The sequence below is a fragment of the Orcinus orca genome, chromosome 11 (genome assembly GCF_937001465.1).
Source record: "Orcinus orca chromosome 11, mOrcOrc1.1, whole genome shotgun sequence".
NCBI classification, from domain to species: domain Eukaryota; kingdom Metazoa; phylum Chordata; class Mammalia; order Artiodactyla; family Delphinidae; genus Orcinus; species Orcinus orca.
This window is the reverse complement of record NC_064569.1, coordinates 97,203,034-97,698,215: the sequence shown is the minus strand read 5'-3', so window position 1 is coordinate 97,698,215 and position 495,182 is coordinate 97,203,034. Positions and strand designations below refer to the sequence as shown.

Below are 495,182 nucleotides of genomic sequence, written 5' to 3'. Positions count from 1 at the left end.
GCTTCTCACCAGCATGGCCTGATTTGGGATGTCACTAACCACTCTGGGAAAAACACAGAAAGATGGTGAATGTGGTTATTGAGATTCTGATGGGGTCATGACGCAGGGCTACACTGCTCTGAATGCCGAGGGAATGTCATCTAGGGCAGGGGGTCTCTGGCCCTTTGGAGAATCTGATGCATGGTACAGACTGTCTTCTCTGGAGAAATACACGCAAGAGATGCTGCACAGTGTTTCCGAGGGCCTGCAGCCATCCCGCCCTCACAGCCACAGACCCCAGCGGGAGAGCCTGCAATCAGGGGACAGGAGCGGAAAAGAAACCTTGGGAAAGAAAATGGGAAAGAGCTGAGCTCCTGGGCGCAGTCCTGGGCATGTGGTGAGTGCCCAGTCAATAACTAATTGTTTAGATATTTCATCAGTGGGTCTGCTTTCCCAGTGGATACACAGAATTTACTATTTCCATTTGGTCACTGCTAATTTGAACACCGCAAAGACAGGGATCCTACTTCAAAAGATGCCGTTACACCACGAGAGAATCTCTCTAGAAGATACTTAAGTCCTGACGACGGCCCAGTTTGTAAGAGAAACTGACCCGGCTCTTACATGACAGTAGGGTTCTGGAATCTTGTAGACATCACGCGTATAGAAACATAATCATATTTTCAATGCAAGCGTGGTACGTATTGCTGAGAGGTCCGTGCAAAGCAGTGATCTCTCGATAAAGTTCATAGTCATTCCCTTGCCCGAGGTGAAGGATGGCCCTTGCAGCCTCAGACAAAAACGCTGCACTCATGGCCTCTGTGTCCCGTGCACCTGTTGGACTGGAGAATACTTTGATTTCTTATCAAATGCAGCTTGGAAGCTTTTTAAAAATTATTGTGTTGGTTGTGATGGTTTTTTTTGACTCGTGTGCACCGCAGATGACAATCAAGAAGTGCTTTGGATGAATTTGGGGTTTTTTTCAGGGTTAGAGGCTGGAGGGACCATGATCTACACCCCAGAGACTTTCCCTCGCTCCTGGCCGGGCTCCTGGGGACTTTACACAGCATTCTCTCTGGAGCAACTTTCCAAATTGCTTTCAGAGCAGCAAACGTCTATATTCACTTGAAGGTCAGAAAGTGCTGGCTGTTAATAAGAAAGAATTTAATGAGAAGCAGAAATATGATCTTAGCTCCTGTCCCCACCTACTCGGGCTTCCACTTCTTAGCATGCCGCCTACGTATAGCCCGCGCCATGGCTCTGCATGCATTTTACATTTGGAGAATAATTATGAAAATCAGATAACATGCAGCTGCCCTCGTTACAGAAAACCATTTGATTTGCTTTTGAACTGTGGCTTCCAAAGGGTCCAGTTTTTTATCACCTTAATTAAGAATAAGGAACAAGCATTCTACGAGCACCTGCTGATTCCAGGCCCTGGGCGGGGCGCCGCACCGGGTGGTCTCAGGCAGCCTCAGTTCCAGGTTCTCTTGCCATTCTTTCCATCTTCCCCGCAGATGGACAGGCACTGGGCACCACAGGAAGATGTAATTTGTCCTAACACTTCAGCTGAGGCAAACCAAGCAACCTTAAAGGTAATGAGACAGGAGAATGGATAAGCCTGTGGGTATATGCATACAATGGAATTCTAGCGAGCAATCAAAAAAGAGCAATGGCGCGACGTATCTCAAAAACGGACGTATCTCAAAAACGGACGTATCTCAAAAACGCGTTCAGCAAAAGAAGCCAAGTGCGGGACTTCCCTGGTGGCACAGTGGTTAAGAATCTGCCTGCCAACGCAGGGGACACGGGTTCGAGCTCTGGTCCGGGAAGATCCCACATGCTGCGGATCAACTAAGCCCATGCGCCACAACTGCTGAGCCTGCGTGCCACAACTACTGAAGCCTGCGCGCCTAGAGCCCGTGCTCCGCAACAAGAGAAGCCACCGCAACGAGGAGACTGCGCACCACAACGAAGAGTAGCCCCCGCTCGCCGCAACTAGAGAATGCCCGTGTGCGGCAACGAAGACCCAACGCCGTCAAAAATAAATTAATAATAATAAAGAAAAAGAAGCCCAAGTGCAAGGGTGCATACTGGGGGAATCCACTTATTTGAAGTTCAACAGCAGGTGGCCTCTTTTCTACGTTGAGAGTGGTCACCTTCAGGGGGAGAGGGTCTTGCCTGGATATGGGCACCAGGAAACACTGGGTGATGCACATGGGCCGCAGGCTGGGGGGGTCACACGGTTTATACCTAAGTAAAAAGCCAACACCTGGTACACTGGAGAGTTGTGCCTTTCACCGTGTATCAATTATACCTCCATAAAGGCTTGGGGAAAAGAAAATAAATGATACCCCTGAGCAGGATCATTTGAGCTCTCTACCTTACCTGCATTTGGGTTTCATTCCTTATCGAAGTGTCTCCTGTGATAATACAGCAGCTCAGGAAGCATTTAAAGGGAGCTTTATATAAAAGCTGCATGCCTTCCCTCATTTTGCTTCCGTGTAACTAAAAAGAAGAGATATCTTTTCAAAAAACGAAAAACAGCCTTTAGCTCTTTGGGAGAGAAAAGGGAGCTCATACGAGGAAGGATCGAGACTGTGAAATGTTTCCTTGTGTTGTTCATTTTCAAACCTCCTAGCAATTTCAGGAGAGTTAGAAGTGTGTAGGGAAGTGATGGAAATACTTAATTGATTCAGTGATGGAGAAAATGCCTTATTTCCCCCAGGTTACGCTTCTGATGCAATCTTCCTGCCCTTTGGGGCAACATTTTCAAGCCTGCTGTCATCATAGTATCCAAAGCAGTCTTTTGAATGGCGTGATTTAATCACTTTGCTAATTTAGTGACCTAGCAAGAGAGGAACCTGTGATTTTCACTTTAAATGCTAGGAGCATAAAAGATGACCATACTTGCCTGGAATCTTAAAACTGTGGCGGTAACACTTTTTCCTGAACCACATGTGAGCGAAACGCAAATCCCTGACTGCCTTTCACTCAAGTGATTTCGGAAACGTCAGCAAACTTTGAGACAAGGGAAGTTGGATTTTCATTATTGGCAAATTCTCTAGAGTTTTCTTTTTGCATAGTAGGCAAATTAAACTATGCATACACTTTGTTCTCGTAAATATTTTAGAGATGAGGAATGAATGAAAGATTGGCACCAACTTATTCATTCCTAGTCTTCCACGGAGGAGAAATTGGTAAAGCCCCCTAAAAGAGTATGCCCCCTTCAAAAGAAGACTGACCCCTAGCTTTCAGAGAGCAAGTTCCTTGAAAAATGCCAGGACCTCTTATGTGGATGGGAGAACAAAGGCCAGGCCTATCAGACATTCACACCATAGTCTAAATTTCTTTCACCATTCATTTGCCATATGTATCTATCACCGGCCTGCAAAGTAAAAGGCTTTGCTTTCCTCCTCCCACCTAACTGGGCGCAGTAAGGGAATGAGAGCTGTGCTTTGGATGGAGGGGAAAACGATGACGGGTGGGGGCACTTTGGGGCGGTGAGCTCGCTGCTGGGTGGAGCAGCAGACTCGGCCACCACCGCACGTTGTGAGAACATCACTAGGGCTGGGGAAGACAGTGGGCCAGGGCAGGGGTCTGTAAGGGGTCAGACAGGAAATATTTTCCACTCCTCGGGCCATACAGCCTGTTGCAACTACTCAACTTTGCTGTCGTAATCTGAAAGCAGCCGTAGACAATATATAAGCAAATGAGTGGCTACGTTCCAATGTAAGTGCACTCTGCACTCAGAACTTTGGATTTCATATCATTTTCACCTGTCACAAAATATTCTTTTGATTTTTTTTTTTCAAAACAGTTGAGACGTAAACCCATTCTTAGCTCACAGGTCGTACAAAAACAGGCCGGATTTGGAAGCAGAAGGTACCCAAACTGCATTTCACTTACTGCATATTTTTGCCTGAAAGTCCTAATAATGGTAACGACGATGTGCCGCTAAAAATCAATGTTTAAAAGGTGCCAGGGATTCAGAGCCTGTTGTTTTGAACTCCAAGGGAGTATACAAAGTCTTCCCTTGCATTAGAAATGCATTATTGGGCTGCCCTGGTGGCGCAGTGGTTAAGAATCCGCCTGCCAATGCAGGGGACATGGGTTCGAGCCCTGGGCCGGGAAGATCCCACATGCCGCGGAGCAACGAAGCCCGTGCGCCACAACTACTGAGCCTGTGCTCTAGAGCCCGCAAGCAACAACTACCGAGCCTGCATGCCGCAACTACTGAAGCCCGCGCACCTAGAGCCTGTGCTCCGCAGCAAGAGAAGCCACCGCAATAAGAAGCCTGCACACCGCAATGAAGAGTAACCCCCACTCGCTCCAACTAGAGAAAGCCCGCACGCAGCAACAAAAAAACCTAACACAGCCAAAATTTTTAAAAATTAAAAAAAAAAGAAATGCATTATTAATACAACCCTTCCAAAGTGGATCAGTAACAGTTCCACTTCTGTCATTTATTCTATAAGACTCTTTTTCTATAAGACTCTTATTCTATAAGACTCACACTGTTATATGAAGGTAGGAGTATATTGCAATATGGCTTGTCTTTTTTGGAAAATGGGAACCACCTAAACGTGCATCTCTGATTATATATGTCAAAGCAGAGTCCAGCAGCACCAGGAAATATTACGTGGAGCAGGGCGGGGCTGTCTGACTGGTGTGCGACGCCACCCATGATGTGGGGTTAAACGGAAAAGCAAGTTGTGCTTCTACTTCATACGTTTACATCCTCACTCATTCCACACCCACTGAGGGTCAAGGTAGGTTCTGGGCGTGATTCCGGGCCTTAGGACACACCATGCACAAACCCAAGAAGGGCTGCCCCGTGGAACTTACATTCTCATGGCAGGAAAATTAAATTAGCCATTTTGAAAACCCATGTACGAGAGAAAGACAAATATCATATGATATAGCTTATATGTGGAATCTAAAAAAAAAATGATACAAATGAACTTATTTACAGAAGAGAAGACTCACAGACATAGAAAACAAACTTAAGGTTACCAAAGGGGAAGGAAGGGGGATAAATTAGGAGTTGGGATGAACGTATACACACTACCGTATAGAAAATAGATAACCCACAGGGACCTACTGTATAGCACAGGGAACTATACTCAGTATCTTATAATAACCTATAATGGAAAAGAATCTAAAAAGAATATATATATATATATATGTGTGTGTGTAACTGAATCACTTTACATCTGAAACCAACACAACGTTGTAAATCAACTGTATTTCAATAAAATATTTTTAAAAAGGAAGTTTTCAAAAACAACCCATGTACATACACGTGTACATGTTACATATATGTGTTATACATACATACATTTTACACATACATAAACCTTTATGGAAGTCCAACTTTTAATCCTCACTTTGTCAAGGGGCAACGGCTGGTTTGAACTCTGCCTTTCTATCTGGCAGTATAAACAATAACAAGTGGAGGCTGATGCAGAGTGAATAGAGCTGATTTCAGGACTAATCAGAATACATTTTGATTGAGACAGTGGATACTCAGACAGGAAGCACGTGATCGTCAGTGAAAAGCGCAGTCTCGTGCATAAGTGAGACAAATTTTCATTTGTTCAGGTTCACGACTCGTACATTAAAATATGTTCCGTGATTATCCACCTAGCACACCTACTGGAGTTCATCGCGAACAGAGACCCGAAGACTGAGCAGCTGTAAGCAAATTATCCTCTGGAATCAGGAGAGTATTAAACCGTAAAACTCAACTCTGTATGATAATTGATCTTAAGACTGTCAAAATTTCAAATTTGCAAGGAAATCAGAAAATGCAAGGCTTGACAAGGCTATTTGATCATCAGTGCTATTTATTTATTATGAAGAACTACTAAAATATGGAGCTGATTGTTCTTTTTCAGAAGCACCATGGCGGCAGCAGCCTAGGCCCTTGCCCTCCGGATGCCTGACCGTGCAGCTCTACCTGTATACAATTTTCAAAGGGTTATAAAGGACTGCAATTAAAAACGCTTTTCTACAACTAAATGCTGTAGTTTTCTTGTAATCTGAAAGAAAAATGCAAAATGAGTCTTTTTTCCCTAGATGCATTATGCCTTCCACGTGGTAAATATTCAGTAAATATTTCCTGAATCAGAAAAGCCTGTCTCTAAAGGTAGAAACAACCTAATGTCCATCACAGATGAAGGGATAGACAATACGTGGTCTAACCGTACATATATGCATGAGATCCTGACCCACGCAACAACGTGGATGCACCTTGAGGACGTTATGCTCCATGAAATAAGCCAGACACAAAAGGACAAACTCCGCATGAGTCCACGCACAGGAGACACCGAAAGGAGTCACGTTCATAGAGACACAAGGTAGACGGAGGCCATCAGGGGCTGGGGGGAGGGGAGACTGGGCAGCTAGTTTCACCGGGACGGAGTTTCAGCTTTGCAAGATGAAAAGAGTTCTGCAGACGTTGGGTAGTGATGGCTGTACGACAATGTGACTGAACTTAATGCCACTGAGCTGTACATTTTAAATGGTTGAAATAGTGACTTTTATCTTAGGTATATTTTACCACCATTTTTTAAGCCTGTGTCTAAGACCCAAAGTAAATCAGGCCCTGAAAGTAAAGGTAATGTACTAAACTGAAAAGGGCTGCCTTGGGGTGTGGGAAAAGGCAAGGACTTTCCGAGGGAGGAGCAGTAACAGGAAAGAGAGATGGATGAATAAGCCAACCAGCCGAAGCCGGAAGAACAGAGAATAAATAGTCCCCTAGAGGCAGAAGAGGGTTAACCAGAGGGCCAGCGCTGGGGAAAGAGAGAGTGAAAGATTGCTGCACCAGCAGCCTGGATGCGAGGGTGGGGATGGGGGAGAAACGCACATAAATCCCGGCCTCCAGTGTGGGGCGCACGGCCCCGCAAGAAGGCCCCCAGCTGAACTGCAGAGTGAGCGCAGGAGGGAATCACCAGCTTCCCAGAAGGGGCTGCAGATGGTCCTGGCCCTCCCCATCCTCTGTGGCATTCCAGCCTCCAGCTTCCCAGAGCTCCTCGCTGACCCCATCACGGCCCTTCCCCCACAGACAGGCAGCGTCGCCTCTGCCCCTGGACCCCACACAGAGCCTCACACACACTCAGAGCTCAATCTGTGTTTGATGGATGGATGGACGGATGGATGATGGATGGATGGATGAATAGAAGGACGGATGGATGGATGGATGGATGGATGGATGGATGGATGGATGGGTGGATGGATGGACGGATGGATGAATAGAAGGATGGATGGATGGATGGATGGGTGGATGGATGGATGGATGGGTGGATGGATGGATGGATGGATGGATGGACGGATGGATGGATGGATGAATAGAAGGATGGATGGATGGATGGATGAATAGAAGGATGGATGGATGGACGGATGGATGGATGAATAGAAGGATGGATGGATGGATGGATGGATGGACGGATGGATGGATGGATGGATGGCAAACGATTGATGACAGGAGGTTGGTGGTAGCTGTTGCAGGAGATTACTCCTGCCACTTGGGACTACTGTGATGTTTGCATCCAAGCAGAAAAGGTTTTATCCATGGATGCAAATTATTTATGGCTCCTTCAAACACTCAGCCCCGGCGACAGATTTGGTGATGAGGAAATGAGAGAGTAAGGTGTGACATGGAAATGCAAGGAAATATTAGGAAGCAAAGCTTTACTGTCACTTGCTTTCCGGCTGCCTGTTCAGGCAGGAAACGGGGGGGCCGTGACAAAGCCTGTGCTGGTGGAAGACTTGGGGTCTAGTGTTTGAGGAGGGGCCAGAAAGGCTCAAACTGCATTGACTCCAAACCTCCCAGGAGCTTCTCAATCATTAATGCACACCAGTCGCCTGGGGACCGTGAGAAACTGTAGGTCCTGGAGGAGAAGGGCTGGACCGGGCCTGAAACTCTGCATTTCTAATGCACCCCATGCCTCTGGCTTTTTAGTTCCTGTGTCACACTCTGAGTGGCAAGGCTATACCATACTCTTTTATTAAAGGGTCACCGTGGGCTTCTGGGATAAGACAGCTGCCCGCCAGAGACACCACTTGTTTTTGAAATTTCGAAGTGTATGATGCTAAGAAGACTCCCCTTTAAAGCATCAGCTGTATTAAAAAGACGCACAGCACCAGTCCTACCATGAAAAGAGCACAGTGGGAACCCAAGAGACCAGGCCTGGGCCCGGGAGCTTTCTGGCATTCCCAACGCATTTTTATTTTTTTTTAATTTTTTTAATTTTTTGGCTGTGCCTCGTGGCATGGGGGATCTTAGTTCCCTGACCAGGGATCGAACCTGCGCCCCCTGCAGTGGAAGCACAGAGTCTTAACCACTGGACCTCCAGGGAAGTCCCCGAAACGTACTTTTAAATTATCCAACTACTTGTTTCAAATAATTACTGTTTTAAAATGTATGCTGGCGGCTCTGCTTTTTGTGAAAGGGAGACCTGGTGGGAGCCGGGCCGTGGGATGGGGAGGTGCAGACCCCTGCGAGCGAGGAGACGCCCGGGCCATCTGCGCGAGGAAAGGGCACAGAAGGCCATTGTGAGACTGGTTGGTCATCCCCCCACCAAAGTGTAAAATTCCCTTTGAAGCCCAGCTCCTCGTTTTAGTAAAGGAGCCATTGTCACTGGAACCGGGCTCCAGAGGCCAGGCCGAGGGTCTCTCCCATCCTGACCCCCTTCGCCATCTGCCTCTCTTTTCCCTTCCTGACTCTCCTGCTGAAAGAACGTTCTGTTCTCCACCACCCCCTTCACTCCTCCATCCCGGGCTCCGTACTTCCCAAGGCATGTTACCTAGCGACCCGGTCATGGATTGAATTGTTTCCCCAAAACCCATTGAAGCCCGAACCCCCGTGCCCGGGACTGTGACCTTATCTGGCAATAAGGTCTTTGCAGATGTGACGGAGTTTAAGGTGAGTCATTAGCTGGGCCTTACTCCACAGAGCGGCAGAGCCCAGGTGAAGATGGAGACAGAGATGGGAGGGCTGCGTCCACAAGCCAAGACACACCAAGGGTTCCCTGCGACACCAGAAGCTAGAGAAAGGCATGGAAGAGTTCTCCCAGCGCCTTCAGAGAGAGTGTGTCCCTGTGGATGTGGACCTTGATCTCGGACTTTCCGTCCACAGCCAGCCCCGAGGGAGCAGAGAGGTGCACCCCAGGGGACCACACATACTTAGAGGACAGTCTGCCATACTTGGCCAAGTCAGCCGGCCCCCTGCTGGGAGATGGGGTCACAGGGGTTCCTCCCTCTCCCCGGTCTGTCGGTCTGTTGTCTTCACACCCTCTACCCAGTCCTCCTCTGTAAGAGCCCAAGCTCACAGCCCCGCATCTCTCATCTGGACCAAGGAAAGGATCTGCTAACCAGTGAAACCCAAATCGAATCAAGACACCCCCTGATGGAATTTTTCAAAGGCTCATCAGTGTCTCTGGCCTGGCAGATGAGGCCCTCCGTGGTCCCATCACCACCTAACTCTCCAACTTTGCGTCCAATTCACAGTTGTCCTAAACAAGCCATCCTCGACCCCAAGGCTTTGCACACACGGTTTGCTCTCTTCCCACCTTGCTTCTCTGACCCGACTCCCTCCCAGGCCCAGCTGGTCATCTCCTTCTTGGCATCTCTCCAGTCCCTGGACGCTTTTCTGGTGGAGTCTTCATGCTGGGTGGCAACGGGTGTTTGCGGCATTTACTTAATCCTTCATTTGCTTGTTCATTCATTCAACAAACGTATCGAGTGCCTGCTCGTATAGAGCTTCCATTCCAGGGGACAGAAGCTCACACACACACACACAATTAGAATAGTAGGTTGTCATAAGTGAAGGGCAGATACGGGTTTATGGGTTTATGGGAGTTCCCTGGCGGTCCAGTGGCTTGGACTCCTCGCTTTCACTGCCTCACTGCCAAGGGTGTGGGTTTGATCCCTGGTCAGGGAATTAAGATCCCACAAGCCACATGGCCAAAAAAAAAAAAAAAAATATATATATATATATATATATATATATATATATATATATATATATATATGAGGGTTTAAACACCATGTTGATGCTAATGATTCCGACATTTCCCTCTCTGGTCCAAGAGCCGCTGGGTTCCAGATCCATGAACCTCAGAGGTCAGCGAACTACCAGCAAAACCATCCAGCCTGTGCCTGTTTTGTAAGGCCCGAGAGCTAGGGATGGTTTTTACGTTTTTAAATAGCGAAAAAATATCAACAAAAGAATGTCTCCTGGCAACTTTTTGCTCTCTTAACAGTCAGATTCTTTGCCACTATTGCAGGTTTTAATACAGGAATAGTCATTCTCCTTGGAGAAATGAACGCGTCTTTTAAATGCTTGATTTTCCTTTAATTCTGCTACCAATTACTTGGAAATACTAACCCAGAATATTTGAGAGAACTGTGTTTTAAATAGAAGCTTAAACTCCATAGCAGGGGCCCTTAGACATTACTGGTGCTGGACGAGGTTTACATTCGTTGCTGGATTTTGAACTTGGGCACCTGTACAGAACTTGGAACATTCTTTATCCTGAAGCTTTTTTGCCTGTGTGTCTAGTGATGCCTTATTAATTTCAGAGATACATTATTCATTTCCCCATGAAGCAGTCAGGAACTTGCAAGAGAATCACTAACTTCAGCCCCCATCACTGTGGTCTTTCTGCATTATCCAGGCTCCAACAGGCACCAGCAGCCCTGTCTGAGAACTGTCAAATCTAGAGGCAAACTTGTTGAAAGAGCCACTTTTATGCCTGGCCTTCACCAGTCCTCTGAGCTCTGTCTGCAGTTCAAATTGATTCCACTTGTTTTCCGGGCTTTCCCATCTCATTTACAAAGAAGGCAAGCTATAGATTTTCATGTATACGTCTTACGATAAACATCAAGATTGGATCAGACTCAAATCGCTAAAGAATACACACCTTTCCTATCTCATCCATGTTTTTCTTTTAAAACAATATTTTTTATAGAACCTGCCTGACAAACACACCTCAGCCGGGGGATCAAGGCCAACGTCACAGCAATCGGTCACGGTGACAGCATGTGCCCTGATGTGATGGGATGAAAATGACAGCTTCCCCCTATGGTCGTCTCCCTCAAGCCCGTAACTCCATCTAATCATGAGAAAAACACCAGACAAACTCCAGTTGGTTCTACACAACCGGCCCAGTGCTTTTCAAAGCTGTCAAGGTCATCAAAAACAAGGGAAGTCTGAGCAACCGTCACAGCCAGAGGAGCTAAGATGATGGGACGACTAAAGGTCATGTGGGATCCTGGACCAGAAAAGGACATCAGGGAAAAACTAAGAAAATCTGAGACTAGACTAGTTCATGAACACTTGTTCCTACTGGTTCATTAATTGTAACAAACGTACCCAGACTAATGTAAGGTGTTCACACTCGGGAAAACCGGGTGAGAGGTGTATGGGAACTCCCTGCCCTGTTTTCAAAGTGTTTCTGTAAATCTAAAACTGTAAAACGGAAAGTTTAGTTTTAAAAATATCATCATCAATTTTTAGAGAGCAGTGGTACTTTTTCCACCTTTATTGCAAAATAAAGATTTCCAGAGCTTTCAAAGCTCACAGGAGGTCAGCTGGGGAATCTGTTATGAGGAAGCAGCAGCGTCCTCCCAAGAACCTTTTCAAATCGATCGGGTATTTTTAAAATCCTGTTGGATCAATGGTTCTTAATTTCCCTTCAAATGGATTTCAGGTGTTAACCCTCCTGCGCGTTCTGGCTTAGTCAGCAGACAGGAGCAGTGCAAGCGAACCGAGGGGAGGTCAAGGGGACCCCAGGAGAGCTGCCACGCGCAGACAGGGTCACCTCCACAGACATCACGCAGCCAACGCTAAGAGCCTGCTCACTTGTCACGGGCCCCTGCGGCCGGCAGGGGGAATTCGAGTCACGAGAGGCATTTGCCCTTTCTGTGCCTTTGCCTCCGCTACCTGCTGATCGACGTGGTCATCCACAGCAACTGCCTAGTTTGATTTTTTTTTTTTGATTAGTTAAGCCCAGAAAAGGTGGGACTTATTTCCTTATGTTCTCTGACAAGGGAATGACATGCAGAGAAATAAGCTCTTTTCTAGCTCTAGGGTCTTAGACCTCAAGGACTGGGAAGGACTGTGTATCAGTTGGGGTGTCCAGAGAAGCAGAACCAACAGGAGATGACATACACACATATCAGGAGAGATAGATGGGTAGGTAGGTAGGTAGATAGATAGGTAGGTAGGTAGACAGGTAGGTAGGTAGATAGATAGGTAGATAGGTAGACAGATAGGTAGGTAGGTAGATAGGTAGGTAGGTAGACAGATAGGTAGGTAGGTAGGTAGGTAGGTAGACAGGTAGGTAGGTAGGTAGATAGGTAGGTAGGTAGGTAGGTAGATAGACAGGTAGATAGATAGGTAGACAGATAGATGGATAGGTAGGTAGGTAGATAGATAGATGATAGATATAGTCTTCTATATAAAGAGATAGAGAGAGACAGATCCCAATGTGGGCCTCATCCGACTCATTAAGGACCTGAATAAAACAAAGGTCAGAGGAAGAAGGAATTTGCCCACTTTTTCCTGCCTCACTGTTGAGCTGGGACATCTCATCTCCTCTTCTCCTGCCCCCCAACTGCGATTTACACCATTGGCTCCCCTGGTTTTCAGGCCCTTGGACTTGGACTGAATTATACCACCAGCTTTCCTGAGTCTCTAGCTGGCAGAGAGAAGATTGGGACTTCTCAGTCTCTGTAATTAAATGAGCCAATTCCCTATATGAAATCTCCTTTTTTTTTTTTTCGCGGTACGTGGGCCTCTCACTGTTACGGCCTCTCTCGTTGCGGAGCACAGGCTCCGGACGCGCAGGCTCAGCGGCCATGGCTCACGGGCCCAGCCGCTCCGCGGCATGTGGGATCTTCCCGGACTGGGGCACGAACCCGCGTCCCCTGCGTCGGCAGGCGGACGCTCAACCACTGCGCCACCAGGGAAGCCCTGAAATCTCCTTTTATATGCATGTATCTCCCATGGATTCTGTTTCTCTGGAGAACCCTGACCCTCTTTCAATTCCTGGAAAACCCCAGCCGCTTTCCATCCGAGGCCTTTGTATCGGCTATTCCCCTTCCTAGCTAGCTGTTCCCTTCACCTTCTCACCTGCTGGCTTACTTCTCATCCTTCACATCCCAGCTTAAGTCCCCCGTCTTCAGAGAAGCCTCTTCTGACACCCCAGACCAGGATCAACACATTCCCCCAGCACCTCGATGGATCTCTGAGACCCACTGCAGAGCCAGCCTGGGCTGCCCGCCCGCCCCCCGCCCCCCCCCCGCCCCCCCCCGGCGGTGACCACTAGGCTGAGGGGGAGTGGCTCTGAAGGAGGGGGAGGGGCAGGCCCTGCAGAAACAAGGACCAACAGCTGGCAGCTAAAGGTCATTTGAAATGACTGGGGGGAAAGGGGGTACCTGGGGTGAGACAGGGGGATAAAAGGGTGAGCCGACACAAGATGCCGAGAGGCATCTGGGGATAAATAAGGAGGCCAGACGTTACTCTGAAATTGCAGGGAGGCGGCACCTGCACTGTGCCCGGCACATGTGTTGAGTGACTGAGCAAATGAGCAGAGGAAGTGGGGATTCAAGGCCGGCTCTGGCTCCTGATCACGCACTCTTCCTGTTTCCCACTCCCGGAAGGGCCAGCCGGGAGGAGGCTGTTTTCAGACAGACAGGAAATGATGCCCGGCCGGGCCCAGGGCTGAGGCTGCGGGGATGGGAAGGGTCAGATTCGAGGGAGATCAGTCCTGGCGCAGCTGCTGCAACTAGTTCCTATGAGCGCTTAGGTAACGGCTCTGGACTAAAGCTTAGGGATGAATCCTGTCTAACCTTCACTACAGAAACAGCTCAGGAAATTCCATCCCATTGGATTTCAACACTTCCTCTCAGTAAGGACAGCATGTCCATTTCTACCCCTACATGATCAACGTCAATCCCTACCATGGTCTCTTTATTATGTTCTAATATTTCTAGCCGTAGCTCTGCCCACTTAGCATTTCAGGGAAATTACGTTTAGATGAGCTGTAATTTCTGGGTATGATAAGAAGATCGAAGCAATTGTGTTTGGGTCTCTGACTCAATCTAAGGAGGTCACCTGTTTCACATGATGGATGGATCTAGGCTGGCTATTATCTCAACCATGAGAAGTTGGAATATTTTAATAGACCAGCACATCTATCTACTGACAAATAGAGTAGGAAATGCTTCCTTTGTTAGAAACTGATTGACTGAAAAGAGGTGGGTGGGTGGGAACTGGGTAGAGAGGCTGTAATTTTCGTAGTTGATCCAAATTCATAGGATGAACATTCTTCTCAAAAATGACTACTGTTTATTTTCCTAGCAAGATAAGGCTGAATCTCCTTTCACACAAACGTTCTTTGTTCTTTAAAGTTATCTAATGATTTGGCAAAGGAGTCCAGTAATTTACTTGTCAGGAAAACGCCACGTACAAAGTCACAACCAGACTCGGGGACAACGGGATGGCCGTTAGCCCCTCTGGCAAAGCATTGTTACTGCTTAAAGGCGGAGGGTTTGACCCCAGTAAAGCAGTGTTGAGACAGCTTCCCACAGTTCACTTTGCAAACCGAAACGTGTGAGTATAAATGTAAAACATGCCTATGTTTTATTCCAAATTTAAACCAATCTCTTCTCTCTGCGGCACTCCCAGGTGATAAAAATTCGGGAAGACTCAAATCTCTCCCCTGCTCACAGCATCCAAGGCAGAGCCCACCCGCCCCAGCTGTCAGGGACTGTGGCTCCCATGTGCCGGGCCCTCCACATACAGCTCCTGTTACACACAGGTCCCAGCAGCCCCATTTCACAGAAGAGAATGTGAGCTCAGGGAGGGGAATATGGTTCACATCTGACGATAAAAGGAGGGTTTTTAATTCCCAGCTTGTCCCTCAGCAAAGACAGAGTCCCTCCTCATTCAGATCCATACAGAGACCCTCACAATTACTCCAGTAATTACCATAGTCATCTTGCAATTGCTCTAGTGCAAATATCGGAACACCTTCTGGGGAGGACCTCCACAGGCTGAAATAACTTGCTTTGGGCTTTTAAATTTTATTTATTTATTTATTTATTTATTTATATTTTTGGCTGCATTGGGTCTTCGTTGCTGTGCGCGGGCTTTCTCTAGTTACAGCGAGCGGGGACTACTCTTCGTTGCGGTACGCGGGCTTCTCATTGCGGTGGCTTCTCTTGTTGCGGAGCACGGGCTCTAGGTGCGTGGGCTTCAGTAGTTGTAGCACGCAGGCTCAGTAGTTGTGGCTCATGGGCTCTAGAGCGCAGGCTCAGTAGTTGTGGTGCATGGGCTTGGTTGCTCCGCGGCATGTGGGATCTTCCTGGACAAGGGCTCGAACCCGTGTCCCCTGCATTGGCAGGGAGAGTCTTAACCACTGTGCCACCAGGAGAAGTCCCTTGCTTTGGGTTTTTTGTTTGTTTTTGTTTTTTGTTTTTGGGGGTTTTTTTGGCCATGCCACACGGCATGCAGGATCTTAGTTCCCCGACTAGGGATCGAACCTTTGCCCCCTGCAGTGGAAGCGCAGAGCCCTAACCACTGGACCGCCAGGGAAGACCCTGAAATAACTTGCTTTGGATGATGATAGATCAGGGGTTCTCAACGTGTGGTCCATGGGCCCCTGGGGGCCCCTGAGACTTTCAGGGGATTTGCAAGGCCAAAACAATTTTTATAATAACACTAAGATGTTACTTGGTGACTCAGTTCACTGGGGTGACATTTGCACTTATGCAAAGGTGACAGTGGGTAAAAGTGCCAGGGCGTGAGTACGGGGTAGGGCGGAGCCCCAGCCCACATTTGTGGTCACTGTAACCTGCACCCAGGGACTGAAACGAAAATGCTAGGCTCGGACTTCTGTGGTGGTCCAGTGGCCAAGTCTCCAGGCTCCCAATGCAGGGGGCCCAGGTTTTTGTTTTGGGTTTTTTTTTGGGGGGGGGTGGGGCGTTCCGGGTTTGATCCCTGGTCAGGGAACTAGATCCCACACGCCGCAACTAAGAGTTTGCATGCCGTAACAAAGATCCACACGCGGCAACTAAGACCCAGTGCGGCCCAATAAATAAACATTAAAAAGAAAGAAAGAAAATGCCAGGCTCACCGGAGAACAGCCTCGAGGCAAAATGCTCAATTTCATTAAATCCCAGCCCTTTAACATTCTGCCTGCTGACACGGGGAGCACAGAGGGCACATCTGTCTCAGGGAAAAGCTGTGTGGCTGGGCTGCAGGGAACCAGCCGCTCTTCCCACGGAACATCAATCACTGTTACTTGAAGGAATGACTGACACGCTAGGGTTATTCCGACTTGGGTTATTTTCGCAGATGTTTCCTTGAAAATGAACGAAGTGAGCTTCAAGGAAAGCAACTAACAGTATTTGCTGCCAATGAGAACATAGGAGCTTTCATGTGAAAACTGGAATTTGGAGAAACTTGTATCCACCGCCATGAGCTTGACAGCTTTCAGTACTTAAAAGATTTTTCTGATGAGATCAGTGGTGACATTAATGAACGTGATCTTTTAATTTTGCATCATCATGACATGTGTCGGTATTTGGAAGATTTGCATAATTTGTGAACCAGTATTTCCCAAATGATCAATGTATGATTCTACAAAATCATGCCTGGGTAACAGCCCCAGTCACAGTGCCAGATGGACCACTGGATTTGATGGAACTGAGCATGAAAAGTCACTGATGTGGTTCCAGATTCCAAATTGCAACTAACCTTTGAAAAACCATCACTTGTTGAATTTTGGTGAAGTATCGAAGGATACTCACCGTCATCTGAAAAGGCTATTAAAACACTCTCCTCTTTTACAAATACCTATGTGAGGATGGATTTTCTTCTTAAACCACTTCAATTGCAAGAAACTGAATGCAGAAGTAGATGTGAGAATCCATGTGTTTTTGAAGACAGTAGAGAGATTTGCAAAATTGCAAAACAATGCCACTCTTTTCACTGTATGTGTTTGGAAATACAGTTTTTTCATAAAGTGTTATTTATGTTAGCAAGCAATGAGTTTGTTATTTTTTAATGAATTACTATTTTAAAATTTGTGGTTTAATTTCCAATACGGTAAGTATTAGCATCGACCCACATAAACAAAAGCTCTTTGGGGGTCCTCCACAATTTTTGACAGTGCTAAGGGGTCCTGAGGCCAAAAAGTTTGAGAACTGCTGTTATACACAATCATCTGAAGAAATCAGTAAAAAGGTAAAAAAAGGAGGCAAAGAAATGTATATTTAGTTATTGTTCCTGAGGTTAAATGTTGGATGCTGTAAACAAGCTTTTAAAAACCATCCAATAAGTGGTTATGCAGTGGAGATCATTGACTATGTAAATATTTTATGAATGGGTACTGATGGCTTGGGAGAGAATTTCTGGGAAAGCATCATAATTGATTCAGAAAATGCTGCGTCTGGCTGGTGACGGCGCTGGGGTTCAAGTCCAGTCTGAATCACAAAGTACCCACTGCTCACTCCTTGTAGCTAATGTTCGAAAACAGGCAACCGATCTACAGTGTTACACATCAGCTCGCATTTACACGGGGGCACAAAGCCTCAGAAAACCCACAGGCGGCATCCCTGTGACTGTGGAATCCAGAACTGGAAGGTACCAAACCCTAATCCTCTCCTCTGACAGAAGACCGGCTGCGGCCCAGAGGGAAGAAGGGAGTGGGTTTGGTAAAGAGCCCACAGGGGGACTTCCCTGGCGGTCCAGTGGTTAAGACTCCATGCTTCCACTGCAGGGGGCCCAGGTTCCATCCCTGGTCAGGGAAGTTCTGCATGCCTCGCGGTGTGGTGAAAAAAAAAAAAAAAAAGCCCACAGGACTACAGCCGGGATCATGACTGGGGCCACGACTCTACCTTCTGACGGTTGCCCCAGCCCCCTCGGCCCCCAACCTGCCTCCTCCTCCCCAGACATGTTCAGATGCTTCCCCTCCTGATGGGCCACAGGCAGGGACAATTTACATAACTGAAGCAGCCAGAGAGGGCCCACGGGTGCCCAGGCTGAAGGAACACCACTCCAGCTCCAGCCCAGTTCCCTGTAAGAATGAAGGTCTCATGTCGTCAGACCCAGTTCTTTAAGAGTAGCTAGAAATGTGAATTTTGAGTACAGCCACCTTATTTTAAACATTTCATTTCAAACGCAGTTCTCCGGTTTTTATCCTAGACTAAGGAATCCGCTCCTCTTTGATGATCTTTTTTTTTAAAATAATTTTTTTAAATTTTTATTTATTTTTTTTGGCTGCGTTGGGTCTTCATTGCAGTGCGCGGGCTTCTCATCACAGTGGCTTCTCTTGTTGTGGAGCACAGGCTCTAGACGCGTGGGCTTCAGTAGTTGTGGCACACAGGCTCAGTAGTTGTGGCTCGCGGGCTCTAGAGTGCAGGCTCAGTAGTTGTGGCACACAGGCTTAGTTGCTCCATGGCATGTGGGATTTTCCCGGACCAGGGCTCGAACCCGTGTCCCCTGCATTGGCAGGCGGACTCTGAATCACTGCGCCACCAGGGAAGCCCCTGGTGATCTTTTTTTTATTTTTATTTTTTCTTCTTTTTTTTTTTTTTTGCCGTGCTGCACGGCATGTGGGATCTTCATTCCCCGACCAGGGATCGAACCCACGTCCCTTGCAGTGGAAGCTCAGAGTCTTAACCACTGGACCACCAGGGGATTCTCACTCTTGGGTGATCTTTAAACACAAAGTGCATTTGAGCACATCTAGTTATCCTAAAGGTAAATTTATCTGGTCTTATAAAAGCAAATGCACAAATTAAAGAGAATTCTTAGCCTCAGGAGCTGCAGGGTATGAGGAGGGTGTCGAAGTGCAGGGCCTTTGCAGGAATCAACCTAAGGGGAAGCGTGGGCTGATCTTCATCAGCGGGGCCTGCTTGACTGTCCTTTGTTCCAGTAACTGAGACACTTGGCAGTACAGCCTGTTTCCTCACTGGATCATAAAAGGCTTGCAGACAACAGACGGGGACACGAGTGGCTCATGGCACTGCTCGGAGAGCACTTGGCTGATAAAACTCTTGTAAAAGGTCAGAGTGTGTGTACACAGACCACCACAAGTTCATGATAACGGGCGACGAGACCCACCACAGAGGGTTTTCTTCCATGAGCTTTGTGACTCTTAGCTTCGCTGAAGTCAGCCTCTATTACAAGTGCAAGATGACTGACCCAGTAGGTTTCCAGCAAGGGAGACAAAAGCGTTCCCCTTCAGAATGAAGCCACGGAAGGCTTCGGGGCCCATTCCTTGCACAGTGGAGTGAAAGGCTGATTGAACAAGTATGGAACTCTGTTCTAATCCCAAACACTCAGGTATTTAGAGATAAATTAAGATGCAAAGGGAATTCCCTGGTGGTCCGGTGATTAGGACTCCGCACTTTCACCGCTGGGTCCTGGGTTCAATCCCTGGTTAGGGAACTAAGATCCCCCAAGCCACACAGTGTGGCCAAAAAAAAAAAAAAAGATGCAAAGCCCCACTGAGTCAGGGTGGTACTTTGGGGAGGAGTCTGTGATGCTCTTCATGCTTCTTTTCTATGACGCCAGATGCCCTAGAACAGCAGCTATGAAAAAAACAAAGAAAGAAAACTGCAGCTATGAAGTTACCTCCCACAGTGAACTCGCCTGGGTTCTGGTCTTTCATGGAAAGCACTTTGTGAAGGGCTCCTGGCTTTCTGCTCCGATCTGCCCACTTAATACCACCGAGAAGGAACAGAATCCTGATTTTTACCCAGTGTCTCCGCTGTTTGCACTTCACCTTGCAAAGGAGCAGCCTGGGGAGCGTGTTTGCCGTTGAAACCCGGCTCCCGACACGGCAGAAGGCCGGACCTGACGCGCTTTCATTATGGATCTGGGCCAGCGCCCTGGGGCAACCTGGCCCTGCTTGATTAAACATGTACCTTTTCAAAAACGACTTCTTTTTGGATACTCCACCGCAGCAGGAGATGAATTCACAAGGTCACGGTGTCTGAGAGGTTGTGTCATCTGGATTTTATTGTTCTTAACTTATAGTCTGAACATTACAGTGTTGTAACATGGGTTTCTTATTTTGCCAAATGCATAAATGTGAAACTGGAAACAATAAAACAACTCACGGGAAAAATGTGTATTTTCCCAGGTTCCCCACTCTTAGGAAAGGTAAACTGTTTCCCCTTACACGTTCTCTGCAAAATCCCTATAGTTCATGCGGGCAGTGAGGGTGAGACAGCCCTCGGAGGCCTGAGAGCAGGCGGGTCCTCGCACTCAGCTTGCTCCTGAAACCCCAAGCGCCCTCGGCAGAGACATGAACCAGGTTATGGGAGGATGAAGGGGAAGCGGACTCAGTCCCAGCTGGGAGCGGGGGAATATCCAACAGTAAGCTCTCTAGCTAAGGCCTACTGGGGCACCACGGGCACCCCTGGACATTTTTATATGGTACCTTTTTTAGAGGAATTCAAAGGAGGTTCAAATTTTTAAAACTCTTTTTCTAATGTGGCTAATAAAGTATATCCTGAAATATGACCTTGAGAGATACTAGGTGTGTCAGACCGAGTAACGGTCCCCGAAAGATGTCCACGTGCTAATTCCTGGAACCTGTGAATATGTTACGTAGTATGGCAAGGGGGGGATTAAGATTGCAGATAGAATTGAGGTTGCTAATCATCTGATCTTAAAATAAGATCAGCCTGGAGTGTCCAGGTGGGCCCAATATAGTCACAAGGGCCCATAAGACGGCACTGAGAGGCAAAGATCCGGAGGGAGACTGGAAGATGCTGAACTGCTGGCTTTGAGATACAGGAAGGGGCCACGAGCCAAGGAACGGGGTGCCTCCGGAAGCTGGGGCAGGCTGGGAAGCAGATCCTCCCCTAGAACCTCCAGAAGGAACGCAGCCCTGCTGACTCCCTGGTTTCAGCCCAGTGAGACCCACTTTGGACTCCTGGCCTCCAGACTGCAAGGTGACTGCTCTGTGTCGAGTTACGCCTCTAGGCCTGTGGTGCTTTGCTACAGCGACAGGCGCTGATTCCCGCATCTTTATAAACGATGCGGCTGTTCCCTCCAGAGAACACTCTTCCTCTCTGCCTCCCCGTCCATGACGTTACACGCAGCTCCTTCTCGCAGGGCGCTCACACACACGGAGATGACCCTGCGACTGCAGCCCCCGCGGATGCGGGCCCCTCGGATCAGCCGGCATGGAGCCGGAGCGCACGCACCCCCAGCGGCGGGCCTGCGCCTCCTCCGAGCTCTCTGCCGATCACTGACGCATGGGAACGAACCGAAGAGCGCGGGACGAGGAGGAATCGGGAGACATCTGATGTCCCTCCCCGCGGCGGGGCACACGCGAGAGAACGCACGGCGGGCGACTTGACCTGGTCCTCAGGAAGAGCCGGCGTGGGGCACACTGGCTGCGGAAAGCAAATCACACCCACAGTGCATCTGAGTATTTGTCTCTAAAATTTATTGACATGGTTTCCCACAAGGACTGCATTCAAAGAATCACATGAAACGTGTTTATTTGGAGACAAAGTGTGTGGCACCGAGTGACTCACTGCTGCCCAAGTCCCAGAGCTGCTGCTGGAGGGGACAGAGGGTGCTCTGCGGCTACAGGAACCTTATCCCAGCTCCAAACTGGACGCCATCACAGATCCTAAAAAAAAAAAGTTTGTTGTTGTTTTTTGCTGTTTTTTTTAAGGCAGGAAATCAACACTGTGGTCCGCTCTGCTCACGCTGCCATTTGCACAATTCCAGAAACGTGCACGTCTCAGAAGCAATGCCAGGCTCTTCCTGCCCGCCTCTCAGCTCTTTCCTCCCTCCCGGCTACCCGGCTTCACCAGCTGTCCCCAGGCACTCCCTCCTTTGCTGGTTTGAGAACCAGCCTTTGGAGGATGGAAAAGGGAACAAAATGGAGACACGAATCCCCCTTCCCTGCTCCCTCCTCTACTCCTCTCTGTTTCCCCCCCAATCCTGACCCAACTGGCACCTAGACAAGAGAAGGACCTGGGAGAGAAATATTCATGAAAACAAAACTCCTGGGGTGGGAAGGAAAGCTTCGTGTTTATTCCTGAGGCTACCAGAGAAGAGGCCCCTTCTGCACAGCGCAGGGCAGAGAGGTGATCAGAGACGTGGCCGTGGAAGGGCCCCTGGCGAAACACAGGACACAGGCAGGCCCAGGAGGGGGCGGGGAGGACGGCAGAACCCACAGCCCCAAAGGGCTTAACCTGCCTCTTTAGAACCTGCTCCTTTCCCAGGAAAGGGAGGGTGCAAAGAGGGCACGTGGGTTGCAACACCTGCTACCCGCTGACGCTGTGCAGGTTACATTCAGTGTGCTGCTCTTTCACCGGCAGACAGATCACTGAGCCCATTTTCAGATGAGCAAACGGGCTGGGCAGAGGAGATGGCTGCGGTCACGGCAGGAGCCTCAGAGCAGAACCCTGGACCCAAACACAAGCGCGCCCGTGGGCCCTGCTGCCTCAGCTGCCTCGGAGGACGCCCTGCTGCAGGCCTTGCTGTTTCCATGACGTCCTGGTTCAAGCCCCGGCCGCACGCAGGCTGAGAATCACCGGCCGCAGCCCAGGCAGCTGTACTCCGGAGACTCCACAGTGATGCTGGTGCGCCGCCAGGCCGAGAACCGCTCCCCCTGCAGCCCACACCGCGGAGGACGGACTCCCGTGCTGCCCACCTGCTGACTGTGCTCGGGGCAGGGCCAGTACTGTAATCGGGACAGAGGACCTAACCCCGGGACCTGAACACCAGAAAGCATGAGCTTCCAGGGAAAAAACGTTCCGAATCCCAACCAGCAGCTGATGGAGTGTTTGCGGAACACAGCAGTTTTGCAAGTTCTGGAGAGTTTCCAGAAAAACTGGAAGAGAACAACCCCCTCATTCAGAGAAAAGCTAATGTTTCTACTGTCACAACACTTGTGCTGTCACCCAATCTCAGAACTTACAGCACCTGAAAACTGGCAGAAAGTTTTTCTTTTTCAGCGTGGGAATGAAATATCTGATCAATTAAGGGACTCAAAAGAGAGAACCTTAACTGTTGTCACTGACCTTCTGCAGGGTCAAGGGCGCTCACTAAACCATATCAGCAGAAGTCACCTGACCAGAAGGGACAGCTACAGTCCCCGTGTGACCCTGAGTAAACCTCACCACCGTCCTTAAAAGGCAAAGATCCAGTCAGAACCGTGGCTGTGTTTGTACAACTTCGTTCTGCTCAGATCTAAACGAGGTGTTTTTACCTTTTATATCATTAGGTCCATAAAAGTAGTCCTGCCTGCATTCGCTGTTTAGAAAAATGTCTGAAAATAGGCCTGAGCAAGATCAAAATAAGTCAAGCCCTGGGTTTACACGATTCAGAAACAAGCAGGCATTCCAATAAAGGCTCGTCTACGCCAACTGTAAACAGGTTAAACACCTTTACAAGCACAGGTTTACGTTCAGAGACCATATAAACGTGTCACAGGAAAAATACCCACCACAAACAACCAGAACAGTGTCCCGGATGCCAGGTGCATGGAGACAGCCTCACCAAACGCCCGTCTTCCTGCTCTGTGTCCCGTGTGCCTATATGCCTATAATCCAGTAGGCGCCTCAGAAAAGGCCGAGTCTCGAGTCTCCCCCTCCCACCGGCAGTCTCAGGGCGGCCCAGCTGCGCCACTCCAGCACCACCCGGAGGCTCCCTGCCTGCACCCGGCCCGCCTCGGACTCGGCGCCAAGGGCTCGTTGAAGGCCACACCAGGGTCCCCCAGCGCCAGGCGCCCATCCTCCCCCAGCCAGCCCCCAGGAACGCCAGGCGCCCGTCTAGCACGGGGAATTCAGCAGGGAGCAGGCCGATGAGTGCCAGAACTCGGGGCGCTGGCGTGTGCCCTGGCGTGTGCCCTAAGGGAAAAGGCCAGAGAGGCTGGAGGGCAGAGACGGGTGGGGGACAAGAGTGACCGGATCTCAGGCCCCGCCTGCATCAAGGGCCGCCCTGCACCTCACTTCTGCTCCTGCGAAGGGTAGAAGCTGGCGCCCACAGGCATTCCATGCGTGCACACCTTGGCTCCAGCTGCTCTGCAGCCTGGAGCTATCACCTCCCCCGGGAAGCCCTCCACGACTCCCTGCCTGGTCTTTCTCTGTTACTAACTGTGCGCTGCCCTCCCCGCCAGCTGCCTCAGTCACCAGCGCATTTCCAGGGACCACACTTGGTAAGACACAGAGCATTCGCCGTCAGAGCGCAGAGACAACGGTGTCACACGTCACCCCCGGTATAAAACTCGCCAAATATTTCAAAGCGATTTCCATTTCTGTAAAGATCTGAAATCCTAATTACAAAGCGATTGCACTCACTGGGCGGGGGACCTATGGATGTCTGGCACACATGTAACTCCCCATCCTGCTAGCTGCTTCATTTTAGAAATGAAGATTAAACCCTGGCAAGATCACTCGAACGTCACGAAATTCCAATTTTGATGACAAAACTTCAAACAGAGCCATACGCTGAGTGACGGCAAGCCCCCCTACTCAGGGACACTGCACACGAGAAGCATCTGCTGCAACCACCATGACCCCAAAACAGAGCAGCCTGGGGGGCAGAGGAGCGTCCTTATGTTCTGGTCTTTAAATAGCACTCGCACAGCATGCTTCCTCCTTTCAGAATCCACATTTGAAATTAATGGCTGCCACATATTTTTCAAATTTAACCTGAAGAGAGAGAGCAGAGTGGAGTGGTGAAGTACCCACTCCACCCCCTGCACAGATTCGGGGAGGCAGGTAGTGGAAGCCGGGCTCCCGAGAGCAGCACTCGGATTCCGGGAGCACAGCGACACCCAGTGGCCTCCGATGATGCTGCAGCCACACGACGGCAGCGCCTTCCAGTCTGAAGGACCGGAGGCCCAGAGCCAGCAGGGCTTGCCCAGGTCACACAGCCAGGGACGGACAGGGCAGGGGCTGGTCGCGCAGCCCACCCGCAGTGCAGCCCACTCCAGACCCAAGCACATTACAGTTTGAGAAGCGCAGGCCTAGACGGCTCTATCTGACCTCATCCCGGTGTTGGTGCAGGCTCATCACCTGCACCTCTGCCGCTCCCTGCAAGGACTCACTTAGCACCTGGCTGTTACGCCAGGGAGCCCCACGCCCATGCCTGTGGTGGGAACAAGGTTTTGCAGAAAGCAACCTGCAACATTAGCTTCATTTCCTGAAGCTACGATGTTACCTAATGCACAAAGCTTGCTCTAGGGAAGGTGCACATTTCCCCACATTTCACTATCCCTGAAATCAGGCCACATCATCCCATCTACGGCATGTCTCTAACACAGCCAGTCATGTGGTGCGCACAGTGCCACTGCGGATGGCGGGGGACACACACACACCGTTTGCTTCCTTTGTGAACAGCTGGCCAGGGCGAGTGCAGCAGTAGCAGCAACAACATGAGAAGTAACCAGCTTTGCTGACAACACGCTGGGTACCGCTCTACAAGCTGCGTGTGTGCTAATGCATTCAGTCCTCAAAACTGCAAAGTAATCACTATCATTAGCACCCATCCTACAGTTGTGAAAACGGAGACCCAGAGAGGTTAAGTAACTCACCCCGGGCCACACAGCCACGGGGCGGCCAGGCTGCACTCCGAGCCTGTGCAGCTGGGCTCCAGTGCACACTCAGCCTGAGCAACTAGACCTTTCTCAGCTTTTGCTCTGTGCCGAGAACAGGCAAGGCGTGGAGGGGAATTAACAGTCGTCAGAGCAGCAGACCCGAGAGGGTACGGGGAGGAAGGGCGGCACGGCGGCCCCGGGCCGAGCCAGCCTTCCAGGGAGAGCGGAGGAGGGCAGACTCTCCTGAAGCGATGGCCACAGAGGATCTGGATGACAGACACTGATGTGCACCTAAGAACAAAGCTTTGTTAAAAGCTTCCTAATGTGGTTTCCCTTCAAAACACCATCACCCACCACGCTGAAGCAGAAGACAGGGAGAGTAAGACTGGTACAGCACTTCCTTAAACGAGGACAAACTACAACTTCACGCTGGAAGCCTGGCTATGACTCAGCATCACAGCTGAATGTAGACAGAACACCGAGAAGAAAAAAATACAGCCTAGAGTCCTGAAATGTAGAGAAACACTAGGTTACCGGCAGAATGTCCGTGTCCCCCAATCCTCACAGGCTGAAGCACTAAACGCCCACCCCCCAGCCCTGCCATGTGACAGTATTTGGAGGTGGGGCCTTGAGGAGGTAACTAAGTCACCTTAGATGAGGCAACTTAATTAAGATGGGGTCCTTGGTGGAACTGGTGTCCTTGTAAGAAGAGACACCAGAGAGCCTGCTCTCTGCCCCCTTCAGGTGAGAGCCCAGTGAGAAGGCGTCATCTGCAAGCCGGGAAGAGGGTCCTTGACCCGGAACCGAACCTGCCGGCACCCTGGTCCTGGACTTTGCAAACTCCAGACGGTGAGAGATACAAGTCTGCTGTTTAAGCCCCCAGTCCATGGTATTATTTACATACTATCATGACAATACTTCTGGACTTCTTGAAATTTCTACAATGCATACCAAATACTTTAAGAAACAGAATTAATTTCTGTAGCTGTAATCGGCCTTATACCATATTCACCCATGAATATTCAGCAGATCTTGTTCAGTAAAATGACCGGTGGAGAAGGGCCAGAAAGCAGGTCCTCTGCGGCCCGAGCAGAGCTGTGCCCACCCAGCCTCCAGGCTCCCGGCCTGCAAAGTCCCCACCGGCAACACCTCATTCTGCTCAGCGCAGGACCCAAAACGGCGGCCACCACCTCCAGCCAGGCCGCCAGAGGAGCTCCCTCTACCTGATGACAAGTGCAAACAGCATAAGGTGGGGGGACGGGAACACATCACAGCCTTTCCTTCAAACTGTATGGAGAAGCCCATGGACAAAAATCCGTTTTCATTCTTTTGCTAACTATTCAATTTCTCCTGAAGTCTTGAATTTTAAAGGCCACTGGTGAAGTGATTAACTATGTCCAAAACAAAGTGACAAGACAGTGCCATGTACCTGTGGAGAGAACCTCCCAGCACGTACCTGTCCCCGCCCTGCACGCCCATGGGGACACAGTAGTTCAGCTCCAGCCGCGCGATGTTGCCCAGCCTGAGGACGATCCCTGCGCCATAAGACCAGCGGATGCACTCAGCCAGCTTTCGAATGTGAGCTCTGGGGCCCTCCCCTGAAGAGAGAGAAGAGGAGGTGTGACCAATAGCACGTGGTCCCCCGCACACGTCCTTGGACAGCCCTGGCTCTCCCCCTCTGTGTGGCCTCTGGTCATCTTTTAAGCCAGGCCTAGATACTTGAGGAGAATGCATGAAGTGAGATTAGGCCCAAACTCAAGACAGGGCTGGGGACCTGCCTTGGGTACTTGGGTACTTCCTCACCGTCCCAGAAGAACACAGGTCCTCTCAATTCTCTGGGCCTGGCACGTTCTGTTCCCTTTGGCTATAATGGCATTTGCCCACCGCTGACGGCCCAGGAAGCCCTACTCCAAGCCTTGGTTTCCAGACACCTCCCCAAGCCAGGACATCTGAGGCTGGCCCTGAGCTCCTAGGGGAGAGACCAGGTCTCACTCAGCTCTGTGGCCGTAATGACTGGCACAGAGTCACTGCTCGAGAAATGTTTGCTAAACAGACAGGTTTCTCTTTGCAAGGCAGCATTCGTTATGACGATTCGTTATGCATGTTCTAGCCATTCGACCAACAGCTTCACTCTGGGCACCACATCAGGCGTTGCAGGTGTCTCAGGTAGGCACAGTGCCTACTCTTAGAGACGATGCAATCTAAATGCGACACAGACACCCACTTGTGTCCTGTGCTTTTAAACATAAGGTCAGCTCTGCCGAACGGCTGCTAAATAGTCCAAATTTTACCATAGTTGAGGTTGCAGAGGTTTCCTGCGTTGAGGAAGAAGTGAGTTCTGAAGAGCTCTCCAAAGCCGCCCTGGCCCGGTCGGAAAGGTAACGGGGTGTACAGGTGCAGGCCACCGGCCCAGTACGCTTCTCCGCCCAGGTAGTCTCCTAGTCAAGGAAGGAGTGCGGATCAAAACAAGGTCACAGGTTCAAAACCACACTGACGTCCCACCACGTACATGAGCGAGGTGTGTGCTGTGAACACAACACACTCGGTGCCCGAGCTCTGTGAGCAGCTGCCCTTATAACTCCTGACGTTGTCGGCCTTTCTTAAATAATCTTTCTTCTTCTCCTGGTTTGTTTTATAATTTGCTTTAACTGGAAAAAAAAAAAAAAGCTAATGTGTAACTTAGGAAAGAATGAAGCCAGTAATTTACCATATCTGTAAAATGCTTGGAATAAAACAAGTAAACTCATGGAATCACTTTTTCCACAACCGCAGGTACCAGATCACTGTCACTTGGTACATGAAATGCATTATTCTGCAAAAATGTCAAGACCACAATATAGAGAGACAAAATGAAGAAAATGTCTGCAGTTTCTGGAAGTGGCCGGACATGCTATTAATCCAAAGGTACGCAGTGTCTGCTCCCTGCTGCACAAGGACACTGTCTCAGCTCAACATCTTCAGAGAAGAGGCTCGTTTTTAAAGGTTCGTGACCACTTGGGTTTTTTTTTTTGGTTACTTTTGCCAAAATTCAAGACGATCCACTGAGAGTATAATTTGCATTATTTCTAGAACTGTCCCTACCATTTCATTTTACTATAAAGAGCCACAGCATTAAACAAACAACAAAAAACCCTGAAATGCTTATACTTTGTTACAAAATACTAGTTGTAAAGTGCCTTAGTCCCTTTAATACAAAATGACAGACCATGAAAAAGAAAAATATGGCTGTCTCCAAGATTAACCTCAAGGAATGAACTGCTGATTCACTTAAAGGCCCCAGCAACTCCTCAACCACTATTAATACTGAAGTTCTAGAGGAAACAAAGAACGGACTGGAAGCAGGAGGTCAGCTGGGTTTGCTTCTCGTTTCCCAGCAAGTGTTCCTCTCTTTTCTTAAATAACCTATTTTATTCTAATCATAAAAAGTAATATACTCATTGTACAAAATGGGATAAATGTATGGAAGTAGAAAAAAAGGAAATCCTCCTTTAATTTCTACCATTAAGAGATAACCAGCTAACATCTGGTGTTCTTTCATCCAGTGAATTATAATGAATAATTAAATAAGAAAACAAAATGTAAGTCATTTTATATTTATACATTTCAGTTCTGATTTTTTTTTTTTTTGTGGTACACGGGCCTCTCACTGTTGTGGCCTCTCCCGTTGCGGAGCACAGGCTCCGGACGGACGCGCAGGCTCAGCGGCCATGGCTCACGGGCCCAGCTGCTCCACAGTGCCCCGGACTGGGGCACGAACCCGTGTCCTCTGCATCGGCAGGCAGACTCTCAACCACTGCGCCACCAGGGAAGCCCCCTGATATTTTTTTTTAGTTTACTATATTATAAGCACTTTCCTTTTATACTTTATATTCTTTGAAAATGTGATTTTGACGCCTGAATAATCACATATATGTAACATAATATAACGATCTACCCCTTGACTACTGTCATGTTGGTGTTGAATTTCTTGAAAGTGGACATTAACCCGTGATGGGCTTCCTTGCACACACAGGTATTTTAAACCATCTTGAAGTATAATATACACATAGAAAAGTATACACATCCTAAGTGTACAGCACAGTGAATTTCCAGGCACAGAACACACCATATAATGAGCACCAGACCAAGAAACAGATAAGTGCAGCCCCCCAGAAGGCCCTGTTCTCCTTTCTAATCACTACCCAGCACCCACACCAAGTGCAGCACTACCTGTCTACCTGCTCACCTGACAGTATAGATCACTTTACCCACTCGCTAAACTCTGCACAGGTGGAATCATACAGTATGCAGCCTCTGGATCTGGGTTTGTTTTTGGCATGTTTCTGAGGCCTGTTCATGCCACCCAGCCAGTGGCTCTAACTTGTTCATCCTCATTGCTGTATAATATTCCACAGTGTGAAGACACCACTGTTTAGTTGCCTATTCTATTGCTGATGGGCATTTGGGCTTCCAGTTTTCAGTTTGGTTCTATTATCAATAGTCCTTGTATATATACATATATATATACATATATATACGTATATATATGTATATATATATGTTTTAGGCTCTTGATAAATATTGACAAATTTTTTCATGAAAAGTTACAGTAATTTATATTCTTGCTCATATAATCTTACCAATAGCCTTTTAATAGGTAATTAAATGAAATACCACTGTGTTTTAATTTTCAGGAAAATGGAAGACTCCAAAACTTGCATCTAGTCACTAAATAATACTTGTTATAGTGAAAAAGAAATTATGTTACTTTTCAAAAAAAAAAAAAAAGACACACTAATAAAGCACTCTAGGGGCTTCCCTGGTGGCGCAGTGGATGAGAGTCCACCTGCCGATGCAGGGGACACGGGTTCGTGCCCCAGTCCGGGAAGATCCCACATGCCGCCAAGCGGCTGGGCCCGTGAGCCATGGCTGCTGAGCCTGCACGTCCGGAGCCTGTGCTCCGCAACAGGAGAGACCACAACAGTGAGAGGCCCGCGTACCGCAAAAAATTTAAAAATAAATAAAGCACTCTAAAAACAAATCAAAAGAAATAATTTATATTTTGTACAAAAATTTAGGCCCAGAGCAATCACTATTTATAATAATATAAAGTGGAAACAACAAAGATGTAAAAAAAAAGTTAAGAAAATCAGGATAGAATATTTTACAATGTCATAACATGAATCTACTTAAATGATGTTTTTGTAGTTTTTAATAACACGTGGAGATCCTCTGATATAATGTCAAGTACTGGAGAGAGTTCCAGAAACCAGAATTCTCACACATTGCTGGACAGAGTGTGACTGAGACAAGCTTTCTTGAGACAATATAAAACCTTAAGGATGTTCCAGGATACTCAAAATCCTTTGACCTAGCAATTCCACACCTAGAACTTTATATTATAAAGTAAAACTTATAGATGAGCACAAAGATTCAGTTAGCTTATTCACTGATACACTGTTATATAAACGTAAGAAAAAAGAAAACAGACTAAGTGTCTAAAACTTGGATTTGGTTTAAAAAGATCACAGTAAGGCAAGAAGATGAAATATGCAGCCATTAAAAATGATAAGGCTTTTATCTTTCTGATTCATTGCTGGTGGGAATGCAAAACGTTAGCTATTTTGGAAGACAGTCTGGCAGTTTCTTACAAAGCTAAACATAGTTTTACCATACAATCCAGCAATTACACTCCCTGGTATTTACCCAAATGAGCTGAAACCTTATGTCCAGATAAAAAACTGCACATAGATGTTTATATCAGCTTTACTCGTAATTGCAAAAAATTGGATGTCCTGCAAGTAAGATGTCTTTCAATAGGTGAATGGATAAACACCCTGTGGTACAGCCATACAATGGAATATTATTTGGTGATAAAAAGATATGAGCAATCAAGCTATAAAAAGACACGGAGGACTCAATCACTATATTGTACACCTGAAACTAATACAATATTGTAAATCAACTACACTTTAATTTAAAATATATATATATGTGTATATATATATATATATACATATATATATATACACATAAACAAAAATTTAAGAAGTACACTGACCAAAAAAGAAAAAAAAAAAGACATGGAGGAAACTTAAATGCATATTATTTAGTCAAAAAGGCCAGTCTGAAAAGGGTACATACTGTATGATTCCAAGTATATGACATTTTGGAAAAAGCAAAACTATGGAGATAGTAAAGGTCAGTGGTTGCCAGTAACTGAGGGGGAGGAAGGGAGGGAGGAATGAATAGGTGGAACACGGTCAATTTTTAGGGTGGTGAAACTATTCTATAAAATACCATAATCGTAGATACATGCTATTATGCAACTGTCAAAACCCATGAAACTTTACAACACAAAGAGTGAACCCCAACGTGAACTATGGAATTTAGTTAGTAGTAACACATCAGTGTTGGCTCATCGATTGTAATAAGTGTCCCACGCTAATGCGAGATGTTAATAATAAAGGATGCTACCGGCACGTACAGTGAACTCTGTACTTTGTGTCCAATTTTTCTGCTAACCTAAAAGTGTTCTCAAATATAAAGTCCATTACCCAGGGAATATAGTCAATATTTTATGAATCACTATGTTGTACACCTGAAACTTATATAATATTGTAAATTGACTATACCTCAATAAATAAACAAACAACCTTAATGTAAACTTGTGGAAAATTTGGAAAGTGCAGAAATGCATTTTAAAAGGCTTATTAAAATTATTCATAATTCCCATCACCCAGATAAAACCATAATTAATGTTTAGCTGTATTTTCTCTAAGTCTTTTAAAAACAATGCATGTTTATTGTTTACTGTAATATTAAAGTTATTTTATATATATATTTAAAAAACTTTTTTTTAATAAAGTGCATTAGTTTAAAAAAATTATAGTTTGTCAGTAAGATGAAATAAGCTGCCATTAAAAATGATAAAGTACTTATTCCTATAAAAATCTATTCATACACTGTTACTGTTACTGTAGGAGAAACAGGTTAGAACTGTTATGTAAACAACACACGTGTGCACGGATGTGCATGTCTAAACAACAAAATGCTCACACACGTCATCTCTGGCCAATGGGATCACAAGCGACTGTTATGTATCTTCTGCTTAGCTATCTTTTCTCATTTTCTACAGTTTCCTCAACAAACACCTTTCTGTGCCTGCTGTGTGGTGGATGCTGTTAGGTGCCAGTTCCACTGGTGAAATACGAGTATCTATTATTGCGGTAATTTAAACCAATACATGCGCTCAAAAGTGAGAAGTAACCGTAATTTCGATTTTTTTCAAGTTGGTGTGCTGTGGGGAACGACAGACCTTCGCTCTGTGGCCCAACGCTGTGCATGTTGAACCCTCGCACACTTGTGGGTCCCCCGAGGTAAAACCTGGAAGAGGATGCAGATGTCAGAGCAAAGCCGATGGAGAAAGTCTCCATCGCACGACAAAAGTGCAAAAGGCGCACACTCGCTACTGGGTCGTCCACATCTCCACGTGGTGGAACATTTCAGGATTAGGAACACGCACGGGAGGATGGTAAATTTCATAAAGACCCAAGCTTGTAATCTAACCTAAGACTATACATCTAAACAAACGCGTCACACTTCTGGGGACACAGGTGAGATACAAGGCACAAATAGACACTTAGGTGGACTGTCTGTTATAAAGGAATTATCTGAAGTCTATGAGAATTCATCACGCAGCACCTTTTCAAAACAGCCTCCTACATGCTCACAATAATTAAGTTAAAAATTAATTAAGTTTTTTTAAAAAAGCAGGATACAAATTATATAATAGTAATGATCTGAATGTTACAAATAAGAGGAAAATAATACTAGAAGGAAATAGACCAAAATAGAATTATTGTTATCTTAATTTTTTTTATGTTATTACAGTGATTTTTAATTAGAAAAAAAGTGTATGTTAAAATTTTTTTTAATGAATTCCTTGTGTTCCTTAATGGACTGGGTTATCATACTCTTTTAAACTATATCGGAGTAAACTGAAAACAATGGAATAAAAAAATATTAAAGGGACTTCCCTGGTGGCGCAGTAGTTGAGAATCCGCCTGCCAATGCAGGGGACACGGGTTTGATCCCTGGTCCAGGAAGATCCCACATGCCACAGAGCAACTAAGCCCATGCGCCACAACTACTGAGCCTGCGCTCTAGAGCCCGCGTGCCACAGCTAATGAGCCCGTGAGCCACAACTACTGAGCCCACATGCCTAGAGCCCGTGCTCTGCAACAAGAGAAGCCACCGCAATGAGAAGCCTGTGCACTGCAACGAAGAGTAGCCCCCGCTCGCCACAACTAGAGAAAAGTCCATGCACAGCAATGAAGACCCAACGCAGCCAAAAAAAAGAAAATTAGAAATCCCATCTATTTGCTATAAAATCTAACAGCTTCTTAGAACCCGATTTTAGACCATGGTAATTACTAGATAATGAATTAAAATGACCGGAGAAGCTGTGTATGGTCTTTCCAACACGGCTGTCATGGAAGCCACACCAGCTGACGCCCCCAGCCTCTCACTGACCTGTGGTGCCACAAACGTCCCACGTCTCAGCACAAAGGGAACAGGGCACTGTTTTTCTCATTGTCCCACTGGATAAAAGCCTTTATGAATTTATTCATTTGAACTTGAGTTTAAAAGTCTAAAAATGTGTCTTTACTATCTGGGATTTCTAAGCAAAGCCTTTCTGAATACCTCATTAACATTAATTATAGAAACAAAGAGCAAGGTCCCTTTATTATTTTTTTTAAATGATGAATCACACACATTCTTTTGAAAGAATTAAAATGATCCAGGAAACACAAAAAGTGAAAAGGCTCTTCCCCTCCCTACTGTCCACTGTGTTCCAATCTCCAGAAGTGACTACTGTCACTGGTTTGGTGGTTGACTTCCAGACCCCTGGTGCTACCTGCAAACACACACGTGCACACAGAAGCTTTGCCCCTGATCAGAGGGCAAGCAGCTCAACATACTTCCGTGCAAATTTTAACTTAGGGGCACCTACCTCATCCTTTCTAATGATTACACGGTCCCTTTAGAATGGCTGTGTTTGAATTTAATCACTTCCCTACGGGTAGTTTTAGAATTTCTGCTGGTCTCAATAATGCCCCCGATGGACACCCTTGTACATAAATCTCTGTACTCTTATGAATGCATTTCTGTACCTTAGATTCACGGAGGTGAAACTGTTAAGTCTCAGAGTTTAGAAATTAGAATTTTTTCTACTCCCAAACTGCCATCCAAGAAGGCTGAACTAGGTTAAGCTAAAGCAGCAGTTTACCTAATGCAAGATTAAAGACAGAGCTCCTTGACCCCAAGACAACCGTGCTATTTCTACTAATAGCAACTAATAATAGCAACAATACAACTTCACCCTCTGCTGGCAGGAGCAGAAGCTACTCCTAAACAAGCAGGTTTTCGGAAAAGCAGGCTCCAGCGATATTCTTTGCGAGCCTTAAAAACATTCCTGTTCTTTTGAGACAGTAATTCCACACTGAGGAATCTGTCCTCAGAAAACAAAACGAACAAAAATTTACAAAGTTATATTCTTCACAGTGCTACGTATATGCAAATAACGAAATATTAAAATGCTGCTTACGAAAAACTTCCCATGACTTGGTGAATTGATTTACTGTATAATTTTTAAAAAGCAGGGAGGACACAAAATTCCATGCAAAATACAGTATCTCAACACTTTAATACAGATGTGTACATGAATTTATATGTATACACGCTCACACAAATACACACCCGCAAAAATACTGGCTGACAGGAAATACAGCTGACTCTTGAACAACGTGGGTTTGATCACGTGGGTCCACCTACGGGTGGATACCCTTCAACAGCAGATGCTACAGCACTACACCACCAGTGGCTGGCTGACTCTGGCTGTGGAGGGAGCGTGGATACGGAGGGCCGACTACAAGCGTCACTGGGATTAGCCCTCAGGTTGTTCAAGAGTCGACCGCAGTCCCAAATGTTAACTCCGCTTATCTATGAGCAGGACTCCTTCACTTACTTAAATGTTTCTCTGTTTTTATATTTCTGTAACATGTATGAACTTGTTACATACATGTAACTCTTTCATACTCAAAGAGAATACAAAATTATTAGTATAATAAAGTATCTCTCTGCTCCAAAAGCGAAAAATATTAAGTATGAGGTATACTGGGTATTCTGAAATTAGCTTAAACATAAAACTAAATTAAAATTTGAAATATCTGCTTTCCTAAATAGTTAAACTTCTCTAAAATACCTTCTAATAAACCAAGCAGAAAGATCCAAAGGAAACCATGTGCAAACCACCCATTCATTTATTATTACTTACCGATCTGCAATACTTGACGGTTTATCACCAATGGGTACCAACATTCCACCCCAGAGAGATGCTGAAAAAACCTATCGAAATATAAACAACCGTTTTCTTCCACTGTTTCTTTCCTTCCAAGGAGCATTAGCAGACAGAAAACACCCTGAGATCTGGTCGTGCCCAGTGCCTGCAGCGTGCAGAGCTCTGGGTCGGGGCACAAGGGCTGCGGAAGGGGAACACCTGGCTCCTGCAGGGGAAGAACTACAGCTCGAAGTGTTTTGTGGATACTTTTATAACTGGCAACTTCAAATTTCGAATAAAGACATACTATACATAAGCCCAAAGCCTAAGCAGGGCCTGGATTCCGTGCCGACACAGGGCAGCTCCCTCCTCTCCGAGAAGCCAAACCCAGTGGGACAAGCCATGGCCCGAAGGGGGAGACCAGGGCCCTGGACAAGGGATTCTGCATCCACCCAGGCCTCTTTGGCTCGGCCTCAAAACCTGAGAGGACTGAGTGCGCACGGCATCTCAGGAGAAGGAAGGTAGCGGGTGCAAGACTGCTACGTTTAAGAAATGCAAAGAGACATACTTCCAATCCAACCCTCGGGGATGGAGCCCTGCCTCTAACAGGTCAGGGGCAGTGACCTAACCCTAGGTCAGGGATCCAATCTCCACACCCACGTAATCCATGCACAGAACTGACCCAGGGATGCCTTAAACGACAACGATGCTCTCTGGGCTCCCGACCCCAGGCCTCCGCCGTGGCCCCCACCTACCCACCTCTCCTGAACATCCCCACGCCTCTGCCCACCTTGTCCTCTCTCGGACATGCAAAGTCCCACGTCCTTCAAAGCTGCTCAGATGTCTCCTTTTTAGAAGCTTCCGTAGGAAGGATTACAGACGAAAACTGGGACAGAGTGGGCAGAGCAGGCCAAGCAAACGCTCTATTCTGAGAAATTCAAGTCTTCGTTCGACAGCGTGACAGATGCCGCGGAACAAAGCGAGGCGCCAGAGCCGCGCGCGCTCTCGAGCAGCTCCCCTGGCGACGAGGCGCTCCCGGCACGCTGTCCTCCTCCCCCCGCCTAATGGTCCCAACCTAAGGAGGGGCAACAAGGAGAACTGATTCTCCACCTGAGACAAGCCCACCGGGCCTCGTGTCCTGCTGACCTCGGCGACCACGAGGGCCCAAGGCCCCCAGGCCCCCCCAGCACCTAGACCTCTCCAGCTGCTCCCTCTAGCCCCAGCCCAAGCCTTCAGTGCCAGCAGGACCTGCGGACCGGCCCCCTCGCTCTCTCCTGCCCTTCCCCCGCTCCTCACCCAGCTGAAACTCCACGCCGGTCACTAGGACTCACCGACCTGTCTTCAGCTCAGCGAGCAGCACCCTGGGCCTGGTCAGCCCGCCCTGCTCCCTCAGCTGTTTCTGGGCGACCAGCTGTTGGGGAGACGCCACTGAGGGTGGAGGGCTCACCTTAAGTCACTCTAAGTGCTACGGGCCTCATCCAAGACGCCTCCCCTGGCCCTCGAAGATAAGGCAGCACCCCCTTGGTGGCATTCTGTCCCTTAACTCTGCTGGATCGCTCTTCACGTCACCTGTGAACCCCTGCCGCACTGTATATAAATCTATTTGCGTGTAGGTCTTCCTTCACTAGCATGTAAGAACGGGAACTGTGTTTATTTACTGAGGTATTCTTAGCGCCCCGACAGTGCCTGGGAGCCAGTATATGTGGGAAGGAGGGAGGGGCGGGTGGGTGCATGGATGGGGGGAAAGGAGGCTGAGAAAGAGAAACCGAGGCGTGGAAGGAGAAGCAGTCGTAATGGAGTCAACAATGGCTGACAGCGCGCCATGGAGGGAGCACAGAAGGGGACCAGAAAGAGCTCGCCGAACTGAGCGAGAAGCCCCTGGCCGCCTCCGGAAGAGCAGTGGCAGGGGAAAGGCAGGAACCAAATCTGAAGTGCACTGAGTCCAGGACTGACCGGCAGCAGTGATAAATGATTCTAAAACAAAAGCATGTCCCACTTCATTAAAACTCACTCCTGGTCCCCAGGGTCTAAGGAGGCGGTGGGGGTGTGGAGAGCCGTCCCTCAGTCGCCCGGGCGCTGGGAAGACTGGAGAATAAGCATGGTGTCTCCCAGCCTGGGGCTCCACTGCCTCGGTCAGAATCCAGTCACTTACTCCTAAGGTCCTGAGGGAATCAGGAGGAACTAAACCAAACTGGCTAACACAGAAACTCCTGGAGGCACCCAGAGCCCTGACAACCTAGCAAAACAAGGTGAAGACACAGAATTTCTCTGGAAGTAACAGCAGGAGACGAAGAAAGCGGCAGCCCTGTGCTCCAGACACACGTGCTTGACAGCCCTGAGCGGGTAAGTGGGGAAGGGGCTCTTTTACGTACAATGACTGACAGATGAGTTTTAAAGGGACTGCTCATCGCTTCTCCCCAAGGTAGCTTCAAGTCTGGCTGAACTGAAAAGATTAAGCGCTTGACTTTCAAGCATCAGTGTTCTGACCTCTTCAGTGTTTTTGATATTTGGGAACTGAGATCTTCTAATAAGATTCCAAAAACAAGAGATAAAAACACAGGTGACAATGTTCTGGCGAGATACTCACCGAATCCAGTATGAGTTGCTTATTCAACTGAAGCTCAAAATCTTCTTTTATGAAGCTCACATCCCCTCCAGTGTAGCCTGCCAGCTCCTGTGGGCGAGGGTCCTCAGGTCAAAGGGAGCCAACAGACCTGTTACAGAGGGTTCTAAACAGCGTCACTGCGATTAAGTCTGCTGTTCTGTATGCTTAGAAAGGCAACACGCCACTTCTGTCTCCTAGAAGCTACGTCCTAGTTGTTCTGGACGGTACCAGGGGCCTGACAGAGGTACACAATCACTAAACACACTGAGTAACCGCAGAGAATGGCATTCCTTACGTGTGAGAGCAAAACACTGGCGACATCAACACTTCATTACAGAGCTTGCTAAGGACGATACAGCTTGTTTGGCCTAATCAGTGTTTGCGGGGAAAAAAAAAATCAGCCTACCTTTTACAATTTGGCACATTTCCTATGAAAATCTGATTTCTAGCTGCTCCTCTGACATTGAGATCAGGCAAACAGAGCGTCGGAGCCCCGCTTCTCCCCGAGGTCACCTGTCAGGCCCTCCCGGCATGTGAGTTACAGGGTCACCAGGGAAGTCACTCCCATCAAATCACAACTTTCCTCCTGGCCTAGTAAGTGACACCACCAAAGAGACTGGAACCTTATCCTGACTCTGTGCTCTGTGAAGGCGAAGCCTGAGCTACAGGGAGCAAATCCAGGGCTAGGAACCCCGACGGGGACGGACACCCTTGCAAGCCATTCTAGAAAGCCTTTCACAATGAGAGGAAAATGTCAGTATTAAAAACGTGACTACCCTTGCATGATGCCCTATCCCTCCGGGGTCACGGAGCCTGCAGAAGTCACAGGGGAAGGAATACTACCTGGTTAACCTTCAGCAAAGCACCTCTTCTCGGTAAGATGGAAGGGTTCCGAGAGTCGATGACCATCGCGTGCTGAAAGAAATGCGGATCGGGGGCGTCTGCACTTCAAACAGGCCTCTGACACGACACCACACACTCACTGGGCACTAATTGTATGCCAGGCACTGTGCTAAGCATTCCATAACTCTTCTGACACTTAATCTTTACGGAAACCCCATGTTACATGTGAGGGACCTGGGAGAGTCGGAGAAACAAGTCACATCCACTGGGTGGGCCATTCCGACCCCATTGCCGGCTCTGTTCTCTCAGGGAGCTCGACACCCTGACCAGTCAACTCAGCCAGCTCCCGACTAAGATGCCACAGTCAGCTCTTACGCACGCCACTGCCCGTTACCTCTGATGTTACTTAGAAAAAATGACATGCGGTTGTGTCCAGAAATTCAAGTGACCAGGAGGCACCATTTTAGCCTCCCAAACTGTGACACTTCTCAATCCCTCCCGATGCAGGCGAAGGCTATTCTCCCAACGTAAGGCACGGCTGCGTCAAAGTATCTACACATCTGCCCTTACCGAGAGAGATGACTTCAGCGAGTGCCCGCTCTCTTTTCGGACCGCAAAAGACACTGTCCTGGCAAGGCAGCCCAGCTCTCGCCACACGCCCTCCCACTTCACAGTGTGGCTGGTCTTCCAAATGGGAAACTGCAGGCAAACACGGGAAACCGTCAGCCTTCCGTGCTGTGCGGACAGGGGGCCGCCCCAAGTCAGGTCCTGGGATGAGGCGGCACTAAATGGACGGACTAAAAAAGCTAAGACACAATGTTTTTAATGATGGATGGGAGACAGGAAGAGACGAAGGGAAGCTGGGGAAGGAGGGAACAGAGCAGGCAGGCAGGAGGGAGGAGGGGAGAAAGCCATGGCCACGATCAAAGGGAAAAACTGCACGAGGGGCAGGGCTGTGCTTTGGGTGCGGAGACGGGGTGGCTCGTCTGAAAGCTGCATACAGCTTTGTAACTGACTGCTTCCTTTTCCAGTCTAAGACCATCGGACACACACCCCGCCGGCTGTCTGCAGCCAGGAGAGGTGACCCAGATGACCCACGTCAGCCCCTGGAGAAGAGCCAGGGGACAAGGTTACACATGAGTGAAGAGCTTCCTCCCTGCGGCCAGAGAGGCCTGAGCCAAGTGAACGCTGGGGTCCGGGCAAGTGGGACCCGCCTCTTGGCCTGACCCTCTTCCCTCGAAGCCAAGCCAGCCTGTCTTAGACTTCCGTCTTAGAGAAATGCCCAGGTTGGTTTTGAACAGCGAATGACGTAGTTTGGTGGCCTTGGGAAGGACAACAGTGATGCAACCCTTCCAAGGGAGCCAGGCCACGTCAGTCCCCAGAGGGAGTCCCACGCTGGGCATTCTCGTGGCACTCAGGCCCAGACAGCCCACGTGGCTTCCAGGGTGACAACGTGGAGCCACTACCTCAGCACGATTCCTCGTGAAGCCGCCACGAGGCACCGGGCCAGGTCCTGGGGAGGCAGACGGTGGGAGGGCAGGCCTGCCCAGCCGCCTTTTCTGCAATGAGGGTCCCAAGATTCAGCTACTTTCCCAATGCCTGTGGGAGGGGGAGAGCTGACGTAAAGCCTTCCTCCCTCCCTTATAAGGCGGCTCTTAACGGGAGAAACACTACTGCTCAGAGGAGACACATCTGTGTCTCTGGATTCCCAGCAGGAGGACGAGGCAGGGCCCAGATGATGCCACTGGGCTTGCGTAGCAAGCACCTACTTGGTGCAGACCCCGAGGACACACATGAGGAGGATGCGGTTTTCTCCTCCGCAGCCTCTGCTCTCAACGGCAGGGCTGCAGCTGCAGGAGCTCCAGCCCTTGCGTCCCTTTGCCTGCCCTCCCTCGCGGCCTATTCCAACACTCTGACATCCTGCATCTCTATCCCGTGTGGACAAACAAGGTGCTTCTACTCTCCTGAGGATCTGCTCTTTCAAAAAGGCTTAAAAGAAAGAGATAAAAGGGGACTCGGGAGAGAAAGGTGGGGAGAAACCTCCCACCCTGTCGGTAGCCTCCGCGTCCTGCGGGAGGGCAGGGCTGGAGAGAAGAGTGTCTGCCAGGGTGTCGGCTGCTGCGTCCCCAGCACTGGGCAGGAGGGTCTGAGGGCAACCCCCTGCACATGGAGTAGGGTGGCCACACCGAGGTGAGAATGGACATGCGTCTCCATCCTGAGCTGCGCCCTCCTGGCTACCTCGGAGCACTCAGTTTTCATGACTTTGGGCTGCAAGGGTAAGAAGCATGAGTGGCTGATGCGTCTCGAGTGCCCACAGGGGGCTGAGCGCACAGCAGGAGGCAAGCCTGGGCAGGGACTGGGGACTCTCAGACCACAGTCACGGGGCAGGGGCGACGAGGGGCATGCTGAGACAGTTTCCTGGGCCCCATTCCTGGTGATGCTCACTCAGCAAGTCACTCGGGACCATGAATTTGCAGGTGAGCCCGAGGCTGCTGGTCTGAAGACTTGGGGAACTATTTTTATACGGGATTGTGTCTCAAGGTCTTTCCTCGTTAACTAAAGCCTAGAACAGGACGGGAGGAATAAGGATGAGCTAGAAAGGAAGGAAAGAAAGAGCAGCGTTCATCGTAAAGCCAAAAAATGGTCAAACGATAGTAACTCCATGTGCTGCATCCTGCTAGACGTCAACTAACTGTAAACCAATGATGAAAGCTTCCAGAAACCTGAAGTAACTTTCACTGGCTATCAGGTTTCGATCTTAGCAGGTACAGGAAGGACAAACAGATGGTGCCCCAGGAAGTCAGGAGCAGGGAAGAAATGTGACCAGGTCAAAGGAGCTGCCACCATGGAGATTAGCCACTCTCTGGCCCTGGCACGTGCACTTGGCTAGTGAAGAGGTGCCCCGCCGGCAGGGCAGAGAACAAAGGGCGACCCCAGCAGCAGTGCCTGAGGCTCCGAGCATCAGACCACACAGTGGCTGTGCGCGCCCCGCCCTGCCCCCACTTGCTGTCTTTGGGAATCAATCAATCAACAGACTCTTTGGTCCCAGTGTCCAAAGGGAAGGACTGAAAGGCTACTTACACTGTACTCGGCTGACACTCCTCTGTCTGTCTCGCGCAGTGAGCTCCAAGGGAACTGTCCCGTAACTTTATATACGTTTACAGAGAAACTAGGAGACAATGGGACAGAGCTTTAAAAGCTGAAACAGTGATTATAACTTGTACACATTTAAATCAACAGATTTAAAAATATACTTCAGGGGTTCATCTTCATGGGGAAATCTACGGGCTTGCTGTAACACTGCAGAAGGGTCAGCTGATTCTGCAGAGTTTCTTTTCACAAACAAGCCACCTATTTTAACTCTTAAACAAGGCCACTGAACTCAATGATCTGTTTGGCTTCCTACTTTCTTTCGAAGTGTCCAGGCTGTGGTTTGAAGAAGGACAGGCCATACGAAGTTTCTTTTGTTCCATAGGAAAACTGAAAAGTCACCTTTTCTGCACGGCCTAGAAGATTAGGGAGTTTGAGGCCAAGTACCTAGGAGGAAAAAAAATAGCAGGGGTTTAAATGGAAGGAATGATGACTGTTTAGAAAGACTGCGTGAGCTAAGGGACTCACTCAAACAGAACAAAACTGCAGATGCGGGTCTGCCCTTCATTTGTGGTCGCTCTTCATCCTTCAAGCGTGCCTCCACTGAGCGCACACACCTGGTAAATTCAAGAAGGCTAAACCTTCTGACTGAAGCTCAGAGAAGTCAACTCTACGGGTTTGGAGTCTAGGGGAATTTCAACAGGAAACTAGTAATATGAACATGTGATATGCCCACATCACTCCCAAACAATCCACACTTATAACAAAGCATGTTATAATCAACTCTAAGATTAACGAGGACCACGGGATAGTTTACAAATAAAGGTTGAGGGGCGTGAAAGAGTTCCCAAACTACCATCAGTCGTGTTTTCAAAGCTCACGATTGAAAGTTCCACTGTTAGGAAGGGAAAAACCTGTATCTCACCATGCTGCCTTCGTTGTTCCCAACCATGGTGTTATAACTGCCCGTTAATCTCCTTAATTCAGTTACTTCAAAGGTAACGTCTAACCCGTTGGGAAGAGCATTGTCACCTAATAAGTGAAAAAGATGAAACAATTCAGACAGCTCCAGTATGCAGTTTTATGTTTGGTCCCACTGCTGTAAACGACAAAACGCTTGGGTTTAAAGCCCAAGAACATGCACACACAAAATCCCATTACACCTCGATGCCAAACGGAAGATACCAAAAACGGACTTTGCTGCAAGGAATCAGCAGCAGCAGCATACTTAAACACACGTTATTTACATTATTTGCCAAACGTATTTGTTCCCCTACTAGTGAGGCCCTTGAGAATACCTGGGGCCTCAATTCAGCTGACATTACAACGTGGAATTCTTGTGATAAGAGGGGCCCTAGGAACCCTGGCGGAGAAGCAACACGTCGACACAGATGGAGGAGGTGGATCTTCCTGTCCTTCCTCAAGCGGGGGGCGTGGTGCCTGAGCTCAGTGCAGCTACCCCTTAGCCACTGTGGGCCCCGGGGGCACGGGAGCAGGGCTGAGCGCCACAGGAGCCTGGGCGCCCCTCAGAAAGGTCGGGGCTGACCCTGCGGCCCTGGCTGGACACCAGCCGCATCTGGGAGCTGTCAGACTCACAGACGCCCAGGCACTGGCTCGCAAACACTCAGATTCAGCTGGTCTAGGGTGGGGCCCTGACACCACTTTTCTTTTTGATTAGCAGACTTTACTGTTCAGAGCGGGTTTGGGTTTATAGAGAAACTGAGTATAAAGTGCTCACCGCCTCACACACATCTCCCCTCTCATTCAGTCTGCACTAGTGTGGTGCGTCTGTTACAACTGACGAACTAACAGTGAGACGTTACTACGAACTAAAGTGTGACTTGCACTAAGCTTCATTCTCGGCGTTGTACATTCTAGGTGTTCGACAAGTGGATGGTGTCCATTCTTTTTTAAAAGCTCCCGGGTAATTCTAAAGGCAGCCAGGGCGGAGAACCACTGACAGAAGTGGACCAGCTGACCACATACACGTCACATTTACGTCAGACAGGAGAGCGCTGAAACTAAATGCCACCCACAAGACTTGCCACGAAGCAAGCCCTCCGGAGCAGCGGCAAGGGCCACTCTGTCACGCATTTGTTCAACCAGGGGCAAGTCGCTTAAACCTCTCTGAGCCTGTTTCCTTAGCTGAAAAATGTTTTTTCTAGAAGAATAACCATGACACTTCACCAGGTTTTTGTAAGGCCCCAACTGGGTCGTGTACAGAAACCCTCCCCACGGAGCCCAGCACAGACACTTCTGTTATTACTACCGCGACTCCAAGGGGCAGAGACAGCTGGTGGTGTCCCAGCACCCCTTCTCGCTGCGTACCAGTCCAGCGGGTCTCATGCTTCAGCACTCATCAGTCACCTGCAGGGCCCGCCGTGCCAGACGGCTTCAGTGGGATGTGCCTTTCTGCCAGGTCCCCAGGAGAGCAGAGCTGCTGGTTGGGGGTGCACTTTGAGAACCACGGTTCTCATCGTAATTGAATCCTCACGTCTTGGCTGGGTCTGTGGCCACACAGACTTGACTTCCCAGCCTGCCCTATAGCTCCATGTGGCCGTGGGATGAGAGGGGAGAACCGTGTACAACACCTGGGACAGGCGCTCATGGAGAGTGGTGTGCCCTTTCACCCCTCCTTCCTCCTTCCTGAGGCTGGAACGGTGCTCAGCCATCGCAGGGACCAGGGGACCCTAGAGACGGTGAAGTGACAAGCACCAGGAGAAAACCACACCAGCCCCAGGTCGTGACCTCAGGGAGCAGAGCTATGACGACACCAGCCCCAGATGGTGGTCTCCCACCTGTCATGGAAAGAGATCTCTTTTGCCTAAGCCACTGGTATTTGGTGTCTCAGTCACAGATGAATCTTTTTTTTTTTTTTTTTTTTTTTTGCGGTACGCGGGCCTCTCATTGTTGTGGCCTCTCCCGTTGCGGAGCACAGGCTCCGGACGCACAGGCTCAGTGGCCGTGGCTCACGGGCCCAGCTGCTCCGCGGCATGTGGGACCTTCCTGGACCAGGGCAGGAACCCGCGTCCCCTGCATCGGCAGGCGGACTCTCAGCCACTGCGCCACCAGGGAAGCCCTACTGTTTCATTTTTATCTTCTCAAAACTATCTTCCACTCAATCGTGAAGAGTTCACGTGTTCCTTGATCCACTCCACATATGCATTTTTCAGCAGATGTCTACTCAACTCAGAATGAAGTCTGCAGCCACGTAGTAAGTCCTTCACGATGCAGTCTCCTGATCATTTTCCTGCCTTATCTTTCATCACTCTCCTTCCCCACATCTGCACTCTGGCTCTACGGAGCCCTGTGGTCCACCCAATGACCCTTTCTCTCTCTGGCCACTGGGTCTATTAAACACTCTCTCTCCCTGGAACATTCCTCATCAGCCCTGCTCCCCAAACGAACTCACACACATCTTTTAGGTCTGAGCTTACGTATCACCCCTTCCGGGAAATCTCTGATCCGTCTTTCCCTCCGCCCCACCAGGAGAGGCAAAGTTTCCTTCTCCAGCATCCCCCGCTTACAGCACGACTTATCAGCTGAACTGTCCTCACTTCTCTGTCCCCGACACTCTCCCACTTGACCAGAAGCTCCTTCAGGAGACTATGCCTTGTCTGCTACTGTCTTCCCCCATGGCAGGGACTCATTAACGAAAGAATAAACACTGACCAAGTGGACAGAATTGCCCAATATCACACAGCAAACGAGCAAATGAACAAAAACCAAAAGTGAAATCTGACTCCTACTGCCCTCCTCTTTAACACACATTTAGGTGGAGTCTGCTAAGAGCCCATCCGGACACCTGCTGGGGTGGGTTATTCAGAAAAGCCTGGCTCTCTCCTTCTCGGAAGGAGATCCTTCTCGGAAGGAGATCCTTCTCGGAGCCCTGGTACCATCCAGGGGCTCAGACAACAGCATCTTCAAAGTCACCCATCCTCCCTCGGCCTGACGTAAAGATCCAGTTACTCCCTTGAGGCCACAGGCGCTCTCTGCCTGGACACAAGGTGTCTGTGATCCTGGAGGACGGAGGGAATCAAACAGAAACCGCACCATAATATGCACCTTGACATGTATCGATCAAGACATCCACCTGTCTAAATATTCCCAGACGAAGCAATTTCTCACGGGCTTCGTGAGATTTCCTCATTACCTGTAAGAGAAAAAATAATAATAATAAAAATAGAGACTGTATTCCTCTAAGATCCGGGAATGTAAATGGTGGCTGTGGCATCTAGGCCGGCGGCTTAGCATGTGGTGTGAAGTACTGATCCCTGAGAAGAGCGCCCCACCAAGACCAGACAAGTGAGCCGTTACTTGAGCAAAAAGATTACTTAGTAAAAAGTTACTTTAAGCTTAAAAAAAAAAATACAGTTTTTTAAAGTGGGAATGGCCGAACACTGCTGAAAGGTCAAGTGAAACGGGGACTGGGAGAAGGCAGCTGGGCGTGGCCTCAGGAGGCTGCTGGCGACTCTGCCCAGGCTGGGAGATGTGGTGCCGAGGGCAGAAGGACAGAAGGAAGCCATGGAGGAGAAGACGACAGTGCAACCCAGGAAAGACCCCAATGGATAAACAGAGTAAAGGCCCGAGGAGACGGCGAGGGTGGGTAACTACCAAGGGCCCACGCCCCCGGTCGCTGAGGGCCCTCAAGGGGAAGCACACTGAGTGCTAACGGGGTGCGGGAAGGGTCAACACCTACTGCCACCAGCTCTACGGCAGCGCTGGGACGGCTGTGAGGAACACAGAGAGGGGCCAGTCGTGGACGGGAGGACAGACACCTCTTCTCCGGGATAAGGGTGAAGGCAAACGCACGTCAGTATGTGGGAGGCTTCTGGGAACTGAGGGGGCTCAGCCCCCTTCAGCGTAGGCGACAAGGTCATCCGTGCAGGCTGGGGCGGGGTACTCAGTGTGTGAGCGCACAGAGCTTCATGGGATCTTCAGAAGGGAATGGACAAGAAGGCCAAGCAGAGGGAATACTTGCCTCGATAAGGTTTTTAGCCTTAAAAACATCTCCAATTTCACACATGATGATGTCATCTTTAGTCCTTCCAAGCCCATCAAAATGAACGTGCTGGACGACCACCTAGACGTGACAAGGGGACACAGATTACTGAGTACCAGACAGGGCAAGAGATCAGGCATCGAGGCTAAAGACAAATGTCTGAAATTAGTTTCAAAGACTTTTTTTTTAATTTAATGATCCACGCTTCTTAATTCCTCACCTTTTCAAAAAACTGGTCACTTGAACTGACTAGGTCTTTACTTCCTGTGAATGAGATCAACAAGGTCTCTGCAGCCAGGTGACCAAGGTCCAGGTCAGTCTTAACCCCAGGCATGGTGCAGAGGTCCCCTACACATCCTTCCCCAAATGTTCCCCAAGCACTGGCCTCTGGATGACGCTGACCGTGACCTGGTGTAGTAACGGCATGTATTTTACCAGAGATCTTGTGTGGATTTCAATATAGCCTGATAAATGCTGGCTCAGAGCCTCTCACCTGTCTATAAATGCTCACTTCATTCAATAAAAATGCACTGATTACCTATGAACCAAGTATCATTCTGAACACTGAGAATATAGCAGTGAGCAAAACATAAAAATTCCTGCCTCTATGGAGGTTATATTCTAAAGGGGAGAGAAATAGGCAACATACACAGTACAGCAGATGGTAGTGAGCAACAGAGACAAATCAAGAAGGGATAATGGGCAGTGGTAGGGAAATGTATGACTTACAGGTGATCAGAATACTATACTAAGATCTTAAGCAAAGAATTAATGGGGGCTTCCCTGGTGGCGCAGTGCTTGAGAATCTGCCTGCTAATGCAGGGGACGTGGGTTCGAGCCCTGGTCTGGGAGAATCCCACATGCTGCGGAGCAACTAGGCCTGTGAGCCACAACTACTGAGCCTGCGCGTCTGGAGCCTGTGCTCCGCAACAAGAGAGGCCGCGATGGTGAGAGGCCCGCGCACCATGATGAAGAGTTAGTCCCCGCTTGCCACAACTAGAGAAAGCCCTCGCACAGAAACGAAGACCCAACACAGCAAAAATAAATTAATTAATAAACTCCTACCCCCAACATCTAAAAAAAAAAAAGAATTAATGAAAAATGTGCTTACATTTCTCCCACTGTATTTAATTTCAAAGGCAACCAAGTTTAGAAAAACTTTTATTCAAGACCCAAGGTCTGTTTTCTGGGAGCAGGGAACAAAGAATAAACTTAAGCATAATTTGAGTTTCTCTTTGAAATACTTTGGGTGTTTTTTTTTGTAACATAAATTCAAAAATGTGTTTGTTTACACTTGTCACGTAAATAATCACCAAGGAAAAACTATTCCTTTAAAACCAGAAACTATTTCTGCAAGTGTCCAGTCTTTCTGAAATGTAGTTGGCTGCAAACTCTCCTTTGATAAAGGTGTTGACACAGGTTAATCCCTTTATGTTTCCCCAGCAGCTTGTGGAAGCGAGTGTTTCTAGTAACAACTCTATCCAGCCCTCAACAGGATACTCACATCCTTGTTCTCAAGAATCTCCTGTTTAGCTTCAGGTTCAACTTCAACAAATTCAGCTTCTTCTCCTAATGCTCCAAAATCAGGTCCACTGGCTGGAAGAGGCTCCAAACTCTGAAAGGGAGGGAGGAACCACAGATAAATGAACTTATATTAAAAAACAAAAGCTTGGGGGCCTCCCTGGTGGCGCAGTGGTTGAGAGTCCGCCTGCCGATGCAGGGGACGCAGGTTCGTGCCCCGGTCTGGGAGGATCCCACATGCCACGGAGCGGCTGGGCCCGTGAGCCATGGCCGCTGGGCCTGCGCGTCCGGAGCCTGTGCTCTGCAGCGGGAGGGGCCGCAGCAGTGAGAGGCCCGCTTACTGCAAAAAAAAAAAAAAAAAAAGCTTGGGACTTCCCTGGTGGCACAGTGGTTAAGAATCTCCCTGCCAATGCAGGGGACACGAGTTCGAGCCCTGGTCCGGGAAGATCCCATATGCCGTGGAGCAACTAAGCCCGTGCACCACAACTACTGAGCCTGCGCTCTAGAGCCCACATGCCACAACTACTGAAGCCCGCGTGCCACAACTACTGAAGCCTGCGCTCTAGAGCCCATGCTCCGCAACAAGAGAAGCCACCGCAATGAGAAGCCCGCACGTCGCAACAAAGAGTAGCCCCCGCTCGCCTCAACTAGAGAAAGCCCGCGCGCAACAATGCAGACCCAACACAGACCAAAAAAAAAAGCTTTTAGTTTTGTCTTTAGACAGTGCCCCAGAAAACTCAGGACCGCGGTGCCCTCTGGGGCTGAAGGCAGCAGGGTGGGGGGCACACGGGCAGCATAAGTGGCTGTCGACGCACAGGTGTTAGGCTGGCGCTGAGCCCTCGCTATCCAGAGTATTGTTAATTCATAAAGCAAAGACGAAACTTCATCAGCGAAAGGGTCAGGCACAAACCCACGATGGTTGTGCCATGAACCGAGGACTATACTGCACCTAGTTCTGTACACCTGAGGCCCATTTGAAGACCAAAAAAAAAAAATTTTTTTTTTGCTTTCCCGTCATAGAAAGTATCCTAATTTTTTAAATCAAAACTGGATACATTCTAGGATAATTATATTAACCAGCCAAATTAGTAAAAAATATGTTTCTGGACTCATAATTCGTTTTGGTTCAGAAAGTCTCACACACTAAGGGGAACTGCATATGCTCATAAAACGGGCCAGTCAGAAAGCAGTCCCTTCCTTCAGTCTGAACTGACATTGTCTCAAAAGCATTCTAGCATCTTCTGAATAAGGATTCTATAATAATAATTATGGAGACATGATAATATAATAGTATGTATAATAATGAACACATAACTGTGTATTTATTACATATATACGGGGATTGCCAGACGCTCGTGGAAATGGATTCAGAAGGTCTAGTGTGGCACCAGGTGATGGGAGAAACAGGCAACTCTGGGGAAAACTATGGGAACTAGTATCCGGCTGCTTCCGCACTCCACCAGTTCTCTACAGATAAGCACTTCTGAAGCGCACAGGAGCATCTGACATCTGCAGAATGAGGAGCAGTGGGGACTCGGGGCCCCTCTCACCTTCTCCCTGGAATGTTCACGGCCTCTTGTCAGCACATCCTCCATCATGCCACTGGTCCTCCGGAAAGGTAATGGCCTGACAGCGCCATGTCCTCTCTCCCATCCTTGCCCTAAAAGGCTCCGAGAGTCCTCAAAGGTGCCCTCAGGGGCACATGCAACTAGATTCCTTAGCAGGGCACGTGAGGACCTCCACCATGCGGCCCCCACCTGCTACTCCAGATTCAATCCCCAACACCCCCGACCCTCACCTTTGTGTCTGTGCACACCTGGTTCTCTCCGCCCAGGTTAACTCCCTGCCTCCCCCGAAAGAGCTGAAAGAACCACCTTCAGTGCCATCTCCTCTGTGAGCCATCCCTGGCTTCTTCAGGGAGAATCAGTCCCTCCTTCACAAGACACCTCTTGGAGGAAATTTATGACCCTTACAGGTACTGCTTTTTCTTATTTTTATCTGCCCTGCTATATCAGAAATACTCAAATATTTATGGAATGGGTGAGTGAATGATTTTTTCTTTTGTTCTCACATTTCATAAACATCTGAGTGCCTACTGTCCCCTAAAGAGCAGGGAATGCAGCCGTGAATAAGACAGAACCAGTCCTTCCCTCAGTGGCAGAAGTGGATTATTTACAGAAGTAAAAAGGGAAGATAATGCTGGGCAAAGAAACAGAATTTATTTCACATAATTATCCTTTCGTTTTTGTTGTGTAAATTTTTTTTTTTTTTTTTTTGTGGTACGTGGACCTCTCACTGTTGTGACCTCTCCCGTTGCGGAGCACAGGCTCCGGACGCGCAGGCTCAGCGGCCATGGCTCACGGGCCCAGCCGCTCCGCGGCATGTGGGATCTTCCCGGACCGGGGCACGAACCCGTGTCCCCTGCATCGGCAGGCGGACTCTCAACCACTGCGCCACCAGGGGAGCCCAATAGTAACTTTTTAATGCAACATTTCATGAATATGCTTTCTATATTTAAGTTTATGTAGTGCAAAAAAGTATATTATAGAGGCGCAGATTGTCTATGCAGAGCATATACTATGGTTAGGAATATACGCACATGTTCATTCTTCTGAATCTGAATGCTTGACAAATAGACTTTGGGCATAAAGTCTATGCTAAAAAATTTCCATTACGGTTCCTAAAACCTCAAAAGCATGAAACACACCTCACCAAAGACATGCTAGACCCATCTGTATTCTTAAACCTGAAATTTAGCCTTTAATTCAAAAGGTGATGTTTTTACAGTTTCACCACTGCACCAAAGCCTGATGTCCTAAATGAACTGTTTCACTACTAGAGATTCATTCATTCTCCAAATATCCACCCACTATGTGACAAGCGCTTACAAGGTCCTCACGCTCACAGAATTTACATTCCAGTGTCCGGGTACGCATTTAATGAAATGAATTAAAATAAATATTTGGATCTAGCCTCTAACCTTTAAGCAGATCAGTCTACTAGTGAGTCGACAAATTTTATCGAACGCCACGTGCCAGGCACTAGGCAAGGCAGTGCTAGCTGGAGAAATAGGACATGAAATAAATCTAATAAGTTATGAGCAGCATCCTTAGAGTGATACAGACTAGAATCAGATAGAAAATACAAGAAAAAATAATAGGTATCAAGGGTAAATACGGTTTCAGAAAACTTTTGTTTCACATATGCATGAAGGTACCAGATAGCAAATATGGGATGTTTTCTTACTGTGAGTCCTGACCAAAATTCAAACAACGCTGGCTAGTGAAATGTAAAGGCCAAATTAAAGAACTGAACTTATTTCTTGTCATACAGTCATCAAAGGAGCAGCAGTTTTAGTATCAAAGGAGCTTAATAAAAGCAGAGACTTTTTTTTCCCTGTACTCCTAGCACCTACAAGAGCGCCAGGCACAGAGTTGACCATCGGTAGATATTAGTTGAATAAACGAATGAATGCTTACTCTGCGAAGATGCTACAAGGGATGCAAGGCAAGTAAAATGCAGCTCCTACCGTCATCTAGAAACTTAGACTTTAAAAGGATAAGTCAAAAATGCAGAGCTAAGACAGGGCACCAGAGTAGAAATGTCAAGGAGGTTGGCAACACATCCAAAATGAGGAGAGATAAGGAGGTTCATATAGGAAGTGACTTGAACTGAGTTCTGAAAGATGGGACTATTTTGCCAGCTGAAGATGGGAGTGGGGGTGAGTGATGAGAGAGGAAGCTCCGCCCAACAGCACGGTCCAAAGAGTGTGTCGAAAGAGGAACGGTGTTTCATTTGCAGGAAGTATCTGGAAATGGAAGTTAAGTCCATTCCCGCACACCAGGCTGAGAAGTCTGTGCTAAACTCTTTTGGGAAACTCCTGACAACTTCTCAGCAGGGCAACTCAAACAATCCATGTTGTAGAAGAGAAGTTGTGTTGCGGGCTGGGACTCAGGAGGTCTGAGTTTTAGCACATTCTGAGGCTCTAACGGTGTGACCTTGGACAGTCACTCTCTGGGTCTCAGTTAAGATTACGATAAAGAGCAGTTGGGCAGCTGGGGGCCGCGCTACGCACCCGAGCAAGCGCTTTACGTGTATTGTCTTTCAATTCTCCTAACAGCCCGGCGAGTGAGTACTATCACTGCCTCCACTTTAAAAGGAGGTACTAAAGCTCAGCGAGGTTCCGTCTTTGCACGGTAACCAAGAGACACGAGGACTCCTAGCTGGGTCTGGGTTGGAAGACACTACTTCGTGCTCTAAGAGTCTAGCAAGACCCCAGGAGCGGCTAGGCGGGAGAGTTCGGAAAAGGTGACGGGTAAGGAACTAAGACGCCCGAAACCGCTAAGGATAGAAAGAACTTATTCCTCCGCTGTAGGACATCACGCAATGCCCGAGAGTCCTTTCCGGGCCACTGCCTCGCTAAGTGACCTTGGGCAAGTCACACCCCTCCTCTGAGTATCCGTTTTCTGCTCGAAAGCCTGCGGTACCTGCTGGCGGCATCTCTGCGGCCTCCTCCACCCGGCCCGCGGCGGCCCAGCGCTGGGGCGCTACAGGCGGAGATCCCCGGCCCAGTTCCGCACCGGCCTCGGAGCCCTGCAGTCCCCTCACCAGGGCAACCCCGGCCGCAGCCGCGAGGGCGTCCCCCGCGGCGCCCACCCAGAGGTCACCCAGCCCGCGGGTCTCTGGGCCTCTTACCCTGGCGTGCACTGTCCCCATGGCTCCCCTTCTGGCCGCCGCCTCCCAGAGCTGCCCTGGCCCGACAAAGGCTCAGCGGGTGAGGCAGAAAGCGAGTCCCCAGTGGTGGAGCTACCGGTTAGTGCAACACCCACAAGCCCCCGGACGCGGCTGACTGGGGGCGGCCATCATGTCCCGCCTTCGCCCCGCCTCCTGGCTCACGGTTCCTCCGCTCATTGGTCCTTAAGAATCTATGACCCGGATGTTCACGCCTACCCCGGGAAGCTCTGTGACTTGGAGACCGCCCGAGCGCCGAGCGTTCTGTGGCGCCCGGGAAGCTGCTGGCGCGTGGTGGGGGCCTTGCGTGAGGGTCCCGCTGGGAGTGCCGGAGCTGCGCTGGGGGAGACCAGACCAGCTGGTGGGCGTGCCGGGACTTCACTCACGTGTCTCCCTTAACCCTCCTGGCACCTCGGCCCAATGGTGCAGCGCTTGTCCCCGCGCTCTGGCCGAGGCTCGGCACACACGGCTGCAACAGTGGCCTCACCCGGCGTCTGGAGCCGCACAAATCCGGATCGGCGCCCTGCTCCTCTCCTGCTGGCCGCACGGAGCTTTGAAGAGACTGAACCGCCACAAGGTTCAGCCTCCTCATTGGCAAAATGAAGTGTGACGGTCTTATCTGCTTCGCAGGGATGGATTACAAGGCTCGCATGAGAGTGTTATTAACGCCTGGCGCAGGGCAGGGCACTTAGTGAGCCGCGAATAAATGACCATTATTCTTTCAACTGCAGTAAATGTCGGTGCGTGTCATCGGGGGTTCGCATGGGGGCCACTCACATCGGAGAACAGAACAGCCCTGGGGCTTCATTTGGGTGGTGGAAACAGCTTTCCCCCGCTCAGAAGACAGTATATAGTAAGTAATAGTCACGTGGCGATAAATGCAATGAGAGAAACAAGTAAGAGACAAAATGGGAGAAGGATTTTCAGTATCATGTGCACTAATGTTTCCACTCCTTCCCAGAGACCCTGACACTCTTTTCTGTTTGATTACCAGCACCGGAAGTCCTCCAGCGTCCCTGGGGTAAATATTAAGTCCACATTCCCCTTCTTGCCTCCCAGGCCCTTCTTCCCACACTGCATCCCTTGCCAGGTGACCTATCCATCTGTCTTCGCAGCTGGGCTGTCAGTCCCCAGAGGTGGGGACCAGTCTGTCTGGTTCCCTCCACGAGCCCAGAGGCTAGCAGAGTGCTTGGCGTGATGCAGGGACCTGGTGAATATTTGCTGAATTACTGCTCCCCTGCCGTAGGCTAGGGCAAACCGACACACCCTGCTTATTGAAATTGCACATTCCTGGGCCTCAGCCCTGATCTACTGAACCAACTTCTGGAAAGCAGAACCTGGAGATCTGAATATTTTTAAAGCGTGCCAGGTAATTCTTTTGACAACTAGGTTTAAGAACCCCTCATTTTAAAAAACTCTTTAGGGCTTCCCTGGTGGCGCAGTGGTTGAGAGTACGCCTGCCGATGCAGGGAACACGGGTTCGTGCCCCGGTCCGGGTGGGTCCCGCATGCCACGGAGCGGCTGAGCCCATGAGCCATGGCCGCTGAGCCTGCGCGACAGGAGAGGCCACAACAGTGCGAGGCCCACGTACTGCAAAAAAAAAAAAAACCTCTATGTCCATGTCTGACTTCATTACTAGTTTCTAACGTCTTTGAAGACATGGGGCCGCGAACCTGCTTATAAGGAACTTGGCCAGAAATGGGTGGAAGAGGAGCTCAGCAGGAGGGGAGGCAGAGGCGGCAGCAGGGCATCCGCGGGAGATGGGGGACAAGGATGCAGGGCCGTGATACAGGCAGGCAGGACGGCCTTGCACGAGAAGGGGAAAGGTATGCAGGGCCAGGCCTGCGGCGAGAGACGTCTGGGCCTGGGCATGTGTTCAGGAGGCTGCAAGCTGATGAAAGAACTGGGCTATAAGTTAGCTGTTGACCCCAGGCAAGTCACACCTGTTTTAAGGGTCACTTTTCTCCACCATAAAATAATGAGATTGCTAAGGACCCTGCCAGTTGTACAAAAGATTTTTTTTTTTAATTGGCTTGCATTTCACACTAGGAAGTAATAGGTCCTGGGCTTTTGCAGGCTTTTAAGCCATTTTGGATCACCACTTGCCAGGGAATCACAACCAGATTAGCTCCCGTTTAGTGGTTATGACGCTGGCTTTATGGACAGACCTGCTGGCTGGGGTTCAGCCATGATTCCACCACTGCTAAGCTGTGTGGCTATAAGCAGGGCCCCTACCTCTCTGGGTCAGTTTCCTCTTTTGTAAAGTGAGGGTAGTAATGGCATCCACCTCACAGGATCGCTTTGAGGATTCAGTGAGTTAACAGATGTAAAGCTGTGCTTGGCCCAGGGAGAGTGCCCCCCCACAAGGATTAGCTGTCCCTATACCCATGTGCCAGGCCAGGTGCCAAGTGCTTTTCGTAAATGGTCTTATCTAACCATCACAGTAAGGTAGGCTTTTGTAGAAGATGAAACTTAGGGCCAGAGAGACTAAGTGACTTACCCTAAATCCAGGTGGGACCCAAACAAAAGAGAGTGTGACATGGTCCCACCTCTGGCTCTTTGCCACCTCTGAATGATGCCCACGTGTCCCAGGGTCTCGAGGGGGTGGAGGGCGTGGGGTGGAGTAGATGGTGGCTCAGAAGCCTCCCGACCCTGGATTCCCCTCTTCTGGCAATTTTTAAAGGGGGGGTGGTGGGTGGGGCATACATAACAGGCTGCAGCCACCAGGTGTCTGAGTGGGAGAAGCTCAAAACCCTGCCCAGTTGTTACCCAGTAAGACTCCGAGTGCCCAGGGCTCAGGGCCCACAGGCCCGGCCAACCTGCCTCTGGCCACCAAAGTGGGGCTTCACGGGTCTCACTGACCCCCAGCTCAAACTCAAAAGACTGTTTTAGGTGTGAAAACTTGGACAGAGATCTCCAAAGATAATCTAGGAGACCAAACAAATTTTAAGCACAAGTCACAGAGGCTGGACACTTATTCAAAAATTCATGCCCCTGGTTCCCTGAAGCTCAGTTTTCTCATCTGTAAAATGGGGATAGTAGTTCTTAAAGCATAATGGTATAGTGAGGATTTAATGAACTAAAGCATGGGGCCTGGCACACTGTAAACACTGAATAAACTAGACTTTTCTTCCTGCATTTCCTTGTTATTCTCTTAAATAAGCCTCCTCTCAAGGAGAAGCCATGACTTTGACCTGCATATTACAGCAAGAGCCCTGAGCCAAACATAGCATTTGAGAGCTCTATTGTGTACAAGGGCCAGGGTGGCAGAGGACACGGTAGGAGCACAGCGACACAGCTCTACCCTCTCTGACAGTCACAACGTACATTCACTTTTTTTTTGGCCTCGCTGCACAGCGTTCCAACAACCAGGAACCACCCCGTGCTGTGGCCCCTGCAGTGGAAGCTCGGAGTCCTAACCATTGGACTGCCAGGGAATTCCTTGTCCATTAACATTTTAAAGGCTCTCAGAAATCCTGCATTTCGCTTTCTTTAACTCGGTATTTCCTGGGTTATTTATTCTGTCTTAAAGACTTTTGGGGTTTTGAGGTTTTCTGTGGCTGCCAGTGGCACTGTTCACCAGAATCTCTGCTGTTCCTCTTTTGGGCAAAAGGTAGACTTACTTGCATTTCCCCCGTCCATGTGACTTGCTTTGGTCCACTAGCTATAGGCAGAAGGGAGAGGTGTCACTCTGGATGGAGACCTTTAAGCACCATGTTCCTCCCCCACCGTCCACCCCGACCCTCGAGGGCCTGGGACAGGCTCAGCCTGGGTCAGCCAAGCCCGATGGGCGTGTAGTCTGAGGAGTGAACCTTTTGGGAGTCTGGGAGTCTTTGTTAAACACAGCATAACCCCGTCTATCCTAACTGATAAAATCCCTAGCGCCATCTGCAAGGACACAACATTCCAGAAGATGTGGTTTATGAAGTGCTGATCTGGTCCCGTCACTCAGAGGAATGAAGATTAGTGACTACACTGGTCCCCTGGATAAAGTCAAACCCCAAATCTCAGAGGCCACGAGGAAGGGACGCTGGGTCTTCACAGATCGCTGCAGAGGTCACCCCCTACTCTTAGTTTGGGGCACTCTGTGGTATGGACTCCCTGGGGCTGCAGCCTGGGTCTCCTTATTCCTTTCCCAGAGGGCGGGCACCCTGAGTGGGGACTCGCCTCCATCTCCCATGTCCCCAGCACCTGTTGCCTGAGGAGTGAAGGTGAGCCGGTGAGAGGAAAGGGCACGGGCACTGGCATGAGGCAGAGGCCCGGGGTGAGCAGGCAGGTGCCGGAGGACCAGGCTCCGAGCTGCCTGGGGGCACCGAGGGAGGGATGCCCAGGAGGAAGGCGGCTTCTCCGTGTGGGGAGGTGGGGGTGACTTGTCCGGGTTTGAGGCAGGGTGCAGGCCACGGGAGCCCGCCAGGAAGTTGTTGCAGCAGCCCAAGGCAGGGGCGGGCTGGAGGAGAGGGTGGGGGGACTCACCGCGTCCCCAGTTCCTGGCTCAGGTGACTCGGCTGTTGATAGAACCAGGGCAGCTGATGAGGGAGCTGAGGGGCTCTGCACTGGAGGGAGGATGTTGGGGAGCCGATGGGGGGGTAGGTAGGGGGGGTAGGTGGGCCCTCACCTGAGCCAGAGACCGGAGGGGGGAGGGGGTTCCTCGGAGTGAGCGAGGCCTCCCCAGGCGTGCTTGTGTGCACGCCCCAGCCCTGGGGAAGAGCCCGGTAGCCAGGATGGCATCGGGGAGTCTGCAGTCCCAGAGGAAGGAGAGGGATCTGGGAAGGAGGGTCTGGCCCTCCGTGTCCAGGACAGAGCATGTGGAGGCCACCTGGCCCGGCAGGGCCGTCTGGGGCAGCGGGACCATAAACCTTGGGGGTGGGGAGGTCGCAGGGGACTTTAAAGGAGCCTGGCTGTGAGGCAAGGACAGCAGCGCTGTGGCTCCTCGCGAAAGACGCAGAGACGAGGGAAAGCACTTTCACCATCACGTTTATTATAAATGATTTTCCGATGAAAGGAATACTTGGAAATTTAATACACAATGCAATTACAGATAATGGCGTATTGCTAACCACCGTCGGTGTCCTGGCATACATCCTTTCAGTCTCTGTTCGACACATACACGCCCACACACGTCTTCATTTTTAACAGGACTGGGTTCATGCTTTGCACCAAGTTCTGCTGTTTACCAGATAGACTGTTGCTCCCTGGCATTAAACAGACTGCACTGATGATTCCCCAGGGCGTAAATGGACCATAAATAGAGGCAGGCTTTTATTTAACAAGGTGAGAGGAACGTGAGCATGTTTTGCATGCTGATGAGAAACCAGCCGTGCTGGAGAGGTGAGGGCCTTGGTCGGGGGATTGGTGAGGAAGTGGGGTGAGTGACTTCTGGGAGCACAAAGACGAGGAGATGGGGTAGCATTTAAGGCACAGGTGGGAGGGCAGCCTTGGCTGTTTCTAAGAAAGTAATACACTTCCTTGTCTCACTGTCCATTTTTTAAAAATTATAAAACATATGCTCATCATAAGAAGGTTGAATTATTACAAAAAGTAGCAAGAAATAAGTCCCATGTAATCCTATCTTAACATATTTCTTGCCTTATAATGATCACAGTACTGGTGTATAGAATACTATCTACACAGAAATATCCTGGCTACCATAAAACACTGCTGAAGTGTGGTTGTATCTGCTTAGACTTACGCTGTGGTTCTGACGGAAAAGACCACTGGGAACCCTGACAGTCGGGCTCGGGGAAGGTATGAGGGTGTGTCACCAGGAGTCCAGGTGGGTGTCAGGCAGGCGACACCTCCCTCCTCGCAGTGGAGTGCTGGGTTTGACCTTGCTGGTTCTGCAACTCCAGGACACATACACAGTGTGGGTGAGAGTTGCAACTTTTTGGGCCAACATTTACGATTTTGAGCTTACCATGGTTTCTTTTCTTTTTGTTATACTCAAATGCATAAATAAGAAAAACAGACACACACATTTCACCTTGGGTCATATTGCACTGTGCTTGCCAACAAATTACCGCCCTGGAGAGAAGGTGGGTACCTGCCTCTCGCTCATCTCCATTAGGGCTCTGCAAGTGGAGAGGACAGGTGAGGACCTGGGGGTGCCAGGGTGAACGTCTTGTGCGCTGGAGTTTTTTTCTTTTTTTTTCTGGCCACGCCGCACAGCATGCAGGACCTTAGTTCCCCGACCAGGGATCGAACCTGCGCCCCCTGCGGTGGAAGCGCGGAGTCTTAACCACTGGACCGCCAGGGAAGTCCCTGAACTGGATTTTTTTTTAACGCTTCTTCTATTAATATCTCACTGATTCCCATAATATATAATTCAACAGGAAATACGAAGATTCCTTTATAATTAATATAAAACTTTCAAATATTTAGAGTAGGTCAAAAAGATGTACCAGAATGTAAATAAGTTACCATCTTTTAATGCCCCCCTAACCGGGGTGTCCTTGGAGGATGGCAGCCCCCTCACCCCACAGTGACTGCTTCCTGTACGGAAAGATGGGACTCTACTCCTTTCTTCCTTCCAACCTCCAAGACTGCACAAAGGGCAGCCCAGCCCCCAGCCACAGGGTTCCCTCTACCCACCCCTCACCCCCTCCAAACACCAGTCATTCTAGGACCTTCCACCAGGACAGCTGAGTGGGCGGCGAGTCCACTTGCGAGTGGTCGGCCTCCTCCACGTGGCCACTACCGTCACTTCCCAGGGCAAACCGGATCCCTCCTGCTTCAAACACTTCCGTGTCTGCTAATAGCGAAAACAACCGTGGGCTCCTCTCCCGAGTGCCCACCACGTGGCCGGGACTGTGCTAGGGGCTCCCCGAAGCCTCGCAGAAACCTGATGAGGAGAGGAGGGTCACCCCCATGGTACAGGTGAGGAAGCCGAGGCCCGCGATCTTCAGGATAAGATCCCACCCCGGTAACTGACACCAGGCCCTTCTTCCTCCGAATTAGTTTTCAGAATTCAGAAAGCAGGAGCAGCATCCGGGCCACGTTAACGACGCAGGTTGCCGGGTTCCATGTGGAGAGAGCGTGATTCAGACGGGAATCTGCATTAACAGCACCTCATCCCACCCTCCGCCCCCCAACACACACACACTCTGAGGGTCCCTGCCTCTCTTTCCGTACTCCACCCCTCCCTGTGCTCCCAGCACCCAGAGCTACTTCCTTTAGGCAAACCAATGCTACCTGACCCTCCCTGACCTGCACCTGTCCCTCTGCCCTGCCCCAGCTCCATCGGCCGGCTCTCTCCCCCTCTGCCGTCAGTTAGGCCCAGTGGACGCGCTTCCCCGCCCCCTCCCTGGGCTTCACCGCATCCTGTGCAGCTAAGTCTTGGTTATTAGCTTTCAGCAGGTGCTCTGAGACCTCTGATTTGCTCAGCTGCCTCCCATAAGACAGGACCTCCTGCACCAGAGGGTAAGCTCCTTGCCACCTATCCGGGGCCCGACGACGTTTCTAGAATGGCACATGAGGCCTGAGCAGATGAGAGGGTGCCTGTCGGACTCACAGCCCCACAGCCAAATCACCTGCGTGGAAGCGGGGAGTGTCGCGTCCGCGCGCGCGGGTTGGAAGAAGAATTTCCAGACACGAAGTATCTCAGCAAAGAGTGAGTTTACTGAGAACAAAGTGCAGAGTTAGTGAGGGGCGCTGCAGATACAGCGGGCCGCTTCCTGACAGACCACGGAGAGCCGACCCCTCTGTGGGCTAGTGGCCAACTTTTATAGCCTGAAGACAAAGAAAATTCCTGCTGGCAGGATGGCATCAGGCGATTGGTCAGCGTGCTTCGAGGCTGCTACATGGTGAATACCTACTGTGGAGTCGTGGGGCTGTGCGGTTAGATTAGGAGCGCCCATGGCAACCGTTGCTATGCGGGCTTGGTTAATTCAGGAGTTTTTGTCCTGTGTCCTTGATGCAGGGCTCCACATTCCCCCCTCTTTTTATATATGGGCCAAATCTTTGGCCCCTTAACACCCTGCTCATGACTGACTATCTGCCTATCCCCATCTCGGGCCATAGGAACCCAGGTCACTGGGGAAAGGGGCGATGACCGTTCCTAGCTTCTTCCTGCTGGACAGGGGCGTCGTGGCGCCCTGGGTCCCAATGCCCGCTCTCTGTCAGGGTGTGTTTATGGAGGGAGATGAGGGCCCATAGAATGATAAGGCAGCTTGTTCCGACGTAGTCCATGTGCCAACTGGCTGGTACCCTTGTTGCACCATCTGGAATTGAATCTTTTGAACCTGTCAGGAAATGAACTTAGATAATGCGTTAATAATGCAGGGACGAAACAAGGGCTATCAGGATTAATGGTCCCAGCAAGGGCAATAGTCACGTCCATATCTGGATCCCCAGAGAGGAGAGGAGGCTGGAAAGCCAGCTGGGGCCCTGTCCTGCTCTCTCTTTTAAATCTTCTATTAATTTGATGTTTTTCTTTAGAATCTGGAGGTCTTCTTCAGCCTGTCTCATTCAGCTGGGCACAGACACCCCCGCCTCAGCTGTTACAACATTAAGGGCCCTCCTATTTTGTAAAACCACCTTGGCCAGAGAGCCTACGGCTGACTGCTGTTCCTCGGTGGCTGCTACCGTAGCCTTCCAAGGTTCCTGGACCTTGATGGTGAGATGGAGAACGCTCCTCTCTGAGGGGTACGCCTGCAAACCAGGAGCGCCCTCTGAAGACACTATGCATTATTTCGGGGCAATCAAGAATTGGGTTATCGTAAGCATGTCCCCCCCCAATCAGTGGTTCGTTTTTTTTCTCTCCAGGACAGGTCTTAAGGCCTCCTGGAGGAAGGACCCAAGGTTGGGAATGTCTCCCAAGGAAGCTAAATCCTTTGCAGTCATAATGGTTGCCTTGGGACCACAGCAATTATTGTGCAGGAGCTCCTCCAAAGTGTGGGAAGATCCAGATTGGCCCCGTTACCGCACAGAAATGAAAATCCGGTGCCCCTCAAGGATACCCCCATTGTGGGTCCCCAGAGCCAGGCCCTGACCTTTCGGGAGTTTTCCTCTGGAAACAGACTGGGGTCCCATGGCCTAGGATTATATCGGGAAGGCCAAACTCCGAGGAAGTAATCATCTATACATAAAGGGGAGAATCCGGGCTCTGACTGATTATGAGTGTGACAGGGGCATCAGCATAACAAATTTCTGAATATTAGCTGAATTATGTTATATTTTGGAGGAGAATCTTGCTGGGAGGTTAAACTAAGTAAGTGTCTGGTGGTCACACCGATCCCCACATATTTAGTTCCCCGGACCGAGCTGTTTATGGGGATATGGTCTTCATTAATATATTTCTTAGTCGCATTTTTCCTTGAATTTCCCCAAAATAAAGTGAAATTACCTTCACGTAATACATCATATTCATCCTCCTCTGATCAGGGACCCCACTCCAGGCTAGTCTGATTAAAACTGAGGGTGTAGTTACAAAGAGAGTCATTTAGCCAGCCCCCAATGGGTCCCCATCCGTCCAGCTCGCAGACAGTCCTTTAAATTATGTCTTTTCCAGTATGCATAATCCCCTGATTGTAGGTCGTGGGGCCCCTGGTCTTCATCCGAAAATAGATTACTGAGATAAGCTTTAGAAACAAACTTAAGAGTGTCCTTTAATAATTCAATTAAACTTTTTAGCAATATGACAGCAAGGAACTAACTGGGAAGTGAGTCTTGGTAACACAGACCTTAATTAACAAAACTAGAATTTAATATTCAGTGAAATGTAATTTTTTTTTTTTCATTGTGAGGGAATTAACCCTGCAGCCAGGGAAGCCTTTATCCCATCAAATAAAAACATGAGCTTTGTCAGGGAGCTGCAAAAAGCCAAGCAGCCCTCTTCGATTTTCCACAGCCCCGACTGTTTGACTGACAGCTATTGTTTACCCAGTTTAAATTCCCTGACTTAGGAGTAGACCGTTGTCATGTTTTAAGGACATCAGGATGGCAAAAGTCTGGCAATGAGGGGTTAATTTTTGTAGAAGCAGAATGAACTTTATCTATGCGTGCCGCGATCTTCATAGATGATTGTGAAATAATATTTATTTACTTTACTAAAGTAACGAAACATTTTAAAAGTAAATACAGGGCTTCCCTGGTGGCGCAGTGGTTGAGAGTCCGCCTGCCGATGCGGGGGACGCGGGTTCGTGCCCCGGTCTGGGAAGATCCCACGTGCCGCGCACGGGCCACTGGGCCTGCGCGTCCGGAGCCTGTGCTCCGCAACGGGAGAGGCCACAACAGTGAGAGGCCTGCGTACAGCACCAAAAAAAAAAAAAAAAAGTAAATACAAATCACTTAAAGGCAAAGGAACTTACATAGTTTGTTATTAAAAGCAGCATTCCAAGAAAACTTCGTTCTCAACAGAGAGAGAACCAAATTTCAGCCTGGTCTCAATAAACTTTTTTATTTTTAAGTTTATTATCATATAGGCTTTTTGCTTGGGGAAATTTTCATAAGGAGTCTCAGACTGAACTTTTAAAAGCCCTCTCAGGGCTAGGAAAGTCAGACCAAGGGCTTGTCACAGATTTCGCTTACCAGATCTAGGTGAATTCCTCCCTTTTCAAGGTTCCCAAAATACCTTGAGATTTCTGTACCTGTTAGTGAGGTAGCCTTCCTAATTTATCTGATAAAGCTGCTGGGAACCTAAGAGTTTCCCATCTCTGGAGTGAGCAGACAGACGAAAAATGTAAATGTTTCAATTTTGCTTACAAAGGTATAATTTACCAAATTACTGTAAGTCAGAATTAGTTTGAGGGGAAGGTTTTCCTTACACCTGGAAAACACAGATTCAAACCAGTCATTTTTCAGATAGAATCCATAAAATTATAACCGTATTTACCGGTTCATTCAGTCGTTTGTAATTAATCCTTTCTGTTAACATTTTTATGAAGCCATCAGGTTTTTCATTAGAATTCTTCAATTTCTTACCTAGTTATCATTATAGTCTGCAAGTCAGAAACTTGTATTTATCCAAAAGTCCTTTTTATAAATCTTCTTGAAGAGGAAGCATTTTTGCAAAGGCATTAGAGTGAAACTGTTAGTGTCTATAATGACAAAAGACTTTTACCGAAAAAAAAAAAGTTTCTTCACATTGAGTTATTTTCATTGCTGACAAATTTGTGACAGTTATAGTAACATCTTATTTAGTTTATATTAAACCTAGGCACAATAAAAGTATTATACTTAATCTTGATCGCTCTAAAGACATGTCTATATTAATTAGATCAATAAACTTAAACATTAATACCAGGTATTAATTTAATATTGAATATTCCCCAGTTCACATGAATCTGAAATTTATTTAGCTTAATTTTTCTTGTATTTAGAATTGTTTGATTTGTTGTTTTTGTTTTTTTTTTTGGTACGTGGGCCTCTCACTGTTGTAGCCTCTCCCATTGCGGAGCAACAGGCTCTGGACATGCAGGCTCAGCGGCCATGGCTCACGGGCACAGCCGCTCCGCGGCATGTGGGATCTTCCCCGACTGGGGCACGAACCCGTGTTCCCTGCATCGGCAGGCGGACTCTCAACCACTGCACCACCAGGGAAGCCCCTGCCTCTTTCTTTTTTTTTTTTTTTTTTTTCTTGGCTTGAAGTTCTACTAATTAACCCAAGGCTGAAGTCTCAGGCAAAGTGGGCTTTGCTTGTAGTTCAAGGACATGATAAGAGTTAACTTCAAGCTTTCTCCTAGGCATATTTTTTGTTCTCTCAGGGTCAGAATTCTGAAAAAGATATTTCAACAAGCTAGCTTTCCCTAATTGCATATGCATAAAGAACCGGTTTTGCAATTTCAAAAATTTTTATCTTAACCAATTTTCTCCGGACTCTAAAGAATACTGTGGCCATCCTGACTGAAGGAACCGAACTTGTTTTTGAATTTGGGAAATGTCAGACACGGGAAAGGGAACATGGACTCTAATAGTGCCCATGCCTCCATTTGCCACTTCCCTTAAGGGAAGCACATTAGAATCTGTTTCCTGGCGTTGGGCAGTCCTGGATCTTGTGTGGGGAGGGGAGGGGGGCTTTCGCCCTGATAAGGGGGTACCTACTGGGGAGCTGTGCTGAGGTGGGTGCAGGGGCTGAAGCAATGAGGGTTCATGAAGCGGGGGACAGGAAAGGTCGAGTGGAGGGCCGCCTAGGAGATCTGCTGGAGAGGGAGGCAGAGGGGGTCGGGGGGATGAGGTGGCAACGGAAAGACACGTGCGGCATGAGTCCCTCAGCTCCGGATTCTGACTAAGGGCCATAAAGGGCTGGACGTAAGGAACCTCTGAGTCCTTTCCTTGTTTCCGGCAAAAGAGATTAAGTTGGAGGATCGTGTTATAATTTAGTGTCCCATTAAGAAGCCATTGTTCTCGGTCCCCCAGTTTACACTGGGTCCAAGCCGTGTTATGAAAGAAAACGAGCCTCTTCTTTTTGAGATTTTCGGGGTCAAATTTTCCCAGTTCCTGAGGATACAGCCGAGGGGTGAGTCCGAGGGAGGCTCCCGAGACATCGCAGAACCCATTCTTAGCCTGTACGCCGTAGAATGGGGGTACTGAGAGTCACCGGCTGACAGAGAGGCGGCCCCTTTGTCCCAGTGATCTCTCCGTGCGACTAAGGCACAAAATGGGCCGACTGTCCCAACAATCGCGTCCGACCGTGAGAGGTGACCCCTGAGCGTGTGACTGAGGCACCACGCGACTCAGGCAGGGAAAGAAAGGAAAGAGGAGATTCCCGGGACCCACCGGGTGACTCACCGTTTGGCGATTCCCTGAAACGTGAAAGGCACTCCGGGGATGGCTCCGAGGCAATGCCTAGGCTCCTGTAAGTCAATCCGGACTGAGAAAAAGGTGAAAGCAACAGAGAAGACAGGCTGAGGAATCGGCCTTGTAGTCCTGCCGGGAAGGCAGCGGCCAGGGGGAGGGGGCTCAGTGTTCTGCTTGAACCAGTGTGTGCCTCACGGTGCACGGAAGTTGTCTTGCTGGGGGCAGACGCTCTAACAGCCTGGTCCGTTCCGTGACCCTCTTATCCTTTCACGGGGGTCTTCAAGCGGCAGGCGCCCTAACGGCTTTTAAATGCCTGACCCGTCCCCGCACGATGCCAATCGGCCTAGTCCGCAGTTGGGAGGAAGACAGAGGGATCCTCACCCGTTCTGGGCGGCAGTTACTGGGGCGAAGCGAGCCGTGGAGCCTTCGGAACACGCCAGGATGTGGCCCTGGCCGGAGTCCTCCGTTGCTTCCACGGCAGCTTGCCTGTTCACAGAGAGTCCCAAGGAATGAGGAGAGGAGGCGGGGAAGGAGACCCCCCTGGAGGTCCCTGTACAGGCCACCAAAATGTCGTGGTCCGCACGTGGGTTGGAAGAATTTCCAGACACGAAGTATCTTAGGAAAGAGTGAGTTTACTGAGAACACAGCGCAGAGTTAGTGAGGGGCGCTGCAGAAACAGCGGGCCCACTTCCTGACAGACCACGGAGAGCCGCCCCCTCTGTGGGCTAGTGGCCAACTTTTATAGCCTGAAGACAAAGAGAATTCCTGCTGGCAGGATGGCATCAGGCGATTGGTCAGGGTGCTTTGAGGCTGCTACGTGGCGAATACTTTACCTACTGTGGAGTCGTGGGGCTGTGCGGTTAGGTTAGGAGCGCCCACGGCAACCGTTGCTATGCGGGCTTGGTTAATTCAGGAGTTTTTGTCCTGTGTCCTTGATGCAGGGCTCCACAGGGAGCAAACGCGTCATCACTCGAGAACAAATCCGGGAGGTCGTCCACCACAGCCACTGGATGTCGCTGGGCATGTCCGGAAGCCACATCACCAGTCTGCAGGAATAAAACAGAGAGACGCCCACGTCGCATGAGCAGGAAGAGAAACCAACCAAAAAGAACAAAACCAAGCCCTAACCAAAGGCAGACATCTTACAACGACATCATGGTCCAGGGAAACTGCTGGGGTCACTTCTAACCCCGATGTGATAAATTCCCAAAGACAAGCCAACCTAAAAGCCCAAAGGAAAATTAGCCCATTTTTTGATTTGGGAACGCTCAAGGGACTGACGTGGAAATAAAAGGAAAAGACCTTGGTTTTCCAGGATCCTACTCCTCTGTGGCAACATGGCCACCGACGCAGAGCATCTTGCGGTCGAGAACCACCCCCTGTGCCCAGGTCTCCTGGGCTTGGCCACGTGCGAGCGCAGCAGAGGGAGCCCCCAAGGAGGCCTGACCGCTGCCCTCCAGACTCCCAGCACCCAGGACATGAAAAGGACCCCACATCTCGGGCCTTGGGAAATGCCAGAGCAGCCCTAACCCAGGGCAAGGCTGTGCGGGAATGGGTGGCTGAGTTGGCACCATGGAGAGGGGCTCCGGGGAGGATGGCCAAAGCTGGAGGACTGAGCTGGATTTTGAAGGACGGTCGGGACTTTGAAAGATGGACTGAGGGACATGTTGACTAACTCACTAAAAAGAAAGTAAACACCAAAGTACATCAGAAGAAAACTGAGGGGAAACAAACGTTCAGGAATGCAGTAGGCATCCCAGCGTTGGCCTCAGATCCCTCCAACATACCACGAATAAAATCCCCGAATAGGGGCTTCCCTGGTGGCGCAGTGGTTGGGAGTCCGCCTCCCGATGCAGGGGACACGGGTTCGTGCCCCGGTCCGGGAGGATCCCACATGCCGCAGAGCGGCTGCGCCCATGAGCCATGGCCGCTGGGCCTGCGCGTCCGGAGCCTGTGCTCCCAACAGGAGAGCCCACAGCAGTGAGAGGCCCGCGTACCGCAAAAAAAAAAAAAAAAAAAATCCCAAAATAGAAGTGCAGACCTACAAGAAGTGACAGACATGTAACAGCAGCGAGAAAGGAGGAGGGGTGGGCAGGGGCTTGCCAACGAGGCACCTTTCCAAGGTGTTCCACGCTGACAGTGAACTCCACCCCAATGTATAAGGAGCCAGGCCCCAGGCCGAGGGCCTTCCACTGCTTCTCTCACTGAATCCTCGCCCCACTTCCATGAGGATGCCACAAAGCCACGTGAAGCGCTCACCTCTGGACCACAGCAATCGCGGACTCCACGGGCAGCGTGCAGGGCAGCACCAGGTAGGACATGACCTTAATTGGTAAGAAGTTGCACATCTTGTTTATGTACCCATCTTGGTTTCCAATTGCTTCCCTCAGGGCTGAAAAATACAGTTGGGAGGTCTGTCTCTCACCAGTGTAAAAACCGAACCAGCTTCCCCGGGGGGCGCTTGGAAAGTCTGTGAAATGTACAAATCCTGGCAGCCCAAGAATCAGAAGCTCCGCAGATGAGATCAGGTGGGGAATGTGCCCAAGTAGCCCTTGGATCCTCTACAGGGTACAGGGTCCCTTTTAAAGACTCTCTTTTAAACTGGCTACTTTTGGAGGCATACACAAACTTCTCAAAGTGCCCCTGGCCCCAGTTTTATGAGCTCTTCTTTGCACCTGCAGCTGGATTCCATCTCTTCTGCCTGGAACCCCCTAGCCTTCTATTTCCCCTTTGTAATGACCTCCCGATGCCTCAAATCGCAGGAATCTGAGCAGCTGCTGGTTAGTGCAACTCCTGGGGTGTCCGTGCCTCAGGGGCAAGAACCCGGCATCCCATTCGTCTTTGATTTATTCTATTCTATCTGGCCACATCCTGCGGTGTGTGGGATCTCAGTTCCCCGACCAGGGATTGAACCCTAACCCCCTGCATTGGAAGCTCGGAGTCTTAACCATTGGACCTCCAGGGAAATCCCTGTGCCGTTCATCTTTGAATTTCCCCAAATGCCCAGCTGGAAGCTGGACGGTGCATTCGTCTATCCATTATATAATCGATGACATGATAAAATAACCGGATTCAGTGAAGGTTCAAAACTGTGATTTTGCGGGGAGGGAGAAATTAGGAGGGGGTCCTCGAGAGAGAAAAGGCTTTGAGATGGGAGGACAGGCGGAGAACGGCGTTCTCAAAGAACAGGCCACCTCCGGGGGTCCCCCCCACAATATCCAGCGTGCCTGGACTTTAGGAGCAGAGAGCACAGCCAGTTAACACAAAACTCAGCTGGAGGTTGTTTTCCTCTGGCCAGGCCCCATGGGAAGGGAGACTGGGCAAGGACCCAGGGGGATGGGAGGCCCGTGCTGGGGGGTGCGGGTCCCAACGGGCCTGCCCTGGTCGCTCTGCCCCGGTCGCTCTGCCCCATCTCTTCCCACGCAGCGGCATGACCTTCCTCCACAACACACAGGGAAGCCACCCTTTCTGCCTCATAAAGGGTCACAGAGAGCCTCTGCCGTCCCGCCCCCAGAGCCGGCACCTATGGTGAGCCTGGGCGACAGAGTCTCCAGGGTGCTGTCTTCCCAGGGCAGGATGCTGAGGTGTGGGTGATCCAGCAGCGTGGCTTCCTCAGGCTTCGCCTCCCCGGCGGCCATGCTCGGGGAAGACTGCAGGCTCCCGTGCTCCCGGGGGGCCTCAAGGACTTCCGACTCTGCTGGGGATGCACTCAGGCACAGAGGGGGCCTGTCACAGATGCCTGCGAAGGGCACAGAAACGAACCCGTCAGGTAATTTCGGGCGGCAGGGTCATGACTCACTCACACACACCTGCCCACCAAATTAGAGGGAAGCTGCAGGCCTGTTATTAGTACAAGGCGGAGATCAGTCCCCGACCAGGGATTGAACCCTAACCCCCTGCATTGGGGCAGGCAGTCCTAGCTGGGAGAAAGGAGTGCGGGGCTTTGACGCCGGGTGGGTGTGACGAGGGCGCCTGGCTCCATCACTCACCAGCTGTGTGGGCCCTGGAGCCACGTGTGGATTCTTGATGTTCAAAGCTAAGGGTTATAACTAATTTATAGTAACGGAACCACTGGTTAAGCCAGCGGTCCAGGCCCCGCAGCAGCCATTCAACTGCTACCATGACCATCATCTCCGCTTTTCAGCTGAGGAATCAGAAGCACAGAGAGGTTAAGAGATTTGTCCAAAGCCACACAGCCAATACGTGGCACAGCCAGAATCGAACCGAGATGTGATGTCAGAGATGGCACCCTTCCGTCACACGGCCTCGAAGGAAGCATTAGGTCGGGGGTTTGTGCAGGCCCTGCCCTAGGTGCCGGGGCTCAGGAGCCAATGCCAGTGGGTGGTTCCTGCTCGCACACTGGGTGGGGGCAGTGGGACAGGTAGTTTCGGATGCCCACGCCTGCCTCGGCTCACTTCTTGCTTCCAACCTCAGATTAAAAGACCTGGGGCTGGACCTCCCTGGTGGTGCAGTGGTTAAGAATCCGCCTGCCAAGGCAGGGGACGCGGGTTCGAGCCCTGGTCTGGGAAGATCCCACATGCCGCGGAGCCACGAAGCCTGTGCGCCACAACTACTGAGCCTGAGCTCTGGAGCCCGTGAGCCACAACTACTGAGCAAGCGTGCTGCAACTACTGAAGCCCACGCTCCTAGAGCCCGTGGAGAAGCCTGCGCACCGCAACGAGGAGTAGCCCCCGCTCGCCGCAAGTAGAGAAAGCACATGCGCAGCAACAAACACCCAATGCAGCCAAAAATTAATTAATTAATTAAAAAAAATAAAAGAGGATGCAAGAAGAAGAATTCACCAAAAAAAAGACCAGGGGCTGCCCCTGGATGCCCACACCTTGCTCCCAAGTTACAGCTCCCAGTTACGCTCCCCTGGATCTTTCTGGCCTCTTTTAGACACACAGCTCACACCCTGGGACTTACTTTCCCTTAGGCATGTTTCAGAGAATCTGTTCCCAGAGGACACCTGGCCCAGCCCCACGCATCCTCTGCAGGACCCCGAGGCGGCCAGCCTGGCAGAGGGAGGACCTCTCTTAGATCATTAAACCCAAACCCAGCACCGATGCCACAAACACCCAGCCGCATGCCAGTCTTTAGAATTACTAAGAAGCACCTGGCGTCATTTAATCCAAATGTCTTCTGCTGGAGATGTGGAAACGGAGGCCCAGAGAGGGGAGGTGGCTTGCCCAAAGTCACCTAGTAACTTCCACAGGGTCCATCACTGTGCTTTATTCCCATGTTGCTTCCAAATTTCATCCCCAGTCCAGACTGCTTTCCAGAACCTCGGACTCTGACATCACTGTGCTTCCTGCACAACCACCCAAATGTGCCCCCGGGGCACGGCACACGGGGCCTGAGCTTCCCTGCAGAACCCTCGCCCTCCTGAGGGCCCGAACCCTGAGCAGAGCCCCTCTCCCCCAGTGCCGGCTGCAGAAGCCAGAGGCCAGGTCTTCATCCCTAAGTCTTCCTCCTCCCGAATCTCTGGTTGGTTGCCTCCAAGTCCTGTCCCCTTGGGCCCCTTCCACCACCCTTGCTGCCGTGACCCCGGCCAAGCCCACGGCGGCCTCCTTGACCTCCTGGATGCTGCCGTCACACTCTCTGCACTGCGGCCGGGGGCGGGGCTTCCAAAGCTCCCTCTGACCACCCTCACTCCCACTCCGGCAGCCCTCCGTGGCTCCCTATTGCTGTGGGATGCAGACCCTTTCACCCCATCCGTGAGGCCCAACCTTGTCCCTCAACTTTTCACTTACTGCCATTCCCGCCCCTCTCCTTTCTGTCCATCTCTCTGGGTGCCCCACTCCCACCACTCCAGTTACACACGCCTTCTTTGCACCTCGTGTTCATGTCCCCCACGCCTAGAATGCTCCTGTTCGCCCTCAGAGTGTCAACACGGATTCACACCCTCCTGAAGCCCTGCTTTCCCTTGCCTTGCAGATCCCCTCGCTCCCTGTGTGATCCTACAGCATCCTGTATCTTCCTGCCAGGGCAACCGAGCACACCGTCAGCCTTCTCTTGACATATCTGTCCCCGACCATGTTGCAGCAAAAATAGAAATGAAGTTTTCCCTCTCCTGAGAACAAGGAAAATAAAGGGAACGGTGAAACAGACTAGAGAAAGAGAAGAATCATAACGTGGCCTGAAAGAGTTCATCACTCCTAGTCGTGTTTCTTAACTGTTACTAACCTGTAGTTTCTGTAACTAGATCTGTACTTCACAAAGCTAACCTACTACTCTTTAACATTACGTGAATTACATCCTGCACTCCCTTGTAGCAGATCACCTCTTGCAGCATCTGCATTTCAGAAAAAAGGTCACAGGCCGATAACCCAGAGACAAACGGACCCAATTACCCGGCTGCCTGACATGACGCCAGCTGTGACTATTTTGAAATAATGCAGGAAGAAGAATGCAAGACCTTCACTACTTTGATCCTTATCATATACCCCAGACTGCGAGCCCCACATATAAAATCTTCTCCGATTCCCGAAGGAGGGGGACACAGTTCTTGAGGCCCTAGGCTGCCGTGTCTTCCCTTCTGCCTGGCAGAAAAATAAAGCAATCTCTGTCTTCCTCCAAAATCTCTGTCTCCGTATTTCTGTTCGGCATTGGTGCACCGGGAAGCCGATATTTCGGCAACAACCCCGGGACTAAGCTCCAGGAGGGCAGGGGCCACATCCGTCTGTTCGCTGTGGAGTCGTCAATTGCTTGGCACCTAGACGGTACGCAGTAAACATTTTCTGAGTAGATAAATACATGTATGTCCCGTGAACCACACCATCTCCTTGGTCTTGGCCAAAGGCTAATTCAGAGGATTAATGCATGAACCAACCTTTAGTATCGAAGAAAAATAGCCCCGAACGTATTTGGTTCCACTCTAACATTTCCAGAACCCAAGTCCCCCAGCCTGGACGAGCCAGGATGAGTCAAAGGCAGGAACCTTCCCCAGAACACAGCTGGGCTAGTGGGCGTGGCCCACACCTGCCTCGAGGGAGCAGGAGCTATTCTGTCACCTGCGGCCCAGAAACTGTTTATCTTCCTTCTTTATCAAACTAAAGGTTCACAATTGTCCAAAAGCAGAAAAGAAAAACAAAGGAACTGCCTTCAGCACACAGACAGGTGACACTGCAGAGGGAGAGCTAATAGCCCTAGGGCTGTGACATCCCGGTTCAGGTAGGTCCCAGCTCTGCTCCCCAGTGAGTGGAGTGCGGACCTGGGCTGCCTCTCCAAGCCTCTGTTTCCCCATCTGTAAAACGGGGCAAATATTTCCTATCTCGCGGGACTCATGAGAGGGCCGAGCGAGACGGTGGGTGAAGGTGCTGAGCGCTGAGTGATGGAGTCAGGACTGTGGACCAAGACTGTGAACAGAAAGCTTGTTAAAGGGGCACTTCAGTTGCCCTACCATACATACCATTCTCTTCCAAGAACCTGACCGTGTCTAAATATCCTTGACAGCACAGCTCTCCAAGCACCTGTAGACAAATCAATTAAATTAACTGCAGGGGGCAGTCGCTAGGCACCATTCCTTTCAACAGCACCCGAAGACGGCAGACCCGAACCCGAGAATCCCCCAAGCTCCAAGCCGCTGCCGCGTGCCCAGCGCAGCCGCTGCGGGGTGGGACAGGGCTCTGCTTTCCGGCGGGACTCAGCTCGAATGACACCTCCTCCGTGCAGCTGGTACCCCAGCATGACGGGTGCCGGTTTCTCTGGTCTCCCTGGGTCCCTGGACGAGCCTCCACCCTAACAAACACCAGGGCCTGATCTACTTGTCGTGGGACAGTAAGAGCTGCCTCCTTTGCTCCTCGGTGTACAAACCGCACGGGCAGACCAATCCTGCCGTCCAGCCTTCCCCCTCCCCGCGAGCACACGCTGACGTATACGTTGCGTGGCACGGCCTTCCTTCTCCCCAGAGAACTGGCACTGTGCAGTCTACCCACTTTCTTACTACGTTAGGGTGATAAGGTCCACCACGCTACGACGACAATCAAAACAAGATTAAACTGGGAATTCCCCAGCGGTCCAGTGGTTAGGACTCCAAGCTTTCACTGCCAAGGGCCCAGGTTCAATCTCTGAAGATCTCACAAGCCAAAAAAATAAAAATAAAAAAAATAAAACCACCAAGTGCAGTGTAGTTCTTTTTTTTTTTGGCTGCACTGAGTCTTCATTGCTACGCGCAGGCTTTCTCTAGTTGTGGCGAGCGGGGGCTACTCTTCATTGCACAGGCTTCTCATTGCAGTGGCTTCTCTTGTTGCGGAGCACGGGCTCTAGGCACACCGGCTCCAGTAGTTGCAGCACATGGGCTCAGTAGTTGTGGCTCATGGGCTTAGTTGCTCAGCAGGCGGATTCTTAACCACTGTGCCACCAGGGAAGTCCCGCAGTGTAGTTCTTGACCATGGATGCAAATAAGAATCATTGGTGTAATTAAAAAAAAAAAAATCCTACTATCCAGGCTGCCCATACTTAAGCTATAGCCCCTGGAGGTGGGATCTGAACAGCAGCGCTGTTTAAATGCCCCCAGGCCCCCTCACCTTGAGATCCGAAGGGAATAGCACCCGGGTTAATAGGTAGAGGTTCTCGGAGCAGAGGCGTACACTGAGCTTGGTGACGTTCACGTGAAGAAAGTTCGTGGACTTGACTTTGGGGCAGATGTCACTCTCCCCATAGAAGGGGGAAACAGTGATGGTCGTTTTGGTATCAAAGAAGGGTATGATGTTACTCACTGCTCCATCTACGTATCGCTTTTAAGGGAGAAAAAAAAAAAGTACATACTGTCAGAAGCTCTGGGCTGGGGTTTTCTGTGTGTTTCAGATCATGGCCAGGGGCTTCTCAGAGCCGCAGGCAGATACGGTGAGGGGCTCTGGGATCACTCTTTCAGCAAATCCCTACTGAGCATTTCTGTGCCAGGCCAGGCTGTAGGCTGGCGCTCAGGGTTGCCACATGCTGCTGTGTAGTTTGCACACTGCACAAAAAAGTGCCTGGCCAAGAGGCAGACGGAGGCTGGCGTCTGGCCCACGTTGTGACGGCCAAGTCCCGAGCCCAGGTGGGCGTCCCTAGGCATACCCATGTCATTTGCTTAGACCAGGGGCGCTGTGTGTACTGGGGACAGAGTGTGATGTAGACCTGGCCCTAAGGGAGACAGACGGTCATGGGTTCAAGTCCAGAGGCCCTTGCTGCTTTAGGAATCTCGGACAAGACACTTAACCTGTGAGCCCGTCCACACCTGGGAAATGAGAAGCTGCACTGGAGACTTAAATGACGCCATGAACCTGGGACTCGAGCTCTCTGAAAATGGCATCTTATCCCACAACAAAGGTGCATTTGGGGTAAGTACTGTGAGAATCAGTTTTCCTGTAGCCATATCCTTGAACAACCTTAGTGCCCACGGCCAGGCTGGGGCAGGCAGGTTTTGGTACAATTTGGACTGAGTCTACACCTATGAAACCAATGTCTAGAATGATTCCCAAACCCACGACCATTATAGCCCAGCTGTTGGTGCCCACAGACACGGGGGGGCCTTCAAATATCACAACTGGGAGAATTTCCCCAGCCAATCCTTCCAAAGGGAGAAATCTCAGGGCACACCTTGGCCTAAAACAAGTCCAAAAAAGAATCAGGCACGTTCAGCCATGGCTTAGCTATCAAGAGATTCTTGCCTTGAGTCCAGAAATGATTAGATGTGCACACGGAGCAGTAGTTTCTAAATTGTCGCCATGTGATTTCTATGGAAGATACAGGAAGGCATCAAAACCCTCACTGGCAGAAAGGGACGCAGGACCAAATGTCGGGAATCTTTAGTTAAGACTGAGGAGGGAGGAAGGAGCTGACTATTTTTTAATTATTATTTATTTTTTAAAATTAGTTTTTATTGAAGTCTAGTCGATTTACCATGTTGTGTTAGTTTCTACTGTACAGCAAAGTCAATCAGTTACACATATACATATATCCACTCTTTTTTCACTCAAGGGATAAAGTCCAATGACTCCTCTGTCCTGTATAATTTTCCCTCCACCCTGAACTTTTCTACAGGAACATTCTGAGTTCGCTCAGTGGAACCTCAACGTTTTGCTCTAATTAACAGCAGGTTTCATCTGAGTACACTGAGGGGGGGTGCACCACAGCTGGAGCAGCCTGGGGGAAATGAAAAGATAACAGCAATGACAAAACCACCCATATTTACCGGATACTTACCTGTGCCAGGCTCTATGCCGCATCTTCACTGCATGATCGCATGTAATTCCCACAACAATGCTACAACTGTGCGCTACTGTTAACCCTCATTATTATTAACCCTCCTTTGCCAATTCAGTCTCAGAGAGGTTAAGAAATGTGTCCAAAGTAGTCCAGCTAACGTGGGCTAGAGCAGACATGTGATTCTAGGTTTGTCTGCCAGGCTGGCGCTGTTAGAATTGCAGGCGATCACTTCACGGCTTCGGGCCTCAGTTTTCTCATCTGTAAATAGGGGCAACTATGTGTCTGTCCCGGCGATGCTCTGGGGCATGAGTGAGGCTACGTGTAACCTGCCTTTGCAACTTGCTTTGCCAATTGAGGACCGTGCTGCTGTTAAAGCATGAACCAGGAGGGTTTCTAAAGTGCCTTCCTGCTGACACACTGGGATGTTGTGTCTTCTCTCCCACAGCTGTAACAACCTAAACCGTCTCCAGACATCACCAGATGTTCCCGGGTGGGAGGACAGAATCATCTGATAACTGCTGCCCTAGAAGGAGGCTGCCAGGTGGTCCAGCACAGCCCAGCATCCAGTCCACAGCCTGCAGGACAAACACCTCAACTTCTGTTTTTCCACCAGAGGCAGAGCTCAGGACTAGCCATGTGTGTTTACATATTTGTTGAATGGAACCAAATTGCAGCCCTGTTGGCAGCTTCTGCCCGAAGCCACGGGCTGAAAAGGATAGAGTCAGACCCAGAGAGGATTATAACCCTCAACCCCTAAGAATAAAGCCTTATTACCGGTTTTCCCTGGTGGTGTAGCGGTTAAGAATCCTCCTGCCGATGCAAGGGACACAGGTTCAAGCCCTGGTCTGGGAAGATCCCACATGCCGCAGAGCAACTAAGCCCGTGCACCACAACTACTGAGCCTGCTTTCTAGAGCCCACGAGCCACAACTACTGAGCCTGCGTGCCACAACTACTGAAGCCCGTGCTCCAAAACAAAAGAAGCCACCGCAATGAGAAGCCCGTGCACGGCAACGAAGAGTAGCCCCCACTTGCTGCAATTAAAGAAAGCCCACATGCCCCAACGAGGACCCAATGCAGCCAAGAAAAAAAAAAAAAAACTTATTACCTTAAGTGAGTAACTGACTCTTAAGCATCTTATACCTTAATAGGCCACTGGGCACCTGTTTCAGTGCTCATGTGAAGATTAAGTGAATTGTGAAAATGACTATACTACCCAAAGCAATCTACAGATTCAAAGCAATCCCTATAAAACTACCAATGGCATTCTTCACAGAACTAGAACAAAAAATTTCACAATTTTTATGGAAACACAAAAGACCCCGAATAGCCAAAGCAATCTTGAGAAAGAAAAATGGAGCTGGAGGAATCAGGCTCCCGGACTTAAGACTATACTACAAAGCTACAAAATATGGTACTGGCACAAAAACAGAACTACAGATCAACGGAACAGGATAGAAGGCCCAAAGATAAACCCACGCACATATGGTCACCTTATTTTTGATAAAGGAGACAAGAATATACAATGGAGAAAAGACAGCCTCTTCAATAAGTGGTCCTGGGAAAACTGGACAGCTACATGTAAAAGAATGAAATTAGAACACTCCCTAACACCATACACAGAAATAAACTCAAAATGGATTAAAGACCTAAATGTAAGGCCAGACACTTAAAACTCTTAGAGGAAAACATAGGCAGAACACTCTATGACATAAATCACAGCAAGATCCTTTTTGATCCACCTCCTAGAGAAATGGAAATAAAAACAAAAATAAACAAATGGGACCTAATGAAACTTCAAAGCTTTTGCACAGCAAAGGAAACCATAAACAAGACAAAAAGGTAACCCTCAGATGGGAGAAAATATTTGCAAACGAAGCAACTGACAAAGGATTCATCTCCAAAGTCTACAAGCAGCTCATGCAGCTCAGTATCAAAATAACAAACAACCCAATCCAAAAATGGGCAGAACACCTAAATAGACATTTCTCCAAAGAAGGTATACAGATTGCCAACAAACACATGAAAGGATGCTCAACATCACTAATCATTAGAGAAATGCAGATCAAAACCGCAATGAGGTGTCACCTCACACTGGTCAGAAAGGCCATCATCAAAAAATCTACAAACAATAAATGCTGGAGAGGGTGTGGAGAAAAGGGAACCCTCTTGCACTGTTGGTAGGAATGTAAATTGATACAGCCATTATGGAGAACAGTATGGAGGTTCCTTAAAAAACTAAAAATAGAACTACCATATGACCCAGCAATCCCACTACTGGGCATACACCCTGAGCAAACCATAATTCAAAAAGAGACATGCACCACAATGTTCATTGCAGCTCTATTTACAACAGCCGGGACATGGAAGCAACCTAAGTGTCCACTGACAGATGAATGGATAAAGAAGATGTGGCACATATATACAATGGAATGTTACTCAGCCATAAAAAGAAATGAAATTGAGTTATCCGTAGTGAGGTGGATGGACCTGGAGTCTGTCATACAGAGTGAAGTAAGTCAGAAAGAGAAAAATACTGCATGCTAACACATATATATGGAATCAAAAAAAAATGCTTATGATGAACCTAGGGGCGGGACAGGAATAAAGATGCAGACATAGAGAATGGACTTGAGGACATGGGGAGGGGGAAGGGTAAGCTGGGACAAAGTGAGAGAGTAGTACTGACATATATACACTACCAAATGTAAAATAGGTAGCTAGTGGGAAGCAGCTGCATAGCACAGGGAGCTCAGCTCCGTGCTTTGTGACCACCTAGAGGGGTGGGATAGGGAGGGTGGGAGGGAGACGCAAGAAGGAGGGGATATGGGATATATGTATACATACAGCCGATTCACTTTGTTATACAGCAGAAACTAACACAACACTGTAAAGCAATTTTACTCCAATAAAGATGTTAAAAAAAAATTCCCAAAATAAAAAGAAAAAGAAGATTAACTGAAGAGCTTACCTTACAGATAACCAGCTAATTATTCTACACGAAGTTGGTTTTGCTGCCCACAGAGCCCGGAAGGGGGCCAGCTATGGAATCTCTGTCTGAAGGCTGAGAGGCAAAAAGGCTCCGCGTCTGGGGACAGGTCTCAGGGGCCCAGGGTACCTGAGCCCAGTGCCTCTTTTTTTCTTTTTGGACACTTGTCTTCCTGGATCTTAGTTCCCCGACCAGGGATCGAACCCGGGCCCTTGGCAGTGAAAGGGAGGTGTCCTAACCACTGGACCACCAGGGAATTCCCTCAAACACAGTTTAAAAGCGGACTTACCACGCCTCTGAAGGAGGGGGGGATCAAGCCACTGAAGAAAGGCACGAAGGAGGAACAAGACAAGGCCTGTGGAGACAAAAGGGAGTGAAACCACAGCCCAGAGCGGGCTGCCTTTTGTTCCCCTGGGCCTTTATCAGCTTCCTCCAAGCTAGGAGAGCAACAAGCCTGAAAACACTCCTGGCACAGAGGAGGTGCTTTAATAAATGGTTGAACGAACATGAACCAACCTACACACTTATTATTTCAGGCCCAGTACCAATTCTCTAACGACACCATCTGCAGACTGTAGCTTCTTGCCCCTGCTCCCCACGAGGGTCACACTGGGCCATCAGAGACAGAACCAAGAGTTGGTGACTAGCTGATTGACAGGGAAGGGGCTAGATCAGGGCTTTGCAAATGCTGAGGTTCATCAGAATCGCCTGGAGAGCTTGGCGAACCACAGACTGGTGCCCCACCCCTAAGGTTCTGATGCTGCAGCTTGGAGGCGGGGCCTGACAGCCTGCAATTCTAACAAGCTCCCAGGCGATGCCGCTGCTGCGACTGCCGGTCCGGGGCCCACGCTTTGAGTCGCGCCACGCTAGCGAGCATCAGGCAGGATGTAACACTGACGCAGTGAGAGAAAGGGCTCACGTGGGAACGCACAGGTGCTGGCTGCCTAGAGAAAGCCTCCACAAACAAGGTTAAGTGGAAGATGACACTGGCTGCTGAGAAGCTGCTGGTTCTGTGTGCCAGGCTGCGTGCTCGTAGGGACCTGTGTTAAGTGAAATGATATCCAAGCAATTCTCGTAAAAGGCCTCGGCTAAACTAAGTGGTAGTTTCCTATTGCCAGTGAGCTTCTCTGCTAGAGGCAAACAAGACACACTCACACCCTTGTGGGACTTCACTGGAGGGGTCCTCATGAAGGAACAGGCATCGCTGGGAGGAGGGACACATGTAGGATGAGGTCCCTGGAGCAAAAGGTCATAAGCCAAGCCTTGAAGGATGGGGAGGGGTTATTTGAAACTGAAAGTGTCCTGGAACACTCCAGTTTTGCATATGCTCTGGACCAGACCGCTGGATGCCCTCAGAGTTCATATCACCCTGGTACAGGAAGCTATAGCCAGCATCGCGGGCAACCAGGTTCTTTTGCATCTTAAGAAAAGAACGGGTCAGGTGGCTTACGACAGCCCTCTCTTTGTTGCTTCTGAAATGAAACGGTCTTTATGACTTGACAACACCCAGAGAAGCAAACTGCTTACGTCCACGACTTCGTCTTTGGACCGAAAATCAGACACCAGCACATTTTCTCCATCGGCCACTCTGGTGAGCGAGATGACAATTTTGCCCGAGACGAGCTGGTGGACGTTGTCTGGGAGGTGTTTCTGGAGACCATCTCGGACCTCCTTGTTCAAACTGAAGGTCGGGTGGAGGACGCCAATGTTCCGGCTCCTGGCGCTCCGGACAAGGTCCACGAGGGCCTGCAATGTCTGCTCTGGACGGAGAGAGACAAGTATACAAAGGAATGTACCACGCTGGAGATGGGAATGCTTTGTGGCAGGACCAGAAACCTGGCAGCAGGGAAGCTGCTGACCTTTCCCTTTCTCTAGGCCTGGGCTGTCCGATCCGGCAGCCACGTGTGGCTCCCGGGCCTGAGATGTGGCTAGCCCAAACTGAGCTGGGTAAAAGACACACTGGATCTCAAAGGCTTAGAGCAACAAGAACAACAACAAAATGTAAAATATCTCATGAATAATGTTTTATATTGATTAGATGTGAAAATGATAAGATTCTGGCTGGACTGGGATAAATAAAATTAATTTCACTTATGTCTTTTACTTTTTCCATGCGGCTACTAGGAAAGGTAAGATAGGCCTATTTCTGTTAGTTAGTGCTCTAGGCCCTCCCCGGCCACAGGAACGAGCCTCCAGAGGCCCCGTGAACCCTCTCCTCACCTCCATCCCTCCATCAAGGCCAGAAGCTAGGCACTCACAGCGTCGGACCTTGAGCACGAATGGGCCTAACACTGAAGGGAGCAGACAGCAAGCGCAGCCTTGGACCTGAGTTTGAATCCTGCCTCCACCTTTTACTAGCTGAGCCGCTAAACTAAGCCACTTCACTGCCTCTCTGAGTCTCAGACTGCATGTTTTTAACGTGGGACCACACTCAACTACCTTTTGGAAATAGAGAAGATTAGATACACTACAATCTATAGGTGCTCAGCCCAGACGAAGCACCTACTAAACAACTAGACTTCACTCTTAACCTCTAATGTCACAATTACCAGACCATCCAGTGGGCACAGGGCACGTGCATGCTCCAACTGACCTCACTCACTGGCCTGGCCCCCTCTGGCTGGTCTGCACTGCCCTGGACAGAGTACCTGTCCCAGCCCGAGCCCTAGTCATCCACAGATCCTGGGATGCAGAAGGCCGGACACACATCAGCAGGTCCTGACCCGCTTCCGACCTCCACTCAGCTCTCCCTGCACATGTGGCCCCACTGAGCCCCGACAGAAGGCACAAAATTGCACACAGCTGGCTGGTTCTGCCAGTCTCTCCTGCCAAGTCAGCCTGGGTTTGGAGGCGCTCTCAGGAGCCATGCCCAAGTCACAGGCCCTGGGAAATGCTCCCCGGCAGTCCCCAAGTGAGACAGGCAGTTAAAGCAGGAAGCTGGGGCTCCCAGAACCTCCGGAGCAGTTCTTGCCAGGACCTCTAGATCCACCTTCCAGGGACTTGGTGGTCCCGAGCCAGCCCCTGCAGGACACAACCCCAGGCTGCACCTGTCCTCTGCCTGTCAGGAACGCCCTCTACGCTGGAGTCAGGGCACTTCACGTGCTGGCGTCTGTGCATTTGAATCTGGTCCCAATTAAACATTTGACCATGTGGCTGTCTCCAGGTCACAACTCTGGGACACAAGGGCTGGCTCAAGCCCAAGGTGGCCAGTCTGGTCCTCCTTGAGGTCACATTTCCTGCCCTTTGCTCCTCTCCCCCTCGATGGGGAAGGCGGCCACGGTGGCCTCTCCTAATCTCCACCTCTCCATCAGCCCAGGGTCTGCTCCCTGATCCTATCCAATGGCAGGGCTGTGCTTACTAAAGGGATTCCTGCTGCCAGTGTCCGACACAGGAATCCCTGGGTAGAGTAAAGAGTAAACCGTTAAGGAAGCCCAGACAAACAGGGGCTAATGAAAAGGTGCATTATCTTCCTGTCTGGGGGCCTCTGGATGCCAACAGCTCCATGCTGCCACTTGCTCCAGGCCCTGCTCCCTGGCTAGGATCCCAGGCCAAGGATGTCATACCCTAGTAATTTAGGCCAGCTGGCCACAAGCCCCAGTCCGCCCCTCCCACTGGTACCCAAGATTACAGAGATGCTTCACTAGAACGAGATTTAAATGCACAGGACCTCGTTTCCAGGGCACTGAGCAGGGGTGTGGTGGCGAGAAGAGGAGGGGATGTGGGATGTCCAGCCCCCAAGAAGGGTCTCAAACACCGGAAAAGGAAGAGACAACTTTCCTACCTCCCCTCACCCCCGTCTCCCCCCCTCCACAAAACACCTCTCCCCAACCCTCTTTCAGTCCAAACCAGCAAGTTGCCCTCTACCTGAGAGGCAACCCAGCCGCCCCCAGAGCTCCCACGAGAGCTGGGCAGAGATCAAAGGCGCCCGGGACCGGGGGTCTCCAGTCCCTCTGGTCCCCAGAGAGAAGAAGGAAGCCACCCTGGGCCACAGGCCAAAACCTCCTTCCTGGCCTGGCCGGAAGCAGGGCAAATCGGGCCTCCGACCCCCCCTCCCCGCCCCCCCGTCCCCCCCACCCCAGGCGTCGCGCTCCCTCCTCCCCGTCGCTCTGAGACAACCTGGCTCTCAGTCCCAGGCTGGGTCTGGGGGGGCTTTCGTCAAGCCCGGGCGCCAAAAGGGTGTCGAGGCGAGGAGGCGCTCCGGGTTCCCACACCCAGAAGAGCCGCTCACCCGGCGCGCCCCCCTCCCAGGCCCGGCAACAGAGCTCCCCGGTGCGGGGCAAAATGATGCACTGGAGGAGGCATCTGTCTGGGGAGACCCCGGGTGTACCCCGCAGTTTCCATTTCCAATCACGGCTCCACCGCGCGCCCCCTCCCCGCGCGGAGCCCCGCGGCGGCCCGGACCTACCCATGGGGATCCCAGAGAGGAGGAAGGCGCAGTGCAGCGCCCCGGCCGAGGCCCCGAAGAACGTGCGCGCTTCGCGCAGGAGGTGCGGGGCGCGCTCGCTCAGGCAGCTGGTCACCCCGATGTGGTAGATGCCCAGGAAGCCGCAGCCGGCGAAGGACAGGCTCCAGCCGCGCTCGGGGTCGTACATAGCGGCGGCGGGTCGGGCGTCCGGGGTCCGAGAGCGCCGCGTCTCCGCCCGGCGCCCTCTCTGGCTCTCAGCCGGCCCGGGTGCACTCACCCCAGGCATTCCCGGCGTGACGTCACCCGGCCGGCCCCGCCCCCGCTCGGACCAGGCGAGGTAGCCGGTGGGCCGCCCAATGCTGGGGCAGCACGCGGGCGGCGGAGGGCTGGGAGGGCCTGGACCCGGGCAGAGGAGAGGGGAGGACCCGTACCCGCGTGAGGGTGGAGAGAGGTTTCCGACGCTCCAATAACAGTGGGTGTCGTGGAGAGAAACACCTCCCTTTCCGATCCTTTTCATCCCTTAAACCAGGGAGAAACTAACAGCGGCCCACTTAGGTTGTTAATATCTTTTTGACGCTTTATCATTTCCCTTTTTACGAGTCAGCAAGCCTTCAGCAGACACCAGCATCTAAATAGAATTTCATGTCTGATTTCCTGCAGGGTTTTGTATGATGTCTTCAGTTCATGGCAAGCGGAAGAGATTTTTCATTTAATGATAAGGACACGAAGCTTCCCTTTCAAAGTTTCACTTCTAAGAAAAATCTGTGAATAACAGGTGCTTGGTGCTGGGAGGTGGGGTGGGCAGTGCAGGACCATGGGAGTTCAGGAGGCTCAGGCCTGGGTGATTCCTGGTGCCCTTAGGAAGTGTCTAGGGTCCCCTTGACCACTGTGTCCACACTGCACAGAGCATTTCTAGAGCAGCCCACACAGGGAGCTTAGGCCTTTGCCCAGAGTTGTACAGCCAGCAACCCAGGTTACTAGGCCATCCTACCCCCTGTTTTGTGGACAGAGAAGCCCCCTCCCCTCTCCACCAAGGCCCACATGGAGTGCAGAGTGTGGGCTTTGGGATCAGGCCCCCCCCCCCACCCCGTGTCCTCTGTAAAACGACGGGTGGAGATGCTGCCAGGATTCAAAATGTCACCTGTGAGGCCCCTGGACACAGGGGTTATGCATGACCCTCCCACCCACACAGCTTCCCAAGTCTGAGGCATCCCCTGCTTGGGCTGAACCTGTGCCTGGAGGTGTCAGGGGGCCCAGGATCAGGGCAGAGGCTGAGGCTGGGCTGCCTCAGGGACTACAGACCCCCAGGGTAGGTCATTCTGTCTCCCATCTATGGACCGGAATCCCAGGGCGTGGATGCTGCAGGCCCTAGTGACCACCTGAGCCAACAGCGACATCACACAGACACTTCATAGATTGAGGCCCAGAGCAAGGAAAGGGCTGGTCCCTCTGTCTGTCCCTGACCATGCTGGCTTTGCTGGGCAGCGGGGGGGCAGCACTCACAGGCCTGTCTCAGCTGACTGCCCTCCACACCCACCCTACACTCAGGGCTGGGACAGAAATGAGATTTCTGGGTGGGAAAACTGAGCCTGTTGTCAGGGTCAGCTGGGGCCACAATCGCGCACCTCCTCCCCTTACCTGGGACCCCTTCATCCTGCACCTGCCAGCCCTCCTGCGTTGCATGACTACCCTTAGGACTAATGACAGGAAGGCCAGGCTCAGGGCGGGAATTAGAGGCTGTGCTCGCAGGCCCCGGATGAGTCATCCTGCCGCCAGCCACTGGCATTTGTATTCTCTTCCTATCCACAGACACACATTCATGGCAGGCCGCCTGGGAAATCTGTCTTCCCTGGTGTGACCCAGATGTAGGTGAGAAAGGATCAGGGCTGAGGAGTGACCTCCTCTTCGTGGCTGCATGTTGACAGCAAGTGGACTCGCCCTTTGCCCAAACAAAGAGAAGAAAGGACTGGGCAGGGGTTCCATGTCCCAGTGCTCCCTCGGGGCAGGCTGTGGCTGGGTCTGTGAGCTTTGACATTAGACGGCTGAACACAAATGCTGGCTTCTCCACTCATTAGCAGAGTGAGTTAGGCCTTGCAGGCATCATTTACCTCTTAGCTTAGTTTCCTTACCTGGTCCATTGGGAGAAAGTAACCGTGTGAGGGTAAGCTGTTTTTTTGCGGAGGCCATGCTGTACGGCATGCAGGATATTAGTTCCCCGACCAGGGATCGAACCCGCACCTCCTACAGTGGGAGCGCGGAGTCTTAACCACTGGACCGCCAGGGAAGTCCCCAGGGTAAGCTGTTTTTTTGTTGCTGTTTTTTTTGCGGTATGCGGGCCTCTCACTGTTGTGGCCTCTCCCGTTGCGGAGCACAGGCTCCGGACGCGCAGGCTCGGCGGCCATGGCTCACGGGCCCAGCCGCTCCGCGGCATGTGGGATCTTCCCGGACCGGGGCACGAACCCGTGTCCCCCGCAATGGCAGGCGGACTCTCAACCACTACACCACCAGGGAAGCCCAGGGTAAGCTGTTTTTACCCACCATGCTCCTGACACCCATTATGTCAATAACTTTTCCAACACCACTTCTACGACTCTCAGAAACACCAGCTGGGTGTCCAACGTTCTGTTCAGTTCTGACACTTGCTACCCAGAGTTAGCACAGACCCCACGGGTGAAGGCCTCGGTCCCACAAGACTGGCCCCGCTTCAGACGCCAGGGGCAAATCGGGTCCCCGGGGTACCCACACTTCTGTCTGAGTCGACGCCAACGTCGGGGGACCCCACGACTCCCTCCTTATGATTTGCTAGAACAGCTCACAGGACTCAGAACTTTACTGGCAGCCCAAGCATTTAGGAATGAAGGATCAAATTTCCATCTGATAGCCTGGAGGCAATTAGGTCGCAGGACACAGGGTGGCGTTACCCAGAAATAGCAAGTGCCCATTTTCTTGCTGCCCTTCATGTTCTAATTCATGGTACTTGTGATATAACAAGGGATGTTTTGGCCATAGCTGTACCCGAAGACTGAGGAATACTTTGCAGTATTAAGCAGTTCATGTTGCTTAAGCTGGTATATTCACAGGCCTGGCTGTAACGCATGAAACTTGATACATTTTTACTTTGGCAGCTAGGTGGGTATGGGACAGGAGAATTGCAACTGATTTTATCTTGATAAAAACATTTAATAAGGTTTCAACTTTCAGCCATATTAAATAATTGAGATTTCAAACTTTTAGATCATTTTCACATACAGATAGTGTCCAAGTCGGCTCAGTTTGCCAGGGACTCTTCTGGTTTGGGCATTGAAAGTCCTACATCCTGGGAAAACTTTTGGTCCCAGACAAACTGGGACCACGGGTCAACCCCACGACACTTAGAAATATCAGGGGTAGGTCTGCCTGGCCTGTAAGTCTTCAAGAGGATGATCCTAGGATTATTCATCTTATTGAATAGGAAATGGCCAGACCCCTGGCCGGGAGACCAATGAGAAGGTGCCAAGCATGAGAGACCAGCTCGGAATATAAACAAATGCTCAGAGCGTCTCATTGTTTATGGGTTGTCTATTTGCAAACTCGCCTACTCGCTGAAGCATATTTGTAACTCCAGATTAATACTCACAGCTCGTTTTCGGCCATTCATGGACGTCTGCAGAGCAGCCAAAAAATCGGAGTTGCCCAATACGCACATTCCCAGCCGTTGTCAAACGAGGCCACTTGTTTCGGTCCCTGCTATAAACAAGGGTCCTTCTCGTGGCTGGTTTATTTGTTTATTTCACATTTTGGTGCTTTTTCGTGGTGACTTTGCTGTTTAAAATGGGCCCCCCCCCGAAAATAAAGGGGGCTTCCCTGGTGGTGCAGTGGTTGGGAATCCGCCTGCCAATGCAGAGGACGTGGTTTCGAGCCCTGGTCCAGGAAGATCCCACGTGCCGCGGAGCAGCTGAGCCAGTGTGCCACAACGACTGAGCCCACGTGCCACAACTGCTGAGGCCCGTGTACCTAGGGCCTGTGCTGAGCGGCAGGAGAGGCCACTGCTGTGAGAAGCCCGCGCACCGCCACGAAGAGTGGCCCCCGCTCACCGCAGCTAGAGAGAGCCCGCGTGCAGCAACGAAGACCCAACGCAGTCAAAAAAAAAAAAAAAAAAGGGCCCCAAGCCTAGGGCTAAGAACCATCTGGTGTTGCCAAGCTCAAGAGGCCGTGACAGCCTTACGGAGAAAATGCGTGTGTCAGGTGAGCTTCGTTCCGGCACGAGTAATAGTGCTGGTGGCCGTGAGTTCAGTGTTAATGAATTATCAGTGTATATCACACAAGGTTTCTTTAAACAGAAACACCCATCACACAAGGTTGTATGTTGATCACTTGATGAAAATGTTGTGACCGGAAGCTCACAGGAACCCCACCTTGTATTTCCCCTAGGAGCAGCGATTTGGAATTCACTGATGAACTGGTGAATTTCTAGAACATAACGGCTGTGAAGAAGGAAGGGAGTGGGAGGTGCCGGGAACTCTGGGGTTTGTTTCCTCCATGGGACTGGACATCCAGAGAGCCTCCCCACCCCCCCACCTCTGCCCTGGCTGTGCTGGCTCCAGTCACCCCTTCCTACAGTGCAGGGCAGGATGGCGAAAGGCCTCCTTCACCCAGTTACCAACCCCCAGTGCCTGAGGATGAGCCTGTGGGAGGCCGGATGCCTTGACCCTAGCACCAACCTGCCCTCCGTGGCCCTTCCACCCCCATACACCTGGCCTGCCATTTCCTAACCACACTACCAGCCCCGTGTGCCCCTCACTTCACCCCTCAGCCCCGCCCCTCACCCAGCTTCCCAGCTCTGGCTCTAAGTCACTTTTTTTTTTCAGTCGTGATAAAATATACAGAACATAAAATTTACCATTTTAACCGTTTTTGAGTGTATTTGGCTTTCTTCAGTACTAAGTTGGAAGCAGGGACAAAAATGAGGGAAGCTGTCCATGATTAATCAGATCCTGGTCCTTTGAGGTCGATGGTCATGGGGTTATTGTTTGACTTTCTGGGCTGGTTCCTGGAGATAGTGGTCTGACTTCCTACAAGTCTAACTTACCCAGCAGGTGTCCCGGGCTGGCTACTGTACATGATAGATTGGTGTCCTGGGCTGGTTGTTGCAGGTTGTGGGTCAGATTTCTCTTTTTATATATGACCTGGCTATTGTCCATTTCTATATGGAAGCAGACAGAAACTGTGCATACGCAAGACGTGGAAACAACCTAAATTCAGATGAATGGATAAAGAAGATGTGGTAGATATATGCGATGGAATATTACTGAGCCATAAAAAAGAATGAAATAATGCCATTGGCAGCAACATGGATGGACCTAGAGATGATCACACTATAAGTGAAGTAAATCAGAGAAAGACAAATGTCATATGATATCACTTATATGTGGACTCTAAAATATGACACAAATGAACTTATCTACGAAATACAAACAGACTCACAGACATGGAAAACAAACTCATGGTTACCAAAGGGGAAAGGGGGCGGGGGGATGATCAACTCTGAGTTTGGGATTAGCAGATACAAACTACTATATATAAAACAGGTAAGCAACAAGGTCCTACTGTAGAGCACAGGGAACTATATTCAATATCCTGTGATAAACCATAATGGAAAAGAATATGAAAAAGAATATATACATATGTATAACTAAATCACTTGGCTTTACAGCAGAAATTAACACAACATTGTAAATCAACTATGTCAATAAAATAACTTTTTTTAAAAAAGAAAAGAAGCAGTGATCACAATAAATAAACTACACAGTGTCGGGGGAAGTCATTTACTGGGGTGACCAGAGAAAACTTCTCGGAATGTCAGTGCCCCAAAAACACGCGGAGTACGAGGGATGAGCCTTATGAAAATGACGGGGAGGGAGGAGCCAGAAGGAGACACAGCTGAGCTGGATTAATAAGATCCACAAATTTCAAGTCTGGGCAAAGCTCCTCGAGGCTGGAAGATGGAGAAGGGGACAGGGGAGGGAGTTGCTGGCAGTGGGGCTGTGTTGGGCGACCAGGGGCCTGGGAGGGCCCAGTATGAAGTCTAGACCTGATTCTTGTGGCAGTAGGAAGCCCTCAAGGGCTCAGGCAGGGGAGGGACACAGTCTTATTTACAAATTGGGAAGATCTGCCTGGAGTCCAAACCTCAGTGGATAGGATTCATTAGGCTTGTAAACTTGGGTGGGAAAGAGGTATTAATACATCTTCATTTGCAGAACCTCCACCTGAAATGTGGGATTTCCTTCAGACACAGATATGGGAAACAAATGACAGTAATGCTCTTACGAGGACCTGTGACTTTGTTCCCAATAGAAATCACAGATCTTTCTACATCATATGATGGTTGTGAATTTCAAGATAATATTTACGCTTATTACTTTGAAATTATGGTGTCTGAAAAGACCCCCTGTTAGAGCTTTTTTTTAAAATAAGTATTTATTAATTAATTTATTATTTATTTATTTATTTTTGGCCACACCACACCGCTTGCCGGATCTCAGTTCCCCTACCAGGGATTGAACCTGTGTCCCATACAATGGAAGTACGGAGTCCTAACTACTGGACTGCCAGGGAATTCCCTAGATCTTATTTAATGTATGAACAAAGGAGCACATCGATTATGCTATCACAATTAAAATGTACTTTTATAATTGTAGCTGAAAATAAGTGGTGTCCTTTGTGAGTCTATGAATTTTATTTCACATGTTTAAAAACATTCTTCTAAGAAGGGGACATTGGCTCCAGGAGAAGCAGGTTGGGGGCGGCTTGCGGAGAAGGGGCTCTGAGGGGAGGAGGAACTGGGGGTGGGCAGGTCGCTTAGGGGCCCTGCAGGCACCCAGGAGAGGGGGGCAGCTCGGACTAGTGGGGTAGAGATGGCAATGGAGAGAAGTACCTGAGGAGTACCCAGGAGGTAGAGAAAAGTGGACCTACTGGTGGATTGGAGATGAGTGTGAAGGGAAAGAGGGGACAGGGAAGGATTTGGAAAGACAGCTGGGGATCCTGCCTTGGCCACGTTGAGCTGGAGAGGCTGCTGGACCAACAGGTGAGATGTCAAGTCGACAGTTGGATGTGCGGGTCTGGAGGCCAGGGCAGAAGCCAGAGCACACGATTTGAGGGTTGTTGGGGTAGAGGTGACATTTAAAGTCACGAGACTAGAGGAGAACGTCCAGGACGGGTAAACGGAGAAACAGGGAAGACAGAGCCTGAAGTGGTCCCACATGGAGGTCTGGGAGGAAGGAGAGAGCAGGTGTCCTAGACACCTTGAGACGAACAGCGAGAGCAGGTAACTGCCCACAGGCTTTGGCAACGCAGACAAGACCATCTCGAAGGTTGCCGTGGGACTCGGGGTGTCGGGGAGGGACAAAAATCTCAGGGGGTTTGGGTGGGGGAAAGCATGGGCACTGCCAGGGGCGTCAGCTCTCTGAAGAAGGTAGAGGGAGAGGTGGGGGTCAGTCGAGGGAGGGCCTTTTAGAAGAGGCTGGTTTTAACGTGTGTTTGCGTGCAGCAGGTGTGGGTCGAGGAGAGAGGCGCGGATGGTATGGAAGATGAAGCGGAGGTGGCTGGAGCCAGTGCTTAGAGAAGAGGACCCGGTGGGAGGAGGAGGGTGCCGAGGGAGCAACTGCCTCTGGACGCGCTGGGGAGCCATCAGCCACTGTGATGGGGACAGGCGCCGTGGGGACGGGCGTGAGTGTTGTCAGCAGGGAAGGGATTGCCTGCTTTCTGGAAAGAACCAGGTCACTGATGAGAGTGGGGAGGAGGGTGCGGGTTATAAGGACGGTGCCTAGAGGTGAAGAGAAATGGAGAAGGTGCAGAGCTGTCTGGAGATGCTGAGCGACTGAGACTGCGCTCCTTCATTGAATGGGAGCCCGCAGGTTCGCTTAGATTAGATTAGCAGCCAAATCTAAACCCAGACCTAAGCCTATGAACGCCTCGAGGGGAAGAGATGGAAGCCTGAGGACAGCCAATCACACGCAGCCCACGGGGCTTCCCATGGAAGGCCACGGCTCAGGGTACAGCCCACTGAGCACTGTCCTCCCTGGCTTGGCTTTGCGTCCCAAGTCTTCTCTACGAGGTCCCGCCCCAGTTCCTGTGGGTGGGGTGCTCCTAGCCACTCCCCCTTTGGCACTCCTCCAGTGGAATTGGTTTTTGCTCAAAAAACTCAACATTTTTATTTTTATTGCTTTATTTTTGGACGTGCCGCATGGCATGCGGGGTCTTAGTTCCCTGACCAGGGATTGAACCCGTGCCCCCTGCGTGGGAAGTGTGGAGTCTTAACCACTGGACTGCCAGGGAAGTCCCCAAAACTGAACAGTTTTAATATGCTTCAGTTTATCTTTGAACGAGCGGACCAGAAGAATGTAAGCTGAGGAAGCAGGGCAGTGAGGGACTGAAAGGAGCTGTGGGTTCGTGGCAAAGCTGTAACGTGAGTGTCTGGGCGGTCCATGGGGCTGGAGCATCGCTGGAGCTGGGGAGCAGCTTGCAGAGGAAAGGGTGAGGGTCCTGGGATGAGAGGATTGTAATGGGGTCCTGGCGTGGAGCAGTTCGTGGTGGTGATGCGGTGAGGGTGTGGCACGGGCATCGGGTGGAGGGCAAGGGCATCGGAGGAGCCCACGGGGACTGAGACGGTGGAATGTGGACGTACAGTGTCCGGGAATGGAGACCGGAGCGGGGTGGAGAGGAAGCAGCGAGCCAGGACATAAGGCCAGCAGCGGGTGTTGACAGTGACAGGGACAGGTCAGGATGGGGAAGTAGGCCTGGGAGCCAAAGCAATAGGAGGTTGGACGGAGGGAGGAGAGACAGCCTGGAAGCAGAGGGAGGAACAAGGAGGCTGCCTCTTGGTGGGATGCAGCATCTCCAGGGCACAACAGCAGAGCGGAGGCTGCGGATGGGGCGGGGGTGCATTGCTAAGGACCATGGGGAGGGCGCCAGGGTGGGAAGGGGCTCAGCAGGGATGAAGGACCTGCCGGGAGAGGGGCAAGGATTGGCTGCAGTTTTCTAGCTGTCAAAGAGAGCGAAGTGGAGGGAGACCCTGACTCAGAGCTTGGTGTCTGAGGGAGGAACCCAGGTCACCTGCTAAGTGGCAGGGCCTGAGGCAGGTGGGTGAGGGTTTGTCAAAATCAGGGGTGAGTTCCAGAGACCTAATTACCTAATTCTCCTTCTTTTAACAGAGGCCGTGTTTCAGAGGCTCAGAGCCCGGGGGCCCTTCAAAGGACGACTGACCTGCCCCCGGTTCTCCCCACACCTCAGTGCTCTTCGCACAGCGTTGCCTAGCACTCTGCTTTTATATATATAAATTTATTTATTTATTTATTTTTGGCTGTGCTGGGTCTTCGTTGCTGCGCGCGGGCTTTCCCTAGTTGCTGCGAGCAGGGTCTACTCTTCGTTGCGGTGCGCGGGCTTCTCACTGCGGTGGCTTCTCTTGTTGTGGAGCATGGCCTCTAGGCGCACAGGCTTCAGTAATTGTGGCACGTGGACTCAGTAGTTGTGGCTCGCGGACTCTAGAGCGCAGGCTCAGTAGTCGTGGTGCACGGGCTTAGTTGCTCCGCGGCATGTGGGATCTTCCCAGACCAGGGCTCGAACCCGTGTCCCCTGCATTGGCAGGCAGGTTCTTAACCACTGCGCCACCAGGGAAGTCCTGTGCTCTACTTTTTAAAGCACATCTGGCCCTCTGGGGCACCCCCAGCTCTTCTGGTGGGGGCAGGGGTGGTGTGGCACGAAACGGCCACTGGGGGATGGCCCACACCGGGCACTACTGACTGTGCACAGTGAGGCCACTCGTCCTTAGAAGATCCAGCCAAGCACAGGCTGGCACGGTTTTGAGACAAGGACTTCTCACCGAAAATCTGTACGTGTTACATGTTTAACCGACAGCAACAGTGTGACAGCTGTCCTTCCGAGAGGCGCCTGCAGGATGGGACACAGTGAGTCAGCTGGCAGCGTCCCCATCTTTTTCCCAAGGAGGAGGAACCGATTGCTGTTTCATGTGTCGGGGGCTTTGGGGAGGGCGTGACTGTCACCTTGCGGAGAGGTGTAGGTTTGGAGCAGTGAGGGGAGGGGCACGTGAAGGCACCGGCCAGCCTCCCGTCCCTCCCCCATCACTTACCGTCCTCTTCAGTATTTAGAAGCCAATGCCTGAGCCACGGAATCAGCCCCTCTTTGGCAATCAAGTGCAAACCTAGGGTTGCGACAGCTCTGACTCTTTCCACACATTGGAGCGGGTGTGGCCGTGACCCTGGCTCCACTGGATCCTGTCATGCCTGTGGACCTCCCTCCAAGTAACCTCTGAGGCCTTATCCTGGCAGAGGGGCTTCCGAGATGAGTGAGGGGAGATGAGGGAGACCCGAAGGTCCAGACCAGGTAGGGCTGGCCTCAGGATGCAGGAAGGCTGCCGAGGTCCAGCCTGTACACGGTGGAGGGAAGTCGGAGTGCTTCAAACACCGCCCCGGGCTGTGGGCTGGTCTCGCTGCATCTTCACCCCCTACCTGTGCTTTCTGGGCTGAGCTGCAGCCACTCTTTGTTCTCTCTCAGGGGTCTTTTCTCCAGCCCTCCTCCACTCCCCTCACCAAGCCAGGGGGCCAGGCAGAGCCCAGTTGGACTGCTGATTACTGTGACCTGGGCAGGTCACACACCCTTGCTGAGCCTCAGTTTCTGCCTCTGTAAAATGGGTGTGTGCTCAGCACACGGCACCTGGGGGCTCAATGGTCAACTCAGCACAAAGTGCAGAGACCCAAGTCTCCCCGAATGTGGAATTTGGTGGGGAAATGGTGGTGTCTGAACACTCTGCATCTTATAGGTATCTAAGATTTGTGTTAGAGGAGAGACACGACCCCATCGCCGCACCCCAATCCCCTGACGAGTGAACCCCTGCTTGTTCCTCTCAGGAACTAGTGCAGGACATTCAGGTGGGAAAGGGGAACACCCTCAATTCAACCCTTCTGGACATTTCCTCTTCCAAAGAGCGCTCCATCCACACACCTGGTATGCAGAGAGATGTCCAGAAACCGGGAGGCCTTCACCAGCCTTCTTTACACGTACGCAGAGGAGGCACAGGTAGTTTTGTTCCCACGCACGTGAGTGTGTTTTTGGGGTGAGGCCCTGAGGACTCGCCGCAGACGGGTTCTGAGCTGGCTGGGGACAGGCCTCGGGGTCCCTGATGCTGTGGCCCCAGTGGTGAGTCTGTGTGGAAGGCCCGGGGCTTGTTGGCTCGTTTTCCCTATTTTTACTTATTATCTTTTGGCTGCACCGAATGGCATGTGGGATCTTAGTTCCCTGGCCAGGGATCGAACCTGTGCCCCCTGCAATGGAAGTGTGGAGTCCTAACCACTGGACCGCCGGGGAAGTCTCAGGGGCTTTCTTTAAACTCTTAAAGTGTCTGTGACCCCAAGAGGGTGAAGACCCACCCACTGTCCAGGTCTGTGCCTCGAGGCTGACATGAAGCGAAGCTCTGCAACGGGCGGGAGCAGAGAGAGGCCCAGGCGGGCCCAACCTCATCCCAGCACCTCCTCCAGGGGCTTCTGGAAGCCCCTCCGATGCCCCCCCTCAGGCAGAATCAGAGGCAACTTGGGTTTTGCCATGTGACTCCGGGCCAGCCCCTTGCCGGCTCAGGGCCATAGCCCCACCCCATCAGGACATTTGCAGCTGGGCGTGGGAGGGGCCTCACTGCATCCCGCTTGGGAGTGGCAGTGCCCAGGATCGGGTGTAGAGGGAACGTCCACAGGCCCCAAATGTCATTCGGGGTGGAGGGCCCGGAGCCGGAAATTGTGAAGGAGGGAGGACAGACCCCCGCTCCACCCCTGTGCCCTCTGGGCCAGCAAGCACCCTGACACCCAGACAGGGTGATGTCCTCAGGGGCAGGGTCCAGTCAGCCCTCGGGGGTGCATGGGGGCTGATCAGGACCCAGGCCTCCTCACAGAGGCCCCCCACCTCGCCCCAGACCTACTGTGGTTTGCGGATGGCATAGGGGTCATAAGTACCAGCTCTGTGACCTGGGGCAGGGCCGAGAAATGGGGGTGAGGCCCCCTTCCTGGGAGGGTTGCTGAGATGAATGAAAGTCCACCTGGAGTGCCTGGAACAGTGTCCGGAAAGGAGTAGATGCTCAAGAAATGGTAACTGATGGTGTGATGGTTATTGTTACTGTTGCTATTTCTTTTTCAGCATTGTACAGAATCATTTTATTTTTTATTATCCTTTTAACATTTTTTAATTAATTTTTTTTGGAGTATAGTTGCTTTACAATGCTGTTAGTTTCTGCTGTAGAGCAAAGTGAACCAGTTACACGTATACATATATCCCATCTTTTTTGGATTTCCTTCCCATTTAGGTCACCACAGAGCATTCAGTAGAGTCCTCTGGGCTATACAGTAGGTTCTCGTTAGTTATCTGTTTTATACATAGTAGTGTATATAGGTCAATCCCATTGTTATTACTATTAATATTGTTGTTTGCCAGGAAATTTGCTGGAGATGCAGAAATGAATGCTTCGTGGTTCCTGCTCTCTGGAAGCGTATGGGCTAGTGGCCAAGACACATACATGTATAATCAAGGATAGAAAGTCCTATAACAGGGCAATAGTGATTTTAATAACAACAACAACAACAATAATAGTCGCTAGTATTAATGCCATTGAGAGCATGCTATGTAATGGTCCCTATGCTAGGAGATGTACCTGGATTTTGCTTAATGCTTGCAATAGCTCTATGAGGTAAGTAATATTGCTACCCCCTTTTACAGATGAGGAAACAGAGGCTCAGAGGTGGAATGACTGACCCAGGGCCCACAGCCAGCAAGAGGTAGAGCCAGAGCTTGAACCCAGGCAGTCAGATTCCTTCTTCACCAAGGGAAAGGCCACCTTAGTTGGGGAGGAGGAAAGGAGGTCAGGGAGGGCTTCTCAGAGGAGGTGACATTTTCTTGGATTTACACATGCACATCTTAGTTACCCCACCTCCCCCCTGGAGGCAGGTACACAGGTGGGCTGGTCCACATCTCTGTCCCCAGTGCCCGGCGCAGGCCCTGGGGCAGGCCAAGGGGACTCGGTGACTCTGATGAAGGAATGCGTGAGGGGCCTCAGCCTCACCTCGGGCCTCGTTGCCAGCCTGTCTTGCTCACCAGGACAGCCAGCCTCGCAGCAGGAGAATCGGGTCCCAGCCCCAAGGCAGGGCCGGTCCCCTAGGGACCAGGAGAGGGCAGCCCCACCAGCAGTGTGCTGTGAGGACGTCTCTGCTGGACGGCTTCCCTGGGGCCTGACAGGAAGAAGCCAGAAATGCGTGTTTAACTACCCTGTGTACGATAGAGAGCTAGTGGGAACCTGCGGTACAGCACAGGCAGCTCAGCTCCGTGCTCTGTGATGACCTACATGGGTGGGATGAGGGTCGGGGGGAGGGAGGTCCAAGAGGGAGGGGATACGTGTATACAGAGAACTGATTCACTTCATGGTACAGCAGAAACTAACACAACATCGTAAAGCAAAAAAAAAGGAAATGCGCGTTTACAACAGGGTGGGGTCCACATGCAGCTCCCACCCCAGCTGCCTCCACCACCTTGGTCAAGCCCACCTTCCACAGACTGTCAGATCAGCCCTGCCCCGTCACTCCCTCGGCCCCCTGGCCACCATTATCACTGGCCCCTTCCTCTCACCGTGAGTGTCTGTGCGTGATGGCCCCCAGCCCTCGTCCTCAGTGTGCCTGCAGGGCTCACCTTGGTGCTGGCCATCAGCCCGCCAGGTGACGGGGTGGGGGGTGGGGCTGGGCCCAGGTGGGGGTGGTGCGGAGATGTCAGAACCCACGTGTGTGTTGGGCTGGAGCGCAGGGACCACGGGGTTGGGGGAAAGGGCTTCTGATGCGGTCCCCGCCCGCCCCAGCTTGAAATCCAATTTAAAAAATTGGAACCATGTACGGTACACTGAAAAGACTGGAATGTGTGTTTCCACAATGTGCGTTGGCACACAGACACAGAATTTTACTTTCAAAAACCCCTCGTATCTATTTAAAGTGACCTGGAGGCATTTTCAATGACAGCAACAGGTTCCCCTTGAAGAAACTTGGAGGAGAGCTACAGAGGAAAGAGGAGGCAAAGCCAGCCTTGAGAACACGCTCCCCGCTTTGAAAACATCGGAGAGGAATCCCCGCCAACGGCAAAGCTCGGAGTAACTCTGAATGGTGGTCGCTGTGATGACGGGTCTTGGAAGAAGGAAAGCCTTCACAGACCAGCCTTCAGGAGGGGCACGCTGAGTGGGAACAGCTGGCCTGCTTTCTGCAAGAGAAGGCAGCTGACTCGCACCAGAAGCCCTGGGCTGACCCGGCTGGCAGGGCACAGATGTGAAGGATGAGGTCATCTGAGACACCAGCACATGAGTAGCTGCCCCAGGGAGCATACAGAGCCTCAGGGAGCACGAGACCCCCTGGGCTGGAGTTTCTGGCAAGAATCTGTCTCCAGAAACAGCCCTGAGATGGGGCGGGCTGCCCTGTCACCCACAGAGGCCGGAGGGAGAGGAGCTGCAGGCACGGCCACCTCCTCTGTGCCTGAGATTCATAAGCACTCAGGAGGACGGAGCAGGGCATGTGGCTCCCTGGGTCCCTCGGGGAAGGCGGGACCAGGCTGGGATTGGCGCCAGCATCCGGGTGTCCTCAGGGATCAGTGGTCATCACACAAGAATTCACCAGATTAGTTTACTTCTTAAAAGCAGGAGCAAAAGCCAGGGACCGTAGGAAACCAACTCAAAGGGTTCTTATTTATTTATTTATTTATTTTATTTTATTTATTTATCTTTGGCTGCCTTGGGTCTTCGTTGCTGCGTGCGGGCTTTCTCTAGTTGTGGAGAGCGGGGGCTACTCTTCGTTGCGGTGCGCGGGCTTCTCATTGTGGTGGCTTCTCTTGTTGTGGAGAAGGGGCTCTAGAGTGCAGGCTCAGTAGTTGTGGCACATGGGCTCAGTAGTTGCGGCTCACCGGCTCTAGAGCACAGGCTCAGTAGTTGTGGTGCACGGGCTTAGCTGCTGTGCGGCATGTGGGATCTTCCCGGACTGGGGCTCGATCCCATGTCCCCTGCATTGGCAGGCGGATTCTTAACCATTGCACCACCAGGGAAGCCCATCAAAGGATTCTTGACCTCTGCCAAGGAAGACCACAAGAGATAAAGGTCATTCCCCAAATAATTCACTGGGGAGATGGGAGAGGGCGGGGCAGGCCGGCTGGTGGAGCTCTGACAGCAGTAGACACTGGAGAGAGGATGGCTGGACTGGGGAGCAAAGAGGCGGGACCACGATTGAGAAGGGAGGGTTGGTGGGACGTGGTGACCAGCCTCCGGTGCTCTGTGGATGCGCTTCTGTACAAGACTGGCCTCCTAGTGACTATCTCCGGGAGACCTTGGACAGCCACCCCAAGGTTTGCAAAATCCAGTTCCTGAAGCACAAAATACACAGAAACTCAGCCTGACACCCAGGCCTCCTGCCGCCCCGCCCCCCCTCCTGCCCACACGGGCTACACTGGATTCTCATCCTTCCCTCCTCCCTGCCCCGGTGCCTTTGCTCATGCTCTTCCCTCTGTGCCTGTCCTCTTTTCCCTACCTGATGAATCCTTGTTCAATCTCCAAGGCCCAGCTCAAACATTGCTCTTCCTCTGGAATCCCTGGACATGTCTCCATGGAACAGCTGGCCCCTGAACTCCACCCTTCTGAACCCACACTGGCCATCCCAGCCCGTCCCAGCCCGTCATCCCTGCTTGTGTGTCTTCCTCCATGGATGGCGGGCTCCCTGGGGGCAGCCACCCACTCACTCCTCTCAGAGACACCAGGGGTCTAGGAAGCAGTACGTGCCAGGAGATGTCAATTTCTTTCTTTCTTGGGTTCTAGACCTGCACTGTCCGATGTGATCACCGCCAGCCACTTGTGCTACTGAGCACTTGAAACACGGCTTGCTGAAAATTTAATATCCTAATTGAGATGTGTTTCAAAAGCAAAAGGTTTAGAAGGCTTAGGGGAAAAAAAGAATAAAATCTCTTATTAATTCTTGTTTATATTTATTGCAAGTTGAAGCGATAATATTTTAGATATATTGAGTTAAATAAAATACATTATTAAAAGTAATCTTACCTCTCTCTTTTTACTTTTTTTTTTTTTAACATCTTTATTGGAGTATAATTGCTTTACAACGGTGTGTTAGTTTCTGCTTTATAACAAAGTGGCATTTAAATGGCTGGAAACTGCCTGTCAGACATCAGTATGATAAGGTTTACCGAAGGCTGATGAGACCCTGGGCCACATTAACAGAAGCAGAGTGTCCATAATGAAGGAGGTAAGTCAGCACTATGGCTATCCCAGGAGCAGGAGTTTCTGTGCTGGGTCCTGCATCTTAGGGGGTCACTGACCACCTGGAACACGCTCAGGAGACCCACCCAGACATGGACCGAGATGCAGTGGTAGAAGGACCTGTTTGAGGTCCTGGGTACCTGTCTCTGCAAGGCTGTCCCTGGGCAGGAGTGAATCTGTTCTGAGGCCTCCGAGGGCTGAGCTGGAACCAGCAGAGGCAGGTGTGGGGAGTTAGACTCTCATAGATTTCTCTCATGGGAAAGAGGGCTCCTTTATCAGAAGGAAGTTCCCCATCCACAGGGGCGCTCACAAGGCTGGATGACCAACTGGGATAATGTTAAGGGGACTGGAGCGTGAGCTGGGTCCCTGGATCTCAGAGTCCCTTGGGGTTCCAGGCAGAGCCTCTCCGGGGCCCAGCATGGCTATGCCTGTGGGGTAAGGTGGTCCTGGGCTTTGTCTGATGTGGTTCGATTTCTCCCCAGGGGCCAGAGTCAGCCGGGACCTCTGATTGCCCCCAGCTGGGGTCCATTCTAGAGACAGCCTGGGGTTACTTGCCAGCAGGCTGGTGAGTCGGTTCAGGACAGGGTGAGCACCGAGGCCCACGGTCTCTGAGGTGAGGATGCTGCTGACTCAGGCTCCCCAAGGCCGCTCAGCTCCTGAGCGGGACAGAAGGGCAGACAAAGAGCCCAAGAAAAGTGGAGTCCAACCCCGGGGCAGTGCCGACAGAGAGGTTCAGTGGGTGAATAATAGGATATTCGCTCACGCACAAGGCATGTCTGGATGGAACTTCGTCTTAAGGAAATTTTCAAGTATAGACCCGAGCGGAGAGGTCAGTACCATGGACTTCATGCACCGTCACCTGGCTGCAGCCACGAGCCATGCACGTGTCCTGATGGGGCTGCATCTGGGAGCAGGTTAGGGGAGCCAGTTTCCGTTTATAGAAGCCACGCTCTGTTCTGCTCACGAGACCTTTTAAACAATAGTGAGGAAGTGGGGCAGGAAAGTCCCCCCCCTCAGTGGGGTCAGCACCTTGCTGTGTGGGGTGGGGCACGTCACTCTCTTGGATCTCACCTGCCTCAGCTAGAAATGGGGGCCCTGACCTAGACGTTTCCCAGACACCAGAGACATGCCCGGAGCTGAATTCATCACCTGTCCCAAGTCTGCTCTGTCTCCCAGATCCCCATCTCAGCCCATGACACTGTTGTCCACCCAGTCACACAGAGCAGAAACCTGGGTGTCATCCAGATTGCTCCCCCCCCCACCCCCAGTCTCTTCAGTCATGGGTTCTGCCTCTTCTCCCTCCTGAATGTCTTCTACTCTGGCCATCTTAATCCCAGCCCCACTACCATCATCGTCCCTGTTGCCTGCTACACTAGTCCTAGCCTCCAGTTGCACCCCTTTTATTCTCCTACCCAGAAACCACATCCAGGGGGGATCACACTTACATTAAGATCTGGATTTTGATGCCCAAACGTCTATCTGGTTGATTTAGAGGACAGTTCATTTCCCCAAATATTTATGAGATCCTCTGTGGGTACTTATACCCCTCAGAGTCAGTCCCCACAACAACCTTGTGGAGGGACAGGTGTGATCATGACACCTGTGCCTGCTGGTGTCCTTAGGTTAAGGGTATCAGCTGCTGTGGATGGCCGAGTGAGGGGTCCACATTGCTGTTGCTTCCCAGCCTCCTCAGGTATAATCTGAGACTGGACCCCAACTTGGGGGGCAGGGAGAGACCAAAGAAAGAGGTAGGCCACTCCAGATTGATACGTGGCAGGTTTAATAAGCAAGGGCACTTACTTACAAGGCTTGCCTTGGGCAGCTGCAAGATAAGTAGGTTTCCACAGGCACCCACCAGAATCTTAAAATTTATATAGAGGCCTCAACTGGATTTAGTCACGAACCCAGTCTAGATAGCTCAGCACCATCAACACATTTCTAATTCAAGGCCGATTCCTTGGAGCCCAGGGTAATCTACAGATTCATTTCAATGCAATCCCTATCAAAATACCAATGGCATCTTCACAGAACTGTATAAATATGTGCGTTTCACAGAACAAATAATTTTAAAATTTGTATGGAAACACAAAAGACACCAAATAGCCAAAACAATCTTGAGAAAGAAGAACAGAGCTGGAGGTATCATACTCCCTGACTGCAAACTATACTACAAAGCTTCTGTCATCAAAACAGTATGGTACTGGGACTTCCCTGCTGGCGCAGTGGTTAAGAATCCACCTGCCAGTGCAGGGTACACGGGTTTGAGCCCTGGTCCGGGAAGATCCCACATGCCGCGGAGCAACTAAGCCCATGCACCACAGCTACTGAGCCTGCGCTCTAGACCCCGTGAGCCACAACTACTAAGCCCACGTGCCACAACTACTGAAGCCCGCATGCCTAGAGCCCATGCTCTGCAACAAGAGAAGCCATTGCAATGAGAAACCTGCACACCACAACGCAGAGTAGCCCCTGCTCATCGTAACTAGAGAAAGCCCGCGGGCAGCAACAAAGACCCAACACGGCCAGAAATAAATAAATAAATAAACATTAAAAAAAAAAAAGAAAGACGTGACCGCTAGCTGACCTGCGAGCTGGACCCGGGCGATTGGAGGCTCCCACCCTCTTTCCTGTCCTTAGAATATGCCTTCTGCTTGCCCTCCCAGCTCCCAGAAGCTGCTCCAAGGATACAGCCTTTTATGTTTTCCTTTTTCTCATTGAGGTACAGTTTATTTACAATATTATATAAATGATAGGTGTGCAATGTAATGATTCACAATTTTTCAAGGTTATACTCCATTTAGAGTTATTATAAAACATTGGCTATATTCTCTGTGTTGTACAATATATCCTTGTAGCTTATTTATTTTATATATAGTGATTTGTACCTCTTAAGCCCCTACCCCTATCCTGCCTCCCCTGGTAAATCCCTCCAGCTCTGCTCCCCAGGGGCACCAGCGTTCTAGTTCCTTGTGGATCTTCCCAGAGAGGTTCGATCCTTATAGTCTCATGTGTTTATATCCCCTATTATCCTCCTTTTTAAAAAAAATCACCCAAGGGGTGCAATCCTATGCACACCACAGTACCACGCTTCTTCCTCGAAGGCATGGCCCTTGCTGGTCCATGTACATCTGCTCCTCTTGCAGCAGCCAGAGACTCTTTGATGCTGCGTCTGCGTCTGATGAGTTTGGTTCTTTCTTGTGCTTTGTTTTCGTTTGTATTGCGTCTTTTTAAATCTTTCCTTCTATGGTCTGCGTTGTTCTTTGCTGCGTATGTGTGTGACCCTTCTGATGATTTGGAAGGCCCATGGTCTGCTGGCAGTGATACAGGTAGACATTATCAGCCCCAGTCTGGTGAGGAAACAGGCTCAGAGAGGGGAAGTGACTTGCCTGTGGGGGCCCAGCCTGGGAGGTCTGAGTCGGGAAACAGCTCAGGTGTGCCGCCCCGGGCTCCCATCAGCTCCACATCTACAAGCCCTCTACCGAGACAGCAGCAGGACCCGGTGGCAGGGGCGGGGTGGGGGGCTGGGTTCAGCCAGGCTGAAGGGATCTGGAAGCACATGGGGGCGTTCTGTCTCGGAGGAGCTGGGTTCACACCTGCAAGAGGGGGACGGCAAGGCGCTCGGGGGAGGTTTGTGAGCCGCCTTGCCATGGGCGTGGGAGGCTACGGGTGATGGGGTGAGAGGCCCCTGCCTGCTGGGTCCCAGGGAAGGAGGGAAGAGGTGAGATGATTGAGGAGACTGCAGCGAGACAGTGCGGGAGGCTCAGTGATGCTCCACCTCTGGCACTGGGAGAGGATGAGAGGGAGTGGAGAGGTGGCGGGCGGAGGTTGCTGTAGGTGATGGAAAATTCCAGGCTGGAGGTGCAGCTCCAAGAGGGACGGGGTGGGTGTGTCAGGAGCTGGGGGTGGGCTGGGCGAGGGCTGCCTCCTCCAGGGAGAGATGTGGGGAGAGGACTGGGTGCTGACCTGGGGCCAGGAGAAGGACACGCCTCTCTGCAGGGGTCTCACTTTGCCTGGTCCTGTGCTGGAAACAGGCGCTTGCCCCCGGCTGGCCCATCCTGGAGTCTATTCAGCGGGGGCTTGTGGGCGCCCTTCTGCATGGGACCAGGCACCTGGCAGGGCACAGAGACACGGGCTCTCAGTCGCCCGCTCTAGGGGCACTTTCCCAGTGGTCTGTGCTGCCCACCAACGGGCTCTGCCCGCCCCACCCCTGCCGTCCCGCCGGCACACAAAGGTGGCCCTGCTTCAGCCACACCTCTCCTTACAAGCAGGTTGCCATTGGCCTTGACGGCTGGTGAGACTGAAGGGCTCTGTCCCGGCCCTTCTTCCTCCTGCATCCCTGAGGCCTCCTAAGTCAAGCTCCCCGTGGTGCGTCCCACCACAGGGAGCGGGTGGTGGTGACGGTGACCTCACCATCTTTCATAAACAGGCACTGGCCAGATGGAGGCAGCATTGCTATTCCCTTTCCACAGATGCAGAAACAAGCTCCCAGGGGGGCAGTGCATGCGCAGCCCTGCTGAGCCCGGCCTTCCACCCCGACCCGCCCGCATTCCGCTCAGGGTGAGGGAGGCTGGAGGCAGAGGGGAAGCCAGGAAGCTGAGCCTGGCCGTCAGCTGCCGCGGACACCTTCCTGGAGCCTTGGGCCTTGGGCCCCAGAGGGCAAACCGACTGTCATCTGTTCTGACACAGCCTGGGCCCTGCTGCTGACACCCATGCCCTCTGCCCAGACCCCTGTCCCCTCTTATCCTCCCCACTAAAGCCCCACCTGCCTCAGCAGCCTCATCTGGAATCACTGCCCTCCACGCCCTCTGGTCCATCCCACAGGCCCCTCACTGAGTCCCGGACACACCTTATGCTTTCCCACCTCTGTGCCTTTGCTCTGGAAAGTCCCTCTTGAATCTCTGCCTCCCACCATCCTCCCTCCCTTCAAGGCCCTGCGCTAACCCTCCTCCAGGCAGCCTTCCCTGACTGATTCCCTTTCGGGGGTGAACACAGTGAGGGAAGGGCAGGGTGCAGGGAAAAGGGTGTTGGGTCTGGGCCAGCCTAGGCTTCCCCAAGAGGCCCTGAGACTGCAGCCACTCAGTGTTCACATTTCTGGGTTTTGCCTTCGAGAGTCCATCTAAAACACCCTCCTGCTCTCTCAGGATGAAGCTCAGACACCCCGTCTGCTGCTGTGTCTCATCGTCAACCTCGATTTCACCTCCAGTACTTGCCCTTGTCCCCATTTCTTTCATCAAAAAAAAAAAAAAATAATAAAATCACATCGTGGATATATTTTACAAGTCCTCATAAGTCGTTTTTTTTTTTTTCCCGGCCACGCTGTGTGGCTTGTGGGATCTTAGTTCCTGGACCAGGGATTGAACCCGGGACCTTGGCAGTGAGAGCTCAGAGTCTTAACCACTGGCCCACCAGGGAATTCCCCCATACGGTCTTTTTGGACGGAGGTGGGGCACAAGAGATAAAGGAAGGAAGGAAGGTTGGCTTTGGTGCTTAGATCTATTAAATGGGTGTTACTGTCCACTCAGAGCCCCAGCTCTCGTCTCAGGGGAGTTCCCCGGGCCAGGAGTCCCCTTTGTTCCATCTTGGGTGGGGGGCAGGGTCAGGTGGCTGCTCCTGGACCCTCCTCAAGGCTGGGGCTGGCGTATGGAAGTGTGGTCAGCGCCCCAGCTATGGGACGGGAAGCAGTGGCACCTGGCACCCTAAGAGTGGGCTTCGTTGGGGGTGGGAGTGCAGGCTGAAGCTCTGGGTCACCGCACTCAGAAGTCCTCCCCGTCCCAGGGCTGTCATGTGGGGACCTGCCCTGCTCACCGGACAGTCCCGGGCCCCCTGAGGTTGACCTGTTAGCAGGGTCACCCCCAGGGCTGGTTTCCCCCCTTTTGGGGGCCGAGTCTTGGTGATGCTGTGAAGAGTTGGTCCCCTCTTCCCTTGCAGGATTAGGGCAGCATTTTGGGGGCAGCCCAGGCCTGGAGGCCCAGCCCCCTGGCCCAGCTTGGCCCTAACTGGCTGTGTTACTTGGGCGAGCCCCCTGGCATCTCTGGGCTCCAGTCCCTTCATCTGTGAAAAGGGATACTAATTCTGCTTCCTAGGATTGGGGGGCTGCGTGGGAAAAGACTTTGCTCAGTGCCTGGCCCTGGGAAGGCACCTGAGGGGGGACCTTCCACCCTTGGTCTCCTGAGGACAAATAAGGAGGTTGGACCCTGCGTCCTGAAGGAGGCCTGGGGAGCCATCCCAGCCCCTGCCCGCTTCTCCGTGGGCCTCTGCTGGTCTCTGTCTGTCCCTCCGCCCTGCACACACTGAGCAGCGGGGGCCTTTGGACGGCGCTGCCAGCCCCTCAAGTCCCATCTGTCCGGAGTAGCTCGGACTCCAATGTCTTACAGGCAAAGCCTCAGAGCTGGTCGTCTGAAGTCTTTTTATAAATACTCTGTGCAAATCATTCTCCTGGACTTCTTAAAGTGGGACTTGGGTGGACTCTCTGGTCCCTATGCCTGCCCCCCAGGCCCACGGCCCTGTTGCCTCTAGACTTAGTCAGGACCTGCTGTGCCCAGGCTCCATGCTGGGCATTGGGCACGTGGAAGGGAACCGGTGGAGGCCCCAGACCTGGGTCCACACTATGCAAGCCTGTGATGGAGGTAAACAGATCACTTTGGACACACAGGGACAAGCATTTTCCAGTATTTGTTGTGACCAATACACTGCTCACCTTTACCCAAGTGTCGCTGAATTCACAGCAGCTCTTGGTCCTTCGGTATTTTCTCCATCAGTGGATGCTAAAATGACAATTGCCAGGCGACTCCCCAGGTGTGTGCGTGAAGTGAGACCCTCATTCTTGAAAAGGTTGAGGTCTATGATGTAGCTCAATTTCCCCGACTTACAGGTGGGGAAACTGAGGCCCAGAGAGAGGCAGTGACTTGTCCCAAACCTCAGTGGCAGAGTCCACTCCAGAACCCAAGTAGGCTGGCATCCACTTGTCAAATCTGGGTCTTGGGTCCTGGGTGAAATGCTCCTGGAAGATCCTGGCCCATCCCCAGGATGTGCACATGGGCACTAAGTACTGGCATCTCGGGGATACAGACCAGGGACGGTTGCTAAACATCCTGCAGTGCACAGGACAGCGGCCCTTCCCCCATCAGAGAATTCTCCAGCCCCAAACGTCACTAGTCACTAGCGTCAGGGTCTCTGTTAAGCATCTTTTTCACTGCAGGACTTGTCAGAGCCTCTACTGGGAAGAGTAGACCATGTTTTCCAAGTGGGGAGAGAAACAGGATTTCTTGTTTGAGGTACCCGTGGTAGGACCAGTGTCCAGGGAACGCACTTTGGGAGACATAACTAGATTCTCAGTGGGGAATTCCTGGATGTTGGATGAAGGAGAAATGGTACTTGATGCCTGTCTGTCCTTGGGGGAAAGGTTTCTGCAGCAGTCCTGAGTCAGCAAGGGTCCTGTCAGTAGGAAGAGGAGGGCGGGTGTCAAGATGAACCTGTGTTCAAATCCCCTTTTTTTTTTTTTTTTTTGCTGTGCCTCACGGCTTCCGAGATCTTACTTCCCCCACCAGGGATCGAACCTGTGCCCCCAGCAGTGGACGTGTGGAGCTCTAACCACTGGACCACCAGGGAATTCCCTCAGATCCCTTCTTAACTTTGAGAACTTGGCTGGGATGTGGCGACGCCTCCCTGGCCCTCAGCGCCCCTCCCTGGACACAGCACTCCTGACACCCACCGGTGCAGACTGCTCTCAGGTTAGACACCATGCCCAGAGCAGGTTCTGAACAATCGTGTTGCCACTGACTTTTTTCCCCGGGCCTTGGTCTGCACCTTATCCTTCCCTTTCTACTGTGGGATGATTCCCCCCGAGTTCAGAGGGGAGGTAAGTGCGCTTTGGGGGCTCAATGACCGGGCCCTGCCTTGTGCTCTGGGCCGCCCGGGTCCCTACTGCTGAGAGGTGTGTGGGTGGAGAAAACAGTGCTCCTGGGTCCCTCCCCCCACTGCTCCCGGGGTGCTCAGAGCATCCTGGACTGGGGTCCACCTAGTGGTTTGGGGCAGCTAGAGGTGACTGGCTGCAGCGTATTTCCTGGGGTGGCTTCGGGGCTGTGTGGGCAGAGGGCACCCTGAGAGCAGCACGGCCGCCTGAACTGCAGCACGACATCGACGGCGCTCTGAGCAACAACTTGCCCTTTGTGGACTCCCCCTCCACCATCACCGTGTCTCCCTTCCACGGGACAGTGGACATCTGCCCCCAGAGCAGCTTGGCCAGCATGCATGAGCTGAACGCCTTCAATGCCACCTTCCAGATCTGCACCAAGAACTTCTTCCCGGGGGTCACTTCCAGCCCCGAGGTAGGTCGGGACCCCGTGAACGGCCTTGAAGGTGTTAGAGGTTTGGCTGTGATCTAGTGCCCCCTTGAGACAGACTCTGTGCCCCTGAGCCCTCCCCACAGCCTCAGGGCAGTCAGGACACATGTCCTGAGTCTCACAGCCAAGCCCTTGAACTCAGCCTGGGCTCCAGTTGTATCCTTACTCGTCCCCCACTTCAAGGCAGTGCACCAAGGCCAACTCTGCTGAACTTCGGTTTAAGCCAGGCCTCTGCTGATGCTCTTCTGGGTCAGGCTCTGTGACAAGGTACTGTTGTCACCTCAGTTTCTTGGGGGAGGATACCAAGGCTCAGAGAGGTTAAGCAACTTCTTCAAAGTCACACAGCCTGGAAGCAGCAGAGCCAGGCTTCAAATCCGCAGCTAGCCCAGACCCACGCTCTTAAATGCTGCCCTAGAGAGTGGCCAGATTGACTCTCTGTATGGTGGCAAGGCACAAGCACAGAAAACGATGGACAGTAGACCCGCATTTCCTGCCTTTTGCCCCTTGGTATTTCTGGAAGTATTTCTTGCCAACAGTTTACTGTCATCACACGTTCCTCCACCCCAATCGCATCCTGGCCCTCCCCTATTCCTTCACACCTCTTATGGTCCTGCAGTATTTTGTAATTTATGAAACAAGGTCCTGTTCATTTAAGCTGATCCTCCCTACGCCCATGGGGTGGACAGAAAATCTCAGCCCTACTTTATAGACAAGGAAGGCAAGGCTCTCAGAAAGACAGTGTGGATGTCTGGAGGTCACACAGAAAGGGAAGGCAGAGCTCCTTCCTGGACCTGCGGGTACTTTTCCCCCACGAGTGGGGCTCTGTTTGAGACAGACAGGGCTGGGCCCCGGCACTCCTCTGCCACCTCAGGCTGGTCCTGGCAGTTCTGGCAGTGAGCATCAAAGGGCAAAGGGAACCACCATGTACTGATCTTCAGGGAACCAGGAATCTCTGGCCAGGCCTGTTTCTCAGGGGATGGAACTGAGGCCAGAGAGTAGCGTCTGGAGCAAGAGCCCGCAGCCAGGGAGTCTCAGAGCCAGAAAGTGAACGAGGCTGCGGGGACGAAGGCCACTCAAGCAGATCTGCTCCACCTGAGGTCCTGGGACCCTCTCTGCCCAGTGCTGGGCAGGGACCCTCAGCTTCCTTGAGCCCTGCTGAGGGGTGTCTTGGGAAGCATAGGCTGCCCTGGGATCACTTGCAGTTGAAGATGAGTCTCTGGCCTGTGACCACCAACTCGAGGGGCAGGGCCAGGCCTTCCCCATCCCACCCTGACCTGTGTGTTGGCAGGGAGTGACCGACAACTGCAGACAAGGCTACCTGGACGCCCTGAGGTTCCTGGAGAGATGTGGTAGGTGGCAGCCTCCACAGTAGCTGGGGATCCCCCCCACGTGAGTGCCAGGTGAACCCCGCTTTTCAGCTGTTTGAGTTTTTAGCGACCTCAGCTCACTCATTCTCTTCCTCAGCATCTGCTCTATGTTTGGCCTGAGCTGGGGACACAGAGAGGAATCACACATGTGTCCTACTCTCAAGCTGCCCACCACCTGGTGCGAGGGAGACAGATCCAGAGAGAGCATTTCCCCAGGGTGATGGAGGGATGCTCAGGGCCGTGGGAACCCAGAGGGGGCACCTAACCCAGCCCAATGGGTTAGGTGGGCAAGGAGGGCTTCCTGGAGGTGGTGACATATAAGCTGGGTTTTAACTAGTGATGAAGACTATAGAGAGATTGAGGATGGAAAGGAAGAGGGCACTCTAGGCAGAGGGAAGAAGGGCAAGCGCAAAGGAACAGAGCTTGGTACCTTGGGGGCACATACCTCAGTGGGGCTGCAGGAGAGCGTGTGTGTGTGTGTGTGTGTGTGTGTGTGTGTGTGTGTGTGTGTGTGTGAGTGACAGAGCACTGGGTGGGCCAGAGAGGTTTCTTAGCTGGAGAGCTTGGATGTCATCCCACAGGGCAATGCTCTTCAAAGTGGTAGAACTGAGATTTGAACTCAGGCCGTCTGGCTCCAGAGCCCTTGCCCTGACCCCTGCTCTACAGCCCCAAACACACGGCAGCTGGAAGCATTTGCTGAGCACATATTGTGCCCAGACCTGGGCTTGAGCTTTCTATATTTATCACATCTAATTCTCGGAACAGCCGTATGCAGTAGGTCTTAATTTTCCCCTTTCTCAGGGAGGGAAACCAAGCATGGAGCTGTTAGATCACAGAGCTATAGCAGGTGGTGACCACAGGATCTGAACCTTGGGCTGAGTCTTCAGGGCCTGGGGTCTGTTAACCACTAGCAGGTGCGTAGGAATCGGGGGGCAGGGCAGGGTCGGGGAGCACAGGACGGAGTCATTCAGGGCAAGCCACGGGTCCATCCTTCCTGTGGCAACCGGGTCCCCAGAGCTGGGTAGGCCACTGTCACCGGGGGGCTCCAGATGTGCTGACCTGTTGCATCCCTCCTCTCCCCGACCCAGGACTCACCAGTGCTGTGGACGTTGGTATCTAAGGAGCCCCCAGCCCCAACGGATGGGACCCGGGATGCTGACTGTGACAGAGGCCAGTGCCCAATGTGCTGGTCAGGGATGTGCTCGACTTTGAGCAGCTCTCCCCGGAGCTGGAGGCTGCTACTGCCCCTCCCGTCCTATACCTGCTCACCTACCAGGTGCCCTGCACGCAGGAGCCCAGGGCCAGGGACCCTGCCCAGAAGGTTCTCGTGGTCTGAAAGAGGACTCATTTATCGACAATCTAAGTGCTAGGCGTGGTGCTGGGGCTGCTTTCATGCTGCCCCCTTCACTCCTCACCACAACTGGGGGCCCGTTTTCCTTAGCCCATTTCACTGATGAGGAAACTGAAGCTCAGAGAGGGGAAGGGGCTCACCAAGGTCTCAGAGCCTGCAATTGGGGGATTCGAGCACATGCCTGTGTCTGAGAAAGCCAGGTCTTTGCCCACTGCCCAGGGAAGGGCAAGAGGTGCTGAGGGACAGAGGAGAGGCACACACAGAAGGTTCTGGACTCTCCAGATGGAGATGGACTCATTTCATCCCCCCCCAATAATTCTCTGAGGATGGTACTGAATTGTCCCCATTGGACAGTTGAGGAAACCATAGCACAGAGAGCTTAAGTGACTTGCCCAAGGCCACACAGCTAACAAACCATTTAGTCAGCTCTCTTGCTCCGTGACCTAAAGGTCACAATTGCCTCAACAGGAAAGGATAGGCACATGTAATGGTGGTGGGAGTGGGAGTTTGAGTGGCATCTCAGTGAGACTTGAAAGGAGGAGTTGGCCAAGCAAAAGAGGGGGAAGGTGAGCATCCAGGTAGCGGGCACAGCAGGTGCAAATGTCCTGGGTTTGGTGGGGGAGAGTTGGAGGCCCTTGTGGCTGAGGGAGGGGTGGGGTAGCAGAGATGAGCCTGGGGAGGCTGGGAGGGTGGGGCAGGCGGCCTTGAAAGCTGCAGGAGGAGAGATGGAGAGCCCCCGGGGTGGGGGGCGACCCCTCCTTTTCAGAGTTCGCTACTGCTCTGAACTCTGGGTCTAGTGTTTGCTGTACTTAGCCAGGAGGGGACAGGCTGACACGGTGGGAGGCTGGGTGGAGAGATGATGGTGGTCGAGGCCAGAGCAGGGACAAGGGGGTGGGCAAAGGGATAAGGAGGGCACCTCTTTCTGCGCAGGACACCACACAGGGCACGCAGAAGGGGGCCTGGATCTGCGCTGAGCCCCTGAGGCCCAGGCTTGGGGCTCTGGGACTCTGGCAGTGTCTCTGCAGCCACATGGGAGCACCAGAGAGCCTCTCAGATGGGGCAGAGACCGCCCCCTCAGGCCCCGCCCTTACGCACATCCCTTGATCCTCACCTTCCCCAGGGAGGTAGGTCCTGCCCGTGTTCCCATTTTTCAGAGGAGGTGACCTAAGCCCAGGAACAGGAAGGGACTCGTCCTAGGCCACATGGCAGATAACGGGGTGCCGGGTCCTGGGACTGTTGTTCGTGAACCCCGAGTCGAGGCTGGTGGTGTGTGCGTGGCCGAGCCGTGGTCTGGAGGCCGGGATTCGGGCTCCGCCTCTGCCCCGGCCAGGATGCCGGGCCCTTCCGCTCTGGTCCGTTAAGGGGCTGGGGGCTCGGGAAGTGGTCACGTGGTCACGGCTGCTGTTATTAATACCGCTGATGTGTTGCTGTTAGCCAGGGAAGTATGGGGGGACACTTGTCCCACCCTGGGGGCCACAGCAGACTTTCCAGAGGGGCGGGAGAGATGGAAGCAGCGTGGGGAGCCTGACAGGCCTTGGGTCCATCCTGGCCCTGCCACTCCCCGGCAATGGGCTTGGGCGAGTCACTTCACTCTGAGCCTCAGTCTGCTCATCTGCGAAAGGGGTGCACTCTGTCATTTCAAGAATAACAAGGGAGCCTGGTAGGGGTTCCGTAAATGCAGCTGCTTCCTCTGCAGACCGGCTGAGGGTGGGGAGGTCCTTCGTGGCCTGTGCGAGGTAGAGAGGGGCTCGGGCTATCTTCCCTGAGGGTGACCTTGAGGGGGTGGCTGGGGGAAGGGGTGGGCCACCATGGCCTCTCTTGTAGCACTGAGGAAAGCCTGTCTGAGGGACCCCCGCACCAGGGCTTCCTTCTGCCAGGCGGGCCCTGGGTGGGCGCTAACGTACCTTGCACACGGCCCTTTGAGTATGTCTACTTCCAGAGCAGAAGGTGAGGCCCGGCCAGGGGTACTGGGAAGGGCCTGGCTCGTTGAGACCATTGCCCGTGGCAGGAAGGGCGGCCGGAACACTGTGGGGGGCAGAGCCCGGCTGGTGTCCCGACGCCGCCTGCTGTTGGCTGCATGACCCCGAGGAGTCTGGTGGTCTCCTCTGCAAGACAGGACTGATGGGAAGGCGGGGTAGCAGCTGTGACCCATCAATCTGAGGCCCCTCCTGCCTCTAGGATCTTTGGCCCACTGTTGCACCTGTCAGAGCCTCAGAGAAAATGTGATGTTTCTGAGGATAACTCTAGGGGCTGGTCTGCCTCAGATTAACTGTGTGGCCCGGGCCAGGTATCTTGACCTCTCTGGGCCTCAGATTCCTTTTCTACAAAACGAGGCCTTTCCAGGGCAGATTGGCTGTAGTTAGGCCCTCACTAACGGTTCTAACTCTGCTGGTTAATGGATCACTCTGCATTGTTTGTTCGTTCATTCCATCAATAGCTATTGAGGGTCTACCAAGGGCCAAGTCTGGGCTGGGAGCTGGGAGGCAGCACTGACTCAGACCCAGTCCCTTGCCTTGCGGAGCTCACAGCCCACCGATCATCACACATTCCCCTGTGCACTCCAGCTGTGCCTAGGGATACCTAGAGAGGTCTACCCTGGCTGTAGATTCCTAGGAGAGGTCTACACTGGCTGTGAACTGGGACAGTTCACAAGAGGGTCTATCTGGTCAGGAAAGGTTACCTAGGGGAGATATCTTTTGAGCTATCATCTGAAGGATGAGTAAGAGTCCTCTAGGCAAAGAAGGAAGGGAAAAGTGTTCCAGAGGGATGAAAGAGCATGTGCAAAGGTCCTGGGGCAGAAGGCAGAAGGGAGTAAGGCTCATCTGAGGAACAGAAAGGGGGGCTGCTGTGGCTGGGGCCAAAATGTGGAGTGTGTACAAGATGGGGCTGAGGAGGCTGGCAAGGGCTGGACAGGCAGGAGTCTGTAGCCAGGTGAGGGGTGTGGTCTTTATCCTGATGGTTGCATGAAGGCAGTGAAGGGTTTGGGCAGGAAAGTGTCATGGAGAGATCTGTATTTGTAAAACGTCTCTATTCCCTACAAGAAGGTCTACGACAGTGAGCCACAAGTCTCTGTCCTGCTCCATGCTGAGTTAATGACTAGCTCATCCCTGCTGTCTAAATTGCTGGTGACCCAAAGCTGGCAGACAGCTTTCTGCTGACATGAATTTCTCTTATGCTGAGAGCTTCTAGACTGAAACCACAGGTTGAAATCAAAAAGGATAAATGCAAGTGCTAGCCTTTGCAGTTAAAAAAAATCCACTTATGAGCATTGATGGGGAGGCCCGCCCAGACCGCAGGGAAATTCATATTTGGTATTTTCTGTAACCTACAATCTCAATGTGTAGGCTGCAATAATAGAGGCAGAAGGTCCAGAACAAATGAGGGGACAGTCCACTGTGACGCTACACCCTGTGGACTGACTGTCTGCCCAGTTTGAGGCCCTGGTGTAGAGGCCCCTTGAAGGGCAGTACATTGGGAGGGGAGGCCCTGCAGTGTCCAGTAAGTCTGAGACGGTGCCTGGCCAGGTATCCCCTCAGCCACAGCTGGATGATGCTGCCCTCTGCTGGTCATGAGTGGCCATGGCAGCCATGGGAGGGCGCTGAGCAAGAGAGGACCAAGGTCAGATGTGTGTCTAGAAAGTTGCTGGCTGCCGAGAGGGTAGTGGATGAAGGGGCGTGGAGGATGGAGGGCAGGGGCTGGTCTGGGGAGGAGAGAGAGGAAGGGACAGAAACACGGAGGAGGTGAGGTAATGATCCTCACTTGGCTGTGAGAAACCGAGGCCCAGAGAGGTTCCCTGACCCACCCAGGTCACACAGCTGATGAACAGGGGAGCGGGCTGCATCCCAAGCCAGCCTGACCCCAAAGCCCCGCCCTTTCCACCCCTGGGCTTCCCACTTGTGCCCTGTGGAGCTGATGACCCAAAGGGCCCAGCGGCCTCCACCAAGTTCAGAGTCCATCGGGGATCAGTCCCCGCCCCCTCAGGCCTCTGCAGGTGCCTGTGTGTCCAGCCTGCTCTGCGGTGGAGCCAACACCCCCTTCCCTTTCCTTTAGCCCTGGCGCCTCGTTGCAGGCCCCCCGGCTCTGCTCTGGACCCGTGGGGACGGTGGGCTTGGGGGCGCTGCTCGCTTGGGCTTGGCCGGGTGGCGGAGCTGTGCCCGCCTCTCCCTCCAGGGTGGTGGCGTGGCTGCCCGACATGACGGCCGACCTGCGGTGGATGCGGGGCTGGCTGAGGAACTTGGTCCTCAAAGTCTATTCCAGGATGAAGGACCAGCTCCTCGGGCGAGGCAGGTGAGACGGGCAGACCGGGGCAGAACGGGAGTGGCTGAGCTGGGAAGGGAAGGCGCCAGCTGTTTCCCCGGACCCTGGACAGGCAGTCACACCATCCGTTTCCCTGTCCCTCCATCCGCGCAGCCCCCAGCACACGTGTTTGGTCCCAGCTGTGGGCCAGACCTGTGATGGGCTAGATGCAGCAGCTGACCCATCGCATCGGTCAGTCTGGGGGGAGTCACTCTGCCTGCTTCACAGAGACGGCCTGAGCTCACGGAGGACGAGTGGATCTCCCTGCTCTGCCAGGTCCCCACCGGTCCTTCTGCCATCCTTCCAGACATCTCCACGGGCCCTGTGTGGGGTCTGGGTTGGGGCTGCCCACCTCTCCCCGACCTGCCCTCCCTTCTGGCTGGAGACCCCGGCAGTCCTCCCACACCCAGTGGAAATCAGTGCAGCGCTCCCAGGGAGTGGCACCCTGGAACCTTTCTGCAATCCCCGCTCAGCCAGAAAAAGGGCTTATTGCAAGGTCTGGGAGAAGAGAGATCCAGGCTTCACCCAACCCCAAGCTCTGAAAACCACATTCGCCGACGTCCTCTTCCTCTGCAGCTACTGGTCACCAGCCCCCTCCAGCCTGAGGCTGCTCCTCCCAAGGACCTGGCCAAGGAGCCCAGACCCGCCCATCAGGCCTGAGGATACCAAGTTGGACCAGCCCAGTGACTGGCCTCTCCTGAATTCCATTGTGGCCCTGGTCCTGTGCCTACATCTGCCCCGAGTCCGTGAGTCCTGACCCATCTCCTGAGCTCAGAGCCCGGCCCCTAGCCCAGGGTGGGCACTGGAATTGTCAGCCACATGGAGGACCGAGAGGACAGAGACTCTTGTCCCAGGCCTTGTGGGCAGGGTGGCCTCCAAGGGCTGGAAGAGGGCCCCCGAGTCCTTCTGTAGCCCCCGCTCCTGGGGCCCCGGCTACTTCTTTTCTGGGCAAGGTGCAGCCTCAGTCCACCCCGGGTCGCCATGTGCCCAGGTCACCCTGCGTCTGTGTCATCAGTGGGAGAAAGGAAGGCGGGAGGTGAGACACACATCTTGGTTCTGGAATTTCCATATGGGGGCGCTGGGGGCAGAACCTCCTGAGAAGAGGGCTTTGGGTGCCGTTGTAGAGCTGCTTGCAAGACACTTCACAGAAGATGGAAAAATGCCACATGCTCATATCAGATTGGGGAGCAAGTTGCAATGATGGGGTGGGGTGTGCCTCCCTTCACATCCTTTCTCTGTCCTGCACCAGCCCTCGGGGGTGACCCATGGTCTACGTCACTCTAGAAACCTTGACCTCTGACTTCCTCTGGGTCCATCGGCAGGGAACCCCTGACTGGAGACGAGAGGGCGGGAGGAGAGAGAGGGATTAAAATCTTCTCAGAATCCCAGCTGCATGTGCTTCTGCTGGGGTTCCAAAGGCCCCGGGATGCCACCACACAGCGCTCCCCGCCCCTTGTTCCTCAGGGAGGGTTAGGGGGCAGCAGTGCCTCCAGCCCCGCCCCGCCCCTCCCCCTCTCGGGCACAGAGGATGCTGGGGCCCACACGCCTCCGGCCTCTCCTAGGAGTGGCTGCTGCTCCCGTCCTCAGAGCAGAGCCCACACTGCGCCCCTGGCCAGGCTCTGTAGAGACATTCAGCCCGAGGAGGGGTGGGGAGGGCGGAGAAAGGCAGGCGGGTGTGAGAGAAAAAGGAGCAAAGGGGTAAATATGTGAACAAAAGACATATTCATCCATGCACTTGACTTACACTTAATGAGTTATAGGCTCTGGGGACACAGCGGTAAACAAAACTTACATTCTGGTTTGGATGCAAGAGCAGATGCTAAACAGCAAATGGGAAAATGGGAAAATAAGATCATCCCGAGCAGTGGCAGTGCTGTGAGGAGACAGGAGGCTGAGAATGATGGTGGGGAGGTTTTCAGGAGGAGCAACATGGGACCGGGTGGTCTGGGAAGGCTTCTTGGAGGAGGTGGTATTTGAGGTGAGACCTGAGATGAGAAGTGAGAGCTGGGGAAAAGCTTTACGAGCAGAGCGAACAGGGAGGGCCAAGGCCCTGGGTTGAGAATGAAGGTGGTCTGTTCAAGAAACCGAGCAGCCAGTGTGGCTGGACCATGAGAGTGACGGGGTGCACTGTGGATGGGGCATGGAGGGCACCGTCGCCGTGATAAGGGGTTTGGATTGGGCAGTCATTGGAGGGTCGAGAGCAGAGAAACAAGAAGGTGAGTGAAGAGTGAGTGGCATCCAGGAGGGCCTGGGGATGGGGGTGGAGGTGAGAGGGAGAGAGGAGAGGGACGGAGAGTGAGGACCTGCAGGAGGGTCTCCAGCTCCCAACCCGTCTCCACGAGCCGAGGGGCCCGAGCTGGCCTTTTCCCCCTCCTGCTGTCAGCTGCATGGGGGCAGGCACAGATACTAACCCCTGCAGCAGGAAGGGGGCTGTCCTCCCTCGAGTCAGGTAATCTCCGGGCCCTGGTGGTCCTCTCTGACCAGGGCTGGTGTGCTTTGTCCCCACTCCCACGTTCTGGGCTTGGGATTTCCTCTGCCAATGGAGAGGGAGGCCTGGCCACGTGGGTCTCCAGATTAAGGATTTAGAGCCTCAGGAGGCCTCTGAGTATATCCTTGCTCCCTTGTCCTTTGTCCCCATCAAGGACACAGGCCTCTATTCCCATGGGCATCAGGCCTCCCCTCATTACCCCCTCTCTCGTCAGTTCTTTGGGGCTTGCCCTGGGGCCACCTTTGTCCCCATTGCTTTGTTTTGTGTCTTAGATGGGGAGAGAGAATCCCACCTTCCGCGCCATCATCCTCCTTCACTCAGCCGCATGTTGTTAAATGTTCCTGGCTTACGCGGCTGAATATCTCAGCTGCTTATGATACTCTGAGGACTTCTCTTTGGTCTTTATTATTTGTGGCTCATGTGTCAAGGTCATCTATTCTCAGCTTGAAAATTGCAGAGACTTTTCCCAAGCATCGCTCATGGTACTTCACAGTTCATAAGGACTTTCCTGCTCTCTCTTTTATTTAGCTCTAGACGTTGTCTCCTGTGGCTTTCCCCCATGGATCCCAGCTCTGCACTCTTGAGCCCATGGACCCTGCCTGCACCCTCTGCCTGGGGGCAGCCTGGCAGGGATGGAAAGGTGGTGACCTGGTCCCTCTGAGGCTGCTCTTCCCCATGGAGAACAGCCCATGTCTTACAACCACTCCTCAGGGACATCCCCAACCCAGGCAGTCTGCTCAGTAAACTCCAGCCCCTTGCTTGTCCAAGTCCCTCTAGGCACATGGGGTCCAGCGCTGCCCTCAATATGATATGACCAGCGCCGGGCCTGAATCGCCTTTCACCTCCCACCTCCTGGTCACTGCACCCTATTGATGTGGCCTCAGAATGAGTGAGCTTGGTTTGAGCAACCCCTGTGGACTTCACCGGGCCACCATCCACCAACAGTGCTTTGCTCTTCCTTTAGCCTAAAGATGGTTCAGCGGACAAAGCAGACAGCCCAGGAGCTGATCCAGGTCAGAGCTCCCTGATTCGTTACCTTTACGGCCTCCTGACACAGCCCTGAGGTGTTACAGAGCAGAGGAGGGATCCTGGGTTCTGAATTCAGGTCGACTCAGGTTTGAGTCCCATGTCTGCAGCTTAGCATTGAAGTGACCTAGGGAAATCCCCTTACCTGTCAGAGCCTCAGTTTCCCCCTGTATAAAATGGACACAACAGCACATACCTCGTGGAATATTTACTTGAGAAAATTAAACGCTCCTTGCAGACTACATCATATGGGAGGGATTGCTGCTCAGAGAGGGAGAGCAGGGAGTGACAGTGCGTTAGCTACACTTCTGCTTTGTGTTAGGCATCCGACTAGGAGGACCTCTGGGCCCCCTTGGTGCCTCATACTGACCCTGGGTGGGGGAGAGTCCAGACAAAAGTCAGGGGAGCTGAGATGGGGGCCAGGACCTTTATGATGTCAGAGCCCTCCTGGACCCTGCACCATGGTGTCCCATCATGTGTGCTGAAGTCATGGGGCCGCCACCCTCCTCTTTCTCCTGGGGTCCCAGTCAAGGACCTCTCAGGGCCCTGGGGCCTGGTAGAGCCGTGTGGCTCCATTCTTGAGCCCTGCAAGCCCCCCGCCCTGGCTTTCTGAATGCCAGTTGTCTGCTGTGTGTCTCCTGATGCCTGAGGCAGATCTCTGCCCTGAGGAGCTCACATGCCTCTATTGCTATATCTGTGGAGGTAATAGGGAATATAACCCTCACATGTGCACACCACTTACAGTTTTCAAAGCCAATCATCTCAGTTAATTCTCACAGCACCTCTGGGAGGTAAGCATTATTCTCCCCCATTTTATGGGTGAGGAAACCGAGGCACAGAGAGGTTATATGCATCGGTAAGTGGTAGAGCTGGAAATGTCCAAGGGCGCTCCAGACAGCAGAAAGATCCCTGGAGCAACACAGCTTCCTTGTGCACCTGCTCTACGATGCTGGGCGAGTTCTTTCCTCGATCAATTCCTCATTTCTTTGTCTTTAAAAGCACTAGTTGGCTTCTAAGGGGCTTCCAGCTCTGCTCTGAGCCCATAACATAGACAGTTAATACCACTGTGGTCAGAGGGAAGAGAGATGATTCCAGGAGGGGATTAGCCACAGAGGAATAGGTTTCTGAACTGAGTCTGTACGGAAGCCTAGAATTTAGATTGGCAGAGAGCCATTCCAGGAGTGGGGACTGCAGATGCAGAGGCAGGTTGGGGGTAGCAAGTTAAACAGACAAGGAATCTGAGGCTCAGAGTTGTGACGTGCCTTGTCCCAGGTCCCACAGCAAGTCAGCGGTAGAGCTAGAGTTCTAGCCCAGGCCAGGCTGTGGTCCCATCCTGTCTTCACACTAGAATGCTGGGTAGAAATATTGATGCTCAAGATTCTTCTGCAGAAATTCTGATCTTGAACTAGACCTGTCTGGGCAGGAATGTGGTTGGAGCTTGTAGTCCCTGGGCACTAGTGTCCTCAGGGGCCATCCTGTGGGTATGAGCACCTGCCTGAGCCAGTCACGCTGTGACTCAGACTTCCTTAATGTCACCTGTGGCAAGCAGGCTGGTATGTGCCAGTCTGTGTCTGGGGTCACGTGATGCTCGTGGGTGACCTCTGCCCCAGCACTAAATCCTGGCCACGTTAGGCATCCACAGATACCTCAAACCCTCTGAGGTTAGCATCCCACCCATAAATCTGAGAATGTACACTAGCTGGATATTTGGTGATGTTAAGAAATAATCATTGCTTTTTAGTTGTGTTAATGTATTGGGAATGTGTTTTCAAAGAGTTCTTATCTTTTAGAGATCTGTGTCAAAATGTTTGTGAAAGAAGTGATACAATACATGAGTTGCTTCAAAATAATCTGAGTGGGGAGGGGTGGGTGAGAGCTGATGAAACCTGAGTTGGTAACAGTTGACAGTGGGTGATGGGTACACATTGATACAGAAGTTCATCGTAATATACTCTTTAATTTTGTATTTGTTTGACATTTCCTTAATAAAATAGAACGTAACCTTAAATATTTGATAGTAAATACAAATAGGAAAATATGCATCAACATAGAACATAAAACAAAGCACAACCAGGGCCCCTGGGTGTTGTGGCTACCCAGAGTGCCAGACTGGGAGGGCGTTAGGATCTGGTGAGCTGGGTGCTTTCAGCACCGCGGACAGCGGCCGGCGCCGGCTTCCCTGCCTCATTGCAGCCTTAGGGATCTCAGAGGGCAGAGAACTTCCAGATCCATATTACTTAGGAAGAGTCTCTGCAGGACAAAAGACTATCCAGCCTCTTAAATACCCCCTGATAAGGGACGTTCACTACCCATGGGGCAGACCAGGCCTTGGTGGACGGTTTTGGCTCATAAGAAGCTTCTGTTTCCTGCTCTTTAAGGATACCTTTGTCAAAAATGAATCAATCATATATATGTGTGTCTATTTCTGGGCTCTCCGTCCTTCCATTTATTTATGTCTATGCTTATGCCAATCCCACACTGTTTTGATTTATAGTTTTAAGGTACATAGCTTTATAGTAAGTCTTGAAATCAGGTAGTGTGGTAGTGTGAGCCTTGCAACTTTGCTATTCTTTTTCAAAATAGTTTTGACTATTCTAATTATTTTGCTTTTCCATATAGATTTTAGAACCAGCTTGTTAATTTCTACAAAAAAGCCCATTGGGACTTTGCTTGGGGGTGCATAGACTCTGTACGTGAATTTTGAGAGGAACAGGCATCTTAACAATGTTGAGCCATCCAATTGATGCACAGGGTCTATGTCTCCATTTCTTTAGGTTTTCTTTAATTTATCTCCTCAATGTTTTGCAGCTTTTGTTATACAAATCTTGCACGTTTTCTTAGATTTATTCCCAAGCACTTAATGTTTTTTGATGCTATTGCAAATGGTATTTTAAAAATTTCGATTTTCAATTGTTTGTTGCTAGTATGTAGAAATAGAATTGACTTTTGTTTGTTGGCCTTGTGTCTTATGAGCTTGCTAAACTCATTTATTCACTCTAGTAGCTTTTTTGGTAGAGTTCTCAGGGTTTTCTACGTTAACAGAAAACAGGGTTTTCTACGTTAAATTCTTTAGATTTCTATTCTGAAACAATTAAACCCAAAGAAAAGGTACAAGAAGTAATACAACTGTGGTAGCAGAATAAAACCTCCCCCCATCAAAATATGTCCATGTTCCAATGCCCAGAACCTATGAATATGCTATATGTCAAAGGGAATTAAGGTTGCAGATGGAATTAAGGTTGCTAATCAGCTGACCTGAAAATAGATTATTCTGGATTATTTATTGGGCAGACCTAATATAATTATAAGGGACCTTAAAAGTGGAAGAGGTAGATAGAAGGAGAGTCAGTATCAGAGTAATATGATGTGAGAAAGACTAAACCCGGCATTTATGGCCTTGAAGATGGAGGAAGGGACTGACCACGAGCCAAGGAAGTGGGCGGCCTCTAGCGGCTGGAAAAGGCAAGAAACTGGCTTCATCCCTAGAGCCTCCAGAAAGGAATGGCGCTTTGCCGACACCTTGATTTTAGCATAGTGACACGTGCATTAGACATATGACCTACATAAAACTGTAAGATAATAAATTCGTGTTGTTTTAAGCCACTCAGTTTGTGGTAATTCATTACAGCAGTAATAGAAAACTAATACAACAATGAAATTATACCATCACCTACATTCACCAACTGTGGCATCTGCCACATTTTCCTTCTCTCTCAATGTACATAAACACACATGCACTCAGCGTGTCATAATTGTTACTTTTTTTTTGGCAGAACAGTTTGAAAATAATTTGCAGACATAATTATACATTCCCAAATACTTCAGCATGTAACCCCCAAGAAAAAGAACATTCTTTTACATACCCACAGTACAGTTTCAAAACTCATGAAATTTAAAATTAATAGAATATTACCAGCTAATATAGAGTCAATATTCATATGTTGCAAATTGTCCCAGGAACGTCCTTGTCAATTATTTTTAGTCTCCTTTTATCTAGAACAGTTCTTTCAACTTTTCTTCTTTTGTCTTTCATGACGTTGACATTTTTGAAGAGTACTGGTCAGTTGTTCTACAGACTGTCCCTTGGCTTAGGTCTTGTATTTTGTCCTCATTATTAGATTCAGGATATGAATTTTGGGTGGGAAAACCACATAAGTGATTCTGTGTCCTTCTCAGTACATCATATCAGGAGGCACAGGTGTCAGTTTGCCACGCAACCTGGTGATGTTAATTTTGATCATTTGGTTAAGATGGTGTCTGCCAGATTTATTCTCTATAAAGTTATCCTTTTTCCTTTGTTATTGATAAGTAATATGTGGGTAGATGCGCTGAGATTGGAAAGATACACTTTCCCCGACGATTCTTCACCCATTGATGGTTTTCGCTTCGCATGATATACTTATCTGATTCATTATTATTATTATGACTGCAAAATGGTGATTTTATAACTCCATCATTCCTTCTATATTGCTTAGTTGCCATTTTACTGAAAAGACCTTTTTCTTTTTTCCTCATTCATTCATTTGTTTTTCTTAGTTTCAGTATGGAAGTTCTTTTTTCCTACTGTTCCTTTCCTAATTCATTTTAACGTATACCCATTAAAAATATTTTTGTTTAGCTTAAATACAGATATGCATACACAAAGTAAATTGTTATTTAGGTACAAAGTACATACACAAATCTTGTGTACGCCTCAATAATTTTTTTACATGTACAACTTTATAGGATATAATTTGCAGGTCCCAGTGCAAGATTAAAATGTACAGCCATTAATGTAATGGCATTAAAACATGCCATTAAAATTACTAAAATATAAAACTTTTTGCTTTCTTCCACAATCTCTCAGCCTACCATGGTGTTTTTAATTTCTATTTAATGCCACTCTCTCCAAAACCGGGGTACTCATGGGGTACATGCAGACCTTCACAGGAGCCTGGGGGACCCAGCCCATGACTTCCAGAGCAGCCCATTGGCTGTCCATGTCCTCCTGTCAGCTGTGGGGCTGAGGCATCTTGCCCTGGCTGGGAGCGAAGACCTCAAGCCAGGCATCACCCCTTCCCACTGGCCTGATGTCCCAAGGGAATTGCAACATCCCCACCAGAGGAATGGATACCTGAACTGATGGTGGGAGAGAGGTTCATCTTTGTTGATTCATCCACCAAATGTACCAGGGTGCCGCCAGTTTAGGACAGAGAAAGACAGGGATGGTTTCTATCATGCCCCACTCTGAGACGCCATGGGGTGTCAACAACAGACCTGACCCTCTTGGCGCTGGCCCCAAGTCCCCATGGCCACAGGGTTGGGACACTAGAGAACAGAGGAGTGGGCAGTCAAGACCTTGGAAGGTGGCAGGAGGTGGGACCTCCCATGAGCCAAGGCTCCAAGCCCTCAGCACATGCCTCATTGATCATCAGACTTCATTTATAAAGCACAAGTTCCAAGATAAAATTATTAAGAATTTTAAGATGCTGACCACACACAGAGCATTAAACCCCAAGTGCGGGGCCCTTCTGACTCCCCTGGTTGCATGACCATGAAGCAGACCCTGTGTCTGCATCTGTATCTATATCCACATCTATATTCATCTATACTAATGCATATATCACCTTGTGGCCATCACTGAGAGCGAGATATAATGTTTCCAATACTCTGGAGGGTACTCTTGTGTCTATTCCCAGTCAACCCCCTCCTGCTGCCCCAAATTAAACACTTTTCTGACCTCTGACCGTAGATTAGTTTTGTTTGTCCTTGAATTGTATATGGATGGAATCATAGAACATATTGTCTTTTGTGTTTGGCTTCTTTCGCTCATCATTTTGACTGTGAAATTCACCTGTGTTGTTGCATATACCAGTAATTCTTTTTTTAAATCACTATGTAGTAAGAATTCCATTGTATGAATACATCACAATTTAACCAGCCTAATGTTGATGGACATTTGAATTGTTTCCAATTCTTGTCTAACATGTGCAAAGTGCTCCTCATTTGATCTTTCAAACTAGCTCCTGTGTTCTTTTGACCTATTCCCAGCATTTTTAACAGTTTCTTCTTATTTTTTTTTTGCCCCAAAAGATATTTTAGGCTCATCTTGCACTTTCTTTGCCCAGCTGTGGAATTAGTCTTTTCTCCAAGAAACCCTGGTTCCTTTTGGTGGGAAGTATTTAGAAACCAAGATTTGGACACTGACTGTGCCTAGTATTGCTGGAATACAGAACCTAAAGGCCTTTTCAGCACAGATAAGAAATAGATAGTTTTTCAAATAATAAATTCATGTCAATACCTTAGACCCCAATCTAAAAAGAGCAAGGGTTCTCCCTTGCTCTTCCATAGTGAGAACGTCACCTGAAACATCAGCTTATTCATTCACTCAGTTCCTCTAGCCTTTGGCTACCTGTCTTTGTGCCATTACCTAATTGTTCTTAACAATGTCTTGGTGCTTGGAATCTTCTCTTTCATTTTTGTAAAGACATCCTTGGGACTTCCCTGGCGGTCCAGTGGTTAGGGCTCTGCGCTTCCACTGCAGGAGGCACGGGTGAGTTAATGCTCTCCTTGTTCTCTCCATCCACCGTGTACATGTGGCCCACGCCTCTCAGCCCACGTGTGTGGCTCCCTTGCCAGACTGCAAGTGTCTCAGTCCAGGGGAAGAAGGAGAGAGAGCAAGTAGGTCCTGTCCACCTGCTCTGCTCTGGATCCTTGCTGGTGTAGTTTTCTCTGTCCTCTCAACTACAGTACCTAGGGGTAGAGATTATTGTTCCCTTTTCAAAGCCAGGGACACTGAACCTCAGAGAATTAGACCAGGACATTATCATTTTCATCTTTGTGTTCCCCTAGGCATACAGTAGGTGCTTAATACAGGCATACCTCAGAGATATTGCAGGAATGGTTCCAGACCACTGCAATGAGGTGAATACTGCCATAAAGCTAGTCACACGAATTATGTTTACACTGTACTGTAGTCTATTAAATGTGCAACAGCATAATTTCTTATAAAAAAAGAATGTACGTGACTTAATTAACAAATACTTCATTGCTAAAAATTGCTAACCATCATTTGACAATGCAGGGTTGTCATAAACGTTCAATTTGTAAAAAAACAGAACATCTGCAAAACACAATAAAATGAGGTATGCCTGCATCTGTTTCTTGAGTGAATGGTTGAGGGGTTGTACTAAAGCTTCTATAGAATCCTCTTGTTCTCAAAATGTGGTCTGCATAAGAAGTACTTTTGAAATGCAGATTTGCGGGGCACGATTCCAAGAGCCTTGGATATCCCGAGGTCTGCGGCTTGGCCCTGGGAATCTGCAATTAACAGCCCCCTTTCCGCCCTCAGGATATTGTGAAGCATCTCATTCACAGCTCCCATTACGATCTGAAATTATCTCGGTTGTTCACAAATGTAAGCTCCAAGAGGAGCCAGTCTCACTGGTCGGGAACCTCGACCAGAGTCTGGTACAGATCGGATGTTCCCTAAATATTTGTTGAATAAATGAATTAATCTTCAAGGTCACTTCTAGCTGGAGTATTTCTGTGTTGAACGCTTGCTGAATGACGGAGTCACTAGGTTAGTGAATGTACGCGTGATGGAGGTGATGTGGACGGACGGCTGGGAGGAGGACGGCGGACAGAGGTCTTGGTCGGCCCTCGGGGCGGGTGGGTGGCTGCTGCCGGGTGTGGGGCGGGTCGGGCCCGGAGGCCCCACTACCGCAAGTCTGCGGAGGGCAGCCGGCGCGCGTCGGGCGGGGCCATGACGTCATACCCGCGGAGCGCAGCTTCCACGCCGGCTTGGGCGCCGCGGCGTCGTGACGTCACGGCCACGGAGTGCCTTCGCCAGCGCCGGTTGAGGCGGGGCGCGGGCCGGGCGGCGCCGTGACGTCACGCCTGCAGAGCGCCGCGCGGCGGCTGGGGGTGGCGGGCGCGGGTGAGGGCGCGGGTGAGGGGCGCGGGCCGGGAGCGGGCGGCGCGGCTGGGGGGCCGGGCTGTGGCGGCGGCGGCGGCGGCATGGCGGAGAGCGAGGCCGAGACCCCCAGCACGCCGGGCGAGTTCGAGAGCAAGTACTTCGAGTTCCATGGCGTGCGGCTACCGCCCTTCTGCCGCGGGAAGATGGAGGAGATCGCCAACTTCCCGGTGCGGCCCAGCGACGTGTGGATCGTCACCTACCCCAAGTCCGGTGAGCCCCGGGCAGACCCCGCCCGGCTCTGCGGCGCGCCCGCGTAGACGATGCGCCAGCGCCGAGGGCTTCCCGTCGGGGGCGGAGGGCGAGGGCGCGGTGCCCAGAACCCGACCGGGCGGGGTGGGGGGTGGTCGGCCAGCGTTTGGGGAAACCAGTCTTCGGAGGTGGGTCCCGGTGCCCATGGCCAGCTAGCGTCCCGTGGGGATGGAGCCGGTTTGGCAGGAGCTGCCAGGAGGATAGGCCCAGGCCCACCACCCTTCCCTGCTTCCTCTCCCGTTGTCCAGCTGGCTGTGTGACCTTGGACAGTCACTTAACCTCTCTGTTCCTGGGCCCGGTTCAGCCTTTGATGAGTGCAGAGTCCTGGTGGTGATCTGGGGAAGGGGATAAAAGGAGCAGCACGGCTGTGTGCGTCCCTCATTTCCTGCGTGGGCACCGGGTGGGGGATGGGACTGGCCGTGCCCGGAATGCGTGCCTGGTGTGTTCCCTTGTTTCAGGGCCGCCTGCATCACCCTGGTGTCGGGCAGAACCCAGGGCATTCACATCTCGCAGCATTAACTGATGTCATTTTCATGACAACCGTGTAAGGTAGAGGTGATCATCCCCACTTTACAGTCTAGGAACTGAGGCTCAGAGAGGGGAAGTTGCTTGCCCAAGGTCACACAGCTGATGAGTGGCAAAGCAGAGATTTAAAGCCAGGCTGGTCTGTGCCCGGGACCTGATATAAGACATTATCGTGTACTGCCTTCTGAGGTTCGTAGGGAAAAGAAGCAGCTTTCTTGTTTGATCGTTCCTGCGGGTTTCGATTGCTGCCGCTGAATTGAAGAGGCAGGGAGACGCCTGAATCCAGACAGTGCAGTGCGTCTGACGCCTGGTGTGGAGGGGGGCAGCCTGGAGGTCGTGTTGGAGGAGCAGGGTGGTAGGTTGCGGGAAGAGCTGTACACTTGGCTGTCCCAGCTGTGCAGGGTCCCAGACACCCGAGGAGTACGGCCGGTCCTCCGAGGAAGGTTGGAGAAGGGGCTGTCAGTGGAGGGTGGGGAAAAGTCTGGAGGTGCTGCTGAGCCATCCTTGGGAAGAAGGAAGGAAGGAGGTATGGGGATTCAGAATTGGTCAGATTTAGAGCCACAGATACCATTCCTACATGTAAGACCACCCCCCCCCCCGCTGGGTGTGGTGGGGCTGTACTTTGAACCCTCACGTTAAGTGGGATCAATAAAGACCAAAAATTGTCTCATGTTAGTTTAGGGCAGGGTTTGCCTCCACATGAATTGTGAGAAACTTGGTTTGGGGTGTTCTTGAGGATTTCGGAATTGCAGATGAGCGGTTGTGGTTCTGTGTCCTCCCTCCATTTCATGGCAAGGAGATGGAGGGTGAGAAGTTAAGTAGCTGGCAGGCTGGGGGAGGACCAGGCTTAGAGCTTAGCTGAAAAGCATGTACTTGGGGCTTCTGGGGGATCCTTTAGAGGGGCCCTGCACTGGGGGCCTGCTGGGGTTCTTTCTGGGCACCTCGATGGGGAATGAGGTGTAGGTTTAAGGAAGTTTTCTAGGTAACCAAAGCTCACATCTTGTTTGTAACTTGCATCTTTCAGAGACAAACAAAAACATATCCTAGAGTTTTTCACAAGGAGAGTAAACATGTGGCTCTTTCTTTTGGTGACACGGTGGCCAGAGATCCTTGTGTGGGGTCCCTTTGCACAGAGCCCCAGGGAGCCTCCTTTTTAAAACTTAAAAAATGTTTTCCACAGACCTTATAGCCTTTCCAGGCCCTCGTTGTTTGTCCGTCTGCCCCCTGCCTGCTCCTTTTATCTTTTACCTTCTACCTGAGGGCTGGGCAACCTGAAGACTCCCTTGTTAGAACTATGTAAGCCAGGAGCAAATGACAGTAGTAACTGCACAGCTGACTACCTGCCGTGCTTTGTCGCTCTGTGTGTGTTCGTCATCGCAGCAAACTCGCTTCAGAGCTCTCTGATCAGAGGTGGTCTCCCCTTTCACAGGTCGGGCACGGAGCCTCTGGGAGGTGAAGTGACGTGCTCAAGCTCACGTGCCCAGTATGAGGCTTGTTTGAGCTGACCACGAGCCCAGGAGTAAAGGAGAAGCAGAGTCCTGGGTTTTGTGTAGGCCAGTATCTTCTGTTCCTTCTTTGCTTTCTTCCTGGTTCTCGACCTTGGCCCAGTCCATCCTTCTCATCCAGTTTGTGGGATGGTGACAGGATAGGTGAGAAGTTTTCTCAGGAAGGATGACCTGCACTAGCTGAAACCAGTGCTTCTGAAGATCCCCCGTTCCCCCAACCCACACTGCCTGTAAAGTTCATTACACGAAATGATCACGAAGGGGACTGAAGAATTGGTCCCAAAGATCTGCCCGAAAGGTTTTCTCTCAACCAGAGGACGAGGGCCCTGGAAGTCATCTCCAGCGGCAGCTGATGCAGCAGGAGGGGCGGTCTGCGGGGGCAGGATCTGGGTTCTCCCAAGTCGTTGCCCTTGGGTGATTCTGAGCCCCTGTTTCCCCTGCTGTGAAATCCACATCATAAATTGCATAGTTGCAGAGGCGACTCTGGCTCTGGGATCCTTGGAGGGACTGTTACTTTGAACACAGGCCATTCACGCTTTGCGATGGGACCTGGGATGCCCTAGGAACAATGAAGCGGCCCCTTGGCGAGTCCCGTGTGCCAGGTGCTCTGCCATGTTAATCCAGAGGCTCAGAGAAGGCAGGAACTTGCTCAGAGTCACACAGCTGCTGAAGGACAGTCAGTCTAGTCAGGTCCCCTGGTCCGCAGCCAGTCTTGCCCCTTCCCCTCCGGAGGAGGACAGCCAGACTCGGGCTTCAAGGTGGAGGGAGGCTCCCACCTTCTCTTGTGCGCTTTGGGATGGAAGTCGCAGGGCACTTTGGGATTTTAGGGTTTTTGTCACTGGTCTGAGTCACGTGAACTTCAGGTGGCCCAGTTCACGCTTCCTTTCCCTTCCCGTCCCTTCCCTCCCCCACTTCTCCTCCCCACCAGGAGTGGATTTGTAGGAGGCACTGGTGCTTAGAGATTAAGAGCCTGGCTTTGGAGCTGGAAGGCCTGGGTTTGAACACAGCTGTGCTACTTACCTGCTGGATGGCCCCGGACAGATGACATCACCCCTCTGAGCTGGGCTTTCCTCGGGGATAGGAGAGACCACCTCAGCGCCTTGCCGGGTGGCTGTGAGGATGAGTGAGATGATGGGCGAGGGCTTCTTCCCGTCCCGGATGCACCGTAAGCACAGGAAAGGCTCGTGCTACTGATGCCAGCTTTCACTCCCTGAGCGCCTGCGGTGCCCAGACGCTTTCCTAGGTGCCGGGGGTGCAGAGCAGAGTCCCATCTGGTGCCTGCCCTCAGTGAGCGCTCAGTCTGCTGGGGTCAGGCAGCTGTAGGGTGGTCGGTGCTGGGACTGGGGTGAGTAGTCAGGTCTAGCAGAGGCCCCTCCTTGCCTTGCAGGGGACCACGGGGCCCCTTGGGTTTCCAGTGCCCAAGTCTAGGAGGTCTTAGTGAACTTGCAGGTGGCCCCAGGGTCCCTTGTCCACCCTGCCCCCTCTGGTGGGGAACTGGGGTTCACAGGGCAGGGGACGTCTGGTGGTAAAGGTAGTAATAAGTGGATCCTGCCTTTTTCCCACAGCACTCCACTACTTCTAGAACTTTTTTCTGTTTCTGACGTTTGAGCTCGGGTGACAGGTTAGGACTGTGCTGTCTGATACAGGAGCCTCTAGACACAGGTGGGTATTGAAGTTTAATGAATTGAAATGAAATAAAATTAGAGATTCAGTTCCCCGGTGGCAGTCGCCACATTTCGCGAGCTCAGGAGCCGCATGGCTAGTGGCTCTCGTGTTGCACAGCACGGATGTCAGCTATGTCCATCCTCACGCTGGTTCACACCGCGACGCCAGCAGTGGGAGCCCCTTGTGCCTTCTGAGGGGGACCCTTCTCATTGTCGCTTGTTGGTCGTCATCCGTTCTTATAGCCTCTTTGGTCCCAGGATGTTGAGTGTTGAACCCAGTTGTGTCTGGGAGACGTCTTGTGTCTGCCCCCGGGGTCCCCAAGGTCGTGGAGACTGGCTCTGGAACATGCTCCGTGGCTTGGCCAGAGCGCCCACCTCCCGACTTCCCTTTCCTTTTGGTTCCCACCTGTCTTGAAGTGCATCCTCATTCTCCTGCCACTGATGAGGAGGGAAGCAGCGCATCACTGCTGGGGAGGGGGGAGCATCTGGCGCCAGCTCTAGCCCTGTCACTGTGCGACTGCCGTTTGCTCATGAAATATGAGAGGGTTGGGCCTGATGGGTTCATGTAAGTCTTAAATGTTAAGACACCCTGGGGCGGGGAGGCCCACAGGCCCCAGGCTGGAAGAGCTCTTCGTTTTCTTTGACTGTGTGTGTCACCATGCCCAGGAGAGGGGGGCTCGGGAAGTGTCATGAATGAGGTGATGCTGTCCTCAAGGAGCCTGCAGTGATACTGGGAGGCCAGGCCCCTGATGCCGAAAGCCGTCTGACAGGCCAGGGTGGTCATTCCCAGGGTCAGGTCAGGGGCCCAGGCAGGAGGAGGATCACTGGGGGCCTGCATGGAGGAGGTGGGCAGGGAGCCGGCCATGAGGGCAGGTGGGATTACCAATCGCAGCTACTCCCTCTCCCTTGTTTGAGCCTCAGAACAGTCCTGTGTTCTTGCGACTGTTTCCTTTTTTGGATAGAAACAGGCCCAGTGAGGGGAAAGGGCGGTATCGGCATGTGAGCGTACAGTTTTCACTTGTAGACGGTGGAGAGGAAGCAGCCACGGGAAGAGCTGGCAGAGGGACAGTGGGGATGGGAACCGGCGCCCACCCAGCATGCATTCTGTGCCAGACGCTCCCCAGGTTTTCACATGCAGTTACCGCACTGCACTTTCCCACAGTCTGGGGAGGAGCCTGGTCTCAAATGCGGATCAGGAAGCAGCCTGCGAGGTTTCAGGGAGGGACTTGCCACCCACCCTGAGCTCACGTTTGTGCCGAGATCAGGGTGACCGCCCCTCCCTTCCAGCGACACAGGGTGATGAGTGCTCCCCAACTCAGCGCTCAGTTCCCCGCCCCCCGGGAGAGCGTGCAGACGCCTGAAGAGGTACCAGGAGGTGTGAGCAGGACAACTGCCGACTTCCTCTCCCCTCTCCCCTCTCCCTCCCTCCTCCCTCTTCCTTCCCTTCGCTCTTACTCAGCATGTTTGCACATAATGAAGAGGGCTTGCAATTGGGGAAGGAGGGGGCAAGTCCAAGCGCATGGGTTGGCCAGGGGAACATTCTTCTCATCGCTGTATGGGGATTCTGGAGGAAGGAGCAGGGCCTCCGGGAGGAGCATCTTTCTGATACCAGTGGAACAGGAAGAGACCCCCGGCCCCACTCTGAGCTCCAGGGTCTCATCCGGGCTTCTCATTTCTCATTCCCCCTAGACAGTGACGGCTTTTCCGCACTCCCCCACCCTCCGCCCCCACATGCACTTTGTTACTTGCTTCTGTGGCTCCTGTACCCAGTAAAAGCTCTCAGGTCTGTCTATGCCTTCAGCCCTCGAGACAGTCATGGGACCCTTCCTGTCTGACCTGGACTATTGCATGGCCTCCCCCCTTGGTTCACCTTTCACTCTGCAGCGGAGGTGACCTCTTAGAAACACAAACCTGACCTCGGGCAGTCCCTCGTTACACCTCTTCACTTCCCCCCCCATTGCCTTCAGTCAACGGTAAACTCCACTCTGTAGCCCATCGTCCTGTGGTCTGATTTCACCTGTTCTGCCCCCTTTCTCACCAGCCACATAGGACTGTCTGAACACGCCTGCTTCCTTCTTCTTCCTTCTTCTTCCTTCTTCCCTCCAGTCTTTCTCCCTCTGTCTGGTGTGCTCTTCCGCTCCCCTCTCTTCCTCTCCTTTTCCTTCCCTCTGATTACCTGATGAGGACTTCCCGTTTTCCAGCTCCTCTCATCTGTTCATTGTGGGACTGACCATCCTCCCGTGCCTCCCTCCTATCTTTCAGCACTTTAGAGCTGCCACTCCATTGTCTCCTGGCTTGCATCGCTTCTGTTGAAAAGTCAGCTGTGATTCTTTGTTCCTTTTGGAATGGCCCTTTTTATCCCCTGGTTGCCTTCAAGATTTTCTCTTTATCTTTGATTTTCAGCACTTGAATATTATGTGTCTAGGTATGTATTTTTTCAGGGAGGGGGATGCTTATTCTGCTTGGGGTTCTCTGAGCTTCTTGGATCTATGGTTTGATGCCTTTCCTACTTTTGGATGAATTCTCAGCCATTATCCCTATGAATATTTCTTCTGTCTTCTCTTCTTTTGAGATTCCAATTACATATGTGTTAGATTGTTTGATACTATCCTATAGCTCTTGTATATTCTATTTTTTCACCCTTCTTTTCTCCTTGTGTTTCAGCTTGGGTAATTTCTGTTGACCAATCTTCAGCTCAACACATTTTTGACCAGAGGTGTATTATGGCCACAGACATTAGTTTCTGCAAAAATCCCCCAGTCAGTAATGTGTTAACTGATTCTTCCACTGTGTCAGGTCTACTGATGAGCTCACTGAAAGCATTCTGTATTTCTGTTATTGTGTTTTTATTTTTCCTCTAGTATCTCATTGTTTTGGTAGCTTCCATCTCTCTGCTGAAATATTCATCTGTTTATGCATTTTGTCCATCTTCTCCATGAAATCCTTTAACATTTTAATCAGATTAATTTTAAAGTCTGATTCTGTTGATTGTTTTGTTTCTTGACCGGGATATATATGTGTGTGTGTGTGTACATATATATATATATATATTTTTTTTTTTCCTTTTCCTAATGTGTAGTACTTTTTGATTGAATGCTGGACACAGTGTGCCCACATTAGAGATTGGAGTCAGTTGTATTTATGCTTGGAAATGGGCCTGGCTTTTCTTGCCATTAGTGTAGGTGGTGAGTCAGTCTGGTGGGAGGAGGGCTGTGTTTGGATTCTGTTGTCCCTCTGGGCACTTGAGTGACGACTGGTTTTAATTCCTATAGCATCACCTTGTGCTTTGCGTGGGAAGCTGAGTTTTCAGAGGGTCTTTCCTCAGTGTTTCTGCCCTACCCTCAGCTTTTGGTCTGAGTCTCAGAGGGGTTTCTCCCCACACCCTGTCCCCTACCTCAGGGGTGGACTGCTGTTTCTGGTTGCTCTGTTGCTGGCTGAGAGGGGACGTCCTCTGTCACCTGGTCCAGCTGCAGCCTCAGGCAGGCCCTGGGTTCCTGGGTCCTGGTAGGGCTTTCTCAGTGACGCCCTTAGTGGCAGCCAGCTCTGCCTTGATGGTGGGTCTTGCGCAGGAAAAAGTTTCCTGTTCCTCTTTCAGCATTTGGGGGTCTCAGAGCCCAGGGGCAAGTTCCTACCTCTCCCGCAGGGGCAGAGTTCTTTTCTTTCACCCAGTCTCCAGCGTGTTGGGTCTTCACCAGCGCCCTGGGGGGTAACAGGTTTTGCTGCCCCTCCCCCAGTGGCTTAATGCATTCTTCCCATAGAGGAGAAGAGTCCCAGCAGGTTTCTTTCCTTTTCCTGCAGCCATGATGTGGAGGAACGCTGTCTCCACCCTGCCACCCCTTGTCCTTCTCACGAGCACCTAGTAGGTCTGCAGAAGAGCGTCTGCTTGGTGCCAGCTCTCCCCTCGTGTCTCTTGCTCTGCAAGCCGGCCGTCAGCCTCTGCACCTTGGGGAAATTCCAGCTGGGTTCTTCTTTCCTGCGTGCGTGGCGCCTGGCTTCCCCTCCCCCTGGCCCGTCCTCCTGGGGTTCCAGCCTCTTGGCTGCCCCGCAGCTTCAGCTCTCTGACGGACTTGAGTCGGGTGGGGTCTGGCAGCTTGTCTGGCCGTTGCCGGTTAGTGTTGGGCTGCGCTCCTCCCAGCTCTCAGCACCCTGGCTGGGGTGGCACTGCGTCCCGCTGTCCTGATGGTCAGGTGAGGCGGTGGGCATGTCTGCAGCTTCTGGGGGGTCGGACAGGGTCTGGACAGAGTGATGCTCTGCTGTTAGCAGGGGGTGGGGACCCAGCTGGGGCTTCTGGAGCACGTTAGGGCAAGTGCAGGGGCCGTCAGGAGGCAGAAGCCCCCCCAAAACATGCTTTGCAGACTTCCTGGGGTTTCTGGAAGCTAAACAAGTCTTTCCCAGAGGGGCTGGAGAGCCAGAGAGGCTTGGGCTCTCATGAGGCTCAGCTCAGCCTGGGATGAGCCAGGGGCTCCTGGGCCCCCCACTCCCACCAGCGGCAGGCCGTGGGCGGGGTGATGGCACAGACGCTCGAGTCTGCATTGATCCTTCTCAAGCCTCAGGCAGACTGGGAGCTGAGAGCGCGGCCCGTCTCTGTGCCGGGAACGGGGGCGGGGGGGGGGTGTCCTGTCATCCTCAGAGCCTCACGGCCAGAGATGTCCCTTATCAGGTGAGGAACTGAGGCCCGAGGAGAAACGGGCCCAGGTCCTGGGGGCAGAGCCCCCGGGGGCTGGCTCCGGGGCCCCAGCACGTGGGTCCTGGCGTTTGATCCGTGGGCGGTCCTCCCCTGGGGTGTGGTGGGTAGACCTGCTGGGACGGGCTGAGTCTTCCTGGGGTCCAGGCCTCAGGAAGTGGCTGAGCTGGGATTTCAGATGTGGCCTCTTGAAGCTCGTGCCCACGTGGTCTTGCCTCCCCCATGGGAGGGGCGAGGCCCGGCACGAGGAGGGGGTGAGCCTGGGGCCTGGAGACCTGGAAGCGAGGCTCGGCGTGGAGGAGTGAGGTGGGAGGTGGTCTCAGGAGGTGCGGCAAAGAGGAAGCCAGGAGCGGTACCCTCGGGAGACGGGTGGGCACAGCACGGGAGTCTCCCTCAAGAGGTGGGGGCCGGGCCTCATCCGTCAGCTCCCGCTTCCCAGCAGTGGAGGGTGCTTGGGGCCCAGGGAGAGCGGGTGCAGGAGCTCCTCGTGTGGGGTCTGCCCACCGCGCTCCAGGGCGCCGAGGTGGGATGGTGGGCGCTGACAGGGTCCGCTGGAGGAGGCGTTGTAATGACCTAGGCCCGAATCCGATCTGGGGCAAGGCGCTCAGCCTTCCTGAGTCTCGGTGTGCTCCTTTTCAGTTGGGGTGGTGTCTCGCTGGGCTGCTGGGGGGACCAGACGTGATGATGGGCGTGGAAAGCCTGATACGCTGCTAGCCCTTAATTTCATTTCTTCTCTTTCGTTCCGGCTCCACCCGGAGCATTTTCTGCCTGTGGCTGTGTAAGAGACCGCCCAGACTCAGCGCCTAAAGACAGGGGTTATTACTGTAGCCCAGGGTCCGCCGTCCTGATCTCAGCCCGTGCATCTGCGGGCTGCCTGGGGGCCCTGCAGCAGGCTGGTCACGGCTGGGGCGGTTCTCATCAGGTGTCCCTGGACCAGGAGGCTAGGCTGGGAGTGTCCTTCCCTTGGCAATGCTAGAAGCACAGAAGAGCAAGTGGGAGCGTGCAAAGCTCTGTGCCTTCGCCTCCCTGGCTACAGCCAGTCCCTTCCGTGCCCGCGATCATGGGGACCCTCTTCTGGGAGGGGCTGTGAAGTCTCAGGGCAGACAGTGTGGGTGGGTCAGGGTGGAGAACTGGGGCTCCTACCGCTGTACCCCCAGCCCCTCCCTGACGCGCTGCATCTTGCTGGTCCGTGCTCCTGTCCTTTGGGTCCCAGGTCGAAGGCTGCTGTTTAAGAAGAGCCTTCCCAGACTTTCCCAGACCCTCCTGGAGGTGGGGCCTCTCCGTCCTGGGGGAGCCGCCCGCTCTGCCTGAGGGGTCGGCAGCCTCTCGGTAGGGGGCTGCGTGCGGGGTCCTGAGTGTGTGTCCGCATCTCTGAACCCAGGAACCCGAGAGCTCAAGGCCCGGGAGAATTTCACCCTAAGGAAACTGAAGGCTGGAGCCTGGTGGCTTCGTCAGGCCCGCCCAGTCGCTGCAGAGCGCGGCTGGGAATGTGGGCCCCAGATGCCAGGCGTCAGCAGCAGGGACTGTGGCAGCCAGGGCTGTCTGGGGATGGGCAGCCTCGCCACCTGGCTGTCGGTCCAGCTGTGTCACAGCATCTGGCATCGCCCCACAGGAGGGACAGTCATACCCAGTAGACAAGTCTGTTTCCCCTCTGTGTCCAGCAGGGCACAGAGCACAGGCCAGGCTCACTTTCCAGGGTGCAGCCCCGCCTCCATGTGTCTCACCCTTGCTCCATCCCCAGCTGGGAAGTGGTGGGGTCTGAGGTTAGCGCTTCAGCCTGGAAATGAGAACGTGTGGCTTGTGGCCTTGGCTTTGCTGCCCACTTGCTTTGTGAGCCGTGTGTGGGGTGTGTGTGTATATGTGTGTGGGGTGTGTGTGGTGTGCGTGTGTGTGCTGTGTGTATGGTATATGGGTGTGGTGTCTGTGCTGCGTGCGTGTGGTGTCTGTGTATATGTGTGTGGGGGGCACATGGGCGTGGTGTGTGTGTGTGCGTGCGTGCATGTGGTGTGGTGTGGTGTGTCGAAGCACTCTGGTTCTGGAGTCAGACTGTTCTGGGTCCTGGGTTCACAGCCCACTCGCGTCTGTGGCCCCAGGCAGTTCGCTTCCAAGTCTGCTTTGCTGTGTGTGAGACGTGGCGGCAGAGGCCGCTGAGCGGCCTGTGTGGCTCAGATGGGGAGGGGCCGTGTGAGCTCCTGGCACAGCGCCTGGCACGCTGAGCACCGTCCTCAGCTGTCCCTGGGGGCCTGCAGGGCGCCTCGTGTGAGCCAGCCTGGGCCTCTTGTCCCGGTTCCTGTCCACTGCAGCCTGAGATGGGAGCTGTGCCCGTCCTTGTTGGGCTCCGTGTCCCCTGAGTGTCAGGATTGTCTCGGGAGCTGAGACAGCCCCTGTGAATGTTCCCAGGACGGGGAGGTGCTCAAGGAGAGCAGCTCCCTTTGCTCCTTCCTTTCCAAGGGGCGTGTCCTGGAGGCCTTCTCAGTGTCTGCTGGGTTAGCACGTCCCACCCGTGGTGAGGGGCCTGCAGGACCCCAGGCCCGGCTGGTTTGGCAGCTCCGTGGGCTGCAGCTTCAGGTGCGCAGCTGTTGCTGTTTCTGAGGGAGCTGGACTGACCCCGGCTGTGACACCTTGACGTCCGGTGCCTGCAGAGTGCCCGTGGGGCAGACTTGAGCACGCCTGCTCATCGCGCTTCCTCTTCAAACCTCACTACGTGACGCTTGAGGAGTAGGAAGCTCTGAGGCCCTCCTCCCAGGGAGAAGGAGAGGTGATGACTGTTTGGAAGCTCAGATGTGGTGGCTCAGTGTTAGCTGACTTAGCAGGTAGAGAATCTAATGCCAGCAGAGGGCAGCGCAGCCAGCACGTGAACCCCTTCGCTGCAGGGCCCCAGGAATCATGCCCCTCGGGGTGGCCGCCGTGATACGTGGAGGCTGAGAGCAGGCAGCTGTTACAAAGACGGGTTTCTTTGGGGGAAGTTGATCCAGAGAAGCTGTGGGCTTGGGGATGCCATGCAGAGCCACAGGCTGGGGTACAGTGCTGAATTGGAAATGGGGGTCAAATGAAAGCTACATGCTTGAAAGGGAGGTTCCCAGCGCCCTCCCCTCCTTGGTTTCTGGGATGCCCGTGGTCCCCCAGGACAGAGAGTAGAGGCATCTTCTCTGGAGAAACTGACCCCTAAGAAAAGACTTACAAATACTTGCGTGTGGGCATCTCCCATCTCAGCTGTGAGGGCACCCAGGCTGGGCTGTGTTTACAGACACACGAAGCCCTGCAGTCAACAAGCCTTGTCCTGGACAAGCCTGGACGCAGATGGCTGCGTCCAGTGGCTCGTTCTTAACCTGTGGATGGACTCAAGGTCTTCAGATCTTAACGTCTCCAACGTGAAGGACAGAGACCTGCAAAAACCGAACAAAACAAAAAGCAGCAAAAGGAGCTTGGCGGAATCAAAGACAATGTACAGAGCAGAAGAAAACCTGAAAAACAAAACACCACCTGCACTCCTTTGTTTTTTTTAATTTTAAATTCTGCTTCTAGTTGCAAATCCCTAGTATGTAGGACTATGATTGATGTTTTTAAAAAATTAATTAATTAATCAATTTGGTGTGTTGGGTCTTCGTTGCTGCTCGCAGGCTTTCTCTAGTTGCGGCGAGCAAGGGCTACTCTTCATTGTGGTGCGTGGGCTTCTCATTGTGGTGGCTTCTCTTGTTGTGGAGCATGGGCTCTAGGCGTGTGAGTTTCAGTAGTTGTGGCACACGGGCTCAGTAGTTGTGGCTTGTGGGCTCTAGAGCGCAGGCTCAGTAGTTGTGGCTCATGGGCTTAGTTGCTCCATGGCATGTGGGATCTTTCCAGACCAGGGATCGAACCCGTGTCCCCTGCATTGGCAGGTGGATTCTTAACCACTGTGCCGCCAGGGAAGTCCTACCACCTGCACTCCTAACTCTGTAATGTCGTCAGAGAGTGAAGACAGGTATTGTAGTTGAAATTTTAAGAACTCAGTTGTGAGGTTTGGGTGGTCAAGCAGAGGAAATATCCCAGGAAGTAGAGCAAAAATTTTTACAAATTGATGACAAATGGGAGCGAAAAGAGAAGAAAAAGTGGAAGATCTGAGTCGCAGAAGGAGAGAACAGGGAGAATGGGAGAAAGTGACTGACACCAGGATTTCCAGAACTCCGGGAGGGAGTTAAAGACTCCCCTTTTGTCTGAATGTGCCCCCAGGCACCGTGATTGAGTAAGAGACCCTGCTGAAGCACTTAGCTGTGAAATTTCAAACCTGAGATACAGAGAAGACTGCAAAGCTTCCCGAAGAACGGCCACGTTCAAAGGACTAGGAACGGAGGACCTCAGAGTTCTCGACGCAGCGTTGGCAGCTGGACGACGGGAACAGTGCGTTCAGGGTTCTGAAGGGACGTGGTCCCCAGCCTGGAATTCCATACCCAGCCCAACTGCCGGTCCCGGGTGAGGTAGAAACAGGCGCTTGTAGTCACATACCGTCCCACACAGTTGTCACAGTCAGGAGGCAGCTCGGGGTGGACTCTGCCACCGTGTGCACGGACACCAGCGAGGGGCACACGGGTCAAGGACGCAGTCCATCCAGCCCGAGGGAGATTGCAGGAAGACAGTCGTGGGGAGCTGAGGGGCAGGGGCACCACCCCAAGAGGTAGGTGGGATTAGAGCACACCTCCTGCATTTGGCCGTACGGAGAGGGTTTGCCACAGAGCTGGAGAAGGAATTCTTAATAGGTCCGTAGAACACTAAGCAGGCAAGCGAAGGAGACACAAGATCTTCTGCAAAAAGGCAGTGTAGTCACTACACGGTGTACTTTGAATTAGGCTGAAAATTGTCCCGGGACCGTGTCGGCGAGGGAAGCCTGCAGGAGGGAACGTGGCTGGGTCGCCGTCTTGCTCGGTCAGAAATCAGTAGCCCATGAAAACACACAGATGGTGAAACAATGATGTAAGCATGTCAGAAACCTGAGGGTAAGAGAAGAATCAGCAAGGGTTTGCTCTGGACGTGGGAGTGGGGTGGGGAGGGGACCTGGATTTTCTGTCCTGAGTCTTCTGACTTTTAAACTAGGTACATGTGTGACTTTGGTAAATAATAAAAGTGAAAATAAAAGAATTCCAGGACTTTCCTGGTGACCAGTGGTTAAGAGTCTGCCTCCCAATGCACGGGACACGGGTTCAAGCCCTGGTCCGGGAAGATCCCACATGCTGTGGAGCAACTAAGCCTGTGCAACACAACTACTGAGCCCGTGCGCCTAGAGCCTGTGCTCCGCAACAAGAGAAGCTATCGCAATGAGAAGCCCGCGCACCGCAACGAAGACCCAACACAGCTGAAAATAAATAATAATAATAATAATAATAATAAAAAGAATTTCAAAGGGTTCCAGCCCCGGGATCCTGGTGGTCGGGGGCTCAGTTCTGATTGGTTCTGACCCTAGAGTGCTGGCGCCCGCGTCCCCAGAGTTCTGGTGGGAATTTTGATGGGCTCCACCCCAGCCTTGTGGCAGGTCGGACTGGACTCTGGATCCCGGGGGAGTTCCGCCCGGAACCCCGGTGGTTTCCTACGGGTCTTGGCCTCAGAGGGCTGGTGTCAGAGTCACTGCCGACGCTGAGGTGCCACCCGGGAGTGATTTCACTGCTGTCAGCAGAAGCAGGTCCGTGAAGGATTGCATCACGTCTGTTGAGTTGAAAATGAGCTGCTGGAAAGCGTGTGGCTTGTGTTACTCTCTGCCAGGCAGTCCCACCCACCCGGCAGCCCTGTGTGTTCCCGGGTGGAAAGCCTGGCTGTGCCCCGCCTCACCTCGGACTTGCTGGGCGGCGGGCTGGCCTCCCGGGCGCCTCTCCCCGGGGGCTTCGGACGCAGGGGGATGGTGGGGTGGGGGCTGAGGCCCCGCTTCGCCCGCACCTGCGGGAGGGGAGGCCCCCCAGCGTCCTGCTGCAGCAACGCGACGGCCTCGCACAGGACCCTCCACCCGTCCCCCCTCCCCTGGGGGTGCTGGGGAGGCCGCGTAGGGAGGTGGGGATGTGGGCTCCCCTTCCGGGGTAGCGCTCCCCTTTCCGGCTCTGTGACCTTGCACTGGAACCTGATCTCTGAGCTTCCTTGTTCATGCGGGGGTGCTGGTAAACCCTCCCTCTGCCGTGTGCTCCCTCACAGGTAGGGCGCCTCCTGTGGGCTCTAACGAGGCTGGTCTTCCGATGCACATATTTAATGGAGGCGTGGATGGAGCTTGTGGAACTGGCATGTCGATATTGATGTAAGACATACTAACGAGGTGTGACTGGGTCATTACCTGCAGGGGCTGCAGGGGCGGGCGTCCTGAAGACCTCCCTGGGAGAGGCCTATTTTGGTGGAAACTCTTCGCACAGTCGTATTTCTAAGCGCACGGACCCGCCCAGTGCAGCTGCCCTGAGCTGCCGGGTGGACGGGCCTCACCAGCAGGAGCGGGCAGGCTCTGTAGCCTTGGGTACAGTTAGGCCGCAGGAGCCTCATCTGTAAATGGGGATGGTGGTCCCCACCTCTTAGGTTGGTGTGAGGGTCCTGTGGTTGATGGACAGAAGTTCTTTCTGATTGAAGAGCCGCCACAACACTTTCTTCCTTCAGGGCCTTTGCTGCAAAGCTGTCTCCTCGAGGAGTCTTCCTTGATCAACATATCCCGTTGAACAAACCCAGGGTTTGTTCGTGCATTCAGAAAAGGTGAACTGAGCCTGGCCATGTGCTGGCTGTCCCGGCAAAGAGCCAGACAAAACCGCTCGTGCCCTGTGGAGGGCGGCGGGGTGGGAGCACGCAGAGGACCGTGCTCGTGCCCTGTGGAGGGCGGCGGGGTGGGAGCGCGCAGAGGACCGTGCTCGTGCCCTGTGGAGGGCGGCGGGGTGGGAGCGCGCAGAGGACCGTGCAGGCCGTTCCCGGACTGTCGCTGCAGTGGGGGCCGGGGCAGGGCGAAGGGTGCTCGTCATGTGGCTGGTCAGGGGAGCGCTCACACCTGAAGGACCTGAGGGAGTGAGGAAAGGGCTCCGGGCACGGGACCAGCCAGGAGGCCGGTAGGAGCTCGGGAAAGGGAGAGAGGCGGGTAGGGAGGTGCCGGGCATGGGGCGTGGAGTGTGGCCGGCAGGCCCGCAGGCCAGGTTGAAGACCTTGCTCTGCTCCTCGGAGGGTCCTCGGAGCTGCGGGGCCCTAAGAGGGGCGGGGAGCCCTCGGAAGTCCCTGTGGGGATGGTCGGGTGGTCCTGGCTGCTTTCGTTGGACTGAAAGGAGGGTGAGCAGGGCAGAGGGCTGCGGGGCCTCCAGCAGCGCCCCCGATGGAAGGGTCGGCTCCGCGCTCACCTTGATGGTAGGTGGGCGAGGCGGGCTTTGGGGGGGCAGGAGGCAGGGGCACCTGGTCCGGCGGGGAGCTGGGCGGCAGGTTCCATGTGGGTCGGTGCGTGCGGGGGTCAGCGTGGAGCTGGCCTTCGGGGTGGGGCTGCTCGAGGCCCCGGGGGAGTGTGTGCAGCTGGGAGACGAGGGGGCAGCACTTTCAGGGGGCGGGGGGAGATGAGGAATCAGCAGCAGAGACCGATTCCCCCGAAGCGAAGGGACCAGGGTGGTTGGGGAGGAGGACCTGGCCAGCGTGATTCTTCTGGGGGGTCAGATGGGGTGATGACTGGGCAGGCCCTGGCTGGCCGCGGTCCCGGAGTGGAGCTGAAAGCCTGGACGGAGTGGGGCCGCGCAAGGGCTGGGGGAGCACAGAGAGCTGCCTTTCTCCCCAGGCTCCCTTCCTGCCACCCCGGGGTGCTGCTGGGGCTCTGCCCTTGTGGGGTCAGCCCACTGCGTGTCCCGACCCAGGCCCCTGCTTTTCCTTCCTGCACAGATGCTGAGATGTTGGATTTGCTTGCCGTGTCCTGTGTGCTGGGCCCCGGGGGTGTTGGCGGGGAGACGGCGCTGTCGCCTCTGGAGTGAGGCCTTGCAGTCGGTGTGGTAATTGGGAGCGTTGTAAGCAATTCGCGCCGGGCGAGGATGAGTAATGGGGGACGTGGGGGTCCGGGAAGGCCAGCTTGCTGGAGGAGACGACTTGAAGCCACTGTGCACGGGCTGCAGGGTGAGGGCCAGCAGGGAGCCTCCGGGGGAGGGGAACCCGCATCCCAGGGGGCTGGTGCAGAGTACAGGTGAAGGGACCACCGGACTCCAGTGTATGGACACTGGGAAGCTGCAGAAGGGTCTAGGCTGGGAGCCATCCACCCTGAATCTGAAATTCGCTGTTCATAAGGCACAGAAGGGCTGTCCTCGAGTCTGGATGGGGTACCTGTCCAAGCCGCGTTGCTGGGACAGCCCGTGGGGTGGTCTGAGAGGAAGGAGTTGGCGGGCAGGGCTGTAGCTGCGGCCCCACGAGCGGGGGAGGCGCCCTCGACACACACGAGCGCACCTGTTCCCTGGAGGGCCTCTCTCCGTCTTTGAGGGTCTGGGGTGTCCCTGGGCAGAGTTGTCCCATCTCCATGCTGGCTGGGCCCCCTCCGTCTTTCTCGGGGAGCAGGTTCTGCTGACCACAGCGCTGGGCAGACAGGTGGTGTTTCCTTTGAATTGAATTATACCTTGTGTGTGCATACTTCCATGTAACTGCCACCAGAACAAGGTAAAGAGCCGTCCCGGCACCCCAGAAACTCCTTCATGTCCTCTTTGAGTCGATAAGCTTCCCCCGGAGAAGCGCTGTCCTCACCTGTCGCTGCAGCTTACGTCCCCATTCCGGAGCCCACAGGAATGGGGACGTGCAGGATCACACAGCAGACACCCTTTGCTGTCTGGCTTCCACTGCTGCCTAGTGTCCCGTATCCTGGCTTATTCATTCATTCTGCTGCTGACCGATGTTTCCAAGGTTTGCTCTTCTGAGTAACGCTGCAGGGTCGTTCCGGTATGTGACTGTCGGTGTTGTCTTGTACATTTCTCCGGTCACAGGGCATAGCTGTGTTTCACTTTAGCAGGTACCAGTAGACATAGTTTTCATTGTAAATCATTATTGGCTGGCGAGTCATTCCCCTGGACCTTCATCACTCCTGGGTAAACGAAAATTCAGCTTCTGGAAACCCAGGACTGAGAATCGTCCGTTCATGACAGTCCTCGAGCCCTGGGGAGGCAGGTACTGTGTGTCCTGTTCACTCCTCACAACAGCCTTGAGAAATCTCCTGCCTGCGTTTAGTGCCAAGAAAACAGGAGCTCAGAAAACCTGGCTCACCCGCGGTCACCCCGAGAGGTGGCGTTCGGGCCAAGGTCTCACGCCTAGGCCGGTGTTCTTCCACTAGACTCGAGGCACTCCTGGGACGCTGCACGCCCCCCAGCTCTGCGGCCCTTCAGCCCTTTTTCTGGGTGGCAGGCGCTGACCCAAGAGTGGGGCTGGCCCTTGGGCTTCCTCTGGGCGCCCCTCACTGGGCTTCTCTCCCTCCAGGCACTAGCCTGCTGCAGGAGGTGGTCTATTTGGTGAGCCAGGGGGCCGACCCTGATGAGATCGGCTTGATGAACATCGACGAGCAGCTCCCGGTCCTGGAGTACCCGCAGCCGGGCCTGGACATCATCAAGGTGGGCTCTGGGCGGGTGGCAGCAGCCCACACGACCCACTTGGGGCCTTTCCACGGTTGCACCCTGAGTGACGGGTGCTCCTGAGGGGTTCCTGGGGGCCTCGTGGGCGGAGGGAGAGCAGGGAACTCCCGGAACCCCCAGGTAGCTGGTGGGAGGGGGGAAGACTGATGGGCCTGAGCTGGTGGCAGTGACCCTGGAACTGAACCAGTGGGTGACGTGGGTGGCTTGGAGGTGGAAAGGAGGCAGATGCCAGGAGTAGGGGAGATGGGGGGAGTGTAGGGGTGAGGGGCCTCCCGCTGTGGCTCATCCCATCTGTTGAGGGGGCTGGGTGGGGTGTGTTTGCATCAAACATTTAGTGTCAAGAGTGAAAAAAACATATTCCCAAGTCCCATCCTTTCTACTCCTCAGACAGATCTGGAGTTTTTTCTCTCCATCCTCCCCTCTGCCACCTCTTCGTTCAGGCCTCATTTCCTGCGTGGCCCGCCTGTCCCTTCTCCCACTAGACGAGCAGCCTGAAATAAGCTCTGAGAATGCCCCCCACCGCCGGGTCGTTGTCCCGCATAAGCCGGTCTCTGCACCCCAGCCTCCAGCGTTGGCCCACCTGCGTCCAGCCCCTCCCGCCCCTGTGCCCGCCACGGTGCTGCAGCCCGTGTTGACCCAGCGCTGAGCCTTCCAGTAGAGCTGCGTGGGCCCCTGCCGCGGGCTGCCCTGCTCTTGGCTTTGGGGTCCCGCTGAGGACTGAACTGACCGTGATGTCACAGCCCTCACAGAGCTGAGATCCCAGTGAGGGAACCCCCAGGACAGGAAAACTGAGAGTCCTAGTGGTTGAAGGGTGACCACGCCAGACGGGAGCAAAGTGGGACGGAACCGGGCCTCTCGGGGAGCGGGGGGCACGTCTGAGTCACGGCCTGGGAGCGGAGCTCTGGCCGAGGGAGGGACCGGTCCGGTCCAGGAGCCGCAGGAGTTCTGCGCTGAGGCTGACTGCAGGGCCCCCTCTCCGCGACCGCTCCAGGCTGCCATCGCGGCCCACGTTCTCTGAGCAGACCCCTGACGATACACTGTGACTCAGGCCACGGGGGCCGAGGACGGGGACCGCGTCGGCCCGTGTCTGCCCCCAGGGTCCAGCCTGGGCAGGGCTGGGGGGTCCTGTCTCAGGTGAGAAGGTTGTTCGGGGTGCAGGTGGTGCCGGTCCTGACTCGTCTGTGGCCCTGTCCGCCTGGGCCCCAGAGAAAGGGCGCGTGTCCTCTGAGCGCCTCCCCTCTGCCCTGCTGCAGGAGCTGACGTCCCCCCGCCTCATCAAAAGCCACCTCCCTTACCGCTTCCTGCCCTCAGACCTCCACAGCGGCGACTCCAAGGTAACTCCGCGCCCCGCCGCTCCCCGCTGCTCCCGGAACCAGAGGCCCATGTGCCAGTCCAAACGGTGGTCTGTCACAGGCCCAAGTTCCCAGACAACCTCGGTGTGCTAAGAGCGCTGGAGAGGCTGTCCTTGACCCCATGTCTGTAGCATTTGATCCATGCCTCTCACTTTCGCTTTTCCTCACAGCTGAACTTGACCAGCCAGAGCCCAGCCTCTGCCCATTGACGGCCTGAGGACTCATGGCTGCTTTCACTGTCTCTGATTTTTTTCCTTTTTTCTCGACTGCATTAGACGTATGAGGCCTATAATTCTCATCACCAGGGTCAGGGCTGTAAGTTTTCTGTCTTCCGCTGATTTTAAAGTAGCGCTAGAGACACCCCAGTGTTCACAGCAGCACTGCTTACAATAGCCAAGACATGGAAGCAGCCTGAGTATTCATCAGCGGATGAATGGATAAAGAAGTGTGGGTTATGTAGACAATGGAATATTACTCAGCCATGAGAAAGAACAAAATGTTGCCATCTGCAGCAACATGGATGGACTTGGGGAGCATTATGCTAAGTCAGACAGGGATAGACAAATACTGTTTGCCACCACTTTTATGTGGAATCTAAAAAAAATACAACAAACTAGTGAGTATAATAAAAAAGCAGCAGACTCACAGATACAGAGAACAAACTAGTGGTTACCGGTGGGGAGAGGGAAGCGGGGAGGGGCAGGATAGCGGTAGGGGAATAAGAAATACAAACTATTATGTATAAAATAAGCTACAAGGATATATTGTACAACTTGGGGAGTATAGCCAATATTTTATAATAACTGTAAATGGAATGAATATAACCTTTAAAAGTTGTGAATCACTATATTGTGCACCTGTAACTTATATAATGTTGTACAGCAACTATACCTCGATTAAAAAAAAAAAAAGCGCTAGAGAACAGAAATATACTAAAACACTCAAGTAGCTGTCCAGCTGATGCTATTGCGTGGACAGGAGTGCATCTCTGCTGAGACGGAATGATAGAGAAAAAGCGTTTGGCCTTGGTGCACGAGGGGCTGACTTTGCTGTTGGAAACGGGGTCAAAAGAGTGGGTTGTAGGTCCGTGGAACCTGCACAGGGCGGCCTGCCTGGGACGGAGGATCGCAGACTGACCTCGTCCGTCCCTCTGTCCCCCCCGCCACTCCCTCTTGCAGGTCATATACATGGCCCGGAACCCCAAGGACCTGGTGGTGTCCTATTACCAGTTCCACCGCTCCCTGCGGACCATGAGCTACCGAGGCACATTCCAGGAGTTCTGCCGGAGGTTCATGAACGACAAGTGTAAGTGTCTGCGAGATGTTACAGCGGGGGTGCTCACTGCTCGCTGAGCACCCGCGTGTCCTTCGCGGTGCCCCCAGTTCTACAGTAACCGCGGGCTTGGCCTGCTTTCCCGCTGGCGGGCAGAGGAGCTGGGGCTGAGGGCTGTCAGGAAGCTTGTCCGAGGTCGAGCTAGTGCCAGACAGAGTGGGTGTCCAACGCTGAAGCCCTTCTCTCTCGCCACATCCTTGGGGTTCTGAGAAGTTTCCCGATTAGAAGCATCCCTCTTCCTGCCTGGATTCCGAGCAGTGAAAACAGTGGCCCAGGTACCACTGTTACCGGTGCCTGAGGCCAGAGTGGAGGCTGTGGCTTCATGTGAGAGCCCTGTGGGCCTTTAGCTGGACTTGCGGGTCAGGCTTGGCCCCCAGCCCCAGGCCCGTGTGACAGGCGGGGTGCACTTTGGGGGAGGGGGAAGGCAGTGTTCTGGGCAGGATGCCTGTTCCCAGGGGAGAGGGGCGAGCTGGGCCGAGCGAGCCGGGGCCCTTCCACGTCTCCCCTCCCCGGGGCGGAGTGGGCCAGGCAGTGGGCCAGGGAGGGAGCCGTCCCCTTGGCAGTGGGGCTGGCAGCTCCTCACTACGGTTCTGTTCCCCGCACCCCCCAGGTGGCTCCGCCATCGCCAACCCTGGCTTCTCTGGGCACCTTCTGTTTAGAGTTTGCGCCCAGGAGGGTTTTGAAAGGGGTCTTACGTACCTGTTGATTAAACCGGCACCCAGACTCCTCTGCACCCGAGGAGTGTACAGATGCGCTCAAGTAACCCTCAGCCTCGCGGTCCATTTGTTGTCCAACCCAGTCAGGGGTTCTGCGGTGAGGTCATGGGACGGGGTGGGGTAGGGTGCATAATGGCGGTCCAGGAGTACAGCGCCCCAAATTTAAATGGGTGGCCCGACTGGAGCTGCCTCCCGAGCCTGGCTGAAGACCAGGTCCTCCATGGTGCGCCGCCCACACCGCCTGGAGGCCCTCTCTTCCCTGCCCTTGAGTCTTTGCTTCAGCTGGGACTGGGGGGGGGGGGGGGCGGTGCGAGGGGACAGACGTCGGTGGCCCCAGCGGCTGTACCCTAAGGCCCCTGGCACCTGCTGAAGGCCTCTGTCCAGCCTCCCTTCCCCCCAGCCCACCCACCGCCTGGCTCAGGCCCCTCGGGGTCTGCCAGGCATTTGGAGCAAGCCACTCCTGTGGTTCCCAAAGCCATATTTCTGAGGCCCACTTTGCATCCCTGCCTTTGTAGAAGCAGTCACTTGCATGGGGACACTGTCGTAGATAGCAGTGTCCCCCAAGTGCAGACTGCCCTGCGGTGCAGGGCTGAAAGCCTCCTGCCCGGGCCAGAGCCGTTACAGGTTGCCTAGTACAGGCCTCTCCGCGCTGTGAAGGTCACAGCACTGCCCGGCACTGAAGTTCAAGGCTGCACACGCTGGCTGTGGTCCCGCCAAGGCCTCTGCGCCCATGTACTGATCCTCCCCAGTCCTGTTCACTCTCTGCTCCCACCCAATTCCTGCTCTCGAGGAGGCTTGCCTTCTCTGTCCGAGGTTCTGAAGAACTTGAAGAATGAAGTGCGGAAGGGGCAGTGAAATGATGCTGTTCGCTAACAGGGCGAGGACACGCTGCCCGAGCCCTGTGTTGGGGGTCGTGACCTGCGCACTGCAGGGCTGGGGGGCCCTGGAGCCATGTGCCTGGGGGACAGGAGCAGGGTGGAGGAGTCCCTGTGTGTGACCACTGTCCTGTCACCCCTGTCCCCGTGCGAGCGACCCTGTCCTCACGTCCTCGCGGTCCCCAAGTCACCGCCCGTCCAGCCTACCCCGTCCCCGTCCCCAGCAGCCCTGGCCGTCTATCTGCGAGTGTTCTCTGGGAAGGAGTGGCGTTTTCTTACCTCCGTGTCCACGCCCAATGGACTGCTCGGCCCCGGGGCGTGGCTCACCTGGTCTGCGTGCCAGCTGTGGGCCCAGACTTGGGAGACTCCGCTCGGGGCCCCGAGGTCATCAGCCTGTCCGTGAGCTGCGCAGGTCCCTTCCTTCTCTGGACTCGCCCTTGTCCTGTAAAGCGGGAAGGCCGGCCTGGCTGTTATGTCCTGCCCTGTGCGTGCACGGAGCGGGGATGTGCCAGGCCTGGAGTCCAGGGCCCCGCAGCTAGAACTCTGCCGTGGGAGCACCGGGGCCCAGAGAGGGCCAGGATTCGCCCAGCAAGGCCTTTGGCTGAAGCCTGCCCTGTGTTGGTTCATTTCCGTCCCCTTACCCCTCCCCTTCCAGAGCTCCCCCGCTTCGTTCCACATGAAGTATTGGAGGGGCGCCTAGTTGGCCCGAAGAGGGCCTTCTGCTCTGATCTGGTCCCCAGGGCCCGCCCCTCAGCGACCCCTGACCTGCGCCTCCATCCCTCAGGACCTCTCGTGGGGCTGCGGGGCCCAGGCTGCTGCTGTGCTGCCACCTGCTGACGGGATGGCAGGCTGACGTTGTCGGGTCGCGCTGCCTGGGACCCAGGCGTTGGGTCACCCCTGTTTTCCCAGCCTTGGTCACGCGTGTAGGTGTGAGAGGTTGTCAGCACCTTGAGGTGTGCCTGTGCGGGGGCGGGAGCGGCCCTGCCACCCAGGGGCCTCAGCGCTACAAGTAGGACCCTCGCTGGCGCCTTGCCCGTCCCACCCCGTGGAACCTTCCACCAGAGAGGAGGACGCACAGGCGCTGCCCCTGCAGGCCCTCCCGTACGCAGGGCTCTCCGCGCCGCGGCAGCCCTGGGGGGGCGGCAGAAAGGCTCAGGGCCCGCCGGGTCTCACGGCCAGCGAGGAGATGAGGGGCCGGCTGCTTCTGTCCCGAGCCCTTGTCCTTTGCCCTCCGCCCTCTGACCTTGCCAGCTGCTTCTGACCCGCTCCGCGGGCCCCCGCGGCCACTTCTTATGTCTTTAAGGCCCATTTGCAGGCCTTGCCTCTGTGCGCCGTTTCCCCTGCTGCCTCTTCCCCTCCGCTGCCTGCCCAGCCCTCACTGATCCTTCGAGGCCTGCCCGTGTCCGCGGGGCCTCCCTCCCAGTGCCGGTCACTCCATGTCGCCGTGCCAGTCTCCTTGGGGCTTTGCCGCCAGGCCGGGAGCTCCACTGCAGGGCCCAGTGCTTGCGAGCTGGACGGGCGCTCGGGCGAGTGAGGACACAGGCAGCAGGGCCACCACCCCTGACTGGCCCCTGTTATGCAGCCGGACCTGCTTCCCGATGCCCAGCAGGCCCAGGGGCCCCCATGTTCTTCAGCCGAGACCTTCCTCTGATTAATGTGGAAGCCCCCTTGGGAGATGTCCTCACAGCGATGGGCACACCAGTGTGAATCGGCAGTGAGAATCAATCGTTTTTATGAAAAATGTTGTGAAGCAGCTGGGCCACACTGATCTGTCTCTGCCTGTGTGACCTCAACCCCACACCAAGGCCCTAAGGAGCGTGGGAAATGCGAGGGCTGGGGTGTGGGTGTGACCTGTTGTCCCGTCCGGCCCAACCTCATGTGCCAGGACGGGGCCCGCTGCCCGCCTTCATCCCCGCGCCTTCCTGGTTCTGCCTGGTTCCAGGATTCTGGCTGTGACGCGTTTGCCTGGCGAGCCCCATTCGCAGCTCTGTCTGGAGCCTCCCGCACCCCATCCTAGCCCCGACAGCCAAACTCATGGGTCCTGTGTCCCACTTCCTCTGGGCGTCATTCTCTTCCTGGTCACCCCTTGTTAGAGGAACTCGTGGATGCCGGGTACCGTCAGTACCCCCGGAGAACAGAGACTTCCACGGAAGGGTCGGGGCTTCTAGGCATCCGGGAGGCAGGGGCCGAGCTTGGGCAGGAGGCCAGGGCACGTGGCTCATCTGGGGGGCTGCTGGAGGAGCCCAGGGCTTCCTGAAACATAGCTACTGGGCAGAGGAGGGGAGCCTTCTGGCAGGGAAGGCGGGGAGCAAGGCCGCCTCACACATGCCCGCTCCCTCCCTGTGACTGGTCACCTGTCCCCTTGTCTCCACAGTGGGCTACGGCTCCTGGTTTGAGCACGTGCAGGAGTTCTGGGAGCACCGTATGGACTCGAACGTGCTTTTCCTCAAGTACGAAGACATGCACCGGGTGAGTGCCGTAGCGGTGGTGCCACGGGGGTGAGCGCCACGGGAGGCAGCTGCCGGCCCTGCCCTCAGTCTCACAGCCGCCGCCCCCAGTGCGGGCGGGTGGGCGGGGCCTGCAGCGCCAAGACCCCGGGCATCAGGGGTGACAGCTGGACTCAGGAGTTCCAGGAGGGCCCAGGGTCCCCCTGACCAGTGTTTCGCCTCTAGCCGGTGCTGGCCCCCCAGGCCTCTACCCTGCCCTGGCCCCTGGCCAAGCACAGCTTCTGGGTTGGTGGCATGCGGTGCTTTCGAGAGGCCCATTTATTGTTTTTCTGCTTCAACAGCAGTGGAGTGATAGCCGGACTCACCCTGCTGCCACCCAGCACCCTCTCCGTAGGTGACCAGCTTGGGGCAAAGGGCTGAGATGGCAGAGTCCGAATTTCTTGTCCCAGCCTGTTTGCCTTAGGGTGGCAATTCTCAAAGTGCTGAGAACCCCGGCGGGTGTACCTGTGAATCCATTCCTGTGACGAGTTCTTGAGTGCCCGGCACAGAGGGTGACGGGCACTAGGTGGTGGTTGAGTGCATGTGCCAGGCTGGGCGGTGGTGCTGGGGCAACGAGGCAGGACCTCTCCTGTGCCCTCGGGAAAGCGAGGTCTGGAAGGGGGGCCGGCACGTCCCGTCCCGCCTCGGTGTCAGCACCATCGTGCGGAACCCCGCTGCCCCCTGCCGGGTCTGAACCCTGCCGCTGCCCGCGCAGAAGTGCTGATGCCCCTCCTTTCTCAGGGCGACAGTGCGAACCTCCCCCAGCCCAGCCCTCCTCCCCGCAACGTCCTTCCCTTTCCTCAGCTCCTCTTTGCCGAGGGACCTCAGACTTGTCTCTGCTCCTGAGCCCCTCCAGGCAGCCACACTGCCTCCAGGCAGTAGTCCCCAGGCTACTCTGTCAAGGTCACCACGACCCCCATGTGTCTGGGTCCCACGGTCCCGCCCTCCTAGCAGCAGGCAACAGGCAGTCGGTCACGCTTGGTCCTGCGTCCCCGCATCCCTGGACGCTCCCCTTGACTCCTCCATGGCAGCAGCCCTGCCTCTGCCCCCAGACCTCAGCTCTGGTCTCCGCCATCCACACTCCCTCCCCTGGTGGCCTCAGGCGGGCCTCGGGCCCCCAGGCCCGATTTGGACCCTCTCCAGGCTCATCTCCGTCCACCCACTGCACCTTTCTGCCAGGGTGTGTGGTACAGATCGCAGACTTAACGTCTCCAAACCAAACTCCAGAGGTGTCCCCTCGGGTCCTCCGCAGTTTCACCCGTCTGCATCCAGGGCAGCGGCTCCGTCCTCGCTGCTCACGCAGAAGTCTGGACTCATCCTTGACTTCTCCCTCTCTCACACCTGGCCTTCATTTTCCAAATCCTGTTGGCTCTACCTTCAAAACGTCTCTCTTATCTGACTGTTTCTCCCCAGTTCTGCCCCCGTTTCCCTGGTCCAGGTCGGTGTCGCTGTGGCCTGCGTTTTCACAGCCTCCCTGCCTCTTCCTCCCGCCCCCCCCCCACAAACACAAACAGTGAAATGCACTGGATGATGATAAATGCTGAAAAATAAAGCAGAAAAGGGAAGTGCTGGGGAGGGGCAGTGGCAGGTTTAGGTGCAGGTCAGGAAAAGCGGCACTGAGGGGGACAGAGACCTGAAAGAAGTGAGGGAGTGACCCATGTGGACACCTGGAGATGAACATTCCAGACAGGACACAGCAAACTAAAGTTCCAGAAAGAACCTGCCTGACAGGCTGAAGGAACAGCATGGAAGCCAGCGTGGTCCCGGCTGTCAGGCCCTGCAGGTCGGGGTGCGGGTCCGGGTGTCTGCCCAGAGGGACGTGGGCCAGAGTGAGCAGGTGGGCGGGGCCCCTCCGGAGGCTGCTGGGCTGCGCCCGTAATGCTCCGCTCTCAGGAATGGTGCGGCGATGGGGCCCAGAGGTGGCTTTATGTCAGCGAGTCAAGTAGAGCTGAATCTTGCTTCACACCAAGCCAGCTCCGCCTGTCCGGTGGGGTGGGCCGGCCCTGAGGCCTGTCTGGGGTCCCGGGGTCTCCCAGTTCTCCCGAGTGCCAGTCGAGATCCCAGCCGATGGCGTGGCATGGCGGGGCGGGCGGGAGAGAGCGAGCTGCTATTGCTCCTGGCGCAGCTCCGAAGTGCTTTTCCTTCCTGCTGCTGCTTAGAATGACCGCAGCTGTATCAGGACCTCACGTCTGCCTCCGTGGGACCTGGCTTTGAATCCCAGGTCTGCCACTTGAGAGCTGAGTGCCCTTGGGCAGTTTCTTAACCCGAATTTTATTTCCAGACGAGGCCGGTTTCAGGCTTGTCTTGAGGCCTAAGTAAGGCTGTGGATACAGTCCCCGAAGTCGTGTTCTGTAAAGGCGCCACCTCCGACAGGCTCCCGCGCTCTGCTCTTGTCTTCCAGGACCTGGTGACGATGGTGGAGCAGCTGGCCCGGTTCCTGGGGGTGTCGTGTGACAAGGCCCAGCTGGAGTCCCTGATCGAGCACTGCCACCAGCTGGTGGACCAGTGCTGCAACGCCGAGGCCCTGCCTGTGGGCCGGGGTACGCGCCCGCCTGTCCCACCCTCCTCCTCTCTGCCTCTGCCTGGGGCCCCGGGGGCCTCGTCCCCCTTCCTGCCGGTGTCCTCGCGCTTTCTGGACCACAGTCCCCCCATGTCAGGGTTCCGCTGCCCTGAGCCTCATTTCTCCGGAGCCCTGTGTTCTTCGAGGGGCAGGAAGGTAACCCACGAAGTGTTGCTGAGGCTCCCTGGAGCTCCCCGCTGGAGTTGGTCTTGTCACCCCGCACACGGTGCCGGAGTTTGCTGGTGTGGCTGCCGGGATGTCTCAGGCTCTGTGGGCAAGAGGTGTTTCAGGCGGGCGCCTTCCCAGATGCCCCACAGGGCAGACCCTGGGGATGGGTTGGGGGCTGTCATGTTTAGAAGCGCAGCGCGCGCACGTGGCCTCCTTGAGTTCCAGCTGGCCCGTGGGAGTCGAGGGAAGAGGGTGCAGAGAGTCCGTGTGCGGAAGGGCCGTTTTCCTCCATCCCCCGGGGAACTAGCAGCCTGGGAGGAGCAGCCCCGTCGGGGGAGGGGTGTGTGGTGTGCGCGCGTGCGCACGCGTGTGTGTGTGGTGTGTGTTTGGTGTGTGTGCGTGAGAGAGAGAGCGCGCGCGCGAGCTGGAAGTGCAGGCCTCGGCCGTCACAGAGGCTGGCGCTCCCTCCTGGTGCGAGAGCTGTGTCTTGCGCGTGAAGCAGTTCGAGGTGAGGCAGGTGTTGCAGGCAGGAATCCTCCCCGGACCCACTTGGGTTGCTCTCCGTGCCCTCAGGGCTTGTGGTATTTGAGACTGTGGAGAGCTCGGGCATTAAAATCCCCGGCACTGCTGGGTGCCGGCCCAGGCCTGTGAGCACCCCTTCAGCAAGAGTCGCGCCTGACTCGGTGCTGTGGACCGGAGGCCGGTTCCCAGCTCCCTCGGGTGGTGCCGGTGCCGAGAGGAGGGCCCGGAAACGACGCCGGACTCTGCAGGCAGCTGCCTGGAGCGGAGAGAAGAGCTGGGCTGCGGCCTGGCCTGGCCAAGCTCGGGCCACGCCTTTGAGCTTCTCTGGCCTTTTGTCCTTCCTCTAAGGAGGGCGGGTCGGGGCTGCCAACCCGCTTGGCTCCCGGGGCTGTTCTGAAGGTCAGGGGGCGAGCGCCTTCCTGTAAAGGCAGGTGGGCCGCTCTCCAAGAAGACATTAACAAGCCGCCTCACCCTGCCGTTTCGTTCCTGGCTGCATCGTCACAAATGTTTATTATTTAAAATTTATTTGCTCTTTTTTATTTTGCTTTCACTGTGTTTTGTTATCCTTGGGTGTGACCTTCTCCAGAATCCCCCTTTCGGTTCATTTGTGTGGTTAAGAAGTGTCGAGAACATACTGCGTGCCCATATGCTCCTTCCGATGTGTTTGCTTTATCATCGTTTACCTTGGTTTTGCTTTATTTCAGTTCTTTGATTTTGTTTTCTTTTAGCATATTGCCTCTTTGCTCAGAAGACCTCCTTGCGTTGGTGAGAATGCAGGGGCTTGAGTAGCCAGCTGCATTGCTTAGATTTGATTCATATCACAGCATAAATTGCACTGTCTTGATTCCAAATCCTAAACCAGGTGGGTGACTCCTTTGATGAGCTCTCAGCTGCCTCAGCTGAGAAAAATAATCATGGAAAAATATATTTATGGTGTGACTGGTCTAGAAGCTTCTAGTTTTGTCCCTTAGGTATCATTAGAGGGTAGCAAGCACAGTTTTTTCCTCTCCAACACTGACATATAATTTTTCATCACCGAAGAGAAAATCCTTGCCACTTTGGATCTGTTAGCACAGCATTTGCAGGGTTGCAGTTTCATATGTGAGGTCCTGTGAGGACAAGGACGACTGTTAATAACAGAGCTAACGAAGGATGTTTGCTGGAGACGGTCAGAGCTCTGATCTCAGAGATGCTGACGGTGAATAGAATTCTAAATGGGCATTTCAGTCCCCCGAGGCAGCTATATAAAAGCACAGCCCCAGCTCTCCGGGTGATGCGTTCACAGCTCCTGTAGGTGGGAGGGCGGGACCCCCACTTGTGACATCTTCACAGTCGCCATTCATATGTGACCAGAACAACTGAAGATTTTGTAGTTAAGGAAAGTGGGTTCAGCAGTTTTCATCATTTTGAGCTCTCTCTTCCCTTCATAAAGGGATGGGTAGGCCTGTGCCTGCACCTCAGTCTGCACTCTCCAGGCTCCCTCACATCTGCCAGGAGGAGGTCTCATTTTCTTTTTTTTTTTTTTTTTTTTTTTGCGGTACGCGGACCTCTCACTGTTGTGGCCTCTCCCGTTGCGGAGCACAGGCTCCGGACGCGCAGGCTCAGTGGCCATGGCTCACAGGCCCAGCCGCTCCGCGGCATGCGGGATCCTCCCGGACCGGGGCACGAACCCGCGTCCCCTGCATCGGCAGGCGGACTCTCAACCACTGCGCCACCAGGGAAGCCCGGAGGTCTCATTTTCTGACCAAGCCTCGCTGAGCTGTGGCTGCGATGGAGTGGCCGGGGGCCCGGGGCTCCTTTTGATGTTGAGTTGGGAGCTCCGACTTTTTCTCCCTTTAAATTCCTCCCTGACGATGCACGAGCAGGCTTCTCGAAATCTTCACCCTTGACCTGGTCAGGAGGCTTCCTGCTCACCATAAAATGTTCTACCTTTTTGGATGATTTTTTTTTTCCTTTTAAAATTCTCCAGAAGCAAATCCTGCCTTGGTGGAGCTGTTGAGCCGTGAGTGAGTAGTGGTGTCACGAGGACCCAGATCCACGTGGTGCCCGGAGCCGCAGATCTGTCCCACAGACACTGTCTGTCCTCTGGGGTGTTGTGACCCACCCGCTTTGTGCCTGGCTGGGGATTCAGTGGTGGATGGGCAAGGCCCGCAGCTCTGCACACTTGTGGTGCTGGGCGGAAAGCGCGTCGGGATGACCAGACTCAGGGAAGAGGGTTCAGCTGGTCTGTAGTCCACTTGGCCCATCCTGCCCCAATAGGCCAGGTTCAGAGGGGTCCGGGAATAGATCTGGAACCTTCCAGATCCATTTCCTGTGGTTTGGTAGCTGGCCTGACAGCAAGTGAATTCAGCACATTCTGCTCGTTTGTGTTCTAGGAAGAGTCGGGCTGTGGAAGGACATCTTCACTGTCTCCATGAACGAGAAGTTTGATTTGGTGTATAAACAGAAGATGGGAAAGTGTGACCTCATGTTCGACTTTTACTTATAATAACAGCAACAGCAAACTTGCATGCTCACAGTACCCAGACACTAATAGCTCAGAGTCCCGTTTGCACTCATTTGTTACCCGCTGGACAAACTCTGGAAGCAGCGTAAGACACGGCGGAGAAATGGAGGAAGTGGGGTTATTTCCGATCCAGAGCAGCTGTCTCACCTTTGGAATTTGAAGTCTACATGTCTGATTACAAAGATTGCGGTTCTGATGACCTGGACCATACGTATCCTGTCTGTAACATATGCAGCTAGAATGTCTACCTTTTACAGCCCACATTATTTATTGTATTTTATAGAGCTTTTCACTGGAAATCTAAATAAATGTCAGTAAACCAAATAAAAGTTCATTTCCGAGGGACTCAGGAGCGAGCCACACCCGAATGGTAGGAAGAGCTCAGGGTTGACTCTTTATTTTTGTAGTTTTCTTCCGTAAGGCACAGCCATTCGGTTCTTGTCTGGTTGTGAGACGCTGGTGAGGACCGAGGGTGAGTCGGGTGTTGGGGGGACCTTGTTTCTGCTGGTGGTGTTCAGTTCTCAGTAGTCGCCCCGGGATACAGCAGGAACTGTTCACTGGGGCGTTTTCAGAGAGGATGCCCTCCTGCCAGCGACCCCCGGCCAGTGGCTCCGAGGCTGATGCAGAGGACCCAGCGGGACGGGCGCGCGATGCGGTGACTGGAGAGCCTGCCACAGAGACACTGAGTCCACTCGGAACCTGACTTTTCGTTCCGCAGTCTTACTTTCGTTCCCCAAAGCAGAAACCTGCTTATGTTGGCAAACAGATGATTGATGGTAAATTCTAGAACTACTGGGTCTTTACATACCATTTATTCCATCTGGGCCTGCAACTCTGTGCCCCAGAGACCCAATGTGCGAGCGTAGCGCCCTGTCTCACCCAGACGGGGCTGGCGATGTCGCCTTCGGTGCTGTGTCTGAGGGAGGGGAGGTGCGGTCTTTAGTGCCCCGCCACTCGCTTCGTTAACTGGCCCACGTTAGCCCGGAGGAGTGATGGAAGGGCAGCCAGTGAGAGCAGGGCCAGTGGCCAGTTTGTACGCACGCTGCCGCCGCGGTGGGACGGGGCCGTCCCGGCTGTCTGTCTGGCTGGGAAGTTCCCGGAGTGGTGGCCGGAGGGGTCGCCACCGCGCGCGAGGGGTCTGTTGTGCATGGTGTCTTTGGAAAGTGTGGACGTGCGCTTTGTTACTGGCTAAGGAGAGCAGCTGCAGTAGGGCAGGTGGTACTCGGCGTCTCGCGGTGCGCTTAGCTGCACCTTTTCTGTGTATCTGCGAGAGAGGCAGCTTTCTGTGAAATTTCTTTTCTATTTTTCTATTTCTAGTACTGTATGGATATTACTGAGCTCCACACATGATACTTCTGTGCTTGCTTGCATCTTTAATAAAGACACGTCCCATGCCTTGTGTCCAGCTTGTGCTGACAGGTGGAGACGGGGGCCCTGCGTGGTCCCCTCAGCGCTTCAGGGCAACGAGAGTGAGTCCCGCTGACCTCCGTCGCTGGGGCTCAGAGGGGCTTGGGCCCGTGTTGGGCTGGGTCACTCAAGGCTCAACGTTCCAAGGGTTGAATTTCCCTCACTGTTTGTCCCTTCGCCTTTGGTATCTTTTAAAAGCTGAAGTGAAAGGAAGGGTGGGGGAGAAAGGAGAAAAGCATGGGAGAGGTTTTGGTGCACCTGGGGGTCCAGGGGTCTCAGTCTCTGTCTTGGAAGGGCCCACTTTCAACAAGGTGGACGGTGGTATAGAGACCAACCCGGCTGATTGCACTTCGCCCCTGTGAATTCCAGAGTCCGTCTAACCGATTCCTTGTGGAAGGAAAGTCCAGAACATTGTACTGAATAAAGCTTCGGCTTTCTGAAAAGTCATGTTTATTTTCAAATGGACGAGTTCCTTTAGGTCTCAGGTGAAATCCCGGAATTTATTTTGGTACCTGGGATGACCCTAGACCCCCAGGCCCCAGGTTAGTTAAAGGAATATTCCAGTCTGCTATGTCCCAGGGGGTCTGCTCCCAGATCACTTACAAATCACCTAAAATAAAGCAGAGCCCTTGGATCAAGAAGCAGGGCAGTGCCATACAGTCATGGTGCTATTTAGTGAATGTCCACTCTGGCCCTGCCTAGTTGATGTTTCACCACATCCTATGGACTCACTGAGTACACACTTGAGCACCTGCGCTGCACGGGGCCCTGCTAGAGGCACTGGGGATGCAGTGAAGTGGCAGAGGGCCCCGGCCTGCATGGCGTTCATGCTCTCGTGGGGAGATGACGTCACGAAACCATGGGTGAGTACAGGCTCAAGCAGGCTGTAAGGGACCAGTGTGCTCCTGAAGGACCCGGGGAAGCCCAGTGCAGAGATGCTGCTTGAGCAGAGACCAGGAGGACATGAGAGACTCAGGCTTGGGGCCGCCTGGGGGAGGGGCAGGGCAGGGGGAGTGTGTTGGGCAGTGCCCAGAGACTGGGCGGTGTTTGGAGGGAGGCCAGGAGTCAGCTCACGGAAGTCCTCGCAGGTCGTGAGGGTTGGATTTTGTACAAAGAAATGAAGGCACAAGAGGGCTTAACTGAAGGAATGCTACCTGGTTTGCATTTTCAACTCTTAGCTGGCTCTAAGCGTTCTCAGGCCATGTGTGCTGGGAACCGGCTCCTACCTCGTGCACACGGAGCAAAGTCAGGGGCGAAATGATTCAAGGCAGAAGGTGCCGTGGAGCCCACGAGTAGCGCCAGTTTGGAGAGTGGAATGACCCATGGGTAGCATCCGGATGGGATTTGAGGGGCCGTGAGGTGAGGAACGTCTGGACAGATGGAGAGGAGACAGGCCTGGGCAGAGGGCGGATGTTACAGACACCCCTCAGGGTTCCTGCACGTCAGGGGCCTCCAGTGAGTCCCTGGTGGCCTGGCCTTTTGACTTCACAGACCCAAAAGATCCCAGAAAGTATCTGGGGCACCAGCACAGGGCTTGACTAACAGCCGGATTCAGCCACAGCCCCTCACCAGCTGGGACCACCCCTGTGCCCTCCGCCTGGCCCTGACACTGTGCCAGCCTGGCCCTGACACTGTGCCATTCGGGACATGTCACCCTTCCCCCACTCACCCAGTTTCTTTGTCTGAAAGGCCCAGGAGGGCCTTCCTGGCTCAGATTTGGTGGCCCTCCCACCTAAGCATGTAGGCCACTTAATTTCTCTGATCCGGTGTCATAAGTTACGTAACGGAGGTTAGCTTCATCCTGCTTACCTCGTGGGATGGTCGTTACATGATCTCAGTGGCTTTGAAAGCATGAATAAAATTCGCAGAATTGATGGTCTGTGCCTGGCACTGCTGGTGAGCACCCCCTAGTGGCCAAGTCGCCGGTGACAGCCGACCTCCTCGGTCCACGGTGAGGTCCCTCACTCCGGATGTGGCCCTCAGCCCTGTGGATACAGGCGAGGTGCACAGTCCCTGTCCCGGGAGGTCCCACGTGAGGGACAGTTTTACCACCTTTCTGAGCAGAGTGACTGCAGTTGGTAGCTGGTGGAGGGAGTCCTTGGGTGTCCCCGAGGACTCTGGGCCGCGGATGCCGTCCTCCCCTAGGATTTGGCCCTCCGCCCTACCTGTGCAGCATCATCTTCCGCCCTTCACTGTAGAATGAGTGTTTTCAGACTGGGATGGTACGTTGGCCAGATGGTCCAGCCTCACCCAGCTGAGGGATGCCCTCTGACATTCCTGGACATCCGTCCCCGTCAAGCTCACCACCTCCTGGGACAGCCATTCCACTGCTGGCAGTCCTTTCCGGCCACTTGTGCAGACCCCCACCCAAGCCCGGGACTGCCCCCGTCTCTGGCCTCCCTTGCCTGAGACGCCCAGCCCTGCCTTCACCTGGCGAATGCTCCCCTCCGCTCCCAGGCGTCCCCTGCCTTCCTCTCATCCTGCCCGCCTCACTGCCCTGCGCTTGTCTCCCCACGTGGACAGTGACGCCCTGAAAGCAGGACCGTGCTGTGTCAGTCTTTCCCTACGTCGGAATTTGGCATATAGTTAGCACCTAACGACTGAGTGGAATCTTTCATTCTTGGAGTGGGTTTTGTTTTTTCTGAAAACCATCTGCCCTGTCCCTTCTATGCACTGTTCTTGGTCCTGCCCTTGGGGGCCGTAACCTCCCAGGCAAGAACTAGGCTGGTGCCCTGCCCCCTCACCAATCGGGAACAAAAGGAATGGTACAGAGGATGCCGAGCCAGGAGAGGTGACTGCACGGACAGCAGGAAGACTGCTAGATGTAAAAACTAGGGTGAGAGCTGAGTCTGCAGCAGGTGGGATGTGGGTAGGGCAGGGGCCAGAGACGGGCATGCCCGGTGGGAAGAAATAGGATGCACTAAAATGAGTCGGGCAACCGGTTCTAACCCAGCTCTGCCACCAGTGGTGGGACCGAGGGGGAGGTCCCTTTTCATCGCGCAATGAGGAGGTCTCGTATCAGGTGTCTTGAAAACCCACGCAGCTCAAACATGCTGTGACTCTTCAGTGGTCAAACTGTCTTATCAATTCAACCCGAGAGGAGCTGATCAATGGGGGAGACCGTGAATTTTTAGCCAGTGATGGACTTTGCCAGCGAGGGCAAAGAGAATGTGTTACAGAAACACCTGTCACACAGCCTGGGCCCACACAGCCATCGCCAAGGCGTGCTGAGCCTTTGCCAGATCTACACATCAAATGACAATCTGATTCTCACACTCGGATCCCTGTAAGCCAGTTGGCACCCGATGTCTGAGCTGCAGTCCTTAAATCTGTCCCCTCACCGCTGATGGAAGGAATCTGTGCTCTATTAAAAGCATTCTTTAAACACCAGAGAATGCTAAGTGTGTTTAAAATATAAAAAAATCAACCAGAAAATGCATTCCCCCCTCTTTAAAGTTGTCATCTTTACATGTATCCGTGGTGTTGGGCACCAGCTGGGAAGAGAAGTCTTAAAATATCACGAGCAAGGCCATCTCTGCAGAAGGAAAGACTCCCAAGGCCAACAAGACTCTCTCTTCTCCAATCTTTTGCATCCTCGAAAAACTTAAGTGAATTGGTTAAAATCTCCCCCACCTATTTCTGCTGTCTCTCATTTCCCCCCTTTACAATCCATAGTGCATGTGATTTCCAGAAAGTCCTTCTTACTCAAATACAGCTGGTAGCTTGGAGCCCATCTAACTCTGCTCAAGAACCACTGGCTGCCTGGGCCTCTGTGCCGCCCTCAGGCTCTGCCCTCTGCCTGGATTGCCGTCCCCAGCTCAGCCCAGATTACGGTGATTTAAGGTTGAAGCTCAGCATGGGCAAGGTCTACTCCAAGAAGCCCCTGAAGTCTCCTTCCCATGCCCACTCCTGTGTCTCTCATAACAGACCCCGGCCCTGCGACCATCTGCTTCTTGAGGCGACGGCCGTGTCTCTTTCACTTTCCTTGCTGCCGAGAAGTTAGCTCAGAAGAGACCGTCAGTGACGTGTTGGTGGTCTGAATGGTCCCACCATCCGTTGAATTCAGCCTCCCCTGGTCATCTCAACTGCAAGCACATCGTCTGTGACTCACCACGTGGGCCCTCTCTGGTCCGGCCACACAGCTCACTCCTACACACCTCACGCGATTTTTCCCCAACTCGGCTGGACCATTTTGCCCTCTTGGAAAGCCTTCCCTGCTATTTCTAAGTGTTGCCGATTCACGTCCACCACCTGCCGCAAGCTGGGCTCACAACAGTCTCCAGGAGGCCGTCGTGAATTAACTTAGCTCGCTGATGCTGCCGTCCTGTAGGTACCCAGGTTTCCATTTTTACCAAAGACGTCAGGAGGGTTGCCAATTATGGCAGACAGACTGATTTTCAGGGGCTGGTGGCTACCTCTCTCCTGGGTCCCTCCCACACTTGGGGGTCTCCAGAGGAGGAGAAGGCCAGAACCTTCCTTAGCCCAGAGAATGAGTGACTGGGGTGTCCCCACTCTCGCTGTGAGACAATATGTGACAGCAAGTACATTTCTCCCTAGAATGGAGTATGCCGGGAGTTAGAGCCTTGAATTCCGAAAGAGTAATAATTCCCTATAATAGGGTATTGGTTTACGTTTGTTAAGAAAACATTTTGTACTTGTTTTCAAGTTTCCTTTCCAAAGTGTGTGTTTTCAGCCCCAAGTAGACCATAAGCAGAGACTGTGCCTCATTCATCACTCTGTCCCCATCCTGTGCTTAGCACAGAGCTCCAATCCTATCAGGTAATCAATAAATGCTTGTTACCTAACTAAAGGCAAATTAAATGCTAAACAGCACTAATTACAAGCTGTTGCAAGATCCTGGCTCTCAGCAAAGAGAACTACTTGTGATTGTCAAGGGTTTGCTAGTTGCCCAGGTGTATGAAACATGAAATTGTTATTTTCTAACTGCTTCTTTGTTCCAGAGGGCGGGCCGTTCTTCTCAGATTGCTGCAATAAAATATCCGGAGGGCAGGGCAGGATTCATTAAAATTCTAAACGCCAGTATTCTACACTATGGAATCTTGTTCAGGGGTAAGACAAGTGGATTTTGATTCCTGTTTTCAAGAACGGAGACAACCAGTAACTGTGAAGGGAAATGAAGAGCTTCCTCATTTATTGGCACATGAAGGGGGAGCTGCTACTCCTAGCCTGTGTAGTCTCTCCACGGACGATCCTAAAATAGGCACAAAAATGGCCCCCTGTTTACAAATGATAATCAATTATTTGTAGAGACAGTGTTTAAAATCTGCAATTTAGTTGCTGGCTGACTGAACTAAAATGAGCAGCTGCGACACGTGTCAAGGTAAGTATCTGAGAGAGAAAGACCTATTTTAGTAGAGAAAAAATAACCACGGTGGCTTTTCCAAAAGAGCGACTTATACCTCATTTCTTCTTATTTAATTTTATTTTCGCCTAAGGATTGCTCAGGAGATTCTGGTCTTCATTTTAGGAGGCCACCAGAAGCACAGCAGTCAGGGAAGTCTTCCTAGCAGATTTCCCAGGGATATTCTCCGCTTCCCTTCAGATGCATTATGTATCCATGTCACGCACTGGCTCTTCCCTCCTTCTTTATGAATAGACGAGGTGGAAACGTCTGAGGGGTTAATCAGTTCCTGCTGCTTATTTCTCCACATGAAAGCGTAACTTCCATTTACAACATCATTGTTGATTACCGTGAGATAATTACAGGCTTGATCTTATAGCCTTGTCTCCTAGGTGTACTGAATTGTGGTGAAAATGTAGCCATGAGTACTCAGAACCCACAGAGCAGACACAGCTCGCCATGATCCCGAGTTTCTTCGTAGTCACTGAGGGAATGAGTTGTTTGCTGGCTGCCGCAGGCGTAAAAGTATTTCCCTCATCTTTCCATGGTTTGCTTCTCCAGATTATCCTCAAAGGTTTTGAGCAGCAGGTTCCTACAATGGGTTGTGTAGTCGAGGCTGAAACAATTTCTTGCGCAGTGTTTCTGGTTTCCGTGGTACTGCAGGGTATCTTGGACAAGGTAATGGGTTCAGCCCTGCTGGAAGCAGACCCACTTCAGGGCATCTAAGGGAGTGTTCTTTGGGAGGTGTGGCCAAGGAGGAAAACTATCTCCCACAGCATCCTCCTTGGAGCCACTGTCACATTATAGAACTCTGATCTGTTTGATCAGAGAGCAAACCTAATCTAATAGACTTTATGGGCTTTTACTGGGACAATAAACAAGTAAACACTTTGGAGTGAAGATGAAAGAAAAAGGAAGGAAGGAAGGAAGGAAGGGAGGGAGGGAGGGAGGAAGGAAGGAAGGGAGGGAGGGAGGGAGGAAGGAAGGAAGGAAGGGGGAAAGGAAAGAAGGAAAAAAGGAAGGAAGGAAGAAGAAAGAAAGAAAGAAAGAAAGAAAGAAAGAAAAAAAGAGTCCTAGGACAAAACCTCATAACAGACTGATTTAATCAGATGTTTAAATACATGGAAAAAATCATCCTTCTCTTCAAGGAAATAAGCAAGGATTCTGAGTTTCAAGGATTTTGAGCCAATTCTAGGCTATGTTGACCCAATCATACACCACTTATGCTTCACTGTTGAGTTCAGATCTGTTCAAAAGACATTTATTAAGTCCCATGTTTGCTCACACAGCCAACTATTAGCATTTTCCCCCTATAATTTTCCCTCGGAAAAGAGTGTTACTAAAAACTAGAATCTTTACAAAGACTCTAATGTAGCAGCTTATCTCAGTTAACTTTATTTTGAACAACAAATCACCTCAACTATTACTGGATTTGAACAAGAGGACACCTGATGGAATTGGAGAGAAGGAGAGACATTTAACACAGACTTAGTAAATTCCTAATGTCCTATCATTACATTTTTTGGTGTTGGATGTGTTAGGTGTTATTTTAAATAGGCCTTCTAAAGTGAACTTAAAAAATAGATACAGTGAGGGACTTCCTGGTGGTCCAGTGGGTTAAGACTCCACGCTCCCAATGCAGGGGGCCCAGGTTCGATCCCTAGTCGGGGAACTAGATCCTGCAGGCATGCCGCAACTAAAAACATCACCGTGAGATAATCCTGGAGATTACAAACAAATAGCCACAGAATGTTTTTTGTTTTTTTTTAAACAACTGTCCTGGTGTTATGTGAGTAGGTAATTCTGGCGTTAGGACGACAAGAGTGGCTACAGCACTAGACGTGAGGGAGGAAGCAATGATCATTAAGGGATCGAGTGGTACCATTTATTGAAATGGGTCAGAGTGAGGGAGGTTGGCAGATCAAGGGCTGTGTGGATGGCTGAAGTCCAGGTAGCCTTCGATACATACCAGTGGAGGGGGTCAAGGCTGGCAATAAGTATAAGAGGACCACCTAGGTCGGAGTCAGAGGGACCCTAATGTCCAAAGGCCATACAGAGGAGGAAAATTACCAGTGGGGCCTGAGAGTGGAGTAGCTGGTGATTCAGGATGAGGCCCAGGACCACGTGATGTTATCGGAGCTGATCAGAGTGAGTTTCAGGTAGGAAGGAGTGATTAACTGCGTTGAGTGCTACTAAGAGGTCAAGTAAGGTAAAGTCAAGTATAGAAATATTTATGAAAATTGACCAGGTGTCAGGGAGTAATAGAGCCATGCCTCTGTTAAGACTGATCAAGAGTTAACAGCAACTGAAAGAGAGACAGCATGTGTACATGACTCTACTGAGAAGTGGGTTAAAGGGGAGAAGAGAAATGGGGTGGAAACTGGAAAAGAATCTTTTTTTGTTAAAGATGTGGGACACCAGAACATGTTTCAACAGGGAAGGAGGGAAGAAAAGATAGATAGAAACACAGAGAATGAATGAATGAATGAATGAGATTGTTGGCTATTATGACAGAGAGGGAATAACTTAACCCACCAGTCCCCATACTTTTTGGCACCAGGGACTGGTTTCGTGAAAGACAACTTTTCCATGGACCAGGGTGGGGAAAGGGGCAGATGGTTTCCAGATGATTCAAGTGCATTACATTTATTGTGCACTCTATTTCTGTTATTATTACATTGTAATATATAAGGAAATAATTATACGACTCACCATAATGCAGAATCAGTGGGAGCCCTGGGCTTGTTTTCCTGCAACTAGATGGTCCCGCCCTGCTGTGCAGCCTGGTTCCCTACCGGGGGTTAGGGACTCCTAGCCTAAGCCCTTTTGGTCTCAGGACCACGCCTCAGGATTCATTTACACTCCTGAAAAGTACTGAGGGTCCCCCAAGGCTTCTGCTTTGTTGTGAGTTACATCTATCACTATTTACCATACTAGATAGAGAAACTGATAAAAAAATTTAAATACTTGTTCACTAATTCATTTAAAATAACAATAAACCCATCACATATTAACATTCTAATGAACAATTATGTTTTCCAGAACAAAAAGAATTAGTGAAAAGCAAGGCAGTTTATATTTTTACAAATCTCTTTAAAGTCTGTCTTGACAGAAGACGGCTGGATTCTCCTATCGTCTTTCGCATTCAGTCTGTTGCAATGTCACACATCATGCAGCTTCTGGAAAACCCTACTGTACACTTACGAGAAAATAAGACTGTAAATGCAAGTAACATCTTACTATGAAGATAGTTTTAACAATTATGGACTCTCTGAAAGGGTCTCAGGACACCCAGGGGTTCCCAGACCACACTTGGAGAACTGCTGACCTAGCAGTGAAGTCCAAGAGATGGCAAATGGTGATGGGGTTTAGGACGCAAGGGGCGGAAGTAGCCTCTGTGAAAAGCAGCCCTTCACCTTTTGGAACAAGAGCAGAAGAGATGGGCGCCAAAGCAGTTGTGAGGCAACCATGTGTTCCCTTCCTCTTCTGTTTTTCTGGCCACACTGTGAGGCATGTGGGATCTTAGTTTGCTGACCAGGGATTGAACCCGTGCCCCCTGAGTGGAAGTGCAGAGTCTTCACCACTGGACCACCAGGGAAGTCCCATCTGTTCCCTTCTTATGGACTGGTTTTCTCAGTGGGAACTGAGGTGAGGTCACTCACTCAGTGCAGGAGGTCTGAGGAGAGAGAGGACATGAATTTACTCTCTTGGTGAGTAGGAAAACTCGCCTACCAGTGACGGACAGTCAGACTGCCAAGAGGGACCATAAAACATCCTTCTCCGGGGCACTCAGCAGGCCACCCTGTAACTTACCTGCTGACAGAAACGAGTGGTGGGGATTCCTCAGCAAGGCTGAGGCTCTGGGCCACTGCTTCTCTCCCACCGTGAGTGGTATGACGGTGATGAAGAGCAGGACGTGGGACCTAGCCTGCCTGGGTTCTAATCCTGGTCTGCCGTTGACTAGCTGTGTCCTTGGACCCTCTCTGTGCCTCGGTTTCCTACCTGTAAAACGGGAATAACTATAGTACCTACTTCATAGGGCTGTTACGAAGATAAAAGATTAAATGACATGTAAAGTACTTAGCTGGGTGCCTGATAAGGGACGTGCTCCCGAAGGGCCAGCGACAACTACTGTCATTGCCACTATTATTATCGAAATGACTTACTGAGCTTCCACTCAGCCTGCGAGTGTGGGTAAGAATTGGCTTACCTGATGACTATCTACTTAACTATCTACGTGTGGCCCCGAGCAGGCTGCGGATACAGGGGTTGGCAGAGCAACCTTGTCCTGCCTTCACCAGGTCTCCTGGAGGCCAGCAGGACACAATCAGACACACCAATTAAGGCAACGATCACAATCGCCCTAAGTGCTAACATGTAGAAAGGGCGTAGCACGCGGTTGCGGCTTTAGATACATTCCTCCCTTCATCCTGATACCAGGTCCTGAGTGGGTAAGCTCGGTTTTTACAAGTGAGGAGTCTGCTTCGCAGCAAGGGACTGGCTCCCGTGTGGCCACGCGGCTCGAATTGGTTCTGTGAGACCCGTCCGACAGCTCGCGCGAAGGCCACGTTAACAGAAACACGCTTCTACAACGCGGGCCGCCAGAACTCCGACCGAGTTCCCGCGCCCGGGGGAAAGGATTTCCGGCGGAAGTTTCTTCTGAGGGGGCGGAGCCACCGGCAGGCTTGGGCACACCCCTCCGCCCCCCCAATTCCGTAGTCGACTTGGCCAATAGGAGCTCCGCTTCTTGCCAGGTGCGGAAACTTGTTCTCCAATCAGCGAGCGCCATCGTCGCTCGGGCAACAGCGTCCTAGAGACGCCGAGTGGGCTGGGCTTCTGCGGCCTCGGGCCCTGGGGTCCGCGCTTAGAAGTGCGTCGGCGCTCCGAAGGGGCCCAGCGAGGCGGAGGGTTGAGAAAGGGCCGGGGTAAGACGGCGCGGCGGCGAGTGCGTGCGAGCCCGGGGGGCTGAGGAGGGCCCGGGCGGGCAGCTCAGGCAGTCCCACAGCCCCGGGACGCGGAGCGTCCCCTCCCCGTCCGTGGCATAGGGCTGGTGACCCGTTTACTAGTTCCACACATGTGTGTGGCGCGCCTGCCTGTGGCAGGAGCCGTTGTCGGCCCTGGGGCTACTGCAGTGAATAGTACCGTCTTATTTGTGTGGGGGAAACCGACTATAAGCAACGAGGAAGATGGCGAATCTGCCTCCTTGCATCTCTGAGGGTTACATCGCTCCAATTTACAAAATGCTTCATGTCCCTTATTTCATCTGTCCCCACAGCAGTCTTTCGAATATTTTAAACTCTGCCTTATAGATGAGGGCTTGAATTCCACGGGGTGAAGGGGGTTGTCCCCAAATCACACAACCGGAAGTTGCAGAGCCAGAATTCAAACTCAGCACTTATGTCGCATGTCAGAATCTCTGGTCTTTCTGGAACATTCTTCTTCCTCAGGCCGCACGAGTTATCCCTGCCTCTCTCAGAAATGTTGTTTGGAAGCACTCTGAAATTTCAGAGGTTCTTTAAGACTGTTGGTTAAATCACCCCATACTTCGTTTTCCTTCTCTCCTGAAAATCTTTGCCTGTCAGGATGCCTTGCCCCTGTTCAGAGGACTCTTACTTCACTTTCGAGAGGAGTAATTTAATAATGTTTCTTAAGCTGTATGTGCCCCTAAATGAGTAGACTTACAGAAATGCTGTAAAGACTTTTTTTTGACTTTTCACATACTGCTGTTCCTTCATCTCTTTCTTTTATCCGTTGTCTTCAATTCAACATTTACTTGGCTAAGTTCTGGGGAATCGAAAGTGAATCAGGCAAGAATTTTGATTTTCCGTGAACATATTTGTCTCCCACTCAGCCTTACTGGAAGCTTTAGGAGGGCAAGGATTTGTTTCAGCTACCTGTGCTCTCCCTTTCCCTATACCATCAGTTTAGTTGTTGGCTCATGGCAGGTGCTTGTAGATATTTGTCAAGAAATGCTTACATGAGACTTTAAATTTGCTGTCCATTTTGTCTTCCGTTTCCCTGACCTTTTCCAGCTGTCCACCTCTTCCTGTGCAGAGATCTCTACAGCGCCCATGCTGTGACCCCTGCAGCTGAGTGGCACATGGAGACAGAACCAGCTCCAGGAGGGTGCTCAGGAGTCTGGCGCCCGCCCAGAGCAGGAATCCAGTGGGACGCCATTGGCTGTTAACCAGACAGTCGCTTTAATAAAGCCTCTTTACAGGTATCGAGTGAATGTTTAAGGTTAGTAGATCATCATGGTCACTGAAGTTTTTCTTGGATGACTCTTTCCCCTGCCAGGATTGACAAACAAGCTGTACAGTACAGATGAGAAGGTGTGAGTGAGGCAAGAAGCTAACAGTTGCTTCCTTCCTTTAAAGACCACTAGTGAGCTGACCTTTTTTGTACAGCATACTTATCTAAGAATACCCCAGGTCTAGGCTGTGCAACTGTGTAGGTTGAATACTTGTACTAGTTAAATATTAATTCACCTTCAACGCACTGCTATCTAGGATATCCACGCCATTTAGGAGAGGAGATGCAAAGGGAGGGAGCATTTGAGAAAACTCTGTGAATGAATAACATATGAACATGAAGCACTTCGAGCACGAAGGAACCTCGTTTTCCACTTTTTTCTCCGGTTGCAATCTTGTACTGCTATTTTGTTTAATTTGTTTCAGGCGCCATTGTTATCTTTTCATCTGTTTTTCTGCAGTTTTACTGTCTCTACTATTACTGCTCCGCCTGGCTAATACTTATTGAGCACTTACCGTGTTCCAGGCACAGTTTGGGACCTCACATTACCTTTTTAATTTAGTGCTCACTTCCTGCATATGAAAAATACAGTTATTTCCATTTCATAGATGAGACAGCAGGGATGCAGAGAAGCTAAGGGACAACAAAGCTGATACATGGTGACGTGTGGCTTCTGCGTCAGGACTGCCTGGTGACAGAGGCTGTGTTCTTATTTTTGTTTTTGTTTTTTGGGCCCTCCGTGCGGCCTGCGGGATCTTAGTTCCCTGACGAGGGATTGAACCCGGGCCCTCGGCAGTGAAAGTGCAGAGTCCTAACCACCAACCTCCAGGGAATTCCCAGAGCCTGTGTTCTTGACCAGTGCTCTTACACTCTCAGATATGTGTGTACTCCAGAAGTCCCACTGGGCTTCGAGGTGACTTCTAAAAATATATACAATATGGTAAAATAGGAAAGTAACTTCAGGAGGAAAGAGAGTAGTCAGATCATCTGTAATGGTTAATATAGTTGGGCTGCAAATTTACCTGTGAGCTTCTTTTTTTTTTCATTGAGTGAAAGATTCTTTAAATTCTGTAGTGCTTTATAGTTTTCAACAGTTTCACACACATGAGTTCGTATAATCCCATAATAACCCCTTTTTTCCCCTCGCCTCTATATTGCCCCTCCCCCCTTCCCTCTCCCCACTGGTAACCGCTAGTTTGTTCTCTATATTTGTGAGTCTGCTTCGTTTTTGTTTTATTAGCTGTGAGCTTCTTGAACCCAGGAGAAGAAAATTAAAAAGAAAAAAAAAAAGAAAGCAATTGAATTCATTTTGTCCAGGCAAATAAGGCATTTTAGTTCCTTTGGAAAAAAAAGAAAGCATTTCTAACGCCTCCATCTAAAGGACATTTCTCCTGGGGTTCATAACCAAGCCCTGGGTGGCCGGGTTTACTACAGGGTGACCAGGCTGTAGGCTCAGTGTGTCCTCACTGTTAAGGGAGAGAATGTGGATGATTGTATTTGCGTAGGAGTTTGGAAATGAAAATTTTTTGAATAGTAGTAGTTTTCAGGAACACCTTCTGAATTGTGTTTTTTCTCCTGGGAATTTGTAAATGGTCTTATCCTGGACCCTGGGTTGGTCCCAGTCATTTGTTTACTTAACGGTTACTTATGGAGCACTTGCTGTATGCCAGGCCCTGTCTAGGCATTGAGGACACTGCGGTGATGGTCAGGTCACTGTCCTGATGTGCCCGGTGCCTCCACCCTGTTGTTTTCTCCCGCTGGAGTGTTTCTGGACAGACTTTGGTTTGCCTTTCTTCCTCGTCCTATGAAACCCGGAGACGACCCTCAACGCCTTATACCGTAATGGTCTCCCTGCCTTTGACCCTGGGCTCTGGCTGATTCGTGTTTCTGTGCCTTCCCAGGACCTAAAGTTAAGGACAGCTGTCCGGGAGTGAGCACAGCCTGCTGTGTGTCAGGCTCTTTAGATGCATCATCTGAGTCCTGGCACAGCCTTCGGAGTGTGGCGCTGAACTGTCGTGGGTCACTCGCCCCTTGAGAACCTGGTGGAAGCCATGTATCCTCTCTCGAGAAGAATCACCTCACACACACTTTGGCATTTAACCTCTGAGAGTTTGAAGATCTAAAAATGCACACATGTGTGCCTTGTCCCTAGATTCCAGGTTATGAATAACGTGCTTTAAAGAGAGATATTATCTCCATTTTGCAGTTGAGGAAACTGGGTCTGGAGGAGGTTAATTAACTCGCAGGTTTGCCTGGTAGATAGTGGGACCAGTTTGACTCCGTGTCTTCTTGACTCCAAGCCCTTTATTTTTTCCACTGTCCAAAAGTAGAGATGCTCAGTAAATGAGGGAGTGCGTGTACGAAGGTCTAAAAAGGGAGCTTTAAAGTGTATGTGCCCCAGAATCTGCCAAACATCCATTTGATATCAGAATAGACAAGGAGAAGATTTTTCTCAAGGATTTGGATTTAGCTGCCAACATTTTTTGTGTTGCTTGCAACTTTTTCCAGTTTTGTCAAGTGATAATTTTCCCCCCAGGATACCAGTTCCAACAGTTTTTGCTTCTGATGCCATTTCTGTTTGGCTGTGCACATTTCTTACTGTCATGTTGAATTATGTTTTCTCTGGATGCCAAGGCAGATGGATGGCACTTTTGTTATGATTCTGATATAAATAGCATCTGTTAGAAACTGGACATCAATACTTATCTGGCAAGTAAAACAAATATATCAGTGGAATAGCCTTCTAATCATGTTTTTGCCTGTGGTTAGTAAGTGCCTCTGATGGTCTATGACTCGGTGCTTGTTTGGGGGCATTGGTTTTATTATCCTTGCTATTTTCTACCTTACCATACAAGTTTTGATATAATCGTATTTATTAATTCTCTTTATATAGAAAACCTAAACTGAAGATGGTGCAAAGCCAGGGGTGACCTAAAGGGCTCATCACAGTGCCTCGCTCATACTCAGAACATTGCTTGGCTTTCGAGATCAAGGGTAAAATGAACCCACGCTCCTTACCCTTGCACTGTTAGGTGTTGATAACTGGGGTCCATTGAGAACAAAGATTAATAGAGTGCTTCCTGCGTGCCAGGCCCCATGGTAGGTGCTGAGTACAGGAAGATGAGTGCAGCTGATTCTCTCCACTGGAAGAGCTCACTGACTAACTAGCAGGGCGCACAGATAAACAGCCGAGAGAAAGGTCTGGAAGCAGAGAATCAAAGTGAAGCTAGATGTGGGACTAGAGGGATGGACTGGGAGGTATTAATACTTTATTCTTGACGTGCCCCGGCCCCTAGCAAGGTCATGGAAATATGGGTGCCTTTGACCTTTTTGTCCTTCTCTTTTTTAAAAAAAAAAAAATTATTTATTTATTTGGCTGTGCTGGGTCTTAGTTGCGGCATGCAGGATCTTTAGTTGCAGCATGCGGGCTCCTTTAGTTGCGGCATGCGGAATCCAGTTCCCTGATCAGGGATCAAACCTGGCCCCCCTGCATTGGGAGTGCGGAGTCTCAACCACTGGACCACCAGGGAAGTCCCTGTCCTTTTCTTTATTAAATAAAACAATTGGCAAAGCAAAACTATAAGACCAAGTTGTCTGTAAAGGTATGATTAGTTTTTTAAAATTTTTATTTATTTAATTTTAATTTTTTTTTTTTTTGCGGTATGCGGGCCTCTCACTGCTGCGGCCTCTCCTGTCGCGGAGCACAGGCTCCGGACGCGCAGGCCCAGCGGCCATGGCCCACGGGCCAGCCACTCCGCAGCACGTGGGATCCTCCCGGACCGGGGCACGAACCCGCGTCCCCTGCATCGGCAGACGGACCCTCAACCACTGCGCCACCAGGGAAGCCCTAATTTTAATTTTATTATTTTTAATTGAAGTGTAGTTGATTAACAATGTTGTGTTAGTTTCAGGTATACAGCAAAGTGATTCAATTACACATATATATGTATATTCTTTTTCAGATTCTTTTTTTAAAAATAAATTTATTTATTTATTTATTTTTGGCCACGTTGGGTCTTTGTGGCTGCGTGCGGGCTTTCTCTAGTTGCGGCGAGCAGTGGCTACTCTTTGTTGCAGTGCGCAGACTTCTCATTGCGGTGGCTTCTCTTGTTGCGGAGCACGGGCTCTAGGTGCGCAGACTTCGGTAGTTGTGGCACGCGGGCTCAGTAGTTGTGGCACACAGGCTTAGTTGCTCCTCAGCATGTGGGATCTTCCCGGACCAGGGCTCGAGCCCACGTCTCCTGTGTTGGCAGGTGGATTCTGCTGTGGCCTCTCCCGTTGCGGAGCACAGGCTCTGGACGCACAGGCTCAGCGGCCATGGCTCACGGGTCCAGACGCTCCGTGGCATGTGGGATCCTCCCGGACCAGGGCACAAACCCGTGTCCCCTGCATCAGCAGGCGGACTCTCAACCACTGCACCACCAGGGAAGCCCCGGCAGGTGGATTCTTAGCCACTGTGCCACCAGGGAAGTCCCCAGATTCTTTTCTGTTACAGGTTATTACAAGATATTGAATATAGTTCCCTGTGCTATACAGTAGGAACTTGTTGTTTATTTCATATATAGTAGTTTGTATTTGCTAATCCCAAACTCCTAATTTATCCCTCCCCCATTTCCCCTTTGGTAACCATAAGTTTGTTTTTTATGTCTGTTTTGAGTCTATTTCTGTTTTGTAAATAAGTTTATTTGTGTCATTTTTTAAAGATTCCACATAAAAGTGATATCATATGCTATTTGTCTTCCTCTGTCTGACTTACTTCACTTAGTATGATAATCTCTAGGTCCATCCATGTTGCTGCAAATGGCATAATTTCATTCTTTTTTATGGCTGAGTAGTATTCCACTGTATAAATATATGTACCACATCTTCTTTATCAATTCATCTGTCGATGGGCATTTAGGTTGTTTCCATGTCTTGGCTGTTGTAAATAGTGCAGCAGTAAACATTGGGGTGCATGTATCTCTTTGAATTAGAGCTTTCGCCTTTTCCAGATATAAGGCGTGATTAGTTTTAAGGAGGATAGGAAGGCCTCATGAAGGAGGGGCTCTACCCTTAGTCTTGAAAGATGAATTGGAGTGTGGTGGCAGAGGAGGAAAAAGCATGAACCCGTACTCAGAGGGGAGGGACTACATGGTATATTCATTCAGATTCTGTGTAAAAATGCAGCAGGCACGGAGCTGTGTGTCTGGAAGAGCCTCCTGGGGCCAGGTTAGTAATGATGTGAATGATCTTACATCCCACAGTTAGAAGCTTGATTTCAGTCTGTACACCCTGGAGAAGTAGTGCAAGTACATGTTTTTGGTTGGCTTTTTTTTTTTTAATTAAAAGCAATGTAGATTCACAAAAAAGTTGCAGAATCAGTACAGGGAGTTCCCGTGTGCCCCCAGCTTCCCCCAGTGGTAGCATCTTACGGAATAACCGTAGCACACTTAGCAAACCAGGACGCTGTCTTTGCTACAGTGCTAGTAACAAATAGAGACTTTATTAAGATTTCACCGGTTTTGACAGGCACTCATTTCATTTCTTGGTGCACAGTCCTGTGAAATTTTAACATGTGTGTAGTTTTGCCTTGCACGTTTTTTAAGCCAGGGAGTAATGTAACTGTATCTGTGCTTTAGAAAGATAAATCCTGGCAACAGAGGAGGATGGAGCAGAAAGGAGTTGGAGACCTGGGTGCATCTAAGGGGCTCTTTCTGGAATCCAGATGGGTGAGGACGAGCGTGGGCAGTGGCCTGAGGGATGGAGAGGGCAGGGGGTTGAGGTAAGACGTGTGTGCAAGTAACATTGACAGCGCTTGCTGGCCGCTTAGAAGGAGCGCCGGCGGCCAGAGTCGTGGAGAAAGAAGCAGGCCTGTGACACGGTTAAGGACTCTGGTCCTAGTTTTCTAAGGGCCGTAGGAAGCAATTGGAGTTTTTAAAGCAAGGAAGTAACGCGAGGAGATCAGTATTTTAAAATGATTGTTCTGGCCGATGCGAGGAAAATGGAGGGAGCCACAGTGGTGTGTGTGTGAGATTGTGGTGTGGTGTGTGTGTGTGATGTGTGTGTGTATGTATGTATGTATGTGTGTATGCATGTGTGTGTGGTGTGTGTGTGGTGTGTGTGGTATGTGTGTGTGTGCGGAGTGTGTGCGGTGTGTGGTGTGTGTGGTGTGTGTGTGCGGGGTGTGTGTGTGTGGTGTGTGTGGTGTGTGTGTGTGGTGTGTGTGTGGTGTGTGTGTGGTTTGTGTGTGGTGTGTGTGTGCGGTGTGTGTGTGCGGTGTGTGTGTGGTGTCTGTGTGTGGTGTGTATGTGTGGTGTGTGGTGTGTGTGTGCAGTGTGTGTGTGTGTGTGTGTGTGGTGTGTGTGTGTGTTTGAGTTATGGGAAGAGAAGTGGTGCTCATTGTGTTGACATAAAATACTTCTACCCGAGAAACCTAAGATTTGGTGTGAAATTCACATGAAGGACCCGCCCAAGGTTTTGGACACAATTTTCCAGTAACTCGCAAGATCGGATTATTTTGCAGACCCGAGGGCTCTGTTCCTATGGCTTGATAAGCTAAATAAGAAAATCCATCTAACCCCACTGCTCTCTTACTTTTCAGAATTCACAAATTCAGAAATAGTTTATCTTGAAGGCAGTGAAACAAAACAGCTCCAAAACAGATAGTGCCACCGCCGCCAGCACCACGTGGAGCAGAGCCAAGGCCAGGCAAGCGCTCCTCTCTCCCCAGCGCCTGTGTCAGCAGCCGGGTCAGAGGAACCTGGCGAGTTCACTGTGTGGTGCTGGGCTCAGGCCTCGAGACAAAGGTGCTCAGAAAGTGGTGGTGATACCACGATCACTTCCATCCGGTTTGTTTCAGTTGTTCACGCAGCAGGCGTGTGCTCAGTGCTGATTCTTGTGCCACAGTTGTCCTCTAGGAACTTACATATCGTATCAACAAGCATCGGCTTATAAATTTTAAAGTCGAATGGCCTTCGTTTGGTGCTGCACGTGACCACAGGTGTTAGCTGGCCACGGTGAACTCGGAAGATGCTTCCGCCAGGCCCGCAGGGCTCTCTGGACAGTGCAGGTCCACGTGTCTGGCTGTAGGTGGCGGCAGCCCCACGACTTTCCGTTACGGAACTCGAGCTGGGAAACCGTCTCATCTTCCCTTTGCCAGCATCCAATGACTTGCTGGGGCCCGGCTGCACTATAAATAGGACACATTCGACACTCCTGGTCTGCTCACAGGAGCCGGGAGGATGCGGTCGTTTCCGTGGATTACATTTTAAAAGGCTGCCGGTGAAACCATGTCTGAGCTGGGAACAGCTGCTTGACAGCTGACGTGTGGTCAGTTTCTCTGACGCAGCTTGTTTTTCTGTTGCCTGTTGCTGTATCTGTCATCACATTAGGTGTGGTGGTGAGTCTGAAAATATTCATTAGGCGGGAGTGAATTTCTGAGGCAGTTTCTGAAACTAGACTTCTGTGTCCATGATAGAGAAGGCGTGTTACAGGCAAAACAGAATAAGCCTTTTCTTCAGGATCTGTGTTCCGGAGCATCAAGGAGTTCATGCTGATATAAACGATCCCCAAACCACAACACTCAATTCAGTTAAACGCAGTAAGCATTATTTTTTGGACCACCATCATCAGATGTGCTCCTTGCTCTCGCGGCACTGATGGTCTAACAGGGAACTCAGACATCAAACAATCATGAGGGTCATGGGTGTTAATTAAGAAAACCTTTGACCCTGGTCACTAGTTCTCGGCACAGGGTATGAGAGTGAGAAATCACAGATGATGCCGAGGCTTCTACCTTGGATGGTGGGAAAGAGCGTGACGATCCTAAACAAGACCAAGGAGTGGCAGGGTGTGTGTGTGTGTGCGCGCGCGCACGTTTTTGGAGGAGAGTGCTGTTTGAAAGACGGGGCTATGATTAATTTGATAAATGCTTTTGGAGCTCCAGTGATACTGGGTGCTCTGGGGCAGGGGGTACAGTAGTGCAAAAACACTTTTATTTCATGGAGCCTATAATCTAGTGTATAGTTTCCCAAATGAAAGTATAATTACTCATTGAGGTGAGTGCAGTGCAGGGGAAGGACAGGCTGTGATGAGAGACTCTACCAGGAGGATGTAGGCAAGGCAAGCAGGGCGCTGTCTCTAAGGAGGCCATGGCCACATGTGGATCAGGCGGTGAGAGGAGTCAGCTGGGGGAGGAGTTGGGGGAGGAGAGGATCTGGGCAGAGGGGCCCATGGGGCCGTGGGAAGCAGGTGGGGAGAGTGGCGAAGGCAGGAGCCGGGTCACATGCTGCCGGGTAGGCCCCGGCAGGCATGTTATATCTAACATGCTGTGATACGTTTATTAGAGAACATTTAAAGTAAAGCTCAGTGTCCGCACCAGCCCAGCATAGCTGTTTTTGTCTGCAAGATGAGGCCCTGTAGACCCTGGCCTCCTGTGGAAATACGTTTTTATATCATGTTTATAGCGTATACCTCACTGTACCTTTTCTCTTAACATTGTGCTAAACATGTCTTTCTGTTTTGACATATTCTATATCGTTATTTATAATAGTGATAAATAATCACCAGATCAAACTGTGAGAGGCTTGTGTTTTATTTGGAGTTTGATTTCTGAGCTGGTGTGGGTGAGCCTTGTAGTGCATGTGGGTAGACTTGAAATTTATGCTGCAAGAGAAGGTATTTGTGAAAATGCGGTTCGGGAGGAAGGTAAGAGCCTGCCTGGGGATTTGAGGAGACCCTGACGTCGGGGGAGACCCTGGGTGCAGGAAGGCCGAGGCTCAGATGCCAGGGGCCACCGGCTGGGGAAAAGGTTGGTTTATAACCAGGGATTTTTCCGCTAAATTGAATTCAGATGACTGGCTAAATTGTTTTTTATGATACCCTATCATTTGGAATATAGTTATAAATCAACTTGCATTCTTATAATTCCTATGTTTAGGTCAGTAAACGAGGGGTTGCCAGCCGATTCTAAGATCTTAAGGGAGTGTAAGACCGAGACGGGGGAGGCGGACTGGGCTTCACACGCTGGTGTCAGGAACCCCGGAATCCTAATATTTGATTAGATATGTATGTAGATGACTCGCTTTTAATTTTCTACATGTTATTTTGAGTAGGTTGCAGAATTGTTAGACTGTTCTGCAAGTGCGAGGCATCCATTCTTGAGAATTGACAGGTTTTCTTACTACTCTATTAATATGTGCAGATTTCATTGTTCTTATCCATGTGTCGATGTGAGCATGCACACAGACCCCTCACGTGTACCTGGGTGAGTGCAGACCCCTAGCACAGTTGGGCAAAAAGCCTAGGATTAAATTCAGGCGACTTTGGGTCTTGGCCTCATGAGTAAATTTGGCTTTTCCCTGTGGTGTTTCATTTCTCCACCTCTAAACATGTGGATAATGGTGTCTAACTCACAAGGTTGATGATGAACCAGTGGCCAGCAAAATAGGTTATTGCGAGGTGACGCTACTAGAATCACCTAAATGCCACGTGTGCTGGTCTTTTAGCTTCATTTTGATATCAAGCCGGGAACTTTACACATGAGCCTCCTTAAAAACTGTAGACTTGTACTTAGAAATCAACTTCAGCTTCTTCTAAAGCAGTGGTCCCAGCTTGTTAAAACACAGATGGCTGGGCCACCACCCCAGAGTTTCAGGTTGGTTGGTCTGGGTTGGAGCCTGAGAATTTGCATTTCTAGAAAGGTCCCAGGTGATGTTGATATTGCTGGTTCAGGGACCACATTTTAAGAACCACTGTTTCAAAGCTGCATGTCTGCTTCAATAGCCTTTTAAAAAAAATTTTTAATTATTTATTTTTTGGCTTTGTTTGATCTTCATTGCTGTGTGCGGGCTTTCTCTAGTTGCGGAGAGCGGGGGCTACTCTTTGTTGCGGTGCACGGGCTTCTCATTGCGGTGGCTTCTCTTGTTGCAGAGCATGGGCTCTAGGCACATGGGCTTCAGTAGTTGTGGCAGTCGGGCTCAGTAGTTGTGGCTCATGGGCTCTAGAGCACAGGCTCAGTAGTTGTGGTGCACGGGCTTAGTTGTTCCGCGGCATGTGGGATCTTCCCAGACCAGGGCTCGAACCCGTGTCCCTTGCATTGGCAGGTGGATTCTTAACCACTGTGCCACCAGGGAAGTTCCCAAAACTAATTTTTTTAAATAGAAAATAAATGCATGTAGAAAATAATGGTTTTAGTAACAATAGAAAACCATGTTATGTCTGCTTGAGGAATCTAAAAATGGAATAATAGCTCCTGTCCTCTTGAGATGAACTGATGAGGACATCTCTTGGGCAAAGTCTTTAGCGTAACCCCTGCGATGGGGTGATGCACTTCAACTCTCATCAACTCTAGGAAGACAGGTGTCACTGAGTTTCTGTAAGCTACGTCAGGGTAGTTAGATGTCCTGTGGGGATACCTTGTTCCTGTTCTTTTAAAACGTGCCATTTTCTTTACATCCCAAGTTAGGTCTTGAACTCCTGGGGGCTGGGTGGGCCATACTTCTCTTTCTGTTCCTCCACTCTCGCCAGTGTGTGGCCTGCAGCATTCGCTGAAGAGTGAGCGGTTGAGAGCAGAGTTGGTTGGAAAATGCTTACACCAAGAACGTTTAGGTATAACATCCACATAGGCTCCGTTTTCAGAGTGATCCAGATTTGGCTTTTCCGAGTATTTGTATTGTAATTGAAGTCTCACTAGCTTTTATGACCCTGCAGTTGGTAGAAATTAGAACTGGAGAAGACCCAACGGGTCATCCAGACCGTTCTCCCGCTGGAAGAGGCTTATTCCCTGCAGTGTACTCAGTAGCATTAGGAGGCATTACTTTTCATATGATTACTATTTTTTTGTGTGTGTGCTGTCTTCAACTAAGTGTTTCTTGAATTGAATCTCTTTGTATTCAAGTAATAAAATGCACAACAGGCAGTACATTTCTGGGTGATTATCTCACTCCTCAGGTGGTGCAATAAGGCATGAGGCCAAAGCCCTGGCATGCCTTATTGTTATTAGGAAGGGAATTTATGGATAAAATAAAGTGGTTAACTGCATCGGCAATAACCACAACGAGGAACGCAGTTACAGAGGATCCCCCCGCCCCCGTGCTTGGAGAGCAGGTCAGGCAGGAGACCAGAACCTTAGCCGTGCAGGCAGCAATGGGGGTGCCAGAGACTCGCCACTGCCTTCAAGGAACTTGTGAATTTTGCAAAAAGCAGCAGGAAAGCCTTGGCTGTTGACAGCCATGCAAACTTGATACCTGGGAAGAGCCTGACTCTGGACCCAGCTCGGGGTTTAGCACTGTGCTCCTGGGCAAATTGCTTGCCTGCTCTGAGCACCCGTTTCCTCACCTATGAAACGGGAAGAGCAGTAAGTGATTGGGCCTGGGAAGGGTTAAATGAGTTTTTCATCAATCTTAAGCACATTTCCTGGTTCAAAGTAAGTCCCTCTTAAATGCTAATTGGATTTGAATCATTTTTTTCCCTTCTTAAAATTCTTCCTAAGCTGAGTCCCTTGTCTCTTCTTCAGTCTGGTCCAGTTACCTCACGTACACGATCATCCTTGCCATCCTTGGTGCTCCTTCTGAGCCCTCTGTGCCATGTCATCGCGTCCCTTGCACATGCCCTCACCTTGCCGTATCACATGTGCTCTTCAAAACTCTGACCCCAGGTAAACCCAGCTCAGTGGCCTTGCCGTGCAGCTGAATGTGGCTGGAGAAACGCGGCACCGCCACGATTACTGGCCCGTGAGTTCCTGTCCACGGGCCTCGGGGGGCTCAGCACTCCCGGCACTGCTGCTGCTTCTCCTGCTTGCCTTCCCTTCCAGACGACGGTTTCATTCCATGTCCTTTCCCCGTCCTCACTCGCTGCTGATGACCCAGCTTTCACAGAGAAAAGAGACACCAGCAGAAGGGAACTGCCACACGCCCTCCTCTACACATTCGTTCACACGCTCTCTCTTCTCCTTGTCATGAGGCGTGAACGGTCCGTGCGCCTAGCAGAGGCTTGGCCACGAGAGGAGACCCTGTCTCCGCAGGCAAACCTATGGGAACCAGCCATTCTCTCCCTTCTCTCCCGCTTCATCCCTCTTGGCCCTGAGGCTGGGTCGCGATCGCGAGTATCCAGACATGCTACTGATTCTCCTGTGTTAAGGACGGTTTTCTCCTGACCCCATCCCTCCTCCGGTTCCCACCCTTCTGCTTTACAGCAGAGTTCCTTGAAACAGGCATCTCTATCTGCTGTCACTGACTCCTCTCTGAGTTTATCTGAACTCACTTAGACAGGCTTCCTCCTAACCACCCAGTTCCACCAGTATGGCTACTATTAGGGTCATGGGTGGTTCCCAGCTGGCTTAATCCAAAGGGCAGTTCTTGGTCCTCATCTTACGTGATTATCCCTGTCACCTTTGACACACAACATCACCCCCTCCTCCTTGACACACTTTCTTCACTTGGTTTCCTGGACACTCGAGTCCCCTGGTTTTTCTCCTCTCTCACTGGTCACTCTCCCTCAGTCGCCTGTGCCAGTTCTTCCACATCTCCCTGAGCTCTGAATGTCGGCATACCCCAAGGCTCGGCCCTGACAGCTCTTCTCTTTTTACACCTACTTTTCTGGTGGGCTGATCTGATATCATGCCTTTATATACATTGTTTGCTGACAATCCCCAAACTTCTGTCTTCGTCCCTCATACATCCAACTGCCTATTCAGTAGGGCTATTGGGCTATTGAATAAGCATCTCAACTGTAATATGTCCAGAAGGAATTCTTGATCTTCTCCTCCACACCTGACCTACCTACGGTCTCTCCCATCTCAGTTAATAGCCGTTCAATCCCGCCTTTTTCTTGCCTGCCAGGTCACGTCTGTAAGGAAATACATTGGCTGTTCCTTCAGAATGTGTCTGGAATCTGATCATTTTTCAACACTTTCTCCAAAAGCACCCTGGTCCAAGCCACAGCTTCTCTTGCGTGGATGATTGCAGTAGACTTGTAACTGGACTTCCTGCTTCCTCTCTTGCCTCTGTAGATCTTTGTATTTTAACATCTTTATTGGAGTATAATTGCTTTACAATTGTGTGTTAGTTTCTGCTTTATAACAAAGTGAATCAGCTATACATATACATATATCCCCATATCTCTTCCCTCTTGCGTCTCCCTCCCTCCCCAAATGTAGATCTATTCTTGACATACAGCCAGAGGGCTCCTTTAAATGCAAAGTCCAGGTCATAACCCTTTGTGTAACCCTCTTCTCTGTACAAAACCCTCCAGCGGCTTCACACATCACTCACAGCCTAAGGCTCACGGGGACCCATGTGGTTTTCCTCCATCTAGCCTCCTGCTGCCTCTTTGTCCTCCTCGCGGCATTGTTCCCCTTCTGGTTCCCTTCAGATCTCTGCTCAATGTCACCTGTTTTCCTCCTCCGCTCCATTTACCTCCATAGCCCTTACGCATGTGTATAATTTACTTAATTTACTGTATGTCTTCCATTACTAGAATATAAGGTCCATGAGGTCCATGATTGTGCCAGTTTTGTTCATTGACCCCCAAGCTTCTAGAAGGAGATTAATAAACACTTTTTGACTGTATGAACATGTACCAAGCCACGTTCTTCTGGAAATTTACCTATGTTGTGATTCTAGGTTTCAGTTCAGTTAAATGTACCTAGTTGAAGAAGGATGTATCTGGCACTCTGGATGAAGTTCTCAGCCTCATATGGCATCAGCCCACAGGGACCTGCCAACGGATGGTGGCAGATAAGACAGGTCCAGACTGATACCGTGCCAGGTAGTCAGGGCTGCCCGAAGAGAGGGAAGCAGAGCACTGGCCAATGTGGATTTCCTATACATGAAAAAATTCGGATTCATTTCTTCAACCCTGTAAACTTGAGATTCTTCAGATCAAGTGCTTTAGAGGTGTTGCCTAGCCTGATTTCCTATACTCGTATAGTGCCATGCACATCCAACTGTTTTCGAATATTATTCATTACACACTTGCGTTTAAATGTGAAGCCCAGTAGGGAATTTTTTTTTTTTTTTTTTTTTGCTGGGAAGGATAGCCAAGTTAGGAGCCTCAGACAATTGATGGCTGTAAAACTTCCCTGTAGAGCTGGAACTTAGGCTTCCTGATTCACTTGAGGCAAGGGAGAGTTTTGTTTCTTGCTCTGATGCTGAGAGCGGCCAGAAAGGAATGAGCAGAAAATCTGCCCTGATTTTTGAAATGCCAATAAGCCATAGACCGGCAGAATCCATGAGTCATAAATTCATAATTGCATGTAATAACGTGGTGACCACTGAGCGCCAGGGCCTTCTGCTGGCAGGCATGGGAGCACGGCCAGCTTCGCTCTAACAGTGGGGGCGTGAGCCTGGGTGAGACCCACAGCGCCCAAGATAAACAAGGACATCCCCCGGGACTGTCTCTGGGAGGCATCTGGTTTTGTGTCCGGCTTTGGCCTTGCTTCCTCTAAGGTCTTTTAATCGCATTCTCAATAACCATCAAGTAAACATATTACCTTAAAAATTGTTGAGAAGGCACCCCCCATGCCAGAGGCGTCCAGGGGAGCAGCTTCTCTCTGCCCACCAAGCGCTGCTCCCTCTTCCCCTCCTCCTCCTTTTTCTTTCTAATTCTGATGTAATTCACATACCATAAAATGAATCCTTTTAAAGTATACAATTTCCTGGCTTTTAGTATATTCACAAAGTTGTGTGACCATCACCACTACCTGACTTTTGTCACCCCCAAAGAAACCGCATACCCGTTGGCAGTCCCATTTCCCCCTTCCTTTAGCCCCTGGTAACCACTAACCTACTTTCCGTTTCTATAGATTTACTTATTCTGCATGTTTTATATCAATTGAATCATATAGTATATGGTCTTTTGGGTCTGCCTTAGCCTAATATTTTCAAGATTCACTTTTATTGTAGCATGAATCAGTGTTTCATTCCTTTTTATGGCTGAATTACATATAGTCCATGAATGAATAGACTGACCCATTTACCAGTTGATGGACCTTTGGGTTGTCTCCACTTTTTGGCTGTTGTGGGTATGCTGCTATGAACATTTATGTACAAGTTTTTGTGCGGACATAGATTTTCAGTTCCCTTGACTATATACCTGGGAGTAAAATTGCTGGGTCATATGCTAACTCTATGTTTAACTTTTTGAGATACTGACAACCTATTTCCAAAGCAGCTGAACCATTTTACATTCCTACCAGCAATGTATGAGGGTTCCAGTAGCATTACATCCTCGCCAATACTTGTTATTGTTTGTTACTTTGATTATAGCCATCGTAGTGGCTGCAAAGTGGTAGCTTATTGTGTTCTGATTTATATTTTCCTAATGACTTATGATGCTGAGTGTTTTTTCATACACTTGCTGGCCATTTGTATATCTTCTTGGGAGGAGTGTCTGTTCAGATCCTTGCCCATTGTTAAATTGGGTTATTTGCCTTTTTATTATTGAGTTGAAAGTGTTCTTGATATGTTCTACATATTAGATTCTTATCAGATATATGATTGACAAATAATTGATTCCATTCTGTGGGTTGTCTTTTCACTTTCTTGATAGTGTCCTTTGAAGCACAAAAATTTTAATTTTGATGAAGTCCAATTAACATTCCTTCTTTGGTTGCTTGTATTTGTGATGTCATATCTAAGATACTATCACATAATCTCAAATCACAAAGATTTACACCTCTGTTTTCTCCTAAGAATTTTATAGTTTCAGTTCTTTTTTTAATTTTATTTTATTAATTTTTTTATACAGCAGGTTCTTTTTTTGTTTTTTTTTTAAGAAAAGAAGTAGATTGATTTATTTATGTCTTCCTTGTGGTGTACGGGCTTCTCTTGTTGCGGAACATGGGCTCTAGGTGCGTGAGCTTCAGTAGTTGTGGCTCGTGGGCTCTATAGCGCAGGCTCAGTAGTTGTGGAACATGGGATTAGTTGCTCCACGGCATGTGGGATCTTCCTGGACCAGGGCTCGAACCCACATCCCCTGCATTGGCAGGTGGATTCTTAACCATTGTGCAACCAGGGAAGCCCTATACAGAAGGTTCTTTTTTTTTTAATTTTTAATTTTTTTTATACAGCAGGTTCTTATTAGTCATCCATTTTATACACATCAGTGTATACATGTCAATCCCAATCTCCCAGTTCATCACACCACCCCCACCCCCCCGGCCACTTTTCCCCCTTGGTGTCCATACGTCTGTTCTCTACATCTGTGTCTCTATTTCTGCCCTGCAAACCGGTTCATGTGTACCATTTTTCTAGGCTCCACATATATGCGTTAATATACGATATTTGTTTTTCTCTTTCTGACTTACTACACTCCGTATGACAGTCTCTAGATCCATCCACGTCTCTACAAATGACCCAGTTTCGTTCCTTTTTATGGCTGATATTCCATTGTATATATGTACCACATCTTCTTTATCCATTTGTCTGTCGATGGGCATTTAGGTTGCTTCCATGACCTGGCTGTTGTAAATAGTGCTGCAGTGAATATTGGGGCGTCTTTTTGAATTATGGTTTTCTCTGGGTATATACCCAGTAGTGGGATTGATGGGTCATATGGTAATTCTATTTTTAGTTGTTTGTTTGTTTGTTTTGTTTTGTTTTGTTTTGCGGTACGCGGGCCCTCCACCGTTGTGGCCTCTCCCGCTGCGGAGCACAGGCTCTGGACGCGCAGGCTCAGCGGCCATGGCTCACGGGCCTAGCCGCTCCGCGGCATGTGGGATCTTCCCGGACCAGGGCACGAACCCGTGTCCCCTGCATCGGCAGGCGGACTCTCAACCACTGCGCCACCAGGGAAGCCCCTATTTTTAGTTTTTTAAGGAACCTCTATACTGTTCTCCATAGTGGCTGTGTCAATTTACATTCCCACCAACAGTGCAAGAGCGTTCCCTATTCTCCACACCCTCTCCAGCATTTGTTGTTTGTAGATTTTCTGATGATGCCCATTCTAACTGGTGTGAGGTGATACCTCATTGTAGTTTTGATTTGCATTTCTCTAATAATTAGTGATGTTGAGCAGCTTTTCATGTGCTTCTTGGCCATCTGTATGTCTTCTTTGGAGAAATGTCTATTTAGGTCTTCTGCCCATTTTTGGATTTGGTTGTTTGTTTTTATATTTTGGAGATTAATCCTTTGTCTGTTGATTTGTTTGCAAATATTTTCTCCCATCCTGAGGGTTGTCTTTTCATCTTGTTTGTAGTTTCCTTTGCGGTGCAAAAACTTTTAAGTTTCATTAGGTCCCATTTGTTTATTTTTGTTTTTATTTCCATTACTCTAGGAGGTGGATCAAAAAAGATCTTGCTGTGATTTATGTCATAGAGCGTTCTGCCTATGTTTTCCTCTAAGAGTTTGATAGTGTCTGGCCTTACATTTAGGTCTTTAATCCATTTTGAGTTTATTTTTGTGTATGGTGTTAGGGAGTGTTCTAATTTCATTCTTTTACATATAGCTGTCCAGTTTTCCCAGCACCACTTATTGAAGAGACTGTCTTTTCTCCATTGTATATCCTTGACTGCTTTGTCATAGATTAGTTGACCATGGTTGCATGGGTTTATCTCTGGGCTTTCTATCCCATTCCATTGATCTATGTTTCTGTTTTTGTGCCAGTACCATATTGTCTTGATTACTGTAGCTTTGTAGTATAGTCTGAAGTCAGGGAGTCTGATTCCTCCAGCTCCATTTTTTTCCCTCAAGACCGCTTTGGCTATTCGGGGTCTTTTGTGTCTCCATACAAATTTTAAGATTTTTTGTTCTAGTTCTGTAAAAGATGCCATTGGTAATTTGATAGGGATTGCATTGAATCTGTAGATTGCTTTCGGTAGTATAATCACAGTATATTCACAGTATTGATTCTTCCAATCCAAGAACATGGTATATATCTCTCCATCTGTTTGTATCATCTTTAATTTCTTTCATCAGTGTCTTATAGTTTTCTGCATACAGGTCTTTTGTCTCCCTAGTTAGGTTTATTCCTAGGTATTTTATTCTCTTTGTTGCAGTGGTAAGTAGGAGTGTTTCCTTAATTTCTCTTTCAGATTTTTCATCATTAGTGTATAGGAATGCAAGAGATTTCTGTGCATTGATTTTGGATCCTGCAACTTTACCAAATTCATTGATTAGCTTTACTGGTTTTCTGGTGGCATCTTTAGGATTCTCTATGTATAATATCATGTCATCTGTGAACAGTGACAGTTTTACTTCTTCTTTTCCAATTTGTATTCCTTTTATTTCTTTTTCTTCTCTGATAGCTATGGCTAGGACTGCCAAACCTATGTTGAATAAAAGTGGTGAGAGTGGACAACCTTGTCTTGTTCCTGATCTTAGAGGAAATACTTTCAGTTTTTCACCATTGAGAATGATGTTTGCTCTGGGTTTGTCATATATGGCCTTTATTATGTTGAGGTAGGCTCCCTCTATGCCCACTTTCTGGAGAGTTTTTATCACAAGTGGGTGTTGAATTTTGTCAAAAGCTTTTCCTGCATCTATTGAGGTGATCATATGGTTTTTCTTCTTCAATTTGTGAATATGGTGTATCACATTGATTGATTTGCGTATATTGAAGAATCCTTGCATCCCTGGGATAAATCCCACTTAATCATGGTGTATGACCCTTTTAATGTGTTGTTGGATTCTGTTTCCAAGTATTTTATTGAGGATTTTTTCATCTATATTCATGAGTGATATTGGTCTGTAATTTTCTTTTTTTGTAGTATCTTTGGTTTTGGTATCAGGGTGATGGTGGCCTCATAGAATGAGTTTGGGAGTGTTCCTTTCTCTGCAGTTTTTTGGAAGAGTTTGAGAAGGATGGGTGTTAGCTCTTCTCTAAATGTTTGACAGACTTCACCTGTGAAGCCATCTGGTCCTGGACTTTTGTTTGTTGGGAGATTTTTTTTTTTTTTTGCGGTATGCAGGCCTCTCACTGCTGTGGCCTCTCCGGTTGCGGAGCACAGGCTCCGGACGCGCAGGCTCACGGGCCTAGCTGCTCCACGGTGTCTGGGATCCTCCCAGACTGGGGCATGAACCCATGTCCCCTGCATCGGCAGGCGGACTTTCAACCACTGCGCCACCAGGGAAGCCCTGTTAGAAGATTTTTAATCACAGTTTCAATTTCATTACTTGTGGTTGGTCTGTTCATATTTTCTCTTTCTTCCTGGTTCAGTCTTGGAAGGTTATACCTTCCATTTCGTCCATTTCTTCCAGGTTGTCCATTTTATTGGCATAGAGTTGCTTGTAATAGTCTCTTAGGATGCTTTGTATTTCTGCGGTGTCATAACTTCTCCTTTTACATTTCTAATTTTATTGATTTGAGTCCTCTCCTTGTTTTTCTTGATGAGTCTGGCTAATGGTTTATCAATTTTGTTTACCTTCTCAAAGAACCAGCTTTTAGTTTTATTGATCTTTGCTATTGTTTTCTTTGTTTCTATTTCATTTATTTCTGCTTTGATCTTTATGATTTCTTTCCTTCTGCTAACTTTGGGTTTTGTTTGTTTTTCTTTCTCTAGTTCTTTTAGGTGTAAGTTTAGATTGTTTATTTGAGATTTTTCTTGTTTCTTGAGGTAGGCTTGTGTAGCTATAAACTTCCCTCTTAGAACTGCTTTTGCTGCATCCCATAGATTTTGGATCATTGTGTTTTCGTTTTCATTTGTCTCTAGCTATTTTTTGATTTCCTCTTTGATGTTTTCAGTGATCTCTTGGTTATTTAGTAACGTATTGTTTAGTCTTCATGTGTTTGTGTTTTTTATGTTTTTTTCCCTGTAATTGATTTCTAATCTCATAGTGTTGTGGTCAGAAAAGTTGCTTGATATGATTTCAGTTTTCCTAAATTTACTGAGGCTTGATTTGTGACCCAAGATGTGATCTATCCTGGAGAATGTTCCATGCGTACTTGAGAAGAAAGTGTAATCTGCTGTTTTTGGATGGAATGTCCTATAAATGTCAATTAAATCTGTCTGGTCTATTGTGTCATTTAAAGCTTGTGTTTCCTTATTAATTTTCTGTTTGGATGCTCTGTCCATTGGTGTAAGTGAGGTGTTAAAGTCCCCCACTATTATTGTGTTACTGTCGATTTCCTCTTTTATAGCCTTTAGCAGTTGCCTTATGCATTGAGGTGCTCCTATGTTGGGTGCATATATAATTGTTGTATCTTCTTCTTGGATTGATCCCTTGATCATTATGTAGTATCCTTCCTTGTCTCTTGTAACATTCTTTATTTTAAAGTCTATTTTATCTGAGTATTGCTACTCCAGCTTTCTTTTGATTTCCATTTGCATGGAATATCTTTTTCCATCCCCTCACTTTCAGTCTGTATGTGTCTCTAGGTCTGAAGTGGGTCTCTTGTAGACAGCATATATATGGGTCTTGTTTTTGTATCCATTCAGTGGGCCTGTGTCTTTTGGTTGGAGCATTTAATCTATTCATCTTTAAGGTACTTCTCGATATATATGTTCCTATTACCATTTTCTTAATTGTTATGGGTTTGTTTTTGTAGGTCCTTTTCTTCTCTTGTGTTTCCCACTTAGAGAAGTTCCTTTAGCATTTGTTGTAGAGCTGCTTTCGTGGTGCTGAATTCTCTTAGCTTTTCTGTAAAGCTTTTGATTTCTCTGTCGAATCTGAATGAGATCCTTGCCGGGTAGAGTAATCTTGGTTGTAGGTTCTTCCCTTTCATCACTTTAAATATATCATGCCACTCCCTTCTGGCTTGTAGAGTTTCTACTGAGAAATCAGCTGTTAACCTTATGGGATTTGCCTTGTATGTTGTTGTCCTTGTATGTCATTTTTCCCTTGCTGCTTTCAATAATTTTTCTTTGTCTTTAATTTTTGTCAATTTGATTACTATGTGTCTCGGTGCGTTTCTCCTTGGGTTTATCCTGCCTGGGACTCTCTGTGCTTCCTGGACTTGGGTGGCTGTTTCCTTTCCCATGTTAGGGAAGTTTTTGACTATAATCTCTTCAAATATTTTCTCGGGTCCTTTCTCTCTCTCTTCTCCTTCTGGGACCCCTATAATGCAAATGTTGTTGTTGCGTTTAATGTTGTCCCAGAGGTCTCTTAGGCTGTCTTCATTTCTTTTCATTCTTTTTTCTTTATTCTGTTCCATGGCAGTGAGTTCCACCATTCTGTCTTCCAGGTCACTTATCCATTCTTCTGCCTCAGTTATTCTGCTATTGATTCCTTCTAGTGTATTTTTCATTTCAGTTATTGTATTCTTCGTCTCTGTTTGTTTGTTCTTTAATTCTTCTAGGTCTTTGTTAAACATTTCTTGCATCTTCTCGATCTTTGCCTCCATTCTTTTTCCAAGGTCCTGGATCACCTTCACTATCATTATTTTGAATTCTTTTTCTGGAAGGTTGCCTATCTTCACCTCATTTAATTGTTTTTCTGGGGTTTAATCTTGTTCCTTCATCTGGTACATAGCCCTTTTCATCTTGTCTGTCATTCTGTGAATGTGGTTTCTGTTCCACAGGCTGCAGGATTGTAGTTCTTCTTGCTTCTGCTGTCTGCCCTCTGGTGGATGAGGCTATCGAAGAGGCTTGTGCAAGCTTCCTGATGGGAGGGACTGGTGGTGGGTAGAGCTGGGTGTTGCTCTCGTGGGCAGAGCTCGATAAAACTGTAACCTGCTTGTCTGCTGATGAGTGGGGCTGGGTTCCCTCCCTGCTGGTTGTTTGGCCTGAGGCGACCCAACACTGGAGCCTGCTTGGGCTCTTTGATGGGGCTAATGGCAGACTCTGGGAGGGCTCACGCCAAGGAGTACTTCCCAGAGCTTCTGCTGCCAGTGTCCTTGTCCTCATGGTGAGCCACAGCCACCCCCTGCCTCTGCAGGAGACTCTCCAACACGAGCAGGTAGGTCTGATTCAGTCTCCTCTGGGGTCACTGCTCCTTCCCTGGGTCCCGGTGTGCACAGTACTTTGTGTGTGCCCTCCAAGAGTGGAGTCTCTGTTTCCCCCAGTCCTGTCGAAGTCCTGCAATCAAATCCCACTAGCCTTCAAAGTCTGATTCTCTAGGAATTCCTCCTCCCATTGCCAGACCCCCAGGTTGGGAAGCCTGATGTGGGGCTCAGAACCTTCACTCCAGTGGGTGGACTTCTGTGGTATAAGTGTTCTCCAGTTTGTGAGTCACCCACCCAGCAGTTACAGGATTTGATTTTATTGTGATTGCACCCCTCCTACCATCTCATTGTGGCTTCTCCTCTGTCTTTGGATGTGGGGGTATCTTTTTTGGTGAGTTCCAGTGTCTTCCTGTCAATGACTGTTCAGCAGTTAGTTGTGATTCTGGTGCTCTCGCAAGAGGGAGTAAGCGCACGTCCTTCTACTCTGCCATCTTGAACCAATCTCTCTAGCTTCAGTTCTTAAATTTAGGTCTTTGGTTGATTTTGAGTTAATTTTTTTATATGGTATGAAGTGGGGGTCCAGTTTAATTCTTTTGCATGTGGATATCCACATTTGTTGAAAAGACTATTCTTTATGCATTGAATGATCTTGCAGCCCTTGTCAAAAATCAGTTAATGCTACATTTAAGGGTTTGTTTCCAGATTCTCCATTCTATCCCATTGATCTGCATGTCTCTCCTTATGCCAGCACCACACTGTCTTGACTACTGTTGCTTTGTAGTAAATTTTGAAATCAGGAAGTGTAAGTCCTGTAACTTTGTTTTTATTTTTTAAAGATTATTTTGGCTATACTGAATCTCTTAAATTTCTATATGAATTTTAGGCTAAACTTGTCAATTTCAGCAAAAAAGGCAGCTGAGATTTTGATGAGCATTAAATTGAATCTGTCGATCAATTTGAGGAGTATTATAATCTTATTCGTAAACATGGGATGTCTTTCCGTTTATTCAGATCTTCTTTAATTTCTTTTCAGTGATACTTTGTAGTTTCAGTGTATGAATTGTGTACTTTTTGTTAAGTTTATTCTTAAGTATTTTATTCTTTTTGATACTATTGTACATGGAATTGTTTTCTTAATTTTCTTTTCAGTGTGTTCATTGCAGTTGTGTAGAACTACAATTGATTTTTGTATATATATATTTTTAAGTTTTAAATGATTTTTGTATATTGATCTTGTATCCTACACCTTACTGAACTTGTTTATTATTTCTAATAGTTGTGTGTGTTTGTGTGTTTTTGTGTGTGTTTATGTGTGTGTTCCCAAGGATTTTATACGTACAAAGTCATATTATCAGCATATAGAGATAGTTTTACTTATTAGTCTCCAATCTGGATACCTTTTATTTATTTTCTTGCCTAGTTGCCCTGGCTAGAACCTTCAGTACAATGTTGAATAGACATCCTTGTTCCTGATCTTAGCGGAAAACTTTTATCCTTTATTCTTTTATCATTATGTATGGTGTTAGCTATTGGTTTTCACTGATGCCCTTTGTCAGGTCAAGGAAGTTCCCTTCTATTTCTAGTTTGTTGAGTGTTTTTATCGTGAAAGGGTGTAGGATTTTGTGAAATGCTTTTTCTGCATCAGTTGAGTTGATCATGCGTTTTTTCTTGATTCTATTAATGTGGTGTATATTACATTCATTTTTTTTAGGGGCATATATTTTAATTTAATTTTTTACTTTTTTTAACATCTTTATTGGAGTATAATTGCTTTACAATGTTGTGTTAGTTTCTGCTGTATAACAAAGTGAATCAGCTATATGTACACATATATCCCCATATCCCCTCCCTCTTGCATCTCCCTCCCACCCTCCCTATCCCACCCCTCTAGGTGGTCACAAAGCACAAGCTGATCTCCCTGTGCTATGCAGCTGCTTCCCACTAGTTATCTAATTTACATTTGGTAGACTAGATAGCTAGTGGGAAGCAGCTGCATAGCACAGGGAGATCAGCTCCGGTGCCTTGTGACCACCTATGTTCGGCCATTCTTGCATTCCTGGGATAAATCTCACTTGGTCATTATGTCTGATTCTTTTTAGTGTTGCTGGATTCAGTATGTTTGTGCTCTGTTGAGGATATTTCCTGTATCCATAAGGAACATTAGCCTTTAGCTCTCTCTCTTTTGGTGTCTTTGCCTGGTTTTGGTATTGATGTCATACTGGCCTCATAGAATGTGTTGGGAAGTGTTCTCTCCTTTTCTGTTTTTTGGAAGAGTTTTTGAAGAATTGGTTTTAATTATTCTTCTGTAAATACTCGGTAGAATTCACCAGCGAACCCATCTGGTCCTGGGTTTTTTTGCAAGAAGTTTTTTGACTGTTAATTCAGTCTTTTGTTTTAGGTCTATTCAGATTTTCTGTTTCCTTTTTAGTCAGGTTCAGTAGCTTGCATTTTTTAAAGAATTTTCCATTTCATGTAGGTTATCTAATTTGTTGGCATACAATTAATTGTTCATAGTATTCCCTTAGAATCCTTTTTTTGGTGAGGTCAATAGTAATGTCTTCTTTTCATTCTTGATTTTAGTAATTTGAGTGTTTCTCACTTTTTCCTGGTCAGTCTAGCTAAAAATTTGGCAGTTTGCAGATCTTTTAAAGAGCTTTTAATTTTGTTGGCTTTCTCTATTGTTTTTCTAAATTTGATTTTATTTATTTCTGCTCTAATCTTTATTATTTCCTTCATTCTCCTCACTTTGGGATTAGTTTACTCTTATTTTTCTAGTTTCTTGAGGAAGAAGTTAAATTATTAATTTGAAATTTTCCTTTTTAATATAGACATTTACGGCTATAATTTTTACTCTAAGCACTGCTTTAGCTGCATCCCATAAGTTCTGGTATGTTGTGCCTTCATTTTCATTCATCTAAAAGTATTTGCTAATTTCTCATTGGTTATTTAAGAGTGTGTTGTTTAACTTCCACATATGTGTGAATTATCTCATTTTTTTGATACTTATTTCTGATTTCATTCCCATGTGGTTGGAGAACATCCTTTGATGTTTTCAGTCCTTTTAAATTTATTGAGACTTGTGTTATGGCCTAACAAATGGTCTATCCTGGAGAATGTTCCACGTCCACTTGAGAAGAAGGTGTATTCTACCGTTGTTGGGTGGAGTGTTCTATAGATGTCTGTTAGGTCTAATTGGTTTAAAGCGTTGTTCAAGTGTTCTGTTTCCTTGTTAATCTTCTGGCTAATTGTTGTGTCCGTACTGAAAGTGAGCACTGAAGTCTCCAGCTATTATTGTTGAAGTGTCTGTTTCTCCTTTCAGTTCACCAGTTTTTACTTCATGTATATTGGGGCTCTGTTATTAGGTGCATATATGTTTATTTTGCCTTCATTTATTCTTTCTCTAATGCTCTTTCTTTCTTTATGTAGGTCTGAGTTTCTGACCCATATGATGTTTTCTTCTCTCTGAAGAAGTTGTTTTGGTACTTCTTACAAGCAGGTCTGCTTACAAGCAGGTCTGCTGGTGACACTTCCTCGATTTTTGTTTGTATGATCAAGTCTTTATTTGTCTTTAACTCTGAAGGCTGTTTGCTGGATACAGAATTCTAGGTTGGTGGGTTTTTTCCCTTTGACAGGTTAAACGTTTCATCCCACTCTTTCCTTGCTTGTATGGTTTCTGAAGATACGTATGTGTAGGCGTACTTTTTTTTTGTTGCACGTCTCATAAAATTTTTGTTGAAAACTAGACATTTTAAGAATGTGGCAGTTCTCAAAATCATGTTCTCCCTCCTTTCCATGTTTTGTTTGTTTAGTGACTTTTCTAAATTAACTTGGTACGGTCTGTATTGTTTGTCACGTGTGGCCACTGAAGTCCCTGACCGGTTAGCTTATCGGTCAGTGTGTGATGGGACAGAGCTTTCCTTAAACGCCTGGACGCAGCAGTTTTCCAGTCTTTGCCGAGGGGCTCTTGGTGTGTGTTGGAGCATTCTGTCAACCCTCAGCCAGGCAGTTTACAGCCTCAGCCTCCACCTCCTGCTTGTGCAGAGCCTCAAGGTCAGCCAGAGCTGGGAGCTTAGGGCCTTCTCAGGTCTTTCCTAGGCATGCTCACAGCCTTCTAGATTCCCAGGAATATGTGGGAGCTTCTCAAAGCCGCTACGGACGTCTCATTCCCCAGCTTTTCGGTTTAAGCTTTTTGGTTAGGCTATTATTTGCTCTGTCTGTTATCCACCCGTTCAGGCAGCTAAAATTTTAAACAATTGCCCCTGAATTTTTTTCAACAAATGCCTTTTGACAATAGCTTGTTCTCACTGGGCAAGCTCTGAGTCAGTTCTAATAAAGACAGCCTTGTGAGAGGGGTCTTTCAGGGAGCCATCAGGTAAGTCATACGATGAAAATTTTCTGATAATGGGGCTTGGAAGGAGCTTCAACCCCGTTCCTTCCCTTCCAGTGACCGGCAGGCTGCTGGGTTTTCACTGTGATTGTAGGATGTTGGTTTCAAGGCTGTTGCAGATTTGGGGGTGAGGGGAGATGGGAATAGGAGAAGTTAAAATGCCATACAACTTGGTGTTCATTCTGAGATTCTGGCATCTCTCATGAGTAAGCACCCCCCAGATTGCTGCAAACCTTTGGTTAATTTCCAGAGTTCTGAAAACAGCTGATTCGGACAGTTTTCGCCAGTGTTCTCCTTACTTTTTTGGAGATGATTTTCAGAGGTCCTTCCTCCACCATTTTTGGTGCTCTTTTCCCCAGCTGTGCCTCTGACTGTGTGTTGGATGTACAGTGAGGCACTTCAGGAGAGCTCAGAGTACCCACACTTTCCACCCCTGCTGCCCACCCCCCCAGGAAATGAGTCACTGGTAGTTGAGGTGCAGGTGGATTTTCCTATCCAAATGCCTCTTTGTTGTCCCATTTTTGAAGATTATTGGATCTGCTGTAAAAGTGAGTCTAAAATCACAATTCTGTGTTCCCTCTAAGAATAGTCTTTGAAATATTGGCATGAAGGTCATGACTAGCGGCATTTCTACAGTCTCCAGCTGCCCTCTCAGAAGAGGAATAGATAGGAGGTTGGCCACATTTGTAGGATGTGCTTGAAGATAATGTAACCTATTTTTTTTTTAATATCACAGGGTTTTAACGTGCAAAATGGCAGTTGTACCAGATTGGCATACTTTGTATCCTCACACACAAAAATTCACGCATTTCAGACCCCACTCTTCACCATGTAGAGTGTATTCAAGGAATGGTTTCCAGAATGTGTTCAGACCTTCTTCATGTGAGTATTCCTGAGCAAATGATGCTAACAGTAGATATCGTTACGTATGTTTAGTATGTACTAGACTCTGTACAAAGGCCTCACATGACATTTAATCCTCACAGTAAAGCTGTGAAATAAATTCTGTTATTGTCCCAGTTTTCTTTATGGGGAATCTGAGATACAGGTTTATCAAGCTACTTGCCCAAAAGTTGTATAGCTTTTAGGTAGCAGAGTTGAGATTTGTACCCAGACAGTGTGATTCCGGGATCCGTGGAATTAACTACTATGTTATCTAGTATACTGCCTCACTCCTCAGTTTTTTCTTAATTAATAGGCTATATTTTTCGAGTAGGTTTTTTTTTTTGTTTTTTTTGTGTTTTTTTTTGCCGTACTGTGTGGCTTGTGGGATCTTAGTTCCTTGACCAGGGATAGAACCTGGGCCATGGCAGTGAGAGTGCCAAGTTCTAACCACTGTACTGCCAGGGAACTCCCTGAGTAGTTTTAGGGTTACAGAAAAACTGAGCTAAAGTGCAGAGAATTCCCATACACCTCTTCACTCCCCATCCCCAGTTTCCCTTATTAGCAGCATTGGCATTAGTGTGGTACATTCATTAGAATTGATGAGCCATTATTGACACATTATTAGAGTTCACACTCTTTGTGTTGTACGTTCTTTGGGTTTTGATAAACGTATAATGACATGTGTCTACCGTTACTGCTTCATACACAGTAGTTTCACTGCCCTAAGAGTCCTCTGTGCTCTGCCTATTCATCCCTCCCCGCCGCAATCCAGGCAACCATTGGTCTTCTTACTGTCTCCGTAGTTTTGCCTTTTTCAGAATGTCATTTAGTTGGAATCATTGAGTCCACAGCATTTTCACATTGGCTTCTTTCACTTAGCAATATGCACTAAAGGCTCCTTCATGTCTTTTCATGATGTGATAGTTCATTTCTTTTTTTTCTCTGAATAATATTCTCTTGTATGGGGCTTCCCTGGTGGTGCAGTGGTTGGGAGTCCGCCTGCCGATGCAGGGGACGTGGGTTTGTGCCCTGGTCCGGGAAGATCCCACATGCCGTGGAGCGGCTGGGCCCGTGAGCCATGGCCGCTGAGTGTGCATGTCCGGAGCCTGTGCTCCGCAACGGGAGAGGCCGCAACAGTGAGAGGCCTGCGTACCACCAAAAAAAAAAAAAAAAAAAAAATTCACTTGTATGGATGTACAACAGTTTATTCACTACTGAAGGACATCTTGGTTGCTCTCATGCCTTGGCAATTATGAATAAAGCTGCTATAGACATTTGCATGCAGATTTTTGTGTGGACGTAAAATTTTAACTTATTTGGATCATTCAGTTTTAAAGCAACAAAATTTGACATTATAATTTCCCAAAAATGTGTCTTTTCATTTGTCCATTCCTCCCTCCCTCCCTTCCTTCACAAACATTTTCTGAGCCCTAATATGTGACAAGAACTATCACAGGGACGGAGGATAAAGAGACGGGTCCGGTAGAGGGTCTGCCCTGAAGGATCCCACAGTCTTGAGAGGGAGAGGAGGAATTCCAGCAGAACAATACCAGTGCCGGTCCAGAAGCACGTACAAAGCGCTATGAGTGCACAGCCTGAGGGGAACGGGAAGGACTCAGTGGGACGTAGTGAAAGGATGGACCGGAAGAAAGGCATTCTAGTCAGAAGTCACGCTCGCCACCTGTGCTCACCTGCATCAGTGAGAGGCCACAGGCATCTACCAGAGAGACTATTTCACGTGGGCCATGTGTCTGTCCAAATCTCAGGAAAGAAGGGAGAATGGATGTTGAGGGATAACTGGCAATTTCCAACACAAACATTTATCATCCATAATAAATGTCTTCCAGCCCAATAGCTCCACGCCTAGAGTATACTTCGGATGTATCTCAGTTTAACTAGCTTTCTGACAGTACCAAGAAGAATGGAGTGAAGTGGGATTACTGGAGTAAAGGGCATCCACACCCTTAAGGCTCGTGAGCGCCACCAAATTGCCTTTTGGAAGCTTGTACTGCACATCCCCACAAGTGATATTTACAAGTACTTGTTTCTGAATATCCTAACACAGAATATTATCTCTTACATTTTGTCCATTTGATATGCATAAACAATATTCTGTTGTGATTTTTTTCTTTGTTTTTTTTTGTTTTTTTTGCGGTACGCGGGCCTCTCACTATTGTGGCCTCTCCCGTTGCGGAGCACAGGCTCCGGACACGCAGGCTCAGCAGCCATGGCTCACGGGCCCAGCCGCTCCGCGGCATGTGGGATCTTCCCGGACCGGGGCACGAACCCGTGTCCCCTGCATCGGCAGGCGGACTCTCAACCACTGCGCCACCAGGGAAGCCCTTCTGTTGTGATTTTAATCTGCATTTCTCTAATGGTGAGGTTAACTTTGATTGTCAAGTTCATCATGTTTATGTCTTTCTTTTGTCAGCTGCCTGTTCATGTCCTTTGCCCATTTACCCACTGTGGGTTGGTCTTTTTAGTTATTTGTATGAGCTCTCTGTATTAAAAATATTAATCCTTTATCTGCCTTATGTGCCATCAGTATCTTTTTTCATTTGTCATTTGCCTTTTATTTATGTTTTTTATGTACTGAATTATTTTTTTCTTTTCTAAATAAAAATTATATATATAGAAACAAATATATTTAAATAAAAATTATATACATACATATATAATGTCTCCTAGCACCCCTTTTCTCTCCAGAGTTGGTCACCATTAAGTGTTTGGCTGGCCTGTCTCTCATGCACGTCATACATGCACACACACGTGTACATATGTACTTATATGACTCATATTAAAGAAAGCACAATTCATGGGTGAATCTGTAAGCTACAGATATTAGACACCCTGTTTCCTTTTAAGATGTTTTTTGCTTTATGTTTATGTTTCAATTTGAATAATTTCTGTTGACCTGACTTTCTATTCACTAGTCCTTTCTTCTACTGTGTACAGTTCTGCTGTTAAACAAATTAAATGAGCTCTTTGCTTTGATATTGTATTTTTAATTTCTAGCTTTTTCATGTGCTTTAAAAAAATAGTTTCCACTTCTCTGCTGAAATTCCCTTCGTGTTCAGCATTTTGTCAGTTTTCCCTTAATCTCTTTAACATATTTGTCATTCTTGGATTAAATACCTGATCGTTTCTACATCTGTTCTCTCTGTGGGTCTTCCATGATTCTTTTTTGCTCTTGATCAGGTCACCTTTTCTTTGTTTACTTGTCTTGCAATTTTAAAAGGATTTAACACCAGACATTTGTGTAAAACAGAGCAGAGACAGAAGTAAATCATATTTACCACCAGAAAAAGGTGGTAAAGCCCTTCTGCTCAGGCTGCTGGTGAGGTGGGCTGGCTCAGTTTAATTTCTCAGTTGAGCTCTGTCTGGATCTGGTTGCAGTTTTGGTTAGATTCACGTGACCCCTTGTTTCAAATGCTTCCCTTCAACAGGCCTTGCGAGCTGAGCACTGCTGAGACTCCAGCCGTCTCTGCTTCAGAGTCCAGCTGCCAGCTTGGCATCCTGTGGCGGGCTCTCTGCTTTCCAGCCCTCCTGCCACTTTTGGAGGGTTCCTGGGGAGCTCTGTTTGTCCTCCAGCTCAGCTGCTAGCTTCGTGCACCTTAGGAGGTCGCCCTCCGCCCTGCCGCCCTGCCTGCAATTGCAGTGGGCTGCTGAGGTGCACTCGGTGAGGGCCCCGTATGCTTCAGAGGGGTTTGCCGCTGGTCTGTACTCAGGCACGGGGAGCAGCTGCCTGACACTTAGGGAAGACCCTGCATCCCTCGGGGCATATCACACAGCTCTCCTGCCTCACTCCCAGCTTTGGGGTGCTTCCTGTGCAACGTGTGAAGGCCCACGAGGACGGATGCAGACTCGCTCTGTGACTGAGGCTCTTGGGATGCAAATCCATGGGATCGGTCCACGTGGCTACTAAGCAATCGCTTGTTTTCTCCATACCCCTGTGTAGAATGAATCTGCTTCTCTGCCCAAGACTCTTCAAGGGTGAAAGGAGTCATGGGTGTTTTCTCTCTGAGGAGTGGCTGGTCCTTTCTGGAGTTTAGTTTATTTGTACCCTCAGTTCTTTGGTGGGTTTCAAACCCCTCTCTTTTTTTAGCTTATCCTACTTGTTCTCATTGCAGGGTCAGAATGACAATCTGCTGTGACTTTCTGTATCCTAAACGGATGTAGAAAATTTTGTCACATTCCCCTCCAGAAAGATCGTATCAGTTAGTACTCTCCCACCAGCAGATTGTGCAAGTTTGGCTACCGCTTTCATTTTAAATTCCAGAAGTTGCATTAGGCTTGCGAAATAAAAAGTCTGCCCTCAAGTAAACTCAAATAGTTTCAAAGCAATATTTCGGATACTTCAAAATTAGAATTTTTTTTTTTTTTTTTTTGCGGTACGCGGGCCTCTCACCGCTGTGGCCTCTCCCGTTGCGGAGCACAGGCTCCGGACGCGCAGGCCCAGCGCCCATGGCTCACGGGCCCAGCCGCTCCGCGGCACGCAGGATCCTCCCGGACCGGGGCACGAACCCGTGTCTCCTGCATCAGTAGGCGGACTCTCAACCACTGCGCCACCAGGGAAGCCCCAAAATTAGAATTATTGATTGCCAAGATGGGGCTGCTTGGAAAGCACCTGAAAATGTGCATGAAAATTCTGAAAAAAAGATTTCAAGATGGAGACATAAAGACATAAAGGGGTCCCTCTGTGACGCTGGGTTCAGGAGGAGGAATTCCAGGCTGGGCGGGCAGAGGGAGAAATACTCTTCACCAGCTGATGTGGAGCCCTGCAGCTCCGCCACGTGAATCAGCTGCTTCTGAGGTTTGAAGCGACAGTCAGAAACGCAGAGGGATGCAGGCAGCCACTCCTGCACATTGAGCATCCTTGGAGTTCTCGTGGGAGATTTAAGACCCTTCTCCCCCAGGCTCTGTGCCCAGCCCTCTTCTGCCTGTCTGTCTTCTCCTAGGTGAACATCTGGTTCCACATCCCGAAACACCACCCGTAACAAACAGCAGCTCCGTTGTGACCCCCATCCTAAGCTCCCCGGCTGCCCCCCACCTCGTTGGTTTGTCCTGCTGCCTTTGCGGCACTTGGCACTATCTACCGTTACCTCATCATTCATTTGTCTGTTTCTTGTTTTGCTTCCCCCTCCAGAGTCTAAGCTTTCCAAGAGCAGAGCATCCTAAATGAATGATGGTCACCAAGCCTTTGCAATCTCATTAATAGATATAAGAGATTTACCAAGCTACCATGGTTCTTAGCCTCCTCTTTACCTACTAGGTTATAAAATATCGAAAGGGACTAATCACATCTTCATGTTTATGATACTGATTGGCACCATGAGTTAATTTGTAGTTACTGTGTTTGTAGGGTGTCAGCTGCCCTTTGGTGACATGGGGACTCTGGGACCTAAACCCTTAGAGCTGGGACCCCTTTCCCCACCAGGAAGTGCAGGCGCCCAGCAAGCTCATTCGGGAACTAAACATTCTTCATTATCCTTTAGCATCCAGTGACACTCACCTCCTCCTTGTCTTTGAAAGGAAAAGGTTGTAGATTTAAGAATTACATGTTTTCCCCTCAAAAATTGGCAAGGGGATGAAAAGTGAATATAATATTTTGAAGATTTATTTGAGATAAAATTGATTCTTAACTAAGTTTTATTTCAATATCCATGTTTTTCACTTGTGACATAGGTCCTTTATAGGGAAGCTTATCTTTGCTCTTTTTTCTAATGTTACTACTATTACTTTATATTGATTGAAATGTAAATTTCAGAGGTGCCACAAATGACTGCAGATTTGCAGTTGTGGGTCATCTACTTGTAAACCTAGATGTAGTGGGAGAAATACTGTTTAGAAGTTTGTTGGATTCTAGTACACAGTGAAATGCTGTTTATTGTCTTAGCTTTAAGAGCGCTTAATAAATAGCTGTCTCTCTTTTATAGCCACAGCTGTTGCACATCCAATACTGTCGTCCTTAGATGTTAAACGGATTTTATTTCAAAACATTACTGATAAAGGAGATGAGTTGAAGAAAGCCTTTCACCTGCTCGACATCAGTAACAACATGACAGTGACAAAGAATGAACTGCGAAGAGTCATCACAACCTTCCTGCTGCCTCTCACAAGAGAACAGTTTCAAGATGTGCTGGCTCAGGTACAGTGCGGAAAAGACTCAGAATCACCCAGTATGGGGGGGGGGTGCAGTATATTACAGGAGCGTGTAACCTCGTCTGGCTTTCCCCCACTGTCCCAAATAGAGTTTTGTTTGTCACAATTCAATTAAATTCTGGCAGGTTTGGGACAGTTATCATGTGCTTGGGTCATATTTTGTGTGTAGCACTATTATAGTCATATTAGTTTATTTTTTAAGGCTTCCATATAAAGAGTATTTGGTCAACATGTACTTTGAAACTTAGTATTTGCGTTTGTTCTTACCTGAAGTGGTTATTGAGCATCTACTGTATGCTCAACCCAATGCATAGCAATCAGACAGTTTTCAGCAATTATTTCTTCAAATATTTTTTTCTACCTCTTCCTCTGCTCTCTCGGACATTTTGGTATTGTCTTCCAGACCCCTGAGGCTCTGTTCATTTTATAAAATATTTTTCCTGTCTATCTTTCGGATTGCATAATTTTCATTGATGTGTCTTCAAATTCACTGACTCTTTCTTAGCATCTCCATTCTGCTATGAAGTCCGTTCAGTGAATTTTTAATTTTAGACATTGTGTTTTTCAGTTCTAGAGTTTTCATTTGGTTCTTTTTTTATAATTTCTATTTATCTGCTTAGATTTCTTGGTTTTTCTTTCAATTATGAGCATATTTCTTTGACTACATTGAGCGTAGTTAAAATAGCTGCTTAAAAGTCCTTATCTGGTAATTCTAACATCTGGACCATCTCAGGGTTGGCCTGCTTTGATTTTTTTCCTTTGAGAAGGGTCACATTTCTCTGGTTCTTCATTTTTGAGCATATTTGGATAATATCCCAGACTAGTGCTATTCAATAGAAATATAAAGTGAGTCACATAAATAATTTTAAATTTTCCAGTAGCTACATTACAAAAATAAAAAGAAATAGGTGAAATTAATTTTAATAATATTTTTATTTGACCAAATAAATGTATCTAAAATATTATCTCATTTCAACATGTAATCACTATTTAAAATTGGTAATAAGATATTTGACATTCTTTTCTGTGTACTAAGTCTACAGAGCCTGGTATGTACTTTACACTTACAGAAGACCTCAATGCTGACACCAAATTTCCATTGGAAATACTTTATCTGTATTTAGATTTCATAAAAGTTGCTGTTGAAATATTAGATTCATATACCCGGTCATTCCAAACTTAAAAGTTTTCCCAAAGCGAAGTTAATTTTAGAATTTAAATCAATTAACATGAAACTTAACAAACGGTTCAGCTCATCAGTTGCCCTAGCCACGTTTCCAGTGCTCGGGAGTCACATACGGCTCTGGCTGTTCATTAAACGGTGCAGCGCTAAACGTCATGAATGCCGTGCTGTGGAGATTCTGGATTCTGTTATATTCCTCTGAGACTTTTGAGACTTTTGCTTTGACAGGCAGTTAACTTGCAGATTCTCCCTCACCTGCAGTGGGCAGTCATTCATATCTTGATTCAGCTTTCTGGTCTTTTGCTAGGACTCTTGAGTCTGACCTGCACACACATGGTTCAAGCGCCAGCTGGAAGTGTGGACAGAGCACGTACACAGAAAGTGTTACTCCTCCTCTTTCAGATTCCTCTCACATTGTTTTTTGTTTTGTTTTTTTGTTTTGTTTTTGCGGTACATGGGCCTCTCACTGTTGTGGCCTCTCCCGTTGCAGAGCACAGGCTCCGGACGTGCAGGCTCAGCGGCCATGGCTCACGGGCCCAGCCGCTCCGCGGCATGTGGGGTCTTCCTGGACCGGGGCACGAACCCGCGTCCCCTGCATCGGCAGGTGGACTCTCAACCACTGTGCCACCAGGGAAGCCCTGCTTTATTGCTTTTAAAAAAGCAATCACAAAGTCACAGACAAGTTGGAAGTATAGTGCAAAGAACAATTTTCTCTTTTGTAAGCCATTTGGGGGTAAGCTGCTCCATTACCTCAAATATTTCAGTGTATGTTTCCTTAAAACCAGAGCCCTGTTCTATACACCCACAATCCAGCCGTCATGGTAAGGATAGTAATGTCAACTCATGTCAGCCGTCTCAGCCCCAGGCCCCAGGTCACAATCATGCAGTGCATTTGGCAAGTCTCCTGTAGTCTAGAACACTTCTTCAGTCTTTCCTTAGTCTTGAGGACCATAACACTTTGAAGATTGCAGACCTGTTATTTTGTAGAGTGTCCCTGACTTGAGTTATCGGATGTTTCCTGATGACTAGATTCAGGCTTGCATCTTTGGCAGGAATGTCACAGAAATGACGCTGTGCTCTTTTCAACGCTTTTCTTAGCTTACAGGTGAATTCCGTCTGTCCCATTACTGCTGATGTTCACTGCGGTCACTTGATTAAGGTGGAATCTATCAGACCCATCTGTCTTTTTCCTGGTGGAGTGCTCTTTATCTACTTTGTAATTAATAAGCATTTTGTGGGAGAAACTTTGAAACTATGTAGATATGCCATTCCTCACCAAACTTTCATGTATTCATTTATTGTTTATATGTTTGCAGGGACTCAAGATTTCCTGTTTTATTAAGTGGCTTATGATCCATTATTTTCATTATTTATTTTGCTGTTTCAATTGTCCCTAATATAGCCAGTAGGAGCCCCTTCATGCTGGTTTCTGTGTCCTTTTGACATGTCCCCATCATTCTTTGAGCACTTCCTTACTTTCTGATACAAGATATTATAAACTCACCTGTACTTTCCTTGCCTCGGTCCCAGAATCGTCCATTTCTCCAAAGAGCTCTGGTTCCTTTTAATGGAACAAAAGTAACCAGAATCTGGGATCTGAGTATACCAGAGCTGCTCTTTGCTCCAGGCCCGCTAAGTGGGCAGAGCCCTAGGGGATATATTCCATATATAAACATATATACACATTTACATACACTTACATCTACGTGTATTTCTATATCAATCTATATATTGAAAACCGTGAGTTCACACCAATACCGCCAATTCTAACCCAGTACCTCAGGGTTCATTGTAATTTTCTCACTTTCTATGTTTGTAACTACCGTTTTAGACAATGAGCCACTTGGCTTCTGTGTTCTGAGTATATTCACTTATTTGATCAGCCTCCCTGGCATGTGACTCATCTCCCATGTCCAGCACCTCCACCCCTGGGTGGATGCCCTCTTCCTCCAACCCTGCTCTGGAGCATGGCTCCCCCATGTTGCAGACGCCGCTTTTGTCTGCCCCATCTAATGACTGTAGGACTGAATTGTGAGGGAACAGACAGGGAAGGAGGGAAGGGGAGGAATGATGAAGAGCTTTTCTCTTCTTCTTTTAAAAAATGTATCCCCTTTATTCACTTCCAGAATTTCACAAATAGTATATATTGATTCTTTTACATGTCACCTTTTATTGTATCTGCATTTTAAATAAAAGCTTTATAAAGATATAATTTACATATCATAAAATTCACCATTCAAAAATGGACAAGTTCCTGGTTTTTCATATATTCACAGAGTTGTGCAACCATCACCACCATCTAATTCCAGGACATTTTATCACCCCCAAAAGAAACTTTGTACTCATTAGCAGTCACTCCCCACTCCCCTTCCCCTAATCCCTGACATCCATTAATGTATTGATACCTTAAGTCACAACAGATTGCCACTTCTGGAGAGTTCATAAAATGGAATAATATAATATATGATCTTTTGTAACTGGCTTCTTTCACTAAGCATAATGTTTAGTTATGCTAAGCATCCACGTTGTAGCATGAATCAGTATTTCATTCCTCATTATGGCTGAATAGTATTCCACTGCATGGATACACTGCACTTTATCATCAGTTGATGGATCTTTGGGTTATTTCCACTTTTTGGCTTTTGTGAACAATGCTGCTGTGAAATTTCATGTACAAATTTTTATGTGGACATATGTTTTCACTTCTCTCGGGTACATACCTAGGAGTGGAATTGCTGTGTCGTATGGTAATGTTCTCTTGCTTTTAAAGAACCTTTGTCCTCACAAATATCACATGTTTCCTCATAACCTTGATTTAACTGTTCCTTTCTTTATACCAAATGGAAAGTTAAAATATTATTTCCTGCTGATATCTCCCTATATTCATGATCTAATCTTAATTTAAAATTTTGACAGCCTTCCCAAGCTAATCAGCTATGCAGGAAGAGGAAAAGTACAGAAGATGTGAAATGTGCATCCGTTTTTTTAAAAGCTACATCTGTTTTTAAAAGAAGTCACTGAGAACTGTAGAACTTAAGAGACTTTAAAAAACAGGTTCTGATAGTCTATCTTATAATCAGGACGTTTTTCTAGAACCTTGAGCTCCTGTGACCCCCTCCTGTATAAACCAAGGAGACTGCAGTGTGGTGCCTTTTCAGGAGGCCAGGTTCATTGGGAATGAAGAGCAGGGGTTCTCTTCCTAATCCCTGGAGTTCACAGTGTGTGTCCCTTTTCTAGATCTTTTCATGACTAATCCAGGTGGTGATACAGACTTTCTTTTTCAATAGTTAATATAAGCTTAACTGGAAATACATAAAACAGGTAAAATATTTCATGGGAATCTCACCCTTAAAATTAGAAAAGAATTTTTCCAGTTATAGTGAATGTACTTTAGCTTTAATTTTATTTCAAGAACCATGTCAAGAATGTTTGAACGTCAGGGTGTTTTGATGATTGATCAGGGCAAGAGTGATGAGGAGGCATTGCTTGTAACCTGCCTTATACCTTAGTTTCATTAATAGTAAAATGAATTTTAAAAAAAATGTGGCTTCAGTTTCTGAATATTAATATAAACATTTTAAAAGAGGTTGAATTGGTAAATAGATTCCAGAGAAACTGAAAGCATTTCCACTAAGATCAGGAACAAGACAAGGTTGTCCACTCTCACCACTCTTATTCAACATAGTTTTGGAAGTTTTAGCCATAGCTATCAGAGAAGAAAAAGAAATAAAAGGAATCCAAATAGGAGAAGAAGAAGTAAAGCTGTCACTGTTTGCAGATGACATGATACTATATGTAGAGAATCCTAAAGATGCTACCAGAAAACTACTAGAGCTAATCAATGAATTTGGTAAAGTAGCAGGATACGAAATTAATGCACAGAAATCTCTGGCATTCTTATACACTAATGATGAAAAATCTGAAAGAGAAATTAAGAAAACACTCCCATTTACCATTGCAACAAAAAGAATAAAACATCTAGCAATAAACCTACCTAAGGAGACAAAAGACATGTATGCAGAAAATTATAAGATACTGATGAAAGAAATTAAAGATGATACAAATAGATGGAGAGATATACCATGTTCTTGGATTGGAAGAATCAATATTGTGAAAATGACTCTACTACCCAAAGCAATCTACAGATTCAATGCAATCCTTATCAAACTACCACTGGCATTTTTCACAGAACTAGAACAAAAAATTTCACAATTTGTATGGAAACACAAAAGACCCCGAATAACCAAAGCAATCTTGAGAATGAAAAATGGAGCTGGAGGAATCAGGCTCCCTGACTTCAGACTATACTACAAAGCTACAGTAATCAAGACAGTATGGTACTGGCACAAAAACAGAAATATAGATCAGTGGAACAGGATAGAAAGCCAGAGATAAACCAACACACGTATGGTCACCTTATCTTGATAAAGGGGGCAAGAATATACAGTGGAGAAAAGACAGTCTCTTCAATAAGTGGTGCTTGGAAAACTGGACAGGTACATGTTAAAGTATGAAATTAGAACACTCCCTAACACTGTACACAAAAAAAAACTCAAAATGGATTAAAGACCTAAATGTAAGGCCAGACACTATCGAACTCTTAGAGGAAAACATAGGCAGAACGCTCTATGACATAAATCACAGCAAGATCCTTTTTGACCCACCTCCTAAAGAAATGGAAATAAAAACAAAAATAAACAAGTGGGACCTAATGAAACTTAAAAGTTTTTGCACAGCAAAGGAAACCATAAACAAGACCAAAAGACAACCCTCAGAATGGGAGAAAATATTTGCAAATGAAGCAACTGACAAAGGATTAATCTCCAAAATTTATAAGCAGCTCATGCAGCTCAATAACAGAAAAACAAACAACCCAATCCAAAAATGGGCAGAAGACCTAAATAGACATTTCTCCAAAGAAGATATACAGATTGCCAACAAACACATGAAAGAATGCTCAACATCACTAATCATTAGAGAAATGCAAATCAAAACTACAATGAGGGGCTTCCCTGGTGGCGCAGTGGTTGAGAGTCTGCCTGCCAATGCAGGGGAAGCGGGTTCGTGCCCCGGTCCGGAAAGATCCCACATGCCACGGAGTGGCTAGGCCCGTGAGCCATGGCCACTGAGCCTGCGCGTCCGGAGCCTGTGCTCCGCAATGGGAGAGGCCACAACAGTGAGAGGCCCGTGTACCGCAAAAAAAAAAAAAAAAAAAAAAACTACAAATAGAACCACCATACGACCCAGCAATCCCACTACTGGGCATATACCCTGAGAAAACCATAATTCAAAAGGAGTCATGTACCACAATGTTCATTGCAGCTCTATTTACAATAGCCAGGACATGGAAGCAACCTTAGTGTCCATCGACAGATGAATGGATAAAGAAGATGTGGTATATATATATACAATGGAATATTACTCAGCCATAAAAAGAAACGAAATTGAGTTATTTGTAGTGAGGTGGATGGACCTAGAGTCTGTCATACAGAGTGAAGTAAGTCAGAAAGAGAAAAACAAATACCGTATGCTAACGCATATATATGGAATCTAAGAAGAAAAAAAAAAGGTCATGAAGTACCTAGGGGTAAGACGGGAATAAAGACACAGACCTACTAGAGCATGGACTTGAGCATATGGGGAGGGGGAAGGGTAAGCTGTGACAAAGTGAGAGAGTGGCATGGACATATATACACTACCAAACGTAAAATAGATAGCTAGTGGGAAGCAGCCGCATAGCACAGGGAGATCAGCTTGGTGCTTTGTGACCGCCTGGAAGGGTGGGATAGGGAGGGTGGGAGGGAGACGCAAGAGGGAAGAGATATGGGAACATATGTATATGTATAGCTGATTCACTTTGTTATAAAGCAGAAACTAACACGCCATTGTAAAGCAATTATACTCTGATAAAGATGTTAAAAAAATTTAAAACAATACAATAAAAAAAATGTGGCTTCAGTCTCTGAATATTAATATAAACATTTTAAAAGAAGTTGAATTGGTAAATGGATTCCAGAGAAGGAAAACTAAGTTCCGTTCTGGTCCTGGTGGTTGTGCTGGGTTGGGGAAAGAGAAGTCTTTGAAGGTACTTATCAACATACTGGATGTGGATTTACAAACTACACTCCCCCAGCCCCAGTCTAAGAATTGCTTTCAGTGATTCATCAGTGGACGGTTTTGATTCTCCATTTCTGCCAGAATAGCAAATACTGGAGAGGTGATTTGGGTTGTCTAAGCGCTTAGTTTTGTAGACCAGTCATTGCAAATGTGTATCTGCCACATTAGAATTTGCATTAGGCCATAAATAGCAATATGAAATGTGACAAAAGCTTCAATAGATTTTTAAAAATATTTATTTATTATTTATTTTTGGCTGCGTTGGGTCTTAGTTGCTGCGCACAGGCTTTCTCTAGTTGCGGCGAGCAGGGGCTACTCTTCATTGCGGTGTGCGGGCTTCTCATTGTGGTGGCTTCTCGTTGCGGAGCACGGGCTCTAGATGCACGGGCTTCAGTAGTTGCAGCATGCGCGCTCAGTACTTGTGGCTCGCAGGCTCTAGAGCTCAGGCTCAGTAGTTGTGGTGCACAGGCTTAGTTGCTCCACGGCATGTGGGATCTTCCTGGACCAGGGATTGAACCCGTGTCTCCTGCATTGGGAGGTGGATTCTTAACCACTGTGCTACCAGGGAAGTCCCAGCTTCAAAAGATTGATGGATTTTAAGGCAGGGTGGTTAGTGTAGTGAGATGAACTTGGGCTCTGGAGTCACAGATTTCTGTGACTAAATGACTTAATGGCAGTGCCATGCAGGGAGGTCACACCTCTGCTCTGTGAAATGTGGAAAATTTCAACCTCCTCAGAAGGTAGTTTGGGGCTAAATGAGTTAAAACCAAGAGCAGTGCCTGTACCCGTTTATGAAGTATGAGCTCTCCAGATGTAAGTTTCTTCCCTTCCATGTTAACTCTTATCACTACCAAGACCAGGAGGGCATCCAGTCTGGGAAACTGCACGTTTAATCTGTTCTTGACCTTCTTCTGTAAAACTAGGGAACCTTTGAAGCGTCTACCCAAATTATATCTACTAAAAAATGCCCCGTCAGAAATCCAAGTCCTGGGTGTCCTTTCCAGGAAAAGGCTTCACAAAGGCCTGCCCTGTGAGCCACTCTCCCTCTGGGCCCATTTCCTAGTTATACATGTTTTTAACAGCAAGGAGAAATTTAACAGCAAGTCTTCCTTTGGGGAAGACTGAGATAACCCTGCTAGGCTTTGAGACTGGAATTTTAAGGGTTAAGTAAATATCAAACTTGGTTATATAGGCTTGGGAGCCATTCAGCTGTATGGGAAATTGTACTTTGTGTATTTGTATGAAGCTTAATAAAATATATTTATATTGATTATATATTTATTTTAATTTTAATTTCATAATGCTTTTTTGGGGGAAATAATTATTTTCACTTTTAAAAAAATTTGACATTTTATTTAAAAATAATTTCAAAGCTCCAGAAAATTTGTAAGGATAAGAGTGGTACAAACAGTAGCCATATACCCTTTACCCAGATTTGACAATTGTGAACATTTAGCCTCGTTTGCTTCTCCCGTGATCTTTCGTTCATACATATCTGCAAATAATATATACGAAATACACAATGTGTACATAATTTTTTTCTGAACTGTTCAAGAGGATGTTGCTTATATTAATGGTTCTTTAATTCTAAATACTTCAGTGTGTATTTCCTTAAGAATAAGAACTATTCTCTTACATAATCACAGTACAGTTAACAACTTCGGTAAACTAAACATTGAGATAATAATACTTTAATTTAACCTATAGTCCATATTAACCCACTTGACCCAATGATGTCCTTTATAGAATTTTAGATTTGAAAATGATTTTTTTCTACCTTGAAATTATATGAATGTACAGTAAGTACACATGACACTCAGAGGGTTAATTATGCCTCAGACTTTTGGGAAATATATATATATATATATATATATATATATATATAGTTATACATATACACATATATAAAAATACATATACACATATATATAAATACATATACATATATAACATATATATTAGAATATATTTCTATTAATTGTACTTATCTTTTAGATAGACCTAGATTTTAGAGAATTTTGTAGACAACTTGTTGGCTTTTAACTGAGCACAGACTGGCATTCTGGCGTTCATGCTGCTTCTGCTTAGTCTGCTGAGGGTGCATGTCAACTCAGACACCTGGATTGAGTAGCTGTGACTGTTACTGGAATGCCCATCCCACTAAGAATGTCCTGCCTTACATCATGAAACCTGCCGTGCTGTCCACTGCTTGGATCTGAATTCTCTAACGGGCGGTTATTCTTCTTGTTTGGGCGTAGATCCCCCTCACCAGCTCTGGTGCCCTTCCGTACCTTGTATTCCTGTCCAGATTTGGTGGAATTGACCTGAATATAAATGTTATACAGAGGTAAGTTTATTTTTCCTCATATGCAAATGTGAAACTTGAAATGATAAGAAATAGGACACAAGGTCATTAGAGATAAATCATGTCAACAGATACAATCCTCAGTCAAAAATTTTATTCAGAGAAGAGTCTAACGTCTAAATGAGATATATTTCAGAATAAGAGAAATAATATTGTATTAAAATTGGAAGCATAGCAGATTAAAACCAGACTAACATATTTCATATGCAATGCATTTCATATTTGGAAATAAGGAATTTAATTTTTTTTTTTTGGCTGTGCCATGTGGCTTGCGGGATCTTAGTTCCCCAACCAAGTATTGAACCCAGGCCCCGGCAGTGAAAGCGCTGAGTCCTAACCACTGGACCGCCAGGGAATTCCCTGGAAATAAGGAATTTAAACTTTGAAGTAGACGTATTAAGATGCCAAATTTTAAATTTGTTTGTTTTTATACATTTTAATGTCTTTCATTGGATAGTGATCATATTTTGGTAGCTAGAAATGAAGTATTTTTAAAAAGATCTTTGTATGAGCTCCTCTGTATTTCATAATTGTAGCATGAGCATGAAGCTCATTTGCTTTATGTGCAAAACGAGAGTTAAAGTCTGAACTTTAATGTCTCTATCAGCTGTAAAGGTCTTTGATTCTAGTGTATGATGTAGGAAATATTATTTTAGTAAAAAAATTATTTACTCAGATTATCTGACTCTAAATGGGTAAGCTTCATTTTCTCAGGAATTGTGTAAACAATTAAATTTGGTTCTGAAATACTAGCAAATTTTGGTATTACAGCTTTCGTGATTGCACCCATCCTGGATGCAGCTGACATGTAAGACTTAGTGCAGCAGTGTGGAGCGGGGAGGGGGAGTTGATGTTCACTGGGTGTAGAGTTTCAGTTTTGTAGGGTGAGCAAGTCCCAGAGATCTGTTGCACAACAGTGTGAATATATTAACATTACTGAGCTGTATATTAAAAATGGTTAAGATGGTAACTTATGTGGTTTTTTTGTTACCACAATTAAAAAAATAAAAGAATTAGTGCAGCAGCTCCAACAAGAATGACAAGGTATTATCCGCTCCACGATGTGGGACTTCTTTGTGCTCTGATCAGTTGATGTTCCATAAGTGGTGAACTAGGATAACTTCCAGGCTCATTCAGAAGGACCACTGGTCATTTTATAGGCTCTATATTCATGTTCTTGACTTAAAACCATCCACACTTGTGGAATAAGTAATCTAGGTTGAATATTCTTTGCTGAAAAACTCAACAGTTGGAAATGCTACAACTCAACAGTTGGAAAAGCTAATAATTTGAGATGAAAAGTATCATAAGTTACTTCCTTAAACATAAAAGACTAAATATTTAAACTAACTTTGGAAGATTTCTGACTTACACATGAAGCTAAATTCTCTTTATTGTTGAAGACCACGAATTACGGTGAATAGAAACTTCTCTTTCTAGTACTATGGTAGGCTACCTCCATGAAAAACACTGCCACTGAAAACTACTAAAATGATGGATAAAAGGTAAAATATTTTAATACATTACTGAGCTGGCAAGAAGGTAATTCTCAGAGGCTAAGCATGCAGTAAAAATTGGAATCCAGAGAAGGGAGCTTTCTATAAAGCCAGTTTTTACCCTGAAGGTATTGGCCAAATCTTGGTGAATTTGTGTTTCAGTTTTGTTGGCTGTTTGGAGTGAAGGGGACAAGAGTCAAAACCTGCAGGGTCTGCCCAAGGTGGAGAAACCTAAGGGAAGACCCTATACGCTCTTGTAAGGATAATCTACAAAATATAAACCTGCATGGCAGAAGGGCACAAGGAAACCTACCGGTTTCAACACTGGCATTGGGTGAATAGGGGAAAAATTGTAATCACAAGTCAATTCATGAAAATCTGTGTCTAAAATAATGTTACCTGTGTGGTCTGAAAAGTCTCAGGCTAGGAATTTACTTAAAATTTACTGGTCCTGGACTGGGTGTGCCCTTCTGTGGAGGAATACATCTACAACATAGCCCTTAAAGAAAACCACAGATAAAGTGTCACACAAAAAAACCTTGAAAACATATGAAGAGACAAAGAATGAGGACCGCAAACAAATGGAAATCATATCCAGTGGAATCAGATCTCCAAACACTTGGGATATTGGAACTATCAGATATAGAATCTAAAAGTAGTGTTTTAATATCTTTAAAGAAATGAAAGAATGGATTCAATATATGAGTGCAAAACAAGAGGCAATTGAAGAAGTACAAAATGGAACTCTTGGTATTGAAAGATACAATCATTATAGAATAAAATTCAGCAGATGGGTGAAAACAGTGGCTTCAACACAGCTGAAAAGGGCATTAGTGGAGTGGAAAATAGATCTGAAGATATTATCCAGAATGCAGCACAGAAAGAGAGAGAGATATCAAGCTTGGAGAACAGATATAAGAGACATGGGAGGAGGGAAGAGAAGGCCCAACAATACTTCTTACTGGATTTCCAGATATGTAAGAGAAAGAGTAGGACAGAGATTATATTTGAAAAGGTAATGGGTTAGAATCTCAAGCCAGATAAATAAAAAGGAATGCCTGTCTAGACATATCACGGTAAAACCGCAGAACATCAGCATCAAAGAGAAAATATTAAAGGCAGTGAGAAGAAAAAGGGAATTGACTTCACAGGAGTGACAGTTAGACTGACACTGATGTCTCAACAGTGACAATGAAAGGTATGAGATTGTGGGAAAACGTCTTCAATGCACTGAAGCTAAAATATTTGCCATCCTAGAATTTTATACTATGTTTGTAAGAATAAGGAAGAGAACTTTTTCTGTGGGAACCCCTGAGAGCCTCTCCTTTTCTTGCCATGGTATCTGCTCATCCACTGGTATCAGAGTGTTTGGAAAAGGAAGACACATCTGGCACCTTTGCCTATGGTGTTCAAGGTTACTTTTCACCTAGCTCTTGTATACTCTCTTCACACTGACTTGTATGAAAATGAGGCAGCCTGTGCATTGAATTATCCGGTCATTAGACTTGGGCTAAATCTCAGGACATTGACAGATTTGCAGCTCAAATTCCCTGAATTGGTGGTGGGGGGGACTTATTATTGTGGTCACAGCATTTCCCTTGGTTCAAGAGGTCATATTTTGTATCAGCCAAAGCTTGATGCCCTTGACAACGTAGAGTGAACACAACACAGAAGAGGTATGCCGTCTGTTCTGTCCTGGCCATCTCAGCCTCACCAGAACTGTCTAATATGAGGAAGTTACTGAATGTGCTACAGTGGTTGATTAAGTTGGGAGCAACATGAAGATTAAAGAGGATATTTTGCATCAGAAGACATTTAGGACCTGGAATGCTATCAAGAAGTCTGTGCCTCTGAGTGTACGAGAGCTGGTAAGGACAAAATGTGGAACTGCTCTTGCATCTGCCATGGATGACCTCACATCATCTGTAATAATGGTAGTATCATCAATAACCCTTCAGAAACATCCAAGGAATTATTCTATTTAAAATGAGTAAATTGAACCTTTGAGATTTGCTTCTGATGGACATGTCGAACATTTCTGCTTATGGACCAAAAGTGTTTCCCACTTCGATAATCCATGTGGCACTCAGCGCAATGCTACCTCCCTGAAGAATAACTACAGCCCTCCATGTACAAAGCAATCGAAACAGATCTTAGCAGAAGTTTTTGAAAGCTTTCTGAGCACCATCCAGAAAGATTCACGACAGAGTTCTGAAGAACTTACTGAGGAGCCTGAGAATTACGTTGAAACAAAATTCATTCACACATATGTGCAGGGTGTCAGTGCATTGTGTATAGGGCAAAGCAACAAGAATCAAAGAATTTTTCCCTGTACTTACATCCAGTTTCTTTAATTCAGCATCAATATTTCCTTCATTCAAATATCAACCTTTAGCCATCTGTGGCATATATTACAACTAGGTGTCACCTGTGAAAACTTATCGTTCACTATGGCTTAGATGTGAGGTAGAACACAACCGACCTTCCTGTGTAATGTCACATTTCACACATCAACATGTAGGGCCAACTGAACTATGGAAGAGTGTGTAAAAGAAGAAAGAAACTGCATGGATCTGATTCTAAGAAGTTAAAAAAACAATACACATAAAAAGGAGACTGTGGACTGTGTCGGATACAGACTGATGCCCTATTTCACTCCTCTCCCTTATTAGCCATTTTGTGACCATGTACTTTGCCCTCAAGTCTCAAATCTGATAACTGAGTTTTTGCTCTCTTTTTCTATTCTAAAATCTTCCCTTGGTTACCTGGTGACCGTAACCACCTTTATTTGTCCAAGTTTCCGGGGCTTCAGAATCCTCCCTCCCTCCTCCCACAAAGTTTCTAAGTAGATCTATTATTGCTCTGACAATGCTGAAAAAAACATTCATTCACAAGACCATGTATTGCAACATTCCTTGGCCAGGCCAGGTACCACAAATTCAAGTGGATAAAGCAAACAACAGCGGTAGAACGTCCGTCAACAGAGCAGATGTGAAGTTGACTCTAGGCAGGTAGCCTGGGTAGGTTGAGAAAAAAGGAGGAAAGAAGGCTTTTGGCCAAGAGAAGCAGGATTTGGAGGGAGAGAATTGTTTGCTACAAAGAAACAAGCGGCTAAAGGAACTCCAGTAAAGGAACCAATTCAAACAAAAGAAAAGAAGCTTTCTGCATCACATCTTGAATTTCTATGCCTCTGAAGGTCATCTCAGTGTGGACGGCGTCTTTGAATTTCTGAAGATTAAAGACATGATAGAAGTCACTGAGGAACATTTAAAAAAATAAAGACGGAGGGTGAAATACAGACATTTTAGACAAAAACTGAGATAGTTTACCTCCTACAGATCTTGACTAAAGGAAATCATAAAAGGTATGCTAAACGGCAGAAGGCAAGTGACCCTACGGTACCCGGTACCCACAAGGCCCTCTGTGCCCTGGCTGGCCTCCCTGACAGGCACTCTCTGCTCTCCTCTTTCTTCACTGTGTCCTTTTCTTGTTGCTCCCGTCTTAGGGCTTTTGACTGGTGGTTCCCCAGTGTCCGCAGCGCTTCTCCCCCAAATAAAGCTGTAGGTCACTTGGCTCACACCCATGAGGTCAACACACAAATGTGATTTTCTCATTCTAGAACGTGAGCCCCACGAGGGCAGGCAGCTTTATCAGTTTTATTTATGGATGTATCCCAAGCCCCTAGGACCATGTTTGGCACATAGTGGGTGCTTAATGTATATTTGTTGAATAAGTGGATGGAAAAACAGCAATGACAACCAACAAATGACACGTATAGTCAGCAACCTGAATGACTCTCGCAGACATAATATCTAGTGAAGGAGGAAGAAACATACGAATGCTTCTGTTCATATGTGAAGTTCAAAACCAGACGAACTGAACTGTATTGTTTAGGGATACATACCTAGGTGGTAAAATTATAACAAAATAAAAGTAAATGATCTCTTAAGTGCTAGGAGGAGAGGAAATATTATGATTGGAGAAGGGCAAGTGGGAGCCTCTTTTGTTTGGCTTTAATTCTTGATTTGAGTAATTGTTAAACAGGTGTTTGCCTTAATTGTAAGTAAACTGTGCATATGTACTGTATGTACTTTTCTGTGTAAAGGTTATATCTCACAATAGCAATTTAAAACTCAATGAATTTAATAAACGTATTAGACACAGCTAAAGAAATAAGTGAACTGGAAGATCGGTCAGAAAACATTAGCCAGAATGTAGCAGAGACATAAACGATGTAATTGGAGCTCTGTAAAGAGAGCAATGAGAGATGGGACAGGTAATAGCCAAAGAAACAATGGCTGAGGATTTTCCAGAACTGATGAAAAGTGCTCTCCTGCAGATTCAAGAAGGCAAATCTCAAAAAGGATTTAAAACGGGTGGGGGCAGAACCCCAAAGACCAAGAGATCTTAAAGGCAGCCAAAGGGCAACATGTACACAAAAGTGACTTCTGAGTTGTTAACAATGGGAGCCAGGTGAAGAGTGGATTAAAAACTGCGATGTGGGCTTCCCTGGTGGCGCAGTGGTTGAGAGTCCGCCTGCCGATGCAGGGGACACGGGTTCGTGCCCCGGTCCGGGAAGATCCCACATGCCGCGGAGCGGCTGGGCCCGTGAGCCATGGCCGCTGAGCCTGCGCGTCCAGAGCCTGCGCTCCGCAATGGGAGAGGCCACAACAGTGAGAGGCCCGCATATAGCAAAAAAAAATAAAAAATTAAATAAAATAAAAACTGCGATGTGTTGGAAGAAAATCACTGCCATCCTAGAACTGTGTATCTAAAGAAAATATCTTTCACTATTTTAAATATTGAAGTAAAGACATTCTCAAACAAAAATGGATTTGGCCCCCAACAGGTCCAGAAGAAGAAACTCTAGGGATATACCTTAGGTAGAAGGAAAGTGATCCCAGGTGGAAGGTTTGAGATGATGCAAGAAGGGATGCTGAGGGAAGATGGCTGAACACTTGGCAAGTACGGGACACACTCATGACTGTAGGGAATACTGATGGCTTCTGGAATTTAAAAGTAGGTTAGAATTAGAACACATGATAGTAGTAATATATAAATTGAGAGGAGGGACTGGAGTTAAATGTTCTGGAGTTGGTACATTGTCCAGTCGGAAGATGAAAGTTCTGATTAACTTGAGTCTTTGAAAATTATGCTGGTTGTAATTTCCAGAGCAATTACTACAAGTCTAAAAGTGGAGTGTATAATTCTCAAACTTATAGAGGCACAGAAATGGAATGATAAAAATGGTATCAACCCAAAAGAAGGCAAGAAGCAGCAGAATAGGCAGGAAAAATAGAAATCCTGAATATATCAGTAATTATAATAAATATACCACTTGAAAGACAAAGATAAAAGATAGTAAAATCCACTAAGAGAAAAACCTAAACATAGTTTTATAGAAAGGTTAAAAGTGAAAGGATTTAAAAAGACATACTACTCAAATAAATACTAATCTAAAGAAAGCAGGCATCACTAAGTTAATGTCAGACAGTAGACGGGGCTCCCCTGAGGCAGATACTGAGATGGAGCTTGGGGTACACACTTCCCTGAAAAGGGAAGAGGACTGGAGCCAGACTGGGCAGAGGAGCTGCCACTGGGGCTGAGAAAGCCTTGACCAAATGCAGAGGAGGGAGGGAGGGGCTGAGGTTGGGAGGGGCGGGGCCTCCTGTGCCCCTGGGGCAGTGGCACTTCTCCATTTCTTCAGCTGATGGTGGGCACACAGCTGTACAAAGTCAGGTATGTATGATTTTTATTCCTTAAATCTTAAACATATGTTACAAATAGTGTTTTGTATCTCTTCAATACATAATTAAAACCATATTTTTTTAAAAAAAAGGGCTTCTCTGGTGGCGCAGTGGTTGAGAGTCCCCCTGCCGATGCAGGGGACACGGGTTCGTGCCCCAGTCCGGGAAGATCCCACATGCCGCGGAGCGGCTGGGCCCGTGAGCCATAGCCGCTGAGCCTGCGCGTCCGGAGCCTGTGCTCCGCAACGGGAGAGGCCACAACAGTGAGAGGCCCGCGTACCGCAAAAAAACCCCACAACCCCCCCGCCCAAAATAAACCATATTAAATATATTACATTTAACACAGAATCATAAGGCTGGGTTCCTGGTTTCATCTCTAACTTGGGCTCGGCACTTAACCCCTCTGAGCCTGTTTCCTCGTGTGTAAAATGAAGTTAGTTTCTGTTTAAAGCGCTCCAGTGGCTTCCCCTTCCCCAGTGTGAAGTCCAGTCTCCTCATCACGGCCCCCGCACCATGGCGCTGGTGTCAGCCTCCATCTCTGGACTTACCCCATGTTCCTTGGCCCTGCTTGGTGGGCTCTGGTCCCCCTGGCCTCCGCAGTAGCAGCCCTGGGACGTGCCAGGCTCCTGCCACCTCTGGGCTTCAAGCTGTGGCATGTTCCCTTTGCTTTGCCTGGAGAGCTTTTCCTTCGAGATGGTGGCTCCTGGCTTATTAGCTTGTGGGTCTCTATTCAAATGCCCCGTCGTCCACCCCATGCAGGAGAGTCGGCCCATCTTACCCCAGTGTCCAGTCTATCCCCACCTGTCTTTACTGGCTTCAGAGCACTTGTTATTACTTCAGCTTACATTACTTATTTCCAGTCTGTCACTGTCACTAGCATTAAGCTTTTTCAAGCCTGGGAACGGTATCCTGCTCGACTCCACGCCCAGGCCTGAGTGTAGGAGGCACTGGATAAATACTGTGAAGTGGCCTTTGTTGTTCTTTACCCTCACGCTAGCCCTATGGTTAGTTCCGAAGAGAGGCTGTGAAGCGGTTTATAGATACACAGGTAATGCAAAATCAAAAATAGTTAATAAAAGCGGCTGCAGACAGGGGGCTGGTATAGACGCACATCCGTCCTAAGCCCTTTGCAGAGGGGCTCAGTGCGCACCGCGGGGCGAGCGGGAGCCCGCAGGGGTCAGAGCACAGTGCCGCAGCCGAGGGTTAGGCGTGGCCCATGAAGCCAGGCCCCCTGGGTCTGAAGCCGGTGCCGTGGCTTCCCCACGGTGACCCCGGCTCCCCCAGCCTGCTCTGGAAAGCGGGATGGTGGTGGCCGCTAACCCATGGAGTGAGGGTCATGTGAGACGGGGCCTGGCCTTCGTGAGGGCTCTCTGCATGAAGGCCGTAATCGCTCCATTCCCACCCCACCCCAGGAGGAGTCGATGTCGTGTGTCATTTTACAGATGAGGGACCCGAGACACGGAGAAGCTAAGTAACTGGCCCAAGTCCACGCTTCTGGCGGATGGCGTAAAAAAGACCTTGCATTTAAAAATACGTAATTTAGAAATTCCTATAATTTTGATCTCTGTGTGTCCTATGTAAGCATTAATGTAGTTAAAACATTTTAACAAAAGATTTTTAATTGTTTTCTTTGAGGGGAGGTGAGAGTGAAATGAACTGCTGTCGGACATTAAAAGAACTCGAAGTCCAAGTAGGAGAAAAGGTAATAGAGAGCTTTCAGAGTTCTTCCCCCAATCCCCACCCTTCGTCAAAAGTAATTGCTATTTTTCTGGAAAAGGCAAAACTATGGAAAATTTAAAAGTTTAGTAGTTGCTAGAGGTTGAAGGGCAGAGGGTGGAGAGAGAAGATGATTTAGGTGGAAAGCAGAAGATTTTTAAGGAAGTGAAAATACTCTGTTTCATACCATAATGATGGCTACGTGTCATTATACAGTTGACAAAACTCATAGAACGTACACCAAGAGTGAGCCTTAATGTAAACTAGGGACTATGGGAGATTACGATGCATCAGTGAAGGTCCCTCAGTTGAACCAAATGTCCCACTCTGGTTGGGGATACTGATAATGGGGGACACCATGCATGTGTGGGGACAGGAGGTATACGGGAAATTGCTGTACATTTCCCCCAATCTTGATGTGAACCTTATACTGCTCTTAAAAATAAATTCTTAATTAAAAAACCCAAAATGCCAAAAAAAAAAAAAAAGAAAAGTAATTGCTAGCAGAGGGAGCTGATGCAGAATGAGCTGTGTCTTGTCGTCCGCGTTCTCGTGCCTCACCCAGTGGAGCTCACATGAAAGCCTGTATTCACATGACTTCGCCTGCCCGGATGGCATCCTTTTTGATGAACAACACCAGCAGAAGTCCTGGAATATTAATTACTTTTGTATTAACTTTAGATCATTATTAGTAGGGCTGCCCTTTTGGTTTTTGTCTACGACTGAGGCAGGGTTTTCTTTAGAAAGAGAAAACTACTGCTTTTCGGCAGTAAATGCCAATCAAGAGCGGCGTGGTAAAAATAACTGGTGAAACTCAGAGCGATACATATTTAAGAATTGAGTAATTTAGCCACGAAAGCTACTACGTGTGTTTAAAAAGGAGCATATAGCTCTGTTCCTGTTTGCCGGTTGTGGGTAGCTATCAGGGCGCACAACTAGGGAGGGAGGAGATGCTCACGGCCTTCGGGGGCTGGAATCGGACCCCTTTTTAAAATGCATTTGGGCCTGTCAGTTACACGAGCAGTTTGAGAATCATAGTTTAATTTACTTGATTCAATATGTTGGTTTGAAATGTGACAAATTTTCTTTCCTTTTTGAACTCTTCTGAGATTGTCAAACATTTCAAAATCAAAAATAGCTAGAAACCCACAAAATGTTTGTCTAAATTTCCCTGGCTTATGCCATTAACACCAGAAAATTCTTCCTAGTGTGATAATTTTTTAGCATTATGTGCTCCTAAAAATCTACTTTCACTATAGTTTATATTAGTAGGAACCCTGGTGTCATGATTTGCTGCTTCTGTTGTGGTTCATTTGTTATTCTGTAAGAAATATGCAATATTTGTAATTGATATGTAATAGATATTATTTACGGTATATGTCTTTAATTTGTCTCTTCACAAACTTGGTTAATCATGAAATTATCCTAGGAAAGTCAGCTGTTTATGACGATCATGCTTTCAACATAGGTGGGTCAGTAATGCAACGTTACAGTTAGGGGAGGGGAGGGACATAGGCCTAGCTTGTAAGTTACTGAAAGTGAGGCTTCGAAGAGGAAAGCTGAAGGGGAACTCCACCACTGGGCGCCCTTTCATCTCAGTCCTTTTTCATCCTGGCCTCCTTCCCATAGAAGCCCCCTCACTAAGAGTGAGTTTAAAGCAGCGCGGTTTAAACAGAAAGGTGACGGCGAGAGGCTGAGGAACGGGTGATAGAGGTAACGCCCGACCACAGGGCAGCTCCGAGGCTTTCTCTGCCGTGCAGTCTGGCCAGCACAAGCTGCAGCCCCAGCTCTGCCTGCCACCCTGGCGCTGGGCAGGCAGGTGGCGTGGACGGGCTCTGCCATTTACCAGCCGGGTGGCCTTGGGCAAAGTCCTTGTCATTGGGCTTCTTCATCTGTCGGTGGGGATAAGAACACCCACCTCACAGTGCTGTTGCGTGGCTTAAAGGTATCCAGCATAAAGCACCTGGAACACTTAGGTGATGCCAGCTATCATTATTATGGTTATTACTACAGCTTCCTTTGAGGTATAGGTAGGACCTTAAATGAATGTCGTCCCTTCCCACCGACCCCAAAGTAAACAGAACAAACCAAATCCACTCCTCAGCTGCTGGCTGTGTGCAGTAGCATGTTTCCAGCTACAACTCTCGTCCTGCAAACGGGCCACACTCAAACATTGGAGACAGAGAGGAACACCTAGCGATTAGTAAAAGAAGGCTGTCTTCAGACATACGTTGTCATTGCTGGGCGATCTACACAGTTTGGGAATGAAAGATGCTAATTCTTTTGTTTTAAATATAAGTCCACATGGCTTATTGGAGCCAAGAATGCATGCAAATGGCTCTCTGAATTTTGGGAGCCAGACTTTGCTGAATGTGTGTGTGGTCTAGCCTTCCTAAACCAACAAGTAGTTAGCAGTTGGCACCCCAAACTGCCCGAACCCCGGGGCTTGGGTTTCCTAACTGTTTTCTTCTGCAGTGAGCTTGGTCTGGTGGCTGGTTCCTCAGCCTCGCCCTAATTCATGTGCACTTAGACCTTCCAGCACGTGTTCACATTCACGCTCCTTGTTCAGTCGAAACCGTGGGCTTCCTGAGTCTCGTTTTCTCCGTCAGTCGAGGGGAAGGCAGACTGGGTGGTCTCCGGGGCCCATCTCTCCATCCTTTGGTGACTGTGACCTGTGGCTTCACGTGAAGAGCCTGCTGTCTGCGGCCGTGGGGCCCCAGGTGGTCCTCAGGGTGTTGTCTCAGGCTCCCGCTGGTCCTGGTTCCTGCTTTAACCTGCACTCGGATTCCACCCAGTGGGTGCTCTGAGTCTGGTGCGCAGCTCCCTTGCCCTCATCCTCTCGGCCCCGGCTTTTCCTTGTTCACAAAGAGGACTGTGCTTCCCTCTGGCTCCTCTTCTGTGCCTTCTACGGGGCGTCTCCTTGGCTGCCCTTGAGTTCTCTGGTCTTCAGGTTCCTTGCTCTCTTAATCTCCTGGGAGGCAGAGGGAGTTAGTGGGAAGGAGGCGCACCTGGCCTGAAGTCTCACCTCTGCAGCGGCCTACGGGCTGTGGGCAGGTCTCCCACTGCTTTGACTTTTCTCGTCTCTGGAGGCAAGACAACAGCACTTACCCGTCAGAGTGATCACAAGAATGAATGAGAATAATGTAAGTGACGCCCTTGCATACAGCAGATGCTCAATAAATACTCGTCCCTTCCTCTACCCATCAGCGAGGGTGGTCCTCCCTGTCAGGCGCTCCTGAAACCCTTCCTGTGGTAGCTTTACCCGCCACCAGGTGGTGCCCCGTCAGCCACCGAGGCGTCTGGTCGTCCTACCCTGTGACAAGCAGAGGCCCCCAACTGAGCTGAGATAATAAGGACCGTCTCATCTCGTCTGAGAAGTCTGGAGGGAGGGCAGGTCAGGGTCTGCTCACTCGCATCTCCTCTGGTCACCGGGAGGTGGCCAGCATTCCAGGCTCGACATGCAGATGCCGCGATGTCGGATTTTTTCCAGCAGCTGTTTCTTCCGCTATGACTCTATAAACACGGGGAAACTTCTTCCTGTGACTCACAGGCCAGGATTTTGTCCCCACCCAAACCAGTCACTGGCGGTGGCATTGGCCGCTGCAGGCAGCCTGGACCAACCCTGGTCACTCCTTGGTGTGGTGGCTAGGCCCCCTCCCCTTAGGCACGGGGCCACCCAGGGGGTGGCTATCTGAACCAAATGGAAAGTGGAGGGTTTCGTTAGAAAGAGAAGGGGTTAGAGGTCAGTGGATTTGGAGAAAGCGACCGACAGTGTCTGCTTCAGCCTCGCAGCGAAAGAACCCCCGCCGGCTGGGCCTCATCCTTCGGACGCTGGTGTGATTGTTTGGATTTTGCCGTCTCTGATGACAACGAGAGCTAGCATGGAGTGAGCACTCACTAGGAGCTGCTCTCAGTGCTTTACTGTGTGTGTGTGTTCAGTTTAGGCAGGTGCCCTTGTTATCCCACCTTGACATGGAGGGAAACTAGAACAGAGGCTGAGCAGTTGGGCCAAGTGTGCACAGCTGGGGGGCAGAGGAGCTGCAGTCCCCACCTCGGCTGCTGGCTCCAGGGTCCTGGCTCTTAGCCTCAGGCCACCCTGCCTCTGCGAGGACCCCTTAGGAAAGGCGGCTGCCTGCAGCAAATGTGACTCTTTGTTGTGCCTGGAGGTGGACCCAGTGCATCGCAGAGAAGCATCTCTGATCACGGAAGCCGTATGAATGAGTGGAGGTTGTCTTCTAGCCACAGGGTCATCTCTTTGTCCGTGTAGCATCTACTTCAGATTTGGGAATTCTCTTTCCTTTTCCATCTCTGGCATCTTGCCCTCCCATGCTTCTTCTCAACTCCTCAGACGCTTATGCTTCTGCCTGTCCTGCAGGGCCCCAGCCCCGTCCTGGAGCCACAGCACCTTCCAAGGCCCAAGACTTAGGTTCTCCACATGCTTCAGGTGAGGAGTCTGCCAGGAAAAAAGGACCTAAAGCAAAGCTTCCATGTGTTTCCAGGTTAACAAAGTTTGGGTCTTTTTACTCTGTTTTATCTTTTGTCTACTCCCCACATGAGGGTGAGGTGGAAGTAAAAGAAGAGGCTAACAAAGGAAGAGAATCTCATCCTGCCTCTTGAGGTGAGGGGATGCTCATTGTAAGCCATGTCCGGAGAATTGCCGAGACACAGGAAGCTATTCTGACATATCAGAACACAGTGTGTGTTTAGAAGTGTCATGACTAGTCTCCTCCCCCAACATGCAAAAAAAAAAAACGTTTTAAATTGAAGACTAGAATTCAAGAATGTGCAGTTCAGTTAAAGACATTAAAAAAAGGAAAATAAACAAACCCACCCAAAGCCCCAGGCTGTTTGCTCTCATACCACACATCACTGCCCCAATCAGGGCTGCTCTTTTTAGCCTGGGAGCTGTGCTGTCAGAATACCTGGTCTGCCTAGTCAGCCGTGACTAGTGTGTCTGTTGGACACCAAGTGACACAAGTCGTTATGGGATTACCCTGGTGCCTTGGAGTTGTGTAGATGCAGCCTTGGTCATTTCAGAAGCAATTAGTAAATAATCAGAGGTACTAAGCTGCTTGCTTGGTCGGTCATAGCTTCACAAAAGTGAAGACACAAGTGATGGGTATATCCGTTTTCTTAAATAGGTGAATTTTCTTAAAAATAAATTTAAAAAATTATTGCTTGAGGGATAAGAAACAGTTGTTAGGATCACAACCATTTCATAAACATACCTTAACATTAGAACACCACGTTAGCACAAACGAATGTATCAGAATACAGTCTGTTTGCCTAATAAAAAGACCGTGTCAAACTCAAAATGAGGCCATTAACTAAAACATACAAGCTTTTGGTTAATTCGTAATATTCTCCTAATCCCACTTTTATCATCTCTCCTCTGGTGCACTTGGTATTAATTACCTATTATAGCAGGTATTTGAACACAACTTCTCTTTCGTCTGCAGAAAATATTAGCATATCGCAGAGCTGTTGGGACAGATTGTATCTGAGGCGCTTCTTCCTCTGCAGAAAAGACTATCAATCATAGCTGAGTATAGTGATTAATAATGTCACAGCTCTTATTCCTGTGTCTGTGTGCAGCTAAATGAAGAGTCGTGCTCACACTAGATCCAGAGAATTTCACAAAACAAAATAATCGGCTGCCATTTTATAAAGAAATGATATTGAAAATGCTTCTACCCCAGGACCTATTTTTGGTTGCTCTATTAGTAATTTACTGAAGGCTTCATCAGGAAACTAAAGCAAAGATTTTGTTATGTCAGAATTTGTATCATTTCAGGCTAAGTTTCTCTTAAAAAAAAAATCTTCTTGCATGTGGCAAGTCAATAGTACATGTGAGATTGCAAGGTTGAGTGTTTAAAACAGTGAGGTGTCATGGGGACAGGCTGGTGGAGTGGGGGGACAGGATGGTGGTGTGGGGGGCGGGATGGTGGCGTGGGGGTGACGGGATGGTGGAGTGGGGGGGACGGGATGGTGGCGTGGGGGTGACGGGATGGTGGAGTGGGGGGATGGGATGGTGGAGTGGGGGGAGGGATGGGATGGTGGGGTGGGGGGATGGGATGGTGGAGTGGGGGGACGGGATGGTGGAGTTGGGGGGACGGGATGGTGGAGTGGGGGGACGGGATGGTGGAGTTGGGGGGACGGGATGGTGGAGTGGGGGGGACGGGATGGTGGAGTGGGGGGACGGGATGGTGGAGTGGGGGGGACGGGATGGTGGAGTGGGGGGACGGGATGGTGGAGTGGGGGGGACGGGATGGTGGAGTGGGGGTGACTGAAGCCCTTGGACTCCGCAGGCTGAGTATGCATCTGAACTGGGACACTCACTGAGTGACCCTGAGCAAACCAGTCTCTCTGGAAACTTTTTTCTCAGCTGTGAAATGGGGAAGCAATATTGCAAGATTTTTCCAATATTGTTGAGAATATAATATATATATATTATATATACCATAGTGCAGGGCCCGTAGAAGTTACTCAAAAAATTAGGAGTTCACATTTGGGGGAGATATGACAAATGAGCTGTTGTGTGGGAGATTAAATGGTAGTACGTGGTCATTTACGATTTAAAGCTACGAAGAGGCCTGTGTGCTGATGGCGCCCATGTTTCTATCTCCATCTTCGACCCCAGACTCACCACTGTCCACAGACCAAACCAGGACTGCTGCTGGCCCTCCTTGCCACACCCCGAGAAGCCTTCCTCTCCGGACCTCCCTCCGTCATTCAAGCAGAAACAGGATTAGCCTTGATTCCCATCTTTCCCTTACCGGCCCCTCTCCCCAGTCCAGTCCACCGGCAAGTCCTGTCGGCTGCATCCTGTGCCGTATCCTGAGCCCATCCACCTCTCTGCATCCCCACTGCCGCTGGGTCTCCACCCTGTGCACTGTCAGTAACCCCTGGACTGCCCTTCCTGTTCCTGTTCTTGCGTCTTACAGTCTCCGTTTCACATGACATCAGAGCTATCTGTTCAAAACATGAGTCAGATCTCATCAGACCCCGTTGGTTAAGATGCCCTGTGGCTTCTGGTCACCTGCTGAATAAACGTCAGACAAAAACCTGGCTTTTGGCACTCAGCATGAGAGGTCTCCCCCCTGGAAATTCTTTGGACTACACTGTCTAAAATTCCTCAGCACTTAGAACATCCTGAGGTTTTGTTTGTTTACTTGTTCATTACTAGGAAATACGTTCCCTGGGAGTGGGCACCTTATCTGTCCTGCTCACTGTTGGAACTTTAGTGCCTTAAACAGATCCTATGTTTTCAAACGGAACATGTTGGGCACCTAATGTGAGCTCAGTAAGTATTAACAGGATGAGTAAATAAGGCTCTGCAGGAAATGCTCACAGTAATTGCAGTAGCCAGGAAAAGCTGGACGAGAAAGGTGAGACTGGAGCTTGACTTGGACCGTGGCTGGGCTGTCAGTGCGTGCTGAGGACGGGGCAGAGGGTGGGACTTGGGACAGCTTTCAGGATTGCAGCCTGGCGGAAGGACAGGATGCGGAGCTGAAGGCAGTGGAGATGTGGCCGGGGCGGGGACACCAACTCTGTGACGCTTCTGTGAGGAGTTCTGCTTCTCAAGGCAAGATGGAACAGAGGACAGAGCCATTTTGTTTGTTTTGTTTTGTGGTATGCGGGCCTTTCACTGTTGTGGCCTCTCCCGTTGCGGAGCACAGGCTCCGGACGCGCAGGCTCAGCGGCCATGGCTCAGGGGCCCAGCCGCTCCGCGGCATGTGGGATCTTCCCGGACCGGGTCATGAACCCGCGTCCCCTGCATCGGCAGGCGGACTCTCAACCACTGCGCCACCAGGGAAGCCCCAGGACAGAGCCATTTTGAAATGCAGGCTGGAGAAGAAGGTGGAGGCGTTAACCCTAAAGCGTGGGGCAAAGGGTGATGCTAATGGTGGCAGTGCATTGAAGGCTTCTGATGGGGGATGATGACACGAGACAGGAGGAATTTAGGAGACAGTGTCAGCAGAGTAATGGACGCACCTGATGGGAGAGCAGCTGGAATCCGGGATACCTGTCCCCAGGCCCTGGAAGTAGTCAGCCCCTCACCATCACCATCAGCCTGCATTTGCTGAGCGCCTCTGCTGTGTGAGGGATGCCATGGAGTTCCTGGGAGGGGATCGGCGGGCCCCTCCTGGTGTGCAGCTCTGTTCTGTGAGTGGTCAGGGGTCGGGGTGACAGGGGCCTCAGTATTCTTGGCCTGTGGTGCCTGCGGAGGAGCTTCCATCCTCTGAATGTGGGCTCGGTTAGAAAGAAGGAGAGATGGGAAACATTTCTCCTTGATTTGGCAGCCTTTCTAAAGCCCTCGGTATTTAGACTTGGGGCCTATTTTCATAGCTGTGTCTGAAGTTCAGTGAGTAGCTAGAATTTCTTATTAGACGACTTTAAGCTACTTGTGGCAGGTGGGCATTTTAAAAATGAAAATCAAATGTAGGGGGAGGTACCTGTGGCCTGTGGTGTATAGAACAGGAAGTTTCCCTTTTCACTGTGGCTGCAAGGAAACCCCAAATCAGATTTTTGGATTTTTGCTGTCATAGCAACTCTGACTTTTAGGTTGCTGTAGCTCTTTTTTAGTCTGCTCCCTGTTCCTCTGTTTTCGTGGGTCTCCGTTAGATGTCTTTTTATGTGAGCTTATTCAATCTGTGGTAAAGGCAGGGTTTGCATCTGTTCAATGCTTCAAGGCCTACTCCTCGGCCTGGGGGGTCAGCACCGGAGCCGGGAGCGGAAGTCAGCCCCTTTGTGAAAGGGGAGCAGCGCCAGCTCCGCTCCTTCCACACAGCGTCCCCAGATTGAAAGTTTGTGTTTATGAGGTTCTGAATGTAGTCTCATTTTTCCCTATCTGGTTTGGACCATCTCTACCAGCTGGTAAATAGGAAATGTTCACGGTAGGAAGCCAATACTCTGCAGAGTGTAAACAGATGGAATCGATATAAAGTGACAAGTTAGACTGCTGTTGAGACTACAGAGCCAAAACCAAGTACGTAACAGTCAGGCTACTTACTCCGTTCCAGTTCATTTAGTCCTGAATAGCGCTTCATATCTGCACAGCTGTGTTGTTCTTTTTCTCCCCCTTCCTTTCTTCTGGGTTGATAATGACAATTTCAAAGAAAAACTTTAATTAAAGATTTTATACGAAATAACCAAAAGTAGAATAATAAGGAAAATGAGCATTGATGTGTTTATTGTAAGAGAAATCCTTTTTCTTGGCTTCAGTTTTTAAAATGTACTCCTTAAATTTAAAATGAGTTTAGTCGTGGTGACAGAAAGGTGCCAGACTGACAGCAGTGGCTGCGAACCCTGCGTTTTGCTGCGGAGCCAAGACAGAGGGGCGGCCAGAGGCCCCCTCCCCTGCGTCTCAGTCCGCAGGCAGGCGGGTGGGCTGCCGTCCCCGACCCCCTGCTGCTAGAAACCAGGTGAGGAAGGTGGCTCCAGGTGAGGAGGGAACAGAAAACAGCGAATGGGGAGCTAATTTGGATAGCATGGTGCAGGTTGCCCTCTGGCCCGAGGAAGGTTTGCCTTCCCCCGGGAGGGGCCCCACCAGAGCCAGGCCTGGAGAGGGGGAATTCTGGGCTCCAGGGAGGAAACCTTAGGCCTTTTCTCACCTCCTTTCAAGTCTGGGTGGTCATATTTATTTGGGTTCACAGCTTTCTTTCCTGGAGCTCCCAGTGCTATAAAAAGAATTTTAAACAAAGAACTATAGAGTAAGAATCACATCCACTGTTAGCAGTTTACTGAACCATCTGAACTCAGTGGGGTACAAACATGAGGCAGTTTGATTCTTTGCTTCTTACGCGGGCATGGGCGCATCTGCCTTCCTCGTCCCCGAAGGCTGTCTTAGCAGATCCCACGGCTCTCTGGTCACGTTCAGGTAGAACAAGCCCAGCGTAGCCTAGTCCAGTTTTAAACCCGGAGCTCAGATGCAGCTCAGCTGGCCGCTCCTCCCTCCTTCCAGCTCCACGGGCCCCGGGGGGAGGGGGAGGGCCAGGGGGGCTGCCGGCTCGTTGGCGACTCTTTCCCTCCTTCTGCTACCTTCCTCCCCGGTTCGTGGGATCCGTGATGAGGGCTGAGGAAGAGGAGCTGGCCTCCTTCCCCCTTCACTGGTGTGCTCTGTGGGGAGCAGGTAAAGGCTGCTCTCATGGGGCACATGGGGAGTTACTAGGACAGTGCTTTGGCGGCCTCTGAACTCGGTGGTTTTCTGGTGACGAGCAGCTCTGGCCTAATCCCCCTGCACCTCCTCAGCCCTCCTGCCGGTGGTTCACCTCGCCTTCTCATGCTGTGTGTTGTCCCCTCACTTGAGAAGCAGCCCTGGGAGCAGGACATCTCAAGCCTTTTGCCTTTCTTTTTCTTTTGAAAAAAACTTTTAATACAAGTTTTAAAGGTTACTTTCCATTTACAGTTATTACAAAATATGGGCTATTTTCCTGTGTCGTACAATATGTCCTTGAGCCTCTCTTACACCCAGTAGTTTGTACCTCCCACTTCCCTATCCCTGTGTTGCCCCTCCCCTCTCCCCACTGGTAACCACTAGTTTGTTCTCTATATTTGTGAGTCTGCTTCTTTTTTGCTATATTCACAAGTTTGTTGTATTTTTTAGATTCCACATGTAAGTGATATCGTACAGTATTTGTTTTTCTCTATTTGGCTTATTTCAGTTAGCATAATGCCCTCCAAATCCATCCATGTTGCTGCAGATGGCAAAATTTCGTTCTTTTTAATGGCTGAGTAGTATTCCATTGTATATATTGTATATACCACACCTTCTTTAGCCACTCATCTGTTGATGGATACTTAGGTTCCTTCCATATCTTGGCAATTATAAATAATGCTGCTATGAACTCTGGGGTGCGTGTATCTTTTCAAATTAGTGTTTTTGGTTTTTTGGGTTATATACCAAGGAATGGAATTACTGCGTCATATGGTAGTTCTATTTCTTTTTTTTTTTTTTTTGAGAAACCTCCATACTGTTTTCCACAGTGCACCAATTTACATTCCCACCAACAATGGGAGAGTTCACTTTTCTCCACATCCTCACCAACATTTTTTATTTGTGTTCTTTTTGATGATAGCCATTCTGACAGGTGTGAGGTGATTTCTCATTGTGGGTTTGATTTGCATTTCGCTGCTGATTAGCGATGTTGAGCATCTTTTTATGTGCCTGTTGGCCATCTGCATTTCCTCTTTGGAAAAATGCCTACTCAATTCTTCTGCCCATTTTTTAATCGGGTTGTTTGTTTTTTTGATGTTGAGCTGTATGAGCTGTTTATGTATGTTGGATATTAATCCCTTATCAGTCATATCATTTGCAAATATTTTCTCCCATTCAGTAGGTTGTCTTTTTGTTTTGTTGATGGTTTCCTTTGCTGTGCAAAAGCTTTTAAGTTTAATTAGGTCCCAATTGTTTATTTTTGCTTTTATTTCCTTTGCTTTAGGAGATGGATCCAAAAAATATTGCTGCAATTTATGTCAGTGAGTGTTCTGCCTATGATTTCCTCAAGGAGTTTTATAGCATCCAGTCTTACATTTACGTCTTTAATCTGAGTTTATTTTTGTATATGGTGTTAGAGAATGTTCTAATTTCATTCTTTTAAATGTAACTGTCCAGTTTTCCCAGCACCACTTATTGAAGAGACAGTCTTTTCTCCACTGTATATTCTTGCCTCTTTTGTCATAGATTGACCATAAGTGTGTGGGTTTATTTCAGGGCTCTGTCTCCTGTTCCATTGATCTATCAGTCTGTTTTTGTGTCAGTACCATACTGTTTTGATTACTGTAGCTTTGTAGTATAGTCTGAAGTCAGGGAGTATGATTCCTCCAGTTCTGTTCTTCTTTCTCAAGATTGTTTGAGGGTCATTTGTGTTTCCATACAAATTTTAAAATTATTTGTTCTAGTTCTGTGAAAAATGCCATTGGTATTTTGATAGGGATTGCATTGAATCTGTAGATTGCCTTGGGTAGTATGGTCATTTTAACAATATTGCTTCTTCCAATCCAAGAACATGGTATATCTTTCCATCTGTTTGTGTCATCTTCAATTTCTTTCATCAGTGTCTTATAGTTTTTGGAGTACAGGTCTTTTGCCTCCTGAGATAGGTTTATTCCTAGGTATTTTATTCTTTTTGATGTGATGGTAAGTGGGGTTGTTTCCTTAATTTCTCTTTCTGATACTTCGTTGTTAGCCTTCTACCTTTCTTGTTCTCCACTTAACTCATGGAAAATTCACGTGTCCTGTCCATGCCAACAATAGGCATGTAGACCACTCTAATCTTCCCCTCCTGCTCTGCTATTTCTGTTCAATTCTCAGTTTCTTCCCCCAGGAAGGTGTAGAGCAGATCACTGTGTCCACAGAAATGACATGCCTATCTGCCGTTCTGCAGGCACCAGTCCTGTCTGTACAAGGATTTCATTGGCTCACCAAAGCTTCTTCCCCATGAATGCTGCAATCAATCACCCATCCATCCATCTGTTCATCCGTTCATCCATCACTTATCCATGCATGCATACATCCATCTATCCCTCCATCTGTCCATCCATTACCCATCCATCCATCCTTCCTTCTGTCCATTTGTCCATCCATCATCCGTCTGTCTATCCATCCACCCATCCATCCATCCACCCATCCATCCATCCATCCATCCATCCATCCATCCATCCATCCATCATCCATACATTCGTCCACTTAACGCTTATTCGTTGATCCAGGCCCTGTTCTTGACCCTGGACTCCTGTCCACTCAAGACTTTCTGGAAGAGGTAGAGGCGCTGGCTGGTGTGGGGGATTAGTGCTGGTTCTGCCAGTTACTGTTCTCCAGCATGTGTGTGTGGCTATCTGGCTATTTATATCTTTGTCCTCAGACTTTGGTCCCGATCAGCAGTTCCTATCAGACCACCATCTATTGAGTATGTTCCCTGGGAGGTACCTGCACACATGAGCTCATTTCTTTTTTTTTTTTTTTAATTAATTTTGATGAAATTCTACTATATCTACCCATTTTTCTTTCTTTCTTTCTTTCTTTCTTATAAATTTATTTATTTATTTATATTTTACTTTTGGCTGCGTTGGGTCTTCATTGCTGCGCGCGGGCTTTCTCTAGTTGTGGCGAGCGGGGGCTACTCTTCGTTGCGGTGCGCGGGCTTCTCATTGCGGTGGCTTCTCTTGTTGCGGAGCACGGGCTCTAGGCGTACGGGCTTCAGTAGTTGTGGCACACCGGCTCAGTAGTTATGGCTTGCGGGCTCTAGAGCGCAGGCTCAGTAGTTGTGGCGCACGGGCTTAGTTGCTCCGCGGCATGTGGGATCTTCCCAGACCAAGGACTGAACCAGTGTCCCCTGCATTGGCAGGTGGATTCTTAACCACTGAGCTGCCAGGGAAGTCCATGTGAGCTCATTTTACCTGCACACGCTGATACAGTGCCCTTCTTCTTTCCCATTTAACAGACGAGGAAACTGAAGTTAGGAAGAGTCAGGTCACTGTTCCAAGGTTACCCAAACGATGGCAGCCCGGGGTACTTTCTGTAGTTTTCTGTATCTGGAGGAGGTTTCTGTTCCCTACTCCCTCCCTGGCTTTAGTCTTCAGGACAGATATTCTCTGCTCCATGTAGTAACACTTGTGAGTCTGCCCTCCATGAATTCATCTAAATCTTTTGGGGAAAGTTTTAATTTAATTTTGCTCCTATCACTTCCTTTTCAGTAATCACTTCCTCCTTTTGCACTCCTGTGTGAAACAGGGCTTTTCTTCCTTTCTTGAAATGTTAGGTGAGGGAGTCCTGGTTTCTGTAGCCATACTTCAGAACTTTTAGGCTTTGTAGCCTGCTATTTCCTAGCCCTGCTGTCCAGACGGAAGAAGCGAACCTTTTAATGCATCTTCACTGTGGTTCGCTTCCCTAGATTGCTTGGTTCTGAATCATCCCCAGGGCTCAGTCATCTCTCCGTATGGGGGCTCTGAGGACAAGAAGAGGGTCAGATGCTGCCCTTCTTGCAGGGTCTGTGGTGCTGCAGGGGGAGCCTGGGGGCTGTGGGGGCCTGGGGTGCAGCAGGGAGCTGGAGGGTCTAGCAGGGGGCCGGGAAGGGCAGCGCACTCCTAAGCCTGGAGCAGGGCTCAGAGCATGGGTCTGGGGCAGGTGGCAGGGAAGAGAAGACTTGAGGGCAGGTCTTCAGAGGGCCTCAGGCCATTTCCTGGCTCTCGAGCCTTAAGGTCATAATTAGCTATTGTTTTGGTTTTCTTTTTAAATCCTCATTGCTTCTGTGTTTGTGCACCTGAAGCTGCCTGACACCTACCACCCACTCAGATATCTGGGGTTGCATGGGAGGGAGTGGAACAGGGGTTGTGAACTTTTTCTGTGAAAATGGTAAATATTTGTATTTTGGCCGGCCAGACTGCTCAGTCTGACTACTCAGCTCTGCCCCTGTAGGGGAAACAGCCCGAGGCAACTCATTTACATAAATGAACGGGGCGTGGCTGGGCGCCAATAAAATTTACTTTTGGATCCTGAAATTTGAAACTCAGATAACTTTCACGCCTCACAAAATATCCTTCTTTTGATTTTTTTCAACCGTTTAAAAATGTAAAAGCCATTCTCAGCTTGCAGGCATATAAAAACAGGCAGCAGGCAGGAGTTTGCATCACCTGGAACGCAGGAGAGGGAGCTCAGCCACCACAGGCGCTGGAGCCAGGCCAGGAGAGCACCTTTCTCAAGCTGGTCTCTGGGCCCTCACAGGGCAAGACCACGCTTTCCTTTCTGAGAAGCTGGATTTGGGAGGAGGCCCCTTTCCTCCCGTGAGCTGTACAGCATTTCTCCTCTCTCCGTGGATTTGGCCCTCTCTGAGCCTCCTCCGGAGAAGCAGTGGGGAAGTGAACGGGGATGGAGCTCCTGGAGAGCAGAGGCCAGGCAGGGAGTAGGGAGGTCCCCTCCTGCAGGGGAGGAGCTGGGTACCACTTTCAGGCAGGAATTCACCAAAATGTCAAGATGGAGGTCAGGGGGCCAGTGTCGGGTTGGAAGTGCAGTCAGAAGAGCAGGAGAGACGGCGCCAGCTCCTGCCCCGGAGCGGACGGGAAGGCGTTTGGGCAGCAACACGGCTGTAAACTCACTGTGCAAATATTTATGAGCATCCACTCTGTCCAGGGACCATTGTAAGCCTAAGGATACAGCAGCAAATGAAACCAAATCCCCTTGCGTGGCGTTTACATTTCAATGGAAGAAGAAAGACAATAAACAGACACAGAAATATGCAATGTGCAGGTGTGGGTGAACGCGAAGGAGAAAAGGGACGAGGATGCGTTTTTGCGCAGGTCATCGGGAAGGCCTCTGGGGCAGGTGGCACGTGACCGAGACCTGAATGAGGGCCTCAGGGAGCCGTCCAGCGGAGGGAGCCAGACGTGCAGAAGCCTTGATGGCTGAGCGCGCCCGGTGTGTGTGAGAACGCGCAGGGAGGCCTGTGTGGCTGGAGCAGGAAAGGGCCGGGGGACTTGGCGGGTGAGGTCAGGAGGTGGTGGGGGTCAGATCGTCCAGGGCTCTGGGCGTGGTGCAGAGACCCCGGAGGGCTTGGGAAGCGAGGGAGCTCAGTGTGGCTGGAGCCCAGGGCCTTGCTGGGTGAGAGCTGGGGCTGGGGTGGAAGGAACAGGAGGCTCAGAGCCGGTGGCTCTAAACGCACACGTGTCCCAGTTGGAGCCAAATGGCAGACGTTGGGCTGGCCCAGAGAGGAGCCGGATGCTGCCCACACCATCCCGATTTCTCTCTCTGCGTTTCCTCTGCCACCTCTTCTCCCTTTTCAAGGGAGAGGGAAGCGGGGCGAGGCAGGGGCAGGTCCTTTTACTCCTTTGTGTTTTTCTTCTTTCCCGTCACCGTCACGGGTAGGACAAGTCTTCATACCACGGCCCTAACTCTGGTGCCTCTGATAAGCCTCACCATCTGCAGCTCCATCTAGATCTTGCCAAACTTCAGTCTGACAAATGATAAGAAACTTGGAGACATACCTCTGGTGGGTGTGAGCTCTGTGCCAGATTTGCTGCTTCCCTGCTTTCCACGCTGGGTCCATCTGGGTTACTTTGGGTTTTAAAAAAGCGCATCGCCTCATGTGCTCCCAGAAGAGGTGAATCAGGGTTTGGCAGCAGACGAGGTACCGAGGGGTTTTTTTTGGCCACGGGCACAAGCGCTCTCTGTGGCTGGGGCCCTGTGCTTTTAGACAAAGTGGTGGAGCTGAGGGTGGACGTGCACGAGCGGTTTCGCTCCAGCTCATGCTCTCCCGGCTCTTCCTTGCTTGGTCTTCCTGGTTTTGAATATTAAGCTCGTTTCAGCCAATGCTCTCTAGTCGGTGGAAGTGGGAGATGTGTATACAGTTCAGCACAGGGCCTTGCAAACATCCAGTTCACATTTGTTCAATTACCATATTATTGTAATCTTTATTACATTGAATGTAATCATTGTTGCATTCAGGATAGGCCCCGAGGAGGTGTGTGTTCGTCAACATATAACAAGGCTTCCTCAGAGTGTGGCTTTTTTCCAGGCAGGTGAAAAGAAGATGGATTCACTCATTCATTTACTCAAGCACATGCTTACTGAGCATGTACACTCTGCCAGAGGCTGTTCTAGACCTTGGCGTGAAGCAGTGAACAGAGCCCCGCTCTCAGGGAGCACACTTGCCAGAGGGAGAGACAGACAGTAAAGACGAGCATGAAGTTCGTTGGTGAGAAGTACCCTGCAGATGCGTGCTGCGGGTGGGATCAGGAAAGGCCTTTTGGATCAGATGACATCTGGGCCAAGACCTGCGGGAAGTGAGGGCAGAGCCAGTGGGCGTCTGGGGAAGAAGTTTCCAGACAGAAGGAACAGCAAATGCAAAGGCCTTGAGGCAGGAGGTGCCTGGCTGGCACCCACGAGAAGCAGAGAGACCGTTTCGTGGCCCGAAGGCAATGAGCCAGCGGGCGGCTGGGGGGATGGAGAGCCGGCAGGAGCCGGTCTGCAGGGCTCTGGCCTTTGACCTGGAGGGGACGAGAGCGACTGGAGGGCGTGTGCAGCCTTAGCTACACAGAACCCTGGCTGCTGTTGGAACCTCAGCTGTGGGGTCGGGCGTGGACACTGGGGGCCCAAGTGGGAAGCCGTCGCACCAGCCCAGCCAGTAGGGTGTGAGGCGGAGAGACTGGGCTGGGTTCTGGAAACGTTCTGAAGCTAGGGCCGCTGGGCTCTCGGGCTGGCCCGGACGTGGGATGTGAGTGAAGAATCTGGCGGGAAGGCCCGGCCACGGTGGGATGGGGCGGAGCTGGGCGTCTGCTGGCCTCTAGAGCTGGACGTCCTGACTGGGGCTCCGAGAAGGAGCCAGGGCTGGAGACAGACACTGAGAGGCATCAGCTGCTCATTAAGGCTACAGGCCTGGGCCACCCAGGACGGAGTGTGTTTAGACGAGCCAGGAGACCCGAGACCCGAGTCCGCAGGTGCCCAGAGCTCAGAGGCCGGGAGATGAGGAGGGACCGGCAGGGACCAGGCCAAGCCCGAGCCAGAAAGCCGAGGAGAACCCGGGGCGGGAGTGTCGAAGCCGGGGGGGAGGCCTACGTCCAGGAAGAAGGGGCGGTGAGCTGGGAGGAGGTGCTGCGGAGACAGCAGGATGGGCGCCCAGGAGCCACTGGGCCTGGCAAGGTCGCCCTGACAAGGCCACAGTTTCTGTGCAGTGGTGCGGACAGGACTGATCGGGTGTGTGGGGAGATAGGCTGGAGACAGGGCGCACAGACAGCTTTCGAGGGGGGATTTCTGCAAAAGGGAAGGAGTGGCTGGGGGCAGGGGCGAGGCGGGGCGAGGAGGGAGGGCTCACCTCTCAGATGGTTCGTCATCGTGGACACGAGCTCAGAGCTGGGCACAGCGGGGCACAAGCAGTTCCTGATGGGCGCGAGAGCGGCGGCGGCCCGGCGCAGGACCGGAGGCCAGTGGCCGGGTGGCCGGGTGTGGAGGCACACAGGCTGGGCGTGTCGGCGAGCACGGGGCCTTGCCGTCCAGTTGCTTCTGGTTTCTCTGCAAGTGAGGAGGAAGGTTATCAGCGGAGAGGAAGGAGGCGGGGTGGGAAGGGAGGCGGAGAGCGGAGAAGGTGGGAAAGGTGCCCGGTGGCGGGTGAGCGGACCGCCCAGGCGAGCATCACCACGCGCGCCTGCTGGCAGGGTTGATGGTCTTGAGTGAGGGGACCCAGGTGAGTGCTCGATGGCCCGTCCTCTCCGGCCGCGTCAGGCGCTTGGAAGAGGCGGTGAGTTGGATCTGACCAGGGTTAGGGTCTAGCCAAGACTGGGGAGGCAGGAGGAGGGAGGTGGCGGTCAAGCACACAGGCACTGGGTCACTGTAAAGATGGGCCGTGGGGAGGCGTGCGGAGGAGAGGGACCAGCAGGCGGGGTCCCGGAGGGGAGAAAGGTGTTGGGGTTCGGGCTGAAAGACGGGGTCGTTGGATGTGGGACTTCGTTTTGGAGAGCGGCGGTTAGTGGTGACGAGGCGTGAGTTTGAGCAGGCAGGTGACCTCTGGACGGGAGGAGGACAGGAGCTGAGTCAGAGGCCGGCTAACGTCCCCGGGGGCCCGGGGGGCGGAGGCAGGAGGGCCGCAGATGACCCAGCCAGGAGGAGCTGGGGCAGAGGCCAGCTCAGTGTTTCCTCCTGCGTGATCCCTAAGATGGCCACCCTGGGAGGGGGCTGGCAGCTCCTTCAGGTCAGAGACAGTGTAGGGACCTGTCAGAGGAGGCGTTGAGGAAACTAGGAAAAAGCCTGTTCATCTTAGAGTCTTCCCTAAACTCCTTCCTTAAGGAGCACTAATTTCCCTCCGAGTCTGGGCTGGACTTGGATGTGATCTAGTACAGGATGCAGAGTCAGACCTTCCAGGATCCGGCCATACCAGACATTCATCACCCTTCATCCACAACCCCCTTCACGCCCAGCTGTACTCAGTGCCTTCCTGTCCTGTCCTGCCCCGGGCCCCTCCTGGCTCAGATGCCACCTCCTGCAGGAAGCCTCCCAGGTGGCTCTGCTGGAAGTGTTGTTCTCTTGTGTGAAGACCCACAGCTCCGCTTGTCTGTCTCTGGTGTTTGGCTCTTGCTCCCATGGTTCCTATCTTGGTGAATATTTATGAATATTTATTTACATGCCTTATCTGTTCTGCGGGAGGTGCAGTTTGGGGGTGGACTTGAGTTTGAACCCCAGCATCATTATCGTCTAACCAGGTGATGACGGGCAACTCCTGTGGCCTCCCCCACCCTCGGTTTTATCTAAAAGTGGGGAAACGGTACGTCCTTCGTGTGGCTCGGGAGAGTGCAGTCACAGGGCTCCGTGCTTGGCACGGGTGAGCCCTGGCGGATGTTTCTCTCCTTTACATAGAAGTGGCTCAGGGCAGGCGCACGGCCCCGCGTCTCCCCGGGACCTAACCAAGTGCCTTCCAGGTCTCTGTGCCCAATAAATGTGCCTTTGCTGAATTTGGGAAAGGTCGCTGCAAAGCTTTTCCGTAATATCTTTCAAAAATTCAGAGGGGTTGGAATATACGCTCATAGTTTTCAGCTCCTAGCAAAAATGGTTTGCATGTGGCTATGAAAAATAAGAATTGTCCAGATCCAGCTATGCCAGAATTACGGTTTTAAAGTATCAATTAACAAAAAAGATTTTTCATATGGCTCTAAAATGCAATGAATTGTGTATGAGACTTACTGCTTTACATCAGAAAAAGTTCTTTTTTTTTAAACTTACTAAGACCTTACTAAAACTTACTAAGACTTACTAAGACAGAGAAAATTGCTTTGAAAACATTCAAGAAATGTAAAGTGTCCCTTTTTCCATAGATATGTCATTTTGCAATACCTACGACTGTGAGTCTCTGAAAACATTTTATTTTACAAGAAGTATTTAAACACGTTCACTTTTATTATTACCATCTTGATTTTTAACGCTGGATCTTTTGACTTTTCCTAAATCTCTTTTTATACACAGATTTTCAAAAACATTAAAACTGTTATCAAAGCCCTTAAGCTCATTGATGTTAACAAGACGGGTCTGGTCCAACCACATGCGCTGAGGAGGGTTCTGGAGACCTTCTGTTTGAAGATGAAAGATGATGAATACAAAAAGTAAGTAAACGAAGGTATGGTGAGAGATTGCTCAGTAGGACTTTCAGCCAATTTCAAAATGGGACCTGTTGGGTTCACTGGATCCAGGCAGCGTCCTTCCCTCCTGCCTTCTCTGTCTTGACTGTTTTTAAAAGAGGTCCTCAATCTGCATTTCTCCCATGTTCGTGAAGCTCTCCACGAATTCTCCAAAGTGAGAGCTAACGGTTCTGATTCCTCTAGTCCCCGCGGGTGAGAGTCATCTGGCCTGCAGCTTTGAACGCATCTCGACGGTTTAAGTCATCCATCACCAGTGGTCTCTCTTTGCCTGCCTGGGACCTCGCCCACCACCCCATGGGTTTCCAGTTCACAGTTGACTTTTACTCAAAGCCCGGGGTTAAGAGAAGAATGAAAAATTTCAGGATTTATTTGTTGGTTGATGTGCTCCCTATTGGCTCTCCATCCTGACATAATAACAGAAGCTTAATTTTCCTTTGAGGACTTTGTTGCTGAGTTTGGGGTGGGCATTGCAGCAGGGGGCCGTTAGCTGCTTCTTGGCGTTGGAAAGCCGCCACCTGCCCCTGATGCGAGGGCAGTGTGGGGAAGCCTGCACAGACTTTTTTTTGAGCCTCCAATAAACTCCAGATCGTTCAGAAAAGCCAAATGCTTGGATTCTGTGGCTACTTGAGTATTGAATGGAAGCCACTGGAAGGTGGGGGGGGGGCTGTGTTTAACTTAATTTATATAGTGCTCAGCCAAGAGGCACTCCTCGTCTTCCTGCCTTTCCCCACTTTTCTGAATATCCTCTGGGCCATTAACAAAAGTACCAAGCCTGATGATTTCACCCTGAGCCTCAGAGTTTCACATCACACCGCAGTTATAAATCGCCACTGAAATGGGTCTTTGTGGTTGCTTCCATAGTGTTGTAAAGACGATGTTGCCTCTGTTAGTGGAGAATCTGCTCCTGGAGCAAAAACAAGTCTAGAGGGCAGGTGCCAACCTCACAGGCACTGCAGGGTCTGAAAAACAAGGAGACTTTTAAAATATGGATATTTCCCAGTATTTTGAATGTTTTCTTCCTCTTTTTTTTTTTTTTTCTCCTTATAACCCACCTCAGAATATAAAAGACATAATAGATGTTTTAATTTTTACATCTTTCCGACTGGGAAAATGTCCAGAATGAGATCCAAACAAAACAAATTAAATAATTCTGTGCACGCGATTATAGAACAGAAGCAGCGCTCTTCTAAAACGAGCAATCAAAAAGCAAAACAGTGTTTTATTTGACAATAAACCTTGTGTTTGGCACTAGTTTCCAACCTAGTAAATCTATAAAAAAATGTTACTGTCTGTTTCCCCATCTCACAAGTATTGAATAGTAAAGAACTCCACAAATTTTTGAGATATTTTTTTAAGCCTTAAAAATAATACTGTCTGCATGATAAGGCTTGAGGAACTTAAGGCAATAGAATTGCTTTCCTTCAGAATAGAAAAGCAGAAGATCAAAAGTAACCATTTCTTCAATTGCTGTAATGCTTTTCTTATGGAAGCTCAAGAATATACTCTTTCCTTGAGTAGCTGCTTCAGTATTAACTTTGTCTTTTTAGTGTTTGAGCAGGAAACACAATGCAGTTTTGAATCCTTTTTTTTATCTAACAGCTTTCTATTTAATATCAGCCTTCGGCGTGCAGCGAGGTAGGAGTGGCCTGGGCTTTGAAGCCAGGCGCGCTTGGGGTCAGGTCTGTGTCTGCCCTGCCTAGTTGCGGGGCCTCTGGAAGCTCCTGGGCCTCTCTCAGACTCGGCTCTCTCTTAAAGAAATGGGGACTGAGGAGCCCACCTTGCAAGGCTGGCATGAAGATTCTGCGCCTGCAATGTACCTGACATGCAGTAGGTGCTCGTTTCACATCGATGCTATCATAATCGTAAAGATTCCACGAGTGTCCTTTCCTCTTGGAGAAACAGTTCTCTTCAGGCTGCAGAATGCCATGCAGCCTATGGAAGCAAGGAGCAGGGGAGGAGATTATCTCCAAGTTCCATACTTAGCCAGCGTCCCGAGACCTGCCGGGGTTTGTTCTGCCTTTTCCATCTCACACCATCCTACTTTCCTCTCCATTGCCCTGCAGGACAAAGTGTTTGAATCCGGGTAAAATAATTTATGAGCGACCTTGAAAAACAAACAAACAAACGCACTAGAATTCAGCCTGCTGCCTGGGCAGACGAATGAAGCCCAAGGCACTGTTCTGGGTGGTGATGCTGGAGAGGTTTGTGGGTCAATTGGCCTCATTCCCTTTGCATCTGAAGTCAGCTTTCCCATGTGACCGCCCTGCCCTGGGTGTCTGCACATGTGTGAGTTCTCCTGCCCACACTTCCGGTCCCTGGGGAAATGGCCTTGGTTGCTGTGTCTTAAGAATGGTTCTGTCTCCCATGCCTTGATTCTTGTTAAAAAAAAGCCTTTTGAGATGCTGCATCCTTGAGAAGTACTGAGGCTTCATTTTTGAATTTTATCTGTAGGAAATATTACCATGGAATTGCGTCTGTCTGTTCTCAGTGACTGTGTAGCAGGTATTATGAATGCGGTGGGCTGGGCATTAGGAAAGGTCAGGATTCTCTTATGAGCCAATACCAGTTTGAAGGGGTGCTGAATTTTCACCAAAAATAGGAAGGTTGGTGATGAGATTTTTATCGGCATCCTGACATTCTCCTGGAGCTGCAGAGTGGCCGGGACTTTCTGTAGGACGGCAACTCAAAAAGGAACACTTTAGGTGCCGCCTTCTGGATTCTTGTGCTTACAGCTTGTTTTTGCCAGACAGAGTCTTTGGATGAAAGATGGAGCTATTTAGGGAGTTTCAAGATTAACATCTGGCAGCTATCATATCTCAAGATAATTTTTCTTACTAGAACAATAGGCAAGATTCATCAAAGTGGAAAAAAAGGTATGCGTTGAAATGAATACATGACATCACTCTTTGTTAAATTTGGAAACAGAAAAATAACAACTACTTTAAGTGATAATTACTAAATTTTTAGAAAGCAACGTGAAATTAGATAATTATAGAAACCAACACATATGGAGATAATATAACCAAACATTTAAAAACTGTCAATTGTTTATAAATGTAATAATGCAGAGATCATCTAGAAAACCATTTATCAAGTGGCAGGTTTGAATAGTAGAAATTTCATTTTAGAGGAAAAAAGAATCCAAACATTGTATTTATCTTAACTTTAAAAAAAGAGTATCTCAGTGTATTTCAGGGAGAGACCTTGGTTAAGTGTTTTCAAAATTTCTCTTTATGCATAGACAGCCTAGAATGCTCCGAGAAAAGCTGCCCCGCTCCCACCATCGACTGCTGTAACACGATACGCCATCCTGGGCACAGTTTCTCTCTGCGAAATGATATTCTTGGTCAAGAAGGTGGGCTATGTTCTCTCCTCCACCGGCTGTAGATTCCTCTGGTTATAGCAATTTTATGCTGACTCATGGCCCAGATCCATTCCCCCCAATTATTAAAGGAAGTGGGGAACTGCTTTTGCTGTCTGACTGCAGGGGTGCTCCTCACTCACCCCCACCAGAGAAGGGAGAAGACCCTACGGGGTACAGGCAGGGGGCGTTCCCTTAGCGGGTCCTGAGACGTACCTCTGCACGCAGATCTGTACACAGCCATCTAGAGAGAGAGTGAAGTGATCTCCTCCTAAATATTTGCATTTTTAATTAATTAATTAATTAATTTTCAAACTGAAGTATAGTTGATTGTGTTAGTTTCAGGAGTATCTGCCTTTTTAAAATCTTACAGTAACATTTCGTAGGGTTTACTTCTTTATTCCAGCTCTAGCTAGAAACACACATTAAAATTAATGCCAACCCCAGAGTAAAGGATACCTTAGTAAAAAAAACTTGCTTCATTTAGATTCTCTGTATCATAATTTCTGAATACTAATGAACAGTTCTATTTTAGGTTTGCAAAACACTACAACATTGATAAAGATACTGCAGTGGATTATAATGTTGTTTTGAAGAACCTCAGTACAAATAATGACTTGAACCTTAAATATTCTATGAGAAGTCAAGGTAAGTATTTTAAAGTATGATTTCAGTATCCTCTGGCGTGGTAATTCCTCGTCTGTGAATCTGTCCTAAGGAAACACTTTCAAATATGGAAAATGCATTATCCACAAAGACTGTCATGGTATCTTTATTTATAAGAATAACATAAATGCCTAACAACAGGAAAAGGGTTAAGTGAGTCACAGCCTATAGACGTGGTAAGATGTGCATCCACAAGCAATGATTTCCATAAAGTTAATCATAACATGGAAAATGTATGTGGAATATCAGTAAATGATTGGAAAGAAATTCCAAAATATAGATTGTCTTTAAGTGATAAGTGGGTGTTTGATTCTTTCTGCTACTTCTGTATTTTCAAAAATTTTTGTTAATGAACATGTTACTCCTTTAACGATGGGAACAATCTTGATACAAAAGGGCAAATAGTTGAGTAGATGGTATGGTTATACCGGACATGTAAGGCTGGGCTCACGCAGGCATACAACCTTGAGAAGGAAAAACTTTCCTCGTACTGATATTCTTTATCCCAGCCTCTAGAACATAATGCCCAGAGTTGCACAGTTCTGGAGAGAGCAGGGGTCCAGTTCCTCGCGGATGGGTATATGAAAAATGCAATCGGAGAGTCTCCCTTCCAGGCCTTTGGTCATTTGAGGCAAGCAGTTTCTTGCCTCAGGGGTTTACCACGTGTGTACTGGCTCATTCAAGATGGGTTGTCACTGTCTGGTTTCAGTGCAATTCATTGCAGCAAGTATGTACTAATACCTTCTATGATTCCCAGATCTGCCTGACTAGCAAACTTAAAAATTACAAATTCTTAGATTTCAGCTCAGTTTCACTAACCAAGATAGCTTAGAGCAGACCCCAGGACTCTACTTTTCAAAGCCTTCCAAGTTTTGGGAATTACTAGACAATATGACCTTCCAAGGATGCTGTCATCCCTTACATTTTGTTAGTTCATGTGCAAGTCCCTGTACTACTATATCCTTCATTGGGTACAAAGCCAAGTAAAATAATCTAACTTTAAGAAGTATGTGTGTGTGTGTGTATGTGTGTGTGCTTGTATGTATGTGTGCATGTATATATATTTTAATAGGACAGGTAAGACACAAAGCAAGTCACATAAAAAATAACACTAAAACACATCTATTTATTGTGCTCTGTGTAGTTACTTTTTAAACCTTAGTTTTAATTTTATTTCTCTCAACAGTTTTGTGAGGTGGGTATTATTATCCCATTTTTTAAAATGAGAAAACTTGACTCCAGGGTGCTAAATGAATTTAGCTAGGAAATGTCTTGGTGTTCAGCTTTCTGCATCAATTTTCCAGAACACAATATATTTTCAACCTGAAAATTCAATTCTCTCTTCATTTCAAGGATTCGTTTGTTTGTTTGTTTTTTAGTAATATTGTACATCTTTTTTTTTTTTTTTTTGCGGTACGCGGGCCTCTCACTGTTGTGGCCTCTCCCGTTGCGGAGCACAGGCTCCGGACGCGCAGGCTCAGCGACCATGGCTCACGGGCCCAGCCGCTCTGTGGCACGTGGGATCCTCCTGGACCGGGGCACAAACCCGTGTCCCCTGCATCGGCAGGCGGACTCTCAACCACTGCGCCACCAGGGAAGCCCTGTACATCTTTGAATAAAGTTTCTGTTCCACTTTTCAGATTAACTTCGGTGATACAAACTACCCTTTTGTTGAGTTGTTTTTGTCTTCTCTATTGACTAAATTATCTTGAAGTGCTTTATTCTCTTTGTCTTTTTCCTTTGTACTCACAAGGTTCATCTTAGGCCTTTTAGCTATACCTGTAATTTGATTTTCACTTTAGTCTATGCTACTCTTTGCTATGTCCACTTTATTAATTACTTCTATAATGTTGTTTCCTTTGGCCTACTATATTGTTTTCCGCTCTCATTTTATTGTTTTATCATCTTGTTGTTGAGCTCTTGTTTTTTTTGTTTGTTTGTTTGTTTTTTTTTTGCGGTACGCGGGCCTCTCACTGCTGTGGCCTCTCCCGTTGCGCAGCACAGGCTCCGGATGCCCAGGCTCAGCGGCCATGGCTCACGGGCCCAGCCGCTTCACGGCATGTGGGATCTTCCCAGACCGGGGCACGAACCCGTGTCCCCTGCATCGGCAGGCGGACTCTCAACCACTGCGCCACCAGGGAAGCCCCTGAGCTCTTGTTTTAATGAATTCGTGTTCTTATTAAAATGTTCTGTAAAGTAATTTTGTGCCTTGAATTACATTTTCTTCCAAGGTGGGATCTGTGCCTTTTTGTGTTATGCTCCTTTCCTTCCTTCTCTATCCACCAGCCCCTTCCCGCAACTTTTTTCCTGTAGAGTTTGTGTAATTTTAAGGAATTTGGATTGATTGAGCATTTTTATTCCATTATACATCTTTAGCTAATCAGAATCTATCTTCAGATAATATTATACTAATTCACATGAATTATAGACTTCAAACAGCATTTTCTGAATTCTTCTCTCCTGTTCTTTGTTATATTGCTGTCATACATCATACTTTTATATACACTATAAACACAGGCAAGCCATGTGGTGTGGCCAAAAAACAAACAAAGAAAATACAAGATATGTTGCTCAGCTTCTATTATTCTGAGAATACCTATCTGTTCATTTCATTAGTAGTATATTTTCCTTCATATTCTCAAACACTGTTATTTAAAAAATTTAAATTTTAAAATGCTTTAAAATTTTTACCTGCTAATTTCAACATCTAGGTCATTTTAGGATTTGGTCTTTATTGATTACCTTTTTAAAAAAATATGGATCATAGTTTCCTGTGGGATTTTTTTTTTTTTTTTTTTTTTTTTGCCTATGTCTAGTAATTTTGGAATTTATCCTGGATATAGTAAATTTTGCATTGTAGAGACTATGGAGTCTGTTACGTTCCTCTGAAGAATTTAAGTTTTTGTTTTAGTAGCCAGTTTACTTTAGTAGAAGACTAATCTTTGTCTTCCCTGAGGGGTCAACACATGAGATCTTTTTTCTGCTGTTTTAGCCTTAGCTGGGCTTCTTGTTTTCTGCTCTACACATCTATAGTTCCCAGTGTTAGCCAGTGATTTTGGCAGAGTTTATTCACGGGCTTTGGAGATCCTCTGCTATGCCTTTCTTTTTGTGCTTTCCCTCCTTACTTTCTAGCTGCTGTGGTAGTCCTGAATTCTCTTTTTTTGATTCCTAAAACCAGTAAGATCCTGGGTTTATATCTAAACTCTAGCCACTTAGCGTAAGGTTCCAGGTGAAGCCTGCCCTCAGGCAAAAGGCCAAATAACAAGAAACTCCATCTTTCCAAGGGTTGACTCCAGTTTATGTCATTTGCTCTCCAGTGCCTTCAGAGAGTTTTTTGTTTATATTTTGGCTAGAGTTTATAATTGTTATCTGCTGGAGGTTTGCTTCAATATGAGCAAATCCACCATAACTGGAAGCAAAACTTTCTGGCTGCCCATATTAAGTTTCTTCTTGCTTCAGTTTATGCTAGTAAATTTATTTATTTATTTGCTTTGCTAATAAATAAATTTATTTTTACTATTTTTACTAATTTTTATTATTTTTTCTTTTGCTTATTTTATTAAGTACTGTAAGAAGGGAGTCTCCATTCATTTGCAGCAGCCCATTATCTGTGACTTTTCTATACATGGGACAATATTTGTTTTCTGTGAATTTTGCATATTTCTGTTTTTGCTACTTTTGTTCTGAAGACGCCATCAAGACCTTGCTTGTCAAAAGCACCATCTCTTTGGGCACATGGAGAAATGACATTAGGGGCTGAATCCCTTTTGCTGCACCTATGAAATACATACTTGCCCCCTTAAGTTTTGGATTTCCTCTCTACTCCATTTCAAATCAGCTAGAATCCTTCAGAGGAAATTTTGGGGAAATCGGAAGGCGGCAGGAATTATTCAGCTGCACAGAAGAGCGAAAGCTGGTCCAACTGTGATGTGAGCGGAGTCGCTGGACGTGGCTTCATCGAGTTTGTTGGCCAGCCTGCAGTAGCAGCTAGAGCGGTACGGCGGAGGAGGTCCCGCACTGGGGGTGAGCTCCCCCAGGGCGGGCCTCACGCCTCGGCCCCGCCTCCACCCTCCACCCTGGCGTGCTGCTTACGGAGCACCAAGGGGTTTCCCTAGACGTGCTGTGTGTGTCCTCTAAGCCCCCATTAGAGTAGCAGTGCCCAGCGCAGAGTAAGTGCAGGACCAAGGCATCAGAAAGCTGGGGCTGAGACCTGCCTCACCGAGTGATACCTGCGTGGCTCCCTTGTCTCTCAGTGAGGCTCTCGCAGCTTCTATGCTCTGAGAGCCCATGTTTCAAATGCTAGGCCCTCTGAAGCCACGGAATTCCAGACTGCGTTCTAAAGGGCTGGTTTTGTATTCTATCATGTAGCCAGAGGGGGTCCACCGGGGGAGACTTACTTTTTTCTTCTCTTTTCTTTTCTTTTTCTTCTTTTTTTTGAGGTAGGAAATAGAATTCCAGACGACTAAACTGCAGCTGAGTAGTTACAAGTGTGCTTAATTTGAGTGGAGCTTATTTGCAGACATTTTAGGAAATAAATCTGGGAAATCATTTGTGATTCTTTGCAGTTGACTTTGAGAAAGAAAATGGCTATATCTTAGATTTGTTTTATTCTCTTTTATTATAAAAGTAATAAGTGCTCGTTGCAAAAAGGCCAGAAAACACAAAAACACAAAATCACACTTCCCTATAATCCTACCACTGTATTCTTTTGGTTATTATCCTCCCAGGTTTTGTTTCTGGTGCATAGATAGATAGATGGATGGATGGATAGATAAGCAAATACACAAAATAAGTGTTAAAATGAAAATTAAATCATGCTAGTTGTTCTTTCAATCATGAAACAATATCAAGGAAAACTTTTTGCATTCATGATTTAGACAGGCCCTTTGTTTTTAATGTCTATGAACCATAATTTATAAAACCAGTCTTCTATTAATGGGCATTTAAATTGTTCCATTTTTTCCCTTCTTATAAACAGGACAGAACAGATCCTTACACATATGGATCTGTCCTATTATTCCATTAGTGTAAAGTTCTAGAAGGGGATTTGAGAATATTCAAGGACCACGTTTTCTGTATACAAGCCAGCACTGATTTCTTTCTTTGTCATTTGCCTTAATCCCTGCCTATTTGACAAGTAGGGAAAAATTAACTTGTGTTAATTAGACCTTTTAAATTACCAATGAGTTTGAGCAGTTTTTCATACGTTTCTTGGCTTTTTAAAAAACCTTTTTTAATGTGAATTACCTGTTTAAACCTTAGTCTGTTGTGTGATTGGGGATTTATGTTATCCTTTTGATTCTTAAGAGCTACTCATATATTGAGCAAATTAACCTGCATTTCTCACATATATTAACAATAGTTTTTCCCACTCGTTTTTCTTTCATTGTTATTTGTGTATTTTTTTAACAAACAAAAATTAAATATTTATATTGTCAGACCTATCCATTATTTAAATGATTTCTAGCTCTAATGTGTTCTTTGGAAGGAACTTTTCACATAGTGATTATGTATTACATGTATTATGTATATTCATCTTAATTTTCTTCCACTACTTTTATGGTTTTATTAGTCTGTTTAGTATATATTTACTCTATCCAGATTTAGCCTAGATAAGGTAGCAAGTAGATTAATTTTATTTTTTTCTAATGTCCATCCAGTTATTTCAACAGCACTTATTATATAGTTCATGTTTTTGGTTTATTTGAGTCTTAATTTTTACCAGACAGGTGATGATGAAAAGGAAACACTTAATATTCAAATGTACGTTTGACAGTCTTCATAAACTGGAGTTCTTTTGTCTTAATAGAGGTCCCATGGGAGGACCAACGAGTCAAAAGTTCCAAAAGAGATTACCTCCCCAGTCCTGTTTCATCTGAAGATATCTGGAAAAACTGCTCCTTAGATGAAATTGAGAGGACCTTTTGCCAAGAGGTAAGAATGTTCTCCTAGTGCCAGGGTTATCTAAAATGTGAACAGAGAGAGTAGATGGCTGTGGAAGACCATTAGGTCTAGATGTTATTTCTAAACTGCTTTGAACCACCTCTGCTTCCTCAAGCCCTGGGACCTCCTCCAGCTTCTCGTAACAACAATGCATGGATGATGGTAAAGATGATGAGACATTAAGTACTTCCTTGGTGCTACTCACACACTAAATGTAATAAGAAAAATTTAAGACTTATATAACGACATGATACAACTTTATTGAGTAAAATAAAGGAAAATCTGAAAAATGAAGAGGGCTTTTCTAGCTCTTGGACTGGAAGATTTAGTATTAACACCTTCTCGCCCTACATCTGGGTGGATATATATATATATATATATATATATATATATATGTTTTTTTTTTCTTTTGAAAAGTTACAATAGAGGGCTTATCCTATCACATATAAAATATTTTTAAAGGTATAATAATTAAAACATTATGACAGTGGTGCAGCAGTGAACATTCAAATTGATTTAAAACAGTAGTTGGGTAGTGGGCCAGTCTTGATATGTGAATTTAGCATATGATGTGAGGCATTCCAATAAAGTATGGTGGGGACGAGGGAGGAGAAGATTCAGTAATTATTACTGGGATAATTCGCTAGCCAGCCATGTGGGGAAGAAAGCTTGGAACCTTCCACTCTCCACACCAAAATAAATTCGGTATGCCCCCACTATTTAAATTTAAAAATAAATAATCTAGGTGAAAATTTTTAATCTTGAAATTTAGACTTTTAAGCATGAAGTAAAGCCCCAAAGCCATAAAGAAAAAGACTGATAAATTTGACTATATTAAAATGAAAAAGTATTTGTACAGCAAAACTTTGTACAAACAAATGATAAACTTGGCAAATCATGTGCCACGTAAATGACAGATAAATAATAACTGTTCCTAACATACGTAGAACTTTTATAAATTATTAATATAAAACTTTCAGTAGAAAATCATCAATGCAGAAAAAATTAACAGAAGCCAATATTGATAAGGGCGTTAGGGGGGGAACGCATGAATATTCTGTTGGTAAATCGGTAAAACTGGTTTTCTCTTGTTGTTGTTAATGAATTATTGTTTTTATGAAAACATGACCATTCCAAAAAATGTAAGCAATTCTGAAAAGTATAAAGAAGAAAGTAATAAATTATTCAAAATCCACCACCCAGAAATAATCAAAGGCAACATTTGGTGAACATAATTCTAGGCCTGTCTTTATTCTATGTATAGAAGGATTGCTGCATCGGCAGGTGGGTGGGTGGATACATAGATAGAAATAATTTTATAGGAAGAGAATCATGCTCCTTTTTACAAATAAATCATATTTAATTTAAATTTCTTTTAATTTACCAGAAGTAAAAAAATAAATCATCATCATCACCCTCATAATTAACCCTTTTATGGGGCTGCCTCTGTGCCAGACAGTGTTGTAAGCGCCCCTCAGGTGTTCAGTCCTCACGGCAACTCCAGGAGTTAAGCACCATTATCATCCCGGGTTCAAGATGAGGAACCTGAAGCACGAGGAGGCTTAATGACCTGCCCCAGGTTACCCCGCCAGAAAGTCCTGGGGCCCAGTCTGAACCCCGGGTGCTCCACATGATATAATGTCCTCAAGTGAAGCCAAAGATATTTCTGAACTTTGGATAAATATTTCTTTACCACAAGAGATACCAGGTCCCAAAAAGAGTTTTGAGACAAAAAAAGAGATTAAGAAAGCCGTGAAGAGTTGGAGAAGTGATGGTGTTTTGAAGGATGTCTCAGTTACAGTCAGCGCAGGCTGGCTATGAAACTCCTTGTGATTGGCACTTCCTGTGTTTCTTCCCAGCCCCTCCCACCTCACAATTTTTGCTGTTTATATTTTGTTCTCAGTCAGAGTTTATAATATTTACATTTTGTTCTCCTACTGTAATTCCCCCAGTTGTTTTGCCTGCGTTTTATATTTACATGGATTTAATGCATGTCGCTCTACTCCAGTGCTACCATAGCTTATCCCTTTCAGAGTTCTTTATTTTGATTTATTCTTTGGTTGGCTGGATTTCATTGTCAAGTAATTCCCTCAAGAAAGGCTCATGGGTGCTTTATTCCTTTTGTTTTTTCATACTATCTCTCCCTTTTTTTTTATTAGAACAACAACGTAGCTGGGTATAATTCTTCCATCATTCTTTCTTTTCCTCAAAATGTTGTTTTTCTACATTGCCTTCTGGCATTGGGTGTTCTTGAGAAGAATCCTGAGGTCGACTGATTTTTTCCCCCTTGTAGATAATTTTTTATTCTACCAGGATGCCTAAACTATTTTTTCTTAATCCTTGAAATTAAAAAGCAAAACGAAGACTGTCTTGGCATGGAGCATTTTGCCAAAGTTTCCTGGAACACAGTATATTCTTTTGACGTACAGATTTAGTTCACTTCAGGAAAATTTTCCCTGTGTCACATCACTAAAACCTTCTCCCTGCATCCTTCTCTCCCTCCCTTCTGTCTTCCTTCCATCTTTCCTTCCTTCAGTGGTATCCTCAGTTATCCTTATATTGGATCATCTTTGTCTATCCTTGATGGTAATTATCTTCTCTCAAAATGCCATACTTTTTTTTTTTTTTTTTTTTTTGCGGTACGCGGGCCTCTCACTGTTGTGGCCTCTCCCATTGCGGAGCACAGGCTCCGGACGTGCAGGCTCAGCAGCCATGGCTCACGGGCCTAGCCGCTCCGCGGCATGTGGGATCTTCCCGTACCGGGGCACGAACGCGTGTCCCCTGCATCAGCAGGCGGACTCTCAGCCACTGCGCCACCAGGGAAACCCAAAATGCCATAATACTTTTGTCCTTTTCCTCCGCCTTATTGGGAATCTTTCAAGCCATTGTTTTTTTTTCTTTTTTTTTTTTTGACCACACCTTACGGCTTACAGGATCTTAATTCCCCGACCAGAGATGGAACCCAGGGCCCTGGCAGTGAGAGTGCTGAGTCCTAACCACGGGACTGCCAGGGAATTCCCAAGCCATTCCTTTACTATTAATTTTAATTTCAGCCTTGTCTTTTATTCTTGCTGTTTCTAATTTGTTATTAGTTCCTGTAATGATGTTGTTTTTTTTTTTTCTATTTTCTTAGCTTTGAAATATCCTTCTACTCTCTTTCATGGTTTGTTTTTTTTTTCTTTCTTTCATTGTTTTATCATCTTGTCTTCAAGCTTTTCTTTTAATGAATTTATATTCTTATTTAGTTCCTTTTTATAGTATGAAAGCTTTGCTGGTGAGATATATATATATATATATTTTTTTTTTTTTTTTTGTATCCTGTTCTCCTACAGATTGGGTTCTTTGTCTTTTGCTTGATGTTCGTTTGTTTCTTTCTTTTTCTGTAGTGTGTTTGCATAGTTGTAAAACCATTTATTTTCATCCTGCTTGTGCTTAGGTTGAGATCCACTCATATTATGGAGGTAGCTGTATTTTCATTTTCACTGCTGTACAGTTCTCCATTAGCTATATATATGCACAGATAATGCGCTGCCCAGGGATGGGCATTGGATTGCTCCCTGTTTTGTGCTCATCCGAACGATGCCACCATAAGTGGTTGGCTCCGTATCTTCTGGTGCATGCCTGCTAAGGTGTCTCTGAATTACACCCAGCATTCCTTGCTAGGTTGTAGGGAGCATGCTCCTCAGCTTTCATTGGCAGTATCCAGTTATTTTTCAGAATACCAATTCACACTCCCATTGGGAGCATATGAGAATTCCTGTTGTCCAATGTACCCACCAGCTCTTGATATCATTAGAGTTGTCCATTTTTACCAGTCTGATGCGGATTAAATGGCATTTCAGCTATAATTTAAATTTTGTTTCTCTTTTTACTGATGTGTCAGATAGCTCCTTACATTTTACAACCTTTCTTTAGAACATTTTTGGTAAAAATGTATCCATTTTTAACAAATATTTATTGAGTGCCTACCACATGCCGAATTGTGCTTCATTTTAGATAATTATTAGCGAACAAAACAGGGCACAATCTTGGCTCTCATGGAGACTGCATGACCTTACATCAGGGAGAGAGATGTTAAACAAATACACGTCCATAACTACCATTTTCCTAGAGTGGTATGACAGAAAAGGACGGGGTATTATAGGAGAGAATAACAAGGGGAGCCTCACTTAGATTGGGGGTCAGGGGAACATTTATAAGACGCAAGTGTTTAAACATGGGAAATGGGTGTGCCTTTCGCTCGTCCGTCCCTAACATGACGGCTGCCCTGTGTCATCTCCAAAGTGTGATGCAGATACACACTAGTTCTTGTGGGAAAAGTTTCATGACATGTCGTTAAATGAAAAAAGCATTTGTCAAAACTGAAAGTGTAGTATGGTCCCATTTTTGTAATATTATAATATATGTTTATGTGATCATGTTGGAGTTTTTGGAACACCATATAAAAACCTGTGGGTAGTGAGACTTCCGGTATCTTTATGTCCTTTTTTATACTTTGCAGAATTGCTTGCATGTTTTTGTTTGTTTCATTATAAACAGTAATGATGAAAATTCCTAAAAAGTTTTACGTGTCGCAAAGACATTACTTCTGGGGACTTCCCTGGCGGCCCAGTGGTAAAGACTTCACCTTCCAATGCAGAGGGTGCAGGTTCAATCAGATCCCTCGATCCCTGGTCAGGGAGCTAAGATCCCACATGCCTCCGGGGCCAAAAAAACCAAAACATGAAACAGAAGCAGTATTGTAACAAATTCAATAAAGTCTTAAAAAAAAAAAACCCAGAAAAACAAAGACATTACTTTTGTTTCATTCCTGCTTTTCTTCTAAGAGCTCTGGATTATGTCAAAACACTCTCCTGAAAAAAACCTGATTGGAGACTAAACGCCATTAAGATATTAAAAGCAGGTTTCATTAATCCAATAAATATACTGAGACCAGACTCCATGTCTGGCTTTGGCTTCCCTGCACTAGAGGCTTCCCCCAGGCAGCCCACCTCCCCGAGAGAGAGATGGGCACATTTAGCCACATTTTGGGTTAATCTTATGCAACTTTCTAAGAAGCTGAGGCCCTGTAAGTCTCTAGATTCTTTTCAAGATTTCCCCTTAGATTTCCGATATTCCTGTGCACCTTCAGGAAGCCTTAGTGAATGTGCTCCTTATTTCTGTAGTGGGGAGAGACACCTGTCCATATATTTTCATGCTCCAGCGGCTTTTTAAACGTCCCCTTTTACACCAAGTTGGTGTTTCTTTTGTTTATCTTCGTATCCCAGTTAGCAGGAAAAAAGTGAATTCGGACAACGTGGAGAGGGTTGGAAATATTGAAGAATATTGTTATTACTCAGTAATAAACAGCAGGAAAACCTTTGGAAATAAAACCAATCTTCATAGCATTTTTATGAGTCATACAAAAATCAGTGGTTAACCTACTTTACTGCATTTTAGAAGTCCCATAAGCAAAGCTGATTCACCCTGGTTCTTTGTAATTCCCCCCCGCCAAAAAAAAGGATAATTAAAGAAATGTCCAATGTGTACGATGTTTATGAAATCCTAATGATTTCCCTTACAGTCAAAGCTACTTCTTTTTTTAATAAAATGTCACCAGCTTTTTGTTTGATTGACCTGACTTAATCAGGAGCAGCCTAGCATGGGCTCACAGTAGGGATGGGTTGAAAGTATATTAAGAAAGATGTATCAAACTGGCAGATCCACCAAGTATTTTTAGCTCTGAAATTTGAGTTAGAGCTATTGTATGTGCTGTTTTTCCCTGAGAAACTTGTCTGCCTTGTCAGTTGAGTAGCTGTGACTGGGGATACTGTTTTGTAGTGAGCTCATCAATTAAACATTTGAAGTTCAGTACATGCCATAGTAACCTTTTTGATCAGTTTTGGAAAGGAAAATGTGAAGAGGTTTTGGTGAAAATAAAGTGGTTGAGCAGCTCTGTGCCGCTGATTTCTGTGAATGCTGTACTCTAATTTTAATTCACCGCAGCTTTCAAAGCCCTATGAAAAGGTTGAAAAGGCCCTGAGTGCAGGGGACCCATCCAAACGTGGATACGTATCTTTGAATTACCTAAAGGTTGTCCTTGACACCTTTGTATACCGATTACCAAGAAGAATTTTCATCCAGTTAATGAAAAGGTAAGAGTCCCGTTGTTTCCTTGACATTTTTTTTCCCCAAACGTCAACTGTGAGGATCGGGAACAGCTTTATTTATTTTTTATGAATGTTTTAGACTTTTTTACTATTGAAAATTTCAAACACATGCAGAAGTAAAGAGAATAATGAATCCACGAATGCTCCCACTACCCGTCTGCAACTTCCCACTCACTCATGGTCAATCATTTCATTGCTATCCCTGCCCATTTTTCCTCAACCTCAGATTTTTTTTTTTTCCTACGGTACGCGGGCCCCTCACTGTTGTGGCCTCTCCCGTTGCAGAGCACAGGCTCCAGACGCACCGGCTCAGCGGCCATGGCTCACGGGCCCAGCCGCTCCGCGGCATGTGCGATCTTCCCGGACCGGGGCACGAAGCCGTGTCCCCTGCATTGGCAGGCGGACTCTCAACCACTGCGCCACCAGGGAAGCCCAACCTCAGATACTTTTGAAGCAAATACCAGACATCATATTTCATCGAAAAGATCTATGTCTCTCGATAAGAACTCTTTTTAGAAACATGGTGAAAATACTGTTTCACACCTAATAGAATTATCAATAATATTAATAAATATCCAGTCAGAGTTCAAATTTAACTGATTGTCTCACATTTTCTTTTATAACTTACTTGAGTCGAGACCCAAATCAAATCTGTACATTGCAGTTATTTGGTTTGCCACAATTCTTCTTTAATCTGCAGGGTCTCTCTCCATTTGTTCATTTCCCCCCTTAAGATGCATTTGTAGAAAAAGTCTGGATTGTTTGTTATGTAGAGTTTCTTACAATCTGAATCTGACTGATTGCAACCCACGGTGACATGTAACGTGCTCTCCTGTCTCCCTCCCCGCCAGCCCCTGCCCCTGAATTGATGCATGCACAGATCCAGGTTCAATTTGGGGGGCAAGAACACTTCATAGGTGGTAGCAAGCATGTATGGACTGCCTGTCTTTCTTCTTGTGATGTTAGCAGCCCTTGTTGATCACCCTATATCCATCAGTTCACTAGGGATTGTAAGGTGGTGACGCTCTGTGTCTACTGTTGCTCCTTTATTAGTTGGAGTACTTCTGTAATGCAAACTTCCCCTTTCCAACCATTTGGTAACAATGAGACACAGTTAGTGTAGAAAAGGTAGGATCTCTTTGGTTCTTTCCCTTCACTTACTATTTTTCAAAATAATGAATTGGTTTCCTAGCATCCTCCAGAAGTGAGCAATGAGTGACTTTTCTTAAATGTTATTAAGAGCTCATGAACGTTAACGTATTTGATGCCTTTCAATTCATTACAGTTATTATTCTCCTTGATACTCAATTTGTTCTGTCTTGGCCACTGGGAGGCTTTTTGTGTTGGCTCCGGAGTCCTGCTGGTGTGACCCTAGTAGTCTTTGATAACATTTCTTGGTATAACGAAATGCTCTAGGCTCTTCTGGTACATCTCTTGCCTCAGACCTGGAATCAGCCATTTCTCCAAGGACTCCTGTTTACTTTTATTTGGAAATGGTATATATAGACCGAACTTTGGGTGAGGAATACTGTCTTTAATTTACCTGGTTTTCTGTCCAGGTAACTCAGAGAACCTTTTCTCAGGGGACATGGGATTGAGGCTGATAGAAAGATTGTCCTGTGAAACTCTGAATAGTTGGAGGACACCTTGGGGTTACCTGGAAAGGAGGGGCATTAGAGAACGAGAAGGAAAAAGTAGGACTGAGCTAGACCAGCTGGACCCATTTCCCATAGCACTTCCTTCCCTTCTCAGCACCCTGTGTGTCCAGAGAGAGTCGCCTGTGTGTTACCACCATGGCTTCTAGAGCGAAGGGCATAAATATTTCCATGGCTCAGAAAACAGCTCTGTTTTCCTGCCTGTACATAGTGAAAACTTTTAGGAATTACTTTCTTGGATAGCTAAGAGTTGTATAGCCATTTCTTTTTGTTTCATTTTCAAAATGACACAAGTAATAATGTAGTAGCAGTAATAGAAATCAAAAACAAAAAAGTCACCATCCACCTTACATAGCCAATGACTGTTTCCATTTTTCCACATTCTCTTCCACTTTGTATCCACATACATATGTAATCTTTACATATTTGTAATCAAAATGCACCTACAGTTTTATATCACGCTTTTTAAATGGGAATATGCATATTATACCATTCTTCACATTGGCTTCATAGTCTTCAAAATTATAATTTTATGGATGCCTACTGATGCTGGCCATTGTGGGAGGTGCTAAGAATGCAGAAATAAATAACAAAGAGTTCCTGGCCAGAGTGGCTGCCAGGGTATGATGGCTGTGAAGACTGATGGGCACATAGAAGACTGAGTGTATTAGGAGGCTGAGGGCGGCCAGAGATGTGGTGGTATTCACGTGTTCTAGCCAGGGATCCAGGGATTTCTGAGTCATGACCTTTGTCATGTCACCCACCCAGAACTCCCAGTGGAACAGGGTGCAAGGGGCAACATCAGGGTGAATCCCAAGTGCTAATATAAGGAATTATAAATCTGGTATGCCTCTTGGTGCACATATCTGGAAGTGACGCTTCGTCATATCTTCCTGGCCAACTGTCCCCTTTGTAATTATATCACTACCCTTTTATCCCTCTGGCTTTTATAGTCTATCTTATCTGCTATTAAAATACCCATGACACTTTTCTTTTGATTAGTATTTGTCAGGTATCTCTTTTCCCAACCTCTCGTTTTCACTCTTTTATTGTCATGGTTTCAGTGTATTTCTTGTAAAATACCATATATCTGTATTTTTAAAATTCCAAAAGGAACATCTTTACCTTTGTGATGGGCCAGTTCAGTCTGTTTCCGTTTGTTGTGATAGATGGATTTGGATCGTCCCCACCACTTTACTTTGTACTCTCCATGATTTACTTGGTTCTTTCTTTTTTCTCCGTCATGTTTGGTTCGGCTGAGTTTTTCTTATCACTCTTTTCTTTCCTCCACTGCCTTGAGACTTAAATATTTTATTTCTATTCTTACATTGATTATCCTTAAAATGTTAACATGTGTTCTAAACTTGTAAAGCCTAAAGCTAATCAGTGTTTCCATTGTCCTGGGTAAAACAAGCACTTTCAGCCCACATGTTACCATTGGCTAGTGCCGTTTTTTTTTTTTTTTCCGTGTTGGGTCTTCGTCTCTAGTTGCAGCACACGGGCTCAGTAGTTGTGGTGCATGGGCTTAGTTGCTCTGCGGCATGTGGGACCTTCCCAGACGAGGGATCGAACCCATGTCCCCTGCATTGGCAGGCGGATTCTTAACCACTGCGCCACCAGGGAAGTCCCTCTCCCATTGCTTTTATTTATTTAATTTATTAATTTTTTAAAATTTATTTATTTGTTTAAATTTTTGGCTGCCTTGGGTCTTTGTTGTGTGGGCTTTTCTCTAGTTGTGGCGAGCGGGGGCTACTCTTCATTGCGGTGCACAGGCTTCTCATTGGGTGGTTTCTCTTGTTGCAGAGCATGGGCTCTAGGCGTGTGGGCTTCAGTAGTTGTAGCACGCGGGCTCAGTAGTTGTGGCTCACGGGCCTAGTTGCTCCGCAGTATGTGGGATCCTCCCAGACCAGGGCTCGAACCCGTGTCCCCTGCATTAGCAGGCAAATTCTCAACCACTGTGCCACCAGGGAAGCCCCAACTCTGTAAGACTTTGAAACCCTTCTCTGGTGAAAAATTCATTGTTTCAAAGAAGGCTAATACTCAAAACAGGACCAATAAAAACTGTATATTCGTCCATTTATCCACTCAGCAAATATTTTTTGTGCTCCCGTTACATGCTAGGAAATATTGAGTCCTTAGGGATACAAAGCCTGACCGCAAGAGCTGGGTCTAGTTGGAAGGATAGAAGACATAAAACTTACTGCAATATAAATGCCAGGGGGTGAGAACAACGTGTGTCAAGATTGTTAAGAATCGAGTGACTAGTCATCATCAGCTGTTTAATTAAGGACTAATCCAGGCCTGCTGACCCGTCCTCCCTCGTCCCACCCTAGAGTGTATGGGTTCATAACCAACTGTAGCCCATGACAGGAACATTCTCTTAGTTCCAAAATAGCCTGTTTACTTACTTAGTTGTACTGCAAAGGGAGGCTGATTCATGACTCTGCTTGAAGCATTAGCTCCTGCCCCACTTTCATGTTTATTTTAGAAAGCAGCATTCGGATGCTTTTGGTACATAGCAATATCTCCCAAGTTAGTTATTTACTGAGCACATCCAATAACTGAATCTCTAGTAACTAACCAGGAGTGCGATGAATTACTTTGCCTCAGACTCATACATGAGCGAGTACCAAAGCGGAGCTGCTCGGCCTCAGTGTCTACCTTGCGAAGTCTGCCGAGCGAGGGGCAGTCTGCGCTGTGGGGCAGGGCTCTGGGGAGGCTCCCAGGGCCTGGAGGTGGACCTATGGGTCCGGGGTTTGCTCTCTGCTCCGGAGGCTGCAGCGCCGCACCTCTGTCCATCTAGAATGCCACTGCACAGTGTGGATTCCAAGGTTTGGGGTCCTGCTTTCGTGGGGGAGACGCTTTAGTTGGTACACCAGCTGTCATTAATCTTTATGCCTATATGACCTGTTCTCTCAGGATGGACAGGAATAGTGCCACTGACTGTGTGCCGGGCCCTGTCTTCAGTGATTTTCTCGTATTCGCTCACTTCGGCCTCTCAGCACCTCTGTGAGGTGGACACTGTCATCATCTTCATTCAGTTCTTTCACTTCATCCTCATTTGCTGAGGAAAGGAACGTGGGGGCGCGTGCCCGGCCTGAGGCTCCCAGCTAGTGAGTGATGGGGCCAGGATTCGAACCGGCTGCTCCAGAGCGGGCGCGTTCCGCCCTGCGCTGAGCCACCTGCTAGCATGTCGGGTGGGCCACCTCTTTAAGATAAACGAAGGCTTCCGTGTGTTCATCCCCCTCAGCTTGTATTAGTATATTGAAGAAGTAATTTAATTAAAAATAGTGAAATCTTCATCTCCGCTAATGGAGGACTGTAATAATGCTTACCGTGCCAAATATGTCACTGATGTACCGCTTGGCAGACAGACTGACAGACACACCTGAGAAGGTGGGGGATTGAGTGCCTGCCCCACGCCGGACCCGGCCATGGGCACTTAGGTCGAGCTCATAGATGAACGAGGTGAAGTCCCTGCTGACAATGAGCTTACCCTCTGGGGCATCACACGAGAGCCACGGCCATCAGATACTTGAGAGCTGCAGAGGGCGTGGTTTCCGACTGACATGCCCGCTCCAACCCCTCTGACCATTTACCTGGGTCTTGGCCACGTTCTGGGACCTGGAAGGAGAAGGAGAGCAGAGGGAGAGAGCCAGGAGTGGGCAGGGATGGCATGTTGCTTAGCCACAGAGGGCAGCCCTGGGAAGCAGGTCCCCCTGATGTAGAGAGGAGCGCAGAGCTGTTAGAAGATGCTTTAGAGCCACTCCAAGAAGCTGTGTGTGCTGCCTCCACACACTGGCATCCTCCCTCCACGCGGGCCCATCACCCTGGTCACTTCCATTTACATCAGCTGTGGCTCATTTTCCTGCGCCCGGAAACAATCTGTACTCTGCCTGTTCACGTACTCTTATTCTCGGTGTTATTATTTGCAGCTCACATGACTTTATACATAGAAAGTCCACAAGAATCTTCCAAAAAATATTAGAAGTAATAATAGAATTGAGAAGGTCATTGGATACAAGGTCAATATGCAAAGATCAATAATATTGCTATAACCTGCAGTAAGCAATTAGAAAAAGAAGTTTTAAAATATCATTTCTAAAAATATTTTAAAAAACCAAATACCTAGAAATATATCTAACGAAAAATGTGCAAAATTCTCTACATTGAAGGCTAGAAAGATTGCTTATACAAACAGCCATGCTTTACAAACTTTCAGAAGGCATAGCAGGAGCACTTCTCAGCTAATTCTCTGAGGTCAATATTATCCTGATACCAAAGCCAGACAAAGAGATCACAGGAAAAGAAAATCACAGATCAATATCCTTTGTGAATATAGTTGCAAAAATTCTCAAAAAAGTATTAGCAAAGTGAATCCAGCAACATGTAAAAAGGATTAAATGCTACGACCATGTGAGATTTATCCCAAGACTGCAAGGTTTGTTTAACTTCCAAAAGATCAATTAATGTAATACAAAATATTAATAGAAACAAGGACAAAGCTGCATGATCATAGATGCAGAAACAAATATTTGAAAAATTCAACACTCATTCAGGATAACAATTTTCAACCAACTAGGAATAGAAAAGAAATTCCCTAACCTGATAAAGGGCACTTATGATAAACCCAAAGCTAACAGCATAGTTAATGGTAAAAGACTAAATACTTTCCTCCTGAGATCAGGAAAAACACAATGATATCAGCTCTAGCTACTTCTTTTCAACATTATACTGAAGTTCTAGACAGTGTAATCAGGAAAGAAAAGAAATAAAATGCATACAGATTGGGAAGAAAGAAGTAAATAAAACAGTCTTTATTCACAGACAACATGATATTGTAATAGAAAATTCTAAGGAACGCACACACACACAAACTGCTAGAATTAATAAATGAACTCATCAAGGTCACAGGATACAAGATCAATATACAAAAATCAGTTATATTTCTATAAATTAGCAATGAACAATCTGAAAATGAACTTCAGAAAGCAATTCCATCCACAATAGCATAAAAAGAATAAATTACCTAGGAGTCAATTTAAGAGAAGAAGTGCCAGGCTTGTATACTGAAAATTATAAAAAACTGTTGAAAGGAAAAGAAGACGTAAATAAGTGAAGAGGCATTCCATATTCATGGATTGGAAGAATCGATAGTATTAAGGTGGAAATTCTCTCCAGATTGATCTGTAGATTCAATGCAAACCCCGTCAAAATCCCAGCTGGCTTTTTCCCAGAAATTGAAAAGCTGATCTTAAAAATTCATTTGGAAATGCAAAGGTGGCAGAATAGCCAAAACAATTTTGGACAAGAAGAAGGAAGTTAGAGTCCTTAAACTTCCAGATTTTGAATCTTAGGATAAAGCGACAGTAATGAAGACAGTGTGGTACTGGCATAGGATAGACTTAGTGGTTGACAGAACATAATTGTGACTATGGAAATAAACACTTCCATTTATGGTCAATTAATTTTCAACCAATTCAGTAGGAGAAAGGATAATCTTTTCAACAAATGGTGCTGAGACAATTGGATATCCATATGCAAAAAGATGAATTTAGACATTTTCTTTACATCATATACAAAAGTTAACTGAAAATGGACGATAGACCTAAATATAAGAGCTAAAACGGTAAAAGTCTTAGAAGAAGACATATGTGTAAATCTTTGTGACCTCGTGTTAGGCAAATATTTCTTAGATGTGACACTAAAAGCATGATCCATAAAAGAACAAAATCTGTAAATTGGACTAATCAGAATTTAAAACTTTTGTGCTTCAGAAGATACCATTAATGACAGACTGAGAGAAAATATATGTAAATTATATATCTGGTAAAGGACTTGTATCTAGAATATATGAGAACCCTTAGGACTCAATGAGAAGACAACCTGATTTTTTAAATGGGCAAGAGATTTTAATAGACATTTCACCAAAGAATGTATAGGAGTGGCCAAATAGCACATGAAAAGATGCTCAATGTCATTAGTCATCAGGGAAATGCAAATCAAAACCACAATGAGATATATCACTTCACACCCCTAGGATGTCTACTATCAGAAAGACAGACGGCAGTAAGTGTTGGCGAGATTGTGGAGATGGAACTCATACACTGCAGGTGGGGATGGAAAATGGTGCAACTGCTGTGGAAAACAACATAGTAGTTTCTTAAAAATTTCAGTGGGAATTTACCACATGACCCAGCAGTTCCACTCCTAGGTATCTGTGCAAGAGAAATAAAAACAGGTGTCCACACAAAGGCTTGTGTGCAAGAGTCCATAGTAACATTCTTCATAATTTCTAAACTGGAAACAATCAAAATGGTCGTCAGCTTATGACAAGGTAAACAAAATGTGCTCTGTCATACAGTGGAATAGTAATATCAGGAATAAAGAGGAACAAAATGCCGATCCACGCAGCACATGGATGGACCTCAGAACCATTACAGTAGGTGATAGAAGCCAGATGGAAGGTGCATACAAGGCATATACCGTATGATTCCATTTACATGAAATATCCAGAAAAAAGCGAATGCAGAGAGTTAGAAAGTAGATTTGTTGCCTTAGGATAGAGATGGAGATGGAGAGTGAGTACAAATGGGCACAAGGTTTCTTCGGGGTGATGAAAATATTCTGGAATTAGATAGTGGTGATCGTTGATAAATTTACTGAAAATTATAAATATTAGTTGTCAATGATTCCCATTTGGACATTAAACAATTGTCACTCCCAAACCAAAAAGTGCCCTGCGCATATCCTCTAAATTACTTAATTTTCTCCAAGAGGACCTTATATCCTTTTCAGATCTTGGACCCCAAAGTCATAGTTGACATTTATACACGGCTTTATTACTTCACAAGTCTTTGGTCACACTGGTATTCACAATATCTCCCTATGAAGAGGTAGGGTTCTTTATTTCCCCTGCTTTTCCAGTAAACAGTTTCTCTGTTTTTTTTTTTTAATTAATTTATTTATTTATTTTGGGCTGTGTTGGGTCCTCGTTTCTGTGCGAGGGCTTTCTCTAGTTGCGGTGAGCGGGGACCAGTCTTCATCGCGGTGCGCGGGCCTCTCACTATCGCGGCCTCTCTTGTTGCGGAGCACAGGCTCCAGACGCGCAGGCTCAGTAGTTGTGGCTCACGGGCCCAGTCGCTCCGTGGCATGTGGGATCTTCCCAGTCCAGGGCTCGATCCCGTGTCCCCTGCGTTGGCAGGCAGATTCTCAACCACTGCGCCACCAGGGAAGCCCAGTTTCTCTCAGTTTTGATATTCAATTTACTTATTGGTAATTTTTTATTCTGGGGGAAGAAATTTGCCTCACGGTATTTTGCTCATAATGTTTTCTTTATGCAGCATGGCTGAAATTTTTTCTCACTAAGTAATTGTACATTTATGTGAGTGATGAGGTTGGTGGTAGTGAAAACGAGCATGGTTAACATTCTTAGTGAATCGGCTAGTTGTAATTGAATTGCCAGGAAGTTCTGTGCCCCATGAGGCTGAGCCGCGGGGCCCTCAGGTGGGTTGGGGTGCCCTGTGAATGTGCCAGCATTCAGCCTGCCCTGGGAAAAGGGTCAGCCTCCTTCCTCCTGCCGTGTCCTGGCAGAGAACCTTGTAGGACCTCCTGCCCTGGGCAAAGGGTCAGCCTCCTTCCTCTCTTCAGCCTGTCTCCTGCCGTGTCCTGGCAGAGAACCTTATAGGACCTCCTGCCCTGGGCAAAGGGTCAGCCTCCTTCCTCTCTTCAGCCTGTCTCCTGCCGTGTCCTGGCAGAGAACCTTGTAGGACCTCCTGCCCTGGGCAAAGGGTCAGCCTCCTTCCTCTCTTCAGCCTGTCTCCTGCCGTGTCCTGGCAGAGAACCTTGTAGGACCTCCTGCCCTGGGCAAAGGGTCAGCCTCCTTCCTCTCTTCAGCCTGTCTCCTGCCGTGTCCTGGCAGAGAACCTTGTAGGACCTGCACTTGCAAAGTTCTAGATTCCCTTCCCCCACCGCTCTTGGCACGTGGGTTATACAGTAATGACCATCCGTTGAGGTATTCGTGTTTCAAATCATAATTCTATCTGGCCCAAACTCATGCTTTATTAAGTGCTGCTAAATACACGTAATGCTCTTGCTTCCTTTTTTTTCTTTTTAAAAAATTCCCTTATATATTCTCATGCTCAGAAACCTGATGGACATATAACGGGGAAGAATTGCGACATATTCTAAATTGCATGGTTGTAAAAATAAGTGATTCAGAATTCAAAGAACTAGTGCAAACGCTTGACCCTGGGTGCACCGGATGGGTCAACGTCAGCACGTTTATTGAACTGCTTGAAGAGAACCCTAAGGTGAGTTTTACAACAACTTCATGTTTGCTTTTCTGTTTACGGCAGGCAACTTAAGTGTTCTTAGTGAAATAAGAGATGCAGGTGAAATATGGTTTAAATAAATGGATGAGCACATTTTTCAGCTGCGTTAATTTTTAAGTAAGAGTTGTGTTTAAAAGTTGCTTAACTTTGAGTTTTTAAATCTCATTGAAGGATGCTCTTTGACATTTCTGAAAACTTTTCCTTGAGTGACAGCACTTTATATGCTGGATGTGACTCCTTTTCCCAGCATTGCAAAGGCACTGCTCTTGCAATCATGTCTTGCAGTACAAACAAAAACAAACACTGCTTATTGCCTCTAGTGACAAACACTTACTTTTAGTATTTGTTTCTTTTGGCTGAAAAGTTGATGGTTTTATTATTAAAAATACTTCTATAACTTTAATAGCTATTAACATTTTAAGAACTTAAAAATATCAGATTAGTTTCAGATAATGCGTGCAGTAAGCACTAACAGAGTCTCGTTGAAACATTTGTTAAAGACTTTCTTTACCAGGTACAGATTAGCTTTTGGTTTCAATATTATGGCTTCCTGGGCTTCCCTGGTGGCGCAGTGGTTGAGAGTCCGCCTGCCGATGCAGGGGACACGGGTTCGTGCCCCGGTCCGGGAAGATCCCACATGCCGTGGAGCGGCTGGGCCTGTGGGCCATGGCCGCTGAGCCTGCGCATCCGGAGCCTGTGCTCCGCAACGGGAGAGGCCACAACAGTGAGGGGCCCGCGTAGCGCAAAAAAAAAAAAAAAAAATTATGGCTTCCTGAATGCCCACCTTGTGCACATCCTAAACCATGTCACTCAATCCTTCTTGAACTCTGATTCAAAAGTGAGTCCCAGAGCCCTTTTACCCACAAAAATGAAGAGCTGCAACTTTTCCAGAATTCTGCTGTGGGACAGACCCTGTGTTAGCTTTTGTAAATCATCACCTCTGACTGTCACAGCAGCCCTGCACATAGCCACCTTTTTTTCTTTAAAAACAGAAATACAGACATGTGAGCAGTCTGCTCTCCATGTGGCCAGCAGCGTGGTCTCTGCCTACTCTTAAGTCAGATGCTGTCAGCCTCCAGGCTGCAAACCCTCTAATGGCGTTGGGACCCGCAGGATAAAGCAGAACTTCCCCACGTAGCTGATGAGGTGCCACGTGGTCTAGCCCTGCCACCTCTCACGGGGTCTCCTCACCGCCGCACCCTCGGGTCCTCGGGCTCCCCAGGTTCCCGCCGCCATCCTCGGCAGTGCAGCTTCTGCCAGGATCTCCTTCCTGCTCCCTGGTCCAGGGCCCATTCTCCAGGGACCCTCCCTGACCCCTCTGATGAAGCTTGTCTTGCAGTCATCAACCTCACACACCTGTGCCAGTCACAGGGTCATGTTTCTGTCACGATGTTGTCGTGCCTCCAGGAAGGCGGAGACCTTTCTGGTTTTACTGCCCATTGTACCCACAGGCATAGCCCAGTGCCAGCAGCACTCAGAAAGCAGTTTGTTGAGTGTATGTTAATATAAACAAGTGAATTAGAAACGTTAGAACGCAGAGATATGCAAATAGAAGAAACTTAAGATCACTGCTAATTCTAACATTGAGGAATTGTGTTACATTGTTACTCACTCTTATACTTTGTTGCATATTCTTCCAAACCTTTATACCTACACAGGCATATGATTTTTTGCAGCTTTATTGAGGTATAATTGATATATAAAAACTGCACATATGTAATGTATATAATTTGATGAACTGGATATATGTATACTTTCATATATAGTATCTATTTTATTTTAAAATGAGACCATATAATTAGTGACTTTTTAGTTTGTCATTGATTAACGTATTGTTAACCCTTAGTGTCAGTAAAAATTCTGCTATGTAATATTAAAAGATGCAGCGTATTCCCTGCTCTTATAATCTGGGTGTTCATTTTTCTTCCTTTTATAAATTTTGCTGCAAGGAATATTGTATTGCCTCCTTTTTTAAATCATCCTATGATAATTTCTTTAGTATAAATTTCCAGAAATGGAATAAAAATTTTATATATTTTTTTAATGTTTTATTTTAAAAGTTGAATATATGTATGAAGTACAAAATGCAAAAGATGCAGAAGGGAATACAGTGGAAGTGAGTTTTCCCTCTACCTCTGTCCCCAGCCACTCCCCAGAGACAGTCACTGTTACTCTAGAGGCTGTAGATTATCAAATTGTCTGATGTTATCCATTTTCAACACTAGCAGTTTGCTTCCTTTTTTATTTCTGCCATTCTGATAGGCAAAAATGTCATCTCATTATTCTTTCACTTTGCATTTATTTGATTTCTAGGTGATGGATTTTTTCATGTTTCCTGTACTTCTTAAAAATAAGCACAAGTTAAATGTTATTACCCCATTTCCAGATGGGGATTGGGGGTGGGGAGCAAGCTCACTTCTCAAGGTCTAAAGCTATTGGCTAATAATCAGGGACAAAGCTGCCAATCCAAGTCCACCTGCCTCCAAAGCTCCTCCTGCCTTTATGAGTGATTTGTCTTTATATATTTTCTCTTTCCCAATTAGCTAAGCAAAACATCCTCCTGTAAAGACACCAAGGCACCTCTCTTCCTGGCTTGGGATTCGGTAAGTAACGCTTTCCCATGTGGCCCCAAGATGCTACCACCCCAGGTTACAGACGTGCAGCTTGGTAAATATGTTTGTTTTTTCTGTTAGGTGGAAGAAATTGTTCATGACTCCATTTCCAGGAATCTACACGTTTTCTATAATATGCTGCGGTCACATGACCTTGGAGACACAGGGCTCATTGGGCGAAATAACTTCAAGAAAATCATGCACGTTTTCTGCCCATTTTTAACAACCGAGCATTTAGTAAAGTAAGTTTTCTGGTAACGAAATTAATTCATGCCGTGTTTTCCATAAAGTCTGTTTTACAGTTTTAAACCTTTTTCTGCGTTTTTTTTTTGCCATGTTAGTAGGTAGTGCTGATAATAGCTCCTATGTATTGAGTCTGTACTGAGCGTCGGGCGTTGGTTGAAAGTCTGGCATATATGCTGTCATGTAGTCCTCACCACAGGCGTGTAGGGCAGCTATGACAATTCCTTTCGTGGGTAAGGAAATGGAGGCCTGGAGACGTTAAGCACCTCCTTGGCGTCACACAGCTAGTCAGTGGAGCCTGGGTTCTACTCTGGTCTGCATGACTCCTATGCTCTTAATCGTTATGCCATTTAACCTCCCAGGGTGTCTGGCTATGATCAGCCAGCCCATAAATGGTAACTTGAATTATACTTTTCTTTCGTTTTAGTTTAAAACTTAATTTGTGGTGGATGAGCTGAAGCTTGGGGGCAGGGGTGGGGGGACAGGGATATCAGAGAAAGAAGAGAACGGTGTCCTGAAGGTCCCAGGGGTCCCCTGCCTGGTGTCCCTTTCAGCCTCCACACGGAGGGGCTCACCCCTTGGGGCATTCCCTCTCTGCAGATGACCTTGACAACCTGCAGGCCGAGCCGGCGCTCTGCAGGGGATGACGCCCCCGACACGCCACCTGCCACCCACTTGCTGCTGTCCCAGGACTCAGAGCTGCACGGGCTCAGGGACGGGGGCCGATGTTTCCCAGCGTGTGGGCAGTGATCTGGGAGATCACTGTGGGTGGAAATCCAGTGGAATCACAGCGATTCTCTCATTCCTTCCAACTGGAACGTTAAAAATCTTATTTATTGTTTTTCTTTACATTACATTGACTTAAAGTGACCTGAAACATAGTTGATAAAGATAAAGATTGCTCTGGCTCCGGTGAGGGGAGCAGACATAATGGGGAGAGAGGGAAAGAAGGGGCTTGAAAGGAGGGGGCGGCAGAGGACTGCAGGGGGCGACTGCTTTGGGATAGGTCTGGGCAGTAGAAGGACAGACCTGGTGACTCTGGACCGGGAGGCTGATGGCAGAGGGGGGAAAGGAGTCTGCAATGATGCCAGGGGCTGCTGGCCAGTGAGAGAACACAGAAGGAGTCAGCCAGTCGGGGTGAAAACACGCGAAAATCTCCAGGAGGCGTGGGGCTCAGAGAGGAGTCTGGGCCGTGATGAGACTCCAGCGTCCTCACACCAACGGTTGGTTCATTCGTTCAGCAAGCATTTGTCCGGGGTGGATGGGGGACTATCTGAGGTGAGAGGGCTGCAGGTGGGACCTGGCAGAGCACCACCAGACAACCAGGGCCCTGGCTGGTCCAGCAGCGAAGGAGGCCGAGAAGGTTGGGGCAAGGGGACAGGAAGGGCGGTGCCTGGGGCTAACGGGGCAGGAGGAGGCCAGCCAGGTCCCACGTCGCACGGGAAGCAGGTGGGCTGAGCAGGGGCCAGGGCTGGGAGGGGCGGGTGGACCCCCCAGCAGGTGCCAGGGGTGCTTGTGGAGTGGAGGATGCAGTGCTGAGAAAGGGTTCACCTGCTTCACAGACAGGCTTTGTGCTTGTCTGTGGGCTGGGAGGAGAAGTTAGTGGAAAGCCAGAGACTGGAGAGAAAAGGTGTGATAGATGGAGCCAGGCCAGGAAGAGGGGCGGGCATGGGCGCTAACCTAGGAGTGCTGCCCTCCAGACTTCTGTTTCCTCTGTGCAGGGGGAGGTGAGATCATCAGCTGAGGGGAAGGTTGGAGAAGGAATAGGAACCCTGGGAAACTGCAACTTCCAAGGGGCAAGAGAGGGGAACCTCTTGGGGGGGGTCTCTGTTTACTTGTCCATAAAAAGGAAGATGTCGCCCAAACTTTGGGCATTCATGTTCTACCTGAGTACATTTTATTTTCTTTATATCAACTCCTCTTTTTCTGAAGTATATTAATTTTTTTAAAGGCTTTTCTTACCACCATACATGTAAAAACATCCTCACTTGCTATAAAGAGGTTACACTAAGACTGCATTTCATGAAAAAAATATGATTAAATCCTAATGAGATGCCTCTATCTGCCAAGGACTCTGAGCCTGAGACTTGCCGTCGCTTTAAAATATAGGTTAATAAGTAGAAGGAAATACGAACTGCGTTAGATATCACTTGAAGTAAAAGAATTGTAAGTTTGCAAACACGTTAAAAGACAGAGCAGGGAGGTACAGAAACTGGTCCTCCCATGTGTGCCTTGTGGGCGTGTAAATGATAAAGCCCCTTCGGAAATCAGCTGGATGTAGCAAGAACCGCCAGCCCCCCACCCCCACCGCCGGAGCTACCCTTTATCTCTGCAGTTCTCCTACGAACACACACCATGAGCTCACGTGGAGGTTCAGGGTGTGTTTGGACGGCCAGGGGCGTGCATTGGGGTGGGGTGGGAAGGAAGCTAGGATGAGCCCCAGCTTCCGGCTTGAGCATCTGGGTACTCAGGATTGTCACCTGAGCTGGGGGAGTTTCAGGGCTGACAATCAGAAGGTCCATTTTGGACATGTTAACCTGGAGAGGAGATTGGTGACACCCCACCACCCAGAGTGACAGGTCACTCTATTCACCTCCTTCTCCACCTCCCCTCCACCCCACCTCCCAGGTACTCTCTACGTGTCACCCGGCTCCATTTTTCATGGCTCTTGTCATTTGTTGATGTTTATTACCTGTGCCACCCACCAAGGATGTAAAGCACAGGGACTTTGTCTCTTCACTCCCAAAGTCCCGGTACCTAGCAGTGGAACCGTACCCGGCTCATGGACAGGGCATCTTAAGTGTCAAGCGACGGAATGAATGAATGAATGAATGAGTGAACTTAAGTGAGTTGGTTGCGCAGGCAATTGGATATTTGAGATGGAAGCCCCCGTATTCTCTTCTCCATTACGTAGCCAGTCTTTGTCTAAACTGCAAAGACGATCACGTTAAAACCCTGCTTGAAGCATTTGGGTGTCCTCTTGCCATTAGGGAAATACCAGATGCTTTAACAGAGCGTGGCTTCCCAGCCCGCCAGGGTCCTCAAACCTCTCCAGAGAGGCTTCCTGGTGGCTCAGTGGTTAAGAATCCGCCTGCCAATGCAGGGGACACGGGTTCGAGACCTGGTCCGGGAAGATCCCACATGCCGCGGAGCAACTAAAGCCGTGTGCCACAACTGCTGAGCCCACGTGCCACAACTGCTGAGCCTGAGTGCCACAACTACTGAAGCCCGCATGCATAGAGCCCGTGCTCTGCAACAAGAGAAGCCACCGCAATGAGAAGCGCACGCACCGCAACGAAGAGTAGCCCCCACTCGCCGCAACTAGAGAAAGCTCGCATGCAGCAACGAAGACCCAACGCAGCCAAAAGTAAATAAATAAAATTAATTAATTAATTTAAAAAAAGAAAAAAGCCTCCCCAGAGCTCGGGCTCTGCAGCCAGACTGCCTGGGTTCAAACCCCAGCTCGGCCCGAGCTAGCTGTGAACTCGGGCAAGTTCTGAGCCTCTTCCCTCCTGCAAATGTTAGAGAGTTGTGGTCAGGATCAAACGAGGTAATAGGCATGAAGCCTCTCAGCCAGTCTCAAGCCCGTGGGAAGCTCTCGTGTGCGGCGGCTGTTCCTGCAGGTCCCAGCTCAGCTGGGCTGACTGGCTTCCTATTTCCTGAGAACACCAGGCTCTCTGTTGCCTCTGGGCTTTTCGGTGATCTGTTCCCTCGGTTCAGAATGAGCGTTTTCCCAGCCTCTTGCAGCTCCATGAGGCGGGCATTGCTTTGGTTTTCTCACAGTTGTGGCTATAATACGTAACACAGTGCTCATCACAGAGTATTACTGAAGCAATTATAACAGTTGCTGGTACTTACTGAGCAAAGCGTAGTTTGGAGCTCATGCTCTGCCCGCTGGCTACATGCATGTCATCATGATATTGTGATCCTGGTATCCCAGCTGTGGTTTATTGAGCACAGATACATGCAGCAGGCCAGCCCAGTGCTAACAGCTTTACATGGATCCTCTTATGGAATTTTTACAGTACAGTAATCCTCTGAGGTGGGGACTTTCATTATGTGCATTTTATAGACAAGGAAACTGAAGCATAGAAAGGGTCACGTGCCCCAGGTCAGAGCTTCTCGACCCTTTGATGCTCCTAAAAGTTATCGAGGACCTCACAGGGTTTCCGTTGTATGAAGTGTGTCTACCAGTACTTACTGTATGAGAAGCGAAAGCTGAGGCATTTAACCTGTCATTGCAGAAGATGAGAGTGCACTTACTACTGTGTTCCCCTGTAGGCTCAGGAAAAACTTCGGGATTTCAAAATAAGGGTTTATTGGATAATAAAGAGGTTACAGAAATTAGAGCAGGGATAAACAACACGAGCTCATAAGGAGCTAGTAAAGTGCTGTAAAGAAGCTGATCTGATAAAGACGCAGGCCTCCTAGAGCACGGACTTGAGGACACGGGGAGGGGGAAGGGTAAGCCGGGACGAGGCGAGAGAGTGGCATGGACACATACACACTACCAAGCGTAAGATAGACAGCTAGTGGGAAGCAGCCGCATAGCACAGGGAGATCAGGTCGGTGCTTTGTGACCACCTGGAGGGGTGGGATAGGGAGGGTGGGGGGGAGGGAGATGCAGGAGGGAGGAGATATGGGAATATATGTATAACTGATTCACTTTGTTATAAAGCAGAAACTGACACACCATTGTAAAGCAACTATACTCCAATAAAGATGTAAAAAAAAAAAAAAAAGCTGAGCTGAGCTCTGAAAGCGCACTCCAGCTCCTCATGGAAGCCCTACACGCTTCCGCAGCTTCAGACCATGTTAGTGAGCGCAGCCCACACGAGCACACACTCCACCAGCGGTCGGAGCAAGGAATGATCACATGCCTTGCAGCCTCTGGAAGGTCCGCTGTACACGCACCAGAGACTCGGGGTGGAAGAGACAAATGACAGCGTGTATTCATGTGAAAAGAGTCGTGGCCTCACTGTGCCGGGGAAGTGTCCAGGACCAGACCTCGTGACGCCCGCCTTCAGTCATGGAGCCAATATCCAGACCCCGGGAGGCAGAATCCAGGGCTCACGCCCACACCTACTGTGCTCTAAGCCTTGTGCATTTTAACGGATCTGTGGAAGTTTTTCTTGGGTCTCAGCCTTTACCAAGTTTGCAACAATGAGCACGTACAACGTTTATGATTAGGAAAATATTAACAAACAAAATGTTGGAAAAGAAAAAGATCCTGCCATATTAGTGGTTTCCTATGTTTTTCTCAAATATTTGCATATCCCCAAATTCCAATAAAGTACTTCCATAATTCCATACCAAATTTCTCACGAAATTTTTTCTTTATTTTACATTTATTATATCTTTATTGCAGTATTCTTACAGACAATAAACTACTCATATTTAAATAATACAATTTGAGGAAATCCATCATGTGTATATATCTCTGTGAACCCATCACACGCTGTCAATCCAGATACCGAACTTTTTCATTCCCCCTGAAGCTTTCTTGTGCCCTTTTGCAATTCATCTCTTCCACCCACCTAGCACCATGTCACTACAGATGACTTTGCATCTTCTAGGATCTTCTATAAATGGAAGGCTACAAGATGTTCTCTTTTTTTCTTAGGCCTTATTCACCAAGCGTAATGATTTTGTGGTTCACTCACGTTGTTGTGTGGTTCTTGGTCGTTGCCGAGTAGAATTCTGTTTCATGGCCTTACCCCACTTTGTGGATCCATTCACCTGTTGATGGACATTTGGTTTGTTTCCAGTTTTTGCTATTACAGATAAAGCCACATGTATTACACGTCTCTGTGTAGACGTACGTTTTTATTCTTTCGGCTAAGCGCCTAGGGCTGGAACAGCTGGTTCCTCTGGTGAGTGGCTATTCAGTTGCCAAAGCGTCTTCCAAAGTGGCTGCAGCATTTTGCATCCCACCAGCAGTGGGGGAGGGTCATAGTGACCCTCAACCTTTGTGGCACTTGGTAGGGTCAGTCTTCTTTTCGCCATTCTAATGGGTGTGTTCTAATTAGTTTTGAAATTCAGACTCTGCAATAAGTTTCAGGATATTGCTTCAGAAAGAATCCTTTACAAGAAACTTTTGGCATGCCTAGGAATTAATGGCCCACCCACTGTCTCTCCAGTTCCTGTTCCAAAGGATCAGCTGTTAAATGAACATCTTCAAAAAGGGGAGCGGCAGCAGCCAGATCTTTCTGAGACGTAAAATAAAGCAAAATGAAAGCGTTCATTAAAACCACTGTGCCAGGCTTCCCTGGTGGCGCAGTGGTTGGGAGTCCGCCTGCCGATGCAGGGGACGCGGGTTCGTGTCCCGGTCCGGGAAGATCACACATGCCGCGGAGCGGCTGGGCCCGTGAGCCATGGCCGCTGAGCCTGCGCGTCCGGAGCCTGTGCTCCGCAACGGGAGAGGCCACAGCAGTGAGAGGCCCGTGGACCACAAAAAAAAACAAAACAAACAAAACCCCACTGTGCCTATTGCAGTGTAGATAGTTAATAAATATTTGTTGACTGAGTATTTAAATATTTTATGATCTAAATAAGAAAGATGGCAAACTGTAAAAACAGTGATTAAAGTCAGGGAGTTTTAGAGCAAGCAGCAGAGATCTTAGGAATTACTGCATTGACCTATTAATTCTAGAATTGAAAGCACTGAGACCTAAGAGATTTGGGGACTTACCTCGGGTTATTCACAAGCATGGTGCTCATCCTGCGGGAAGGACCCAGGACTTTCAACTCCCAGAGAACCCGCCTGCCTCTCAACTATTACGTACCTGCGTTCACACTTATTCTTCTCCAGAAACTTAGATTCCTTACCACTGTTAAATATTTATTGCAAAATATACTCGTTAAACTGGTTAACATTTTCTAACATGAATGATAGAATTATTTAAATGATTGCCAAACTGAATTGTAACAAAAAACATACTTAGTAAATCTATTAAAAGTCAGACTGATGAATATTCGAGCTCTTCTTCATTTTGAAAAATATAGGTTTCATCTAATGAAAAGATATTATTTTAACTTGCTTGTTCATAGCTTATAAAAAATCCATAAGGAGAGGTACAATGTAGAACTATTCAGCCAGCTTCACGTTGTCATATCCCCTTTAAAAACTTCTTAAGTGTAGAGCAATGGGAATATTTTAATGCTATGCTAATGAAATTTGAATATCTGGGCACTTCAGTAGTACCTGCTTTATGAATGGGCAGAAAGATGGTATTTTAAGAGAAAGGTTAAATATTCTCTGATGAGATACGTCTGCCTCCTAAAAACCAGTGAAAGAAGTAATAGCAATTAAGCATTTCATAAAATGTGGGCATTCCTGGAGAGCTCCTAAAGCCGACAGAAGCAGCAGGAAAGGAGTGGAACTCTGTTCTCCAGGACTATCTCATGGTTGTCAAAACGGGGTCCAGGAGACTTCTGGAGAGCTGAAGAATAATTATCCTTCGATGACACGTACATTCTCATGCTCAGACCCAGAGCACATCACGTAAGATCTGCCTTTTATAAATTAAGTTGATTTTGTGAATCAGCTTGGTTTAACTGTGGACGTCCCTTCCTTCCCACGGCTGTTTGATGGCCTCTTTGATCTAGTTACCACAAAACAGCCTATTTAATGTAAGGCCTATAATAGGCTCTGACTTTTCATTTTCCCAGTTCACAAAAATATCTTTTTTCGGCCATATCTTCCCAGTCACACACCACATTCAGCCAGCTCAAAGCACAGCTGAAAATCTTAGCACAAGGATGACAGCAGCCCCTTCTCTGAAGCTCCCCACCCTGGCCTGCTGCCACGTGCTGGCATCTCAGGCAGAGCTTTACCTGACACAGTGCTGCTGGCCTGTCTCTGAACGTGCAAGCCATGGGTGTGTAAGAAGTCCCCAGGTCACTCCATCGACCTCAGCATCTCTTTCCTCCTTTGTGAAAAGGGGATGGTAAACCCCCTTGTTGTCCTGGGTTGAAGCGTACATGGGTGAGGTCTACAGGAAGTGTGTTGCTGCATCTGTGTGCCTGCTTGTGATTTTAGAGCCAAGCCCACTGAGAGTAAAAGTGCTGTGACCGAGAATATGACGAAGGATGTGCTTATTGAAAAACTCAAAAACTGTATACGGCAGCCGTACCCAGCATTCAGAAAACGATTTCTGGACTTCAGCAAGGAGCCTGATGGCAAGATGAATGTGCATGACTTCAAGAAGGTAGGAGAATGGGTTTCTTTGTGTTTCTATGTTTCCTCCTTTCCTGAAGAAGTTCAGCCGTTTTCTTATACGAACATGCTTTAAAGGATAGACATTAAGTGTTTTCATTAAGGCTTTATTCCAGGGCAAAGCAGATTCATTTCTAGGCATCTTTCAACAATTGAAAAGGATTCTTCTGGCCAAAAATGTCTTTGGCAACTTTCTCAGAGCATGCTTTTGTTGTGGATGTGGCCGGCTTTTGATAGTTAAACTTTCCAAGCGCAGCGTTCATTGTTGCATTCTTTGGCCATCCGCTGAGTACCTGTCTCCCTGCGTGTGGTGGGGCAGCATGCAGGCGGGAGCAAAGCTGCTCGGGCCCCCATCCCTGCCAGCAAGGGGTCCCCGCCATGCTGTGATAACAGAGCTGTGGTTTGTTCCTGCAGAAAGTGGGGAAAAATCCTGGCAGGGAAAATGCGAGGCTCAGAGTGCTGATTTGCATGTGCTTGTGGGAACTGGCGAGGTTCTGCCAGAAAGGACTCCGTTTGAAGGGTTCTGCATAGACTTCTCAGGAACTAATTTAAATGATTGCTTAAAATTCCTATTACGGTCCCTCTAGCTAATCATCTTCAGCTATTTTTAAGAGGAGCATTGCAGCTAATAGGTAGCAGTGTCCGTGTGGACAAATTTAGAAGAAGGCAGTGAAATGTATTTCCAAGAAGAGAACAATTATATTAGTAGCTGCAATTATCTAGCGCCTGCCCCCATGCCAGGCGCTGTATTAGCCTCTTTCCTATCTCATTTCCAAGCCTCCTGACGGCGGCCGCGTGGAGGATGGATGGATGAGGGAGCCGGCTGGAGGCACAGGGTTGGGATTAGATGGCTGTCGAAACAGTCCAGACCTCCCCTTCCCCACACAAAATACACCAAGTGGAGGATCTGATGTTTGCGAGCATACGGGGCATGGTGAGGAGAAAGGGGGGTAATGGGTAAGGAAGAGGAAAGACTCAAGGATGGTTCCTAGATTTCGGTTTGGGGGACCAGGGCTGATAATTAGTCACTGCTAACTCCGATGGGGGCAACTTCAGTGGGGTTAGGGTGCTAAATGGACGGGAATCATGGAACTCTCCCAGGGCGCCTGGTCCTAGACTCAAGCCCCGAGCCACCTGGCAGCGGTCCTGGCCCCGACTCACAACAGTCTCGAATGACCACGGCGCTCAGCGGTCTTGATTCACAGAGTCAGTTCACAGGTTCACAGGAAATCAGGCATCAACGCGTCTGCCTCTGACTTTCCAGAGGGGGAAAGCGGCTGCCTTCGAGAAGGGCCGTAGGTGGCAGCAAAGCTGGGACTGACACCCGCGACTCTGAGGCCAGCTTCTCACCTGCTCACCTGAGAGCACCTTTAGGTCCGTCAGCTGAGCCGAGCGTTTTCCACCTTAGGCTTCGTCGGCCGTCGATGAGCCAGGGGCTCCCTCGTTCACGTGGCTAGTTCCTGCCCCAGAGCACTCTCCCGAAAGTTCGGCCAGCAGCCGCTCCGTTCTCAGCCTGGGGCAGCCTCTTCGCCAGTGGTTCAGGCCTGGAGTCTCGGAGTCCTCCCTGACTGTCCTCTTTCTCTCACACCCACGTCCAGTGCATCACCCGTGCCTCTCGGCCCCTTGAACTCGCCCCAGGATACAGCACCTGCTCGCCAGCCCTGCTCCCAGCCGGCCGCCCTCTCCCGGGCTGTTACAGCGCCCCCCCCCCCCCCGCCCTCCCCTGCTCCTGCCTTGCTCGCTACAGCCTAGTCGCAGCTCAGCCGCCCGGGGGACCCTCCAACAAGTCAGTGAGAGCGGGCCACGCCTGCTTGGGACCCTCCAATGGCTCCTCCCATCACTCATATAAAAACCAGAGTCCTAGAAGGCCCATGACCCAGCCACCCATCACCTCTCTGACCCCAACTCTCACCGCCCCCCTTGTCCGTACGCTGCAGCCACACCGGCCTCCTGCTCTCCCCTCACCGCCTGCCAGCCTTGGTCCAAGCCGGACGTCCCCGTGGTGAGCACGGCCTGACCTCCACCCCCGTGACCTCCTTTACCCTATTTCTCTTTTCACGGCGCTGTCACCAACTGCCACCCACATTGTACTTACAGTTCTTTAGTTCATTTCTTTATTTTGCTTGTTTGCTTGTCCTCCTCCATTAAGACGTATGCTCCAAAGGTAGACATTGTTATCTCTTTTGGACAGTGATGCATCCCAAGTGTCTGGCACATAGTAGGGCCCGGCAGGCGTTTGCTGAATGAACGGATGAACTTGATGAACTTGAGTAACTAGAATCCCCAGCAGGCCCTGAATGGACTCAGGTGGCAACCTAAGGAGTGAGGGAAGCAGGTGTTTCAGAAGCCCGTTGGAATCCCTGAACATGAAGCTGGTTCCTGTACCTCTCTGTGGCAAACCCACCCTAGCTCCCTTCTCTGCCCCCTGACTGTCTGCATTCCAGCCGACCTGAGGGGCAGCCACAGGAATGGTCGTTCTGCCCTTGCTTCATGGTGGTGCCTCCCTGTTTCCTGGCTTTCCCGAGATGTGCCAGTGGTGGGGAAAGGAAACAGAAGCCACTAGAGGACCGATATGCAGGGGAAGACGTTTGTTGTCATTTCAAGAGACTAACAGTCAGTTCCCTGTGAACACAGTTAGGCAAATAGTCTACTGGTTTCCCTTCTAGTGACTTGTTAGGTTTAACCTTTGGAAACATCCTGTCATGACCAACCATTTAACTTGAAGATCAGTAACCGTGGGGTGATTATAAACAGTCTACTAGGGACCCAGATTTCAACTCTATAAGCTGATAACCTCAAAGCATTGTATAAATGTTTTCATTGTTAAATAAAGTATTTATAGATCAGAGTGACTCTACTATTGGTGAAGTCAGAGCTGGAAAAATCATGGACTTCTACTGTAGAAAGAAACAAGAATTTAGATTAGACGTAAAGCAGGGCATCCAGAGGCTAAAGGTTTCCAACTTCAGTGGCAAAAGGAAACCTTTGAAGCCGCCTCCTTTAGAGAGCTTTAAGTATAAATGATGACGATAGTTCTGCAATGGTAATAACAGCAGTAATAATAGCCTCGATGGCAACGCCAACCATGATAACGCCAACCACGATAACGCCAACCACGGTAACGCCAACCTTGGTAACGCCAACCATGATAACGCCAACCATGGTAACACCAACCACGATAACGCCAACCATGGCAATGCCAACCATGGTAACACCAACCACGATAACGCCAACCACGGTAACGCCAACCACGGTAATGCCAACCACGATAACGCCAACCATGGTAACGCCAACCATGGTAACGCCAACCATGATAACGCCAACCATGGTAACGCCAACCATGATAACGCCAACCATGGTAACGCCAACCATCGTGGGAACAGTGACGCTCATGGTGCTGGCCCTCACTACACGCAGCATTCGCTGACCCACCAACGTGCAGGCACTGGGGAAGTTGCTTCACATACTTCATTTATAATCCTCGTAGGAGCCCCGTGAGGTATAGATCACACTATGCTCATTTCACAGATGAGGAGACCAAAGCTTAGGAGTTAAGATCGTGGCTCAGCGTTGTTCAGCTGGTAAGCCATTCAGGCACTTGGATTTGAATCCACACTGGTCTGTATCAGCCTCAGACCCTTGCTAGGTGTGACACCGGCTTGGTGGGTGTAATTCAGGCTAGCTGGGTATAATTGATGGCAGCTTTGAGGTTGGATCTAGCCTCAGAGTTTGGTGGGAAGGACTTTGCTTTCAATAACAATGCCCCTTCACTTCTTCCTACCATTTCGGTTGTGGAGAGGCAACGTTCTTGCCCTTCTGTTCTCCCAAATCTCTATCTCACCAGTTAGTACTGCAGTGGCTGCAGGGTTTCATGCCCGGGGAATTGGGAGTGAAGATCTAAGTCCCATGTACCCGCTCGCCCAATTCTGTGTCCATGCACTTGTTCATCGTTTGAACATAGGCACCGCTTGGCCGTTGGCCTGCATACCTTGCACTCTAAATGAGAAGTGCTAATTATTTATTCTCACCAGCCATCGCCTTCCCTGTGGCGGGGGCGGGAAGTGATTGGCTACACAGGCTGTATGAGGGAGAGCCGTAAGAATAGAATCCAGAGCCCGGCACGGGCTTCCAGGCCAGTGAGTCCACAAGTCCCTGCATTGCCGTTGCTGAGACCCTGTTACTGGTTTTCACCCCCATGGTCAGGAAGTTTTTGTCTGCTATACAAATTCTATTTGTTAACTAATAATTGATCTTTCCCCTTTTTCTCTCTTGAGTGTAAGAGATCTCAGAGTTTCTGGTTAGTGTGGAGTAACCAGGGACACCACACTGAGTTGACAGCCCTGACAGAGGAGTGGGGTTTTCATGAACTCAGTTGGGGTTTTCATGAACTCAATGTGCTTTTCATGGTTAAGTGTACAATTCCCACTGGTGGAGGGGAAAGGAATTTCTGGAACTGTACTAGACCTGGCCTGCGTACTTTGCATCATACATTAAACCAGCATTCACAACAACCCTGTAACACATATTCTTTCTCCCAGGAAATCCCCCTCTCCCAGTTCACTGCTCTGACCACTGCACTGCAAAGCCTGTGACTATCACGCATTTTTAAATGTGTCAGTTTATTTAAATAATGAGTCAAGAACTGGTAATGTGGCAAGAAAACTGTTTTTGAGTTTTAAGGTAATCTAGAATCTTTATATTCCTTCTGTAGATACATTCTCTTCCCCTTTCCCTGTCCTTCATTTGACGAATTAGCAGCAAACCCCCAAAACAGTGGCTTAAATTGAAAAAGTAGCTGTTTTTTTTCCTATAACAACGAGTCCAGAGGTTGTTGGTATTGGGCCAGTGCAGCAGCTCTACAGTGTCTTCAGAGACCCAGGTTGCTTCTAGCTTTTTACTCTTCCGGTCTTATCCTCAAGTATGCAAGATAGCTGCTGGAACACCAGCCATCACACACATGTTTCAGGCATAAAGAAAGGGAAAAGGGAAGGGCAAAAGGCTTGAGCCATAGAAGTCTTTCCTTTTTAATGGGCTTTCTTGGAAGCTCCTCCCACTTACATTTTATTGTAATGTATTGTAAGCTTCCACCTGTATTTTATTGACCAGGACTGTGTTATATGGCCATACTGATCTATAGAGAAGAATGGGAAATAGTATAAATACAAATATATATATATATAATTTTTTGGCTGGGCACACTACAGAAAAAGCAAGGTTCTGTCCCCATGGGAGAAGGAGAGAATATGTATTAGGCAGGCAAGTACAACAGTCTCTGCTATCCTTCCCCTCAGTAAACATTTTGAGGGTGCCTGTTGCATACTTGGAATAGGACTAAGCCACATGGGGAACATGGATAAAGCAGGAGTTTCATTGCTTGGGACTAGTGACCCATGGGAAACATAAAATGACTAAACACCCAAGGACACATAAGTCAAGATTAGCCTAATTGTGTAATTAGACTAACTAAACTCTTCCATTCATCAGGAATTTGAGGGCAGCTTTACAATTCCAGTTCCCTGTAATTGGCTGTTCCTAATGGGAAACTGTTATTCTTCATACTCAGTAAATACACTGAACATTGTTTAGCTCACTGTTACTCTTAGTCCTATTTCTGGCATCCCAGCAGAGGCCTCTGGAGACAGACACGGGCTGCAGAGCTCATCAGCTAACACAAACAGAGCCCCTGAGACGTGGGTAAGGGAAGCAGGAGTCTGTAGTGGCCCAGCCCAGCATCCCAGGCCCTTAGCAGCCTCAGCCCCTTGCTTCTGCACCTGCTTGAAGGCAAGGGCATCTCACCTTGCCTTGTAGGAGGTGAGCTTTCCTTCCTCCCTCCAGCAGACCACCTTATGCCCTCTGGGTGCTGGTCAAACTCACACATCTGGGGAACTGGCACCTTCCCCACCCTCTACCATCAGTTCCTAATCCCACGCAGTCTTACTCACCTAGGGACAGGGACCCCGATGTAAACCAAGCCCCACAGACACCCTTGAGCATCTCACAGCTGTTCCTTACAGCGTCCTAATCTTGCAGATGTCTTAAGGAGGTGACCAGTTGTGTGTTCGAGGTCCCTCACGTCTTCATTTTTGTTGGTCCAAGCTCCACACAGCCATCAAAAGTCTATATTTATTTCTGCATCTTCCGGCAACAACTCTCGGCCAGAGGCTAAAACTGGACTCTCTCGGCCTCTGGCTGCACCCAAGCTGGCCAGTTCCTCCAGGGCAGGGGCAGTTGCAGACCCTCAATGTCAGTTGACCATACCTCTAGGGCTTCGTTTTTGCCTTTGTGTTCTCATGGCCTTCCTCCCAGGTGTGCCTTTGTCTCCTAAGTACCACTGTGTGGGGACTTGCATCTTGCTTTTGAAAGTTTTCAGTTTAGGTCCTTAGACTCCAGCCCTGAGCAGTTCCAGAGGTCAGCACATGTCCAGAAGGGGAAACCAGTCATGCTTTAAGCCTGTCCCCTCACATCTCCAAGTTTGCCACTCCAGCACCACATAACTAGCTCTGCTGGAGTGGCCCTCTGCCGGGCCCAAGCCTATTTCTCAGTCCAAAGTCCACTCCCAGAATCATCAGCTGTTCCCAGGGAAAATGCAATTGCATAGCCTCGGTTTGCCTCTGAAGGGTCGGTCCTTCCCACCTTGGAATTTTGGTCTCTTTAAACCTCATGTCTCTTGTGGCTTTCTGATGCCTTTTTATTATTTTTAATTGATTGAGCTTTTCTCGTTGTTTTCATTGGGAATATTTGCTTGCTGTGAATTACTGCATCCTATCCAAAAGCAGAAGTTGAGGTCTGTCATTTTTGTCTTTTCAAAGTAACAACTTTACTTTTATTGTTATTTTTCTCTTGTGTATTTGTTTTATATTTCTTTATTTCTGCTGTTACCTCCATTGTTTTCCTCCTTCTACCTGACTGGGATTTAATTTGCTTTTCTTCTTCTAATTTCTTGAGATACAATGTTAGATCATTGCTTTCCAGCCTTTAGTTCTCTAATGTATGAATTGATGGCTATCCATTGCCCTTTAGGTGCAGGCTTAGCCACATCATACAAGTTTCAGTTTATCATATTTTCATTGTCATTCAGTTCAAAATATTTTATAATTTCCCTTGTGATTTCTTCTTTTTTCCAATGGCTTCCTGTTTAATTTCTAAACAGTTGGGATTTTCTAGTTTACCTTTTATTATTGATTTTGAAGTTGATTCCATTGTGAAGTCTAAATGACTTCAACTGATCCTTCAAAATATATTGAGGCTTGGATTATGACCCAACATAGAGACAATTTTGGTAAATGTTCCAGAAGCACTTGAAAAGAATGTGTACTCCATCATGGACCTTTAGTTTTCTAAGTATGTATATGAGGTTGATTGTATTCATTGTGTTTTTCAGAACTTCTATATTCTTATCACAGTTTTGCCTGCTCATCCCATTAGCTGTTGAGAGAAGTGTGTTGAAGTCTATCATCTGACTGTGGATTTGTCTAGAGAGATTCTTTTTAATTCTGTGGATTGTTGCCTTATTCACGGTGAAGCTAAATTATCGGGTACACATAGACTTAGAAATGCTGAAACTTCCTGTGAATTGTCTCCTTTCATATGACATGCCTTCTTCATACAGAGTAATGCTTCTTCCCTTCAAGTCTATTTTTGTCTGATAATAATATAGTTACTTCAACTTTCTTTTGATTTGCGTTAGCATAGTATATCTATTTCTATCTTTTTACTTCAGACTTTCTGGGTACTTACATTTAAAGTAAGTCTCATGTGGACAGGATATAGCTGATATTTTAAAAGATAAAGTGTGACAGTCTTAGTCTTCTACTTGGAGTATTCAGTCCATTTTATATTTAATTACTGATATAGTTGATTTTATCATCTTAATTCTATCATCTTAATTCTTTTTTACTCAGCTGTCTCATGACCTTTCTTTTTCTGTCCTTTCTTGCCTTCTTTTAGATTATTTAACTATTCCTACCGTTCTGTTTTCCCCTCTATCAGCTTATTGGTGAATACATTCCTCCGTCAGTCTTTAGCGGCTGCCCTGGAGATTGCAACATGCATCCTTGTCATACTGTATGTAGTTAAATAGAAATTATGTTTACCACTTCTCTAGCAATGCTAGATATAAAAATACCATCATTTCATTTATCCCTTTCTATCTTTTACATTATTTTTGTCATGCATTTAAATTCTACGTCTATGCTAAATCCCACAAGACTATTTTTTTATGGTAAATAAGATGTCATATGTATCTACATATTTACCCTTGTTGTCATTCTTTCTATCTTACATTTTTGTGTATTTGCACCTGGACTAATTTTTACTCTGCCTGAAGACTTACCCTTTGTCCTTCTTTTAACGCAAATGTACTGGCAGCTAACTCTCTGGGTTTCCATAGTTTATTCAGATTCCCTCAGTTTTAACGTCACATCGTTCTTCTGTCCAGGATTCCATTCAGGATCCCACATTACATTTCATCATCATGTCTCCGTAGGCTCCTCCTGGCTGTGACAATTTCTCAGACTTTCCTTGCTTTTGGCGACCTTGACAGTTTTGAGGAGTACTGCTCAGATATTTTGTAGAATGTACCTCTATCGGGATTTGTCTGATATTTTTCTCATGATTAGACTGGAGCAATGCTTTGGGGAGGAAGACCACAGAGATAAAGTGCCCTTCTCATCACATCACATCAGGCAGAGGCTGTCAACATGACTTATACTGTTGATGTTGACCTCGATCACCTGGCTGAGGTGTGTTTGTCAGGCTTCTCCTCTATAAACTTAATTTTTTTTTTCCTCTTTCTCTTTTTCCATACTGCACTCTTTGGAAAAAAAAGTCACTATGTGCAGCCCACAGTTAAGGAGTGGGGAATTATTATGCTCCACCTCTTTAAGGGCAGGATATCTACATAAATTATTTGGAATTCTTCTGCAAGGGAGACTTGTCTCTTCTCTCCCATTTATGAATTTATTCAATTATTTCTTTATATCAGTATGGACTTATGCCTCATTTTCCTTCAAATGTCTATATGATCCTCAATAATGTATTCGTTTTCACTCCTGATATTGGTGATTTTTAATCTTTTCTCTTTGCTCCTTGAATAGTCTAACTAGAGACATCACTTTTATTGCTCTGTTTATCAAATAAGCTGTGGTTTCATTGATTATTTTATATTGTTTGTCCATGTTTTAGTTCATTGTTTTCTGCTCTTATCTTTATTATTTCTTTTTTTAACATATTTATTGGAGTATAATTGCTTTACAATGGTGTGTTAGTTTCTGCTGTATAACAAAGTGAATCAGCTATACATATACATATATCCCCATATCTCCCCCCTCTTGCATCTCCCTCCCACCCTCCCTATCCCACCCCTCTAGAGGATCACAAAGCACCGAGCTGATCTCCCTGTGCTATGCGGCTGCTTCCCACTGGCTATCTATTTTACATTTGGTAGTGTATATGTGTCCATGCCACTCTCTCACTTTGTCCCAGCTTACCCTTCCTCCTCCCCGTGTCCTCAAGTCCATTCTCTACGTCTGTATCTTTATTCCTGTCCTGCCCCTAGGTTCATCAGAACCATTTTTCTTGTTTTTTTAAGATTCCATATATATGTATTAGCATACAGTATTTGTTTTTCTCTTTCTGACTTACTTCACTCTGTATGACAGACTCTGGGTCCATCCACCTCACTGCAAATAACTGAATTTCATTTCTTTTTATGGCTGAATAATATTCCATTGTATATATGTGCCACATCTTCTTTACCGATTCATCTGTCAGTGGATACTTAAGTTGCTTCCATGTCCTGGCTATTGTAAATAGTGCTGCATTGAACATTGTGTTACACGACTCTTTTTGAATTATGGTTTTCTCAGGGTATGTGCCCAGTAGTGGGATTGTTGGGTTGTATGGTAGTTCTATTTTTAGTTTTTTAAGGAACCTCCCTAATGTTCTCCATAGTGGCTGTATCAATTTACATTCCCACCAACAGTGCAAGAGAGTTCCCTTTTCTCCACACCCTCTCCAGCATTTATTGTTTGTAGATTTTTTGATGATGGCATTTCTGACTGGTGTGAGGTGATACCTCATTGTAGTTTCAATTTGCCTTTCTCTAATGATTAGTGATGTTGAGCATCCTTTCATGTGTTTGTTGGCAATCTGTATATCTTCTTTGGAGAAATATCTATTTAGGTCTTCTGCCCATTTTTGGATTGGGTTGTTTCTTTTTTTGTTATTGAGCTGCATGAGCTGCTTGTAAATTTTGGTGATTAATCCTTTGTCAGTTGCTTCATTTGCAAATATTTTCTCCCATTCTGAGGATTGTCTTTTCGTCTTGTTTATGGTTTCCTTTGCTGTGCAAAAGGTTTTAAGTTTCATTAGGTCCCATTTGTTTATTTTTGGTTTTTATTTCCATTTCTTTAGGAGGTAGGTCAAAAAGGATCTTGCTGTGTTATATGTGATAGAGTGTTCTGCCTATGTTTTCCTCTAGGAGTTTTATAAAGTGTCTGGCCTTACATTTAGGTCTTTAATCCACTTTGAGCTTATATTTGTGTATGGTGTTAGGGAGTGTTCTAATTTCATTCTTTTACATGTAGCTGCCCAGTTGTTCCAGCACCACTTATTGAAGAGGCTGTCTTTTCTCCATTGTATATGCTTGCCTCCTTTATCAAAATAAAGTGACCATATGTGCATTGGTTTATCTCTGGGCTTTCTATCCTGTTCCATTGAGCTATATTTCTGTTTTTGTGCCAGTACCATACTGTCTTGATTACTGTAGCTTTGTAGTATAGTCTGAGGTCCAGGAGCCTGATTCCTCAATCTCCGTTTTTCTTTCTCAAGATTGCTTTGGCTATTCGGGGTCGTTTGTGTTTCCATACAAATTGTGAAATTTTTGTTCTAGTTCTGTGAAAAATGCCATTGGTAGTTTGATAGGGATTGCATTGAATCTGTAGATTGCTTTGGGCAGTATAGTCATTTTCACAATGTTGATTCTTCCCATCCAAGAACATGGTACTCCATCTGTTTGTATCACCTTTAATTTCTTTCATCAGTGTCTTATAGTTTTCTGCATACAGGTCTGTTGTCTCCTTAGGTAGGTTTATTCCTACGTATTTTATTCTTTTTGTTGCAATGGTAAATGGGAGTGTTTCCTTAATTTCTCTTTCAGATTTTTCATCATTACTGTATAAGAATGCAAGAGATTTCTGTGCATTAATTTTGTATCCTGCTACTTTACCAACTTCATTGATTAGCTCTAGTAGTTTTCTGGTAGCATCTTTAGGATTCTCTATGTATAGTATCATGTAATCTGCAAACAGTGACAGTTCTACTGCTTTTCCAATTTGGATTCCTTTTATTTCTTTTTCTTCTCTGATTGCTGTGGCCAAAACTTCCAAAACTATGTTGAATAATAGTGGTGAGAGTGGACAACCTTGTCTTATTCCTGATCTTAGAGGAAATGCTTTCAGTTTTTCACCATTGAGAATGATGTTTGCTGTGGGTTTGTTGTATATGGCCTTTATTATGTTGAGGTAGTTTTCCTCTACACCCACTTTCTGGAGGGTTTTTATCATAAATGGGTGTTGAATTTTGTCAAAAGCTTTTTCTGCATCTATTGAGATGATCATATGGTTTTTCTTCTTCAATTTGTTAATATGGTGTATCACATTGATTGATTTGCGTATATTGAAGAATCCTTGCATCCCTGGGATAAATCCCACTTGATCATGGTGTATGATCCTTTTAATGTGTTGTTGGATTCTGTTTGCTAGTATTTTGTTGAGAATTTTTGTATCTGTGTTCATCAGTGATATTGGCCTATAGTTTTCTTTTTTTGTGACATCTTTGTCTGGTTTTGTTATCAGGGTGATGGTGGCCGCGTAGAATGAGTTTGGGAGTGTTCCTCCCTCTGCTATATTTTGGAAGAGTTTGAGAAGGATAGGTGTTAGCTCTTCTCTAAATGTTTGATAGAATTTGCCTGTGAAGCCATCTGGTCCTGGGCTTTTGTTTGTTGGAAGATTTTTAATCACAGTCTCAATTTCAGTGCTCCTGATTGGTCTGTTTATATTTTCTATTTCTTCCTGGTTCAGTCTTGGAAAATTATTTCTTTTCTTCTACTTATTTCCTTCTACTTTTTCTGTAATTTGTCTGACACACAGGGGATCTTCCTTAGAATGTTCACCTTGTGAACCTGGTGGGAAAATCCAGGAAAGTGTGCCCACCGCTGAGACTGGCCCCCAGGAGTGTCTCATTCTCAAGCTAATCCTCACTCAGCTTCCAGCACTTTGTCAGAATCACCGCTCAAGTGTTCCTTCCAGTTTGTGGCCACAGTGGTTTCTGCTCCAGGTAAGCTGATGTTGGCCATGATTCCCTGTGTACATCTGTCCCTCTAGATTTCAAATTTCTCTGATGGTTCTAAGAAAAGCCATTGATTTTTCATTTGTTCAGCTTTTTTCTTGTTGTAAGGATGGATGTGATTACTTCAAAGCTCTTTACATGTTGAACCTGAAAGCAGAATTCCACTCTTACTTTGTGAAGATGTTTTAGCCGGGAGTAGCATTTTACGTTGGCAGTTATCTTCTCCCAGCATTTTAAAGATATCACTGCATTGTCTCCTGGCTTCTGTCAGCTCTGCTGTTAAATAAACCACCAGTCTTATTGTTGCTTGTTTGAATGTAGTGTGTCTTTTTTCCTCTACAACCTTCTGAGATTTTCCCTTTGTCTTTGGATTTCATCCGTTTTAGAAATGTGTCTAAGGGTGCTTGTCTTTGTATGCGTCCTGCTGGGGTTTACAGTTCTTCTTGAATCTGTAAGTTGTTGTGTTTCATCAAAAATTTTTGTGAAAAATTCTCAGCCATTATCTCTTCTCCTTTTGCTTATGCCCCGTTCTCTCTGTTACTCTTGGATTCCAATTGTGTATGTTAGTCCTGGTCACAATATCCCATGGGTCTCTTTCATTCTTTTATGTATTTTCCACTATTTCTCTCTCAGTGCTTCAGTCCCATTGACCTGTCTTCCAGTTCATTAATCCTCTGTTCTGCTTTTTCCAATCTGTGGTTTTATTCATATAGTTCTTAATTTTAGTATCTTTTTCAGTTCTGGGATGTTCATTTGGTTTAAAATATATTCCATACCTGTGTCTTTACTTCTGTTGTCTCAGAATATTCCTGAATTTTTAAAAACGTATTTATAGCCACTTAAAATCCTTTTCCTGCTAACTCCAGCATCGGGATCACCTGTAGAACTTTTTCTGTTGTCTGTTTTTCCCCTTGATTGAGGGTCACATGGTCCCGGCTCTTGGCATGCTGGACAGATTTTCACTGCATGTCAGATATTGTGTTAAGAAAATTGAGAGGCTCTAGATAATGGGTCACCCTTTCCTTTGCTTGTCAGATGCCCTTAATCCAATTAGGGAATGAATCAATTTGAGGCTGGATTGCAGTTTTTCAAGGCTCCAATTGCCTTTTTTTTTTTTTTAAACTCCTTTTTAGGGTATAGTCATCAAAGTTTTTAACTCAGTGTGTGGGTTATTTTCTGAGCCATCACCCCTGAGAAGTCCTGAACTCCATGTAACCTTAGTTTCCTCAGGACCCAAAAAGGTGACCAAAAAAAAAAAATCTCTTCAGCTTTTCTGGTCTTTCTGCCTTGATTCCTCAGTCTTCTGCCCCACATGGCTTCTGAATTCAGCAAGTATCAGGGAAAAACTGGCAGTGTCGTCGTTGGTTCTCTGTTTTCCCTTCTTGCCCGGAACCTGACCATTCAAGTCTCTAATTTTGGTCTTTGTGGCCCCATGAGTGCCACTTGTGTCTCTATCAGCTGGTAGTGACTGTCTGCCTGGGCCAGCAGCCCCCGTCCTGAGCCCTGGCCCTGCTCCCAGAATGGGTCCATGACCTACTTTTCCTCTGAGTACTGAGGTCCCTCTTTGCTCAGACTTGTGTCCCTTTGAGTCCTGGTTGTCTCAGCAGCTATCTATATGTCAAACAGATGTTTTGCTGTATTTTATCTGGCTTTTCTGTTTTTTCTCAGTAGAAGCAAAGGTCTGCAAGCTGAACACCAGCCCTTCCCTTTTTGATGGGCATTCACTTCTTTTTCTCTTTTATTTTTCCTCTTTAAACAATTGTTCTTTATGTATCTCTACATACGGATGCTTTCATCTCTATGGAAAGGATTCCCAGGAGTAGGTGCTTGGTCTAAGATAATATATTTTTTAATGTTAACACATGTTGTCTGTGTGCTTTTTAAAAAAAAAAACTACAGAATTTCATATTTCTAACAGCTGTGTGTGAGAGTATCTTTTTCTCTAACCCCTGTTATGTAGCATTATAGCTCTTTTTAATTTTTGCTGCTCTGATAGTTTTAAAATGATACCTCAGTTTAAATTTCATTTGCATTTATTTCCCTGACTACTAGTGAGCGTATGTTTTGTTTTGTTTTTTTGCCATGAGAATTTGTTCTTTTGCAAGTTGCCTATTTACATCCTTTGCCTTCTTGTTAACTTATAAGAGGTTTAGACATAATTATTTATCCCTGTCTTCCTAAGAAGCCCGGGCCTCCCACTTTACCCCCATCCTCTAGATTGTCACCGTGGGGACTTTCTCCCCATATGGCTCTGTATCCCTTAACCTGACCTCAGCCTTTCCCCTCCCAGCTGCCACAGCTCTTCTCTGACACTGTTCCATTTGCATCAACTCCAGCCTGGTTCTTTCCCAGGGGCACTGCTTCCCTGCAGCCCTCCCTCCCTCCCTGAGGTGTACATCTACAAGGGCAGTTATCTGTGTCTTTTTTATTCTCTGCCCTGTCCCCAGCCTCTAAAACAGGACCCAGCACAAAACAAGCGTTCAATATTTTTTGAATGAGCCCATCAATTTTGAAGCATTGTAGAACTGTGGTTTAAAATGCCCACTCTGAGCCAGGCTGCCAGGGTTCAAATCCCAGCTCCGTTCCTTAACAACTATGTTACCTTGGGCAAACCTCTCTGTGCCTCGGTTTCCGTATCCCTAAATGGAGATCATTTTAGTAGCTATACCGTAGGATTGTTATAAGGATTAAATGAGCTGATTAAGCTGAGTGTATTAATTTCCTAGGAATTTGTAACAAATTCCCACCAACTGGGTGGTTTAAACAGCAGAGATCTCTTCTCTCACAGTTCTGGAGGCCAGGAGCCTGAAGGCAAGGTGTCAGCAGAGTCCTCCCTGCGACGGTTGCACAGGAGGACTCTTCCTTGCCTGTTCCAGCTTCTGGCGGTTGCTGGCAATCCTTGGCGGCGTTCCTTGGCTTGCTAGCTGCCACCACTCTGCTCTCTGGCCTCTCCCTTCTGCCTCTGTGTCTTCGCCTGATGTTCTCCTCTCCCTGTGTCTGTGTCCAGGTTTCCCTCTTCTTATAGGACTCCAGTCATTGGACCTAGTGCCCCCACCCAATCCAGCGTGACCTCAACTTAACTTGATTACATCTGCAAAGACCTTGTTTTCATGAAAGGTCACATTCCCAGGAACCTGGGTTAAGACTTCAGCATATCTTTTGGGGAGACACAATCAACTCAGTCCAATATGTGAACCCTTTCGGTAGGGCTTGGCACCAGAGGTCAGGAACTTCGCTGTTTTGTTCGCTCTTGTATTCCTGGTAGCTTGAATAGTGCCTGGCATATCGGTGTCCCTCAATATATCTTGAATTAACTAACGATTTATTAACCCTTTGTCTTCTGCACTACAGATATATTTTACAATCTATCATTTGTCTTTTTGTTTTATTATATCTTTTGCCATTAAAATGTTTTAAGATTTTGTACAACCCAATATCTTCTATCCTTTCTTCCTCTTTTCTTTTTTTTTTTTTTAAATAAATTCTAGGCTTGAAGTCTTGGTTAATAAAGTTTCATTCTTCTACCCACCCCACGCCCCCCACCCCGCACCCAGCTCTCTGTCATATTTTGCAGATAATCTAGACTTTATTGCAAGAATTTTTACTGCTTTATTTTTTAAATGTGAATGCTTAATCTGTATGGAATTAATTGTGTAAGATGGGCTCTTCTATATTTTCCTTTGTCATTTGTGAAATTCTCATTATAGTAGGGTGTACATCTGAAAATTCCCATTTTGTTACACTTATCTATACATCTTTTTCTATATCAATGTAATTTTTTTTTTTTTTTAGTTTAGTAAAGCAGATCGTTCCTTATTTTTCTTCCTTTTTAAATTTTCTTGGCTACTCTCAGGCCAGATTTATATTTTCACATATAAGCTTTATTGCATTACCCCCAAATACATTATTAGGGTCATAATTGGACTTGCATTAAGTTTATATATTGAAAACATATCTGCTTTTGTCATCAAGAAGAGAGAGAGAAAGACGCGCACAGAGCAGAGGGTGGCCGGCTGCTCAGTGGTAGCTTCTCCTGCCGCACCTGACCTTATGCTTGGCTTTGGGCCCGTGGTTTGTCTCCACCTGCCCTTTGAACAACAGATGTGATTCCAGGACTTGAGAACAGCCTCCTCTGAAGGAGGACTGGCTTGTCTGCTTTCATCTGCAATCTTGACGATTTGTTACTGAAGTACTGGTTTCATCTGCCCGTGGAATATGCTAAGATTTTACACGTGTGCAGAAGTGCACTAGGTTCTGGGTATTTGCATCCAAGGTCAGACATGTCTGGTCGATTTGCAGGTCACCCCTGGGATTCCCCTTGACACTGAAGGCTGGCAGGTCACCTGGCCTTTTATTCTCATTTCACAGTTTCTGAAGGTTGCATTTAGGCTCAGCATTTTGTCATTCTGAGTCATCTAAACACAAGTTTAGTCTTGTTGTGTTCTACAGGGATAATATATTAAAAAAAAAAACCCGCTAAACCAAATCATCATTGTCATTGTTTTGTCATCATCATGCCTGCAGCAAAAAAGAAAAGAAAAACCCTACTGTTTTACAACTTCCTGTTTGTTACCAAACCATCAGTCTGTCTTGAAGGTCCAGAGTTGGGCAGTATGGTTGGAGGACGGATTGTTTTTGGAAATGTGGTTCAGCACCATCACCCATGGATTGGGTGGAACTAGATCAGGTGGACTGGATAGATCTAGCCTATGGATTAGACATTTCTAGATTTGGGGGAGTGTTTGGATTGTGGTCATGGTATCTTTCTAGAGGTCACAGCATTGCCACCAAACTTATAGAATCCCATAGACTCAAAGAGCTGGAAAGGACCTCAGAGCTCATGCACCTACCATCCATCACTGTCTCTTCATTATCCTCCCTCTCCGTTGTTCCCCACCTCAGGGGATGCTTCCCTTACCCAGTGATGTTGGACACGGAGTGTGGCAGATGTGACCTGAGCATCAACCTTAAATCTGCTTGTGTGGTCTGGCTTGGCCTTGGGCTCCAGTGATGGGCTATTAGAAGAGCTTGCCCAGGGCAGCTGCTGTCCTTTCAGTTTGGTCCCCAGAATGAATGCGTGTGAAACAGGCCTAAACCCGACCTGCAGCCTGAATCAGAAACATCTAGCCATCTTATATCAGCCAAACTGCACTTGACCTGCAGATCCACTAGGGCAAGAATAAATGTTTGTTTTGTTGTCAGCCACCAAATTTTGGATGGTCGTTATGTGATAGCTGACTCAGAGTCTCTGTCCCTGGTGTCACTCTGTTCCAAACATGTGGTCCACAAAGGCTTGGGGAGCACCCAAACCCGGTCTGAACTGTGTCCTCTGCAGACTGCCGGGCAGCTCATTGGAGTGGGGAGTGATTCACCTCCCAGTGCGTGGCTGTCCATTGCTTGTAGAGTCTGAGCCTCAACTGTGAGTCCAGACTCAGCCACCAGTGCTGGGCTGTTGTCATTGGCTACCAAGCATCCCTTGGCAGTACCCCCAGTGGAGTTATTTGAGTGTCTCTGTGCTCAAGCATGTCCTTGGGGACAGGTGCCAGTGTCTCTGGGCTTCAGGCTCCTCATCTGTGGGTGACTCTGTAAATGTTGCAACCAATGTGCCAGGCTCTCCCACTGCTGAGACAGGATGACACGTGTTCAAACCTTTGCTCCACTGCTTACAGCTGGGTCTTTCTAGCAAACTGTTGGTTTATTTAGCCTTCCTAAACTTTGGTCTCCTCATTTGTAAGATGGACTTAGTCATATTTCCGTTGAGGAGTTGTTGCGACATTTAAATGAGATAATGTGTACCGTGGCTGTCACCTAGTAGCTCTTCAGTCAAGTTCTCGTTCTCAGTGACACTTGCAAAGCTTCTGTTACTTCCGGGAGTCCATGTTCACTGCTCTGAAGTCAGCTCTGGCCCTTGTCATTAGGCCATTAATGCTGGGACTCTGTGCTTGAGATGCTCACCAGCTTTAACTCTCAATTCTGAGCCACTGTCTCCGGAACAGTGCCCCCCCCCCGCCCCCGGCCGCCATCAGTGTTTTCATGCAAGGGGCTTTTATCTAAGGTGCTCCACCTCCTTTGAACATCCATTTCATTCTCCACAGTCCTCCTGTCCCTTAAGAAACAAAAAGGAAATCCCGTTACTTTAACTGCACTCATAACAGGCAATAGCATCTCAAACTAAATACACTGCGACCTGTGCAGGTGACAGCATCATGTTTGCCTCTCATGTAGGTTTGCATCAGCTTTGAACACTCTGTCTTGCTGGGGCCACATGGACAATCAGATGTGTGTGTCTGAATATTCTAGGAAGCATCTGCTAAAAGAATTTCAACTTTCTATTCAAGCACAAATCTGTTTTGAGAGTTCCGTGTTCTCTTGCAGCCATGGTACTCTCATCCCTAGTACCAGGTTTGCATGTGACCAGATAGTCTTGATTGAATTCTCTGATTATTTCTACATTCTGGACGACTGTGGCAGCTAGTAGTGGGAGAGGACCTGGAAGAGCAGGAATCACTGGGATGGGGGATGGAGGGTGGGGAGATGGAGTAGGTCTGAAATTCTAGAGAAGACTTTTTTTGCCTGTTTCATTTTGACTATGAATGGGTATGTGAAGAAGTACAAGTAATATTACTTATTAAAAAGAAAGCCCAGAACTCTCTTTGGTTTTATCACAAATAACTCAGGTCAGAGACTCTCCAGGTAGGGGGGAATGGCTAAGAAAGCCGTCTCCAGATTTTGTGCACGTGAATTCTACCTTCTCCTTGGGCCGTGTCCCTTAAACCTCTGGCTTATGTATAAACATGAGTCTTTTCCTTGGTTCCCCTTAACCGAGGCAGACTGACATTTTCAAAAGAGAATGTTACTAAATATAGTATTAAGGGGAGAACAATAAAGATGTCATGGCTGATGCAGCACCAAAGCAGTGAAATACCTGAGTGTGAAGCATCTGTAGGTCAGGCCTCAAGAACAAGTTCAACTTCACAGTTCCTCGCCCGACTCCCTTTCCTCCTGCTTCCTTTTGTACGTCTCACAGGACAACGTCTTCTTGTCCTGCCTCACGATATTCTTGATAGTCTAACTACTTCCTAGCCAAGGCTGGATGACCACTTTGCACGCTTATCTGCCTCGTGTGGACTTTCTCACATCAGACTCAAGATTCATCCTCATGCCGTAGGAGTTGGGCGAGTGTCCAGGGTTCCCTTACACTGACGTCCCGCCTCTTCTTCTCGTTCAGCATTTGTGGAGCATCTACTGGGTACTCTTGGGGTACAGAGGTGAAAAAGAAGTGCTGCTAATTTCTCTATCCACCGGCAGTTTGTCAGGTGCTTGCCACGTGGTAGGTCCCATATGAGCAACTGTTTATGATAGAAGCAAGCAGAGGGGCTGTGGACGCTCAAAACAGAGTTTTGTCTCTAAGGACTGGGAAGGCTTTCCCTGAGCTGGTGACAGCTGTGATTTAAGGACGCGCTTGCTACAGCATGCGAGCGAGCGTTACAGGGAGTTCTGCTTCCTGTGTGGCTGAACGAGCTCCTACCAGACCAACTTTCCCAGAAACGCCAACTGTAACCCTGGGCGATGTGAAGCAAGCTAGTAAATAAGTAATCGAGGCCGTGGAGAGTGAAGTAAGCAGACAGACGCCAGAGAGGGCCTCTCGGAAGCGGGAAGAGCACGGGGTGTTCCCATGGAAGCGGGAAGAGCACGGGGTGTTCCCATGGAAGCGGGAAGAGCACGGGGGTGTTCCCATGGAAGCGGGAAGAGCACGGCGGTGTTCCCATGGAAGCGGGAAGAGCACGGGGGTGTTCCCATGGAAGCGGGAAGAGCACGGGGGTGTTCCCATGGAAGCGGGAAGAGCACGGGGGTGTTCCCATGGAAACGGGAAGAGCACGGGGGTGTTCCCATGGAAGCGGGAAGAGCACGGGGGTGTTCCCATGGAAGCGGGAAGAGCACTGGGGTGTTCCCATGGAAGCGGGAAGAGCATGGCGGTGTTCCCATGGAAGCGGGAAGAGCACGGGGGTGTTCCCATGGAAGCGGGAAGAGCACGGGGAATGTTCGATGGAAACGGGAAGAGCATGGGGAATGTTCCCATGGAAGCGGGAAGAGCACGGGGGTGTTCCCATGGAAGCGGGAAGAGCACGGGGGTGTTCCCATGGAAGCGGGAAGAGCACGGGGGTGTTCCCATGGAAGCGGGAAGAGCACGGGGGTGTTCCCATGGAAGCGGGAAGAGCATGGCGGTGTTCCCATGGAAGCGGGAAGAGCATGGGGGTGTTCCCATGGAAGCGGGAAGAGCATGGGGGTGTTCCCATGGAAACGGGAAGAGCATGGGGAATGTTCGATGGAAACGGGAAGAGCATAGGGGAGTGTTCCCATGGAAATGGGAAGAGCATGGGGAATGTTCCCATGGAAACGGGAAGAGCATGGGGGAGTATTCCCATGGAAACGGGAAGAGCATGGGGAATGTTCCCATGGAAACGGGAAGAGCATGGGGGAGTATTCCCATGGAAACGGGAAGAGCATGGGGAATGTTCCCATGGAAACGGGAATAGCATGGGGAAATGGTCCCATGTTTTTCAGCTTTTCACCTGAGTGAAGGCTAAAGTTGGTGCCGCATAAGGTAGATAAAACACTGATAGAAAACCAGCAGTCTTTCCAGCCTGAAGAACCAGAGAGCAGAGAGAGATTTGAGCGACTAAGGCCACTGGGAAGTAAAGGGGGATTTCTGTAAAGGACAGAGCCAGAGAGTGGATGCTCCAAATTCTGTTTATAAATTCTGCCCAAATCTCTGGCTGACCCTGAATGAAACAAGAGTGGGGCAGACTGAAAGGAGCCTGGCTAAGGATAAAAGAACCAAACTGAGATTTAAACTGCTGCCCAGCAGACAGAATCCAACCAAGTCTACTGCCTACTCAAACAAATAAACAAAATGTAACAGAATCCAGAATCTCCACACCATAACATTCATAACGTCCAAGATACTATCCAAATGTATCAACATATGGAGAAATAGGAAAACGTGACCTTTCTCAAGAGAAAAGACTCTAAGATGATCCAGATGTTAGAATTAGCACTCGAAGTCTTTAAAGTAACTATTATAACTATGCTCAGTGATGCAAAAGAAAGTATACTCATAATGAATGATAATATAGGAAATCTCAGCAGAGAAATAGAATTTTTGAAAAAAACCAAATGGAAATTCTAGAACTGAAGAAAAAAAGAATATCCTAAATAAAAATTCACCAGAAGGACTGAACCACAGAATGGAGATGACAAAAGGAAGAGTCAGTGAGCTTGAAGATAGATCAACAGAAGTTACACAAACTGAAGAAGAGAAAGGAAAAGGTAAAAAAACACAATAGAACAGTTGCCTCAGGGACATGTGGAACAACATCAAAGGTCTAGCATAGGTATAATTGGAGTCACAGAAGGAAAGGAAGACCAGGGAAGAAGACATATGTGAAGAAATAATGGCTGAAATTTCCCAATTTTTGGTGAAACCTTTACATGTATAAATTTGAGAAATGCAGAAAACCCACAGTTGGATAAATACAAAGAAAAGTCATAGATAAACTGAAAACCAAAATCAAAGAGAGAAATCTTAAAGCAGCATGTGAATAATGACACATTAAAAGGGGAAAAATTATTTGAATTACCATCACCTTATCAGAGACGATGGAGGCCAGAGGACAGTGGGACAGAAACTTTACCATCCTGAAAGGAAAGCAGAAACAAAAACAGACAGAAACCCCTCACATCCAGCAAAAGTCTCCTTTAAGAATAAAGGTGAAATAAAGATGTTTTCAGATTAAAAGAAAACATAGATAAGTCCTTGCAAACAGATCTTCACTATAAGATATGCTAAAGGAAGGGAAGGAATTTGATACTAGATGGAGACTCAGATGATCCTGAAGGAATAAAGAACTTTGGAAATGGTAAATATCCAATTAAATATAAAAGGTTATTTTCTTCTTAATTAAAATGCATTTAAGGGCTTCCCTCGTGGTGCAGTGGTTGAGTCCACCTGCCAATGCAGGGGACACGGGTTCGAGCCCTGGTCCGGGAAGATCCCACATGCCATGGAGCAACTAAGCCCGTGTGCCACAACTACTGAGCCTGTGCTCTAGAACCTGCGAGTCACAACTACTGAGCCCGCGTGCTGCAACTACTGAAACCCATGCGCCTAGAGCCTGTACTCCGCAACAAGAGAAGCCATTGCAATGAGAAGCCCGTGCACTGCCACGAAGAGTAGTCCCCACTCACCACAACTAGAGGGAGCCCGCGTGCAGCAACAAAGACCCAACGCAGCCAAAAATTAATTAGTTAATTAATTAATTTAAAAAAGTGCATGTGAGTGCTTAAAGCGACCATTTTAACATTGTCTTGTGGGGTTTAGAATATATGTAGGTGTCAAAAAACCTACAGTTACAGCTTAAAGGACAGGGGCAGGGTACAAATCTACATGGTTGCAAGGTTCCTACATTTCAGGTGACGTGGTTCAGTATTACTAAATAGACTGTTAAAAGTTAAGGGTGTGTGTTATACTCCCTAGATAAACCACCACAAAAATGATGTCAGAGGCATAGCAAACAAGTATTACTCACATAGAGACTGGTGGATATATCCCCAAAGCACGAGGTGCTTTGCAGGAGCTGGACTTGGAAAGACTGAATCACTCACTCAACTTCCAGTTACTGGGCACCTACCGGGGAGCACCTGCCTCCACCGAGAGAGCCCAGCAACAACTCCGTGAAATGGTGTGGCCTAATGTGGAAGAATCAGTCTGCGATCTAAGTGATGTCCCGGGAATGGTGGAAGTGACAGTTTGGTGAATCAGAATATGCCAGGTCACAGTTTGTTATTCTTTGAGGATCTTTCTTAGGGAAATGCCTCCTAGAAAAGACCAAAGGACAAAACTTGAATGGTTAAACACTTGAAAATCTGTTTTATAAATGTTGCAGTTTCACCTTACATTGTATTGTAAATTGCCTCCAAGGTTGTGATAAGTGTAGCTGATTCGCTGCCCTTTTCATCCTAGGAATGAGTGGTGCGAGGTGGGGGCAGGAGGCACACTGATGTATGTGACATGCTTAGTGCCTGTCTGGGGACTGCGCTCCTGGGCACTGTATCCTTGGTGGTGCTCTGTGCCCACAGGGGATGGCACGCCTGCAACCTCCGGACAGGCTGCCTAAGGCATGCCCAGCCTCCCCCGTGCTTCTCAGCGCTCCCTCCAGGCTGTGAAACATTTGCCTACAGACATTTTCTTACTATTTATTACATATGTTTTTATGAAAGGACTGAGCAGGAGGAATTTGCAATGAATAATTCATGTATAATTGTTTTCAAAATATAAAGTAATTTTTCAAAGAAAGCCACCGATCTATCCGTTTCAGAGCCCCACTGCTGCTTGGGTGCCTGTGCGTGGGCCACGGCAGTCTGCCTGAAGGCTTTTGCTCCATCCCGAGCTGGGACAGGCTCCTGCACAGAGCGGGACGGGCTGGCTGTGTTTGCAGATGGCGCAGAGCCTCCAGAATTCCCAGCCACGCACTCCTGCCCAGGTCCCCAGGCGGGCCCCTGGGGCAGCCTTGGAATCCAGCGCCGTTCCCCACCTCCACCGAGCCCCCTGCAGCACCGCAGCACCTGCATCGCCCTCCCTTTCGCTCAGCTTCCAATCCCACACCGAGCGCATCCTGCAGCTTGTTTGCTTCACCACACATACAAGACAAGCCAAGGCCAGTGCCCGACCGACTGGGCGGGCAAGACAGTGAGCTGCTGTCACATTCAGCTCATTACTGACATAGGTGGCCAGGGGTGCCAGCTCCCTGGTCCGAGCCCACACGCCAGAAATGGCGGCACCAAAGCAGGGGCTGATGGCTCTACTGCTGCTGTGGGTACCCTGTTGCTGCTAAGTAGGTTTATATTCTGCAGACCTAGTCTGCGGAGGCCGGGGCACAAGGCTCCACCTGTCCTGTCAGACCCCAGGGAGCAGAGGAGAAACTGTCTCCTGACAGCTTCCCAGAAGTTTCTTCTCTGCTCCCGGGGCATAAGGGAAAGTGGGAGGTGGCCTCATAGCCACTTCTTAGAGGCCTCTCACCCACTGGTGTCCCAAGGGCATCTCAAGGTGTTCTGTCGAGACCCAGATTAGCCTTTGCCTGTGTGGCCTGTTCGGATACATGTGAGTGCCAGCGCGCCATGGAGGAGCACCTCCCCCACTTCCTACAGTCATTTCCTATCCATTTCCGCCTGCCCTGTTCTTTGCCTGGGCCCCAGTGACCTTATTCCAACAGTGGAGTTCATCATAGGGGTTAAGAGGAACTGGGTTGGAACCCCAGGTCTGTCACTTTCTAATCATGTGACTGGGGCAGCTCTCATAGCCTCAGTTTCCACATCTTTAAAATGGAGTTAGTAAGAGTGCTTTTCTCATGGCTTATGACAAGGATTAAATGAGACGTTAATACCTGTAAAGATCTCAGCACAATGTCTGGCATGTGATAGGCGTAGGCACTGCTACGTGATGATGATGATGTGATGGTGATGGCGGTGATGATGATGATGGTGATGGCGGTGATGATGATGATGATGGTTATGATGGTGGTGATGATGGTGATGGTGGTGATGATGGTGATGATGATGATGATGGTGATGATGATGATGATGGTAATGGTGGTGATGATTATGATGGTGATGGCGGTGATGATGATGATGATGGTGATGGCAGTGATGACGATGATGTTGATGGTGATGATGGTGGTGATGATGGTGATGGTGGTGATGATGGTGATGATGGTGATGGTTGGTGATGATGGTGATGATGATGGTAATGGCAGTGATGATGATGATGATGGTTATGATGGTGATGATGGTGGTGGTGGTGGTGATGATGATGATGATGATGGTAATGGTGGTGATGATGATGGTGATGATGTTGATGGTTATGGTGGTGATGATGGTGGTGATGGTGGTGATGATGGTGATGGTGGTGATGGTTGGTGATGATGGTGATGATGATGATGATGGTAATGGCGGTGATGATGAGGATGATGATGATGGTTGGTGATGATTGTGATGATGGTGGTGATGGTGGTGATGATGAAGATGATGGTAATGGTGGTGATGATGATGATGGTGATGATGATGTTGATGGTTATGATGGTGGTGATGGTTATGATGGTTGGTGATGATGGTGATGATGGTGGTGATGGTGGTGATGATGATGATGGTGATGATGGTGGTGATGATGATGATGGGGTGGTGATGATGATGATGGGATGGTGATGATGGTAATGATGGTGGTGATGGTGATGATGATGACGGTTGGTGATGATGGTGGTGATGACGAAGGTGCTGATGATGATGGTGATGATGGTGGTGATGATGGTGATGGTGATGGTGGTGGTGGTGATGGTGGTGGTGGTGATGATGGTGGTGATGATGATGGTGGTGGTGATGATGATGGTGATGATGATGGTGATGATGATGGTGGTGGTGGTGATGATGATGGTGGTGGTGGTGATGATGGTGATGACAGTTGGTGATGATGGTGGTGGTAGTGGTGATGGGTACTATCTCATCCCATTCTCCTGCTCCCTTTCCCCTATTCAGCTTCCTGCACAGAATGCAGTCAGTGTGGTGCTAACCCTGCTATTCCTCTGCTGTCTAACTTACTCTGGCTCCCTGTGCCATCACAACCCCTGATCATCCCCGTGTTAATGGCTGATCTGTGTGTTCCCCAACACTCAGGCACAGCCTTTCTTCTAACCCATCTCCAGACCTGGCTGTCCCACACAGCTTTCCTGCATCTGTCTTGGGAGAATCCAGTCCTCCTGGGTGTCTTTGGCCCTTAGATGCATGGACACATTTTGAATTGTGATTCAGTATCCTTTTCTGGAAGGAAAGCCATGTTTTCTCATTTAAATCGTGAATACCGTGAGAACAGCAGGGGTGCTGTCTTTGGTCCCACCTCTCTTCCCCTCAGCATCCCTTCTGGGAGGTTCACCTCCAGGCAGGCAGCTCTGCCCAGGTTGTTGACTAACTGACTGCTGGCAAAGGGATGCCAGCGTCACGTGCCCTTCAAACAGCCCACCTCATCAGTTTCTCCTAGGAAGGTGTCGTCTCCTGGGAAGAGTCATCTAGATGATTCTGCTTCAGTTTGCAATGCAGGGAAGTGTGTTTCCTCAGTTGCTTCCCACCCCCTGCCCACCAGGGGTGTGAATTTTCTATTCACACAAAGTAGAAACCGTTGATAAAAAGTAGGTTATGTGGGGCTTCCCTGGTGGCGCAGTGGTCGGGGGTCCGCCTGCCGATGCAGGGAGCACGGGTTCGTGCCCCGGTCCGTGAAGATCCCACATGCCGCGGAGCGGCTGGGCCCATGAGCTATGGCTGCTGGGCCTGTGTGTCCGGAGCCTGTGCTCCGCAACGGGAGAGGCCACAACAGTGAGAGGCCGCGTACCGCAAAAAAAAAAAAAAAAAAGTAGGTTATGTGCACTGGAATGAAGGGATCACGGATAACTTTCAGTGAGTGGATCACACCAGGAGAGGAAAAAAGGGGTGTCCATGGATCCCCCTGCAAAAAAACATAGTAACTTACTGTTTGAACTGTGGACCATCATGAGACTTCGATCAAAATTCTAGTTTTCCCTCCTCAAGCCGCCTTGCTTTATCTTGTTCATGTTTCCTAGGATATATGTGAATATAAATCTCACTTATGAGCCTTGAAAGCCACTGCTGTCACAGCAAGTGTGAATCTGAAGACCTGGACGGCATGGCCAGGGAAAAGGTCTGCAGCGATGCTTGCGGCCCCGAGTGCCTGCCGTGCCGACCGACCAAAGCCAGGCCGGCCACCCGCCCGTCTCTTTGTTCACTCATTCACTCAACAGACAAGCCTGGCACTGGGCCCCAACCCCAGGACACTGGGCCTCGCCCGCAGGGAGGCCTTGGGTGGAGGCAGACAAGTAACAGTCACAGGCTGGAGCACAGGGGCCATGGTGGTGAGCCTGCCGCAGGCCTGGAGGGGCTCGGCTGGCAGGGACCCCGGGACCACCTAACGGCCTCTCCCCTCGCTTGTCTTCCTTGTCAGGTCCTGGAAGATAACGGAATGCCGATGGATGACGATCAGTATGCTCTGCTAACTGCAAAATTAGGATATAAGAAAGAAGGGATGAGTTATCTTGATTTTGCAACAGGATTTGAAGGTAGCTGATGGCCAAGTGCAAACCTGTCTCCCACCCGTGGCCCTGCCGGTCTTTCTGAGTAGTGCCACTAGGCTGCTGGGGTTGAAGTAGTGTGAGCTAAGATGTTGAAACGGTGTGTGAGTCCTAAGACTGAAACAGACATTTTAAAAAAACTTTTTCTTTGTGTTTTGGCCTTTTTTTTTTTCACTCAGCCGCACCGTGAGTGCAGAATTTTGTCGGACAGAGCCTTCTGCAAATAGTAGGAGCCCAAATGGTTTCTACAGTTTACTCCCAAGCCTGTGCTTCTCCAGTCACACCTCGTGTCCTTTAAGGTTCTCCTCCTGAGCATAGATGCTGGTTATCTGTGATTAGTGACACCCACGCACCAGCAAGGCAAATGTTCTTCCTCCCTTTTTGCAGATAAGGGAGCAGAGGTGCTAAAAGATCCAGTGACTCGCCCAGGATCACCCGACCACCGTCCCTCCCCTCCTGCCCCAGCCCCGTCCCGGACCCACATGGTTGTCAGGAGATTTGCTGGGCACCGTGGAGTCCGGGCTGGAGGCGGGGCCTCCCGTTCGCCACCTGCTCCTTAATCTGCTCTCCCGGCCGCACGCCAGGCAGGCGGATGACCAGCACCCAGCCTCCCGCTTCCTGGCTCTGTCGTCTCTCCCCTCCCTTGTTTCCACTCTTACTGAAGTTTAGGTAGACAAATAAGCCCTCTGGAAAAGCTGCAGAAATCACACATATATATGCATGACTCCATGGATATATCAATGCACTGCAGGCTGGATGGGGCGGAACCCGGAGCCCTATTTGCATTTTGCCGTCTTCCCCGGGGTTGGCCTGGGAGATGACTGGACGGTGCGGCGGGCCTCGCTAGAGAAGCTGGCCGCTGGGACTCCTCACCCATCCAACACCACCGCCCGCCACCCCACCCCACCCCCACCGATTTCATTTGACGATCCTAAGGGAGAGAGGTCCCACACCCTCCAAAAAGACAACACGGAAGCCATGGAATTTTAGGATTTTGACACTTTCTTTGGCTACGTGTTTTGACTTTCTTGGAGGAACCCCCGTTTATTTTAACGAGTGCTTCCGATGCCCGGGTGCATCCGTCGCTGAGGTGAGGACATCGGAGCCCAGGGTGAGTGGTCACTCGCTTGAGGTCCCGGGGTGGTGAGCCTGTCACAGAGCGAGCACTGCACTCAGCAGCTTCCTCCCTACCCTCCTTCCCCCTCTCTGCCCTCCATCAGTCCCCCCAACATATGGCCAGATGCTGAGGGTGGGGGAAGATGGCGGCTCCAGGCCGTTGGGGGGTTGGGGGTGGACACGGCAGAGGGGATCAAGCAGCGGGGTGGGGTGGGGGGGGCGTGTTATCTGCCAGGCATAGCGAAGCCCAGGGAGGCCACTCCAGGCCCAGGTGGGGGTGAGGCAGAGGCCAGGTTCTGGGCTGGACTCAAGGATGCCCACAAGCTCCAGACGCCCTGCCCGCTGCCCATCCTGCAGACCACGTGGGGGGCAGGGGGGCTGTGGGTGCGACATGGGCAGAGATTCACGTCCAAAACCAAGTCCCAGGTTGTAGCCTGGCTTTAGACAAGGCCACACTCAAAGTGTCACAGCCTGATGGAAATGGGTTGGTTTTGAGGTGGAGGTTACACCTCCTTCCTCCGTTTTAAGAGAGAGGGAGGGCCTAATGCAGTAATCAGCCAGCTGGGTTCTGGAACCCGAGGGGCCTGGCTTAGCTGTGAGGTCTGTGAGCCCCGTGACCTTGGGGAGGGGAGCCTCCATGTCCTTATCTGGAGAATGGGCATAAGAATAGGTTTCCTTGTGTGTAAACTGGGCTCAAGAAGAGACTGGACCTCTTAGGGTTGTTGAAAAGACCAGGACTTGTCCAGAGACCTCTAGCACAGAGGAGGTCAGGACCTGCCTCATGACTGAATTACACTATCCTGTGTTTAGGACCTGATTCTAGGAAACAGAACAGGCAGGAATCCTCATTCTCTGCCTCTGGGAATGGAGAGATGGGCAAGATGTGGTCCCTGCCCTGGAGGACGGACAGAGGAGCCAGACAGGAAACGTGCTGGGCAGGAGCATGGCCCTGGTGGTCTGGAGAACAGGTTCTTCTCGTGGTGACTGGGACATGTCTAAGATCATAAGAGAGTTCATGCTAGGTTCAGTCCGTGGGGTTGTAGTACTGTATAGTGTTCTAACAGGCCTGGGGACCGAAGAAGTCAAGTGTTGACATAGAAATAAAGAGCCGTGCTCGCCACTAAGGGAAGTCCCCTGATTGATGTCGTTGTTTCAGATCCTAAGATGAACGGGCCAGAAGTGAGTTCATCTCAGACTCCAGTTCTTTCCAAAGGGAACTTGGACGGCTACTTTATAACTGCTGAAGAGTGCCTGAGACAGTTCCCCCGGAGACTGAAGGAATCCTTCCGGGTAAATCATGACCTCTCTGCCGCTTGGCTTCTCCAGACACCCCTCTTACCCTCTCCTCGCTCGCAGCCATTCAGCTGCAGTAGCGGGTGTGAGCCCTGCGGCCCCAGCACGTCCTGCTCGTCGGGACACAGAGCGCTCCGTCCGCAGACTCGGGCTTGCCTTTTCTCCCCTTCCCGGGACAGGGCTTAACTCTGCGATGCCCTCCCCTCCCCGAGGCCCTTCCCTGCTGACACTTCGCTGGGTCTGCCTTCTGCCCCTCAAAGGCCTTGGAGAAGTAAGGAGACCCTCCTCACAAGACAGGGAGGGGTGGGAAGGGGCATAACAACCCAAATTACAGTGAATTCAGGATGCTTTCAGGCATTCCATCCACTCTACTCCTGCACTCACCAAACAAGCATTGTGCACTTACATGTCATAAGCTGGACTCTCGGCTAAAAGCTAGGGCTGAAATATGGGAGCCCTGTTCAGGGAGCTCAGTCCAGCCCAAGACACAGATGGTCAACAGACAATTCAACACATCATGATTGGCTGCCGTAGAGGGACCGGTACTGTGCTATGGGAGCACAGGGGAAAAAACCCGTTAAGGAGGGCTTCCTGGAGGAGTGACCCCTGAACCAAATCTTAAACCCTCAGCATGTGCTGGCCAGAAAAAGAAGGGAGTGAAAAACAGAAGAGTGGGCTTGCTTAAGGCGGGTGGCAGACAGGTCATGTGCTTTAGGGAAAAGCTCCCAGGTCTGTGTAACCGAGGCGTGGTTTGCATGCAGAAGCTGTAATGGATAAGACAGGAGAAAGAGCAGCCATTCAAACACAGAGGCAGGAATGACCTCAAATGTTTTTGTGTTGAGAAGTAAAAGAGGGTCATTAAAGTGGGAAGGAAAATTGATAAATCGACCACATTAGCTACGAAACGGGGCAGAGGGCACGAGGGAGTTAGAATGTGTCCTCGCCAGGGTGTGGAGACCCCAGGGTGTGCAGGGGCAAACACCTCAGTAGCTGAAAATCCAGTGAGCCCAGGGGAGGAGAGGTGGGGAGCACCCTGTGGGTGGAGCCAGCCCCCAGGGGCAGGGCATCCAGAGTTTGCTGTGCTTGAAACATCTTCCCTGCGTGGACTGCCAATTGGAGATTCATTTTGGTTATTACTGAGCTCCCATTTTAAAATATATACTTACGATGACTGTCTAGCTCGGATTTGCGGCATGGTTCTGACTTTGACTATTCGGTCCAACCATCAGACTGTACGTCCTAATTCTTGGTTTGAAAACATATGGTCACCGTAAGCAGATAGGGGGAGGGTTAGTCCTCATTATTTCATCCAATGTGATGCCCAGCAGAGAAGGGCACGGAGCAGGCGGGGGTCATTTACGGGGTGGAGAGCCTGGCGGGAGGGAGAGAGGGCAGAAGGGGAAGCAGAGGCACGGGGGCAGCAGCCCCTCCGTGCTGGTTAGCAGGGCCGGGTGGCCATCGCCCGCTGCTGCCTTTGTCCTGCGGCCTCACCCATGGCAGCCCAGGCCCCTTGCTCTGGCCCCTCCCCGCCTGTCTCCTCCCAACTCTCCTTTCCCCTGGGGACACGGGGAGGCCAAGCTCCCTGCTGGCGCCACCGCCTTCCTACGTTAATTATCAGTGTAGCTTGGTTACGGCGCTCAGATGTCCCGTATTTCCTAAGATGGTCTTTATTTTAAATAGTTAACTAAAAACGTTCACCAACACCCACCCATCCTGCAAAGAACTTATAACCTAGTAGATAAGACAAAGACGTGAACCCCTAATTGCCAGGGTTTGCGTGATACAGACTCGGGTGCTGGTTATATCCAGGTTCCTGGGGGGCTGCTCGTTGCCCTCACGCGTATATGTAAACAGGATAAGGAGTGTGTCTATTTTTTTTAAATAAATTTATTCATTTTATTTATTTATTATTTTTGGCTGCGTTGGGTCTTCGTTGCTGCGCGCGGGCTTTCTCTAGTTGCAGAGAGTGGGGGCTACTCTTCATTGCGGCACACGGGCTTCTCATTGCAGTGGCTTCTCTTGTTGCAAAGCACGGGCTCTAGGCGCGCGGGCTTCAGTAGTTGTGGCACACGGGCTCTAGAGCGCAGGCTCAGTAGTTGAGGTGCACGGGCTTAATTGCTCTGCGGCATGTGGGATCTTCCCGGAGCAGAGATCAAGCCTGTGTCCCCTGCACTGGCAGGCAGATTCTTAACCACTGAGACACCAGGGAAGTCCCAAAGACTGTGTATTGATTGTTGAGTGGGAAGGTACCGTCACTTTATTTCTTTTATTGAGCTCCTATTCATGAGAAATTCTTGAATCTCTCTGTCCATCAATAATGAAGAAACGATTTTGTATTAGTTGAAAATGCTATTAATCCTGCTGCTGCTGTTGTCTGCCCAGCGATTTTGTAGCCAGATGAGTCCATCTCAGCACAGTTAGGTTTACGGACAACAGCACAGTTGAGTAAGGCAGCCTCAACCTCATAGCCCAGGCCAAAGACCACGAACAGTCGAAGGAGATAATTCATTGTGACCAAACAAGGGGCGTCCCCCGTCCCTGACTATGGTGAGGAAAGCAGGCACAGAGACCCCCTGGGTGACCTGGGGACATGACCTGGGGACAGGTTCCTGTGGCCCTTGTGGGTTCACCTTCAACCTCACCCTCTAGACAGCATCCGTGCAGGTTCAGGCGCATGTCTGTGAAGTCATGTATATTTTAAAAAAACAAGCAGGATCAAAGTCCCCACACAAATAGGGTCTCCTATACATATGCTTCTGCCGCTGCATTTTTCACTTCACAATCTGTCCTGGACACCTGACCTTGCAGGGTGATCCCAACACGCAGCTCTGGTCAGAGTGTCCCCTTTCTCTTAGGATGAGCCCAGGTCCTGCCTGGCTGGTCTGCAGCCCCTCTCTGGCCCCTCTCGACCCCCCTTCTCCTCCCGTCACACTCCGGCCAGCACCCAGCCTCCCCTTCCTGGCCTTGCACATCCTACTCCTTTGCCTGGACTGTCATTCCTCTCTCTGTGACCAGCTAACTCCTAGCAAAGCGCTGGTCCTTCTTAAGTTCTTGGTCCTCCCTCCGGCCCTTCAGACCTGCTGGGAGGTCTGCTGCTGTCCACTCACCTTCCGGCATGCAATGTGGGGGACTTGTAATTCCATGAGACGTCAAGGCACGATAACACAACTGGCTACCACGGTGCGCGCCATGCAAATAGGTGTTTGTTGAATGTATAAGAGAATTCACTTTACATGCCAGGCAGTGAACCTACACGGCCTCAGTTGTTTCAGTCCCCACAACTAGCCTATCAAGTAGGCGCTAGCGTTCCCATTTTATAGATGAAGAAACGGAGGGTCAGAGATGGGGAGAGACTTCCCCGAAGCCACATACCTAGTAAATGTCGTAGCCAGGAATTGAAATAATATCCTTTTCACTCCAACATGTATTGGCTCCAATAAAATTAGGAGTCTTCATGCTGGGAAGTCAAAGACTGAGATTCAGGGAATGAGTAAATGTTTTAAATTTGTGAAGATTATAAATATGGGTTTCCATGGCATCTAGATTGTCCCTGTAGTCCAGCAATTAGGGCTGCGTCAGAGCACTTCTCCCCCCCCCCCCCGGCCTTTTGCTGCACTTATCACGCTGACGTGCTGTCATTTGCTTACACATCTTTCTTCCCTACTGGACGGAGAATCTTGATGTCAGGGGCCAGTTATCAGTACGTCCCTGTACCTAGCAGGGTGCTTGGTGAATCGTAGGTACCCAGGAAATAGCTGCTGCATCGTTCATACCCAGCCTCACTCCACGGATGTTTCTTAAGCACTGCTCTCTGGACTGGAGCTGTCACGAGGAATGGATCAGAGCCCACGTTTACCTTTAGGGGTGGAGCAGACAGCACGTGAGTCTCCAGAGTGTCAGGTGGTGAAACGGGCTAGGAAGAGAAATAAAGCAGGGTGAGAGGCCGGAGACCCATCAGGGTGGTGCCCTTGTACAGAGGGGACAGGAAATGCCTCCCTGGAGAGGTGGCATTCAGGCAGAGACCAAAGGCCCAGCAGGTCTGGTGGAGAATCCCTGGAGTGCCGGAGGCAGGCTTGGCATGTTCCAACAGCAGCAAGTAGCTTTCGGCTCTCGGCTCGGAGGAGGCCAAGGTGCAACTTTCTTCAGTTGTCCCGAATCCGGGTTCATCTGACACCAGCCGCCTCCACCATGCTGCCCAAGTTTGACCCCAAGAAGATCAAAGTCGTGTACCTGACAGAGTCGTGCACCCCCCCCAAAAAAAAACCCAGCAAGGGTGAGCGGGGAGGAGATGAGGGCAGAGGGGTAGGGGGCTGGGGCCACAGTCAGGATTGAGGATTGGACCCCGAGTGCCGTGGGTGGAGCAAAGGAGCGATGTGCACTGGGTTGAGCTGTGCAGGTATCACTGGCTGCTGTGAGAATAGGGGGCTGGGCGAGGGTGGGAGCCGGGAAGCCCAGGAGCCTTGGGTCCGGGTGGAGGCAATGGAAGTGGGAGAAGTGAAGCTCTGAACCCATGGCTGTGTGGGCAGATTGGATGCGGGGTGTGAGGCAAAGGGAGGACCCGGGGACGCTCCCTAGGTTTGCGGTCTGAGCAACAGAAAGAAGACGCTGCCACTTCTTGAGCTGGAAGGACCCGGAGGACAAGCGGGAAGGACCCGGAGGACGAGCTGGAAAGACCCGGAGGACGAGCTGTGAAGGACCCAGAGGACGAGCGGGAAGGACCCGGAGGACGAGCGGGAAGGACCCGGAGGACGAGCTGGAAGGACCCGGAGGATGAGCGGGAAGGACCCGGAGGACAAGCTGTGAGGGACCCGGAGGACTAGCGGGAAGGACCCGGAGGATGAGCTGTGAGGGACCCGGAGGACGAGCTGGAAGGACCCGGAGGACGAGCGGGAAGGACCCGGAGGACGAGCGGGAAGGACCCGGAGGACGAGCTGGAAGGACCCGGAGGACGAGCTGGAAGGACCTGGAGGATGAGCGGGAAGGACCCGGAGGACAAGCTGTGAGGGACCCGGAGGACGAGCGGGAAGGACCCGGAGGATGAGCTGGAAGGACCCGGAGGACGAGCTGGAAGGACCTGGAGGATGAGCGGGAAGGACCCGGAGGATGAGCTGTGAGGGACCCGGAGGACGAGCGGGAAGGACCCGGAGGACGAGCGGGAAGGACCCGGAGGACGAGCGGGAAGGACCCGGAGGACGAGCGGGAAGGACCTGGAGGATGAGCTGGAAGGACCCGGAGGATGAGCTGGAAGGACCCGGAGGACGAGCTAGAAGGACCCGGAGGACGAAGCTGTGAGGGACCCGGAGGACGAGCTAGAAGGACCCGGAGGATGAGCTGGAAGGACCCGGAGGACGAGCTAGAAGGACCCGGAGGACGAAGCTGTGAGGGACCCGGAGGACGAGCTAGAAGGACCCGGAGGACGAGCTGGAAGGACCCGGAGGACGAGCTGGAAGGACCCGGAGGACGAAGCTGTGAGGGACCCGGAGGACGAGCTAGAAGGACCCGGAGGACGAGCTGGAAGGACCCGGAGGACGAGCTGTGAGGGACCCGGAGGACGAGCTGTGAGGGACCCGGAGGACGAGCGGGAAGGACATGGGGGACGAGCTGGGTCTAGCGTGGGCCAGGAGTTTGATTTCGGCCTTGCTTGTTTTGACATCCAAGGGGAGTTACCTCACAGCCTTTGGAGACGGGGGTTTGGAGGCGTGCGAGGGCTTGGAGCTGTGACGTGGAGGGAATCAGCAGCACAGAGATGGGCCTGCAGCCCCGGCCGGCTGTGCTCCTGGGGAAGAGGCCGCTGGACAGTGGCGTCTCTGAGAGGTAGGGGCAGCCCTTGAAGTCGGTTCCCACCGTATTTAGTGCAGTGATTGCATGTGTCAGTGCTGAGTAATTTTTGGTGAAAGAAGAAGTGAGCGAGTACAGATAGATCTTGCCACAAAATCCCAGAAGGTTTGAAGTGGACACTCGAGTCATGGCAGGGCTTGCCTTACATGACCTCTGTGGAGGGTCCTGGGACGTGAAGGTACAGGCGGGGCCTCCGAAGTGCCCAGAGACATCCGTGGGTGGGACTGCCTCAGGGGCTGATGGCAACAGGGGTTCTGCGGCCACAGCAGCTGCAGCTCTCCTAGCCTGAGACAGGATCGTTGGCGGGGGCCGCAGGGCGTTGGCCCGGACAGACCTGCTTCAGATCCCGCTGCCGGGCACTTGCTGTCCGACCTCGGGCAGCGGTAATAGTAACAACATTTTAGAGCGCTTAGGAAACCTGTCAGTCACCTCCTAAGTGCTTCACCTCGTTAGCACATTCAATCCTCACAACCACCCCGGATCCCGTTACACATGAGAAGCCTGGCAGGGTTAAGTCTTTTGCCCTTGGTCACTCTGCTAGTAGCCAGCAGAGCTGAGCTTTGAAACTAGGCAACCCGCCTCCAGTGTGTGCCCTGAGCTGTGCAGCCTGGCCTCGACCACAAGTTCCCTGCAGGCCTCTGTTTCCCCATCTGTAAAATGGGAATCACCGCCCTCGTGCAGCACGACCTGCAGACACAGAGGCAGATTTCAGGCGGGGCCTTCAGCACAGGCATCAAAACAGGGCCCAGCCTCTGGGCGGCAACTCAGGGTGAGATCAGCACAGCACTGGCTTTCCCGTGGACAGAAGTTGCCAGACATTATGAAAGTGGTATAAAAACTTGAGGGCAAGATTTTTATATGTCCTGGAAAGCTCCAGCGTACTCATTCTTACTTCTGGTACTAGAAGTACCGGTCCCAGAAGCCGAGGGAGCAGAAGGGAAAGAAACACCTTTCTTGTCCCTTTTCCTGAACTCTTTGCATTAAAAGAGGGTACCTGAGGACATAGTTCATCATTTCCCGGGGAGAGCAAATCATGGCAAGGATATTCGCGGAGCAGTGAAATCTCCAAAATGCCAAGTCGAAACACGATTCCTTCCTCACTTTGGAGATGAGTCCACGGCGTGGGGGGCAGGGGTGGGGGGATGACGTCAGGTTCTGGGGGACAGGCTTTGACGCTGCGTTTTTGACTCTAGGACCCCTACGCGGCCTTCTTTAAGATGGACTCGGACAGGGATGGCATCGTCACCATGCACAACCTTCATCAGCTGCAGCACCTGCTCTTCAACCTGAAGGACGAGGATTTCGAGCGATTCCTGGGCCTTCTTGGCTTGAGGCTCAGCGTCACGTTAAATTTCCACGAATTTCGAAATTTGTGTGAGAAGAGACCGTTCAGAATAGAAGACACCGCGCCTCAGAGACTCATTAGGTAGGAGAGCAGCATGGGCCAGCATTAACGCCGTGTCCACACACGGGTGCAGATGATGGAGTTGCCCCCCAGGAGCTGTTTATTTTGTCTTTTCCTTAGTTCAAGAAAAATCACATTCAGAATTACAGTGTAGAAAGACTAGAAAATGCAGATACAGGTTAGAAGATACACCTGATCTAAGCACCTGTGAGCGTCATTTTTGTATTTCAAAGTGTATCATCCTGGTCTTGTTGTTTTGCACATAAATATATACATATCTGTTTTTCTTTTTATGAGCCTTGGGTCAGATATATACACGTGTTGCTCAGCCTTCCAAGACATTTGGGGACACCGTATGCAGAGGGAGGTGCGGTGCTTGTCAGGAGAACACGTGGACTTCCTCCAGGCCTGAGACGTTAACCTGGGCAGTAGGTGTGAACTGGGGAAGCACAGAACACCTTATGGTAACTGATGGATACTGAGTGTCATTTCAGTCTTTTTTCTATGTGCATAAATACACACATATACTTGTATAGTTTTCTTTTTATAAATTTGGGCTCAGCCGTGCCAGCTGCTTTGGGAGGTGCGAGGACCCCTTCCAGCCCTTTCCTAGTCAATGCTCCCCACCAGACCCCCGGCCACCCAATGCTGGCCTCACTCACGGTAGGAAAATCTCTGCGTCCAGCTGAGCTGTGACTCCATTTGACTCCTTGGCTTCTCTCAGTAAGAGCATCTGCTCCTTGAAGCGGTAGTGGGTTCCCATCTTACCGGGACGTGTCACAGTCTGCTCTCCATTGAGATCTGTTGACAGGCATGAATGAAGTAGCCATTCAGCCACTCCTTTACCAATTATTAGAAGTACACTATTAATATTTTTTGAAACGTTACCATCCACTGCATTTGCTGCTACAGTGATACAACGCAGTAGTGGCATCCACTGGGTCCTTCTGCCCTTGAGGTACTCCCAGCCCCCAGGGGCTATAGGCAAGTGCCCCTTCCACCCGGCAAGGGCAGCCCCTGGAAGGGGGAACCCCCAGAAGCCCCTGTCACTGAGCCAGACTTTGTGGCACTTGGCTAGGCTGCAGAGGCCCTCTGATCTTGCACTTTAATTTTCCCCTCTGAATTTGCTGGTTTTATTTTGTCTATACTTAAAAAGCCAGTGAGAAAGAAAACGACTGTAGTCTCTTTCTAAGTGAAACGATCATGTCACACGTGAGTTGAACACCTGCTTCCAATTGCTCCATTTATGAGGAGCTTTAATATGAGACTTGATTGCTTAATGTTAAAACAAAGCACAAAAATATCCTTCAGAAAGAACTTTCTGGAGAATGTATGCAGAATGGATATGGAAAATTTCAACCACAAAGCGCAATCTTCCCATCCAAATGATTCCACCTTCTTAGTTGTATTATTTGTTCATTCATCACACATTTACTGAGGGTCTGCTGTGTGCTCAGTGTCGCCCCAGGACTCAGAGGTACAAAGATGGATGAGATGAACACTCCCTTTGAGGGGCTCGGGGCTGAACTGCGACACGTACAAAAATAAAGAAATAGAAGGATGTCTGAAGTGCCACAGGGAGGCAAGAGGCTAAGCCTGCTTGAGGTGCACAGAAAAAGCAGGACATTTCAGTTGGGTCTTGAGGTGTGAGTAGGAGTTCGTCTGGTGCAGGTTACCAGACTGTGGTTCAAGGCCAGGGAACAGCATTTGCAAAACCACAGAGGTGGGAGTGTGGAGCACATTGAGGGAATGGGGAGAGGATGCGTATTCAGAAGTGGCATGCACAGTGGGAGAGGAGGCCTCGAGATGCAGGAGGGCCAGATGTGACGGGGCTCGAGTGCCAGGCTTGGTCAGTAGGCAGGAGAGGATTTTATGCCGTGGAGTGTGTGGGTCACATTGTGCCATAGAAACATCCTTCAGCAGCCCCAGAGTAGAGGATGGATATAGAGGAAGCGGTGGGTTCCAGGGAGACCCAGCTTGGGCTCCAAGGGTCTGGTGGAGAGCGAGCTTTGAGACCCCAACCAAGGCACTGCTTTAGAAAGCCAAGCCTTCCCATGGCCGGACCCCATACCTGTGTTTCATGAAGGTATATCTTTCCATACCCCACAGCCCTTTAAGGAGGCATCACCTCCTGCCTTTGCAGTTGAAGGAATTGGGGCCTAGAGAAAAGTTACTGACTTGTCCAAAAGGACCCAGGTGATGGGGCGGTGGACAGAGATTGGAACCCAGGATGCCTCTGGGGAGGGGCCCCTTCCTCTGCCTGGAGAGCTCAGCCTCTTTCACCCTCCCCAGCCTCACTCTCCACCAGCCAAACCTAGATGCCTTGCCTTATTGGAAGCCATCCTGCCCTCTCAGTGGGGCCCCTCTGCCTTCCGGGCCTTCACTTTCCACCTGCATCATCAAAATGCACTACTTCTGAAAACTTTGAAGGTTCATAATTTTGTCAAAGAGAGGAAGACCATTTCGTTTGCTTCATAACTGCACATCATTTTAAAATGTGTAAATACCAGTCAGAGTGATTGGTCCAATGACCTGTTTCATTTACACCATCTATTCCCTCCCAATCTATTCCCTTGTTTAAAACACACGGGCCTTGTCCATTTATCTACTGACAACCCACATCAAGTACATTTTGGTACATGTACATCATCAGAGATGAAAGAATACTGTCAAGTGTCCTTTTAGCAGAATTAGATGGTCAGCTTCTTGTCACAAAATATTGTACGATCCAGTCGTTCCTGATGAATGACTAACTAAATGAAAATAACAAATTTCCTTGTTGTTCTTAGACACGTATCACTTACTCAGTCATCAAGAGATTTGGCTTATATGATCAAGTTCACCATCATCTTCTGGATCATCTAATAATTGTGAAACATTTCCTGATCTCAGTTTTCTTCCCTTTGCCACTTGCGCATGAAATAAGAATTCTCAATTTTCAACTACATTCAGTGAAAGCTAACATAAGACGACAAGGATGGTGTCACTGTCTTCTTTCTATCTTCTTGAAAGATGCTGTTACACTTTGAGCAGTGCAATCAGAAAACTGAAGGATGATGTAATAGTGGTGATTCATTTCAATATTGTATCATCCTGCTAGGAGATGCCATCATTTTTTGTTTTCTTCTTATTATTTAGTCTCCTTTTTTTTAGCATAGCTGGAAATAATTAATGAGCAATGATTGAATATTTCTTAGAATAATGAAATAGATCTAGTATGATTAAATCAAGATCACTAAGATCCCATGATCTATCATATTCTAAGAGGTTTCAATGGACCCACATGGTAATTGCAAGATAGGAGTTTTATTTCATAAAGAAAATAAATACATTTTTTGTTCTTTTTTGGAAGACCTCTAAGAAAGAATAAAAGTCATGATGCCACTCTTCTATTTTCTCGATCATACAGAATCACTATTTCTTCTTTAAATATTTGATAAAATTCACCAGTGAAATCATCAGGTCCTTGAGTTTCCTTTGTCAGAAGAATTTTAACCACAAATCTAATTACTTTAATAGTTATAGGATCATTCAGGGTTTCTATTGCTTCTTGACCGAGTTTTAGTAATTTTTGTCTTTTAAACTATTGGTCCGTTTCATCTAAGTTGTTAAATTCATAAAAATGAAGTTGTTCATAGTATTCCCTTACTATTCTTTTAATATCTGTGGGGTCTTTAGTGATGTCCCTTTTTTCATTTCTTGTATTGGTAGTTGATGTCTTCTCTCATTTGTTCTTGATTCATTTAGCTGAAGGTTCATCAATTTTATTGATATTTTCAAAGAACCAGCTTTATGTTTCATTTCTTTTTCTCTATTGTTTTTCTGTTTCGATTTCATTGATTTCTATTCTTTACTATTTTCTCCTTTCTTCTTGCTTTAAGTATACAGTTGATCCTTGAACAACACAGGGGTTAGGGGCGCCAACCCCCTGCACAGTCAAAAATCTGTGTATAGCTTTTGACTCCCCCCAAACTTAACTACTAACAGCTTACTGTTGACTGGAAGCTTACCAATAACATAAAGTCAATCAACACATATTTTGTATGTTATATGTATTACATACTGTATTCTTACAATAAAGCAAGCTAGAGAAAAGAAAATGTTATTAAGAAAGTCATAAGAAACTTATATATACTACCAAATGTAAAATAGATAGGTAGTGGGAAGCAGCCACATAGCACAGGGAGATCAGCTCAGTGCTTTGTGACCACCTAGAGGGGTGGGATAGGGAGGGTGGGAGGGAGACGCAAGAGGGAGGGGATATGGGGATATATGTATATGTATAGCTGATTCACTTTGTTATAAAGCAGAAACTAACACACCATTGTAAAGCAATTGTACTCCAATAAAGATGTTAAAAAAAAGGTCATAAGAGAGAGAAAATACATTTATAGTACTGTATTTATCAATACTGTAAGTTTACATTGTCTTTTACAAGATAAATCATCTGTCTGTCAGTACCCATATCAATATTGTCTCATATGGTACAAAACACTGCAGGCGTCATACATTTTGGTGTGTAACTCTGGACATCAAAACTGGAAAGATAATGTGAAAAAGAAATTCATATTTGTTGAGAGGTATAATGAGGCATGCATTGTTAACAAAGAAGCAGCAGTATTATTGCTTTATGGGAGTGTGGTGTAATCGATATAATTGCTTCATGGTAGCCTAGCCTATACAGTAAAGAATGAATCATAAAATTTTTATAGCATACAGTATTCCAATCATATTCATAATATAGTATTGGAATCGTTACTCTAAAAAAAACCCATTTGCCTGTGATGATAGGCTGATACACAATTTCTCCAATATGAGAGAGAGAGAGAAGCACACTGTACGGTAATATAATTCTTTGAAAGCAAAGTTATAAAACAGGAAGAAAACTAACATATTAATTTTATATTAAATATCACTCACCTTATGCCTATGTAAGGATACACTAGTATCTACGTATATTATATTTTATACATTCATGACATATCTAACTTTTTCTTAATTTTTTTCAATATTTCTAGGCTATGTGGTTAATCTGTGGATTTTTTTCAAATTGTCACAAGCCTACAAAAAATTTTCCAATATATTTATTGAAAAAAATCAGCATATAAGTGGGCTCATGCAGTCCAAACCTGTGTTGTGCAAGGATCAACTGTAGTTTGCCCTCCTTTTATATTTTCTTAAGCTGAAAACTCAGATTTTTTATTTGAATTCTTTCTTTTCTATATGAGCCCTTAATGCTATCAGGTTCCTTGTAGGCACTGATTTAGCTGCATTTCACAAATTTGGATATGTTATAGTGTTTATTTTCATTCAGTTCAAAATATTTTCTAATTTCCCTTTAGACGGTTTCTTGAAACCTTGGATTATTTAGAAGTATGTTTTTTTTTTTTCAAAATATTTCCATGGTTTCCAACTATCTTTCTGTTATTGATTTCTAGTTTAATTCTGTTCCGTTTAGATAACACACTTTGTATGATTTTAATTCTTTTAAATTTGGTAAGGTTCATTTTATGACCCTAGAAATCATCTGTCTTGGTGAACATTCCATGTATCTTGTAAAGAATGTATATTGGCCTGTTGTTGGGTGGAGGGTTCTATAAATGTCAATAAGATCAAGTTGGTTATAGTGTTTAGGTTCTCGCTTATTTTCTATTTGTTCTGTCAATTACTGAGAGAGGAGTGTTGATGTCACCAACAATAATTTTGCATCTGTCTATTTCTCCTTCCATTTTTATCAATTTATGCTTCATGTGTTTTGAAACTCTGAGAAAAAGTATTTTTGTATTTACCATTTCTGCTTCTCTTCTTTTATTTCTCAAGCTCAAAAGTGTCTCACTCTGCTGTCATTTTCCTTCCCCTGAAGAACTTCTTTTAGCATGTCTACTGGAGACAAGTTATCATAGTTTTCCTTCATTGAGCATATCTTTATTGCTCCTTCATTCCTAACAGTTTTTTTTTCTGGATATAGAATTATGGGTAGACAATTCTTTTGTTATAACACTTTAAAAATCTTGTTCCATTGTCTTCTGGCCTCCACAGTTTGTGAGGAGAAATCTCAGTCATTCAAGCGGTTTTCTCTCTGTAATGTGTCATTTGTCTCAGGTCGCTTTCAAGAGTTTTTCTTTAGCTTTGGTTTTCAGTAGTTTTAGTATGATGTGTTTGAGCATGATTTTCTTTGAGTTTATCTTTTTTGAGGTTTGCTGAACTTCCTGAATCTGTAAATTTGTTTTTCCATCAAATTTGGGCAGGTTTCAGCTATTATTTCCTGAAGTTTTAAATTTTTTTCTGTACCAATCTTTTTCTCTTCTCCTTTCAGTACTCCAGTGACATGGGTGTTAGACCTTTTGTTTTTGTATCACAGGTCTCTCTATCATAGTCCTTGGAGATATATTCTTTCTTTTTCCTCTGTTGATCAGATTCGATTATTTCTAGTCATCTATTTTCAAGTTCACTGACTCACTCCTCTGTCATCTCCATTCTGTCCTTGAGCCAATCCAGTGAAAATTTTATTTCAGTTGTTGTTTTTTCCAGTTCTAAAGTTTCCACTTGGTTCTTTTTTTTTGACTGCAATTTCTTTGCTCAGAACTGGTCTTTCCATTTATTTTAAGAATGTGTACTCTTACTTCATGGTTATAATAACTGCTTTAAAATATGATAATTTCAACATCTGGGTCATCTTGGAGTTGGTGCTTGCTGTCTTTTATCTTGAAAATTGTTGGGATTTTCCTGGTCCTCTGTATATTGAGTAATTTTGGACTGTGTCATGGACATTTTTAATGTTGTGTTGTGACACTCTGGTCCTGTTAACATCCTCGGTAATGCGTTGACTGATTGATCTTTTTTAGGCAGGCAATCAATCCATTTAGTTTCAGAGTGCAAGTCCTGACCTGCCTTCTGTGGTTTCAACATCGGTTCAGTTTTCAAAGCCATTGTAGCTCTATCAGCTGAGCCCATGAGTGCAGCACGCAGGAGACAGTCTTAACTACACTGTAGTAAAGTTCTCAAAGCTTTCACTGTGCTGCTCTGGGTTAGTTTCACACATGTGCACATCACAGGTGAACCTGGAACTTCCTTCATTCATTTGGGCGTCCCTTTTTCTAGCCCTCTCTATGATTTCTCCCCACACTCTCCAGCACTCAGGGACCCCTTTTTTGTTCTTCTGGTTGGACAATCTTAGGTGTTAGCCATTCTGTGCTACTGAGTGCTTCTCTTGACTGGGTCCCCCTCCAGGCCAACATGGTGAGATAAACACGAGAAAGAGAAGGTAATGTGGATTTCTCCAATCCTCCTTGAGCACAGGGACGCCTTTTACCATCTCCTCTGGTTGGAGAGAAGAATTTCAGTCGTGGGCACCTACTTGGCCAATACTATTGCTGACACCACCATAGAAGTGCACCTTTGTAACTGGGCTTGCCCCAGATCAGGAATGAGACAGTAAAAAGAGACAAGAAAGGGGGGATTCCCCCATGCTCTTTGTACTTCAGGGGCTCAACTTCCTAGTTCTTCGGTCAGAAAAACAGACTTTCTTTTGGAGATTTTTCTGTCCATATCCACTGCACAGTTCCAGAATTAGGACTGCCTTTAAGCAGCCCTTAAGTTGGAAATATGGGAGGAAAAAAGCCCGTGAACCTCACCATGATGTAAGTCATTCTTCAAGTTTTGATTTCCCTCTCCATAAGCCTCCTATTATTTACTTTTTACTGTCTCTTCAGAGAGTTGCTTTTTGTATTCTGTCTAGAGTTTTTGGTTGTAACCAGTGGAAGAGACAGGATGAAGTAAGTATGTGTGTCTGCTCCACCTTAACTGGGTCATCACTCATGCCTCAAGGAGTCCCTGCTCTCTGGTCTTCTTGGCTGAAGTGCCCCGGACCCCGCCCTGGTCCATCATTCTCAGTCACATTCAGTAGCTGAAGTTGTCTGATTCACTTATTTTTCCATGTGTTTGCTGCACATTCCTGCCATCACAGGATGAGCTCCTTGAGGACGTGGGTTCTGTTCACCATGCTCAGCATTGTGTTTGTAGGACTTAGAGCAGCACATTGTGTGTATTTGTGACTGACAGTCTGGCTGATAGGAAGGCTGGATCTGACTGATTGTCAAGATCTAAAGAGGCAGACAATAGGAGAGAAGATAAGTAACTTCTGGAAAAGGCCACAGAAAAACCTTCCAATCTCTCTAGAGGAGACAAGGATATAAAATGGTACAGAGGAGAAATGAATGGGAAATAGGTAGGAGCTCCTGGTTTGAGCACGGGTCACTAAGAAAAAAATCCAGCCTCATAGCCTGGAAAAGGAATTGGGTAGGGAGGCTGCTTGGACATGTGTCTGGACAGTGAGATCAGCTTGAGAGTGAGTTGACTCTGCAGAGACAGAACACACCTCTCAGGATCTCCATCCTTCTGAGGGAAGCCCAGGTGCGTCCTCTGGGTTCAGACAGGATTTACGAGGCCCCTAACGGTGAAGGCAGGGGAATAGGCCTCGTGAGGACCTACAGTCCTTTTAAACAATAGTTGTGAAAATGCAACATAATCCACCCAACCTTCCAAAACCTTAGTGGTAAAGTAACGATAGAAGATTAGACTGCTTCATCTTTGGATCCTTTTCCACCCTTGAAATTCCATGATTCTGTGAAGTCCGGTAGACAGTGGAGACGGAACGGAGAAGCACGTGAGGTTACCGTGCTCATGGCACAGAAGTGTGGGCAAACAGCATCCAGGTGGCAGCTGGGGACAGGAGCGGGGATGACCTCTCAGAAGAGTACATAAGCTTTGGGGTGGAAGGAGAGAGGAGTGGTCGAGGGGCAGGCAGAGAGGGAGAGTCACTCACTGAGGGCACACGTTTGCCAGGTGGTGGGTGTTCCAACCCATGGTGTCATTTAAAGAGCAGCATCATGACGGTGACTAGAGAGGGGGCGATGGTTAACAGCGTCACACGTTAAGCCAGCAGAGACCCCGGACTTGGTGATATAGAAGCAACTGGTGAATTTAAAGACTGTGTGTATTTGGGGGGGTCTCAGTCAGGGGAGGTGTGCCACCATAGTTCACCTGTGTTCCCCACAAGCTGGCATCTGCCAGGAGAGAAAATGAAAGTGGGCATGACCTCATTTGGTCCATTTCAGCAGCGACATGGGAAGAGGGAGAAGACCCCACCCAGCTGCAGCGGGTCCTCAGCACCTGCCCACTGAGGAAATGCAAGAATTTTTGTTTGCCAAACCACAGGAGTCAAAGTTTATGTAAATCACCAAAGAAGCGCTGGTCTGAATAAGACCCTTTTCGTGTGACACATGGGTCAACAGCACAGTGTGGGCTTCTGGGGTAATGAGGGCCACGGTGTTGTTGGTGATCAGTGCGTACGGAGCACTGTCAGTCATCAGGGGACCTGAGGAGTGGTCCAGGATAGCTGAGACCAGCAGCAGAGTTTCTTAGAAAGGATTTAAAGGAGAAGCCACATGAAGAGCAATGATTACTGCTTAACTTGTTGGTTGCAGTGCTGTGTCCTGCTGTCTGCTTTTAAAATGTAGGACAGTAGTGCGATGTTCCAGGAGGGCCTTCTCTGGGACGCTGCAGGCTTCACCTTCCCCAGGACCTCACACAGTGCCTGGCACTCAGTGGTGCTCAGCAGAACTGCTCCGGTTGAATTGAAATAGACATGTTAAGTGAAAAGAAGATCCTGCGCGTGTAAAAACCATGGGTGGCCCTCACCTCTGTGAAATGTAATATTTAATGGATCCTTTCCTCTGAGGAGTGAAGGTAGAGGGGCTACCAAAACTGTAGCTTCAGACGGAATGACAACGGTGAGAAAGGCTTTCCTCTGGCATGGGAGGGCCCTGAGTTTCAGTGCCAGGATTCCCGGTACTGGCTGTGCAATTTTGGCAGGCGATTTCACCCCTCTAAACCACAGCATCCCCTTTTGCAAACTGGGGTGGCAATGCCAGCACTGCTGTGAAAACCCAGATTCGGTAGTTCCAGCCTGACTGGTCACAGAGCTTGTGGAGGCCACGATTACCCTAAAACCACAGTGCTCCCCACCTGGCATCACATACAAAGGGTCAGCTACAAAGCCGCGTCTTTGGGGATCACATAAACCTTTGACTGTTGCATTTTCTCAACTGGCGGCCTCCTGGTTGACTTTAGATTTTTTTCCTTACGAGCAGCTCACCTGCTGGAGCATGAATAACGCCACTTCTTTAAAAGGGCGACATGGGGCTTGTGTGCTGTCCCCACCCTGGTTTTCCAGGTTCCCTTGAGGGGAAGTTCCTGTGAGGGTCCCTGTGGGGCCTCGCTCAGGTGTCCCCCTTACTCGCCCTCAGGCAAGATGCACTGATCACCCACGTGCCTGTGCGCAAGCGTGGTTCCAAGCAAGGCGACCGCGGAGAAAGCAGTGGCAAAGGGTTTTACAGGGTTTCACGCGCCCCTAATTTGTTTTAGTGATTGGAAGAATCCAGGGCACCCCAAACTCCTTCAGCCACAGTCTTCACTGCGCCCCGTGGAGGCCTAGCCACAGTCTTTTTTTAAAGTGTCCTTGGCGCCCATCGTTCTGTGACTAAACAGAGTTTTGATCATTTTACATCCCATAGACCTAAGCTTTGAACATGAGCTGAGACTGAGTCTGTAGGTCACGTTCCCACAGTGTTCCTGGACTGTTAGCTTTGGTCTGCGTGATCACGCCAACGTGTACGTTCAGAAATAAAAGTTTTTAGTTGTCTTCATCTGAAGACAATGTTATAGTGTGTTTTTTTATCCCTCTGGGAATAAATGAGCCCTTTTTGTTTTGTGAACTGCAGGAAAAGTTGAACAGCATTTATCTGGAAATAAGCAAGTACTCCTAAAATTTAAGATTTCCCTAACATGCAGCTGGGGAAATAAGACTGTATTTTAAGAATTAAGTTAGACCAGATGTGAAATAGCGGACTTTAACGCTATCTTTGAAACAAACCGGGGTAGGAGAATCCCTTGGGAGATTAATGAGTCCATTAAATTTAAACAGATTCTTTTTTTTTTTTTCTTTTAAGACCAAAACAGAAGGTTGCAGATTCAGAACTAGCTTGTGAACAGGCTCATCAGTATCTTGTTACCAAAGCAAAAACCAGATGGTCAGACTTGTCTAAGGTAAGAAAATGATTATTTCCTTAAAAGGAAAGGGAATCGATTTCAATGTTCCAGGATCGTTGTGATGAGGGAGCTATTTTCCATCCAGTCGCTAAGATGGCAAAGCAACTTTGTATAGCAATTTAGGGACTCCTTTTCTTCGTAAAATACTTTTTCAAAATAAATTCTCACATTCAAGGTCAATTGATCTTTAGAAAAATAAGTAATTTTAAGAGTTACATGGACTGAAATTGCTGGCTTTATCTCAGGTTTGATATGAGTTAAAATTTTAAATGAAAAATGTAAGATGCTATCATTCTTGTTTTTACACAGTTATAAACATGCTTTTTAAAGAGGTGTTTCTTCCTGTCTTGCTAAAATTATAGAAAGCATAGTTTGAAGGTGAATACCCTCCATGTGCAATTGTGTAAACTGTGATGATGGTGTCAAGATGGGAAACATACTCTTAACAATGGCAGCTGTACCTGCAGGACAGTAGATCTGAAATGCAAGCGTGGGTCATCCTGAGGTCTAGGATATGGGGTCACCACTTCTCAATGCAACAAGGACACAAAAACTTCATTTAAAAAAGTATTTGTATCCTGCATTACGGAAGTATTTTCACACTATTCTGAAGAATGTCTCCACTTTGTTTCATGTGGTCATTTTCTATCTCTGTCTGCTCTGTCTTGGCCTGTGCCCGATGAGAAGTCCCGCTTTTAAGTCCTGTTAAGCACCCGGGCTGCCTCACAGCCTTGACTGTGCCAGCCCAGGCCGGCAAATCACACTGATCGAGGCCGGGCCAGCCTTCCAGAGCAGTCCTTTGGGTCACACTGATCGAGGCCGGGCCAGCCTTCCAGAGCAGTCCTTTGGGTCACACTGATAGAGGCCGGGCCAGCCTTCCAGAGCAGTCCTTTGGGTTGCGGAGTGCAGGGCAAGCTCTGGATTGTAAGCAGCGGCCACACAGGCCACAGCAGCGCCAGCCTGGCGGGGGGCAGAGCTGGCCACCTGACCGCCTTACCGTGTGCCCGCCCCATCCCTGCTTCTCTCTGGCCTTCAAACTCCCTCAAGCCTATTTAAGAAAAAGCCCCTTCTCCCCAGCGTGCCTCCCCTCTCAGCTGCCCTGCCCTCCTTCCCCTCATGGGAGCAGCCCCGCCCTGTGGTCTGACTCCAGGGACTCCTGAGGGCCACGGCCAGGGCCCTTCGCAGCTTCATCCGACCCCGCTTTGACTTAGCACAGACTCACTGCGCAGGGGTTTGTGCGCCAGGTTCAGTGGTAACCAAGGCCTGTCTGCTTCCGCCTGGCGGAGCTCACGAACCAGGGGAGGTGACAGATTATTAACAAAGCAGATGGGCGCTGGAAGGAGCAGACCTCTGGGAGTGGCCAGAGGCCGTGGAGGCCTTTGTTTCTGCCTTGTTCAGTCCATCCTTCCTGAAACGCCTCCACCCCCGGCGCCACGACACCCTGCAGGGCCCCCTCCCCTCCTGTCCCGGCCTCCTGGCTGGGTGACGTCCTCCCCGTCAGTGTGGACTCTCACTCCACCTCGATTCCATGGCCTCTCGTAGCCACCTTGATGTCGTGCGGGACCCCAAACTATGTGTGGAGGAGGCCTGGGGGCCCCAGGGCGCTGTGCCGCTAAACCAGGAGCCTTGCGTCTATGGGGCAGAGGCCTCCTCCAGCTCTTCTAGGACTGAGCCTGGCGGAGAGAGGACGCGCTTTGTCCAGAATCAAGCATCGTGTCACCTCACTGGCCCCCACAGGACTAAATGATCCTGCGCATGTGGACATCTCTGCCACTCTCTCAGTTTATTTTAACTAAAGCACTGAAGGAATTAGTTCTGAATTCTAAACTGGCAGAAAGTATAATACCTAAATAAGATCAGCAGTATTCCCACCGGACCAACTGGAGATGAGACGGCTGTTCTCACTCGGTGCACCCATCCCAACTCTTCACTTCTGGGTCCCAGCATTTAGAGATGGTGAAGGTGACCAAAGGTGTGGAGTCTCCCTTCTGCCGCATTTCTGTTGGGAATTTGCCAAACAGGACCTGCTAATATCCAAAAGGATGTATTCTCCAGTAAAACCGTGTTTGAACTTGAACAAGGATTCAGCGTTTAGTCATCTAGTGACCTTCACATTGAGTCACGGGGCTCTCCGCTCCCCCATGCGCTGCTGGGGCACCTCCAGCTGCATTCTCAGAAGTACACAGGAGTCGTCCCATTTGGGGGCAGCTTAATATGCTCATTGCTATTTAGGTGTTTTTGGAAAATAAGTTCATTGGTTTCTTCAGCAAACATTTTTTTTTTTTTTTTTTTTTTTGCGGTACGCAGGCCTCTCACTGCCGTGGCCTCTCCCGTTGCGGAGCACAGGCTCCGGACGCGCAGGCTCAGCAGCCATGGCTCACGGGCCCAGCCGCTCCGTGGCATGCGGGATCTTCCCGGACCAGGACACTAACCCGTGTCTCCTGCATCGGCAGGCGGACTCTCAACCACTGCGGCACCAGGGAAGCCCCAGGCCTAACTTTTTTTTTTTTTTTTTTTTTTTTTTTAGGCCTAACTTTTTTAAGCTTAATTGTTTTTTAATTTGTGACGCTACAGTGGAATATAAAAATAATATATATATGTAACTATGTATATGTATGTATATATGCACATTTAACATACATGTTTTATAATATATATGTATTATATGTATAATGTATATGTGTAGTTTAAATAAATGTGTATAATGTGTAGTCACCGTGTATCCCAGATTGTACGCCACCGTGTAACCACCATCCAGATGAAGGAATAGAATGTTAACAGTATCTTAGACCAGGGAGCTACACTTTTTCTGTGAAGGGCAGGACAGTAAATATTTTCGACATTGTGGGTCACAGGGCTCTGTTGGGACTCTCAGACGTCTTACTTTCTTCCCCTCCAGTGGATGTGTAGCAGTAGCTCGTTGCTGTTTTAATTAGCATTTGTTGTTTACTAATGAAATTGGGCATTTTTTCATTTGTTTATTCATTAGTCAGTTTTCTTTATCTGCGAAGTGCCTGCTTGAGACTTTTTTTACAGTTTTCACACTGGCTTGTCTGTCTTTCTTTCCTTGGTCAGTGGGAACGCTTACTTTGGTTTGGCCAGTAGATCTTTGTAAGTGGTAAGTGATGCAGATATCTTCTCTCAGTTTGTGTTCAGTCTTCACCCTTTAAAAAAATTTTTAACTTAATTTTTCTTCCAGTTTATTGAGATATAATTGACAAACAGCACCATACAAGTTTAAGGTGTATGGCATAATGACTTGACTTACGTATATTGTGAAATGATTATCACAATAAGTTTAGTGAACATCTATCATCTCATATAAATATGAAATTAAAGAAATAGAAAAAAATGTTGTGTGTGATGAGAATTCTTAGGTTTTAGTCTCTTAACTTTCGTATATAACATACAGATGTGTCATATATTATATATATGTTATACATACAGCTGTGTTCATTATATTCAGCTGTATTCATGATATTTATCATGTTGTACGTTACATCCCTAGTACTTATTTATCTTAGAACCGGAAGTTTGTAGTACCTGTTGACCACCTTCATCCAATTCCCCCTCCCCGCACCCCTTGCTTTTGGTAATCACAAATCTGATCTCTTTTTCTATGAATTGTTTGTATGCTTGTTTCTTTGTTTTTAGAGTATAATTGACCTAAAACACTATGTTAGTTCCTGTTACACAACAGAGTGATTTTTCTTCTGTTCATTTCAAAATGATCACCAGGATAAGTCTAGTTATGATGTGTCACCACAAAGATATTACTTAGTTATTGACTGTATTCCCCACACTGTAGCTTTCATACCTGTGACTCATTTATTTTGCAACTGGAAGCTTGTACCGCTTAATCGCCCTCACCTATTTCTTTCCTCCTCCCAGCCCCCTCTTCTCTGGTAACCACCTGTTTGTTCTTTGCATCTATAACTCTGTTCCTGTTTTGTTCTGTTTGTTCATTTGTTGTATTTTTTAGATACCACATTGAAGTGCAGCCACACAGTATCTGTCTTTCCCTGTCTGACTTCTTTCAAAAAAGTTTTAGACATTCCTGTGTAGAAGTCTTACAATCATTTATAAGATTTATTCCTCAAACTTTCTATTTTTGATGCTACTGTAAATGTTATTTTTTTTAATTCATTTTCCATGTCTGAGATATAAAAATGTGGATAATTTTATGTATTGATATAGAATCCAGATTTCTTGCCAAAGCCTCTTAGTGTAATAATTTATTTATGGATTCCTTGTATTCTTATATATACAGTCATGTCATTTGTGAATAAATGACAATTGTATTTCTCCCTGCCCTGTTTTTACACCTTTTAACAATTATAACTTGCCTAACTACACTGGCGGGCACCTCCAGTACAATGATGAATAGAGGGCGATAGAGATATTCTTGCCTGGTTCCTGATGTTACAGGGAATGTTTCGTGGTTTCACCATTAGGTATGATGCTCGCAGAGGACTTGGGAGATGGACCCACTGTGTCTCCCTCACAGTGTATTAGAAGGAGGAGCGAATGAGCTATTGTTCGGAAACAATTTAAGACACAGTGGAACGCCCTGTGCTACCTGCTCTTCTAGTCTGTGGTGACAAATCCCCAGATGCCTTTTGCACCCCTCGGGGATATTAAAATGGTACCATACCATCTTGTCACAACAACCAGAGTCTCACGTCCCTCATTTCCCCTCTGACAGACAGCCGGGCAGCCAACTTCGCTGCATCGTGGAGATGATGACCTCAGCAGTGTGGGCTGCGCCTCACTCCCCAGGCTCTGCTTGACTCTTATCTCTAACAGTGTTTGATCCCCAGTTGTGATAACCTCAGCAGTGTGGGCTACGCCTCATTTCCCAGGCTCTGGTTAACTCTTATTTCTAACAGTGTTTGATCCCAAGTTGTTGGTCAGAGAAGAATCCAAGCCACACACCTGAGACCACTCATTACCCAGAAATAAGCCCCTCCTAGGTGTTAACACTTGTTCGTGTTTTGCTCGATCACCTTCTTTAGAGGAATCGGGAGGGTATCTAGGACATAGATTAAAAGGTTTTTAAGCAGGAGGAATGGGAGAAAAATGTCTTAGCTTGTTCCAGATACTGACTATTGAAAAGCTTGTTTACTGTCTGAGCAATTATGCATGTTACTAAATGCCGCCTTGGAATATTGTAGAATTTTATCGAAACCGACAATGAGGGCAACGGCATTCTTCGACGACGGGATGTAAAGAACGCGCTGTATGGCTTTGATATTCCCCTCACACCCAGAGAATGTGAGAAGCTTTGGATGAGGTGAGTGATGTCTGAAGACTGGCTTTTCATTCCGGATGGCCAAATTCAGCACCGGCTTTCGTCACTCCTCAGGGGTCAGGTGGGACCAGGAGTGGTTTTCCTGTGGTTGTATCTGTCCTGTTCCCCCGTAGAAAGAAGCCTTGGCCAACAGGCTGGCCTTCAGGAACATGGGGAGCCAGGTAAACACTTGTCACCAGTATTAAATACTAGACTTGAGAGTTTCGCATTTCCAAGGAACCGGGAGTTCAACCACATCCTTTTACTGTTTCAGAGAACTAAGTCCCTCCCCAAAGACTTAACTCTAATACAAGTAGCTCAGCAGACAGATCTGCAATGGGTAAAGGGAAAAGCGGTCTCTCCCCATCACCTAAAGATGGAAATCAATGTTGCACAACTGTTTTATAGATCAGTAATTTGCTGGAAGAAAATCACCAAAGTTTTGGTACCTTGGAGTGGTTTCCCAAGAGTGTCTTAAACTGAAAATTGTACCTAACGTTGACTACATTTTTCAAAATGTGCTTTAGGTTTAGCTGTTTTTGAACCAGGCCCCCAGTTACAACATTCCCTGTGTAGATGTTTAAGTTTCAAGGTGCACTAACAATGCGGTCCATTTCCAAGTTCCAGCTCTGTCTTTGAATTACTTCCTTCTTCATTATATGTTAGCTGCCACTTGTCTCCCCGCAGGATCGTACCCCAATATTGCATGTCCTCTCAGAGGCAAGCCCATGGAGCAGTCCGTGTAGTATTTCAGCTTTTCATCTGTTCAAAGGGGAAAGCTGCAATGTTGGCCGAGTTTAGAATTAGGCTGTTTTGTGTCTAATTTAGAAAAGCAACTTGAAGTTCTTACAAAATCCTTGGTTTCTTTTTTGTTTTGTTTTGTTTTAGGTCAGTTCTAACTCAGGGACAATTTGGTCTCCCTGCCCGTTTTCTCTTTTGAGGGACTAGATGAGTGGGTCCATCTGAGTAATCAGAAGATGCGGTGCAGCGGCCAAATGTGTGGAGCTCTCACCATGTAGACCTGTGGATGATGTGGAGGTGACTGTGTGGTCCTGATGCTCGGGGAGCTGTCAGGGGGCAGGAAGCATTCACCCCAATACCAGGGTGCAGAGTCACCTGTTATAAATGCCAGAGCAGGGACATGTCGAGCAGAAAGGGAGACAAAAGTAGGGGTGCTGGGGACCGTGGAAGAGCAGGAGGCTGTCATGGTGGGAGAGAAGCTGAAATTGTTCCAAAGGTCCAGATGGGGAAGGAGGGCTGCCTGACCCACGGGCCAGGAGGACGGGTGAGGCATTCTCCAAGCAGTGCCTGGGCTCCAGGCTGAGGAAGGAAAGGCGAGGCTGATCACCTGGCCGCAGTCCTCCCTTTCTGGCAGAGTATTAACGAGTCATTCGGAAACGACAAAATGTGATGTGGGTCAAGCCATGCTTTAGGAAGACCAGTCAGGAAGCCGTTCAGAAAAGGGGTTGGTGGGGTGTGGGCCTCGGGAGACTGTGGTCTCCATCAGGGAGGGATGGGGCGAGCTGCAAGAATGAGGGGTGTGGGAGTCAGGTGTCCCCGTGAGGAAGGAGAGCACGCTTAGCCCTCTTCCCGATGGGGGACAGAGCAAGGTTCCATGTTCATGGGAGGGAGACAGTCACTGTTGCTTTTGGCTAAAGTTTCTTTATACACGTATTAACATGATTAAATACACAAATATCTACCCTGTGCTGAAAACTGTTTGAGATGAGAATTTCATCTACTTTTGTTTAGCCGGCTGTTTTGCCATGGATGGTGAGTGGTTGAGAGCTCTGCAGCCAGACATGCCTCCACCCCTCATAGCTGTGTGGCCCCTGTCAAGTTACTTAACTTCTCTGTGCCTCACTCTGCCCTGCTGAGTTAGCTCAAGTGGTGTATGGATCAGGGTAGGCTGGCTGCGGTAACAAACAAGGCCAGCATCCCAGGGGCTTGCCCCATAATGATGTCAAGATGTAGTGTGGGTGTTGGGGAGCTGTGTTCACAGTCATTCAGGGACCAGGAGTCCCACCACCCCTGGATCTTATGTGTCTGCCAGCAGAGAAGGGAACAGAGCACAGACCAGGCCTGGTCAGCTTTGTAAGGACCAGGCCTGGAAACATGGCCGTCACTTTGCCCAAATTCTTTTGGCCAGAATCCCTCGAAGGCTGCACCCCTGCACGGGAGGCTGGGGGTAGCAGAAGTCTGCAGGGGGACTGCGCTGTTACTCAGAGGCCGGGAGGCTGCTGCGCCCCGGGCTGGAAGAGCAAGCGGGGGAGGTTACACAGAGATAAGGGAGCTGCTCCCCACCAGTGACCGCAGGGCAAAGGGGAGGCGGTATTATTTGGAGACCAGGAAATTGCCTCCACTCCTGATGCTGTCTCGGAATTTGCGGGAACCTCGACTGCTGTGCTGAGCCGGAGCTACGGAGCCATGACAGCAGGTCCCCTGGGAACAGCCTGGCCCTGCCCTCTTCCCACCTCCAAGGGCACAGCTCCCTGGGCGCAGCCGGGGGGCAGCTGGGAAGATGTGCAAAGGGCAAGCGCGGGGTCGAGAGCCACCAGATGAACGTCCAGCCAAAGGGCAAAGGGTGTGTCACATTCCAGGGCTGCGGGGTCACCTGGGTGGCCAGGCAGAAGGGGAGGCTGCACATCAGCTGAACCACATCATGAAGGGCAGGGCGAGGTGGGGACCCCATCCTGAAGGCCAACTGTTTAGTGGGGAAAGAGGGAGGCAGGTCCACGTTCCAGAAAGATCACTCTGGCCACGGGGAGGAGGATGAATTGCCAGAGACGGGGAGGGAGGCACAGAGGTGAATTCAGGGCTGTCTTCCCTGGGTGGTGCCTGGAGGACTGGGACGGAAGTGACAGGTGTGAGAGAGATTTAGGAAGTGAACCCGCAGCTGAGGGGCTATGCTCCGAGGGGGCCTGCACCCTGACCCATGGCGCCCAGACTGAGCTGTGTGACCTTGGGCCAGTGGCTCACCTTCTCTGAGCTTCAGTAATCTCTCCAGTGGGATGGCAATGGGGACCAAATGATATAAAGAGGGTACGTGGCATAGATAAGCATAAAAATTAGTAGCAAAAAGATCATATAGATTTGAAATTATTTTCTGATTACAATATTAATGCACACTCATTTTAGAAGACTCAGAAAATCCAGAGAAGCATAAAGGAAAAGAAAAGACAACAGCAAGAAAGCAGCCATACCCCACTCAGCAGAGAGGATAGACTTGGTGGTGTGGTTTTTTTCATCCATTTTCTAGGCGTTTCCATGATCTCGGTTAGCCGTCCTCACCCTCATTCCACCTCCTGGCCTGCTCCTCTCAATGGCTCAGCGTTTGCTGACCCTGACTTACCCTGGTCCACTCCCTCCAAGTCCCCGCCTGCCTTACGAAGCAGGAGGGCTAGGCGGCAAGGTGGTGGCCCGCGCCAGGCTGCGCAGGCACCAGGAGCCTCCTGCAGTCGCCCGTACAGTGGGAGAGGCATTCTCCCACCCGGCGGGAATGACAGGGACCCCCGGCAAGGCAGGGAGCAGCTGGGGCCAACGTGACACTCTGCCAGCTCCCGGGGTCTGCTAGTGAGACGAGGAAAGCCCCCGCCAAAACTGGGTAGCTGGAAGTGAGTAGGAAAATAACGTTCAGCTCTTTCGAAAACACAGATTAGAAAATAGGGAGAATATAGACAAGAAATTGTCGGCATCCATTGTTCACTCGACATTTACGAAGCACCTGTGAAGCTCACGCTTTCAGAGCTCCGGGTTAGCCTGGCAGGTCTTGTTTACGCTGGAAGTAAATTAGTGCATTAACTCCCACATCTCAGTGACCTGGCACATGCGTGCTTAGTTCTTATTCACACGAAGTCTAGCATGTCTAGCGGCTCTTCTGGACAGTTCTCTTCCAAGTGGTGACTCAGGATCTGGCTTCCAGTTGTGGCCTCATCCCTCAGCAGGGTCCCCCGGGACCTGCAGAGCACAGGACCGCACACGGGCTTCGGCGGGCTTCGGCCCAGAAGGACACACTTCTGCCCACAGCCCGTGGCCCCAGCTAACTGCACAGGGGCGGACAGAGTGGGAAGCACGTGCATGTTAAGCGAGCCTGGCTCACTGAGGGTTAAAGGTACACAACCGTCAAGGCTGAAGGAGGCCGCTGGGAAAGGAAACCTGGTAACTGAAGCCAGGCAGGATCTTTCAGCACAAGATTTCAGGAGCAATGCGCTTGGTTTTGGAGAGACTGCAGAGAATAAATTACAAGATGAAAGTGCATCCATCCATCCATTCATTCATCAGAGCAATCATTGAGCAGGATTTTCTTGAAACTTTCTAAGTTGCAAGCCCTGTGCTATATTCTGGGGCTCCAGAGATGAAGGAAGCCTCCACCCTCAGGTTGCTCACGACTCGGCCGGGAAGACAGCAGCTGCGTGCCAGGAGGGAGAGGCTGGGCAGCCCGGGCTGGGGGTGTTCAGAGAGAGACCCCCAGGAGGTGCGATGCCTGAGTTGAGTCTTAAGAAACAGTCATTAGCCAGAGGTGGGGAAAGGGGGTCCTAGTGAGCAGAGAGGCCCAGAGCCGGGGGAGTGGGAGGTCCCTGGGATGGAAGAGGAAGGATGCCGCTTCCATCAGAAGAGCCTGAGACCCAGAGCCTGCCGGGCACAGGGCACCCCAGGACCAGGGCACAGAGCCCTGGGGGACACGCCCTTCGGGGGCACTCAGTGTCCTGAGCCCCTTCTGTAGCCTCGTTCCATTGGGTAGAACTCCACTATTTTAGATCTAAAACCAACTTTGCTGAAAAACTATGAAGCCAGTGTATTATAAAAATGCACAGACGACTCAGGTAGGACAGCAGCAGCCTGGGAAACTTGCGTATAGATGCCGGTCGTGTGCAACCAGCTGATCACGCAGACCTGGCAGAATGTTCGGGAGATAATTAATGCCCAATTTATGCACATTTCTTGTTTGGGTAGGTAATTGTATGTTAGTATTCCAATATAAAAGGCAAAGACTATTAAAAAGTCCCGGTGTCATGTGCATCGGCCCACGGGAAGACATATGACTGTCGGTTAACATGAAGCTGGGTCATCTCTGTTGCCTCAACCAACGCAGTGTCTAGAGAGAACCTACCCTGTGCCTTGCTGGTGGAACACCTGGACCAGGAGAGCCTCTGGGTGGGAAAGGATTTGAAAAGGTTGAAGGAACAGTTCAGAAAAGAGAGGATCGAATGGGATGTGATGGTCGGGGATGAGTTAGAAGAGCTGCACGTGGAGGGACTAGATGGACAGGCCCTTAGCTCCGCATAAAGGACGCCTTCGTGACTAACGTCGTCTAGAACTCCACTGGGCAGTCCCTGAAGGAGCGGGTTTCCCATCTCTGGCGTGGCTTCATCCAAGGCCAGACCGCCGCTTATTGGGGAGCGTAAGGGCGGGATTGTGGCCCTGGATGGGGATGGAGCCCATGGTGTCTCATCTGTGGCTCCACCAGGACTGGCTGAATGTGCCATTGGGCACTGCCCCCTTGGGCAGCTGGACGTTGTGTGCTCTGAAGGGCAGCTCTCTTGAGCCATCGGACCACCCTCACAGATGGTCCCCGAGAGAATTCCTCTATCCAAGCTGCGTAAGGGCCACGTCTCCCTCTGCTGCAGGCCTGGGTCGTCAGTAGGGCTTGCACCAGACCCTCTAAATCTGGGGTCAATGGTGCTGGAAGATTCTTCTGTCATTTATGTAAGAATCAAGTGCTAAACTGAGCATGAAAGGGTAAGACTTTCACAGCACAGCAATCGATGTGAACATATTCAGATCATGTGTACAACCAAATTGCTGTGTGTACAATAGATGGGCAGAGTAATCTGATTATGTCATAAATTAGTGGCCATTGCCGTATGCAAATGCGAGTTTTTATGGGTCCTCTGTTTATGCGCACATTTTTCTTGGCACATCTGTTGCCGAACCCTTTTAAAATTCAACCTTTACAGGCAAGTTGATTTTTTTAATGTGACACAAAGGATTATATGATGAAGGGTGAGGTTATGTAAGCTGAATTAACTCTCTTATTATTCACATTCATAACAATATTTTAGTTGCAGTTGTGCAATCTGGTCTTCTGTTCCTTGGAGATGTGAATAGAATGTTTATGATCTTTATTAATGAAGTAATTAAGAAGTGTCTCTCCATTCAGTTCAAGTGTCACGATTGAGAATTTGTTGTTGGGAATCTCGTGAGCGTTGCCCGCAGGGATGGCAGGCCTTCCTTAGGGACACGTGCCCTTCACGTTCATTGCTCAGCAGCCAGGTATCGATAAGGAAGTTTTGCGAGGCATGTTGCTGGGAACTGTGGGTTCGCCCATCAGGATAAACGAGGCATGGTCTCTCCTCGAGAAACCCACCGTCAAGCAGGGAGGGAAGACCTGGACTGAAGCGGGGGAAGCAGAGGTGGGATGTGGTTGAGCCTTTGGGTGGCGAATGGCAGCGGCAAACACCAGGCCCTGGTCCCAGCCTCCACCCGCGCTCACCCCGCTCCCCGGTCCTCACCACAGGCTACAGGGATCCAGGGGAGGCAGAGACACAGTGCTTTTGCCTCAGGACGAGAGAGAGGTCCCAGAAGAGGCGCCCTGCTGGCCAGGCCTTGCTTGTCAGGCGGGTGGTCTGTGCACGTTCGCTCAGGAGCCCCCTGTAGGGGTGGGGAGCCCCCTTGGGGAGCTTTCTTCTAGAGGTGTCTTTATAGAGTTGCATCACAGCAGCACTCTGGTGGCATCAGGATGGTCACAGGCCTGATGCAGCTCAGGGAAAGACCCACGGCCCTGGGATCGCCCTAGGAGCTCAAGAAATGGCAACCCTCCCCTTCCCAGGTGCACTGATGGAGAACTAGACTCTCCTTCCTGCAGCTGTCCCGTCACCAGCAGTAGGAGAAGCCACTTGCTAGAGGCACTGGCCCTTCGTGCCGCCTGGCACATAAAGCCACTACAAGCCTCGGGCTTCCTCTGGTGGGTGGGTCGCTTTGTTTTGTTTTAGAAGGAAAATTCACTGAATAAAGGTAGAATGGTACTTTTGGGGGTTGCAGGCACTAAGGTCGTACTAATAACAGACGCCTGGAAAGGTCTGGGAGGGCTTCCCAAACCCTTAGTAACAACGACGCCACTGGGGGCATGATTCCAGCCAGCAGGTCTCAGAGTGCCCTCCCCCTCCGTGCTGCAGGCCAGGCGAGGAAACCGAGCCCGGGCGGGTGGCGGGACCTGGCCGGCGACTCGAGGCCGGTGAGCTGGCGGCTCAGACATCGCTGCCCTCCCTGCCCCTCCGTCGCAGGAGGGGACTCTCCTCACCTTCTAGGACGGAGTCCCTGATGAAAGCAGGCCTGGATGCTGGGAGGCAGGCGGAGGTGAGACACGAGGCCCAGGGGGGCCGCAGGGGGAGGGGTGGGCAGGGGGGCCTCGGGAACTTCTCACCCCTCGTCCTCCACCCAGCACCCCAGCCCTTGAGGACAGGAAAGTCGGGTAAATAAATCCGTTCTCCTCATCGTTACTCAGTTGGGAGGGTCGCAGGGGACCCAGTGCTGGGGCGGCGGCCAGCGTGTGGTCCTGCAGCATCTGGCCGGCGGCGGAGAGCAGAGGGGGCCCTGCTTCACACAGGAGAGCCCAGGGCGCCTGGCTCCGTCCCACAGGCACCGACAGCAGCCGGATGCAGCGTGAAGCCCCAGACATTGTGCAAATACCGCCTCAGCCCTCGGAACGCTGAGTTCATCTGGGAAAAGCACCGCCGGAAATGCCATTTTTATCGGTTAGAGGAGGACCGAGATCTTTCCGTGAAAATAAATGCTTCTTTTCTTTAAAGAAAATTGGCAATTTGCCTTAAAAATTTTTATTGAAGTAATTCTATTCTATTTGAATGATGTTGGGAGATAAAAACCCTCCATTATGCCTTTTTTAAAATGAATTACAATTTAGAAAAATCCCAATAATAGAAAATGACATAAAAGGTACATAACATAATTCTTATCTTGTTTTCCTTACTAGTCTCTCTCATTGGTTGTGTGTAATTGGCATCTCTTCAAAGAGGAAATGGGGAATTGGAATCAAGTGGCATTCATTTATTTGAGTTTTAAGATTGAATATGCTTTTTTTTTTTTTTTTTGTAGCGGTATGCGGGCCTGTCACCGCCATGGCCTCTCCCGTTGCGGAGCACAGGCTCCGGACGCGCAGGCTTAGCGGCCATGGCTCACGGGCCCAGCCGCTCCGCGGCACGTGGGATCTTCCCGGACCGGGGCACGAACCCGCGTCCCCTGCATCGGCAGGTGGACTCCCAACCACTGCACCACGAGGGAAGCCCCTGAATATGCTTTTTGACGGATTTTCTTCTGAACCTTAGCATAGTTCCTCTTACATGTAGGTGCTCAATAAAAGACCGTTGAATTAAGGAAGGGTTGGTTTTAATTTTCCGTGGTCACAGTCGGATTTCTAACAGAATGACAGAGGATGAATCCGGTTGCTCTCTTGGGGTGGTCCAAGATCACCTTGTGTGAGGTGACCTTCCTGTTGATTGATGAGCCTGTGGATCGCCTGAGGGTCTTGTTACGAGCAGGTCCAGCTCAGGTCTGGGGTGAGGCTCAGGATCCTGCGTTCCTGACCCCCGGGGAGGCCGGTGCTTCAGGCCTGCAGAGTACACGGGGTGTGAGGAGCCAGGCAGACGGAGTGCAGACGGTGTTAAAGCCCTGAGCACCTCGCACTGGTGAGAGTTTTGTTTGTTTGTCTTTAAAGGTACGACACCGAGGGAAGAGGGCACATTACTTACCAAGAAGTTTTACAGAAATTGGGGGTTAACTATTCAGCGGCCATTCATCAGCCCTACGCAGAGGATTATTTCAACTTCATGGGTCATTTCACGAAGCCACAGCAGGTGCAAGAAGAGATGAAGGAGCAGAGCACGGAGAGGGCCGTGCCGGCCGGGTGAGTCTGTGAGCACACGGCCCGGGGGCCGGCGTCCGTTCCTCGTTGACCCTTGCAGCACTGTTTGTTCTGAAGTGGTACCTCCCGGTGCTGGCAAAGCTGCCGTGAAATTGTAATACTGGTTCACTGCTGTAGATTCTAGAAATCGGCGCTAAGTCACAAAGCTACAAAGGAGTTAAAGAGCTATAAGCCTACGCCACCCTACCCAGTCACACTCTCAGGTCACCCTTGAGAACTGAACCTTTGAGGTGTTTACTAGCCTAAGCCCCTGGCCCCTCCTCTGGACAAGTAGAATGCAGGTTGCACGAGGACATGCCTGTCTCTACCCGGTTCAGAGCAGTGCTTGACACCTAGTAGGCACCCAGTGAGTATTTGTCCAGCGAATGAATGAAGGAACAGACACATTCTTTAACTCAGCAGTTCAACTTTGGGGACTTTATCCCAAAGAAATAATGCGGAAGAGGCCAGCAGTTTAGCAGGTGGAAGGTATGACTTGCAGTGTGTTTTCAACAGCAGCAACAAAAGGACACCTGTCAGCTTCCCTGGTGGCGCAGTGGTTGAGGGTCCACCTGCCAATGCAGGGGACACGGGTTCGTACCCCGGTCCTGGAGGATCCCGCATGCCGCAGAGCGACTGGTGCCCGTGGGCCGTGGCCGCTGGGCCTGCGCGTCCGGAGACTGTGCTCTGCGGTGGGAGGGGCCACAGCAGTGAGAGGCCCGCGTACCGCAAAAAAAAAAAAAAAAATCCATCCCAGATGAGGGCCTGGCTTACAGAGCGTGGCCCCAAGGAATATGAGGTGGTGTATGCCAGTTTCAACCATCGCCTCGGACACTGTGGGAATGTCTGTGATAGAAGGCTAATTGGCAATGAAGTTTTAAACAGTCTGTATAGGGACTTCCCTGCCGGTCCAGTGGTTAGGACTCCACGCTTCCACTGCAGGGGGCTCGGATTCGATCCCTGGTTGGGGAACTAAGATCCCGAGTGTCCCGTGGTGTAGCCAAAATAAATAAACAGTCTGTATACCATGATTGGAGCTACACCAAATGTACGTGCCTGTCCACAAGATGCTGTACAGAAGGTATCGTGTTGTATTTGGATGGTGGGACTGCGCGTGATTCCTTTCAAAGTTTAAAAGTAGTCACTAATGAAACTAGTCACTAATGCCATATTTTAAAATTCTAAAACAATGGATAAAGAAAATGTGGTACATACATATACAATGGAATATTATTCGGCCGTAAAAAAGAACGAAATCTTGCCATTTGTGATAACACAGCTGGACCTGGAGGGCATTATGCCAAGTGAAATAAGTAGACAAAGAAAGACAAAAACCATCTGATCTCACCTGTATGTGGAATCTTTAAAAAACCCAAGCTCATAGATACAGAAAACAGATCGGCAGCTGCCAGAGGTGAGGGTGGCGTGGGATGCCGAAGTGGGTGAAGTGGGTCAAAAAGCACGACTTCCGTTATGATAGAAATAGGTCCTGGGGGTGTGATGCACAGCAAGGCGACTCTCGTTAGGAATACTGTACTGCGTATTTGAAAGGCGCTAAGAAGGTAAATGTTAAAAGTTCTCATCCTGTGGATGGTGATGGACGGTAACTATACATCCCACAGTGTATACAGATATCAAATCATTATGTTGTATACCTGAAACTAATATGTTATATGTCAATTATGCCTCAAAAAAAAAAGGAACATAGGAGAAAATTTTGCCGCATTTGATGTGACCCTAAAGGGATGGGACGGACTTTCTCAATCAGTCTCGGTCCTGGGTGGCCGCCCACCAGCACTCCCCAGGCCTGGGACCCTGCTCCCTGCTCCAGAGGCTTACCTCCCTGGCACTCTCATCTGTGTGTCTGTCCATCTCCTGTCTGTCACTTCACCTCTCTGTCCCCATCATCTCTGAATGAGTGAATGAGCTGTTACTAACGAATCCCCAGAGGAAAGAAGCACTCCAGGGACACGGGGACGAAATGCAATGGCTGAATGGGGTTTAAGAGAAGGGCAGTTTGAACACACCCCTGAATTATGTCTAAGTTACTGAGTTATAAAGCCCGAAGGCAGAGAATGGAGTTGGTGAAATTTCAAGTAAAAATATGCGCAAGATTGGTATAAATATCAAATATGCCATAAAAGTAACGAAAACGTGGAATTTATCTTTCCCAGACAGGGCTGGCCTCATTACCCACACATGTCTTCCCTTCCCTCTCTCCTGCCACTTATGAGTAACGAGGCTCTGGGAGGGATCTCACATCCTCAGCATCGTCCGCATGGTCTTTCTCTTCTTGTTTCTGTTTATTGTGCAATCGTGGATCTGTAGCTGGGAGAACTACGTGCCACTGGACGAAGCGTTTCAGATCATCCGGCTCCGAAAACTGATTCACTCTCACCCGGTCCCCTCCCACCATCACGCTCTCTTACCAAAGAAATCAAGCCCAATGCGTAAAAATTCATGACCGGCTTCTGTTTCCTCAAAGATGTCAGATGGCGAAATTGTCAAGTCACTTTGCCCTTCAGGATGGCCCACTTTTCAATTTTGGTGTCAGTGAGTCTTCCAGATAACCCGTCAGATGCAGTGTTTCCAGGACTTTTAACCTCCTCATTTATACTGAAGCTTTGATAAGATTAAGAAACAGGAGTCGTGTTCATTCAAGTGACTGAAATTTTATGTTTGCCTCTTAAATCTAAGAGGTTTAATTTTGTTTGAAATGGCCTGAATACATTTTAAAAATTCAGAAGAATCCTTTTCTAAACCCCTATTTATTTTCCAGAGTCAGACCAGCAATAGTGAACTAGCCGCGGAAGCTCAGCCGGCTGTTCTCAAATGCAAATTGCGAGACACAGGAGCAAACCCAGCCGGGCTGCACAGGGTTCTCTCCAGCGTGCCGGCCGGGCTGTGTGTGAGGGGCTCTGCGGCCGTCCACCGGCCGTGCCACTGCCCTCTTCGGGCTTCTGTCTCGTGGTCCAGACCAGGGACCAGACACTGTGTGGGCTGACGCGGGTTCTGCCTGGCAGCGTGGCGTGATCAGAGCTCCGAATCCTCACTTATTCTGAGCACATATTTACCCTGCGAGGGAAATAATTACTGCCTGGAAACCAGTCCAAGAAATACTGAACGCCTCAATTTTCTAAAAATATGTATCTCAAAAAAAGTTTTGATTTTTTTTTATACCTTCATTTACTTTCATTTTGAAGGATTAAGTGGAATATAATAGTTGTGATCACGAGTAATCATGTTGTAGGATGGGACGGAATTCAAAGTACACCTGTGAGGGAATCCAGGGTGTTGCTGCCCTTGGGATACATTCCCCGGACAGTTACTGCAGCTCATTTGTATCAGCTTCTCGAAGACTCACACCAGCCAGCTCGGACCCGGAGGCCAGCAGGGGAGGGAGACGGTGACCCACGTAGCTTCAGGGTCCAAGCCTCCCTCTCCCCCCAAGTATTCCCTCCGCTTCCCCTCTTCTGATTTCCGACTTCTCTGTTGCCATGGATGATTTCTTCCAGGCACTCAAGGAACAGTTTGTGGACATGTATCCACAAATACACATCGGAGGTGGTAGACGATTACCAGCAAAGAGTTCGTGTTTGGAGTTTCTGGCATATCCTTTTCCCTGAGTAGGAACCTCACAGCCGAGCTCAAGTCAGACGGACACAGTGCTCAGTGTGGTAGGACGAGCTTCCTGGGGCCTGGATGAGCGAGTTCATGGAATATAACCCACCCCCTGTAGGTCAGGTGTAAGACTGTTTATTCCTAAAAATGTCCACACTTTTTTATTCCCTTATCAATAATTTTTTTTAAGTCTGGGAAGAATTTTCCTGAAAGACTGAATCAGAAACTTGAACACATTCCTAAGAAAATCAGCCCTCGAACACGATCAGGAGTTACAGTCGGACGCTGCCTCTGTCCCAGCAGGGGAGAGCTGGCTGAGCCCGGACGCCGCACAGGCCGGCACTGTCTTCTTCCTATAAAACGGGGATGATAATTACCCTCCTCCCTTGTAGGGCTGTTGAGAAAAATAAATGGGAGAAGGTACATGAAGACAGCACAGCTTCTGGTTTCCCAACTCAGACACGCAAATTATGGGCTGTGCTTCTTAAGAACAAAGGACCTGGACCCCCGCCCCCATCAGCACTCACTGACTAGACTCTCTGCCCTCCTTGGCTCCTGCTCCTGCATTCCTGCCTCAGGGCCTTGGCGCTGGCTGTCCCTGGGCCCAGAGAGGTCTTCCAGGGGTAAATCCCCACTGGGTCCTTGACCTCCCTGCCATCTCTGCTCAAGTGTCACCTTCCCCAGTGAGGTCCCCCTGCACCCCCTACTGGGAATTGCAGCGCCCCCTACCATGGGCATTCTCAGCCCCGCTTGTGGGTGCTCAGCTAACCCCTGACCCGCTGTGCAGGGCACTGTTGTCTCCTGTTTATCGTTGGCCTTGCCACAGGGAGAATGTAGATTCTTCTAGGGAGGCCTCTCTCATTCGCTAGGTGTATCCTGACACCTAGAGCAGTACCTGGCACGTGATAGGTGCTCAACGAGTCTGCAGCAAGAGGATGGAGGTGTATTTCCCGTGTCTGTAATATCACTGTATTTTTAAATGTTTGGCTCCATTTTTAAAGTACCCATTCTAGTAAAAAGACAAGGTTGTAATTTCTCTAACATAGTTTTGCTAATGATAATAATAATAAAATGGTAATGATAAAAATGCTTATTATTTTTTTCCAGAATACCTTTCAATGTAAATGTTACATCAAGGCTGCAAAGCATCTTCAAAATTCGTTGTCAGATGAAGCATCAACTCATCACATTAGAATGATCATGGAACTCTTGCTTTAAAGAGATTATTTGTTTTCCCGGTTTTAGTGTGTGTCTCAAATGCATTCTTTCAGGGATAAGCTTAAGGACCACTATCAAGATTTCAGCAAAGGGGCTTCTCTGGTGGCGCAGTGGTTGGGAGTCCGCCTGCTGATGCAGGGGACGCGGGTTCGTGCCCTAGTCTGGGAGGATCTCACATGCCGCGGAGCGGCTGGGCCTGTGAGCCATGGCCGCTGGGCCTGCGCATCTGGAGCCTGTGCTCCACGGCGGGAGAGGCCACGGCAGTAAGAGACCCGTGTACTGCAAAAAAAAAAAAAAAAAAAAAAAGATATCAGCAAAGCACTCACCAAACTAGATAAATCCAAAAATGGCTACATATCCTTATGCAAGATGCAGAAGTTGCTGCAGGAGTGTGGCTGTTCTCTGAAGGCAGAGGAGCTGGCCGATCTTCTCACCAGGTTTTCTATGATGAGGCAATACGTTTCTTACAGCACTGAACATCAGGGTGTCACATTGCTTTCGTGAATTTCTTCTTTTCCCGTCCACTCAAACAGCCTTTGGGCATTGAAATAACCTCCATGCCACCAAAAACTCAGTCTCTATCAGTGTACAGAAGTAGAACTGTAATGTTGTACTCATAAAACTTATATAGTACTATAAACCAATGTGACCTCCATTTAAAAAAAAAAAAAAAAGAATGAATCTTCAAATACTCCTCTGGCTGGGCTACGTTCTAATGGGTTTGAGTCAACTCAAAGCAAAAAGAAAGCAACTTGACAAATCCATAACTTTTCCTGGTGCGTCTCAGCAGCATTAACATCCTTTTTTAACATTATTTTCATTTCACCCACGTTATTCATGCACTTGGGCAGGAGTCAAGTCGTCCTGCAAGGCTTGTTAAAAACAGCAGCCCCCTGCCCTGCCATCTTCCCCATCTCCTGCCCAGAGTCAATAACTTGCAATGCTTTAATTCATATCTTTTGGTACTTAGCTCAGTACTTCTAAGTGACAAACTTATACAGCTACTTCTTGATTTCTCACTTCTAGGCAGTGTCTCTCAGCTTCCTACCAGGAAGATGCAGATTTAACTCCTTTTCACCCATCACACAACCACCAACCACCCCACCCCGCAGCCTCCACCACCCCGTGGAGACACACGCAAACTTACCCCGTTGTCCCCCCATATTGCTGTGTCGCAGTTTGGTGTAGTTCAATATTCAGGATTTCTATTACTGTGACTAGCTGATCACTTTTCTTTTCCCGTAGAACATGCTGTTTGCCCTGGAGTTAATAATAATTTTTTCTGTTTGCTCAGTTTCCATGTAGTTCTTATCACTAATTAAACCCCCAACTCACCCCAGCTTGTGAAGTCTCTTTCCAGTGTGTTCAGACACCTCAGCTGATCTGTCAGCTTCGTCTTCTTGGACGTCCCTTTCCATGTTCTGCAACTCTCAGAAATTTTCTTGATTTACTTCGTTAAAGAGTTCCTCTCCTGTTTGTTTCTTTCTGAGCCTCCTGTTGTTACTGATTAGTGAGCCACCCAGAGTGTCTCCTTATATTTTAAACCTTCCCCGTCCTCCATCTCTTTTTCTTCTTGCTCCACCTTCTGGGAGACCTCCTCAGTTTTAGTTCGCAACCCTTCTTTTGAGATTTTTGTCTCTGCTAATCATACTTATCATATTTTAAATTGCCAGAACTTGTTTTTATTCTCAGAATATTCCTTTTCTATAGCGTCCTGTTCTTGTTTCATGGATATACTAGTTCATGTCTCTGAAGATATTAAGAATAGATTTTTTTTAAGTTTTCTTCACTTGAGAAGTCTCTCCTCAGTGTTGCTTTTTTCTGCTCTCTTCCATGTTAGACATTTTCCTCAAAAATATGCTCCTATTAAGAATGAGCTACTAAGAGATAGATTAAAAGTTCTGCGCAGATGGGGAGAGCTAGTCAACTTCAGTTTGAACCGCTTTGGCAGGGTAATCTGGCAGGTGGTTTCCTTGGAAGACTCCCAATGTCAGAATCTTTAAAACTTTTCTTTTGGGCTGGTCAGATTTCCCAGGGATTAGGGTTGCCGGATAAGACATAGAGTGGCCATTTAAATTTGAATTCCAGATAAACAATATTTTTTTTAGTGTAAGTGTGTGCCATGCGATATTTGGTACATATTTATACTAAAAATTATTTTTGTTTATCTGAAATTCTAATTTAATTGAGTATCCTTCTAGGCTTCTGTTTGTTTCTTTGTTTTTCTAAACCTGGCAACCCAACCAGAGAAGACTTGTTGGTCTCCTGCTGCCAGCACTCTGGGAGCTGACTGGGAACAGAAGGCTGGAAGTTTCAACAGTCAGCATGATAAACCAAATAATGCCCCCAAAGATATTTAAGTCCTAATTCCTGGAACCTGTGAACGTCACCTTATATGGAAAGAGACTTTATGGATGTGATTAAGTTAAGGAACTTGAGAAGGGGAGGTGATCCTGGGTTATATGGGTGGGCCCAGTGTGATCACAAGTGTCCTTATAAGAGGGAGTCAGGGAGAGATTTCACCCGGAAGTGACCACAGAGGGAGAAATTGGAGCGATGTGGCCACAAGCCAAGGATCGCCAGCGGCCACCGGAAGCTGGAAGAGGCAAAGAACAGAGTATCCCCTAGAGCCTCTCGGGGGAGCACAGCCCAGCTGACACCGTGATTTCTGCCCAGGGAAGCTGATTTCCAACTTCTGGTGTCCAGAACAGTAAGAGAATAGATGTGTGCTGTTTAAAGTCACCCACTTCGTGGCATCGTGTTATAGAGTCACAGGAAACTAAGAGTCAGTATGAAAGCTTTCACTTAACTCCCCTCTTTTCATTAAGAACCCTCCCTGTTTTGAACTGTGACAAACACTTACCATCTGCAGAGAACACCCCTCCAGATCCTCCACTGTGTGTGGTGGGCGGGTGGGGGCCAGGCACCCAGCCTGGGGAGTCTGAGGAGGGGCATGGGGTCGAATTGCGTCCCACACAGGCTTTTAGCCAATCCTTCTCTTTTAACCTCACTTTCATTCCTACGTCTAGGTGTACCTGGAGCCCACTTCTGGAGGCTCTGAGGGTTTGCAGGGTGTATCGGATACCCTTCCGTGTTCCTTCTGTTGGTTCCAGGAGATTTCTTGAATCTGACGCGTCTGTTCTCCCTCATCCATCAAATTCCCAGCAGCTGTTGTCTTCTTCCACTTTCTCTCCATCCTTCGTGCTTTCTGCTGGTGTTCTGCAAACTCCAGCCAGCATCAGAAACTCGGCTTGCTGGGCCCCTCCCTCGGGCTCTCTGACTTAGCATCCCTGGGAATCTGCATTTCCAACGAGGCCCTGGGTGATGCTGATGCTGCTGGACTAGAGCATCCCAAGAACCACTGTCTGACACCTTTTAAAAACGCCTTCTTCTGTCACTTTAGAAGGAACGGAGCTAGTTATGTGCGTTCAAGCCACTTTAACTGCAAGTCCTATCCTCTTATAATTTTAAACCCAAATAACTCAGAGTTGATTGGTCCTCCTCGGACTGCTTTTGTATGCAGTTTCTGACTTGCGGTGTCCCTTAGCTGTGCTGGCCGGAAGTTCTATGACTAAGTGCATGGGTCTTATGTTCCTCTCTTTGTGAGGTGAGGATACTAGCACCCCTCCCCTCCCTTTAAAAAATGTTAGCGGTTGCTCTAGGGTTTGCAGTGCACATGAACAACTAGCCTAAGTCCACTGTCAAATAACACATTACTACTTCACGGGAGGTGCAGGCACCTTATTACAAACTAAGTGTTCCTGAATCCTCTCTCCTGTCCCCTGTAACATTGCTCTTACTCATGTCACTTTTCCATTTGCTGTAGTCACCCAATACATTGTTGTTACTTTGAACAATGATCTATTAGATCAACTAAGAAGAAGAAGAAGAAAAGATATTATTTTACCTTCATTTATTCCTTCTCTTATGCTCTTTCTTCCTTTAGGTAGGTCCACGTTTCTGACCCGTCTGATTTTCCTTCTCTCAGAAGAATGTGTTCTAGCATGTTTTGAAGGGCAGGGTGGCTGTGGTGATGAATTCCCTCGGTGATTGTTTGTCGGAGAAGGTATTTATTTCTCCTTCACTTTTGAAGGATAATTTCACTGGTTATAGAATTCTAGGTTGGTGATTTTTTCCTTTCCACACTCTAAATATTTCAGTCCACTCTCTTCTTGCTTGCATGATTTCTGATGAGAAGCCCCATGGAATTCTTATCTTTTTTCCTCTGTAGATGCTTTCCCCCCTCTCTGGCTTCTTTCAAGATTTTCTCTTTGTCTTTGGTTTTCAGCAGTTTGAGTATGATATAAGTGGGTGTAGTTTTTGGTATTTTTCTGCGTGGTGTTCTCTGAGCTTCCTGGAAATGTGCCTTGCGTCTATTAATTTTGGAAAATTCTCGGCCGTTATTACGTCAAATGTTTTTTTCTGATTCTTTCTTTTTCTCCTTCTGGTATTCCAATTATGAGTATGTTCCACTTTTGAAACTGTCCCACAGTTCTTGGATGTTCTGCTCTGGGGGTTTTTTTTTCCACTCTTTTTTTCTCTTTGCATTTCAATTCAGGAATTTTCTTATTGACATACTTCAAGCTCACTGATTTTTTCCTCAACCATGTCCAGTCTACTGATGAGCCCATTAAAACGCATTCTTCATTTCTGTTACGCTGTTTTTCATTTCCAGGATTTCCTTTGATTCCTAAGAAGGAGTATCCATCCCTGCTTACATCAGCCATTTGTTGTATGTGTTGTCCACTTTGCCATTGGACGCCTTTACAATTTAATCATAGTTGGTCATTTTAAATTCCCTGTCTGATAATTCCAAACTACATCATGTCTGAGACTGGTTCCCATGCTTGCTTTGCGGTCTCTTCAGACTGTGTTTCTTCTTGCCTTTTAGCATGCCTTGCAGCTGTATTGTTGTTGAAAGCCAGACATGACACACTGGGTAATAGGAACTGAGGTAAGCAAGCGTTTCACGTGAGGTTGTATGTTAATTCGGGCAGGAGGTGGGCTGTGTTTAGTGCTGCTGTAGCTGTCAGTGCCAAGGGCTTGGATTTCCTAGAGTGTCCTTGTTTTTGTCCCTCCTGTTTCCTTAGGCTTCCCTAGGAACTCCTCCTTAAATAGAGTCTGTGTTTGCAGCTCTTTCCTTTGTAACCCACTGTTGTTATGCTGGAGCTGGCTTGATGTGGTGGTAAGGTATGAGGGAGGGGAAAGATTCTGTACTCTTATGATGAAATCTCAGTCTTGCAGTGGGCTTGAGTCCCTGGGCTGCAACCTTCAGAGATGTTTCTTAGCTTTTTTTCCTCCCTCAGATGAGACAGGAAGTCTAGAGTGTGCTGGAGTTGGCTCTCTGCCTTTCCCCCAGATGGGCTAAGGCTCTGGTAAATTCTTTTCCCTTGCAAAATTATTATGCCGAAGCCTCTGGGCATACTTTCTAAGGATTATTATTCCCCTTCCCCGGCCAGAGCCAAGAGGAGACCATCTTCAGATTTCCACTGTGATAACCTAGTGGGGTTCTTGACGGTAAAGCCCATGAAAGTAGGGGGTCCCTAAGACTGGGCCCCCAGGGGTTTCTCAGCCTCATACTAGTCCACACACAGCCTCCACCATTGCTCAAGTTGCCACTTAAGTGTTCCTACCAGCTCCAAAGGCCTTTGCTCCAGGAAGAGCAGATCTTGGCTGTAATTCTCTCTGTTCACCCATCTCTCCAGATTTTGGGGTGACGTTTTGCCCTGTGACCTCAATTTTCTGATGGGACCAAGAAAAACCATTGGTTTTCAGTTTGTTCAGCTTCTTTCTTATTGTGAAGATGAAAGGGACACTTCCAAGTGTCAGAGCTCCCCCCCTTCCTATCACTTTCCCTCTCCATGTCCCATCTTTTGTCAGCTACAGTTTTTCTTTGGAAGAGCTAGTTAAATTTAACTTCTAAATGTCCTACAGCCACAACCAGGTCCTCTCTGCTTGGTTCATTGCTTGATTATAAAACTCAAAAACCATTAAACGACATTTCATAATTATGACTATGTACATATTCATAATTCATAATATTCAGTGTCCGGGTAATGAATGAAAATTAGCTTTCTTCTCAGTGGCACTATCCCTGGGCCTCTGTGTCCACCTTTTTGTAGGCAAACCTGGGGGTACCCATGCATCTTTTCTAAGCCATTTGGGGAAAGGCAGTTCTTCACTGTAAGCTGCTTCCAAGGACATAGAGAGTAGGGTGATCTCTTTAACCATTGCTGTTTTCTGAACACGGGGCTCGGGTGAAGTTCAACATTGTCAACCTTCAGCTTTCCCCGGAATTCTGCACCACTTTCTGTTCTCTCCATTTTTCTCCTGCTGTCCTCCATCCTAGAGCCTCGCTCCCCACTCTCCCATTCCAGGTCTGTCACCCAAGAGTGTCCTGGGCTGTCCCCACTATTCTCCAGGGCTGGATCCCCTGTTTCTTATATCCCACATCTTTTTATTTATTAATTTACATTCTTATTTTGCTGGAGTACTTCCTGGAGTAATTTCCTAAGAAAGTGGGGGAACAGGAAATAAATTTTCTCAGTTCTTTGTCTGAAACTATTTTTTATTTTCCTTCACACACATTGTTAGCTCGCCTGAACATAGACTCCTAGGGAGAATATCATTTTCCCGTAAAGCTTTGAAGGACAGTGCCCCATTGTCTGTGTGTGTGTATGTGTATGTGTGAGTGTGTGCAAGTGTATGAGTGTGTACGTGAGTGTGTGTTGAGTGTGTGTGTGTGAATGTGTGTATAGGGGAAAGAGGACCGTTTCATCCTCAAATGCCTGTATGTTCTTTTCTTCCTTAAACATGGTCTCCTCTCACTAAATCTATTTCCAGCTGAACAAGAATTCAAATGCATTCAGTGAATAAACCATGGAAAAATAGCGCCAGATAAATAATTAACTAAATGATTACAAGAGAGTCTTGTTAAAACGTAGTTAGGCTCGATACTTTTATAAGCAACGACACAAGGGCTGTGGAATTTCTGTAGTCCACCTGTCAGTGGGGTGATCAACTTTTTTACGAATCAAAACCTTAATAAGGATCCGTTGCTCAGCCGCTTGTTTCTTCTCAAAGACCTCTTGATGATAAACATCTCTGTTATTTGTAATTATATGTAGATTGTTCTTTCCTAGATCCAAAATAGACTTTTCTAAATAATACTGAGATTAGCATATGCATTTGATTTTATTACTAAATTTTAATACCAAGTTGGCAATTTATCCTGCTGATGAAATAGAGCTGATTATCCTTTTCCTCCGTGTCTCCGTCGTGTAAGCCAGCAACGCGGGGCCTGTGGATGGCAGCTCTGCAGCTGTGGGCTGGAGAAGCACAACCCTTGGCTTGTTCTCTCTAGGAGCAGATACCCGAGTCGCTGGAAACTTTCCTCTCCAGCTTCCCGACGTTCCAAGCTGTTCTTTGACACACGCTCCATCCTGATGAAAGAAAGTTCAGGTGTCAAGGTGCCAGCAATCCTCAGGGAATCTAAGCTACAGAGATGTGAACTTTGAATGCAATTAAGCTTTATTTTGAGTTATTTTACATGGTTCATAAATATGCTCTATATTCTCACGAAACGTGGATTTGCTCTCACGATGTATTCTTGTAGAAGATAAAGGTATTTTCTTCTGTGTCGGAGTGCTCTTTTTCTGCGTGGATGTCCTTGTTGAGACACAGAGACACACACCCAGATGGAATTTCTAACTGAGAAAATACTAAACGATGTAGGTTTTGTAAAAATATGTTTTGAGTGCTTTCAGCTTGACAGCATAATTTCAACCATTCTTGAAAAAGGATTTAGCATCTATTTTACTCAGTTCCTCTTTTCCTTTTCACTGTCTTTATTGTACTTCCCTTATTGTCAGATTCCCATTCCGCAGCGCAGGCCCCCCCCGCCGACCCCACAGTCCTGCCCCCAGACCAGCTCTGCCATCACCATCACATGTATTTCCCCAGGATCCGACTCTGCACATGTCACGACCCTGCCGAAGCACCTTCATCTGCCCCCGCCACGGGGCCAGATTCCTCAGCCAGGCCTCCTCTCCATCCTCTGCTCTTCAAGCCCATGAGCCCACCGTCCAGCCTTCAAGTCTCAGAGCTTCAGGGCAGGACAGTCTGTGGCCCCCCCAGCCGGCAGTGGCCCCGCGCTCTCTCCTGTCATAGCCCTTCCCCTGTGCCCTTAGACTGCAGTCTTCGTGTGTGCTCGTCTAATAGCATAGCTGACCGGTGTGCGTGCACCTACAGGCCAGGGAACCATGTCTCAACATTATTCATGTTCTCCACACTGTTCTGTGCTCAGCAAGTGTTTGTTGAATGAATAAGTGATTTTTTTTTTAATTAATATATTGTTTTCTTTCTTTTGGGACAAGTTGGGGAATCAGCTGGCATGGTAATTCCATCAATTACCTCGACTTCTTGAGAGCAGTGGAGAATAGCAAGCTGACAAAACCTCAGCCACAAGAGAAGGAGGAGAGCGTGCCGATCAATTTTGCGACCCTAAGTCCAGAGGAGGTTCTGAAGAACGTCCAGGAGGTTGTTGCCTCCTCCAGTCCGGCTTTGTCAACGGTATGAGAGAAAGCACATGCTTTTTACTGTGGAAACTGAAGTTCTGGGGTTCACGCCAATTCCTAAAACCAGCTCTCAGCCCTGCCCCTCATCCTGGGCCCCTCCACCTCTCGCCACTCTCCTTGGGGCATCAGAACTCGATGGTTGGTCGAGAACAGATTGTTCACTGGAGCAAATGTGTATCCGCTTTTGCTCTGTACAAAGCTACCGTGAGTGTGCCCAGCATGTGTTCTGTGAGACGAAAGTGCTCGGTGTTTAGCAAAGGCTGGGTCTGCAGTGAGGGCAAGGAGTTCTGGGCAGAGGGCAGAGGACAGAGGCCTCAGGGGAGCCTGGGCCAGTGGGGAATGAGTGACGCCAGTGGGGAATGAGTGACGCCAGGTGGCCTTGAAGATGTTGGCCGGGGCCAGGCGGTGGCACAAAGCCTCACCGTGACTGGGAGCCCAGGGCAGGGGGTGTAAGAACGGGGTCCCCGGAGTACACTGACATTTAGGCTGACGTCTGTGTGACCCCGGGGGGGCGTGCCGAGACCCGGTGTACGTGGGCATGGCACTGCGGGGCCCATCCTTGGAAGACAGTGCTTGGGCCGCGCTCCCCACCGGGTGCTGGTCCCCTTTGTGGGTCCCCACATGAGTTCCCCCTGCAGGAGCCATGGGTAGAGAGATGCTGTGTGCAGAGGACAGGCCTTGCAGCCTAATGAGTCGGTGAACACAGGGCTTCCCGGGTGATGCTGGGCGCGTGCTGTCCAGACAGCACAGTCCCAGCAGGGTTGCCTCTGTGTCTGCCACATGCAGACCCTCAGCCCCACGCTGACACCGAGGCCCACCTCGCTGAAGGCCTGCGTCCTCTCAGCACCGGGAGGCAAGCTGGGCCCTGCAGTCCAAGGTTCAGTGGGAGACAAGGAGAAAGGCAGGGCAGCCCAGCCAGCTCGTGAACGTTCTGGAATGCCGGCAAGCGTGGCCTTCCTCCCGACAGCAGACATTGTTTGCATGCAGGAATTCTCTGTGAGGATTTAGCATATCTGTGTCTTTATTTTAATGACTATCTAAAGATCAAAGAAAAATTAGTATGAACACATTGTGGGCCATCTAGAAAGACCATCTGTACCCCTTTCGACACCAGGTTGTCCTGGCCCAGTGGTCACCGCGTGAGGACTGCAAACTCGGATGGGCACAGGGACCAGAAGTACAAAAGTGATGAAGGGGCCAGGCCGCGGCCACAGCAGGCCAGAGGCACAGCCCTGTGTAGAGCGCAGCTCCTCCCCAGCCCCTGCCGACTGCTGCTGAGCTGAAAAATGGTCCCCGCTCTGCTAGATCTTTGTATTTTTCCTGAGAAGCTGTGAAGCCTCCTGACTTCTAAATGTCAGCACGTGCTTCAGATTTGTCAAAAGCACCGTGCAGGCCAAATAAATCCATTCGCAGGCTGGCTCTGCCCCATTCCAGTTTAGGGTGGCACCACGTCACATGTATCGGGATGTGTCTCAGACTGAGGTCCATGGAACCTGTGGGAGGAACCACGGTTCTCATTTCTGAGAAATACTCCTTAGGAGACGAGGTTTTAAGCAAGAGAGTGAGATTCTCTGGCCAAGAGACTGGCAGGGGGCCTGGAGGGGGAGGGCATTTGGGGCAGCGGGGCGAGGAGGGAATGACGATGTCTGAGGATGGCTGTCAGAAAGGGTACCGGACACAGGGTGCAGCTCCTTGTGTCACTGGAGACGCGTCTCGATGCAGCGTCTTGTTTCTGAAATGACACAGCAATACCCTATATTTATGTAGAGTTTCATGGATCCCTAAGCCTTGGCATATTTGATTCTTCCACCCGCCCCGTGGCTTGTCAGGCTGGACTGACACGCGGGGAAGCCACACAGCCCCAGGGAAGTGCAGGTCCCGTGGCCACAGCGAGCCAGACCCCAGCTCAGCCCTTGGGTCCACTGAGCCTTGCGGCACCGCAGCACCTTCTAACGCCCTCGGAACAGAATGCTCGGTCAGCTCCCTTCATGTTGACCGCCATTCTCCTGAACATGTGCCGAGATCCACTGTGCGCCGGGTGCCTGGACAGGTGCGTCTTCAGGTTGCCATAGTAAAACTTGGGCCAACACGAGTTCTGTTGTCCCTCTTTTTATACCGATGAAGTTAAGATCAGAGAGGTTAAGGGTTTATGGTGGGCGACACAGCCAGGGTTCAGAGTCTACCACCTGGCTGTGCAGCCAGAGGTTTTCCACTGTACCCTGGCTGTGTCGTATCTACACAGGCTAATGAAAGCTTGAAGCCAGACAGTATGAAGGTTAACTTGGTTACCTGTATAACACCTTGTGGACGGGTAGGGTGTGCCCACTTAGTCCTGAGTGAGAATTAACCGCAAGGGGATTTGGGCTTGGGTCTGCAAGCACGTTAAATTCTTTCTTAAAAAACTAAGATCTTAACTTACCCCTTGATACGGATTTTCTGGTGCAATAGAAATGAATGATTTTGTTTCAACAGATGGGAAAAAATGTGCTTTCTTTTTATAGCAAATGTTTGCACTTCGGTTTGACTGCTTTACTGCTGGGCTGGCGCCGGCTGCCCCAGCCCCTCTGCACAGGCGCGGGCAGGGGGGTCTCCCCCACCGTAAAGGACAGAGCCTCGGTGTTCATGCCCTGGGGTGTGGGTGGGATGGGGCAGTCCCTCACTCCTCCTCCTGGCCGCTTCCCACGTCAGACTCCTATCGTGAGACCCCTGCCCCGCACCTGGATGCAGTGGGGTAGCACCTGAGCTTCTCACTCACAGGTGATTCACTGGGGAGTAGAATTTAATGATGCAGAGACCTCGGGCAAGTGCCCTCGTGCCTCGGAGCCTCCTCAGGACCTGCGAGGACCGGGGCTCCTCTTTCACACCTCTTCGTCTTCGTATCCAAAGAGGAGGGACTAAGGCGAGTTTCCTCAACAACACGTCAACGCTCAGACGGGGTGCACATCCTACCTGTCTGTCTTCAGTCCTTGTGCGTTTATTTAGTAATTTAGAATCTGCAGGGGACTCACGTTCACTTGATTTCATTTGCATTCAGAAAAGCAATACTTAGGAAAAATATTTTTGAAATATTCACTTGACAGTAACATCTGCCTTTTTTTTTTAATTGTAGGCATTTTCTGCACTGGATAAAGAGGACACTGGGTTTGTAAAGGCTTCGGATTTTGGACAAGTTCTTAAGGATTTCTGTTACAAACTAACAGATACCCAGTATCATTATTTTTTGAGAAAACTAAGAATTCATCTCACCCCGTATATAAATTGGAAATATTTTCTCCAGAACTTCAACAGTTACCTTGAGGAGGTAAGAATGTATGCAGCACATAAGCATTTCTTTTTGAAAATGGGCTAAAATTAGTGTTTGCAAAATAGATAATTGATTAAAACCACAACAGATAAATTGGCCATCACCTCAGTTAATTAGCTCATTCTAAATGAAAAATTGATATAAATTCTACGTAGTGTTAGAAGGTAAATACGTATCCTTTAATTCATTAGAAAGTTATTCTATTCTATTCTATTATTTTGTTTATTTTCAAAGAAGTTTAGGAGAGCCTGCTTTTGTCTGGTTGTTTTAATGAGTTCTAAGAATCTTAGATCCCTGTAGATGACCTAGTGTCGAGAGAAGTGAGGCCACTACACGTCAGGCCCTGAACCAGCGATGGGGGAATTGGGACCCACTTGGGAGACATTTGTTGAGGATCCACTATGTGTCAGGCCCTGGGCCATGTGTCAGCCAAGCCTGAGGTAGGGGTAATAATGGAGTTAGTAGAGTCCTGGGGGAAGTCTAAGAGGGCTTCCTGGAGGAGGGTGGGTGGCTGACCACAGTTCCTTCCCGGGACCACTTCTCTGGCAGCACGAGCTGTTCCTTCTGAGGCTGTTTCTCCATTTCTAAATGTAACTGGACCTACATCATTAGCGACAATTACAATCTAGTTTCAGCCAACTTGGATCTCTTTGGTCACCATTCTGTGCTGAGTGAGAATGGACACACAGGTGTACCTGCCGCCATGGAAAGGGAGATGAAAACAAATAGGAAAAATCCAAAAATAGTGCAACATCTAAGTCACAACAGGCTTGTGCTGAAATGTATTTAACTGTCCTCCTGTAGCTGGCCACTGGGGTCATTTCCAATTGCACACTTTTGTATATAGTGAACACCCGAGTTCATAAATCCTTGATCTGGGATACATTCTTGGAAACGAGATTGCTAGAGCAAATGGCATGAGCGTTTTTAAGGTCTGAGACTCATTGTAGTAATAATAACAGCAGCAAACTCAATATAGTGCTTCCTGAGGGCAAGGCACCATTCTTAGTCCTCTATAGATATTAACGGGTCTAATTCTTTTGCTATCACTACGAGGCACATGCTAGTAATATCCCATCTTATAGACGAGGACTGGGGCACACACAAGTCATTGCGCACAGTCACCCCGAAGGTGGCAGTAGAGCTGGCTTGTGGCCCCAGAAGCCTGGCTCCCGACTCCAGGTCTCTGAAGGCTGTGCCGTCTCCTCTGGGGCGTGTGAGCATTTTCATCTCTGCCATTTAGATGGACGTTTCCTAACAAAATATACTATTTTGTTGCCTGTTTCAAAACTTTATATATATGATATTGTATCAAATTCTGTCTTTGGCACTTGTGTTTTTCTCGCTTAATATCATGAATTTAAGATTGGTCCGTGTTGCTACATTGGCTTTAGTTCACTCGCTCAAGCTGCCATAAAATTAGCCAATTAAATGATAAATGAATATATTCTATTGAATGAACAAACTCCGTTCAGTCGTCGTCCTGCTAATGGCATACAGGCGGTTTGCGGTTTTCTCCGTTACGAGCAGGGCACGGTCAGCCTTCTGTGACTGTGTCCTTTGCACACTCGGGGTCACTCTGCGTGGAACGGCTGCGGGAGGGGGCGGGGGCACAAGTTGAACTCCACAGACACCGCCACGGTGGCTGCACCTGTCAGTCAGCGCACGCTCCCGCCAGCCACGTGGGAGGGCTGCTGACGCGCCGCATCCCGGAGCCCTTGGTGTTATCGGGAGTTTCATTTCCGCCAAGGCTTTCAAATGTTATCAGCCATCCAGGCTCCCTCGTCTGAGAACTGCCTGAAAGGATTCCACTCCTTTGTTGGTATGGGCGTTGCAAGTGTCTTCTCCTGGTCTGTGACTTGTCCTTTCTCTTTGTCTGTGGGAACTGTCACTATTTTTATGTGAATTATACTTTTTTTCTGATTTTAAAAGAAATACATATTGTGAAAAATTTGGAAAATACAGGAAAGTGTAAAAAAAAGAAGATAGTCGTTTAACCCTGTGATGATGGTGTGATGACAGGAACAACCTCCATACGGTTTAGTGAGACCTGTTGAGCTCTGGGCCCTCCCCCTGGCATTTGCTCACCTGGTTTGCTGCCCAGATGAGGGAGGGGATACAGGTGGAACACGTGGGTCCCAAAGTCAGGTACCCGCCTCCGCAGCTGGAGTGGACGCCAGGCAGTTCAGCTTCAGAGCTGTCTTCTTCCCAAGGGCCACGCTGCCTCGGAGAGCTTCTTCGTCTATTTTTAATGCATTTACCCCCAAACCATAAAGTTTGCCATCTTAACCCTTTTTAAGTTAATGCACAGCTCAGTGGCATGAAGTCCATTCACGTTGCTGTGTAATCATCACCACCGTCCACCTGCAGAACTCTCTTCGTCTTGCAAAACTGAAACCCTGTCCCCATTAAACACTAACTCCCCAACCCCCCTCCCCCAGCCCCTGGCACCCCCCGTTCTACTTTCTCTAGGAATTTGACGACTCCAGGTGCCTCAGACGAGTGAAACCTGCGGTACTTGTCCTTTTGCGTCTGGCTTATTTTACTGAGCGTGATGTCTTCAGGGTTTATCCTCTTGTAGCACGGTCAGAACTTCCTTCCTTTTTAAGTCTCATAATACTCCACTGTATGGATAGACCATGTTTTGTGTATCCACTGATCTATGGATACCTCTATTTCTATCCTATCCAGTGAACACTTGGGTTGCTTCCACGTTTTAGCTACGGTACTGTGAATAATGCCGCCATGAACGTGAGTGTCCAGATGTAATGCGTGTTTTTACATAGTGGAGATAACATTTTAGATATAATCATGTATCTTGCTGTTTTTCCTTTAACATTAAATTCCACCAAGTCACTTAAAGTTCTTCCAAACATGAGTTAAAATGTCTGCATAACATTCCATCAACTCCTTATTTTTAAGCGTTTTGTTTTTTTTCCAGCTTTCGCCACTGTAATTTGCTGGGCCATGAACACTTTGTATGCAAGTCTATGTACACATTTTGGACCTTCTTCCTAAAGAAAGAATCCAAGAAATAAAATAACTGGGCTCAAAGGATAGGAATACTTTTATTGATCTTGAAAGCAGCCCCATTTTTAAAAAATAATTTTTTCTATTAGGTTGAATCATATGAAATCACCATTTTTAGAGTCCTAAATGATTGAATATTGACAATTTCATATGGTTTAAGCTAATATTTGTAGAAGTAATCTGTGTCCATTTTACATGATTAGGAATATACCAGTCATTTTGAAGGACAGAATTAAAGTCAGCCCTAGGGACGAACAGTGTTAACATGTTGGTATATTTATCTCTAATTCTCTTTTTTATACAAATATCCTTTGGGGGTGAGGTCAAGGACAGAGAGTATATGCTGCTGAATTAGGGGGTGGTTGGGGATTCTCGCAACTCTTAAAAGACTCTTTAATATTTTAAAATTTATTTTTCTTTGAACTTTAAAATTTTATTTTATTATTTTTTATTAATTTTATTAATTTTAATTAATTTATTTATGTTTTGGCTGCGTTGGGTCTTCGTTGCTGTGCACGGGCTTTCTCTAGTTGTGGTGAATGGGGGCTACTCTTCGTCGCGGAGCACGGGCTCTAGGCGCGCGGGCTCAGTAGTTGTGAGCTACTTGCAGGCTCTACTGGCGGCACGCAGGCTCAGTAGTTGTGGCGCACAGGTTTAATTGCTGCGTGGCCTGTGGGATCTTCCCCGACCAGGAATCGACCCCATGTCCCCTGCACTGGCGGGTGGATTCTTAACCACTGCACCACCAGGGAAGTCCCAAGACTCTTTTTTAAACAAAGGTGTATTATTTGTATCAAAGTAGTATATGCCCATATAGAAATAAAATTGAATTGTTGCAAAAGATTTAAAAGCAGAGATCACTTGATCAACTGTTCACCACAGTCCTGCTTCCCAAAGGCAGCCACTGTACCCCATGTTGTTTCTCCAGCTGCACCTTCCTGTCTCTCAGCACCTCCCCTCCCCTCCATTCCCTAACCACCCCCAGGTAGGAGAGAGGGCTCGGCTTTCCCACCCCAGCTGCCCAGCTCCTCCTCTGGGACCCCTGCATGTCCCTCTGGAGCTGCCTTTTCACTTCCTGTGATATCGCGGGCATTTCCACGTCAGTGATTTGTCTCTAACGCAAATCACTTTGCTTTAGAGACAAAGTGGGGTGGATGTGTACCATCCCAGTCACTCTGTCCATCAGCCAGCATTTCCTGTGCGCCCGCTGTGTACCCAGCACTGAGCGGGTCCTGAGGTCAGCCAGGGGCCTGCGTTCTAGCGAGGGAGACGGACGAGAGATGAGAATATGTACCAGATGTCAGAAGCCAGTATGTGCTGTGGGATAAAATAAACCCAGACAGAAGGGTAGCCTGGTGAGAAGCGGACATCTGAGCTGAGACCCAGCGGAGGGCAGGGAGGGACTCAGTGACCTCTAGGGAGGGGCTGTCGGAGCACAACCCTGCAGAGACCCAGCAGGAGGGAGCCCTCGGGGCTTGAGGTGTGGCTGCCTGGGTGGGCGGGAGGGACGGATGAGGGGGGCAGCCGTGTAGCTCACTTCGACTCTGAATAACATGGAGACCCAGGGAAGGTGTGGGGAGAGGAGCGTCGTGACCATGACCAACTAACATTTTAGAGAAGTCACGGTGGACACCGGGTGGGGAAGGCTCGGGGAGGGCGCCCGGGGGCGCCCAGAGCCAGTAGGGAGGCGGGCGCACCCTGGGGAGGGATGCTGCTGGCGTGGCTGCTTCTGGATACATTTGGAAAGGGGAAGGTAAGAGAATGAGTCAGGAGTGGCCCAGGCTTTGGGCCTTTGAATGGGGAAGGGAGCGGGAAGACAGGTGTCCTGGGTCAGCAATCAGCTTCATTGGCTTCGCCGATGCCCCATCGCTGGTCTTGAAGCGACTTCCAGTGTTCCGAGTTCTAATTACTGTAGAGTGTCCTTGCCGAGCACCTATAAGTACGTGCCCAAACCCTTCCAGCGGCTCCCACTGGAGGACTCCACTGGCCACGCTGAATCTTGACGGGCTGTGTCCAGAGGTCACACAGCCTGCAGGCAGAGGACGCGGCTCGTCCTCACTCACGGTCACTCTGAGCATCTCTGCCGACCCTTGAGTTCCCGGAACCAGGGGCAAACGTCTCCAAAGCTTCAAACGTTGCCACGCGCTTCCCCTGACATTCGTCCTACCTGATTTCTTCGCAAAGCCCCCTTTGCCTCTGGAAGAACTTTGCTGAACGTCCTTGCGAGGAGGTTCTAGGATTAATTGCAACGTGAATGACGGTGGGAGATGTGTTTCGAGACAGGAGGGGACATGGAGGCTGGCGGGGCAGCGGGGACTCAGAGGTGGCACAGACTGGCCCACTGTTTGCCCTCACCCCCCGCTTTCGCTGTCCGTGTGCAGTGGGTGCTTGGGACTAAGTGGCATCAGCCCCACACCGGCCTGGGGGTGGGAAGTCCTGCTGAGAAGCCAGTGCTTGAGCAGAGGTGCCTTTACCGGAAGGACAAGTTGAGGTTGGGACTTCCAGCTTGAAAGGATGTGGGGTGTGAAGACTCAGTGTGGGGCGACCATACTGTTCAGGGTGCATTGGGGGTTTCTTCTGCCCCGTTTTTTTGAAGAGGGAGGAGGGCAGCAGGGGCCGACCACCGGGGCCCTGCGTCCCTCGCTCCGGAGTTCAGGTCCCTTTCTCTGAGCGGCAGGAGACTCCTTAAGACTTCTGAGCAGGGACCTGGGTCAGCTTCCTCAAGGGAGGCTGAGATGGCAAAGTGGCTGTGTGAGAGCCGTGACCGTGTACATAGTGATGGTTCCGGAAGTTTAGTCCTGAGCTGATGTTCTTAATAGAAGGAAAAGAAGTCACAAACAATAGGAAGAGTTAATGCATCCTCCTCGAGCTCATTAAATACATCAGCCATCCCTTCCTCTAGGGGATGCATGGCGGCAAGTAATTAAAAGGAGATTACCAAAATGTAATTAAGGCAGTCGGGACCTCTTCTCGCAAAGGAAGTTTGCTGTGAATAATCGCCAGCCAAACCGAATCCGTTCTTGGAACAGGGACAGCTGGAAAGGTAGCTAAGGAGTCCCGTAAGGCTTGAGGAGATGGAGCGCACAAAGATGACGATTTTAGCCCTGCTCATGATCCGGTTCTCAGTCGGGGTGCACCGCTAAGTCTGCCCCCCAAAACTCGTATTGCTCTGTGTCTCGCGTGTCCATCACGCACAGCAGGGGAAAAGCATCTCGGCTGCTTTCAGAACAGGTGCCGCGTTACTTTCAGATCCTGGCGTGCGGATCGGCCCTGACGTGTGGCTCGGCCCTGGCTTTTTGGCTGCTGGCTCTTTCCGCTGCCCCACTGAAGCGTTTCTCAAAGTGGGGGTCACGGGCTGGCGCAGATCAACCGCGCACCGTCGGCTCAGCGCGTGGGCCGCACGTCACTCTTGAGACACCGAGCTCGGCCTGGAGCCCGGGGAGCTGTGGACGACGAGACTCCGTCAGGCTCTGCAGACAGGAGCAAAGGGCATGCCTGGTGCCACCGGGAGCATCACACCCGAGTCAGGACAAGAAACACTAGCTCAGGTGGCACAAAAGAAGAGGAACGAGGTATTAAAACTGAAATGCTACCAGAGCCTTGGTTGAAGAGTAAAAAAGAAAAAACAAGACAAGCTCTGGACGTCAGCAGTAACACCTTTTTCATAAGATTCTCACAAACGAGGTGAAAACATTATCTGAATGTCTGCCCTCAGCAAATACCTCTTTTTCACTTCTGGGAAAAACATTTTACATTCAAAATGCTACGTGCAAACTGTATAGAGTATCACTACTTGTTTTTAGAAATCATTGCTGTTTAACATTTCTTTTAAGTCTTAAAGTGCAATTTCAGTGTCTTCCGTGAATATAAAATAATGCTCAGAGCAGAAATAGAATTTTTAAAAGACATGGTAGAAACCCATATAAAATCTTTCTACTTTATTATCATGGAAATAATGGAATTTTTTTTAACAAAACGCATCCTTATTCAATGCAGAGTAATTATTTTGTCACATTCTAGCTAACACAGAGCCAATGAGATCTGTCCTTACCTTGTGTTTACAATATATTGTCTTTAAAGTCATCCAGTGAGATGTTGAGTAACTTGAAGATGATTTTTTTCCGAGAGAGAATTTAAGATTGTAGTTTTCAATTGAACAAGAGACCGTAAAGCACATCAAAATGTTTGTAATCTTTTATGAACATCACATTTATATTAGTTGCCAACAGTGCTGCTTTGATTTATCTTTCTTTTTATTGTAAACATAATGGTGTCCATGTATTTTTAATGAACATTATAAAGAATGGGGACATTTCCTTTTCAGGAAAAGCCTCGAAGGTTATTGGAAATAAATTAAGGAAATAATTAAGAAATGTCATCCCCGTTATTTACTCTTGCCTCTGATGGCGAGAAAGGCTAAGTCCTCTTGATACAATTTCGGTGATTTTTGAATGTTTCCCCTAAATTTCACTCACTTTCCACTTGCCAATGGGATAATTACTACCTGCTGTCCTGGAGACGGTTGAGTAGATGGCAGGGTGGGAGGGATAACACAGGCCGCTTGGACACTTGCGGTGGCCTTGGTGACAGTGCAGGGTGAGGGGCTGCTGGGCCCGCCGTGCCTGAGCTAAAGGAAAAGGAATATTGTCAACCACCGCCCTGTATGAAAATGACATCATCGCACCAGAGGAGCAGTTAGGGGCCAACCTGCTCAAGTTACCTGACCACAGCCAGCATGACGCGTCGCCATTCTCGTGAGGTTAACACGCTTCTCCCAAGTCTGAGCGCGTCGAAGCACCCATGCATCCTGGGCCCCATCTTGATCTGGAGCCTCCAGTCAGAAGGAGTAGAAGGTCCCCCCGTCTTCCCCAGCCTCCAGGGGTGTGGACAGTCGAGGGACTGGGCACCTACCTCTCTAGCAGCTGCCAGATGGGCCCCTGCCAGAATTAGGACAGGGCTCGGCCACCTGGTTTCCACGCCTCTTGCAGAAAAGCAAAGGGGGCTGTGCCAGGCTTGCTTCCACCTGACCCCTGTACAGCGCCAGCAGGGCCGGGCCTCAGCCCGTCTCTGGGGAATGCTGTACAGCTCCTCCGATGTCCCACCTTGTATTTGTCACTCACTCTCGCATTCTCCAGATGCTTTCGCCAGCACTCCCCTCGAATCTGGGCTGGCGATCTCTCTTGATTCCTACCCTCAGTGGGAATACATGAGGGTATTCATGTATAGGGTATTCGTGTACAGGCTCTCTACATGTTCAAAATAAGCGGACTGTGACACAGCCCATCCCCGCAGACCCCCTCCAGGGCCACGGCAGTCTGATTTGCAGTCTCATTCAATTGCCAGTGTTTGGGTCAATTAAACATCAGAGTTGAGCTGTACCGTTGATTCTACAAGGTCATGACCATATCAGGAAGCCAGGAGTCACTCCAAGAAGTCATTGTTCCGAACAAGCCTCGCAGAGCAAATCCAGGCTGCAGACAGCACCAGTTTCTTAATTGTTACCACATACCTACATGTCTCGCTTGGAGGTGAGCTCTCACGTTCTGGCTTTAGCTGCCCCGTTTGACTGGGAGAATCTTACCTTCCCACATTCAGCACATGTGTGACAGCGTGTGCCAGACCCTGGCCTACCTAGTGATTTTGCCCAGCCAGTTACCGTCATCTTCTTGTCACCCACAGTCAGACACCAGCATCCAAACGGTGGCTAGTACGCATTGGGCACGTGCTGTGAGCCAGGCCCTGTTCTAGGCACTTTACCTAAATTAACTCAGCTAACCCTCCTAAGATCCCTTTTAAGGATCGGGAGACCGAGGAACAGAGAGGTCACAGCATCCGTTCCCGGTCACACAGCTAGAAGTGCCAGAGCTGGGATTAGAGTTCAGACCAGAGCCAGGCCCCTGCTCTCAGCTTCCTACTGTCAGTGGGAGCTGTCTCGAGTGTCCCCCCCACAGGATTGGTGTTTGGATGAAGCGAGTTAATGCAGAAAGAGCTTTGCATGGTACCGAACATAACAAACACCAAATGTTTGCATTATTAGTTTTTATTCTATCCTACTTCAGTGAGTGCGTGGTTATTGTATAATATTTAGTAATGATGTGATTATACGGTGTGTAATTTATTTGCGTGGAAGAATTCATCTCATAGTTTCATACATGAATTCAGCCATGAGTTTCTTGAACATTAAAGGGTTGAAGGCGTAGCTTAAATGTTTCCTCTACTTCTCAGCATTTTGTGGCAATTTCGTGCTACCAAAGGATTTGTGCACGGGGTGTGTGCAGAGGTGTCGGATGGATCCTTTGTGAATGTCGAGCTGTATGGTGGGAGTCAGCTCGGAGAGCCGAAGGGGGAGGGCCTAAGTCTGCATGGTCAGGGGCAGAGACGGCATAATCAGCTCTCTGATGAGCTTACACCGTGTCTGGACGCCGGGAGACCAGGCTTCCCGGGCATAAGGACAGCATGTGCAGAGACCCAAGATGGGAAACGTGTACTTTGGGCATGGCTAGAGCATGGGTCAGGTGGGCTGAGAGGCCAGGGGCAGAGGATCTGCGAGGGAGGCCAAGGGGCAGGGCTGTTAGGGTGGGTGTCCCCCGTGCTTGCCTCCATGGGCATCTCAAAGCATCAGCTTCTCCAAGGCAGGGGTTTGTCTCTGCCGTTCACTGCTCTATTCCCCTTGCCTGGCATGGAGCCTGGCACGCGGTAGGCCCTCAGTCAGTGCTGATGAATTCGCATATTCCTCTCTTGGGTGGGCTCTGTACTTATGCGTGTGGTGGGGCTGGGATCATGGAAGGATGGGAGAGCACAGCTCTGAAGTCATCAGCTCACAGGGGAGTAGACTGGGGACTGGGCCGGGTCCTGACCCACTTACTTTGTCTAGAAATAAGGAGAACCATGGCTGCCTCGAAGGGCAATGGGAGGATTAGAGAAACTTCTGCAACGCCCCAGCCCAGCGCCTGGGTGAAGGAGACACAGGGAAGGACGGCCACCAGGACTGGGTGTCAGTTAGCCTTGGTTCAGTTGACTTGAAGCTTGACTTGATTGTAGCCTTTCCAAAGGAAAAGGAACCTGGAATCTCCAGATCTGCCTTCATGCATTGCCTAGAAAGAATCCCTCCGTGGTCAGAGATCCCAGTGTGGGCAGCGGTCACGCCACCGGGAAACTGGGGTTGTGCCTGCAGTTCTGGTGTCACCCTTTTGAATCTGCAAACAGCATACTGGATCGCTGAGGCCAATTCATCGATCACTAAGACCTCCAGACCTCCCGACAGACGAGCGTCTACCCTTGGCCTCGCGTGCTGGGCTCTGGGAGTCGCAAAAGTTGGTTCCTTGATCCGGCGGGAGGCGTCTGTAGCAGCACGTCTGCACACAGAGCTTTCACTTTATTCTCAACTGGATTTTTTTTAATGTTTTATCTTTTTTTTTGACAGGCAGTTTTGCTGCTGTTGTTATTTTTAGCATTCATTAATTCACTGTAAATACAAATGAAGATACAGTGCAATTAATTTCTTTGCTAATCAAAATATTTGATCAAATGAAGCAATTTTTCAATTCTTAGAAGTAATTATACTGTTCTTTAAAAGGAAGTAGAGGAATTCATTACTGAGTATTTCTAATTAGGAGTTTTTGCTACCTGCTGTATTCTTACTCTGTATGAAGTTTTGGGATTGTTTTTTTTTCCTCCTATAAGGAATCATGGGAAAAACTGTATAATTGAATCCCTAAGTATTCAGAACAAAACTTAGTAGAAGAATCATGCAGTCTGATTAGCTAATTATAACCTTCATAATAGTTAGACTGATATACTAACATGTTTCTAATCTGACAGCTGGAATGGACCTTGCTAAACCATGTTGTCCTAGCCAGGTGACTGCCAACTTGGACACCCACAGGAGGGGTATCACAAAGTCCCTTTGCAAAGTGCCCATCGTCAAGGAACACTGACAGCCAAAAAGCCACCTTCTCGTCTCTGTACTCTGAGCTCAGTACCTTTTATTTCTCACTAACTAGAAATTCAGAACTGAAGTGGTCAGCTATCGCCGTGTAACAAACAACCACGGAACCTCCAGGACTGTGAGCATTCGTTTGGCTTTTGCTTGTGGGCTGGCTGATCTGGGCTGGCTCGGCTCTGGTGGCCTGACTGGGATATCTCTGCTTCTTGGACCAGAGCGAAGTCACGTGGGCTCCTCTCAAGGCAGCACGACAGACACAGGAAGGCTTGCAGATCACACAAGCACTTTTTAATTCTTTGGTCACATTGTACCTGCTAACGTTCCCTTGGCCAAAGCAGTCATATGGCTGAATCCAAAGCCACAGGATAGGGAAATATTCTCAGCTCTTCAGTGGGAGGAACCCCGGAGTCCAATGGCAAAGGATGTGGAGACAGGGGAGTTGAGGAAATGGGCCTTGAATGTAGCATGCCACCAGCAAACAGATACATGGCGTGTCTCTGTCTCCAGCCCTACCAGATCATCTGACAGCTCAGCCCACCCCTCCACCCCTTCCCTACCACGTTCTCTCCTCCAGGTTACCTAGAGAAGTTGCTTAGGATACGATTTCATGCAAAATTGATTTTATAAGGTAGCCAAGAACGTGGCTGGACGTAACTTATTGACAGGACACTAGAAGGCTCTGTTATGGAATCATTCCTGTAACAGAGCTGTTGAAACAAGAGTACAATAAAACTGAATATGAGCTAACAGAATTCCAGGGTCAGTGAACCCCTGGGGCGCCCTGCCCTCTCTGGCTTGTTCTTGCCCTGGGCTCACTCTCTCAGCTCTGGGTTGGGGTCACAAGTTTCTTACTTGGGGATCCCCCAACCCCTTTCAAATATGAGTTCCCTGCAGCAGAGATGGGTTAATTCGTCTTTATGGGGGACAGGTTGGTGCAGTGCCTTCCTGAGAGGACAGGATGCTCCCTGTTTGTCCCCTGTCTCCTGGGATGATTCTTGCGGGCAGCTCCCTCTGACTGGTGTGGCTGTCACGACCTTACAGACTGAGAACCTTGGCCCAGGGAAGTGAGGGGACTGCTTGAGATCCAGCCAGAAGATGGCAGGGCTCTAGCCTAGCTGTCCTGAATCTAAGCCCCGGCTCCGCCTGCAGGGCCCGAAGCAGCTGGTCAGGAGCCCGGGTCCTGTGGAGGGCCCTCCTCGAGGTGCGTGACCACGTCTCAGACCTGGCTTCCCTCCCCAGCAGGCTGGCTTGACCTGCAGGCAACAACGGGCGCCACGTGCCTCTGCCCTCTGATGACCCACCATAGAGCCGGCGTGGGCCAGGAACCAGGACTCAGCCCAGCTCTGCCCGACCTCTTGACCCAGGCAAAGATGTCTATTAAAACAACCGGCAGGAACAGCAAGAACGGCCGCCCATGTTTGCCGGGCATTGGGCGAAGCACTGTGAGGGTTTTCTTGTTGAGATCCCAGGCCTGACCTTTGAGACGGTTCGGGTTTTATTCTCGTGAGGAAAATGAGGCAGAGGGGAGTGCGTCTTGCCTGAGATCACAAGAAAGAGCAGAACTGAGCTCCATTCAGCCCTGAGCAGCCCCAAAGCCCTCAGCTGACGGCGAGCTGTCCTCGCGCTCCAGGCCCGGCCCCTCCACTTGACCAGTCTGGCCCCTGGTCGACTTCTGCTGGGTCCCAGTCGGGCGGAACTTGGGTTGCTGCTCCCTGGCTGTGCTCTCGAGGCCGGTGGGTCTGCCCCTTCTTCACGTTTGGTGTCAGGTGCGGAATGGTGGTGGATCTGGCCTGAGCCGCCAGGAGGACGGGACACAGGCTGGGGGTCCCAGCTCTGTGCCTGCAGGGCTCCCCCAGTTCATCAGCCGGCACTGTGCGCGCTGGGAGACAGCCCAGTCTGGGCGGAAGGCGACCTCAGAGACACTGGGCTGTGGGGCGCGAGGAGCCCTGAGCTGGGGCAGAAGGGGTGGGCTCAGGGTGAGTTCTGCACAGACCTCCCCCCGGGCCCCTCCCACGCGGGCTTCTTCCCTCTGACCCCCCACTGGTTGGGGCGGCCTCTTGGGTGGGTCCAAGCAATGGCAGGATTCAGAACCCCTGGATTACACTGTAAAGCTTGCTTTTTACTAAATGACATACGTGGCTACGTTTGAGCCTGAGAAAAACTCCATAAAATTGAGGTGTTATTAGTCAGCTCTTTGATGACTGTGTGCTCCATATGTTGGGACATTATTTCTTTTATGTATTTCACCAACACTGTCATGTCGTCGCAAAGGGGACCAGAAATCTTCCTTTTGGGACAGGCGACCCGTACTTCTCTGCGACATCAAGAGGGACAGTTGTTTAGTAAAACAAGGTTCCATGAATACCCTTGAATAAATGAGAGAAGATACCTTCAAAACATGTAAATCATTCTCTAACTGGGTCAGACCCATAGTGCATAAGAGTCTACTTTGTTTTTTTTTTTTTTTTCATTTGAAAAGTCACTGGTGTGCGCAGTTGTCAGATGGGGGGCTGCGGGGAGGAGCGCTGAGGACGCAGGCCCAGCGTCTCCTGCTCCAAAGAATAGTGGGGACGGAAGTGGGCGCCTCTCCGTCTTGCAGCTGTGATTCCTATCCTGAGGGGACCTTTTATGTAAAGCGTAGTTAGTTTTGGAAAGTGACATTTGCATCTGAAGATAGTGGTGTCTTTTCTGATTAGGAGAAACATTTCTTCTAGTTATAGAAAAAGCACTATTTTTCCCCATTCAGATATAACGATCACGTGAGAAGTGCTGGGGACACAAAAGCGCCAGACCAGGAGCCATCTGTTCTTCCCTGGCGTCTCCAGTCACTCAGAGCTAGGCTGGCGGTGGTGGCTGAGCGGCTCTGCAGAGAGCAGGATGGGAACCAGAATGTGGGCGCCTAACAGCCTCGAGCCCAACTGCCCTTGATGGGAGAGCCAGGAGGCCCTACCCTCCAGAGGCCAGAGGCTTCTCCAGGTGGCACGGGGTGGGGAGCAGCGCGGCTGCGTCCCCTGGGGCCTGGGGACCTTCTGGTCAAGGGCTGGTCCCTTGTGCACAAAGGCGATGGCCGTGGTGCTGCTGGGGGCGGGGTAATGAGCGATCTTTGTTTTCAATTTGTGCCCTGTTTGTAGTTTCTACAGTGAACATGCAATAATTATCTTTGCAAGCGGCAAAAGAATATCTCTAACTGGCAGCGAAACCACCTTTGTGACAAACATAGTCCCCTCCCTCTCGGTGTCCACAGCCTGGCCTCTGGCTGTGGCTTTGGGGATGTTGAGGAAAGCGCTGGTGGTGCAGGAAGCCGGCGCTGCTCTCCTGAACTTCCCGCCAGCTTGTCGAGTAAGGATAATAGCACCCCGGGTGCCAGTTTTCAAGGATTTGCACCTGTACCTCCTTCACCTCCTGGCTCAGTGGTTTCCTCCTCTGGAGGCTGTTTCCATCAGTTGCGTCAAGAGCACACGACCCGTTATAATCTCTGCTCACCTGTGAGACTGGCCCTCATCTCTCTTCCCCCCCAGACCCCACCCAGGCAAGACTACTTAAGGATTACTTGTTACCTCTGTCTCCCCAGCATCTAACGAGGAGCCTGGCACACAGCAGACATTCCAGGGGTGTCTGTGGATGGCTCAATACAGTCATCTCGGGCGTGCGTTGAGTGTTCATCCTCTGTAAGTGCATCGCGTGTGCGTGTGTCACACGCCCGGCAGAGATGCTCGCCCTCCCCCCAGGGCTCTGGGATTCAGTGTGACCCGGGTGTCACTCTGATCCCTGCACAGGTGGAGAGCGGGCAGATTCACATCCAGGGCAGTCACACCGAGCAGGGCTCCCCGACCAGCCGTTCCTCCACGTCGCTCGCAAGCAGGCTATCCCGGCCCCGCAGCCTCAGGACCGCGACCCGTGGGGCAGGCAAGACTCCCGGCTTGGGAGCCCCACCCAGTCCTCTGCCTGGCTCTGCCCTCGCTTATTCCTCATCCAGAGAACAAGCGTTAGTACTGGGGTGTGTATATATACACGTGTGTGCATGTGTGTGTGTGCTCGTGTGATCATTTGGACCCTTTTGTGGCCCCTTTCCACTTAGTGCACTGCAAACATTTTACCATATTGTTAAACTATTTCTTGAAACATTCTAAATAGCTGCACTGTCATCCATCTTCTAGAAATATTGTTTTATTTAACCATTCTCCTACTTTAGACATCTAAAGTGTTGCTAATTTTTTTTTAATTTTGTGAATTCCGTAAATAATACTGTAATGATAATTCCGTGTTTATTTCCTCAAGGAAGGTCTTCAAAGGGTAGGTACCAAGTCAAAGGATAGGCACTTTTATGGCTCCAGATACCTTATTCCCCCTTTTCCAGCACTGATATTGTCAATCAAGAAATTTGCATTTCTTAGAAGAAAAAAGTGGAATCTTATTTTCTTTTCCATTTTTTTTGCAGCATGACCAGGTCAGAGTTTTTTTTGTTTGTTTTTTGTTTTTTTGCGGTACGTGAGCCTCTCACTGTTGTGGCCTCTCCCGTTGCGGAGCACAGGCTCCGGATGCGCAGGCTCAGCGGCCATGGCTCACGGGCCCAGCCGCTCTGCGGCATGTAAGATCTTCCTGGACCAGGGCACGAACCCGTGTCCCCTGCATCGGCAGGCAGACTCTTAACCACTGCGCCACCAGGGAAGCCCCCAGGTCAGAGTTTTCTAACAGAAGACCCAGGGTGGCTGCCCAGAGCAATCATTCATTTGATTGGCTGTGTGGAGACACTGTTTATCCACTCTTTCTTTGAACAAATAGCAAGGTCCCGCTGTGTGCCAGGTTCTTCTAAGCACTCAAGAATTCAGCAGTGCACAAAAGACTAGACTTGCCTTGAAGTTTATTTTCTGTTGGGATGAGAAAGACAATTAGGGTAAATACGAGGTGGATCAGAGAGTCATACGTGGGATGGAAATGAGCAGGGAATGCGAGAGAGAATCTGGAGTTCAACTCGGGAACGTGATAAAAACCCTGTGAGAAGGGCGAGAAGAGCAAGTGCAAAGGCCCTGAGGCAGGAAGGAGGTTGCTGTGAAGGAAGCACAGCAGGAGGCTCTCACAGAGTGAGGTCAGAGAGAGTCATGGGCAAGCCATTGTGACACCCTGCCTGTTACTCTGAGCAACATGGGAAGCCGTTTGAGAGTTGTGCTTGACCTGATTTGCACTTTAAAGAGATCGTCCTCAGGGGAAAATGACTATGGCTTTTTGATTATGGCTCTGCCCTCCCTTACCCCTCCATCCAGAGAACAAGTGCTGACCCGTGTGTGTGTGTACTTTAAAAGACTGAGGGTGGAAACAGGGAGGCTGATGCAATAATCCGTGCAAGATGATGGCAGCCTGGACCAGGGGGTGAGGGTAGAGCGGTCAGCTTCCAGGTATGCACTGGGAGCAGAGCCCCTGGGATTTGCGGGTGGTTTGGGTATGAGTGATAGAAAGATCCGTCACAGAGGACTCTATTCTGAGCCACTGGGACAATTTCCATTTGCTGAGATGGGGACCTCAGAAGGACTGTGTTTTGACGCTGATGACTCAAGAAAGAAGAAAGAATTTTCCTTTGTGAAACTCGGATGTTCTGTTTCGCTTGGGAGGGCCTCTCTCCCCCAAGGTTATCTTGGAGTCAGCCAGCCGTGTCCACTGATTTATTTGTATATTCTGGGCCTAGCTCTTCTGATTCTATTATTCTGATTATATCAAGTTTATGGTGTTTTTATATCTGGCGGCTCAAAAACATCATTGCTAGCCGTTTCCAAAAATTTCATGGCAAATCTCACATATTTCTTTTTCTTTACCAACTTTAATATCTATGTCTAATGAGTCCCCCAAATATCCATTGAGATATTTTTTCTTTTTTTTTAATTTTTCTTTATTTTTTTATACAGCAGGTTCTCGTTAGTTATCCATTTTATTCATATTAGTGTGTGTATGTCAATCCCAAGCCATTGAGATTTTTACTAGAGTTTTACTGATTTATAATTTGAGAAAGGTTTTACCTTTGGAAGTAGAGTCTTCACATCCAGGACATAGTATGTGTCTCTTTTCATTCCAGTCTTGCATTAATAACCTTCAGTAGAATGTGTATGGCTTTCTTTGTATAGGTCTTATGCCTTTCAGATGTAATCTATCCCAAGGTATTCAGTAGCTTTGTCATTAACGTGAATGTGGATTGTTTTTCACAATGCAATTTCTAACTAGTTATATTTACTGTTTAAAAAAGAAGTATTGTTTTTTTTGGTATTTTTTACTTGAATCCAGCCACTTTCCTCATTGTCTTGAGATTTTCTAGTTGTAAAATCATATCCCGAATAATGATAAACCTTGTTTTTCAACATTTATACTGTTTATTTCATCTTGTCTTATTTCAAAAGCTGGAACCTCTAAAAATGTGACTAGCAGAACTGACAGCGAGTGTGCCTGTCTTGTTTCTGACTTTAATGGAAGTGCTTCAGTGTTTCACCCATGTAACATATTTGCAGATAGTGTCTGTTAATATTCTCGTGTTTAGGATGTTCATTTTATTTCCATGTAGTTTATATGTTCTGTTCTATTCTATACCATTTAGTCAGGAGCGACTGCCGAATTTTGTTAAATGCCATTTTGCCATCTGTTGATATGTGACCTTTGCTAATATAAGGAATTGAAGTTTTGCTAATTCTTGACGGATTCTTATTCTTGGAATAAACCCTAATTGATCTTGGTAGGCCCTTTTAAAATATGGCACTAAATATTCCTCAAGTTTTCTTTTTTTGATGCATTTGCATTTATATCCATAAACTGGATTGGCTTATATTTTTCTTTCCAAGTGTTTTCTTTATCACACTTTTGTATTAGGGTAACATAAAATGAACTGGAATACTATATATATCTGGAATAATTTGACTAATGTAAAAATTATCTAGGCTTGACACCTTTTTACTGATAGATGGTAGATCTTTTAAGAGCTTTTTAAATTTCTTTGGTGGTTACCTGTCTATTCAGGCTTTCCTATTACTTAAGTTAAATTTAGTAATCTATATTTTGCTCGAAAATGATTCAATTTCCTCCAGAGTTTAAAGCATATTAACTTAAGGTTGCCCATCCTACTTTGTTAGAATTCTTCCATATCTGTTGTTAAAATAGTAGTGTTTCCGATTCGTTTTGTGTGTTAACGCTTTCAAAGAGCAGTCACACACGCCGTCTCAGGGGAGCCTTGATTCCTCCTGGAAAGATAAGGAAACTGAGGGAAGCATGGTTAAGTGGCTTGCGGGGTCGCATAGCCGGTTAGAGGCAGAGTCTGGCCTCAGACCGGGGACCCGCCTTCCCCTGCGGGACAAGACCACCTGTGCTTCTTCCAGTTATGTTCACCTGGGGTGCGTCCTCCTCAGGCCCCAAAGGTGTGACAAGTGTAAGGATGGACTTCGAGACTGAGTCTCCATCCAGAAAAGGTCCCTGTACTCTCTGAGCACCAACACCCCTTGCGATGTTTAGGGAAAGGCCCTCCTACCTAGATACAGGGGGTGCATTTTCAACTGTTTGAACAAGTGTAAGATGTGTCTGTAACATCACTTTTTTTCTAGAATGAAGAAAGAAAGGCGTTCATTCGCTTTACAGATGGCTCCAAATGGACATGTTTAAAAGCCTCTGTTAACCTGTGGGTGGTCAAGGATGTGGTGGGCTGTGGTCTGAGTGTGTGTATGTTCACGTTTTGGGGGATATTCCCAGCAGCATCTTGTGTTTGATACAATTTCATAAAGTAACGTTATGCTCTGTCCTGAAGGCTAGTAGCATATAGTACCTATATTGCTATGGAATTGCTGAACCTGAATCGTGACCAAGTTTTAATACAGGCTGGGGGGATTAGATTGATCATCTGGTAAAGTGCTGGTGCTTTGAAAGAACTGTTATCCTAGCTAACAGTCATGAAGGGTTTTGATGTGGAGAAACCCAGTGTATCTGAGAATCCACTCTGGTACGGGGGCAGCATGCATGCCTCCGCTACCCCTGGGTTCTCACGGAGCCCGGTCTCCCCTCCCACCCCGGGACTCCATCCCGTCCTCATACTCCAGGAGCCGACCTGCTGATGCAGTGACCACAGGTGTAGCTTCGGGGCCTTTTCCTAATTGCAGCAAGTAGAGGCACATCAGGGCTGCAGCCCTGGCCCTGTTCACTGCCCTCGCAGGAGGCTGGGGACTCAGCCGCCCCCCACCCCGGCTTCGCCCTTCCAGCTCCAGTCTCCTTAGTGCCCAGGATAGACAGAGGCCCTTGTCATTTCCAGGGCTGCCGATGGTCACTAAGGAACTTCCCTGCTCTTCCTGTGGTCTGTCCACCACACGGATCGTCAGCCGATGCACACTGAGATGCTGAACGTGGGCTGAAGTCCCCTGCAGCTCACCTGGCCACGAGCCCTTTGCCAGCACGTCAGCCTAAACATCCAGTAAAAAGATCCTTCCTCTGCTCCTCTTTCCTCGTGGCTCACTCCTCCCCGCAGAAAGCTGTCCTGGGGTGCAGACAGGGCCTGTCCCTCCTCGGGGATTCTCAGCACCCTGGACAGCGCCCCCAGGCCCTGAAAGCACCTCCCAACACCCGGCTGTCCTTGCCCTACGAGGGGTGCTGAAGCGGGCGGCTCCGTTGTCCCCACAGCCTCCAACTGCAGGAACCTGCGCTCATCAGGATCAAATCCCTGCGGGTCTCAAAGTTTCAGACCCAAAGGGACACTTAGCCGACAGCGGTGCTGCAGCACAATGCGGTAGCAGCCATCCAAAACCGCCTTTCACATTCTAACTGCTGGCAGTGTAAATTAATCAAACTGAGGTTCGGAAAATGAAAGCAGTCTGGATCCACATCCCTGTTGATTCCCTTACCGCTCAGAGCAGACACTCACCGCGTGCTTGTTACACAAACCAGAGGACAGGCTGAACGAGTGAAGGGACGAGGGGAAGAGGTGCGCCCTCCCCAGGCCTGGCCCGGCCCCTTGCCCTGCCCCACGGGGGCCGACATGCTCTGCTTCTCCTCCGTGGCAGGTCAGCCCAGGCTTCCCCTTCCGCCAAATCTGCCCCTGCAGTCGGGCCTCTGGGTCACACTGTCTCCTGCCTCTTCATCTTCCTCACTAAGCTGGACCTCCCAGGACCTGCCCTGGCTGAAGCACGCGGAGCCAAGATGATTCTTTACTTATTAAATGGATCAATTTTCCTTTCTGTTTTGCCCAGGCTGCTGCTGAGTGGGCTGAGAAGATGCCCAAAGGCCCGCCGCCCATATCTCCCAAGGAAATGGCAAACCAAGAGGTCCTGGCCCGGCTCCACAAAGCTGTGACCTTCCACTACAAAACGATCGCCCAGGAGTTTGAGAACTTCGACACCATGCGGACCAATACCGTCTCCAGGGACGAGTTCCGGTCCATTTGTACTCGCCACGTCCAAGTTCTGACGGATGAGCAAGTAAGAAACGCATTTCGTTTCGCCTCCTAAGCGATGCGTAAAGAGTTTAAGACTGTTCTCTAGTTTTTTAAATACTTGAACATTTTTTGTTGTTATTTAGTTTTAAATCTTACCGGAGACTCACGGAGCTTTCTGTTTATGTAACAGGGATGAATCGCACCATTTCAATCAGGGTGCAAATAATATCACTTTTATTTTTAAAATCAAATTAAACTCGGCTCCAGCTACCACTGTCCTTCTTCCTCCTTCCCCAGATCATTCCTGGGCTTAAGTGATCCTAAGAGGGGGCCAGTGTCTCCCCACATCTGAGCTGGGAGTGCGGGGCTAAGGGCGGATGTAGAGCCGGTAGGCTGCTCTGACGCTCCCACCACCTCGCGGCTCCCGGCCTCTCCCTGGTTCTGCTGCCGGCGTTTCTGGATGCTCTGGAGCTACCGCCCCAAGCATGCTGGTGACACGCCCACCCCCAGTGGGCCTCTCCACTGTCCACAGGCTGGACACAGGCCACCCTCTCTGAGGGCCTCTTGCCCATCACAGATCCCTCACGAGAGTTTCTCTGCGGTCTCTTCCCCAAGGACTGAGCTTGGCTCTTTTTAGCTCAAAGCTCTAGCAACCTGCTGCCCTGGCCTCTTTGGCCCTTCGTGGCTTTCCTAGGGCAAGAGCACCTCCCAGCAGGACGGCGTTCCAGGGGCCTGCCTTGGTCACTGGCATCAGCCGATAATCTCACTGAACGTCCGCAGTGGGGAGCGGAGCCCTGGCTGCTTGGTCCTCACTGTGCCCCCAGCACTGAAACGGAGCCTGGCACAGAGCAGGTGCTCAGCATGTCCCAGTGAGTGGACAGTGTCCACGTTCCCACCCCCATCCCAGCAGTCCAGGGGCTGAACAGCCGGTAACAGAGCACCACTGATCCAGTCCCAGAAGCAGATTTCCCTTCTTCCCAGAAAATGCACTGCTACCATCCCTCTTCAGTTCTCAGGTGAATTGATGCCCCATCCATTCCCAGAGAATAGTTCAGATGAGAAAGGAACTCCAAAATACTCACAAAAGCAGCCCCGCCTCCCCTCTTCCTCCTGGCTCTGCTCAGGCCCAGCCCAGGGGGCTTCCTACAGCTCCCCGTGTGGAAATGTCATTCTTTCCCCTCCAGAGCTGGGTCACTCCAAACTCAAGTCTCACATTGTCAGAGTTTTAGGGTAAGGACTGGAAGTATTCACGGGGAGGGGTGATCATCACGTCCACCCTCCATCCCTACTTAGGCCTCTGAACTCACTGCCCTAAAGAATGAATTTGTTAAAGATATTAGTAATATGAACATCAGATTTCACTTTCCTAAAATATCACCTCTTTTAGGCATTATGATCATTTCTGCTAAGCAAAAACAATGCCCTATTTCCAAACAGTTCTGTCCCACAGAGCCTCCAAGCCAAGTGAGCTCTCTATTTGCAAATATCAATACTTCTCTCCATCACTACAAATGGAGAGAAGCCTTTAAAATTAGTACAGTTGCATTTATTATTCTATGGGGCCAACTAATAAAGGTTGGTAATAAAGGTTTTTAGTAATAAAGATTTTTCATTCCATCTAAATGAGCAAAATTTTACTCTAATTATAGGTATAAATTAATGACATGCCGGCATATCTGGCATTCATAACAGAGAATTTGATTCTAATTGCCCACTAAGAAAGCTTCACCATTCCCGTCACAGACAGCACCCCCCACCCCCCACCCCCTACAAAAAAATCAAGCACTTGCTTTTGAATGCTGCTTTCTAAAAGTACACGGACACATCTCAAAGACAGTCTGCACCATTGAGAGCATCAAAGTCTGGCATGAGTACCGTGGTTTAAGTTGGGTGATGATTAACAGAAATTGTGCTATATTTGGGAAGGATGCTTCTAGATACAGGCTAGTAAACAGAAAACAAAAGCCCCAGAGATCCACTTGCTTTCTCCTTGCATGAGTTGCTTAGCCAGCGACCTTCTTGGTTGGATGGCCCAGTGTCTGGCACAGTAAGACACAGAAGTCATTTGCACTCTTGACATGTCTAGACCCCTCATGCCATCATGGGGAAGAGTTCACCCGAGATACTGGGACAGTTCCGACCACGTTAAACGGTTTTCAGGTACAGATTCCATGACTTCGTTTATCTACATTCTAAAGACTTATCTCTAAAATTCCGATCATCGTGAATCTGAGGGGCCAGCTTTCTTGGCTTACAGAGCTCCGTAAGTAGGGAAGCGCCACATCTTTGGAAACCTTTTGGCACAATTAACCTTTCAGAAAAGGAGAGCGACTTTCAGAGCGGATGCAGCCAGACACTGACAGGTCTTCATGGCTCTGCATGAAGCGTGTTATAAAAGCCTGTGGAACTGGGTCCACCTGGATCTGGCTTAAGATAGAGATCCCATGGGGAGAGCCTGTCCTGGTGAGGCGATTTAGGTCAGTCCATAGCGACCACATGAGGACTTTGAATGTGCAGCTCTATTAGGGGAAGGAACCAGCAAACATTTCTGAGCATTCCAGATGTGATATTTCTAAAACAGACAGCTTCAGGAAGAGAGAAAAATGCAGGCAGACTTGGGTTTCGACCCTGCTTCTGCACCCGTCCAGCTGTGTGACCTTGGAGAATTATTCAACCTCTCTGAGCTTCAATGTCCTTCCCTCTGAAATGGGACAGTGCTCCCAGGCAGATCCAGGTGCCCTCGCCTCTGCCCAGGCTGCAGTTCTGGCTTCCCCATCTTTGCCCGTGCAGTCCCTGCCTGCCCCTTCCCCCGCCCCCTTGTATCTGGCCACACCGACTCCCTCTTCCAGACTCACTTCGAGCCAAGTGAAGCCTTTTCTGACCGCACCTTTACCTGCTGGAGCTGGCCACGGCCCGCTTTGCCCTCCCCGCCCCCCTACCTTGAGCTCTCCATCATCCGGCTGAGCCCCTGGGACACCCTTGCGTGTTCGTGGGCACAGAGCTTCCTGTGTTGGCTGCACCATGAGTGCCCGAAGGCAGCACGCGTCACTCCTTCACTTATTGGGGGCCCTCTGAGCTCAGAGTGGTGATGTTAGGTCCGAGGGAACCAAGGCGGGCCTGCTCCCTGCCTCCGTTGAGTCTGCATCCTGGGAGGGTAGAGAGAGGTTAAACACCTGCGGTACATTATTTCTGTAACTCCACACCGCTCTCTGGTGCAAAGGGACGTGCAGCGTGCTGGGAGAGCAGAGCTGGGGGCTGACCTGGACCGAGGGGTCAGGGCTGTTTCCCTGAGGACACAATGCTGGAATGTGGGCGTTGCCTCTGAGAGAAGACGGGAGAGAGCAATGCAGGCAGAGGCAGCATCCTCGAAGCAGGCACAGTGGGCACGCTGCTTAGATGGTGATGCTGCCAGCGGCTAGTGGACACCAGAGACACACCCTGCCCGTGGGGTCTGTGTTCCCTGAGGGGCTGGCAGACAGTGAACAAAATGTGTGTATGTTGGATGGTGACAAATGCTCTAGGCCAAAAGAAAAGCAGGGAAGAGGGTAGTGCTAGGGAATTGGGAGGGTGTGTTGTGAGTAGGGCGGTCAGGGGAGGCCCCTGAGAAGGCAACATCTGATTAAAGACCTGGGTCAGGTGGATGGCTGGGAACAGCGGAGGTTGGATCATGAATGCGTTTCAGAGTTGGAGGCAGCAGAATTTGCTAATGGATGTGGGTGGAAGAGTGAGAAGGGGAGTAGAGGATGGGGAAGCCAAAGGAGCCGTGGATGGGGTGCTGTGGGGGGCAGGGGGGAGGGGAGGGCGGGCGTGGGGCGCCTCACTGGTCCATTGTCCACAGTCACACCTTCTGTCCTGCTCTCCTTCCTGTTCACTTTCTTTTTTGCTCAAGTACATCTTTACTTGCTCTTTCAGGGGAGAGGAAGCCCGAGAGCTTCCCTATTTCACCTTCGTCCTCAAAAGATAGTTTGGCTGGGGATAGAATTCTAGGTCCAAGTTTTCTCTCCCTGACCCTTTCAAGCGGTTTCTCAGTTGCCTTCCAGCATCTCTCGGTGTTGATGCGACATCTGCTAATTATCACATGCTTTCTGCAGGGCCCCGATCCCAGTGGAAAGAAAGGCAGGGGCTGAGCTACTCATGCCACTTCCTTTTTACCAGAATGCTCCTCTGAGACAAGGGGTGAGGTAGGAGTGAGTGAGGAGAGAGGAGCCAGCCGGGCTGTTCGGATAAGTCCCAAATGCTCCCCACGCAGCTCGCCCAGGTGGGTCTCCTCAGCGTGGTCGCCACCGCCGGCTGGTCCTACAGTTGTCTGGGCCTGGTCCTAGGGACTGGACTCCTCCTGCCTTGGCCTCTAGGCTTTTGTCCTCAGTGACTGTGGACACTAGCAGCACAGGCCAGTTCCAGTTGCTACGTCAGGTAGTGGGTGATGGCTTGGTTCTAACTGCCCATCTCACATGGGGGCCTCTTGTCCCTGTTCCTGAGAGAGTACCGCCCTCCACCTGCATCATACCATGCCTCGAATGCCATGGGTTTCTTCTCCATTTCTGTTTAATCCTATTTCCCTGTTGTGTTTGAATAAGGACAATGCATTTTATTTATTTATTTTTACATCTTTATTGGAGTATAATTGCTTTACAATGGTGTGTTAGTTTCTGCTTTATAACAAAGTGAATCAGCTATACATATACATATATCCCCATATCTCCTCCCTCTTGTGTCTCCGTCCCACCCTCCCTATCCCACCCCTCTAGGTGGACACAAAGCACTGAGCTGATCTCCCTGTGCTATGCGGCTGCTTCCCACTAGCTATCGGTTTTACATTTGGTAGTGTATGTATGTCCATGCCACTCTCTCACTTCGTCCCAGCTTACCCTTCCCCCTCTCTGTGTCCTCAAGTCCATTCTCTACATCTGTGTCTTTATTCCTTTCCTGCCCCTAGGCTCCTGAGAACCTTTTTTTTTTTTTTTAGACTCCATATATATGTGTTAGTATACGGTATTTGTTTTTCTCTTTCTGACTTACTTCACTCTGTATGACAGACTCTAGGTCCATCCACCTCACTACAAATAACTCAATTTTGTTTCTTTTTATGGCTGAGTAATATTCCATTGTATATACGTGCCACATCTTTATCCATTCATCTGTCGATGGACGCTTAGGTTGCTTCCATGTCCTGGCTATTGTAAATAGAGCTGCAATGAACACTGTGGTACATGACTCTTTTTGAATTATGGCTTTCTCAGGGTATATACCCAGTAGTGGGATTACTGGGTCCTATGGTAGTTCTATTTTTAGTTTTTTAAGGCACCTTCAAACTGTTCTCCATAGTGGCTGTACCAATTCACATTCCCACCAGCAGTGCAAGAGGGTTTCCTTTTCTCCACACCCTCTCCAGCATTTATTGTTTCTAGATTTTTTGATGATGGCCATTCTGACTGGTGTGAGGTGGTACCTCACTGTAGTTTTGTTCTGCATTTCTCTAATGATTAGTGATGTTGAGCATCCTTTCATGTGTTTGTTGGTCATCTGTATATCTTCTTTAGAGGGACAATGCATTAAAAAAAAATAGTTTGCACCTCTCTGCTGAAACTCCCCGTCTGTTCATGCATGCTGGGTACCTTTTCTACTAGATCCATTAACGTATTAGCCACAGTTGTTTTAATGCTCCCGTCTGACAGTCCCCACAGTGGGCTCATCTCCGACTCTTGTCTGTCGATGGCTGTATCTCTTGTCAATGGGTCAGTTTTTCCTTTGTTTGTATGTCTCAAGATTTTTAAAAAATTGAATGCCAGACGTAGTGCGAAGAAGAATAGTAGAGATGGTGGCATCAATGATATTTATGCCTGGAAATGGGCGCACCTCTTCTCTGTCAGGCTATGAGTGTGGCAGCGTTGTTGAATCAGTCTGGTGGGTAATTGAGCTACATTTGAATTTGTTGTTGCTACTTCTCCCCAGCGTCAGATCCCTCCAGCAGAAGATTGCCCAGGGCCCCCGGGCTTGAGTGGGTTTGCTATGGCTCCGCCCATGGCTTTGCTTCTCAGTAGAGGAGGGTCTGGAGAAGCGGGCAGTGTTTCACGTCCATCCCCCACCAGTGGCTTCACGTGCCTCTTGGGAGCAGTGGCAAAGGCTGCGGAGGAGAGCTTGTGAGTGTGAGCGTTCCCTGTGCCCGTGACTCCCAGCTCTTCTAGCCTGAGCGCCAGCCCAGCTTGGCCTTTAGGAATTCGCTAACATCTCGGTTGATTTCTTCCCACCCTCGCACTTCCTCCTGAGCCCCACCAGGCATGAGAGCTGGCGCGTCGGGCTCTCCTTGGAGCCTCGGGGCTCCGTGGAGTTCAGTCCCCTCGGCTCCTGCAACCTCAACTGTCTCATGGGCTCAGGGAAAGTTCTGAGTTTGTAGGTATTTGGCTTTTTCTTGTTAGAATGGGAGTGGCGTTCGCTTGCCGCTTTCCACATCACAAGCAGAAGCGGAACCCGAAGTGGTGAATTTTTAAGTAGTTAGAAGGTAGTTGTCTGCTACTCTGCGTTTCCAGGGGACCTTTCAGCAGGCGTGCATTCTGCCCCGTGACCTGGAAACTTGCTGACATGCAATGAACTTGCCTTTCAGTTCCTTCACAAACCACAGGAATTTTACCCGGGTCTCACGTCCAGCTCACAGGCCCATAAGTTTCCAGAGTCTACTTCTGTGGTACCCATTTCCAGTCTTCTGATGCCCCTCCTGTCCCCACAGCCCACACCAGCTGCCATCCTGTGCTGCATCTCCAGGCTGCATCAGTGTCCTGGGCTGTAACCCATCAGGGCTGAAGAGCCACACGTGGGCCTCCACTTCCCCACCCTCCCAGGCCCGTCCTAGCAATGTGTATTCTGCCCGTTGAAGCCCCTTTAGTTAAAATAGGATAAGAATAGGGTTTGCGCGGTCCTACCTTGACCTCGCTTGCCTCACAGGCTTTCATCAGGAAGGTGGTGGGCGCCTGCCTCACCTGCCTGAGAACGAGCCCCTGTTGTTGTCCGTGGCCGTTCTGCAGGCGTCCTCATTTCCATGCTTCAGCTCTGCACTGCCTCCTGAAGCATTCATGCCCATCCTTTGTATCTGTCCTTAATCACATGACCTTCCTCCCACTTGCCTCCCAAGTCTTGCTGAGATACGAGAGCATGAGAGCCCACCGGCAGCCCACCCTCCTTTAAGCCACATCTTTGTTCCTTAAAGCCCTTCCTGAGAGTTGTGGTTGGAACACGGTTTAGCCCTTGCCTCCAATCCCTCTTCATTTCTAAAGGGTCTTCCCATTGTCTGATCAGTCTTATCATGTGATACGGATCTTCAGCCGTTAAAAAAAAAAACATGTATTGAGCACCTACTGTGTGCTAGCACCTTTGCAAGATGGTTGGCATTTAAAGATGAATCTCAGAGGATCCTTCGGGGAGTCTCTCAGCCAGGCTAGGTGTCACCTCATGGGTGGTTTCATCAGGATGCCAGAAGGGAGAGAAGAGGCTCCGGTCTGCCCAGTGGTTCTGGAAAACTTCCCTGGAGGAGACCGGTGCGGGGGTTACTGCCCTTGGTGATGGTGCTGTGGCCTGTCTGAGCCCGTGTGGGCACTTTCTCAGGGACCCTCACTTCCACTCCCCCAAGTACTTTTCCCTCATTGATCAAAATTAAAGCAACATAAAACTACAGGTGTGATAAATGACACTGAACTATACACACACACATGAAGTTGTTACGTAAGATGTAACCTTGGAGGGAAGTTGGGTGGAGGGTCCCTGAGGACCTCTCTGTACCATTCTTGCAACTTCCTGCAAATCTATAATGATTTCGAAATAAAAAGCTAAAACACATCAAGAATGTTGTCCCAAACTAAGCCGTTTTCCCTTCTCAGGGCCTGGAATATTCTCCCTCTCTTCCTCACCCCTCAGTACTTCATTTCCAGAATTTCAAGTAGAGCCGGACATGGTCCCTTTTAATATGCTTCTGGAAAACCCCAGTGGAGCCCACAGGCCAAGCCGGTTTCTGACCAAGTTCAGGCACAGGGTAGGAACATCCCTCCCATGGCCTCAGGGGTGGAGAGGCCGCTGCACTGGGCCTCGGGGGCTGTGGAAAAGCAAATTGGAAGTAAATTACCATCTTCTCGGCCCCCTGAACAGCCCCCGAGTCATCAAGGGCGGCTCACTTGGCATTGAGTCATTTTGCAACATCCCTGCCGGGCCGCGTGTAGCCCTGACCCAGCCCGTGACATCGGACGGCACCGACACAAAACCGTGAACTTGTGCTGTTCTCCAGATGCCTCCCTTTTCATCTCGTGAGAAGACATTGTTTGCCCTGAGGGTGAGAAAAACTGCGGTGGCTGAGGGCTGCAGCACCTGCGCGTTGTTCGCAGGGCCCAGGGGGCCTTCGAGGAGCAGGAAGGAGCCTGGCTGGGCTCCCAGGAGCGAGGTGGGCTGCGGCTTGATTTGCATTTTCTCCTAAAACATTCTTCTGTCCTGCAGCTCAGTCTCTGTGACCACTCACAAGACTTAATGGCCTTAACGTGCTCGCTAAGGGCCCAATTCAATTAAAAAGTGTCCTGCAAAAGCCACCCACGATCCTCCTGTCTGCTTTCCCGGGAAGCCGCAGCCGGATGGGCGTTTTTCTTTTTTCAATTTTTCATTTGACGTGGGCCCTGGACCCCTACGGAGGAGAGCGCCTCTTCGCTGGCTTCTTCCCCACTTCTGAGGGTTTGCCACTAACCCTGGGAGGTAACCTCTGCTTCTTTGCCAGTTTGATAGGCTCTGGGACGAGATGCCCGTCGACGCCAAGGGAAGGCTGCAATACCTGGACTTCCTCAGCAGCTTCAGCTCGGGGAAGGCGGCCCCGCCGCCGGCCCCGGGCGCCTCGGCCAAGGCGCAGAGAGGGTGCAGCGTCCCTGAGGTCTCAGAGAGAAGCAGGTCTGCAGGGTCGTCGCCCACTCGAGACCTGAAAGCAGGGTCCAAACCGCGGAGTCACCCCTGCGTGAGTTCCCGTCTCGCAGCATCTAACTGGGTCCGCGTCCCGCTGGGGCTGGGGTCCTAGTGTCCCCACAGGGTGTGGGTGACCGAGAAGGTGGCCAGGGTGAGCCTGGGGCGGGGGGCTCAGAGGAGAGCCACGGGTGGGTCCTCTCAGTCACCTGCCTGGGAGGGGAGGTAGCTGTGGGCACGGGGGTGTGGGAGGGAAGAGTACAGAGGATTCAGAGCAGGGAGGGACCTTGGGGGCGGGGGCGGCATGTCAGCCACACGGAGGGCATCCTCTCAGACGAACGCAGATGCCCCGGGGCGGACAGCCCCGCCGTGGGCCACAGGACCCGCAAGGTAAGTGTTGTCACACCCGTTTTACGGTTGAAGATACGAGGCTCTAAGAAGGGTCCTCGTGAGTTCAGGTCGCTTGTTAGACACAGAGAGAGCTGATTTCAAACCCAGGCCGTCTGACCGCACGGCCCTGGACCTGGGCCGAGCCGCCCTGGCCTGGGATGGGGAGAGGGGCTCAGCCTCGCCGAGGCTCCCCTTCCTCTGCAAGAAGCTTGACGGTGTCTCCAGGGGAGGGTTGTTGAGGGGATGCCGGCGGGCACAGGAGCACACCCACCGCCGAGCCTCGTGCACGGCGAGCACTCATTCATTCCATGGGCCTTCGGTCAACACGTGTTTATCGCACGCCTACCACGTGCGGAGAATGAACACAGGTCCCTGCCCTTGCGGAGTTTACAGCCTTGGGGGTGATGGGCAAGAGTAGTGAACACATAAGGAAAGTATTGAGTGAGTTAAAGATGGTGTATGGAGCAGAATGAAGCATCCCGAAGGCATCCACGCCTCAGGACCCGGAACCTGTCATGTGTGCCTTACATGGCGAGGGGCAGTCAAGGTTGCAGAGGGAGTTAAAGTTGCTAATCGGCTGACTGCAAGACAAGATTGTCCTGGAGTGTCCGGGGGCCCGAGGTAATCACACGGGCCGGTCACTGGGGACACAGAGGCAGAAGGGTCATACTGGAGAGATGCAGTCTGGGGGAGACCCACCCGGCGTTGCAGCTTTGAAGGTGAGGGACGGGGCCACGGGTCAAGGAATGTGGAGGCCTCCAGAAGCCAGAAAGGGCCGACTATATATTTGTTTCCAAACCTGTTTCTGTTAAAATGGTAACATTACCGTTTTTGTTTTGTTTTTCATTTTATTTCTGAAAAAAATGCTGCCTGTGAAATTGTGCGCCTGAGTCCTATCTGTGAGTTTCCCTTATTACTTCCGTGTGGAATCTCAGGTTACAAGACAGTTTTCTATCTTGCTAGACCCCCGCGAGCACAACCCCGCTGCTGCAGAACTGCGAGCCCGTGGAGAATAAGCTGCGGAAGAAGATCCAGGGCTGCTGGCGCGAGTTCCTGCGAGAGTGCCAGGAGAGGGACGCCAACAAGCAGGGCGAGATCCCCGCCACGGAGTTCCAGGGTGCGTCCCGTTCCCTTTCCCCCTGGGGATACAGGGTCACCTCCCACACAAGTCCACTCCTCATGGTGGCGGCAGGGGAGTGACACAACAGGGGCCCGGCGGGGAGCACCTCGATAAACCCCCAGGATGGGGGACAAGGACTCCTAACGCCTCAGCCCCTACCAGGCAGGTCCACACCTTCCCGATCAGGTCAGCACGTGATATCGCGGGGTGGGTTGTGGTCTCTGGGCAGGTTGTAAATGGTGACAGACTTGGAGAGCTGAGGGAGGTGGGACATGGGCGGGGCGCAGGGGACAGCTGGGGACCCAGCTCTGCCCTGTTGATTCGATTTTCGCCGTGTAGCACTTGGGTAGTCTTGAAATAAGACCAGTTAGACGTACACTCCCACTAATTGTTGCATACTGTTTACACAACCTTTCACATTACAGGAAAACCTGACCAGGTCACTCCTCTGCTTAAAAGCCCCCTCAGCCCATCCCCCACCCCCGCCATCTTTAATATATGGACCTCTTTTAAAGGAAAGCGTTTTTCCTGAGAACCTCCTATATCAACATAAACTACTTTTATGGTGTAAACTCTTTAAGTGAACGGCTCCTACCTCGCCCCCCCAAAAAAAACACTTATGAGTTAAATATAAAAATTTGAAATCAGTTATAATTAAACGATGTGACATTGATTTGATGTGACATGTCTCGCTGAAACGAAATCACCCGTGTGGGTTTCAACGCACGTTGGCGTCCCACTTGTTTTTTAGTTAATTCTTTTGATTTTGAGCATGACGAACCCTAACTTGCGGTTCTTCATCATCATCACCATCATCACTGTTTTTCTTTTTAACCGTGAACTCCCGTAAGCGCCCCATCCACGGCTCTGACAGTGCATCCAAAGTTCAGTGCTCTGAAAAAAAAAAACACACTGATTAATTTTCAGAAGTCATTCTGTATTTTCTGTACGTGTTGGATGGCCTTCTGCAAGTTAGAACCTCCAAGGCATCTAGTGGCCATTCCCTTGGGTCCCCCCGCCCATGTCCTGGGTGCACCGTGCCCTCCTACTGCTTTCCTCTGTGCAAAGGCAAAGACACCTGTTTGCACAAGCGCAGCAGCGTCTTCTGGGCTGTGCTGGTTTGAAGACATCATGTCTATAAATCCCACATCCACTGGTTTTCCTCACTAACCTCTACAGTTAATGCAGCACAGTGTTCCACTCCCAGAAACCTTGTTGCCTTCGTGATGTCCAGTGGAAGTATCAGCTCATTCACCTTAAACTAAAATCCTTATCCTACCTCTCTTCCAATTACGCGTCATGACTCCAAAAGAAGCTTCGGCTGTATACCTAGTAAAAGACTGAGCACGTGTATGAGTGCAAAGCAAGGGGGTGTTGACATCCTGACATTGCCACCTCAGGGCAGCCAGGAGGACTCCCCAGTGGGGCATCGACGTGACCCTAGTCAGAAGGCCAGACGCAAACCCTCAAATCGCGTGGCGGTTGTCTCTTCCGGGAGGTCCATGTGTTGCAGAATACACATTTCAGATCATTAAGGTGAAAACTCAAAATGCATAAATTGGTGTAGCCTGGGAGACCCTTGGGAGCGTATCTCGGAAGCACAGTTGGAAAATGCTTGCTCGGGGGCCAAGTCTGAATCCCTGACCCCCAGTCGGGCCCCTGCCGGACTCAACCCCAGCACATGGAACCTTCCCTTCTCCCCTCCTGCCCGGCTCTGCCCCAACTCCCGTCTGCTGGGACCATCCCTCTGCCTTCTCCCCGCCTGCGTTCGTAAGCCCCATGGTGTCGTGTCCGTACTGCCGTGACCACAGTGACGGTGACCGTGCAAAGCCAGGCCGGCAGGCAAAGCCTGGACCGAGGGGGCCCAGCAGGACGCGGGTCCCCTCCCTCCTTGCCGCACTTACCTCGTCGCGTGCCTGTGTGTTTCCATATCTGTCCAGCCACCAGCCATGAGCCTGTGAAGCAGGCACAGGGCGTCTCAGCCAGTGATGAGTGAGTGAATGAAGGCGTGATCAAACGAACGAGTGAACCGACCGCCACCAACTGAACTGACATGTTTGCCTTTAGCTCTCGTGGAGAAATTCAACCTGGGCGTAAACAGAGATGAGTGCCGGCAGCTCATCGACAAGTACGACTTAAAGAACAACGGGAGGTTTGCTTATTGTAACTTCATTCAGAGCTACGTCCTCCTGTTAAAAGCAAAGGAAACCTCGCTGATGCAGAGAATGAAACTGCAGAAGGCGACTAAAATGGTACGTGGATCGTCCAGAGGAAAGGGGTGGGGCTGGGGCTGAACGGGCTTCCTTCATTTTTCTCAGTTCCGCCTACATCCCATTGTCTCACTTCATACAAACGGTGGCCCCATACGGGCCTGGAGACCCCAGACTGGGAACCAGCAGCCTGGATCCCAGGTTCTCAAACTGGCTGGGTGGCACATGCCCGCGGGCACCTCTGTGTGGCGAGCGTCGGGGAGAGTGTCAGCGGCTCACACGGCCACCAGGAGCGGGGGGTCTCGGTCAGTTCACTGGAGAGGCAGGTGGGGTGGGACCACAGCAAAGGGAAGCGCCTGTAGCTTACACATCACCGCCGGTTCACTCCTCAACTGTCTGAGACGGGCTGGCCTTGCTCCTGGTGTGGGCGGCCAGTCGGAGACCCTTTCTCTTTCTTGCGTAAACTACACCCATGATGCATGTCTACAGTTCTCTTCTCGTTTCCTTGAAGAGGAATGAGACCCTAAAGATGCTTAAATGGCAACTGGAGGGCCTGTGCCCTAGATTTTTACCTTTTTTCTTAATCGTTTGTCATTTTATGATTCTCACCCACACCCACTTCAGCCACGCTGTTCACGGACTCACCTTTCTCGAGTCTTTCCACAGCATGAAGTAGAACAAGCCTTTTTCACACTCATATTCCATCACCTATAACGCTGAATTCAGTTACATTGAATTAAACAAGTACAACCGGCCTTGTCGACCTGGGAGCAAACACAGCTGAAACCAGCTGCTGTAGGACTCAGCTGCGGGGACCAGAGGTGTGGGGCAGACCTGACAGCATAGGTGGCGGCTTAAGACTGCTGGCGGCTTAGCCCAGCAAACAGTGGATTCCATCGCAGAACTTTCCATGCAGCCAAATTTGTCATTTTGTGCTAAATCGGGCCCCATCTTAGCATAGTTTCTAGTTTAGCCAAGCAAAGGCTTAGGCCAAGTTAAGGAAGTAAAACTTAACCTTAAGACAATTCTTTCTCTAGCTCAGTTTTTCTGTGAGTGGAGAAAACACTGTCCTTGGTGGGTCGTCAGGGGACACAGGAACATAGCTGGAGAACCATGGAGACCACACAGCCTTCAAGGCTCCCCCAGCTCTGGCCCTCCTCCACCTCTCCCGGCCTCAGCTCCCCCTTCTGTAAATGAGGGGAGGCGTGCTGAGCCCCTGGGCAGATGTCCCAGCTCGCCTCCGTGTGCCACTGCCTCGCCCCCCAGCTCCGGTCTTTCACCCAGATGTGCCCACAGCCTCCGCTCTGCGGCTTAGGCTAGTCCTGTCTTACATCCTGGGCATGATTGACAAGGAGGTGAGACTCCCCGGGAGCCTTTCCCAGGAGAGAGTGTAGCCAGGGCCTGCCCCTGCTCCTGCCCCTGCCTGGTCCCCGTGCCAGTCCCCGTCCCCTCTGCAGGCTGTCCAGGCCCCACCATGCCAACTGTCTGCCGGCAGAGTAGCTGAAAGGGCCGTTGCCTTTTCTAGTGCTTTGGGGGCTTTCTACAACTTTGACAGCAGAGACACCCTCTGTGGAAGTGAGCTGGGGCTTTGCTTTGGGGGGCTCTTCTAGAGGACTTCTGGAGGGGTTGGTGTACAGGGCTGGGATGGGAAACCCTTTCTCAGGCCAAGCTTGGGTGTGGGAAGGACAAGTGCGCATACAATCCCTTCTCTTCCGTGCATGCTGACCAGCTGATTGGATAAATTGGCAGCTAACGAAGCTATAGGGTATCTGGTTTCTATCATAGGTGCTAAATTATACAAAAATTGAAAGCAGTTTAACTTTGTGCTAATTTGTTTCATGTAGTGCCATGTTAAAAATTAAACTTTCCCGGGGCTTCCCTGGTGGCGCAGTGGTTGAGAGTCCGCCTGCCGATGCAGGGGACACGGGTTCGTGCCCTGGTCCGGGAAGATCCCACATGCCGCGGAGCGGCTGGGCCCGTGAGCCATGGCCGCTGAGCCTGCGCGTCCGGAGCCTGTGCTCCGCAACGGGAGAGGCCACAACAGTGAGAGGCCTGTGTACCGCAAAAAAAAAAAACTAAACTAAACTTCCCCCAAATGTGTTACACATGACTGCCTAAAGTCCACCTCTGTGATACTCAGATGTGCTTTGGGGCTAAAACGTGCTAAAATACCTTGTTTCCAATCTAATAAATAGCATCTAAATGAAATAATCGTAGTGTAGTGTACTGTCTAATTACTAGATATAATTACAACCTTGTGATTTTTTTAAAAAACTCTGTTCATTATAAGAACGTACTAGAAGACCCCAGCTGAATCTCTTTTTTTCCCTCAGAGTGTTTTGAAATTGGCCGGTTATCTGCCTGTCTCTCCCCTCAAGTACGTGGGGAGGGCCTCCCCGGGAGGCAGCCTGGCAGGTGTTGGTGTCAAGCGGAGCCTCCCTGAGCCTCCATTTCCCAATCCAGGAAATGGGGCTGTGGAGACCTACCTTCCTCCCAGGGTGGGGGAGGAGCAGAAGGAGGCGCACAGGCGATGCTGTTTGTGATCATTCCACACATAGACTTGAAATGTGCGCTTGCTGACTCCATCCTAGCTGGGAGCGTGGGGTGGGGAGTGAGCAGGGGGCCAAGACGACAGGAGCTGGCAGCCCTCCTCCCTCCCCTTCGGGCCATGGCCTGTCCGCTCCATCCTTCCCATCCGAAAGCTCCTTTCTTACCTCCTCTTGGTTTTTGGTTCTTTTCCCAGAAAGAATGCGGTGCTGAGACTTCTTCCTTTTACGCCGCTCTGCTGCGGATTCAACCCCAAATTGTGCGCTGCTGGAGGCCGATGCTGCGCACACTCAAGGCCTACGACGAGGGAAGGACGGGGCTTTTAAGCGTGGCTGATTTCAGGATGGTGAGCACAGCTCTTGTGCGGCTGTGACCTCTGACCAGGAAGCAGTTGCCAAAGGCCCATGGCCAGAAAACCTCCAGAAAGGATCCGCCGGCCCCCAGCGGAAGGCCCGGGTGTGGGCAGCTGTCCCAGACCTCACTTCCCCACTTCCCCCAGGTTGTCAAGGGCCGAGTGCACGTGTCCCTGTGCTGCAGACCCCAGGCTCTCCTCCCTGAAGGTTTCTAGAACCCTGCAGGGACGTCCCGGTGCCAACACCTGAGTGCCACTGCCCTCGGGGCAGCACGACAGCTGCTGCGTCTCGCGGAGCCCTGGCTGCACTCCACCCCGCGCCAGGCCAGACCTCCTCCCCAGCCCCCCTCCCAGGTCTTTATGGGGGGAGCCGGCAGGGTCACAGAGCAGAATGACAGCATCGGGGGGCCGAGGCGGGGTCCCAGGTGTGCGACTCAGGGCCCACAGACCCCAGCCCTGCCTCGCAGGAGCCCCGGGGTCGGCCCTCCCCTCTCCCGCAGCCGCCCTCACGTGGAGGGGCTGCCCACCGCGCACCACACGGTTTGGTAAGCAGCTCTCCCGACAGAGCCTGAACCCTGGTGCCTTTCCTGCCCCGCGCAAGTCCAGCATCCACGGAGGAAGGTGGTCTGGAGGGAGCACCTCGCCTGCCGCAGCCGCCCCTCTGGAGCAGAACCTCTTCGCTTGGCTTTACCCTGCAGAACCTTGGGAGCGCTTCTCCCAGAGGAAAGAAGCGGCCGCCCTCGAGGGGGACTTAAAACTCCCGCGTTCAGAATAACGTAGAACTCCTCGGATTGGCAGTTTCTTGACCCCCACTCCTGTCCTCTCTGCATCCCCACCCCGGCCACTGAGGTTCAGAAAATCATTGAGGTCTAGAGCATTAGATTAAAAATCAAATATTACAGCCAGGAAGAAAACTCAGTCAGGACATCACAGAGACAAGGGGTTATGGCCTCAAAAGGCACTTACAAAAAATGTATTCCTTAGACTTACCTGTGCTCAACAGCTAGAAAAAAGTTTTTTAAGTAAAAAAGCTTTTCTTAAATAATAATGTAGGAAGATGAACCGCAGTTGGAGGGCCTGGCGGGGCTGCATTCTCAAGGGCCTCGTGCAAGGCGCTGGAGGGCGAGGGGCCCCCTAGAGCCCCAGTGCCGCGCACGGTGGGTGGGGGCCAGGCCTGTCGCTGGGCCGGGGCCTCCGTGCCCCACAGTGGCAGCCAGCTCACAGCGTTTGTCTTTACTTTGGGGGCAAGTAAAATTCTCAGCCAGAGAAGGGAAGGAAGCGGGTGAGCTTCTGTTAGTCTCCTCGTCTTCAGGTAACTTCCCAGGAATTCGGGGTGGATGACAGCAGGGAGAGGGCAATAGAAACGGAGACGATGCCCTCAGCAGAGCCAGAGCCCGAGACCAGATGGGTGCTGGGACCCTCTGGACACCCAGGCTCAGTCGCCTTTTCTGCTCTCAGCCCATCAGCCCCATAGCCAGGCCAGCTGACCTCAGCCCCATGGTCCCGGGCCTGTCCTGCCGGCCCCAGAGGAACGTCGGGCTCTTCTAGCCCCACTTTCTAGCCCCCTCTGAGAAACAAATTATAACACAGAACATAGATGGGGAATGTATAACCTAATCTTTATCTAATAGGGTATCTATCTATTAAAATTTGTCTCAGTTGCACATAACAGAGGTGAAAAAAAAAAATAACAGCACCTTAAACATGGTAGAAGTTTATTTCTCTCTCACATAAAAGAATCTCAGAGGTAGGAAGTCCAGAGCTGGCGTGGTGGCCGGACAGTCATCGGGGACATCTGTATTTTTTTCTGCTCTCCTCAACACCTGACTTCCTGCCTCAAGGTCGCCTCATGGTCCAAGATGGCTGCTAAAGCCCCAGCATCACTTTCACATTCCAGGCAGCAGAAGAGAGAGAAAGAGGGCACGCCCTTCTTCTTTAGAGACTTCCCAGAAGTCCCGCATAACATCCTCAGTTAGTTTTAACTGGCCAGAACATACCTAGCTATAAGAGAAGCTAAGAAATGTCGCCTTTTTTAGGTGGATCCCAGCAGCCTGAAAATCAGGGTTCTGATAACAGAAGGGGAAAGGGCAATCAGTATTGGTTGGGCAATAGCAGGCTCTGCCTTGGGCTGTATTACTGTTGGGTCATAACGACTCCCTGCACCCTGCACCTGCGGGCCTGCCCTCCTCCCCGGGTGGGCCGCACCCCGAGGCCCCCCTAGCTAAGGCCCTGTGGCCAGGTCTCCCCTCCAGTCCCCTCCTCTCCGTCCATCCTCCTCATCCTCCACGTTGACCAGCCTCACTACCCTTCGGGGAGGCGATTGTGGGAGGGCCGGCTAGGGGTAGGGAACCCCAGCGGCTCCCATCTGAAGGGAAGTCCAGGGGTCTTCGTGTCCCGCACCCGTGTTGCTGGACGGAGCTGCCCTGTTGGAGGGGGGCGGGGGTGGGCAAAGAAGAGGGGTGGGGAGAAGGGAAGCGGGAGAGAGAGCTGCTGGGGGCAACTCTGGAGGTGGGTGGTCCAGGCTCGGGGCGGGAGGAGAGGTGGGCGCATGCTTCCCTGCGTGGCTCCGAGACCAGCGGGGGATCCCCGTCTCTTCTGCAGGTCCTGAGGCAGTACGGCATCAACCTCTCCGAGGAGGAGTTCTTCCACATTCTGGAGTATTATGACAAGACGCTGTCTTCAAAAATCTCCTACAACGACTTCCTCCACGCCTTCCTTCAGTAGGGGGCCAGCTCTGCGAGCCCAGCGTGGACAGACGGGGACCGCAGGGCCTGTCCCCGAGACTAGTAAAATCTATCATCGGGCTGTCTCACGAACTTCCAGAGTGTCCCCAAAACAGAGCCCACACCCTGCCCGGCCTGCGTCTTTCCGAGGTCATCCCAGGCCCAGCGCTGGGCTCTAGCATCAGCAGTGGCCTTCCAGAGGGCCTCGGGGCTGCCCCGCTGAGCCTCGGGACCCTCGTTAGTTTGAGCAAATTAAAATGTTAGTCTCTGCAAGAATGATGCTTGAGGCTTTAAAGGAACCACCAGTGATAAACTTCAAAACTCAGACTTTCTGAAGGTTTTATTCACAAGAGCTTGCCGGGTGCCTCAGGGCCGCCACAGCACTTCCTCCACCTGGGTCACACCTGTGCCCCTGCTGGGCTTGTCCACAGGGCCGCCTCTCTGCCCCTGGGGACACAGGCACCAGCCTGACGTCACGGAGGAGCAGCCGGCATCTACGTCAGGCCCCATGTGTTCTTTGGGGGCTCAGCCTTTCCAGGGCCCGGCTGAGCTGACCGCTGATTGGAGCCACCCACCAGCGCCCATTGCGGGAGGGACTCTTGCTTGGACACAGCAGGGTGTGACAAGCTGAGAGAAGTTTTCAATTGCCGCAGTCCGTTCCACCCATCATGAAGAAGATGGAAGGGAGACAGTTTGCTGCCTCCTGGAAAGTTCTGGAAGGAACAGAAGAGGCAGGCAAGAGAGCTGCCCCGAGCTGTGTGACCCCGGGCTGTCAGGGAGGGGTGGGGGCAAGGAGCCTCCACTGTCACCCTGAGCAACACACAAGCAACACACGGCCAGCGGACCTCACGTCCCTCAGAGGGACGCCCGGCCAGCACCTGCCGCGGCCCCAGCCACCGGAGGGCGGGTTCCCCAGGGCCTGGGCAGCGGCCTTGGCTTCTCCTCCCCTTTCCTGTCGTCACTGCCATGACCATGCCTCCTCCTTTCCCTGCTCCCACGGGACACAGACACGGCTGCTGACCAGGGAAGGAGGCAAATGTTCAACCAGAGACCACGGGAGCTCTTAGGAAGCCAGACCAGAGCTGACCTCCTGTGAGCCCTGCTGGCTGCACAGCCACTCCAGCAGGCCGGGTGGGGTCTCCGTCCCCAGTGGAGAGATGGAGACCCTGAGGCCCAGGTGGAGGAGGGAAGGACGCCCTCTGGGGTGCCTGAGGAGTGAGGACATGGCTCCTTGCTTCCTGCCCCTCAGCCAGGCACCCCGCAGCCCGGCAGGGGGCATCGGGGACCAGGCTGAGGAGGTCTGGCTGGGCCAGGACTGCGGAGGCCCCCAGATCCCAGAGAACCTGGGGGCCCCGGAGGAGGCTCAGGGGATGAAGATGCCCACTGCGGGGGGGCGGGTGTGTGTGTGTGTGTGTGAAGGGGGAGGGGTTGCCCTGAGGGCAGCCTGAGTTCAGGGAGGAGGGAGGGAGGGGCCGTGGTCCCTGCTGGCCCCAAGTCGGTGCTGTGGAACAGGAACGCCCTCGGCCCCAGCAGCTCTTCTTTCTAAGGGGCGGGGGTGGGAGGATGCCCTGCCTTTGTGCCCCTGCCCCGGCATTCGGGGCCCCACCTGTGTGCCCAGCCCCCACCCCGTGTGCCTGGCTTCAACCTTCTTGAGATGCCGCTCACACTATGCACCTGCTCCTCAGGGAATGCTAACTTGTCCTTCAAAACTCAGTGCAGGGCTTCCCTGGTGGCGCAGTGGTTGAGAATCTGCCTGCCAATGCAGGGGACACGGGTTCGAGCCCTGGTCTGGGAAGATCCTACATGCCACGGAGCAACTGGGCCCATGAGCCATGGCCGCTGAGCCTGCACGTCCGGAGCTTGTGCTCTGCAACAAAAGAGGCCGCAATAGTGAGAGGCCCGCACACCGTGATGAAGAGCGGCCCCCGCTTGCCACAACTAGAGAAAGCCCTTGCACAGAAACGAATAACCAACACAGCAAAAATTAAGTAAGTAATTAATTTTTAAAAAAACAAAAACTCAGTGCGGAGCTGCCTCTTACAGGAAGACTTCCTGACTTCCCCAGGCTGAGCTGCGCATTTCGTCTGATGCTGTTCAGCAGCCTGTGGGTCTGTCGTTGAGGGACTTAGGGGGCCTCCAGGTCAAGAAGGGGCTCAAGAGGCAAGTGGCTCATCCTGACACAGAAGCGGGACTCAGTGGGGTCACAACTGGCCACCAGCCCTCCTGAACCATTCTCAGAGTAGTTTTGGTGTCAGTGAGATGGGGTTCCAGTTCCAGCTCTACCATGACACTCAGCCAAGTCATTTCACCCCTCTGAGTCTCACTTTCTCCATCTGTAAAATGGGCAATCACAGCCCCCACTCAGAGGACATTGTGAGGACCACATGTGGAAAGAGTTTGGCTCTGCAGTGGGGTTTTCTCTCGGAGTTAGCAGAGCTTCCGAGCTGAGGGTTGCAGGCGAGGGGGCTGTTAGCCACCCTCTCCCTTAACCCCAGAAGAGGTGGGGCAGCTGCTTTCCCAATGCCTGGCCCTTTCAAGCTTGAGTCAAGAGAGCAGGGCTGGACTGAGGATCAGGGTGTCCAGCTGCCCCCTGTTCATCCCCTGGCCCCTGTGCAACTTCCCTCTCTGACTGAGCCTCCATTTCCGCATCTGCAAAATGAAGATAACCCCGCTTCCCTCGGGCTCGTCCTCCAGTCGGTCTGTGCCCAGCCCCACGAGTCAAGCACAAACCTGTCTCCTAGAACCCCCAACAAGGTAGGTCACAGACAATCAAAAGAGAGGACGTCAGGGCTGGTGGGGGGAGCCCTAGGTATGGGAACCCGAAGAGCCCTGGCCCTACACCTAGAGCTGGACTTCGGGACAGAATTTCAGCAAGGGGTTGAGGGAGGGTTTCAGCTGAGTGCCCTCAGAGTCAATGCTGGGAGGCCAAGAGGGCTGGGCCATTTCCCAAAGGCAGTACCGTGCTCCCAGCTGGGACCACCCGTCCCCTCCCTCTCCTCTTTCCTGGGTCCTTGTATCCCGATCAGGTGTCTTCAGGTGGGCACCCTTCCCAGAGCCAGGCCCAGCTGGGAGCAACAGCCCTTCTGGATCCTATTGTGTCGAAAGAACTGAGTGCCCATTTTTCCACCCCAGTAGAACTCATATTAAAGCAAATGGCCCTATTTGTCTCCCCGTCATGTAGCCATGTCCCTTGCTTTTGACCTTGAAGTTCCTGTTACTAACTAATGTCTATTTCCCCAGTCCTTGAATCCACACTCAGCCACGTGACTTGTTTTGGACAATGAGCTGTTAGCAAGCATGACACAACAGAGGTTTGAGAAGCACCTGTGGTTTTGGGCTTTGAGATGCAGAGAGCTGAAAAGAGCGTCACTCCCACCTGTATGAGAAGAGAAAAGCTGGACAAAATGCAAGTTAACAGCTTTTCTTAAACCCACCTGAGAATGGAGCTCGGCGCAAACAATTCACTAAAGTCTAGAGATAGGTGCCTGCAGGGAGAAACAAGACCCAAGCATTTGCTTACCTGGGATAGACATCACAGAGTACCGTATAAGCCAGTAAGAGGATTCAGCTGGACATTTTTAACAGATTGCTCAAAACCAAATGTGGGCTAGCCTGAGAATGTGAAGGCTCTGGGGGCTCTGACACAGAGGAGTTTGCATCCTCCGGGAACCTCACCAGGTGCTCACAGAGATCAGGGAGGATCCAGAGAAAGCTTCCTCTGTCCCTGTCCCCGCAGCGGTGTGGCCGGAAGAGGGTACCAGCAGCCACTGCTGAAACTCTGCCAGAACCCATCTCCCCATCCCTCGAAGGGAGCAGAAAGCTCCCTATGCAGAGAAAAGGACAGAAAACCCTAGCCTGAGGGCACCGGTCAGAACCCAGTTCAGGCGAGGGGGCAGAACAAGCTCTACTCCTGGAGGTGGAGGGGGGCAGAAATATATGCTAAGCCCTGTATTACATCTGCAGGAGGGGCAGGGCACTCATGAAGGCTCACAGTCTACAAGGCCGAATCAGAACCTCAGGGAAGACCCCACCCCATCCTCTACCACCACACCAACAATCATCAAATAAAATGAAAGGTGAAATAGCTAGGAGAGCCACAGGAGCCCATCGCTCCAGGGAGCAGCACAAAGGAAGACCCAAAGGCAAGCTGCGAGCAAAATTAAATGCAGCCCAACTCCTGACAAGATCAACCCAAGCCCCACACTAAAGTTCTAACAGAAAGAAAGACATAGTCTTCTCCAAGCGTAAAGAACACTTACCTCAGCATCTACTGTTCTATTGTATCAGAGGTTAGCAAATCACAACCAGTGGACCAAATAGGGCCTGTGGCTTATTTTCATACAGTCTATGAGCTAAGAATGATTTTCACATTTTTTAAAAGGTTGGAGGAGGAGAAAGAGAATAAGAGGAAGAAGGACAAGAATCGACAGACTGTGTGTAGCCCACAAAGCCTAAAATATTTTCCGTCTGACCTTCTACAGAAAAAGTTTGCTGACTTCTGCTATACAACTGTCCAGCTTTCAATAAAAAATTATGAGGCATACCAAAGGGCAATTAAAAGAAAAAAAATAAACAGTGAAGAGACAAAGCAGTCATCAGAATGAGACTCAGGGGCTTCCCTGGTGGCGCAGTGGTTGAGAGTCCGCCTGCCGACGCAGGGGACACGGGTTTGTTTCCCGGTCCAGGAGGATCCCACATGCCGCGGAGCGGCTGGACCCGTGAGCCATGGCCGCTGGGCCTGCGCGTCCGGAGCCTGTGCTCCGCAACGGGAGAGGCCACAATGGCGAGAGGCCCGCGTACTACAAAAAAAAAAAAAAGAATGAGACTTAGATTTGGCACAGATTTTAAACTATCAGAAAAGAAATTTAAAATAATAAATTTGTATGTTAAAGCTCTAGCAGAAAAAGTAGACAACACATATAATCAGACAGGAAGTTTCAGCAGAGAGGTGGAAACTGTAAGAATCAAATTGAAATCTTAGAAATGAAAAGCAGTAACAAAGATAATGATTGCCTTTGACAGACGCATCAGTAGACTTACACAATCAAGGAAAGAATGAGTGACCTTGAAGATAGATTAATAACATGTACCCCAATTGAAGAGAAGAACGAATGGGAAAAATAACAAAATATCAGAAAGATGTGGGACAATATAAAATGGCCTAACATATACATAATTGGAAACTAAGAAGAAGAAAGAGAACATGGGGCAGAAGAAATATTTGAAGAAATAATGGATGAGAATTTTCCAAAATTAGTGAAAGACCCTAAACTACAGAGAAAAGAAGCTTATTGGACCAGGCAAGATTCCTTTATATACATAAGATTCTCATATGCATATGAGAGAGAGACAGGGAGGGAGGGAGGGAGAGTTTTATAAGTTATATATATTTTCAAAAGTTAATAAGTCAATACAGGAGATAAGATGGAATCATAGAGGCGAAATTAGAAGAATAAGAACCTCTGACACGTCTCTCCTCCAAATTGTTAGAATCAACTTTCTGAGAATTCTAGAACTTAACCGAAGATTTGCAAGAACCCAAGGAACATTTATTCAAGAAAAGCAGCTGAAACCTAGCAAGGACAGCAAGCTTTGTGGCATTTTAACTTGCCCTAGCCCAATCAGCCACCTCCAGCTCCACAGTAGCCTTGAGAAATAGCAGCTCTCTCAGTGCAGAGTGGCAGTCACGGGAGGGAGCAAAATAGAGCTGGAGCTCTTTCAAAGCCTCATTCCCAAAGAATTATCATTATTTGACCTGCCTAGTGATTCCCTGGAAGACCTCATTTGCAAGACTGTCTGTACGTGAACTGACTCAGAGACTGCACAGTTACAGATGTGATAAAACATTTCCCCCAGAGTAGGGGAGGGGACGTTTGTCAAAAAAAAATTACACACAAATGTTTTAACTTTGCGGCTGCTTGAGGCAGTAGATAACAGCTGGGGTAACCAATCGACTACACAGAACGCTTAAAAGGAAAAGCTGAGGAATAAGAGGGTTTGGAAAGTTCCCAAGATATTCCTGGGAATCTAGAAGGCCATGTATGTGCGTAGGGCTGGGCACATGCCCAGGGATGTGTGCTTGCTCAGAAAAGACATGAGAAAGCCCTAAGCTGTCATCTCTAGCTGACCTTAAGGCTCTGCACAAGCAGGAAATCAAGGCTAAAGCAAAGCTGTCAACTGCCTACCTGAGTGTTGAAGGCATGATTCAAAATGCACACAGAGCTCAGCAGCAGATTGGGAGATTTACTGGTTCCAAGTGTTTAAGGAAATCTCTGCCTAATGATTAGCTAACCATTAAGCTACCTGAGAAAAGATTTCAATGGCCACACATGACAAAGAATACAAACTTTACAGAATTATTTCAGAGAAGTCACTAAATAAACAACTACAATAAGCAGCAACAACAGTAAACCTTTGAAGGAGGAGAATCTTATTTCCAAAGTTGCTATAGTACATTATTTTAAATGACCAGTGTTTAACAAAAAATTATAAGACATACAAAAAAACATGAAAGTATGGCCCATACACAGGGGAAAAAAAGTAATCAATAAAAACTGCCCCAGAGGAAGCCCAAATATTGGACTTAGTAGACAAAAACTTTAAATCAGCTATTTTAAATATATTCAAATATCCAAAGGAACCCATGTGTAAAGAACAAAAATAAAGTACAAGAACAATATCTCACCAAACAGAGGATATTAAAAGTATTAAATAAGCAGATCAAAAGTATTAAAAAGAACCAAAAAGAAATTCCAGAGTTTGAAAAGTTTAACTGAAATTTAACATTCACTAGAAGAGCTTAACAGCAAATTTGAAGATGCAGAAGAAAGAATTAGAAAACTTGAATATGAGTGAACTGAGATTATCCAGTCTGAAGAACAGAAATAAATAAATAAATAAAGGAAGAACAAAATTCTTTCTTGAAGAAGATAAATGAACAGAGCCTCAAAGATTTGTAGGGTATCATACACACAATGGAAGTCTCAGAAGGAGAGGATAGAGAGAAAGGGGCAGAAAGAATATTTGGAGAAACAATAGCCAAAAATTTCCCAAATTTGAAGAAAAACATGAATCTGCATATCCAAGAAGTTCAATGAACTCCAAGGAGGATAAAGTCCACACATAGACCTATCATTTTAAACGTATGATCATCTTAGTAGATGCAGAAAAAGCATTTGACAAAATTCAGCACTATTTCATAAAAAAACTCTTAGCAAACTAGGAACAGGAAGGAACTTCATTAACTGAATAAGAATCATTTACAAAATACTATAGCTAAAATTACAGTGAATGGTGAGAAACTGAATGTTTTCCCCTAAGATCAGGAGAAAGGCAAGAATGTCCTCTCTCATCACTGTTATTCAACATCACACCACAAGTCCTAACCAGTGCAATAAGGTAGGAAAAATAAAAATGGGAAGGAAGAAATGAAGTTGTCTCTATTTGCAGATGACATGGTTAAATTCCAAAGAACTCACCAACAAGCTAAATAAGCTAACTGAGTGACAAGGTCAGTACACAAAAGTTAATTATATGCCTGTGTACCTACAGTGAACAATCAAAACATGAAGTTTAAAAAACAGTACTATTTATAATATCCCCCCATTAAGTACTTAGATATAAATCTAACAAAATGTATATAGGATCTGTATGATGAAAACTGCAAAACACAAATGAAGGAAATCAAAAACCTAAATAAATGGAGAGATAAATGGTTTTCATGAATTGTGAGACTCGGTGTTGTTAAAATATCTCTTCTCTCCAGTTTGATCTATAGATCCTATGCAATCCCAATCAAAATCTCAGCAAGATTTATACGTCAAGTCAATCCGAAAATATATATGAGGGACGGAGTCAAGATGGCGGTGTGGGAAGACGAGGAGTTAGTCTCCTCACAACTAGGGTGCCTGCTGGCTGCTAGTGGGGACTCTAACCCCCAAGTAGATGGGAGGAACCCCACAGTGAGTGGGTAGGATGTAGGGGGACCAAGGGGGGAGGAGAAGTGGAGGCCAGACAACATTGGCACCCCTGAGGCCGGGGAGATCAGGAGAGGCAGGTGGGAGGGACTCTCCAGGAAGAGCACGAGAGGAGCAGAGGGCCATTGTCCTGCCCACTCGGGCATGGGGAGCCTGCTGAGCTCCCAGGCCGATCCCCTGCCCTCCAAGCCCCCTCCAGGCTGTGTGGGTCCTGGGGGCATAGGAGGGAGACTGGGGAGATCAGAGGAGACAGGTGGGAGGAGCCCTGTGGGAGGGGCCCTGCAGGAGGAGCAGGAGAGAAGCAGAGGGCGATTGCCCTGCCCATTTGGACACGGGAAGCCTGCTGGGCTCCCAGGTGAGGTGCTCTGCTCTCTGAGACCAGGGGTGGGGGGCACACCTGGACCCCTTCTGTTCCTTGAGTCTAAGCGCCACCCCCCACAGCCCCCAGGGCCTTTTCCAGCCCTGTGGGTCCTGAGCATTGGCCCTGCCCACTGCCCAAACCTCACCCTTGCTTAGACCCTGCCCTCCACAGCCAAGGTCTTTTCCCCCCTCCTTTTATTTATTTTTTCCCCTTTTCCCTCTTCCTCATTTTTACTGTTGTGGTACTGATGTACCTTCCGGTTGTTGATTCATGTATGTTTTTATTTTTACATTCTTTCTAACATATCTGTTAGTTTCCTAGTCTAATATTATTTTTAAATTTTTATTGTTTTTTTTTTTTTTTTTGCCACCCCACGTGGCTTGTGGGATCTTGATTTGCTAGCATGGGTTTGGGCGGAAGCTCCTGTGATGGGAGCTCTGAGTCTGAACCACTGGACTAACAGAGAACCTCAGACCCCAGGGAATATTCATTGGAGTGAGGTCTCACAGAGTTCCTCCTCTCAACACCAAGACCCAACTCTACCCAACAGCCTACAAACGCCAGTGTTGGAAGCCTCAGGCCAAACAAACAGTAAAACAGGAACACAATCCCACTCATAAAAATAAATAAATAAATAAGATGGCAAAAAAATATATCACAGATGAAGGAGCAAGGTAAAAACCTACAAGACCAAATGAAGAGGAAATAGGCAATCTACCTGAAAAATAATTCAGAGTAATGATAGTAAAGATGATCCAGAATCTCAGAAATAGAACGGAAGCACGGATTGAGAAAATACAAGAAATGTTTAACAAAGATCTGGAAGAACTAAAGAACAAACAAACAGAGATGAACAGCACAATAACTGAAATGAAAAATACACTAGAAGGAATCAATAACAGAATAACAGAGGCAGAAGAACGAATAAGTGAGCTGGAAGACAAAATGGTGGAAATAACTGCCAAGGAGCAGAATAAAGAAAAAAGAATGAAAAGAACGGAAGACAATCTCAGAGACCTCTGGGACAACACTAAACACACCAACATTCGAATTATAGGGGTCCCAGAAGAAGAAGAGGAAAAGAAAGGGTCTGAGAAAGTATTTGAAGAGATTATAGTTGAAAACTTCCCTAACATGGGAAAGGAAATAGTCACCCAAGTCCAGGAAGCACAGAGAGTCCCATACAGGATAAACCCTAGAAAAAACACACCAAGACACACATTAATCAAACTAACAAATATTAAATTCAAAGAAAAATTATTAAAAGCAGCAAGGGAAAAACAAAAATAACATACAAAGGAATCCCATAAGGTTATTAGCTGATTTTTCAGTGGAAACTCTACAGGCCAGAAGCCAGTGGCAGGATATACTTAAAGTGATGAAAGAGAAAAACCTACAACCAAGATTACTCTACCCAGCAAGGATCTCATTCAGATACGATGGAGAAGTCAAAAGCTTTTCAGACAAACAAAAGCTAAGAGAATTCAGCACCACCAAACCAGTTTTACAACAAATGCTAAAGAAACTTCTCTAAGCAGGGAAACACAAGAGAAAAAAAAGATCCACCAAAACAAACCCAAAACAATTAAGAAAATGGTAATAGGAACATACATATTGATAATAACCTTGAATGTAAATGGATTAAGTGACCCAACCAAAAAACACAGACTGGCTGAATGGATACAAAAACAAGACCCATATATATGCTGTCTACAAGAGACCCACTTCAGACCTAGGGACACATACAGACTGAAAGTGAAGGGATGGAAAAAGATATTCCATGCAAATGGAAATCAAAAGAAAGCTGGAGTAGCAATACTCATATCAGATAAAATAGATTTTAAAATAAAGACTGTTACAAGAGATAAGGAGTGACGCTACATAATGATCAAAAGATCAATCCAAGAAGATATAACAATTATAAATGTTTATGCACCCAACATAGGAGCACCTCAGTACATAAGGCAAATGCTAACAACCATGAAAGGAGAACTCGACAGTAACACAATAATAGCAGGGGACTTTAACAGCCCACTTACACCAATGGACAGATCATCCAAACAGAAAATAAATAAAGAAACACAAGCTTTAAATGACACAATAGACCAGATAGATCTAATTGATATTTATAGAACATTCCACCCAAAAGTGGCAGAATACACTTTCTTCTCAAGTGCACATGGAACATTCTCCAGGATAAATCACATCTTGGGTCACAAATCAAGCCTCAGAAAATTTAAGAAAATTGAAATCGTATCAAGCATTTTTTCTGACCACAAAGCTATGAGAGTGGAAATCAATTACAGGAAAAAAAACTGTAAAAAACACAAATACGTGGAGGCTAAAGAGTGTGCTACTAAATAACCAAGACGTCACTGAAGAAATCAAAGAAGAAATAAAAAATACATAGAAACAAATGACAATGAAAACACGACAACCCAAAACCTATGGGATGCAGCAAAAGCAGTTCTAAGAGGGAAGTTTATAGTAATTCAATCTCACCTCAAGAAACAAGAAAAATCTCAAATAAACAATCTAACCCTACACTTAAAACAACTAGAGAAAGAAGAACAAAGAAAACCCAAAGTCAGTAGAAGGAAAGAAATCATAAAGATCAGAGGAGAAATAAATGAAATAGAAATGAAGAAAACAATAGCAAAGATCAATAAAACTAAAAGCTTGTTCTTTGAGAAGATAAACAAAACTGATAAACCCTTAGCCAGACTCATCAAGAAAAGGATGCAAATCAATAAAATTAGAAATGAAAAAGGAGAAATCACAACTGACACTGCAGAAATACAAAGGATTATAAGAGACTACTATAAACAACTATATGCCAATAAAGTGGACAACCACAAAGAAATGGACAAATTCTTGGAAAGGTACAATTTTCCAAGACTGAACCAGGAAGAATTAGAAAATATAAACAGACCTATCACAAGTAATGAAATTGAAACTATAATTTAAAATCTTCCAATAAACAAAAGTCCAGGACCAGATGGCTTCACAGGCAGATTCTACCAAACATTTAGAGAAGAGCTAACACCAATCCTCCTCAGAGTCTTCCAAAAAATTGCAGAGGGAGAAACACTCCCAAATTCATTCTACAAAGCCACCATCACACTACCAAAACCAGAAAAAGATATCACAAAGATAATTTTAGACCAATATCACTGAAGAACATAGATGCAAAAATCCTGAAGAAAATACTAGCAAACAGAATCCAACAGCACATTAAAAGGATCATACACCATGATCAAGTGAGATTTATCCCAGGGATGCAAGGATTCTTCAATATATGCAAATCAATCAATGTGATACACCACATTAACAAATTAAGGAATAAAAACCATATGATCATCTCAATAGATACAGAAAAAGCTTTTGACAAAATTCAACACCAATTTATGATAAAAACTCTCCAGAAAATGGGCATAGAGCGAACCTACCTCAACATAATAAAGGCCATAAATGACAAACCCACAGCAAGCATCATACTCAGTAGTGAAAAGTGAAAGCATTTCCACTAGGATCAGGAAAAAGACAAGGATGTCCACTCTCGCCACTATTATTCAACATAGTTTTTGAAGTCCTGGCCACAGCAATCAGGGAAGAAAAAGAAATAAAAGGAATACAAATTGGAAAAGAAGAAGTAAAAATGTCACTATTTGCTGATGACATGATACTATACATAGAAAATCCTAAAGATGCCACCAGAAAACTACTAGAACTAATCAATGAATTTGGTAAGGTTGTAGGATACAAAATTAATGCACAGAAGTCTCTGGCATTTGTATACACCAACAACGAAAAATCAGAAAAAGAAATTAAGGAAACACTCCCATTTACCATTGCAACAAAAAGAATAAAATACCTAGAAATAAACCTGCCTAAGGAGGCTAAAGACTTGAACTGAGAAAACTATAAAACACTGATGAAAGAAATCAAGGATGACATAAACAGATGGAGAAATATACCATGTTCTTGGATTGGAAGAATCAATATTGTGAAAATGACTATACTACCCAAAGCAATCTACAGATTCACTGCAATCCCTATCAAACTACCAATGGCAGTCTTCACAGAATTAGAACAAAAAAGTCTTACAATTTGTATGGAAACACAAAAGACCCTGAATAGCAAAAGCAATCTTGAGAAAGAAAAACGGAGCTGAAGGAATAAGGCTCCCTGACTTCAGACTATACTACAAAGCTACAGCAATCAAGACAGTATGGTACAGCACAAAAACAGCAATACAGATCAATGGTGCAGGATAGAATGCCCAGAGATAAACCCATGCACATATGGCCACCTAATTTACAACAAAAGAGGCAAGAACATACAATGAAGGAAAGACAGCCTCTTCAATAAGTGTTGTTGGGAAAACTGGACGGCTACATGTAAAAGAATGAAATTAGAACACTACCTAACACCGTACACAAAAATAATCTCCAAATGGATTAAAGACTTAAATGTAAGACTAGGCACTATAAAACTTTTAGAGGAAAATATAGGAAAAACACTCTTTGACATAAACCACAGCAAGATCTTTTTTGACCCACCTCCTAGAATAACAGAAATAAAAGCAAAAATAAACAAATGGGACTTAATTAAACTGAAAAGCTTTTGCACAGCAAAGGAAACCATAAACAAGAAAAAAAGACAGCCCTCAGAATGGGAGAAAATATTTTCCAATGAAGCAACTGACAAAGGATTAATCTCCAAAATATACAAACAGCTTATGGAGCTCAATATCAAAAAAAAAAAAAAAACAATCCAGTTAAAAAATGGGTGGAAGACCTAAATAGACATTTCACCAAGGAAGACAAACAAATAGTCAAGAGACACATGAAAAGCTGCTCAACATCACTAATTATTAGAGAAATGCAAATCAGAACTACAATGAGGTATCACCTCACACCAGTCAGAATGGCCATTATCAAAAAAGCTAGAAACAATAAATGCTGGAAGGGGTGTGGAGAAAAGGGAACCCTCTTGCACTGTTGGTGGGAATGTAAATTGATACAACCACTATGGAACACAGTTTGGAGGTGCCTTAAAAAACTAAAAATAGAACTACCATATGACCCAGCAATCCTACTACTGGGTATATACCCTGAGAAAACCATAATTCAAAAAGAGACATGCACCACAATGTTCATTGCAGCACTATTTACAATAGCCAGGACATGGAACCAACCTAAATGTCCATCAACAGATGAATGGATAAAGAAGATGTGGCACATATATACAATGGAATATTACTCAGCCATAAAAAGAAATGAAATTGAGTTATTTGTAGTGAGGTTGATGGGCCTAAAGTCTGTCATACAGAGTGAAGTAAGTCAGAAAGAGAAAAACAAATACCGTATGCTAACACATGTATATGGAATCTAAAAAAAAAATGGCACTGATGAACCTAGCTGCAAGGCAGGAATAAAGAGGTAGACATAGAAAATGGACTTGAGGACATGGGGTGGGAGGGGAAAGCTGGGGCAAAGTGAGAGTAGCATTGACGTATATACACTACCGAATGTAAAATAGTTGGCTGGTGGGAAGCAGCAGCATAGCACAGAGAATTCAGCTCATTGCTTTGTGACCACCTAGAGGGGTGGGATAGGGAGGGTGGGAGGGAGGCTCAAGAGGGAGGGGATATGGGGACACGTGTATGCATATGGCTGATTCGCTTTGTTGTGCAACAGAAACTAACACGGTATTGTGAAGCAATTATACTCCAATAAAGATCTATTAAAAGAAAAGAAATATATATATATATATATATATATATATATATATGAAAATGTAAAGGAGCTAAATTAGCCAAAACAACTGTGAAAAAGAACAAAATTGAAGCACCCATACTACCCAACTTCAAGATTTACCCATAAAATTATAGTAATCAGGAGAATATGATTTTGACAAAATCACAGACCAGAAATAAACCCACACAAACATACTCAACTGATTTTTGACAAATGTGCAAAGGCAATTCCATGGAAACATAGTGTCCATTTGAAAAAACATGAAACTGTCACATACCTCACACCTTACACAGAAATTAACTCAAAATGCATTATAGACCCAAATGTAAACATAAAACTTCTATGAGAAAACGTCAGAGAAAATCTGCATGACCTTGGGTTTGTCGATGTGCTACACCAAAAACACAATCTATAAAAGACAAAATCGATAAACTGGACTTTATGAAAATTAAAAACTTTTGCTCTGAGAAACTGTTAAGAGAATAAAAAGACAACCTACAGACTGGAAGAAAAGATTTGCAAATCATGTATTCAATTAAGGACTTGTATCCAGTGCCTAAAGAACTTCAAAATTCAAAAACAAGAAAAACAAAACCTAGTTTTTAAAGAAGGGCACAAAAGATCTGAACAGATGCTGCACAAAAGATCTGAACAGGTGCTTCTCAAAAGAAATATGGCAAATAAACATATAAAAAGATGTTCCACATTATTAGTCATCAGGGAAATGGAAATTAAAACCACAATGAGATATAACAATACTCAAATGGTTAAAAATTTTTAAATTAAAAATAAATTTGGGGTGGGGTATAGTTGATTTACAATGTTGTGCTAGTTTCAGGTGTACAGCGAAGTGAATCTGTTATACATATACATATATCCACTGTCTTTTAGATTCTTTTCCCATATAGGCCATTACAGGTATTGAGTAGAGTTCCCTGTGCTATACAGTAGGTTCTTATTAGTTATCTATTTTATATATAGTAGTGTGTATGTGTCAACCCCAATCTTCCAATTTATCCCTTCCCTCCCCCTTAACCCCAGGTAACCATAGTTTATTTTCTACATCTGTAACTCTATTTCTGTTTTGTAGATAGATTCATTTGTAGCCTTTTTTTAGATTTGGTTAAAATGTTTAAATTGACAATACCAAATTCCGGTGAGGATGTGGACCAACAGGAATACCCATTTATTCCCCGTCGGATTACAGAAGCATACAGCTATTTTGGAAACCGGTGTGATTAAAAAGGGGCCAAATAAAGGAATTTTTCAGGTGATGGAACTATTCCCTATAGTACTGGTGTGGTGGATACATAACTCTAAGTATTTGTCAAAACCCATAGAACTGTACGTTACAAAGAGTGAACTCTATTGTATGCAAACTTGAAACAGCCAATCAGTGTGTCAGGGAGTCTCAGGATGGAATGCAGACTGTGACTAAAGGATCTAATTGTATTGCAAATATATGACAAAACCTCACTGATTAGGTGGGGGGAAAGGAGCTGACCAGTTTAACCTTGGAAAGCAGAGTTTAGACCATAAAGCTAAAGACAAAAAGATTGCACATGAACCCTGTTCTCTGGTTGGTAACGATGTTTCTTCCAGGGGTACAGATCTGCAGTTCTGAGACCATGTGCTTTGTAGGTATCCTAGGGTCAAACAAATACCTAAACTGATTGTAGATATGGGAGCCAGGCTTCTGATTGTCAAAGAAAAAAGTTACAAATGGGCAAGGCAGCAAGGCAAGAGTAAATTCTGCATTGTTGGTTTAGCGTCAGAGGGGAGGCTGTCAGTATGAACTAATGCTTATTTTAAGATAAATAGCTGATAGCTGGATGGATGGACGGAAGGATACAGAGGCAGGGATAGATAAGTGTATGTATACATGGATTAGTATACTACAAATATTTCCTAGCTCTGGCCACTAAGAGGGTCTAGAAATAGTGAGAGTAGCAACCAGTCCATCTACAATCCAGATCTTAGTTTCTAAATAAAAGGAGCCAGAACTCTATGGGGAAATGGCTGATGCTAGCACTGGGGTGAGAGAAACACAAGGTGAGCCTGGAGCAGAAAGCACATAAGTGAAACGAACAAACAAAAAAATAGGAATATGTCCAAAGAACACAGGAGCCAATTCGAAAGGGCTCCCAAATGGACAGTTAGAACAATTTGACCAATGAAATAAATGATAGCATGAGATTCTAACCTAAAGAATACCCATGCTGCTGTAAATAAATAAATGACAGAGAAGGGACAAACCTCCCTTACAGAACAATTCCAAATAATAAATGTAGGAGGGAAAAAGAAATAGAAAATCATCATGAGAACACCACGGTAACCATTGATCCAGGCAAGGTCCACGGATGGATGCTAAAATTAGTGGGCAAAACGTTAGGAGGCTTGCATAGCCTCGGAATGTCTCCTCCAAATAGGTGTTCATTACTGTGGTGATCTTATCATGCGTCCACGTTCTTGGATGCTTCATCCCCCTCTCCTGAGTGTGAGCTGGGCTAGTGACTCATTTCTAACAAACTGAGCATGGGAAAGGAAAACTGGTATCTTTATAGCGGAGAAACCTGGCAGACATCCCCGTAACCATGTGATCAAGATTAACAGCCACAGTGATAAGTCGCGGTGGTCTCCTGTTCCCCCAGATACGATGCCTCGAGAAGGACACATCACCTCCGCACATAACCCCAGACAAATCATGAGAAATCATCAGACAAACCCAACTTGAGGGGCAGTCTACAAAATAGTATTCTTCAAAACTTTCAAGGTCATGAAAATTGAGGAAAGGCGGGGAAAATATCGCCGACCACAGGGGGCTAAGGAAGCACGATGACTAAATGCAACATGGTCTCGTGGACGGGACGTTAATGAAAAAGATCCAGGGGCTTCCCTGGTGGCGCAGTGGTTAAGAATCCGCCTGCCAATGCAGGGGACACGGGTTCAAGCCCTGGGCCGGGAAGATCCCACATGCCGCGGAGCAACTAAGCCCGTGCACCACAACTACTGAGCCCGCGTGTCACAACTACTGAAGCCCATGTGCCTAGAGCCCGTGCTCCGCAACAAGAGAAGCCACCGCAATGAGAAGCCTGCGCACCGCAATGAAGAGTAGCCCCCGCTCGCCGGAGCTAGAGAAAGCCCGCGTGCAGCCACGAAGACCCAACACAACCAAATAAATAAATAAATTTATTTTAAAAAATCCAAATGAAGATCTAATAGTCTTATATCACTGCTAATCTCTTAGTTTTGATAAGTGTAACATAGGAATATAAGATGTTAACATTAGGGGAAACTGAGTGAAGGGTGTGTGGGCACTCTCTGTACCCTCTTTACAACTCTTTGTAAACCTAAAATTATTTCAAAATAAAAAGTTTTTTTTTAAAGAGGGAAATCATTTCCTGTTGTTCAGGGCCCAGCCAGGCTCCCTCTCAGGAGGTTTTCCCTGATCTCCCCTGCACACTGGGTTTGATCTTCCTTGGGGTCCTCAAGCCCGACTGTGTCTGCCACTCACTGGACCCCAAGCATGTAAGAGCTGAAGGGTTCAGCTTCTTTCCTGGGATCAGATGAGCCTTCCAAAGTGCTCCTCGAGCTTCCAGACAGCAGGGCCGAATTCTCACATCTTGGAAGACTTCGCAGTCCATGCCTTCAAGGGGAGGGTGGGGCTGAGGGCCCCCTGGAGGGTCTAAGATCTTCCGTGACGAGACCCCCAGCTGGCCAGGCAGGTTTGGGCCCAGCTAGGAGCTGTGGGTGGCGTTAGGGGAGAGCACTGGATGAAGCCTGGGTCCACAGAGCTTGTCACCTCTCCTAGCTTATTCAGGAGGGTGGAGCCGGGGTCTCCTGGAAGAAAAAGGCCTGGCAACTTGGTCCCGGTGGAGGTTCAAGGCCCAGCTTCATGGAAGCTGAACTGCAAGAAAAAGCAGCTGGGGGCTGGGCTCCCTGAGAACGAGCTCCCCATAAGGGCGGAGGCAGAGGGAGCAGAGGCAGCTCGCTGGATTTGCCCACCGGGCTCCCAGGGACAAAAGGAGCGTCACCAGGGACACATCCTGTATCATCCCATCGGGCCACGGGGGCACCTGGGGAAAGATGGCTGTAAAGCATGAGTGAGGCCAGAGTGCTGAACCACCTGCACCACTGTGGAAACCCCGGACACATCAGAGCCCGTCTACACTGAAGGCAGCAGGAGCACACGGCTCAGAGCTTAGCAGCTGCCGCCTGTCAGCAGAGCGGGTACCAGGCGCTTAAGCAGTGCTTGCAATGTGACAGCACTACTAGAGGCGGCAGCAGCCACGGTGCGTCCCTGCCCCTGCCCGGGACCCCTGCTCAGGTACACAATGGCCTAGAGTAGCAGAAGGGGTGCCTCAAATAGAGCAGCTCCTCTCCACCGGCTATGGACGGGGACCCAAGGCCCAGGACCGGTCGTTGTAGGCACCTGTGAGGCTCTGGTGGAGGGGAACTCTTTGGAAGGGCGTATTACAGGTGGGCCAGTCTGAGGACAAGAGAGGGTCATTGAGGGCTGACGCCATCACAGGCTCCCTCAGCCTGCTCCCCCAGCCCCATGGCTCTGGTTATGACCCACAAATATAGGTCTCCAGAGAGGCTCCTCCCCTGCAGGCCCATTTATCACCCCCCCCACCACCGTCCCCGGCCACTGGATACCTCCCCCTGCATATCCCAAGGGCACCTCCAACTCATGAATCCCAAACAGAATTCAACACCCTTCCTCCAACCTGTTCTTCCTGCCCCATGTGCCTCCTCCATGATGGGCAGCCAACACCCATTACCATCCTTGTCTCCCCACGCCCCTACCTCCTAAATCTATCACTACCACCACTGCCACATCCCTGTTCCAAGCCAGGTCCAGGAGAGGTGCTCAGTGAATGTTTGTGGGCTGGCTGGAGGGGTGGGTGAGTGGATGGATGGATGGATGGTGGCTGGAGGGATGGTGGTTGGATGGATGGACGGATCAACAGATTGATCAATGCGTTAAGTGAACAGTTGGGTAGATGGATGAGTGGATAGATCGATGGGTTGATGGATGGATGAAAATGGCAGAACCGCTACAGCACAGGGAGCTTTGGAACTGGAGTTGTTACACCTGCCAGTATTTTTCTTGGGCAACACCAGGACCCTTAGTTGGACAAGGGCTGGATTGGAACTTGCTGCTCCGAGAAGAGGCCAGAGCTAAGGCCATTTCGAGATATTCTGTTTTGGGGGGACGAGGTGCTCCAGCAATTTGAACACAACAAGGCACAGAACTGCACGTGCCAACCACCCCTGAGGGAAGCTGGAGCAAGCAGAAGGATGCCAGTTATTGGCACACGGAAGGTCTTTGGCCTCTGAACTCAGTCCAGGACTCAGGACTTGGCCAGGAGGACGCCACTCCTCCCCTACATGCCCCACATGACACCCGGAGACACAGAGGAAGAGGCACCCGGAGGACTTCTCTTTCTTTTTACAAAGACTTTATTGTCTGACATGCTTGACAAAAAAATTACAGCCACAATCAAGTTATGCCGAAATGATTGAGGAGCATGCCATCATCTTTCATACCTCAAGGACTTTTAATGAATTTTCTTTTAAAGTAACAGCTGCCTTCATAACTTTTATTTTCCACATAAAAATACACCATATTCTGAAGGTACCTTAGGAAAAAAAACATTTTTTTTTTAAGTTTATAGTTCTTGGTCCGCATAGAAATTCAGTAGAGGTTACTGAAAGGGCCTGGAGTCCTCTCCCCCCACACATTCACACACATGCCGTGCGTCAGAGGTGTCCCCAGAGACCCTGTAAACATCCCCGGCTACCAGGAACCACTTGGGCCAAAAAGGATTCCTGAAACCCTGCACCCTGCCGAGCAAAGCCGGCCTCGGCCAACGTGGTGCTGCTACTGGGCTCCCCGGATGGTGCCCCTCGCCCCATGGGGAGCCCCACTTGAGTAGGGAAGGAATCATGGTCTCCTGGGATCCTGGGCACAGAGAACAGGGTCCTCCAAGACTCCAGGGGCTCTCCATGAGAAATGAACCAGACAGGTGCTGAATAGGACCCTTAATAAAAAAAGAGCCTTGGACCGTGCATTGCCTTGTAGGGCAGGAGCTTTGAGTGGTGGGAGAGCAGGGGCTGTGAAGCCAGAGACCAAGGTTCAAATCCTGCCTCTGCCTCTTTTGAACTGTGCACCCTCAGGCAGGTTACCTCACCTCTCTGATCTCAATCTCCTCATCTCCAAAAGGAGGACAGCAGTACCCACCTTGCAAGACTGCTGGAAATGAGATCATATCTGCAAAGGGCTCATTAAATGCTGGTCCCAGGCCTGGGACTAAGGGGAGGTGAGCAGGGCCCTCCTCTCAGGTGTACAACTTAAGGGGCGCCAAAAAGCTCATAGATGGAGATAAATGATACTATTTTAATGCAATGTTTTTAAAAATCAAAATTAATGCAGGAAAAAAAATCTATGATGAACAAAATATCCAAATTTTAAATAAAGGCAGAATCTGACCCTGCACGTGCTAATCCTGCCTCACTGGCCTCACCCCAACGAGGCCCTGCTGGTTCTCTGTCCATCAGAGACAGCCCAACCCCCCAGTCCTAATTTAAAGAAGAAAAAGAAGCCCGCCCTGGGTGGAGCTGCCGGAACCGAAGCCCATCTCTGTCTCTGTGCCAGCTTCCCGTGGGGGCCGCCGGCTGGCACCCAGGGACATGGCAGCACGACTGTGAACCATTTAGCCTCCCTCGGCTGTGGGCACGGCAGCCAAAATCCGAGGGGCGAGGGATATCCCACTGGGGTACAGGACCCAGTCGAGGGCGATGAGAACCACGGGGTCCACTTTATTAAATTAAGAGGGGGGTGTGAGCACACGTGTGTGTGTGTGTGTGTGTGTGTCCACACCCATATGGGCGCGTACAGGGGGCAGGGCAGCCTCGGCCCGCAGAGCCCTCAGCCTTCTGAGTTCTGCAGAGCAGCGCAGCCCCCAGGGGACCAGGGGCATCCAGGACTTGGGAACCCTCCAGCTGGCCCTGGGCCCTCATCAGGCTCATTCCGTAGAAACAACCCCCCGAGTCCAGGCTCCGAGCGGGTGCCCGGGATGCTCAGGCCACAGTTTACATCAGCAAAAATGCCCACAGGAAGAAAACGGGGGATCAGTGAAGCAAAGGGCTGGTCGGCCCGGCCAGGTGCGGCCCGATTCCTGAGACGTCCCTGATCGTTCCCTCGGATGCCTGGAAGGAGCGGAAGGGCCGCCTGCACTCAGGCTACGACACACCCTCCCACCCCCCAGCCCTGAGGCTTGCAGCCACACAGACCCTCGGTGAGAAGGAGACTTTGTGCCAGAACTCCCAGGATCTGTCCAAGAGCAGCGGCTTCCCAAACCCACGAGGGTGTCCAACGGAGAAGGATATTCAGTCACTTCCCAAGCAGGACAGGGCCACGAGCGCAGCAGGTCCTTTAACAAGGAACACACGGAAGGGACACGCAGAAATCAGCGATGAGCACAGAACCCCTGACGGACCTGCAGGGTCCTGACTCCAAATGACAGAAGGCTGAAGAGTCAGGGGTGATTTTCTTCATTCCAAGGCCTCAGCCCGCCTGCTGGGCTGGTCCCCGCAGCTGGACGGGCTGTCTGCATGAAAGGAAGGGGGGCTGGAGGTCCGTGCTCTCAGCTAGGTGTACGCAGCTGATGCGGGTGGGAAGCGCTGGGGCCGTGGGGGCAGTCAGGAGTTCCGGGGTGTGGGGAGGTCAATGACTATGGGTGGGTTCACGGGCTGGTAGTTCACGGTGCACACAGATGCGTTCACGTAGGTGGTTGTCCCATCCGCCATGACTCCGTACCCTAGAAAGTAAGCACACGGCTGTCAGGGCTGAGAGGTGACCCCAGGACCCAGGGCAGTGAGGGTGGTCTGGTGAGTGTGGTAGTCAGAGGGAACTCAGCCCCAAGGGGCTGAAGATGTCTGGGGCGAGCTACTGAAACCATCCAGTACAGGCTCTTCATCTATAAATGGTGACGATGACAGATGCTCCTCCCAAGCCTGCTGTGAGCAGCAAATGAGATAATAATTCACAGGCTCGGCCCAGTGCCTGGAAAGCACGTGGTGAGACATCATCATTGACATCATCACCATCACCATCATCACCACCGTACACCATCATCACCATCACCATGATCATTACTATCATCGTCACTATCACCATCTCATCATCACCACCATCATCATCACCACCTCCATCATCACCACCTCCATCATCACCACCTCCATCATCACCATCACCATCATCACCATCATCACCATCATCACCTCCATCATCACCATCATCACCACCTCCATCATCACCATCACCATCATCACCACCATTATCATCACCATCACCATGATTATCACCATCACCACCTCCATCATCACCATCACCACCACCTCCATCATCACCATCACCATCATCACCACCATTATCATCACCATCACCATGATTATCACCATCACCACCTCCATCATCACCATCACCATCATCACCATTATCATCACCACCATTATCATGATCATTACCATCATTGTCACTATCACCATCTCATCATCGCCATCATCAGTACCATTATCATCATCACCACCTCCAACATCACCATCATCACCACCTCCATCATCACCATCACCATCATTATCACCATCATTACCATCATTGTCATTATCACAACCATCATCATCACCATCACCACCTCCATCATCACCATCATCACCACCTCCATCATCACCATCACCATCACCATGATTATCACCATCACCATCATCATTACCATCATTGTCATTATCACCACCGTCATCATCACCATCTCCATCATCACTACCATCATTGTAACCATCATTATCATCCCCACCATCATTGTCATGTACTTTCTTCTCCTCACCTCTGTCCCCAAACATACCCTCTTCCCACCACATCTACTGGTCAGAATCCTCCTCAACCTTGAGCTCAGCTCACCTCCAAGCCAAAAGGGACACTTCCCCTCCTCTGTGCAGGCTACCCATCCTTTGGAGCCTGCATTTCTCTTGTACAATCATGCAGGGGTGTGGTTTGGATCACACACAACCTTGCATCTGAGGGCACTACACGCCCACAGTAGGTCTACAGAAAATGACAGCCGTTACTATTATCCCACAGCACAAGAGCTGTCCATCTCTCCCACGACCTTTCAGAGTCTGCCTTTGATGGCTCATCTGTTGCCCAGGAGTCTGTGAGCTCCCTGCGGCTGGAGAGGTCTGATCACGCCTGCCCCTGACAGCGCGATGCAGAGGAAAGTGATCGGATGTGGACCAAGCCATGTGAGTCCCAGGGGCCCTGGCCCAAAGCAGACAGAGGTTCAGGAGGCCAGGAGACAAGCTTGGGGGAAAACCATGTGCTTCCTGGCAGGGGACAATGGGACCAGGAAGCCTTGGACAGGTGGGATAACGGTTCAAAAGGAGCAAACTGGTGAAATCAGACTCCAGTGAGGAAGCCTGAGGTCTCATGAGGTGAGCCCTGTGCAGTGACAGGCCGGGGCAGTCACGGCTGCAGCCAACATCACCGGTCACCTTCACGGCCACCCTGCCCACTCTCCCCAGGTGATGTGGACACAGCAAGGGGTCCTGCCCCCAGGACAGGAGGCAGAACCTCACGGCTGTCTGTGTGTGGGGGGCGGTGGCGTGGGGAAGATGCCAATAGAGCCCCTTGGGCAGGCAGGCAGCCCTCCCCATCCATTAAACACCTACTGCATGCCAGGCCGTAGGGATGTGAGCAACAAGACGGGCCACCTGCCCTGTCAGGAGCTCACAGTGCGCCCCCGACTCGAACACCTCCTCCGTGTCACATCCAAATGTCCCTCCTCCAAAAAGCCCCCAGCCATCTCCGAAGACTTCCCAGGGCGGAGGAGGCACAGCAGAGCTGCAGGGCTCCAAGGAAGTAAAACTTATTTCTAAGTCTTGCTAGACTTTTCTTCCATCTTCCTATGATAAAAGATTTCGGCAACAGCTAACTGATAGCCGACACGTGCATAGGCATTTACGAAGTGTATGTAGGAAATGGGCGATTTCCCTCTGGTCAGGGAGGAGGTGACTGGGTTCAAGGGAGGTGAGACAGCCCCCCTGAAGGGCCAGTGAGGCGCCCCGCCCCCCTGCAGGTAAGGCCCCCACCCCCGCTGACCTTCATGGATGTGGCCGAAGACATGCAGCCGCGGCTGGACGCGCCTTTGCACCGTGTTGAGCAGCTCCACGCAGCCCACCCGCTGCATCTTCTTGGGGACCCAGTCCAGGAAGCCTGGCAGGGGAGACAGCAGGAGGGCGATGACGGGGCCCAGGCCGCAGCTCTGCAATCTCAGAGACACAGTGGCCCTGGACCCACCCTGCCCTGCTCTCCCCACTCTGCCCTGCCTCAGCCTCCGGGAGGGAAGCCTGGCTCCAGCTTGCACTGCCTGGGGCCTTGCAGCCTCATCCTCCCCTGCTTCCCCTTCTCCTCCCCTGCAGGGCGGCACGGAGAGCCCACGTATAAAAGCCCGAGTAGGCCAGGCACGATGGGGAGGGAGCAGTCTCGACAGCTGTGAGCCCCCCAGACCATTCATGCTCAAAGTGGTCTCAAGACTGGCATCCACCCATTGCAGAGAGAAGCAAACTGAGGCCGGAGAGGGACAGCGGAGGCCCAAGGCCACCCCAGCAGGTGGCAGCAGAGCAGACCACGTGAGCAGGATTTCCATGTTGGAAACTTTCTAAACACACATCGCAAAATCATGAAAATGAACTTCTTCATCCACTGCAGCCTCGAGCACGTGGGCCGTGTCTGGGTCTGCTCACGCCGCCAGCCTCCCGGAGCCATCCCATATGGTGGCTTATTCTCCTCACACGGCTACACAAACCACAGGAGAATGACTGATTACTCCAAGCAGACAACTACGGTTCATCTCAGCCCCTCTCTGCTCAGGCGGGAGAAACAGGTTTCTACAACCGCTGGGAAGGGGAAGAGGAATCCTGCCACTCAAGGAATCTGACAGGCTGCAATGGACCTGACTTAGAGCTGAGAGAGAGAAAGAAGGAGGGAGAGAGGGAGAGAAACAAGAAGGAAGAGGAGGAAGAAGAGGGGAGAGGCGGGGAGTAGGCAGGGGATGGGCTTGGAGCAGACACTTGGGCTTAAGTCCCAGGCTCTGCTACCTACTGGCTGTGTGACCTTGGACAAGTCACTTAACCTCTCTGTGCCACATTCAACAATTCATCCAACAACGGGCTGGGCTGAGCACACAGGCGCCCCCGAAACAGGAGCTGTGTGTTGTGTGTGAAGCAGGCGTGGTGAGGCATCCAGAGAGCGGGAACCCAGAAGATGCTGTTGGAGGAGTGGATGGAGGGGTAGAAAGGGGGGAAGGAGGAGAGGGAGAGAGGGAGGGAGGGAGGAAGCAAAAAAACCTGCCTCAGAGCCTCACTAGAAGCCACGTGTCATGCCTAAACCACGTCAGGGCCCTGGGCCTCGGGGCTCCCTCCGTTTGGAAATGGGGGTAAGAAAGCCTTCATTTCAGCCCTTTGTGAGGGTGGAGGGAGGCGCCAAGGGCTCTGGCTGGGCGTCTGGCACACAGCAGGTGCTCAGGGCAGCTTCTCCCTGAACAGGTATCTGAGCGAATGACTCTGGAGCTGCACTGGGCCTCACCTGACAGCCCTTCCCACCAGGGACGCCCTGCCCGCACCCACCTCCCTCCCCGCCTCTCCCAGACCCGATGCTGAGACCACCCTTTCTGTCAGCCTCTGCAGGCCCCCTCTGACGATCTCTGTCTCAGGCTTCCCTCATCCTTGACCGTGTCTCACTGGGCTTGGCCGTTCGGTGTCCCTCTGCCCGGCATCTTGGAGCCTTCAAGGCAAGCACTGCATCGGGTTGGCTCCAGGTCCCGCATGGCCCGGCCCAGCCCAGCCCCAAACACCAAGGGAGTGATGACAGGTCTGGTGGAGGCACTGGTGGGGGGAGAGGCCGGTCTGGGCAGGACTGCTGGGAGTTGGGCTTCATTCTAAGGACTGAGGGAGCCACGGAGGGTTATAGAGGGATGGCATGGCACAACGGACCATTCAGAGAATTCCCCCCTACTGACGTGAGGAGAGTGGACTGGGTGGGGCAAGACTCAGAGCTGGGGGACCAGTGAGGAGACCACGCTGGTCATCAAAGAGACACAAGACACTGGCACGGACGAGGTGGGGACAGCCGTGGTGGAGAGGAGAGAAAGGAGCCGGAATGCAGTTTGGGGGTAGAATCAAAGGGACGAGCTGAGGGACAGGAAGCAGGGTGTGAGGAAAGGGGGGGGGACTGAGAAAGGGGCCTGGGTGGCAGACGGCAGGATAAGGCCGAGACCAGGCGAGCAGTGACATCAGCTTGGCCAGAGGGGGGCCGACGGGCCGGGGAGGGAAGCTGCTGGCGGTGGAACCACAGGCCCTGGGGACTGCGGGATGGGTGGTCTGATGGGGCGGGGGGTGCATGGGATGGGGCCCGGTGAGGTGGGGGGGTGCACGGGATGGGGCCCGGTGAGAGTGACCTTGGTGGTATTCAGCCCCCAGGACTCAGGTCTGGAGCGGCAAGGGCCCAGCCTGCCTTTTGACCTCCCCGAGCTCCAAGGTACCACGTGTATAAAAGGGGCAGCTGATCTGACCTCACCACGCGGCTGTGAGGTGACACATCGAGCCCCCGGCACACAGTCGGTGCTCAGGAAATAAGAGCCACGACGGGGTGAGCTGTCCCTGGTGCCCCAGCAGGCTGGACTCAGAACAGAGCCCGTCCGCAGCTCCCCTCCACAGGCCCAGCTCCGCCCCCGCTGCCAGCACCCACACTCCCTGCGTGGTCCCCCAGCAGGAGCAGGCGTGCGCGGGGCCGGCCAGCCGAGGCGGGGCCGGCTGAGTCTTACCCAGTGGCGGTCCGTGGGTTACCAGGACGTCTACGCCTTCGGGAATGAGGTTCCACTTCTCGAGCAGCGCTTGGCCTCGCGGGAGGTTAAAACCCCAGCCATAAAACCAGGGCTGCCTGTGGGAGGAGAGCACGTGGGTCAGAGAGGGCCACCGAGAGTGGGGGCAACGACATGGCAGGAGAAGCAGGCCATAGTGCCAAACGGCCATCAGGGCCGGCCAGATGCCCAGAACCTCCCGTCCAGGGAAAGGTGCGGATTCACCTGGACTTGACCAGATACTGACCAGCCTTTTTCCTTTTTCTATGATGAACAAGTATTATCTATGTAATTTTTTTTTTTTTTGCGGTACGCGGGCCTCTCACTGCTGTGGCCTCTCCCGTTGCGGAGCACAGGCTCCGGACGCGCAGGCTCAGCGGCCATGGCTCACGGGCCCAGCCGCCCCGCGGCATGTGGGATCCTCCCGGACCGGGGCACGAACCCGTGTCCCCGGCATCGGCAGGCGGACTCTCGACCACTGCGCCACCAGGAAGCCCTGTCTATGTAATTTTTGAAAATGAAAGTGAAAAAGAAAATCAACTTCTGCCAAAGGGCTCTCTGGTTCCAAGCCCTTCTAGGGAAATTCAGAGAACATTCTCACCTGGCCCCGTGGTGGGAGAATGCTCCTCCATCCATCCTCCTTCCTACATTTGGGGCAGGTGGAGCCCCACCCAAGAGAGAGTGGGTCCCAGGTGGAGATGCTCCTTCCCGCCTCTACCCAAAGCTCCCAGCAGGGGCTCCACCGGGCTGAGTCCACCCCCAACATTAAGGTCAGGGCTGGGTGGACCGAGGCCATTTAACGGAATTCCTACCTGTCGCCCAACCCGGACCTAGACTGATCAGTGCAAGTCATTCTCCTCGATGGGTTCAACGGTGAGCATGTGACCTAGATCCTGCCAGTTGGAGGGAATTCCAGACGTTTCTTTCAGTGATGAGAGACAAGAACACTGTCATCCCTGCATACAAACCACTGAGCTTCTTGCCTTGGGAGCTGTCAGTACCTGTTAAACTGTCCCAAATGGAGATGGCTGGTGCACATGACCCAGGGGAGCAGCTGGATCAAGTCGCACCTGACACCCACCATACTTCTGCACTTCTCAGTTACATGGGCCAACAGAAAGCCATTTGAGTTGGGTTTTCATTTACAACAAAAGTATCCCAACTAAGAATTAGCCCTTAGGCCTAAGTCATTATAAGTTCCCCACATTAACACAGCTCTTTAGCATCTACAAAGTCACCATCATCACCACCACCACCACCACCTTTACTATCATCACTGTGGTGGGTCAAATTGTGTCCCCCTTAAAATATATGTTGAAGTATCAACCCAGTACCTGTGAACGTGACCTTATTTAGAAATAGGGTCTTTGCAGATGGAATCAAGATGAGGTCACACCTGATTAGAGTGGGTTCTAATTCATGACTTGTGTCCTTTTAAGAAGCTCACGTGCAAACACAGACAGAGAGGAAAAGGCCACGTGACAATGGCCGTAGAGATTGGAGTGATGTGTCTACAAGCCAAGGAGCCCCAGGCTGCCAGCAACCACCAGAAGCTGGGAGAGTGGCGCGGAACAGATCCTCCCTTAGTCCCCGCAGCAAGAACTAACCTTGGTGACACCTTGATTTCAGACTTCCAGCCTCCAGAACTGCGACAGAATCAATTCCTGTCGTTTGAAGCTGCACGGTTTGTGATAATTAGTTATGCGGCCCTAGGAAACTAATATAATCACCATTACCACCATCACCTCCCCACCTGCCACCCCAGGGACCTCCACACCTGCAGCAAGGTTGGCAGACAGGTCTCTCTCTTTCTGTTTTATGGGTGAGGAGACCAAGGGCCAGGGAGTAGAAACTAAAAATTGTCGCCGGCATTTCCTGCACACCTGTTTTTTTTGCCAGGCGTCATCTAATTACATTATAGGGATAAGTTTATCTAACTGTCAAAAGAATCCTGTGAATTAAGGGCTGGGATTATTCCCATTTTTCAGATGAGGACCCAGGGGCTCAGAGAAGCGAGCTGGCTCAGGGATCTGGGCCCCGTGAGGCCAGGCACCTCATGTCCATTCGCTGACATACTCTGCACGAGTTGGTAGTGGGGCTGGCCTTTCACACTCAGAGCCTCTAGTGTGTCAGAGCTGCCACTAACATCCCTCTCATGGCCCAGGAGCTCCTCCGTGGGAGGCTGACACCCCTAGCTGTTGACCAACGTCTCTACTGCATTGGCAGCCACCCAATGCACCTCTGTGGAACCCTAGGGGTTCCATGGAACAGCATTTGAGAACCCCGCTTTAGTCCCTCCATGGCAGGTTCTGGACAGGAAGACTGAGGTTCAGCGAGAGGAAGGGAGGTGCCCAGGGTCACACAGTGGTCAGTGAAGAAGTCATTCTGGAACCCAGATCTGACCCTCTCTCCCAGCTGCCGTCAAGCCTGCAGCGCCAAATCCTGGAACGTGGGCTTGTGAAGGAAGAGGGTGAGTGGCCATACTGGTTGGTCATTTGGGGTCAAAGGTGCTTTCGCCACTTCAGACACCTGGGGGATCCCGTCCGCTGCCAGGCTTTGCTTGTCCGTGACCCACGCCTGGGACGCCGGGTCCCTCCTCTCCTCCCGCCTGCCCCTGACCCCACGCCACGTATATCCTTCCAAGCCCTCTCTGCTCCATCTTCCTTCCCACCCCGAGTGACGGGCACCTGCCCGGGGAGGAGCAAATGTTTGTTTAACAAAAGGTGTTGAGTGACGGAGGGCTGGATGAATGAATGAAGTTGTTAACGGAATGTCGAACAGGACTCTTCCTGTTGCCTTGGGATCGCAGCCAAACTTTCAAAGCTGAACATGATCCCCAACACTGGAATGAGAGCCCCCAGGTACACCCAGGGAAACGTACTGAAAATGAGCAGAATACGCCAGGCCGCCGTCTCCCCACGCCCCTACCAGCCTAAGTTTTGATCCTGAGGGAGACATGTGGCTCCTGTCTTGTTCTTGTGGGGGGATGGGGTTCACCCACACCCAGCCATGAGTGGCTTCCAGGGGGACCACCTGTACAGGTGGGGGCCTGGGGATCTGTCCTCTGGGCCCATGAGAGGAGAAACAGACAGTGAAGGGCAGGCGCACAGGAGCTGTCTGCACCCCCAGGTTTGGGCTGTCCCAAGGGATCCCCACCCACAGGAAGTGCCCACCTAGTGACGAGACCAGGTGGCCGGGGCCGGGGAGGGCAGCTGGGTGGGTGGCACTGGGCAGTCCCTCGGAAGCCGCCTACTCCCTCAGTCACACCCAACTCAGGCCTGCCTTTGCACTTCTGCGGAAAGCTGAGGGTTCTCTCTGCAGAAAAACGTCTCCACACACACACAATTTTACATCCACCTTCGAGGGAATCTTGGGATCAGACGGACCTGGGTTAGAATGGGTCCACCTCTAACTACCTGTGTGACCTTGGGCAAGTGGCTTAACTTCTCTCTATACCTCAATTACCCCATCTGTATAATGGGCATAATAACAATATCCTTTGCCTCAACAGGGCTTTGAAAGGATTAAATCAATTAATCCATGTAAAGTGCTAAAAACGGTGCCTGGTCCAATGCTTTGCCACTGCCCTCATCTCCATCACCATCATCATCCCCAACACCATCATCCCCAACATCGACACCGTCACCACCACCACTATCACCATCGTCATCTCCATCACCATCACCACTACCATCATAACCATTATTACCATCATCAATACCATCGCCACTACCACCACCATCACCATCATCATCACCATCATTACTATGGACCCCTCCTGAAACCCACTCACGGAACCTGGATGAAAAGCCTTTGGCCCAGGGCAGGGTTTATCAAACTGCATTTTGAAGGGTCAAACAGCATTTTAAAAAAATAAAGGAAAAGGGGGAAATAAAGAATAGAAAACATCAGAGTACATCATAGCACGGAAGGGATACTTTATTTAAATATATTTATATTTAAATAGACACCCACATAAGGGTGCACTGAGTCACAATGTAAAAAAACAAATGCTTTTCCTACCACGGTTCCTGGTCAAAAGCAGTTGGCAGCCCTAACATACTGAGCTCACAGCTCTGCAATTTCTGAAGCCCTCAGACCCTGGGCGTACTCAAAGCCCCACTTTGGCTAAGCCAGGGCGGGGTCCCTGCAGGGAAGGCTGCAGCAGCCTGGAAGCTGCTCATGATGCCAAGCCCACTAGTCCCCCCAGAAGCCCACAGCCTGTCAGCTTACAGCAAAAGGAGCAATGCCTTCCTGCTGCCTTCCAAACACAGCATCCATTTTTCAAAAACCTAATCAAATATTTACAAGAGGGGACAAGGCCTCATCAGCATGGAGAGAAGGCGTCTGTGAGCTCCCATGAGCCACAGCAAGGAGTGACTTTTTGGAAAAGACACTCTGTAACATATCAGAGACCCCACAGACCCCCAGGAGCTGACCCACACGAGCCCCTGCCTACGTCCCCCTCCAGTACTAACGAGCCTTCCTCTGGGGGTGGCGTTTCCCCATAGATATACCTCTGTGGTTCTTGGAAACACATCACCTCAAATCCTGGGAAGGTGGAATCCACCCTGCCCCCTGGGATGCCCAGAGGGGTTGCTCAAGGGCACGGAAGTTGGCATCAGACACTCTGGCTCTGCCCCTGGGCTGGACGCACCCAGACTCTTTCACCGTGTAAACTGGGATAAGGATGCCTATGGCCCCAGATCTTACCCCATGAGGGCAGGGGGGTGCTTCTTGCTCGATGCTCTACCCCACCCATTGCCTGACACAGAGGGGAGGGAAAGAAGGTGGGTGGGAGGAGGTGTAAGGGAATGAAATTGCACCATCATCGCAAAAATGCCTCCAAATTCCCAGGAGCTCTGTCACTGGGAAAAGGGGATGTTCTGGCCTTTACTGAAATTTGCGGGGAGGAGGAGAAGTCAGGTCATGCATGGAAACGTCCAGAGGAGACATTTCTCAGGGCGGCCCGCAGGTGGGGAGGCCTTTCTCAGGGGTGGCCAAGAGCAGGGCCAGAGCAGCGGGAGAGACGGACTCTTCAGGGTGACCTCACTCCCCAGGGTCTGGAAAAGCCTTCGGCCACTCCTGCGTGACGTCCATCCAGGTTTGTGTCATGGGAATGGGAGCCTAAGGGGTGGGGGGCACCAGCCCTTCCCGAGGGCGCAGTCGGCCCCAACATCCCAGGCGTCCTGCGTTTGGTCACTTGACCCTCTCTCCTCGCCCAGCAGGGCCCTTTGGGGCCAGAGGTGAAGTGCGAGGCTGCTCGGGGTTCCAGACAGAGGTCAGGGCAGGCGGGGGCTCGCAGGGCCTGTCATCCAGGCAGCCCGGATCCAGCCCGGCCCCGAGCTCCCCACCCACCCTGGGGGCAGCCGTGGGCTGAGACCCACGAATGCCTGAGACGGTGGGCGCTGAGAGAGCCACGGTCCCCATCCCCAGTGCAGCTGGCGCCTGGACGCAGCCTCACTGCCCTGAGGGCCAGGAGCCCTACGTCCACCCACCGTCCGGGACACATCACAGACCCCGAGGAGGTCGGATGGATCAGAATTCCGACAGAGCCGTGGCAGGCGGCTTTATGTCCTGAATTTCTGTCTTTCTGTTCTAAAGTAACCATTGGAATAATTTCCTTACAGAATGATAGTTGCCATGACAACCAGAGCAAATTTTCCTTTTCTGAAACAGATGTCTCATTTAGTTGAAAATTAGAATGTGAACAAACCCATGGGAAAAATTAATTCAAACTTTAACAGAGCGGTGAATACAATGTAATCTCTCAGAGGTTAACCCCTTAACAGCTTTTTTGTGCGCTTATGGTAACCTTCGAATCCAGTCTAATTAGGCCCGCTTAGCCAATATAAATGACCTCCTCATGGCCAATCATTAAACGGCTTCCCCCTGGAGCGTGAATTCCCGGTTCCCTAATGGCAGACGGGAGGGGGGCGATGCCTGTCTGTAGAAAACGGCTGAAACAGAGCCTCCCCTGCTCTGGGTTTTCCATCTCCCCAGGTAAGGCACACGCCCCGGGAAAGGGGGTGTACCAGGGGCCATTCAATCAGCCTGGAGTATGGCCACCCCATTTCCCAGGGATGGGGGTGGAGGAGGCCCAGGGTGTCCTGGGTAGAGCTGGGCCCAGTGGTGCACCCAGGCCAGGGTGCAACGCCTGAGGGCAGAGGCCAGGGGAGGGGGGCCCCCTTGAGAGGCCGCCTGCCAAGGGGTCACCGAGGGGACACCCACACAGGCCTAGCTCCAAAGGCTCTCCATGAGCCTCCAAATCCTCACACCCACCCCGAGGGACGACTGCCATCACTGCTTCATTTTACAGATGCACAAACTGAGGTGCACAGAGGTACAGAGAACTGCCCAAGGTTACCCGGTAACCAAGTGGCACAGCCAGGGCTCCAACCCAGACAGCAGATTCCAGAGCCTGTGCCCTTGCTTCAGTCCCAGAGTGATGGCAACAGGCCCAGGAATCCTGCCCACCTTCCTCAGCAAAGCCCACTTTCCCAGCCACTTTCACCCCTCAGCTCAGTTAATCCTCGGGACAAAGCTGTCAGGAGGCCCCCACTTTAGAGATGAGGAAATGATGGCACGGAGAAGTCATGGGTCTGAGGACACGCGGGAGGCCAGAGGGACCTGGACCAGGGTTCCTGGCTCCTGCATCCTGTGCCCAGTGGGCCGCTGACCCGGATGCCGCTGGGGCGGCTGGGCCCCAGGTTCTCCCTCTTCAGTGGCAGCTGCCTGCCTGTCCCTCTGAGCCTGGCTGCACTCTGGCTCCTGGTGCCCCATCTCTCATCCACCCTGTGACTCTTCTAGTTCAAAACCTTCCATGGCTCCCAATTACCTCCAGGACAAGCCTGAGCCTCATGGCCTGGCGTGCGGAGGCCTTGGGCTCTGCCCCATTCCACCTTTCGGACCAGCCTACACAGATTCCCCAGTGAGCTCACCACCCACCAGTCACGACAATCCTGTTTCCTGAACAAGGCCCAGCCTTTCCCCACCTCTGGGTTTTGCTCATCCTGTTTCAGCCATCTGAAATGCCCTTCCTAGCCTCTCCTCAGAGTCCCTGACCCATTATTTGTTAAGGCCTGGCTCAAAGGCCACCTCTTCCAGGAAGCTTCCCCTGATCACCTCCATCCCCAAGCACAAGTGACCCTCCCTGCTCTAAGTGCCCTTATACAGGCTCCTTCAGGGCAGGCCTGGGTCAAATCATCCCTGAATCCATCCTGCCTAACTGATGGCTGGGCCCAGGTGGACCTCAGGGTGGGTTTGCACAAAGCGTGCCTGAATGAGTGAACGAATGAATGAATGATGGAATGAACTGACAGGTGCTCTACCTGGCAGGCAGGCAGGTGGGAAGAACTAAGCATTAACCCTCCCCTCCCCACACCCTCCCCAGGAGCCCTCCCCAGAGCCCCTGGCTGTCATGAAGCCCTGAGACCTACCACCAGCTCCACAACCAGAACCAGAACTCTCACCATCTGCTGAGCATCCCATTCCCCCTCACCCTGCCACGACCTGCCTGGGGGAATCCTGTGCCCATTTCACTGATGAGGCCTCAGAGGTGATGCTCACCTCCTCGGCTGCATCCCGACTCACCGCCCTTGGGGGACCTTCCCTGCCTCCCCAGGCAGCCCGCTCCCTAGGTGAGGGCAGGGGCGGCTGCCCTACAGGTGGCAGGGAACAGCCTCTCACAGTGGCCCGCCCCATCCCCCCACCGACCAGGTGCTCTCCCACTTCCGCCTCTCCTTCTGCGGGGTGAAAGCTGCAGTGTGGGCGGGGCAGGGACCTCTCCCCACCAGCAGCCAGCCCGCCCCTGAGCTCTCAGACAAGCCTGACCAGGTCCACTCCCTCTCCGGCTGCAGACAGAGCACTCACCTTGACCCTCATCTGTTTGTTCTTCCTGCCCCAGCACCCCCTCCCCCAAAGGCCAGGCTTTCCGGGGCCACTTCCAGGGAGCCAAATACAGCCTCTGCCTTCTCTCAGAGACAGCCAACACTGAGAGCATCTCAGGTGAGGATGACACGTGGCACTGGCCCACGTGCGTCCTGGGACCCTCTCAGCGCTCCAGTGAGGCTGTGCTCCCATCTGCAACAGGGAAACCAAGGCTCAGCGTCGGTGACACGCCTGGGTCCCCCGAGCGAGCTCCTGCTGACTCCTCACCCCACAGGTGGCCCCCATTCCTGGGGACGTCCCGGTTCTGGTGGAGGCAGGTTTGCCTTACGCCTTCCCTGCATCTCCCGGGCTTGGGAGCCCAGCGGGAGTCTGGGGGAGACGCTGCCACAGCAGGGGAGCTGTGGCTGCCAGCGAGGGGGCAGGGCCAGGACGAGCAGTGGTGTCCCCAGGACTGTCAGTCACACACCTTGCCCCACACACACTTAGGGCAAGCCAGCAGCAAGACGAGTGGAACCAAAGAACGGGGTCCTTTGTCTTTCCTAATGAATTTCCCCCACCCTTCCAAGGCGCAGAATCACTCATCGTTTGTTTCGCTGGGACTCCTCTGCAGCTGGGAGAAGGCAGAGGACTCGGTGCAAACATTAATCTCATGTAGAAAAGTGCGCGCGTGTGTGCTGAGGGGCCTTCTAGAAAGAAAACAACAACGTGAAATCAAGGAAGATAAGGATGGGAAAGGAGCAGAAGAGAAATCCCGTGCGTGTGACAGAGGCTGAGTGTGAGAGAGGTGAGAAAAAGCGTGCGTGCGTGAGAGTATGGGTGCTCATGTGTGCGTGTGTCGTGTGTGTGTGCGCGCGTGTACGGCATGCGTCTGCATGTGCGTGTGTGCACACGCTCGTGCAGAGATAGCACCGTGTGGGTCCAGACACGAGGAATTTCTTCCCTCCATCAAAATTTGTCAACTGCCAGTCATGGGTTAAGGCTGATGGGTATAATATCCGGTGGAGGGAGGAGAGGGAAGTGACCACTGGAGGAGGACACTGCTTGGTCCCTCGGGGACCCTCCCAAGCCTGTCGTGTCCCTGTCACAGGACCAAACGAGGGGGCACCGAGGCTCGGGCAGGGCTCGCGGTCAGCAGGCTTCCCAGCTTGTCTGGAACAGATACAGACTGTTCCCAACTTGATCTGGGCTCTAGACGGGAAGGGAGGGAAGTACCGCTGAGGTTCTGTGAGGCTCCGACCAGCACTCACGGGGCCAGGGATCTAGGGCCCCAAGGCCAGCCCCCTGTGGTTCTGCAGCCCAACAGGGGCTGCAGGAGGGACGCGGCCAGGGCCAGGCTGGGAAGCAGCAGCCGATGAGACAGGTCAAAGTCAGCCACCCCCACCCCCACCCCGAGCTCCCCAACTCCACCCACCTGGGCGGGAACCTGGCACCAGCTCTGCCTACAGCTGAGATCTTGGACCAGTCGCTTGACCAACCCACGCCTCGCCTCACCTCTCTCCTCTGTAAGGCGGGGATGAAAACAGTCCTGCCTTGTCCTGCTGAGAGTGAAAGGCAGAGCAGGTGGGACCACTGCGCAGCGGTCTCATGGGAAGTTTGCTGAACGGGGGTTTCAGGCATTGAAGGGGAGGGAAAGCCTTGGCCTCTCTTGTCTGAACAGATCAAGGCCACGGTCTGTGCTGAAACCACCTAGAAATGCAGGATGAAATGTGAGTAAGCACAGTGCTGGATGCCCGGGGACTGCCAGCCTCCGAACCAGGGAATGTGGGTCTTCATGGCCTTGAAGCAACAAGAGAGAAGGCCCCGGTGGTCAGCAGGGGCTGTGACCAGAAAGCTGGGTCCCCAGACGGCCTCGGGGAAAGAGCGGACCACGGGGAGGCCTCCACCAGAGGGAAGCTTCCCCTGGACCTCTGACCCAGGCTTCCCCAGGCCGTGAGCCCGTGGGCCCAGGAAGCTCTAACCCGTGAAAGGAGCAGAAGGGGGTCCCTGGCCAGGTGCACCCACAGACTGGGGTAGACATCCTCTCTGAGGGGCACCCCTAAACCTGGCTGCCCAGGATCCCCCAGATAGAGCCTTGCAGAACGTAAGCGGGCAACCCCAAATTACGACACCCCAAACACATCGGAGAATTACCAGAGAGACTGAAAAATGAGTATTTTTTTTAAGAGGTGAAAAAGATTTTCTTAATAGAAAGAGCAAAGGGTGAGGTGGCTGGAACTGAGCCCCAGGCCCACCCATTCCTCAAGCAGAGCCAGAAGGAGAGAGGGTCCGGAGCCGAGTGCGGGACACAGCAGTCCAAACTGGGCTCACCGTGGTCTCCCATCAGCTTCTGGCGGTGGCGGGGACAGCGGGGGCAGCGCGGGCTGTCTCAGGCCCTGGTGCCGCCAGGATCCCGCTCCCCTGGCACCCCCTTGACCACATTACGGTGAAAGGCATTGAGAAGCAAGGGAAAAGCTAGGAGTTCATTATTTCATCCTCTCTATTCTTTTTTCCCAAAAAGATGTATTTTATCAAGTCTTTTAAAAAGCATTTAATGGGCTTCCCTGGTGGCGCAGTGGTTGAGAGTCCGCCTGCCAATGCAGGGGACACGGGTTCGTGCCCCGGTCCAGGAAGATCCCACATGCCGCGGAGCGGCTGGGCCCGTGAGCCATGGCCGCCGAGCCTGCGCGTCCGGAGCCTGTGCTCCGCAACGGGAGAGGCCACAACAGTGAGAGGCCCGCGTACCGCAAAAAAATAAATAAATAAATAAAAATAATAAAAAGCATTTTATTTTAGCGCCTCTCCGTCTGCCGTTCTGGGTAGGGCCTCCATCCTTCCATCCCGACCCATCTGGGCTCTCAGTTTCTGTGGGACCTTAAGCCAGTCGCTTCATTTTGTGGGTCTCAGTCTTTTCAGCTATACAGTGGGGACAAGGGCCAAACCTCACTCATAGCCATGAAGAATTCAAGCAGCTGGAGCAGCTAGAAGTTCAGAGCCTTTGGGTCAGCAGTGAGAAGAGTAACTGTGCTGCTGCTACTGTCACATCAAGAAGCAGAGCCCCAGCACCTTCAGGGCACAGAGTTTAAATTCCCAGGCTGCTCAGTTCCTGCCTTCTCCTCGCACCCACCCCCCGCAGCGGGCCTGCTCTGTGCACACCGGGAAGCGGAGGGAAGGCCGTCAAAGGCTCACGCTAGAACCCACGGCCAGCCTTGTCCAGGGGCCACCCTCTCTGTGCCCGCAGCCCCTGCAGGCTGTACGTACACAACCTCCTCCAGCCCCCTCTCTGGGCAGTCGAGGCAGTAGCTGGAGAGGTTTGGGGGTAGGTGGGACCACCGTGTGTCGGATGCCTGTGTGCCAAGCAACTTTACACACAAGACCTCTCCGAATCCTAAGAACAGCCCCACGAGGGGACTGTCCCGTTGTCATTTCACAGAAGCCGAGATCCTGACCTGAGGTCCCTCAGCTGGGCCCAGCACATCCTGGCTGTTTGGAGAGAGCTGGTCCCTGAGGCTCCGGCTGCCCGCCTGGCCCTGCCCTGCCCGGAGGCAGCCAGGCCTCCTAGCTGAGGTTCAGGCTCCGCGCCCAGACGCCCAGCAGCGGCCCGGCCACCACTTCTCAAAGTTTCCTGTCTCAGCAGGTTTAGATGTCTTCTTTCAAAATACCAGAAGTAATTAGACCAGATGGACTAGCTGTGTGCCAACTTCACTCCCTCCCTCACTCCTTAAAAAAAAAAAAAAAAAACAAGGCCGTTTTCAGTTAAATGAGAACAAAAAATGCATCCAAAACCCATAAATGAATACGGTATGTATACGGAATTTTTTTTTAACACTTAGGATTTTGTAACAGCTGAGTTCTTCCTCTTCTTCTGAGGATGGTTCCTGCCCCCTTCCTCTAAGCTGCTCTCGGCGAAGGCTCAGCGCCGAGTCTGCATCTGAGGGGCCCAGAGATGACTTCCAGAAAGTCACGGTGCCCCGGGAGGGTGGCCGTGCAAGCAGGCGGCTCTAGTGAGCCCTCCATCCCTCCCATGCCGGACTGGACCGGGGAAGTGGTGATGCAGCCTGCCCTGGAGTCAGGTCCCTGCTCTCCTGGAGCCTCAACTGTTCTAGTTGGGAAAAGAGACATGAAAGAAATGGGTTGCTGGAGTAGTTAAGACAGTGTGGCCCTGGAGCTAGGTGGGCTGAAGGAGCAGGCGATAGCCCAGACACAGCCCCCGTGTGCCAGGCAAGGAGGGTAACAGAGCAGCCAGGAAGGATGAGCTCCATATTTGGTGCCAGGCCAAGTGGAAAATCCCAAAACGGGATCCCTACCTCACACCATCAATGCGATCACTGCCAGTGGACCCAACACCTAAGCATATTGATAAAAGGCAACACAGCGAAGATGTGGGAAGATAATAAGGAAACATCTTCATGACTTCAGGGGCGGGATTTCTTAAATAGGACACAAAAAGCACTTACTGCAAAGAAAAACAGTGACGCATCTGACTACACCAAAATTACGAACTTTGAGTCAGCTGAAGGCACCCTGAAGAGAGGGAAGAGGCCGGTCACAGGGGAGGAAAAGCCACGTTACACGTTACATGTGATGAAGGGCTTGCGTTCAGAATACATAAGGAATCTCTACTAACCAATACGGAAAGGGCAGACAACCCAATCATCTTTTAAATGGGCAAAAGACCTGAGCCCTTCACAAGTGGCCAAGATTCTCAAGCTCGCGGGTCATCAAGGGAATGCAAATGAAAACCACCTTGAAATATCAGCACAGCCACCAGATGGGTACGATCTGCAAGGCCCACAATACCAAGTCCCGGCAAGGAGGTGAGGCAGGGCACTGCTGACAGGGGAAAAACTGGCTTCACCCCTGCCAAAGAGCTGTACAGTGTATGACCTGACCACTCCGTCCCTGGGTGTGTGTGTGTGTGTGTGTGTGTGTGTGTGTGTGTGTGTCCACATGCACGCACATTCAGGACTGAATCTCTATGTGCACTAAGAGACGTGTGGAATGTTCATAGCAATATTATTTATAACGGGCCCAAAGCAAGGGTGGTGGGAACTGGTTAGAACGGATAAATAAATCGTGATATATTCATACGATGAAATCCTACACAGCACTGAGAAGAGAACCAATCACAACTGCACATGACGACATGGAAGAATCTTAAACATATATAATATCGAGTGAAAAAAAGCAGTCCTGGAACAACACATGAGTCCATTTTTATAAAGTTCGAAAAACAGGCAGAGCCCAACTGTCTCAGGATACGGGTGGCCAGACGAAACACAACATGCCCCGTTAAATTTGAACCTCAGACAAACAGCACAATTCTTTTAGTGTACGTACATTTAAAATATTGCATAGGACATATTCACATTACAAAATTATTCTCTCTCTGCCTCTGACCATCCTGCAAAATGGGATTGGTGATGGTGCCCTGTCACGGGGGACACAGCCAGGCCGGACCCATTCTTGGGACTCCAGAGCCCTGCAGGGGGCCAGGCACCTGGCGGCCACTGTGTGCCTCCGAGTGTGTGTCTCACAAGAAGTGGAACCATTCAAATCTGACCCACCAGTCTCCCAAGCAGAGCATCCCCTGGCGGTAACACTTAGGTAACATGGCGACCGTGAGTTTGCTGTCTGCTTCCTCCTCCGAGCTTGCTTTGGTGAGTCCTCAATATCAAGGCCAACCTCGTCCCCAGTCTAGCGCCAAAAGGGCTTCTCTGAGAGCCCTGGTCTCCACCCCAGCGGCTCCCCAGGCCCATGCATCCCTCTGCTTACAGGGGGTCATCAGCCTCAGGCAGAGAAACAGTGGCCCTCTGCATGGGGGAGGAGCCGGGAGGACACCAGGCCCAGCCACAGTGTATCTCTGCTTGCATGCCCCTTGTAACGGGCAGCTCACCACTCAGTAAGGCCCCACTGCCTCTCCTCTGGGCTCCTGCCTGTGGGACTGTCTTCCCACACTGCTGAGAACCTGCCTTCTGTGTCCCCGCTCTGCCTTGTAGGACGACACAGAACAGGTCTGCCCCCAGCGCGGGTCAGCTTTGCCCACATGCCCCAGGTACCACTGATATTAGGTTACTTACGGCTACTGGTTTATCTGATCCCTGATCCCCGCCTGCTGGTGTTACGATGCTGCGAAAGTCGCCTATATTCCACGTGTTAGTCAATATGTTAAGGGCACGGGAAAAAGAAAACGAAAACCCTGAACATCTGAATTTAATAATAATCGCTACCAGCTTTGCTGTCCATCCCGTCCTAACAAGCTGCCATACGCCCAGGCGCCGGGGGCTGAGCTCGCCCAGCCTAAACCTCGACAGACAGTGGGGACCTCCCGAGCCAGGCAGAGTTGGCAGCCAGGCCACGAGGTTCTTTGGCCAGGAATACCTTCCTGGGGACTGATAAGTGCCACTTCCCCAGCGTGGCTTCACCTGACGACACCACAGAGAGGACCCTGGTGCCCCCTTGCCCAGATGGAAGACAGAGGCTCAGAGAGACGTGACTTGACGAGGTCAGATGTGAAGTGAGAGTCAGGGCGGTGGGGACGTCCCTGGTGTGTCTGGGTCCAGGGCACAAGCGTGACTGAAAGTCAGCTCTGCACACACGAGCACTGTGCCCCTTCCAGGCCTTGGGTGTGATGTACCAGGTCCCCACGGGCTGAGGACGCAGGGCTACAGGAGCTGAGACTCACTGAGCGCTGGGAGACCAGGGTGAGGCCACCACCCACCGTGGCAGCCGCCAGCCCGGCCTGATGACCCAGCCTCTGGCCTCCGCTCTCTCACGGAGACCCTGGAAGCCACACTCCGCCCCCAGCACATCCACAGCCCTCTGCGCCTCCTGCGCCTTGCCGGGACTGTTTCCTCGGCCTGGAACACCCTTCCCAGCTCCCAGAGCTGCTTGTATCTCTGGCTCTCCTGTGGGGAGACTTCCCCGACCCCAGCTCCCAGAGCTGCTCCTCCGTGGCTCTCGTTGAACCAAGGAATTGGTGGCTGACGTGTCCCCCACGAGGGTAAAGACCCCGCAAAGACAGGAGCTGCGTCTGTCTGGCCCGTGGCACGTCCCCGGAGTGGCCATGGGACAAATGCTTGATCAATGAATTAACCAACCCATGGGAGGCCATGAGAACATCATTTTGATCCCCAGGTCTCAATGGGCCAACAGGGCCGATGTGCACCCTGAGGCTATTCAGAGGACCAAGGGACACATGAAGGGCACGTTGCTCCACGCCTGGCGCACAGTAGGCGCTCATAACAGGGCGTCCATCTTGGATCAGACTGAGAGTCCGGAGAACCACCCACTGTGTGGCCCTGGGCAATCCACGACCTCACCGGGGCCTCTACTTACCCTCCTGTAAAAGGAGGGGATTGCAGGCCTGGTCCTACCCTAGGGGCTGTTGAGGTATCAGCGGGAACAGAGCTCTCTCTGTCCTGGTCTCCACCCCAGCGGCTTCCCAGTAATAATAACCACAACCAACCTCCAAGGCCACACTCTGGGCCTGGCCTTCATCTGGATGGGCCCACGCAGCCCTCACAACCCCCCTATAGGGTTGGCAGTACCATTTCCCTGTATAGAGGGACCAGAAAAGGCTAGGCACTTGCCCAGAGTCACACAGCTAAGAGGTGGTGTTACCCCAATCTGAACAACCCTTCCCTTACCACCCAACCTCCTAGCCGCTACAGTTGCTGAGATTCCGGGGGCCTGGTGGCAGGGGCCCACCCTCCCAGGCATGCAGGTCCCAGGGGGGAAGGTGGCAGAAGGAACTCAGGATTAGTGCCATGGTGGCATGGAAGCAGGTGCAGGCAACTGGCTCACACACGGGGAAATTTAGTGAAACTTCCCCAGCACATGACACCACCTGCTCCCAGCCCCAGACGGGGCCTAAAGGAACCCAGGGTTGCTGCACGGAATGCCAGCTCACAGCCTGCACCTCAGAATGCAGACGAGGTGCCGTCTAGCTCTCGGCGTTAAGGGCCGCGAACCAACAGCCCAAGAAGAGTGCGGCAGGGTCCGGCACATCACAGGGGCTCCGAAATATGGCTCCTCCCTTGCCTCTTCCGCCTATGGAAACCCCACACCTCCTTCAAATACCCCCTCCAACAGGGAGCCCTCCTGGATCTCACCAAGCCCTCCTGGGGTCCCTTCTCTGTGTAGCAGCCTGGTGGTGCTGGGCCCGCCACGGCATGGGGTCGGGGGTGTGCGTCCAGCTGGGACGAAGGTAAGGGTCAAGGAGAAGATAGGCACTCCTCTCACTCAGGCCCCGGGGGGCCTGCAACCAAAAGGTCCAGAACTGCCCGTGCTGGAGCCACAGAAGTCAAAGCAGAGACCACAGGCAGCTCGAGCACAGAGCAGCTGGACTCCAGCAAGGCTGACAGCGGCCTCACTCAGGCCTCAGCAGCAGCAGCTCTTGGCCTGCAGCTGGCATAGGGGACCACAGGGCTGGCCTGACATCCCGGCCAGGAGCCTGGGGAGCTGGCTGTCAAAGGGGTTCTTCGGGGCCCAGCTGTGGGGCTGCACAGAGCTGCTCTGGGTGGGGTGGGAAGGACACTGAGTGACACCTGCCGGCTCCCACCCCCTGCTGTCCTCCATCCCACGTCTGGGTCCCGGGCAAGGCTGTGATGGAAAGGGGCTCCACGTAGCAAATAACAAGAATGATGTCTCCATTCGCGGAAAGCCTGGTGCAGCCACTGGGCTCAGCTGAACCCTCCTGACATCTTTGCACCCACCCCCTGCAGGAGGTGCCCCATCACTCCCATTGTGCAGAGGAGGAAACGGAGGCACCGAGAGGTTAAGTGACTCGCCCAGGGTCACACAGCCCATAAGAGGTGAGGCCAAGAGCTGAGCCCAGGCAGTTTGGTTCCAAAGCCCTGCTGTTAACTTCTAAGCAATCTAACTTTAAACAAAATGTTGTGTGTATGGGTGTGGGTGTGTGTGGGTATGTGGGTGTGTGTGGGTATGTATGTGGGTGTGCAGGGGAGACAGGGTGTTGGAAACCACTGGGCAAAGAGATCCAGTCCAGATTCCCCGGTCTGGCACCTGACCCTCCTGACCCTCTAGCCTCATCTCCCGCCGCCCCACCCCTCCCATCGTGCTCAGCTCACCATCACGCCTTTGCTCACACTGGTTCCTCCTTTGACAATGACCCCCTTCTGTTTTTTTGCCTAACAGCCCTCCCCTCCAGGTCTGGGCTCTCACGGCCTGCCAGACAGACTCGGCCATCTGCTCCCCTCTCCTGGCCTTGGCCCCGAGCTCATCACATCCCTGAGGGCCCCCCACCCCAGTCCTCGTCAGGACCTCACAGGCCGCCGGGAGGGTTTGTGGAGACCCTGTACACAGCGAGGACCAGGGAGATGACAGCAGGCATCTCCTGGGGCTCAAGGAAGGCAGGACAGCCCAGGATCTCCCCTCTGCCCCATGAGGAGGCCTTGGGAGGATGGGACCATGTCCTAAACCCCTCACAGCCTCTAGGCAGCAGGTGGTCACCATGTGGTATCAGCCAGGGCCGCCCCAGGGCTCCCCAGCCACACTGTGTCAGCAGCTGCTCTCCCTGAAGTCCCTGCACCCGGACAGGCCCCGGGTCCCCCCAGATCGCCCGTCAGCCTCCCTACGTGTGCTGCTCTGGGTGATGGTGCAGCCTCAGGCCCTGTTACCCCTCCACGCCTGTGAATGCCCTTCTCTTCCCTTGTGGCTCAGGTCACCCCACCCCCTCCAGGGAGCCTTCCGGAATCAAACCACTCTTTCAAGCACGTGAGGTCTCTCCTTCCTGTGTAGGGTGTCCTCCTCACCCTGCCAGCACTTGGCACCCTGTGGCCATTGCCAGCTGGGCCTCTAAGGGCCAGGTGGTCTATCCAACTACAGGACGGGGACGATATATCAGTCCTCACAAGGCTGAGCAAGGAGTAGAGACAATCCTTATGGGGATTTAAGCCCAGGGCCCAGCTTACTGTAACCGTTCAGGAACGTTCTGCTGCCACCATCACCATCATCACAATCTTAATCACCATCATCACCATCATCACGGGGGTTGCTATGGACACACCGACCACCACGCAGACCCGTCACGACCTGTTCTCACCTTGATCCCCACTTAGCCAGGTGAGCCTAGGGATGAGGTCTGATTGCTCTGTGTCCCCAGCAGGGAACAAAGGTTTGATGTATACTTGTGATTTAAACAGCTGCCGTCCCCAATACAGTAAAGCAGGCCTTTGGTCTTCCAGGGAAATTCCGACGGCCTCTCCTAACCTGGCTAATCAATCATCACCCCCCCACCTGTGCATCGTCTGTGTGTGTCAGAGGGACAGACAACAGGGACATTCCTAGCATGTGGAATAATGATTAAAAGCAAGGATTCTGGAACCAAACTGCCTGGGTTTAATCTCAGCTCTGCCCATTCCTACCTGTGTGACCTTCAGCCAGGCCCTTACCCTCTCTGTGCCTCAGTTTCCTCACCTGGAAAATGGGGATACTAATAGTACGTGTCTATACGTGAGACAGTATAGCATATACAATTATTCGCAAGATATGGGGAAACCAAGGCTCAGAGAGTGTCAGCGACCTGCCTAGGGTCACACAGCATGAGGGGAGAGCTGGCCCCGGGTCTCTCTGCGGCCTCTCCCAGCCCCTCTTCCCTCCATGCACTCAGCCTCACCTCCTCCATCCCCCCACCCCAGCACGGCTTCACGGTCGCCAGCGGTCGGAACGGCGCCCACCAGGCACACTCACCACGGGGAGCCGTAGATGCGGAAGCCCCGCACGGTGACCTCCGAGTCCTGCAGGTAGATGCAGTTGGTCAGCAGCGACTGCACGTTCTCGTAGTTCTCCGGCTTCAGCTTCGACACGGACGGGAAGTAGTAGAAGTCCTGCTTGATGAGGTCGGCCATGAACTCCTGGTCGAAGGTCAGCTCGTGGTTGCCTGCGATCACGATCTTGTACTCGTAGGGCAGGCTGCCTGCAGAGCCGACACACACAGACACACGGTGCCCCGCTGTTGGCTTCCGGAGGCCACAGTGCCGGGGGTAGGGGGCGGGCAAGAGCCCCTGGACCCCCTGGCAGAGCTGACCCTCGCTGCCGACGGGTGCCTTCTGATCACCATCCCTGTGGCCTCCCTGCCCCCGCTGCTGCTGGCTGACAGGCCGCCTGCCCCCCAGACCAGCGGGACGGGGCTGGACTGTTTCCTGCAGGGCCTCTGAGCTGCAGTGGACCCGGCCTCATCCTCAGGACTCCCCCACCTCCGTTTCTTCTGTCCGGGCCCCTTTTCCACCGGAAGGAGACCCTGCCCTGGACCCCCAGGCCTGCCTCGCCAGCCTCAATGTCTCAGGCCCCCACCCCCTGGGGGTCTGACTTGTTAGTTTCCACATTAACAGGGATTGCAAGTTCTTTGCAGAGCCCAGGTCAACCCTTTGGAGACCCTACGCTTGGGAAAGATTACACTGCCCATCCCCACCCCTACTGCCATGGAATTCAAAGTCAAAACACGGTCTAAGTGGGAACAAAACAAAACCGTCCGTGTATAACATACACTGAGCCAACACTAGGGTCCTTCCAGCTGTGCGCTCTGCAAATTCCACGCGGTTCCTCGACGCCGTGCTTCTTCCCCTTGCTTTCTCTGGGGCCTTACGTCACAGATGCCCTAGGCAGGTGTGTGCACTGCGTCCCGGGTGATCTGGCCATGGGCTGGGTTCCAGCACAGCCGCCCAAGGCTACCACAGCCCCTCGGCCTCAGTAAACTGGCCGCCACTCGCCCCGGCTCCCCAACACCCGCTGGCAGCCAGCCCGACCCCAGGCTCAGGCCCGGGACTCCTGACCTCCCACCAGCCTCAGCTGCTAGGCTCTCCGGGCCTGGAGAAAGAGTCATGATGGTACCTGATTAGGATAAAAAAATGAATTCTGAAGGTGAACCCCGAGGCCCAAGCCTTTTTCTTGCGCCCTCCCCAAGGGCGTGCCCTGGTGGGTCAAGCAAACACCAAGGGGCGTGTGAAGGTGCCAGCCCAGCACGGGGCCTTGGGGAGACGGGGTGTCCAGGCAGGAGAATGGTGACATTCCATAGCCATTTCACAGACAAGTAACTGCGGCCACTGCATGGAACTTCTAAACCACCTGAGCTCTGGTTTCTGAAGGAGCTGCGACAAAAGACACCAAACTTTACTCTGCGTCTGTTTCAGCAAGAAAGTCGCTTCTTTTGTCCGAATTCTTCAGCAGTGAGTGGCTAGTTAGCACGACCCCGTGCACGTATAAGCCCTACTACACGTCAGGCACGGAGCCAGGCCTTCATCGCGTCCATCGTGCAGACGCGGAAACTGAGGCTCCGGAAGCTGCGGGGTGATGTGCTGGAGGCCACGTGGCCAGGAGGCGGCAGAGCTGGATTCTGAGCCAGGCAGTCCTGTGTGACCCCAGACTTTCCACCTACTCGGGGAAAGCCCGGGAAAGCGCCCTCGACAAGGCCAGGGCGAGGGCCCCATCCTGACCACCGAGAGCCGTGGCCACACCTCTGGCTCCGGCCTCCCATCGGGGGTCCCAGGGTGATGTGAAAGGGAACCTGCCCAGAGGACCGCCCTGGGCTAACAGAGGTCCACACCTCAGGAGGCGTCTTCTCCGTTCCCAGTGACCATGACTCCCACAGGAGCACACACAGGGCAAAGTGTCCGGCTTTGGAGCCAGCGGACCTGGGTTCTGTCACCTCTCATCCGAGCAGGTCACTTGAACCTCTCTGGGCCTCAGTTTCCCCTCTGATCAACGTGAGTGTGCCTGGTAACCGCCCCTTTCTGGGGGCCAAGGGCCTCGTGTGGCCCCCAGCTCCGCCAAGCCCCTTCCCTGTGGCTGGTCCCACCCAGGGGTAACACAGTCCAGGGACAGCAGAGCTTTCTCACTCTTGACCATGACCTGAAACTCGACCTCCTCTGCCGTGTGAGCCTTCTAGCAGAAACCCAACTCCAGAAACGCCTCTTCTCCAAATTCCTGCCTTACTGGGAACCGGGGCCCACAACACCAGGTCAGCTGCGACAGACGTGGGATCAGACTCAGCTCCCCATGAGGCTCCAGGAAGAACCCCGTGTGCCCAGCACTGTGGAAGCTCCAGGAAGGGACAGGGTGAGTTTTACGCCTGTGTCACACAATGAAGTTCCAGGTACCATAACTACAACTATTATCATATTCTAATTGCAACGAACCCGGTTATAAACTTCTCCAGCCCGCCCCCCTCCCAGCCCTGCAGTTGGGGCCTGCCCATTCTGCCTGGCCCCAGGCTCTATGGCCGTGGCAAAGGGCTGTTGGGTGGTCGCTCGCCTCCGAGCCTGGCCACAGAGGAGGTGGGGACCCCAGCACGGAGAGAGAAGTTTTTCACAAAACAAGCAGAAAAGCATAATCTGTTCATCACTGCCTCACCGGCCACCCAGACTTCTTTACAGGTTTGAGAAAATAGCGTTCTCTCTTCTTTGGTGTTTGTCAACTCTGGGAGGCTGTCCGATGACAGGCATGGGCTCCAGGGGCTGACAGCTGGGTCCCAGACCCAGTTCTGCCACTAACCGGCTATGTGACTTGACCTCCCCGGGCCTCCGTTTCCTCACCTGTGAAACAGGGATAATAACGCCTACCTCGCAAGACCGTTCTAGGATTACACAAGACAGTGAATGGAAACACACAAAGCCTTTTGATGTTCAGAAAAAGTCAGCTTCCCTGGGCCAGAGTTTGCAAACTAGAAGCCAGCAGGCCAGCCCTGCCCACAGACGTATTTTGTTTGGCATATGTTTTTGGCTTTTATAATTTGCATTTGCTGCCAACATTAAAAATTAGAGAAATTCCAATAAAATGTCATTCTTTCTGTTTTCTAAAAATCAATCAATCAATTTTAAAATCTCACCGTCCTGGCCTAGGCAAGTGCTGAGTGCCTGTGCTTCCCTTAGACAGGAAGCAGAGGGCAGTTTGCCCACTCCCCACCTGCCCCTACTACTCACTCCCAGCCCACTTCACTCATTTTAAGGTACTGCCCACTCCGGGCAGCGTTGGGGACTCTGGCCCCGGCCACAGCCCCTGGAGACGAAAGGGACCAGACCTGGCCCCTGCCCCTCCGAGCTGCCAACCAGGCCGTGGGGATGAGCTCCCCAAGGCCCCTCTGCCTCCCCGCCTCACTCATCCTCCTATCTGTCATCCCAGCCTGGCCCAGGGATGCCGAGACGTCCTCTTGCTCTCCTCACAGGAAAGAATCAGGAGCAGAGAGGAGACGTGTTGGCTTCACCATCTCCATCCCAAGCAGGCCCCAGCAGAAGTCTGGAAAGCGAAGCCCCCGCCAGCACCCCGGGTGACACGGTGCAGAGCCCCCTCTCTCCAGTGAGGCTCAGGCTGCCGGCGGGGAGGGGAGAGGTTGCCTGGGCCTGAGCATCTGGAGAAGGGTCGTGGAGGACAGCCCAGAGAAGCCTGCCATTTCCGGGACCTGACTGTTGGGCCAGACACCCTTGGTAGAAAGGCTGGGCCCTCCCGAGGTGGGCTCTGTCACCTCCGCCTCGAAGCTGGGGAACGAGGGTCCCAGGTCAGGAACCTGCCCAGGTCCCGCAGCAGGTGAGCGGCAGAAGCAATGCTAGGTGCTGGTCCAGCTGACTCCACACCTCTGGGGCAGCAGCTCAGGTTCGTTCAAGGCCACCAGGCCAGCCCCTCGCCACGCTGCAGTTGCGGCCGGAGCCGTGGCCACCATGACTGCCTTCCAGCACCAGGTCGTGCGTTTCCACTTCACGGCATCCACCCACCCCACTCGGCGCGCCGCCCCGGCTGGGGCAGCCCGAGTCGCACTAATGTATTGATGTCATGTCTCTGACTGGGGGTGTTACTTAAGCAAACTAGCAAATTACTCCAACCATACAGTTTCATTTATTTCTGCAGCTCCTGACTACCAGGGACTGAGGAGTGGGCAGGAGGCTGTGGGCTGTCTCCTGTTCCTCCCACCTCGGATCAGAGGAGGTAACTGAGGCTTCTTCCCTCCCGGGGAAGAACCAGCTCCCGGACATAAAGCCAGGTGGGGGGCAGCAGCCATAACATGCTGGCGTGACACGCTCAAATATTGTCTGGTTTCTCCCCAGGAGACGGGTGCCACACGGCTTGGAGGCAGGGGGCTCATCCATTTGTGAACACAGAGACCTGCCAGCACCAGGGCCTGCTGAGCTGGACGTCCAGCCGCAAACACATCTCTGTCTGCATGGTCACCTGGACTTGGCAACTCGCCAGCTGTGTGTAACCTTCAAAGACACTCAAGTATTATTATCCCCATTTTACACCTGGGAAAATGGAGGCTCAGAGAGGTTACACAAACCAATAATAAAGTGATGAACAAGCACAGAGGGTAATGGACACTGACAGTTTTTGTGGCTTGACCTCATCAAACTCATCCTGAACTGGTACCATCAGGCTACACTGCCTCTCAGAGGGCAGACAGATCATTGGATGGATGACGGATGGATGGACGGGTGGATGGATAGATGGATGGATGCATGAGTGGATGGATAGATGGATGGATGGGCAAAGAAGGATGGATTATGGATAGATGAATAGATGGAAGGAGATAGATGGATGCAGTTATAAATCAATCAATCCATCTTGGGATAGCTCTGTCTCCTTTATACCAGCTGATTTCTGTCTACCTGGATCCCTCCCTTTCCTCCAAATTTTTCTTCCAACTGTCCTGGCAGGGCTTGCTATCCAGACCCACCTTCCTCACCCATAATCCTGACTGGCTCTCTCTGAATCTTCTCCCACTGGACCTGCTCTCTTGTAGATGGGGGTGGGAGAGCCAGAACCAAGGCTCTGGTACAGCTTAACGATCACAGAGGCAGGTGGAAAAGTCCCCTCCTCTGTTCTGGGGCTGCTACCTCTGTTGCTACAACCTAAAGCTGCATTAGGTGCTCACATCAGCCTGCAGCTCTTACCAACCTGATTGTGGATAAAATGCCCAACGACCAATCATCAGAGGCTTTCTGGCTTAGCTTCCTCTTCCCCCTCCTGTATCTGAGTAGTGAATGAGGGAGTGTTTGGGGGCCCTCGATGACCATTTGACTTGCAGGGCCTTTGTGGGGAAAAAGATGAGATGAAAACAAACTCTTCCTCCCCATGCCTGCCCACAGGAAATTAATGTTGTTCCCTCTGCCCCTTCTTGCGGCTGTCCTTCCTGGCAGCAGAGAAGAGGGCTACTATACAGGGGGACCACCCCGGTGCCCAGATGGGAGCACCTGCCCTGACAAGGTGCCAATAGTGCCTGAACCCCGGCTGTTCTCCAGCAGGTGTCTGGGGCTGTGCCCGCTTGGGGAGGCTCCGAGAGGGGACAAATGGGCCCAATGCCTTCTCACACCCACCTCCCTCAGCCCAACAGAAGCAAAGAATCCGGTCAGCCTATCCCAAAAGCCCAGCAAGCCAGAAACTCATTTTCTTTCCTGAAGCTGGGCCCTGTTTTAACCCCCCCGGCCCTGGTCAGCTGCCCACAAGCTCTGTCTGAGCACAGGCTGTGTTCCAGAAGCTGGACAAGGCACCGAACAAAGCTTAGCCCTGAGGTCTGTACCGGAAGTGACACACAGCTTCCAATCCACACCCCTCACTGGACAGAGGAGGAAGCTGGAGCTCAGAGAGGGAAAGGGGCTTGCCTGAGGTCACACAGCAAGACAACAGCGAACCAGCACTCGAACCCCAGCCTCCCACCTCAGGAACGCAGAACAGTGGTCACACCAGCCAGCCTCTGGTCGGACATGCAGGCTGAGCTGGGGACTGGAAAGACGGGACATTCGGGAAGAGTGGCACAGAGACCTGAGGGTCTGCTTGGCTCCTGGGCCAGGTGCGCCTTGCTGGGATGTGATCTCCCAGCCTCGGGTCTCCCAGCAAGTCCTCGTGGAAACCAGCCCTCCTCCCCGCTTTTCAGAGCTGGTGGGCATTGTTATGCATTTGTATTCTGCGTGATAACGTCCAGCTCATCTTCCCCAAATGCTTCATTTCTTCTCAGCCAGCTCACTTGAAATCCTGGCATTTGCTAGCCATGGATTTGTTGGTGGTAAAAGGACCATTAGGTATTCATCAGCAGAGAATTGGAAGATGATCACACTATGTTAACTTTTCATTTGCCGTCTATGGCCAAATAGATATGCACCCACACGTAGATTCCACACGGCAGCGAGTATGCGTGGGGTTCGGAGCTCAAAGGGGGATGCAGACGAGAGCTCTGCTACTTGCACTTCCAAGATTAATCTCCCTCCAAAAGGTTACAATTCTTTATCGCTAACGCTTACCCATCCCATTGAACAGAAAGTGCTACCTCCAAACTGCATAATCTGTTAAATTCAACGTGATATATGTGCGAGCTTCTCCGTAATCTGCGCCCCTCCCGGGGCGGCGTATGGGGCCCGGCAGAGTTTTACTGTTCTCTGAACGCAGCGGCAATCAGACAAATGCCCACTTATGGTTCCTCCCGCCCATCCCCGTCTCGCAGAACACAGCAGAGGGGAATGGAATAAAGAGACGGCATAACGATCTCTGATTGCATTTTTAGCGCGTCTTTGACAGTTCCGTGTTTAAACACTTGCCCATGTCTGGGAGATTCACGTGACCAGACTTCTCGGGATGGCGCTCGATCTAGAGTAACTCTGCAATGGAGACTCGGCTTCAAGCTGCCGCCGGGGCTGCAGGGGGCTCGGGCACACGTGTGCCGTCGCCATGCACACACAGACGACACGGGCCGGCGACGCAACAGGGGAATCTGCGTGCAGCCCGAGCGGGCGGGAGAGGCTGAAGACAGGTGCCTGGGCCGAGGGCAGGGCTGAGAGATGGGAGCACACTGCACGGGCTGTGTCCCCCAGACGCTGGTTTGTGCTGCCCTGTGCGCCAGGCACTGTGATAAGCAATTTCGAGGCAACGCTTCTAGACACCCTTAGAAAGCAAGGCTGGACCCCATCTCTGCCTCCTCCTGGCTACTCGGCCTGGAGTGGAAACCCTCACTTCTCTGAGTCTGAGCATCCTCATCTATAAAGGCGGAACGTTTAGGGTTCTGCACAGAGTTCTTGGAAAAATCAAACTAGGGAAGACACATAAAGCCCCTGTATTGTACTTACACAGAGGTTTGTTTTAATCAGGTGTGCTAAGACTTGCAGACACGGAAATGACTGCCGTGAGGAAGCAGGGCAAGCGGGCAGAGGATGGGCTAGTGAATAACGCGGGTGGGCTTGGGGCGCAGGGCTGACCCTCGTTGTCTGCTCCCAGGCCCTGGGGCGATTGATTGATCAGGGCAGTGTGTGCGATAGCCCCATGCAGGACGTGGCTGGGGGTGGGGTGTGGAGTCTGGATGAGTTGGTTTGCTTGTGAAAGGTGTGCTCAGAGCTGAGTCCTTTACTATCTCTACAAGGGGTTAACTCTGGGGGGGTAGTCCCTCGGGGTCAGCCGGCCTCCAAGATGCCAAGCCATCAGGATTCAGAAAACCAAAGGCATGATTTATACAACCTGGGTGGTAGCTGTTATCGCTGTCTTGAGGGATGTTAGGAGGAGTAAACGCCATGCTCTGCTATGAAATCCAGAAATGTTAGCTGGGAAGATGGAGATGAGGAAAGAGGCCTAAGAAAGTCAGGTCACTTGCCTGGGGTCACACACAGCAGCGCTGGAGTCCAAATCGCCTGCCTCAACCTGGTGTCGAGACACTCCCCCCACTGTAGGACAGACAGTCCTGGGAGGGCAGACCCTCCACCCGCCGAGCTGCAGGCCGGCCCCCTCGGGTCCCACGGGGAAGGCACTGGAGTCACAGCCCAACACCGGTGCCCGTATTTAAAGGCAAATGCGATTTTTCTTCTGTTTCATCCTAACAGCCAAAAATGTTTAACTTTCAAACGTTTGTTTTTCCTGGGAAATGTTTTAAAAACAGGAACATTCAGTCCTAATCATCAATTTAAATGCCTGTTTCAATTGCTACCGCAGAGCACACAGGACTTGAGGCTGAAGGGGACAGCTGAAAGGTTTCTGGGTTCTCCCTCCCCCAAACTAGGCCTCCTGTAGCCAGAAAGATTTTGTGGGAACCTCCCCAGAACACACATGCCCAAACACTTCATGAAAGGCTGCCCAGGGCCCTCACAAGGGGCCAAGCTGGTGACCAGGGATGTAACACGCATTCAGAACTCAAGGCTACGGCGCCCCCTCCAGGCCAGGCCCCGGTGGTGCCCTGACCTCTCCTTTCCGCAGCAGGACACACCGTGCACCCCTCTGAGCTGCTTGAGGCCTCTTTGCTCACGCTGTCCCACCCACCTAGGACCCTCTTCCTGCCCTTCTTTCTGAGCCAACTCCAACTGATTCTCCCCTCAATGGGCCCAAGTGCCACTTCCTCCAGGCTGCCTGCCATGAGCATCCTTTTTCACCAAGCACTCGGGGCTCCCAGCTCCGCCCAGCCTGAGCTCTCGCTGTCGCTGCCTCGTCTGCTTCCCCCACCAGCCGGGCGTCCTCCCAGGCTGGGACCAGCCTGCTTCCTCTCCTGCGCCCAGCACAGGGCTGGCTATGGGGGGAAGTGCTCATACACGCTCACTGAATCCAAGATGTATTACCATCCTCGTAGGACAGAGGATGAGGATCAGATGGTGAGGTCAATGACTCACCAAAGGTCCCCGAGCAGTCCACTACGGAATGTTCCAGAAGGATCATTGTTAAGATGCTGACCGGCCTGTCGGGTGGCTGCCCCCAAACTGTCGTGGCTTTCACTCCCTCAACAGACGTCAAGGTGGGCACAAGGCCCAGGTGTGGGGCTGACACCCGGAGGCTCCAGTAAGAGCCTCCCTGGAGGCAGGGAGGCCTGGGTTCAGCCTCGGCTCTGCTACCACATCACCGGACCCGGGTGAGGCCTACCCCTGCTCAGGCCTCAGTTTCCCCATCTATCCCATGAGGAGGTCCTGACCCTTAGAGAGCCCTTTCAGCTTTCTAAAACCCTCCAGGAGGTGCCGGGGTTGCGGGGGGGGCTTCCCAAGGCAGGTGCTAATAGGGCCAAACAGCAGGACAGAAAGGGCTCACACAGGGCAGGGCATTGTGAATGCCCACGTGTGCCTGCTTGTTGCTGACATCCTGTGGAATCAACAGTAAAGGAATAAAAAGGTATGACCCTCCACAAGAAGCAAAGCGAGCTGTGGCCAGAGCCCCAGGCGGTTCAGGGACCCAGGCTCAGTGCACGGTCTGACCTAGAACCCATGGGAGCAGGTACGCCTAGGGCCCCTCCCCCATCACACCTGTCACCACGCCCTTCACCCACCAATCTCCGCAGAAGAGAGGGTATTTACTCTCAAGGGAAAATAACAGCTCCACAGAGCCCCATTTAGGGACCACAAGGCTTGAGGGAGGATGGGCAGTGAGGTCGGAGGCTGAACAACAGTAGGATAAAGTGAAAGAATAAACATAGAGACTGTGCAGACCCCAGGCCCCGTCCCCAGTGAGCTCTCAGGTTCTGGAAGCCAGGCTTGGAAACTGGGGAACTCATTTCTGGGGAGAAAGATAAGTCCAGGAGAAAAAACCTACGGATAGTGATACCAGGGGCTCCCCAGAGAGATGGCCAGGACCCCATCACAGTACAACCTCCACCCCCCCACACACACACGTATACACACAGCTTATCAACAGCTTTCAAACGTCTAGTTCTTAAACACAACACACAGGATCGTCAGACCTCGCAGAAAAGCCTCCAAGCTGAAAATGGAGGCAGAGGCCAAAACAAGAAGAAAGGAAATTGGAGGAAAAGGGGCTGATGCGGGGGGGAAAAATAACATATAATTACACCATTGGTGAGATAACAGAAGATATTACACCCGTGAAATTCTAGCAGGATGCTCTTAACAAAAGAAATTAAAACGTGGCAGAATTTTAAAATTTTGGTTAAAGAGTAGAAGATGGAATTGAGGAAATCTCCCAGAGACTGAAACAAAATGACAATAAAGTGAGTACCAGGCAAGGAAAGAGACAAAAATCAGAGAATCAAAACCAGAGGTCCCACATTTGGATACTATGAAAAAGAAGTCAGAAAAAATAGAGGGGAGGGAAATTTTGAGGAAAAAAAAAAAAAAAGAGTATGAGAGAATGTCCCAGGATTAAAGGACAATATTTGCTCCACTAAAAGGGTTACCTGAGTGCCCACAATAATGAATGAAAAAACACCCACATCTGAGGCACACTGCCCAGAAACAAAACAGTCATGTACAAAGGGTGAGATATCCAAACGATAGCAGAATCTTCAAGAGTGACACAGGAAACTAAAAGAAAACAGAGCAATGCCTTCCAAATTTTGAGGGAAAACGATCTGCTACCCAGAATTCTACACCCAAACTACCAATTAAGACTGAGGACAAAATAAAGACTTTTCCTGACATACAATTTTGCCAAACATTTATCTCCAGCACATTCTTTCTCAGAAAGCTACTGAAGGGTGTGTTCCACCAGAATGAGGGAGTAAACCAAGAAAAAGGAAGCCATGGGATCCTGGAACCAGGAGCTCTAAGAGAAAAGGAAGGCGAAGGGAAATGGTGAAGGGGGATCCAGGATGACGAGTGTACACAGGCCTGGAAGGCAGCTAATCCAGGCAGGGGTTGGAGGCTCAGGAAGTATAAGAAAAATGGGCCATCAGATGGCCTGGCCCAGCCCAGCACATTGCTGAGGGGCACTTCAAACCCTACAGGAGACAGGGATGAACCACAATGGGTACAAGGAAACACAAGCAAACAAAACAATTTACTACTTTAGGAAAAACAATAGGTTATGCAATGAATATTTAACCAAAAACTGTGATGGGACTACAGCAAAAGGGTAAGAGAGGAGATGTGTATATATGGGTAGAGAGACTAAGTCTCTAAATTTTCATTTTTCATAGTAAGACATTAAAAAGTAATCTCTAAAACTGAAAAATAAAAAACAGCAATATAAGGTTGTTACTCAGAGACATCGTGGTGATAAATCAGTAGCTACCAGATTTGCACGGGGAATAGGAATCAGGACTGGGGAGGGGACCTGGGGAGGAGGCTGCTGGCTTTACCATAAGCCTTGTAGCTGTTGTGACTCATTCTGCACATGTATTACCTTAATGCAAATAAAATTGTGATGAAATTAAAAGACGGCATTGGAGGCCAGGCACTCCTCGCCTGCCTCCTACCTCTGCCCAGGGCAGCCTGACCTCTCACTGGTTCTACCCGCTGCTCAAAATCTAGAACCAAATCAAACTGGGTCACGATTGAATCTGTAGACTGTATTGCATGGTACTGACATCTTAACAATCTGATTCTGAGGGTCTAAGGGCTGGGATGACTCCAGCAACCAGGTGCAAAGGCAGGTGACCTGGCCAAGCATCTCCTAACCCTGGTAGGTCAGACAGCCACTAATAACATCACAGGTGTCACCTGCTGAGAGTCTGAGACAGGCTCCCTCCTGCCTTACTTCTAACTCTCACAACAGCCCCACAAAATGGGCAGTAGATTGGCAGATGAAGAAATTGGGACTCAGTGAGTTTAAATAACTACAAAATGGGTAAGCAGAGAAGTGGGATTCCATCTGTAGCTGAAGCCTCAATCTCTCCATTTCTGTCACACCACCAAGACATTACATATGCCAAAGAAATATTCCTCAGGAAAAAAAAAGAAAAAAATGGTACCATATACTTGAGTCCTTATAAAATCTCCCCTGTTATGAGGAGCTCTCGACGATTTTATTTTAAATGACATAACATTTTGGAGCTATCTTGTGGCTTCAAAAACAAGCCTTTACAGACCATCTTGAAAAGCAATACAGATGTCAGAACAAGTTAAACGAATTCAGCAGAGGTGCAGGATACAAAAACAACGGCAAGACAAGCAGCTGCATTTCTATACACTAACAATAAACAATCTGAAAAGGATATTAAGACAACAATCCTATTTGCAATAGCATCAAAAAGAATAAAATAGGACTTCCCTGGTGGCGCAGTGGTTAAGAATTCACCTGCCAATGCAGGGGACACGGGTTCAAGCCCTGGTCCGGGAAGATCCCACATGCCGCACAGCAACTAAGCCCGTGCGCCACAACTACTCAGCCTGTGCTCTAGAGCCCGCGAGCCACAACTCTTGAGCCCGTGTGCCACAACTACTGAAGCCCGCGCATCTAGAGCCCGTGCTCTGCAACAAGAGAAGCCACCACAATGGGAAGCCCACACACTGCAATGAAGAGTAGCCCCCGCTCACCACAACTAGAGAAAGCCCGCATGCAGCAACGAAGACGCAGTGCAGCCAAAAATAAATAAATAAATTTATTTTTTTAAAAAAAAGAATAAAATACTTAGGAATAAATTTAACCAAGGAGGTGAAATATTTGTACACTGAAAACTCCAAAATATCTGCTGAAAGAGACTAAAGAAGACACCAATAAGTGGAAAGAAGTCCTGTGCTCAGGGACTGGAAGACTTCATATAGTTAAGATGTCAATACTATCCAAAACAATCTACAGATTCAATGGAATTCCTACAAAAATCTCAATGATGTTTCTTTCAGAAACAGAAAATCCATCCTAAAATTCATATGAAATCTCAAGAGTCCCTGAGTAGCCAAAATAATCTTGAAAAAGAAAAACAAAGTTGGATTTCAAAACTGACTACAAAGCTACAGTAATTAAAACAGTATGGTACTGGCATAAATACAGACATATAGATCAATGCAATAGAAGAGAAAGCCCAGAAATAAACATATATGGTCAAATGATTTTCGACAAAGGGGCTAAGAGGGAAAAGAACAGTCTTTCAACAAATGGTGCTGGGAAAACTGGACATCCAATGCCAAAGAATGAAGCTGGCCCCTTAACATCATACACAAAAATGAACTCAAAACGGAACAAAGATCTAAAGTTAAGAGCTAAAATTATAATACTCTTAAAAGAAACCATAGGGGGGAAGCTCCATGACATTGGATTTGGCAATGATTTCTTGGATATGACACCAAAAGTGCAGGCAACAAAAGAAAAATATATCAAAATTTAAAACTTCTGTACATCAAAGACACCATCAGCAGAGTGAAAAGGCAACCCAAAGACTGGGAAAAGAATTGCAAATCATATTTCTGGTAAGACGTTAATACCCAGAATATACAGAGAGCTCCTAAAACTCAACAACAAAAACCCCCAAACAATCCAATTCAAAAATGGGCAGAGGACTTGCATTGAGATTTCTCCAAAATGGCCAATAAGCACATGAAAAGATGTTCCACGTCACTGATCATTAGGGAACTGCAAATCAAGCTGTGAGATAACAACCTCACATCCATCAGGATGGTTCCTATCAGAAAAACAGAAAACCGCAAGCGCCGGTAAAGTTGTGGAGAAATGACAGCCCTTGGACACTGTTGGTAGGAATATAAAACGGAACAGCCGCTGTGGAAAAGAGTATGGAAGTTTCTCAAAAAATTAGAAACAGAACTAGCATATGATCCAGCAGTTCCATTTCTGGGTATATGCCCTGAAGAACTGGAAGCAGGGACACAAACAGGCACTTGTATCCCCATATTCGCAACAGCCCAAAGGTGGGGGCCACTCAGGTGTCCATTAACAGATAAACGGATAAGTACGATGCGGCAGAGCCACACAATGGAATATAATTCAGCCTTAAATAGGAAGGAAATTTTGACCCACGCAACAACATGGACGAACCTTGAGGACATTCTGCTCAGTGAAATGAGCCAGTCACAAAGGAACAAATACTGTGTGATTCCACTTATACGAGGTCCCTGTAGTCAAATGCACAGAGACAGGAAGTGGAATGGTGAGTGCCAGGGGCTGGGGAGGAGTCAGTATTAATGGGTACGGCGTTGCAGTTTGGGAAGATGTTCAGGAGACGGATGGGGCGATGGTTGCACAGCAATGTGAATGTGCTTCAAGCCACGGAGCTGCACACTTGAAAAAGGTTAAAATGGTAAATGTTATGTATATTTAACCACGATTTAAATTTTAAAATAATCTTAAAAGAAGAGAACCAAGGGCCTTGAATTCCAGACACTAGAATTGTGAGCAGGTAGAACCATAGGTTCTTGGAACTCCTAAAATCCTAGAACCTTAGAGCCCTGGAAGCCAATCATTCTAAAAGCAAACCATTCTAGAACTTTAGAAGTCATCAAGGTTTACAGGTGGAGAGGGACTGAGTGGCCATCTAGAGTCTTGGCCCCCTCACCCTTCCCCCTTTATCAAAAAGTCCTAATTGAGGAGCTCCACGCCAGGAAGCCTATACCTGCTTCCATCCTTCCAGAAAATTCCCAGCATGGATTTCACCTGGGGTTTGACAGCCTTGGATGAAAGACATGACTACGGGGACAGATACCTGGCCTTCGTGTTACCTTTTTCCAAAAGGTTCCTCTGGTGCCTTGTGACACCTACAGACAACCCTTTTAAAGGGGAAAAAAATTGGCCCAAAACAATATTCTTTGCAGTAGCAACTGAAATAAGTATTTGAAAATGATTAAGGCAAAAGGTTCCTATTTTTTAAATACTTCTTAGTGAAACCAAGTGTTATAAAGCTAAATAAACATTTTGGAGATTAAGATACATGAAAGTAAAATCATCTTGCCACCTCTGTTGACGTTTCCTTCATTCTACAGTCATTCTCCTTGGCCCTAATAAGTGCCGGACCCTGTGCTGGGAGCTGGGGACAGAGAGGTCCCGACCCAGCCCCTTCTCCCGTTGTCTAGTGTGGAAAAGATACACGCAGGAAATCTGGGATCTGTAATGCGGGTGGTACCAAGTCATAGGGAACCGTAAACAGTAGCGAGTTTTCCTTTCCCTGACCAGGAGTGAGGGAGGAGCTCTGAAAGGTGGATAAGAGGGAGCACCATAGAAATAGCAGCTCTCCAGGCAGACGAGGCTGGGAAGGGCAGCCCGGGAAGAGAACCCCACACCGGCAAAGGCATGCAGGTGGGAGAATCACCTGCTAGGTATTCAGCAATTGCTTAGAAGCCCAGGGCAGACGGGGCTGCAAGTGGGGACAGGCCTGCGAGGGACAGATGGGGTCACACCAGGAGGGGTCTCCACTGCCCGGAGAAGATCTGGACTTCCCCCGGACACAGCAGAAAACCAAAAAAGAGCATTAAGGGGAGAGGGGATACGGTTGGATCGATGAACAAAAAACTTTCAAACACAAATAGGACAAACGTTAGTCTGGAAAGTGACTATTTTGAGAGGTTGGGATGCTACCAGAGAAAGCCCCGCTTTGTCAGCTCCACGTTTCCCCTTCAGGGTCCTGGCTGTCAAAGCAGCCCAGAATTAGCTCCAAACGGCCTTCTGAGAGCTCTCAGATCTTCATTTGCATCGTGCACGCTCGGAAAGGTGTGACATTCTTCTTCTTAAGAGAAATCAAAGACACAAACCTATACACTTAAAAAAAAAAAAAACCCTGATTTTCTTTAAAACAAATTTCAAAGAACTAAATCCTAACTTTTAAATATCTGATTTTTAAAAAGGAAGGCATCCATGGACTTCCCTGGGGGTCCAGTGGTTAAGACTCTGAGCTCCCAATGCAGGGGACCCAGGTTCCATCCCTGGTCAGGGAACTAGATCCCGCATGCCTCAATGAAGACCCTTCACGCGACAAAGAAAATCCCTGTGCCACAACTAAGACCCGGCGCAGCCAAATAAATATTTTTTTAAGAGGAAGGCATCCGTGCATGATGTTAATAATAGTAATGAAAGCTCCCATCAACTGGGCATCTACTTTTGGCTGGGCCCTTTAGATGCATTCATAAAATAGCCACAACATAAACAGCAGAGGCATTTATTATCATGTGTTTATCTCACACCAGGTCCTATGGTGAGCCCAGATCAGCCCCTGCCTCACTGAACCCTCCCAATATCGGCCCCCTTTTACAGATGAGAAAACTGAGGCTAAGGGAGAGGACATAACATGCCGAAAGCCATGTGGCTTGGAAGAACGGAGCCACAATCCAAACCCGAGGGGTGTATCCAGACCCACACGCTTGAACAGGATCCCAACTGCAGTGTCTTATTCAATCCTCACAATAGCCTACAAAGAAGGTGTGTCAGCCCCACACTGTAGATGGATACACTGAGGCCCAAGACAGTAACGACTTTCTCAAGGTTGCGCAGCAGGCATGTGGCCAGGTAGGGCTGGGGAGGCAGTCCCACCCGCTCCAAAGCCTACATCCTTTCCACCGGCTCCTCTGTCACTTCAGGAATTTAATTTATAAATAATAAATGGTAATAGGGAGCGCCTACTGGGCTGGTGCTGTCCGTGGTGCTGAAGACGCAACATGCCTGAGATGGACAAGATCCCTGCCTTCCAGAAGTGGACCTTCGTGGGATATTGGCAATAAAGGAACAAAGAATTAAGTACCAGGTCAGGTGAGGATAACAGATATGGAAAAATGAAGCCAGGTGAGCAGGACAGGGCACACTGGGGTAGAGAAGCAGATCAATGTAGGGCCATCAGGAGGGCCTCTCTGGAAAGGTGACCCCTGAGAGCCAGGAACTGGGTGACCTCCGGGAAACCACATTCCTGCACCGGGTCTCAGTCTCCTAATCTGTAAAGTGGGGATGGCATTACTCAGGACCCAGGCTGTTTGCTTCAAGGGAGAAGTGAGCAAACAGCATGAAAGCACTTTTACACTGTGAAGTGTCATCCAGAAAACAATCGTCGTTGTTCAGCCCTCCCGCGACTTGGATACAAGGCTTTGCAGCAAAATGTGTTTTTCACGTAAGAAATGTAAGGTCCCATCAACAACTTAAACAAGACTTTATTTAGTTGGTCCTGATGTTATAAAGTGTTACTCCTGCCCATAAATATCAGAACAGACTTGGTAAGGAGGAATCTGTTAACAGCAAGGGTTGGGATTTTCTGAATATACAAGGGGAAGCTCCCACATGAAACAGGTCACCTTAGGCATTAAAAGAAATAATTGAAACATTTTAGAAGAGCACAGGCTTCGATTCCGCTTTAATTTACTGTGCAATCTTGGGCAAGCTCTTCGCCTAAGCTTGGTTCCTTCTCCCATAGAGACAGGAACAGCAGAGACCTCAAGGGGTTGTCTTGCCCCTACAGTAGCCATTAACCCCCTGTGGCTATTTAATTTCAAACTAACTGCCATGAAATGAAACACATAAGTCAGTTTCTCAGTCACACTAGCCCCATTTCAAGTGCTCAAAACCCACAAGAGGCAGGTGGCCGCAGTAGTGGACAGCTCAGGTCTAGGGCCTTGCTACTCATCAGCTGGGAGCTGGCGAGAAATGCAGATGCTCCAGCCACCCCAGGCCTGCTGCACTGAGATCTGCGCTTTAACAAGATTCCCCCCCACCCTCTCTAGGGAAACCTCATGCACCTGAAGTCTGAGAAGGGCTGCCGGGGAGAGAGCAGGTAGGGAGACACCCTATGAGAAGGCGTAGCTCTGTAACAATGACAAGGATGACGGGGCACTTTCCACACCCTCTCTTAGTGGGGGTCACAGTCTCCAAACCGAACTAGTAACAGAACTTCTGACAAAGGCTGCGCTGAGTCCAGGTGCAGAAGGCAGGCAGGGGAAGGTGGTGTGGACAGGAAAATGGAATCCCTCAGACATTTCAGAAGTTTGTGTGCACACGGGGACAGAATATTTCAATTCTGTGCTGGCCAGGATTTTCTGACTTGTTGACTATTCCTGTTTTGGAATGAAGTCCAACATGAAAATGACATTTAAAAAAACCCACAGGCTGACTTCATGTCCAAACACATCTCTCCATGTTTGTAGAAAAAAAAGAAAGAAAGAAAGAAAAGAAGCATACCAGCAAGAGAATCTTGCTTCCCCCAATTCGTGAATGGCCAGCCAGCTACTTCTCTTTCAACCAACAATTTCCTCTGATGGTTCCACAGCCTTGCCCCAGCGCTGACGCTGACGAGTGAAAAAGCCTCAGAGCACAAGTTGTTTTTAACACTTCATCTCTCACCTGCACAATCACCAGCCTGGGAGGAAGTCATCAACATCCTCCACTGGACGGATGAGGAACCAGAGATGCAGGGCAGGGGAGTCACCTGCCCTCCGTCTCACACCTGGGAGGCAGGTGAGTGTCTAACCTGACCACAGGCTACCACTTCACCCAGTTCTGTCTCCACCATGTCATGGCCTTTTCTTGTTTATATTTCTCTTGAGTAGGAGTCTTGGTTGTTTTGCTACCCACTGTATCCTCGGCACCTAGCAGAGTCTAGAACTAGGTATGTGCTCAGTAAATGTGTGTCGAATGAATGAATGAACTGTAATGGCAGCAGCACCTCCAGCCTCAGACCCTTGGTTAGCCTGCCCCTTCGAGCTGGAAGGCCTGCACCCCACCGTCCACTCGTCCAAACACTATCTAAATGCCAAGGACCCTGTCAAGTGCCACTTCCTACATGAAGCAACCCCACCTACCCTACTTGGTCCCCACGCAGCCTCTGTTTCTCCCACTTGCCCCTCAGGCCCTCCATGGAACTCCAGCCACGTGCCTCCTTGCCGGTCTTCAAATGCGCCACCAACGCTCCTGACTAAGAGCTGCTGCCTCTATCCAGAATGGCCACCCCCAGACATTTGCGTGGCTGGCTCCCTCCATTCCAGTCTCTGCTCAAATGTCACCTCATCGGCGGGTGATGTCATGCCCTGTCCTCTTATCCCTGATCCCCCAACATATCAAAGCTCTGCTTATCCATGGCCTGTCTTCTGTGTGTTCACTGCTACATCCTCGGTGCCCAGAATCAGGCCCTGCACGTAAAAAGGGGTCAGCAAACACCCATTGAGTAAAGAAGCAGGTGCAAATGGGAAAACACACAATAATGATCATGACTACTATGGGATAGGGTCAAAACAAGTGAGAAGGGAGACACCAGACAGCAAAGATACATAAGATGGTGGGAGGAGGGGCGGGGTGGGTGCATTCCAGGGACCTTCGGGCAAGAGTGGCAGTGTTGATTAATTTTAGGCTAAGTTGGATATGCATATTAAAATATTATGAGTAACCACTAAACAAATCGAAAAGGAATGTAGAATTTCCAAACCAGTAGAGGGGAAAAAAAGAAACTTCAATCAATCCAAAAGAAAGCAGAGGAGGGAGACAGAAAGCACAAAATGAACGACAGAGATGTTTTATAGACTGGGAAAGACTAAACAAATATTCATTGTTATTACTCAAGTACAAACATCTTTACCGAGGTCCTCCTACACAGAAACGACCAGGGCACAGGTCTGATCCCCAAGGGACTCACAGCTGAGTGAAATGGACATCAAACGTCCACAGGGGATGGACCATTCAGAGGGGCTGGTACATTTCCTCCTCCCATAATCACAGCCATTTGCCAAATGCATCTATCTTTTTCACCTTGGCCCCCAGGAAGCTCAGGCTCTAATTTCCAGCCCACAGAGTCCACATGAGCCCCAGGTGTTGATATTCTAGGCGCTCCCTCTGAGCTGCTCTGATTTCTTTTTCTTAACACTGGCTTTTAATTTATCGTCAACACTCCACCATTTTACTATTCTTATTGTTTTTATAAACCGTCTCAAATCCTTTGACACAAGGTGGGGTATAAATTAGCAAGCAAAAAGCCCAAACGAACAACAAAACGCACAAAATAAAACCAAGGAAGAACTTTCAAAGAGCCCAGATCTTTCAGAGAAATGCCCTTCTACCTTATTTAAACATTAAAAAGAAATTTTTTTTAACTTAAGGCAGAGATTTTTAGGATGATGGTCTTAAAAAAAAAAGAAAAACACTGCAAAACATGTTTGAAATACCTACACACACACACACACACACACACACACACACACGCACACAACAGGGGGTCTCATTTCATTTCCAAAGCCATTCTGTTGTAAATAGATAATTAGCACTTAAGCACACCTTTCAGGGGGTTTATATATTAACATGAAAATACCGTAATTATGGCTGGCCAAAGTCGCTTGACTACCACTTAGAATTCTAGATGTTTCATCGTTATTAGAAGTTAACTTTCTCTCTTTTAGCCCCTGAAACACAGCTTGGCTTCGTGAGAAATTCTTTTTGGTGAAGAATAGAGCAAGTTAATCTTTTGAATCCACCGCGCTCTTCCTCTAGATTTTTATCTGAGCGTTGGTCTCCCTCTCTCTGGGCGACCACGTGTTTATCAGTCACCCTGGCCGCTGCGACTACATGCAACCAAAATTCCTCAACACCAACGTGCTTCTGAGCAGACACAGCCAGAAGTGACATGAACCCAGAGTCCAAACATTTTTTTTGTTTTAAATATTCAATCTCGAGTCTTTGCGGGAAGAGCAACCTGTTTCTGAAAATGTCTGGATCGGGAGCCAGAAGCCGTTTGAAGCCTGCTGTACACGTCCAGGGGTGATTATTATGAGCTCTTCAGAAGATGAAGCTGGTTGGATATTTTGGTTGAAGTGACCACAGCACAAGGATTTTCTTTTCCTTTTTCGTTCGCTTAACAAATACTTGGCGATAAACACTTGCCCACGTTGTCTGCTCTCTGCCCCCTTGGCCACCTCCAGGTCCACTCCCAGCCCTCCTGCCTCTCCTGGAGTCCCAGTGTCCTCCCCTGTCTGCTACGGGCATGCACCACCCAGCAGCCAAAGGGAACTTTCAAAACACTGAGTCAGGGCTTCCCTGGTGGCGCAGTGGTTGAGAGTCCGCCTGCTGATGCAGGGGACACGGGTTCGTGCCCAGGTCCAGGAGGATCCCACATGCCGCGGAGCGGCTGGGCCCGTGAGCCATGGCCACTGAGCCTGCGTGTCCGGAGCCTGTGCTCCGCAGTGGGAGAGGCTGCGACAGTGAGAGGCCCACGTACCACACACACACACAAGAAAACAAAAACCACTGAGTCACACCATGTCCCCCCCCTGCTCTGTGGCCACGTTAACACTCAGAATAAAATCCACATCCTCGCCCTGCGGGTCAGCAGACTGGGGCCTCCCTCCCTGGCCTCTGCCATCACTGCGCTCAGCCCTGCAGGCCTCGGGCTGCACACCAAACAACTCAGGGCAGGGCCCTCTCCAGCTCAGGACGCTCTCGGAGAGGCCGTCCTAGATCACCTACGTCAAGAAACCTCCGACCCCCATCACTATCACCTCGCCCGATCATTGATCTGATTCATCCATCCAATCCCCTAAATGATCTTGTCTGTTTACAGTAAGTCCCCTACTACGAACCTTTAAGCTGCGAACTTTCAGAGATGCGAACGTGTAGAGTACAGCAGTATAGTATTTTTATTTCAAGCCCAGGATGTCCGGAAGCAAGTGTAAGAGCAGTGGTGGTGCAGTCCTATACAGCCGATTGTGTTACTTGGGTACCTAGGCTAACTTTGCTGGGCGTACAGACAAATTGGACTTAGGAACGTGCTCTCGGAATGGAACTCGTTCTTATGTAGGGGACTTACTGTACTTTGCTTATCGCATGACCCTGCATTCGTCCTCGGGCCCTCCTGGCAGGGGCTACATTGGTCCTCACCAAACCTCCAACACCAAGACAGGGAACACAGCAGGCCCTCCGCTCAAGACATGGGATGACCGGGATGCGTGTGGACCCCTCCTCCCCTCTTCTCCCGTGGTCATAGGCCAGCGGGAGAGACAGACACTCAGCTCACCCACAGCGGGGCTCTGAGGTCAGCGGGAGTGTGGGCCGGGAGGGGAGACGAGCGGGAGCTCCAGGGGGGCTTAGTCAACACACGGTGTAAACGTCACATTCTGTGGATGCAGACGTGGACACCCAGAGGGAGAAGCGAGGTCACCTGGCCGATGAAGTGGGCCCCAGGACCCCCTGGCTTCAGCGCTCCGTCCCCAGCTCTGCCGAAGAGGCTGTGAGTCCTGACCTCGGTCAACGTGAGGCCTGTCAGACTGGACCTGCCAGCGAGCTGAGCTGCCCACACCCTGGGGACTTCGGCCAGTCCCAGGAAACCCATCCCTCCCCCACCACCCTGGCTGCGTGGGGCAGGACAGCAGGATGGCTCTGCCCAAGGAAACCCAGAAGGTGTCCGGCCCCAAACTTGGGGTGTGCACGGCCCGGGCGGGGTCACCCAGGTCCTGTCTCTCAGGCCTGATACGCTGGATGCCCAGCGCGGAGCTTCCACGGCCCGGGGCAGGTACCGGGCATAAAGAGACACAAGTGAACACACACAGGTAAGAGACTCTGGGAAGAAGGTGTCCCACTGTGGGGAGGCTGGAAGGATGGAGGTAAAAACAATTTGTCTCAGGAATAAGACAAAAGCAGCGACTTGTGCAAGCTGCCGGGGACAGAGCTGTGGGGAGTGGCAAGCCAGAGCAAAGCCTTCCCGAAGCCTGGCCTCACAGCAGAGGAGGGGGAAGGGAGAGAAGAGAAGGGCCGAACCGGGGCAGTGGGTGAGGAGGTCAGCAACCTCTAGCTGCGTCCGAAACAACTGTTTCCCACAGAGAATAACGGTTCTGTGCCAGGGAGCAGCCTCCTGCTCCCCGGGGATCCTGGGGAGCACGGAGATCCTCAGCCCCACCTGCAGCTCCTGCCACGGGCTCCTGAGTCCAACAGCAAAGAGGCAAGAGGACGGCGTGGAGCCCGTCTCTGCACCAACCCCCTATGGCCCTCGGGCCCTCAGCGCAGTGGCAAATGAGGCAAAAAACAAAGAAATCCCCTCGGAATGATTTCTCCGTTTCCCTTTCTCTCCCTTCCTCCCTCACAGATTTTAATTAAGGGTTTACTTGCAAAAGACCTAGTTCTATTTAACTAAATCCTTGGACCCCTTTTACGTTGTCTTATATATCGTTTTATGCTAGGGCGCCAGTAAAAAGTTAATTATAACTTCTAAACTCTCCACTGCCAGTCATCTTCCTCCCCTGCCTGATGCCGCTAAGGGTAGCGCCACTTAATTAACCAGCCCCTCGTGGGTAACCAGACCTCTCCACGCTTGTTCAACAGACACCCGCGAGCACCCCTGGGGCCAGGCTGGGCTGGGTCCTGAGGACCTGCACGGACTAGGCGCCGTCTCAACCCTCGAGGGGCTCACAGGATCCTGCAGGAGGAAGGGGAGGCTGGCAGGACGGCCCACTTGGGACCCCAAAGCAGCTCGGCAGGTGACGGAAGTGAGTGAAGAAGACACGGGCAGGACAGACAACAGCAGGGCGAAAATAATGGGTGGCGCTGATGGCCTCAGAGGGAAGGGAGTAAGGATACCGGAGCCGTGGTTGGGTCTCAGTGGAGGCCTACGTCTTACGACATAGCCTCTGGGGATGGGGCTGAGGTCTGGGAGTTCAGTTTGGGACCTAAAAACGAGTCTAAAATCCTGGTGGACAGCCAGGAGGAGGTGTCTTCTGAGAAGACTGATTAATATACCGGCTGGATCTCAAAGAGGGATCAGGTCTGGGAGGAGATGGAGGTGTCTGCGAGTCTGGGCAGAAGCAAGAGCAGGAGGGTATGACTATCATCTGGAAAGAAGGGGTCGAGAGGCCCACGGTTGGTCCCAGGAGGAGCCACTTTCAGTGAGAAGGAGGAGAACCAGGAACAAAAGGAGGAGATGGAGAAGCAGGGAGCCCAGAGAGGGAGGTGTGGAAGCTGGGGAAGGAGAAGCCAAGCTGGACGGGGCAGCATCAGGCAGGTGGGGAGGCGGAGAGGAGGGGTGAGCACCCGGCTGTGGCCTCTGGGCAGTCGCTCTGAGGCCAGTGCCGGGGTCTGAGGCTGCAGGAGCTGGGGGTGGGAGCGAGGGATGCGGTGGCTGCAGGCTTCTCCTGACAGGGGTGTGGGGAGGCCAGCCTGGCCCCTGCCAGTCGCAGAGAGCAGGCTTCCTGGCATCTTGTGAATCCCGTCTTGTGAACTGACAGCTCTTGAGGACACGGCTGTCACTCAGAGCCAGGGGCAGAATTTGGCCTGGTGTTCTTCCCTCGGGGAAGATGCGGGCGTGTCGCGGCCTCAGGGTCAGGCGCTGCCTCTGCAGACGGCATCCTGGGAGGCGGGTGCTCCTGGGCGCTCGGCCTCTGTCCCCACCCTCAGCACCCCCGCCCCCGGCTTCCAGTGGCGAGCCCAGGCTCACCTGCCGGCCTCAGCTCCTAGGCTCATCCTGGAGACCCCCACTCAGCCTCTGCCCTTTTGCAGACCCTCCCGGAGTCCCGTATTGCGACAGCCACGCCCACACTCTTCTGCGTCACAGCCCGGCCCTCCTCGAAGCCCCATTTACTGCTGTCCCACCCAACAGCAACCAGCCCTGCTGGGGACGCAGGGACCAGCTCACAGTGCAGACACCCCGAGTCTACGTCTCTGTCCAGGGCCTCCCCCAGCTAAGGCACTGGCTGGTGCTAGGGATGAGACGCGCCCTGCCCTCCAGGGGCTGACAGTCTCGGGGGAGGCAGGGCGGATGGGAGGCATGAGGACACAGACAATTCCCTCCACAAGGTGAGGGCCACCACCAAGGACCGAATAGGGAGCCCTGGGTGCACAGGGAGGAGGGACCAATGCCGCCCGGTGGGGCAGGGGGAAGCTTCAGAAGAACGACATTTAGGGGTGGGTAGGACTCTGTCGGGTGGACGAGAAAGAGCCTTCCCAGCTGGGGGACGAGCATGAGGCAGGGCCCAGGTGGGGCACTGGAGTCTGCCAGTGTGGCTGGAAGAAGATGGCTCGCCGACCTTGAGGCTCGTTGATTTCCCTGTGTTGGTGGCGGACTCAGCTCAGGGAGAGGCAGGCTTCTTACGACAACAGCTGCCACTTCCGGAGGGCTTCTCCTTGCGCTAAGCGCTGTATGGGAACATGATTCTTCAATCCTCCCCACCCCCATGGGGTAGGTAACTAATTCTTCCCATTTTACAGATGAGGCACAGAGAGGTTGAGTGGCTAAGCTAAGGTCACACAGCAAATAAGAGGCTGAAGCAGGGGTGAAGACAGGTCTGCCTGACTTCCAGGAGGGAGCTCTTAACCTTCGTGCCGTCCCACTTCCCTGCACAGACACGACTTACGGGGCCAACCAGTCTGTGGGCTCCACGCTGCCGGTCCATCCTCACGCAGTTACTGCGGGGGAGCAAGGAGCTTCCAGCACATCCTTTTCCATTTTCAGCCAATTTTGCTCTTCTTTTCACTCTTTATAGCCAGAAAGCCCGTCCTTAGCAATATTTTAGCTGCTTACGGGGACATTTATAAATCAAGCTGGTGTTTCGATTTCATGAACGTATTTGGGATATTAATGGCCGAAGGGAAAAAGGATCTGCTCAGAGGGGCCCTGTCATCCCCAACCCAGCGCCCCCCAAAGAACACAGACCCAGACAGAAGCCTGCAAGTGGGCAAAACGTGGACACCACGCACACCCAAGCCAAGAGCAACGCAGCCGACAGCAAATGACGGTCGCGTGAGTTTAGCCGCACCGCTCCCCAGTTAGGTGCCTCTCACGAGGAGGGCCTCTATTAACTTTTTAAACCTTCTCCTGTCTGTCTGGAGGTGCCCCCTGGAATATGATTTTAGATGCTTTCCATGAGATCAACGAACAGGGAAGAAGCTGCTTATGAATTTCAACTCTGTAACTTTCTCACTCGGGTGGAGGAAGGGCATGGCCAGTGGACCTGAGAGGCGGATGGGGCCCCGCTGGCCTAGGGAAGGGGCTCCAGGGGAGAGCTTCTGAGCGGCTGGATGACACCAGCACTGACCTGAGCCCAGCGCGGCCCCTAGCCCCATCCTGGGACACACTGTGCACCAGACACCAGAGAGGCCAGCATTTCTTTAAAAACAGCGAGATTTTAGTGTTGCCTTTTTAAAGCTACGAGAATAATACATGCTCCCTATAGAAAATCAGAGGGAAAAAAGAGAGAGAGAACCATAAAGAAGAAAATAAAAATCCCTCATGATCCCATCTCCCAGACATCGCTTCTGGAACATTCCAGAGCCGCTGCCCTCACTGGCCTTGCTGTCTCCGCAATCCAGGCCTTTTTAAAGGTCACTCCCATACACAGACCTTCCCAAAGACCCCATGGCACCTAGAATCAACCCCAAACTCCTGCCGCTGGCCCACAGGGCGTATCTGAACCAACCGGTGACAAACCCTCCACACTGCACACCTGCCTGCCTGCCCTCAGGTCCTCTGCAGCCGCTGTGCCCCTGCCTGGAATGTCCCTCCTACATCACCTCACTCTCACCTCCACGCCTCACCCAAAGCCACCTCTTCAGGGAGGCCTTCCATGGCGCCTCAAGGGGCTCTCAGTCACCATCACGCCCCTTGGGCCAGCGCTCTGCCGACCTCATCACGTGAACTGTTCTCTTACTGCTTCTGGTGTATCCACCCATCCACTGTGTCCCCATCACCAGACGCAGCACCCTGTCCTCACTCCCCACCATCACCCACTGCATGGGACACACTTGCACAGAGCTCTCAGTGAGGTGTACTGAATGGACGAATGAATACCCCTGCGGTCTTTGCTGAGTGTGTGTGTGTGTGTGTGTCTGCAAGAACTGCCCACACAGCTGAGATCGCAGGTCAACTCCACACACTTTTACACACAAATCATCTACCGCTTCTCCCTGCAACTCAACGTGAAGGCTCAGCTCAAGTCCCCCCACTGCCTACTGTGGGACCAGCCCATGTCCCCTACCTCTACCCCAAGGGGGCCCTGATCTGCAAACGCCAGCTCCTGGAGGCAGTAATAACACCTGCACAGCCCTTTACAGTTCACACACTTGAACATTTCCTCCATCCCAGTGGAGTCTCAAAACAACCTGCCTCCAAAGAGGCAGGCAGGTCAAGGGGAGCCTGACCACCCCCAGTTAAAACGAGGCCAGGGGGGCTCAGAGAGGTCACACGACTGCTGCCATTGCCTGGGAGAGAGCTGACCCTGGACGTCTGGCCCCAAAAGGCACAGCCCACACCTTAACTTCGAATCAGTGAGGTTTCACCATAAAAACAAGAGAGGTGATAACAGAGGAGAGGACAGAGCTCGGCTCTGGAGTCCAACTGCCTGGGTTTAAACCCCAGCTCTGCCACTTACTAGCTGTGTGACCTTGGGCAAGTTCCTTCACTCCTCTGGGCCTCGGTTTCTCCTCTGTCAAGTGGGGATGACAATAGCTCCCGCCTCGTTCCCTCATCAAGAGAAGCAAATGATTTAATAATATACATAAAGGGCACATGCCAACACTCAATAAACACAGAGCCCTTTACAACAGCACCCTGAGCCCATCTCTGCCGCATCACCACACCCCTGGCACGTGAACCGCCAGCCCACAGAGGTGAGTCACCTTGCGCAGCGGGCCAGTTCCCAAAAAGCCAGCTGCAGACGGACCGCTATAAACCCACTCCTACTGATGCCCTAACTCACATGCAAATTCCTCCAGCTCTGTCACTCTTCAGGCTGAAGCCCCGCCCAGCCCACTTGAGTGACAAACACTGACATCTGCAAACACTTCAAGGCTGCCAAGGGGAGAGGTTCCTTTTGTAAAAGGGAGACCCCTCTGTAAGTTCACCCTTCCCACCCGTGATGATCCAGGCAAATAAATCAATCCCACGTCAAGTGCAGACATGAAGAAAGCCTCCTGAATTCCTCCAGCACACAGTTCTGACTTCTGTTATGAGGCGAGTAAAGAGATTCTCCTAAAATGGCCACATCTCACCGTGCTGCCCTCCCAGGCCCCTGCTTTCCCCTTATGTGCAGAGTCTCAGGGAGTCCCCACCCCTCTTTCCAGGCTCATCACCCTCACGTTCTCCAAACCTCCCCCCTCCAGTCACAACACATCATGCCACCTCTCAAGTGTCCCCCCGCAGGCTTTGGCCTCCGCTGTCCCCTCAACCTGCAGCTGCTCTGTTCCCAGCACCATCGCCCAGCTCCCCAGGCCGGGCCCAGCCCAACGGCAGCTCGTCCCAGAAGCCGCCCCAGCCTGGGAAGAGGCCACCACCAGCCTCTGCACTGAGATCCCACAGCCCTTGGCCACCACGCCCCTGGCACATGCAACTGTTGGGTTCATTTACTCACTCAGCTTGGAGACGGGCACGTCTGGGCCGGGGGGACATCGGAAATAGTCCCTCACTTCGGGAACCTCAGTGCAGGGGAGCCGACATCGTCTTCTGTCAGATAGGGGTCTAAACAGCCCCCACCCCAAATGGCTCTTCCTCAAATTCAGCCAGGCAGTGGCGGTAAGGAGCCTGGCACACAAGCAGGTGCCCGGCCACCAGCGACTCCTGTTCTCTGCCTGGGACACGGACTCAGCTCAGCCTCACGTCTTTTGAGACCCACAGCAGGGGGACAAGAAACCAGCCCCCGTGAGGGTCCCCTCCTAGGAAGCAGCCCGGGGCGTGGGGAGAAGCCCAGGGCAGACTCCCCGACAGGAGCCCCTCCCACCCCAGCCTTCACCAGGCTCAGCCCAAACAGGCCCCTTGATGAGAACTTCCCGTTTGAATAATCAATATTTAAAGCTCCGAGCCCGCCAAGGGGAGTGCAAGGCCTTGCTTGTAAATATTTGTCTCGACTGGCAGAGCCAGCCTCTCCCGCCGCAGCCACCCGCCTCGCTCCTGGCCCCCCTCTGCTTGCACAGCTCCCAGCCAACTGCACAGCGGGACGCCCCTGGGGAGGCGGGGGACCGTCTGGCGGCCACGAGGGGCTGCACGGGGAGGTGGGCCCGCCCCGTACCCAGGCCTCTGTGTCAGCCGCCCAGTACACCAGGCAGCCCAGGGGCCACCCATCTGTCTCCTTGGGCCATGGCAGAGAGATTCGCTGGGAGGTGTCCCTGGATTCCAAGCAAACAGCTTTTCCCAGGGGACACCCCAGATTTATGTCTTTCTTATTTTGGAAGAAAGCAAGGCCAAGGACAAAACCCTAGGGGCGTGCTCGCAAATCGTGGCCCACCATCTCCTATGGCACAGGACGGCACTCCGCAGCCTGTACCCATGGCTGCCCACGGAGGAACCCACACCGGGCCCCCTGGGCTCCTGCTTGGGGCCACGGAGGCCTGGAGGGTCCCCTCACTGGAGAAGCCATCAATGACGGTGGGTGGCTGTACCTACCAGCTGAGGTGCCTGCCCTGACATCACTGTTCCCAGAGAGTCATTCATTCATCCGCCCATTCAGCCACTCATCCGCTCATCAATCATTTACTCGGCATCTACCTGTACCAGGCACTGGGGGCTGGACACACAAGTGGACAGAAACAAACCTGGACAAAATCCCTTTGGGAGGAAGTCCCCCAGGCCAAAAAAATCCCACCAACAAATGGAAAATCACAGCAGAGACAAGCGCTGGGGTAGGAGACCTCCCAGGTGTCATGGGAGAGTGAGAGGGGTGTGGCCTGGTCCCGGAGGTCAGGGGGCTTCCCAGGGGAGGTGGACAGGTGACAAAGTCCAGGGAGGGGCCGGGCAGAGCAGGGAGGAAGGACGGTGGGCAGGGGGCCGCCCGAGTCCGGCTGCTCACGGGCACCGCCCCTTCTGGCACCTACCCAGCCACTCGTTGAATTTCTTCACCTCGCTCGGGAGCCCCAGCTCGGTGAAGTCCCCGGCATGGATGAGCACGTCGCCGTAGGGCATCTGGATGGGGTCCGTCCTCGAGTGGGTGTCAGACACGCAGACAAAGCGGGTGTATCCGGGCGGCTTGGGGGCGTCATGAGGCACCGGGTCCACCCTGAGGGGAGAGAAGATCATGGGGTCACGGGGTCGCGGCGCTGGGAGCCTGCAGCTCACGTCCCATCAACTCAGACCACAGCCAGGTCAGATCACACGTGGTCCAGATCACATCCGCCTGCCCACCTGCGTCCGAATCCTGCCCCTCCTGATCACTAGCCGGGCAAAACATTTCCCCCTGAGCCTCAGCTTCCCCTCTGTAACGTGAGAAGCCCTGAGGGTTGCTGCGAGGTAATGAGTGGGAAGGGCTGACAGGTACAGCCGGGCACCTGTACCCGCGTGCACCTGTATGGCGGCTACAGCTAACCTGCTGCTTGACAAGTAGTACCTCTCTACCTTTTTTTTTTCATTATCAGCCCTTAAGGGGCCTTTTTGTCTTCTTTCTTTTTTTCTTTTTTTTGTGGTACGCGGGCCTCTCACTGTTGTGGCCTCTCCCGTTGCGGAGCACAGGCTCCGGACACGCAGGCTCAGCGGCCATGGCTCACGGGCCCAGCCTCTCCGCAGCATGTGGGATCTTCCCGGACCGGGGCACGAACCCGCGTCCCCCGCATCGGCAGGCGGACTCTCAACCACTGCGCCACCAGGGAAGCCCAAGGGGCCTTTTTAGGTGTTTTTTCTACTCACCCCTCTCTCATAAAGTTCTAACACCACAGATACGCTGTGTATCTGTTCATTTACTGTGCGTGTATCTGTGCTTTAGAATCAGAGTAAGATTTTTTTCACCCCCCCAAACCAGTTTTCACCCCCTTGGGGGGTGCTATCAGCCCCATCAGGGATGCATGGACTGAGCTCCACCTTCCAGCTGGAAGATCCGACTCTCTGGCACTGTGCAGAGACAGCACAAGTAGCATCCGGGGAGAGCCACGAGGGAAGGGGGGAATTTCGTGGGAACTTGTGAAACAAAGCACTAAAGACAGGCAGCAATTTTCCAAAACTATGAGATGGTCCGATCAGGTTTAGAACAAGGGCTTTCCAAGGTCCTGTAGGAAAACAGTTCTGGAATCAGAAGACCAGGCTTCAGATCCCAGATCTGCTGCCCGTCACTAATGTGTAACCTTAGGAAAATGTCTGGCCTTGGTTTGCTCGTCTGTAAAATGGAGCTATCTCATGAGGCAACAATGCTCAGAAAATTAACAAGCTGCACAACCGTTAAGTTCTTGGCCCCGGGGAGCCCCTGGGAGCCTTCTCGTCTTACAGAGGAGGACACCGAACAGGTGGCCCCCCCAGTTCGGGGCTCTCCCCGAGAGCCACACTCTGCCTCCTCAGCTGACTGATTTTTCCAGGCTCAAAACTCTGAAAAACAACGCAATGACATTTCAACGAGCTGCTCTCTCCCAACGAGGATGCGGCTCGAGGAGTTGTGTTTAAATCTAATTATGCGCCAAACCAAAAGCAGCGCCACATCAGTTACGTAAACACTTTCAAAGGCATCTTTCTGATTATGCTTCTTTTTCTTCAGACAAAATACTTCGAAGAAACGTCCTTACGAGAGACGTGGGTTCAGCAGGCTAATGTGCAGGGAGCATTAGCACGGCCCACCCATCGCAGCTACAGCGTCACATCGGCCCCTCCACGTCACCAGGCTGCGGCGGGAGGGGTTCGCGGGGCACCTCTCTGGGGGTGGTTAAGTCAAGTTAGAATCCCAGCAGGTCAGAGTGGGACCCGACCGGGGAGAAGAGGAAAAATCCCTGAGTCTGATGATGGCAACAGGAGGGTTCTGGAGCCCTCCTTCATCCCTCTCATTCCTTCATTCATTCAACACAACACATCCTGAATGCCTACTGGGTACCAGCCCTGAGCTCAAAGCTGGGGAACTGAATGAGCCAGGCCTGATCCCAGACTGACGGTGGACACAGACCTGGCCAGGCAACGACAAAGTCACAAGATTCGATGGGGCAGCAGAGGGGCTGGGGGCCAGAGAAGGCCCTAACCTGGCCTGGGGCCCCCTGAACTTTCCAGGAGGAGGTGATGCCTGAGCTGGTCTGGAAGCTCAAATCTCCCTCCCAGTAATTACTGCCACTCCTCTGTCCTCTGGGTCCCTCCCCCCACCCCATGTGACAGTCTTGCAGGGAGCTGGCCTGTGAATCCACCTGTCCGCCCCTAACACAGCTGATTGGACCAAGGCAGCCAATCACTACTGGGCTACTGGCCCGGCAAGGAACACGAGTGAGCCAATCAAATTCATTCAAATTCATTCATTCTTTCTTTCTTTCTTTCATTCCCCCTCACATACACTGAGGTTGTGAGGACACCACAAGGAAACAGAACAAGTCAAAGAGAAAAAAAAAGGAGACACAGGGAGTGAGATGCCACCCCCTGTGAGTCCCTTGTGGAGGAGCCCTGAGCAGTTCCCGCCATCAGCCAGCCAAGAGCACGCGAGGTGCACCGGCGCTAGTCAGGCTGGGCCTGCTGCTGGAGCCCAAGCTCTTTAATTAACTCTGTTCTTACTTCCCTCCGCCCCGAGGCTTCTGAGCTCAGCGAGGAGGCAAACCTAATAATCCCCAGAGAAAAAAAAAATAGACTCTTATTTCCCGGCACTGTCCTCCGGCTATTTGGATTGTAACAAATGCTCAACCTTGAAATAATAACAACAGTAATGATACTGATGATTTCCACGGGCTGAGAGCTCATTATGTGTTCAGCGCTGTACATGCATCTGCTCTCTTCACCCTCACAATGACTGTCTGAGCAGGGCACTATGGTTGTGCCCATTTTATAGATGAGGAAACTGAGAAGCAGAAAAGGCTAACGTGCCCAGGATCTCAGCTATGGAAGCCGGTGGAGGTGGAATTTGAAGCTGGTTTTTGGTTCCAGAACTCACACCAAGCTGGACTATTTCCAGGCCTTCATTTCATTCATTCAATCTATGGACAAATGCTTCTTGAGTGCCCCCTAAATACCAAACACCTGCTAGGCACAGGACGGGACACCCATAGAGACCACCTCGTGCAGCTCCCAGAAACCCTGCCGGTGTTTAGAAGTGAGGAAAAGAGCGAGAAGAACGAAGATACGGAGAAAGAGAACGAGAGCACACAAAGGGTGGGAGGACTCGGCAGCATCATTTGAACCCTAGATCCAGCTGTGCCTGAAGCTGGTCCCAACCTGGATTTCCTAGCTAATTATGTGAGCCAGTAAACTCTCTTTTACCCATAAGACAATTTGAATTGGGTTTCTGACACTTGCAATGGCAAAACCCTGGCTAACCCCTGAGTTCCAGCAGCCCCGTAGAGTAAGTAACTGGGGCCTGGAAAGGTTAGTCCCACATCCAGGGCACTTGCTAGTACGTTAAAGAGCAGAATTTGAACCTAGGCCTTCAGAACTGGAATGGGGGCATTGAACCTCACACCTTCTCGCGACTAGAAGAAACAAAGCAAAATGGTTATTCCAGAGTCGTTCTTCATGGACCAGAGAGAAGGTATGGAAACAAGTGTTCCTGGTTTGGGGGGGGCCAAACCCGACTTTCCCAAAGCCTCTGCCTGCTGAGCGCCCCCATCAAGGCTGTGGCTCTTTCTCTCTCTCTCTCTGAGACCTATAATCTGTCACCACTCTCTCCAGCCTCACAAGGGATCTGCCCACCGGAATCCTGGCGGCAGGCATGGTGCAGAATAGAGAATGCAGCCTCCGGCACCTGGACCCAGCCTGGCACCCCGGCTCGGCGACTTCCTCGCTGTGCCCTGGACCCTCCCATCCTCCAGTCCAGCTCTGTAGGGTGGGAACCACCCAGGGCTGCCCCCTGCAGCCCATTTCCTGTGCCCTGGACCCCTTCTCGGTCTCTTTCTCCCCTAAGCCATTGGCTCCCTGGAAGTGCAGCTCCTGGTACCAAAGACTCATGTGGGCATCAGAAGCAGAGCCCCATCCCCCCACTATTTCCTGGGGAAATAGGGTACACTGAAAGCCAGGGGGTGGAGAGCAGAGGACTCGTTCCTTCAGTGAAGTTCCAAAACCATGTCCAGCCACGTAACTGGACACGAGCTGTGGCGTTCTAGAATGAGAGAGACCTCTGGTCCCCTCCTTTCATCCTACAAGTGGGGAAACGGAGGCCCAGAGGAGGGCAGGGACTGGTTGGCACTGGGCCACACTGCCCAAGGCTCTTTCCACGAAGCACTGACTCCGAGGTGACCTCCACCCCGAGTCCCTGTGCCTGCCCTTCCTCCCCACATCCTGGCTTTGCTTTTGCCGGTCTTCCAAGCTCCGGGGTTATGCCACCACCCCCAGGAAGCCCTCCTTGATCTCCCACCACACTCTTCCTGGGGCGTGCACCCTGCCTCATCCTTGCTCCCTTTTCTTTCCCCCCTCCTGTCCACTGTGCTAGGCTCGAGGGACAGCCCGTGCTGGTGGAGGGGACAGATGCTTAGAAAACTGTCCCACAAATGAATGCATAAGCACAGGCTGAAGCCTGTGTCACGAAGGGAAGGCTCTGAGTGCTTAGATCGGGGTGGGGGGCCGTTAGGAAGGTCTGGGGAAGGGTCAGGGAAGGTGTCCCCAAGGAAGTGACACCTGGGTGAGATCTGAAGAATGAGTCTATGTTGTCAGGACAAAGAGTAGGGGAGGCAGAGGGAACAATGGAATGTCCCAGAAAACACGGAAAGAACAAATGTGTATGGGGGGGGTGGGAGGAATTGGGAGATTGGGATGGACACATATACACTACTGATACTATGTATAAAATGGACAACTAATGAGAACATACTGCATAGCACAGGGAACTCTACTTAACGCACTGTGGTGACCTAAACGGGAAGGAAATCCAAAAAAGAGGGCATATATGTATATGTATAGCTGATTCATTTTGCTGTACAGTAGAAACTAACACAACACTGTAAAGCAACTATACTCCAATAAAAATTAATTTAAATAAAAAACATAAACGTCCCAGAAACCAGAACTGCACCTGGAGCCCTTGGGGAGAGGGAGCAGGATGCGGCTTGAGAACAGACAGAGCCCAGGTCGGGGCTTTCTTCCTGCCACGCCCCCTCGGCCCCTCGGGGGGCCAAGGCTGACCCTCACTGTCTCCTGGAGACCTCTCAGTGCGCAGACGGGCTAGGGGCCACTGGGTCCCTTCTGAAGCCTCCGTGTCACCTAGCGAGGGGGTCGGCACTCCAACCTGGCGCAGAGGTGAGGGCCGGGGACAGGGGGCCAGTCCCAGCCTGGCTCAGAGCAGTGCCCCGCCCTGCTACATTCTTCAAGGACCCCGCACAGCCTGACATGCTTGGAGGGTCTTTAAATGGGTTAGTCTAGTATCCACCGATGGGACTCCCTTCAAAGGCCAGAGAGGAGTCGCCATGCCTGGCACCAGCTCCCCCCCCATAAGGTGGATCCCCAGGGTAACCCTGTCCCGCAGACACTGCTCTCACCTTCTCGCTGAGCAACAGGCCACCCGTCCACCTGCCCACCCAGGACTAAGGGGCCGGTGCCTGGAGGGGCTCTCCCCAGACCACCGCAGGGTTTCTCGGCCCCCAGGGTAAGGGGTCTTCCGTCTCAGGGCCCAAAACCCAGAGGCCCAGATCCAGACATTCACTCCTCAGGCAAAGACAGCCTCGTTACCGCCAGGGTCTCTGGGGGCAACTACATAAATCACAGGCTCAACCGCAGGCCACGTGTGGACGGTCACTGTTGTTACTAATGTAAATGGTGGATTTATTAAATAGGGCCCCTCGCTCCCTCACCCGAGACAAAGCCCAGGGTGGCAATAAATCACGTGTTGGGAAGTGGCATCCGTCCTCCCGCGTCTCCCTCAGTGGAGACTCGCTATGGAAACCCACGTGCTTCCCTGGTGCGCAGGGTGTGAGTCCAAAGAAGGGGGGTGGGAGGGAACAGCGCCCCGCCGAGTCCCCACGCGATCCGGCTTCACCCAGCTGGGTACAAAGTTGCATTTCAAAGGTGGGCTGACCCGAGCAGGCAATGAGAGAGCACCGGATGAGGAGTCCAGAACCAGGGCGCACTGCGTGCTCTTCCCAGGACCCGGCCCAAGCCCCCGGCCTCCCCAGAGCCCCACTGCCAATAACGCCTGGAACCCTGGCCTCAGGAGCAGGCAGCACAGAGCAGGCCAGGAGGGAGGCAGCGGGGCAGGCCGGTGGGAACCTGCTCCGCCCACAGCAGCTGAGCGACCACGAAAAGCCGTTAAGCTTTTTCTCCACAGCACTTGTTGCTACCAGGATCCTACGCTATCGCGCACTTCATGACTCTTACGACGTGTCCCACTGGAGGGTCAGCTCAGCGCGGGCAGGGCTCTGCCCCTGATCACTGCTGTGTCCCTGGCACCTGGCCCAGCCAGCGAATACTAACGACACAGGACATCGTGGCCTGGCCCCCCTCTACGTGGGTTCACCTACCTGACCCTCAGTATTACGATGAGCAGCATTACGTAGACGGGGAAACGGAGGCACCGAGCGACACCCGACAAACAAGCGGCAGAGCCAGGATTCAAAGCCAGGCAGGCCAGCCTGGAGCCCACACTCCTAACTAACCAGTGTGCTGCGCAGCTGCTCACAAACACCCCGAGAGGACGGATAAATGGATGAATGAACAAATAACCCGCAGTTGTTAAGCGGGGGAATCACCCTTCTCTCACCTGGTCATTCACTGCCCTTCCTCAGGACACAGCCCGGCCCACGGGGGCCCACGTGGCTCCCGCCCAGCGCACCCTCCACCCAGCTGGGTGTTCCTGCACTTCCCAGCCGCCCCCCAGCTCAGACCCTGCGGCAACTTCTGCCTGGCCTGCTTCCCCCTCCCAACTTGCTGCCCTCACTCCTCGTCCTCTGGGTCTCAACCTAAAAGTCAGCTCTTCCAGAGGGTCCTTCCTCAGCCCCTTGGCCGCCCTGTCTCCTGACTTCTGTTGCCCTAGCCCTGTTCTGGGACTGGGGGCTGCCTGGCGGGGGTGTTCTACAGGACAGCTCTGCCTGCTACTACTCAGCTGTATCTGCGGCGCCCAGGGGCCCCTCTAATGGGTGTGCAGACAAATGGGCACAGACACATACCCCACCTGCTCTGCCCGAGGGGCCCGGTGCTCTCGCCCGTCCCCAGTGGCATCCGGGGACCTCAGACACTGTCACTTCCAGCCCAGGAGGAGAAACCCCAGCAACAGAAGAGAAAACCCAGCCCTGGGAGGGCCTTCCCCCCCTGCAGCAGCCCTGCCAGGCCTCAAGGTCCCAGAGACCAAGGAAGAGCGGGCCTGAGACCCAGGGCCTCCCATCCTGCCCAAATCTGCCAACCTGGCTCCAAACTGGGTACTGGGGTTAGTTTCCCAAAGAGAAGTCGACCAAACAATAAAGTAAGCAGCTACCGACAGGTCAGCCCTGCGGCTCCCACGGAAATGAACGTTTTCCAGAGCAGGCGCTGCAGGGAGGAGGGTGTTCCCAGCGCTGGAACCCACCCCCAGGCCTGGTGCCCACCTGCCTTCCAGAACCCCTTCGCCCACGAATGATCTCTCTGCACCCATCCTCTGCAACAGAAGACCAGTCCCGAGGGAACCACACAGTAACAAGAGGCAGCAACCTCCCCACCCCACTTCCAGGCCCGGGTGTGGAAACCCCCGGCTCCTTCTCTACGCGGGCCACAGGCCGCGTTCTCCCGTCTCCCCGAAGGGACGGCCGCTGATACCTCACCTGACCACGGCTCCCTAGAGACGGTACTCAAGGTCCTAGAGGAAGCTGGGGTCTGTGTCCTCATGGGGGCATCTGACCCAGCCTGGAGGTCAGGGGGCCTGCTCTGAGCCCCAGAGCCCAGGAGCATCCCCATCACAGCTCTGACCTCCCTGTGCTCTCACTGGGAACTCGTGGGGCTCCCCCCTCGTCAGGGGCTTGTCAAAGACCCAGACCCAGCACAGGGGCACCCCAAAGGGGCTGAGAGAAGTTTCAGCAATGGAGCAGACGAATGTCTACACTCTCAGATGGAGGGACGTACATACTTACGTCCACAGACATCACAGCAAAAGGATGCTAAGCATGGAGAACGCCCTGGACTGGAGATGGGCGTCAGTTCTGGTGCCTGCCAGCTGTGTGGGCTCGCGTGGGTCACCCGTCTGGGCCTCTGCTTCCTCACCAGGTAAGCCCTGTGGTGCAGGGCTGATGGGAGCGGGCAGCGGGGACAAAGGACGAGGACGTTCTGGCAACACCCGGAGTCGCCCAGGGCAGGGCCAGGAATTTACCCACCTCCACCCTGTGCCACCTGCACCCCTCCCGACCACTGGAAAAAAAGCCAGGGAGCGGGGGAAAGGTTCTACCTGTGCACAGGAGTCCCGAGTCTATGTTCTCGCTGCGGCCCCACTGCTGGGGCACCCCTGGTATTTTCCATCAGCCCCAAAGGGCAGGCAGCAGAATTCCCCAGTCCTTTTGGAAAGCATCTCTGCTTTTTCAACAGAAGCAAAGGGGGTCTGGGCAAAAGGGATGGGCAGAGGGAAGAGAGGACAGCCAGGCCAAGCCCAGGGTCCTACCCTGCCACGGGGCCTGCAGCAAGTCCCGTCCCCTCCCTGGGCCTCGTCCTCCCCATCTGTACAACAAGGAACATGAATTAGACCAGGGGGTCAGTAATCCAATACCAAATACCAAGAAGGGGCAGCTGGAACTCAGCTCCCCAGACATTGCCACGAGGACGTATGGGCCTGGGGTTGCCAGGACGTTGGGCTTTGTACGGCAAAGCCAGAAGTCTGGATTTTCGTGTGCAATCACCTCATTTTTCAATATTTGTAAAACATTCTCCTGGCCAAATGAAACAAGACTCCAGGCCAGAATCGGCCCACAGGCCAGCACGCTGCAACTTCTCCCACATCCCTCCCAACTCAGAGCCTCGCTGATCTGGGGATCCCAGAACCGTTGCATGAAACGCTTGGGCCCAGAAGCCAGGAGGCACCCCGAGTCCAGGAGCCCAGCCCGGACGGCCCTCACCACCCACACCTTCCACCCCGCAGTCCCATCGGAGACGCCCACTCACATCTGCACGTGCGGCGGCTGGAAGCGGCCCTGGTTGATGTTGTAGAAGGTGAAGGCCTGGGTGGGGTTGGAGCTGTACTCGTCCACCTCGATGATGAGCCGACTGTGCTGGTGCCTCCGAGCGGCCATCGCGTGGGACTGGGAGAAGGCCATGCCCAGGCCGCAGGGCAGGAGGGCCAGGGCCTCTGCTTTCAGGACGCCGGGATCCCACCTAGCGCGCCACATGGACTTCCGCAGGCCGCCCGGGCATCTCCCGCCGCCCGGCCCCGAGCCAGACCTGGGAACAGACTGAGGAGACGAAGCAGAACCGTGCGACAGTTAATCTGTTTGGGATTTGCTTTATTTAATGTCAGATGAAGATTTAGAAAGAGGGAGAGGGCGGGGGAGAGGAAAAAAAAAAAAAAAACACAGTCGTACAGCTCAAAAACTCATTACAAATCTTTCCAACTCAGCAGTTTGATGAATATACTTTGGTGAAAAGAAAAGGGAAGGGAGGGAGGGGACCGAAAAAAAAAAAAAAACCCACAACGCCATGGACGGATGCATGCATGGTCCAACATGTTTAAATACTTAAGACTTTTTTTTTTTTTTTGCCTTCGACAAAACCCCCCAGAGCCCACAGCGTGGCCGTGAGATGCGGAAGACAATGGCTGGTATTCTGGAAACAGGTAAGGTAAGTTTTACTTTTCGGAACTGGGGAATAGGAAGGATTCACCTCCAACCCCACCCGCTCCCCTCAGACCCCCCCACCAACACACTCCCACACGGCCACACCCCTACAAGCCCGAGCAGGTGGGGAAAGCACGGGCACAAATTCCTTCATCAACCACCATTTCGCCTAAAGATATCGTTTTAGCAGCGCCCGGAGAAGGGATTTTCCCAGAAAGACTGCCATACACCAACTCAGCTCAGAGGGTGGCCATGGTCGGGCGTGGGGTGGGAATCTACTTAAAAAACAAAACAAAACAAAAAACCAACAACCTTCTCGAATGCCTTATAGGGATCTCAGGAATTCCGATGTTCCCAGTCAAACCTCGAATCCACTCACATCACAGCTTACAGACGCTATAGATATTTTTTTCATTTCTTTCATTGGAAAGTACAGTTTGCATTTGTAGTTACTAGATTAAAATGTCCCTTTTTTGATTCCAACTCGGCTATGTGAAATCCTGGAAACAAGACCGCATCCTACCCTGACACACACACTTGCCATGACGGCCCATGCTTCCTCATTAAGATCATCTTTTTTCTTGCTCTTTTCCGTAATTCTTTTTTAACTATGTAAACAGGAAATGCCTCAAAGATTCGGATTTTTTTGGGTTTTGGTCGTTAAGACCCTCCGACGATTGTATCTGCACTTCATTTAACCAAGGAGAAAATAACATCATTTAAACTATTCCTGGACAGTCAGATCCCAGTCACGTTAAAGGAAGAAAAAATCCCCTTTGCTTTGCACATGGAAGAAGAATGGACACAGTCAGAAAACAAATTAGATTAGGAAAACGACAAAAATTAGAGACTGGAGAACATTTTAATTAGGTGCAAAGGAGAAATGGATTATTAATTTTTTGAACTCTCAACAATCATGCCCATGCAAGGTGCAATAAATACCAATATCCTTCTGCTCTCCCGTCACCATCCTCCCCCCAAAAAATGCATCCTGACTCAGAATACACATCCCTCCTTTCCACTTGGGAAGATAAGGAGAAAAAAACTCAGCCTTTTCCCTCCAGGACGCACTTGCTCCCGTTCTTTGTCCTGTTCGTTGTTTCTAACGAATCGGTTCCCGCAGCGGATGCAGCGTGGCAGGCCTCCTAGCTGGGTGAGTCAGGGCGTCCAGGCCTCGGGGCCTGTGCCCATCCTGTTTACCCCGGGAGAGGCCGCAAGGCAGACGCGAGGTCCAGGGCTCCAACAGCCCAGATCTGGACAAGAGTTTGAGGCCCGGCCTGGAGCTGACCTGCTGTGTGACCTTAAGCCAACTTCCTAATCTAAGTCTTAGCTTCGTCTTCTGGGAAGTGGGTGCGATAACAGTAACATCGCCCCCCAGGGCAGCTGCGCAGGTTAAACGAACGGGAATTCTGAGCACAGTGCCCGGCAGGCACCAAGCGCCCAGCTAATGTTCGCCGTTACTATTATAATCACTATTCAGTTCAATCGGGGACCTGTGTACGGAAGGCCTGCTGTGGGCAGGTGCTGCCCAGGTGCTGGGGCACCTGTGGTCCAGGGGTGTCCAGTGCGAGCAAAGGGTGCAGCTCCAGGAGCCCCGAAGAACCGCAGTCTTCTCAAATGTAAGCTGACTACGCCAAGCCCCTGCTTGAAATCCTTACCGTGGCTCCTCTGATGAGGACTCACGGCCCGCGGGCCCTGCCCACACTCCAGCCACACAGGTCTGTGCCCAGCAGGCTCCAGTGCCCAGAGGCCTCTAGCTAATGAGTGCTGTGAGCTGGTTCAGAGCACGCAGTTCCAACACTTTCAAGGGGCCCCTTTCTAAGACTCACTACCTACCTATGACGTCGGTGTTCCAATACCCCACATTCTGCAGATGAGAACGGTGTGTCACGGAGAAGTGAGGTCTCTTGCCCAAGGCCAGCACAGAGAGACGGTGGTGCTGAGACCTGGACACAGGCAGCCTAGACCCCCCTTGGCCTCCTCTCCATCTGGCCAAACTCACCCTTCACCCCTCAACAACGCCAGTATTTCCTCAGAGAGGCCTTGATCAGGGGTCCTCAGCCCAGGGTCCCATGAAGAGCCTGGATGTCCACTGGGGGCTGAGCCTAGGTCTCCCTCGCTCACCCTGGTACGTCAGATCAAGCCCCAGCAGCTCTGTGACCTGCCAGGGGCTCTGATTCCTCGTCCACGAGATGGAGAGAAAATAGTACCCATGTCATACAGTCGTGAAGATTAAATGAGGTGACACACGTAAACTGCTTTTCACAGAGCCCAGCACATAGCAAATGCTCAAAAATGTTGTTATTGTTGTTCGTATCATCATCATCATCACCCCAGGGCCCAGCACAGATGCTTCATAAATACTGAATTAGTGAATGTATGGGTGCAGGGATGGATGGAAGGATGGAGAAATGAAGGGAAGGATGCAGGGATGGAGGAAGGGAGGGGTGTGGGGATGGGGCCCTCCACCCACCCCTGCCCCCAAGGAGCGGGCGCCTGCGTGCCCTGCAGCAAGGCTAGCCGCAGTGGGGGAGAACCTGTCTGCACCAGGGGACTCGGCCAGAAAACGCAGGCTGCAAGGCGTCCCGGGAGGCGCTCCGCAGTGAAATGCTGCATTTCACATAAAGGGGCTTTGCAATGGGCCCTGCTCAGAGAAATCAGGGAAACTGGGAACGCAGAGCCTTCTTTTAATACCCATTTAATATTTATGGCGCTGCAGCAGCGACAGCCACTGTGCGGAGATCGCAGCCGATCCACGGAGGGGGAGCAGCGATTCCCAAACACACGGCTCGGAGCTGGGAAGCATGTACACCTGGTCCACAAAACAACACAGCACGCAGGCGACGTGGAGGGTGCGGGGACCCGCTGCGGGGGAGACGACCTGGGCTTCCATCCCGGCTCTCTGTCCAGTGGAATGACCTTGAGCACGTTACACATCCTGGCTGGGCCACCGGAGCCTCCTCCGTGCCAGCGGGCAGGAAGGAAATGGGACTACGAAGAGGAGGGTGGAATAGATTGATCAATGCATTTACTTATTCAGCAAATGTTGACCTTGGCCCTATGAGCCATCGCCGGCCCAGATGCCACAAAGAGCAGCAAAAGAATCAACAGGTCACGGCCCTCAAGGAACCGGGGGTGGGGCAAGAAGGCAAACACATAGGCACAGAGAAAAGATACTTCCAGATAACAATGGGTACCCGGAAGAAGACAGGATGGGGTGGTGCAATAATGAGTACTGGGGGAGAAGAGGGTTGTTACTTTACATTGATGATCAAGAAAGTCCTGTGCAAAGACGTGCCATCGCCTCAAAAGTGAATGCTGAGAGGGAGCCAGACCTGGGAAAGAGAACCAAGGCACAGGGGACAGCGAGTGCAAAGGCCCTGAGGCAGAGACAGCATCAATAAAGTCTCATCATATCATTATTGTTGTTGGCCCCTGGTGTGCTTCCGCAATGGAGGAGGGCCTGGACTTTGAGGTCAGAGGTTCAGGGTTCAAATTCGGTGCTGTTTAGCTACGGGACCCTGGGCAGTCACTTAACCTCTCTGTGCTTCCACTTTCTCATCGGTCGCGTCAGGAGGTGACAGATGGGGTGACGGGAGCCTTGTGCCGGCCCCTCCATAAAGGACCAGTCAGCCCAGAATGGGAGAGTTGAAAACTTCTTGTTGAAAAACTCCTTCCATTCTTTAGGGCTCGCTTTTCAAAAGTCTTATGCTTTCACAAGGTGGTTTCTCTTTTTGTTTTCCCCTCAGAGACATTTATTTGTTGGTCCTCAGGTGCCTTGAGGCGAGTCAGGCCAGGAGGAGCCTGGATGCCGGCCGAGGCACCAGGCGGCAATTAGCTATTAGGGACGGACGGTCCGGAAGCTCATACCCGGGAAAGAGGCCAACCTGGGCCCCACCTCCCGCTGCTGCCTCCACAACCTTGTCTGCCCTCCATTGCTGCATCACCAAGGCCACACATCACACCAGCCTCCAGAACCAAGGCGCTAACACGCACTCTGACCACGCCATTCCTTCCCACACACTGGATCTCGTCAGGAGCCCGGCTCCTTAGAGCCCAGGAGCCCACAGCTGCCCCCAGCCTCACCACTCAGGCCAAGCTCTCCACTCCAGGATTCCCCGGCACACCGGGAGTCCCACCTCTGAGCCTTCGCACTTGCTGTTCCCTCTGCCTGGAAGGCTCCCCGCACCACCCCCACCTGTGCACACACACCTGTTTCCTGGCTCGGCGCCTTGGGAAGATGTCCCCCCCCCCCCCAACCAACTCTGACCTCCCTGGGGTTTCTCTCACCGAAGCTCCCAGAGTAATGTCCTGTGTCTGGGCTGAGATGCCAAAGAATGAAACAATACACAAACGAATGAGTGAGTAAGAGAAACCATACAGGCCCTCAGGTACCAAGCCCAGACTCCAAAGCAGCTTTAACCTCCTCAGATTTTGGGTTTCTCACCTGTAAACATGTGGAGGCTAAACCTCCCTCCCAGAGCCATTGGCAGGAGAGCAGGACACGGTACCTGCAAAAGCACCTGGCTGGGAGCCAGCACCCAGTAGGTTCTCACTAAGCGTCTCTTCTACTGGGGTTAGAAAGTTCCGATGAAACCCAGTAGCTCTTCCAGGAACTTCCGAGAATCAAGCAGAGATTTTCAGATAATCAGGGGGCTCCTGGCCCCTGCCCCCCCATCCAGTACTGGGTGAGTCAGAGGTCACTCCTTCCCAGGGTGCTGTGATTGGACACACCCTGTACCACCCGCCCTTGACTAGTTTTCTAGGCAAACTTCACCACTCCCTCACCCAGGTCACCGCAGAACACCAGTCAGCCCTGAAACACCCACTTCCCCCCTCGAGGGCAGGCCCTGTTCTGGGACCCAAATGACCCAGATACGAAACTGACCCTCAAAGGGCTTGGAGCCCCGCAGGAGCAGCTGGACAGATCAGCAGGGCAGCTCAGACCCCTTTATGAGGAGGTAGAGGGGAGGGGCCTGGAGGGCCCCCGAGAAGGCGCCTACCAAACTATGAGGCCCCTGGCACGTGCTGAAGGCCCAAAAGGAGACACTGAGAAGGACCTCGGCGTACACGGAGCATCTTAAGAGCAGGTGGATTTCTGCAAAGGAGACAAGACACTGGGGTGGTCCCGGCAGCCCAAATCTGCCCAACAGATACGGAAGGGAAATCTACAAGCCACCGCGCTGCCGGGGTCGCCGATCTGCAGACCAAAGACAGCTTCCCTTTGCCACACGGCTTGAGGCAGCCACTCCCTCAGGCTCTTCAGAGCCGGGGTGGGCTCGGGACAGTCCCGGTTCACGTCTGCTGTCCCCGGTCAGTCATTACGACCAGCATCCTCTCCAGCTCTCAAAAGTGCCCCCATTTCAATAGCTGAAAATATCATAAAGGGTAAAGGTGACCGTAATCCAAGTCAACCAGAGGCTGTTAAGGCGACCACCCCCAGGAGGTACCCATGTCTCTCTCTCTCCATCACCGGCATGTCTGTAGCCATAACTTGAGGCCGGGACGATACTGTGCTGTCCTGAGTCCGAAACTCGGATGACCATCAATGATTACACAGGGGTGACTGTCCATTAAGCAGGAGAAGCCCCCCGAGAAACATGTGCCCCGAGAGCCTTTCCCACAGCAGCGTTCTGACGAAGCCCAACACCTGGAGAGTGTCCCCAGGATTCCAACCCTGTCTTCACTCCCACTCCTCTCCTCCCTGGACCGCGAGTGGGGGGCAGCCAGCAGCCCCAGCCCCTGCAACGGGTCAGCCCAGCATGCAGACGACTGTCTCTGGCCGGTCGCCCAGAGCGATGCAGACAGGAAGGCGGCTCAGCCCAACGCCCTGCTCGCTGAAGCTTTTGTTGAGAACTTAGCGGCAAGGCGGCAAAATGTTGCAGGAAAACCACGCCCACGCTAACACCTAAGTTATGCCCCCCCGCAAAGCAAAATGCAGGAGAAATCATATTTAACAGAAAAGTGCCCAGTGTGGGGATTGGGGAATGATTCTTTTACAGGTCATGCTTCCACACGAGCTCAAAAGTCACTTCTAAACTGGTTTTTTTTCCCGTTGTTTTGCTCATGCCTGTAAATATGCAATTGATTAGTCAGTAGTTGAAAATGTCAGAAAGGGTAAAAAAAACAAAAAAACGAAAAAAACATAGGAACTCAAAGGAAAGGAAAAAGAACAAACAGCCCAGTAGGAAAAAAATCAGACCCAATCCCCCCATGTGTCTGAAATGACAGCCCTTATGTTTGACCTCCTTCTTTATCAACTGTGGGTTTCCAAGGGAAAAAAAAAAAAAAATACTGGCCTGCAGCTGGTATTAGCAGCCACGTTGAATAAGCTGATGGGCTAAGTCGATGAAGGAATCCACAAATATTGTCAAAATCAGACCATATTCCTTGAAAAAGGATCAACCACGAGTGACTTTAAAGCATTACCACTTTAAAACCTTTTAGCTGGGCCCATTTTGAATTATGACTACATGATTTTAAATTACACTTTCTAATTCCTCGCCGCCCACCCCCCCCCACAAGCAGTCACTGCCGCTTCATTTTCCAATTATGTACTTTTATTTCAGAATGATGAAGACGGCTACTTACTGGATCATGTCCTGTCTGCCACAAATAGCTGCTCACTTATTCCTTTAATTTTAGATATGAACGCAGTCAGTTCACCCCGCTGGTCTTCAAATTCGGAATATTCTCCATTCCCGGAGCACCGAACGAGGCCCGAGAAGCAAAGAAACCCTCAAAGCTCGGGCTGAGAAATACGTGTGTAAAGCAGTGCTCTGCTCCATAAATTATTATAATTCTCGGTGCTTTCTATATCCATCCAGCAGATCAGCAATCACATAAATAATGGTGAATGCACTGATTTTTCTTCTGCAAAGTGCTATGTCCTAGTTTTCGAAATAAAGCATTTGGAGAGTCGCGTATCTGTGGAGTTGAGATGGGAAGCTGCTCGGATCCGTTTCAAACGAGCACGCACACATACCCACACGCAAAAGGAAATACGAGTTACACGTGAAAAAAATCAGCATTCTGCATCCTTTTCCCACGTACGCGTCAAGTAACACTCAACGTTAATGGAGGTGTGGGATGCACATGGTTGGGGAGGGGGAGAAGCAAGGGGGTCTGGGGTGCTCAGCGTTCAGTTACAATTTGCAAAGAAAGTGAATGTGGATTTACAGTTCTCATGGAAATCTATTAAACAGATGTCACTGAAGCATAATCAAATCGGCACTATGGTAATTCTACACTTAAGTCTGAGATTGGGGTTTTGCCATTTTTATGATCAGTTTAAGTGCATTTTTTGTGATCATGCGGGAATTTGCAATTAAGGATTAAATCTCCAAAGTATGATCAATTAACTAATGTGTCTGAATGACAAACTTATGAAAAGCAAAACTCCATTCTCCACAACCCCCCCCCGCCCCCCGCACACACACACCCCTTTGTGCGGGGAGCCTAGGGTGGGGGAGGGAACGTTTGCCTTTTCCATGAGCATTGCAATGCCAAAAGCACTTCGTTGTGAAGGGGGAAAGGCAGGGTGCAGGGATGAGCTCACACTTCTCAGGTAGCCGGTGCAATATATTTTGCAGCCTTGCAGGCTGCGGTACTGTCGGAAAATGCAAAAGCATGCAATGAAGGGGAAACGGGAGGCAGAGGCATCATTTTCCCCTTAAAGTGATGAAATTAGCATGCGCGATGCCAAAAGTCTTTTCATGTGTATCAACGCTGAGCCTCAAATCCTTCTTGGAAGGAGGGGATGGAAATGTGAAGTCATGCAGTAGAAGGAAACTTTCAGGGTTTGGGGTGGGTTGGGGTGGTGGAGAGAGACACCTACTCCATCCTTGAGTCTGAACTCAACGCATCTCACAATCAACCAGAGGGGAGACATTTTTGGGGGGGTACCTGCATCTACTTATGATGTACGAGCAGAGTCTGACATCAAGCTGGCCAAGTTCACGTCCAAGAAAACTCCGCCAAATGGTAATTCACAGAAAGGTGTGGAAAGACCAAAGAGCATCTCAAGCCACTATCTGAGTCCAAAATTAAAACATATAATCCCAAATTGCTAAGATTTATTTTTTTTCATGGGATTGGGCTGCCCTCGTTGGCCACAGATATTTTAAATGGAAATAAAGCATAACTAAGTCTTGTCTCCTTAGCGGGGCGGGGGGGTGGGGAATCAAAATAAAGTGAAGCATTTGTTTTAGCAGCAGAATGGTCGTGTCACCAGGGAGAGTCACAGCAAATCAAATTAACAGAGGAACTATCTATACCTTCTCTCCAACGCCACCCCCCAAAAAGGGGGCCTCTCTTTTTTTGGTCTCCCTTAGGGTTGCTTTTGCTTTTTACATTTTTGTCACTTCTTCAGACCCGAGTCACACAATGTCAGTGGCAGCTTGGAGAGGATGCTAGCTGGTGGTCTCATTCCGTGGGGACATCCACACCCCAGGAAACACGGCTGCAGGGAATTGCTTTCAGGGTGACCCAGCAGTCTAGATGGTTCTTGCTGTGTTCTTGCTGTGTGACCCAGCATAGTCTAGATGGTTCTTCCCTTTGCCCCCTCTCCTCCCTGCCCCCCAAGTGTTTGGCATATCTGATCCTAGAGGGTGAGAAGTTTGGCCGGAAGGAAGACCCCACAAGCAGCCTGTCTCACATCTGCGATGCCATTAACTGTGTGATCGGTGGGCACAGAGCAAGCCTGAGAACTCATTCCCGGGCTCCTGCACCTGGGGAGTCCCTTTCCCCAGGGTCCCTCGCTCCAGAGGTGCAGGCAGACAAAAGGTACCAATTTGCTGAACGGAGAGATCTCAGAGAGAAGAAGAATGGAAAGGGGGAATGCTTGAAAAGACCCTTTTTCTCTTCCTGGTGAGGGAGGGGCAATGGGAGAGACATGTCACATTGTCACATTAAAGATTTTGACAGACAATTGAGGGATAATGCAGAAATTCCACCCTTACTGCAGTGCACTGCCGAAACTTGAAAGGCATTAACTAACCTCCACTAATTGCATGTTTTTCTGTGCATAATATTTACTTGTTAAAAGTCTTTGCCTGGATGATTAATTTCCTCTGCCCTGCTATTCGTGATCAGTTCACAGGCCTGAAATTGGGAAAACGAAATCATTTTGATAGATTTAAAAGATGATCGCACTTTGCGGAAGGTTTTCTGTTTTCCACTAGTCCAGAACCCGCACCCGGAATGCTGATTTTTCTTCTTGAGTGCCACCCTTTAGTGAAATCCTGCTACCATCCTTAATTCCTCAGACAAGTGCAGAGAGATGTGTCCTGTGTTAGGTGAATGCCTACAAGGGAATGTAGCAAGTTCAAGGGAAAACAAATGAACTTAAATTACTTTCATCGGATGAAGGTTTAATAGTGGACTGGGAAATTTTTAAAAATTTCTTGAATGGCTACTTTTTGTGTCTGTGTATCCCTGACACGGTTTGGGCGCTAACAGAAAGCTCCTAAAGCCCCAGTCTCTTACCTAAACTTAGACCTACTCTATCTGTCCATAAACACAGCCCACAGGGTTAGGGTGTATATGAATGATTTTAAGTGTTCCCACAGCAACTGCATCGGAGATAAGACATCCCATATGTAGGTGACACTCTGAGCCTGCCCACATGAACAACATAGGGATCTACTTCAATCCAGGTCTTTGGAAATTCCTAGGACTAAGAAATAAATAGGAAGGCTGCCCCACGTTGAACCACTTCCGAATACACGATTAAACCACTGTGACCGGATTATCGCCTTTTGACTAGCCATCAGCACCTCCACGGAGCGAGCACGCAAATAGATGTAACCATTTCGCAGAAACCCATCTTAAGGAAAAAGATTTTACAAGTGCTGTGGGGCTGCCACTTGGAAAGCCAATTTGCAGGGAGCTGGGCGTCAGGAAGCACAGTTTATTATGCATGGCTGCCACACCGCAGTCCCCGAGTTACACGGTGCCTGGCTCCACGACGCCTCCCAAGCACCCCCCGCTGGCTCCACAGCCCCGGTGTGCTCCCCACCACCAGAGGCCTGCCTCGGCCCAGCCAAATCCACCACCCCCTCCCCAAATGGTCTCTTAGTGCGTTGGCTCGCGTGGATGGAGGGCCTGGCTTCCAACTTGAATGTGGCAGTCAGCCGGTGGCCTCTGAGACATCCCCCAGAGCATTTGAGCCAATGTGACAAATCATTCATGAAGTTGGTTTCATTTTTTTTTTGCAAACACCAGGTAGGGTATTGACGATGGTAGTGTCTGCTTGGGCCCCCAGCATGGCTGGGCCCGGCTAACAAGCCTCCCACCACCATTCAAGTCCTGTGGGGCCAGCTCGCCCTCCACCAACCAGCCCACTTTTGTTCACTGGTTTAATTTCATAATTGTTTGCCACTTAACAAGCTCTCCTCTGGGCCGTTCAATAGGGGCCTTGGAAATGGGGAGGGAGAGGCAACCAAGCCCCCAAGGGGAGCTGGGAAAGGCTCTGACCCATCACTGGGCAAAGACTTCCCAGAGAGCTCAGCGAGCGGCCTTGGGGGCCAGTTCCAGGGTGGGGCCACCTGATCCCACCTCCAGCCTCCCAGCCCCAGTGGAGAGGGGATGGGAGGGGAGGGGATGGAAGACACAGTGGCCAAAGCTGTGGCCTGCCACAGACTCCTGGACACATCAGCTCTCAGACTGACCCTCTTCTGTCTCCACCGATTCCAGGGAGACTATGCGTGAATTCACTCTCTCATAACAAGTCGCAGAATAAACACACACGAGACAAAACTGTTCCTCAGCCTGGGCAGTCCATGAAATATTGCCTGCGTGGCTGGAACCTGCCTGGTCAGCCACTGAATCCCCTGTGCCCGGCGCACGGCAGACAGTAATAAATATGTACAGAACGAGTGAGTGGATGGACGGGTGGATGGTGGGTGGATGGATGGAAGGATGGATGAAGTTTGCAGCAATGCCTAGCAAAAGTGGCCACTAGACCAGCATTAGTGCCCGCCTCCCTTGCCCCCAAGTACCAGCAGGGGCTTCGCTGCGCACAGTAGGCTCTCAAAGACTAGGGGCTGCTATTGTTATCACCATCTTCATCACTTGCACCCCACCAATCCGCTTCTTCCACCAGCAACTCCGCCAGCAGCCAGCAGCGACTGGCGAGCTAGGGAAAAGTTTCGCTGACCCCTCGGCCCCAGTCAGAGTCCAGCGCCCCGGCCGAGCCCCTCCCAGCGGCACCCGCTAGGCCGCCAGGGCAGTCGGGGTGCCGGGCCAGGGCGCCAGCACCCGGCAAAGGCAGCCAAAGTAACTTTGCTGGCGCCCCTGCGCCGCGCCGCGGGCGTCACCCCGTGCCTGGAGAGGGTCCCGGCCGCGACCCCGCCCGGCCCGGCGTCCGCGCCCCTCGCCCGCCGCGCCCCGGCCCGCGCCCGGCCCGCCCCCCGGCCCTACCTGGCCCCGGGCTCCTCTTCGGCGGCCGCGGCGGCCGCGAGCTGCAGCGCGCACGGAGGGAGGCAGGGGCCCGGCTCCGGGGAGGGAGGCGCGCAGGGGCGGGGGCTCCTCCGGCGGCGGCCGCCTTGCCGCGCGTCCGAGGCAGCAAGTGGGAGCCAGACTCCTCCTTCGGGGGGCGGGGGGCTCCCCGCCGCCAGATCCCTCGCCCGCCCGCCCGCCTGCCCGCCCGCCGCGCGGCTCCGAGCCTCCCCAGCTCCCCCTCCCGCCGCCGCCCTCCTCCCTCCCCCTTTCCTCCCCGCCTCCCCCCTCCCCGGCGCCAGGAGGGGCGCGCTCGCGCCTTCGGTCCCCGGTCCCGGGCGGCCGCCGCCGGGGCCCCCACCAAGCCGGCCAGGCCTCGGCCCCCGGCCCCCGCCCGGGCCCGGCGACGCATCCCGCCGCCCAGGGGAAGGGAGCTAGGCAGCCGGCCGGGGCGCGGGGAGGAGGAGCGGAGCCCGCGCTGCGGAAAAGGGCCGGCGGCTGCCTCGCCTCGCCCAGCGCCTCTCCCCGGCCCCGGGCCCGGCCGCGCGCGGGGTGGGCGGGGAGCGCGGCGGGGGCGCTCTCACCTCCTGAGCCGCGGCAGCGGGCACCGCGTGCTGGGGCTTTCGCTGCTCCTTCCGGGGCGCCGCGGCCCCCTCCCCCGGCCCGGACCCTCTTCCAGGACCGCGAGGGTACCCGGCCCCGGACCCCTCCTGCCAAGAGTCTGAGAGTTCCCCTCCGCCCCCCCTCCAAGAGATGTGGACCCCAGCCCCTAGGCTGCATAGGCCTGGCCCCCCTCCTGCGCCCCCATCTCTTCCCTCTGGGGGTCCCGGGTCCCCAGTCCCGGGGTATAATGGGTGGCCAGCAGCGGTCTAACCCGGAGTGGGCAGGTAAGCTGGTCT

General features: G+C 49.7%; 6 protein-coding genes and 1 long non-coding RNA gene across 11 annotated transcripts; 4 read left to right on the top strand and 3 right to left on the bottom strand.

The window, feature by feature from the left end:
* Positions 1-21,440: 21,440 nt before the first annotated feature.
* SAMM50 (SAMM50 sorting and assembly machinery component) lies at positions 21,441-53,844 on the bottom strand. Of its 3 annotated transcripts, none has more exons than XM_033405210.2 (15): positions 53,649-53,844; positions 48,937-49,047; positions 47,412-47,513; positions 46,496-46,583; positions 43,356-43,462; positions 42,747-42,877; positions 42,422-42,509; positions 39,911-40,039; positions 39,341-39,412; positions 38,480-38,566; positions 35,890-35,960; positions 32,869-32,936; positions 27,863-28,009; positions 27,001-27,169; positions 21,441-21,650 (listed from the first exon to the last, which is right to left on the bottom strand). In XM_033405210.2, the coding sequence occupies exons 1-15, from the start codon at positions 53,667-53,669 to the stop codon at positions 21,605-21,607; spliced, it is 1,437 nt and encodes a 478-aa protein (XP_033261101.1). In that variant the 5' UTR covers positions 53,670-53,844; the 3' UTR covers positions 21,441-21,604. The 3 variants fall into 3 exon arrangements, with proteins under 3 accessions (XP_033261101.1, XP_004279619.1, XP_033261100.1); XM_004279571.3 differs by having other exon boundaries at positions 27,028-27,169; positions 53,649-53,842; XM_033405209.2 differs by lacking the exon at positions 53,649-53,844 and adding an exon at positions 50,504-50,641 and having other exon boundaries at positions 27,028-27,169.
* An 11,505-nt stretch (positions 53,845-65,349) lies between these two features.
* PNPLA3 (patatin like phospholipase domain containing 3) lies at positions 65,350-84,387 on the bottom strand. 2 transcript variants are annotated; one of them, XM_004279651.3, is made up of 8 exons: positions 84,001-84,387; positions 81,123-81,355; positions 79,885-79,950; positions 74,945-75,154; positions 73,828-73,888; positions 69,940-70,155; positions 68,676-68,808; positions 65,350-67,462 (listed from the first exon to the last, which is right to left on the bottom strand). In XM_004279651.3, exons 1-8 carry the CDS (start codon positions 84,284-84,286, stop codon positions 67,321-67,323), a joined length of 1,347 nt encoding a protein of 448 aa, XP_004279699.2. In that variant the 5' UTR covers positions 84,287-84,387; the 3' UTR covers positions 65,350-67,320. The 2 variants fall into 2 exon arrangements, with proteins under 2 accessions (XP_004279699.2, XP_049550516.1); XM_049694559.1 differs by lacking the exon at positions 74,945-75,154.
* A 20,431-nt stretch (positions 84,388-104,818) lies between these two features.
* Positions 104,819-116,334, top strand: PNPLA5 (patatin like phospholipase domain containing 5). Its single transcript, XM_004286981.1, is given in 13 exon segments — positions 104,819-104,875; positions 106,812-106,944; positions 108,067-108,176; positions 108,448-108,649; positions 109,953-110,009; positions 110,165-110,175; positions 111,116-111,194; positions 111,197-111,263; positions 113,201-113,277; positions 113,280-113,325; positions 115,549-115,665; positions 115,905-115,998; positions 116,251-116,334. Coding segments are annotated over 13 exon segments (1,134 nt in total).
* A 10,790-nt stretch (positions 116,335-127,124) lies between these two features.
* Positions 127,125-159,237, top strand: SULT4A1 (sulfotransferase family 4A member 1). Its single transcript, XM_004279570.3, has 7 exons — positions 127,125-127,355; positions 145,175-145,305; positions 146,580-146,660; positions 147,857-147,983; positions 151,976-152,070; positions 154,489-154,627; positions 157,713-159,237. Exons 1-7 carry the CDS (start codon positions 127,187-127,189, stop codon positions 157,823-157,825), a joined length of 855 nt encoding a protein of 284 aa, XP_004279618.1. The 5' UTR covers positions 127,125-127,186; the 3' UTR covers positions 157,826-159,237.
* A 10,171-nt stretch (positions 159,238-169,408) lies between these two features.
* Positions 169,409-197,923, top strand: LOC117196483 (uncharacterized). Its single transcript, XR_004476692.2, has 3 exons — positions 169,409-169,537; positions 170,645-170,852; positions 197,786-197,923. It is a non-coding gene; the product is annotated as an uncharacterized LOC117196483 (long non-coding RNA).
* A 23,386-nt stretch (positions 197,924-221,309) lies between these two features.
* Positions 221,310-399,240, top strand: EFCAB6 (EF-hand calcium binding domain 6). The gene is given in 28 exon segments (XM_033404957.2): positions 221,310-222,706; positions 242,663-242,799; positions 246,732-246,844; positions 252,672-252,796; positions 258,791-258,939; positions 263,529-263,586; positions 268,755-268,773; positions 268,776-268,921; positions 271,486-271,545; positions 271,636-271,796; positions 277,840-278,013; positions 279,839-280,007; positions 307,425-307,539; positions 309,824-309,957; positions 316,992-317,224; positions 328,213-328,309; positions 333,487-333,605; positions 342,334-342,522; positions 347,412-347,443; positions 347,666-347,795; positions 355,734-355,929; positions 359,044-359,235; positions 379,414-379,641; positions 388,345-388,575; positions 389,874-390,027; positions 392,098-392,282; positions 394,984-395,133; positions 397,741-399,240. Coding segments are annotated over 28 exon segments (3,870 nt in total). The 5' UTR covers positions 221,310-222,655; the 3' UTR covers positions 397,864-399,240.
* An 18,264-nt stretch (positions 399,241-417,504) lies between these two features.
* On the bottom strand, positions 417,505-494,453 carry MPPED1 (metallophosphoesterase domain containing 1). Of its 2 annotated transcripts, none has more exons than XM_049694564.1 (7): positions 494,266-494,453; positions 482,177-482,463; positions 473,068-473,249; positions 443,461-443,686; positions 424,846-424,961; positions 422,124-422,237; positions 417,505-419,787 (listed from the first exon to the last, which is right to left on the bottom strand). In XM_049694564.1, exons 2-7 carry the CDS (start codon positions 482,398-482,400, stop codon positions 419,669-419,671), a joined length of 981 nt encoding a protein of 326 aa, XP_049550521.1. In that variant the 5' UTR covers positions 482,401-482,463; positions 494,266-494,453; the 3' UTR covers positions 417,505-419,668. The 2 variants fall into 2 exon arrangements, with proteins under 2 accessions (XP_049550521.1, XP_004279617.1); XM_004279569.3 differs by lacking the exon at positions 494,266-494,453 and adding an exon at positions 489,436-489,840.
* Between the last annotated feature and the right edge of the window lie 729 nt (positions 494,454-495,182).

Coding starts and splice junctions, on each gene's coding strand:
- SAMM50 (XM_033405210.2), bottom strand. CDS start 53,669: ATGGGGACAGTGCACGCCAGG. Junction 42,510..42,746: donor CCTGGACACTTCGAAAGAAA/GTAGGAAGCCAA, acceptor ATTGTCTCCTAG/TTTCTCTGTAAACGTATATA. Junction 28,010..32,868: donor CGTTGGGCCACAGAGCGAAG/GTCTGTCGTTCC, acceptor TTCCTTGACTAG/GAGACTACCTGGGCGGAGAA.
- PNPLA3 (XM_004279651.3), bottom strand. CDS start 84,286: ATGCCTGGGGTGAGTGCACCCGGGCCGGCTGAGAGCCAGAGAGGGCGC. Junction 81,356..84,000: donor CCTCTCTGGGATCCCCATGG/GTAGGTCCGGGC, acceptor CTCTCCGTCCAG/AGCAGACATTGCAGGCCCTC. Junction 79,951..81,122: donor CCAAAGACGAAGTCGTGGAC/GTAAGCAGTTTG, acceptor TTGTCTCCACAG/GCCTTGTCTTGTTCCTCCTT.
- SULT4A1 (XM_004279570.3), top strand. CDS start 127,187: ATGGCGGAGAGCGAGGCCGAGACCCCCAGCACGCCGGGCGAGTTCGAG. Junction 147,984..151,975: donor GAGGTTCATGAACGACAAGT/GTAAGTGTCTGC, acceptor TTGTCTCCACAG/TGGGCTACGGCTCCTGGTTT. Junction 154,628..157,712: donor GGCCCTGCCTGTGGGCCGGG/GTACGCGCCCGC, acceptor TTTGTGTTCTAG/GAAGAGTCGGGCTGTGGAAG.
- MPPED1 (XM_049694564.1), bottom strand. CDS start 482,400: ATGTGGCGCGCTAGGTGGGATCCCGGCGTCCTGAAAGCAGAGGCCCTG. Junction 424,962..443,460: donor CGCATCTACGGCTCCCCGTG/GTGAGTGTGCCT, acceptor CTCCTCCCACAG/GCAGCCCTGGTTTTATGGCT. Junction 419,788..422,123: donor CTTCGGCCACATCCATGAAG/GTCAGCGGGGGT, acceptor CTTACTTTCTAG/GGTACGGAGTCATGGCGGAT.